Source organism: Acinonyx jubatus, chromosome A2 (genome assembly GCF_027475565.1).
Source record: "Acinonyx jubatus isolate Ajub_Pintada_27869175 chromosome A2, VMU_Ajub_asm_v1.0, whole genome shotgun sequence".
Lineage (NCBI taxonomy): Eukaryota > Metazoa > Chordata > Mammalia > Carnivora > Felidae > Acinonyx > Acinonyx jubatus.
This window is the reverse complement of record NC_069383.1, coordinates 161,704,614-162,185,702: the sequence shown is the minus strand read 5'-3', so window position 1 is coordinate 162,185,702 and position 481,089 is coordinate 161,704,614. Positions and strand designations below refer to the sequence as shown.

General features: G+C 58.5%; 8 protein-coding genes and 7 long non-coding RNA genes across 47 annotated transcripts in view; 6 read left to right on the top strand and 9 right to left on the bottom strand.

Annotated features, from left to right (window-relative positions):
• Window positions 1–2,217: 2,217 nt before the first annotated feature.
• Window positions 2,218–19,719, bottom strand: LOC128314968 (uncharacterized). Of its 2 annotated transcripts, XR_008297339.1 has the most exons (5): window positions 19,182–19,719; window positions 15,851–16,274; window positions 11,430–11,551; window positions 8,843–9,041; window positions 5,516–8,413 (listed from the first exon to the last, which is right to left on the bottom strand). It is a non-coding gene; the product is annotated as an uncharacterized LOC128314968 (long non-coding RNA). The 2 variants fall into 2 exon arrangements; XR_008297340.1 differs by lacking the exons at window positions 5,516–8,413; window positions 8,843–9,041 and adding an exon at window positions 2,218–2,626.
• Window positions 19,720–28,913: 9,194 nt separating this feature from the next.
• FEM1A (fem-1 homolog A) lies at window positions 28,914–31,674 on the top strand. Its single transcript, XM_027049178.2, has one exon. The coding sequence runs from the start codon at window positions 29,052–29,054 to the stop codon at window positions 31,017–31,019; it is 1,968 nt and encodes a 655-aa protein (XP_026904979.1). The 5' UTR covers window positions 28,914–29,051; the 3' UTR covers window positions 31,020–31,674.
• Window positions 31,675–42,770: 11,096 nt separating this feature from the next.
• On the bottom strand, window positions 42,771–52,744 carry TICAM1 (TIR domain containing adaptor molecule 1). The gene is made up of 2 exons (XM_053220059.1): window positions 52,588–52,744; window positions 42,771–45,242 (listed from the first exon to the last, which is right to left on the bottom strand). The coding sequence occupies exon 2, from the start codon at window positions 45,108–45,110 to the stop codon at window positions 42,948–42,950; it is 2,163 nt and encodes a 720-aa protein (XP_053076034.1). The 5' UTR covers window positions 45,111–45,242; window positions 52,588–52,744; the 3' UTR covers window positions 42,771–42,947.
• On the top strand, window positions 52,395–63,779 carry LOC113596328 (uncharacterized). 3 transcript variants are annotated; one of them, XR_008297336.1, is made up of 5 exons: window positions 52,763–52,966; window positions 53,390–53,471; window positions 58,437–60,917; window positions 61,202–61,319; window positions 61,702–63,779. It is a non-coding gene; the product is annotated as an uncharacterized LOC113596328 (long non-coding RNA). The 3 variants fall into 3 exon arrangements; XR_008297335.1 differs by lacking the exons at window positions 52,763–52,966; window positions 61,702–63,779 and adding an exon at window positions 52,395–52,731 and having other exon boundaries at window positions 61,202–61,687; XR_003417079.2 differs by lacking the exon at window positions 61,702–63,779 and having other exon boundaries at window positions 61,202–61,687.
• On the bottom strand, window positions 60,094–78,664 carry PLIN3 (perilipin 3). 3 transcript variants are annotated; one of them, XM_053220060.1, is made up of 9 exons: window positions 78,591–78,664; window positions 76,032–76,217; window positions 75,810–75,894; window positions 72,371–72,569; window positions 72,148–72,230; window positions 68,695–68,992; window positions 64,243–64,442; window positions 62,769–62,894; window positions 60,094–60,937 (listed from the first exon to the last, which is right to left on the bottom strand). In XM_053220060.1, exons 3-9 carry the CDS (start codon window positions 75,876–75,878, stop codon window positions 60,596–60,598), a joined length of 1,317 nt encoding a protein of 438 aa, XP_053076035.1. In that variant the 5' UTR covers window positions 75,879–75,894; window positions 76,032–76,217; window positions 78,591–78,664; the 3' UTR covers window positions 60,094–60,595. The 3 variants fall into 3 exon arrangements, with proteins under 3 accessions (XP_053076035.1, XP_026904983.1, XP_026904982.1); XM_027049182.2 differs by having other exon boundaries at window positions 60,094–60,940; window positions 78,591–78,663; XM_027049181.2 differs by lacking the exon at window positions 76,032–76,217 and having other exon boundaries at window positions 60,094–60,940; window positions 78,591–78,634.
• Window positions 78,665–87,509: 8,845 nt separating this feature from the next.
• LOC113596409 (uncharacterized) lies at window positions 87,510–103,465 on the top strand. Of its 2 annotated transcripts, XR_008297337.1 has the most exons (5): window positions 87,510–88,125; window positions 88,246–88,470; window positions 89,466–89,653; window positions 101,360–101,445; window positions 103,020–103,465. It is a non-coding gene; the product is annotated as an uncharacterized LOC113596409 (long non-coding RNA). The 2 variants fall into 2 exon arrangements; XR_003417145.2 differs by lacking the exon at window positions 103,020–103,465 and having other exon boundaries at window positions 101,360–101,825.
• On the bottom strand, window positions 91,505–107,294 carry ARRDC5 (arrestin domain containing 5). Of its 3 annotated transcripts, none has more exons than XM_027049570.2 (3): window positions 106,933–107,294; window positions 101,291–101,496; window positions 91,505–92,073 (listed from the first exon to the last, which is right to left on the bottom strand). In XM_027049570.2, the coding sequence occupies exons 1-3, from the start codon at window positions 107,087–107,089 to the stop codon at window positions 91,546–91,548; spliced, it is 891 nt and encodes a 296-aa protein (XP_026905371.1). In that variant the 5' UTR covers window positions 107,090–107,294; the 3' UTR covers window positions 91,505–91,545. The 3 variants fall into 3 exon arrangements, with proteins under 3 accessions (XP_026905371.1, XP_026905372.1, XP_014928312.2); XM_027049571.2 differs by having other exon boundaries at window positions 106,945–107,294; XM_015072826.3 differs by lacking the exon at window positions 106,933–107,294 and adding an exon at window positions 103,068–106,354.
• UHRF1 (ubiquitin like with PHD and ring finger domains 1) lies at window positions 103,568–277,583 on the top strand. 7 transcript variants are annotated; one of them, XM_053220051.1, is made up of 40 exons: window positions 103,570–103,783; window positions 107,290–107,456; window positions 115,903–116,166; window positions 116,918–117,078; window positions 119,785–120,000; window positions 125,442–125,542; window positions 125,662–125,848; window positions 126,439–126,562; window positions 126,681–126,788; window positions 127,074–127,178; window positions 127,970–128,076; window positions 131,053–131,215; window positions 131,295–131,432; window positions 133,163–133,316; window positions 133,392–133,546; window positions 135,156–135,260; window positions 179,437–179,534; window positions 191,998–192,163; window positions 197,339–197,514; window positions 198,022–198,136; window positions 201,005–201,198; window positions 222,035–222,084; window positions 226,132–226,235; window positions 230,665–230,802; window positions 246,716–246,912; window positions 254,228–254,329; window positions 254,714–254,913; window positions 261,986–262,237; window positions 262,484–262,935; window positions 263,201–263,321; window positions 265,345–265,523; window positions 267,467–267,689; window positions 268,976–269,052; window positions 269,277–269,332; window positions 269,516–269,624; window positions 273,570–273,755; window positions 273,844–274,008; window positions 274,856–274,975; window positions 275,483–275,575; window positions 276,580–277,583. In XM_053220051.1, exons 1-40 carry the CDS (start codon window positions 103,720–103,722, stop codon window positions 276,754–276,756), a joined length of 6,069 nt encoding a protein of 2,022 aa, XP_053076026.1. In that variant the 5' UTR covers window positions 103,570–103,719; the 3' UTR covers window positions 276,757–277,583. The 7 variants fall into 7 exon arrangements, with proteins under 7 accessions (XP_053076029.1, XP_053076032.1, XP_053076030.1 ...); XM_053220052.1 differs by lacking the exon at window positions 261,986–262,237 and having other exon boundaries at window positions 103,574–103,783; XM_053220053.1 differs by lacking the exons at window positions 254,228–254,329; window positions 261,986–262,237 and having other exon boundaries at window positions 103,575–103,783.
• LOC113596354 (uncharacterized) lies at window positions 176,715–182,403 on the bottom strand. Its single transcript, XR_008297338.1, has 3 exons — window positions 182,328–182,403; window positions 181,326–181,679; window positions 176,715–179,915 (listed from the first exon to the last, which is right to left on the bottom strand). It is a non-coding gene; the product is annotated as an uncharacterized LOC113596354 (long non-coding RNA).
• Window positions 277,584–312,248: 34,665 nt separating the features above from the next.
• PTPRS (protein tyrosine phosphatase receptor type S) lies at window positions 312,249–407,579 on the bottom strand. Of its 17 annotated transcripts, none has more exons than XM_053220036.1 (36): window positions 407,395–407,579; window positions 372,160–372,346; window positions 365,637–365,782; window positions 365,015–365,156; window positions 359,852–360,040; window positions 356,801–356,818; window positions 354,267–354,389; window positions 343,303–343,572; window positions 341,293–341,874; window positions 340,190–340,323; window positions 339,771–339,915; window positions 332,556–332,861; window positions 331,215–331,408; window positions 331,027–331,053; window positions 328,602–328,719; window positions 326,293–326,898; window positions 325,755–325,852; window positions 324,860–325,113; window positions 324,207–324,300; window positions 323,900–324,115; window positions 323,394–323,551; window positions 322,878–322,889; window positions 322,495–322,607; window positions 321,038–321,085; window positions 319,813–319,910; window positions 319,594–319,717; window positions 318,934–319,109; window positions 318,736–318,855; window positions 317,241–317,395; window positions 316,879–317,164; window positions 316,557–316,735; window positions 315,781–315,907; window positions 315,501–315,626; window positions 314,443–314,597; window positions 314,117–314,252; window positions 312,249–313,564 (listed from the first exon to the last, which is right to left on the bottom strand). In XM_053220036.1, exons 2-36 carry the CDS (start codon window positions 372,248–372,250, stop codon window positions 313,496–313,498), a joined length of 5,835 nt encoding a protein of 1,944 aa, XP_053076011.1. In that variant the 5' UTR covers window positions 372,251–372,346; window positions 407,395–407,579; the 3' UTR covers window positions 312,249–313,495. The 17 variants fall into 17 exon arrangements, with proteins under 17 accessions (XP_053076011.1, XP_053076010.1, XP_053076012.1 ...); XM_053220035.1 differs by lacking the exon at window positions 407,395–407,579 and adding an exon at window positions 378,579–378,728; XM_053220037.1 differs by lacking the exon at window positions 407,395–407,579 and adding an exon at window positions 378,579–378,728 and having other exon boundaries at window positions 354,279–354,389.
• LOC128314967 (uncharacterized) lies at window positions 333,737–335,941 on the bottom strand. Of its 2 annotated transcripts, none has more exons than XR_008297334.1 (3): window positions 335,022–335,941; window positions 334,416–334,824; window positions 333,737–334,081 (listed from the first exon to the last, which is right to left on the bottom strand). It is a non-coding gene; the product is annotated as an uncharacterized LOC128314967 (long non-coding RNA). The 2 variants fall into 2 exon arrangements; XR_008297333.1 differs by lacking the exon at window positions 333,737–334,081 and having other exon boundaries at window positions 334,259–334,824; window positions 335,022–335,297; window positions 335,364–335,941.
• A 31,185-nt stretch (window positions 407,580–438,764) lies between the features above and the next one.
• On the top strand, window positions 438,765–440,729 carry LOC113596364 (uncharacterized). Its single transcript, XR_003417108.2, has 3 exons — window positions 438,765–438,882; window positions 439,127–439,259; window positions 439,937–440,729. It is a non-coding gene; the product is annotated as an uncharacterized LOC113596364 (long non-coding RNA).
• A 17,476-nt stretch (window positions 440,730–458,205) lies between these two features.
• Window positions 458,206–461,556, bottom strand: LOC113596321 (uncharacterized). The gene is made up of 3 exons (XR_003417071.2): window positions 461,284–461,556; window positions 460,360–460,430; window positions 458,206–458,629 (listed from the first exon to the last, which is right to left on the bottom strand). It is a non-coding gene; the product is annotated as an uncharacterized LOC113596321 (long non-coding RNA).
• Window positions 461,557–477,747: 16,191 nt separating this feature from the next.
• Window positions 477,748–480,674, bottom strand: ZNRF4 (zinc and ring finger 4). The gene is given in 3 exon segments (XM_027049371.2): window positions 477,748–479,851; window positions 479,853–479,952; window positions 479,955–480,674. Coding segments are annotated over 3 exon segments (1,350 nt in total). The 5' UTR covers window positions 480,178–480,674; the 3' UTR covers window positions 477,748–478,824.
• The window catches only part of LOC113596416 (uncharacterized), a 5,538-nt gene continuing 4,129 nt past the window's right edge, over window positions 479,681–481,089 (top strand). For both annotated transcript variants that reach the window (XR_008297332.1, XM_053220033.1), the window contains exons 1-2: window positions 479,681–480,493; window positions 481,066–481,089. The exon at window positions 481,066–481,089 is cut by the window's right edge and continues 765 nt beyond it. The gene's annotated coding sequence lies outside the window, so the exon portion shown is untranslated. The remainder of the gene's footprint in view (window positions 480,494–481,065) is intronic.

Sequence of the window (481,089 nt, the reverse complement as noted above, 5' to 3'; positions counted from 1 at the left end):
GAGTATGTGTGTGAAGCATATGGTTTGCACTCAGGAGACAAGTTTTCATCATGGTCCAGCTTAATTATGAGCTGTGAGAACGTCCACGTGTCCTTTAAACGCTCTGAATTCAGTTTTGTTTTGTTTTGCTTTGCTTTCGTAGTTAAAATAAAGGGGTTGGGCAGGAGGCCTCACGCTGAATTGGCTGCCACCGAGTCTGTTCATCACAGGGTGTTTTTGTTTTGGGAGTCTTTGTGTGGAAGGCTCCTGCGGGCATGTGAGTTTTTGATTCCTGGACTGGCTGATCCCTTCTGTCCCTTCTGGGTCCCTTCTGTTCGTTCTTTCTTTCATTAGCGTGCATTAATTGAGCACCTACTGTGGACTGAGCCCCGCTGTGGGTCCGAGCCCTCATTCTCATTATGGAGAACGCAGGCTCCAAGAACCAGCTCCATCACTGGCCACAGGAAGTGGCCCAGGCTCTCAGTGGACAAGACCGTGCACCTGGCCTGCTCTCCGTTTCTGCAGTGCCCGTTCCCACCTCCGGGCGGTTGCACCTGCTGTTCCCTCGGCCTGGAAGTCTCTTCCCGCTGATTGGCTCTTTCTCACCTTTCCCCTTCTCTGCACAGATGGCACCTCCTCGAAGGGGCCTCCCTGACACTCGCACATCTTATTCTCTGCCTCCTCTAGGGATACGCTCCCCTCCGCCACTGCACTGCGGTTGCCGGAATTCTGTTCCCATCCCCTCCCCAGCCACTAGGAGGGAGAGTCAGAGGGAGGACAGTTGCGGGGGAGGGTTGTAGGGGAAATTTTGTGCATACCAGTTCCTGAAGCATCTCGGAAAGCCCAGAAGGGAGGACGCTTTGTTCCTGCTATTCTTTCCAGGTTCTTCCAGGAGTCAGGGATGGAGTGGAACCCAGGCCTGCGGGGACTTGGCTTTCCTCCTTGACTCTGCAGCCCGAGAGCCACCTTTCAGAGGCTGGGGGCTGCTCCCACTCAGGACACAGACACCTGTCACGGGATGTGACTGCAAGCGGGGGTTCTGTTTCCCAGAGGCGGCTCTCCGCACTTTTTTGCTCTGTGAGCTCGGGCAGGTGTCTCAACCTCTCTGGGCCTGCTTCTGTCTCTAGAAATGGGGAATTGCACAGAGCTTGGAGGCCAGTGTAAGGGTGAGATAGGTCGAGAGAGCCCACGCTTGGTCGGCGCTCAATACAGAGTAACCGGAGCTATTACTTCAACAGGAAAGGGGGTTATTGGAAGGACGTTGTGAAGGTCACAGAACCAACAGGAAAGCTAGAAAATTGATTTTGGAAACTGGCAGATGTCAAGGGGAACCATTCCGGGGAACAGCAGAATGGCGTAGGGGGAAATATCCAGCCCAGCCAGCCTGCCCATCTGGGTGTGACCATAATCTGGCAATCGACCTGTGTTTGTCTCCCCGGCATGTTTCAAAGAGGGACAAAACTCCGTGTCCCGGCCTCCTGGAGGGACGTGACCTCCTGAGAAGGAGTCCAGAAGATTCTGGAAGGCCCGAACCTGGTACTTACAGCATCATCTGAAAATATCTACCTGGTTTTTTTGTGGGCCACTGTGCTTGGTGCTAAGGCTGCAAGGGAATAAGAGAGAGCCAAAGAAAAATGCACAGGAGAGAGGGTTCTAGTCCTGGCCAGATCCCTGACCTGCTTCGGGAGCTGGACAAACTTGCTTTCCTCTCCGGGCCCCGTCAAGATGAGGGGTAAGGGGCGCCATAACAGGAAGACCTCCTTTCAGAACCCTCCTCCACCGCCTATTTGCCGCGTGTCCTTGGTGAGAATCTCTCCACCTCCCTGAGCCTCAGTTTCCACATCTGCAAAATGGGGTGCAGTTAATATGGTCCAGGGTGGGTACGACGAGCAAATGAGATCATTCATTCATTCTTTCATTCAATTACTAACAATTCTTGCCCTTCCCTGATATATGAAGCCCTTAGCATAGGAGCCCCTGACTCTTCCATTTTAGCTCACGTCGTGATCTCACGGTTCGTGGGCTCGAGCCCTGCGTCTGCCTCGGCACTGACCGCGCTGAGCCTGCTCGGGATTCTCTCTCTTTCGCTCTCTGCCTGCCCCTCCCCCACGCACATGTGTGTGCACACGCTCTCTCTCCCTCTCTCTCAGAAATAAATAAATTAAAAAAATATCCATTCAAAAAACTCTTAGCCGATAGCTGATGACAAAGAAAAGAGCCCCCACATCATCACGATTATTATACACAAAGGGCATCAGTATGCACTCGTTACACATAAAATGTGTGCGGCGTTTGGCCCAAAGCAGATGCTCAGGAAACACTAGTTTATATTATGTAACAATTCCAGACACACGCTGCGAGATTCTTTCCTTTCGCAGAGGCTGAAGCGTTGAAGTGTGACTCTTGTTCAGGGGCTTGGGGACCGACCGGACCCGAGACCGACCGAGACCTTCATTAGGGATTCCCTGGCGGCCGCAGGTGGGGAGGGCAACCTGTGTGTGGTCCTGTTTGTGTGTTCCAGTCCTTCTGGGTAAATGCCTCCATGAATCTCCCCCTGCCAGGGCTTGCGGGTCAGGTTTCGGGGCCCCAGGCAGATGTTGTCCAGAGTAGCCCTGTTTCCTTAATCCTCAGGGCTCCAGAAATTGTCCTTAGAAGAGAGAACAACAGGCCTGCTGAGGCCACCATCTGTGCAGGTCTCGATTTGTAAATGCTCACGAGGGTGGCAGGAAAGAGGTCTCTATAGTAACGGCTGAGGAAGGGGCTGTGTGTGTGTGTGTGTGTGTGTGTGTGTTGTAAGGCAGAGGACAGGGAGGAAGGATCAGCCCCAGACCTTATTCTCAAACCTTTTTTCCTACCGTGATGAGCTATTAATTAATACTCGCTGCTGCTTTATTATCCCAGGAGATAATTAGCTACTGTTCCGAACTGGAGTCTCATGGGGAACATTTGCTAAAGCGATTCATTCACTTCTGCTTACCTACATGGGCAAATGCTGCAGACCCTGGGGACCCGGAGGGGAGAAAGTGGAACAAAGGCGACTCTCTGTGAAGCTGAGCTTCCCAGTGAGATGGCAAGGGCAGAGCCCAAATTAGTGCGGACACAGCAAGTGATTTAAAAATGCCAGCTCGGATTATTCTGGAAGGCAGAATGGAGCCTCCTAAGGTGCCAGTGTGTTCGCAAGGGAAAGTCGCCACCTCTGTTTAAAAGGATCCATCAGACCCGAAGGCAGGCAGAAAGGAGGAGAAGGAGGAGGGACTCCGCAACCAATTGGTCCTGGGTCCAAGCGTGCCAAGTCCACACTCTTCTCCTGGCCTTTGCACATGCTGTTCTTTGTGTCAGGAAGTTGCTTCCTGCAACTTTGCCCAGCTCACTCCTCCTCAGCCTTAAGTCTCAATTTAGACCCCGGAGCCTCCTCCAGGAAGCCCTCCTTGATTCCCGCCCCCTCCTTCCTCAACCTGGATTGGAGCAGGTGACTGCGCTGGGTTCCCGCATCACAGTTTTGTTCATTCTGAGTTGTAATAGACTGGGACTATCTGCCTCTCCAATTAGACCTTTTGTTGAGGATTATGTCTTTTTCTCCTACATATACTAGTAAATGAAAGATAACAGGTTTGGGGGCACCTGGTTCTGAGCTAACAGCATGGAGACTGCTTTGGATTCTAGCTCTCTCCTCTCTCTCTGGCCCTCCCCTGCTCTCTCTCTCTCTCTCTCTCTCAAAATAAATAAACTTAAAAAAAAAAAGAAAACACGTTTTACAAGGTGTGTATAGAATGCTAGTTTATGCATCAAAACGGGAGAAGACACAACACTTATTAGGTGGCTAAAAAGCTGACCATCCCAAGTGCTTATGAAAACGTGGAGCTATTGGGACACCTCGTCTGCTGTTCACAGAAATGCAAAGTTATATGGCCACTCTGAAACATACATTTGGCGGTTTCTTAGAAAGGCAAACATACCCTTACTGTTCGACCCAGCCAACCCACTCCTAAGTATTTACCCTAGAGAAATGAAAACATACTGTCCACACAGACTCCTGTACACGAATGTTTATAGCCCCTTTATTCATCATCTCCAAAAGCTAGAGATGTTCCTGAACCCAATGTCCCTACACTGGTGAGTGGATAAACAAACCGAAGTCCATTCACATAATGGAATGCCACTCGGTAACAGGCAGGAGTTAATTCCTGATACTCACAACAACAGGGGTGAGCGTTCAGTGCATTATGCTGAGTGAAAGAAACCAGAGACAGAGAGCTGCACACCGCGTAATTCCATTTAAATGCCGTTCTGGAAAAGACAAACTATACTGATGGAGATCGGATCCACCGTTCCCAGGGATTAGGGGAGTGGGGAGAGGAGAGTCTACACAGGGGGCATGAGGGAACTTTTGGGGGTGGTGAAGCTGTTCTGTATCTCGACTGTGGCATGGGAGACATGACTTTGCATTTGCCGAAATGCCTAGAACTGGACACCTGAACACATGAATGTTACCACACATCAGTTATACTTCAATATACCTGGCTTAAAAAAACATAAAAAGAACTCTTAAAAAGATTTTTAAAAGGTGTGTGTGTGGGGTGCCTGGGTGGCGCAGTCGGTTAAGCGTCCGACTTCGGCTCAGGTCACGATCTCGCGGTCCGTGAGTTCGAGCCCCGCGTCAGGCTCTGGGCTGATGGCTCAGAGCCTGGAGCCTGTTTCCGATTCTGTGTCTCCCTCTCTCTCTGCCCCTCCCCCATTCGTGCTCTGTCTCTCTCTGTCCCAAAAATGAATAAACGTTGAAAAAAAATTAAAAAAAAAAAAGGTGTGTGTGTGCAGGGGGAGAATGATGTATGAGCTTCCTTATGGATGAAGGATCTGGAAAGGGGCAGAGAAGACAATGGACGACTGACGAGAGCTTTGACCTTGCAGGTGGTGGACCAGGGTCCCCATCCCAGCTCCAACCCCGTCTCACTGCGTTCTCTGGGCAGGTCTCTTTCCCTGTCTGAGCTTCCTGCCATATCCGTAAACCCAGTGCTTATCACATCTTCTCTGCAGCCTAGAAGATTTGGCAAGAGAATCTCAGAATCCTAGGTGTCAAGGCGTCTCCTAGAGGCGTAAGGAGGACCCCAAATGATAGCGTGGGGAGTGGTCAAGAGCATGAGTTTTAGAGCCAAGAGACAGGGCTGTGTTCAAATCCCAGCTTTGCTGCTTGCTTTCTAGGTGGCCTTGGGCTAGTCTCTCTGAGTCTCAGTTTCCTCATCTGTGAAGTGGGGACAACAACTGTAGCTGCATTATAGGGTTGCCCCCAAGGCCTTAGGAATACCTGGCATGTAGAGCGTTTGACATGGAGCCAGCAAGTTGCAGCCCTGGGCTCAAATAAACTGCTGCCATTTTTATAAATAAAGTTTTATTGGCACACAGTGACACCCATTCATTTCCATATTCTCCAAGGCTGCCTTTGAGCTACGACAGCACAGTGGGGTAGCCACAAGAGACTGGCTGTCCTACAAAGCCAAAAATATTTACTTTCTGGCCCTCAACAGAAATTCTTGCTCTAACCTTCCTGATCTATTATCTTCCTAGCCGTCATTGCTGTGTGAGGTCACCTTGTTCCTTTATTTGTTTGCTTGCTTATCATCTGTCTTCTGCACTAAATGGAAGACAGAAATCACATCAGCTTGGTTCCCTGCTGGATTCCCACATAGCACATAGCAGGCATTTAAAAAAAAATTTTTTTTTGCAGCACGAATGAATTCATAAAGTAGGCTTGGGGGTGCGTACATCTGGCTATGTCTTTCCAGAATGTTGGAGGAGAAAGAGACTTAAGAAGTCCTCTAAACAAACTCTCGTTGTAAATAAGGGGGGCCAGACACGGTGTAGAGTGGACACCCACAGGGAGGACAGTGAGGAAGCCTGATCCCAGGACTGAGAGGCGAATCCTAGGGTCTAAGAATCATCTTGTGACCCACCTCTCTGCGGTAGAGATGGGACACACAGGACGACGAAATGCTGTGCCCAATCCTGACTTGGATCCCAGCTTGGGAAGAAATGCCCTAAAACGCAGTCTCAGGAGATGGGTGAGGCAGGAACGTGGGTCGGGGGTTAGACAGTAGCGTTGTAACAGTTTTAACTTCTCGGTTGTGATCATTACATTCGGGTTACGTAGGAGACTGTCTTTGATCTTGGGGGGGTGCATGCTGAAGTATTTGGGAATGAAGGCGCAGTTGTGTTTGAAACCTACAGGGTTGGGACAGATACAAAGATAGATGTAGAGAAATAAACAAAGATAAAGCAAATGTGGCAACATGTTACCAATGCCTGGGTGAATCTAGTTTAAGATGATATGGAGGGGCGCCTAGGGGGCTCAGTTGGTTAAGTGTCCGACCAGCTCAGGTCATGATCTCTAGGTGTGCGGGTTCGAGCCCTGTGTCGGGCTCTGTCCAGATGGTTCAGAGCCTGGAACCTACCTCAGTTTCTGTGTCTTTCTCCAAAATAAATAAACTTAAAAAAAATCTTTTTTAAGATAACATGGAAGTTCATTGCACGATTCTTGCAACTTTCCTGTGGGTTGGAAAAAAATTTTTTTTCCAAAATAAAAGAAAAAAGGAAGAAACAAATAAGGCAGCCATCTCCAGGCTGCCTTCCCATCTATTCTTGTCCCTTCTGCGGCATGCTCCCTGGTGCTCCTTAGGAACTGTGAGGCCAGAACTGACCTCTGAGAAGGAAACAGATGTAGCAGTTTCGAGTGTTTCAGATGCACTCAGTGGAGTCCACACTTCACAATGGACTTGTTGAGTATCTACTATGTGTCAGAATTATAGTTTCTGCACCTGCTTCCCATGGGTTTGACTGAACTTTTCCCCCGGTGCATCAGTGGAATTAACTCTGGATTTGGGCATCTTTGTTGACAAATGCTAGGTGCCTCATCTGATGCTCCTGGCTCCGTAGGTGATGTGCAGACAGCTCATTTGTGAGTTCAGATTCCACAAAATGAGCAGCCCCTTTAGGGGACTTTCATACTGGGGAGAGCACAAGCTGGGACACAGATCCCTCTATTGTCACCAGACTGCATCTGAGTATGCTTATACTTTCAGGTTGTCACTCTCCCTAAGGACAAGTTTGGTTGCTGAATTCATGTATGCACCCCTACCCCATGCCGACTACAAAAAAGTTGGGTGATTAAGCTACATTATCGGAAAGCTTACCATGTCTATACATTATTTCTGGTGCCATGCCACGCATTAGACCCTGAGGCAAAAGGAAAAATCCAGTAATGTGGATCCTATCTTTATTTAAAAATTTGATAGGGGCGCCTGGGGGGGCTCAGTTGGTTAAGCGACCGCCTTCGGCTCAGGTCATGATCTCGCAGTTGGTGGGCTTGAGCCCCGCGTCGGGCTCCGTGCTGACAGCTGAGAGCCTGGAGCCTGCTTCCGATTCTATGTCTCCCCCTCTGTCTACCCCTCCCCTGCTCACTCTCTGTGTCTCTCTGTCTCTCAATAATAAATAAATGTTTAAAAATTTTAAAAAATTGATAAATTATTCATTGTTGACTTTTTACACACATTAATTTTGATTTCTTAGAACATTGCATTGAAACATTATTTACCTTGATTGCTGAGGTGTGGGAGGGGTTGGGTTTTTTGGTTTTTTTTTTTTTTTTTTGGTGCCTTCTTAAATTTGCACCTGAGGCAGGTGTCTTGCTTATCCTAGTCCTGGCTCACATGCGTTATTTCTAACATGCATCCACACCATACCACTAATTCCTCATCACAATGCTCTGAGAAGGTACTACCATTATCCCCATTTCACCGGTAAGGAAACTGAAGCACAGAGAGGTTCGACTGTGCCCAAAGTCCTAGCCAGAAGGAGAAAAGTCTGGATTTGTGTTTTTGACTCAGAGCCTGCTCAGTAAAGTAAAACAATAAACGAAGTTATGAGATGGGTTTTGAACTGAGGAATCAAAAGATCTAGTCTTGAGACCCACTTCTGCCCCAGGCTCTTCTGAGCCCTCCCTCAGTTTCCCTATCTGGAACTGAACTTAAATATTCTGAGCTTGCCCTGTTTTTTCCCCAACTCAGTTTACCAGTTTTCTCTCTTCTGATCCAGCAATAGCACAAGCTGGAGATGGGGAGATGTAGGTATCATCCAGGGCTTTTGGGCCAAACTGGATGTGAGAGACCTAGGAGGGGGTTGGGCTGAGTAGTGGGGAGACCTTGAGGACCATAGTGAGTGCCCCCTCCCAACTCCAGAAAACCCCAACCCAGTTTTTGGGCAGATGCCAGACTTTTATTCTGAAACCGAGACCACAGCCTATGAGGTAATCTTTGGAGCTGCATTCTAGACGGAGTCCCATTGGCCGGCCGGTGAAGCCCCTCCTCGGGTTCCCGGTGCCCCGCCTTCTCCAAAGCCCATAAAAGTGCACGTCCTCGCCTTGGCAGCCACTGGTCACCTGCATCTGCCCACAAGATTGGAAGCAGGTGAGGCATACAGAGGCTGCCTGGTGGTGGTGGGGAGGGTGGTCTGAGGGACCAGGGATCCCGGGGATGGGGCTGGTTTGCAGCTCAGCGCATGGATATCCTCCAAGAAAGTGACAAAGACGGCAAAGTTTGGCGGTCTGGGAAGCGGAGACCAACGGGGCTGACTACCTGGGAGGTAAGTCTGGGAACAGCCACGAGGTGGGGAGCAGGTATGAGTCCTGGTTGCGACCTCTCCGTGTCTCCCCTACTATCATTCTGAAGCTCCCCGGGAAGAAAATAGGAAGGTAAAGAAATCTGGGGGAGGGGGAGAGTCAGAAGGACAGATAACAGAGGGGAGTGGGGGGAGCCAAGGGAAGAGCGGGAAGCAAGTCAAGTTTTCTTCAGCACGGAGGCTTTGGATAGCTCACCGACCACCGCGGAAGGAAATTGCTATTTGTTTCAGCACCGAGACTCCGGACAGCGCCTCTCGGGGACCAGGAAGGGAACCGCGATCTGCTTCAGCACCAGGACTCCGGACAGCTCCCAGAGGCTTTCCGGGGCCGACTTAATTTCAGCACCAGGAAACCGGGCAGCTTCCCTGGTAACGGGGGAGCTCGCCCTTGCACCCTGATGGGGGAACAGAGGATGGTCTGACGCTTCTGGAGACCTGCCCCTCATTTAATGGACGTTTCGACGAATTCTTTTCTAGATCAGCAGGTGAAATGAAACCACATACACAAATCTGTAATTCCCTGTTAACAGGTGAGATGGCCAGTCAGTAGGACCGTGGGGGAACACGCGCCTGCCAAGATGACATTGCTGTGCTCTTTCCAGACTTCTGTGAGAAGCATTGTGCCAAGCGTTTTATGTACATTATATCACGCCATCTTTCATCCCTAGGACATGGGTGTTATTGGGCCCAGGTGACACATGAGGAAACTGAGACCCAGAGATTGGCAGGGATGTAACTAGCCCAAGGGTGAATGAAGCTGTAAGTCAACCCCACCTCCGTCCAACTCCAAATTTCATGTTCCTGACGTGCCTGGGTGGGAGTTGGGCCCTTGGGAATCAGATCCTGCCTCTCTCCAGGAGGACCAGAAGAGGCACTGGAGAAGTAGGAAGCCCAGATGTTATGGCTTGGCTCAAGTGAGGGGTAGAAGCTGGGTGGGGGCTCCCAGGGGAGGGGCAGAGGGTGGCAAAGAAGACTGGAGCGGTTGTGGTCTAGTGCTGTGTGGAAGACTAGTGATTTTGTTGTTCTGATGTATTATGACAACAAGTCACAGCTTCCTCATTGCGTGGACTCCCGTCAGCCTCCGCCTGAGACGGACGAGCAAGTGTGGGGGACAGGGGATCATAGAGGATCACTTACATCCAGGGAGAGGACCAAGGATAAGGGAGGGAACAAAACAGGGACACGCGCCCCCGGAGCATACAGCGACGTGCCATAGATGGTATTGGCCATGTCACTTGTACACCCCCACAGGCCGGGAATTACAAAACATCTGACTCAGAGCCCAGGGTCTTTAACCATCTTACTACACTTTCCTGATGGAAATCAATGAAGGAATGGCATGTGAAGCCCTCCCTAGACCATAGTTCTTTGGCGCCTTCTCAATAACATTTCGAGGAATGGTTTTTTCCTCCCCCATCCTGCCATCAGTTCCGTGGACCACTTACAGGACAAGGTAAACTTGTGCCTGGTAGGTGAGTTGTGGCCTCCATGAGGCTCACCCCCAATTCTCTATGGCATCCTAATCAAGTCACAGACACCACAGCGAGCTCGAGCTCGTTGTAGCCTTAGAACCTTTGTCTTTGCGATTCCATCAACTTGGAAAACTCCGCCCCCTACAGCACCCCCACGGCTCACTCTACCCTCTTCGCCAAGCTTCGTGTCACCAAGGGAGGTTTTCCTGGTTGCCTCACCGCCCCCACCCCATGTCAAGTCTATATTACACATTCTCATAGACCTGGGATATCTTCTCTCCAGAACTTCTGTCCAATAACTTCAGTTATCTGTTTGCAGGACTGTCTCCCATTACACTGTGAGCCCCATGAAGGCAGAGATTGTGTTTGTATCACAGCTGTGTCCCCAGCACCCAATTCAGGGCCTGGCACACAGCAGGTGCTCAATAAACATTTGTTGGATCAATAAAGGCACCAGAGAATAAACCAATACATCAATCAATAAATTAATTGATGGCTTCAGCACGCATACACAAAGATCCTGCTTCTCCTTGGTCTCCCCCAGAGACATACCATAGGGTGATGGTTGCTGCAGGTGTTTATTGGGGAGTGTAATTAAATTTGTGGACACTCAAGGGCCAGCCAGCCAACTAATAGCCCCAGGAGAGAGCCAGGCTCATTTAATTAGCAATTACGAAGCATTGATTCCTCATTAGCTCCGGCAACCCCTGTCTCCCTCTTCAGTCCCAGACAAATGAAATCTTTCTCTCTCCCAGGAGTACTGCCTCAGTGGGTCCATTAACAAGCAGAGAAACACGATTACTAAGACACCTAAATGCCAGAGGCGCTTCATGAATGGTGTGGGGAGAGGGGGTTCAATGTCTGGGTTAAGGCTAACTGTGAGATTATCTGGTATATTTAGAATCACCCTCTGGGTGCGGGAGAGCTTTTGGATAGGAAAATACACCTGAATACTGTCCCCCCAATTAGGGACTCGGTTGAAAGGAGAGATTCTGCCCTGGTAGTTCTGTGAATACCTTCCCCTGAGTGCTTCACACTCACTCCAAGTTAATCATTCCAAACTGAACGCCCAATCCACCCAGCCACCAGTATGCCCCTCCCTCCACGTCCCCATCAATGTGGCAGGGGGACACAGACACCCAGAGACCCTCCCCTCCTCATGCAGCAACCTCCATCCCTGTATCCTCCAAGGTAAGTCATTCTGGCTGAAGCCACCTCTCCTCCAGCTCCCTGCCTCCACCATTGCCTGGTCATCTGTGGTCTCTTCCCTCCTTCCCCAACACGCACACAGCCAGCTCATTCTCCACGTACATTAGGGGTCTTCTAAAGCGCAAATCTGATCAAGTCCCACTTTTGTCTTCAATCCTTCAAAGACTCCCATTGCCTGCAGGATAAAATTCAAATAGCCTCACATAGCTCACCTGGTCTGGCACCTGCTGAGAGTAATTGCACGTCATTTCCCTGCCAGCTACACCCAACAATTAGCCCACCCAGGACCACCTCTTCCTTGGATTCCCCAACTTTAACGTGAGGATGATTCTCCTGAGAAGCTCATAGAGAATGCAGATTCCAAGGACCCTCCCAGCTTCAATAAGCAGAGGTGAGGGAGACCCAGAAATCTGCATTTTGATCAGTTTCTCCACTGATTCTTAGGGAATTCTTCTTTTGATTTAAAAAGACCACCAACTTGGGGCGCCTGGGTGGCGCAGTCGGTTAAGCGTCCGACTTCAGCCAGGTCACGATCTCGCAGTCCATGAGTTCGAGCCCCGCGTCAGGATCTGGGCTGACGGCTCGGAGCCTGGAGCCTGTTTCCGATTCTGTGTCTCCCTCTCTCTCTGCCCCTCCCCCGTTCATGCTCTGTCTCTCTCTGTCCAAAAAAAAAAAAACCAAAAACAACCTTTTATTTCTCCCAAAGATCTCTGGGGAGACACTTCAGCTAATCTCATCAGATTCACCTTCATACGCCCTCATGCCAGCGACATGCTAAGTATTCAGTTGAGATAGATATAAATGCTGGTGTCCGAGCCCCTGTTACCTTCACCAGACACAAAATCACGGAGGCCATGTGCACCTATAAACATAAACCAGCACACAGAGTTGCTGTGGGTGTCTGAACTGAGGATACAACCCACTGAGCTATCCTATTGTATTTGGTCTGTGCCCACTTATCTTCATTTGGGAATCCACGAGACAAGTGTAGTTGCTTGGGAAGGTGGTCCCAGAAAGTAGAAGTCAAGGGACCTGAGAATAAGGCAAAGAAGCAAGCAAGGCCAATCTACAAGAATGTGGTCTGGTTATGCTGATAGACTCAAAATAGCAGTGCTTAAATGAAATGGAAATATATTTCCCCCCTTTGGCACAGCAATCCCATGCCTAGATTTACATAGAAGAGAAACAAACATTGTTTCCACAGAATGAATTTTACAGAAACAACCTCAACAGTTATAGTCATAATAGCCAAAAACTAACTGGTGAGTGGATAAACAAATTATGGTTATCCCACCCTGGGCTACTCAGTGTGTGTGGGGGGGAGGGGGGAGAAACAAACTAATGAGAGGCCCCCGGGTGGCTCAGTTGGTTAAGCATCTAAATCTCGATTCTGGCTCAGGTCATGATCTCACGGTCATGATCTCATGATCATTGTCTCACGGTCATAAGATTGAGCCTCACATTGGGTTCAGCATGGAGCACAGAGCCTGCTGGGGATTCTCTCCCTCTCTCTCTCTCTCTCTCTCTCTGCCCCTCCCCTGCTTGTGCTCTCTCGCTCCCTCTCTCAAAATAAATAAATAAATAAATAAACTTCAAAAAGAAAGAAACAAACTTATGATACACACGGAAGTATAGAGGACTAGAAAGTCATGCTGAACAAAATAAGTTTGAGCACACATGCATGATTCAATTTATAGGACACAGAACAATGGGCAAAACTACTCTATATTGAGAGAAATCGGAACATTGGGCTTTGGTGCCTGGCTGGCTTAGTCGGAGGAGAGTGCAACTCTTGATCTCAGGCTCATGAGCTCAAGCCCCACGTCGGACATAGAGATTACTCAGAAGAAGGAGGAGGAGGAGAGGGAGAGGGAGGAGAGGGAGAGGAGGAGGAACAGGAAGAGGAAGGAGGAGGAGGAGGGGGAGGAGGAGGAGGAGGAGGAGGAGGAGGAGGAGGAGGAGGAGGAGGAAGGAGGAAGGAGATACTTGTTGGAGGATTGGGAGCCTCCAGGTGGGTAGGAATCCATTGGAAATGGGTCTGTGGAGCTGTCCGAGGTTCTGAAAAAGTTCTCTCTCTTGATTAGGGGAGTGACAGTATGGGGGTATATACAATTGCCAAACATCTACCCACTTAATTAAGTTCTGTGCATTTTACTATGTGAAAAAAAATCCAAGTTATTCTTTTTATTAAAAAAAACCCATGTAATGCATTCATTTTATGTCACATAACTGGGTGTATGCACTTCAGGGATGGTTTAGTGCCCATGATGGCAGGGCCCAGGCTCCTTCTGCATCATTGCTCTGCTACCCTTCGTGCATCGCGCTCACCCCCCGTGGTCCAAAATGATGCACCATGTATTGGAATATTGTTTATATTTTCTGAGGCCAGATGTGCTCAGCTTTAAATCGTGGGTTCTAGCGCTGCGAGAGAGAGAGAATGGTTGCTGAGAACAGCCAACAATCTCTGCTACACGTATCTCAAACAGTTGGAAGCCCACCCAGTGTTGTTCACATTCTCCAAGCCAGTTTCCAACTGGGACCTCCTGTGAGCCTGTATCTCCAGGCTCACATTTCAAAAGAGAGTTATAAGCTCCTGGAGAGGGAAGGCATACGAATGGCTCACAAGGTAGAGCTGCCTAAAAGACACGCCCATATCCTGGAGAGATAGACAAGGACAGAACAAATAAAACACGCGATCCAGTCGACAGCGGATGCAACACAGTTCCGAAGGCAAAAAGCAGCCGTAGGAAAATGTAGAGTTTGAAATGTGGAATGAAACGCCTCAGAGACTCATGGGAAGTGTGTGGGACCCTGCCTTTGGAACACTATGTGGGCTGAAAATTAAAATCAGCCAGCTCTTGGTGCGAGCAAAAATTCTAGTTCTGTGATGGGATTAGAGACTGCTCCACGGGTCAGTGGGGCAGAAAGGTGAAGAATGCTGAGTGGGGACATTGGGCAAGAGCGTTCCCTCCCAACTCAGCTTCCCTATCTGCAAAAATAGTGACAATTGTGGCAATTTCTTCAGGCTGTTGCAGAGATCAAGATGATTGTATTAGTGCATAGCACCACGCCTGGTACATAGTAAATGTTCAAGAAATTACAATGAGGACATTGGCAATAGTGACAGATAAATAACTGGGTAGTAGGAAGAAAAGTATAAAGGTGGATACAGGGGCGCCTGGGTGGCGCAGTCGGTTAAGCGTCTGACTTCAGCCAGGTCACGATCTCGCGGTCCGTGAGTTCGAGCCCCGCATCAGGCTCTGGGCTGATGGCTCGGAGCCTGGAGCCTGTTTCTGATTCTGTGTCTCCCTCTCTCTCTGCCCCTCCCCCGTTCATGCTCTGTCTCTCTCTGTCCCAAAAATAAATAAAAAACGTTGAAAACAAAATTAAAAAAAAAAAAGGTGGATACATAACGGATTGACAGATGGAAAAGGAGAAGGAAGGGAGTAAGAGACGGACCCATTTCTGAGCCACAGGCCAGAGGCCCACGAGGTCCTTCCTCTCGAGCAGCTGATGAAATCCAACACCTGGACCACTTCCCTATCAGCTCTCATGTTCAAGGGACACTGTGCACCTGCTTCGATTGCCCCAGGGCTGGGAGCCAGGCAACTAGGGACAGCCTCATTGTCCAGGAGCCCGGGAAGTTATTCAAATTAGCCAATCCCAAGAAGTCCTGGAAACCTAGCGAACCCTACTCAGGTTGCTTACAGCTCCAGCTTGCTGTCCCCCGCCCCCCCTAGGGCACGCCCCGTATCCTTCTCTTACTTGGAACTCCAAGTGACAAAGTGTTCTGCACGTCTTCTCTGCAAGTGTCACTGTGTTGTGATATGCCACCAGAAAAAATCTTATACAACATGGGGCGCCTGGGTGGCTCAGTCGGATGAGCACCCAACTTTGGCCCAGGTCATGATCTTGCGGTCTGTGGGTTCGAGCCCCGAGTCGGCTCTGTGCCGACAGCTCGGAGCCCGGAGCCCGCTTCGGATTCTGTGTCTCCCTCTCTCTCTGCCCCTCCCCCGCTCACGCTCTGTCTCTCTCAAAAGTAAAACAAACATTACAATCTCATCAAACAAATGCACATAACATAAAACTTGCATTTTAACCATTTTAAAGTGGCAATTTAGTGACACTCAGTACATTCCCAGTGTTCTGCAATCATCACCACTACTTACTTCCAGAACATTCCACCACCCCCAGAAAGAACCCCATTCCGTTAAGCAGTCACTTCCCATGCTCCTTCTACACCCCGCCCCTCCAGCTCCACTAACCTGTATTAATTTGCCTATTCTGAATGTTTCACATAAATACTATACTATGCTGTGTGGGCTGTTATGTTTGACTTCTCTCGCGGATAATAATGTTTCCATAATGTCGTACATGTTGCATAATGTTTCCAATACTCATCTACATTGTATCAAGAGTCAGAAAGTGCTTCTTTCCTTTTTATGGCCACATAATATTCCACTGCATGACCATACCACATTTCCTTTCTGCAGACACTGTTTTCATAGCTTTAGATACACTACCTCGCATGAACTGGTTACGACTGTCACACTCCGTTTTGTAGGACAAGAGGCCGAGGTCAGAGATGAGCAGGCTCCTGGGGCCCGCACAGCTAGTGGGGGACAGAGCCAGGATTTGAACGCGGGCAGTGTGCAGCCAGCGTCCGCATTTCAAGCCATTACCTTATGCTCCTCCCATAGCCTGGTACTCAGAGACAGTGTGGCGATTGTGACGTGTCCCTCTGTCATTTCCACGACATTTGCATGTTGAGATGCAAACAGAAGCCGACTTGTGGTCGCGCAGTGCATCGGCAGCAGTCAGGATGGCGAGGGCAGAGCTCAGACGCTGCATGGTCTCCAGGACTTGCCTTTCCCGTTGGTCCCAAGGGTGGCTGGGGGCCACCCCGGGGGAGAGTTGATTACGTCCCATCCAGTACCTTAATGGGTCCTTCAAAAAGAGAGTGGCTTCGGTTTCCATGACGACAGGCAGGCAGCATCACAAGGAGATGGCTGAGCTTCCTCCCCTGACCCACATCTGGCTCTGGAATCTGTCCCCTTCTGTACCTGCCTTTCGCCTTTCTGGATCCCAGGAGCCCAGCCTGTGCCCGGTGCTGACCAGAGACGGCATCTGTGGTGGGGGGGGGGGGGGTCAGCGCTCACACCTGCTGGTTTGCTCCGCGCTCCTGCTCCTTGGCCCTGCCCCAGCCTGGTGAGGGATGGAGGGACAGAAGCAGCACATGGTGCAAAGAGACGCAGGAGGGACAGGGCACTGGGTCCTGTCCCCGGGGGGGGGGGGGGCACCATGCCACGCCCAGAGACGTTTAGCCAGCCAAGGAGGAGATGGAAAAAGCTGTCAGATGGAAACTGTTCACAGGGTTGGACAGGGCAAGATTTTTGTGGTTGTTTTTATTTATTTTTGAGACAGAGAGAGACAGAGCACGAGCCAAGGAGGGGCAGAGAGAGAGAGGGAGACACAGAATCTCCAGGCTCCGAGCGGTCAGCACAGAGCCCGACACGGGGCTTGAACTCAGAAAACTGTGAGATCATGCCCTGAGCCGAAGTTGGACGCTCAACCGACTGAGCCACCCAAGGGCCCCAAGACTTTTTTAGCTGACAGTGACCAGACAGGTCACAGAACTTGCTCCTCAGGGCAGAGAAGAGAGATTTTACAGACAGCGGGGAGGAAACAGTTGGAGAAAACACACACACACACACACACACACACACACACACACACACACACACCACAAAACCATCCTTGTTTCAGCCCGCCTGGTTCGGACTCAGGGATAAAACCAGCCGTGGAGAGAAGGAAAGCATCAGCGGCTTGTGAACGCTCTGGACCTTCCAGGAGCACAGCTGTGAAGGGAGAAGGGAGCACTGGAGTCCGCATGGCAAAGCCCGTAGGCTCATCCGTGTTAAATATCCCAATTTTGATCATTGAACTGTGGCTCTGTAGGACAAGTCCTTGTTCCAAGGGAATGCCCACCAACGTGTTTAAGAGTAAAGTTAGTCAATGGGGCACCTGGGGGGTGGGGGCCTCAGACGGTTGAGCGTCCGATTCTTGGTTTCAGCTCAGGTCATGATTCCAGGGCTGTGAGATCGAGCCCGGGGCTGGGCTCTGAACGGAGCCTGCTTGGGAGTCTCTCTTTCTCTGCCCCTTCCCCGCACACGTGTGCGCTCTCTCTCTCTCTGTCTCTCTCTTTCTCCAGAAAAAAAAAAAAAAAGAGTAAAGGTGGTCAAGACCCCAACTTACTGACTCAAATGGTTCAGAAAACATATATGCATTATGTGTATATGTATGTGTACAAATGCATTACATTTTATTCTATGTCATCTGAACTTATATTTTATACATCATGCGTTATTTTATATGTTTTATATAATTACGTAATGTATTACTTATAACACCTTACCATATTTTGTTATAAATTATAATGTAGGGGCACCTGGGTGATGCGGTCAGTTAAATGTCCGATTCTCGGTTTCGGCTCAGGTCATGATCTCACGGTTTGTGGGTTCGAGCCCCGCGTTGGGCTCTGAGTGGAGCCTGCCTGGGACTCGCTCTCTGCCCCTCCCCTGCTCTCTCTCTCAAAATAAATAAATACACTTTAAAATATAGAGCATTGGGGGCGCCTGGGTGGCTCAGTCGGTTGAGTGGCCAACTTCGGCTCAGGTCATGATCTCGCGGTTTGTGAGTTCAAGCCCCGCGTCAGGCTCTGTGCTGACCGCTCAGAGCCTGGAGCCTGTTTCAGATTCTGTGTCTCCCTCTCTCTCTCTGACCCTTCCCTGTTCATGCTCTGTCTCTATCTGTCTCAAAAATAAATAAACAAGGGGCGCCTGGGTGGCTCAGTCGGTTAAGCGTCCGACTCCGGCTCAGGTCATGATCTCACGGTTCGTGGGTTCGAGCCCCACATCGGGCTCTATGCTGACAGCTCAGAGCCTGGAGCCTGCTTCGGATTCTGTGTCTCCCTCTCTCTCTGACCCTCCGCCGTTCATGCTCTGTCTCTCTCTGTCTCAAAAATAAATAAACATTAAAAAAAATTAAAATAAATAAATAAATAAACGTTAAAAAATCATTTTAAAATATAGAGCATAATATAAATATTATGTATCATATTATATACGCCTATATAATAAATGTTATATAAACAATAATCTACGTAATTAGACCACATAGATAAAGCAAACATGATAACATGCAAATGACTGAGGAATCTGGGTAAAGGATAAGCAAAACTATTTTGCCTCTTCTCGCAACTTTTCTATAAGCTTGAAATTAGAGCAAAACAAGAAGTTACAAGCCAGGCAGGGGTGGTTTAACTTTTGAAAAATCAGTCCGCGTCATTCGCGATATAGTCACCAAAAGCAAACTGCACGATCATCTCAATAAATGCAGAGAGAGCTCTTGACAAAATCTGACATCTATCCTTTTTTTTTGTTGTTTTATTTTTAAGTCTGGGGATAAGGGTAATAGAAGGGAGTTTTCTTGACCCAACAAAGGACACCTATGAAACCCCACAGTGACCGGCACACTCCCATGATACAAGACTGGTCGCTTCCCTCCAAGACTGGGAACAGATCAGGTCTGTTGTAGCTACAGCAGTGAGAAAAGGAATCAAAAGCATCGATTTTGGAAGGAAGTGAAGAAAAAACAAAAAAAAAAACACCTGCCTCTATTCGCGGATGATGTGATTGTGCAGTTTTAATATGCATAGTTTATTACATACTAATTATGCCTCCATAAAGCTGTTTTTTTTTTTAATCACAGATACACGAAAACAGCTTGATGGTTCCTCAAAGAGTTAAAACAGAATTAGCATATAATCTGGCAATTCCACACCTAGATTTATACCCGAGAGAATTGAGGGGCGCCTGGGTGGCTCAGTTGGTTAAGCATCTGACTCTTGATCTCAGCTCAGATCTTGATCTCAGGGTCTTGAGTTCAAGCCCTGCGTTGGGCTCCATGCTGGGCGTGAGGCCACTTAAAAAAAAAAAAAAAAAAAAAAAACATTGGAAACAGATTCAAACAAATGCTTATCATTGCAGCACTAGTCCTCACAGGCCAAAGGTGGAAACAACCCAAATGTCCATCAGCAGATGAGTGGAGAGACAAAATGTGGTCCATCCCTAAGCCAGAAAATTATTCAGCCACAAAGTGCACAAAGCAGTCACACACGATACAATGTAGATACATCGTGGAAACGTGATGCTCAGGGAGAGAAGCCAGATACTTGGGGCGTGATTCCAGTTACATGAATTGTCCAGAAGAAGCGGGTCCAAAGAAGTTGGGTGGGGACCGTCCGTTGGGGATGGGGTTTCCTTTAGGGCCGTTGGAAATATTTCGGAACTAGACAGGAGTTGAGGTTGCCCAGCACTTAGAATGGTCTAAATGCCACCGAATCGTACATTTCAAGGTGGTTATTTTAATGTTTCATTAAAATTTTTTAATGTTTATTTACTTCTGGGAGAGAGAGAGAGAGAGACAGAGCCTGAGCGGGGGAAGGGCAGAGAGAGAGGGGGACACAGAATCGGAAACAGGCTCCAGGCTCCCAGCTGTCAGCACAGAGCCCCACGTGGGGCTCGAACCCTCAAACCGTGAGATCATGACCTGCGCTGAAGTCTGACACTTAACGGACTGAGCCACCCAGGCTCCCCTTAAATGTTTCATTTATACACTTGAACATGGTTAATTTATTTCAATTAAAAGAAAATAACAAACACAACGCTTCTCTCTTATTTGTTTTCCTAAGGAAAGTATACACCTGCTACTCAGTAACATTCCTGCTAGAGGCTGGAGGAGGGCTGGAGGGTGGCTTCTGAAGACCCTCAAAGAGAAAGAAAGAAAAAAAAAAAGAAATACATGAGACGCCACTGACGTCAATCATCCCTGCTTGCAGAAGCTGTACGTAGAATGGTGCGCCGCGGTCTCCAGTGGAGGACCCCTGCGTTGGAGATGTCCGCTACAATGCTGAGTTGTAGGCGTGGGGCGACTCAAGGAGGCACCGACTGGGTCGTGCCTGCCCTGTGGTCCAGGCTCTTGGTCTCTGCTCAAGCGTGTGGCTTAAAAACATCCACAAACTTTAAACTTTAGGACATCCCTCTCACATTGAATCTCCTTCCCTGGAGAGGGGGACGTCTGGCTCCGTCCCTCTGAAGAGGACCAGACTTAGTGAGTGCCTTTCAGCCGATAGAACGGGGGCCCGGGTGACACCAGAGTGTGACCCCCAGGGTTGCGGGATACCCCCTACAGATGATCTCCAGATGGGGTGGCGCTGGGGCTTAGGCCTTCTACATACGGATTTTGGGACGACGCAAGGCAGTCCACAGAAGTCACGGAGCTTGGGGGAGTTTGTTAAGCCAAAACAGACAACTAGAATGATGTGGGACTCCACTTTTTGTAACAGCTATCCCGGAAAATGCATGTCTGCGAAACAAACAGCCCCCTACTTTCTCCTTCCCTCCCCAGCCAGGGGCTGGCTGTCCATCCCCCGGGCCCCTGCGTCCCTAACCACACAGTCGGACTTGAGTTATCACCCTCGGCCAGATTCCGGGCCCTTGAGAATGGCGTTGGGCCGCTCGGGGCTGTACCCCCAGCCTCTAGCACATGACCCCGCACGCTGTAGGTACCCAGAACGTCAAGAACTGTGGCTGGAGGGGTGAATGGAGCAAAAGACTGCACTCGCACAGATCTGTCTACTCCCCGCAAGGACACGTCAAGCCCGTTTCTTAGGAACTGAACCGTGGCGGGGTTCCCCCAGCGGGCAGGCAGGCAGCTCCCCGGGGAGGAGACAGACATAGTAAACGACCTCTTGGGCAACTGTGTGACTTGGTTAGTAATCATAGACATGCAAATTAGAGCCACAAGCTACATGTAACACCATTCCCGATATCACTGCTGCCTCCCGGACCACCCGAGAGCACACAGGCTTGAAACAATCATCTTGTCTCAGATGTCACTGATTCTGTAGGTGAGGAAGTTGGGCGTGTCTAGGGGGGGAGGGGGGGCTTCTGTTACCACGTGGGTGGTGGCAGCTCCGGGATGGCTGGGCTGGAAGGTCCAAGAGGCCTTTACTCTGCAGGGGACAGCTGGGAGCAGACGGCCAGAAGGCTGAGCCCTTCTGGGACGGTGGACGGGGGGTCAGCTAGTGGCCTGCCCAGCACCATGATCTCCGGGTTGTTGACTTCCTTCATGGTGATGGGCAGCTCAAGAGAACTGGGGGGGTGGGGGGGGGAAGGCTTCCCCCCTTCTATGCCCTAGCCTCAGAAATCCCAGAACGAATTCCACTTTACAGGTCAAACAGACATGTGACCACACACATTCAAGGGGAGGGGACATAGTCAGAGAATGGGAGAAGGGTCAGAGAATGTGGGGGCCGTGTTATAAAAGTGCCACAAACAGCTATTAAATAAGCAAAGAAGGAGGGGGGAGGAGGAGGAGGAGAGGAGAAGGAGGGGAAGGAGGAGGAAAAGGGGGATGAGGGGAAGGAGGAGGAAGAGGGGGAGGGAGAGGAGAAAGGGGAGGAGGAGGGGAGGAAGGAGAGGAGCAGGAGGAGGGGGAGGAGGAGGGGGAGGAGGAAGAAGGGGAGGAGGGGGAGGAGGAAGAAGGGGAGGAGGGGGAGGAGGAGGGGGAGGAGGAAGAAGGGGAGGAAGGGGAGGAGGAAGAAGGGGAGGAGGGGAGGAGGAAGGAGAGGAGCAGGAGGAGGGGGAGGATGAAGAAGGGGAGGAGGGAGAGGAGGAGGGGAGGAGGAGGAGGAGGGGGAGGGAGACAGGACCCAGGAGTCCTGCTGGCATTTTTTTTTTAACTTTATTTATTTATTTTGGGAGAGTCAGAGCGTGAGTGGGGGAGGAGCAGAGAGAGGGCGAGAGAGGATCCCAAGCAGGCTCGGCGCTGCCAGCGCAGATCCAGACGCGGGGCCCGATCCCGCAAACCGCGGGGTCACCACCACCCAGGCGCCCCATCTGCTGACGTTGTGACCTGTGACATCCAGACTCCGAAGTGTGGGAGGATCCGTCTCTGTTTAAGCCGCCCCGTCGGGGACACTTAGCGGTAGCAGCCCGCCTTGGCCTGTCCCGGCCGCGGCAGCGAAATGCCACGAGCTGGGGGCCTCCAACCCGCAGATTCCTGTTTCCCTTCGGGTGAGGAGGCTGGGGGCGCCGATGACCCCGGGTGCCCCCTTGCTTGGGGGACGGGCCCTCTGCTCGCCGCGTCCTGACGCGGAGGAAGGGGACAGGGCGCTGGCTCTCGCTCTCGGGGCCTCTCTCTCTCGAGGCGGGCTCCGCCTTCTGACCTAGTCGCCTCCCGGAGGCCCCACCTCCTACAACCGTTGCCTTTTGCGGGTTAGGATTTCAGCGTCTGGGTGGGAGGCATGCAGCCGGTAACCCAGTAACGGGCAAGGCAGGGTAGTCACTCCCCTCATTTCTCACCCCCCTCCCCCCCCCAGCCCCCAGCCCCCAGCCCCCAGCCGAGGCTCGGCGCCCCCTAGCGGTCGCCTGGCCTCTTGGCCAACCTGGGGCGTCCGGAGCGCGGCCGCGCAGGTGGCCACCACGTGGGGCGCTAGGGAGTCCCGCCCGGCGGCCCTGACCGACCCCCCCGGGTGCGGCCCGACGTTTGCCCCGCGCGGGGACGGACCGGAAGCGGCACAGCGGGCTCCCCGGAGGCGGAGGGGCTGGGGAGGGGGCGGTCGCCTGGCCCCGGGCCACAGTCCCGGCCGAATGGCGGCCCCACCCCCACCCTGTCTTCCCGCGCTGCCTCCCCGAAGCCTGAGGGCGGCGGGAAAAACTCGAGCGAAAGAGAAGGAGGTGGACGGCGCCGGCACCGGGGCGATCTCGGCCACCATTCTCAGGCAGGGTGGTGCTGTGCTGCCCGGAACGATTCCTTTGTCCGCTCGACATCACATATGGAGCGCCTGCTGTATGCCAGGCCCTGTTGAGCAAACGCACAGCCCCGAGCGCCCACAGGCAAACATCGCGGCTCGTCCGTCCCAGCCCGCGTTGCGAGCGCAGACCGAGAATAATGGCTTCAATATGTAAATTCTAGAGTAGGTGTGGAGGCAAGGTGACATGCGACGGAGCAGAGTCAGGGGGCCTTCGGGGGAGGGGTGGCTGACAGAGGGACGACGGAGCGCGAGCAGGGGAGGGGCAAAGAGAGAGGGGGACACAGACTCCGAAGCAGGCTCCGGGCCCTGAGCTGTCGGCACAGAGCCGGACGCGGGGCTCGAACTCACGAACCGAGAGAACCGCGAGAACATAGAACAGGACCTGAGCCGAGGTTGGGCGCTTAACCGACTGAGCCACCCAGGCGCCCCCGCGGGGTAGCTCATTTTAATCATGAGTCCGTTTCTGCGGTGAAGGAACTCCCACCAGGATGGTTTCCCGCTTGCGGGAGTGGAGTCGCAGAGCAGGAAATTGGGAAGAAATGGGTAGGGTCACCGGGTCACGGTCAGGGTCGGGGCGGATTTCCACCCTGCCCACGCGGTAGGCATGAATCACCCCGAGGGCCCGGCTAAAAGCAGTAGGTAGGAGAGTAATGAGGATGTGATGCGTGTTCTGTATTCATCACCTTTGGTTTTGTTGTTGTTGTTGTTGTTGTTTTTCGTGATTCGTTAACTTTTAGGCACCTAGAATTTAATTTCAATACTGGCTGGGTTTAACATCTAGTTGTCAAAAATGCTGAAAATTTGACAATCAACTCTTGGAAGGCAGTACCCCGGGGGCAGGGGCCCTCCCGCTCAGCCAGGAGAGAAGACTGAGGTCCTCACACACCAACGAAATCAAAAGTCGCTGTGGGCGTGTCCCTACTCTGCCCTAGGGCAAGGGACCGGTCGGGAGGGGAGTTCAGGGACCTGGTTCCCGAAATCTCTCCACAGCCACGCCTACATCCTGTTCTCGGTCTTCCTTCTGGAGGGTAGATGCATCCAGGGTCAGTTCAAGCCACTTTATGGATCCCCCCCCTTCCCCCCCCCCCCCAATTCCTCTGCTGTCTTGACTTATCTGTTACCCCTAATCTCATGCAAACTTCAGCCCTTCCTCCCCTGGTCCCTGGCTCTCCCCTAAGAGTGGACTAGTTAGGATGATGCATCCCCACTGTGGGTCAGAAAATCCAGAATTATAGTGGCTTCCAGAAGATAGGATCTGCAGCGTGGGCGAGACAACCAAACACAAAAAGCCACACTGCGTGTGATTCCATTTATGCAAAATGTCCAGAACAGGCAAATCCATAGACAGGAAGTGGTTTAGGACCTCCTGCCACCTGCCACCACATGGATGGCCCCAGAGGCCACTGTGGGCGGGGACAGAAGCCAGACACAGAAGGACACATCCCTGCGTGACCCCAGGCACAGGGGGGTCCCCAGAGGAGTCCCGTCCACAGAGACAGAGAGCAGATGGTGGGAGCCAGGGATGGGGAGTCCGTGCTTCATGGGGACAGAGTCTCGGTTTGGGGAGATGGAAAGTTCTGGAGACGGGTGGCGGGGACGGCTGCCCGACTATGTGTGTGCCTGACGCCTCTGAGCTGTGCACTTGGAGACGGTCAAAAGGCTAATTTTATGTTATGTATATTTTACCCCAATCAAAAAAATAATAATTAAAGAAAACGCAGAAATGTTTGGCCACAAATATGTAGCTAGTGGGGGTTTTAATAGCAGGGGATTGGTTATCTACACACATCATAGCACAATTCCCCACAACGGAATACTACACTATCCCAAAAATACTGCTGGGAACATCTGTCATTGGAGTGTCAGCTCTTTCAGAGCAGAGTTTTGTCCGTCCTGTTCACTTTCATACCCCTGATGTCCGGACAGGTACCTGGCACCTAGTGGGCACCCAATATATACCCACCAGTGGGAGACTGTGCATGTAAAATGTGGTACCTGTTGAATGAATGGTAAAATATTCAAGCTATAATGCTAAGGGCACAAGAGGAGGTAATGTAACACCTGTAATTTCTTGGTCCCTCAAATGACCACTTTTCCATGTTTTATCGACGCAGGAAACAAAGAAATGCTGAACTATATCTAACTTAAAGCCATGGGTATGTGTGGCATGGTGGGGGATGTTTTTTGGTGTTTTTTTTGGGGGGGGGAGGGGTGTTTGTTTTTATTTTTCTTTTTCCCCCTGGAGAGTGTTATTACATTGAAGGAAGGGAAGCCTGGGTGGCTCAGTCGGTTAAGCGTCCAACTCTGGACCTCAGCTCAGGTCTTGATCTCAGGGTCCTGAGTTCAAGCCCCATGTTGGACTCCATGCTGGGCATGAAGCCCACTTTAAGGACAAAAAAAAAAAAAAAAGGTGTTGTTCTCAACACTTGATGGCACTCAAGGATGAAAGAAATTCAGACATGTGCACAGAACAGGATATACAAGAGACCCGTTTGTAGGTCAGGGCACCTGGCTAGCTCAGCGGGGAGAGCTTGGGAGCGCGTGTAACTCTTGATCTCAGGGTTGTGGGTTCGAACCCTACGTTGGGTGTGAAAATTATTTCAAATCTTTTTTTAAATTTTTTATTTTTCTTTTTTTTTAAGGTGTATTTATTTATTTATTTAGAGAGAGCATGAGCAGGGAGGGGCAGAGAGAGAGAGAGAATCCTGAGCAGGCACCACAATGTCAGTGCAGAGCCCGATGCGGGGCTCGATCTCACGAGCCACGAGATCATGACCCGAGCCAATACCAATAGTGGGATGCTTAACCAACTGAGCCATGCAGCGACCCCCCCCCCTTTTTTTTTAAAGGAATGTCTGTAGGTCACTCGCAGTTTTGTTTCTGGCGAGGGGATATGGTATGGAGTTTTCAGCTTTTCTGACTTTTAGTTTTTACCCTGTAGAGAATGTATAACATTTGTGCAACAAGAAAGACTAGAAACTACATACGGCCGAGGACATAAACGATATCACAATTTGCTGGACCCTATGTTGCTGTGACTAAAGGTCCAGGCCTTGTCTGGAGCCACCGGGCCTGGGTTCGAACCCCCATCCCACCACTCGTGAGCCCAGGGGCCTTTGTAACTGCCTTTGCCTCTGGTCCCCGCGTTCAAAACAAACCCCACCCAGCCTGTGTGAGGGGTTCTGTCCTCACCTCTCCTTCCTCGGGCCTCTCGTTTTCCCCTCTCCTTTAGCGCAGCAATGCAGAAATTCCACTAACAGGCCCCAAATCTCAGGAAGCCGTTTTGGAGCACGCTATGCACCGAACATTCGTGTCCCCCGAATCCCCACGGCGAGGCCCCATCCCGGGTGGGATGGCTCTGGGCGGTGGCGCCTTTCCACGGGGATCAGAGTCAGCTGAAGTCACCAGGGTGGGGCCTCCGCGGTGGGATTAGCGCCCTTGTCAGGGGACGAAGAGACCGGAAACGTCCCTCCTCCACGTGGGCACCCAGCGAGAAGGCGGCACCTCCAAACCAGGAAAAGGGCCCTCCCGGAACCCAGCCGCCCTGGCATCCTGGTCTCCCAACTGCTAGCCTCCCAAACTGCGGGAAATAAATGTTTTGTCCTTGTAGCCACTGTGATGGCTTATTTTATGTGCCAACCTGCCGGGGCTACGAGATGCCGAGAGAGCAGGTAATACGCTCAACTGCTCTGCGAGTGTCTGTGAAGGTGTCTCTGGAAGAGACTAGCATTTGTATCAGTAGATGGAATAAGCGAGATGGCCTCACCGATGAGGGTGGGCCTCATCTAATCCGTTGAGGGTCTGGACAGACCAAAAAGGTGGATGGGTGCCCGGGGGGGGGGGGGGGGGGGCTCGGTCGGTTAAGCGTCTGACTCTTTCTTAGCTTGGGCTCAGGTCATGATGTCGCGGTTCGTGGGTTCGAGCCCTGTATCGGGTTCCATGCTGACAGCACAGAACCTGCTTGGGACTCTCTCTTCCCTCTCTCCCTCTCCCCTGCTCACGTGTGCTTGCTCTCTCTTTCTCTCTCAAAATAAATAAACTTAAAAAAAAAAAAAAAAAGGTAGAGGGACGGAGAATTTGCTCTCCCTGCCGGAGCCGGGATGCCCATGTCTCCTGGTCTTGGGAATCGGAGCTCTCTCCCGATCCTCAGGCCTTCGGGCTCGGACTGAATCGCAGCACTGGCTTTCCTGTGTCTGCAGGTGGCAGATGGCCCATCAGAGGACTTCCTGGCCTCCGTAATTCCGTGAGCCAATTCCGTGTGTAGCCTTGGGTTCTCTTCCTCTGGGAGCCCTGACTAACACGGCCACCCCGTCTGTGGCATTTGTTATAGCAGCCCGAGCTGACTCAGACAGAGTCTTTCCCGAAGATTCCCGGAGAACGTCAGTGGTGCCAGGGAGGGCATCCAGGGAGCGCCACCGGGTCAAGGGCTCACACAGGAGGACTCGGGAGTCTCACCTGAAGAGGGTCCAAGAGATGGCCAAGTGAAGGTGTGGAACAGTGTTGCAGGAAGAGGGAACAGTACCTGTACAAGTTAGGAGGTGTGAGAGAACCCTCTGCGTTTCTGGAACACTCCCGAGTCCGTCCGCATCCTTCATCTTTCCTACGTTCTCAATAACCCTGGGGGCAGGCGGCAGCAAAGGGCAGGCGGGAGCGTGTTGGGGGTCAGGGTCTGGCTTCGGGGGTGCGGTTCACGCTTCGCAAGTGTGGACCTATGTGTGCAGTCACCCGGGCCCCCAGGCTCGGAAGGACCCCACGTTTGGTTTGAGGCTCTGCTGTCACCACCGGGAGGGAAATTCTTAATCAGTTTGAGCCCAGGGAGGCCACATTTTCATTTTGCACGGGGTCCTGCCAATGACATAGCTTCCTTTCCCCGGGTTCAAATCCCGACCCTGCCATTTACTTGCCCCGTGTCCTTGGGCGAGTGGCCGAAATTCTCGAAGCCCCCAACCCCAGAGGTTTTACTCAGAAGGATATTTAAGACCTAGGTCCGACGACCAAGGGCTTAGGCGGTCTAAGTCAAGTGTAGATTTTGTATTCGGGGTGTCGAGTGTTGGAGGAAGCAACGTTAAGTGTTCAATCGTGTATTAATGAGGGAGTAAATAAATGTATGCGTGCACACGAATGACTGAGAAGCGAGCTGAGCGCGGGACACCCGCCCTTAGGGCCACACGCGTACCCCACCCCCCACCCCCCGCGTCCCTTACCGTCCTAGGCGCCGCCAGCCTTCCCGCCTCTCCCGAGCGCCCCCTGCCGGCCAGCGGCTCCGCCACGCCACATCCAGATCACACCGGGCCGTTTGGCCGGCGTAGCCCTCGTTCTCGCTCCCGATTGGCTCCGAGTCGCTCGCGATGCCTCTCGGGCAATGTAGTCTCTCGGCCCGCACCCGCGTCTCCTGTGGGCCGGAGCGCGGAGAGAGCCACAGGAAGTACGTAGTGAAACTTGCCCGGGTTCCCAGAAGTCATGGTGATAGCGTTGCGCGACGGGAATTGTAGTCCACGCCCGGCCAGGTTCCGCCCCAACCCTCTGCGCTCGGAACCACAATCCCCACCATGCACCGTGCTCCCAGGTCCTCTCTGCTGGCCCGCGTCCTTCTAGGAGCGGTAGTCTTGACGCTCTACGTCCCTCGTCTGTCTTGAGGGGGAGGCCGGCTCCCAGGACTACATTTCCCTGCGCGCCCCCCTGAGCCCGCGGTGCGCCAGGACGCGGCAGCCATTTTGTTCCGCCGGAGAAGCCCCTAAGATGGCGGCAGGGGAGACGGTGAAGGTTGCCGCCCGCCCCTCCGGGCGTTAGTCCGCGCCCTCCGCGTCCCCCGGCGGCCGGCCCATGGCCTGGCGGAAGCCCGCGCCATGGACCTCCGCACCGCCGTGTACAACGCCGCCCGCGACGGCAAGCTGCAGCTGCTTCAGAAGCTGCTCAGCGGCCGGAGCCGGGAGGAGCTGGACGAGCTGACGGGTGAGGTGGCCGGCGGGGGGACGCCGCTGCTCATCGCCGCCCGCTACGGCCACCTGGACGTGGTCGAGTACCTGGTGGACCGGTGCGGCGCGAGCGTGGAGGCGGGCGGCTCGGTGCACTTCGACGGCGAGACCATCGAGGGCGCGCCGCCGCTGTGGGCCGCCTCGGCCGCCGGCCACCTGGACGTGGTGCGCAGCCTGCTGCGCCGCGGGGCGTCGGTGAACCGCACGACGCGCACCAACTCGACGCCGCTGCGCGCCGCCTGTTTCGACGGGCACCTGGAGGTGGTGCGCTACCTGGTGGGCGAGCACCAGGCCGACCTGGAGGTGGCCAACCGGCACGGCCACACGTGCCTCATGATCTCCTGTTACAAGGGCCACCGCGAGATCGCCCGCTACCTGCTGGAGCAGGGCGCCCAAGTGAACCGGCGCAGCGCCAAGGGCAACACGGCCCTGCACGACTGCGCCGAGTCCGGCAGCCTGGAGATCCTGCAGCTGCTGCTCGGCTGCCACGCCCGCATGGAGCGCGACGGCTACGGCATGACCCCGCTGCTGGCGGCCAGCGTCACGGGCCACACCAACATCGTGGAGTACCTCATCCAGGAGCAGCCTGCTGGGGAGGGGGGCCCCTCCGCCGGCCCGGGATGTGTGCCGCCCCCGGGGCCCCGCGGCCGCAGCTCCTCCCCGGAGGACGCGCTCGGTGACGCGTACGAGAGCTGCTGCCCCACGAGCCGGGAGGCCGCCGTGGAAGCCCTCGAGTTGCTGGGAGCCACCTACGTGGATAAGAAGCGGGACCTGCTCGGGGCCCTGAAACACTGGAGACGGGCCATGGAGCTGCGTCACCAGGGCGGCGCGTATCTGCCCAAACCGGAGCCCCCGCAGCTGGTCCTGGCCTATGACTATTCCAGGGAGGTGACCACCACCGAGGAGCTGGAAGCGCTCATAACCGACCCGGATGAGATGCGCACGCAGGCCCTGTTGGTCCGGGAGCGCATCCTGGGGCCGGCCCACCCGGACACGTCCTACTACATCCGCTACCGGGGGGCGGTGTACGCCGACTCGGGCAATTTCGAGCGCTGCATCCGCTTGTGGAAGTACGCCCTGGACATGCAGCAGAACAACCTGGAGCCCCTGAGCCCCATGACCGCCAGCAGCTTCCTCTCCTTCGCCGAACTCTTCTCGTACGTGCTCCAGGACCGGGCGGCCAAGGGCAGCCCGGGCGCGCAGATCGGCTTTGCGGACCTCATGGGCGTGCTCTGCAAAGGAGTGCGGGAGGTGGAGCGGGCCCTGCAGCTGCCCAAGGAGCCCGGGGAGTCGGCCCAGTTCACCAAGGCCTTGGCCATCATCCTCCACCTGCTGTATCTGCTGGAGAAGGTGGAGTGCACGCCGGACCAGGAGCACCTGAAGCACCAGACCGTGTACCGGCTGCTGAAGTGCGCCCCCCGGGGCAAGAACGGCTTCACCCCTCTGCACATGGCCGTGGACAAGGACACCACAAACGTCGGCCGCTACCCGGTGGGCCGGTTCCCCTCTCCGCAGGTGGTCAAGGTGCTGCTTGACTGCGGGGCGGACCCAGACAGCCGGGACTTTGACAACAACACCCCGCTGCACATAGCGGCCCAGAACAACTGCCCCGGGATCATGAACGCCCTGATCGAAGCGGGCGCCCACATGGATGCCACCAATGCCTTCAAGAAGACCGCCTACGAGCTGCTGGATGAAAAGCTGCTGGCCAAGAGCACCATTCAGCCCTTCAACTATGTGACCCTGCAGTGCCTTGCGGCCCGCGCCCTGGACAAAAACAAGATCCCCTACAAGGGCTTCATCCCCGAGGAGCTGGAGGCTTTCATCGAGCTGCACTGACGGGGTCCTGAGAGCCGAGAAGCCGGGAAGAGTGGGGCCCACGCTCGTCTCCCCGCCTCCCCGCCTCCCCCCACCCCCGAGCCCTTCGGCAGCGGGAAACAGAAGGGCTCTCCAGTCTCCAGAGCCCCTGTCCCCTCCGCTCTGCGGAGAGGGGAAAGGAGTCAGCAAGTCGTTGGTGCTCGAAGCCTTCCGCATCAGGCGCTCGCTCGAGGAACTGGCCCTCTCCGGGAGCCCGCGAGCCTGTCTTTGATCGGGGGAAGTTGCACGCGCGTCCACACATCCCATCTGCCCGGGTCTCGGAGGACTTTTGCCTTCTTGCCTCGAGGCAGAGGGAGCGAAGCTTTTGCCTTCCTTTCCGAGAACCGGGAAGAAGCTGAGGATCGGGTCCCTGCTTTTTCGCCCCCGCTGCGGCCCAGTGCGGTGTGAGGACGGGGGAGGGGGGCGCTCCCAGGTGGCGGGTCGGAGAAGCCGGCCGACTCTCAGTTCTCCAGCGCGCCTGCGCCCTGCTCCCTGCCCCCAGCCGTCACCACGGGCCGTGGGCAGGGCTCGCTGCCCGGGCGGCCTGCCCCTCGCATGGCTTTCGTTGGTGTGGTGTTGCGTTTCTTAGTGAGCGGGCAGGTTACAGGCGTGGCGCAGGAGGCCACAAGTTGTGCGGCCGTATCACACGGGATGAGCTGATGTCACACAGGGAGGTTTTTGCCGTGGCCCAGGTGGCGAGGCTGTCTACCAGGGGTGAGCTCGGTGGTGTGGAGGATTTGGTGGCGGCCCCTAAGGCGAGGCGACTGTCCATTTTCTAGAACTTCCCTGTCTGCCTTCTACTTGGGCCTCCCCCAACTTTCCACGCAAATCACAAAGAGGGGCGTTTTCCAAGCAAGGATCGGGCCAGGCGCCGAAGGAGCTGGCGGGGCCGTCACTCCCCGACCCGGCAAGGACCCGCACGGTCGGAGTGGATCGGGGTCTCAGTGTCTGAGTCCCAGGAAGGGCAGTCGCCTCAGCCTCCCGGGCCCCGCGCGCATGCGCAGTGTGGCTGTGCGCAGCCCCGCGGCTTTAGGCTTTTTTTTTTTTTTTTTTTTTAGCTGCTTGGAAGCCTGAACGCAGGTGTTCCTGAGCCGGGTCCCCACTCGCTGTTAACTGAGCTGGAGGAGGCGGCGAATGTCCACAAGTTGCCAGTGAGGTGATAAGAAATCTCGGTTTCCCACCACTCAGGGCGCGCATGTGCCAACCGCAGCGGTGCCGCCCACGCCCCCGGCCGCGGCGGGCAGGTGGCGGTGGCAGGTGGCAGAGGACGAAGCGGCCTCCGGCCCCGCCTGGAGAGGGTGTCTCTCCCCCGCCCCCCCCCCCCCCCCCCCACCAGGCTCCTCTCGCAGCTGCACGGAGGCCTCGAGAAGCCACAGCGGGCCCCTGGGCCCCGTTTGCATTTGCAGTGTTAGTTAGGACGTTATTTATTGGCAAGGCCGGGTTTTACCTTCCGTCGAGGCGGGAAAGTGCCCCTGTCCCTTCAAAGCACGGAATAAAGCAATGAGGCAGTTTAAATCGTGCGTCTCCGCGCCGGTGCCCGAGTCATTTAAAAGGCAGCCGTGGGGGGACGGGGGGGGGGGGTCGGGGGGGGGATGGACGGCTCCCTCCCGGGGTGGGCAGGAAGAAGGCGGGGAGAGGGTGCTGCCCAGCGCAAAGGTCGTGGTGTGGGGGAGCCCAGCCCCCGGGCCACCATCTCACTGGGGCAGTTTCTGTCTGTGTCCTGGGACCTCGTGTGGGGTTTCCCTGGGAAGCGGCGTGTTTCTGCCCGTGGAAAAGGAGGGAAGCCGCTGACTTCTCCCAAACCCCAGCTTTGCGGTAGGGAAGGCTCCGAAGAGGTGGCTTGGCCCTCCCGGAAGGCGAGGGAGGGCTGGGGCAGCGGGGGGGAGCGCCCAAGAGGCCGAACTCGGTAGCTCTGCGGTTCCGGTCGGGGAGGAAAATCTGGTCCCTCTTCTTTTCCTGCTGGTTCCCTCGTGTAGTTGCACTTGTCAGTTCTCCGTACGGTAGCACAGTGAGAGCACTGCTCCCTGGTCTGGCGCGCTGAGTAGGTGCCGCTGCCCCCTGTGCGCCAGGCACGGTGCGGGCCCCCTCGGGTCAGGATTGCACCGGCCGGATCGAGGCTGATTTTTCCGTGTCGCCCCCTCGCACGACAGTGGGGAAGGCCAGGCTGCTTCTCCGGCTCCCGGTTTCACGGGGGTCCGACCACTAACAGCACCCGCTCCGCTGTAATGGGAACACGTGGTGGCCTGGGAGGAGTGGGTGTTGAATCAGCAGGTGCTCCAGAGTAGTCTCAGGGGACACAACACCGGCCCAAGCATTTATTGGGCCCTTGCTGGATGCCAGGCACCATTCCACGTGCTTCCATGGGCCACCTGAATCGCTGCTCACAGCAGCCCTGTAAAGTAGGTGTGTTTTTTTGTGTGTGTCTTTTTTACATTTAGTTTTGAGAGAGAGAGAGAGAGAGAAGAAGAAGAAGCAGGGGAGGGTCAGAGAGAGGGAGACACAGAATCCTAAGCAGCTTCAGGCTCTGCGCTGACAGCACAGAGCCTGACACGGGACTTGAACCCATGGACCGCGAGATCGTGACCTGAGCGGAAGCCGGAAGCTTAACCGACTGAGCCACCCAGGCCTCCCGAAGTAGGTGTTCTTGTTGCCGTTTTGCAAGTGGGGGAAACCGGCCACTGGGGTGTGAGAAGACTCGCCCCAGAGGAAAGCTGATCTGGGCCAAACACTCTCTATCCGAGCTCAGACCTGAGAAGTGCGACTTTCGCCCCCAGGCCACGGAGGCCATCTTAAAAATGGCCCGCTCGGGTGTCAGGTGAGAGGTGATCCCCCTGCTCCAAACGGTTGAAGACGACGTGGTTCCGGTTCCGGGGGCTGGGGGGAGGGGGTCCCCAGGTGGCAGGCGGGGGGAGTGCAGGCCAGGGTCCCAGCTTCCCTGGCTCCGGCCAGTCTGGGGGGGGGGGGGGGCTAGGGGTGAGGTGAGCTCATCGCTGCTTCCCCTGTCGGCTTGTGAGGGTTATAGGGAGAGCCCATGTCCCCAGTAGGCCGAGTGAAGGTGGGTTGTGTAAAGTGGGAGAGAGAGCAGGCTGCCTGAAGCCACTCGGCCGGCGGGAAGTGTTAAGTCACTGGCAGGTGATGGGGGGTGGGGGCAGCTATCCAGGCCCCGTGTCCGGGAGCTCAGGATTGAGGCTGAAGCCCAAGGTCGAGAAAGCGTGCGGCGCCCCCACCAGTGGGAGCCACTGCCTGCCTCCACGAAGCCGAATTTAGCACCTCAGTTCTGCTCATTGCTGGGTGCTCGGTGCTCGGTACTTGCCTATCAGACCTTCCGGAGCCCCGTGGCTGTGTGGGGTCACTGCCGTGGCCTCGGCGCCCACGTGTCAAGGGAGCAGGTGAGTTCACGCAGGGGTGTCTCTTGCCTCTGGGACTACAGCTCCTCCCCAGACACTTGGGCCACACTCGTCGCCCCCCCACCCCCCAGGATTCCAGGGGTGTCATCCGAGCAGTGTTTACAGGGAGGGGAGCGGAGCGTCCCAGCCTCGGGTTAAAGATAGCACGGGTCGGAATCACATCACAGCCTGGAAAGGGGAGGTGACCCTCCCTGGGACTGCTGGCACAGCAGGGTGCTAACTGCGTGTCCCTGGAGAAGGGAGTGTGGAGTCCCGAGTTAGGTTTGGTGTCGCCCCGTGTGTTAGGCAAGACCCAGCCCACATGTGGGCAACACTGGCACTCCTGGGGAGGGACCCCGGCACCTTTGCCCTCCGTGGGCTGTGGAAGAGACTCTGAACCTCGGTGTTGAGTGGGACATTTGAGCTCCAGTGCAGCCTCCCCCTGCCCTGTGCCTTAATGCCCTCGATCAAAAGCTCCTCAAGCAGTAATTTTGATCGGATGGATCTCCCTTCCTCCACGCAGCCCTCCCAGATTGTTGAAAGCCTCTCAGCCATCCACTTCCCGCTGTGCACTTCCTTCCCAGACCACACGTATAACTTAACCCCTGAGATGACCCCTATTTGCTTCCTTATTTGTTCCTGTGTCCCCTTCCCTAGAACGTCAACCACACCAGCTCGTCCCTTGTTGTGTCCCCAGTGCCTAGAAGAGGGGCTGACACCCGGTAGTTTGTTGCACGAATAAAGGAACTCACAGGGAGGCCCATGTGGCCCGATGGGGTGAGGGAGGAAGCTGCTGGGGGGCCCGGGGGGAGCACAGGCAGGTGGTTGGCGGCCCGTAGCCAGGGTGCTGGGCAGCCACTGCGGTTTCAAGCCAAGGGGAGATGCCGCCCGATGGAAGCCTGGAGGCCCCTGGCTGCAGCTGCAGGAACAGGCTGGGGGAGGGGGGTGCTGGCATAGAGGGTGCACGGTGCCCGTGGCGCTTTCATACTGCAGGTGGTGCGACGGAGCGCTTGCCACAGAGGCGTCAGGCCCCCAAGGTCGAGGGACCTACTGTGCCCTTCGCAGGAGGGGCACGCCAGCCCCTGGCCCAGGGCCCCACCGTAGGAAGCTGGAAAGTCAACCCAAAGCATGTGGAAATCAGTGAGACAGAAATGCACAAATGAGGGCTCCCGGAGCCAGGGGCCTGCGAGTCTGGGTCCCGAGGCCGCGAGGTCGAGCCCCACGTTGGGTGTCGAGATTACTGACCTTAAGAAAACTTCTAAAAAAGTTTTTGATGCACAACAGAGAAAAACCAGTGAACCCCAAAGCTGGTCCTTTTATTTATTTATTTTTTTAAGTTTACTTTGAGAGAGAAGTGGGGGGGGGGGAGGGGCAGAGAGGGAGAGCGAGCATCCCAAGCAGGCTCCGCGCTGTCAGAGCAAAGCCCTGCAACGGGCCTCGAACCCCCGAAGCCTGAGATGGAGGCCTGAGCCCGTCAGGTGCTTAACCCACTGAGCTACCCAGGTGCCCCTGGTTCCTTTAAAAATTAAATAAAATTGATGCTTCTGCTGAGCACCGAGCATAGAAGTGTTCAGTCACTGTACTGTGTCCCTGAAACTAACAGAACACTGTACTAACTGTGCTGGGATTAAAATAAAAACTTGATTAAGAAACTTAAAATACTTCGGGGCGCCTGGGTGGCTCAGTCGGTTGGGTGACCGACTCCGACTCCGGTCACGATCTCGCGGTTGGTGAGTTCGGGCCCCCGCGTCTGGCTCTGACAGCGCGGAGCCTGGATCCTGCTTCGGATTCTGTGTCTCCTCTCTCTGCCCCTCCCCCACTTGTGCGCTCACTCTGTCTCTCAAAAATCAATAACTGTAAAAAAAAATTATTTTAAATAAAAAATATTAAGAAACAAGTTAAATAAAATTGAATGAAACGTGTGTGGTGGGGGTGGTTCTGGTTTCCGACCGCGGCCACGTGACCTTGGCAACATCACCAGCCCCTCCCCGAGTCTCAGTTTCCTCATCTGTAAGATGGGGTTGGCAGGAGCCGCTGCCTGCTAGCATCGCAGGAAGGAGTAAACGGGTTTGTCTGTGACAACATCCCGGCGCATAATAAGTGCGCAAAGAGCTGTGTGGTTACAGGGCGCCTGCTGTCTGCACGCTCATTTATACATCTGAGGCACAGATGAATTGGGAAAGCTTTCAAGTCTTTTCTTGAACGTGTCTTAGGGGACAAAGCATAGCGAGCCTCCCCTCCCCCACCACGACATGTGAGTTTACAGATGTTCGTACCGAAAATGACCCCGAGTTTTAAAATAAAGACGAGTTTGTTACAATTTGTTACTGAGATGAAATTCACCGTTCCAAAGCGTACATACAGTTCAGTGGCTTTCACTATAGTCACAAGGTTGTGCAACCATCATCGCGATCCAATTCCAGAAATAAAAAAGGGAGGTGGGGGGTAATCTTAAAGCCTGTTTGAAGAAAAATACTAAATGACTCGAGAAATAGAAAAGACCTTCAGGAAGAGGGCAGATGGCCAGCAAAGAACCTGCGGGACAGGAGACAGGTGAGCAAGGGGGATGGGCGGGCTGATGCCAGAGCACGTCAGATCCCACGTGACAAAGGGGCTCCGACACAGCGACCCGCAAGGGATGGGGCGGGCATGTGGCGCCAGGCCGGCCTGCCAACCTCCAGTGCCCAGGTCCCCGCAGAGGAGGGGCGTGGGGTTCGCAGGGCGGAGACAGGCAGAGAGCCCGGTAAGAGGTCTGAGGGGCCCCCCGGGGAGCGTCAGGGAAGACAGGAGATGGGGCCAGCCCCCCACCCCCCACCCCCAGAGGTCAGGAAGCTCCTTTTCTTGGGAAGAGTACAATTTTTTTTCTTAACTTCCCTTGGAAATTGGAAACCCTGGGCACCTCCCAGGGCTATAAAAAGGCCAGAGCCACTGACCAAGTTAAAAATAAAAAGTCCGCGCCCAGAGGCACTGGGGGTGGGAGGGGGCACTGTGCGGGTCAGGCTGGGGTGGGCCGGCCTTGTGGCTGCGTGACTTAAAGCGGGTGTCTGCCCTCTCTGGGCTCTGGTCCCCAACAGCCTTAGACTGAACAATTTCCAAAGGCCCAGTTAATGAGGATGTTTATACAGCTGCTATTGCTATTTACGGAGGCGATAAGCGAGGAAAGGGGCGTGGCGGCATGACCTGAACTTGGCACTCTCTGGGGTCTCTGGGGCCTCTCTTCAGGAGGAATGCTCTTCGGTTCCAGACATGGGAGAACCCGGAATCACTGTCCCACGGCGACCCCTGGTGGCGCAGAACGCTCACTGCAGCGCCTTCTGGATTTCACCCTCCCCCTCCCCCCCATAAACGCAGGATCCTGTTCTGGGGGGAAGGGGGCGCCACATACAGGACACAGGTTCTGTACTCAGGCCGACCACACTGGCTCCTCCCCATCCTTCGGAGTCTTTGCACGGACTGCACCCTCCGCCTGCAGTAGCCTTTCCTTCTTGGAATGCCTCCTCCAGGAAGCCTCCCATGACCGCCCCCAACCCCAAAGCCCCTACAGTGGCCTCTGCGTCCCCCGTCACACCCAGGACCACCCCGGCTGCAACCACCTAGTGGCGCGTCTGTCTTCCCCACAGGGCTGTGAGCCCCGTGGGGAACATGGAACAAAGAGATTGGTCGAAAGAGAGAAAGGTTGGCACATTCGTTCAAATTCATGTATTGAGCCTCTGCTGTGTGCCAGCTACTGGGGTCCAGCAGGGAACTCACCAGATAAAATTCCCATCCTCGTGGGGAAGGCAGATGATAAACCAGGTGTTCAATGAATAAGTGACATTATTACTATTATTAGTCTAAAAACGCCGAGCATTAGGGAACAATAGAGCAGTGTGGGGGAGGATGGGGGGGATCTGGTGGATGTGGTTGTAAATTATTTTAAATGAGAGGCTCAGAGAAGCTTGCCCTGAGAGGATGGCATTTGAGCAAATATCTGGAGGAGGTGAGCGAGGAGCTATGTAGACATTTGAAGGAAGGGCATTTCAAGCAGCGGGAACAGCCCACGTGAAGGTCCTGGGGCAGGACCACACCTGGCGGGTCGAGGCCCATGTGGCTCGCACAGACTAGGCTAGGGGGAAAGACGGAGGAGGGGACAGCAGGTCGTGCAGAGCCTTGGGGGCCCGCGGGGAGGGCTTCGGCTCCTCCCCCCCCACAAAGAGGTGGGAGCCCTGAAGGGCTGTGTCACAGGAGGTGCTCACAGGCGCCCTCTGGTGGGACACCCAAAATGCGCTGGAGACGCAGGGGATGTGCAAGATTCAAACTCAAAGCCCCTCAAGTTCTGCCCAGGCCCAGGGGCAGCCACGCATGCGCTGTGTGACACTGGGCTATGCATTGCCCTCTGTGGGCCCAGGGAGCGGGAGAAATTTGTACAAGATCTAACCGTCTCGGAAAGACACCGTTCCAAGCAGGGACACAGCTAAGAACCTCTGAAAATAAATCATCTGTTACTGATTCATGTTTCACAGTTTTTATTTAAAAACATTTTTTAACGTTTCTTCTTCTTTTTCTTTTTTTTTTTTTTTTTTTCTGAGAGACCGAGCACGAGCAGAGGAGGGACAGAGAGAGGGAGACACAGAATCCGAAGCAGGCTCCAGGCTCTGAGCGGTCAGCACAGAGTCCGATGCGGGGCTTGAACTCACACACCGTGAGATCATGACCTGAGCCAAAGTCGGACGCTTAACCGACGGAGCCACCCAGGCGCCCTCATATCTCACAGTTTTTAAAGAAGGGGAAATTTTCAAAAAATTCCCCTCTATTTTTCCTTGAGGCTGTTTGTTCTAGTGGGGACAGGGGTTTCCCAGGAAACACCCCAGACCTGGGGCCACTGGGGGCACACTGGCCTTGGGACGGTGGCGGCCAGCAGGGGGCACCAGGACGGCAGGACATGTGGCTGAGCGCCCCCGCCCCGCTCTGGGGAACCTTGGCCATGGCCGCGCCTGGCCGTAGCCCTAGCCGCGGGCTTTTCTCGCCCCAGTACCTTTGTCCATGCTGTGCCCACCTCTAGGAACTCTCTCCCCAACCCATGGCTCATTCCAACTCACGCCTCAGGTCTCAGCTTCCTTCCTCCTTCCAGAAGCTTCTCTCAATCCCCCCAGGTTGGTCAACGGTCCCCTTTGGGCCTCCGGAGCCCCCTCCACCTCTCCATCGCAGGCCTCATCGCCCCGTAACGTCTCCCTCTGTGGCAGCGGACCACGAGCCTGGGAGAGCAGAACGGTGTCGTCCTGCGTCACCTTGGGGGCATGGTGACCACTGAGTCACCACTGTGCCCAGAGGGCCTGCGCCCAGGAGGAGCTCAGTAAATGTGGGTTGGATTAGCAGATGGATGAATCCACATCCTGCCCACTCAGTGCCCGGTGAACCCCATGCGGGTGGGGAGCCGCGCCCCGCACAGACACGGCTGCCTCGCGTTGTTGGTCAAAGGACTCACTGAGCAATGACTGTGCTCCACTTCCTGGGTTGGGTTCTGAAAACGCTACAGGGACCCAGACAGATCCACCCCGGTGCTCTCAGGGTATGCAGGGTGTGGCGGAGAAACCAGGAATTAAGTAAAACAAGACTATTTTCACAGATTAAAACAAACAAACAAAAAAAAATGGAGGCCATGAATTCACAGTGTGCACAACCTCCGTAGGGGCTAGAATCCAGCAGAGGGACACCTGGCTCCTTCTTCTGCCCCCAAATGCTACTTTGTGTGCTGTGTGACCTTGGGTAAATGACTTCGCCTCTCTGGGCTTCAGTTTCCTCATCTGTAAATTGGGGCAGGGATAGTCTCCAGCCCCTGGGCTATTGGGAGGGCGAAACCAGTTCATGGGGCATGTAAAACCCTCAGCCCAGGGTTTTCAAAGTGATTGTCCTTTAAATATGCTGCCGTGACACAGGGACGTGGGAAGTGTTGGAGCTCCAGACCCGAAGTCACCGGGACCACGGACGGATGGGGAAAATGAGGCCCAGAAAAGGGCTGTGATTTGTTCCGAGTCTCACAATTTCTCAGGGATTAATAGGGGTTCGTACTCTGAACGTGCCCGCTTGTCCCTCCTCTGCCCCCAACGTGCGTCCAGCCCCCATGGTGGCCGGCCTGGCCAGGGTCTGTTGCCACCGCTCTGGTCGCAGGCTCGCTCACACATGCACCCACCTCCCAGTCTGTCCTCCCCAGAGAAGCCACCAGAGGGCGCCTGTGAGCACTGGAGTCAGATTCCCACCCCACCCCACCCCCATCCTCTGCTTGCTAAGGGCCTCCAGGACTTCCGCCTTCCCAGGGAAAAGCCCAAGTCCTCCCCCAGGCCCACAAAGCCGTGCATCCCCTCCCCTCCTCCTCTCCACCCTCTCTCCCCCTCGCTCACTCTGCTCCAGCCACAAGGCCTTCTCGCTGTTCCTCCAACATGCCAGGCAGGGCTCTACCCCAGGGCGTTTGCACGAGCTCTGTCCTCTTTCCAGAAAAATCACCTGGTCCTCAAACTCTTCTCATCCCGGCCAGCTCCTCTTTCTACAGGCCTTGGCTCTAACACGGGCTCCTTACACCCCCACTGGCCACTGGGTCCAAAGTCCCACCCCCCCCCCCCCCGGGGACACTCCCATGTCACTGTTCATTTCTTCTGATGTCTCTTCACTTTCTGAAATTATCTCTGCTTCATTTGATGATTCAGTCACTGCTCCCCCCCCCTCAGATTCCGACTGCACGGATGTATTGGGTGCCCCTACTGCACTCCAATGCAGGCACACAGTAGGCACCCCATAAATGTTACTTGAATGAACCAAATGGCCTGTTCACTGCAGCTGTCCCGTTATTTGCAGCTAGCTCCCGCGTCGATGATTGGAAACAGTCTGTCCACGAACCTACGCCACCTTGCAGCGCCCTGGAAGCTGATTTCAGGGGCTCCTCCCCGGGTTTGACGTCAGTGCTACGCAAGCCCTGGCAAAATCTGAGTCAGCCACTAAAATAATAAGTCGTATCTGACGGCCTGGGTGAGTCAGCCAGGCCCGCCCTCCTGGGCCCCAAGAAAGGGGGAAAAGGCTTGCAAAGTTCATGTTTGCAGGAAGCAGTTGGGTGGGAGGGGCCAGCAGCTTCCTGGCTTAACCAGGTCAAATTTGCCTTTCCTTCCCCTGGAAATTACAATCTCCCCACTCCTGACCTGTGTGACCTTGGGGACCAGAATTCACCTCTTGGAGCCTGTTTTTTTTCTCTGTAAAATGAGCCCAATGATGTAAGCCTGTACCCCGAGGGCGTTCAATTTTGGGGATTCAAAATAGGTTCAAGGCCGCTTGGCAGGCTCAGTCAGTGCAGCCTGTGACTCTTGATGTTGGGGTCCAGAGTTCCAGCCCCAGTCGGGCACAGAGAGTACTTTAAAAAAAATACCAATAGGGGCGCCTGGGAGGCTCAGTCGGTTAGGTGTCCAACTTCAGCTCAGGTCATGATCTCACGGTTCGTGGGTTCGAGCCCCACATCGGGCTCTATGCTGACAGCTCAGAGCCTGGAGCCTGTTTCAGATTCCGTGTCTCCCTCTCTCTCTGCCCCTCCCCTGTTCATGCTCTGTCTCAAAAATAAATAAACATTAAAAAAATTAAAATTAAAATAAATAAACAAATAAATACCAATAAAAAATAAAATATGTTGAGATCTTTAAAGCCTCCGGAATCCGTAAATGTGAGTAACCCACGAATGTTAATTCTACTCCTTCCCAAAGGTCTGTGACTCTGAAAAAAAGATTAGCCCCCTCCTCTCCGGGCCTGCCATTAATGAGCACTTACACTGCCCCTGGAGCGTGAGTGTGTCGCAAAGGATCTGCGGACAACCTTGAAACACTGGCATCATAAGCCCACCTCTCCGATGAGAGCTTGAGGCTCCGCAAGCCCAAGGCTCTCGCCTAAGATCGCATGGTGGGATCTGAGCCCAGAATGGGGTAGTTGGGGGGCATCAAGGCAGGACCCCTCCCAGGCAAAAAAAAAAAAGGGGGGGGGGTTACAGCAATCAAGTAATAAATGTCCTGTGTCTTTTCTCTCCACATTCTGTGATGTGGGAACCAAAACTTTCAGCAAAGCACACTGCCCAGCAGAAGACTACATTTCCCAACTTCCCTTGCAGTCAAAGGCACCACGTGACTATGCTCTACCCAACGAAACGAGAGAAACAGCGCAACTTCCGGTCCTGGCGTCTCCCTTCCAATCCCCTTTTTGGGGGAACACTAGACGTCTCCGGGAGTGGAACAGCACTGGAGAAGCGTTCAATAAATATTTATTAAAGTCGAAACACACTTCCCACATCCCCCAGCCCACTCCCCGCCACCGCCAGCACCCGGGTGAGAATCCGCAAATGCCACCACCAACTCCGCCTCCCCACCTCTCGCGCGCCAGAAAGTCGCCGGGGCCCATTTTGCACGATTTCCTGAGAGACGAAGGTCTCCCCAGCGATGTCCTGAAGGTTGCAGACGACGTCGCGCCCCTCCTCCCGCCCCGGGCACGGTGCGGGCGTCCCCAAGGCCGGGGTCACCGGTCACTCCGCGCCTTGCGTCTTGTCCTCGGGCGCCTGGGTCCCTCTCTGGTTCCACATGTGGTTGTTGAGGCCCAGCTGCACCATCTGCGCGTGGTGGATGATGAGGGGCTGCAGCCCCGGGCTCTGAGGGGGCGCCGGGGGCTGCGGGAAGGCGGGCGCGGGTGCCGGGGCGCCGGCCAGCCACGGGGGCGCGGGCGGCGGCGGCTGGTGGCCCGGCCAGGAGGGAAAGGGCGGGGGCGCTCCCAGGGGCCCCGGAGTCCCAAAGGGCATGTGGCTCCCGAAGGCCACCCGGAGCGTCTCCATCTGCGCCTGCCAGGCCGAGTGGCTCTGGAAATAGGCCGAGTAGGCGGCGTTCAGCGCCGAGACGCGCTGCCGCTCGCCCTCCAGCTGCTGGCGCTGCTCCTGCAGGGCGCGGATGTCCTGCTCCTTCCTCCAGTGGGCCCTGCGGGCTCGCAGCCTCTGCGGCTTGAAGGTGTTGGCCACCTTCCTGGCGAAGATCTGGGAGCGCTCGTCCAGCCACACCAGGCTGGTGAGCAGGCTGCAGGTGTGCGGGCTGAGCTGCTCCAGCGAGCTCTCCAGGGGCAGGAAGGGGATCACGCAGTCCCCGCACTCGTGCCGCGTGAGGCTGTTCATCAGGGACTGGCCCGCCTGGTGCAGGCCCAGGTGGCAGTCGAAGTTGGGGGTAAGCAGCAGGAGGGTGAAGGCTGAGTGGTCCAGGGCGTCCTGCAGGCAGCGCAGGTGGCCGCGCCCGGGCACCTGGAAATCCTCGCAGAAGGTGGCGCCATCCGGGACGCCCAGGCTCTCCAGCCTCTCTCGGACCCGCAGCGCAATGTCCTCGTCTGCCCCCGCGTGCAGGATCACAAAGTTGTAGAATTTCTGCTCTGGCTCCAACTCGGGGGGCGGGGGGCACGGATTCCAGGCCGCGGAGCAAGCGGAATTTGGGATGGATAGAGAAGGGCAGGGCGCGGAGGTCCTCGGGGCCGAGGGGGTGGGGGGGCATGGGGGGGTCCTCTGGGAAGCGGTATCTTCTACAGGGAGTGAGAGGGGGGTCTGGTCCTTGTCAGGGCAAGTGGTTTTGGGGGGCAAGGGGAGAGATGTGGGGGCTGCCAGCGCGTGGCTGCACTCCACCGGGTAGCGGGTGACGCTTTCCAGAGCTTTGGGGGCGTCGGGCTGGCCAGTGGCGCTTGCATCTGGGACCACCTCAGGAAGTCTAGGGCCCGGGCTGTCTGGTGCCATCTGGGGGCCGGCAGTCTCTCCGGATGAGGGGTCCTCCAAAGAGGGGCCCTCCGATGAGGGGCCAGCGGTCTCCCCCAGCAGGGGCCCGGCAGTCACCCCCGATGGAGGGCCGGCTGTGTCCCCAGGTGAAGGGTTGACAGCCTCCTCGGATGGTGGCCAGCTCACTTCCTCAGGCTCCTGGCAGCCTGTGGGGGCAGGTTCAGGTTCGGGCCTGGGGCCTGCCCGGGGCTCCTCACACAGCTTGCTGGGCGCACGACAGCCGCGGTGCTGGCTGAGAAGAGGCATGGTGGGTGACTGGCTAATTTCCAGGTTGCTGGCGAGGGAGGCGGGGCTGCTGGTGGATCTCAGAGAACACCCTCTGCTCCAGCCCGAAAGGCCCTCGATGGGCTTGGGAAGGCTGCGGGTGCCCGAGGGGGACACCGAGGATGGCGGGAGGCAGCCCCGATCGGAGCGAAGGGGCTGGAAGCTCCCGGGGGCCCGGATGACGCCCCAGCCGCACCGGTCCCGGGCCTCTCCCTGGAGCTCGGCCAGCCGGTGGTCGTCCCTGGAGCTGAACGTCTGCAGGGCTGTCTGGTAGGCCAGGTCCCGCATAGGGGCCGGGCACAGCTTCTCCTCGGCGAGCAGGTGGTACACCCGGGCAATGGCCCAGGACAAGTCTGGGGGCTCCTCCGGGGCCTCGGCGCTGTCCACGCCGGCCCAGCGGCGGGCCACGAGCCGGGCCACTGCGTCCGCCCTCAGAGCTTCCAGGGAGATCCTGGCCTCCGTCTCCTGGCCCAGCTTGAGAAGCACCATGGCGTGCAGGAGGTCTGCCCCTCGGCAGCCCTGGTGGACCGTCTTCAGCTTGTGCTTAAGGTACAAGAGCTTGTCCTGGCCTGCGGCACCTAGAATGTCGAAGGCGCCGGAGAGCGACGGGCCCGTGCGGGCCATGGGCACAGGTGGGTGCAGCCGCGGGCAGCAACACTGGAGGCTGGAGGCATGTTCCGCAGCACCTGCCTTCCTGCATGCTGGGTGTCCCCCGACGTGCTCACCCCAATCCCACGGGGGGACCCTGGGGCCGACCTGTGGGGCGAGAGAGACACCGTCAGAAAGGGGGCAGCTCTGGGAGGGGGCCCAGACGCCCCCACCTGCCTGCCTTCAGCGCCAGCACCGCCTGCCAGGGTGACCTTGAGAAAGACGCGTCCCCTCCCCCACCTCCATTTCCTCCTCTGCGACACGAGAGCCGCCAACACTTGCCTGGTGTCCCCCGAGAGGGCAACGCTACGATTTCCCCCACCTGCAAATGGCAAAATGTGTCCAGAGACATGAGGTCCCTTGCCCAAAGTCACACAGCTGGTGGGTCACGGAGCTGGGACTTGAAGCCATGAAACGTGGCTCCAGAGGCTGCGTGCGCAGCCGCAAAACTCCACTGCCTGTTGGGAATAATAATAAACCCACTGCTGGGATCGTTTCAGGGCATTGTGCTGCCATAGCCTTATGGAAAGTTCCGAGCCCCGATGCCTGGAAGTCAGCAGGCATCCCATACGTGTTCGCTAGGGAGGTGATCAGGCTCCCAGGTGGCCCCCAGGGACCCCCATCCTGGCATTCACAGCCCAGGGCGGGGCTTCCAGCCGTAACCCAGAATCCACCTTTGTGACTGACAGACCTCGGCAAAAGTGACGGGCTGTCACCAGTGACATAAAACACCAGCTTGGTCACTCTCTGGCACCCCGTCGGGGGTAAGGAAACGAGGCCGCCCGCCATGAGCCACGTGAGGGGGGCGGCTTGGGCTCCCAGCAACTCCAGCCCCGGTCGAGCCTCCAGATGAGGCGGCCCCGGCCGACCGCTTGACCGTGACCTCATGAGAGACTCCAGCCAGAGGCCCCCAACTCACCTTCCTCCAGATTCCTGACACCCAGTCTCTCTCTGTGTGAGATGATAAGTGTTTGTTGTTTTTATTTATTTTTAAATATGTTCTCCTATCCCGTGGGTTGCCTTTTCACTTTTTATTTATGAGAGAGAGGGCAAGCAGGGGAGTGGGGCAGAGGGAGAGAGAGAGAGAGGGAGGGAGAATCTCAAGCAGGCTCCACACTCAGCACAGAGCCCAAGACGGGGCTCGATCCTAGGACCCTGGGATCACGACCTGAGCTGAAATCAAGGGTCGGGCACTCAACCCACTGAGCCACCAGGCGTCCCAGCGTTTGGTGTTTTTAAACCGGGAGGTTCCGGGGTAATTTACGCAGCAGCGGCTGATACGGGCCGTGCTGATGAGACACTAGCCATTGCTGAGAGCCAGCTCCGCGCGTGACCGGGCTGTGGCTACTCGTCTTCTATTTCTCAAAAAGAAAGAAAGAGGAAAAAAACGCCAAGCTGGCTCTTCCTCAGACCCTTGCCTGAGCGACACTGTTGTCATCTTCAACTCTCAGGCCCAATGGCACCGTCTCGGGAGCCCTACACATCCACACCCGTCCTTCCCAGTCTGTCTCGCCCACGTCACCTGCTCCCCCACAGTGCGTCACGGGTGGACGTGCCTTGTGCTTTAGACTTTTCGCGTTTGTCACCTGTCTCCTGACCCCGGGGCACCAAAGGAGGGGGCTGAGACTCTCGTGGCCCGGAGCAGGGACCTAACAAATACTTGTGGGATAAATGAATGAATGAATGGGGCCAGAGCTCCTATGGTCCCAATGTTGTGGATGAAACCACGGGCACAGAAAAAGGCCTTTCCCAAGTGCGCACGACAGATGCTAGGGACACTGTTCCAAACCTCGGAACTTAGGTCACCGGCTGCTCAAAGCAGGTCATATTCAGATTTAGAAAAAAAAATGCCACTTCAGATCCATTCCAGGAGGCTGAGGACACTTGATATGCCTTTCAGCCTGGGCTGGGACCTACTGCCTGGTTCACGCTTGTGCCCACGATGACACCCCTAAGGGTACAGACGTTCTTCGCAACTAACAACAGTTCTGAGCCCCGCCCCCGGACCCTCAGCGATGTCTGAGGACATCTGTGGGTGTCGCGACTACACAGAAAGGTATCGAGTAGGTACGGTCAGGGATGCTGCTCACCCCTCCTTGACCGCGTGGTGCCCAGGATGCCCCCCCCCCCCGAACGATCCAGACCCAATGTTGCCAGGTGCTGACATTGAGCGATCCCAGCACAGACCAAGAGCTGCTTCGTGAACCAACCCAACCCCCTTTGCCGATAAATCACGGGCCTCACTGCATAAATGATTCAGGATTTTTTTTTTTTTTAAGTGCAGTTTGAGTAGATACAGGCCATTCCGGGGCCCCAGGGCCAAGGTCAAAGACTCCAGAAAGGTTGGAGACGGCACGGGGAGAGCCAGCACTGGGGGCAGAGGTGCAAGGCGGACGGGACTGAGCCGACGCAGGGAGCAGGGCGGAAGAGAAGCGGGTGAGAAGGGGCAGGGGGGTGGAGGGGGCAGCGCGGGGGGGGGAAGGATGTAGAGGCAGGTGGCTGTTTGGCTGTTTCAGAAATAGAAGCGGCCTGACATGCCGAAGTGCTGACTGGGGGGTGGGGGGCGAGAGAGCACAGACCCCCCAAAGGCCGCCGACTTGCTCGCGTGGAGGACAGACAACCCACAAGTGAGGGACGCTCACAGCGTATCTATCAGCTGGGGACAAATGCCGTGGAGAAACAGCAGACGGGAAGGAGGGTCTCGAACCCCATGAGTCAGGGGTGGGTGGTTGAAGTTTTAAACAACGTGAATCAAGAAGGCTTCAACGATGACAGAGATTTCAACAGGACGTAAAAATGGAGAGAGTGAGGGCCGCCCGGGGGGGCTCAGGCCGTTGAGCATCCGATTTCGGCTCAGGTCATGATCTCGCGGTTCGTGGGTTCGAGCCCCCGCGTCGGGCTCTGTGCTGACAGCTCAGAGCCTGGAGCCTGCTTCGGATTCTGTGTCCCGCTCTCTCTCCGCCCCACCCCTGCTTGTGCTGTCTCTCTCTGTCTTTCAAAAATGAATAAACGTTAAAAAAAAAAAAAATGGAGAGAGGACCCATAGGGACATCTGAGGGAAGAGAGGTCCAGGAGGAGGGAACTACGTATGCAAAGGCCCTGGGGCAGGACCAGCCCAGCTTGACGGAGGAGCAGTGAGGAGGGAGAAGGCCCGCTGAGTGGGTGAGGGGGAGAGAGGGAGGAGGGGGAGGAGGGGGAGGACACCTGGCGAGTAGTCCGGAGGACTTGAACTTTCACACTGAGGGAGGCGGGACCAAAGAAGTTGGAACCACCTTAGACCTGTCTAAATGTGGTGACTGTGACTTAGGTGTGCCGCCACGAGGAGGAAGACCTCTGCGCGGCCACACTGGCTATTACTTCAAGGGAAGAAGCCGCAAAGGCAGAGTTTCAGGAAACTGCTAAGTTTTGTCAAGTGGGCAATCAATTCAAATATTTTTAAAACTTTTTAAATGTTTATTTATTTTTGAGAGAGAGAGAGGGACACAGAGAGAGTGCGAGCAAGGGTGGGGGGGGCAGAGGGGAGAGGGAGACACAGAATCCGAAGCAGGCTCTGGGCTCCGAGCTGTCAGCACAGAGCCCGACGCGGGGCTCGAACCCACGAACCGTGAGATCATGGCCTGAGCCGAAGTCTGGCAATCAACCGGCTGAGCCACCCAGGTGCACCCAATCTAGTGGGTCCCCCGAAGGCCACGGATCTTCCTGTTGTTCGTTAAACTTACCAGGCACAGTCCTGCCTCAGGACCTTTGCACCAGCTGCTCTCTGCCTGCAATAGTGTTGCTGGGTATCCCCCCCCAGCTCACTCCCTACCCTCCTGCAGATTTTTAAAATCAAGACTGGCTTGATGACAGAGGCTCCTGGCCGGCTCAGTCGGTAGTGTTCGACTCTTGATCTAGGGGTCGTGAGTTCAAGCCCGATGTTGGGCATAGAGATTAGTTTAAAAAAAGGAAGGAAAAAAAAAAAAGGAGCTCTCTCATGATACTGTGCGTAACTGCCCAGGCCAGAGGGCAGTTTATTTACTGAAACAAATAAAGTATTTTGGCCCCCAGCCATGCCCACGGATATACACACAGCGCGTGGCCGCCTTCCAACGACAGCCATGGAGTTGAGTGGCTGCAGAGCTGAAAAGACTCCTTGACAGAAGACGTTTGACAAGAAACCGGGATGTGATTTTGCACCCCCGCTCCTCAGAGGGGCAAACTCAACCAACGTGACCGGGCAGAACAGCTAATTGGCCCCAATATCTGTAATCTTTTATTTATGTATTTATTTTAATCTTTGTTTATTTTGGGAGAGAGAAACAGGGCACAAGCTGGGGAGGGGCAGAGAGAGAGGGAGACACAGAATCTGAAACAGGGAGGCCTGTTTCAGAGCAAGGGAGACCTCTGGAGAGAAATGACATGTCGGTGGAGACCTGAAGGAGGTAAGAGAGCAACTCAGGTGACGATCTGGGGGAAGACAGTTTCAGGCAAAAGGAGCCGCAAGTGCAAAGGTCCGGGGGCAGGTCAGAGTCCAGCGAGTTGCAGGAATGGGGAGGAGGCCCGTGTGGCTGGCGCGGAGTGTGTGAGGGGGAGGGAAGGAAAGGGGGCGGGGTCCTGCAGGGCCTTGAACGCCAAGGGGAGGACTTGCGCTTTTACCCTGAGGGAGATGGGAGCTCTGGGGGGGCTGTGGGCAGAGGGGAGCGGGGCCTGACTCAGGGGCTCACAGGCGCCCTCCAGTGGCCACTTCCGGAAGAACGGACTGTGGGGAGCAGGGAGAGGAGCCTGGGACCTAGGGGGAGGTGACCACTGGCCCAGCCCAGCAATGATGGGCGCTGGGCCGGGGGGGTGGGGGGGGGGGCTCAAGGAAGTGGGGGGAAATGGTTGGGTTTGTGGATAATTTGGAGAAAGGGAGAGGAGCAGGAGGAGGCAAGGAGGGTACCTGGGCTTTTGTCCTGAATGTTCTAGACAGACAGGAGCTGCTTTGTGGTTAGGAGGGAGAAATCAGAGGTTATCTCAGTCACGACTCCTTGGATCAAGTCCTCCCTGTTCCCACCCTCTCCCTTCCCTTCCCTGACCTCACCCCCTTCCACTCCCCCTTGCTCCCTCAGATCCAGCCACACTGTTCCTTAAATATGCCAGACTGGATCCTGCCTCAGGGCCTTTGCATTAGCTGTTCCCTCAGCCCAGGACACCCTTCCCCAGATAGCCACATGGCTGGCTCCCTTGTTGCCTTCAGATCTCGGCTCAAACGTCACTTCCTCATCAAGGTCACCCTTGGCCACCCTGCCTAAAACTGAAGCCCATTCCCCCACACCCCCTGCTTTGTGTTTCTCCTTACCTGACACGATAGATTTTACCTACTTTATTGCACAGGCACCACACCCTACCGGAGTGAGCACCCCTAAGACCGGGATGTGCGTTTGTCTTGTTACACAGCTGTACCTAGTGACTGGCACACAGTAGGTACTTAATAAATCCTGCCGGAATCAATCAACGAATGGACAGAACAGCACCTGGCACACAGTAAGCGCTCAATAAATGTTTCCTGCTGACTCACTCCTCTCCCCAGCAAGACAAAAAGTCTAATCTGCTTTCCACCAGGACTGGCGCATAGTAGAGGCACGACTCACTCCTTTTGGCTAATTAAGAAATGTGACAGGGGCGCCTGGGTGGCATCTTGATTTCGGCTCAGGTCATGATCTCACCGTTCCATGAGTTGGAGCCCCGCATCAGGCTCTGGAGCCTGCTTGGAATTCTGTCTCTCTTTGCCAACCGCCCCCCACTTCAAAATAAATAAAATATTTTTTTAAAAATTTATAGGGGCACCTGGGTGGCTCAGTCGGTTAAGCGTCCGACTTCGGCTCAGGTCACGATCTCACAGTTCGTGAGTTCGAGCCCCGCGACGGGCTCCGTGCTGACAGCTCAGAGCCTGCTTCGGATTCTGTGTCTCCCTGTCTCTCTGCCCCACCCCCGCTTGCCCTCTGTCTCTCTCTCTCTCTCTCTCAAAAATGAATAAACGTTTAAAAAAAATTATTAAAAAAAAAGAAAAGAAATACGACAAGGCACGGAAGGCAAAACGTATCTAGATTGCCTCTGAAAAATGTGCGGGAGACTGAAGGGATATTCGTTCAACAAGTGTTTCCTGAGCATCTACTATGGACCAGACACTGAATTAAGCCCATGACAACCCTGTAAGTTAGGACTATTTTGACTGCCGAGTTAACACAAGAAAAGGAGGCACAGAGAGGTACAGCGGCTTGCCCTTGGTCACACAAGTGGAAAGTAAAGGGGCAGGGATTTAAACCAGGAAGCCTGGCTCCAGGGTTCCTGCCCTTACTCACGCAGCACCTACTATGTGCCGGCCCCTTGCCATCCCTGGATCTGAGGAATCCGCAAGCCGGGCCAGCAGAGAAGCTGCTGGAAATGCATTCTCTGCACTCGGCAAGCATCATCTTGCTTTGTTTATTTGTCCTGACGGAGGGCTCCGGGAGGGCCCTGCTTTGCTCCTACTGTGTGCCCAGCATCCTGAACCGGGCCTCCTGGCACGCGGCAGGCTGGTCACAAATGTGTGTTGAAGGATGAACACATGTCCCTATTCAGAGGAGGAGCCGGGCGCAGGCAGGTTTAGGGCCCACACACCCCCCCCCCCGACACCCCCCCCCCACACAACCCCCCCCAACCTCCAGCTTGCGTGGGTGTCCCCGCGGCGGCCCCTTCCCAACCTCCCACTTCAGCCACAGGGAAAGGGAAGAAAAGGCCCCGTGCGTGCGTGGCTCTCTGGGGCCACCCAGATCAGAATGTTGCCAGCAGCCATTGGGGGGGGGCGACTTGCAGGGACTTGGAGGCGAGGACCAGCCAACCAACCCTGTCCCCCACGGGAAGGGGTGGGGGTGCGGGGGCCGAGCTGAGGGAAGCAGGCTCCTGCCGGGGAAGGGGGTTCCGGGAGCCGCTGGAAAAAGTGGTTTCAGGGCCCCGACGGGGCTGGGGCCCCCGAGGGGCGAGCGGGAGAGGCGGGGCTTGCGGGGCTGGAAGAACAGGGAGCGGGGAAGGGGGCTCCGAGCTCCCGGAGGAAATCAGAAACATGGGGTCGGGGGCTGGAGAGGAATGGGGGGGGGGGTTGGGGAGAGGCACCGGATGTTGGGGAGAAATCCGGGTTGGAGGACTGCTGGGTGTTGGGGAGGGATCCGGGAGGGGGGGTGGACTTCGAGGTGTTGGAAAGGAATTCGGGGTGCTGGAAAGAGATCTGGGGTGCTGAGGAGCAATGGGGGGTAAGGAGGAAGCAGGGGGTCAGGGAGGACCAGGGCCACCCGGGAGAGGAGCCGAGCGTTGAGGGGGACACCGAAGAAGGGGCGCGAGGGCGCCATGAACTGGGGGGGGGGGTGCAGCTGGTCGCGAACCCTGGGGAGGAGCCGCAGGCGTCGGGGGTGCCCTCCCCCGCCGACGCTAACCCCCTGGTCCCCCCCCCGCCACCTACCCGGGGTCCCGCTCCGTCCTCTGCGCGGGGGCTGGTGGCCCGGCGACGGGGCCCACGACTGGCGGAGCGCGGACGGCGCGCAGACGGCTCCACCCCTGGCCTCCGCCCGCCCCTTCCGCGTCCCGCAGGGAGCCTGGCAGGAAGGTGAGGTCACGCTTTCCCGCGGGACAGGGAAAGTCCCCGAGACACCCCGCAGCGACGTCCCGCCCCCCCCCCCCCCCCCCCCCCCCCGGCTCGGGCTGCGGCCTTCGGCAAGTTTGGGCACCTCCCGGGCGCGGGCGCTGGGGACCACGAGAGGGACAGAGCCTGGCCCTCGGGGCGCCCACAGTCTGGGGAGAAAGTAACCCCGGTTCAAAAAAACGGATCATCTCGGCGAGTGGTAACGCTTTCCACTGCCGCAAACGGGGGGCTGGAGTGATATCGGCGGAGGGCTACCCGAAATCGGGCGGAAGGGGGGTCCTGGCCACCCTGGGGGTGGGGTTGGGGATCCCCGGGTGGCTGGGAAAAGAGCAGCCAGATGGCATTTCTAGAAGCTGCGGACACGATATTTAAACATTCATAAGGGGTCCTAACCCTTTTGAGGGGGTCCCGGACCCAGCGCCCACATGTCCATTGGGCAGAGTTCAGATGTGGGACCATCGTACTCTCAGCCACCCCCCCCTCCGAAAATGTTTTCATTTCTTTTAAAATCAGAAAAACAAAAACAAAAACAATGAATATAGTCCCATCCTGGGTCATAGTCGTCTTTATACCAACAGAGTTGCAAAATATAATTTTTGTTTATTTGTTTTAATGGACGAAGGGCCAATGGAAATCCTAATGCCTCTGACCAGATTTCTTTGCCAGTGTGGAGACGCTCGGAGCCTCTTCTGAAAACACCATCGGTAGGTACATAAAACACAGTACAAGAGGTTTACAAGGAGTGTTTTGCAAGTAAAAATATTCACTAAAGTATTTTTAAAAAGCAGCTTCGTGATCCATTATCACTAAATGGATAAAGGAAATGTGGTTCATCCACACTCGGGAATATTATTCAGCATTAAAAAGGAAGGAAATCTGACACTACAACATAGGTGGACCACGAGGACATTATGCTCAGTGAAACAAGCCAGACACAAAAGGACAAATCTTGTCTGATTCCACTCATAGGAAGTCCCTAGAGGAGTCCAATTTATAGAAACAGGAAGTAGATGGTGGGAGCCAGGCGCGGGGTGGGGGGTGGGGGGGAGGAGAGTCAGTGTTTCATGGGGACAGAGGTTCAGTTTGGGAAGATGGAAAGTTCTGGAGATGGGGGTGGTTGCACAACGGCGTGAGCGTGCTTAATACCCCTGAGCTGTGCACCTAAGAGTGGCCAGATGGTAAATTTCATGTTGTCTATTTTACCACAATTTAAAAAATTGTGTTTGGGGCGTCTGTGTTTGTGGCTCCGTTGGTTAAGCGCCTGACTTTGGCTCAGGTCATGATCTCACGGTCCGTGAGTTCGAGACCGGCGTCCGGCTCTGTGCTGACAGCTCAGAGCCTGGAGCCTGATTCGGACGCTGTGTCTCCCTCTCTCTCTGCCCCTCCCCCGTTTGCGCACGCGCGCTCGCACTGTCTCTCTCTGTCTCAAAAGTAAATAAACATTAAAAAATAAATTAAAAAAATAAAAAATTGTGTTTGGGGTGCCTGGGGGGGTTCAGTCAATTGAACCTCCTACTCTTGATTTCCGCTCAGTTCGTGATGCCAGCGTCATGGGCTTGAGTCCCGAGTTGGGCTCCATGCTGAGCATGCAGACTGCTTAAGATTCTGTCTGTCTGTCTCTCCCTCTACTCCTCTCCCCTGCTCGCACGCTCTCTCGCTCTCTCAAAAAAAAAAAAAAATGTGTTGAATACTTGTAAGATGATCACTTTAAAACACTTTTGAAATAGAGCGCCACCGAAACACACTTAGGGCTATACCTTTCTACTTACCCCCACATTAACTGACAAGATCTAATAACCCCAGTGACTTTACAGTGGTGATGAGCGCCGTATTTCGAGTTGTTTGCGGCAATGCAATCTGATATGAAAATCTCTGTGGTTTTCTATTGGGGACAAAGTCGTAGCTCCTGCCGTTGCCTTCATTCATAATTGAGGAAATGGTGAATATCGGTTAAAGTCAGTGGAAATAAAGTTGTGAATTTTTTTTTCCGTGACTTCATGAAGTCCATCATGAGGTTCTGAAGAGGTCCGTGGACCCCAGGCTGAAGTGCGTGTAAAGAGTCATGGGAGGGGAATCAAATGGAAGTTATACGGATGCTATTTCCTCCCCACCCTAGGGTGCCTGGCTTAGCGTGAGTCTCTGGCGGGGGAGGGATTTTATTGAGCACCTGCTGTGGGCCAGGCATGTCTAGGCTCTGGGAATCCATTGGGGACGAAGGAAGAAGTCCCTACCTTTGGAGCTTCTGCAGCTAGAGGTGGAGAGGCCATTAAACCCATATTCCATGCCTCTTGGGTCCCCCCCCCCCATCACTCTTACCAATTTTTGGAGTTTCATTAGGTACCTGTCCCCACACCGAACACCTCTCCATGGTCATCTGATCCTTGCCTTAAAATAATCCTCCCAGATGGACTTGAATGTGCCCATTTTACAGGTGAGAGAACTGAGGCTCAGAAAGGGTAACCTGCTCGGAGCATCCAGGCTTCCAGGGGAAACCCTGAGCTGCAGATGCGTAAATCTGACCACCTGCAGACCGGTACAGTTGCCCACCTCCCCTTTTCAATAAAAGAGGTGAGGTGCCCTATGCCTATCCAATTTCTCTCCCTCCTGCTCTGGTGGGGGCGGGGCCCTCCACGGGGTGCCCATTCAGTTTTTCACTTTTGCACACACAGACACGTATCCATGAATGTGACATTTAATGCTCTTTGGTTTCCTTTTTAATTCCCACCGGCCAGAAGTGAGCAAACTTTGTTTTCCTGCTAAAGGGCCAGATACTAAACATTGTCAGTGTTAACAGTCCAGGCCAGACCGTCCAACAGTTTTCTGAGCCAGTGTAGGTAGCCCCACCTTGTTCCTTTTTTTTTTTTTTAATGTTTTTATTTATTTTTGAAGGGGAGAGAGAGAGAGAGACAGAGCATGAGCGGGGGAGGAGCAGAGAGAGAGGGAGACACAGAATCGGAAGCAGGCTCCAGGCTCTGAGCTGTCAGCACAGAGCCCGATGCAGGGCTCGAACCCACAAACTTTGAGATCATGCCCTGAGCCGAAGCCGGATGCTCAACCGACCGAGCCACCCAGGCGCCCCAACCTTGTTCTTTTTAAGTGTGTTATGGTCTCACTAAGCGTGACTGTAGTACAACTTACTGAGTCCCCAGGCATTGGACACGCAGTTTGTTTCCACTATTCCCGAAAAAAGGCATCGCAACCTTCTGTGGTGGTGGTTGTAAACCCTAGGCCGGGGCTGCCTTCGCAATGGGTTCAAATCCTTACTCTTACACTTCGTAGCTGTGGGATGGAGCCCAGGATGAACTCTCTGAAACGTGCCTCAGTTTCCCCCCCTTGTAACCTGGAGATGCTTCGGGGACTTAGTGGACAGCGTTTCTCTAGGGCAACTGTGGAGAAGGGGAACTTCTCAGACTTCTCCTCAGACGTGGAGAATATACATTTTCACTCTTACTAAATCCTGCACCACTGTTCTCCAAATTAGGGCTCCTGGTTCACACTCCCACCGGAAAGGGAAAGGGCTCATTTCCCCCCACCACCACTGCATGTTACTTTCTCTTTCTTAATTTGTGTTGGAGGATAATTCACAGGCCCTAAAGCGTGTGAATCTTAAACGGACAGCTCAGAGGACTTTTGCAGGGGTACCCATTTCCTGCAGCCCACACCCAGATCAAGGCGTGTGTCTACACGTCGCTTCCAACCCCTGGAATGCCCCCAAGCGCCGCGGGCAATCCTCCTCCGATCGCTGTCGCCGTAGTTGAGTTTGTGTTCCGAAACGTCACCGAAACGGACTCCGAGTATGGATCCTTTCGTGTCTGGTTTCTTTTGCTCAACACGGTGACTGTGAGCTTCACCTATGTTAACGCACTCCACCTTAAAAATAAAACAGCCGGTTATTTTCTCAGCAAAATGAGCTTATTCAGAATGGCGGAGGAATTGCAATTTGGGATGGGCAAGACAGGGCAAACCACAGCCCAGGCCGGAGAACGAAGGGGAGGACTGTTGCTTTCTAGATAAAAAGGAGGAAGCCGGGAGGAGCTGCTTTGAAGCAAAGTCCCCCGCAGGAGAGGTAGCGCTCAGGCAGAGGATGGTTTCTCATTGGCTGATTATGGTGGCTTCTCATTGGCTGAGTTATGGTGATTTCTCATTGGCTGACTTGTGGTGGTTTCTTATTGGCTGAGTTACAGTGGTTTTTCATTGGCTGGGCTGTTGTTGGTCAGGAGAAAAATCTTCCTCCTGCCCGAAGTTTACGTGTGAGAGCTGAGCTCCCCCTTTCGGGGCTTCCTGACTCCATTCTAAATGAGGTTTCTCTTTATTTTCTTTTTTCTTTTTTTTTAATTTTTTTTAATGCTTTATTTATTTTTGAGACCGAGAGAGAGACAGAGCATGAGCAGGGAAGGGGCAGAGAGAGAGGGAGTCACAGAATCGGAAGCAGGCTCCAGACTCTGAGCTGTCAGCACAGAGCCCGATGCGGGGCTCGAACTCACGGACCCTGAGATCATGCCCTGAGCCGAAGTCGGATGCTCATCCGACTGAGCCACCCAGGCGCCCCTCTTTATTTTCTTTTTTTAAAAATAAGTGTTTCTTGATTTATTTTTAATATTTCAATCAGCCAATTTAAAGTATTTTTAATCTTTTAATCAATAATTTAAAGTAACCTCCACACCCAACGTGGGGCTTGAACTCACCGCGCCAAGATCAAAAGTCACCTTTCTTCACTAACTGAGCCAGCAAGGCGCTCCTTTATTAGCTTTCATATTGTGAATATCAGTAATTTATCTTTGTTCTTTGCTGTATAGTATTTCACCTTTTTTCTATAAAGCAATAGTCCTCCCTTTGTTCTCTGGACTTGACTGTGATTTGCCCTGTCTTGCGCATCCCAAAGTGCAATTCCTCCGCTATTCTGAGTCTCTCCCAATTTATCTGCCTCTTCTGTTTTGGATGTAAACTTGGGTTGTTTCAGTTTGGGGCTATTAAGAATAAAGCAGGGTCACCTGGGAGTCTCAGTTGGCTTAGCGTCTGACTCCTGCTCTCAGCTCAGGTCATGATCTCACAGTTTGTGAGTTCAGGCCCCAAGTCAGGCTCTGGGCTGACAGCATCGAGCCTGCCTGGGATTCTCCCTCTCCCTATCTTCTGCCCCTCCCCCGCTTGCAATCTCAATCTCTCTCTCTCTCTCTCTCTCAAAAATAAACATTAAGAAATTTTTTTTAATGTTTACTTTTGAGAGGGAGAGACAGAGCATGAGCGGGGAAGGGGCAGACAGAGAGGGAGACACAGAATCCGAAGCAGGCTCCAGTCTCTGAGCTGTCAGCACAAAGCCCAATGTGGGGCTTGAACTCACGGACCGTGAGATCATGACCTGAGCTGAAGTTGGACGCTTAACCGACTGAGCCACCCAGGCGCCCCGCTTTTTATTTTTAGAAACGACTTTTTATGTTTATTTTTTGAGAACGAGCACAAGCTGGGGAGGGGCAGAGACAGAGGGAGAACGAGAGAGACCGAGAGAACTCCAAGCAGGCTCCACACCACCAGGCCAGAGCCTGACGTGGGGTTCCAACTCATGAGTGGTGAGATCATGACCTGAGCCAAAGCCGAGAGTTGGGTGCTCAACCAACAGAGCCACCCAGGCACCCCACAAATGACTTTAATCTTTTTTGTTTTTTTTTTTTTAGAGAGCATAAGAGGGGAGGGGGAAGAAGACGAAGACGGAGAGCGACAGGGAGAGAATCTTTAGCAGGCTGCAGGCTCAGCACGGAGCCCGATGTCGGTTGATCCCATGACCCTGCATTCGTGACCTGAGCCAAAACAAAAAATTGGACGCTCGGCCGACTGAGCCACCCAGGCTTTCTTAAGGGTTTGTAAACCTTTGTCCATAGGCCAGAGCCCCCAGGAGAAGGTGACATTGTCCTGCCTTTGCATACAGGGTCGTTTTAGTTCTCTAGTGGGGCTGGAGACCCTAAATCCCTCTCCTCACGCCTGTGTCTTGCTTGAGGACGTTGGACCCATCGCTCCAGCACTGATCATTCGCTTCCCCGCCTCCCAAACCTGCCATCATCACCCTCTGCTGGAGATGTGCCGACACCCTCAGGCCTAGTCTCGTAAGCGGGACTCAGTGATGTGTAAAGTTACCGCAGCAAAACACATCGCAGCTCTTAAGTACTGGGAGAAACACTTCTAAGCAGTAAGACGTTAACAGGAAGGTGTCAAGCTTGCGCCTGGCGAGCTTCCCCTGTAAAGGGTCAGAGAGTGAATATTTTAGGCTTTGCGGGCCACAGAGGGTCTCTGTTGCTCATTTTTGTTCGCTTTAAAAATGTAAACTATGCTGGGGTGCCTGGCTGGCTCAGGGGGTAAGGCACTGGCGTGCTCTTGGGGTCACGGGTTGGAGCCCCATGTTGGGGGTAGAGCTTGCTTAGGTAACTAAAGAAAAATGTAAACCGTCCTTAGCTCACGGGCCGGGCCAGCACACAAGCAAACACCCGGCTCTTTGGATGGTGAGGGCTTGTGCTTTTACTATAATCACTTTGTACGGGGACTGAGTGTAGGAAGTATTCATCATTAAGTTTGAGAGGCAGGGTTTCTGTTGTATCTAATTTATTTTTATTTTTATTTTTTTAACATTTATTCATGTTTGAGAGTGAGAGAGACAGAGCATGAGCGGGGGAAAGGCAGAGAGAGAGAGGGAGACACAGAATCCGAAACAGGCTCCAGGCTCTGAGCGGTCAGCACAGAGCCCGATGCGGGGCTCGAACTTACGAATCAAGAGATCATGACCTGAGCCAAAGTCGGACGCTCAACGGACTGAGCCACCCAGGCGCCCCCGTTGTGTCTAATTTTGAATTTGTACTTGCATGTTCTTTTTCTTGTATTGTCCCCAAACGTGTTCAACCTTCTTGAAAAATTGAGACACAATCGACATAGAGCACGGTATCCGTGTTAGGGGTAGAACACAGTGATTTGGTACGTGTGTGTATTGCAAAACGAGCACGAGAAGTTAATGTCTGCCAGAGCTACGATTTCTTTCTCGTGATGAGAAGCGTTCTGGTCTACTCTAAAAAAAGTGACAGGTTTTAGTGGCGCCTGGGTGGCTCGGTCTCCTAAGCGTCCCACACCGCAGCGCGTGGCCTGGCGGCGGTGGGGGAGGTGAAGGATCCTCCCGCCCTGCTCTTCTGTCCCAGGGGCTGGACGAGAGCTCTGAGCCCCACTCCGGATCTGGCCCTGTCCTGTTCCCATCCTCGCGAGCCGAGCAGGGAAACGGGCCGAGGCGGCCACCCGCGGACGCCGCGTCGCTCAGCTCCTGGGAACGCATGCGCGTGCGCACACAGCCTGTACTCAGCTGCAGGTGAGATCTATTAAGGCAACGGTGACACTCCAGGCACCCGCGAGCGGCCGGGCAGGCCCCAGGGCCCCCCGCCCCCCCCCCGCCCGCTCCAGAATGGGTCTCAGCCGTTCTGCCTCCACCCCACACCCCAGAAGGGCCACTTCGCAAGCCAGAAGTCCAAGTCCGTTAGCTAAAGGCGGATATCCAGGGGCCTTGATGTAGCACAGGTGGGATGTAAGAAACCTAGCCTTTGTTTCTAAGAAGAAAAAATTTGGAGGGGGCCTGGGGGCCTCCTAGAAAAAAATCTGTTTCTGGAGACCTCCCCCTACAGACTGATGAAGGCAGGCAGTGCTTCCTCCGAGGCGGCAGAGGGCGCTCCCCGAGGTGGTAGCTGAGATGGGCCGGGAGGAAGGGAAGAAACACGCTCCAAGCGAGGCGAGGGGGCGGAGGCTCCAGCGCTCATGCTGACCCCTCAGGGAAAGACTAGGTCCCTCGAGCCCCCTTCTGACTGTCCTATTTCTTCTCCTCTGGGGCCTTCTCAGCGACTCCGGGGGCAAAGGGTCCCACCAGCCACATGATGGGCGTGTTCTGGGCCACGTACTCAACCATGTGGTCAAGGGCCTCTCGGGCCTTGGCCACCTGCTCTCGGCTCTGCGTCAGGATAGTGCTGGACAGGTCCTGGAAGGAATGGACGCCAGAAAAGGTGGCCTGGAGGCCCTCCACCTGGTGGCGAGCCTGCTGAACCTGGTCCTTCACGTGGGAGGGCAGCCCCTGGATGCTGGACCCCAGCGAGGCACAGGTGTTCTGCAGCTGCTGGGCAATGTCGCGGAACATGGTAAGCGTCTGGGACTCCACCTGCTGGGAAGGGGTGGACAGTCAGGACCATGTTTTGGGATCCAAAGCCCAAAAAGTGGGGGTTCTCCTGCCCACCTTGCAGAAAACCTTTCCTTGGCGAGCCCGTCCAGCACGGTGGTTTGGGATCCCAGCTCTATTTGAGTTTTGAGCCAAGTGACATAGACCCCAAAGTGAAAGAGAGGCACAGTCACTTCGGAAGACAGTCCGGTGGTCCCTCAAAACGTTAAGAGTTTCCATAGGACTAGCGATCCGTTCCATTTCTAGGTATCTACCCAAGAGAAATGGAGACACACGACCATACACGGGCTGGGGCTGGTCACAGGACGTGATCCACAGGAGGCAAAAGTGGACACAACCCAGAAGCCCATCAACTTGTAAACGGGTAAACAAAACCCACACAGGGGAACGTCACTGGGCCTCGAGCAGGAGCGAGGCGCCCACCCCTGCTGCCCCGCAGTCGGACCCTGAACACACGACCCTCAGGGAGGGAACCAGACACGGGAGGCCCCACAGAATGTGAAACGGCCAGAACAGGCTCATCCACAGACAGGAAGGGGGTTCGTGAGTGCTGGGGACAAAGAGCATCTGCTAAAACGGGGACAAGATCTCCTTTGGGGTTGGTGGGAACGTTCTAAATGCACTGTGGCGATGTTCGCACAGCCCTGTGAACACGCGAAAAACCACTGGATCATCCGCATGGGTGAACTGTATGGCATGTGAATTATATCTCAATAAAGCTTTTTTTTTTTTTTTTGTATCTCAAGACGTTTTTCAGGTTTTTTTTTAAGAGGACGTCTGGAAGAACGTTCCAGGCAGGAGCTGTGTGGTGGGGGAGACAGAAGTGTAAATGCGTGCATCGGGACCTTAACACCCCACCCCCACCACAGGGGGGGGAGGGAGCAGGCTGGGAGGCAGGACTTTGCCCTCAACCCGCCATCAGAGCGCTCGCTCGCTTGCTCGCTCGGGACTTGAACCTGACAGGGAGGTGCCGACCAGAGTCAACACCCACATCTCGAGGTTGCCATGGTCAGCGGTGGGGGAGAAGGGAGAGGGAGGCGGACGTAGTTGGGTCTGAATGCTAACAATTTTGCACCTGCAGAGACAGCAGGGGATATCTTCACAAATGCCATTTTTGAAGGGTTTACTATGTGCTTTATGTAGCAACTCAGTTTCTTTTAGAGACGTATGTAACTCACGGACCAGAAAATTCACCCTTTTAAGTATATAGTTCCGTGGTTGTTAGTACATTCACAAGGTTGTGCAACCACTGCCTCGAACTCCAGAACATTCCATCTCCCACCAAAGAAGGCTCCTCCCCATGAAGCAGTCCGTCCTGACCCCCTCCCCAAGCCTCTGACAACCTTGAACCCCTTCCCGTCTGTGGATGAGCCTGTTCGGGGCGTTTCACACACGTGGACTCACACCCCGTGGGGCCTCTTGTGTCTGGTTCCCTCCCTGAGCGTCGGGTGTTCAGGGCCTGTCCGTGGGGCGGCAGGTGTGGGCGCCTCACTCCTGCTCGCAGCTGAGTGACGCCCCCCCCATTCGTAGTGGACACGTTGGTGCTGGGACCCAGGAGAAGGGAAACATGGCAGGGTTTAGAGTTCAGCAGGTTAAGAGGCGTCACAAGTGTCCTGCAGTTCAAAGCAACACCCACACCTAAAGGAGGAAATCAAGGTGGGCTTCCTGGAAGAGGTGCCGTCACGTCCTAAAGGTGGTTAATGGCTGGAGAGGCTGTGGAAAGCCTTCCAAGCAGGTAGGTCCATCCGACAGAGGCGCGGAGAAGGAAGGAAGTCAGGGCCCTAAGGATCCCACAGGCACCCCACGTTGGTACCTCCGGTTTGGCTGGGTTCTCCTCGGTGCCCCGGAGCTCCTTCTGGTTCCAGCTGAGCCACATCTGGTGCAGTTTCTCCTGACCGTCCACCAGCTTCTGATCGACTCCGTGCTTGACGGTTTCCATCTGGAGCAGGGGAGGGGAGAGAGGGAGAGAGGGAGAGAGGGAGAGAGAGTGAGAGGCTGCCTCCAGCCCCTGGCCAATGCCCGCGGAGCCCCACACGCGTCCCAGGAGAGGCAGGAGTCCGGAGAGAGGCCCACAGAGTCCTTTTATCCGGGAGGAGGTGGTCTGTGAAGGGGAGGAAAGCGGGACACTGTCCTCACGTATGCTCTCCCCGCTGTGGTCTCATCACCGACAGGGGCACATATGCGCCGCTTGCAAAGGGAGGGACCACACATTCCCTGCACCTCCTCCCATTTCGTCTGCTGCTCCTTGTGACTGGGCCCGGCCCCGAGACTGGCTTTGACCAACGGAATGTAGCAGAGCCTTGAACACCGTTTCAATGGAATGTTATTCAGCCTTAAAAAGTCAGGACGTCCTGCCGCCTGCCACCGCGTGGAGGGACCCGGAGGACACTGTGCGCAGGGACAGGAGCCAGACACAGAAGGACACGTCCCGCAGGACCCCACGCACAGGGGGTCCCCAGAGGAGTCCCGTCCACAGGGACAAAGTAGATGGTGGGAGCCAGGGGTGGGGAGTCCGTGCTTCATGGGGACAGAGTCTCGGTCTAGGGAGATGGAAAGTTCTGGAGCCGGATGGCGGGGGCGGGTGCACGACAGTGTGAGCGTGCCTGATGCCGCTGAGCTGTGCGCTTGGAAATGGTTAAAAGTGGCCAATCTTACCCCAATCAAAAATTGAAGAAAAAGAGGGAGGAGGGGCGCCTGGGTGGCTCAGTCGCTTAAGCATCTGACTTCGGCTCAGGTCATCTCGCGGTTTGTGAGTTCAAGCCCCGCATCAGGCCCTGTGCTGACAGCTCAGAGCCTGGAGCCAGCTTGGGATTCTGTGTCTCTGTCCCTCCCCTGCTCATGCTCTGTCTCTCTCTCTCTCTCTCTCCCTTTCTCTCTCAAAAGTAAATAAACGCTAAAAGAAAAAATTTTTTTTTAAATTAAAGAAAAAGGCGGGGGGGCGGGGCGCCTGGGTGGCTCAGTCAGTTAAGCGTCCGACTCTTGATTTCAGCTCAGTTCGTGGCTCTGAGCTGACAGTGCAGAACCTGCTTGGGATTCCCTCTCTGCCCCTCCCCTCCTCTCTCCCTACAGAAAAAGAAAAAAAAAAAAAAAGGGAGGAGCTAGCACTCAGTACAGGAAGCTCAGCAAAGAGAGCGAGCGAGAAAGAGAGAGAGAAATAGGAATTTAGCTCCTTACAGAACAGATAGAAAAAAGCCTGGCAGGAAGGGGCAGGATGTGACCGCAAAGTGGCGGGGGCGGGGCCTGGGGGGGATGTGGGCGGAGCCCCCAGGGCAGGGGCGGGGCCTCACCAAGCGGAGTGCCTGTGCCAGCTGGAGCAGGGCCTCCTGGGCCCGCTGCCGGGTCAGCTGCAGTTTGCCCAGAGAGTGAGCGTAGGCCCGCTGGCGCAGCCGCTCCGAGAGGGAGCCCAGACGCACGAAGTAGCTCTGCTCCTGCCGCTGCTGCTGCACCGACGCGATGTCGAAGCCCTCCAGGGACGTGGCGAGGCGGGCTGCAGGGAGGAAGGAAGGAGAGGCGCCGTGAGGGCCTGGACCCGGCCGCATGTACCGCTCAGGCTTCGGCGTGCGGCCCTCGGGCCTGAACGCACCTGCCCAAGTTGTGCCCCTCGCAAGCTGTGGAGCCTTGGAGCGAAGGGGTCCCCCGCCTTGCTTTTCCCCATCTGCAAAATGGGCATGACGAGAACCGCAGTTCCCAAGATCGAGAGGCCTTGGAAGGGCACGAGGGTCTGCACACCCCGGCCCTCGGGCCAAATACCACTTGTCCCTAGGAACAAAGTTTTATTGGCACACGGTCACGCCCGTTCATTTACCTATCTTCTGTGCTAACAGACGTAAGTAGTTGCAACAGAGACTGACCCACGAAGCCAAAAATATTGACCGATCTGGTTAAGAAAATGTTTACCACCCCCTGCTCTAAAGTGATTGTGCCACGCAGCCTCCGTTTCCCCTTCTGTAGGGCCACCTGAGTCAGAGCTGCCTGAATTGTGGAATCTGAGCTACTTGCGTCAAAAAAGGCGCACAAGTGAGCATTTCGCGATTTTTGCTAGCGGTTTATAGCAGATGATTTGGCTTTCTGTTTTCAGTAAGTGATAACATCAGTCTTTCTCAAAGAATCTTGAAAAGCCGATTTATAGAAGGGTGTTCAATAAATAGCACAGGGAGTACAAACACACGGCCAGGGTAACACAACGGATAACCTCTGGTGGGGCAGGAAGAGCCTGATTAAGTGAGGTCCCCATTTTAGCCACGTATTTTTGCCGTTGCTTCGGGCCAGGCACTGCTCCCTCAACAAGAGACAGAAAGTAAGGGAAGGAAATCCCACAGGCTGCTGTTGACCCACAGCTCAATCAAGGTTAGCCTTCGATCGGGGGATTTCAGCGGTTTCTACAAACGCTAAACATTCCAGAAGAACACACTCTGACCCAGGGGTGGATCAACTTTTTGGCACGGGGCCAGACGGCCAATATTTTTGTTTTCACAAGCAGTTACACTGGCCCTACTCAGCTCCCCAGCTGTCCTGCAGAAGGGCTCAGACAACAGGACGCAGATGGGCGTGGCTGTGTGCCAATAAAACTTTATTTACAAACGCAGGTGGTGGGCCAGGTGTGGAGTTGGGGGTAGTCTGATAGAGTCGGCTGGGGAGAATGTCATTTCATGACATTTCAAAAATGAACAGCAGGGGTGCCTGGGGGAGGGGGGGAGCGGGTTCAGTCGATTAAGCGGCCGACTCTTGATTTTGGCCCAGGTCATGATCTCACGGTTTGTGAGTTCAAGCCCCAAGCTGGGCTCTGCACTGACAGAGTGGGGTCTGCTTGGGATTCTCTCCCCCTCTCCCTCTGCGCACCCCCCCCCCCGACCTTAAAATAAACATTAAAGAAAAAGAGAACAGCAAGCATACACGTGGGACACTCGGGCAGAGAAAACGACCTGCGTTTCGAGAAAAACAGACCTTCCCATCCCCCCACCCAAGGCGGGTTGCAAAGACTAACCCACACTAGCAACATTCTCAACCTGCCCTACTGCAGTCCAGAACTTCTCCGTGGCCCCCAGGGGCCCTGGGGCGCTGCCCTTGGAAGTGAATGTGGCTCTGCTGTTTTAGGCCAGGATGTCTGGCAGGATCCCAGCACATCTGAGCCAGCTGGCAGGGCCCTTGGCAGAGGGGAGGAGGAGAGGGAGGAAAGGGGGCTGTTTTCATGGTCTGAGTCCCCGAGCACATGCCTGGTTCCGCCACGCGGCTACAAAACTCCTACCTTCACCCACAGGCCACCCCAGTACCACGAGCACCCGTGTGCACAGTGACCTCATCCTTAGTGGGTGGACAGAAAGTACAAAAAAGCATGGCTGGTCAGACGGATCCGTCCTCCACAGTGGCCTCCGGGCCTGGTTCAAGACCTTCCTCCCGGCAGACACTGCTGCTCCCATGGCTGACTCTACCTGACTTCCAGCACCTACTATCGGCTGGCAGGTCCCTTCCTTCAAGAGGTTCAGGGTCACAGGGGCGGCTGGGTGGCTCAGTCGGTTAAGCGTCCGACTTTGACTCACGTCACGATCTCACAGTTTGTGAGTTCAGGCCTCGCGTCGGGTTCTGTGCTGACAGCTGAGAGTCTGGAGCCTGCTTCGGGTTCTATGTCTCCCTCTCCCTGCCCCTCCCTTGCTCTCTCTTTTTCAGAAAGTAAACATGGGAAAAAAAAAAGTTTCAAGGTCAGGTTTTGGACACTCAAAGGACACAGGACATCTGCATTCAAACCACATGCTTCAGGGCTTAAGATCACCAGCCCGCCTGAATCATCGAGTTTCTCCAGAAAGCCAACGACTACCACTTTGCACTGAGGATTCCCAGGGAGGATCACGGAGACGCAGAGCCAACTCGAGGAGGGTCTCCAACTGGCCAAAAGCAATGGGACAAGTGAAATGTTGATAAAGCAAATGCGTAGCATTAGAATATGTCACGTAAGTCTGCACGTTCCAAACAGCTAGCCCCGCGCTCGGTTTCCTCCGCGAGCTGTACCTGGGGTGATTAACACTGCAACAGAGAACTTTCCCCAGGGAAGTTTCCCAGCTAACAGAGAAAGAAGAGATACTTAGAATAGTGAAGTTTTGCAATTCCAATCGTCAACAGAGGTGCTAACCCACCAGGGAACCACATGAGTCCCTTTGCATGAATGTTGCAGAACAGGTGAAGGAGGGCGTCTCACCTGGGAGGTGAGTCTGCCCCACAGGGGACGCTGGGCAGTGTCTGAGGACATCTGTCTGGCCAAAGTCGGATGGAGCACGGTGTCTAACCTACACGCAGCCCCATGGGCCCTCGTTGCCGTGGGCACCAGAGTCCGCATCGCGGTGTGGCAAAAGTCCTTCACGAATGTGCAAAGGATGAAAAACCAAAACACAAATGTCCAAAGGATGGCTGTCCCCAGAATGTGGGGACAGGACCACAAGAGGACTGTGGACCACAGATAAGACCGGCTGCTTTGTCTCAACAGTTTCATCCCCCGCTTGTCTGTCTTCATTCCTGCTCCCGCCTGGCCTAGCCCCCATCACGCCCCCAGGGACCAGCAGGGTACCCTCCGTCCTGCCCTGGATCCGCTGGGCTCCTGCCTTCACCGGCACCGCCCGCCCGTCCGTCCGTCCTCCCCGCAGCGGCCACCAGGGGGCGCCCGTGAGCACCCAATCAAGTTCCGCTTCCTCTGCCCACAGCCCGCCAGGACTCCCACCTCCCCAGGGGAAAAGCCCAAGTCCTCCCCACGCCCCCAAAGGCCCTGCAGACCTGCCCTGTCCCCTCCCCTCCTCCCCCTCTCTCCCTCGCCCACTCTGCCTGTTTCTCTAACACACCAGGCAGGTCCTGCCCCAGGACCTTTGTTTTCTACACCTCTCTGCCCTGACAGCCATGCAGCTCGCTCCCTCCCTCCCTCCCTCCATTCACCGTCTCAGAAACATCTACCCCACCCTCCCCCTGGAATTCTCTCCTTTGACCTGACTTCCTTATACTTTATACAGTGAGTTCCTTGAGGGCAGAATTCTGTGCACTGATGTATCCCCCCAGGACTTGAAAGACAGTCAGGAGGCAGGTGCTCAAGGAACATCTGAATGGACAGATAAATGCCTGGGGCGGGGGGCAGGGGGGTGAGGGGAGCGACAGAGGAGAGTGATTTTACGCTTGGGGTTGAATGCCTACTGAGCACCAGGCCCCGTCCTAGACAAGGGGCACAGCAGTAAGACCAAGACAGAAGCGTCTGCTTCGTGGAAGCGATGAGAAGTGCCAGGCAGAAAAACCAGAGCCCAGTGAGGAGGGGGTGGGGGGCAGGTTTTAGGACACAGTATGGACGAGGGAGGCTGCAACTGTAGAGGCTTCACTGGGAAGGTGGCGTTGAAGCACAGAGCTGCAGGCAGAAAGGAACTACCCTTCCCGATGTCTAGGGGGAGGACGTTTCCAGTAGAGGGGATAGCTGGTGCAAGGGCCCTGGGGTGGAAGCATGGCCGGAGTAGAATGAATGAGGGGAGGGGGGGAGCCCTGAAAGGCTGTGGGCAGAGGTCAGCACCTGACTGCGGTGCTCACGGGGGCCCTCTGGTGGTTGCTTCAAAGAGAACAGACATCGGGCGCCAGGGTGGAGGCCACTGCCCTGGTCCAGGTGGCCGCAGGTTCAAGGAGACACGGCAGGGTTGATATGGCACTGAGGGACACACCCTAGGTGGCCGCAAGGACGGGGGAGGTCTGGGGAGGGGTCCGGGCCCCAGGGCCGCACTCACCGAGCTCAGCGTCCGTCATGGGCAGGTGGTTGTCCATCCATTCCTCAGACTTGCCCAGCATCGTGTCCACCCCGCTCAGCACCACCTGGCTCACCCGGGAGCCCATGACCGACTGGACGCCACTGGCCACCACAGACTTGGTGGCATCCACACCAGTCCGCACAGCGCCCCGGGTCACATCGACCGCCTCCGTCACTCGGGTGGCCACTGTGTCCTTGGCGCTGGACACGGTGTTGGACACGGCTTCTCGGGCCCCCGAGACCTTGGACGAGACCAGCTCCTTGGTGTCTGCCAGAACCTAGAACACAGGCTGGCATCAGCACCCCCGTCCTCCCTTCATACCTGGGTCCCCCCACCCCTGCGCCCCAACCTCCGGGGAGGTCAAAGGGAGGACTGCTCCCTCCTGGGCGAACGCACAGGGGTCAACACTGAGTCTGGCAGGGAAGATCCTGAGCTCCAGAGCCTGGGTTGAATCCTGGTTTGATAGGTCCTAGCTGTGTGGCCTCAGGTAACTCACTCCACCTCTCTGTGCTTCTGTTTCTTCATCCACAGTGTTACGGGCCACAGTGTGAACCCTAATCCCGAAGACCTCAGGATGTGACTATTTAAAGAGGTAATTAAGGGGGCGCCTGGGTGGCTCAGTGAAGTGTCCGACTTCAGCTCAGGTCACGATCTCACGGTTCGTGGGTTTGAGCCTTGCGTTAGGCTCTGCACTGACAGCTCAGAGCTTGGAGCCTGCTTTGGCTTGTGTCTCCCTCCCTCTCTCTCTCTCTCTCTCTGCCCCTCCCCCAGGCTTGTATATCCCAGGAGGAGAAGCGGGTCCAGCACGCGGTGGGCATTTGTGGATCAACGAGTGCTGATCTTCTGGAATCTAAGCAGATCTATGTGCACAGAACTCTCGGGAAAGTTAACAACCAACCACTCCCACTCCCACTCTTTCAAGTTGGCATCCTGCCAGACACCTAGACCTCTCCTGTCCATGGGAATTAGTTGTTCTTGTTTTTGAGACAGAGTGCCAGTGGGGGAGGGGCAGAGAGAGAGGGAGACACAGAATCCCAAGCAGGGTCCGGGCTCTGAGCTGTCAGCACAGAGCCCAACATGGGGCTTGAACTCACGAACCGTGAGATCATGATCTGAGCTGAAGTTGAACGCTTAACCGACTGAGCCACCTAGGTCCCCAGAATTGGCTTCTTTTGGGTGGAGAAAGGTGCCCACGGGGGCGGTCACGTAGCTCATGCCGGCCCAAGTTCAAACCCCAGCTGTGACACCACCACATCCCATAGAAACGGGGAACGCTGCCATTTCCTGGTGTATGTGTGTGTCTGTTAGGGGGTGACCTCATAGGGCCTGGAGTAGGGACAGCGCTGTGCCTCTAAGTCAAGAGCTGGGAGGGGCTCTGTTGGATGGCCTCGTAGAATGTCACCCTGAGCTCATCCCTTCTATAAATGGAAGGAATGTTGGCCTCATGTGGCACCAGCAGGACAGAAGGACACGAGTGCCCAGCCCTTAGGAGGTGGCTCATGCCAATATTTTTCCATTCTTCTGTGAACTGGGCAATTTCCACCGTCAATGCCCGGCCTGTTAATGGTCCCACACGGCAAAAGCGGAGACTAAGCATCCACTACGTACCAGGCTATATGATGGGCACCAGACAAAGAAGCAGTCTGTGCCCTTCCCCCACTCGGGGACACAGAGCGGCAGCTAAAAAGCGTTCAGATGGCGGCAAACTTACAAGCCAGCACAACTTGGACACGTGACTCACAATCGCCAAAAGGTGGAAGCAAGCCACTGACAGGTGAAAAAATAAACGTGGTGCATCTGCACACTGGAATCTCGTCCGGCCTTAAAAAGACGTCCTACCACCTGCCACCATGTGGATGGACCCGGAAGCCACTGTGCGCAGGGACAGAAGCCAGACACAGAAGGACACATCCTGCGTGACCCCACGCACAGGGGGTCCCCAGAGGAGTCCCGTCCACCGAGTCAGAGAGTGGATGGTGGGAGCCAGGGGTGGGGAGTCCGTGCTTCATGGGGACAGCGTCTCGGTTTGGGGAGATGGAAAGTTCTGGAGACGGATGGCGGCGGGGGGCAAGGGGAGCTGCAGGACAATGTGAGCGCGCTTGATGCCCCGGAGCTGTGCACTTAGAAACGGTTAAAGACCATACATTTCATGTCGTAAAAAAACTAAACCACGCAAGTGCGCACAGCAGTGTCACTATAGCCAAGAAGCGGGAACAACCTACGTGTCCGTGGCGGAGGCAGGAATACGCACACGTCCACCGCGCACGCGCATGTCCTCGGAGGAACGTGTCCACCGCGCATGCGCACGTCCCTCAGGTGCCTCCACCGCGCACGCGCACGTCCCTCGGCTGCGAGCAGGAGCGAGGCGCCCACCCCCGCCGCTCAGAGAGGGACCCAGACACGAGAGGCCACACAGGTGTGTGAGTCCCCGTGTGTGAAACGTCCAGAACGGGCTCATGGGGCTCGTGGGGGCCGGGGCGTTTGGCAGGAAGGAGAATAACGGCTAAGGGACGTGAGGTGTCTGGGTGATGGAATGTTCTAAAATGGGTGGCGACGGCTCCACGGTGTGAATACGCCCGAACCACTGAACCGTGGGCTTTTGAAGGAGCTCGTTGTGCGGGGTGTGACTCAGAGCTCAGGAAAGCGGCGCCGGTGTGCCAGAACGATGCTGGCTGCTGGCCACCTGCAGCCATTTCCATTTAAAATTAGTCATTGAGTTTCTCAGCCACGCCGGCCAACGTTCCAAGGGCTCGGGAGCCACATACAGCTGGTAGTTTCCACACGGGACGCGGCGCAGGGAACGAACATGTACATCAGGGACGGTTCTGGACAGAGCTGAGCTAGAAGGACCTTCTTTAAGAGAGAAGGGAAGGCCTCTGAAGGGGTGGGATGAGAACGGAGGCCTGAGAGTCGGGTTCATGAGGAAGGGAGTGCACGTGCAAAGGTCCCGGGGTGGGACGGAGACGGAGGTGTTCACAGTATTTGCTTCCCCCCATCCCCGGCTCTCCCCTGAATGAAAGTTCCACAAGCGCAAGCACTCTGTTTCTATCACCGTGTCCGGTGCCCACGGGTACTGATGTTACTGAACCCTGAGTACGGAGGCTGGCGTGAGGCAAGGGAGGTGGGCAATGAGGGCAGGGGCGGGGGGACGGCGTGGGCCTTAAGGACGGCCTCGGTTTTTGCCCCAGGCAGGGTGAGAGGCACAGCGCAGGGGGGGGGGGGGGGGGTGTTTGAACAGAGCTGGCTGGTGTTCAGAGCATTCTTCCAGGGAGGGTGCTGGGGACAGACCCAAGAGGGGTCGGGGAGGAAGTGGTCGCGCGTGTCTGTTCTCGCTGAGATGGGACCCCACACTCAGTGCCCCGGGGGACCCCCTCCCGGCTGAGCCCCCGCCCCCCCCCCCCCCCGGGGCTCCCGATGGTGGAGGTCAGTTACCTTCTCCGTCTGCTGCTGCAGGATGGGCAGATTCTCCTCCAGCTTGTCCAGCCCCCTGTGGGCGTACTCACTGGCTGACGTGACTGCAAGAGACGGGGCGAGACTGAAATCGAGACTGGGGCGCGGGCACGCGCCTCGGGACCGGGGAGGGGCAGCTCCCCATCCCCCACCCCCCCCAAAACAGCCAAGAGGTAGGCTCCGTGCTCGCTGGGGCTTTGCTTACTCTGGGGCTCCAGCTTGGAGAGGAGGGGCTGGGCCCCGCTGATGGCGGCCGCCGTGAGGGTCTTCACGCCTTTCTCAGCCGCGTCGCAGACGGTCTTGACGTGGGGGTGGCTCTCCTTGGTGGAGGCGTAGGCCGCCGACACCATGTTGCAGGTGGAGCTGATGAGGGGCATGCCGGCCACGCGGTCCACCACGCTCGGCTACGGGGACAGGCAACTCAGGGGGCCGGGCCTGGGACTTGGGGTGCCCTGCAATTTCGAATTCCCTCCCGGCCAGGAAACGGCCCGGCCCGCGCTTGCTTTGTGGCCACGTGGTTGCACCAGCCGGGGCCTGGGGGTTCCTTCCGCTCTGGGCTTCGTTTATCGCAGCCCCTCCCCCTCATCTGTTTGAACGTGCACTTGACACCCACTGTGAGCCAGTGACCAGAGACGAGAGCCCTGCGCAACTGGGGTCGGCAAGCTACAGCCCGTGGGGGGCCCACACCTGATTTTCTTATTTAAAAAAAAATTTTTTTTTAATTATTTATTTTTGAGAGACCGAGAGACAGAGTGTGAGCAGGGGAGGAAGAGAGAGAGAGAGGGAGGCATAGAATCCGAAGCAGGCTCCAGGGTCTGAGCCGTCAGCACAGAGCCTGACGCACAGCTTGAACTCCCGAACCGCAAGATCATGACCTGAGCCCGAAATTGGACGCTTAACTGAGCCACCCGGGTGCCCTGTGATTTTCTTATTCTTGTCTGTTTTTTCCTAACAGCTCTATTGAAGTAATTCACACACCATTAATGCCACCATTTAAAAACGCAATTTAAACAAATATTAAAAAAAAAAAAAAGCAAGCACAATTCTGAGGGTTTTAGTGTTTTCACAAGGTCGTACAGCCACAGCAGCTAATTCTAGAACTTTGTCATCACTCCCAGAATGGTCACTCCTTGTTTCCCCCCGCCCTAGCACCCAGGAATCCACTTCCTGTCTGTGGATGAGCCTGTTCTGGGCGTTTCACACACCTGGACTCCCACCCCGTGGGGCCTCTCGTGTCTGGTTCCCTTCCTGAGTGTCGTGTGTTCAAGGTCCGTGCTCCATATGGTAGCATGTATCAGTGTTAGGTTTTTTTTTTAATTTTTAAAAAAGTTTATTTTGAGAGAGAGAGAGAGAGAACATGAGGAGGAGAGGGGCAGAGGAGAGGGAGAGAGAGAATCCCAAGCAGGCTCCACACTGTGATCACAGAGCCGATGTGGGGCTTGAACCCACGAACTGTGAAATCATGACCTGAGCTGAAGCCAAGAGTTGGACGCTTAACCGACTGGGCCACTAGGTGCCCCTCATCTTAACCGTTTCTAAGTGCGCAGCTCAGTGGCGTCAAGCTCACGCACACTGTCATGCAGCCACCCCCAGCCATCCGCCTCCAGAACTTGTCCCCAAACTGAGGCTCTGTCCCCACGAAATATGGACTCCCTGCCTCCAGCCCCGGCTCCCACCATCTACACTCTGTCTCTGTGACAGGACTCCTCTAGGGACCCCCGTGAGTGGGGTCACATAGGACATGGCCTTCTGTCTGGCTTCTGTCACTGTGCACAGCATCCTCCGGATCCATCCACATGGTGGCAGGTGTCTGTGCTCCATTCCTTTATGTGGCTAATGTTCCGTTGCCGGCTGGTTTTGTAAATAAAGTTTTATTGACAGCCACGCCCCTGGTCATTTACATATTGAATATGGCTGCCCTTAGCCTACAGGAGCAGAACTGAGTTGCTGGGACAGAGGCTCAGTTTCCCCACCCATAACATAACGTTCAGTAGGAGTTGCAAAGATCACTCGTGTGAAGATACCGGCAGAAGCCTCACAGGCACCGTGTGAACTCGCGTTTGAACGCACTTAACCTCCAGTCCCGGGAGGTGGGGCATGTTATTCCATTTTACAGAAGGGTTAACTGAGGCATGGAGGGGTTGAGTAAGTCACCCAAGATCACAAAACCAGGCAGCGGCCACTCTGGGCCTTAGACTCAGACCGTCTGCCTCCAGGGTTTACCCACGAGGTGTCTTCAGGACGTAATCACCGATCTCCTGGGTAATCCAGCAACTCTGCTTTTAGGCATCTACCCCAGGGACAAGACACACACATCCACACAAGACTCGCCCGTGAAGGTTCCCAGCATTCCTGACGGCCAAGTTAGGTGGAAACAACCCAGATGTCCATGATTGGGTGAGTGGATTAAAGAGAAAAAAAAAAAAAAAAGTATGGTATAAGGTAGGTTTTAAAAAATTCATAGTCTCAGGGCACCTGGCTGACTCCTGGAGAACATGGGACTCTGGAAATTGGGGTCGTGAATTCGAGCTCTGTGTTTGGAATAGAGTTTACTTGAAAAAAAAAAAAATCAGGGATGCCTGGGTGGCTCAGTGGGTTAAGCATCTGACTCTCGATTTTGGCTCAGGTCACGATCTCCCGGTCCGTGGGTCCGAGCCCCGCCTCGGGCTCTGTGCTGACAGCTCGGAGCCTGCAGCCTGCTTCCGATTCTGTGACTCCTTCTCTCTCTGCCCCTCCGCCTCTCACACACTCTGTCTCTCTCTCAAAAATAAATAAACATTAAAAAAAAAAAATTTTTTTTTTTAAAGTAAGGAGGGCACCTGGGGCGGCTCAGTAGGTTAAGCGTCCGACTCGATTTCGGCTCAGCTCATGATCTCGCGGTTTGCGAGTTGGAGCCCCGTGACTAGCTCTGCACCTCCCCTGACCCCGCCACACACCCCCCCCCCCACAGTTTTTAAAGGAAGGAAATCGAAAAGACAAATCCTGCAGGATTTCACTCATGAGGTACCTAACATAACAGGTAATAGGTAAATTACCTTAAATTTACCATAAAAGGTAAATCTCAGTTTACCTATTCTGGATATTGCAGAGTGAAAATTCACTCTGCAATGTCCAGAATAGGTAAACTGAGATTAGTGGGGGCCAGGGGCTGCGGAGGAGGGGAAGGTAATGGGAATGACTGGTAACGGGGATGGCGTTTCCATCTGGGGGGAGGAAAAGCTTCCGGAACTAGATGGCGGTGGCGGTTGCACGTGGCCAATGTACTCAACGCCGCTGAACAATTCAGCACAGTATTTGTGTCGTTGTTATGTGTCGTTTTACCTCGGCTTCAAGAAAAGAACGAAGCACGGACGACCCACTTTGTGGGTACGCCCGCAAAAACATGATGCTCAGGGGGAGAAGCCAGACACGAAGGGGTCTCAGATCGCAGGACTCCATTTATAGGGAATGCCCGGAACAGGCAAACCCAGGGCGATTCGGGGCGGAGCCCTGCTCTCCCCTAAGCCTCTGGGGTTTCCGGTTCTGCCCCCACCCCCACCCGTGAGACACGTGTCCGGGGTGCGGGTGAAGGACCCTCACCCGCAGAAAGATCTCCGTTGACCTCCACGTGCTACCAGCAGGCCCTGCCCCCCCACCTCCCTCACCTGCTGTACCGGTTCTTCCGCTGTCACCGGGCTGCTGCTGATGGTGGCTTCTGTCCCGTTGCCAGACATTTCTCAGGAACAGGCACTGTGGCAGACGCACGGATCAGTCAGGGTACAGCGTGCCCTGTCCCTCCCCCCAGGAGGAAGTCCGGGTTCACATCTGCCCTGCGACCTCCCCCCTCCCCCCCCCGTTTTTTAGGGCCCTGCCTCCCAATCCTTCACCTGCACCCGTGGGCCCGCGCAGATGCGGGTGCCGGTTCAGCAGGGCTGGGGTGGGGCCCCCGAGTCTGCTTCTAAAAAGCTCTCAGGTGCTGCTGATGCAGCTGTTTCCAGGGCCACGCCTTCAAGGCCAACACCAAGGGTTCCACTTTATCAACACTTTGGGGAGGCACCTGGGGTGCAAAACCTCTGTGGACAGCAATTCGCCGATGGCTACCTGCTTTCAAGAGCCATCTTCCCCTTGACCCAGAGACCTGAAGGGGCTGGTCCCACACCTGCACTGCCACACGGGCAGAGGTGTATACCTGTTGGCCACAACAAGGCACTGGAAACAACCCGGTTTCCCAGCAGAAGGGGCCTTGAGAAGACGGGGCACAGCCCCGGCTAGTGGCTACAGAGACCTACGTGTAACTGGCCGGAGACCTTCAGGGAGGAAAGGTGGGGGTGGGGCGGCAAAGATGTCTGCTGGCACAGAATCTCCAGACACAGGAAACTGTTAACAGTGGCCACCTTTCAGGGAAGATCAGGTGGCTGGGGCAGGCCTCTGAGTTTGGAGCCAGGTAGATAATATTACCAGTTCAAAAAAAAAAAAAAAAAAAGCTAAGTATTAAAAAGAAAAAAAAATATGGAGCCCCTCGGTGGCTCAGTCCTTTGAGCATCTGACTGTGGCTCAGGTCACGATCTCAGGGTTCATGGGATCTGTCAGCACAGAGCCCACTTCGGATCCTCTGTCCCCCCTTCTGTCCCCCTCCCACTCGAGCTCTCTCAAAAAGAAACATTAACACACACACACACACACACACACGAGAGACGGTGCCTGCCCCCACTTGCAGACCAAGTCAGGCTCTGGAGTGGCCAGGGAGGCTCCCCAGGTGAGTCTCCTGCACACGTTTGCAAGGTACGACGGGAGCCACAGGTGCGCTCCGTTTTTCTGGCCAGGCGAGGGCAGGTGGGTGTCAGACCCAGATGGCAAGAGTCCCAGCTGTGCCCATGCTATACTTGGTTGAGCAAGGAGCCTCCTCTCCCCTGGCCTCAGCCCCCTCACCTGCGAAATGGCGCTAAAGGTAGAGCCTGCCTTCGGGGCTGGTTCTTCCGGTATTTCTGGGAAGAGACTGTTGTGAACCCCTGACCTTGATTCTGAGTCTTTCCTTCTAGAGGAAGGGGGCCCGGCCACCTGGCCGACGCACTGCCCTGTCCCCCCAGGCACAATCCAGCGAACGGATGTCCCGAGAGCACCAGTTCTGGGGTCCAATTTGCAACTCGCTAGTGGTGGGAGCTTGGGAGAGCAGCACCCTCTGGCAGAGCCTTGCCTGCCCCATCTGTAAAATGGGGATAAGCGTTCCCAGCTCGGAGTCCCTGCAGATCGGCAGAGGGACTGCACATGTGGCGCTTAGCTCAGTGCCTAGCACGTAGTAGGTGGTCAATAAACAGAACCATCTCACGCACATGCGAAGCCAGTCAGGAATGAGCTCCTGCTTGTTACCAAGGTCCCCAGCTGGGAAGAGGGGCCAGCAGGTGCACTTGCCCCTGGTGATCATCACGAGTCCCATGATTTCCCCCACCTTCCCTGGAGCCTGAGCTCACCTGGGCACCTTGGAAGCCCATTCTCCCATTCCCTTTGCCCATCGATCCCTCCTGTCGCGGGTTTAACCAAGGGGCAGGGGGCGCATTGCAGATGTCAGCGCTCCCGCAAAGTCCCTGGGGTCTGCAACCAGTCTGCAGCCGGGTCCAGCCCCCAGAACAAGAGCTAACTGAAACGCTGCAGTTGCGCAGACGTCCAGCCGCCAGGGCATGCTAAGATACAACTTCCAAAGTTCCCAGACACCGAGGCCCCAGGCCCGGCCCTTGGACTCAATCCTGACACAAGTCCCAAGGACTCAGATAATGGGTAGGCCTTCCCAGCCGCCTAGAGCAACCCATTGGCCACACCCACCCCGGGGGGGGGGGGGCGGGGGCCGCCCGCGAGCTCCCCAGGGTCAGCTGGGCGACCAGAAACCGGGGTGTGGGAGGAGTTAAGCCCCCAGTTGGCAAATCCATTTGCTGGAAAGGGGGCTTTGCCAGGCAGAAAGACAGTCCCCTGGTTGGGGGCGGAGGGCGGGGCGGAGGAGGAGGGGTAGGGGCGCCCTAAAGCCCCGGGAGGGGCCGATTTCCTGTGCAGGACAGGCTGCCGCTGCTCGCCTCCAAACTGCGTTTGCAAAGCAAGCACAGTTTTTGTTTTTGTTTAGAGAGGATGTGTTTTATAATGGGGACTTTACCGCCCCCCCGCCTTAATACTGCCACTTCTACGGGCTCTTTCTGCCTCCCCCTAAAAAAGTCTCAGGAACTGAGAGGAGAGTTTGAAAGTATGACTGTGTTCCAGAAATTGGATTTTTTTTTAAGTGGGGCGTGGGGGGTGGGGCACTGAAAGAGACAAGAAAGCTCAGCCAGGGCTGGAGACCCCTCCCCAGGCCGAAGAGAGCAGCCGAGGCCCCAGGAAGGTCCTCCCCTCTCCTTCCTCCCCTGGGACGCCCCGGGACTCGGCGGACCTCGCCCCCCGCCTCCATGGGGCCCCCCGCCTCTCACCGCGGTCAGCGGGACGTGCAGGGCGCGACAGCCAGCTCGGAAACCGTCTGGGGCTGACCCACCCCTGGGGAGGCTTTTATAGTCAAGGGGGCGGGCGCTCAGGAGTGACGGGCCGGAGGACCAATTGTGTCGGGAGGCTGCCCGCCGTCAGGCCTCGGCCCCGCTCGGTCCGGGACGTTGGAGCCACAAGTGAAGTCCAGGAAGGCCCGGACTGCTGCTGGGCGCGCGCGCGATCCGCCCTCTGTCTGAGTCGGGCGACCCTTGGAAGACGCCTGATCCAGCAAAGGGCGCCCCTCCCGACCTCGGGATCCTATGAACTCGGCGCAGGGAGGTGCGATCCGCGTTCTGGGATCCCCACCCCCTCCCCCAGTCCCCCCTTTTCTCCAGGAGCCGTGAGAACCCCAGAGATCGTTGTTTGATGCCCCGTCGCGTCAGGAACCGAGTCCCAACCCTGAGAAGGTGATGGAGCCAAGCTCGACCCAGCAATGTGAACAGAGCCTTCGCCACATAGGTGAACAGATAAAGAGTGCCTTCTGCCGGTCTTGACCTGCATGGTACCACTTAATCCTCCCAAACGGTTCCTTTATCATCCCCATTTTACAGATGAGAAAACTGAGGCCCAGAAACGGTCGGTCAAGGGTAGTGCAGGGATCAACTTCCAGATCTCTGACTCCTGGATCAACCCCTCCCTAAAGCAGCAACCACTTGGATTTGTTTGCACCCCACCCCCCCACCCCCCAATCATTTATCCTCTTGGTCTATAAGCCAAAGTCTCAAACTCACGTGGTCCCAAGGGACAGAAGGAAGTAAGTGCCTCCGCTGAAGCGTTGGCAGCATGGCAGAGAGTGGCCCTATGGGACACCCACCCAGAGATTCCCACATCCATCAAGATTTTAGACTAAAGAAAGTGCTCTGCCTTTTACAAAAACCACTGGACCAAACAAAACCCAACTGGGGCTGTGTTCACCTCAGGAGCCACAAGTTTGCTACATCGCGTGGGGTGGGGTCTCTGAAGCCTCGGAAAGAACAAGAAAACAAATCGGTATCTGTGACTGTGGTTTTTCAACAGTGACCACACTAGCACCATGCAGTAGAGCTTTCTGAGACGCTGGGAATGCTCTGGAATTCTGTGGCATTCAATATGGTGGCCACCAGCGCCATATGGCTTTTGCACATCAGGAAACTGAATGTTCGCATCTAAGTAACCAAGTGCCGCTCCTCAGATTCTCAAGTGAGTCTGAGACCCCACGAGGGTTAAAGCAACCAGCCACAACAGTCACATGTTTCACATCGGCTGCTGGCCTTTTTTTCCTACCCATTCGCGTTCCTACTCATTCACTCAGCCATTTTTCTGGAGCTGCTGTGCTGGGCGTTGGGGACAGTGAGTAAAACTCACTGTCAGAGTGGCAGAGACAGACAATAAACGGGAAATGAGTGAAATACATAGTAGGTCAGGTGGTGGTGTTACTGAGAAAAGCAAAGGACTGAAGATGGGAGAATGGGGCTGTGATTTTTAATAAGGCGGGCAAGGGAGGCCTCCCAGATTGGCCTCTTAATGCAGAAGCGAGGGAGAAAAGGAGAGACCCCCTAGAGATCCGGGGAAACAGCACGTTCAAAGGCCCTGAGGCAGACCATGCTTGGTAAGTTGGAGGCCCCGCCAGGAAGTTGATGAGGGGGTAATGGAGGATAAGAGTCCTGGGATGGATAAAGCTCAGAGAGGTTACGTGAGCTGTCTAAGGTCACACAGCTCAAGAGTCACTGGGAGTAATGTCTGGTAGCACAACTTTGGAAGGAAAGGAGAACAGCCATGCCCACCTTCCTCCCTAGCGCGGCGCTCAACCCCCGCGTTCAGCTCTCCGCCAGTGCAATCCGGGGCGTTGGCCATTGCGCATGTGCGTATGTGGGTGGGGGAGGGGACCGCACCACCAGCAGCGGCTACACGACCAGAGGCTTAGTGCTCGCTTTTCAACACCACTGCCTCCTCCTCCTGGAAGTCTTCCTGCCCACCTCCTCAGTCTCCCCCAGGCGAAGGCTCCCGGACAAAATAGAGGATGTCCACTTCAATTTGAATTTCTGGGCAACCAGGAATACATTTGGGGGGTATAAGTATATCCCGTGCACTACTTGGGATATACTCAGCGTTCAAAAATGATTCCTTGCTGACCGGAAATTCAAACTGGGCTGGGCATCCTTTTTATTTTTCTGTTTTTGTTTTTGCTAAATCCGACAACTCTACCCCCAAACTCACTTCCCTCTCTCTGCCCCAGCCACGTCCCCCCTCTGTCACCTCCTCGCCTGGGTGGGCTCCTTGAGGGCAACACCTGTCCAGGATTATTCCCAGGGTGGGAGGTGAGAAACATACTGTTTTCTGAGCTATTTTATTACATTATTCAAAGGCCTGCCTTTAATTTCCCCCATTTTCTGGATGAGGAAGCTGAGGGTCAAAGAGGTGATGTTCCAGGTCGAAAAACCAGAAATGGGTAGTCGGAATTTGTTTGAGATCTCAATGTACCCTCCTCCTCCTCCTCCTCCTCCTCCCGGCTTCCCCTTCCTCTTCTCTAGGCACACTTTCCAGTGGAAAAGCTCTGAAAACTCCCATTCTTTTGCGCCGAGTCTAGAGGAAGGAGAGACAGACCAGCGTTGTGCCACTAGGTGGCGCTGCCGGTCCCAGATTGGTCTCTGCTTGGCCCAGGTGTCCCCTCCATCCACAGTCTGACCCTTCCCTCCTTCCATCCATCCATCCATCCATCCACCCATTTATCAAGCATCTCTTATTATGTGTGAGCCAGGTCAGGCCTGGCTGCGAGGACCTAGTGATTCACTGCATATTCAGTCATTCAGCAAACAATTATTAAGCACCTGCTGTGTACCAGGCTCGTGCTCGGCAGCCCTGGGGATTCAGCCTCTACCGCCTTCAAGGCACTTGTAACCCAGTAGGGAGACACTTGCCAGGGACTAGAAGGGCTGCATTAAGATTTTCACAGCACTGGGGCGCTTGAGTGGCGCAGTGGATTAAGCGTCTAACTCTTGATTTCCGCTCAGGTCTTGATCTCGCGGTTCATGAGTTTGAGCCCCATCCGCATCGGGCTTTGCACTGATAGTGCAGATCCTACTTGGGCTTCTGTCTCTCCCTCTCTCTCTCTGCCCCTCCCTCCCCTGCTCACGCTTTCTTTCTCTCTCTCTCTCAAAATAAATAAACTTAAAAAAAAAAAAAAAGACTTTCACAGCCCTAAGGCACTTTGGAGTCCCTCCCTCCATGAAAAAAATATTGCAAATGACCTTTTACAACTGCACTGGTATTGCATTCATTCTTTTCTTCTGAATTTAAGATAAGTTGAAACGAACCATTTCCACGGGCCCTTAAAAGTGTCATGGGTCCTGGGTCTCCTGGGTCTGACGAGTAAGTTGGCTCTGGTGCCCAAGGGTCAAAAATAGAGGCGATTGGGCCGCGTTGGAGCTACACAGGCACAGTGGAGCCCAGAGGAGGGCTGGACCCAGGCTGTGGGTGGTCCTGGGAAGCCTCCAGGAGGAAGTAACGTCTAGGCCGAGTCCTGAGAGAGAGGAGGAATCAGCGTCAGGCAGGTGAAGGCACTGGAGAGGTATTCCAGGCACAGGGAACAGAGAGTGTGAAGGTGCAGAGTGAGAGGCTGGAGGGTAGAATGTGGTGGGGGCAGGGTGTCAGAGAAGAGGGACCAAGTCCGACAGTTCGGTCAGGGCCAGGCTGATAGGAGCCCTGAGGACATTAGGGAGCCACAGAAGGTTCTGAAGCATGGTCAGCAAGGGCGGGTGGGAGGGAGCATTGGAAAATGTCTTGGGCCACCTTATGGATAAAGGAAATCAGGAAGGGGAAAACGAGCTCACCTGCTTGAGGGAAGTCTTACAGAAAAGGTGGAAGTCATAGAAAGGATGAAAGGGCAATACAGGAGGACATTCCAGGCACCGTGATGAATTACTCATTCAGGAAGTGTGTATTAAACACCTCTTGTGTGCTTTGCTGAACAGTGGTGAAACAGAAAACGGCCGTCCGGATGAGGTGTACGCCAGGCAACAGGAATTCCTGTGCAAAGGTCCTGGGGCAGCGCTGGACTGCTGTGTTGGAAGAAGGGTGAAGAGGCCCGCCCAAGTGGCCAGAGCACAGCAATCCAGGGCGGGGAGAGAGGGAGGGGACGAGGCAGGTAGGCTAGGGAAGGACCTGGGCTTACACCCCGGTGGGGTGGGGAGAGGCGGAGGTGGGAGCCCTGGAGGGCTGTGGGCGAAGAGGGGCCCCTGACTCAGGTGGGGGCATAGCTGGGGTCTTGAACAGGCAGGAAGCTTTTGGGCAACCACGGTGCCTTCTGGGAGAGGGGGCTGGGAACCAGGAGTAGGGGTTGCTTGGAGCCCTGCTGAGGAAGGGGCTTCATCAAGCAGAAGCTTTTGGCCTTTATCGTTGAAACGGAGGATTGAGAGGAGGGAGGCCCTGTTTAGGTCTCTGGGGAGGGGGGTGGAGTCTTCAAGAGGCAGAGAAAGGCAGGGGTGAGGGCAGGGCAGGCGGGAGCTGACGGCCCATGACCAGGCCTGCAGGGAGGGTGGGGGTAGGTGGGAGAGACCACGGCAGGGAGTGGACAGGCCATGGTGCAGAAGGTGAGGTTGACTCGCGCCTGTGGCGAGGGACCCAGGGGGGGCGGAGGCCACCTAGGCCCTCCCCGGGGCTGGGACCAGCGGAGGAATGAGTTTGGGAGGGCGTTGGTGAGTTTAGTTTTGCCTCTTTGAGAGCCCGTGGGTTGCAGATATATCGAGTAAAATTACAAGATACCCAGTTAAATGTGAATTCCAGATACGCAATGAATAGTTTTTAGCATAAGTATGACCCCAATATCGTAAGGGACATACTCATGCTAAGAAATGTTAGTTTCGCTGCGCGTCCTGTATTTTTCCTGGGAGCCACACCCCAGCCGCAGCAGCCCTGCCTACGTCTTCCCCAGCGACGCAGCTCCAGCCAGTGGCTGGACAGTCTGACCAACTGTGGCCCGATGGCCAGAAGGCAAGGTTTTGTCTCCTTGTGCCGGCTCGCCGCGGGAAACCGGGGGTCTTTTAACATGCAGGCCCTGGCCTGTCCCCGCCCCCCCTCCCCCCCCCCCCCCCCCGCCCTCATGGCGCCAGCTGCCCGCTGTCCCCTGCACGGAGGTACGGGCTTGGGGGGAGGGGAGCAGCTCTGAGACCCACTGTCCCCTGGGCCGGCCCCTCCCGGGCCGGTCGGGTCCCACCGGGCACCGCCAGCCCCAGAATGCCAGGCCAGGGGTCCCGGCAGAGGGAAGGGCTCCGCGTGGCCTCTTTCCACCCAGCTCTGGTGGCCCGTCCAGCTCAGAGCCAGACATCTGAGGCCCCCTGGCCTTTCTGTGAAGTCCTGCAGGCAGAGCGGGCTGACTTCCTCGTCAGAATGTGCCGGAAGGACGGAGGCCTAGGGGCGGTTGACCAGGAACTAGATCCCTCAGGGCCACAGCCACCCCCTGCTGCCCCTACACTGAGTGGCCTTGTCTGGGGTGGCCAGGCCCAGCAGCTGCCAGGATGTGCCAGTCACGTTGGTGGGAAAGAACACCCCGTTCTTGGCTCTCCCGGCTGCCCCTTTGTCCACAGGCAGAGGTGGGGGGCTGTTGTCCTGGCAACCGGCCCCTTCCCCCTCGAACAGTCCCTCGAGGTGACGAGCGGAGGCACCTGGGATCTGGGGGTTCCGGCCAGAGAGGGTCTCCTGTCGCCCAGGACGGCAAAAGAGCACCCCCCCAGCCCCCCTGCCCGCTCAGGGCTCACATGTCCTGGACACACGGGGGAGGCCAGGTCACCCCCTTGGGACCGGAATGCCGGAGGTGGCAGCAGCAGGGGGGAGGACATTCCCAGCGGGGCAGGCTCCGTGGTGGCAGCTGCCGGGCCCTGCCTGTCCTACGGCCCCTGAGTTGGAGGCTGCCGCTGGTGCAGTGGCTTGGGTTCCTGGGGGGTGGGGGGTGTTATTTTGGGGGTGGGGGCGAAGGAACGTGAGAAGCACCTCCCCCCGGGGCAGGAAGTGGGGCGGTCCCAGCTGTGTTCTCCCGTTGGCCCACCTGTCCCAGTGGGTACCACAGGCCACCGCACAGGAAGTGTTCCCAACGCCCGCCTGTGTGGTCTCCCGAATCTGGGGCCCAGAGGGGAGGCAGCCGACGGCGGCGGGGAGGGGGCAGGAGCCCCGCCGCCATTGTGCGTCAGAATCTTCCAGAAGCCCCCAGCTGCGGTGACAACAGTATCTGGGGGGGTGAGTGCTTACTTCGGCCGACGCGTTTATAGACATAGGCTGTTTAATCCTGCACCTTCGGGAAGGAGGGACGAATGATGAACTCGAGTTTTACAGGTGGGGATACTGCGGCTCAGAGACGGAAGTGACTCAGCCAAGGTCACACAGCATATAAATAGCAGAGCTGGGAACCTCATTAGCATTGACTGTATCAGATACACGAACTCCACATAGACTTCCGACCCTATAACGCGGACAGGGGCTTTGCCACCTGGGGCAATGCTGCCTTCAGAACTCTCAGGGATTCTGCCTCCACTTGGGGTGTCTGGAGACATTTGCAGTTGTTCCTACTCGGGGTGCTCCCGGCGTGGAGGGGGTGGGGCCAGGGATGCTGCCCAGCCCCCACAGTCCCCAGGGAAGCCCCCACAGAGAGTGATCCAGCCCCACGTGTCAAGTTGTGCCACGGTGAGTGATAACAATCCACATTTAAAAGCCGTCATGGCGATCATCAGTAGTCACATTATTTTAACTGTAATAATTCCTTACAGATTGTACAGATGAGAAAGCCCATGTCCGGAGAGCCTGTGGTTCAGACTCCCAGCCCTGCTCGGGCACCGCCATTCCTGGCTGCTTCCATGATGCCCTGTAAGCTTTACAGGAAAGGGCGCTGGTGCCCAGGGGAGATGTAAGTGAGGACTCACACCCGCAGCCCCCAGGACGGGCTCAGACCACCCTGGGTCCCCATCTCGGCTTGGCCACTCACTGATGCTGAGGGCCGCTGGCCAGCCGGTCACCTGCCTCAGCTCTGCATCTCTGAGATGCGTCCCTTCCTCCTAAGCCGACGCGCTGCTGAGCGGTGGTTAGGGGCTCTCATCCTGGTTTTGTGAGCCTGGGCGCCCCCCTGCCCTTCTCTGAGCCTCTGCTGCCTGGTCTGTGAAATGGGGGCAGTGATGACCCTTGATGGCTGTTGTCCTGATTCGCAGATGATGGAGAGGATTAAGCGAGGCAGTCCACAGCTCGGCTTGGTGCCTGGGGCACAGTGAGGACCATGTAAAGCTTGGGTATTATAGGGGCGCCCGGGGGGTTCAGTCGGTTGGGTGTCCAACTTCGGCTCAGGTCGTGATCTCAAAGTTCATGGGTTCGAGCCCCGCATTGGGCTCTGTGCTGATAGCTTGGAGCTTGGAGCCTGCTTCGGATTCTGTGTCTCCCTCGCTCTCTGCCCCTCCCCTGCTCATTCTCTGTCTCTGTCTCAAAAATAAACCCTAAAAAAAAAAAAAAAAAAAAAAAAAAAAAAAAAAAAAGGCTTGAGTATTATTTAAAATTTTTAATGTTTATTTTATTTTTGAGAGAGAGAGAGAGAGAGACAAAGTGTGAGCGGGGGCAAGGCAGAGAGAGAGGGAGACACAGAATCTGAAGCAGGCTCCAGGCTCTGAGCTGTTAGCACAGAGCCCAATGCGGGGCTTGAACCCATGGAGCGTGAGATCGTGACCCAAGCTGAAGTCAGATGTTTAACCGACTGAGCCACCCAGGTGTCCCATTATTTTTAAGTAGGCTTCATGCCCCGTGCAAAACCCAGCACAGGGATCGAACTCACAAGCCCGAGATCAAGACCTGAGCTGAGATCAAAAGTTGGACCCTCAACTGACTGAGCCACCCAGGTGCCCCTTGGGCATTGTTATTATTACAAAAAATTCAATGGTAGTAAAATACACACAACATAAAATTTACTGTAATTTATCCTAGCCATTTTAAGTGCACAGCTCAGTGGCATTAAGTGTATTCACACTATTGTGCAACCACCCCCCACCATATCTCTCCAGAACTTTCTCATCTCCCCAAACTGAGACTCTGTCCCCATGAAACACTGACTCCCCGCCCCCTGCCCCACCCTGGGCTCCTACCATCTACTCTCTGTCTCTGTGGACTGGGCTCCTCTAGGGACCCCCGTGAGTGGGATCATGCAGGATTTGTCCCTTTTTGAAATTTTTAAAAAAATTTATCTTTGAGAGAGAACGCGCGTGTGCAAGTGAGAGAGGGACAGAGAGAGAATCCCAAACAGGCTCTGTGCCTTTATCACAGAGTCCGACTCGGGGCTCGAACTCACAAACCTCGAGATCATGCCCTGAGCTGAAATCAAGAGTCGGTCGCTTAACTGACTGAGCCACCCAGGCGCCCCAGGACTTGTCCTTTTTGATTGACTTACTTCACTTAGCATAACGTTCTCCGTGTTTATTGATGGTGCATCATGTTTCAGGATTTCCTTTCTCTTTAAGGCTGAGTAATATTCCATTGTATGAATGGACCACACCTGTTTATCAGTTCATCCATCGGTGGACCCTCCAGCTGCTGTGCCAGGGTGTGATCATGGAAAGAGGAAGAGTCTAGAAGGATAGTAGAGGTGGACCCAATGGAATTGGTCAAGCGATTGGTTGAGGAATGTGGTTTTTAAATTTTTTTTTTAATGTTTTTATTTATTTTTGAGAGAGAGAGAGAGAGACAGACAGAGTGCGAGTGGGGGAGAGGCAGACGGAATCTGAAGCAGGCTCCAGGCTCTGAGCTGTCAGCACAGAGCCCGACGTGGGGCTTGAACTCACGAACTGTGAGATCATGACCTGAGCCAAAGTCAGACGCTTAACCGGCTGAGCCACCCAGGCGCCCCAGAGGAATGTGGTTTTTAAAAATACGCCCAAAGGGATGCCTGGCTGGCTCAGGCTGTAGAGCATGTGACTCTCCCTCCCTCTCCAGGTCATGAGTTCAGGTCCCGTGTCGGGTGTAGAGTTTAAAGTAAAAAAAAAAAAAAAAAAAAAAAAAGCAAACAAAAAACATCCACAAATGTTTTCTTTTTTTAAGTTTATTTATTTATTTATTTTGAGAGAGTGGGAGAGAGAATCCCAAGCAGGCTCCGTACTGTCAGCATGGAGCCCGACTTGGGATTCAGACTCACAAACCGTGAGACCATGACCTGAGCTGAAATAGAGTCAGGCACTTAGCCAACTGAGCCACCCAAGCGCCCCTCCATAGTGTTTTGACACTCCTTTATTTAAAAAAAAAAATATTTTTTTTTATGTTTATTTTTGAGAGAGAGAGAGAACATGAGCAGTGAGGGGTCAGAGAGAGAGGGAGACACAGAATCGGAAGCAGGCTCCAGGCTCGGAGCCGTCAGCACAGAGCCTGACGCGGGGCTCGAACTCACGGACCGGGAGATCATGACCTGAGCCGAAATCGGATGCTTAACCGACTGAGCCCCCCAGGCACCCCGACACTCCTTTACAAAAGTGGAGCCTAATTCTCTTCCCTGTGAGTGTGGGCTGGACCAAGTGAGTTATTTCTTACAAACAAAATATGGCAGAAGCGATTGTGTCCAACACTCTGAGACTCGGTCACAAAAGTCACCGTGGCCTCCCTGCTCTCTCTCAGATCACCCGCTCTGGAGGAAGCCAGCTGCCGTGTTTCGAGAACACCCAAGGAGCCCAGGTGGCGAGGAACTAAAGCCTCCAGCCGAGAGCCATGTGGGCGGGGCTTCTCCGGTCATCACAATTCCGTTTGGAGAGGCTCTCTCTCTCTGCCTGCCGTGTGGACAATGGACGAAACGGCAGAGGTGAACGTACGCCCCCTTGGGAAGCAGCCACTGCAGTCATCCACGTAAGCACTGATGGTGGCCTGGATTCGGGTGGTGACAGGGGAGATGGAGAGAAGCGGGCGGGTTAACAGGGTTGCTGAAGAAGTAAAACAAACAGAATTTGGGGGAAGAAGCGACTCAGGTAACTTCATCGACGTGGGAGCTGAGGACTGAACCGGCGGTGCAGGGTGGGGAGAAGGTGACGTGACAGGTTTGGCTGTGGCCACATTGAGTCCATGCCCCCCAAATGTCCAAAGGCCTCCATAAATATAGCTACTTGTATGATAAGAGTAGACTAGGGGCGCCTGGGCGGCTCGGTCGGTGGAGCGGCCGACCTCGGCTCAGGTCACGATCTCACCGGTTTGTGAGTTTGAACCCTGCATCAGGCTCTGTGCCGACACAGCGCGGAGCCTGCCTCTGATTCTCTGTCCCCACCCCCCCTGCACCTCCCCTGCTTGTGCTCTCTCTCTCTCTCTCAAAAACTAAACCTTACAAAAATAATCAGAGTAGCAGACGCGGAGAAATCCTAGGGTACACCAATGGCTGGAATAAGCAAATTTCAACTTGTTATGTATTTATTGTTATTTGTTGTTTATTCCATAAAGTTTTATTCCTTGCGTTTGCACCAATCAAGCGCGAATCAAGTGTCCTGGGGCAGCTCCCCTCCAAACACTCCTCTGCAAGCAGCTGGCAAAAGGGGAGAGAGAGAACAAGGTTCCATGGCAAGTTTGTAGTGTGGATCTGGCCCTGAAGTGACTTCCGTCGCTTAACCAGATCAGTCACAGGGCCATTGGCCATGATCATCTTACCTCCCATTGGCCAGGCCAATCACGTGGCCACACCTAACTGCAAAGGGTACTGGGAAATGTAGTCCAGCCATGTGCCCAGGAGGAAGTAGGAAACCCTGATGGAAAATGAGCCAGTCCTTGCCAGGGTCTTATTATTGTCCCCATCATTTCTGTTACTATTTGCCCTTATCGTCTGCAGAAATGACGCTTGACGGTCACCCATATTTCAGGACCCGAGGAGGGTGAGAGGTGCTGCCTGGTATGTCTGGAAGGCTTCCTGAAAGAGGAGGTATGGATGATGTGGCTTTGAAGAAGACAGAAGCCAAAGATCTGAGAAGGGGGAGAAGAATAAGAATCTGGCGTGACATCAGGGAAGTCGTTCCTTCGTTCCTGGCCGCGCGGAGCCTGGTGGGCCAGGGTGAGTGCCAAGGGGACCCAAGGGACCGAAGTGCCTGATTTGTGTTCAGAGTCTCCTGGTTGCTTGAGGAAGCAGATTGCCAGATAAGATACAGGACACCCAGGTAAACCGGAATATCAGATAAACAACGCATGATTTTTTTTAAGCCTAAGTATATCCCAAATACGGCAATGGGACGTACTTATGCTAAACTATTACTGTCCTTCTGGAATTCAAATTTAACAAGGCATCCTGGAGTTTTATTTGTGGGGAGGACAGAATGTAGGGGAGGTCAGGTGCTGGTGACTGATGGTCATGGATGTGACATGGGCCCGATGTGCAGGCCATATGCCCGGAGGTATTTGACGTCTGCCCTGAGAGGGGTAGCCCTGGGAGGCTGTGAGTGTAGGAGGGACAGGCCCTGACTTGGGTAAGGGGCCCTCAGACCCAACTCCGGGACTTGGCAGCCACCTGCCCCCATGGATTTCCCCAGCCTAGGGCCTTTCCCCTTCAGCAGGGCTGACATTTGGGGCCAGATCATTCTTTTTTTTTTTTTTTTTTTTTTTAAGTTTTTATTTAAATTTCACTTAGTTAACATACAGTGTGATATGAGTTTCAGGTGCACAGGATAGTGATTCCACACTCTTGTACATCACCCAGTGCTCATCACGACAAGTGCACTCCTTCGTCCCCATCACCTATCTCACCCATCCCCCCACCCCTACCCCGTGGTAACCAGCAGTTTGTTGTCTGTAGTTAAGAGTCTGTTGGGGCCAGATTTTCTTGATTGTGGGGGCAACCCCATTCACTAGGGATGTTGAGCCGCATTCCTGACCCCCCGCCCACTCAACGCAGCTGGGAGCACTTGTAGTCATGACAACCACAAATGCCCCCAGACCTCGCCCAGTGTCCCCTGGGGGCAGAGCCACGCTGGGTGAGACTCACTGGGTTAGGGGATTCCATTGACCTCCAGGAGACTCTGCATCCCATAATCATCTGACCTACTGAGGTCCTGGGATACCGCACACATTTATACACACGCATCAAGGGGCACCTGGGTGGCTCAAGGGACACCTGGGTGGCTCAGTCGGTTAAAGTGTCCAACGCTTGGTTTCAGCTCAGGTCATGATCTCATGGTTCGTGGGTTCCAGCCCCGCATTGGGCTCTGTGCTGACGGTGAGGAGCGTGCTTGGGACTCTGTCTCCCTCTCTCTCTGCTCCTCCCCTGCTCTCTCTCTCTCTCTCTCTCTTTCTCTGTCAATAAATAAATTCATTAATTAATAAGCAAACATTTAAATACACACAACAAGCGGGAGGGAGAGAGGAGGTAACTCACAAACACTGGAGGGGTCACCCTGATTTGCACCGCCTGACCCATCGGGGACTTATTCTGGTGTCCAGTGTGAGCTACGGATGAAACTCAATTTTACGCCCAAATGATGAACGCAAGGTTTCTCCCCCTTGGCACTGTGGACCGTTGGGGCTGGGTCATCCTCTGGGGTGAGGCCATCCTGGGCATTGCAGGACAATGAGCCGCATCTCTGGCTCCCATTCCCCCCCGCCATGCTCGGAGTAGCCCCTGTTCCCCTCCTTGGGGACAGCCCTTACGACTGCTGGTTGCCCAGAGGGCTGAACCACCCCAGCCGCGGACCCCAGGTCTAGGCACTCTAAGAGCCCAGCAAGGAAATGGGTCTGGAGCGCCAACCGGGGCGGGGACGACTGCCAAGTCTTGTCCCTTCCCCTGGTCTTCTGGCCATCGGGAGAAAGCGATACCTAAGTGGCTGCGGTGTGAGAAGGAGGTTCAGGCATGTCCCCCCCCATCCACCGTGACTCATCTGAAGCCTGTCTTATGAGACAAAGAAAGGGCTGCTCATACCGTCCAATAAAACTTTTAGTATTTAGAAGTTTGGGCGCTTAATTCTGGCACTCCTGGCTCACGGGTAACGCTGCCCCCTCCAGCGGCTGGCAGCCGGCGGTATCCACAGGCGCACCGGTGACGATGATGGGAACCTTGGCCTCCACACGGGTCAGGGACCGCGGCAGATGGACCGTGCTGACCAGCTCATAGCGGGTGCTCATGATCTCGCCGTCCCGGGTGCTGCTGCTCACGGACAGCACCTGCGGGAGGTTGAGGGTGCTGACGATCTTGGTGGTGTCGAAGGGCGCGATCTGGGTGTCGGCCTCCTGCCGGAGCACCTCACTGCTGTCCTCCCGCGACCGCCGCTCCGCCTTGGGGGTGAAGCCCTCGTACCGCGCGTGGGCGTAGAGGGCGAAGACGACCGTCTTGATGCGCTTGCCGGTGTGGTTGCCGATCTCCGTGGTGAAGACAATTCGCTCCCCCGGTGCGAAGGTGTTCTTTTCCATCTGGATCTGAAGGCGGACGGTACCCTGGATGCAGCAATGGTACGAGACTTTCTTCTCAGCCTCCACGAACAGAGGGTTCTGGAATTGGGGAGGATGGGCAACCGTGAGGGGTCACGGCCACGGGATCCGCTCGCCTGCCTAACGTTCCTCCGCCATAGCTCCTGCAAGCCTGGAACCACTGGGACTCTCCTAAGTAGGAGGCCCCGAGGTAGGATCTGGAGCCTTGGGGATTTAGCAGCCAAAAGCCTGGCATCGCCTCCCAGCTTCCTTTACTCAATTCCCTTTGCCTTTCTGACTATCAGTTTCCTCCTCTGCAAAAGAAGCCTTTGAAATCCACAAGACCCTGGTTTACCCCCACCTCCATTGCCTACTTGCTGTGTGACCCTGAGTAAGTGGCTTGACTTCTCTGGACCTTGGATTCTTTCTTTCTTTCTTCCTTCTCTCTTTTTTAATGTTTATTTATTTTTGAGAGGGAGAGAAGACAGAGCGTGAGCAGGGGAGGAGCAGAGAGAGAGGGAGACACAGAATCGGAAGCAGGCTCCAGGTTCCGAGCTGTCAGCACAGAGCCTGACGCAGGGCTCGAACCCATGAACTGTGAGAGCATGACCTGAGCTGAAGTCGGACACTTAACCGACTGAGCCACCCAGGAGCCCCACTTTGTTTCTTCTTTTAATGTTTATTTTTGAGAGAGAGAGAGAGAGAGAGAGAGAGAGAGAGAGAGAGCACGCCCATGTGAGCAGGGGAGGGGCAGACAGAGAGGGGGACAGAGGATCCCAAGCAGTCTCCGTGCTGACTGCAGAGAGCCCGATGTGGGGCTTGAAGTTTCAAACCGTGAGATCATGACCTGAGCTGAGGCAGGTGCTCAACCACCTGAGCCACCCAGTCGCCCCTGGTCATTGGATTTCTAGAAGACAGGAGATGTCTTGCCAGAGACCTAGGGTTTACCCAAGTAGTTCAGACTTTAGGAGAAAATATTCCGGGCTCTGAATTACAAAAGAAAACTGTAGAGTTGAAATTATGTAACGTGTTTCAATAAATGCCTCAAAAGGCAGCGGTTCTATCAACTTAGCTGCTGGGTTGCAGATAAAGTCACACATTATATTTACTGCGTGGCTTGGGTGACGTTTTACTTTTTATTTGTGAACAATATTCTAAAGGATTCAACGTGATGTGGGGTGGGCTTAGAATAATCGCTCTCCACTTTTGCTGGCTTCCGGTATCTTCTTGCAAAGGAACTTGATACTTTTACAAGTGTGTGTGTGTGTGTGTGTGTGTGTTCCCCTTCAGCATACCAAAAAGACAGAGAGGAAAAAAATCGTGCAAAAAATACTTGCAAACGCCCCTCCGACTCCCCATTAGTGACATCGAGTTGGTCGCTTGAAGCTGGCTCTGATGGGAGTATTTTCACCAGGGAAGTTGGTAAACATTACACATCAGGGCTGCCCCCCTGGTTGCCCCGCTGCCACGTTCCCACAACCTGCTTCATCAGCGTTTACAAATTCTCCTGATTTGTTCCAGATCGCTGCTCATTTAAGGAATAAAATACCTGGGGGCGCTTGGGTGGCTCAGTCGGTTGAGCACCTGACCCCTGATTTCGGCTCAGGTCACAATTTCACGGTTTGTGGGTTCGTGCCCCGTGTGGGGCTCCGTGCTGAGTGTGGGGCCTGCTTGGAACTCTCTCTCTCTCTCTCTCTCTCTCTCTCTCTCTCTCCTGCTTGAGTACACACTCTTTCTCTCTCAAAATAAATTAACAAACTTTAAAAAAAATTTTTTTTTAACGTTCATTTATGTTTGAGACAGGGAGAGACAGAGCATGAACGGGGGAGGGTCAGAGAGAGGGAGACACAGAATCCGAAACGGGCTCCAGGCTCTGAGCTGTCAGCACAGACAGAGCCCGACACGGGGCTCGAACTCACGGACTGCGAGATCATGACCTGAGCCAAAGTCGGCCGCTTAACCGACTGAGCCCCCCAGGCGCCCCTAAATTAACAAACTTAAATAATAAAAAATTTAAAAATATATCAGTGTCGCACAACTATGTGAATGTATTTGATACCAATGGTTAAGTGGTAAATTTTATGTATATTTTACCACAATTTAAAACAAAAAAAATAGGGGTGCCCGGGTGGCTCCGTCGGTTAAGTGTGTGACTCTTGATTTTGGCTCGGGTCCTGATCTCATGGTTCCTGAGTTCGGGTCCCGCATCGGGCTCCACACTGACAGTGTCTCTCTCAAGGTAAACAAATAAACTCCGATAAATAAAATAACAAATAAAACCAAGCTCTAGTTGAGGCCCCCATGGGCCCCTCCCCAATGCCATCCTCCCACCCCTGGCCCTCTTCATCCTGAAATGGGGGGTTTATCATATCAGCGGATATTTACTTATTTGTTTATCTTAATTTTTTTAAACATTTATTCATTTTTTTTTTAATTTTTAACGTTTATTTTTGAGACAGAGAGAGACAGAGCATGAACGGGGGAGGGTCAGAGAGAGGGAGACACAGAATCTGAAACAGGCTCCAGGCTCTGAGCTGTCAGCACAGAGCCCGACGCGGGGCTCGAACTCACGGACCGCGAGATCATGACCTGAGCCGAAGTCGGCCGCTTAACCGACGGAGCCACCCAGGCGCCCCATAAACATTTATTCATTTTTGAGAGAGAGACACAGTGTGAATGGGGGAAGGGCAGAGAGAGAAAGCGCTGAAGTCGGGTGCTTACCGGACCAAGCTACCCAGGCGCCCCATATCTGCAGGTTAAAAAAAAACTCAGACACAGAACACCCCACAAAGCAAATATGCAACTGTGAATTAATATCAAGTCAACTCGCTTGTAACCCCCATCCAAGAAGAAGAAGGAATTTGCTAGTTTTTTCCCCAAAGTCCCTCACACTTGCCCAGGCGGCAACCCCACCTGCAAAGGGCAATATCCTGAATTTCACGGTGATCAATTTGTTGTACCTACACATTTGTTCTCCTACGACATACACAGAGGGACCTACACCAGATTATTGTCTCAGAAAAAAGTGTGTAAAGAATCACATAGCGGGGCGCCTGGGCAGTTCAACTGGTTAAGTGTCCAGCTCTTGGTTTCAGCCCAGGTCATGATTTCACGGTTCATGAGTTCAAGGCCCGCACTGGGCTCTGCGCTGAGAGCACACAGCCTGCTTGGGATTCTCTCCCTCCCTCTCCCCTGCGTTCTCTCTCTCTCTCTCTGTCTCAAAAATAAATAAATAAACTTAAAAAGTATTTTTTTTAGAAAGAATAATGTAACAAGCACAAATGTGTCTTCTAACCAGCGGAAGAAAGGAAACGTTACTGATTTGACTGAAATTGGGTGACTTTTGGGTGCTTTGCCCCATTTTCCCCTCCCCTTCTTTTCCAGACTGGTATCTCTCATTTTCGTATGAAGTTTTCCTTTCTTTCCTTCTCTTCCCTTCTCTTCTCTTCTCTTCTATTTTTTTTAGGCAGGCTTCATACCCAGCACGGGGCTTGAACTCACAACCCTGAAATCAAGACCTGAGCTGATAGCAAGAGTCGGATGCTCAACCAACCGAGCCACCCAGGTGCCCCTCATGTCAACTTTCATATTACGTAGAAATGCATCTGCTTGTGGGAGAAGCATACAATCCTGTTTTACATATCTTAATGCTTTAAATAAATCAAGCTGTCCACGTTCTCCAGCAACTGGCTTTTCTAGCTCAGCATTCGGGGCTCCAGATGCATTTGTATCAACACACCTGTTGTTCTGGTTTGTTTGCACCATGGCCACTGAGCGTGTCCCAAAATAGTGTATAGTTTATTTCTTCAGGCAGCCCCCCTCTACAAGATGGATGTTTACATAGTTTCTATGTGTTAGGTGTCAGAAAAGGGCTAGAAGGAACATCCAGACATCCGGACGACCTTTCTTCTTGGACTTACACAGGAGAGTTGCTCTCCGCCACCAGCTGGCAAACGTCTTCCATAAAGAAACTGGTAACAAATATTTTAGGCTTTGTGGGCCACGTACAGTACCTGTCATATATACTTTCTTCTTCTTCTTTTGTTTTTTAAACCATAACTCATGGTCAAATCGTAGATTTCAGGGGCGCCTGGCTGGCTCCTTTGGAAGAGCGTGTCACAAACACATAGATTTTAATATCGTGACAGGGAAGACAACCTGTGTTTGCATCTACGTCTAGGTCTGTGAAAGAGACATCGTGTCATGAACTAATACTTACCCATGACACATGCCTGCTGGTACTTTCTGTTTTACTGTATTCTACTTACTGTATTCGTTTAGAAATGTTCGCCACAGGGGCGCCTGGGGGGCTCAGTCGGTGGAGCGTCCGACTTCGGCTCAGGTCGTGATCTCGCGGTCCGTGAGTTCGAGCCCCACGTCGGGCTCTGTGCTGACAGCACAATTTCACAAATCTCAAAACCCCCCAGTGATCTCAAAAAAGCCTGGGGTCCGCCGGGTGGTTCAGCCAGTTAAGCTTCCAACTTCCCCTGGGGTCATGATCTTCTGATTGGTGAGTTCGAGCCCCATGTCAGGCTCTGTGCTGCCAGCTCGGAGCCTGGAGCCTGCTTCGGATTCTGTGTCTCCCTCTCTCTCTGACCCTCCCCAACTCGTGCTCTGTCTCTCTCCGCCTCAGAAATAAATAAACATAAAAAAAAAAATTAATCGCCACCCACCAACCATATTTTCTTCATTTCCTATTCTTATTTTATTCTCTGTTCTGTTTTCTTCTTCTATTTAACACACACACACACACACACACACAATGTTTGCAACCCCCCAAGTTGGCTTTTTTCTAATACTTTCCATTTTGGCCTTATGTATTCTTGCATTTTATACAAATGAACTGGCATGCCATTAAATTGATTTTCCAACCCATGAATGGGCGTGGTCTGAGGTTTGGAAAACACCAGTCCAGATAGGATTGCTTTCCCTTGGAGACCTAGGGCTGACCCCTGACCCCAGGTGACCTCACCTCTACCCTCAGCCTCTGACCCCCTGCCTCCTCCTCCCTCTCTGCCTCCCTCTCCTCCAGGAGGCTAATTGCAGGCAGTTTTATTCTAAATCCCTCCAGTCATTCATTCGAAAATTCCTCGCATGCGTTAGAACCCTGCAGGTGTTAAGGAAGTGGCTGCCCTAACTCAAGGCCAAGCCTGTACCTCTGGCCTGTGGCTGAGAGAGGGGCCAAGAAGTACCGACGATGGCCCAGTGGCCTCCCACGCTAGGTCAGGCAGGGTGGCCAAAGCCCTCTGATACCCAATAATGTTGAGGGTACAAGCCCCACATTGGATTTCCCGGATCTGGGAGTGTCTTAGAGCCCCGCATTCCTTTGGCATAGGTGAGCCTCTGGGGGTGGGGGGTGGGGGGATTCATCCAACCAGTATTTGTTTGCATCGATTTAGTGCCAAGTTCAAGGGAAACCCATAGCAGTTAAGACAAGCCTAGTCCCAGGGCGCCTGGCTGGCTCAGCCAGAGGAGCGTGTGCCTCTCGATTTTGGGATTGTGGGTCCGAGCCCCAGGTTGGGTGTAGAGATTACTTAAATTAAAAAAAAAAACAAAACTTAAAAAACCTAAAAAAGAAGTAAGACCAGCCCAGTCCCTGCTCTGGTGGAGGCAGCGGGCCGGGGGGGGGGGGGGGGGGACGAACGCATAACTGGCACATTGAAAATGAACCAGGTCATTTCCGATGAGGCTGTGGTGGGATGCAAAATGGTGGGGGAGGGGCAGGAGGGAAGGAGACGTGGGGTGGGGGCTCGCTTAGAGTCAGTGGTTAGGAAATGTCTCTGGGACAAGTTCCTTTTCCAAACGGTACTGACTCCTGGAAGAGGCCCATCTTTCAAGACTCTTAAAGGTACAAAGAGTGGAGAGGAGGTGAAGAGATCGGAGCCCTCGAGCCTGGCTAAAGGGAACGGGAAAACAGGGCAGCCACTGTGGAAAAACAGGCTGGCGGTTCCTCAAATGTTAAACAGGCTCCTCATCTGACCCAGCAATGCCCCTCGAGGTATCAGGCCAAGAGAAACATGCAAAACTTTGTACGACCTGTGCAGTACCTTGACTCTATGCAGCCGAGAGGCGGAGGAGACAACCCAAGTATCCATTAGTGCAGGAATGGATACACAAAATCGGGTCCCATCTGTGCCCTGGAATACTCTTCAGCCATAAAAAAAGGATACATCACAGACGGGGCCGGCACAAAGGCGAGCGGGTGGGAGATAGCTGACACACAAAGGCGCCGGACCCTACGATTCCATTTTCATGGAATGTCCAGCACTGGCAAACCCAGGGAGAGAGGAAGCGGATCGATTAGTGGTTGCCAGGGGCTGGGGGAGGGGATGTGGGGAGTTTGAGGGGTGACAGCTAAGGGATGTAAGATTTCATTCTGGGGTGACTAGAACGTGCTAAAATCGACAGAGGGGCCGGCTGCACAACTTTGTGAACACACTAAAAGTCATTGAATTTGCGCACTGGAGGAGGGCGATTATAAAGTATGTGAAGTATATCTCAATAAAGCTGTTTTGTTCTGTTTTTTTTAAGTGGAAGGGGAAAATGTCTGCTCCTCCCCCCTGCCCAGCTCCCCTCCCAGGGGGGCAGTGGCTGTTTTGTCAGTTTCTCTGGCCTCCTTCCGGAGAGTCGTTTGCTACACCTGCAAGGAAGTATATTTCACGCTCTCACCACCGGGCTGCCGCGGGGCTCGGGGTTCTTGTCCGGTCTTTGTTTCTCTTTAACTTTTCCGTAGAGTATACCTTGGACAGCACCCTGCCGGTTTCATTCTCCTAGCAATGAGCATTTAGGCTGATTCCAATTTTTTTTTTTTTTTTTTTTTTTTTGCCACCAAAACATTGCTGTAGGAGGTCACGTCACGCGTGAAAGAATATCAGTAGGAGAAATTTCTAGAAGGGCAGTGGCTGGGACAAAGTGCATGTTCACTTTCATTTGGATAGATGCAGCTAAAGTGCCCTCTGTTGGGGTTGCGACAGTTTATTCAGTGACTACGTGGCCTCGGAGCAGAGATCCGAAGGATGAGGAGGAAGGAGAGGAAGACCATATCATAGTGTTCCAGGCGGAAGGCACAGCCCGTGCAAAGGCCCTGGGGCAGGCCCAGGCCTGGAGTGTGGGCCGAACATTGAGGAGGCCCATTTGGCTGGAGCAGAGGGAGCAAAGGGGAGGGAGGGCAGAGGGGAGGGCAGGGTGGGGATGGGGCAGGTCACTCAGGGCCTTGTGGGCAGCGGGGACTTTGGCCTTTACCCTGAATGAGATGGGAGACGGGGAGGGCCGTGGGCAGAGGAAGGTCATCACCTGACTGCCTCTGGCTGCTCTGAGGGCAGACTGGGGTCAAGAATCTGCCTGTACCTGGTTGAGCCCCATCACTGCTCACTGCACCAGAGAGGTAACCTCTGCCCCGGTGCCCCAGCTCCTGCCCTCACCCTGCCGCCTCTTGTCTATCCTCCCCAAAGCAGCTGAAGGGAATGAAATGACGACCCTCTGCCCACCAGGGCTCCCACCTCCATCAGAGGTGGGCCTTGTGCCCCAGGGCCTTTGCACGGACTGCTCCCTCTGCCCAGAACCCTCTACCCCAGATGTCCACATGGCTTTTCCCCCTTCTCTTTCAATTCTCTGCTAAAATGTCACCTCCTCAAAAAGGCCTCCCTTGACCAGTCTGGTTAAGACAGTACTGAGTAGTCAGAAAAACCCAGTATTTTCATATCCTCAAAACGCATGTGTGATAAATAACTCCCTTTGCTGCTATGATCTTGATTTTAGATCTTCCCACTTACTGGGCACCTCCTGGGTGTGCAGACTTTATGCTGAACACTCTGCGGTCTTCATAGGCGCCCATCAAGGGAAGTAGTTTTCTTCTTCTCATTGCACAGATCAGGACAGTCAAGTCAAGGCTCCGGGAGCCGGGGTATTTTGTTTTGTTTTGTTTTTTAATATTTATTTTTGAGAGAGAGAGAGGGACAGACAGAGAGCGAGTGGGGGAGGGGTGGGGAGAGAGAGAGAGAGAGAGAGAGAGAGAGAGAGAGAGAGAGAGAGAATCCTAAGCAGGCTCTGCTCTGTCAGTGCAGAGCCCAAGGCGGAGCCTGAACTCACAAACATGCGAGAGATTGTGACCTGCGCTGAAATCAAGAGTCAGCTGCTCAACCGATCCCCCCCACCCCGGGGGGCCCCCTGGGAGGTGTTAATTGCCCAAGGCCACCCAGCTAATAGCATATCTGCCAACGGAATCACAGGCTGGGTCTGACCCAGCACCGACATTTCCAAAGGGAAGGCCAGAGGAGGGCCATAGTTCACTCAGGGCTGACACAGGGGGCAGATGGTCAAGCGGCCTTGAGCTCAGGCCTGATCATCCCAGGGCTGGTCCACCCCTCCAAGCATCTACCCTTCCTGAGACCCTCCAGGACCATCGCAAGAGGTTGGCTGGGCTCCAGGTGATTCTTGTCACACACATAATAATACTGGAGTTGGCGGCTGGGACAAGATTCTGGGGCACATCCTCCAACCTGCGCCAGGCACTGTGGGAAGTTCGGGATTTACATGAAACATGAAATGGAGGTGGGTGGGGGGTGGGCTCTGGGATTCCTACCTGGATCTTGAAAACTAAAATGCCAGCCATCTGAGCCACCATGATCTGATAGGAGTCCCCAGGGAAGTTACTTGGCCCAACGTCACTCCACCCACCTTGACTTCTACCTTGACTTCTCTGCACCTGGCCCTCCAGGAACCATCTAGAAAACCTCCTTTGCTTAGCCAGACCAACATCACATGGCCTTTCCTTTTCCAGGGCCAGAGGCCACCCCCTTCCATGCCTCTTTTTGTGGGGGCACCATCTCTGCTGTCTGAGGGCTCAAAGACCCTGGAGAGTCACCGAGCATCCAGGCACCTTTTTCACCCGTGGGTCACAGGGAGGTCTCTGCTTAGTCTTGACTTGTTGCAGGGTCAAGGGCATTGGGGACCACTCATTCTCTGTAGGGGGCGTCCAGGGCACTGGGGGGTATTGAACAGCTGCCCTGGCCCTACCTACTCAATGCCAGTAGCTCCCCTCCCCCCAGCTGTGACAGCCACAAATGCCCCTGGACACCACCCAGTGCCCCCTGGGGAGGCAGAATTGTCCGGGCTGAGAGCCCCAGCCTTGCGCCTGCCCTGGTTTCTGATTCACCTTTTGTGAACTTGGCCTGGGGAACCATCCGTGCCTTTTCCTTCTTCCTGGTGGGGGCCACCTCTGTCCCCTGCCTTCCCACCTCCCCCTGCCTCCCGTGAGCTTTGGGGACAAGTCCGACCCCTGCTCCTCTCCTATCACTACCTGCAGTGCGTTTTCTTGATGGAAGTCTGAGGTCCCTTGAATCAACAAGTACATTCTCTTCTTCGCTAGAACGTGCTCCCGACCCATGCAGGAGGCTTGCACGAAGTAGGAGACGTGGCCAATTTTGCTGGCGAAGGTAGAAGGAAGCCTGGGAGGTAAGTTGAAATGGAAGTCAAAGGTGTGGCTGCCTGCACTTAACCAATTATCTGAAAGCAAAACACACCAATGCCATCAGAAGGTTCTAGAATCTTTTTTTTTTTTTCTTCCCCCCACTTTTTATTTATTATTTTGGCAAGGGCTTTGTTCTGGGCCTGGCCCGCCCATCCCCGAGCTAGGCTGAGCTCTGTGCTTTTAGGGCTCTGCATGGTCTACAGATCTCAGGCCTAGGCCTCAGCTGGGCTGGAGGGGGATGGCCCCGGGCGGGTGATGTGGCTGGGGTGGTCACCCCAAGCTACCCACGGGGATGTGCTCCCCGCTACTCTGGATCTGCAAAATTGGAGGTCCCGCCCTCAGACACGCATTCATTCGTTCAACAAACACGCTTGGGCTCATGCTTTGGGGGGGGGGGGGGAATGCTGGGCAATCAGAAAGGCTGGTATCTGACGCTGGGGGAGGTCTGGGCGAGGACTGTTTGCTTGCAAAAAGTAACACTTATGACGCCTTCTTGTGTGCCCCACGCTAGTCTAAGCCCTTCGTATACCATTAGGTCACGAAGTCCCCAACACAATCTTATGAGGCAAGACTTTCTGGCTCCCATTTTCCAGATAGGTTAACTGAGACACGGAGAGGCAACACGGCTGCTGGCCAGTAAGGCCTGGCATGGGGCCGTTCCTGCCCCAGAACCTTCTTTTTCCTTTTTTTAATTAAAAAAAAATGTTTTTAAAGTTTGTGTATTGTTTGAGAGAGAAGTAGAGTGTGAGCGGGGGAGGGGCAGAGAGAGAGAAAGAGACACAGAATCTAAAGCAGGCTCCAGGCCCTGAGCTGTCAGCACAGAGCCGGATGCAGGGCTCGAACCCACGAACCACAAGGTCGTGACCTGAGCTGAAGTCGGACGCTTAACTGACCGAGCCATCCAGGTGCCCGCCCTCTACCATTCTGACCCCTAGAAATCTGCACAGCTGCTGTCCCTCCCATCGCTCAGTAGTCACCTCTTTGAAGGGACCTCCGTGACCTCCCTATCTAAAACTTTTAAAATTCTAGAATGAAACTTTGTCTAGCTGAGCATTGGCCAAGAGTTGTGGAACACCCGGGAACACCCCCGTGAACACATTTTGGAAAGGACATGTAGCTCCAGGGCAGCTCAGCCTCCCTGGTGTCTGTCCAGACTTTGGATCTGAACGTCGTGGAGTCGGGGCCGAGTTATTCTTTCCCTAGAATGTCTTCCCTGCCCCTCTCTCTTTCCCGGTGACCATAGGACTCCTTATCTTTGTCTCCTCGGAGTTCACTGCTAGAGGGAGACTCATCAGTAAAATCACAAGAAAGGTTTTTTTACTGGCCTCCCAAAGTGGTCATGGGGCTAAGGATAGCATTTTCCAGGGGAACGACTTTGATAGTTCATTTCGAATAGCTGGGTCCTGCTCAGCTCTTCCTGTCTTGTTATTTTCGTGTTGTGAGTATCTGATGGTCATTGTTATACATAGCCTCCTTCCTGGGGAGGAACCAGGCCTCTGCCCCTGTCCGGTATCCCTGGGGGTTTGTTGATCAACTAACACATGTGTTTACCTTCCAGACCCAGCTTCCTATCATGGCTAGAGTCGGCTGCTGGCTTGGTCCTTACCCTCTACTGGGAATGTCTTCGTCTTGTGCACATAGTCGGCCTTGTTGTTGCAAATAACATCCCTGCTATAATCACGGGATGCCCCGATTTCTTCATTCCACTCCACGTAACCCCTTCCCACGAGCTCCACCTTCACCATGGGGTTCACCAGGGTGCTGTTCAGTATGAGAACCACCTGCCCTTCTATGCTGGAGCCGGCCGGGTAGACCACATCCTTGGGCAACACTAATTCGATCGACTTCACCACAGACATGGGGGGTTGGGGTGGTGGAGGAACATCCTCGCCCCTCCCCCATGACACTGAGATCCCCGGTTCCTTGGCCGCGGTGAGGTCACCTGTCTGTGACATCATCCAGCCAGGGTTCTGGGAAGGGGCCTCCAGTGGCCAGGAGGGGAGACGAGGCTGTTGTTCGGGGGGGGGGGGGGGGGAGGTGGGACGGCTTGGGAATTCCAAAGTCCTCACTGGTTGGGGAAATGACAACCTGACCACTTTTTCCTAGGAAATAACAAATGAATACGCAAAAACAGCCACAGACCCTAACATTCCTGCCACACTGGGAACGCCTGTCATCGTGCCAGGAGGCCAGAGGCCTGGGTGGGAAGAGTTCTCACAACATTCCGGTAAGGTAGGCATCATGAGCTCTGCTTAGAGATGGAGAGGAACGAGGAACGAGCCCCAAGGGATTTTCTGCTCTGTCAGATGGCCCCCATGTGCGGTACGCGTGCTTCTCAGGGTTCATACGCTGGTTAGGCTCACCCGCTTCCGTTGTCATTTTAATGGCTATTTACCCCAGTCGGAAAAAAATTATGGATATGGCCAGGGTACGAAGTCTGGTGTGTCCCGATCGAAGACGCTTAGAGTGTTGGGTGCTCCACTTTGCACGAACACCCTCTCACGCATCTGACATTTCCCTTTACACCCGTGTCTCCCCCATCGAATGGGAAAGTCCCTCCAGCGTGGGAGGAACTTTGTGCACACCCACGTCGGCTTGGCTCCAGGCCTGGTTCAGACAAGAGGGGTGTCAGTAAAAGTTTGTCGAGCGACTTAATGACCTTCAAGAATATATGATTTTGCAAAAAAGGAGACCGAGGCCTTGTGCCCCCCCCCCTAACGGTTTTCTTGGTGCCTGATCTGCGCGTGGGCTGATGCCTAAGTGGGAGGGCCGCTGGAGCACGAGAGGTGCCAGGAAATGTCCGTTCTGCAGACTCCGGCAGGCCTCATTCATGGTCTTTGCTGTGTCTTGCTTTATTTCACACGATGTCTTCTGTAGACGTTGCCGTCTTGTCTCCTAAGCGGTTTGTCAGCTCTTGGAGATGCTCGGCTAAAATCAAGGTGTTCTGGGATTCTGGGGGAGACTCTCGCCCTGTTGCCTGTTGACCTCATCGTTCCAACCTCTCCTTCCCCGGTCTCTTCCCCTCTGACTTGGCCTTTCTGCCACTCTCTTTCACTTATTAGGACCCTTGCGATGATTTGGGGCCAGCCTGCGCAATCTAGAATAATCTCCCTCACCTAAAGACCTTTAATGTAATTTAATCTGCAAACTTCCTTTTGCATTGGAAGCTACCGTATTCACAGGCTCCAGGGATATCTTTGTGGGGGACATGATTCTGTCTGCCACCTGGGGACATAACAGAAGGGACTCTGCTCACTGCCTTCCCATGCCGCTCAAGACACGAAGACCAAAGTCCTCCTGGTGGCCCTTGAGGCCCCAGGTGACACCTCTCGGACCTCATCCCCTCTCTGCCCAGCTACGCTGGCCTCTTGGCTACGCTCCCCCCCCACATTTCTAAGCCTTTTCCCGCCTCTGAGCTTGGCCGTGCCCCCTCCACCCATCTGTCCTTGGTTTCTATCTCAGATCGCAGCTCAAATGTCATCTGTCCAGAGAGGCCACCTCTCCACCTCAACCGGAATGTCCTCCCTGCCCACTCCCACATGCCTCTCCAGCCACTGTCCTGGCTTTGCTGCAAATAGAATCTGAAATGATTAGCTTGCTTTATTTATTTATTTATTTGTTGCCTGTCTCTCCAGACAAGAATTTACCCGTCTGGAGACCACCAACGGGGGTCGGCCTTGCCCATTGTTGGGCCCCCCAGCTCTGAACACCGTGTCCAGGCGCTTTGTAGGTGCCCAGCATGGGTCACTGTGTGCCCGCCAAGACTGGCCAGAGCAGAGCAAGCAGGGCGGAGGGGGCAGGGCAGTCCTGCCCGCCTGGACAGCCGGAGAAGGCGAGAAAACGAGGCGGGAAAACCCAGCAAACAAGCCCTGCGGGTGGGGAGCTCCAGCAGGCCCTGACGCCAGGAAATAGAGCTTGGGGCGATCAGGCTGGCCATCGGGGTGCAGGCGGTCTCCAGAGGGGCCCCAACATCCCACTGCGGTGTTTAAACATTGATTCCGGCCTTCCTTGCCCTACTGTCAGTGAGTGCCCGTGCCCGGGGAGACGGGCTGTGGGAAAGGAATTAAAAGGTCAGGGGGTCTTTACCCGGGGTCCCTCCCTAGGGCTCCTGAGGGACGCACGTAGTTAGGGGGGCCCAGCTCCCGCCACCGGGCCGGGTTGCACACTGGGCGCGCCCAGCAGAGCGCGCAGGGCTGGGCGGGGCCGTGGCCGGCTGGGCGGAGTGGGGCTGGATCGGGGAGGGGGCGCCCCCCACCCCCTTTCTCGCTTCCCGCCACTGCAGCGGCCAATCACCAGGCAGGCGCCCGCCCCTGGCGCGGCCTCCCGAGGCCCCGCAACTCCCAAACGCCGAGTTTTCGCGGGAAAAAAAATCAGAGCAGCTGGCAGCGCGGCGGACAGTGGTGACCGTCCAGGGCGCTCCGGGTTACGGGCAGGTCGGCGCGGGGTCCGGGGCCACACACGCATCTCCATCGCCATCCCCAGCCGGGCCAGGCGCGCAAGCAGGAGAGCGGATCGGGGCGGCCGGAGAGGTGAGCCTCCGGACGGATCGGGGTGCCAGCCCGGGCCGGGGGGTGGGGGGAAGGGCTCGGTGCACCGGGCGCGGAGACTTTGGAAAACTTTCCCGAGCGGCCCGGGGACGTGCGGCCAGCACGGGCGCACGCGTGCCCCGCGGCGTGGCTGCTGTGCACGCCGTCTCGGGGTCTGCCCCCGCCCCGCCGGCCCTCGGGAGTCGTCCTTGGCAGCCCGGGCGCTGCCCGGGACTAGGGGAACGTCCCCAGAGCCCCGCGGGGGTCGCGCCCGCTGGGTGGGGGAGGGCCCGGTGAGCCGCAGGGGAGGATGTCAGGCTCCGCGCCTGCGCGCGGGGCGCCCCGCGATTCAATTGTCGCGCCCGAGCCCGATTTCGCGCGCCCTTAGTTCCCCGGGCGCGCCTGGGCCAATGGGGAGCGAGCGGGGCGGGGCAGCCGGGCGCGGCGGAGCCAATGAGCGAGGCGGCTCAAGTGAAGGGGGGCGGGACTTGGCGCGCGGGGCCCCTCGGCCGGTCCCGGCGGTGGGGGTGGGCGTGGGCTAGTTGGCGTGGCCCGAGCGGACGGGCGGGAGAATAAGAGAGGCTCAGAGTCCGTGGGTCGGAGTGCCGGGAGCGCGAGACTGCCCGCGGGGCCGCGGTGGGGCCGAGGTGAGTCGCGCGGCGCGCGCGGGGGCGGCCGGGACGGGGCGGCCGGTTGCCATGGCCACCGCGGGGCCGGCCGCGTCGCGCGCACGCGCGCGGGGGGGGGCGCGCGCGCGCCAGGGGTCGGGGGCTCGGGGGTTTGGGCGTGGGGGGGATCGTCCCCCTTGGGTCACACTTAGTTGAGTTACTGGGACTTCTGAAGTTCCAATCCGCGCCGGACTTTTGGGTTTTCCCTTTGCGTCAGTATTAATTCAGAGAATGAATGAATGAATGAATGAATGAATGAAGAAATAAACGAACGAACCTGGCCCCTCACCGTTCGGCCGTGTCCTCCTTCCTCCTCTGGACATGATTGTCTTCCCTCTGTGAAAGGCGGAGTGGGTTGGAGTGAGTGGTCCGAGACGCCGATTGCCTTCCCCTAATTTACTCTCCCTCCTCGCCTCTCCGCCCTTGCTGGTCATTAATGCATTAATTCCTTCACTTTCTCTGCCGGGCCCTGGTCAGCTGTGGCTAGTTCGGGAACTCACGCGCCGGGAGGGCGTTCGAGGAGTTTCCTAGTGTCCTCAGGGTGGACAAAGGCCAAGGTGACCTGAGAATGGCACGGTCTGGTGGTGGCAGCAGCAACGGAACTGACCTAGGGGTCCCGCTCTCTCCCCCTCAGCACCAGCAGACGCCATGTGGATCCAGGTTCGCACCATGGACGGCAAGGTGGCCCACACTGTGGACTCGCTGTCCAGGCTGACCAAGGTGGAGGAGCTGAGGAGGAAGATCCAGGGGCTGTTCCACGTGGAGCCAGGCCTGCAGAGGCTTTTCTACAGGGGCAAGCAGGTAAACCCGCCCCGCCGGCTGCCGCCCGCCCAGCACCTTTGTTCTTGCCTGGTCCAGGCGTAGTACATATACTCTCCCCGCCCCTCGTCCGGTCCCGCTTCACGTCTCCACAGAAACCTCAAATGCCTGAGCCAGGAACAAAGGCTCCACTCGCAGATCGACATACCGGGCAGGAAGCTGGCACTCCAGTCCGTAGCGTTTGGGCTTTTAACTCTGCCTGCCCGGTTTTTTGAAGCTCCCCTCCCAATGATTTCTAGAGAAAGAAGTTGGAGGTGGCCAATGGAGGACGGATGAATTTCGAGGAAGAGCCTCGAATCGCTTACTCAGACACTGGGATGGAGGGGAGCAGGTTTTTTCTTTGAAACACACGCTGCTGCCCCACGGCCTGTACCTATTTAGAGTTTGATCCCACAGAATCTGTTTTCTGGAAATTTGGATCCGCTTGTTCAGAGTCCGGAGATGGCGCTTGCTCGCCAGGAATTTCCGCCGCTCTGGGCCCGCTGTGCAGAGCGAGCGGGACGTTGTGTTTTCCACGGGTCTGTGGGCCCCGCTTTTCCGTCTCCTTTCTTCTCGCTCTCTCCCTGGGCCCCTGGTGGCGTTTAAAATGGCCACCCTTGCTTTCCCAGCTGCCCACACTTGGGACGCTTTCTCCAGGGGCAGCAGGGGGGTTTCCGTTTTTGTCGCTATCTCTGGGGAGATGGCACGTCCTGTGAGTGGGATTTCCCTGGGCGTGGGATAAGATAGCACGACACCAAGCGCCAGTCCCATCTGCAGGGGCCATCGCAGAGTTGGGTGCGCGGTAGGGACAGCGGTGTAGCGACTGTACCGGATTAAAAGTCTTCAGTTGGGGTGCGCGTGCCTGACTTTGTTGTTGCATTTGAAGTGGGTACTGCCGCCATCTGGTGTCTCGATTGAGAAATCAACACTGCGCCTGGCCTGCCAGGATTTTTGGGGGCTGGGAGGATCCAGTGTGCTTAACACGAAATGAGACCTGATGATTAATTTCTTGGGCTTGTGGTGCCCTTGGGAGACCTTTCACCTCCTTCCTGCGACAGGCAGGATGACTTCAATGTCTTAAGAATCTGAGTTAGCCCGCCCTGCCTGGGGAGGGGAAGCCGGTCCCGCGAACTGGGGGCTTTGACTGTTCGGTCGCCTGCGACTTCGAAAAAAGGCAGGGCTGTGAGTAACCTCTGCCGAGGTGCTGTCTTCCGCCTCCAACAACGGCTCATTTCTGTGGCATCCAGGCTGACTTCTGTTAGCCACTCAGTCTCTTCGTGGAGCGGAGTTTCTGAGAACCTCCGAAACAGGTCACAGTGTAATTCAGAGGTGGGCTGGATCCTGTCCTCTCAAGTTTGAATAGCTGTGAGCTTCTCCCAGGTGGCGCATGTTACAGTTGTTACATTTCAAGCCTGCAGAAAAGTCACAAGAGCCATGAACACCTAAGCACCCACCCCTGGGCCTTCCCACGGACGCTTCTCTGCATTTGCGTCTCCGTATTCGCGTCATTGCAGTTTGCTCTGCCCTCCTCTCTGTCCACCAAGCCACTGTGTGTTTTGGAACTCGTTTCAAACTAAGTTGCAGACGCTAGTTCACGCTCTCTCTAAATAGTTGAGCACGCCTGTCGTTAGAGTTCAATATCAGTTTGTGTGTGGTTGTGTGTGTGTGTGTTTTTTTTTTAAGGTGGCATTTGTATACAGTGAGATAGACGCACCAAAAGCAGACGGACCCTTTGCAGTTTTGACAAATGTCTACGCCCACGTAATCAAACCCCCATCACCCTTCATTCGTAATGTGATATCTGATCCACACAGAAGTCCTTACAACTCCTGTGTAAGTTATAAAGCGGGACGCTAACACGAACACCTGCGGGCGTTAGACACACGTATGTTGTACCTTTAATTTTCAGGATGTCAGCGATGAGAGACGGGCCCCACTCGGCAGCTTTGTGAGGGAATGTGTCGTCACTTCTGGCTTCCGGATAAGGAAGCCGAGCCTGGAGCGTGATGCAACTTCCCCAAGGATGCAGGGCGAGGCCCTGGCCTGGCTGCCGGGAGGTGTGGACAGCGACGGGGCGGGGGGGAGGACGGGGACAAAGGCCTATATAGCCGCAGCACCTCAGTGAGTCAAGTCTGCAAACAGACCAAGCTAACAGGTGATAGAAAGCCGCGCAGTTTCCAGTGGGGGCAAGAGTGCTGTTTTCACAGAATGTTCTAGAGTCTTTGTAATCCTTCCTCGCCCCCCCCCCCCCCCCCCCAAGAAACATGTAGTAGTCCAAGGGCTGCAGGGAGGTTGATTGAGCCGATAAAGCAGAACCTAGCTGAGTCTTTCTCCAGGATATGGGAGGGTTTCGTGGCCGGGTTGTTTAGGCTGAATAGGTTGGCGGTTATGTCGCTTGATTGGCGGAAATGCAAGAAGGCGGAATGGGGGCAGGGACTCGGGCGGCAGGCCCAGCCTGGGCAAGGGCGAGAGGCATCTGGCACCCTTTTTTTTTTTTTTTTTTTTTTTTGGCTGCCCATGAAAATGACAATGGCTGTCCTTCGTGGTGACTTGAGCTCAGGTGCAGTGCTGTGCTCTTCACATAATCTCCCCACGTTCCCTGCCCAAGGAAGTGGCTGTCGTGCGGCCTGGTGAGAAAGCAGGGCGGTCATGGCCAGGTCCGGCCGGTTAGCGGTAAAGGTGCAATGAATCCGTGGGCTCTGGGTTTCTCCCCCTCGGCCTTGCTGACGCCGGGGGGGGCCGGCTCGTTCCCTGCATTTGCCGCCACTTGGGAAGTACTGATTTAGTAGATAATTTACTTTAGGAAAACAGCTAAATCGGCCTCACGGGCCTCAAAAGCTGTGCTAAGGACAGTCTGAAGGATCAGTCTGAATGGCGCCCTGAGAACGACCTTGCGAGGGTCATTCGTGTCCTCGCACCCCACCAGCTCAAATTGGCTCTTCCTGAACGCTGTCCCCGATTTCCTGAAGGGCAGAGTCAGAGTCGGGCAGCAGAGTCCTGCCCTTCAGCCTGTTGGAGGCAGGGTCCCCCCCCTCCCCCCAGCTCCCAGCTGGAGGGCATTCCCCGCTAAGCCAGGTCTGCAAACCCCTTATGTAAATATTTGTCTCTGTGAGGACTGCTCGCCCCTGCCCTTGGAGATAGTATGCAAATGAATGGGCGTGTCTCAGGAGGAGCCCAATAAAACTTTATTTACAAAAACAGGTGCAGGCTAGACTGTCACACTGGCTGTAGCCTGCCAGTTACACCCCTTCCCGCCTCCATTCGGGGTCCAGGGTTTCTGTCAGGAACAGCATTGCCGCGGAATGTACTAGAACAGGTCCCCTAGGACACCGTGTTGCAGAGAGGTTTTCCCGGGGAGGGGTGCGCAAACTGTGTGGTCTCAGGAGTCCCTTGGACCCTGTTGAAGACCCCACGGAGCTACTGGTGATGAGGAGGGGTCGTGTGTGGCCTTGAGGTGCTCGTCTGCTGTCCTTGCTCTCCCCGCTGAACCGGGGAGCCCTGTCCCCTCTGCCGCACCTGGGCTCCGGCTTCACGTGTTTTCTTCTCTCCCATCTCTGTCCGTGTGTCCTGTCTGCATGTCGGGTTGCTGCAGAGCCTGGAGGCCAAGCAGGGCAGGTGAGGGGCCAGGGCTGCGCCCCCGGGAAGGGCTGCAGAGCAGTTTCCTGCTTCCTCCCTCTCCCAGCTCACCCACAGGCCCTGTCAGTGCTCCCTTCCCTCCTCCAGCTGTGGGTCCAGCTGTGGGTCCCTCCCTCTTGGTATGAGGCTCAAGGCCCACGGTAAGCCCCTTCTGGCGTCTGTTGCCCCCACCTCTCGCTGAAATGGCTGCTCCGAGCAGACTGAAGAACCACATCTTGTCAGGCCCTGGGGCGTGTATTTCCTGGCCTCTCGTGCCTCTGGGCAGCACCCTGCACCCTGAAAAGTAGCCCTTGAGATTGTCATGAGGGGGCAGAGAGTGGGCAGCAGTGGTAGGCGTGGCAAGTTTTTAATCCCAGTTTCCAACGGGAACCAGCGTGTTTAGATGTCAAATTGCGTACGTGTTTATTTCGCCCTTGCACGGCATGCGTGGCCGAAAATTCCAAATGTCCAGGAAGCATACTTGGATGAAAAAAGAAAGACAGTGGCACCTGGGTGGCTTGGCTGGGTGTCTGAGTCTTGTTGGCTTAGGTCCTGCTCTCACGGTTGTGGGATCGAGCCCCAAGTTAGGCTCTATGCTGTCAGCGTGGAGCCTGCTTGAGATTCTCTCTCTCTCCCTCTCAGCCTCTTTGTCCTGCTTGCTTTTGCTCTCTCTCCCTCTAAAAAAAGAGAGAGACAGAGACAGACAGACATAAATACTGTGGGTAGTTTTGCCTAGACCTGAATTGTCACTTATGGAGTTATCGGCCCCAAACCAAGTTCGAGGGACTTTTCAGTGCAGAGTTTGGTTCCACGAGATGTTAACTTCAAGTTTAATTTTAACGTTAGGACTGCTACCATGAGGTGCAGATCACCTGTCGTTCGGCTTCTGTACTTTTTATTCATGCCATTAGCCTCCGCTGGAACTTTAGGATCCCCCTTTTTTTTTTCTTTTTTTAACATTTTATTTTTAAGTAATCTCTATATCCAGTGTGGGGCTCAAACTCACAACCCTGAGATCAAGAGTCGCATGCTCCACCCACTGAGCTGGCCAGAGGCTCTGGAATTTTAGGATCTTGAAAATGAATCCAGACGTGGAATGTTCCAGCACCTGATGCCGAACACGTTGGCATGAGGCAGGCCTGGGCCCAGCCTCTCTGCCCCATGGTTCCTGAACAGAACGTTTGTGCACAGCTTTGGGCAGGCAAGGTGGAGGGCGAGGGGCACACAACGCATACCTTCTCTTACAGCAGATACTTGCGCAAGCTTCCTGCGGACTGCGGGGGCCCTGCTGGAAGGTTCCAGAAGTGGCCTCAGGAAGCAGCCAGACCAGCTTGTGAATTATGTGCTATGCCACCCCCCGCCCGCAGCCCAAATGCCCCTTTCCCTGTCCTATTTGTGCCTCTGTCTCTGACCTTGCTCCTGCACGGTCAGGGCTTCCTGACCCCTTGTGGACCCTAGGGGCCCGGTTGTGCTCTCCCTGGTTCCAGCTCTCTCCCACTGGCTCTCCCTTGTCCGGAGCCCAGCATGAGGCTTGATCTCATGGCTGTGAGGACATGACCTGGATCTTAGGTTCTCTGCACCATTAAAAGGAAGGTTCAGAGATTTCTAGTACACCTTGCCTCCCACGTGCACCCCCCCCCCCCCCCAGCTATCGGCATCCCCGCTAGGGTGACATGTCTGTTACGTTCAACGCATGGGTGACGTCAGGGTTCTTTCCTGGCGTGCGTTCTGCGGGTTTGGACAGGTGTGGCAATACGTACCCGCCACTGTGGATCAGAGGGGCCTCGCTGCCCTGAAATTGAACTTGGTGCCACACCTGCTCAGTCCCTCCTCCCCCAGCCCCTGCTGTCTCCGTGGCTTTGCCTTTTCCACAGTGTGCCAGAGCTGGAATCATACAATACCCGCCTTTCTTGGACTCCTTTTCTCCCTTAAAAAAAAGCACAAATAAATAAATGACAGCTTTATTGAGATGTGATTCACATACCACACCGTTCACCCCCTAAAGTGCACAGTCTAGTGCTTTTGACTATATTCGCAGCGTGGTGCATCCGTCACCACAGTCAAGGTTAGAACATTCCATTGCCCCAGACAGAAGCCCCGTCCTTGGGTTGCCTGGGTGGCTCTGTCGGTTAGGCATTCGACTTCCACTCAGGTCATGATCTCACGGTTTGTGGGTTCGAGCCCCGCGTCGGGCTCTGTGCTGATCGTTCAGAGCCTGGAGCCAGCTTCGGATTCTGTCTCCCTCTCTCTGCCCCTCCCCCCCTCATTCTCGTTCTTTCTCTCAAAAATAAAAAACCTCCAAAAAAAAAAAAAAAGCCCCATCCCTACTAGCTGTCGCTCCCTCCCCCCCTCCCCTGGCACCCAGGAGTCCCCTTCCTGTCCCTGGAGGAGCCTGTTCTGGACTCACACCCCGTGTGGACTCTCGTCTCTGGTTCCCTCTCTGAGCATCAGGTGTTCAGGGTCTGTCCGCGGGGCAGCGGGTGTGGGCGCCTCGCTCCTGCTCAGGCCGAGTGACGTGTTCGTGCGCGGCAGACACGTTGTGTGTATCCCGCCCCCCCCCCCCCCCCCCCCCCCCGTTGATGGACGCTGGGTTGTTCCCGCCCTTAGGCTGCTGTGAGCCTGGCGGTGCATATGGGTGTGCAGGTTGACCAGTCTGGTCTCTTCCTTCCCATCTGTGTCCCCTCTACCCATTGTCCTGTGCTGGCCCTGTGATGGAGGGCCGGCATCATGTCTCCCCGACCCTGGCCTTCCCGTGGCACGTGGGCAGGGCTGGGAACATCGGAGGCTGCACCCTCGTGCCAGGTGAACAGGTGGGGGGAGCGGGGTCGCGGAATTCCCTGTGGCCGTAGGCAAGCGTTAATGTGTCCAGGTGCATCCTCCCGGGGGAGTGGGGTGATCATTCATCAGATTCTCCGGCCTGTGACCAGTAAAGAAAAGACTAGCAGCCAGTGCAGCAGGGGCTTTGGGCCCTGAGCCGCGCTTTGGTGTGAGACATCGCCCGCCACCTGGCCTTGGAACCACCACTTCCGGCACATCGGGAAGGAAGGAAAGTTGATTCGTGTCTGCTGTCCTTTCTCTCCTCCTTCTTCTTTAGGACACTGCCTCTGAACCTGCGAGTTCTGCCCTCAGGGGACGGTGGGCGGTGTCTGGGGACGTCTGTGGTCGGCAGGGAGCGTGCGGGGTCGGGACTGCCGCTCCCCCGTGGTGCCCAGGAGGGTCCTGCAGGGAACAGTCCGGCCCCATGTGTCCGCAGTGCAGAAACCTGCCTTGGGGCATTGGGATAGTCCTAGATGCACTGAGGGTCCTTGCTGGGAGCTGGCGGAGCGCCCCGGGACAGTTTCTAGCAAAAGACAACTCCTTGGCATTTTGAGCCACCGGGATGCGGCTCAGGAGGTAAAACTCCTTCACGCACCCTTGCCGGGACGCGCCCAGGGTGGCCCACGGGAGTTGGCTGGCAGGGAGGGTTTGCTAGCAGGGACTCCGGTGGGCAGAGGGGCCGAGCGAGAGCCAGAGCCTCCAAAGGGACTGGTGACTGTTGGGTGTGTGCATCGGTGCATCTAGGACGGGGTCTCCTCAGCACCGGGGACATGGGGGCTGGGTCGCTCCCTGTTGTGGGGGCCTCCCCGGCCCCGCCCGCTCATGCTGGGAGCACCCCGGTTGTGACAACCGAAACGATCCCAGGTCTCGTCGAGTGTCCCCTGGGGACAGGATCACCCTGAGCGAGACCCCCTTGGTTAGGGGGTTCCATTCACCCCCAGGAGTCTCTGCGTTCTGTAACAGCCTGACCTTCTGATGTCCTGGGACGCTGCACACATTTAAATACACACGCCGAGTGGAGGGAGAGAGGGGGTGACTTGCAGACACCGGGGCTCACCCTGCTTTCGACCGTGTGACCCTGTGGGGAGTGGCTGTGCTGCCCAGTGTGGGCAGGGTCTGCGCTCCCATTTTTTCCCCTAAATCACTAGCGCGGAGTTTCTCTGCCTTCACACCATAGACATTTTTGAGACAGGGAACCTCACCCAGCGTTCCCTGGAGGGCAGAATTGCCCTCCGTTTAGAACCAGTGATAAAGGTAACGCGTTTTTATTGTGATAAAAGTTATGAAAGACAGAATTTTTTTTTTTCAACGTTTATTTATTTTTGGGACAGAGAGAGACAGAGCATGAACGGGGGGAGGGGCAGAGAGAGAGGGAGACACAGAATCGGAAACAGGCTCCAGGCTCTGAGCCATCAGCCCAGAGCCCGACGCGGGGCTCGAACTCACGGACCGCGAGATCGTGACCTGAGCTGAAGTCGGACGCTTAACTGACTGCGCCACCCAGGCGCCCCCGAAAGACAGAATATTAAGAAAACCTCCCTGGGGCTCCTGGGTGGCTCGGTCGGTTAACCGTCCGACTCGTGATTTCAGCTCAGGTCGTGATCTCACGGTTCGTGAGCCCTGCGTTGGGCTCTGCGCTGATGGTCCAGAGCCTGCTTGGGAGTCTCTCTCTCTCCTCTCTTCCTGCCTCTCTCCGGCTCCCTCTCTCATAATAAATAAACGTTCAGAAAGAAAGAAAGAAAACCTCTCCTGACATGGGAGGTTATGCTGTGTGTTCACAGAATGTTCGCCGTATGACACAGGGAATCTCTTTGGAGGCGTAAGGGCCCCGAGGGAAGGCGTGACAGCGTGCACCCCCTGGGAGTTGTTAGGTCATGTCGTCCCGTAATCTCAGCTAGATCCTGGCCTCCGCGAGGGCAGGTGGGGTACTGTGCTCGTGGCGGAGTCCTGCCTGGCACCGGGAGGGCGAGGGCAGGTGTCTGGCGGGCCAGTGACCTTGGCCTCCGTGTCTCTGCAGATGGAGGACGGCCACACTCTCTTCGACTATGACGTCCGCCTGAACGACACCATCCAGCTCCTGGTCCGCCAAAGCCTGGTGCTTCCCCCCAGCAGCAGCAAGGAGAAGGACTCTGAACTGTCAGATACCGATTCTGGCTGCTGCCTGGGCCAGAGCGAGTCGGACAAGTCCTCCAACAGCGGCGAGGCGGCCTCGGAGGCGGACGGGAAGGCGGGCTTAGCGGATGAAGACGCGTGGGACGAGACGGAGCTGGGTCTGTACAAGGTGGGTCTCGTGCAGAAGGTTTGGGGCTGAGTGTGCTCCCCGCCCCCCGCCCGGCCAGTCTCTCCGCCCCCAGGCCGCCGGGCAGCCTGCCCCCCTGCCCCTCCGCCCCTCCATCGTCCCTGGCTTCCCAGGTGCCCACCTGCGGTCCCAGGAGGGCGGGCAGGCTGCTCATTCCCTGGGCTGGGCCCCCGGTCCTGCTGTGAAAATCGCCAGTGGGTGGGCTCCTGGAGCATCCCTGTGGGAACAGAATATTCCAGCATTCCCTTGTGATCCTGCGTGGTGAGTGTTGTGCCCGGGTTGTGTGGGGGTCTTCTGTGCCCTTCCCAGGGGCCGCGAAACCCCTGAATTCGCTGCCACCCTTGAGGTCAGCCAGCGTCACATAAAGATCTGGGTTCCCAGCTTATCTTGAGAGACGGGCGTTCTGGCCTCCCCGGGACTGCAAAGCAGAGGCGGTTCTGCCCCCAGGGGACACTTGGCGACACCTGGGGACGTCTGTGGCTGTCCCCACTCCGGGTGCTCCTGGCATCGGCAAGCGGGGGGCCGGGGATGCTGCTCAGTCCCCGACAGCACCTGGGACACCCTCGCCCGGAGGGCGACCGGGCCCCAATGTCGGCGGTGCCGCAGCCAAGGAATCCTGTGTGGGCACTTGGGTCTGATCCCGGTCCCGAAGTCCCGGGTGCCCGAGAGCCTGCGGCGTCTGTGGTCAGCGTTGCCGATCGGACCAGTGTCCTCGGTTTCTCGCCCTTGGCAGGTCAACGAGTATGTGGATGCTCGGGACACGAACATGGGGGCGTGGTTCGAGGCGCAGGTTGTCAGGGTGACCAGGAAGGCACCTTCCCAAGACGAGCCCTGCAGCTCTACCTCCAGTGTGACGCCTGAAGACGACATCATTTACCACGTCAAATATGACGAGTGAGTGGCACCGAGGGTGGCTGGGCCGGGGCGTTGGCTCCGTGTATGTGGGGCCTGGAGGTTGGCACCACCCACGCCAGCAAACCACACAGGAGGCCACCCCTCGAGGAGCCACGTCTCGGGGACCCACAGCCAGGCGGACCCCCTCCTCCTCGGGTCATCTAGCTGGAAAGGTGCCCCGCCCACCCCGCTTGCTGTTTTATTCTGTTCGTGCCTTGGGTCGCCACTGCATGAACCGGTTCCCGGCTCTCTCGTCTGTCCCTCACTGGAGTGCACAAGTACTTAGTGAGCACTTACTGTGTGCGAGGCACGGGGAGTCCCCGTCTGTCACGGAGAGGACCTTGGATGTGCTCCTCGGGTGTCTTGAGTGGCCGTCACAAGACCGCACAGGCTGGACGGCTACATGTCACAGTTCTGGAGGCTGCAGATCCCAGATCACGGGGCTGGCAGGGTCTTCCTGGCCTTTGGATGGCCGCCTTCCCACTGTGTCCTCAGACGGCCGGTCCTTTGTGGGGCCAAGAAAGAGCCCTGGTGTCTCCTTCTCGAAGGACTCCAGTCCCGTCGGACTAGAGCCCCACCTTTATGGCCTCTCTTAGCGCTGCTCCCCTCACTGGAGACCCCACCTCCACGTGCAGTCACATCAGGGCTTAGGGCTCCGACCTGGGGACTTTGGGGGACACGTCTCCTTCTGTAACAGACGGCGTGTGCCTCCCCAGGGAGTTTACATTCCGGGGAGCGGGGGGTGTAGGGGCCCCATCGGCTTCCCTGCCGGTTTCTGGCACATCCTCCCTTCACTCTGCAAAAACCCACTGGGAGAGTTGGAGGAAGGAGTCCGTCCCTGCAGGACCCGCGGCCTCTCGGAGGGGGTTACACACTGCGGCCTTCGGGCCGCGTCCCCAGCCCTATGCCGCCCGGATTTGTGAAGAAAGCTTTATCAGAGCACATCAACGCCCGTTTCTTTATATATTGGCTGTGGCTGTTTTGCTTGTATCGAGTTGGGTAGTTATAAACCTTAGAACATTCACTGTCTGACCCTCGGGGAAAGTTGGGCAACCCTCGTTCTCGAACGTTTGCTGGAGAAAAGGGGGCACGAGGCGCTGCGGGCGGTCGTGATAGATCTAGGGATTCCCCTTCAGCTGAGGTGTAACCTCGTTGTTGGTAGAATGTTTCTTTCAGCCCAATTACTTTATGCCTTATTCGAGGCTGCTACAATATTCTCGCATGTTGGGAATAATGCCTTCCTATTGTAACGAGGTAAGCCCCTCTCCATAAACCCCTCCCAGTAGAGGCACGGGGAGGCAGGCAGCAGTCTTTTGCCTCCACAGATGTCCTCTGTAGTAAGCCCTGGGGCGGGGGGGTGCTGCCCCAACAAAGTACGTGGCACTGCTGAGTGGCTTCTAGTAACAGAAGTTGGTGCTCTCCCCGCTCTGGACTCCAGAAGTCCACAATCAAAATCACGGGGCCGGCAGGGGGGCGCTCCCTCCGGAGGCTCTAGGGAAGGGTCCCTCTTTGCTTCTTAGAGCTTCTGGTGGCGGCTGGCAGTCCTTGGCCTGTGTCCGCGTCCCTCCAGTCTTTGGCTCTGTCTTCACGTGTCACTCTCCTGTCTGTCAAAGTTCCTCTTCTTGTTGTTTTGTTTTTTTCTTTTTTTTTAATGTTTATTTACTTTTGAGAGAGAGAGAGAGAGAGAGACAGAATGCGAGTGGGGCAGGGGCAGGGAGAGAGGGAGACGCAGAATCCGAAACAGGCCCCAGGCTCCAAGCTGTCAGCACAGAGCCCGACGCGGGGCTCGAACCCACAACCGTGAGATCATGACCTGAGTGGAAGTCGGACGCTTAACCGACGGAGCCACCCAGGCGCCCCTGTTTTTAATTTTTTAATGTTTTATTTAGTTTTGAGAGAGACAGGGAGACAGAGCGTGAGCAGGGGAGGGGCAGAGAGAGAGACAGAGAGAGACAGGGAGAGAGAGGGAGACACAAAATCCCAGGCAGGCTCTAGGCTCTGAGCTGTCAGCACAGGGCTTGACCCGGGGTTCGAACTCAAAAGTCACAAGATCAGGACCTGAGCCTAAGTTGGTTGCTTAACTGACTGAGCCATCCGGGTGCCCTCCCCCCGCTTTTTCAGATGTTTGTTTATTTTTGAGAGAGAGAGAGAAAAACAGGAGCAGGGAGAGAGGGAGACACAGAATCCAAACGAGGCTCTGGGCTCCTAGCCGCCAGCACAGAGCCCGACGCGGGGCTCAAACCCACGAACGTGAGATCATGACCTGAGCCAAAGTTGGTCGCTTAACTGAGCCACCCAGGCGCCCCGTGTTGTATTTCCTCTTCTTAATAAGGACACCGGTCATTGCATTTAGGGTCCCCCCCCCCCAGTGTTGACCTCCTCTTAACTTGATGACATCTGCAGAGACCCTATTTCCAAGTGAGCTCTCTTTCCCAGGTACCAGGGATTACTACTCCCAACATGTCTTTTTGGGGGACACACAGTTGAACCCACAACACCTTCTGTAATCGGGGTGTGTCTTCTCTGGCTGTGTATTTTCCATACCCGCCAAGGAGATTGTTGGGGAGGGGACTTCACAGGCCACCGTGATCAAAGTGACCCAAACCCATGCTGGCACAGCCTTTTCTGCGTCGGCTTCTATCTCCTTCCCCGGGGAGTGAAGTCGGGTGTTCCCCCTGGGATCTGAGCATGGGGTTTTCCTCCTAGCTACCCGGAGAATGGAGTGGTCCAGATGAGTCCCCGCGACGTGCGGGCCCGTGCCCGAACCATTCTGCAGTGGCAGGAGATAGAGGTCGGCCAGGTGGTCATGCTCAACTATAACCCCGACAACCCGAAGGAGCGTGGCTTCTGGTATGATGCGGAAATCCTGCGCAAGCGTGAGACGCGGACGGCACGGGAGCTCTATGCCAACGTCAGGCTCGGGTGAGTGACACGCCGGGCCCTGCGGCTGTCCGGCCGGCGCCGTCTGGGTGAGGCCCTCGGTCTCTGCCACACGCTCACTCGGGGGACCGTCTCTGAGCCCCGACAGTGGAGATTTCAAGTTGCCTTTCTCTCTTTTTTGTGCCGTTTTGAGTTTGGTGAATAGTCATAATCTCAAATGGGTCAAAGTCCGGACAGTACCGAAGGAATATTCTCCCTTCTTCTCTTTCCCTTGGTCACCCGCTTGTCCCTTCTGGAGACCTGTCTTCTTGTAACCTGCCAGGGATATTCTGCGCATAAGCAGGCATAGACACGCACAGAAGCAAAGCGCACGTAGGGATGTACTCCGCATCAGGGCTCGGCAAACTGCAGTCCACAGACCAGATCCGGCCGTCTGCCTGTTTCGGCAAATAAAGTTTTATTGGCACACAGCCACACCCATCTCTTCAACGGTTATCTGTGGCTGCTTTGGTGTCACAAGGGCAGAGTTGATTAGTTGGGAAAGAGAGTGTATGGCCTGCAAAGCCAAAAATAGTTACCGTCTGGCCCTTTGCAGGAAGTGTTTGCCAAGCCCTACCTTGCCTCTGTGTGTGTGTGTGTGTGTGTGTGTGTGTGTGTGTGTGTGTGTATGTGAGAGAGAGAGAGAGAGAGAGAAAATATATATAACAGGAAACTTACGATGTTAAACCTTCCCAAGCACACAGCTCAGGGGCATCAAACATACTTACACTGTTGTGTAGCTACTCCCACCATCTGTCTCCAGAACTTTCCATCTCCCCAAATTGAGACTCTGTCCCTATGAAACACTGACTGCCTGCCCCCTGCCCCACCCCTGAGTCCCACCATCTACTCTTTGTCTCTGTGGACGGGACTCTTCTAGGGACCTCCAGTGAGTGGGGTCACATAGGACGTGTCCTGTGTCTGGTTTCTGTCACTGTGCACAGTGTCCTCCGGGTCCATCCACGTTGTAGCAGGTGTCAGGATTTCCTTCTTGTGGTTGAATAATATTCCATCATACGTATCATGTATACGTACACAAGTCTTTGGGTAACAGTGTCCTAAGCACAGGCACGGCAAGTGCAAAGGTCCTGGGGCAGGGCCATACCTGGCGCATTTGTAGTCTGGGGAGAAAGCCAGTGGGGTGGAGTGGAGGGAAAGAAGGTGGGAGGAACCATGACTGTGGGAGCCTCCAAGCATCATGGAGAGGTACGGAACTGGTGTTCATTGTCTGTTGCGGCCAGCCATTGGAGCGTTTAAGCACAGGAGTGACACGCTTTCACCTACAGTTAAGAATCCTAGCTCTGGTGGCCGAGAGGGGAATGGACTGTAGGGGGCAGTGTGGGAGCAGGGACACCAGGGCAGAGGCTGATGCTGGCATTTAGGAGCAAGGTCCTGGGGCTCAGGCCAGGCTGCAGCTATGTCATTACTAACAAAGAACCAGTGTGTTATTTCATTGCTGGTCTCTGTTTTCTTGTTTTCTTTTTTTTAATGTTTGTTTTCGAGAGAGAAAGAGGGAGAGGGAGCGTGAGCAGGGGAGGGGCAGAGAGAGAGGCAGACACAGAATCAGAAGCAGGTTCCAGGCTCTGAGCTGTGAGCACAGAGCTTGACGTCGGGCTTGAACCCACCCCAGATCATGACCTGAGCTGAAGGCGGGCGCTTAACCGACTGAGCCACCCGGGCGCCCCTATGCTCTCTTGTTTTCAATGTCATTGATTACTGCTTTCATCTTTTAAATTTGCTTCCTTCTTCTTTCTTTGGGTTCTCTTCCTTTTCTAGTTTCTTGAGGTAACAACTTACACTATTGATCTGAGCCGTTTTCTTTCCTAACATCAGCACTCAGTGCTATACGTTTCCCTCTGAGCACTGCCTTAACTGCTTTCCACATATTTTGCTATGCTGTATTTTTTCTTTTTCTTCACCGTTCAAAATTTTTTTTTTATTTCCTTTGAGACTCCCCCTTTGGCTCCTGGCTTCTTTAGAAGTATTGAGTTTCATTCCCAGGTATTCAGAGACTTTTGAGCTGTCCTTCTGTTGCTGATTTCTAACTGGACTTTATTGTGGTCAGAAAACATACTCTGTGTGATTTCACTTCCAAATATGTTGAGGTTTGTTTTATGGCCCCTGCTAGGGAGGGTCTAACTTGGTGAATATTCTGGGGTTCCTTAAAAAAAAGTATATTCTGTTGGTGGGCAGAATGTCCTCTTAACTCTGGGAGAGTCTGTTCTCTGGTGGTGCTCACTACTGATCCTTGCTGCTTGTCTGTCTGGTTCTCCGTCAGGTGCCCCGTGCGGCCCTGTGACCAGAAGGCCCGAAGGCCTGCTCTCGCTGTGGGGTGTGTCTGCCTCTCTTGCATAGTTGGGAGGCTCTTGTCTGGTGCACACATCTTTAGGGCAGTTCCATCCTCCTGGTCAAAGATCTTTCCGTTGTGTTAGTTTTCCTGGCTCCACGGGGAGGGTATGACATACCTGCTTGGCTTTTGCAAGTTACCATTTGCATGCTGTGTCCTTTTCTTCCCTTTGACTTTTCAACCAATGTGGTTGAATAGGAAGCGACGTTCCCATACACAGGTTACAACTGGGTCGTTTTTTAATCCACTTTGCCATCTTGCCTCTTAATTGGCACGTTTAGACTGTTCACGCTTCCGGTAATCATGCTGTGCTGGGACTTTGTTCCCTCTGTTTCCTCTGTTTCCCGTGGGTCACTTAAAACGTGTTACAGGATTCTGTGCAGATTTGCGTGTGTATCTCGCGAGTGTATCGCTGTGCGTGGTTTTCCTAGTGGTTTCTCTGGATTTCACTGTAAACACGTGACATACTGGTGGTCACTTTTGCCACTTGGGGTGAAGAGTAGAAACCTGTCTTCGTTTCTGTCCCTTCATAGTCCCCGAGAAGCGGATGGTGTCAGGATCTGTGTTTCAGTCCTCCCCTATGGCCTTGAGGACGCGCACGGAGGCTAATCTGTCGTATGTGCCCACACTTCTGCCCTTTCTGTTTTTCTCTCCTCCTTGTGCTCCTCAGATGCCTTCCTGTATAATATCCTACCTGTCGGAGGAACTTCCTTCACCTTCCTGCAGGGAGTGTCCACTAGCAATGGATTCTTGTCACTTACCTTCCTCTGACAATGCCACTGCCCCCAGCGTAGTGAGGTAACGCCCAGGCGTTGAGCCGTCGCATCCATGCGTCTCTTGCGGGTTACTTCCGTAAGGTGACTCTTCCTAAGAAACTTAGTTGTAACAGTGTCATCACAACGCAAAGATGAATCGCAATTTTTTTTCACTTTTTAACTGATTCACGTTAAGTGGCCTCTATGCCTAATGCGGGGCTCGAGCCCACGACCCTAAGATCGAGGGTCACATGCTCCACCGCCTGAGCCAGCCAGGCGCCCCGGTCCTAATTTCTGAGTAACGTGTTCGGTCGTTGGTTCGTCTTCCAGTTATCTCCCCTTTTTTTCCTCGGCCATCCGTTTGGTCGGGATCTGTGTAACCTGCGTGGGCTTCAGTTAGGTTGCCATGTATCGTTCAAGCTGCTGTTCCCTTTCAGTCTCCGGTCCTTTGCTGTCCCCCTTTCCTGGCCGGGCTCTCTGTTGCAGAAGCCGGGTTGTTTGTGCCAAAGCATCCCCGCAGCGGGGTTTTGCCTTGTGCATCTCCCAGCGCCACCTCCTACGCGCCTTTTCCCCCGGGCTTCCTGTGAACTGGTGGGGCGACCTGGGCCTATGTGGCCCAGGAACGTGGCTGTGGCCACTCGTGCTATCGAGCACCAAAACGTGGCCAGCACGAGCTGAGACGTGCCGGGAGTGTGAGACACACACTGGGCGTCAGGACTTCGTGCTGGAAAAGAATACCAAGTAGCTTGTTACCAGTGCCGTAACGGTCCTCACGGGTTGAAATAATATTCTGTGTACGTTGGGTTACATGGAACGCATTCCCATCAATTCCGTTGCTTTAAAAAAAAAATTTTTTTTTTAACATTTATTCGTTTTTTGAGAGACAGAGACAGTACGAGCAGGGGAAGGACAGAGAGAGAGGGAGACACAGAATCCGAAGCAGCTCCAGGCTCCGATCTGTCAGCACAGAGCCTGACGTGGGGCTTGAACCCACGGATAGAGAGATCATGCCCTGAACCAAAGTCAGATGCTCAACCGACTGAGCCACCCAGGCGCCCCTTGCTTTTTTTTTTTTTTTGTTTGTTTTTAATGTTTATTTATTTTTGAGAGACAGACAGAGCATGAGCGGGGGAGGGGCGGAGAGAGGGAGACAGAATCCAAAGCAGACTCCAGCTCTGAGCTGTAGGCACGGAGCCCAAGGTGGGGCTTGAACTCGTGAACCACGAGATCATGACCTGAGCCGAAGTTGGACGCTCAACCAGCTGAGCCACCAAGATGCCCCCGGTTCGTTGTTGTTGTTGTTGTTGTTGTTTAAAGCTTATATATTTATTATTTTGAGAGAAAGAGTGCAAGTGGGGGAGGGGCAGAGAGAGAGGGAGAGAGAGAATCCCAAGCAGGCTCTGTACTGTCGGCACAGAGCCGGATGCAGGGCTTGAACTCATGAGCCACAGGCTCCTGACCTGAGCCAAAGTCAGATGCTTAACCAACTGAGGCCCCAGGCACCCCAAGTTCCATCCGTTTTTACTTTTCCAGGATGGTTGTTAGCAAAGGTAGAATTCCACAGGTGGCCCATGTTGGTGACCACATTCGGTTGCCATTGGGGACGTTGTTGACGGAGTTGTTGGATTGATGCCTGGAGGTCATTGTTTTCTTTTAAATGTGTGTTTCATTTTGAGCGTGGAGCCTGATGTTTGATCTTGAGAACCGTGAGATTATGACATGAGCTGGAATCAAGACTGGGACGCTTGGGGACGCCTGGGTGGCTCAACTGGTTGAGCATCTGACTTTGGTTCAGGGCATGATCTCACAGCTTGTGGGTTCGAGCCCTGCCTCGGGCTCTGTGCTGACAGCTCAGAGCCTGGAGCCCGCTTCGGATTCTGTGTCTCCCTCTCTCTCTGCCCCTCCCCTGCTCCTGCTCTGTCTCTGGAAAAAAAATAAAAGAGCCAGACACTTAACTAAACCACCCTGGCGCCCCTCACTGGGGGTCCCTTTAAGCTATCAGAGTTTTCATAGTCTGAGATCAGGAAATTGAATCAGACTTTACCTGTAGGTTTTGTATGCCTAATTCCATCGGTCTTGCCTGTCGCAAGGTTAGACATTATTCTCTCAGACGCATCACGTGGTGAAACCCCGGTGTGCGTGTCGTTTTCGTCTGGTTTCTGAGCCGGTGGGACTTGACCTGGCGAGGGGAGGAGCTCCGTGGACGCTCGCGGCCCCCGTAGCATTCGGACCAGAGCTGCCCGTGCGCTCTGCGAGCCGCGTTAGGTGGCAGGGTCCCCGCCGAGGCCCCCGGGGCGGGTCGGCCAGCTGGAACGGTCTAACTAACGGCTTCTGCGTCGCAGGGACGATTCTCTCAATGACTGTCGGATCATCTTCGTGGACGAGGTGTTCAAGATCGAGCGCCCGGGCGAGGGGAGCCCCGTGGTGGAAAACCCGATGAGAAGTGCGTTCGGGTCCCGCCCCACCGTGTGTTCCGCGTCGGGCGTGGGGTGGGGGGGCGGCTCCCGTCCCGACCGTGCCCGGCTGGCGCCGCCCGCGCTGAGCCCGCCGTCCCGTGCGCAGGGAAGAGCGGGCCCTCCTGCAGGCACTGCAGAGACGACGAGAACAAGGCCTGCCGCGTGTGCGCCTGCCACCTGTGCGGGGGCAAGCAGGACCCGGACAAGCAGCTCATGTGCGACGAGTGCGACATGGCCTTCCACACCTACTGCCTGCGCCCGCCCCTCAGCAGCATCCCCAAGGAGGACGAGTGGTGAGCGGGCGGGCCGGGGCTCGGGGGGGGGGCTGGCGTCACGGCACGTCTGAAGCGCGGCCTCTCGGCCACCACGCTCGCGTCGACGCGGACGGGGCGGTGGCGACGGGCTCGGCTCCGGGCCGGGGACCCCCCCCCCCCAACCTGTTCGGGCTCGTTGCCGCCGCTCCTCGTGGCTATCGTTCGCACACCTCGCCCTCGCCGGGGTGGGGAAACCGAGTCCGCGGCCGCGAGCAGGTGCCTGTCGAGCGTCCCCGTGTGTGTCCCGTATCCCAGCCGGATTTGCTGACCTCGTCGGGAGGCCTCGGGAATTCCCGTGGGAGAGGGACGGGCGTCTGCCGTCCAGTAGAACATTCCGGGGCGAGGGGAACGTTCCCGCCCTGCCCTGCCCGGTGGGGTCGCTCGCCACGCGTGAGCTGGGCTTCTCGTTTAACGTGCCAGCGTCCATCGAGATGGAAACGCCCCCCCCCCCCCCCCCCCCCCCCAGCGCAGGGCAGGACGGCAGGGAGTCGGGGAGCCGGCGTGTCTGCGGTGTGGGGCCCGAGGGAGGGGCCGGGGGCGGGCCGGAGGTGACGCCCCTGCCGTCGCAGGTATTGCCCCGAGTGTCGGAACGACGCCAGCGAGGTGGTGCTGGCCGGGGAGAAGCTGAAAGAGAGCAAGAAGAAGGCGAAGATGGCATCGGCCACGTCCTCCTCCCAGCGGGACTGGGGCAAGGTGAGGCGGCCCCGCCCCCGCGCCACTGAGCCCCGCCCCCGCGCCCCGCCCCCTGCCGCCCTTCCTGGCCCGCCAGCGCCAGCGCTCAAACTGCTCTTGCCTGTTTCCGGACGGACAGGGCATGGCGTGCGTGGGCCGTACCAAGGAGTGCACCATCGTCCCGTCCAATCACTACGGACCCATCCCGGGGATCCCCGTGGGCACCATGTGGAGGTTCAGAGTCCAGGTACCCCCGACTTCCTGGGCTCTGGGGCCTCAGAGGCCCCCGCCCCTGGGCGAGGGCCACCCCGAGGGAAGGCGGCAGGGCTGGGCTTCAGGCCGGTTCCTTCCAGGGTGTGGCTCAGACTCGGGGTGTCTGGGGGAGGGGCTCTCGTAACAGGGGTGATGACGCCTTTGGCAGAAGAGTCCCGCCGCTGGCTTTGAAAGTGGGAGGGAGCCAGGGCTGTGGGGTTGAGTGTTTCTGTTGCAGCCGGTCCCGAGGGCTCCACTTATTTCTCGGTGATCATTGTAGGTCAGCGAGTCGGGGGTCCATCGACCTCATGTGGCGGGCATCCACGGCCGGAGCAACGACGGGGCTTACTCCCTGGTCCTGGCCGGGGGATACGAGGACGACGTGGTGAGTGGGGGGGAGATGGTCTGGAGTTACAAAACAAAACTGTGGGAAATGCCCATAAAATTCATCATTGTCACCATCTCTAAGCGCACAGCTCAGCGGCATCAGGCACACGCACGCTTTTCTACAGCTGCCCCTGCCATCTGTCTCCAGATCCTTCCATGTCCCAATCTGGGACTCTGTCCCCATGAAGCACGGACTCCCCCCGCCGGCTCCCACCATCCACTCTCTGACTCTGTGGACGGGACTCCTCTGGGGACCCCCTGTGCGTGGGGTCCTGCGGGACGTGTCCTTCTCTGTCCGGCTCCTGTCACTGCGCACGGTGTCCTCCGGGTCCGTCCACGCGGTGGCAGGCGGCAGGACGTCCTTCCTGAGGCTGGGTAATCCTCCAGCGTGTGGATGGACACACTGTTAATCCTTCATCCACCAACGGACGCCGGGGTTGTTTGCACGTTTAGCTATTGTGGACCATGCTTCCCTGAGCGTGGGTGTGCAAACACCTTCTCAAAGCCCCGTTTTCAATTCTTTGGGGTGTAGACCCAGAAGTGGGACCTGCCGCTTTGTATGGCAGTTTTGTTTAACTTTTCAAGGAACCTTTGTACCATTTTCCATCGTGGCTGTGCCAGTTTGCGTTCTTACTCGTCCCTCACGGCGTCCCGATTTGTCCACGTCCTTGTCTGCACTTGTCACGTTCTGTGTCTCTGTTGACATCCTAACGGGCGTGTGTGGGTTTGTTTTCGGTGGAGTCTGTGTTCCTGTGTGTGGAGGGCTCAGCCTGTCCTTCTCTGTTTCAGGACCACGGGAATTCTTTCACGTACACGGGCAGCGGTGGTCGAGATCTTTCTGGCAACAAGCGGACCGCGGAGCAGTCTTGTGATCAGAAGCTCACCAACACCAACAGGTTTGCTGAAGCGGGTTTTCTTATTTCTTCTCCAGCCATGCCTCTGCCTCGTCCTGTGGCAGCTGCACAGGGGTGGGGTTGGTTCTGTTTTGGGGTGTCCTGTCCAGGAAGTTAGAGTCCCATTCAGAGTGCGGTGGAGGGGCGCCTGGGTGGCTCAGTGGGTTAAGCGTCCAACCTCAACTCAGGTCATGATTTCGTGGTTCGTGAGTTCTAGCCCCGCCTCAGTCGGGCTCTGTGCTGTCAGCACAGAGCCTGCTTCGGGTCCTGTCTCCCTCCCTCTCTGCCCCTCCCCTGCTCACGTGTGCTCTCTCTCTCTCTCTCAAAAGTAAACAAACATTAAAAAAAGTCTGCCATTTAAAAAAAAGGAAAAGTGGTAGAACGTAGGGATGACAAACATCCATTTTTTTTACCTTCCTTTTGCTAAAGTCCTTCAGATGTGTTAAAGCAAACTTTTTCCCTAAAAGGCCAGATTATGGATATTTTTGGCTTTGTGGGCCGCATGGTCTCTGTTGTAACCATTCAGTGCTGTCATCGTGGCACAAAAGCAGCCTCAGAGCCCACGTAAATGAATAAGCACGGTTGTGTTTCAGCAAAACTTTATTTGCAGAACCAAGTGGCGGGCCAGTGATTGCCAACCCCGCACTGCAGATTGGCAACGGATCTTATAAGCACAAAAAGCATCTTGAAACCGAGAAAATGACAAGAGATGCGATGATCTAAGTGTTACACATTGCATCAATAAAACCCATGTGTAGAATGAAAAGGCAGATGACTATTTGGGGGACAAGTCTGCTACGGACATGGTACGTGATGGCTGTGTTCTCGTATATAAAGAGCTGTTGCAGATCAATAAGAAAAACTAATAGGGAATACCAAAAGACTCACAGATCGTTCACAAAGGAAACGCACATCCTTAATGACCGTGAAAGCTTACTCCGTGTTGGTAATCAGAGAATACAGATTGAAGCGATGGTAAACTCCTATTTTTTTCCCCTGTAAAATTGGCCAAAACCTCTAAAATGTTGAGAAATGTCAAGACCTAGACTAGTGTTCCACCGTTGGTAGAAATACAGATGTGGGGGCGCCTGGGGTGGCTCTGTTGGTTAAGCATCTGACTTTGGCTCAGGTCATGGTCTCAGGGTTCGTGAGTTCGAGCCCCATATTGGGTGAACTTAAGCCCTGCTTTGGGATTCTCCTTCCCTCCCTCTCTCTCTGTCTCTCTCTCTGCGCCTCGCTCACTTGCGCTGTCTCAAAAATAAAAGAAAAAAGAAACACAGGTGGGTGCCACCTTCTCGGAAAGTTATCTATATGTATAGAGAGCCTTGAAAACGTTCTTATTTGTGACCGCGTAATTCTACTTTGGAAGTGTGTTTGTGAGACACGAGAGCATGAAAATTTTGTGTAGTGACCTGTGTATATTTTTAAGATTTTATTTTTAAAGCTTATTTTTTGGGGAGAGAGAGCGTGCACGCGTGCATGAGTGGGGATGGGGTGGAGAGGGGGAGACAGAACTCCAAGCAGACTTCGTGATGTCAGTGCAGAGCCCGATGTGGGGCTTGAATTCACGAACCGCAAGATCATGACCTAAGCCGAAATCAAGAGTCAGATACCTAGCCGACTGAGCCCCTCCCCTCCCCCCCGCACCTCTATACGTAGTGATATTTATCATACCGTTGTCTAAAATCGCAGAATTCAGGGGGCCTGGGTGGCTCATTCGGTGAAGCATCCAATTTCAGCTCAGGTCACGATCTCGAGGTTGATGGGTTCGAGCCCCGAGTCGGGCTCTGCGCTGGTGATGCGGAGCCTGCTGGGGATCCTCTCTGTCCCTCCCCTGCTCGTGCGCGTGCGCTTTCTCCCCCCTCCCCCTCTCTCTCAGATAAATAAACTTAAGTAAATAAACAAAATCGCAAAACAAGTAACTAAATACGGGGGGGGGGCGGGGGGGGCGTGCTTTGTTACACAGTTATTTGTCTAGTGGAGTATCTTAGTTTCAGTGGCTGTTGGGGGCCCGTGTTCAGGAAAGCCTGGACGATGCGGGGACTGCCCTGAGCTCACTTTCGGGATGAGAGCTGGACCCTCTGTAGTCATCCTCAGGAAGCGTGTGTCCACAGCAGCTCGTCTCTCCTTCTGAGCCGCGAAGACGCTGCCAGTGCATCTGTGCTGAGCCTGACGCCCCGTCTGCCTGACCTGGGGCCTCCGTGCCCCTCGGTGGGATGGGCCTCTCAGCCCCACGTGGGTTCGCACACCTCCGTGTGGTGTGTTCGTGTCCTGTGGCTCCTCCTGTCATAAAACACCACGAGCGGGTGGTTCGTAAAACAACAGGAATTCATTCTTGTGTAATTCTGGAGCCCAGACCCTGAAATCCCGGGGTCGGCGGGGCCGTGCTTCCTGTGAAGCCTGTGGGGGAGCACCCCCCCCCCCCCCCGGCCTCTTCCAGCTGCTGGCAGCCGCCGGCGGTCTCTGGCGTCCCATGGCTCGTGGGTGCGTCCCTCCAGCCTTTGCCTCCTTCACGTGGGCTTCTCCCCCGGGTGCTGTGCCTCTGTTCCTTGTTCCTTTTTTTTTTAACTAATGTTTTTAAAGCTTTTAAAACTTCTTTTGAGAGAGACAGCAAGCGGGGGAGGGGCGGAGAGACAGAGAGAGACCGAATCCCAAGTGGGGCTCTGCACGCTCAGCCCAGAGCCGGACCCGGGGCTCGACCTCGCGAACCATGAGATCATTCGTGACCTGAGCCGAGACCAAGAGTCGGATGCTGAACCGACTGAGCCACCCAGACACCCCCCCGCCCCCATACCCTTTTCCCATAAGGACAGTCAGGGCCACACTAGCCCGCTCTGATCTCTTTTGAACCTGACCCCCATCTGCCACACCCTCTTTCCAGAGAAGGTCAGGCCCGCGCCCTAGTGGCGAGAGCGTGAGCCTCTCTTTCGGGGGGACGCCAGCTGGCCTCTCCCTCACGGGGCCTCGCTCTCCCCACAGGGCGCTGGCCCTGAACTGCAGCGCCCCCATCAACGACCGCAAAGGGGCTGAGGCCAAGGACTGGCGGTCGGGGAAGCCGGTGCGGGTCGTGCGGAACGTCAAGGGTCGGAAGCACAGCAAGTACGCCCCCGCCGAGGGCAACCGGTACGACGGCATCTACAAGGTGAGGGGCCCTGCCTGCCCCCGCCGGCCCCGTGCGGCCCCAGACCCCACACGTTGCTGACGCCGGCCGCTTCCCGCAGGTCGTGAGGTACTGGCCAGAGAAGGGCAAGTCCGGCTTCCTGGTGTGGCGCTACCTGCTCCGGCGGGACGATGCGGAACCTGGTCCCTGGACGAAGGAGGGGAAGGACCGGATCAAGAAGCTGGGGCTGACCATGCAGGTGCGTCCAGGCCGGGCCTGCCGTCTCTCGCCTGGGAGCCCCGCTCTGGACTCCTCTGGCCTGATGCCTGCGGAGCCAGGAGCTGCCCCGTGACGCGCCTCGTCTTCCCGGCCAGTCGCTGGGGATCGGGGCAGAGCCTGCCTCAGGGAGGTTTGGGCAGCGAGGGCCCGGCCAGTGGGGGCCTGCCTTCCCGGCCGGAAGCTCCCCCAGGTTCCTGTGATCTTAAGTGATTTCTGGGCACCTGGTTGCACCTCGCGGGCTGTACCCTTTGGATCGTTCAGCCCGTGGATTTTGGGGGTGGGCGGGTGGTGTTTGTGTTCGTGGTTCGAGGGTGGAGAACCACACTTCCTTGTGAGAGCTGTGTTCCGAGAGGGGATTGTGTGAAATCTGCGCGGAATCCGGTTTCCTCCTTTTCGCCAGGCTCCACGGCGCCTCCAGGCAAACCCACAAAACCGGTGTGATGTGGGGAGGGGTACGCCCTCCGAGCACTCGCTCACCTCCGCCCAGCAGCCGGGGCGCCCACCTCCCGATCCCATCTCCCAGGGCTCACCCGGTGCGGGGCGCGCCTTTGCTGCACCATAATTACGGCTTTTCTGTTCATTACGGCGAGTCCCTACAGCTGATAAGTCGGTGTGGGACTATTTAAGGAATCTTAATTGCCACTGAGAATCAGATCCCCCCCCCCCCCCCGCCGAGGGTCACCAAAGAGTTGTCTTCTGAACATGATGTTTGTACCTCGGAGAATTTCAGAGGCTAAGGAACGGGAGAGGGAAACAGCCAGGGGATGACGGGAACACCAGCTCCCGGAATATTCACGGCTTAATGATCGTGTTCCTAAAGAAGCTTGTCGATCTCTTGACGAAACCCCAGAAAGTCCCACAGGACTAGGAGGTGCCTCGGAGATGGGGTTCTAACTCAGTAATGCCTGTCAGACCCCAGAGGAGCCCCAGACTCCTCTAAGTTGGGTTGGCGAGCAAGGGCCTTGAGGACACTTCTTTGTAAATGAAGTTCCCCCCGGGGCGCCCCCTTTCGTTCGGGGCCTCAGCGGGGCTCCGAAGGCAGAAATCCTGCCTGGTGCCTGGGGAGGGGAGGAGTTTGCCCACCTCTGAATGAAATAGGGGTGCCTGGGTGGCTCAGCTGGCCGAGCGTCCAACTTCTGTTCGGGTCACTATCCCACGGTTCTTGGGTTCGAGCCCCGCGTCCTCAGTGTGGAGCCTGCTTTGAATCCTCCCTTGCTCTGCCCCTCCCCCGCTTGCTCGTGTGTGTGTGTGTGTGTGTGTGTGTGTGTGTGTGTGTGTGTGTGTGTGCGCGCGCGCGCTCTCTCTCTTTGTCCCTCTCCCACTTGCTTGCACGCTCTCTCTCTCTCAAAAAGAAATAAACATTTAACAAAAGTAAACAGCGAGGGTGATAATTAGACGCTCACTTGCTGGAGCTGCTGCGCGGCGTTTTCCAGGCGTCCCCTCGTCCGACCACTTCCCCTCCACCCCGTCAGGGCCACGCTGCTCCCTCAGCCCTCTTATTCCCGAGAAGTTGGACAGTTGCAGGTGCATTTGCCCGAGGCTCCCTGGAGGCTGAGCCGGGAGAGGGAGTCCAAGGCTTGGAGGCCAGAGCGGGGGCCGGGGGCGGAATGTCGATGGGGTGAGGTGGCAGAAAGGGCGCCGGCCGAGGCGGCCCCCGGTCCCCGGTCCCCGGACCCTGTGCTCCTCACCGCCCGACCTGACCCCCTGCAGTACCCGGAAGGCTACCTGGAGGCCCGGGCCAGGAGGGAGAAGGAGAACAGCAAGAGGGAGGCCAAGGACGAGGACGAGGACGAGGACGAGGACGAGGAGGGGGGCTTCACCTCCCCCAAGAAGGGCAAGGGCAAGCGGAAGTGCAAGTCCGGAGGTAGGTGTCTCTGCGGGCGGCGCCCACGTGCGCGCTCAGCCGCCCGCCCTCACCCACTCCGCTCTGTGCCGGCAGGGGGCAAGACTGGTGCTGGGTCCCCGCGAGGGACACCTAAGAAAAGCAAGGTGGAGCCCTATAGCCTCACGGCCCAGCAGAGCAGCCTCATCAAGGAGGACGAGAACAACACTAAGCTGTGGAGCGAGATCCTGAAGTCGCTCAAAGACGGGCCGGTGAGCGCCCCCACCGCCCTCCCGCCCTCCTGGCCTGGGCGGCCTCTCCCCTCACCCTTGTTTCCGCGACGGGTAGAGATAGTTCAGCATCGTCACTGCGTTCAGTGCACGGCTCAGCGGCCTCAGGCACACGCACGCTGTCGTGCAGCCGCCCCCGCCACCCATCTCCAGAACTTCCCATCTCCCCAGACTGAGCCTCTGTTCCCATGAAGTGCTCACTCCCCCGCCCCCCACCCCCTGGCTCCCACCATCTATTCTCTGTCTCTGTGGACAGGATTCCTCTAGGGACCCCCTGTGCGTGGGGTCACGCGGCACATTCTTTCTGTGTCTGGCTTCTGTCCCTGCACACAGCAGTACAAAGCAAATACGCCCCCGCCGAGGGGGCACGTCCCCAGCTTTCCCCTCTCGGGCGTAGTCCCAGGCGCCGGATCGTCAGGTCAGTCTGTGCTCGGCTTTCTAAGGCACCGCCAAACCAGGCCTGTCTTTTTTTGGTCCTCCTGCTCTGAGTGTAGTAAATGACATGGACGGGTCACTGAAAGTGAGCAGCCCGGTGGCCCCTGACCGCGGCCCGTGCCTCGCTCTCCAGAGTCCATTATGTATGTATGCTCAGGGCCTGCCTGTCGACTCTGATGTCCTCTTTTCGTTTGTTTTGCTTTTTTGAGTTTGTTTGGGGAGAGAGTGAGCGAGCAGACGAAGGACAGGGAGACCGTGAAAGAGAGAATCCCACGCAGGCTCCACGCTGTCAGTGCAGAGCTCGATGTGGGGGTTGAGCTCACGAACCGTGAGATTGTGAGCGGGAGCCAGGTGTTTCACCGACTGAGCCACCCCGGCTATTGGTCCCGGTCATCCTGTCTCGGGGCCTTCGCCCTCACGGTCCCTCGGCCGTGAGGACCTTCCCCCACAGTGCTCCTGCTCAGGACTCCTGCGGCAGCCGCGACGAATGACCACGGACTTGGGAGCTCATGGCAACACAAACCCTCATTCTCTCGCAGTTCTGGAGGGCAGAAGCCCGGATGAGTGCCTAGGGGCCAAAGCCAGGTGCGGGCAGGGCCGGCTCCTTCCAGAAGCTCCAGGGCCGGACCCATTTCCCGTGCTTCCCCGGCGTCTGCAAGTGTCGCATCCTTGGGCCCCGCACGTCGCTCCGGGCTCCGCCTCCCTCTCACAGGGACCCTTGTGATGACGTGGGCCACCTGGATAACTCAGGGCAGTGTCCCGTCTCAGCGTCCTTAACCCCGTCTGCAAAGTCCCATTAGCTTCACGAGGTGACACCACAAGTCCTGGGATTCAGATGTGGCGTCTTGGGGGCCGTGACCCAGCCGGCCGTGTGTCGTCCTCCCGGTCGCCTTTCTCCTTGCAGCGTCCTGGGGCAGCCCCTCCCCGGCTGCCCGCCGCCCTCGTTGACAGGCCTTCTTCTGTGGCCCCCAGCGGTGGACCCCGACGCCCAAGCAGCCGCTGACGAGCCCTCCTCGGACTCGAGCCCTCCTCGGACTCGGGGCCTCTCGGGGCCGCTGTTTTCTTGTGTTAACCGGGGGTGGGCAACAGGTGCCTCCGCCCTGTGTGGGCGTGCCGCTCAGAGGTGGGCTCGGCTCACACGCTCTCCTTCCTCCAGTTCCAGAAGTTCCTGAGTAAAGTGGAGGAGACGTTCCAGTGCATTTGCTGCCAAGAGCTGGTGTTTCGCCCCATCACGACCGTGTGCCAGCACAACGTGTGCAAGGTGAGAGGGGCGGCCGCGGGCCGGGCCGGAAGTTGTCGAAGGGACGGCGTGACCTCCCACTGCCCCGCGCCTGCCGCCACCCCCTGGCACGGGGGCTTTGCTGCCACGTGCTCCGGGCGCCCACACTGCCCAGGGCCTGGTCGTGGCTGTCCAGGTGGCCTCCCGGCCTTTGTCCTGGGCTCCCGTCACCCCCCTGCCCTGCACCTCACCCTCCCGTGCCTCCGGCGTGCTGCAGAGTAAAACCGGGGACCTAGGCCGCCGCTGCCCACCTCCCTGTGACCTGAAGCCATAGGGGCCCTGTGCCTGTCTCTCCAGCAGGCCCTCGCCTGCCTGCCTTGGGAGTGTTCTCTGGTCCCCCCTCCCCTGGAACATTCTCCCCCAACCCCCACCATGGCTGTGGGTCCGGGGCGGGAAGGGCGGGCAGGAGGGAGGGCTTCCTAGTGGAGGCAGCATCCCAGGTAGGCAGAGCGGCAGGGGCAGGAGCCTGGACGGGCAGGCAGCGGGGGCCTCGAGGGGACGAGGGGTGGGAGGTGGGCCCGGAGGGTAGTCTGTCTTAGGAGGGTGGGCGGGAGGGGAGCCTGGGAGGGGCTGAGACAGGGTGGGCGGGGGCGTCCCAGGCACTGGGGGGGTGGGGGGGAGCCTACCGGCATCCCCGGCCCCACCCAGTCGGTTCCCCGAGGCACTCCCAGTCCTGACAGCCACAGCTGTCCCCGACACCACCCAGTGTCCCCCGGAGGCAGAGTCGCTCGGTGGGGTGCACCGGTGAGTGTGGTCGTTCTGCCGCGCCTTCTGGTCAGAGTCGCTTGGTAGGGACTTCTGTGCGGCGCGGGCAGGCAGTTTGAGAACAGGCTGTCCCCGCCTCCCGAGCGCCCTGCCCTGGCTGGCTGAGTTGCGGGCCTCCTTTCTCGCCTTCGGGCCATCTCAGTGCAGGCCTCGGTGTTAGCTGTCATGCCAGGGGAGGGGCTCAGACCGCCAAGCAGTGTGGCGGGTCAGGCCCTTCACTTTTCCATCCTTGGGCCCCGCTACCCTGCCTCGTGGCCCAATCGGTGCCTTCAGCCGTGTGGCCGGGGAGAGATGCCCCGTGTGCTCCAAGCAAGGCTCTGCCCCTCCCAGCTGGGTGGCCTTGGAGAGCCACCCGGCCCCTCTGAGCCTCAGTTGACTCGGTGCAGAGGAATGGAGTGACACCTTCAGACTCCAGGTGACAGGTGCTGCAGTGGGCTCCGGGTCAGGCCACAGAGAAGGAGCGGATGGTGGGGGGTCTGGCAGCGAGCCTCGCCGTGGAGCGGGTGCGGGTGCTGTGGACGGACGGGCTGCTGGCACGTGGGTCTGTCCCCGCTGCTGATCCCTGGCAAGAACTCAGCCTCGGCCGGGGGGGGGGGGGGTACTACAGGAAGGCGGCCTTGGCCCCCACGTCCTAGCATCTGATTTTGGTTTATTTTGTTTTCTTTGACATCTACTCGTTTTTGAGAGAGAGAGAGTGCGCGTGAGCAAGCGGGGGAGGGGCAGAGAGGGGGGAGACCCCGGATCCAACGTGGGCTCGATGGCGGGCCTGAACTTACAAACCGTGAGATCATGACCTGAGCCACAAAGTCAGTCCACCGACTGAGCCACCCAGGTGCCCCTGACTTTGGTACTTGATTGAAAAATTATCTTATTGTCGTAAAATGCCCACCATGTAAAACTTGCCTTATTCACCATCTCCAAGTGCACAGCTCTCTGACATCAGGCACACCCACGCTGTCATGCAGCCACCCCCACCCTCCATCTCCAGAACTTTCCACCTCCCCAGACTGAGACTCTTTCCCCATGAAACACGGACTCCCCGCCCCTTGCCCCTCCCCTGGCTCCCACCGTCCGCTCTCTGTCCCTGTGGACGGGACTCCTCTGGGGACCCCCTGTGCGTGGGGTCACGCGGGACGTGTCGTTCTGTGTCCGGCTCCTGTCACTGCGCACGGTGTCCTCCGGGTCCGTCCACGCGGCAGCAGGCGGCAGGACGTCCTTCCTCCCTGAGGCTGCATGATATCCCAGTGTGCAGATGGACGCTTGGGGTGTTTCCATCTTGTGGCCATTGTGAACAACGCAGCAGTCCACAGCCGGAATTTTGAGCGTGGACCCGAATCTTAGTCGTGTTTTTCGTCCCCGGAATCAGGGCCATAGACCTTACTGGCAAGGATGCGGGAGTTTTGCGACTAAGACGGGAAGCCACGGGCTGCGCACGGCGGTCGGATGTGGGCTTTCTCCTGTGTCGAGTTTGTCCTTTCCCCCAGGCGCCCGACGCCATCCGTCGGGTGCACGCCCACCAGTGCTCGCATCCCTGTGTGCGGGGTCCCGGCCGGGTGCCTGGCGGCTCCTCTTGTGAGAGCGGGCGGCTGGCTCTCCCAGGCTGGTCCGCTGCTCCGCTCTCCCCACCCGGCTTTCTTCTCCAGCGGTCGCTCGGTTGAGAGTCGAGTTGGAACCCAGACGGAAATCTGGCTCAGGGCCAGAGATCCTTCCTTCCCTTCCTCCCTGTCTCCCCACCAGCACACGTTTATGGAGCACGTACTACACGTGGGGGTCCTGTGCTTGGTGCTGGTGGGGACTGTCTGGTCCGTGTCCCACGAGGACATTCGTGGAAGATGATTCCCGGAAGGTGGAAGGTGCCATTTTAAGACGGGGGGGGGGGGGCGGAGGGTCTGGCTTCAGCTCAGATCCTGATCTCACGTTCGTGAGTTTGAGCCCAGCATCGGGCTCAGTGCTGACTGTGCAGAGCCCACTTCGGATCCTGTCTCCCCCTCTCTGCCCACCCCCAGCCCCCGCCACCTTGTGCTCTCTCAAAAAAAAAAAAAAAAAAAAAAAAAACAGGTAGGGTGAGGGCCGCTTCTGACATTCGAGGGTCATCAAGGAAGGGCCCTCTGAGGAGGCGGCCTGAGCCGAGGCATGAGTACCAGGAGAGCCAGAGGACAGGGCTGAGGGGCAGCGCGACCTCAGTACCGAGGCCTGGAGGCCGGGACGAGCTTGGAGTCCGTGAGGAGCCCCGGGGAGGCCAGGCTAGAGGTAGAAAGCGAGACCGACGGTCAGGAGGGGCCTCCGGACCCTGTGAGACGTCGGTAATTGTCGCTGGCTCCGTCCTGGGGACGCGGGCGGCTGGCTCGGACGGTGCCGCTCACCCCCCTCTGTCTTGCAGGATTGCCTGGACAGATCCTTCCGGGCGCAGGTGTTCAGCTGCCCGGCCTGCCGCTACGACCTGGGTCGGAGCTACGCCATGCAGGTGAACCAGCCGCTACAGGCCGTCCTCAACCAGCTCTTCCCCGGCTACGGCAGCGGGCGGTGATCCTCAAACGCTTCTCGCCGGTAGTGTTTTTTTTGGGAAAAAAAAAAAAAAAAAAAAACGTGTCACAGGGGTCTTGGCCCCCTCTTTTGTTTTTAGTGGGCTTAACTTAAACAGGTAGCTTTTCCTCCACTCCCTAAAAAGCCTCGTCTTCCTGGTTTTGTTTTGTTTTGTTTTGTTTTGTTTTAACCTACACATTTCCCGGAGTTTGTATTACGGCTCGAAGAAAGAAGGAAAGAAAGTTGGACTTCTCAGTGTTGTGTTTTGGTTTTAGAAAAATACAAAGCCTGCAGTTTATCAGCAGAACAACAAACACAAACAATTTTTTCCGAAGATGGAATTCAAAACGCCTTGGCGCGAAGGCTGCTCGTGTTCCCGGCGCCAAGTTCCCAGAAGTTCCCGCCGCCGCCGAGCCAGAAGGCACCCGGCCGCCCAGAACAATCTTTTTCAAGGTGCGTGGCTTCGGCCTCCGAAGTTGAAAGCGAGCGCATCTCCCTGACCGCGCGTCCTGCCGCCTAGAAGCCAGCAAGGCAGCGCCTGCTGGCGGCCCGGGGGTGGCCGGCCCCACCGTCACCCACGGGGAGGGTGACAAGAAGCGAGGAGCCCCCTCCGGCCCCGAAGCCATCCCCCAAGTTTGCTTTCACGTGGCAGCCGCCCCACGCAGAGCCCTCCTCCCCCGGGGTGAGCGGACAGGAGTCGCCCCGAAGCCGCCGCCCCCGGACCTCCGCACGGGGCTGGGCGGGCGGCCGAGTGCCCGCTGTCTCGTCTGCCGCGCCACGGAAGCGGACGTTCGAAGCCATGTTCAAGTGCCTTTGGGTCTTTTCTTCTGTTGGAAACGTGGGGCTCTCTTTTTAGCACTGAATTGTTGAAAATGCCAACCAGATCCTAAAACTGTGGTTAACCTGTTCTTCCCGATAGCGGGTGAGTGTTTGGGGGAGATTTCTTTTTTGTCCATCCTTTCCACTGAATTTTCAACTCCCCGATCGAGAATTCTAAGAGGGAATTTTTTTTAAGTACTTTTTTTCTGAATGAAATTTTTTTGTAGTTATTGTATATGTACCAAGAAAACTATAACTTAGGGTTTGGTTGTGTTTCTGGTTTCGTTTTGTTTTGTTTTCTTTTTTGGTTTTGTATTTTTTTGGAATGATTTGTTAATTTTTCTAACTTTACCAAAGTTTGCAGCTTTTACCTCAATAGAACAGGAATATTTTAAATCCCATAACTGCAGACAAACTGGAGTGGTGTCGTTTTAAAATTCTTTCTTTTTTCCTTATTATTAGGTTGTTAATGTATTAGGAAGAAACAGCGAAATCCTGTGTAGGCTTTTTCTAAACAGTTCAATATTCTCTGTCCAAATTTTAGATTCTTGGAATAAATGCCTTTTACAGATGCATTGGGTTGTGTCTTCTGTCGGCGAATGGTTTTGTGGTCTGCCAGGCGGGGACCTCTTCGGTTCCCTGTATTTCGCGTTCTGTTCACGAAAGCCCCAGGAAGACAGGCCTGGCAGGTGGCATCCGTCCCCTCCAGAGGAGAGGACGGACTGACGACAAGGCGGTGTGCCGTGATTGGGCTGGGACTTTTACAGGGCCCACCAGCCCGAGCCAAGGGGCCACATCCAGCCTTCCGGCTTGGAACCAGGGCTCACTTCCTGCTCCCCAAGGTCAGTGGTACTGTTCCCGTTTACGTGTGAGGAAACGGACAGCCACCCCCTCCATTAGGAGCTCGGCCTGAAGTCACATGATCCTAGAGAGGTCTCTGCGGGCCAGGGGGCTACTGACAGCCTGACACGCTCTCTTGTCTCCAGCAGAAGTTGGAGGTCAAGGATGGTGACGGGTTAACCATCAACTGCAGGGAAGGGCGCAGCTGAATCCTGCAGAGGGAAGAGTTTCCGTCCACCTGGTCCCCACACCTTTCCTTGACGCGGGCGGATCTGACTTGATAGCCAGGAAGACGTTCTGCCCTGTTTGGTCCTCGCGATGCATCACGTGTGCCCTTGAAAGCATGCTGGGTGGGGGCGGGGTAGAGAGCTAAAGGGGCCGGGCTGCCTCGCGGGGCGAGGGGAATGTTCTAGGTTTGCTGATGGTTGTGCTCCTCTGCGGAAATACTCAAGTCCTTCGAGTTGTAACACTTCTTGCATGGGTCATTTTCGTGGTGTCAAATGTCAACTGTGAACGCGCAGAGGAAGTGCCCCAGACGTGCCCCAGGCCGGCCCCCCAGCCCCCAGGGGCAGAGCACACGGAGGTGGGAGGTGGGTTCGTTGTCGAGACTGTTGGCTTTTTGGACGTTCCTCTCATTTTAAAAGTTACGAACAACGTCTCTTGTTAAAAATCAGCGAAACCCAGGAAACTGTGGAAATGCCGGGCAGAAGCGATCACAATATTAGGCGTATTTCTTTCCTGGTTTGCTTTGGTTTTTATGGTTATGTAACCGCTTTATCGAGATACATTTCGCGTTGCCCTCAAGTTCACCCGTTTAGAGTGTAAAGTTAACTCGTTTTTAGTATGTTCAGAGTCCCGCAACCATCACCTTTAGTTCCGGAACATTCTCACCCTAAAAAGGAATCCCATCCCCCCTCTCCCGGCCCCCACGAGCCCCCTTCCCGTCCGTGGATGAGCCTGTTTGGGACGTTTCACACGCGTGAACTCCCACCTCGTGTGGCCTCTCGTGTCTGGTTCCCCCCCTGAGCGTCGTGCGTTCGGGGGTCTTCACATGGGAACACGTGTCACTGTTTCACTCCTTTTAAAGGCTGAATAATATTCCATTATATGGATTAACCACCCGTTTTTAAATCCACCCGGTTGACTTTGTTGTGATCTTTTTTTAAGTTTTTTATTCACTTTGACAGAAAGTTTATGTGAAAGCGAGGGGAGGGGCCGAGAGAGGAGAGAGAGAAGCAGGCCTTGCATCGCTGTCAGCACAAATCCCTGACCCGGGCTCGAACCCATGAATGACGAGACCATGGCCTGAGCTGAGATGAAGAGTCAGACGCTTAACTGACTGCCCCCACCTGGTTGACTTCATTTTTCCTAATAGTTTTTTTTCTCAGTTTATTTATTTTGAGAGAGCGAAAGAGAGAGAGAGAGAGAGAGAGAGAGAGAGAGAGAATCCCAGGCAGGCTCCGAGCTGTCAGCACAGAGCCCGATGTTGGGGCTCAAACCCACGAACCTCGAGATCATGACCTGAGTGGAAACGGAGTCCGATGCTTTACGGACCAGGCCACCCAGGCATCCCTAGTTGAGTTTTTAACGTAAACCTCCCTTCCTTTATTCTACTCTGGGTTATAAAATCGGCTCGTGATCCCTTTGGAACATTTGAAAACTGGATATATGCGGGAAAAAAAAAGTCAAAAGACCTACTGCCTTGTGCCGGTTTTCTCTTCATTTCCGTTCATTTCCCGAGTTACCACTCTGTCTAGCACCTTAGGAAACGAACAGATGTGAGCGGTGGTCTGGCGTGTGCATATTCGTGTGTGTGTTCAAAAATGTGAAATCTACACGGATGTCCAGTGATACATACTTGGAGTGAAATGGAACGTTGGGATTCCTCCTCTGAATGTACTTCTAAAAAGGAATTTTTTTTTTTTTTTTTTTTTAAACACAAAGGAGATGCCTTTCCAACCATCTGTACTTATGCATTAGACTGGCCTGTGTGTAGGAGGGGAGTCCCAGCCCTGTACCTTGCCCTTTTGGGGAAGATGAAGACCAGTTAGAAATGAGCCCCCTCCAGGGCCACCTGGGTGGCTCAGTCGGTCAGGTGTCTGACTCTTGGTTTTGGCTCAGGTCACGATCTTCTGGTTCATGGGTTTGAGCCCCACGTGACGCTCCATGCTGCGGAGCCTGCTTGGGATTCTGTCTCCCTCTCTCTCAGCCCCCGCCCCCCCCCCCCCCCCCCCCCCCGCCGGGGCTGGTGCAGAAGGCCCCCTGGCTTGTTCAGGGAGAGATCCAGGGTGGCTCCCAGTACCAGCCTTGCCTGAGATTCGCACCTGTCTGCAAAGACTTGGAGAAAACCCAGGTGATTTATCCCCATGCGAATTTGTCCCTTTGAAAATTCTGAGTGTTTCCTTCCTACTTTGCACAGGACACTTTTTGAATTAAATGGCAACGATCATGCTTTTTTCCTAACCTTTTATTATGCAAACTTTCAAACAGAAAGTTATGGGGAACCCTAGAATATTCCTCCCATCTGGATTCTACAGTCGTTCAGATTTTTACATAATAGGTGGTGTTTTAAAGTCTCCCTACACAAGATAAGAAAGTTGGCAACCTATTTAGGTGCTCTAATTAAAAAAAAAAAAAAAGGATTTCAGAGTCTGTGAAATCCAAACACCTGATATTTACGGTCTTAGAGGATAAACTTCGAAGTAGAATAAGGGGGGGGGGTGGTGAGTGGGGGGGATCCCCTCCATTATTGCATCGTGGATGCTGTGTTGCCATGATCAGATGCGTTTGTCTTTCCCACTGGTTCGGGAGTTCCTTGGGGGCAGTTACTACTTGGCATCTTTAAAATTAAATTTAAACTACACGAGGAATGTATGAATATAGTCCCATGAGAATTGAAAACCTCCCTGAACAGATTCACATTCCCACTGACTACTCTTTTTAGCAGTGCGCATCTATCTGTCCCCTCTCCAAAGGTTTCCTTTTCTCCATTTCAGGGCGGCCTTTCTGTGTGCCTTGACACGGATGCGTGCCCTTAGAAACCACACGACACTGGTCTCTGTGTTTGTGTCCATAACGTCGGTTGCTGGATACAGAGTTCTGGACCATTCTGCAGCTTGCTCACCAACGTGGGTAGGGGATGGATCCAGGGCTGGGCATGTAGACCCACCTCTTGTTAAACTGCTACACGGTTGAAAGTCCTGTAGAGCGCCCCGTGCCCTCAGTTCCCTGCCTAGTTCCCTGGTGCCCTAAGTTCCCTGCCTAGTTCTGGTGTAGAGCACCGCCTTGGAAACGGCTGCACCCTGCGCTGCAGCCTGTAACCGCTGAAGGCGTTGCATGAAGTACCTGACCTCCCGGGGTCCAGGGTGGATAATATTTACAATGTTACTGGAGAAACTCCTGCGGCTGATCTGCACGCCTGCCTGTGGCCCGGTGCGCGCCCCACTGCTGTCTACTGCGCAAGTGGTAACAGCAATGACAGTGGTAAACCCACTCATGAGAAGCCACCCACGCAAGCCCTTTGTGTGTCTGGTCCCACTCGGTTCTTGCGACATCCCTGGAGGAGGGGCAGGCGGTGGAGGGAGCTGTTACCGTCGTTAGCGACTTCACAGGGGTAACCGAGGCCCAGAGAGGTCCCAGTGAGGCGTGGAGCCCGGCGGACCTTCGAACCTTGGTGTTAGGGACTGTCTTGTGTTAGGGAACTCGGGGAAGCGCACCTAACTACCCCGAGGGCCTTGCGGGTTTGCAAAGATTTGTTGATTGTGACATGGAAATAAATTTGGCTTTTTGGGGGGCAGAGGAGGGGCGCTTGCTGCTTGACTTTATATTTCTCCAGTTCTTTTGTTACATGGATTGCACCGGAGCTGTCTCCCCCCTCGGGATTTAAAGGAGTGGGAAACTCTGCGTCCAAGTTCCGGCCGCGAGTCTCGAACCCCGTCGCCGTGCCACCACGGCCTGGTGCTGATGTTGTGCTAGGTCTCACGTACTCAGTTGCAGCCTGATAACCGGGGCGGGGCCCGGGCCCTGATTGGCATTCGCTTCAGCCAGTCCGCGCCTCGGGCTCACCCCGTAAGCCAATGCTCACTTGCCCCGGTGCGGTCGTTGGGCGGTCCCCGAGGCGCCCTTGTCAATCCGAGGCCCAGCCACCGTCGGGTTGGTGGCTGCTGCCTTGACTGGCGTGCACCGCTTCCAATGAAAACGGAGCCGGTCAGCGGGCACGTGGGTGGGCGCCGGCGTGTCCCGTCCGGCCAGCCAATGGGGAGACGAGGCCGGGGCCTGCACCCGCCCAATCGAGGCGCGCGGGGGGCGGGTCGTGCGATGTTGATGGGCCCGGCGGAGGGGAGGGGCGGAGCTGTCAGCGACAGCCAATGGGCGCGCGGGCGTGGGCTCGGGGCCCAATGGCAGCCAGGGCGGAGCTGGCGCGCGGCCTCATAAGCCCCGCCCGGGGCGCTCGCGGAGGGCTCGGCCGCCAGCGACCGAGCGGGGCCCGGCCCGAGCGGGGCCTGGGGGTGCGACGCCGAGGGCGGGGGAGCGCGCGCCGCTGCTCCGGACCGGGCCGCGCGCGCCGCCTCAGGTGAGCCCGCGGGGAGGCGGCCGCCGCGTCGGAGCTCGGGCCCCGCCGCAGCCGCCGCCGCAGCCGCCGCCGCCGCCCCCGCGCCGCGCCCCGGGCTGCGGGCGGGCGCCCGGGACTCGAGGCCCAGGCCTCGGGCGCGGCCTGCTCGGGCCGCGGCCGCCGCGCTTTGTCCCGGCCCGCGAGGCGGTTGGGGGCGTTAACCGCCCGGCCCGGGGGGGGGGGGGGGGCGCCCGGCGGGGCCTCGGGCGGGGGCGGCCGCGGCCGGACAATGGCGGGCCCGGGGGCGGGAGGCGGGGGCGTCCGGGCCGGGGCCGGGGGCGCGCGGGGGCTGGGCCGGGGCGTCCCCGCCGGCCCTGCACAAAAGATGACAGCGTGGGTGGCCCGGCCCGGCCCGGCCCTGCCCGGCTGGGCCCCTCTTTATTATTCACAACAATCCTGATAATTAAACAAAATGAGGAGAGAGGCCGAGACGGAGAGCTCGCGAGCGCCGGCGATCCCAGGCCCCGGCCAGCGCCCGCCTGCGCGTCCGCCGCTCTGCGCGCCCCGGTGGGGCCGCCGGGGCGCTGCCCGGTGGCGCCCCCCGCCGTGGCCGTCGCTGCCCCCCACCCCCGCCCCGAGGCAGCCCGCCGCGCCGTCGCGGCTTCCACACCTGCCCCCGAAGAGAGGCGTGCAGTCTGGATTTTTTAAATTAAAAACCGTGTCCACTTGGTATGCACCTCGCAGCTTCCGGACGCGTCCCCTCAGTGCCTCCCCCTCCGAGCCCCGTCGTCGTCCCGAAGACCCCCGTCTCTGTAGAAATAGACTGTGGAGTCGCGCCCCGCGGCGACCCCGTTGGGCCGTCCCATCTCGTCCCTTCCCCGTGGGAGCTGGGGCTCGGCTTCGTTCTGAAAGGGACCGGCCCCGGCCCGGCAGTGTGCGAGGGCCTGGGTGTGCGCGCGGTGGGCGCGATGACACCGGGTGCCGTGGGGTGCGTGTCCACCTGGGCGCGGTGGAAGGCTTTCCACGAGATTGTTCTGCCCCCCTCTGGGGGTGCGGGGGGCCTGGACTGCGCTCTGGTGCGTCCCCGGCTGTTTGGTTGGGGGAGGAGGCTTTTGTTTTCCTAATTCGGGTGCACCTGGGGAACTGTTTCCCGAGTTAGGAAACTAGCGGGAAGGTGGGTCCAGTAATCCATGGGGTCCAGTAATCCTGTAACACGCGCGGTGTGTGTTCTTTTCCGTGTGTTTCTGCCAGTGGCATTTATTCAGCAAGCTCCCTTGGGTCCCGTTGGGTGCTGGCTCTGCCTTGGGGTCTGAGGATACTGGGATTGCATTTAAGGCTTGGGTGCCCTGCCCCACGGCTCTGCACAACCATTTACGTGGCTGTCTCCAGGCGGCCGAAAGCCCCTAAGACGGGCTCATTAGACGACTCTGCGGGCTTTTATCGGTGCCATCCGAGAGCTAATGACTCCCCTAATTCTCAAATAATAGCTTCCTTATGAGGCTTGGGGAGGGATTGTCAACTCGCTGGTCAGCCTTTTCTTGCCACCTCTGGGAGAGCCGTGGATGGCCTCTCTCCTGCCTGCAGTTTGTTTTCTGGAACCCTGAAGGACAGAGTGGGAAAGTCGCGGAGTCAACTTGTGATTGTCTGAGTCGAGGGTTTCTGAAACTCGCTGGCCCTCTTTCCGTGTTTCTGATTGGATGCTTGGCTAACCCCGGTGTTCTTCCATTTGTGCTGGGGACACCGTGCAGGTCAGACTGCCCTGCCCTGGGGGACGTCACCGCTGGGGAGCAGAGGGGGTGGCGGGGGTGCGGTTGCACACAAGCGCCCAGGTGTTGTGGCAGATGCACGCAGGCGCTGTGTCTGTCCCCGCCGGTGAGCCGTGTGTCCATTCGCGTGAGCGTGGAGCCATTGACCCGAAATAGATACACACGGGTGTCGGAACGATTGATTTTCTCGCGTTTTCGAATCCTTCCCTCTTTGTGGGTGGGCTGCTGAGGAAATGTTAACTCCTGGAGTCGAAAGGTGTTGCTGATGGGTCACTTAGGACCCGCCCGGCCTTTGTTGTAGTTTCCCTGTGTCTGTGCCATCCTGCAGGAGTCCTCTGGGCTCTGGGGTGGACAGCGACCCCCCCCCCCCGCCCCCCACTATGCCCCTTTCCCCCACCCGGGCGACTCTGTACTTGGTCCTGCATTTCTTGTGGCCGCCTTCTCTGCTGGTTTCTCGCCCCTGCCCTCCAGCGCCCCGCCCCCTTCCCCTGGAGGGGCTCGGCCATCTGTTCCTGGGTTCTATCTGACACCTGTGACAGTGGGCACGTTTGAGCGCTGGAGCAGGTTATGGAGAATTCCTAACTTCAGGGGGCCTCGGTGTCAGCGGGGGAAGGGACAGGTGGGCGCCCTGGGGCGTGAAGTCCACCATCCATGGGGCCTGGTTCAGGAACAGGCAGCACCAGGGGATGCGTGCTCATGGACCCAGGCGCTGGCTGACGGGCCTTTCTGGGTGGCTTTTTTCCCGGGATCTGGAAGCGTGTGCGGTTCAGAGCTGTGTGTGTGACCTCGGGCCAGTCGCTTGCTCAAGAACCAGGCTGTGGGGGGGGGGGGGGGGGCGGGGGTGGAGAACAAATGAACTCCTGGCAGAGGGCACGACTGGGAGGGCCCCGCAAACCCCCTCGGTCCCCACCATGCCTCATCCGCAGCCCGGGCCGGCCAGGGTTCCTGGTTCTGCCCCAGCGACTTGTCCCCGGGGCTGCTCTGTGGCGCCTCCGTGCCCCAGCTCTTTCCTGCCCCGCCCCCCGTGCCTCTGCTTCTGGCTGAGGGTGCCGGGTGACGCAGGAGAGTGCCGAACCGGGACCCCGTTCTGACCTGCTGTTCTTGGCGGTGTCTCTGGATTCCTGTCCCCAGAGAGGCTTCCGAGTCTGAGGGACCTGGGTTCAAATCCCTTCTCTGGAGTCAGTCACTTTCCTTCCCTGGGCCTTGCATTTCTCATCTGTAAAATGGGTACAGCGAGAGCCCCTCGTAGGTCATTGTGGGGATCGGAGGGGATGAGAGGCACTGAGCGTCTCGTGTGGCACCAGGAGCTCTGAGCGGGACTGGGTTGACTGCTGCTGCAGCCATCTGCTTCTTTCCGGGGCTCCCTCTGCCTGTCACCGTTCCGCTGGATTGTTCTCCATGGGACCGTCCTGGGCACCGTAGGAGGCTGAGCAGCATCCCTGGCCCCACCCGCTTGATGTCAGGAGCCACCCCCAGTGTGACAACCACAGATGTCCCCTGGGGCACGCAGTCGCCCTGACAGCCTGTCACTTAGCCTTTAACCCTGATATTTGGTTGTGACCCCGATCTGCCTCAAGTTCTGGTTTCCTTTGTCCCCCTCCTCCCATCCGTTCTTGAATAGGGAGGGGCCCGTGTTTGTAGACGGTGCCGGCCGTACGCAGCCTGGCTGTCCGGGTCCTTCCCGACTGTCGCTCTGGCCTTCCCAGCCCGTAGCTTCCACTCCAGGAGAGGCGCACACCCACAGACTCCCCCGGGCCCCCCCACCGCCATGGTGCAGGGATCTTCAAGGGCTGTTCCCGTCACGAGCCCCCCTGGGCGCCCTGCCCAGGCTTTCACCTCTCCTGCTCCCCCCAGCCCCCCGCCATACCCCTTCCTGTCACTTTGCTTAACAGTTCTCTCTGAGTCGACTTGAAGGTGACTCACGTCCTTAATCTCGCCTCCTCCTGAACAGAAATGTCCCCAAAGTCGTGGGTCTGTTAATAAGCTGGTTGCAGATCTACAACGAAATGGGTTTAACTACGACGTTAACAAGAAAAGTTTGTGTCACACCATTAGCAAGGGCGGGGTGGATTGAGGAATTGATTCTGTTGTTGGATGAATTGGATTTTGAGGGTCTCGTTGGTTAGAGAGGGTATCCCTGGCATCTGGTCTGTCACTTTTCAGTCTTGTTCCCTCAGGGAGCTTTTGGAAACTGTAAAAACGGTCTTCCTCTCCTCAGAACCCTCTGGTGGCTTCCTGTTGTCCCTGGAAAAAACTCGAGACTCTTTCCCGTGGCCTCCCTGCTCTGTCCTGTGTGATCTGTCCTTTCTCCCCGCCCTCCTCCTCCCCCTCCCGTGCCTGCTCCCTCAGTCCTAACCAGCTTCCCTGCCTCAGGGCCTTTGCACTTGCTGTCCCTGCACTCTTCTAGCCATCTGGCTCCTTGTCATTCAGGTCTCTGCTCAGAGGCCGTCCCTGACCACGCTGCCTAAACTCACCCTTGCGACCACCCTCTCTCCCCACCCTGCCTTTTCATCTTTGCATTTAGCCCTGCTGTAAATACATATTAAGCTGTTTATGTGTTTATGGTCCATCTCGTTCAGAGGACAGAAGCTCCTTTTGTGAAGGGTCAGAGAGTAGATAGTGTTGGCTTTACAGGCCAGTCTCTGTCCCCACTGCTCTGCCATTGTAGCACGAAAGTATGGAAATAAACGAGTGTGTCTGTTTTCCAATAAAACTTTATTCATGGTCACAGAATTGTGAATTTCACATACTTTTTGCATGTGACGAACTATTTTTCTTCTTTTGATTTTTTTTTTTTCTCACCTCATCACTTAAAAATGTCAGAACCATTCTTCGCTTGGAGGCTGTGCAGAAACAGGTAGTGAGCGGGGCTTGAGCTGTGGGCTGTGGTTTGGGGACACCTGCACCAGGGTGTGAGGTCCCCGCTATAGAAATGACATCTGTCTTGGCTGCCGCGTGTCTCCCTAGCACCTAGGGCAGCCTGGCACACGGTGGGTGTTCAGTGAACGCTCTTTTGTTGAATGAATGAATTTCTATCTTTTTACATCGAAGCACTCTAGATTAAAAAAAAGGGGGGTCCTGGTTTGTTTCAAGGGAAATTAACACTGCTGGAAATACAGAAATACAGAAAATGTTACGATTTCATCCACCAAAACAACCCCAAAATGAAGGAAGAAAAAAAAGTAGCTGTGAACAGGGGCAAATACTTTGCTATTTGTGATGCCTGACCTTCTCATGCTCCCCCCTTTTGTACTGTACCCCGGAAAATTGGGAAGAAATATTCTCAGAAGATTGGGAAGGAGTCCTCTCGGCCTAAGGAGTTTGTTTTAGTCTAGCAGAGGCTGAGGGTTTAAAAGGAAGACGCGTTTCCCAATCACTTTGTTTTGTAAGCATCTGACCCATTCTCTTTACCCACCAGCGCCTGCGTCGGAAGGGGCGGTGGAGTCCTGGGAGGTGGTTTTGTGTTTTTGTTTTTTGTTTTTTATTTATTTTAATTTTTATTTAAAAAAATTTTGATTGTTTATTTTTGAGAAGGAGAGAGAGAGAGAGAGAGAGAGAGAGCGAGAGCGGGAGCGGGGGAGGGGCAGAGAGAGAGAGAGAGAGAGAGACATAAAATCCGAATCAGGCTCCAGGTGCTGAGCTGTCAGCACAGAGCCTGACGCGGGGCTCGAACTCACGGACCATGAGATCATGACCTGAGCCGAAGTCGGACGCTCAACCGACCGAGCCACCTGGGCGCCTTATGTTTTTGTTTTTTAAAGTTTTTATTTTTGAGAGAGAGCCCAAGTCGGGGAGAGGCAGAGAGAGGGGGACAGAGGATCCGAAGCAGGCTCCGTGCTGGCGGCGGAGGGCCCGATGGGGGCTCGAACTCACGAACTGTGAGATCGTGACCTGAGACGACGTTGGCTGCGTAGCCGACTGAGCCACCCAGGCATTCTGGGAGGTGGCTTTTATAGTCACCAGCCGCAGGGTCTCCACGGGGACTCGCTGAAGAGGTGGCTTTCACGGGTGTGGACGCTGAGCTTTGTGGGGCTCCTGGACAGCCAGGTGGCTGCCAGATGGCACGTGTCGGGTGCGGGACTGCGCCTGGCAGCATTTGTCCTGCCTTTCTCTTCGACCACGGCTGCTGGGTGTGCAGAGCGGCTGACGTGTGATTCCCGAGCCAAGGACGTCTTCAGTGTCTCAGATCTGGTAACTTCCCAGGACCGTTCTGACTTGTCAAGAGAGCGTACCGTTAATTTACAGTCATGCTTTCTTTAGTTGATGGAAGTAAACAATCTGGAGAGGGTTACTCAGAGCTTCTTGGCTTTCCAAAGTTGCCTTTTTTTTTTTTTCTTTCTTTTCCCTCTGCCTCTCCGTTTCTCCCTTCCTTCTTTCGTTCCGTCCCCTCTTTCCTTGCCCTGCGTCGGCGGTTCTGGTGAATACGAGGGCGCTGGGGGAAAGTGAGGGCATTGCCGGACAGGGTGTGTGAAGCCGTCTTGGCCCCAGGCCGGCCGGCTGGCCGGCCGTGCCTTTTAGCAGCAGAGGAGCGCAAAGCTGTCCTGCGGCTCTGGGCTGTGACTCCAGGGGGTGGCGGCCTTGAGTGCTTTTGCTCGGTGGAGAGAGAGCGAGTAGTCAGAAAGCAAGCCCCCCGGTGGGTCCCCAGGTACAGAGCAGAACAAGGACTAATGTAGGATTTGGCCCTGGTTGCCGGCCCGTGATCCCAGTTGCATTTCTCAGATGGGCCTGTACGGCGAGTGGCGAAGAGGGGATCTCTGGGCGGGGCAGTCCAGACTCTCGCCCCAGATGGTGGCACCTTCCGGGCAGGTAGGGGCGGAGGTGGGCCCGCCTTTGTGGCTTCGTGGCCGCTCCCTCCGGGCTCCAGGGAGAGGACGTGGAGAGAGACGATGCGTGTAAGACGAGCTGGCGGTGCATCTGGAGATGTGCTTTGTGCGGAAGAAGCCAGGGGCTGGATCCCCGAGGCCCCGTTTGACCGAGAGCCAGCCTGCAGCCACCAGCAGGCGCCGTGACGGTGTGACGACAGGGGTGGGCCCGGGATCCCCGGCCCCTAAGCGGGGTTGGAGACGCGCCACACGCCCCGGCGTTTCTGGGCAGCTCAGACGGCAGCCTGGGAGCTGGCTGGTGTGGTCTCCACTTGGGCACCCAAATGAGCGCGACCCTGGCCGGGCGGCCTGACCGGAAGATTCCATCATTTTGCCGCTAGCCCCTTCGAATCAGATACCCGCTGTCCACCCCCTCCCCTCCCCCCCACCCCTGTTTCTGTCAAAATCCCATCTATCAGCGTCGGCCCTCGGCACAGTGGGCTTCCTATCTCAGGTCGGCGGGCTGCATGGATCTGATTATCTTGGTCACGAGTTGAGAGGATTGCTCGTGTCTCGCTTGCGTGTGAGTAAAGCCCCTGGAATTTAAACTCTTGATTCGCCGCGTTATTCCAAGTCCTCCTCCCTGAGGAAGAGTAGGGAGTCCGGAGAGGCTAGTTCAGCTGACCCCTTCTGGAAAAGAAGGCGTCCTGTTCTCGCTGCCTTCCTGGGCGGCCGCGTGTGGAAGCCACAGAGCAGTCTCGGCCGCTCCCGTCTGCCGTGTCCTGCTTGCACCAGAGGCAGCCCACCCCCCCCCCCCCCCCCCGGCCCCGGCCCGGCAGTGTTGTTCACTGGGAAACCGGCCACTCTGCGCAGGGAGCGCCTCTCGCTGGGCCCTGCAGAAGGGAATGTGGGTGCTTGGACGGACGGACGGACGGACGGAGCTCGCCCACCACTGAGAGAGCTGTGGCCGCTGGGCGCTGTCGGGTCGAGGCCGACGGTCACAGGCAGAGTGGGCCCGGTGGCCTCGGTGACACGTCCCGCGGCCTCTGCAAATGCCCAAGCCGTGCGGTCTGCCGACCTCGAGGCGAAGGTACGAAACCGAGAGTCACAGAAGGCCTCTCACCCGTGGCTCCTGGCCTGCTGACCAGTGGCTCGCGTTCACGGTCCCGGCCGCGGGGGCCCTGGCTCCATCTGAGGGCGTCTGCCGGTGTCCATTGCGTGTGACAGTATCGTCAGCCCCGCCTGTGCCCGGCCGGGTGTTCGTGGCGGCCGGATGAGCGGCGTCTCCTGCCCACAGGGGTCGTGGCGCGCGGCGGAAGGCAGAGGGGCCGGGGGGCCAGGGCTGCCAAGGTAACATGCAGACCGGGCCAGTGGAAGCACGGGGCAGGGGCAGCGTCTGCTGGCTTGGGTGGCGGCCAGGGAGGTGACAGAAGAGTCACCGCGTGAGCTGAGCCTTGTCCTCGTGGGTGACGGCGAGCCGGCAGGCAAGGAACGGGGGGGGGGGGGGCGCTGGGGGCCGTGGCCTGGCGGGCCTCTGGGGAAAAGAGCTCGGGGGGGGCAGGGAAGCCTGAACCTCTCGGGTGTGTTTGCCCGAAGTTCCGAGGGGCTAAGGGAAAGGGGGGGCGGTCAGCTCTGCCCTCAGGGATCTTAGAGTCTAAGACCAGAGCCGTTCAGGTCACCAGGGAGGGCCAGGGACAGCTCCCCAGCAACTGGCTCTGGTGTGATGCCCAGACCCTGAATTTGTAGAGCAGCCCCTCGTAAGGTACTCCTGCCCTGTGGTGCTTTTTAAAAATATCTACGATATACATAATAAGTACACATGTACGTATTTCAGGTAGACTCCGTGCCCAGTGTGGGGCTCAAACTCACGACCCCAAGACCAAGAGTTGCGTGTTTTACCAACCTAGCCAGGCCAGGTGCCCCTTAAATATATTTTTGTGGAGATAGTCACATACTGTAACATTCTCCCTTTTCAGGGAACAATTCATTGGCTTTAGAGCATTTATAGAGCCGCGCGGCCATCACAACCAGCAAATTCCAGAACATTATTATCATCTCTAAAGGAAACACGGTGCCTATTAAATAGTCGCTCCCCCCTGCCTCCCAGCCCCCTGGGCAGCCACAAACCCCCATCCTGTCTGTGGATGTGTCCGTTCTGAGCGTTTTACATAAATGGAATCATACAAAATGTGACCTTTTGTGTCTGGTTCTCTCACTGAGCATCTGTGTGGGGAGACTTGGCCTGTGGGTCTGGGGATAGGTTTGGAGGATGAGAGAGTTCTAGAACATCAGGCGTGCTGACCCAGCTCACCTGGAGGAGGTGCTCAGGCCGCCCTTTGCGTGCACGGTTCCGGACTCCTGTCCTCCGTGATGAGTCTTCCCCTGTCTGCCCTCTTCCTCCAGCCCAAGCCGGCCCAGGGGGTCCCCTGTGGGAGCTCTGTGTGCAGAGCAGGGCCTCCCTGCGTCTGCCGCACAGAACCGTGTGGCCCTGGCCCCCACCACCCTGGCTTGTCCGTATCCTGTGTTCTGTGGGATCACCTCCTGGTCGGTAGGTCTGGGACCTCCCTGCCTGGAATCCTCCATGGCCTGAGTCAGGAACGGGTGTCCTGGTTCCTGCTGACGTGGTTGGCCGTGCGTCGTCCAGGGCCTGAGTGGGCCTCCTGGAGAGCTTCCTTTATCTATTTTTTAAAGGTTTATTTACTTATTTTTGAGATAGACAGAGCACAGGCTGGGGAGGGGCAGAGAGAGAGGGAGACACAGAATCCGAAGCAGACTCCAGGCTCCGAGCCGTCAGCACAGAGCCCGACGCGGGGCTCGAACCCACGAACTGTGAGATCATGACCTGAGCCGAAGTTGGGCGCTCACCTGACCGAGCCACCCAGGTGCCCCCGGCCAGTGCCTTTTTTTTTTTTTTTTTTTAATTTTTTTTTTTCAACGTTTATTTATTTTTGGGACAGAGAGAGACAGAGCATGAACGGGGGAGGGGCAGAGAGAGAGGGAGACACAGAATCGGAAACAGGCTCCAGGCTCTGAGCCATCAGCCCAGAGCCCGACGCGGGGCTCGAACTCCCGGACCGCGAGATCGTGACCTGGCTGAAGTCGGACGCCCAACCGACTGCGCCACCCAGGCGCCCCCGGCCAGTGCCTTTTAAAAGTGAGCTGCCTCCTTGGGCCGCTTCCCTTTCCTGGACTGCCTGGCCCCAGCCCTGCCGGGGTTGGGAGTTGTCTCTTAGATGTCAGTCACTGGGCTTGGAGCGTCCCCGCAGCCCTCACAGAGCCCCGTGAAGCCCACCAGCTATGGAGTTGCACGCGGGCCACGGCTCCTGCCCGGGTGTCCCCTACCCCGCGTGGTTAAAGAGGTAAGCGGATGCCCTCTTGCCCCCGAGGGGTAGTGGCACCCCCATACCGGGTGAGTCAGAGATGCATCTGGGCAGATCAGGGAGGGCTGAGGGCCACGAGGGGTGTGCCGACAGCCCCGCCTCCCCCCGCGTGCTCGGCTGGCGTCTTCCCTGTGGGCACAGGACACGTGCCCGTGTGTGGGTGACTTTCAGTCCCTCTGGCAGAGGATACGGATGAGCCGGGGTGTCCCGAGTGTAGCGCTCGTGGGAAGACGCCCCACGGGTCCACGCGTGGATGCTAACTGAGTGCCTGGTGACACAGTTGGTCCCCCGCCTCATGCCGTATACAGAAACTAACTCGGAAAGGACCGGTGACCTAAATGTGGGAGCTGAGGCTACAACACCCTTAGCAGGAAACAAGGACGCAGACGCCTTTCCTAACGGAGTGCCGGCAGGTAAAGACGCAAAGCAAGCCCCTTGTGTCACTGGAGTTTTTCTCGTCGCCACAGTAGAAGGTAAAAAAAGCAGATGAAATTAATTTGATTAATGATTTCTGCTGAACCTGACGTCCCCCGAATGTTAACGTTTCAGCCTGTAATCGCCATCAAAACAGTCCCCGAGTTGTCTTACGCTCTTTTGGTTTTTGTTTTGTTGGTACTGAGTCTCCAACATGCTTTGTGTGTTTCACACTCCATGCTGTCCCCCCCACCCCCAGGCCGGTCCTTGGGGAGGGACCCCAGGCCCTGGATGGGCTGAGCCGGCCGTGGGGGTGCCTGGCGCTTAGCGGAGACTGGCCCCTTCCATCCGCCTCCCGTTCCTGTCCCCCTTCCTGGGCCATCAGAATTTCTGGAGCTATCCGCCTCTAGCTGGAGACACGAGACAGATCCAACACAAACCAGCTCTGGCCACTGAGGGGCGAGAGGGGAGGGCGTTGACCCACTGCAGGCGGGGTGCGGCCAAGGGAGAGCCCTTGGGGGAGAGTCCAGAGGAGGTCCTGAGCCTTTCACGGAGGTAGGATTCAAGCCAGCATTTGGAGGAGGAGGAGGTCAGGACAGCCTGCCTCGGGGAGGGCAGGGGCTGACCCCCAGAGGGCCCTGTATTGGGGTGCTGTGGGGAAGTGGAAAAAGCTGAAGTCCCCGCCTGCAGTGCTGCCCCTCCCTCTGGGGTGTTGGGCTCCAGGGCCGGGTCTCGATCCCACCCGTGCACCTTGCAATACGTTTCATCTTTGACGGGAGTGCCGAACCTCGTACCAGCTGTGAAGGCTGATGAGTCCTGGAGGCTAAGCCCGGGGCTGTGCGTTTGCGGCCTGGATGCTGGCCATGCTGGGGGGCTGTGAACTTAGAGCTCGAGACGTTTCCCGGAAGGAGTTGCAGGAACTTGGAATGCTTCTTTGGCCGTGGGAAAACCCGGGAGAGAGACGCGTGTACGAGTATGGCTTGGAAATAGCCTTCCCCAGCTGCAGCCGGTCTTAAATGGCCCGAGGTCTCAAGGCAGGATGGCCAAGGGGGACGGGCGGCTGGAGGCTTGTTCCCCACGCACCTGAGCTCCTACCTCTGTTTTCCGTCTCTGCCCTTATCTCCAAAACGGGGATGACAGGGAAAGTCTCCGCTTCCAGGGAGCTGAGATGCGCGCAGTCAATACGTGAAAATCCATTAGGGAAATACTTCCCACCCCAGGGGCCGCTGTGCTCCCAGGGGACGCTGGGTGGCACCTGGTGACTTACATGGTCATCGTGAGTGGGGGTGCTCTTGACATCCGGGATGCTGCTCAGTGTCCCACAGTGCCGAGGGCGGCCCCAAATGTCCCAGTTTCAGGCACACCTGGTCCAGGGTGAGCCTTCAGTGGATCACAGTGACAGTGTTTGTCTGGGATTCTGCTGCTGTCTTTCCTTGCCGTGAATCAAGGTGTTGGAACAGAAGTTTCTTTTTTTAAAAGTGTGTTTATTTTTGAGACAGAGACAGAGTGTGAGCAGGAGTGGGGAGGGGCTGAGAGAGAGAGAGGGAGACACAGAATCTGAGGCAGGCTCCCGGCTCCGAGCTGTCAGCACAGAGCCCGACGCGGGGCTCGAACTCGTGAATTGTGAGATCATGACCTGAGCCGAAGTCGGACGCTTAACTGACTGAGTCCCCCAGACGCCCCTGTTACAGCGGTTTCTAAAACCACTTTCCATTCCAGAATCGCCCGTGGTTTCTACACCTCTGTTCTGTACTTGTGCTGGGAAAGAAGTTAAGAAACAATCGAGGTTATTCGAAGGCACCTTGAAAATCGGTTTGCTTTTCCTCCCTCTGGAGCTTCTTTATTTGAATGGGGCAGGTAGGAGGGTTTGGCCAGGGATTTACGGGCCAGGAAGCATGGGCGCTGTTCCCCGGGGAGGCTGGACCCGAGTCAGCCAGGCCAGAACTCGGAGTCCCGTGGCCTGTTCCACATGCCTCACTGGGTTTTCTCCTCCGGTGAACCTGGGGTTTTGTGAACTTGGAGCCGCCCGCCTGCAGAACCGGTGTCCTGGGCCGGCTGGTGCCGCTCGGGCCCGCGGGCGGGTTCGGGGTGAGCCTGTAGCTTTTGCAGACCAGCTCTGAGTGTGAAAAGCCCTGCGTTGCGTATCGAGCCCCTCGGCCGCCCCGGCTCAGGCGTCCTTGGTGCGGCCACTGTGACACCCGCTTCCGGGAGCTGCCGCCTCGGCGTTCCAGCACCTGGTCCTCGAAGTCCCAGCTCTCCGCGTGTTAATTAACTTGGCCTTCAGCCAGAAGAAGGTCTGGAGACTTTGGGGTCAGCCAAGTCACGATGGCTGCTTCCCTCACGAGCCTCCTGGACGGGTCTTCATTACCAACGTAACTTACCCTCACGATAGAAAAATCGGCAGTGCCGGTGAGACGAAACCAAACCAGGAAAGGCCTTCTGTGTTCCTGTGAGCATCTCACGTGTGTTCAGTCAGTGTGGACTTGGCGAGGGTCCGTCTGTGTGCTCCTGGGGTCCAGCGGTCGGTTTGGGGGCGATGGGACGTGCTCCTTGCCCTGAGGGCCGACGCGGTAGCTGGGGAGGCAAGGATCCCTGGTTGGGGACTGGCCACATGGCCCTGTGACCGGCAGGCAGGGGTCCTGTCACACAGCCTGATTGCCCGGGAGGCCTGGAGCTCAGCGTGGTCAGGATGGGGCGGGGGCCTGGCCCCCGGCGCCGGGGAGACGGGAGGTCGGAGTGGGCGCTCCAGAGGACGGGGCTGCCCCAGGCCCCTGGGCTGCTCGGGTGAACCGGGCCTGATAGAGTCCCGCGCTCTCCCTCGCCGGCGAGAGCGCCAGTGGGGCCTGCCGGGGGTTCTCTGGAAACTGCCAAAACCCTCCGCTCTTTGCCTCCGTGTGTCTGCGTTTGGGATTTCCACCCCGGATGCGGAACAGCCCCGAGACATCAAAGGCTCCCCGGCTCTGATTGGTGCCTTAAATGCTGGCCTTGTGCCCTGAGGTGCACACACTCCCTTGCTTGGCCCTCCGGTGAGCCTGGCCTGGACAGGGGTGGGGGTGGGGGGCCGGGCAGGGCTCCCGGAGCTGCCTCCACGTACAGGGGCTTGGGAAGACCTCTCTGGGGGATTTTTGGGGGGGATCAGCAACTGGTCCTCACGATTTGGTTTGAGTGTGGAGCCAGCACTGAGAATGGGACCCCAGCTCCCAAATCTGCCCTGCCACTGACCTGGGACGAACAGCACAGCCTCTCTGGGCCTCGGCAGCCTCGCATGCTCCCCTCACTAGGGGACGGCAAGCCGCAAACAGGGCGATGTCCGTTAATAAGCGCTTGGGGGCGCCTGGGTGGCTCAGTCGGTTAAGCGTCCAGCTCTTGGTTTCGGCTCAGGGCATGATCTCGCAGTCGTGGGTTTGAGTCCCACATCGGGCTCTGCGCTGATGGCACAGGGCCTGCTTGGGATTCTCTCTCTGCCCTCTCTGTCTCTCCCCCCAGCTAGTGTTCTCTCTGTCAAAAATAATCATTCCAAAAAAAAAAAAAAAAGTGCTTGGCACAGGGACTCTTATCCCTGGCCGCCACGTGGGAACTTTGGGGTTTACGACCAGCAGACTCTACCAGCCCCCACTTTGTGGAAGAAAACAGAGTCTCACCACAGCCCTGCTGGCCTGGGAGCCCATCATTAGACATCTCCGAGCTTAAGGTGCCAGGCGAGGTGCTAAGTAGCCCCTGGGTGCTGAAGTGAGGGAGCCCTGTGACCGGGAAAACAAGGGGTGGACAGGAATCCTCTCCCAGGAGATGACACCTGGGCAGAGATCTGAATGACGAGGAGGTGCCAACCACGAGGACACCTGGAACAAGAAGTTCCAAGTGGAAGAACAAATAGTACATGCAAAGGCCCTGAGGCGGAGATGAGCTTGGCACATTTGAGGATTGGGAGGCATCCCGTGTGGCTGGAACGTGATGAGCTGGCGGGAGACCAGTAAGGCTGGGGTTTGCAGAGGCCAGAGCGAGTGGCTCTGTCGCTTAGGCTGCGGTGAGCCGGACCCCGTTCCAGGCAGGGAGAAGCCTGGGGAGGTGATGATGAAATAAGAGATTTATGTGTTTGCAGAGACCCCTTTGGTGGTGGGAGTACAAACTGGGCGCTGTCTTCGGCTGTCATCCAGGCCGGTCATGACGGTGGCTCAGAAGAAGGTGGTCTGGGCTGGGAGCCAGCAGGACTGCACTTGGGGGATTGTATGTGTGGGAAAGACGAGCCAGTGCTGACTCCCAGGTTGGAACGGCTGGTTTCAAACCCGGGCCCCACCACTCCTCCCAGCTCTGTGACCTGGGGCAAGTTGCTCAACCTCTCTGAGCCCCCTCTTCCTTACTGGCGATGGACGATGCTAGGTTGACAACCTGAGAGCGTTGTCGTGTTTGGAGAAGTTGGAACGTGGGCGATTGGCACGGTTCTCTGCGAGGGGGCCTGTCTCTGGAGGCTGGGCCCAGTGTGGAAGGTACTGGGGGATGCTCGTTCTTGCTTCTCCTACGACAGCCGGGCAAGGTGGGGCCATGTGAACTCACCCTGTTGGTTGTGTCAGCCAGTCTTCCTTTCCTTTACTCTTCTCCTTATTTTTGTTTGTTTGTGTATTTATTTGGGGGGGGGGGGGGACGGGCAGAGAGACAGAGAGAGAGAATCCCAAGCAGGCTCCGTGCTGTCTGTGCAGAGCCCAGCACGGGGCCCGGGCTCACAAACCGCGAGCTCCTGACCTGAGCCCACACTGTCGCTTAACCCGCCGAACCACCCAGGCGCCCCAGTTGTTCTCCCTTTTAAACGTTCTCGTTTACAGAGTCGGGACCTTGGTGTCGGAGCCGATCGTTTTCACCTGGAAGTGAGGACTTCGAAATCTGGTCTCCGGAGGATTCGCAGGAATCCCCGATCTCAGCCGTTCAGCTTTCCGCTCTGGAATGAGGGCTTGGGGGTGGGTCGGTCCCCGCGGGACTTTGCGGCAGCTGAAGGAGAAATTCTGTATGGGAAGCAAGCTCCTGGCGCCGGGCAGGGCTCAGTTTTAGAGATTGTGCTTTTAGGCAAATCTCAGATGCTGTTTGGAATGCTGTCATCATTCCAGGTGGCACTCGGACCGCCCCCTGTCTCGTTAGGGTCTGTGATGGGAAGACACCGGGGCAGCCCTGGTCGCCTCTCTGGCCATTGTCGCGGGGTGCATAGGAGACCAGAGGGCCTGCGGTCTTGATGGGAACGTTTGAAGGGTGTTTGCAAGTCTGGATGGTTCCGCTTATTCATTGTTTGTAAGCTTTTTATTGTGGAGAGTTGGAGCACACGCAGAGGGAGACAGGATAGGGTGAAGAACCTGTGTGTACCCATCACCCAGCCCCCAAAGCATCAGTCCGCATAACGGTCTACCCTTCCTCACCTCCACGGTGAAATATCCCCCACGTTACCTTTTTAAACTTTGTATTGTCCGAGAATTGCAGACTCCCAAGAAGTTGCAGAAATAGTACAAAGAGGTCAGGTCCCGTGTGCTCCTCACCCATCTTCCCCCAGTGGTGACGTCTTACGTAACCGCAGTCCGCCATCAAGGCTGGGAGATTGACATTGGCACAGAGCATCGCCGGCCTTCCCGGGAATCCTTGCACTCACCTGCTGGTATGTCTTTGTGACGTCGCCCGCGTGGGTTTGTGTCACCCCCCCTCGCACTCGAGATACGCAGCTGTCCCGTCAACACGGGCGAGTTTCCTTGTGCTTCCCCCTCAGGGTGACTGGCTGCTCCTGCCCCCAGGTCCCCGCAACCACTCTGTTCTCTATAATCTAGTCATTTGGAGGATGTTACGGAATCAGACACCACGCGTAGCCTTCGGGGATTGGCTTCGTTCGCTTGTAGTCCCTCCATCTAGTTTGTCGGCCGTATCAGTCGCTCTTTGCTTTTTATTGCTCGGTATCCTTGCGTCATTTTATAATCCTCTGTATTTCTATAAGGTGCATAGTGGTAGTGTCTTGCATTCCTGATTTTAGCAGCCTGAATCTTTCCTCCCTTTTTTTCTTTGATCAGTCTACCTAGGGACTTACTAGTTTTGTTGATCTTTTCATGGAAACGACTCTTGGCTTCGGTTGGTTTTCTTTTATTCTGTTAATTTCTGCTCTGGTCTTTATTATTTCCTTCTTATTGATTGCTTTGGATTTAGTTTGCTCTCTCTCCAGTGCCTTCGGGTAGAAGTTTAGATTATTGATTTGCGAGCTGTCTTCTTTCAACATAGGCAGCTGTGAAGTCCCTCTAAGTATTGCTTCGCTGCATCCTGTAAGTTTTGGTTTATCGTGACTTAATTTTCATTAACCTCAAAGTGTTTTCTAGTTTCACTTGTGATATTTTCTTACCCATTGGTTATTTCACAGTATCATTTTTAGGGGGCGCCTAGGTGGCTCAGTCGGTTAAGCATCTGACTTTGGATCGGGTCATGATGTCTCAGTCTGGGAGTCTAAGCCCCATATCGGGATCTGTGCTGACAGCTTCAGAGCCTGCTTAAGATTCTGTCTCCCGCTCTGCCCCACCCCACCCCTCACCGCGCCCCCCCCCCCCCCATTCATGCTCTCTCTTGTCTCTCTTAAATAAATAAACTTGGGGCACCCGGGTGGCTCAGTCAGTTAAGCATCCGACTTCGGGTCAGGTCATGATCTCACTGTTCATGGATTCGAGCCCCACGCCAGGCTCTGTGCTGACAGCTCAGAGCCTGGAGCCTGCTTTTGATTCTGTGTCTTCTCCCCTTCTCTGCCTCTCCTCTGCTCATGATCTGTGTCTCTTTCTCTCAAAAATAAACATTAAAAAAATTTTTTTTAAATAAACAGGCTTCAAAAAAAGTATGCTTTTAAATTTCCACATAATTGTAAATCCCCAAATTTCCTTCCGTTACTGATTTCTAATTTTTCTTGTGGTCAGAGAACCTACTTTGTATGATTTGAAATTCCTGTTAATTTAATGAGGCTTGTTTTACAGCCTAACATATGGTCTGTCCTGGAGGATGATTCCCATGTACTGAGAAGAAAGTCTGTTTTACTGCTCTTAGGTGGGGTTCTCTCCACACGTCTGTTGGTTTGCAGTGTTGCTCAAGGGTTTTCTTTTTTTGTTGTTTCTGCCTGGTGGTTGTATCCATCGTTGATAGTGGGGTATTGCTGTCTCCAACTACTGTTAATTGAATTTTCCGTTTCTCCCTTTTTTTCCATCAGTTTTCGCTTCGTGTACTTTGGGTCTTATTAGTAGATGCATGTGAGTTTATAATTGTTACATTGTTATAAAACATTCATCTCTAACATTTTTGTTTTAAAGCCTGTTTTGGGGGATATGAGGGCAGCCAGTCCGGTTTCCTTATAGTTGCTATTTTATTTTCCATCCTCTTAGGTGCAACCTACTAGTATCTTCGCATCTAAAGAGCGTCTTCTATAGACAGCATCTAGTTGGGTCTTTTTTTTTTTTTTTTTTTTTTTTTAAGTTTTAATTTAAATCCCAGTTAGTTAGCATCCAGTGTAATATCGGTTTTAGGCTCAGAATTTAGTGATTCGACCCTTCCATACACCAACCACCACCTGGGGTTCATCACAACAGATGCGCCCCTTAATCCCCATAATCTGGGAACCCGTTCCCGCAACCCCCCCCCCCCGCCCCCGGTGACCGGCAGCTTGTTTTCTATAGTTAAGAGTCTGTGTTGATTTGCCGCTCTCTTTTTTTTTTTTTTGCCCCCTTTGCTCATTTGTTTTGTTTCTTAAGTTCCACCTATGGGTGAGATCATACGGTATTTGTCTTTCTCTGACTGACCTATCTCCCTTAGCATAATCCACTCTAGCTCCAATGTTGTTGCCAGATTTTATGATTTTTTTATGACCCAGTAATATTCCATTGCGTGTATGTCCCACATGTTCGTCCGTTCATCAGTTGACAGATACTTGGGCTGTTTCCGTAGTTTGGTTGTCGTAGCTAATGCTGCGACAAACATCGGGGTGCACGTGCCCCTTTGAATTAGCATTTTTGTTTTCTTTGGGTAAATACCTAGTAGTGCAATTGCTGCGTCGTGGGGTGGTTCTATTTTTAACTTTTTGAGGCACCTCCACACTGTTTTCCGAAGTGGCTGCACCAGTTTGCGTTCCCACCAACAGTGCACAAGGGCTCCCCTTTCTCTGCATCTTCGCCCATACCTGTTGTTTCTTGTGTGTTTTTTTTTTTTTTTTAAACGTTCTTTATTAGAGAGCGAGACAGAGCATGAGCATGGGAGGGGCAGAGAGAGAAGGAGACACAGAATCTGAAGCAGGGTCCAGGCTCTGAGCTGTCAGCATAGAGCCCGACGCGGGGCTCGAACCCACCAACTGAGATCGTGACCTGAACCGAAGTCGGACACCCAACCGACTGAGACACCCAGGCGCCCCCCCCCAAAATTTTTTTTTTAACATTCATTTATTTTTGACAGAGAGAGAGAGAGAGAGAGCGAGCGCGCGCAAGCTGGGGAGGGGGCAGAGAGAGAGGGAGACACGGAATCTGAAGCAGGCTTCAGGCTCTGAGCTGTCAGCACAGAGCCCGACGTGGGGCTCGAACTCACGGACCGTGACATCAGGACCTGAGCCGAAGTCGGACGCTTAACCAACTGAGCCACCCAGGCGTCCCTCTTGTGTTTTTGATTTTTTGTTTTTAGCCATTCTGACAGGTGTGAGGTGGTATCTCATTGTGGTTTTGATTGGTATTTCCCTGATGATGAGTGACGTTGAGCACTTTTTTAAGGTGTCTGTTCACCATCTGGATGTCTTTCTTTGGAGAAGTGTCTGTTCATGCTTTCTGCCCATTTTTTAGTTTGGTTTCATTGTTGGGGTGTTGAGTTTAATAAATGCGTTATAGATTTTGGATACTAACCCTTTATCTGATACGCCATTTGCAAATACCTTCTCCCATTCTATCCGTTGCCTTTTAGTTTTGCTGATTGTTCCCTTTGCTGTGAAGATGCCTTTTTATCTCGACGAGGCCCCAAATAGTTCATTTTTGCTTTGGTTTCCCTTGCCTCTGGAGACGTGTTGAGTAAGAAGTTGCTGCGGCCAAAGTCAAAGAGATTTTTGCCTGTTTTCTCCTCGAGGATTTTGATGGTTTCCCGTCTCACACTTAGGTCTTTTATCCATTTTGAATTCATTTTTGTGTGTGCTGTAAGAAAGTGGTCCAGGTTCATTCTTCCGCGTGTTGCTGTCCAGTTTTCCCCACACCGTTTGTTGAAGAGACTGTCTTTTTTTCCATTGGCTGTTCTTTTCTGCTTTGTCGAAGATTAGTCGGCCATGTGTTTGTGGGTCTATTTCTGGGTTCTCAGTTCTGTTCCGCTGATCCGGTGTTTCATGCCAGAACCATACTGTTTTGATCACTACAGCTTTGTACTCAGGTGATGCCTCCAGCTTTGCTTTGCTTTGTCAAGGTTGCTTTGGCTATTTGGGGTCTTTTGTGGTCCCGTATAAATTCTAGGATTGTTTATTCTAGCTCTGTGAAGAACGCCGGTGGTATTTTGATAGGGCCTGCAGTGAATGCGTAGATGGCTTTGGGTAGTATTGACATGTTAACAATATGTATTCTTCCAACCCATGAGCATGGGCTGTCTTTCCATTTCTGTTGCGTCGTCTTCAGTTTCTTTCCTCAGTGTTTTATAGTTTTCAGAGCACAGGTCTTTTACCTGTTGGTTGGTTGGTTGGTTGGTTGGTTGGGTTTCCTCCTACATATCTTATGGTTTTTGGTACAATCGTAAATGGGATTTATTGCTTAATTCCCGTTCCTGCTGCTTCATCATTGGTGTATAGAAATGCAGCAGATTTCTGTACGTTGATTTTGCATCCTGTGACCTTGCTGAACTCATGTATGAGTTCTGGCAGTTTTTTGGTGGAGTCTTTCAGGTTTTCTATAGAGCGTCGTGTCATCTGCAGCTAGCGCGAGTTTGACTTCTTCCTTGCTGATTTGGATGTGTCTTATCTCTTTTTGTTGTCTGATTGCTGAGGCTTGGGCCTCTAGTGCTGTGTTGAATCACAGTGATGAGAGTGGACATCCCTGTCTCGTTCCTGACCGTAGGACGGTGTCTGTTTATTGGAACTGTTTAATCCGTCCACATTCGTTCGTTCATTCATTCATCTCTCTGTCGTCGTTTTTTAAAACTATCTTTTTTTTTAAGTTTATTTATTTTGAGAGAGAGAGAGAGAAAGCGTGAGCAGGGGAGGGGCAGAGAGAGAGGGAGAGAGAGAATCCCAAGCAGGCTTCTTGTTCTCAGCACAGAGCCTGATGCAGGGCTCGATCTCCCGAACCGTGATATGACCTGAGCCTACCTTGTCAGACGTTCGACTGGCTGAGCCACCCAGGCATCCCCTCTATCTATCTGTTTTTAAAGTAGGCTCCCCGCCCAACGTGAGGCTTGAGTTCACAACCCCGAGATTAAGAGCCACATGCCCTCCTGACTGAGCCCGCCAGGCGCCCCTAATCCATCCACGTTTAATGTCATTATTGATGTGGTTGGAGTTCTGTCTGTTACTTTCCTTTTGTTTTCTGTCTCGTCTTTGGTTCCTCTCCTTTACTGCCTTCTTTGGCGTGAAGTGAATGTTTTCCAGTGTGATGTTTTAATGCCCAGAACAGTTTTTCTCACTTTACGTTTTGAAGCATGTTCCACTGTTGGCTGTCGCTCTTCTCAGATACGTCTTATCAGAATTCCCGGTAGGATTTGAAGCAAATCGATGGTGATTTCTTTCGCACTGAGCTTCCTTAGGATTAAGCTCACTCGGTCCGTGAAAGAGCCCGGGGGGCTCAGGGGCGCTCCTGTGCCCGTCCGTCTGCCCGCGTGGTGTCCGTCGTTCGTCCGTTCCTCCTCGCCCTCGGTGAGACGAGCGTGACAGAGCCCTCGCGGGACCGTCGCACGGGAAAGTGTCCGTGAGGTCCTGCCCCCTCTGGTCCGGGCTTGGGAGGCCCCGACGCTGCATCATCACCCTCTCTGTGGTTTTGGCCTCTTCTCTGTCGCCCCGTCTAAGCTGACTGGTTTGTGGCTCTGATGCTGTCCCAGGGTTCCAGATCTGGGTCACCCGTCACTCCCACTCGCAGGCAGGCAGGCAGGCAGGCAGGCAGGCAGGTCTTGGGTGTAAGGCGGGCCCGGCGGTGAACCTGGAGACCGGTCTGCGGCAGGCGACGCGGGCGGTCCCAGCGTTCTGGATACATTCAGGCGGGGCTCCGAAGTGGTGGGCGAGCTCTGATGTGTTCATTTTCCAGGGTGCTGGGTTTTTTAAACGGCACCTTTATGAAGTAGAATTCCCGGGCCGTCCGCTCACCCTTTGAAAGCGCGTAATTCCGAGGCCCCTGGGGGGCTCAGTTGGTTAGGCCTCCGGCTCTTGGTGTGGCCTCAGAACACGGTCTTACGGTTTGCGGGTTCGAGCCCCGTATCAGGCTCTGCGCTGCCGCTGCGGAGCCTGCCTGGGATGCTCTCTCTCCCCCTTCTCAAGTCTCGTCCCCTGCTCTCTCTCTCTGCCTCTCTCAAAAGAAAGAAACTTACACAAAAATTAAATCGACAGAATGTGTATTTTTGGGAGAGAGAGTGAGCATGCGCGAGCAGGGGAGGCGCAGAGAGAGAGGGGACGGAGAAGCTGACGCAGGCTCTGTGCTGGCAGCAGAGAGCCCGACGCGGGGCTCGAACTCACAAACCGCGAGATCATGACCTGAGCCGAAGCGGGACACTTCCGTGACTGAGCCACCCGGGCGCCCCAGGCTCGCGGTACTTTAAATGTGAATTAGGTAGAGTGGGTACTCTAATGGTTTTGGTGAAGGCTTACTCCCAGGACTTGGTTCTTGTCTCCCTGGATGGAGCAGCCAGTTGAGCTGCTGGAGGGTGGGGTCCTCTGGGTCCCAGGCACAGCTCTGCACGTGGGCTCCAAGTACGCTTTGGTCTTACAAAGGTCAGCGCAAGTATTCCCACTGGAGGCACAAGTCTGGGTGGGTAACGAATTCCCCCGGATCCTACCACCCTGGATCTTGGCCCCGGCTCTCCGGGTCATTGCCGTGTCCGGTGGACTGTGTCTTTCCGTTTCCCTGACCGCATGCGCCTTTGTTTTTGTTGGGGCGTGTGTGCTTTTCTCCTTGGATTCCGTGGATTCTTTTCTCTTTAAGCGTCACTGCAGTGAGCGTCCTGGCTGCTGGTTCTTCGAGGTGGGCTTGTGACTGCGGGCGCTTGGAGCGTGGATGCCTTTTATATCTTGAGGTGGGTTGCTCGTTTGTCCCCAGGAAGGCGGTCGGGGTTGGTGCTCCCACGGTGGCTGGAGGTTCTCGTCATACGGACGGCAGCCCCAGCTTCCGTCTGTCCTTGTCATCTGTCACCTCCCAGTCGCCTCTTTTTTGAATTACCGGTTCGTAGCCGCTGCCCACCTGTTAAACTGGCGCGCTTGTGTTTTTTCTTGACTCGCAACGGGAGTTCTCAAACCGTTTGATATCTTTGAACCGGGCCATTCTCGGGTGGGGTGGGGAGGGGGTGTCCCGGGCACCGTGGGGTCTGAGCAGCATTCCTGGCCCCACCCGTTGGATGCCAGGAGCCCCCCAGTGTGGCAGCCACAGATGTCCCCAGATGTCGTCTGGGGGCAGGATCGCCTCCGGTTGAGAAAAGCATCTTATAATAACCTTTCCTGCATTAGGGCTGTTAGCACCCTTTTGTGTCACACATTTTTTTTTGTTTTTTTCTCAGCTTCCCATTTATCTTCCAGCTTTATTTTTGATGTGTTGGTACATAGAATCTTTGCAAGTTTATTGCCAGATTTGTCTTTTCCTCTAAAGTTCCTGGTCTTGTGACCTGCTTGGAGAGGTCTCCCCCTCCCCCCGCCCCTCACTAAGATTATAAAAATGTTGGCCAGCGTCTCCCTCCTTGGACTCTTGGGATGTTCACGAAGGCCCGCAGTCTGGAGGCTACGGGGCAGGGGAGCGCCGGGGCTTTCACGTGTCTCCCTGCTGGTGGGCTCGGCCCCCCTTTTGCTTGCGGCGTGGCCTCAGACAAGTCACTCCGCCTCCTCATGCCTCAGTTTCCTCCTCCGTGAAATGGGCTGCGGTCGCAGTACCTGCTTCCCAGGGTCGGGGCCGGTCAGACGTGCCAGGCGTTTAGACCCGTGCCGGCACCGGAGTTAACTGTGCCCTCTGCGTCGGCCCTTCCCCCCTGCTGTCATCTCACCCCACCGTGGGCTCCGAGGGACGGCCCAGAGCGGACTCCAGAAGGAGGGTGGGGCTCGGGGAGGCCAGCGAACCTGTCCAGACTCACCGGGGCCGGAAGGGAGGAGCAGGGCCTCTCTGGGCACATGACTCGTGTACCTGCGCGTGGCCCAGCCCCGGCCGCACCCGCTGCCCACGCACAGTCACAGGGCACGTTTGTGGAGACCTAGGAAGGTTGTTTGGTTAATGATTATGGTTTTACGTGGTGACTTACGGAACACCTGAGACCTCTGCGTGTGAATAAAGAAAGGGCTGGTGTTCCGAGCCTCTGCTAGGCCTCTCTGGCTGTGCAGGGAGCTTGCTCGGGGGTCCCCGAGGAAGCTGGCATCCGGCCCTCTCTCTGCGTGGCTCCAGCCCCTTGCCCGTGGCCGTGGGCCAGGCGGACAGGTGGCCTTTGCCCGCGCTGCTTCCCGGACCCCGTGGAGCCGAGTGGAGACGTTGGTGGGCTGGCAGACCCCGTGTTTGCTCCTGACGCGCCAAGCAGGTGCCTGCAGCCGAGTCCGCGGCGCTCCCAGCTCCAGGCCTCCTGCCCAAGCACTGCCGCCTGTGGTTACTTTTCCAACCCGAGTGCTTCCTCTTTAATTCTTGCCGTGAATGTTTTTAGAGGCAGATTTTCAGATTTACGGAAAAGTTGCGAGAATAACACAAAGAATTCCGGGATGCATTTCTCCCAGTTCCCGAGTGTGAACGTTTCACTCGTCCGCTCTGTTCCTCCTCCCCCTCTCCCCCTCTCCCCCTGTCCCTCTCCCTCTGCACTTTCCCTGAGCTGTTTCAGAGAGATGCCCCTTTACCTCGAAATACTTCCGTGTTCGGTTCTTCCAGACGAGACAATCTGTCTTCCCGACAACTTGTCAAAATCAGGAAATTAATTCTCGAAATTCTCAAGAGAGAGTCTGGGATCACACACCGTGTTCAGTTGTCAGACTGGTTTCGTTTCCTTTAACCTGGAACCGTTCCTGAGTGTTTGGAGTTCATGACTTTGACCTTTGGGAGAAGACAGGCTGGTTATCCTGTGGGATGTCCCTCAATGTGGGTTTGTCTGACGCTTCCTCCCCATTACGTACTTTTGGCAGGAACATCCCAGAAGTGACCTTCTGTCCTTCTTTGTGCGTTGTATCCGGAGGCCCTTGGGGTCAGTGTGTTCCATGTCTGGTGATACTCACCTCCATCTCTGGGGTAAGGAGGGATCTCTGTCCTAAAGCTACTACTTTTCCAATTCGCCCTTGGTAAGTTTCTTGCGGGGAGATAGTCTGAGACCATGTGGACGCCTCTCACTCCTCCAGCGTCCACTGTCGGTCTTAGCGGCCCTTGTTGACTCTGGCCAAAGGAGGATTGATTCCATCATTCCTTTTGCATTCGTCGATTGGTTTTCCGCTGTAAGGACAAGCTGTCTCTTCTTCCCCGTTTGTTTGTTTATGTCCGTGTGGGCTCATGGATTCTTACCCGATTCAGTAGGTTGTGATCCGGTGCCGTCATTATGTTTTTGGTTGCCCCAGCGGTCCCAAATTTATCCAGAGGAAGAGCCCCTCGAGGTGGCTCATTGTGTCCTTTGGCATGTCCTCACCGTTCCGTGCGTGCTTCCTAACTTTGGGACACAGTGGGTGTCCCAGGCCCGTCCTGTGCTCTCCCTGCCCCTCCTCTGGGGTTGACCACTTCTCCACGGAGCCTTGTTCTTCTTGTGGACAGTGCCGTTCAGAAACCAAGATCTGAGTGTTTCCTGTGCTCATTGTCAATGGGGTGTCTGTGCTTCTCGGCCCTCTCGTTGGCCAAAGCTGGGAATAATTACCCATGTGCGTGTATTGGCGTTCCTGTGATATGTACGTGTATATCACACACACAGACATTTCTGCTTCTGGCATACGCACATATCCACGCCGGTGCCCGGGGGTTCACGTTGAGATTTCCAGGCCCAGTGCCCCCCCACAGGCTCCTTGCTGTCTTCTGCGTTCCTGTGTTATAACCCCCTCTCTGTCAGCAAGAACTCGGCCTCATCACCAGCTGTAAAAGAAGCCTGTGGAGCAGAAGTTGATAATTTGTTGGATCTTTTATTTCCAAGGCATATGGTTGCAAAATTGTGGTTTTTTGAAAATGTTTGTTTATTTTGAGAGGGAGAGAGAGAGCACGAGTGGGGAGGGTCAGAGAGGGAGAGAGAGAAAATCCCAAGCAGGTTCTGCACCGTCAGCACAGAGCCTGACGTGGGGCACGAACCCATGAACCGTGAGATTATGACCTGAGCTGAAGTCGGACACTTAACCCACTGAGCCACCCAGGCGCCCCTTAAATTTTTTTTTTTTAATGTTTGTTTTTGAGAGAGAGAGAGAGAGAGACAGACAGACAGACATAGTGCAAGTTAGGGAGGGGCAGAGAGAGAGGGAGACACAGAATCTGAAGCAGGCTCCAGGCTCCGAGCTGTCAGCTCAGAGCCAGACGCGGGGCTCGAACCCACGAACCGCGAGATCGTGACCTGAGCCGAAACCAATAGTTGGACATTTAACTGACTGAACCACCCAGGCGCCCCCAAAATTGTGTTTAAAAGTGGCCTGGGTTAGTCTTCCTTTTTTCTTTACTGTGGTTCTATTATTTACCTGAGATCTGGCTTGTATTTATTTGTAGTATTTGTTAGAGAATTCCTCCCCCTCCCCAACTCTTGTTGATTTCATTCATTCATCCACTCATTCATTCATCCAGGAGGCGGGACATTAGCAGGACTGTGCAGAAAGACGTCTGGAGACAGATGCCACCCCTCCTTGCAGGGAATGATCTCAGTCGTCTCCGGCTTATCCTTCCACTGCCCCTCAAAAGAGCAGACGTGTGTGTCGTCTCCTATCCCCGCCTTTTTCACGTTAAGTGTGGCACAGTAAACTTGAACTCTGTGCTTTTCACTGAAGGGCGTATCCTGGAAGCCTCTTCACCTGGCCATGGCGACGTCCTCTTCTGCGCAGCCACGTGGTGTCCACCGTGGGGCGCTGCACGGTTATTTCAGCCTCCCCTGTGTCTGGGCGTTTAGGTTGTTTCCGGTGTCTTACAGTTGTAAACGGTGCTGCAGCGAAAGCCCTGGCGTGTAGGTACTTTTGTATTCGTGGGAGAGCATCTTCGGGGTGAATTTCTAGCAGCGAGATCGCTGGGCCAGAAGTGAAGCGTAGATGTGTTTCGTCAGCTTCTGCCCAGTTCGCTTCCAGAGGGTGGTATGGGTTTACTCCCATCGGCCCTGTGGGATGACAGGTCTGGTCCCCCCAGCCTTACCAGCAGGATGTGCCGTGTGGTTTTAATTAGCATTTCGGGAATGATGAGGGAGGCTGAGCAGTATTTAATATGTCAGAGACCGTTTTTACATCTTTTCTGTGAACTGCCTGTTCATACTTTTAACCCCTTTTTAAAATGTTTTAAATTTTTATTCATTTATTTTTAATGTTTGTTTATTTCGGAGACAGAGGGAGACAGAGCATGAGTGGGGGAGGGGCAGAGAGAGAGGGAGACACAGAATCCGAAGCAGGCTCCGGGCTCTGAGCTGTCAGCACAGAGCCCGACATGAGTCTCGAACTCGTCCAGTGTGAGATCATGTCCGAGCCGAAGTCGGACGCTCGACCAGCTGAGCCACCCAGGTGTACCTTTTCCACCCCTTTTTAAATGGGATTTCTTGCTTTTCCTCCCTTGTAAAACTCTCACGTACATTAGGGAGGTTAGCCATGTGCCCTTTGTGGTATTTTTATAAATATTTGTTCTGAGTTTCACCAGTTGCATTTTGACTTTTTATTTTTTTATTAAAAAATTTTTTTTTAATGTTTATATATTTTTGAGAGAGAGAGAGACAGAGCGTGAGCAGGGGAGGGGCAGAGAGAGAGCGGGAGACACAGAATCGGAAGCAGGCTCCAGGCTCCCGGCTCCCAGCTGTCAGCACAGAGCCTGACGCGGGGCTCGAACTCACAAACCGTGAGATCGTGGCCTGAGCCAAAAAGTTGGACGCTTAACTGACTGAGTCCCTCAGGTGCCCCTTTTTAATTAAAAAAAAAAAAAAATTTAATGTTTATTTATTTTTGAGAGAGACAGAGACGAAATGTGAGTGGGTTAGGGGCACAGAGAGAGCACGCGTTTTGACCTTTTAATGGGGGGTTTTTTGTTTTTGTTTATTTGCCCTGAAGCAGTATGTGTGTTTTGAAATAATTTTTGATATAGTAGAGTTTATGGATCTTTCTTTTTCTATCGTGTCTGGATTTGGAGTCCTAATTGGAAAGGCTTTTCGGTGCTGAGTTGGAGGGGGACTCCGCGTGTTTTTTTCCAGCACTCGTGTGGTCACCTGCTTTTCATGCAGACCCCTCATCCATTGGGATGTACGGTCTGACTGCCTTTTTCCTAAAGGGCTGCCCAGTTGACCCAGCACCTTTGATTGAAAGTCCCTCCTTACCCAGTGCTTCGAGATGTTACTCTTGTCTCCCTGATCTGTGGCCCCTAGCTGCCGGAGGAGGTCACCGTTGAGAAAGACACGTACGAGCACGCTCACTCCTTTCCAACATGTGAAGTGCGTGCCGTGGGTCCCGCAGAACAGGGCCGATCACCTCCAGGCATCTCACAGCTCGGGGCACCGGGCCAGAAACTTCCCAGGCCCTGGCGCTCCCTCAGAAGTCTGTATTTAGCAACCCCCCCCCCCCCCCGCCAGGTGCCAAGGTGTTGGCCACCTTTCATGCTCCAGACCCTGCAGAGGAGGGTCCTGTAGAGGCGTCTGGGCGGACGGGGAGGCCGTGTGTCCTGAACTTAAAGGCAGCTGGCTGGTAGGAGGTGGGCGTCTTCTAAAAAAGAGGTGTGGCCAGGTTCCCCTTCAGAGACCCCCCGCGTGGCCACCGGGAGCACAGGTCGGTGAGGGTGTCTTGCCACCCCACGTGTCATCAGATCTGCCTGCTTTCCCCGAGGGAGCCTCTGTTTTCCTTTTTTTAAAGTTTATTTTGAGAGAGAGCGAGAGCGCATGGGAGAGGGGCAGAGAGAGAGAGGGAGAGAGAGAGTCCCAAGCAGGCTCGAGCCTGATTGTCAGCACAGAGCCTGACTCGGGGCTCGAACCCCAGACAGCGAGATCATGCCCTGAGCCGAAATCAAGAGTCGGATGCTTTTTGTGTTTTTGGAAATAAATACTATTTTGTAAAAATGTTTATTTTTGAGAGAGAGAGCACAAGCAGGAAAGGGGCAGAGAGAAGTGGGGGCAGAGATCCAGCACTGACAGCAGAAAGCCCAATGTGGAGCTCGAACCCACAAATCATGAGATTATGACCTGAGCTGAAGTTGACGCTTAATGACTGAGCCACCCAGGTGCCCCAGGCTGAGTGAGCCCGTAACAACTGCCATTTGTGTGCCAGGGACTCCTTTAAGTGCTTATGTCGGTTGCCTTATTTAAGCCCCCACAACTGCACGAGTAGGGCATTAACACGGTGACCCCACTTTACAGATGAGGAAACTGAGGCCCAGTTAGGAACTTGCCCCAGCTCACATGACTGGAGCTTGACCCAGGCCTCTGGAGCCTGTGGTTGTCCCCACGACACCACCATGCTCTCCAGGGAGAAAGTTTGTGAAAACAGAGGACATAGTGTGAAAAGTGTCATCATTTCAGGAACAGGCCCCGACTGCCCTGTTACCACTTTCTCTGGGGTTTTGGCCTCCTTTTTCCTCCCTTGCTCTGTGGCTGTGGTGTTGGTGTCGCGTCTAGAAACCATTGCCTAATCCGTGGTCACAGAGATTAATTCATGTGTCGTCTTCTAAGCGTTTTATAGATTGAGCTCTTGCGTTTCGACCTAGGATCCATTTTGAGGTGAGTTTTGCATGTGGTGTGAGGTAGGGGTTCACCTTCATTCTTTCTCGCACGGGTGTCCAGTTGTTGAAAAGAGTGTTCTTTCCCCTTCGACTGGTCTTGCAGCTCCTGGAAAATCAGCTGGCTTTACAAGTGCAGATTTATTTCCGGGGGCGGCTGGGTGCCTCAGTCGGTTGAGTGTCCGCCTCTCGACGGCTCAGGTCACGATCTCGCGGTTTATGAGATCAAGCCCCCATCGGGCTCTGGGCTGACCGCCCAGAGCCTGCTTTGGATCCTCTGTCCCCCTGTCTCTCTGCCCCTCCGCTGCTCATGCTCGAGCACTCTCTCTCTGTCGCACAAGAAATAAACAATTAAGACACAAGTGTGGATTTATTTCTGGACTGTTGATCTCTTGTGTCTGTCCTCGTGCTGGTGCCACACTGTCTAGTTTACTGTAAGTTTTGTCATCCTGAGTTGTGTCTGCTGTTGGGGGTGGGCAGTAAGGAAGGTAATGTGGTTCTTACGTCTCCACATAACGAGACCAGACCCTTCTTCGTCGGGATCCACACAGCCTGGGGTGCCCACCACGTCCCTGACTGAGCCATCACGACGTCCACAGTTGGGTTTCAGTGTCCCTCAGGATATGGAGGGTTTGGTGCGAAGCTGTGAGTAAGAGGGTCTTTGGCCAGTATGGAAAGATCGATGAGACATGTCACTTCCTGGCCTCTTGCAGACAGGAAGGAGCTGAAACTTGGGTTCGGCAGGCTGGGTCTTCTGTGGGTCCTGAAACTAGCTTGCAGTGTGGCGTCAGCTTGCTTTTCTTCGCTTATCGGTCTGGATCTTTTTACAGCCACTCTCTTCTTCCAGCTAAAACCTGCTGTGCAGCGAGCTTCAGAGGACAGAGGTAAAAGTTGGCTTTTTTTTTTTTTTTTGAGTTTTTATTTGGAAACAATTTTAGACGGATTGAAATGTTACAAAGACAGCATCGAGAGTTCTCGGGTACTTTTCAGCCACCTCCCCGCTGCTAGCATGGAACATAACTGCAGAATAACCCACACGAAGCAGGCAGCACAGAGCAAGAGTATTTACCAAACCACAGCCTTTATTTGGATTCCGCCAGCTGTCACACGCGTGTCCCCGTTCTGCCCCAGAGCCCCACCCGGGACCCTGTATTGCGTTTAGCCATCACACCTCCGGCTCTTCAGGGCTGGGACCGTTTCCGTCTTTGCTGATCTCTTGTGACCTCGATGCTTTTGGAGAACGCTGGTCGGGGATCCTGCCGGACATCCCTCAACTTGCCTCGTGCCCGGTGTTCTCTGGGGTTCGGATGCAGGTCACGCGGTGTGGGACACGCTGAGTTCTCTGCGCCGCCAGCTGCTGTGTCTCTTTGCCGGTGGGTGACGTCAGCCCCCATCCCACGGTTACGGTGGTGCCGCCGCCCGGGAGTCTGCAGGGAAAGGTGCTGCTTTTCCCTTCGGGACTTTGAGACTGTGCAGATGCCTTGTTTCCTCTCACACCTGTGCCCGTCCGTTGCAGCACCTGCTGGGCATCTCCCTGCGCTGGTTTTTACTGTGACTTCGTATTACTGTGGCTGCTTCTCCATCTGTGAATTGGAATTCTTTTGTGGAAGAGGGCGGCCCCTTCTCCCTCATTTATGGTATGTTTTGAATTTTGCGCCAGTGAAGATTTAGGAGCATTTATTCTGTCCTGTGCGTGGTAGTCTGGCACCGTCACCATTCTGTCGCCTCAGTTGCCCTTGGCTTTGGCCATCGGGCGCTCCTCGACTGGGGTCCTGTGTCCTTCCTTCGTGACCACACCCTCTAGGGAGGGTTGCCTTCCTTCCTGCTCCTCCGAAGTGCTGGAGATGCTCTCTCGGCTCACCTTGTATATTTCCTGCCTCAGCCCCGGAATGGGACGCCTCTCCACATTGAAGAATGGCATTTGAGAACGGTGAGCTGGGTGTCGGGGCCTCTCCTGTCAGTCGACAGAGCTTGGAAATGGGAATCCGAACCCACGCATGCCTCCGTGCGCGCCTGTGTTTATTTCTGCGTCCACCTGTCTGTATATGTACGTTTTTCAGAAAGCCGGAGTTCATACTGATCTGACGATAGTGTGTTCAGGTCGGTGGACCTTCTGAGGCTTTGGGGGTCTCCCTGCCTTGTGAGGGTCACGAATAGCCCCTGTAGGCTTGGGTGGAGAGCAGGGGATGCCAGGCCCCTTTTGAGGGCCACCTGGGGCTTGTGGCCATGGACGAGCAGGCAGAGTTGGGCGTCCGGTCCTCCTGGCCAGGTAGCTGAATGAGTAGGTGAGGGCTCCCTTCCCATCTGGCCCGGAGGCTGCCCAGTCAGCGCTCTGCCTCCCAAAACCCGGGCCCAGCTCCAGGGCACGAATGGGCAGTGTGGTCTGGTGTGGGCCAGCCCTCCAGACCTACCCTGAGGGTCAGCCCTGGACAGCTGAGAGCTGGTAGGACCAGGGGACTCAGGGGTTCCTTACCCAGCCAAGCAGGGGGTGCCCCAGAGAGGCCACCAGGTGGTGGCAGTCCCTAATGCCTCAGCCTTGAGGTGCAGCTGGCTCTTTCCCTGTTTCCTGCTGCTGCTGCTTCCTGGCCCCGCCTGCCTGCCCTTTGCAGGGTCGGGGTGGGGGTGAAGCGAACACCACCCAGCCTGCTGCTTCAGCCCCTGCATGCCCGCGCTCAGAGTAACGGCCTCTTCCAGTGGTCAGATTGTGCCTTTTTAAAGGAGGGATGGTCAGATGGTCCCCTTTTAGGGACATCGATGTCTGATGTCTCAGGTCGCCACTGCAGGCTCTTACCTTGTTGCAACCGGACTCCCTTCCCGGGTTCTATTCTTAGCGCCCCAGATTTCCCGGGGCCCACAGTGAGGTCAGCGGCTGGGCCAGGCCAGCCTGGGCAACAGGAAGCATCAAACCCAGCCTGCCTTGCCTGGGCCTTTCTGTTTTGTTTTTCTTTAAAAACGTTACTTAGACTTTATTTTTTTAAAGCATCTTGCTGGGACAGAGAAATTGAGAGTGCTCCCCGCACCCCACATGGTCTCCCCACTGGGACCTCCTCTCAGGCTGGAGCATTTGTTGCAGTTAATGAACCAATGTTGATACATTCTTAGTAAGTAAAGTCCGCACTCTGTTCAGCTCCATGCTCCGTGACAGTTTTGAGAGGCCCGGGCAGGGGTTTTCTAGAAGGCCCTTCCTTGGGTGCGTCTGCGGCTTTTCTCGTAGTGAGACTGGGGCGATGGGTTTAGGGAGGAGGACTCCCCGAGTGAAGCGCCCTCCCCCTGACACCACCCCGGGGGTGCGTGCTGTCACCGCGGTGTTGGCCTTGGTCCCCCGGCTGAGGTGGGCCGTCCAGTGTCTCCACTGTAAGCTCACTCCCTTCCCTGTTCCCATGCTGTCCTGTTTGGGAGGCTGTCACTGTGCCCAGCCCACGCTTCAGGGCCCTGAGGCCAGGCTCTGGCATCCCAGCACCTCCAGGGTGGCTGCTGGCCAGCCATGTGCGGGCGGGGGTGGGGGGTGGGTAGGGGACGCGGCCCCTGAAGGAGCAGTGGAGGCAGGTGGGCCTGGCCCCTTGGTCACTGTGGACATGGGTCAGGGTGGACAGAGGCTGTCTTTGGGCTGTGGCCACAGAACTGGGGCCCGACCCCGGCCTCCCAGCTTGGGGGTCAGTGCCGTTGTCCCCCAGAGCAGGAGGGTAGTAGGACCCATGGTCTTGGTGGCCCGGCAGCGCTGGGTCTGTCCAGCTCAGAACCACGGGCCCTGGTGGTCTCTGCCTTTCAGACCACGTGCTGGTGGGTGCGGCCCATGTCCAGCGTGGGAACAGCCTGTGCAGAGACCGTCAGGAGCGAGGAGGGAGACATGTGATCCCCTCGACACAGGAGCAAAAAAGCCCGAGGCCAGCAGCTCGCGGCCTAGAGTCCGCTCGGTCAGTGGAAGTGAAGAGATCTCTCCACGCCCCTGAAATCCGTGAAATGCACACAGAAGCCACCGTGTGAGTGTCCCTGTGCCGCTGTAACGGGGAACCACGCTTCGTGACTGAAAACCGCACACACCGATGCCCCCGATCGGGAGGCCAGGACGCGGGCACGGGTCTGACGGGGCTGCCGCCGAGGCGTGGGCAGGGCCGGCTCCGTCCGGTGGCTCCGGCGGGAGTCCGTTCTTTGCCTGTGCGGCTTCGAGGGGCACCACCTTCCTCCTTCCCAGTGTGACGGTGCGGCCTCTGCTCCTATTGTCGTGTCGCCTTCTCTGACCCTCCTGCTCCGCCCGTGACCCAGGGTCATCTTCCCGCCTGAAGGTCCTTAACCTGCAGAGTCCCCTCTGCTGCGGAAGGGAGCGGGGCCTCAGGTTGCAGGGATGAGGGCTTGAGGGCGTGGACATCCTGGGGGCTGCGCTCTGCCAGCCACACCTCCAGGGAGGGGTCCTCAGACTTGAGCCTTGCCTCCGGCAGGTGCTAGCGGGGCTGTGGAGGGGGGGAGGCAGCTGCGCGGGGCGCAGGCGCAGGCCGGGGAGGCCTCGGGAGTTTATTTACCTTGCCCAGAAGAGGGGCGCAGCCGAGGTCGGGCAGTCCCACAGCTTGACGCTTTCAACCGGGGGTCTGACCTGGGAGGAGACGGTGTGATCTGTTTAATGGGGTCGTGCTCAGGAATTTAAAAAACCCGACAAAAATAAGAGAAAACGTGGGAGCATCCGGGAGAGCTGATAGCCCGGGTTGTCCAAGGTGCCAGGGCTACACCGAAGGTTGGGAGTCTTGTCCTGTGTCCACTCAATAGTGTTGGGGTGTCTCTGTGCCCAGCGGTGCATTCACTGGCTCGGACCCTGCCCTCCGAGGGTCTTGGCCCCGTACAGCCCCTGCTCTGTCCTCTGCCTGTGCTCTCCGCCTGCCGGGGGTGTCATCACTGGTCGCCAGACATACGTGTTGTCCCTGTGACTCTCCTCCTTGGAGGGGTGCCTTTCTGACTGGGGGGCTTTGGAGGAGGCAGAACTTCTTATAAACCTCTGAGGAGCTGCCTGAATCTTAAGGTTTCCAGAAGCTCCTTTGGTTTAATTTGATTGTCTCATGGAGCCCTCACTTCATCAGCTACTGATTTTTAGGGGCCGAGCCTAAAACGGGCAGTTGTTGCAGGACTTCAATGGGGAAAGTGCTTACAGCTATGATTTTACTGTTCTTGCAAATTGGCAAGGATTTGGAAATGTCTGGGTAAAGGCAGTATCCTTGGGCTACACGCAGCTGTTAGGAGTAGAGTCTGGAATTGAGATTTAAGCATGCGATCCGTTTAGCTCATTGTGCTTTTATTTTGTGCACCGTAGGAACCATCACCCTTGCCGGGACCTGATAGAAACCCCTGCCAGCTACGGGGCACCTGTCGTCCGCGGCCTTGGCTCTCCAGTACGACCGGGACTCTGAAGTAAGTGCTCGGGCCCTAGGCCCAGGTGGCCACAGGAGAGCGAGGCACTGAAGGCCGCGGCTCCCCCCGGGGCAGCCCATCAGGCCTGCACGCACGCTGGGAGAAGGCGGCTGCTGTTTGGCCCTGAGTTCAGGGCTGTCCGGGGCCCGGGAGCCTTTGCACAGAGGAGCCCAGAACCCTCGGGGTGGCTCTGCTGGCCGCTCCTCCTCTAGTCCGGCGCTCACGTTTGCGCTCCCGTCCTTCGGCGTCCGAGTGACAGTGCTGCACCTCGCCATGGCGCATTTCGGGGGATGCGGGCATCGCCCCGCTTGAGCTGCCCCATCTGCGTCATGTGGATCAGGACCTGGCTCATCCGGGGGCACGTTCACCCCAAACCACTCCCTGCAGGAAATGGTGACCAGTCACAGTGGAGAAGTGGGGGGGGGTCTCTAAAAATGGAGAATTACTTTAAAATACCTTTTTTTTAATGTTTATTTATTTTTGAGAGAGAGGGAGAGAGGAGGGGGGGAAGGACAGAGAGAAAAGGAGAGAGAGAATCTGTGCTGTCCGTGCAGAGCCCGACGTGGGGCTCAAACTCCCCAACCGCAAGATCACGCCCTGAGCTGAAATCGAGAGTCGGGTGCCTAACTGACTAAGCCACCCAGGTGCCCCTTAAAATGCTGTTTTTAGAAAAAAACGTTTCTTGATTTATTTTGAGAGAGAGTGTGCACATACCTACATGTGCGAGACACAGAGGGAGAGAGAGAATCCCAAGCGGGCTCCTCACTGTCAGCACAGAGCCTGACATGGGGCTCGATCCCACAAACTGTGAGCTCATGAGCTGAACCGAAATCAGTAGTCAGATGCCTAATGACGGAGCTACCCAGGTGCCCCTTTAAAATACCTTTTGGGCTGTTGTATACCTAGGTGGCTCCGTCGGTTAAGTGTCCAACTTGGACACAGGTCACGATCCCGCTGTTTGTGGGTTCGAGCCCCACGTCAGGCTCTGTGCCAACAGCTTGGAGCCTGGAGCCTGCTTCCGATTCTGGGTCTCCCTCTCTCTCTGCCCCTCCCCCACTCACACTGTCTGTCTGTCTCTCTCCTCCCCCTCTCTCAAGAAATACATAAACATTAAAAAATTACGAATACAATACGATAAAATACCTTGAAAAGAATCGCATTGCCCAGCTGCTGCGGGTGTTCACTCCGGGCATTCTGCCTCCTCCTGTACTTTTCTAATAAACCCGGGACAGAGGGTTTTAAAGAGGCGGCCTCAGATGGTGGGCCAGTGGTGGGCTCATAAGAGATTGAACAACCTCATCATCTCCCGGCTCACATCTACAGAGCGGGTGTGGCCTGTGAGGGGTGACTGGCGGCAGGGGGTTGGCCAGTGTAGGGCGAACAGTCCTGTGTGCTCCTGGCCATCCCACGGTGGCTTTCCCTGGTGCCCCGAGAATGGCTACCTCGTGTTCAGTGTTGGGCTCCCAGGCCGTGTAGCTAATTGGGCCAAGCGTGGTCTGGAGTGTGGCTTTTTTTGCTCTGTCGTGATTTAGGAAATCAGGGAGGTGGGCAGTGGAACTCAGGTCCCCCGTAGGAGAGGTGAAGAAAAGGTTTTGTTGCTTAAGGGGTGGACTTCAGGCATCTGGGGGTGGGGTCAGCTAACCGGTCGGTGGACCGATCTGGCCCTCTGCCTGTTTTTGCAAGTAAAGTTTTATCGGCACGCAGAGTGCGGCGTGCCTGGACAGATCGCCTCTGTCAGCTCGAGCTCGAGAATGGAGAGTCGGGCTCGAGGATGTAGGTGGGAATATTTACCGTGTGATCCTGTACAGAAAAGGTGTGTCGGCCTTGGTCTGGGTTAGTTTGTCGCTTGCCGGGGCCGGATGGGCCAGGCCTTCGTGGACGGGTTCGGAAGCGATCTCCTCTGTGTCTCCGACGGCATTGCTTTCACTCTTAAAGCTTGTGCTTTGTCGGAAGACGGCCACATCTCCAAAACGTGGCCATCTCTTTGTACCCAGATCAGTGGGGCATGTTCTGTGTGCGTACCTCGTTCCGTGCGATTAGATTAACCTTTAGTGGTCCCTCGCTGCGGTCATCCTGACCTGCCCTCTCCCTCGATCAGCCCATTTTGTAGCTGAAGAAACTGAGCGCCACGACTGAAAAGGTTCTCTGGCAGAGGGGGAGACGTGAATTTAGACTCCTGGTTCCTTCTTCCAAAAGGCCTGGGGCGTTCAGGGAGATTAGAATCCTTGAGAGAAAGCAGACCAGTTCCCTGTGGTCTGGCAGGTCCCCAGCAGGCTACCTTGGGCTTTGCAAAAATTCGTCCTTAGGGAGACAGAATTCGCATACCGTAACAGTCACCCTTTAAAGTGTACGGTACAGGGATTTTTATTTAAATTTTTAAATTTTATTATATATTTTTAGATGTTACTTATTTTTGAGAGAGAGCACAAGTGGGGGAGTGGCTGAGAGAAGGGGCAACTCAGCATCCGAAGCAGACTCCAGGCTCTGAGCCGTCAGCACAGAGCCTGACGTGGGGCTCGAACCCATGAGACCTGAGATCATGACCTGAGCCGAAGTCAGACACTTAACTGCCTGAGCCACCCAGGCGCCCCAGTACAGTGATTTTTTAGTATGTATGCAGAGCTATGCAACCATCTGATTCTAGGGCGTTGTATCCCCCCAGAAAGAAACCCCTCCTATAATGTAAACCCGTGCGTGAAGCAGTCACTGTCCCTCCCCCTCCCCTGGCCCCCACGAGTCCCCTTCCTGTCCCTGGATGGGCCCGTTCTGGATGTCTCACCCACGCGGACTCACACCCCGCTTGGCCTCTCAGGTCTGGTTCCCTCCCTGAGCGTCGCGTGTCTGGGGTCCGTCCTTGGGGGAGGGGGGGGCTCGCTCCGGCTCCTGGCTGATCGCGTTCCCACGCGTGGGGGACACACCGTGTGTAGCCGTTCATCAGTCGATGGGTATTTTGGTTCTTTCCCCTTTGGGGGTGTTACGAAGGATGCTGCTGTGAACGTTCACTACAGGTTTCTGTGCCGACGTCTGTTTTGTTTTTCTTGGGTAGACACTGGGCGTGGGGTTGCTGGGTCACATGGTCCCAGCCCTTGTGTCACCTTTTCAGTTACTGCCACGCTGCATTCCACAGTGGCCGTGCCACTTCCCATCTCCCCCCCCCCCCCCCCCCCCAGCCGTGCGCAAGAGCTCCTCTTGGGACAGCCGCCACCATACCCGGGCCTGCTAGCGCCACTGTGAACTTGCAGGCCGAGGTTGTTGGCGGGGGTCGCCTGCACAGCCCCCGCCGCTGGCTGTCCCTGGGGATCTTAACCCTGCAGTGTAAGGGCGGCTCTTTCTGCTCCGTGGCCCCGGGCCGCTGTCCACGTCTGCTTAGGTTCGGGGACAACAGGGCCTGTGGACCACCGTTGGTAGCCCGGTCCCGTTTCCGACGTTCTAGAAACTGTGCTCCTGTCTGGGTGAACGTAGGCGGATGTGCTGGTCTTCCCGAGATGTGCCCCACAGCAGAAAGCGCCCAGGTTGGGGGGACGCGGGGACTGTTTCTTTCTTTGCACGATGGACTTTTCACACGGCACCTGAGCGGCCTGAGTAGTGCCTCCCGAAGGCGCACGCGGCCCGCTCGCGGGAGCCTGGCAGTGTGTGTGCTCCCCCGCGTGGTAAGAGGGACTTGCTTGGCAGACGGGGTTACCTGAAGGCCCCCGAGATGGGAGATGTTAACTGGATTATCTGGGGTCCCGGTGCCAACACCAGGGTCGTTGTACGAGGGGGGCCGGAGGGCCGGAGGCAGAGCCGTGGGCGGACCCTGTGCCACTGGCTGTGAGGGTGGAGGACGGGCCGCCGGCCAGGGATGCGCTGCTCCTGGAAGCCGGAAAAGGCAGGGAACTCCAGAGGGGATGCCCCGGCCTCCTGGCGTCCTGCCTCTGGGAGGCGCTCTGCCTGCTCGGTCCCCTTCTGTCTCTGTGGCCATCTCGGACGGGCCGTGTCTGTGGCACCAAGGCCGATCGAGTCTGGGATCCTCTGTGGAGTCCGTGTCGTCCCGGGCTGTGCCCAGCACTTCTGCCCGCTGTCCGCCCTGGTCAGCCGTCCTCCTGGGCCCCATGCTCCCGCCGGCCAGTGCTCTCCTGCTGCTTGGAGGCACGTAGAGCCCTCCCCACGTGTGGTGCCGTGGGCCCGAGGGCAGGCAGGGTGAGGGTTCTGTGACACGGGGGTCGGCCGGGTCCCCAGCTTGCGGGCTCTGTGAGGTCAGGGATCGTGTCCGTGCCTCGCGGAGAACCTGGGGCCTAGTTGACGCTCCCCGAGGAGGAGGAGGAGGATGTGGAGGACTTTCTAGTCTCTCTTCCTTGCCGGACCCTGACCACACGCACAGGCACCTGGCCCTCTCTGCAGCCGCTTGTGGGACACAGTGACACAGCACCGGGCCCACACGGGGGACCAGATGAGGGGGGTTGTGGGGGCTCTTGTGTCACCTCTGCGGTAGGTTCCCCCTCGAGTCCTGGTGACGCAGAGGCCCCTCCTGGGGAGCGATCGCGCTCCAGGGCCTGACTGCCGTCGCCCCCTTTCGGGAGCTGTCCTCTGCCAGCAGGAGCCGTGCCGAGGTGGGGGCAGGCTGGCTGGGGGGGTCACTGGGCGTTTCATCCGATGGCCAGACCTCCTGGCCCGAAGCCTGGCAGGGGCAGGTAGAGGTGAGGGGTTGGGGGGAGAGAGGCCCCTTTGGGGCAGGGGATGGGCCTCCCCGAGAAGGACTGGGGTTCCCAGGGAACTTTCAGACATCATGTTCATGGAGCCCCAGCTACTTCCCAAGACAAGGGTAGTTAAGTATTTCTCAAGGTTATATTTCCTCACAGTTAACCTTCATTGTAAGGTCACATTTGCTCAGAGGACATACTTTCAGGCATGTTACATATCACAACCTCAGAGGTGCAGATTCCCCCCATCCACATCCTGGAAAACGTCTGCCATCCGACCTCATAACCCGTCAGGGTCAGTCTCTGAGCCCTTCAGTCAGAAAACCTGAGGCTGCGTCCTGGGCCGGAGCAATCCTCTCTCCCCTCTGGTTCCGGTTTGCGGATTGCTCACTGGCTGTGGGGGCCCCACCCCTCACGTGTTTGTTCCCACTCTGCGGGGAGGCTTCCGGGGCTCAGTGCGCCCCTTTATCAGGATCCAGGGGGCTCTGTCCTGGGGCTGGATTCCAGATGTGGGGACAGCCTTCTGCTCCTGACCAGGTGGCAGCTGGGGCGGGGCGGGGGGGGGGCGGGGGGGGGTGGGGGTTGCGGGCGGATGAGGGCGCCAGGCCGTGTAGGGCCCGTGGTGGCCGAGGACTCCTCGGGGTCGGCCGGTGTCTCCCCCCACAGCTCACGAGTCCCTGCGTTGAAAGACCCCTGGGTGGGGTGCCAGGCCTTCCCCGGGCCCAGGTGACCGTGACTCAGAGAATGGCCCCGACCCAAACAGGCAGCCCTGGGCAGCCCTGCCCAACGTCGCCCTCTTGCGACACATCCCTGGGCTGACGATGCTTGTTCCTCTTCCGGGTGTGGGGAGGAGCTACCTGGGGTTGCCCCCGACAGCCGGGCGCTGCCCTTACGTACTGCGATCGTACTGCGATCGTTGGTCCCGGGTGGCCGGGAGGGCATCAGGCCAGGAAGGCCCGCGGCATGCGGGGTCCCGAGCAAATGACTTGAAAGACGTTAATAACTTGACGGAGATAAACTTCACGTACTCGGAATTTGCCCATGGGAGCGTGTGTCCCCGCGGTGGTCGGCATATGTGCCTCTCTGCTCTGGGCCTCGCGGTGAGGACACTCTCCTTTCTGTGAGAGGTCAGGCGGGTCGCAGCCAGGGAACCCACCAGGAGGCTCGGGGCCGCCCTGCCTGCTAGGGAAAAAAACCCGGTGCACAGCCCAGCTGGCTCTGGCTTCACGGTGTCGCCCTGCCTCTGCACGGGTGGCGGGGCCTGGCTCGGGTCTGGGGGGGCCGCCGGGACGGGAGGCGGGCGCCCCCTGCCTGCTGAGCGTGCGGCCAGAAGTCGGGCTGTGCTTGGACGGGCGGAGGGGACGGGGGTTCCAGGGTGTCCCTCCTGTGAGGTGGCCGTGGCTCCCACAGCCGAGGGAGCCTCACGGGGGGTGGGGGTGTCACACGAGTGGAAATCCTGAGGGATTCGCGGTGACTTGATTCTCTCCCACGCCTGGGAGGCCACACTTCTGGGTGAGTCTCACAGGCAGAAATCAAGCCGTCGGCAGGTGGCTCCTTCAGGAGACGTCGGGGCAGAAGTGATTTTCTTTCCTGTTTTTTAAAAACTTATTTTAACGTACTTTAATTAATTAATTAATTTTTAAGGGAATGATTCTTTTTTTTTTTTTTTTTTTTTTAACGAAAATACTCGCTGTCAAATTGGTTTCCATACAGCAACACCCAGGGCTCATCCCAACAGGTGCCCGCCTCCATGCCCACCACCCACCCTCCCCTCCCCCCAACCCCATCAACCCCCGGTTCTCTGTATTTAAGCGTCTCTAACGGTTTGCCTCCCTCCCTCTCTGTTTGTACCTATTTTTTCCTCTCCCCTCCCCTTCCCCATGGTCTTCTGTCAAGTTTCTCAAGATCCACATAGGAGTGAAAACATATGGTATCTGTCCTTTCCGGACCGACTTATCTCACTCAGCATAATACCCTCTGGTTCCATCCACGTTGCTGCAAATGGCAGGATTTCATTCTTTCTCATTGCCAAGTAGTATTCCCTTGTATCTGTAAACCACATCTTCTTTATCCGTTCGTCAGTTGATGGACATTTAGGCTCTTTGCATAATCTGGCTATTGTTGAAAGCGCTGCTATAAAGTTTAATTTTTTTTAAGATTAGTTATTTTTGAGAGAGAGAGGGAGAGACAGAGTGTGAGCAGGGGAGGGGCAGACAGAGAGGGAGACACAGAATGTGAAGCAGGCTCCGGGCTCCGAGCTGTCACCACAGGGCCCGACGCGGGGCTCGAACTCACGGACTGTGAGATCGTGACCTGAGCCGAAGTCGGACGCTTAACCTACTGAGCCACCCAGATACCCACTGCCCCCCCCCGCCCCCGGAAGTGATTTTCTTGATCTGGTTCAGCTTCAGAGGACTGGGTGCTTTCCCTGGCGCGGGCCCTTCTTTGGATCCATGCAGCCTCTGCCCCTGCATTGTCTCTTCTCTCATGAGGATCCAGGACCATCCCCAGGTCAGGCTCTGTAGTGTCCCTTTTGTGGTGGAAGGGGACACAGTCCTGGTCCCGGGGACTAGGACGTGGCCGTTTGGGGGGCATTCTGCTGCCCACCACAATCTTACCCAAACCTCTCCCACCGGCCTCACCCCCCCACCTTCTGCTGGCCGGGCCAGTGGTCTTCCCTGCCCTTGGTTCCTCCTTCCCCACCCATGCCTCTGCCCTTGAAATCATCCAGCCCCCTCGACTCTACTGTTGTCCCTGGCTCTGCCTTGTCTGCCGGCTTCCATGCTGGCCCCCTGCAGCCGGGCCTGACTGTAGTGCCTGTCGGGCCCAGGATGAAGTGAGACCCTTAGGCCTCTCGGTCTAAAATGGAAGAATTTCGGGCACTTGGGTGGCTCAGTCAGTTAAGCATCTGACTCTTGCTCTCAACTCGGGTCACCATCTCACCATTCATGAGTTTGAGCCCCACATCGGGCTGATGGTGGCAGGGTCGGCTTGGGATTCTCTCTCTTCCTCTCTCTCTCTGACCCTGCCCTGCCCTGCTCTCTCTCTCAATAAGTAAACTTTAAAAAAATGTAAAATGGAATAATTTCAAGTGGGCAACGGCCAAGTGTTAAACCCGGGCCAGGGGTGACTGCCTGGGTCTTGAGCCCACGAGGCCGGCCTTGGCTGTAGTCCATTTCCCACGGCCAGAGAGGGCTTTCTCAGGATGTTAATGGGGTCTTTAACCCCTTAGTGCCCTTGCCCTAAACTCCCAGGGGCTTCCCGGTCAACCCAACATAGCATGCGCCCCACCACGTGGCCCTCCCGGCTCGCCGTCCACTCACCTTTTCCCTGCCATCGCCAAGATTCTTCCCTCTGCCTGGAATTTTCTCTCGCCCCTGACCTCCGTGTGATTTGCACCCTGATTGAATTGGACATTCGGTTTCGGCCAGACAGACCCCCGCCTCCCGGTGCTGTCCTGTCACACGCTGGCTTTGTCTTCAGAGTCCTCGCTCACCAGTCTGTGCTGTTGTCTGTCTGTCCCTGACTCGGCCACTTCCAGCTCCAGGACCTAAAACCACCTGTTCCCCGGTCGGCCAAGGAGGATGCCCGGCGCCCGGGCCCCAGTGGCAGGCGGGTGGCCCCGGGCCGCGTCCGTGAGGGCCGTACAGAGTGAGTGGAAACATGACAGCTTCGTGCCTTTGGAGCTGATGAGCATGAGAAGTTTTGTGTGGTTTTGTGAGCATGGAAGGGAAGCAAATCCGAAGACGGCTGCAAGTCAGATCCCCTCCCTGCCCCATGTCCCTCAGAGGAACGGCCCTCCGTGTCCCGGCACGGGAGACCGGGACAAGGGGGTCCCCATCGAGGGGCGTGCCCGGCCGCGGCCCAGGCCAGCAAGGCAGGTGTGTGAGCCCTGACGGGAAACAGCGTGAGAAGGGCCCGGCGGGCAGCGAGCGGTCGCGCTTGCCACGCCCGTTTGATTTTAACAAAGCGTCTTGAAGTGTCACCGGTATCATGACCGCACCCCCAGACGAACCGCTGTTCCCTCGTGCCGCCTGACATCCAGCCCTGGTCCGGATTTCCGCACTGATCCCCGGACGTCTTCCCGAAGCCTGGCTCCTCCGTCACGGCATGCCGACGTCTCTGAGCCCGTTGCAGTGGTTTCTCCAAGGGCAGAACTTTCCTCCCCTTTCCTTCTTGCCACCCTCCGCTTGCCTCTACTTTATTTTTAGTGGGGGTTAGTAACAGCCTTATTGAGCCGTAATTCACACATAAAGCGCACCCACTTAGAGCATACAGTTCCATGGTTTCTACCGTATTCAGAGTTGTGTGACCATCACCAGGCCACAATAATTCCAGAACATTCCATCGCCCCAGAAAAGAAGCCCCATCCCCATCAACAGTCATCCCACCCCCTCCACGGGCCCCCGAAACCCATTAATCTGCTCCCTGTCCGTGGAGGAGCCTGTTCTGGATGTTTCACGCACGTGGACCCACACCCCACGTGGCCTCTCATGTCCGGTTCCCTCCCTGAGCGTCGTGTGTTCGGGGTCCGTCCGCGGAGCACTGGGTGTCGGCGCGTCGCTCCTGCTCGCGGCCGAGGGACGTGCTGTGCGCGGGGGACACGTTGTGCGTATCTGTGCAACGGTCAGCGGGCACTTGTGTGGTTTCCACCTTCTGGCCAATGTGAGTAACGCTGCTCTGAACACGGGTGTGAGAGTTTTTGCGTGGACACGCGTTTTCCCGTCCCCTGGGCATACGTCTATGAGCAGAATTGCTGGGTCACCTGGGAAATTCTACGGTCACTTGTTGAGGAACCGCCGGACTTTTCCACGGCGGCTGCCCCGCTTTCCGTTCCCACCAGCCGTGTGTCGGAGTTCTGCTTTGTCCACCCCCTCGCCAACACTTGTTATCGTCCGTCCTTTTTCTCACGGCCGTCCTGGTGGGGGTGTAGCATGTCTCGCTATGGTTTTGGTTTACGTTTCCCTGATGGCTAATCATGCTGAGCAGCGTTTCATGGGATCGTTGGCTGTGCGTGTATTTTCTTTGAAGAAATGTCCTTTGTGCATTTTTTTACTGGGCTGTGTCTTTTTAGTGTTTCATTGTCAGCGTGCCTGCTTTTCAGCTTGGTGCCGACTTGTAAAGAGTCCACCGCTCTTTCTGGACCGTTCTGCAAGTTCCCTCAGGGTGGTCCGTCCCCCTCCCCCCCGGCCCATGTTTCCAATAAACTGGAAGGTTGGCCCAGGGCTGCTGTTCGGTGAGATTCCTTTTCCGTTTCGTAAGTACGTACACGTATGATTTTTATTTGCCTGCCTTCAAAGAACGTGTCAAGGGTATGGAGTGTTGGGATTAGAGACCGTTTTAATTTTCCTCTTTATATTTACCTACTCAAAACCTTCATTTCGAAAGGCACAAATAAGACAGAAGAAAAATCACACGTAATCCACCGCTGGGCTGAATCGAGAGGACAGTGGTGGTTGGAGTAGGGTGTGCCGAAAACCCGCCTGCCGTCTTGTCATCTGCTTTTTCCGCCTCCCGGACGGGAAGCTCGTCTCCACGTCGTGATTTCCAAAGCGCGAGGGAGCTCGTGCGGGCAGGACCCGAGGCGGCCCCCGCTCTGCCCGGGGCAGGCCGGTCGCGGCGAGATGGCGGGCGTACCGCCCGGTGTCCTCTCCCACCGTCGGTGCCGGCTGGCGGACAGGGCCGGAGGCGGCCTCCGCTGGAGGGGACACAGCTGGCGGTGACCGGTGCGCCCACCCCCGCAGGCCACCCATGAGCTGGCCCGGCAGGAAGAGGAGCTGCCGGCCAGCACCGGCCAAGCCACCAGCGGGAGCTGTCGGGTGTGGGAACCCGGGCCCTGCCACTTATCTGCGTGTGGCCTCGGTGAACGACGAAAAACGAGTTTAGTGTGTGGAGCGGATGGGTCACCCACGTCCGTCACGAACGGCAGGGCTGGGGACTGTTGGGTGCTAATGTGCCCGCTGGCAGCCAGCCTGGGCCCTGTCCACGGCGGGCTGGGGGCTCAGGACCCGCGGCCGTGGCCGGGTGGTCATGTCCGGCGGGGGGCGGGGTTGCTTATCCGTACAAGCTGGGTGGTCAGCGGGATCCCCAGGTCTCACCGCACCACGCGGTGGGGGTGGCAGGGCGTGGGGTGAGGGGGTGGCAGGGTGGTGGGAGACGGGTGGGGGGCGGCAGGGTAGGGGGTGGCCTGTGGGCTGAGGGCAGACAAAGGCCCATGAGCCTCAGCTGCAGCCTGTCCTCGTGGTGTTAGAGCTGGTGTCTGGGGTGAGGTCCCCGCACAGGGCGGTCTCCTCACTCTCCCGTTCTGCGGCTCCCTGCACAGCTCAGTCCGTGCCGACGTTCCAAGAGGGTCCGGTCAAGGTCTCCCCAACCCCCGCCCCCACCCCCAGGGCCACGGGCTCCCGCAGGACAGACACACCCTGTGTTTCTGTGCAGCAACAGAAGTCGTAAGCGTAAGCGAGCCCTGCACCGTGGCCTCTGGGCTGGAGGGGAGAGGGTGGGGTTGGGTGGGGATTTGGGTCCCAGGCCCTGGCTGCAGGCGACTGGGCTGGGTTGGGGTTGCGTGCTGCTCAGTCCCCGGGATGGGGCTGGTCAGGGCTCCAGGGGGCGGTCTCCTGGGCAGGCAGCCCGGCTGTGGCTGGAGCCCTATAGCTGCCCTGGAGGAAGGTTGGTGACAACCCCTCTCCCTTTATACAGCCGCGTTTTCATGGTGGTTCCCTGTGATCCCACCCAGGACTGCTGTCACCTATTGTCACAGGTGTCTGTGGCCTGCCATGCACACTTCAGCTTTGTGGCCGCCCCTCAGGGAAAAGCTTTGGACCTTGCTATGCACACGGGGCGACAGTGATGACCTACCCCCCCCCCCCCCCGCCACGTGACAGGACCCTCAGGGGCCTGGAAGGGGTGCTCAGGGCCCCAGAACCTACCCAGCCGGTTCCGATGGCCGAGCAGAGATTCCTGGGCTCGTGCTGCCCTCTAGTGCCTGCGGAGGGGAGTGCCTTTGGGGAGGCTGTGTCGTGTCCTTCCAGGATCGGCGGGCTTCCTGCCCCTCTTTCTCATTGCCCCTCCTTACGTGGGGGGTCTGGCTAATTGCTTTCCAAGTTCTCAGGTCTGTGTGCACTTGGGTTCCGACCTTTCTCAGATCCTGGAGGGAGGCTGGTCTTTGTCCCTCAAGTTTGGAGAACTTAATCTGACAATAGGGACCCTTCCCCAGAGTCTGTCACCAAGCCCCTCCCTGCTTGGGATGGGCCACCGGCTGCCTCGCTGGGTCCCCTTAACCCCTGGAACGCTCGAGTGTTCCATGCGCCGCTCACAGTGGGGCCGCCCGGGGGAGGGGTTCTCCTGCTGGCTCGGGGGTGCACACCGTGAAGGGCACACCCACACACGGCCTCACTCACCTCCGAGGGCCTCTGCCGCGGGCTGCCGCGGGCATGGGTATCGGCTCCGAGGTAGACGCGTCGATTCGAAGCTCATGCTGGCGAACCTGGATCCAAAATCCCCCAGAAGGGCAGCCTTGCTTTCTCGGGGCCCTTGCTTTGAAATTAGTGCTCTGGCCGCCAGTGGTGCGTTGGCTTTGAGAACTAGGGCGCCTCTGTTTTTAATTAGTTGAAGTCATTTTGATTTTTTGTGCCAGTGTGGAGATGGAATCTGTTCCCAGGCTCCTCTCTGGCCCTGGCCTCCCTGCGCGGGCCCTGCCTTTGTCTTCCCGGGGTCGCGGTATCTTTAGCGTGTTGGGAACGGTGGCGGCACTGACACGCTCACACTCTCTTGTCCTTCCCTCGCAGGTGTGACGGTCCCTCAGCTGCAGCCATGGGGTCTGAGGATCACGGGGCCCAGAACCCGAGCTGTAAAATCATGACGTTCCGCCCAACCATGGAAGAATTTAAGGACTTCAACAAATACGTGGCCTACATCGAGTCCCAGGGAGCCCACCGGGCGGGCCTGGCCAAGGTGGGTGACGCCCTGGGCCCGGCGCTGCTTTCCACCAGCCTCCGCCCCGTGTGTGCCCCGCGGCCCCGGGTCTGGCGTGACCGTGTCTGGGGGCGGCGGACACCCATTCGTGGGTTCGCGGGGCCGCTCTGACCTCATTTTCAGCCAACGTTACGGAGTTCTTCCTGTGGGCCCGGCGTCACAAATGAGTTCCGCAGCCCCTGTCCCTGTGGGACCCGGTGGCGGGGACGAGCCCCGGGGGCGGTGGCGCTTGGCCGAGGGCGGGCGATGAGAGCCGGCGCCGGGCGCCGCGTCCCTTTCCGCGCAGGTCACACCTGTGCGCACGTATGTGTGTGGGCGTGCCGTGCGTGACAGCAAACACACGAGGACGGTCTGCGTTGTGTTTTTACCATAAAAACCATGGTTTCTTCGTGTTCGTGTCACCCGGTAGTTCGGAGGATTTGTAACCTGTCTGCCTGGAGTTCTCGTCGCTGCCCGTACGACTGCCTCTCCATCTAGGACACCTGCTTCTCTGTTCTTGCAACCCAGGGGTCTGTAAACCTTCTCCACAGAGAGCCAGGCGGTGGGGCAGCCTTGGGGGGGGGGGGGGGGCAGTCTCTGTCCCATCACCCGGCTCTGTCGCCTTGGGAACCTGTAAACCGAGAGGCGTGGCCACGTGCCAGTAAAAACAGTACTTGGGGGCACTGAAACGGGAAGGCCGTGGAATTTTCACTTGTCCTGAAACCTTCTTCTTTTGTTATTTTTTCCATTTAAAAGCGAAGAGACCCCAACCAGAAGCGGTCAGCATTCTTGATTCTCGGGCTGTGCGAAAGCAGGTGGCGGGCGGGATTTGGCCCGGGGTGTGCGGCCCCCTGGCTGTGGCGAGGAGAGTGATGCCTTTGCCTTCCCGCCCCTGCCTGGTTCTGGGTGGCTTTGTTGCAAGTGTCGGTCCCTCTCGTGGTGAGGGTCGCGCCTTTGATCTCCGCCTAAGGACGCGCGGAGGGCAGCGGGCTTGCCGCGTCTCCTTCCCGCCCTCCTTCTTGATTTTGTTCATCGCACGCGAGACAGTATGGACACGGCGTTTCCTCCGGGTTGGGGACCGAGCCCCTGCTGTCCCGTTAGCTTTGCTTCTCCGGAAACCCTGGGTCCTGGCTTCTTGCAGGTCCGGGGGCCTTCTGCCCAGCGGGCCGCCGTCAGGGGACGGTTTCTTGCCTGCTCTGCCCCATCGAGGCGCCCTGTCGCGGGGGCCCCGGGCGGTGGGCGTGGGCCTCCTCTGCCTTGCCCCTGTCCTTGGCCTGCATGTGCTTTCCTGGGACGGCAGCCCTTCTGGTTCAAGGTGTCCCTCGTGCCGGGAGGCGTGGCGAGGTGCCGTCCGGCACAGCTCTGCCCGGAGCCCCGTCAGGCCTCCGCGGCTGTCATCCCTGCTTGTTCCTTCTGCCTCGCTGTCTCGGGCTCTGCTTTCCTGGCTGGCCCCCTGGCCTGGATACTTCCTGAGCTTTCTGTGCCTGGTGCCGTGGCGGCTGCGGGCTCTGTGTCCGCTGTGTGGACCGTGTCTGCGCCTCTGCCTTCCTTCGCTCTTGACTCCTCGGCCCCTGAGCTTCCCCTTTGTGCCCTGGTACCCCGGGACCCTGTGGTAAGCTCACGTACCGGTGGAGTCCGTTTTTGCTGATTTAGACGGAAGGAAACTGTTGGGACTGGATGTTTCGCGAGGCAGGTGTTTCTCGAGTCCGTTTTCCCTCTGCCTTCTGTGTTCCATGCTCCTTTCAGGGAGTTTGTTTGCTGCTTTCTCTGACGGGTGGTCACCTACGTGTGCGGGGAGGTGAGGGCAGCGTGGGGCGGACCCGGGCACGTCCTGAGAGACGGCGGCAGTCGCGCCCTCCACACGTGCACACGCGCCCCTGCTGCCTGCCAGGGACCGCGTGCCGGGGCCTCGAGCCCCTCAGGGGCCTCCCTGCCACTCCGTGGGGACAGGCGGGGACAGGGAGGCATCCTTGGGCAACCCCTTCTTCTTTCACAGGGGGGCCCTACCTAGGCTCTCAGGGCTGCTGGCTTTTTGTTGTTGTTGTTGTTTTTTACTGTCCGTTTATTTTATTTTTGAGATAGAGTGTGGTCCAGGGAGGGTCAGAGAGAGAAAGAGAGAATCCCAAGCAGGCTCACACGGTCAGCACAGAGCCCGACGTGGGGCTCGAACTCACGACCCGTGAGATCATGACGTGAGCTGAAATCAAGAGTCGGGTGCTTAGCCGACTGAGCCCCCCGGGCACCCCAGTTGGCTGCTGGCCTCTTTGGAGAAGGGACCTGGTGTCCTCCTGGCCTGAGAGCGTTCTGCTGATGCCCGTGTCCCCTCACCCTGGTCGCATCGGCCTTGACCGCCCTTCTCTGTTGTCCGTCCTTCTTTGTTGTCCGTGTGGGGTGCTGGGACGTTTCTGTTTCATCAGAGCTGTAGCTGTCTCTCCCGCAAGGCTCTGTAGGGCCCGGGGGAAGGGGCTGGGGGTGTACATTCAGTAGATACAGCTGGAGCCCGGGCCCAGGACCAGAAGAGGCTCTGGGACTGTCGGGGTGCCCCTGTCACGTTCCCTGGCTGCTCTGTGCTCTGGGGCCAGTGCCCAGCTGGGCCCCTGCCCTCTCAGGCCAGCGCTGGGCCTCCCCGGGCTCCTTGGGGAGCGTGGGGCGGGGGGACCAGGGCGGGGCATGAGGACGGGTCATAGTGTCGGGTCCTGTGGGACGGGGCAGGGGCTTCCGCCCTCGGGCACACCCCTGGGGACTGTCCCTACGGTCCGGTGGCTCCTCCACCCAGGCCCGCAGCCTGCAAAATGGCTCTGGGAACACGAGGGGTCGGGACAGAGGCTGGCCCCTCATTTCGTTTCCTCTTATGGGGGCTCCCGCCGCTGCGCGCCTTCTGCCCCAGCTGCCCAGACACCCTGAGCCACCCTGGCACTGCCTTGTTCACCTGGGGAGTGTGGCCTTTCTGTCCCTCTCGGCCTCGGCTGCAGCTCGGCCTCAGGAGCTTCGAGGAGGGGTCCGTCCACTGGCCCGCCAGGCACCGAGGGGAGGAGTCACGGTGCTCCTGTTTTAGCAGATGATATCCGTGAGCGGTTGTGCAGCCGGGAGCCTCCTTTCAGATCCTGGTCTCACAGAGATTTGAGGGTGTCAGGCCACAGCACGTTAGGCCCGCTCCATCACATGCCTTTTCCAGAACCTTCTTAGCGTGTGGCCAGGCCAGTGTAGCTCATGAGGGCCCGAAGCATCCCTCTCTGGTTTCCTGATGTTTTCCACGGCAGTCGAAAATTTGGGAGTGATGCATTTGGTTCATTTTAATTTTTTTTTTACATTTATTTATTTTTGGTAGAGAGAGACCGAGCACAAGTGGGGGTGGGGGGCAGAGAGAGAGCAGGAGACGCAGAATCGGAAGCAGGCTCCAGGCTCCAAGCTGTCAGCACAGAGCCCGACGCGGGGCCCGAACCCACGGACCTTGAGATCATGACCTGAGCCAAAGTTGGACCCCTAACCGACTGAGCCACCCAGGCGCCCCGCGTTTGGTTCATTTTAGAGCCTTAATTGACGGACCGGCTTCCTCCAAAGGAACTGAATGGGTAGACTCCCCAGTTCCCCTCGGTGAACACATTTTGGACCAGATCCAGGGCCCTTTTCCCTCAGGAGGAAGTAAGTCCAGGCTTCTTTATAAGAGGGGGCGCAACCTCCATGGTTCAAGAGCCACTCAGGTTCACAGCCCTTCGTCCCAGGACCCGTTCTCCGGGAGAGCGTCTCGGGTGCCCGAACCACAGGCCCTTTCGTTTGTATTTGTGGCATTTCCAGCCTCCAGCGTGTTAGCTACTCGTTATCACCTGACGCGTCTGATTTTTCACTTGAAATCTAAGAAGACCACGGACTGGCAGGCTGAGCCCCACACCCCGTTGTCATGAGGCCTCACACCAGACATGGGCACCCAGGGCACTTACTGCAACTCTGGGCACAGAGTAGGAGGGGGGACGTCCCCAGAAAAGGCCTCGATTGAGCAGCCGTGTCCCTATTTAATGAAAATCAGGGTTCCCAGCTTGGGCACTGCTGACCTCGAGGTGGGTCATTCCCTCTGGGGGCGTCCTGGGCACTTCCGGGGCCTAAGCAGCACCCCGCATCCACGCCAGGAGGTCGTGACGGCCATGGGTGTCCCCAGAAATCGCCCAATGTCACTTGGGGGCAGGATCCCCCTGGGCGGGACCCATTGCCTTCTTCTAATGGCTGTTGTTATTTACTCTTGGTCTGTCAGTAACTCCAGCAGTGTGGGCGGTGGAGGTGGGCCTTTCTGCTGTTAATAGGTGACTGCAGAGTAAGTGTTTTCGTTGCCAAGCAAAACGTTTTCTAACACCGATGTGTATAGGGGAGTCCTTGGGGATGGTGAACGAACTGCAGCCGTCCTGGAAGCCGTCTGCAAACTCAGCATCGGTGTGGCGATGGTCCTCCCTGGCCCTCAGCTGGGTGAGGCTCGGGCCTCCCCAGAGGTCTTGGCTGGCGCACTGAAGGCAGGTTGGTTCAGTTCTTTTCCCAGAGCTGTTGGGTGGCCCGCTGGGTGCCTGGGAAGGAGATTTGTCGTTTACAAACACCTGCCCAGGACAAGGGCCTTCACAGAAGTGCGCCTGGCACCCAGGAGGCCCCTGCCCGGCCCGGAGGCCTCGCCCGGCCCAGGAGGGGGAGGAGGAGGGCCAGAAGCAAGCTCAGCACAGACCTGGGCCCCCTTCCGCCTGGGGCGACACTTCCCGCAGCCCTCGTGTCCCTCCTGGAGAGGGGCGGCGAGGGCTTGGCCCAGAGCTGCAGTGCGCGTGCTTTTCCTGAGGCGGCCCTCCCAGGTCTCGTCCCCCCGGATTTGTGTCATCGTCACCCTCCTGCCTTCGGCGCCTCACTCACTCTTCTGTGTCTTTGCACGTGGGCCTTGTCGCCTCTCTCCAGTCTCCTTGTGTCTTCCAGGGTCCTGGCCCGGCTGGTCCTGAGCTGCAGGGGGCCTGAGGGGCAGTGTCGGGAGGCCGGGGCAGTGGTGCCCGCGGCCCCGCACAGACCACCTGGGCGTCTGATGAAGCGCGTAAAAGGTTCTCGGTGCCCTGAGGCGTGTGGCCCGGACACGCCCCCAGGGGGCCGCCGCTGGTCTCCGGGGCAGGGCCTTGCGTCCGAGGCGCCGCTGAGTCGCCCCTCTCCGTCTTGCAGATCATCCCCCCAAAGGAGTGGAAGCCGAGGCAGACGTACGATGACATCGACGACGTGGTCATCCCGGCCCCCATCCAGCAGGTGGTGACGGGCCAGTCGGGCCTCTTCACACAGTATAACATCCAGAAGAAGGCCATGACGGTCGGGGAGTACCGCCGCCTGGCCAACAGCGAGAAGTACGTGGCTGGGGCTGAGGCCACTGTGGGGACGGGCCCCCGACGCCCGGCCTCCGAGGGGGAGCCACACACCTTGAGGGGCCTCCGTGGCCCCGGCCCTGCACTTGTGGCGTCCACGGCACACGCACGCACACCTGCACCGCGTCCCCTCCCTCGCTCCCTGCGCGCTTTGTGCGTTTCCGTTTCCGAGGGCGGTCTCTCTGCTCCCCAGCCCAAGCGGCCCTCGAGGGCAGGGCGGCAGCCGCCTCCTCCTGCGGCCCCCACACAGCACCGGCCTCCTGGCCTGGCCTCTCGTAATTGCAGAGTTGAGGATCGAGAGGACCCTCCGAGCCCCTGCTGTCCCGGGTGGTTGACGGGGCGGGACGAGCGGGGGGCGTCCCAGGCGGGGCAGCCCCATCCCTTATGCACTCAGCCTCCCGGCGGCCATGGGGCCACGCCCGTGTTCTCCACGCCCCGGGGATGGGGGTGGGCCCCACGGCCACGTTCAGGGTGCTGCTCCTCCCACAGGTATTGCACCCCGCGGCACCAGGACTTCGACGATCTGGAGCGCAAGTACTGGAAGAACCTCACCTTCGTCTCCCCCATCTACGGGGCCGACATCAGCGGCTCCCTGTACGATGACGTGAGTACCGGGGCCCCCGAGACGCTCCGGGGGTGTGACGGACGCCGTGTCCTGCTGAACCGTGGAGGGAAAGGCGCAAGCATGGGACTCGATCTTGAAACGTGGGCGCTAAGACGCCCCGGCAAGCTCAGCTGGGCTTTGTGTCCGGGCTCCGTGCGCGTCCACATGCCAAGTCTTTGGGGGGGCGGGGGCGGGGGGAGGAAAGAAGGAATCCAGGCGCGTTCTGATTTGCAGAATCTTTCCTACGAAATCATCAGCCCCTCCTGCCCTGATCATTCGCCCTGTCCCTGCGGCTGGACCAAAGCAGCCCCGTCACAAAGTGGTCTTCCGGAGGCCACACGGAGCATTTCCTTCCTTCTGCCAGGGGCCTCCTAATCCCCAGTTACTCTCGTGGTTTTCCTCTTGAATTCCTAGTGCTCCATCATCCGGGAAACCTGGGGATGTTCTAGCCCCCGTGCCGGGCTGGGAGGACCCTGGGGGTGCCTGGGGCAACGGAGGGGCCTCTGCTGGCTCCTCAGCCCTCGGACCTGATGCTGGCCTTGCCCGTCCAGGGGTGTAGACCAGGCATTGGTGGAAACGTGGTGCAGAGGCCCTGCAGAGGTGCTGCTGTTCAGCACGCGGGGGTTTGAGTGGGACCCACCCTTTTCTAGGGGACAGTTTATTAACACTTATGGGACTTCCGATAACCCTGGGAAGGATCTACTGGGGTTGATGTCCAAGCTCCTAAGCCTGACTCTCCCCTGGGTGTGCTCTGCCCTGGGGTTCTGCCCTGGGCGGCCCCTCAGCTGCCATGTCTGCCCCCCGCCCCAGATCGTCACCGTGAAGGTCCCTTCTTGCTGGAACACACTTTATCCGCTCAGCCGTGCTCCTCATGACAGCAGCTGGGGGTGCCCCCTGAGATCTGGGCTGGGGTCCCAGCTGGCGTGGGTGGGAGTAAAGCCCCCTCCTGAGAAGGGCCAGGACCCCACCGCCCCCGAACCCATCAGGACAGGCCGTGACTTGTGGTTCCCAAGAGGTGTGACTGTTGGGTGGGTCCCAGCGGTCTGCCCACCTTGGGGAGCCTGTCTGACCTGTGGCCTGCTGGCCTTCCAGCTAGAGGGTCCCACTGTGCAGCGTGGGTGGGTCTGCTCTCCCAAGCTGGGCACCAAGGGTGTGTCAGGCTTGAAGTGAGCTCACCCCTGGGAACCTGAGGGAGAGGCCCTCGCCCTGGGAGGTCAGGGACCGAGCTTGCTCCTGGTCCTGGTTCCCCCTCCTTGGACCTCGGTTTCCCACATCCAGTGGTCGGTCCTGTGGCAAGGGAGTCCTGGACAAGGAGGGTCCCTCTCCCTGGGACCCTGAGCTCATCCACTGGGCCCGGACCCCAAAGCATTGGCAAGCTTGTGAGGCCACGTGGCCAGGCCTGAGGGCAGAGTTGCGCGCACCCTTGGGTGTGGTGAGGGCCGGAGGACGGGGATCCCAGGGGCCCTGTGGGGCACACACACATTTAAAAAAATTACCATTATTATTTTTTACATTTACATCCAAGTTACTTAGCATATAGCGCAATAACGGTTTCAGGAGTAGAATCCCGTGATTCGTCCTCTACGTATAACACCCAGTGCTCATGCCAACAAGCGTCTTCCTTAATGCCCCTCATCCATTTAGCCCATCCCCCTGCCCACGACCCCTCCAGCAGCCCTCAGTTCTGTATATTTAAGAGTCTCTTATGTTTTGTCCCCCTCCCTGTTTTAATATTATTTTTGCTTCCCTTGCCTTAGGTTTATCTGTTTGGTATCTTACATTCCTTATATGAGTGAGGTCGTATGATACTTGTGTTTCTCTAATTTTACTTAGCATAATACTCTCTGGTTGCATCCACGTTGTTGCAAATGGCAAGAATTCATTCTTTTTGATTGCTGAGTAGTATTCCATTCTGTGTGTGTGTGCGTGTGTGTGTGCCACGTCTTCTTTGTCCGTTCATCCATCGATGGACATTTGGGCTGTTTTTTGGCTGTTGTTGATGTTTATAAACATGGGGAGCATGTGTCCCTTCGAAACAGCACCCCTGTATCCCATGGGTAAATGCCTAGAAGTGTGATTGCTGGGTCGTAGGGTAGTTCTATTTTTAGTTTTTTGAGGAACCTCCAGACTGGTTTCCAGAGTGGCTGCACCAGCTTGCATTGCCAGCAACAATGCAAAAGAGAGCCTGTCTCTCCGCATCCTCGCCAGCATCTGTTGTTGCCTGAGTTGTTGATTTTAGCCATTTTGACAGGTGTGAGGTGGTATCTCATTGTGGTTTTGATTGTATTTCCCTGATGAGTGACATGGAGCATTTTTTCACGTGTGTGTTCACAATTTGGATGTCTTCTTTGGAGAAGTGTCTATTCTCAGCACGGCTTTCACCTCCCATGATTTTTTTTTTTTTAATGTTTGTGTATTTTTGAGAGAGAGAGAGAGAGAGAGACACAGACAGAGTGCAGGAAGGGGCATAGAGAGAGGCAGACACAGAATCCAAAGCAGACTCCAGGCTCTGAGCTGTCAGCACAGAGCCCGATGTGGGGCTCGAACCCACAAACCGTGAGATCATGACCTGAGCTGAAGTCAGACGCTCAACCAACTGAGCCACTCAGGCGCCCCGTCACCTCCCATGATTAACACACAGCTCAGTGTGGAATCCGGAGAAAGTCCTGCCTGACTGCCTGGCCTGGGGCCGGTGTCTCAGGGGGGTTGCAGACCCTGGGGCGGGTTTAGGGCCGACCGCTGGCGCTCGGGCCCTCTGCGGGGCCACGCCGTAGCCTCCCTGTGCTGCCGCCGGCGTCTGGGGGTGGCCGGGGCCCGGGGGTGGCTGGCCGCCAACCGCACGCTCAACCGTGTGCGGGTCGCCCGCAGGACGTGGCCCAGTGGAACATCGGGAGCCTGCGGACCATCCTGGACATGGTGGAGCGCGAGTGCGGCACCATCATCGAGGGCGTCAACACCCCCTACCTGTACTTCGGCATGTGGAAGACCACCTTCGCCTGGCACACGGAGGACATGGACCTTTACAGCATCAACTACCTGCACTTCGGGGAGCCCAAGTCCTGGTGAGCGTCCGCGGCGGCCGGGGCTGCGGGAGGGGCTGCGGATCGGCTCGTCCGGGGCACGCGGGGCAGGGGTGCCTTTGGACGACCCCTCGGGGACACGGCTGGACCCGTGGCCGGGCAGGCGGAAGCTGAGGGGCGTCTGGCCCTGTTGGCTCCAGGGACAGTCTCGGTTGGTGATGAGGGGATGTGTGTCCCCAGAAACGAGCTGCCTGCCCCCCTCCCCCCCAGAGCCTGTGGTTTGCTACCCGTGGAGACTATGGGGGCGGCATCCGCGAAGTGTCTGCTGTGCTCGGGGCTCTCCCTGGGGCCGCAGGCCTGGGGTGGGCGGCTGTGAGCACTGAGCCTCCCCTGGCCTCCCCACAGCGGCTGCAGGCCCCCTGCGGTCAGGGGCGCGGTGCACCCACTGGTTTGCCGGGCTGGTGTGGGCGTGCGCCCCGCGGGCCACTCTGTGGGCCGTGGGCCCTGCAGGCTGGGCCGAATATCCAGCGCGACCCGTGTTCCGGAATCTCCGAGCCGAGCGCCCCCTTCGCACCCACAGCCTCTGCTGCAGGACAGCCGGAGCCGCCTTCTGTGCAAGGCTGTCTTTGTTCAGTGCTGTTTCCAGCAGAGATTGCTGAGCCGGGCTTTGCACCTCCCTGCCTCTTCCCAGCTGTCTCAGAAGGTTCTGTTATTCTGTTACAGTAATCATCACAGCTCAGAGGGAGCTGGGGGCGGAGGGGGGGGGGAGCCCCCCGGGAGCAGAGCGTGGCACTCTGGAGCTCAGCCGAGTGCTTTTGTGTGTGGAGACGGCAGGGGTGGGAGGGGGGGTGCACAGCCCGGCTGGGGACCCAGGCAGACCCTGGCCGAGGTACCCCTTAACTTGGTGTCCCAGCTGACAGCTGAGCCCTGAGCGGCTGGGCCTGTGCCCAGAGGCATGGGGGGAGGCCACCCCCGGTCCTTTTAAGTGTCAGGGACGCCCCGGAGCCCTTGCCAAGGCGGGTGGGCGCAGGCGCTCCGAGCAGAAGGCTCAGACTCCGGCAGGAGGCCCCAGGTGGAAGCCAGGCCTCCCGGGTCCAGGTGTTGGCTGTGTGACCACCCTCTCCTGACCTCTGATGCTGGCACGGTGGAACCCCGGCCGTGCTGTCCGGCCGTGGGCTCCTGCCCCGACAGGGAAGGATGAGGAAGCGTTAGGGCTGAACGTGGCCTGGGCTCTGTGTGAGTTTCCCGGGGCGGCTCTAACCGATGACCGCTAGGAGCTTATCACGACACACGTGTGTTCTCTGACACTTTTGGAGGCCGGGAGTATGACCCTGGTCTCACCGGGCTACACCCAGGCGTGGGGCAGGGCAGTTCCCACCCCCGTGCCCCAGGGAGGCCCGTCTCCCGCCTTTGCCGGCTTCTGGTGGCACCGATCCCTGGCCCCGCAGCCCCTCCTCTGTCCTCACGGCCAGCAGCGTGGGGTCTGCCCGTCTGTCTGCCTCTGACCCTCTGCCTCCGTCCCGTGAGGACTCGTGAGGACGCTGGCCCCCTGGGAACTCAGGGTCACCCCCGCCTCGGGGGCCTCGACTTAATCCCGTCTGCTGAGTCCCTGTCCTGTGTGAGGCGACGTGCGCGCAGTTGTGGTGATTAAGGCGTGGACATCTTCGGGGCCGCCGTCCTGCGGGCCACGGGCCCTCTGACCTGTGCCTTGTGCTGCATTGTGTTACCTCGGGGATTTGCTGGGATCCTGTTATGACTCCACGGGCTTCTTGTTTTCGATCCATTTATCTCTGTGGCATTCCGTGGCTTCGAATCCGCTGTTGAGCATTGCAGCCTCTAGCTGGGAGGCATTTACCTTTCAGGGAAAACTTGCAGAGAGATGGGTGGGGTTGGTGATGTCCATTTCACAAAGGCCTGGATCTCACACCCCGCGTGGTCCTGAGCGTGTTAGTGGAGGCATTTCCTGGAGGGCGGCGTCACCCCTGGGCTGCCCAGGGCGTTACCTTGTCTTCTCCCCTCCATCCCCACCCCCCCCGCCCCCCGTGGAGGCCCCAGCCCAGGCCCCCCTTGGAGAGGGGCTGCGCTCTGCCCCCACCATGGCATGGGGTGTGAGGTGCTCCTTCCCCAGAGCCTCTGCCCGGCAGCCGGCGTCCTCCGCGTGGGCCGTAGCAGGCTGAGTGCAGACGAGCAGCCTTCTGGCTCCCCGCACAGATCCACAGGCTGGGGCTGTGTGCGCGTGTACGTGTGTGTGTTCGCATGTGAGTGTGAGGATGTGCGAGTGGTGTTTGTGAGCATGCGTACGTGTACGTGAAAGTGTATCTGTGTTTGTGCGTACGTGTGTGTGTGTGAAGGTACACGAGCATATGTGTGCGTGAGCATGGGTGTGTACGTGCGTGTGCATGAGTTCCGTGTGTGAGCATGTGTATGTGTAAGTGTGCGGTCGTGTATTTGTGGCGTATGAGTGTGTGTGTGCCGCGGCCCGGCTCGCTGACAGGATGGTTCCTGGTGCTGCGGGGGCGGGTGAGGGGAGGGCATCTCGGTCCTGACCCCGCGTGGCTCCCCCAAGCGCCACTAGATGGCGCCCCCACCCTTCCGCACTGGCTGCCGCTTCCCGCGGTGGAAATTTCCCAGGTTCTTTCATCCTTTTTATGGACTCCCGACCCCGGCCCTGAGCGCCCCAGAGGCCCCCTGGGACCAGCAGCAGGAGGAGAGCGAGGACTGCGGGGTGGGCAGTGGGAATGCTCAGCCCCCCAGCAGACGCCTGGGTTTTGGCCCGGGGCTACTAGCGAGAGGGATCAGAAAGGGAGAAAAAAGCCTTTAAAGCCCGGAGCGAAACCAATAAAAGGAGCCACTGCTGAGTCCTGGCACGAGCTGGCCAGAGGCAGGTTGAGCGCTGAGCCGTGGCCCTGCCTGAGGATGGGGTGGCCTTGCCTGACGTGGGGCGAAGCGTGGGGTGGGCAGCGCGGGTCACAGGGCGGTTGACTTGGGAAGTGGCCCGGGGAGCCCAGGGAGGCGGCTGGGCCGGGCCAGTCTCGAGAGGCGGGGGCTGGCTTCGAGGGAGACGAGGGGGCTCCGCAAGCTGTCGGTGGGTGGGAGCCGGCCCTGGAACATGGAGGGTAGCAGCCCCCGGCCGATGGGCAGCTGACAGGCAGGACTGACGGACACCCGGCCCTGCACGCTCGCCCCCTGTCTCTAGCGGCTTGGTGTTCTCCAGGCCACAGCCCAGCATTCCATCCCCTGCTGTCCACCCCCCCCCCAACCCCTCCCCGCCCCGTTGCCACCCCTTCGCCACAACCCAGTCCTGACAGCCCTAGGCAGCAGTCAGCGAGGCAGGCATTGGGCACAGCAGGAGTTTATCTCAGGGAAAGAATGTTCCGGAAGGCAGCTTGACCTTGGTCTTGGTTCTGGTCCTGAAGGGGGATAGATTGCACGTGGAGGTCCCTCATGCTGACTAGGCGTGGCTGGCGGGCCGTGTGGGAGCCGGCTCCCGCACCCCGTCCTCTGCCAAGCTCCCTGCTCCCCCAGCCGGGGCAGCTCTGCTCAGTCACCATGCTGGCAGCCTTCCCGCCCTCCCCCCAAGACCAGGGTGCCGGCCCCAGATGCCGGCAGGGCGCCCCACACTCATACCAGCTACGTCTGCCGGTGCGTCTCTCCGCCAGATGGGGGACCCCGTGAGGGCAGGGCCCTCTGTCTCCTCTGGGTCCCCAGTCCCCAGCCGGAGCCTGGCACAGAGAGGGGGCTCGGTGTTGGGGCCACGGTGGCCCCTTAGCCTCTTGGGAGTGCGGCGCGGCCCCCATGGGAACCGGTCTTCCCGGCGAGATTCCTCTAGGCCACCCCAGACACCAGCCCAGGGGGTGGGCGCCGTGCCTCTGGTCCCCGGGCTGGTGGTCACGGAGCTCATCGGCCCCCAGGAGGGCGGCGCCCCTGCCCGGAGCACGAGGGTGGTGGGGAGTGGGGGGGCGGGGGCTGCTCCCTGGCACGTGGCTCCCAAGCACCTGTCTCCCTGATTGAGCCGCCCCGCTCGCGTCAGCAGCAGCTTAATTGCAACCGTTTCTGAGTATTCCGGTGGCATCTCTCGTAAGTGTCGCCGTCCTCAGGTTTACGGCGTCTTATGAGGCCTTTCTGGGTCTGTTGCTACTTCGGTAGTGATTTGTGTGCCACAGCGGCGGGAACAGCCTGGTGTCGGTAAAAGCACGGAATTGCTTCAAGAGGCCGGCATTAGGTAGTGCCATCAGGCAGAGGGCTGAGAACATCCGCCGCGTTCGAGTGCTTCAAAACCCCTTTTGAGATGGGATTTAAATAGACCCGGCACTTGCAACCCCCTCCCGCCCGCCGGCCTCCCCGGGGCCCGGTCAGTCAGCGAGGCCAGGAGGGGTGGGCACGAGCCCGCGGGGGACAGCTGGGCCATTCGGCCCCGATTCGGGTGGCTCGGCCCGTGCCCGGGGGGTGGGGCGGCCCGGGGGCTCGGTGTCCAGAGAGGGGAGCCGGACGCCTGCCCTGGACCCGGGCCTTCCCGGAGCCCCTGGTGGCCGTTTAGCTGGAGGTGACGTCCCACGGCCTGTCCCGGGGCCCCTGCACCAGATGGGCCCCCGCAGCCATTCCCCGAATGATCTGGCCCCTGTGGGTCCCGAGGCTCGTCGGCTTGCGGGAGGGGCCCTGTGATACACCCAGCTGGCCCGTTTCTGTTTCGCAGATGCAGGCCCGCGCAGGGCATAGCGTTTCCGACAGCACTGCCTCCCGCCACTCCCCTGCGCCCGTGGGGCGGGGTGTGTGGGGGGGGGAGTAGGTGGAGGATGTGCCTCCCAGAGGCCTACTCAGGGCCCCTGGGCGGGGACAGCTAGCGTTGGCCCCAGTGTTTGGGCCCCGACCGTGGCCTTCAGGCCCGTGACTCAGCAGCCTCCCCCCCGAGCGCGGGGCGCTGCCGCAGTTTCCCCACTGCTTCCCCAGCGCCTCCCTCCTGCTCTCTTTGCCTGGGATGCGGTCTTTCGGGTCATCCTCACGCGCCCCGGCGGGGAGCACGCGTCCTCAGAGCCGTACGCGTGTCGCGTTCACGCACGTCTGCACACGCACGTGCTGTGCTCACACGCGTTCTCTCGTGCACGTGTACGCGCGCCCGTGCGGCCTCCCTGCCCCGGGGGCTGGGGAGAGGGTCCCTCGGATTGTGCTCCCGCAAAGGGCACGGAGCCCCGCTGGCTCATGCACGGCCCTGGGTGCAACGAGTGGATCCTTCTAAGTAGCGTGTGGGGAGGAGTGGGGGGGGGGGGGCGGGGCCAGAACTCCACTTCTTCTCTGACCTTTCAGAAGCCCGAGTGAGCGGGGCACCGGGCGCGCTGAGAATTTTTCCTGCTGAGCAGCTGCCCCTAGAGTTTTCCTCTGGGATTTTCCCTCAGGGAGGTTTCTCAGGAGAGGGACTGTGCAGCTCTCCTTCTGCCACGGGGAAGCTTGGGTCCCAGCGGGCACGGCTGTGGCTGCCCGCGTGCGCGTTCGTGCGTGAGTGTGTGCACGTGTGTGCATTTGAGGACACGTGCTCCCTGCACGAGGGGGCACAAGGGGGGGAGGGCATTGTGGGCGCGGGTGCGGGTCGGCTTCCACGTTACCTGCTCTGTGGCTGCAGCTTGGGTGAGAGGCAGGGCGGAGGTGCGGGGTCCCAGGTTGGTGGCTCTGTTGCCCAGGGAGGCGGGGCAAGGCTCTTGGGGGAAGGGGGCCGCTGGGCTGCTCCCTTGCCCTCTGGCTGTGTGCCTCCCTGCCTCCCTCCCGGCTGTCCCCGGACCTGGCTGCAGGTGGCGCTGCTGGACCACGGTGCCCGGCCAGTGCGCCCCCTGCCTGGTCCCCAGGGAGCGGGACTGGGAAGTTGGGGGCGTGGGGTGGTTGATGGAGCCTCAGGAAGCTGCCGTGGGCAGCAGCCTTGGTGGCCGATGGTGGAGAGTGCTGGCCCCTGGGTGCGGGGGGGCGCCTGGAGGGGCCTTAGAGACTTCATGGCTTCTGAGAGCCTGGCTCAGTGGGGACCGGGGGTCCCCGTTCCCTGACTCAGGCACAGCCCTCATCCGGCAACAGGAGTAACTCCTCCCAGCCGCCTGGCTCTGGCCCACGAGAGGCTCCGTGGTGGCAGGGAGGGCTCGGCCTGCAGCCAACGTGGATGGAAATTGGTAGGAGCCTGACGGCTTCACAGATTGGTTTTAATAACTCAGCTTCCCAACGCTGTGTCCTGTCACCCGCACGTGTAGCAGAAGTGAAATAGATGCTCTCCATCCCCCCTCCCTCACCCCGGGCCAAACCCCCATTTGGGCATCTGGGGACATAGCCCCTTCCCCCTCCCCCCACGGGCAGCTCAGTGTGACTGCGGTGCGGGGCAGGGCAGGGGGTGGGAGCGGGGGAGGGGGGGCTGGATGGAAAAGAGCCACCAGGATGCCGGAAGGAAGGCAGCTCTGTCTGTGCCTTGTTAGCAGCTGGGGAGCCCGCCAGGCTCCTCTTTCCCTAGCCCCGGGTCCCGCGTGTGTGAGAGTGACAGAAACAGCCACAGAAGGAGGGTTTTAGAGCAGGAAGGTCCCCCGAGAGCAGATCCCCACCGAGGCTGGAGGCGTCAGAGCCCCGTTGATGAAAAGGTAATAGACGAGGTGGCGGGCGGGTCCCTGAGCGTGTCAACATGCTGGGGTGGGGAGCGGCTGCCCCCCCCCCCCCCCCCCCCCCCCCGGCATGCCTAAATCTGATGCAGCGCGGCCCGGGCCTGCAGCCGGAGTCCGTCCGTGGCCCACACGGCCTTGCCCCAAACAGGCCACTGGGGAAGTTTCACGACGGGGCCCCCTTCTGCCAGAACGTGGCTGCTGTCCCAGGTGGCCAAGTGAGGCCCCGAGAGTGCTGAGTGGGGACCAACTGAGGCCCATCTTCCCGGCCCGTGGGTTCTGGGTCAGAACCTCTGCTGCCTCTCGCTGGGCTTGCCGCGGCCCTCGGCTTCCCTGTTGGAGGCACGGGGCCTTGGGCAGGCGGGGAGAGCCTTCTTGGTCCCCCTTCCGGAAGCTCCTCCTTGAATGGTGACCACGACCAGGGCAACGGCACTGATCGCCCTTCGTTCCGTTTGTGCCTGAGCCGTGTTCCCTCTGTGTCCTTGCACGATGCACGCGCGTGTGCTGGGCTTCAGAGCCGAAAGTCCTGCCTCCCGGCCCCTTCCCCCCCCACCCCCCCCCTCCCCCGAGTGGGCAGCCTGCCATGTCCGGTCACCCTAGGGCGTGCAGATGTGTGTGCGTGTGGCCGGAGGACCTGGAGCCCCAGGAGGTCACTAAGGGCCACCTCACCTACAGCCACGGGGAGGGGGGTCTCGGCTGGAGCCTGGCATCAGGCCGCCGGCACGGCGTTGGGACCGGTGGTTTGGCCCCATGACCAGGAGGGCCTGTGCGAGGGAGAGCTTGTGGGAGGAGAGCCGTGTTAGGCCCCGCCTGGGTCCCCGCCCCGGCTTTAGGGAGCCCTCGGCCCAGCTCGGTCAGAACCACGCTTTCGTCCGCAACGCCGCCGGCCCAGGCTTTCTGTTCTCCCGGGTGTGCGGCGAACCTAAAACCGAGAGCTGATCTCGGCGTCGGCACGTTGACCCCTGAGGCCGCGGAGAGCCGTGCGTCTCAAGCCGGGGCGCCGGGTGGCGTCAGGCTGCGAGGACAGGAGCGCGCTGTTGACGACCACAGCGAGTACCGGGGGCGCTTCTGGAGGAGTTTGCCCGGCGTGGCGCAGCGCACTGCGACTCCCACGGCGCGGCGTTTGTCCGACTCGCTTCCTCCTCGCAGCCTCACTCGCCCTGAAGCCTCACGGCCTGTCGCGGCTCCGGCAGCACCTGACAGCGTGTCGCTCGGGCTGGACCAGGGGACGCGGGAGGCCCGGCGCATTTCGGGGCGCCCTCCCGGGGGCTGCACTCGGCCTGCGGCGGGACCCACGCCCGCAGCCCGGCCCCTGCGTCTCGCGGCCCGCCGGCGGGGACGGGCACGGTCGGCGTTGCGCAGGGATCGCGCGGCGATTTTAACGTCGCGCGAAGCAGAGGAGGGGCGGCCTTCCGCGAAGGAAAAATCTCGCCACACGCTCTCCTCGAAAAGCCGGTGAGAGCCAGCGGGGGCTCTGCCGGTTCGGCGGACGGCCTGACGCATCGCCGCGAGCCCCTGGGCAGCGGGCGACGTTGCGGAATGGGGCCCCTGGTGGAGGCGGCGGGAGGCCCCGTGTCGGAGCCCCCGCCCCTGGGCGAACGTGCCACTGCGGGGCGCTCTCTGCCTGTTTTCCTCTTTCGGTGGCATATTTTGTTAGAAAAAGACCAGCTTTTAGAACCGTTCCGGTTTTATGGAGACACCGAGGAGAAAGTCCAAGCGCTCCCCCCGCCCCGCGCTGTTCCCCCGCTGGGACCTCCCGTCAGGCTGGAGCATTGGTCACGGTTAATGGACCAACGTTGATCCGTTCTTCATAAGTAAAGCCCACGCTTAGGTCCTAAGCGTCCCAGGCGCCCACGTGACGTGGACTCGGCCCGTCTCCTTGGGCTCCTCTGGGCTGTGGAGGCTTCTCCGACTTCCCTCGGTTTTGATGCCCTGTGACAGTTTCGAGGAGGCCCTGGGCAGGGTTTTCTAGAAGGCCCTTCCTTGGGTGTGTCTGCGGCTTTTCTGGTAGTGAGACTGGGGTGATGGGTTTAGGGAGGAGGACCCCCCAAGTGAAGCGCCCTCCCCCTGACACCACCCCGGGGGTGCGTGCTGTCACCGCGGTGTTGGCCTTGGTCCCCTGGCTGAGGTGGGCTGTCCAGTGTCTCCAGTGTAAGTGCCCTCCCTTCCCTGTTTCCATGATGTCCTATCTGAAGTGTACTCTTGGAAGGAAGGAAGGAGGGACGCAGGGAGGGAGGAAGTTTCCAATATCGGAAAAGGGAATGGGGGGGCGCCTGGGTGACTCAGTCATTTAAGTGTCTGACTTCAGCTCGGGTCGTGATCTCGCCGCCAGTGAGTTCGAGCCCCGCGTCAGGCTCTGTGCTGACGGCTCGGAGCCTGGAGCTGCTTGGGAGTCTGTGTCTTCCTCTCTCTCTGATCCTCTCCTGCCCATGCTCTGTCTTCCTCTGTCTCTAAGAAATAAATAAATGTTAAAAAACAATTAAAAAAGAAAAAAGGGAAGAGTGAGCGGAACAGCCTCGTGCCCCGTGCACGCAGTGGACGGACGTGAGCGTCCTGGCACACTCCTGTCGGGGGGTTTTCATCTCTCTTTTCCCTCCTTCCCTCAAGGCGAGGTGGCTTTGGTTTTCTGTTGCTGCACGAGTGGGCTCATGGCCTGCACGGATTTGCTCACGGTTCTGTAGGCTCTGTGGGCCAGCTGGGTCCTCGGTTCAAGGTCACAGAGGCTGGAGTCCTTGCCGGCTGCTAGCTCTGGGCTGTCGGCATCTAGATGTCACTCAGAACTTGCCATGTGTCCCCCCCCCCCACCCGCGGCCCCCATCTTCAGGCTAGCATGGGAGCCTCTCCTGAAGAAGGGCCCTGCCCCTTGTGAGGGCTCATCTGCTTAGGTCAGGCCCACCCAAGGTAATCTCCCTATTTTAGGGTGTCCTGATGTGGAACCTTAATTGGAACAGCAAAAATCTGGCACACTAGGACCAAGGGCAATTAATTGCAAGCAGGGGGCAGAAGACTTAGGGGCATCTGAGAACCGTGTCTGCTATAAAGAATTTGTTGTGAAATATAACGCAGTACAAAAGCGTGCAAAATGTGTATGCGACCCGAAGATGCGTATTTACGTGCCGTGTACCGAATGACTGTGCGGCCTGCCCCTGTGTAACCTCCCCCCACTGCCCACCCCCTACCCCACCCTTTGCAGCCCCCTTCCCACCCAGAGCGGATGACTGCCCTCAGGACCGTCCTCCTCCCGACCTGACGGGTCCTTTCCCTACGTGTGTCTGTGGCCCCGGGCAGCATGCCGGGTGTTGGCTGGATTTGAACTCCACACAGATGGACCTATCTGTCCTTGTGTTTGTGCTCGGGGTTTGTGAGGAAGACACCCCCGTTACGTGAATGGTGGCTTATTCGTTTTTATCTGCTGTGGGACTCCGCCTCCACCTGTCTGTCCGTCCATCGGTTCACTGTCAACGGGCGTTGGGGCTGTTTCCGCCCTGGCCAGCTGCACCCGCCGCGTTAGTGCTGTTACCTGATGCCTGGGCACGGTGTCCGTGACTGCACACGAGGACGTCCTGAGACATCCCGACGGCAGTGGCCGTGGGCGATGCTTCCCGTGTGCCAGGCTGCGCTCCGAGAGCCTGCCCGTCTTGCTGCAGCCCTGAGCTGCCCTCCTCGCGGGTGAGGCCCAGGCCGGCCGGGCTCCAGCTCAGGGCCACGGAACTCCCAGATGGAGGGGCTGTGGTCGAGCCCCCTTTCCTCACCGCTGCTCCCCTCGCCCCTCAGAGCGTCTCCTTGAGAATCGGGAGGGGTGGCGGGTTCTGGGAGCAGGTGGCCGGGCGGTCGCTCGGCCTTGGGGACAGGGTGTGTCCCGGGTGGCAAAGGTGGCCTGGACCTGAAGGTGTGGGAGGGGAAGGACTCGGACGGTAGTCCCCAGCACTGTCACTGAATCAACCTGAGCCGAAGCGGAACCTGTCAGGTTCCCGTGGGAGACGGAGACAGGATGGCGGGGACCCAGGCTGGCTGACGCGTGGCTTCCGCAGAGGTCACGCAGCTGTCCGGGTGGGGCGTGGGGGTGTGGGGGGTGTATTCCAGAAACGTCGATGGGTGGCCACAGGATGCCACGGCTTCTCCCATCTCACTGGCTGGCGCCTGGTCACGTGGCTGCACTTTCGGCCAGGAAGCCTGAGAAACATCGTTCAGGTCCCTGTCCGGTGGGGGAGGGGGGTGGTCTGGGGGAGGACGGCGGGGAAAGGAGAGGGCTAGATGAGTCAGTTCACATCCTCACCGAGTGCCCGCTCTGGGTCCAGCATGAACCCGGGATCGACGCCACCCGTCAGGACAGGAGCTGATGGCGTGGCCCCACGCCCCCAGAGCAGGGCCAGGCGTGGTGGTGGCAGGAAGTCCGCAGGACCGAGGGCTGAGGCCTGTAGGAAGAGACACAGCCCGGCAACCCGTGGAGAGGGCCCCGCTGGAGGGCGGGCGGGTCGGGCGGCCGGGCCAGGGGCGTGGGGCTGGAGGGCAGGCGGGCGAGAGGGTTCGTCCAGGCAGCCACATCCCAGCAAGGTTCCTCTGGCCCAGAGGATGCATCAGCTGGGGGGCAGGCCCAGGCCGCGACGTGGGGGCTTTGGGCCGGCAGGTGTCCCCACTGGGTGTCCCCGTCTTCTGGCCGCTCGAGGGCCCAGACGTCGCTGGCCTGTCCCACGTCCCCACTGGCTTGGTCTGGCAGGAGCAGATGGGCCTTCCCTCACTTCAGAGTCTTTTGTTCAGAGTCGCAAGCAGCAGCGGCCGGCTTGTGCTGAGGGAGGCGGGATTTGTGCCGTAGGCGGCCTGAGTTCTGGCTCCCAGGCCCGAGTGCCAGGTGAGTCCCGTCTCTGCCCACCACTCCAGGAAACCGTCGGTTCTTCTCTTCAGACTGTCGTTGCTGAGCGCCTCCCACCCCGCAGTGTTCGGATCAGGAGCCCACTGAGCCTGTGACTGTGGCCGGGGTCCCCTCCCCCCACGGGGCGGGAGGGGGGACGGCCTTCCTGGCCAGGATTTGCTTTCCCCGCCTGTTAGCTAGACGAGCCATCAGAGATTCGGGGTCTGCACACAGGGGCTGGTTTCCATGGCAAATTTCTATCATGCCAGCAGGGTTGCAGTGGGCAGATTTCAGCTCCTCTGAAAGGGAGATTCCTGCAAATCTGCGGACAAGGAGAGAGAGAGTCTTTGTCAACTTTGCTCAAAACTCCGGCTAGGAGCGTGCTCCCCCTTCCCGGCACGGCAGCAGGAGGTGGGGAGCTCAGGGCCCCCTGTGGCCCGTCCTGCGGTCGCCAGGGGCCCCGCCGTCTGCGGGTGTGTGTTTGACGAAGGCACACACGTCCAGGGCGTCGGAAATCACTTCGACAGACCTCAGCCTCCCCGCGTTGATGATGTCCCAGCTGCTCGCGGCCCGTGGAGAGAGCCAGACTCCCAGCCACCTTCCCAGGTCCAACCCAGCTTGTCGCCGTGTCCTGGGCTCTCGTGCCGGTACGGGGCCGGGGCGGCCGACATCGGCCTCATTCCCCTCGGCCGCGTCCCTCCGCGTCCTGTCCTTGTTCCCTCGCTTCAAACCGCCCGTGTGCAAACACCAGCGCGTTGGGGGGCCTCCCCACTGCCGACGCGCCTCCGGCCGGAGGAGTTTGGGGGCCGTGGGTGTGGGTACAGCGGGAGACCACCTCCGGCTCGGCTCTCTTTACGAGCAGACGTTCAGAGCGGTGCTCCGAGGGGGAGCCGGGGGTGCTCCGCGTTGGCCCCGCGTCCCCGCACCTCAGTCTCCCTTCTGGGCTCCACTCTCCGGCCTGCCGTTCAGAGCCTCACCTGAGAAGCCCCCACCCCCTTGAAAACATCAAAAACACGCACGTGCCTTGGCAGTTTCAGTCCCGTCATACGCCGAAAATAATTCCCGGGTCTAAAATGAACCGGGGCTTGGGATCAGATGCCTCCACTTCAGCATTTAACGGCAGGCTCGACACCACTCGCCTCAGAAGTCGGTTCCCTGGTTAACGTGGGCTGGCCGTGTGTGAGCCGGCTGGGGTCTCGGCTTCTCTGGCTCCCCCGGGGTGGGCTGGGAGCATCTGGGGGCCCACGGCCCCGGGAGAGGCCTCGGCGAGCCCTCCCGCCTGCAGCACACCCTTGTCTCCCGCATCGGCGCCGCGGGCATCCCATCGGAGACGCCCTGTTTTCTCTGTCTCCTGCGTGCGTCTCAATAAAAACGTCATTATTTGAAATCCTTGACACTGCTCGCACCAGGTACCGAATTCCATCGCCTTTTGTCCCGTAAAACGATCCATTAAAGATAAACCCACCGTGACTCAATGAGGTTCTTTCCTGGGAACAAGCCACCCTGGTCCTCTGCTGATCCTATCTCCCCGGCATGTGTTTGTGCTCGTCCTACAAAGGGGCTGCAGCGCCAGGACAAATGAGGGAGGCTGCCTCGCTGCCGAACGAGGCTCCTTGGAAGTCGAGATGGGACAGTTCCAGCCGCTCGCTCAGGGAGGGGCTGCGCAGTCCGGGCTGAGCTCCCTGCTGCAGCGGAGACCAGCTGGGGCTGCACGGGAGCCCCCCCCGGGCCCGGAGCCCCCGCTCAGGGGCTGCTCAGGGGCTTGCACGTGTACCCTTTCTGTCCTGAGTGTCCGGGACAGGGTCCTCGTGCCCCTCCGTCCCTGCGTCAGCCCCCTGCAACCAGTGTCCCCGTCCAGGTAGCCTGGGCCACTACCAGGGCGTCTCCCTCCCATCCTAGCAGGCACGGGGACCCCAGGCTATCCGTCCCTAAAGGCCCTTTGCACGTCTTCCGCCTGTTTTAAGGGCAAGTCTGTCTGCCGAGTGCTTTTTTTTTTTTTTTAATTTTTTAAAATACTTATTTATTTTTGAGAGACAGAGTGAGACAAAGTGAGACTGGGGGAGGGGCAGAGAGAGAGGGAGACACAGGATTGGAAACAGGCTTCAGGCTGTGAGCTGTCAGCACAGAGCCCGACGTGGGGCTCGAACCCACAGACTGTGAGATCATGACCTGAGCCGAAGTCGGACACTCAACCGACTGAGCCACCCAGGCGCCCCATGCCTAGTGCTTTTTCTAACGTCTTTTACTTCTCTAGACTGATGTGTGGGGTGACCCCTGCCATCTGGCGTGACTATTTTTTTTTTAATTAATTTATTTATTTTGAGAGAGAGAGAGAGAGAGAGCGCGCGCGCGCGCACGAGAGAGGGAGCGAGTGAGCAGGGGAGGGGAGGAACAGACAGAGGGAGAGAGAGAATCCAGGCAGGCTCCACGCTGTCGGCACAGAGCCCGACGTGGGGCTCGATCCCACGAACCGTGAGATCGTGACCTGAGCCGAAACCAGAAGTCGGACGCTTAGCTGACTGAGCCTCCCGGGTGCCCCTGGCGTGACTATCATTAATGCTGTTTTCACATTCCAACCGTCACGATAAGGCCACCTTGCTCCCACCCGGCGTAGCGACCCCACCACGCTTGTGTCGCGAAGTCAGTCGGTGCTGTCAGACCACAGCGTGGTCTCTTACCTCGTTTACTGAGGAACTAGCTCGCGGGTGAGGGAGCATCCTGATGGGTGTTTGTGGCTCTCCTGCCCCGGACGGAGGCTGCGAGCGGTCCCGTTACCCCGCAGCGCCAGCTTCGCAGAGATGCGCGTCGGCTCCCCTGGGTCAGACTCTGCGAGTCCGTCAGTGGTGAGCACTCACCCGGGTTTGCGTTCAACCTCCTCCGTGGCGGGGGGGAGCTCCTGCCTCGGGACCACAGACCAGGGGCAGGGTGTACCTGGTGGGTTTCACGACGTGCTGCGAGTGCCTTTCTGGTGCGGAGGACGGCTGGCTGTCCTCACGCTGAGCGTTCATTCTGCTCCCTGGCTGGACCGCCTCACTCCGTTGTTCACCAGCTGCTCTCCACTCTCCCAAGGAGAAGACTGTGTTGTTTCAGAGAAAAGAGTTTGTCTCTTCCCTTCCGTTTACTGTCCTTGCGTCTTTTTCTTGACCTACGGCATAGGCTGGCGTCTGCTTTGGGAATGGACGACTTGCCCTTTCCGGAATGCCTCTCCTGCCTCATCGTGCACTGTGACCATGGGGAGGTCCCTCTTAATCCTAGCTGGCTAAGAGCTTTAATACTGAATGCTTTGGAATTTTATGTAGATTTTTATTTGTTGGGCTGTTGTTTTTGCAAGCCTTGGGGTAAAAGGTTAGTCTCATAATACACTTCTGTGTCTGATTTTCTAATATTTTACCTAGGACTTGGCAGCTATGTGACACCGGCCTATCATTTTCCTGTGTGTCTTTGTCCTGTGTCGGTGACTGCATTCCCCATTCATTCTTTCTTTCGAAAATATGCTGGATTCATAGGAGGAGTTACGTGCCATCTGAACTTCTTGTCTGCTTGGTAACCGTAAGTGTAGGTGGGCACTGGCCCTTTAGTGTGGAAGTTTTGTGAGGCTCTCAGTAAAGCTGTCAGGGCCTGGTGCCTTTTCCAGAGGTGGTATCTGTAGGCTTCTGGTTCCTCTGAGATGGGCTCATCTTACCCTGTTGGATGCTTTGGTTCTGGGCCCAGAAGACCCTGAAGAGCCAAATGCATCTGTGGTCCTGAGCCCAGAAACTGGGGCAGGGACTGGGACTCACCACTCCCATGTCCACAGGGCTGGGGCATTGTTAATAGCTGTATCGAGGCATAACTTACGTGCCACACGTGAAATACTAGACACAGAAGTCACCTGATGCGCTTGGACATCAGATGAGGGGTGACCACCATGACTGTGTTTGTCTGGGCCCTCCTGCTCCACTAACCAGCTCAAAGACGGTGCCCCATCGGCCGGGAGGCTTGTGGGGAAGCCCGTTCTGTGACCGGGTCGTTCTGCTCGGCCTGCCCAGAGTGCGGGGCGGTATACTGGAACTGCCCGGCCAACGCGTGGCCAGAGAGGGCGCGGGCTGTGGGCCAAGACGGGCCTTTGTGTGTGAGGACGGCAGTAACGATGGCCTTTCCACACGCCCAGCACGCGGGGCCCTAGCAGGGCTGCTGGCATTTGGAGCCGCCGTGGCCTCCGGGGCTTGTGTGGACGGCTTGCTCGTGCCAGGTGGCCTCCGACTTGACACGCGGTCTCAGCACTTCTAGTGGCCCCTGCCTTCTTGTTTCTGTTTCCATAATTATGGCATGTTAAACGGCCAGGGGCCTGTCTCCCCAGGCCTTGTGCACACACTGTGAAATTAACTTCCTCACCCTCCAACACGCGTCAGGCCGAGCTGACATTTCCAAAGGGCTCCTGGCTGGACCCCTGCTCTGGGCACGCGTTCTTCAACAGCGAGGAAGGAGGGTGGGGAGATGAGCTTTCTCGTCACGGCACCTAATGGCCGGGAGCCTCGCGCAGTGGAAGCTGTCAGGCTGGGCGCTCGTCACCGGCAGAGTCACCAGAGTCTTGGGGAAGAAAGAAAGCATCACGGCGTCGCATGTCCTGACTCCAGAGCCAGACGGCTGCGGGCAGCACGGGGCCGCCAGCAGGTGCTGAGGGGCCTGGAGGGAAGGGCGGCCGGGGACTTGAGAGCCTCGGGCCCAGTGAGCCTTTTATCCTTGCAGGAGAGCATGCTGGGAGTTGCCTCATTACCATGGAAATGCTGCCCTCCTGGCAAGGGACCCCTGTCCACCTGTAACAGACCCTGCGGCCTGGGGCAGCCGGCGCGTTTGAGGAGACGAGGGGTGGCTGGCGGGCGGGCGCAGGCGCTCGCCTCTCTGGCCGGAGGGGCCTGCACGGCCCAGAGCCCTGCTACTCGTCCTCATCGTAACTAATGGCTCCCGAACAGGTCCCCGCTCTCCAAGACAGTCTGTGTTCCTCTTCGTGACACGCTCGTTTAATTTTTAACTCACAAGGCATTTGCTTATTTATTTTCATTGTTCTTGATAATAATTCTAAGCCATTAGAGGGGAAAATTATATTCAAAAATGCTGTTTCACACTTTATTTGTTTGATGATTTAGAGCGATAGAAAATAGCACATTTGCTGGCTTTTATAGTCTGATAATTATTCACATCCATCAAGTCATTCCAGGGGAATAAACAAAACACCAAGAAAATGACACTATTAATAGCATCCTCCGCGGCGGACAGGAAGACTTTCCCGGGCCGGTGAGTCAGTCAAATGGAAGCGGCCTGTCCCTGGGCCGGCCGGCGGGCCTGCCCGTGGAGGACACATCGCCTTTTAATTGCCCAGCTCTGTCTGGCCCTGAGAGCTGCCTGGCTGCCAGGCGGAGGCCTCTGCCCGCCCCAGCACCCCCGACCTGCCCAGTGTCACAAGCCCTGGAGTGTCTTTATCAGGCCCACGGAGTCTGTCGTGACCTGTGCCGGCAGAAGCCTCCTGACGTCTGGGGCCGTGCGGTGTCCCGCCTTGGACCCGGCCTGGCCTCAGTGGGGCTGGCAAGACATCCTGTCCTCTGGCCTCACCGTCAGAACAAGAGCACTGAGCCACGCGCTGCCCCTCTCCAGCACGCGTGTTCCTGACCCCCCTGTAGACAGGTCAGATCCTCCCCAACACCAGGCTGTGGGTCCTGGATGTGACTGCTCACCGCCCTGGACCCAGCCCTGTGGGCAGGTTTGTGGGTTTCAGCTTGGCCTTTTGGGGCGGCCGTGATTGACGGGGGTGCGTTGTCCACAAGCACCTCAAAGGGTAAACGGAGGACCAGGAAACCCCGGGAAGGCTGGGGGACGCCCGCCTTCCCAGAGTGACCCATCCCGCCCCTCCTCGGACCCAGGCATCGCTTCCTTCTGAAATTCGCTCTCTGGACGTCGGGCTGGCCCCTCACCATCGTGCCTGAAGTGTGTTCCTTCTGTTTGGTCGGTTGTTTGAACCGTGAAACGGCGGGACTGTAATGGCCTTTCAACCGTTGCACATCACGCGTCTTCCCTGCTCACCTGGGGGCCCGGTTCCCAGGGCCCTGGTCTCTCCCGCGTGCCTTTTTCCTAGTCTAGAAATGTCTTCTTTTCCCACCGAAGCCCCTGATGTTTGCAGACGGCTGCCTCTCCGAAAAGGGCGTCTGGCAAACGAGGCCTGAATTCGGCCTTCTCGGTAATTCCGCGGCATTAAGCCTGGAGTTATGGAGCCTGTCGAGTCCTGCTGCAGGGTCACCTGGGGTGGTTGCCAGGGATACCGCTCCGACAGCACCGACTTTTCCGTGACTTTCCGGTTTAGTGTTGTCCGGGAGGACTTTGTGGGGAAGGTTCCAGAGCAGAGAGAGTGTGTGGAGGGGGGAGGGCTGGGGAAACACGGAGATAAAAACACCCCGTGGGACACTGTGGAGAAAGTTCCAGACGCCTGCCTGGCCGACTTCAGGTGCAGGACTCACTGTGGGCCCGAGGCTCGGCCAACGCCCCCCTCAGACAGGCCCACGGCAGCTGCCAGACCGTCCCAGGCAAACGGGGGCTGCAGCCAGAGGCGCCCGAGCGACCCCACGTGGGCCGCCGTACCTCCTGCGGCCTTCCCCGGGGCTCCCCTGGCCCCCGCACTCCCCGTGTCTGGTTCTGCTCGCCGGGCCCCAGTCGGCTCGCCCCCTCCCACCTCACTGGGTTCTGGGGATTGCTCTGCCCCCATGTTTGATCCCGGCTTCTCCAGATTCTTCCACCATGACAGGTGTGCCCCTGGGCCTCGCACCCTCCGGGCCCTACAGCTGGCCACCCGGACTGGACTGGGCCCGGGGAGGCTGTCTGTCTGAGGACACCGTGCAGGAATGCTTTGCCACCGGGCGACGGGCTGCCGCGTCCAGAGACTGGCCGCTGGGCTTGCAGGCCGGCAGAGTGGATTGCTGTTGGCCATGAAGTTTGACCTTGTGATGGGGACGGAGGTCCTGGGGAGCGAGACAAATTGCCCCCATGTTGGTGACCAATAAAACCAACTCTGTTTTATGGCCCCGAGAACTCGCTCGCTAATGGCCAGACAGATGCTCCTGCCTCGGGGGTTAGCGAACAAACACGCTCAACCCAGATAGCTGTGTTTCTTCCCTCCTCCTTTCCCTCCCAGAGCCGGGCCGAGGGGCAGCGAGGCCCCCACATGTGGCCGTGACGAGGGTGACACGGCTCTGCTCTGGGGGCCCCGTGGGGCCTGGGGGCTTCCCTCCGGGGACACGTGACCGTTGCTGTTGGGAGGCCAGGTCTGTAGCCAGCTCACCTGGGCCCCCACCGTGGAGGGCTCCCCAGGGCGCTGGCATGGAGAGAGGGCTCCGGGGGACCCTGCCGCCCACAGTGCCGGGATTCTCCCGGCCGTCGGAAGGCCCCAGTGTGTTTTAACAGACGCGCACCCGCCCCTCACTCAGAGCCGTGTGTCGTAAAGCACCCACACCCCAGTTCTGCTCGTCTCCCCTCAAAATCTGAGGCTTGCGTCTTGCCGAGCCCCTGAGGGTGCGCAGGGGGCGCGCGTCGCTGGCGCCGGGCCTTCTCAGCATGCTGAGGCTGGCGAGCGTTGTTCCAGGCGGCGGGAGGGCAGCTCTCCCTTGGCCACTGGAGTCCAGAAGTCCCCGAGGCTGTCGGCTTCCCGTCCGCCAGTCCTTTCTAATCCCTCCAGGGGCTGTGCTTCTCAGTGCTCAGCCCAGCGTCTTGCGGTCTGTACTTTCCGATAACAGAGGAGCCACGTTCCAATGTATTAAACTTTTAACATCCACCAGATTCAATTAATCTTATCTTTACAACTCCCAATTACAGGCGGTAATTAAGTGAAAGCAGCATTGTAGACTGGGGATATTGCATTAATCATCACAGCCTTGGAGTCATAAATTAGTTCCTCCCGTCCTCCGGCAAGTTCCCAGAAGGACTGGAATGTTTCATTTCCTTGTTTGGGGGGGACGTTAATCCCACAAAGGTGCTTTGGATTGGGATTAACTTTTATCATCTTTATGTACGTGATACGAGGCTGTTTAAAAAAGAGTCACCTCATCTTTGTCCAGACCGTGGAAAGTTCTCCAGCAGCAGCAGCAGAATTGCAGGTCCTGTGCTGTCTCCGCAAGGGCCGTGCGCCGTGCCCAGAAATTGATTATTTTTGTCCGTCGGATCAGAGACGGCGTTATCTCCTATCCCCACCCCCTTTTATTTTGTTAAAAAGCAATAATAAATGTCTCGCTTGGAGTGTACTTAGCCCTCCACGGAGTCCGGGCCGGCTTCTGTGTCCTGTGTTGTTCCTATCCTGCGTCCCCCACTGTGAGTGTGGGCGGAGGGCGTGCCGCGCCCTGCGCCCCCCACATCCAACTCGTTCTAGAACGAGAGGCATGCGGACACAGCGTCTCTCCCCTCGGCACTGTGGACACGGGGCGGGCTGTTGTCCCCAGGGCGTCCCGGGCACTGGGCGCGCTGAGTGGGATCCCTGGCCCCCCCCACGCTCAATGCTAGGAGCCCCCCCCCCCCCAGTGTGACAACCACGGATGTCCCCAGACGTGGCCCCGTGACCCCTGGGGGCGGGGTCGCCACTGTCCTGGGGACTCATGTGCTCCCCGCCTCCTCCTCTGCGGGACAGACGGCCTGTGCTCAGCACTTTTGTGGCGCGAAGGACCGACGTCCCGGTTCTGCCTGCCTCTGTTGAACGCGGAGCTTTTCGTCTTGCCGGGGTGGCCAGGGTGCTGTGTCAGCTGGGGCGGGCTCCTCGCACCCCCGCCGGGCCCCCCCCCCCCCCCGTGGCCGCTGCCTGCCGGGAACGGGTCCCAGGCGGGCCCCCCTCGCCAGCCTCCGCACACAGCATTAGCGGGTGTCACTCTCGTTTCATCTGTTGGCAAACTTGCATCTCACGTCTTTCTTGTTTATGACGGGGACTCAGCAATCTTTCAAACGTAGAACGTGTGAAGCTAAAACTTACAAGTGGTGACAAACGGAGTCTCGTTCCTGAAGCTCCTTCCCCGTCGGCTCCTGGTCCCGGGGCTGGGGGAGCGGGAGGCAGGGAGGCGACAGAGGGAGGCTGGGGACCTTCCTGTTCCCCCCTCAGGCCCCCTGCTTGCTTTCTCGTGTTCCGCTCTCTGAGCCTCGTGGAGGCTTTGGTGGCTCTGACCAGTGCCGGCGTGGGGCGGGTGCCGTCACCGCCGTGGAGGAGCCCTCCCGCCCCACCCCTCCTCACTTCTGTGTGGGTCCCTCCCCCGGCACCCTCCCTGCTGCTCTTCACCCTTCTCACCGCACCCAGCTCTGCTCTGTGCACGGCCCGCATGTCTCCCCGAGGCCGTGGCCGCAGCCCCAGGTCCCTCAAACGCGTGGTGGCCCGTGACCTCGCCTCTGACGTGCCTCCCTTCTCTCGTAGGTACGCCATCCCACCGGAGCACGGCAAGCGCCTGGAGCGGCTGGCCATCGGTAGGTGTCTGCCCGCGGGCGGGGACCTGGGCCGAGGGCGGGGGTGGGGGCCGGCCCCAGTGTCTCGGGTCGTGCTCCTTGTGTGAGTGTCCCATCTCTGGGGGGGCTGGCGTGCTATAAGGTGTCCCTGTCTGGTTTTCCATTCCCTTTCCCTCTCGTGACCACAGACCCTGCGCTGGGGTTTGTCGCTCTGTGAGTGACGCACAGATGCCATTGCTTGGAGCGCTCTTTCCCGGCGTGTTAGCACGGAGCTGCGGGACGTGACTGCAGGCTCCCGCGGGCCAGGGAGGGCGGCCTTGGTCTTTCGTCCCCCCCCTGGCGCCTGGTACTACATCGCGCCCTCCTCTGGGCCTTCGGGTCTGTGTTCAGTCTGGAAAGTGAGACGTCCAGTTAGGAGCCCCTGCCCTGTGCCCCGCAGCCGCATGGTGACCGTGAGGGTGTCCGCCTGCGTGTGCTGGCCTGGGCCCGAGGGGGCCTCCTGGGAGGACGGGATTTGTCACGGTGAGTCCCCAGCTGTGTCCAGAGAGAGGGCACTGACGCCTCGGGGTAAAGGCAGGCCCTCGGGACACGGGATCCTTGGAGACAAGCCAGACACCGGGCTGGGTGACGCTGAGGCCCCCGGCCACTGCGACAAAGGGGCTGGTGAGGTTTCTCGCTGCTCCCCGTCACGGCGCCCTGCTCTGTTCTCACGTCGGGTGGCCCTGAGTGCCTCCGAGGACGTTAACAGACCCCGTTGGCCCAAAGCGTCTGGGCCTCGCCGGCAGGCAGCACCCGGTAGTCGGGGCGGGTGGGGTGATGGCCCTGTGGTTCAGGAGCCCCCTCGGGACAGTGCAGGGCCGTCCCTCTGGGTGGCTGTGGCAGCAGCCTGCCCGCCCTCCCCTGGCAGCCAGGGGAATCTTCCAGAAGCCATCGTTCAGCATTGGCACAGCCTCCCCAACTTCCTGCTGGGTCCTTTGACCCCTCCTCTTGCCTCCCTCAGGGAGTGCCCGCCACCCTCTTCCCCTGCCCCGTTTGGCTTGGGAGACGGAAACGGTCGCTGTTTCCGAGAACTGGCCGCACTCGGAGCCGCACGTCTGTTCAGCAAACGCCTGCTGCACGGTTTCCCCCGAGGACGAGGACACAGGGAGTCTTGTCCCGGGAGTGAGGCTGGCCCCGCGGCCGAGCGTGCAGCCAGGCTCACGTTTCCGTTGGAGACCCAGACCCGGCCTTCCTGGGCTGGAGCCTGCTGTCGGGAACACGCTTGTCACCCTAGAAATGCCAGTTACCGCCCTGGCAAAGAGCAATTTCTCTTCCTTCATAACATCTCAGGTGACACCCAAATGGAAATGCTTTCCCCGCGCACTGTTTTAAACATAAGTTGGAAACACAAATACTAATTGGAAAATACAAGTTGAGAAATGTCTTTCTTATTTTCCTCTGCCGTTGCTGTTGTGACACATCACTCCCGAGTCAGTGGCTCCAAGCAGCACGATTCTCTCAGCTTTGCTGTGAACCTGGAATTGCTCTAAGACAGCCCTAGTTAAACGCACACAGTTGCTCCCTCACGTTTGGGGCTCAGGGGTCTGTCTGACCCGGGTCTCGGGCTTGGGCTGCCCGGGCTCCTGCCTCCAGAGACGCCGGCGTCAGCCTGTGTCCCTGTCTGTGGTCATGTGCTCTCCCCTCTGCGGTCAGGGCCTCCCTCTGCCTCCCTCCCGTGGAGACCCTGTGGTGACCCGGGGGTCGCCCCCATCCTGGGCTCCTGCACGTAATCCCTTCTGTGGAGCCCCTGCCACGCGGAAGGCAACATAGTCACAGGTACTGGGGAGCAGGACGTAGACATCTCGGGGGGCCACCGTGGGGCCTCCCACACTTACACAGCCATGGAAGAAGCCGCCATGGAGTGATCCGCACGGGCGGCCTCCGGTGACCACAGCCCGGCCCGGTTTTCCACTGGATTCTGCAGTCATGCCTGGCCCCTTCTTCCTCTCTGTGCCTTTTCCACTAGACAAGTTTTGGGTGATCTGAACGCCCCCCAGAAAAGCTAGACACGGGATCCCGTGGGACCATGGCCACTCTCCCTGGAGCCCCGCCGGCTCCCCACGTCCTTCTCGCGCCGGGGCCCTGCTGCCCGGGAACCTGTCTCGGGGCGTGCGGGAGGCACAGTGGCTGGGACAGGTCGGCCAGGAGCCGGAGGCCTCTGGGAGCCTCCCCACGTTGCTTTGTGACCGGTGTGGACTGGTCTGGCCTGGGGGAGGGCTGGCTTCGCGCTTCCCCTGCGCCCCTCCGCAGAGGGAGGGCGGGAGAGGTTCTAGGGCAAGTGAGTCACTGCCCTCCTCGGTGTCCCTTCCAAACTTTTTGGGGGGCGCGCGTCACAGGCTCCATTACTGAGATGGATGGAATGAGTTTGCGATGAATATGGAAAATGAATAGCCGAGCTCCAAATGGGCTCGCTGGGAGAGTCGTGGAGCCCACGGAGAGAGCATTAATGTGTTGGCGCGTTATTGGTGCTAATCACTTAAAATGTGCGCCTTTATTAGAGCTTTAATGAGAGCCACTTAAACCGTGCATTAAAAAGAACTGCAGAGAGGCCGCGGGCCGGGCGGCAGGGGCCATAACTCTAATTGAAACGCTTTTAGCACAGAGGAAAGTTGCTGGATTCAGTAATCCCTCGCACTTTCCAGAACCTGGCAGTCGTGTCCTGGCTGGCGGGCGCCCCACCCCCCACCCCCGACACCGTGACTCTGTCACTTGGAAGCCCTCCTGCCCCAGCAGGTGTGTGTGGGTGGTGGGGGTGGGGCCGAGCGCTGGCTCACAGCACGCACGCACGTGGGAGTGTGCCCTCTTTGGCGACCCATGGGGACGTGCGCTGGCCTGGAGGCCGGGGGCCCGAGGTCTGGGTCGGCTCCCGGCAGGATCCCTGGGCGGGCCGGCTGTGCCTGGGGGACAGTCCTGGAGGGAGCGGGACCTTGAGAACCCGTCCTGCACCTCACCGAGACTGTGCCGTCTCTCGGTCGTGGTTTGGGTGAGAGGCCCAGGACCTTTGCGTGGGATCCCGGGGCCGGCTTTTCTTTAACTGCTAGACCTATGTGTCATTGATTTGGGCCCACCGGTGACTTGGAAAGGTCTCCGAACTGTGTTAAACACGGTTCTGAGCAAGTAGAACTGACAGTCTGACTTCTGTACATTTACAAACGTCGCTTTACGTGTTTTTAAGTTTATTTATTTTGAGAAGGGGTTGGAGGGGCCGAGAGAGAGAGAGAGTCCCCAGCAGGCTTTGCGCTGTCGGCACGGAGCCTGACGCGGGGCTCAAACTACTAAACCGGGAGATCGTGGCCTGAGCGGAAACCAAGAGTCGTCCGGTGGTTAACCGACGGAGCCGCCCAGGTGCCCCTGCACACGTTGTTATAAACCGGTTGTGTGGCATTCGGGGAGACAGAAAGCGTCCCCGGGCGGGAACTCAGACCCCCTCGTGTGTCACAGACGGTCAGGGGTGGACGCAGCTGCAGGCCGGGTCGGGTTGTTCGGCCCTTTGCCCGCCAGACTGAGGGCCTCAGAGGGCCAGTTGGCAGCTGGAGCCTCTGTCTCCTCGCCTGCCGTGGGGACCGTGTGTGCGAAGAGCCCAGGCAGAGCCCGTGCCCGCGCTGAGGCCTTCCTTCCTCTTTGTCCATGACCTGCTTGTGTGGGGGGCACGGCCGTGACTTCCGGTGTGAGCGCGTCCTTCCAGCGTCCCATCTCCCCGGCTACACCAACACACTGGCTGAGTGACTGCGCCCGTGCGATGCGGCACGGGTTTCATTTGGGGGGTGCTCAGGGGGGAGGCCCGCACTCCATCTGTGACTTGGGGCGCACTGTGTTGCACAGCTGGGCTCTGGGCTCGCTGACTGGGGGTCTGAGGGGCTGCCTTCCCGGCCACCAGCAGAGCACGTGGCTTTGCGACGAGGTCCTGTGCGTTTCATTCCCTCGGAGCCGGGGGCACCACACCCCGTGCCTGATTGGGGGAAGGCGCCGCCCACAGAGAGGCCTTCCCAGCGCCACCCGTCAGGCTGACACCCATCTTTTCTGCCCTAGGGTTCTTCCCCGGGAGCTCCCAGGGCTGTGACGCCTTCCTGCGGCACAAGATGACCCTCATCTCACCCATCATCCTCAAGAAGTACGGGATCCCGTTCAGCCGGGTACGTAGGTGCTGCTGGGGCTGTGGCTCAGGGAACCACCAACGTCCCGGGAAACTGGCTTCTCACCCCTCAAGAAGGTTCTAGAGCACTGGCAAGCCAGAGGAGAGTGGGTTGGCTGGGCTGGGCTGTGGTGGGGGGTGAGGATAGAAGAGGGGGGAGTCGAGTGGGGCCTCGCCTTGCCTCCCAGCCCCTCGCAGACCCAGTCCCTTGTCTGGTGGGGCTGGCAGCTGCCAGCAGGGCCCTGCAGGGTCAGGGTGGCAGGGGAGGGGCGGCTCCTGCCAGCTTCCCAGGAAGCCCCCGGAGAACCGGGCAGGCCTCTCCGCGCCCCCAGACGCCCCGACTTGGCCCCGATCTCTGGCCCCACCCCGTGGCCCACTGCAGACATCCTTTGAGAGAAGGAATACCTGTTTGGAAATGATCTATCTGGCTCTCCCGCAGCACGAAGACTGCAAACTCCTTCAATTTACTGCTCCAGGGGCCGCTCCGCTCGTCCGGGAAAGCCTGTGATGCATGAGGCCTGAGGCTGGGGAATCTGGGTGGCTGGCGGGGACCCTGCGGGGGAGGGGTGGGGGAAGGGGGAGGCTGGGCCTTTGTCCGGGGCTCTGCCCGGGGGTGGGGCGCTTCCCCACAGACAGGCCTCGTGGACAGGATCGGACAGGATCGGCCGGGCCCGGCTCCCCGAGGGGGACGTGCCTGCAACCTTCGGGCAGCCTCTGGGCTGGGCACCGAGGGCCAGCTGGAGAGGAAGAGGCTCCCGAGGGTCTGATTCCTGAAGGCCTCCCTACGAGAGCGTTTGTCAGGCGCGGGGGCAAGTTGCGCGATCGGGACCCTCGCGCTGCATTCTTGCCGCGAGCGTCAGCGAGTCGGAAATGGCTTCTGACGTTTCGATCAAACTGCCTGCAGCCGTGGTGCTCAGGTCGGGGATTCGCTCTCGCTGTCGGGCTCGTCCCTCAGGCAGCGGGACGCTCTGCTGTGGGAGACACAGGGCTTCCGTGCCTTCCGCTCCTCCCCTCCTGGTTCCAGCGCCCCGGCTGTCAGGAGAACGGACACAGCCCTGCTGGCGGAAGTGAGAAGGGTGTGCTTTCCCGCGCTCTCTGGAGACGTCCTCCCGGGCGCCGCTTCCTAGAGGGAGATGCCGGCCGGAGGGGTGGGCTGGCGGGGGCACCCTCCCGTCTCCCGCGTCGCTGCCCACGTGGGCACTGCACTTTGTGTACGGGAGGCGGGGCCGCTGGCCTCAGAGGCCCCGCTCCCCTCACCCCTGCGGGGCGAAGGCCGCGGCCGGCGTCGGGCTCCAGATGAATGCCCGTCTGGGTCCTCATCTGAATTCCTGGCAGCCCTGGGGGGGAGGGCCTCCCGCCGTCCGCTTATAAATCTTCGTAATGGTATTTACTTCTGGAAGAAAAAGCAGATCAATAGCAGAGCTTTTTAATAATTAAAAGTGTGTATTTCTGTAATCTGCCGCGGACTTCCTCATTTATTCTGCGAGAGCTCAAGGAAGCAGCTGAATTCAGGCTTTCTCCATGACTGGCGTCTGGGGCTGGCATTCCCTTCACGGCTTGCATCCATCATCCCAAGTGCCTTCTAATTTATCGTCGGGATAACGTTGACGGCTGTGACATGGAGGACGGACACTGCGGGCTCGAGATGAAGCCACCAGGATGTAGAGTTGGGTGACAGGAACATAATTTCCTTGCCATCCTCACGGAGCGCATCTGTTCTGGGCCTTGGTCTGTGGAGGGGTCGGCAGGGAGAGCGGGCTCTAAAGTCTGCCCGAGGCACCTGCCCGCGCCGGGCTCCCAGAGCCCTGCCTCCCAGGGACCCTGCAGTGAGCCCCCCCCCCCCCGCCCCCCCATGGGGCTCCCAGCCTGTGCCAGGCCCCGTGCCTCCTGCCGGAGGGAGGGAGGAGAGCAGGCGAGGACGCTTGGAGGAAGAGGGGGATGGTGCCGTCCAAGGTCAGCTCAAAAACGATAAGAAAATCAGTAATCACATTCTAAAAGAAAAAAAAAAATTCTACATTATGATTTTATTTGCAACCCGTTTCACGCGATCCTGTGACAGGAGCCAGCCCAGAGCATCCTTGCTGTGGACGGGGGTTGCTGGGGCCCTGGGGACCCTGGGTGTTCTCTCTCCGCCCCCATCTCCCGCCGTGTGTGCGCTCCATCCCCCACACGCCTGTCACTTGGACAGGAATTTAAAAATATAACTTAATGCACACTGACTTCCCTTGATTGGTGCAATTCATTACTTGAAAAGAAAAATATCTTCGTGTTCTTAAGGACTGGCTTTTCTCCAGGCTGTGTCGGCTTTGATTGATTTTTGACGCTGTGGTTGGCTTCTGGAAGTCTCCCGCCCCCCATCTCCCGCCTGCCCCCACCCCCTCAGGGTTCGACTTCTTATGGGCTACTTAAACGAATTCAGCAAGTTTTACTATTCATCTCTCTGGAGGAATAAATAAAGATTAGCAAGCTTGAGCACTCCTCCAAAGCCACAGTAGAAAGATGAACAGCCGGGTAAGTGGGGGCAGAAGGAGACACTTTGCAGAAGGGGACAGACGCACCCGTCCACCTCGGGGAGAGGCGACCGAAGCCGGGAGATGCTGCGGCCCACCCGCAGGCGCGGCGAAAATCCACACTCCCACCACCGGCAGCAGGGACGCAGAACGGGCGGCCGCTGCAGAAAACCCGCCGGGCAGCTGCCTGGGAACCTCCACCTCCTGCCCCCCGGAGACCCCGCAGGAACACAAGCACACGTCTGTCCGTCCGTCCGTGTGCGCAGCCTGGAGCACAGCGCCCCCTGCAGCCGTCGTCGCCAGAGCCCCGCACCAGAAACAGCCCAGCAAGGGGAGCCGATGAGCAGACAGCGACGCGGCCACACGACGGAATACCCTTGGGGACCGGGAGGGTCCGAGGGCCTCGAAGACGCACCGAGGACAGAATCAGACACAGGAGCGCAGTCCGAGCGAGGCCGTTGAATGAAACCCTAGAAAGAGACGTCCCCCCCGGTAACAGAGGCACATCTCCCAGGTTGGGGATCGCGGGCGGCAGGGGGCTGCCCGGCGTGGTCCGTTCCTGTGTGGGGCGCTGGTTACTCAGAACTCCAGACGACCCGTAACCACTCGGACTCTACATTGTCACTCCCTCGCCGCCAGCCTCGGTTTCCACATCCGTGGATCGGGCCACCAGCCCCGCCTGTCGTGTTCCGGGACAGTGAGAGAGAATAGTGCTCACGGAGTGGGGCCAGGGGTGCGGCTGCAGCCCCCACCTTTTTCCTCCAGGCCTGGGAGTGGAGGTTCCAGAAGCCAGTCTGGGCTCATGGTGGGCCCTCTCCCCCGTCACTCACGCCCAGCTCCTTGGTTTGGGGTCTGTTTGAGAGATCGGATCAGACCATTTGAGTAGTCTAGAAACGTCAGCTCACGTGACAGACTTCCGACCCTGACACTGTGTCCTTGCAGCATGCTCATAACGTGTCATATAACGTGTTTCTCGCTGGGAAGGAGCCACCTCCCGGGATGTGAGGGACGGACCCTGTCTCACGACGGCCAGAAGACCCGGGTCATTTTCCACGCATGTTTTTATGCAGCTGGATGTTTTTTCCTCACAAGGGCTAGAAAGACCCTGTACTTTGAGCACGCCCTGTCCTGCGCCCGAAGGGTTCTGCGGCTGCTGCCAGTGCTGCCTGCACCTCCTCACCAGTCCCCGATGCTGTATCAGAACGTGGACGGCAGACGGGACAGGGCCACCTACCCCCAGACCAGGAGACCCCTTCCGTCCCTGCAGCCGAGAGCGCCCAGAGGCATAGCATTGAATAGCCCCGTGTGTCTAGAGGGTGTCTTTTTTTTTTTAAGACTCTTTATTTATTTTGAGAGAGAGTGCTGGTGGGGGAGGGGCAGAGAGAGAGGGAGGGAGGGAGAATCCCAGGCAGGCTCCACGCTGTCAGCACAGAGCCCAGCACAGGGCTCGATCCCGCGGACCTTGAGATCATGACCTGAGCTGAAACCAAGAGTCGGACACTCAACCGACTGAGCCCCCCAGGCGTCCGCCCCGCAAAAAACAGAGCGCCTGCCACCTCAGGGTACGTCACCCTGGGCTCCGGTGCGCGGCGGGCCACGGCAGAGCTCTCCTCCTGGCCACGGCCGTGCCTGCTGTATAAACCGTGTGGGAGATCGGCTGGGGCCCGTGCAGTGGGGCTACCCTCCACCGGGCAGACCGCCACTCGCTCCCGACGTCGGGGCTCCCTGGCGCTTGCTGGGAAGTCCTTGATCCCACGTGCCCCTGCTGCACTTGGCGGTGGCTCCTGGTGGCCTTGGCCACCAGCCTGGCCTGGGCCAGCGTTGCTTCTGGTAGGTGAGCCGAGCAGCGAGTGCCATTCCTAACTTGGCCTCGCCCCTCAGCTGCTGGCTCCCCACTCACCTGTCCCTTTCCCCCCTCAGATCACGCAGGAGGCCGGGGAGTTCATGATCACGTTCCCCTACGGCTACCACGCCGGGTTCAATCACGGGTTCAACTGCGCGGAATCTACGAACTTCGCCACCCTGCGGTGGATCGATTACGGCAAGGTGGCCACTCAGGTAAGTGCCCGCAGGCCCCGTGACAGGGCCCCCGTGGCGGTCGGCCCCCCTCAGCCTACCCCCTCGGACCGGGGCCCCTGCAGCCTCTGTTTCTACTCGGCGGGGGCCTGGCCTCTCCATCCGGGTCTGTTTCCGGGATCCTCCGGGAGCTGCTCCCCAGCACGTTCCTCGCCTGGAACGGACAGGGAGGGGGCAGGGGGCAGGTGGGCGGGTGGGTGGGTGTCCGCCTGGAGCCTGGGACCTGTGGCCGAGGGCTTTCCCTCCTGGCAGACTCTACTGTCTGGGCCCGAGGACTTCCTGGTGGTCTGGGCTGTGCATGGAGGTCACTGGGGGACAGGAACACACTCCTCTGATTCTCCTCCCGAGAATTTCCTGCTCTGTTCTAAGAGGTCCGGTTACTGGCCGACAGATTTGACATCTGAACTGAGTTCTTGTTCCCAAATGCCCTTGGCTCCACACGTACCCGTCTGTGTGGTTTTCATTGACAGCTCGAAGGGTGGCAGGTTCCTGGGAGCTGCTGGGCACAGGTGGGCTCGTGTCTACCTGCCTCCCTCCCTCCACTCGCTCCCTTGGCTCCCTCTGGAGCCCGAGACGGCTCTGGGGGCCCGGCGACGGGATGTACACATCCCAGACCCCTAGTTAGTGGGGGGGTTGGAGCCTAGGAGGCAGCAAGGAGGGGCTGGTGGTGGGCGCACAGCTGCTTGGACCAAGGGCCTTCCTCTCAGGACTGCCACCGAGGCCCGAGGCCCCTGTCCCGGCCTCAGCACAAGATGGCAGTCTTCCCGTCAGGCTGGGCTCGGGCTTTGGCCCAGGGTTTTGGCCCCTCCGGCCTCTGCCCACTGCAGACAGACCCGGTTACTCATGGCTCCCTAGTGCTGGGGGCACCCGGCACAGGAGAGTCCCCTCCGGCGAGGCCAATGCGGTGTGAAAATGGGGTGCCTCCCGCCAGGCTCCCAAGTGGGAGCCTGGGGGCTCCCCCGAGGAATTGCTTTTGGTTGCTTCCGAGTCAGGGCCCGGGACCAGGGCAGACGGTGCGTTTCCCACCAGATCCAGAAGTAGGGACCCGGTGGTGATGAGTGCGTGGCGGCTGGCCGCGTGTGGGTGTCGTGGCCGCGAGCTGAGAGTGTAACACGCACGCTGTCCGAGGTTCTGCATAACAAGGGGCGTGAAATGTTGCCCAAGTACTCGGTAGTGCTGCTTATGTAGGCTCTGTTTTTAGATAGATTGGGTGAAACGAAATGTTAAAGTGAACGTCACCTGTTCCTTTTTACCGTGTGACCGTGGAGACCAGACAAACGAAGATCGCACAGGTGGCTGGCGTTCTGTTTCTGGCGGGCAGCTCGGGCCCCGACGAACTGGCTAACCTTTATTCTTCTAACCACCCGTGCCTCTAGCTCCGCTGTTGGAGTGCGGTTTAGAAAAGGACGCGGGCTTTGTTGGAAGGAGGCTGGAGAGGCGCTCTGGGGGTTTAAGTGTCGGGATTTTTAGCGGCGGGGGAGGGTGTCTCTGGCAGAGACACTGGCTTCGCTCAAAGAGGAGACGTGTAAAGGAGCCATCGAACGTCCCGGGTGGGGGTGTGGTTCTGCGTGGACGACCGCAGGCCGCTGTGGGTGGTGAGAGGAAGCTCGGAGAATTCCGGGGCCCGTGCGCAGAGCCCCTGCCGCGGCGTGAGCCGCGATTGAGTCGTAAGGTCTGGACGAGATCGAAGGCTTGTCCTGGAGGTGCTGTCAGAGCCGAAGCCGCAGTGGGGCCGGCAGGGACTGCCCGGATATTAAAAGCAATCTTGGGTTCAGCCGTGTGTTCACAAACAAGTGACATTTGGGAAGTGCCGTCTTAGATTGGGCCTCCACGCTTACATTGCCGGGCGGCGTAGCGTGAAATTACCGAACAAGTGGAGCGCGGTGCTCCGCGCAAGCCGGGGTTCGGGCGGGCGGCCGGGCTCCCTCGCGGGGCCACGCCAGCTGCCCGGTCCTGTGGTGGGAAGGCGGGGGGGGGGGGGGGGGGGGCGGGGGTTCCACCGGGAGCAGCCCTTGGCCGTGGCGCGGCAGGCCCTGCGGTCCGGGACGTCAGCTCCCAGCCAGGGGATGGGGGCAGCAGTTTCGGCCTCCTGCAAGCCTCGCGGCCCCGTAAAGAGTCCAGTCCAGGCAGGAGAGGCGGCTGGCCGTACGGATGACCGCCGAGGCATGTCCGAGGCGGGACCTGGGAGGGGCAGGGAGGTTGTTCAGGTCAGATGGTTCTCGGGGACCTGCTACGTCCTTGGCCGCACTTTAGGGAATGGAGCGTGGGGCTGGGGGAGGGTTCTAGCATGATTTTCCTCAGCCAGGGCTTCTCCCTGCCAGCCTGAGCTGCCCACCCCCATCTCTGCTTGGGCCAGTTCCTTCCAGCACCTTCCTCAGACCCCAGGGAGAAGCGTTCCCATTTTCCAGATTTTAGAGACTTTTCACTCGGTTCTCAGGTTGTTCCTCTTCTCCCAGGCTCCCTCCGTGCTGGTGCACGAGAAGCCCAGCTCTCGGGCTTGGCTGGCCTCTGTCAATGTCAGGAATTCATGTGCTTTCTCCTTCTAGAAGAGGGGTCTGCAAACCCGGGCCCACAGGCCAAATTTGGCAGGCTGTTTTTGCGTGGTCTGCAACCTGAGAACGGTTTTTACATTTTTCTAGAGAGTCGTGCAAAACAAAACAAAACAAAACAAAAAAAAAAAACCAACAAACCCAAAGAACAAAAAAAGTCACAAGAAGAATATACAGCACAGCAGTTCGGTGAAACCCAGATTTCCGGTTTATAAATAAAGTTTTATTGGCACCCAGCCACGCCCATTCATTGACACATTGTCTCTGGCTGCTTCCGTCTGTGACGGCGGAGTTGGGCAGTTGTGACCGAGACCACCTGGCCTGCAGAACTGAAGGCCGTCGCCTCCCGGCCATTGAAGAGGAGTGAGCTGTCCCTGGTCTCGAGGATCGATGGTGCGGGCGGGCCCTAGCCTTTCCTGCCAGCGCCGGCTCCGGCCGGTCAGGGCTGACCTGTTGCCTCCTGCGCCCTTTCCCAGCCCCCAGGGTCTCTGGCGTCAGAGGGGCTCCCCTCTCAAGCAGGCTGGCCTCCCGGCCCTGAGCGCCACACCCAGCACCGCGGCGGCTGCCTCTGCCTCGAGAGCTTCTGGATGGGCCGGGGAGGGGGCTGGTGGGCACGGGGAGATGTCCTCCGGAAGAGCGTCACTGACCGGACCTCCCGTGGCGGAGCAGGAGGCCCAGGCCTCGGGTGCTGGTCGGCCCCCGCGGGCCAGACGGGTTCCCAGGTTCCTCCGGGCGGGAAAACCCCAGAGGAAGCCCCGGCTTTGCAGCCTCTTGCCAGAGAGCTCTAGGAGGGAGCTCCCCCCGGGCCTCGCGGCCAAGGTCCAGGTTCGAGTCGACGTGGTGTTTCGGTGTCTGCCGTCCTCCGTGGTCTTCCTTCCTGAGCCGCTTGGCCGGCGCTAACGTTTCCCACCCATCGGCCTCCAGGAGGAGAGCCGCGAGGGCTGCCGGGACCCTCCCGGGCCCGCGCTGTGGGGGGACGGGCAGGAAGACGCCGCCTGCCTCTGTGTCCCACCCTCCCGCCAGTTTGTGGATCGCGCAGCCCCGTCACCGAGGCCCCTCGCTTCCCTGGCTTCCAGTCTCACGGGCGCAGGACGGGGGCTCCTTCTGGGCCGGAGGGTAGAGGGGGATGGCCCCCACCCACTGCACTGCCAGCAACGAGCGGCCAGGGTTTTGTGTAATTAAGGAGAACGCAGCTGGGGGGCCAGGGCGAGCGGAGACCGCTGAGTCCCTAAGGGTCAGGGCCGGGACTCTGAGGAGGGAGCAGCGATGACAGGGACAGGGCTGGGGGGGATTTCCTGCCCGCTCCACCCGCCCCGGCGAGGCGGAAGGACGGGGCCGGGCACCTTGAGGGAAACATTCGGAACCCCGCTCTATGGATGGACGGGCGGGGTGGGGGCGGGGGATGCCCGAACGTTGCTAGATGTTAGCTCGACGTGGTGGAGTTCGGGTCCCTCGAAAACGTACGCTCTCAACGTGTTTCTTTTTTCTTTTCTTTTCTTCTCTTCTCTTCTCTTCTCTTCTTTTTTTTACGACTCTTTTTCTTTGGAAAAACAAGCGTAGCTTTCCAGGGGAGGGGGGAGTGGTCTTGCCTTTCCTGGGTGCTTCCTCCGTAAATGCCCTGCAGCCGCTGGAGGGGAAAGGTTGGGCTGTTTGTCGTCGTGTTCCCGGTGGTTCTCTTGGTTTGTTTCATAAAGGGGAATTAGACACCAAACCGGGTCGCTCGAGCCCCAGCTTCCTCTCTCCCCTGTCAGATCCGAAACAAGGGGAGCGGGGAAAGGTACGTGCCAGACTCAGCATCCTGAGCGCTGCTGTGCTGAGGGTCCCGGAGGGAGCTGCACCTACAGGGAGAGGGTGACAGGTGGGCGGGGGGCCCCAGGGACCCCAGGACACTATGGGGCCTGCGCGCGGAGTGAGTGTGGGGCCTGTCCCCCACCCCCCCCCCCCACCCCCACCCTTCCCGGGTCACACGCAGCCCTTGCCGCGTCTGTTTTGAGCCCTGCCCTTCCTCGGCCGGACCCCTCCTCGGAGGTAGCACTGTCTCCCCTTTCCTTCCGTCTCTCTTCTTTTCTGTCTCCATCTCCGGCTTTACCGATGGCACCACCCTGCCTCAAGGTGACTCTGAACCTCGCGACCTCGCGAGGACCAGAGAGGTGAAGTGACTTTGCCAAGGTCACGGCAGCAAGAGGGCCGGGCCCAGAACGCCCGCTCCCTTCCCGTCTCTCTCCCCCCGCTTGGAGGCGTGCGCCTGTTGAGGGACCCCCTCCCCACCCGAGGGCGTCTCTACAGGCTGGTGGCCTCCTCCTGGCTGGGGTCCGGGGCTCGGCGGGGGCGGCAGAGTTGCCTCCCGAGGCCTGTGCTCCATTTCTAAGGACGGAATTCCCTGGGCACGTGCTCAGACGGGCAGGCTTTGTAGTGGGATTGCTGTCGGGGGAGATCAGAGGGGTGCGCCAGCCTCACTCGGAGAAGGTAAACGCGCCCGCACCAGCCCTTCTAGGCCTGAGCTCGAATTAGCCCCACGGGGCCGCACGCCACGTTGGATTAGCTGAGCGCGGCCCCGACTGCCCCCGCAGTGGGCGGCACTGGGCGAGGCCTGGCAAGGGGCTCTCTCCCCCTCTGAGGTGGTGCCAGCATCGCAGACCGCCCCACGAGGCAGGTGCACAAGTTGACTTCAGATGAAACAGAGCGAGAGAGATTTAGAACCCGTTTTGAACGGCCGGGAGCCTGGGTGCGCTGAACTGGGTCTCCGCCAGCTGTCTGGGCCACCCGCCTGCCGAGAGCTCAGCTTCCCCGGGAACTGTCGGCTCCCCCCAGCAGCATCTAGCGGGGGAGCGGCTTCTGTGGAGTGTGGAAGAGGGGAGAGGGCCCCCGGGCCCCCCAGATGCACTGCGTACAGGGGGAGGGGCCTCTTCCGAAGCCCCGGCCGGGGGCGCCTTTGTCTGCGTTACCGTCAGCCGTGACCCACCTTGCGCGGATCGGGTGCCTTCTGTGTGGGGAGCATGCGGCCTGCTGCAGCGATTATCCAGGGGCCTGAGGGGAGGTGGCAGGAGGCAGGGCCGGGGTGAGGGTGGGGGAGCGAGGAAGAGGGCCGGAGCGGGCAGCCGCGACCCGCCCGGGCTGGAGGTGGAGCCGGGCACCTGCCCTTCTGCGCCTCGCTGCCCCTGTGATTTGCGGCCCTAGACAGGCAGGTGCGCGGGGCTCGAGGAAAAGTGCTGTGCGAGAGATGTTTTTCCCTCGCTCTTTCCCCGGGGCTTCCTGTCACCCTCTCCTCCTCCCGGTGCAGAAGTTCTGGGTGTTAGAGTCGCGCGGTAGCTCGGGACGGCCCCCAGGCCTCTCGGTCATCTCGTTTCAGATTCAACCGCATATGGTGTCCTCCGTGGCCTTTGTCAGTGTGCTGGGACTGTTCTGGGGAAGCATGCCTGGCACTGAGCGCCCAGTCGGTTAGTATCACCGTGTTGGTCCTTGGCATCAGCAGGCTGGAATGGGAGACGGGAGGCCCCGGGCTGCAGACAGACAGGAAGACTCTCCGGGCCGTCCTGGTGGGCCAAGGTCACCCAGGTGGGCCCCAGAGAGGCCAGTGACAGGTGAGGTTTCCTTTATAGAGAAAGGGGAGGAGGTGTGCCACTGGAGCCCCGGCCTCGCCGGGGCCGCGTTGTGCTGGGTCCAAGGCCAGCGACCTTGCCGGCCCGGCTGGCTGTGGGGCGTGCGGGAAGCAGCCCCCGGGCGAGGACCGAGGGGAGCCCCGGGAGCCGTGCACCTAATTGTTTTGTTTATGAAGCGCTTCTGAGAGCTTCCAGTGGATTTCCTAATGAACTGGTTTGTTATGTCTCTCGCTGCAGCGCTGGTAATTACATCAGAAACAGGGGGCCGCGGCGTCTGTGAGCCATCGCGAGCAGATGTGGGCTCCGTGGCTGGGTTTCTGCCCCCGTCGGTGGGCGTTTAACGCTTTGTGGTCCCAAGTGCCTAGTAGCCCGAGTGCTCTGGAAGGAGCGTGCCTGGCCCTCGCCTGGCCGGGCAGAGGGCAGAGGGCGGAGGCGGCGTGCGGGTTTGGGCACCCGGCTCTGCAGGGACGGGGAGCCGTCGGCCGGAAGACGGCCCTCGCTGGCCCGGCCTCACCACCTGGGGTTTGCTGCTTCTGAGGGTGCCCCGTCCTTGTGCGCGCGAGGGACGGGGACCATGCGGGCCGCTGGTCTGTCTGTGGCCGTTGGCTGCTGACCCGCCCGCCGGGCCCTGGCGAAGCTCCGCCCCAGTTCCTGACGTCAGGAGGCCCGGGAGCTGGTGCCGCTCCTGCTCCTGTGGCGGGAAAGTGCGGGGGTCCCCGTGCACGCATGCTGTTTGGGTCGATGATTTCATCGAACCGTGTTTAATAATTTTCCCCTCTAGGCCGGCAGCGCGTCCTCTCTGTCCCATTTGGCTCTTTCACACGAGCGGACTCTAATGTCTGTTCAATTTTTCAGAAGAGGTGGCCTCCGATTAAAGCTCAGTGCTATTTAAATTGGGGGAAACGCGGCAAACGGGACTCGGCGGGCCCCGAGGCAGCCTGGCCTCGTTACTGTCTCGCGCACTCCGGTCATTTCCAGGGCCGCCCGGGTGTCCTGGGGCAGCCCCGGCCCAGACCACCCACCGCTGGAGCCCCCAACAAGGCCGCCCGGCATTCTTCTGATTGCTGGCGGCCCTGCCGTGACGTGTCCACCTTTTCTGTGGCCGCGGTCGTGCCACGGGGGGGCCAGCACAGATCAGAGCGTGAGGCGGGCCAGGGATGCTGGGAGCGAATGGGGCAGCTGGGGGGCCAGAGGAGCTGCGGTCATAACGTCATAACGCAGGCCCTCCCCTGAGGCTACCAGCCCTGTCGGCCTGGGGCGGGACCCTCGGGTCCGAATGGAGCGTGTGCAGCCCTGCAAGCCTTTGCCAAGTGCCCCCCCCAGGCCCTCCCCCGCCCGACTTCCGCCAGCCTGGTCTTCCCGCTCAGCGGGGAGGTCCTCAGGGGACCTGGGCGCCTGCTGGCCTCGTGCCCTGACCGTGGCAGCCTCAGTCCCCATTTCCCCTCCTCTGCGAAACGGACGTTCCCGTATTAGTGTGGTGGTGAGTTTGGTCTCACGTGTTGTCGGGCGTCCATCCCCGCAGGTGACCCTCTTTACTTCCGTGACCTCCCTGCTACCTGGGGACAAGCCGAGACGTTCTGTGGTGGGAGGGCCAGGAGGGGCATGCTGAGCGGTTGGTTTAAATCAGAATCTGTGTCGGGGCGCCTGGGTGGCTCCATCGGTCGGGCGTCCGACTTCGGCTCAGGTCATGATCTTGCGGTTCGTGGGCTCGAGCCCCGCGTCGGGCTCTGTGCTGACAGCTCGGAGCCTGGAGCCTGCTTCCGATTCTGTGTCTTCCTCTCTTTCTCTGCCCCTCCCCTGCTCGTTCTCTGTCTCTCTGTGTCCCAAAAATAAAGACACGTTAAAAATCAGTCAGAATCCGCCTCTTAAAGAACGTGGACTTGCACACACGTGGGGTGAGGAGAGCCGGACGAGAAGAGTGGGATCACTTCCCGTCCTCCAGAAACACGGAGGTGGTTTCCGTTAGCAGAGTCAGCTGAGGGAAGCGAACTTCACGGTCACTCACGCTGTCATCCCATTAGTTTAGTATGTGGGGGATTCTTTTTTTTTTTTTAAGGGGCCGATTCTGGGGTTTTTTAGCGTTTACGTATTTTTGAGAGAGAGAGAGACAGAGACAGAGCAGGCGAGGGGTAGAGAATCCTAAGCAGACTCCAGGCTCCGGAGTCAGCCCAGAGCCTGACGCGGGCTCAAACTCGAGAGCCGTGACATCGTGACCTGAGCTGAAGTCGGACGCTTAACCGACGGAGCCCCCCAGACACCCCAGTATATGGGGATTCCTAAGTATGGAGAAGATTGGAAACAACCTGGACACGGGAGGTCCCAGCCCTTCCGATTGCAGGCATTCAGGGCCCCGTGTCCGTCGGGAGCGGTCAAGCTCCGCGCACGAGTTGTGTGTGTTTGCTCCCGGTGGAGCCCTCGGAAGCAGCGTTGCGAGGTCGCGTCTGGAGCCCGGCCCACGGAGACCGGCAACGCGTGGCCCAGGCTTAGAGGCGGAGGGGGGTGCGGACCCCGGGGCTCCCGCAGGCCAGGAGCCACAGTGGCTTCGAGGTCACTGAGGACAGGCTGCGGAGGCGTGTGGCGGGGCCGCTGGTGGAGTCAGCACAGGCGAGAGCTCTCCTTTCGCAAAAACGGCGTCCGAGGAAGGTCTCGCTTTTGGTGTTTTTGTTGTTGCAGTTTACGAACGCACAGCGATCTGCTTGCTTTCAGCCATTCTGCACGGGATCGGTGTGGCTGGGAAAGGGTGAGTCCTCGGATGGCGGGAACAGAGCACCAGGCCTAGACTCAGATGCGGAGAAACAGTTGGGCGGCCCGGCTCCTGCCAGATGAGCGGCGCGGGGAGGGGCGGGAGCAGTAGGCGGGGGTCTCGCTCCAGGAGCGGAAATGCGCCGACTGCTCTGCCAGCCCGGGCCGGGGGCCCTGCATGCGTCCGCTCATCTGACACCCCTGCGGCGCGCGGCTGGCCTCCCCCCAGAAGGGTTTGCTGTGATGACATTCCGCCCCCTCCCCGTCTCTGTGGCCCAGACGTGGCGCCAGCCTCCCGAGGAAGATGTAGGGGTGTACTTCTGGGCCTGCAGGCTGACGCTTTCTCTACAGTTGGCAAAATGCTTGCAGAAGAGACCCTGCACCCGGCCACACACACTCCAGCGCGCTCCCTAGCCGGCTCTGTCCTTGGCGGTGATGGGGAGCGGGGTGGCCTGTGTGCGGCGCCCAGTCCCAGAGGAGCCACGGGTCGCTGGCCGCCTGCCACCTGCTGACTCAGACCTGAGCCCGCCCTCCCACGTGGCTGGGCAGCATTCCGTGCGCTCTGGCGAAGGCCGTCGGGAGGGCCACGTCATGAGATCCTCTAAGTCGTGTCGGGCGTTAACGTTCGTTCCCGTGAAAAGGTTGCGTTTACTCCGCTTTACGGCCCAGAGAGGGAGACCCGGCGTCAAGGGTGTAGAGCTCGGTTATCATCAGGGTCTCGTGTTGGTGGTGGTTCTGGGAGTCCCTGCCGCCACGTGCCCTGAGTGCCAGGGGCCTGTCCCCTGTCCTCCCCGGCCCACACAGCCCAAGCCGAGTGCTGCTGGGCCCCGAGGGCCACCCGCGCTGAGCCTGACGATATGCCAGTTTCTATTCTGTCACGCTCTGGGGAGAAGCAGCCTGTTCGTCCCCGCTTGTGGCCCCTGCTCTGATAAGCGGCGGCAGACCTCCTCCCTGTCCTGTTTTCTCATTTTCCTCGGACCCCGCAGCAGATCCTGGGAGACCTACGCGTGAACGTCAGGCTGTTTGATGTGTCAGGCTTCCAGCCTGGGGTGACAGCCTCCCTGCTCCCGGCTCGGTGCTCAGATTAGGCCCGGGGCCCCTAAACTCCACGGTCGTGACTCTTGTCACTTGTCATCTGGAAGTGACAAGAGTGCTTCTTGTTGAGCCTCTGGCTGGTGCTCTCAAGATCCCCGGCCTTCTGTGACAGAAGTCATCCCCTGGGGGTGACAGAGGCCTGTGCTTATGGGACAGAAGGCTCCATGTCGGGGGGCACTGTGTCTGGGGACCAGCTGGGGCCCTGGCTGGGCTCCTGCTGCCCCCAGCCCTCCTGCCTTCTCTCTCTCCTCTCCCCCCACCCTCTCCCCTCCCCCACCGGTGCTCTCGGGGACCTTGGCGAGATGTCCGTGAGACTCAGTCCCCGGGTGGGCGCAGAGGCATCGCGGCCTGGCCCTCCCCCAGGGTGCTTATGTGGAGGGGCCAGATGAGGAGAGGGCACAGTAGGTGAGTGCTCCCAGCGACCAGGGAGGGTGGATGGGGCCCTGCTGTGCCCTCTGTGCACCTGTCTCCTCACGCGTTTTTATCCCCGCCCCATCGTAGCCAGAGCTGCTGAGGGCAGGTACCAGTGTGCGACGACACCTGACCACTTCGTCCCTGTAGCTCAGAGCACACAGTAGTCCGCACGCAGGAGACGGGGCTCTCTCTGAGCTGTGAGTCCGAGACCCTTTTGCTCTGGGTTCTTCTGATGGCTTGCGTTGCAGATTCGAACCTTGGTGCCTCTCTTTTTAAACATCCTAAAGCCTTAGGAAGCTAAAGGTCCGTAAAGCACAGGTCCACACCGGGTCAGCTGTTCTGAAGGCTGCAGGCGGCTTGCCGCCAGCCCTGGGGTGACGGGAGTCCCTTGGGGAAGCCACTCCCGCGACTTGGGCCTCGTGTGATGTCTCTGCTGGTAGGTGTGGCACCTTGGGACTGATTCGGGAAGAAAACCCCACCCGCACGCCCACCACCCCAGAGGAGAGGAGAGAGACCCGCCCCGACGGCTCCCTTCCTCTCATTTTCTGCCGTTTGTCTGTACTAGGAGGGGACTCAGAGCCCCCAGACAGCACGGGGCGGGTCCTGCCAGGCCCTCCGAGGCCCTTTCGGGCTCTGGCGGGTATGTTTCCCCGGTGAATGGCCAGCTCGGGCGGCAGATATGGAGGGCAGGGGGCCCAGAGAAGACGGAGCCTGAGGCCAGGCCTGTGCGCACCAGGCTCCGGGCGCTTCCTGGCACCCGGCGAGAGCTGGATTCCGGAAGCAGATGGAAGGGGGTGTGCAGCCTGCTCTCCTCGGTATGAAGACCAGGACCGCAGTAAGTCCTCACGAGGACGTCCGTCTTGGTCAGCTCGAGCTGCTGTAATGAAGTGCCGTGGGCGGGGCGGGGGGGGAGGTTATCAACAGTGGGAACGGGTTCCCCACACTTGGGGAGACTGGACGTCTGAGACCAGGGACCAGCGGGGCTGGGCTCGGGTGAGAGCCGTCTGGCAGATTGTGGACGGCTGCCTTCTCGCCGGACCCTCGCGTAGAGGAGGTGGGGACAGGACGGGGCGGGGAGTAGGGGACTCCGTTTCACTGTAGTTACCTGCTGACGTCCCCGTCTCTGCTTGCAGTCGCGTTAGGGGTTGGGGCTTCAACACGAGAACTTGGGGCGGGGGCGGGGGGGGGGGGGAACACAACTCTGTCCATAGCACGGAGTCTGTGGTGGCTCCCCCGCGGGTCCTTCGGCCTCAGGCTACCTATAAAGGTCGCCCTGCCCCCTACATCAAGGGACGGCACGCTTCCTGTAAAGGGCCCCACAAGGTCTGTGTGGGACGGCCCCACCCTGCCGTCAGAGCGCCCGCACAGCCGTGGCCGCAGCCGCGTGCCAGGAAACCTTTATTCACGCACAGGTGGGGGCTGCGTTTGCCCACCCTCGCCTTCAGGGACACGCCTGCCCAATAAAGAGATTTAGGAAGCTAAGCAGCTTGGTCGGCGGGTCGTTGGGCCCCACGGTTGAAAGGGCCCCGGTAGGTGTTTGACGAACGTCCTCGGCTTGTTCTGAAGATTTTTGGTCGTGATGGCGGCTTCAGTGGACTTGGGATTGCGCGTAGCGTGACTCTTCGAGATGACGGATCTCTCCTGAGGATGGTTCTGCCACTTAAATGGTGTCCTGGCCCGACGGGCGGACCTATCTCGTTGCCCAGGACTGTTGACCAGCCTGCTTACAGTTCTGGAGTCGAGCCCGGCTCTGTCTGGATTTCTCACTTCCTTGGGTGAGATCCCTCGGGGGTAGGGGGTGGGGCTGGCGGCTGCTGTCCCCACCAGCCTGGCCTTGGTCGGGGCAGGCTGGGCAGGCCTGTCCTCGGAGGGGTTCTGGTTTTGCGAGGGGGGGCGCACTGTCTCTCCTCTGCTGTCGTTTCGCAGCACGCGTTTTGCCTGCGTTGCGGGAGGGCCACCGCACGTACCGCGTGAATTAGCTACAGCCCGGCTCTGGGAGGCAGGCTGTCGGGCCCCTCTCGATGTGAGGCGTCATCAGGGAACCAGGTTCCGCCCGCGGGTATGGGCGGTGTCCACCCAGCCCCAGCCCACACTGTGCCTCTTGGCTGCCTGCGGGCCGATGGAGGGTATAAGGGCACAGGCCGAAGCCACGGGTGCCGGGCCCAGTGCGGGGCAGGGAGCCCAGGATCGGGGCGAGGCGCGGCAGCCTGTGCGTGGACGGGAGGCCGACCCCAAGGCAGGCAGGTCCAGGGTGGGGACCTGCAGGTCAGGCAGCTGTCTGGGAACAGACCGTTGGTGGAGGCTGGCAGTGGGGGGGACCCCGTGCCACAGTGAGTCTCTCCCCGCCTCCCCCACCCCAATTCCCGCCTCTTGCCTTCACTTCCTCCTCGGATCCCAGATGGCCCCGCCTGGCACTGATGCAATCCCCAGCCACACTGCCTTGGCTGATTAGGGCAGGACAGGTGCCACTCAGCGAGCTAGTGACTGAGCCCTGCTCCGCACAGAGCCCCTCCACGCCCGGTTCTGGGGGCTGAGGGCTGTGGGCCCTGACCGTGGTACGGGAGGCCCTGGGGCGGGGCCTCGGACCCGGAGGGGGCCCCTCAGACCTCCTCCCCCGCATCGGCGCCCCATTTCTCATCGGAAACTAACGACACGGCCAGCCCGTGACAGCCGTGTGACAGCAAGCACGCTCTCTCTGTCGCCGGCGCCGACGGGGGGCCGCTAACTTGGGGAGCTGATGCGAGAGCAGCAGAGACCGTCTGCTTGAGTGACTCCAGCAGATCCTTGAAAACGCGTGTCCCAGAGGGTTTGGGGGAGGGATGGGGGCCGGAGGGGGAGAACGAAAACGAATAGGGCCGTTTGCTCCGGGCCTCCCGCCCCGAGCCCTGCTCAGAGGCTGCCCGAAGCTCCTGCCCCAGCCCCCTCCCGGGTCACCCCGGCAACGCCGAGCCTCTGCGCGTGCTCCCCGCCGGCCACAACGAAACAGCGGTGTGTGATGGTCCCACGGGGGCCGTTGGGGGGCTGGCACGTTCAGCCCCAGGAAGTCGCTTGTGAGGAAGAGCTGAGGTCCCTTCGTTGGCCTTAGCAGCCTTGTCTCCCTGTGTGGTGGGCCGACGGGAGCCCGTGGGTCCGTGGCACCTGCTCCCGAGCCCGGCTGTTCCGCCGTGGAGGTGACGTGGCCGTGTCCTGAATCCCAGCGGCTGTCATCCCCTCCCTGGGTCCCGCTGCTTGCTCCCCGGATGCCCGTCCGCTCCGCTCTCCGCCCCCGCCGGTGACCAGCCCCACCGTGGCCAGAAGCGGGCCGGACTCCAGGCCGCCAGGCAGTGCTCCGTGGAGCACATCCACGTGTCCCCCTCCGTGCTGCACACAGGTGCTTTTTCTAATTACTTAAGGAGAAGCAATTGCAAAGCCACTCGATACAAATCCCTTAAGCTGCTGTTGATGGTGACTCTGGGGAGGCTGCGGCCGGGCCAGGAATCTGAAACACGGGCACCATCTGTGCTCCCGCCACTGCGAAGCCAAATTATACCGCCAGCCCTTCTCTCCTGCACAATTTTTCATGAGATGAATTGCGTTTGCTGGGAATCGCTTGTCCACAAATGGTCCCTCCTGCTCAGCGTGGCGAGGTTATCGCTGTCCCCGAGTCCGAGCTCCCGGTTCCAGCCCCGGGAGGAGTGGGGGGTGGGGCCTGGGTCCGCAGGAGATTCCTCTGCAAGTTTCCCGAAGCCCCTCCTGCAGCCCCACGGCGCCCACCTCAGATCGGGGGTCCTCCACGTTCCCTGCTTCCGGGGCAGATCGAGGACCCTTGGAAGGGGAGGCAGTTAGCTCTCTTCCTTCTCGCCGTCGTTTCCGTTGAGAAAGCGGCGGTGACGGCGACACGGTTGTAAAGGGAGGGCGAGATGTGTGTTTAAAATGGAAATAGGTTTTAAGCCACAGTTTCGGAAACGGGCTTCTCCTAAGCCCGTTCATTTGACAGGGGGGCAGAAAGGGGCAGGAGTTCAGAGTCCGAGCCACAGGGGCTGCGGTGGATGTGCAGGTGTCCCTGGGCACGTATGTCCCCGAAGGGTGGCTGCAAGTGCAGCACCCCAGGGTCACGTCCCCCCCCCCTCCCCGAGGTGCCCTAGGCTGCCTGCTGCGGGGGCTGGTTCATCTTCAGAGTCTGGACCAGTGGGCTGCACACCAGGGCCTGTGCCACACCCTGCCCTTCGCCTGTTTTCCTAAATCAAGTTTTATTGGTGTGAAGCCACCTCTGTTCACTTACGTGCTCATCTGTGACGCTCCTGAGCTCCAGCAGCAGAGTTGAGAGGTTGTGGCGGAGACGGGGCAGTCCACAAAGCTGAAGATGCTCACTGCCTGGCCCTCTGCCGGCTCTGCCCTAGACCAGTGTCCCCTCCGTTTCTCTCCCTTGTGGCAGTAGGATGATTTTCCAGCCCCATCTCGGTCTCATCCCGCAGGTAAGTAGGAGACCAGGGCTGCCTGGATTCCTCCTCTGCTGACTGAGGAGGGTCATTGGCTCACTGGGCAGAGCCCAGCTTCCAGAATCTTCGGCTGGCTTTTCTGGCCAATGACTCCCCGAGGTGTTAAGTGTCCCCGGGACACCTGCGTGCCTCCCACACGGTGCCCAGCCCCGGGGCTTATGCTGTGACCTGGAGGAGAGAGAGGCTCCAGGAACATGTGGCCTGTGGGAGTCGTTCAGGGCCCAAGAGGGACGGGTCTAGACAGCAGAGGAGGGGGCAAAAGGGACGCCATTTCAGCCTGTCTTTGCCACACTCGTTTGCCCCAGCGCTCGAAGCTCCCAGACACAAAGGACCCTCCGGCCCAGGCAGCGTTCCTCCAGGCCGCCCGGCACACCGTGCCAGCCCCCTTCCTCAGCCGGTGCTCTGTGTCCGAGGTCTCGCCACCCCGGGGCCGGCTGCTGAGCCTCCGGGTCCTGGCTTCCTCTCCCCAAACCCACGAGGCAGGGATCGGGACCGGCCTGTGTGCGTCCTTGGGCACCCTGTACCTGCTCGGAACCACTTGTGTTTCCTTTTTTGCTCTCGGCCTTTTGGGGCTGACAGCTCTTCCCTCTTCCTTCCTACCTAACCTTTGGAGTTGCTGCTGTTAGGAAGCATTTCTTGTGCATTTTTACCCACTTGGGGGCTCGTGTGTCCGACAGGAGGGAGATTTTGCTTAAAGCTGACACCTGGGCGGCCGGAAAGTGGACCCCCGTGGCCTCGGGCTCCTTAGCTGCGTCTCTATGCCTGCTGACCCCGAGGCCCCCACAAAGGGTCTGCTGTCCTGTCCCTGGACCGTGTGCTGGGCGGTGGCTGTGACCCCACAGGGGCGGGCCGGGGGCTCGCACTGGAGGGCACGGCTTCCGCCCGGGACAGAAAGGTACCGTTTTGTGTCTGAAGGTAGCAGTTCTAGAGAGGAGAGGGCCCAGGCCGTTGTCACCCCGCCTTTGTTCAGCTCGCTGGCCACGGGCTCAGCGGGTCTCCCCTCCCCGCCCCCCAACAGTGCACGTGCCGGAAGGACATGGTCAAGATCTCCATGGACGTCTTCGTGCGCATCCTGCAGCCAGAGCGGTACGAGCTGTGGAAGCAAGGCAAGGACCTCACGGTGCTGGACCACACCCGGCCCACAGCCCTGAGCAGCCCCGAGCTGAGCACCTGGAGCGCCTCCCGGGCCTCACTCAAGGCCAAGCTCCTGCGCAGGTGAGTCACCCGGCGGCCCGAGCCGCTGCACCTGCCTGGCTCTGGTGATGACCGTAAGTGACTCCCACTCTCACTCTTTACCGGGCTGCTGGCCGCAGGCTGTCCCTGACCTCCCTTCTCCCCTCCTCCCTCCCTTCTCCCCTCCTCCCTCCCTCCTCTCCTCCTCCCCCTCCTCCCTCCCTCCTCTCCTCCTCCCCCTCCTCCCCCTCTCCTCCCCCTCCTCCCCCTCCTCCCCTCCTCCCTCCCTCCTCCCCTCCTCCCTCCCTCCTCCCCTCCTCCCTTCCTCCCCTCCCCTCTTCCCTCCCCCTCCTCCTCTTCCCTCCCCTCCTCCTCTTCCCTCCCTCCCTCCTCCCCTCCTCCCTCCCCTCTCTCGTCCTCCCTCCCCTCCTCCCCCCTCCTCCTCCCCCCTCCCCACTCCCCTCTTCTCCCCATCTCCCCCTTTCTCCTCCACCTCCCCCCTCCTTTCCTTTTCCTTCCAACCCCCCTCTTGCCCTCCTCCTGTTTCTTCTCCAGGTGTTTCTCTGGCCTCCACTTCCCCCAAACACAGGCGATGGGCCTTGGGGCAGGTGGCGTCAGTGTGATCAGGGTCTCAGGTTCCCTCCACCCCTCGTTCTCCAGCTCCCGGGAGGCCAGCCCTTTGGCCCTTGGGCCGCACAGTTTCCCCTCTGGGAGGACGCGTGCGGTCGGTCTGGCACTCTCCTGACGATCCTGGGCGCGAGAGCCCTGTTTCTGCGCGTGGGCGCTGCGCGGGTCCCTTCTCGGCAGCCAGCATGGCTGGGCTTTTTGCGTCTGTGGGTGCTCATTTGGCACTTGCCAAAACGTGCTGTTTGGATTCGCGATGTCAGCAGTGACTGCAGAGTTCTTTGCACCCCTTTTGGGCTCAGAGGGCCCCCCTCTACCGCGTGGACCCTTCCAGGACAGGGTAGTCGCTGCCCGGCCCGTTGCCTGGCATTGGGTGGGGGAGGACAGGACAAGACGACAGCGCCCTCCTGGTGTGTCGCCGAGGCCGTAGGGGCGCGGGGGGCAGGTCTGGGCTGAGGTGGAAATCAGCGTGGTGCCAGGAACCAGAGACAGCCAGCCGCAGGGCCCGGCAGCGGCCTGGTGCCCAGAACGTCGGTCCGTTTGCTTTCTGTGGGAGCACCCGGGCTCCCCGGGTCTGAGAGCTCACAGACAGCCTTCCACCGGATTCCTCTTGGTGCCCGCGGACCAGTCAGCAAATGCTTGCTGGGCCCCCGGCTGTGAGCCGGGACCTCGCGGTGAAGGGCCAGCCGGTCTCTCGGGGCCACTCGACTCCACGAAAGCCGCTGTAGACGATAGACACTCGATACACAAGCGAGCCTGGTGTGTCCGGGGGAAAGCGTTATCGTCGGACGCTGAGGTTGGAATTTCGTATCATTTTCACCTGCCACAAAGTATCATATCCCTGTGCTCTGAACTTCCTTCGCCCTCAGCGGCACCAAACTAGGGGGCTGGCGGATCTGTGCCTCGAGCAAGGCTCTTCCAGTGCAGCCACTTGGTCCCTTCTGGCTTGATCTTGACCTGGCTGGCAGCGGACTGTGTCTCCCTGGGGCCTGGCGCCGAGGGCTTGGGAGGCTGGGCCACATCCTTCCTTCGGGGAGCCCCGTCGCTGGCACTCCCACACTCTGTGGGGACGTCCTGGGAACTATTTCTGGGGAAAACCATCCTGGCCGGGTGGCCGTGCCGGTCCACAACCTGCCCCCGACCGGGCTGTCCTTGTTTCCACGTGTCCGTCTGTGAAACCGCGAATCTTGGGCAGACTCAGCCTCCCTGCGTGTCTCCCCCACCCCGGGGCCCCTCTCTCTGAGAATGTTCCGGCAGCTCCTGACAGCCCTTGTGAAGGTGGTGAGTCTCCCTTTTCCGATTTCTTTTGTTGTCCGTCCTTTTGATTTCCGGCCGTCAGGCTCTCCCCACTCTCCGCGTTCTTTGCCAAGAGCAGCTTCTTGCTGAGGCCGCCCCCCAGGCCAGACGTGCATTTGCATAATGGCTGATTGATTGTGGCTGCGGCTAATTGGTCAACAGAGCGGATTGCCAGCAAAGAGGCAGCGCGGCCAGGAGCAGAGTGGCATCAGAGGCTGTCGGAAGAGCCTGCCCGGGGACGAGGGACCACTGGGTGCCAGCCCAGAACCTTCCGTGCCAGAGGAAGCGCCCTGCAGCCCCGCTGCCTCGGCCGCCGCCTCACCCTCCTGGCCCCCTTGTCAGCCCCCGTGTCGTGTCGTGTCGTGCCCACACTGTTCCTTTCTGGAGTGTTCCTGCCTTGCGCCTCTCCCTTCCTCGCTGCCGACCGGACCGGGGGAGCTGTTTTACTCCTGCAGGGAGACTGAGTAACAAATCAGTCGTGATCCCAAGGATATAGTTGTCTTTAAAGCCTTTAAACATGGAAAACACAGCTGATTCCCTTCTCTTTCTTCAAAGTCACGGGTCGAGGGGGCCGTTCTCCAGAAAGGCTGACTGGGGACCCAAGGCCAAGCTGGACGCCGCTGTGCTCGGCCCGAGTTCAGTGACACTTAGAGTCCCGTGTGACTCTCTCCCGGCCACTGGTGCCCTGCCCCGACCCGCTGTGCCGGCCCCCCTGAGCCCCGGCCGGGATGGCGCCCCCTGAACACCCTCCGGCCCAAGCCAGGGGCTAGGCCAGCCCTGTCCCCACACCGGAGCCCCTCCCCTTAACACTGGGGACACTGGGGGCCAGGTCAGTCTCTGGGGAGGACACATCCTGAGGTTAAGGAGCACCCCCAACCCAGCAGCACCCCCGGTTGTGACAACCACAGGTGCCCCCAGACGCCATCTGGGGCCCCTGCCCAAGGGTGTGGTGCGGGGGGGCCCCTCTCCTGCCCGCTGCCCCCTCCATCCCGCGAGTGCCCACGCGGCCTCTCCGCCTCCTCTGGCACCTGCAGCTTGTCCGTGGTCCTTGCTCAGACCGGCTCAGCCGGGCCGCCGCCCCCTAGGGCCTCGGCCTTCCGGGCAGCACCCCCACACCGCACCCCAGATGTCGTCTCCAGGCAGAAGCCAGGTGTTGGCCTCTCCGGGACAGTGATGTGGGCCTCTCTTGTCGCCCTCCTGTGGGTTAATCTTCCACACCAAACTCTGGTCGTGTGAGTTGACCCCGCCCGGTGACACACGCCATGAACCGTGACCTCCCTGCTCCTTGCTGGAAGGCCCCCTCCCCCGGTCCCTGAGCACCGGGAGGACCCTTGCCTGGGCGCCTCAGGCCCCCGTGGAGCCTGGCGCTGAGCCCAGGCCGGCGTCTCCGTGTTCTTCCTCCTCCCGTTCCGAACGAGCGGTCCCCCTGCGGGTGCACACGCTGCCTTTTCCTCTCGGCCCCTTGTTACTTCTGACGAGTGCTTCCAGAAGCGCTCTGCACCAACCATGCGTTCCAGGAGGCGTGTGATATGCACCTTCCCCACGGCGCGGTTAGTTTCTTGAAGGTGAGATCCTTTAGGTGCCGCGGGCCTGCCTGTCTCTGGGGGCGTGGAGTGCTGGAGGGAAAGGGGGAGAGTGTCTTGGGGCCAGGTGGTGGGGAGAAGGACCTTGGGCACAGAGCTCGCAGCCCCCTGTGCCCAGACGCAGCAGCCGTGCTGGCCCCGGGAGCCTTGCCGTGGCCTGAGGGTCCTCTGTGGAGGTAGAGACCCTGGGCTGCGGCCGGTCCTGTGAGAGCTGGCGCCTTGGGTGCTCTGGGCCCCTCTGTTGACCAGACCAGGAGCCCTTCCCCCGGCCTGCTGCACGGGCGGGGGTCCAAGAGGAGCCCCCCACCCTGCCTCTCCTGCCATCAGCGATCCCAAGAACCTGCTTCCGTATTGAAAATATTAGTGTAGGTATTTGGACTCGGTCCCAGTAATCAGTTCGTAGGAACCCACGGCAGGGACGCCCAGTCAGGCCTGGCCGGTAAATTCGTGTTCTCCTCCACCCTCTCCTGAAACCGCTGCCGGGAGCCCAGAGGAGTGACCGAGAACGGCAGAGGGAGGGCGGCTGCTGAGCAGTGCCCACAGACTTTGGCAGGAAGGAAAGGGTGGGCAAGCGGGCCCGCCTTCGTGGCGCTCTCTGGAAAGGCCGGGGAGAGACGCCGGGGACTCCGGTGGGCTGGAGGCCGAGTGCGAGGCGTCGCGGGGCTCGGGGTGAGATTCGGCAGAAGGTGGCGTGCGAGTCGGCCTCTCCAGTGAGAGACAAGAGCGGTGAGCCGCCAGCCACCTGACCCTCCCAGGCACGACTGCAGGCAAGGAGGAGCCCGCAGCTCAGGAAGACCTGGCTCCAGGTGGGCCGACGGAGAGGTGAGCCGGGAGTCGGCTTGAGGAGTCTCCCAGAGCCGAGGGGTCGAGCAGAAGACAGGGGGCATCGGACAGCACAGGCTCCCTGAGCAGCTCCGGCCTCTGCCAGGAGCTTTGGGCAGAGAGAAAAGAGCATTGCCTGGCACCCAAGCGTTGCGTTCGCAGAGTTCCAAGTCGGGCACGGAGGACGAGAATGACCCACACTATGCACACGTCACTATGCAGCTTCACAGCTCTGGGTTAAAGAGAAGATCCCAGAAGCTTCTGGAAGGAACAGCCAGGCCCACGTAAAGAACAAGAGACCCTAAAGACATTGGACTTTGCACCCATGATGGTACAAGCCAACACACGAAGGAACAAGGCCTTCAGAAATCGGAAGGGAAACAGTTTCCAACCGGAAAGTACGTACCCAGCCGGGGCGCCCGGGTGGCTCAGTGGGTTGAGTGTCCAACTCTTGATATTGGCTCAGGTCATGATGTCGCGGTTCGTGATTTCAAGCCCCACGTCGGGCGCTGCGCTGCCAGTGAGGAGCCTGCTTGGGATTCTCTCTCTGCCCCTCCCCTACTCGCGCTTTCTCTCAAAAAACAAAACAAAACCTAGCAAAATTACCAACTCAATATGCAAGGGGATAAAGATCTTTCTAGATCTCTAAAGCCTCAATTTCCCTTCCTTACTGAGGAAGCTCCTGGAGGATATGCTCCAACTAAACAAGGGCATCAACCAAGAAGGTCGTCCGATCGAGGGACCTGGATCCCACCCAGGCAAGTCCAAGGCAGTCTCAAGGGGACAGGCCCCCAGGTGTCACCGAGGAGCGTGGGACACCCTGCGTCAGAGGCCACACCAGGAGCTTGGGGGTCGCCTGGAAAGCCGAGCGTCTGAGACGGGCCGATGACCGACTCTAGGGGGGGCGAGCAAGGAATACACGGCGGCAGCTGCGTCGCTCGTGGATGGACGCTGTCTGCAGAGTCAGAAAGACGGAAGGAAGGCTTTCCGCCACGTGGCACATGGCGGCAGGATGGCCACACCCCGCGTGACTGCTGGCAGGCAGCGTGGCCGTGCAGGTAGCGGTAGGGGAGAAACCGCTACACGCAGGGAAGGCGGCCCATCTGGGGATGTGGCCGGGGGGGGCGCTGCGACGGCCGCACTGCGTGACTCGGAAGTGCCCGGTGGCTCCGCCCGGCTGCCACCAGTTCTCCCAGCTGACGTTTTCACAAAGCAGGGCTCTCTTTGCACGCTGACCTTCAGCTCGCTTTTCCTAGTCTGCCACAGAGGGTGGCCTTCTGCCTCTGCCCGTCTGCCTGGTGCCACCCGTCCTGGGGGTCTCCACACTAGCCAAGGCCCAGTGGTGCTTGGGGGGCTGGGGGCGCCCAGGGCTCTGAGTCCAGGATGCTCTGGGGGCCCAGGAAGGTCTAGGCTCCCTGGCACAGACAGGACCACCCCTCCCACCCCCCCCACCCCCCCACCCCCCCCGTCCGCCCTGGGAGTGGCCGGCGGCATCGGGAGTGGCCTCTGGTTCCGCGGTTGGGTGGGGGGTGGGTAGGAGGGGAGCCGAGGAGACGGGCAGCCGCAGGAAACCGAGGCCAGGTGAGTTGACAGTGGGAGGACACCCTCCCGCTGGCTGCTGCCTGGGGCCAGCGTGGGGGTTCGCCTGTGGGCCCCCTGCCCTGCGGTGTCCTCAGGCCTGGAGAGAAGCCCCTCCTCCAGTAGCAGCTGGTGACGAGCCAGCTGGGCCATGCTGCTGTCCTGGGGTTGGGCCCGCCTCTCCCAGAGTCGCTCCGCCCAGAGGCCCCAGGGGCTCTGTGGTGGTAGAGTGCGTTCTCCCCCCCCCCCCCCCCCCGCCCCGGCCCCCTGGCTCCCGTGCCCCCTCCTGCCTGGCTCCTTGCTCGCATGTCCTCCCGCCCACCCCACCCCGCACCCCCCGCAGCGCCCCGTGCACGCCATGATGTGTGTGATGCCATGCCTCCGCCCATGACGCTCCCTCCCCCGGAATGCTCCCTGCTCCCCGCCTTTGGTCATCGGAGTGGCTCACGTGCGAACATCACCCGGGGCCTGTCAGCCTGGCATCGCCTGGGGCTCTCGAGCGAGGCAGCTGAGCAGTGGGAAGGACCAGGGCAGTCAGCATTAGGGGACAGTCAGGAGAGGCCCCCCCCATCCTGGCCGCAGGCGTGGGGCGAGGTGGCGAGGCAGCTGTCAGGAGCCCGTGTCCTGGGACAGCGGGGCGGTGGTGGGCACCCCCCTGGGTGGGAGGTGGGGGTCCTGGCATCGGGAGCCCTCAAGGCTTCCCCAGGCCCCCTCCCGGCCCCAGTCAGGTAGCCCTGCTTTGCTGGGTGACCTCTTGATCCTTGGAGGTGTGACCGCTACAGGGACCCCCCCCCCCAGTAGGACCCCGTGTCCAAACCGACCTCACTGGGGCCAGACCGAGAGCCCCTGGGGGACGGGAAGCCACAGCCATAGCCTCCCGTCGGCATTGCTGACACTGAGGGGGAAGAAAGGCTCGGAGGCGATAAGGCCTTGAGTCTGAGACCCCGTAGGGCTGTCCCCTCAACCCCTGCAGGACGCCGGTGACCCGCCCAGCGCGGGCTTCTCCACGCCCCAGCCTCTGCCTCTGCTCCTGGGCCCGTCACACGCCTTGGTGTCAGCCTAAAAGCCACTTCTCTCCCCTCCTTGCAAAGTCCCCAGAGCCGGACAGGGAGGCCCTGGCCTCTGACGTGGTGGCCCACCCACCCTGGTCACGGTCTTTTTTTCCTTTATAACCGATTCTGTCTGGTTTGCACTGAGAAGCCAGAGCTAAGCCTTAGGCGACTTCTCACTCGGGGCCGAGGGCTGCCCCCAGGGAGCCGCGTCCCCGAGCGAGGCCGGGCCCTGCCCCGGAGGCCGGCTGGGACAGGTGAGCAGGGGCCTCTGCAGCTCCTTCGAGTGAGGGACCCAGAGCAGGGGGACGGGGACGGCTGGTGCCCGAAGCCAGGCCCTTAGATGAGGCGTCCGGGGAGTCAGCACAGGTGCTAGAGAAAAACTCCGTGACGTTTACATTCTAGACAAATTAGTCTGAAAGAAAACAGACACTGGAGAAAGACTGAGGAGGACAGAAAGGCCAGTCTAGAAAGGAAGAAAGAGCAGACCAGGAGGCCGGGGCCGCCGTAAGTGCACCTGTCCCTGTGTGCAGGCATCTCCACCCGCCACCCTGCCTCCGCCCCCCCCACAGCGGCTCTGCCCCAGCCCCCGCCACCCCCTCTCCCGGTCATCAGCACCCGCTCCGGCCCACGTGGTCCCCAGGCCTGTCCCCCTCCACGTCCCCTGCCCCGGCCCCCCACCATCCCCCCTTCCCGGTCATCAGCACCCGCTCTGCCCCACACGGCCCCCTGGGCCTGTCCCCCCACCTGCCCCTGAGCCAGCTCTGCTGGCCCCGTGACGGCCCCTGGGATGCCGTCCGGGGCTCCATTCTGCCAGCTGGGTGGTGGGGCGGCTCAGACGGGGCTCCTCCCTGTCACTTGGCCTTCTGGCTGATGACTGTCCCTCCCCAGGTCCCACCGGAAACGGAGCCAGCCCAAGAAGCCCAAGCCAGAAGACCCCAAGTCCCCAGGGGAGGGGGCCGCCGGGGCCGCCCTCCTGGAGGAGGCTGGCGGCTTGAAGGAGGAGACCTCACAGGAGGCCGACCCCGAGGAGGAAGAGGAGGAGCCCCAGCCGACGCCACCGCAGGGCCGGGAGGCCGAGGCCACAGAAGGTCAGTTGTGGCCGAGCATCTCCTTCCTGAGCCTCGGCTGGTGGAAAAGCCAGCATCCGCTGAGCCTGCAGAGTCCCTGCTCTGGAGGGTCCGGTTCAGTTGCCCAGTCGGCAGTGGGGGGGGGGGGGGGGGGGGCTCTCCAGCCTCGGTTCGATTCGCGAGGGCCCGACCTCATCACCCCAGCACCTCCGGATGCCATCCCTGGGCACCAGCCGGGGAGACACAGGCACTCGGCCCGTGACGGACGTGTTCTCTGTCCCTCAAGTCAGAGGGCAGCTTGCTGCTTGCGGCCAGACACGCGTGCGTGTGCGCAGCAGGTTCGGACCCTCGCCCGGCCGGCTGGCTTCCAACGTGAGGGTGCACCCGGGGCTGTGCTGGGGAGGGGTCCGAGAAACGTGCCCCGTACACCGTCTGAGGCCCTTTCGGCGTGGAGTGGTGACATGTGAGCGCTTTAAAGGTCCCCCACCCCGCTGTGGTCAGTGCTGCTGCTTTGTGGCCGTTTTCGTTCGCCCGCTGACGGCTTTCGCTGCCCACCTGTGCGCCCATCGCAGGTGCTCCCCGGGTACGAAGGAAGGGCCGGGCCGGGTGGATGGCAGACCCCCCTGGTGGGGGGGGGGGGCACACCTCGGACAGGAGGTGTCCCTCCTGGTGGCTGGCCGTTCGGCCCGTCTCGTACGCTCGCCGGGATGCCGCGTGGCTCGTGTCAGAGATGACGTGACATCCAAGGGGGCTGCCCCCGGGCGCAGCCTGGGGCCTGGACGAGGGGCTGCTCGGCAGACAGGCCACGGCAGCCCCGCGCCCCCTGCGCGCACACAGGCTGGTGGTCAGGGCTCCGATTGGAGAGCACCTGTGTGACTGGAGTTTGTCCGGTGAGGCCATGCTGGAGCATCTCACACATCCTGGCACAGCTTTCGAGGTTCACGGTCAAGGCCGGGGGGGTGGGTCTAGACGGCCCAGAAGGGCAGGGCGGGGCGAGGACAGGCGTCCCGACTAGAGAGGAGGACGACTTCGCCGCTGTCGGTGTGGGCACGGTCACCTGCACGGAAGCGGGTCGGCGGCTGAGCCGTAGGGCTGGCCAGGCTTTGGGTGAGCCGGAGAGAGGTGATTCTCCAGAAGACGCTGCTTGGGATGACAGCAGCCACCTCGCGTTGGCTCCTTGGAGGAAACCTAGCGGCAAATACGAGACCTTTACCGAAAAGTCAGAGACTGCTTAAAAAACCAGAAGAACCTCCACGTGACCGCAGCGACGTGCGTCCAGAGAGCTCCTCGATGCGACGACACAGTTTCCTCCAAATGCCACGCAGGCTCTCGCGGCCCCTTCAGGGTCCCCGCAGGGTTTCCGGGTGCTCCCCAAGTACAGACGGAGGGAGAGGGGCCGGCAGAGGTCAGGCTGCCCGATCGGACGGGACGGGAGCGAGGACACCCCCTCGGCCGTGCAGGTGGCAGAAGGGAAGGCCACCGCTCCTGGCCCCAGGAGCAACTCTCAGACGTCGCTCGGGTGGCACACACCACGTCCCGTTTAATTCAAGTTCGGAGAACACGCCGAGCCGGGTGGCGCGTTGTGCACGGAGAACGTGAGCCGGCCGACGCTGCCGGGACGAAGCACCCCGGAAGCCAGAAGTCCAAGTTCGAGGTGTGGGCAGAGCCGGCTCCTTCTGAGGCTGTGAGGGAGAGTCTGTTCCAGGCCCCGCCCCGTGGCCGGTGGCCGCCGCCTTCTGGTCCTCCTGCCCTTCTCCCCGTCTCTGTCTCTGTGGGCGCGTCTCTGTCCACACTTCCCCCTCTTGGAGGAGACTGGTGGTGTGGGATCAGGGCCCGCCCTGACGCACCTCATCTCGCACCATCTGCAGTGACGGTTCCAAGTAAGGCCGCGTTCTGACGTTCCGGGGCCAGCCAGGGCTAGGACCTCACAGCGGGAACGCGGGAGCCGGTTTGGCCCATAACGGGAAGAAAGCAAGGCTGAAACCAGCGGGGAAACAGAGCACCTGGCTGCCCCAAGGGGCTCCCTGCCGGTGGGCCCCCGGGGTACATGGGTATCACCAGCAGGGGGTCCTCTAGGCCCTGCACCCCCGTCACGCGTGCGCTGCGACCAAACAAACGCTCATGACTGAGTACCCGTCCCGTGAGAGGTGGCAGGTGGCCAGAGGCTGGGCCGTGTTGGGCAGATGAAGATTTCTCAGACGTGGGCTCTGGGGTTCGCATCTGACCCTGGAGGCCATGGGTCTGCAGGGAGAGTGAGAGAGGAGCCAGGAATACGGCCGGTTTGGGGTTCCGCCGGAGGAGTTGGGAGACTCGGTGGGGTGTCCCTGGTGGGGCTGGCAAGGACCGGAGCAGTCAGTGGTCTGTCCCCAGATGGGCGGGCCGCGCTCTGCAGTCTGGGCCTGGGCAGGCGGTGTGGGCCGTCCTCCCAGGGTTGCGCCCTGGGGCGGAGTGGGTTCTGGGCAGAGCACGCGGGTGGGAGGAGACGGACGCGGGGATTCGGGGCCCCCGGGCCCGCCCTTGCCCTGCCTCCGGCTGTCCCCCGTGACTCAGGCCCCAGATGCCCCCTTGGTGTGCCTGGGTCCTCACTCACCGGCAGGGCCGTCGGGGGTTGAACGAGAGACACCCTGCCAGATGCCCGTGCGTGGGGACGAGCTGCCTGTGGGGTTTGGTGGTAAGGAACTGGGTTTTAGCTTGAAGTTGGTTTTTGCCTGAGTGGAGATGGCTTTCCCGGGTCCAGCTGGGGCTGGATGGGGGGCTCCTTGGCCGAGCAGTTCAGAGGATCAGGAGAGACCAGGGTTCCAGTGGGGCCTCCTGGGAAGAGTCAAAGCTGCCTCCACGTCCGCTGGTCCGTTTCCTCCCTCCGAGCAGACATGAGGGGCCGTTGGCCTGAGGCTGGATGGGGGGCCCTGGGGGGTGGGGGACAGATGTACTCACTCACGCACCTGCGACTTGAGATGGTTTACCCAACTGCTTAGCAAGGGAATAAGGACTGTCTTCTTCATTTAGTTAATTTCAGACAGATCTTTGTCCTAACCTGGGGATTACGTACCCCACCCACTCCCACCGCCTGGGGTCTCACTGGCTCTCGGCAGCTCCTGCCCAGTCCCATCCCGGTGACACCTGGGGCCTGGCCTCCCTCGGTCTTGAGATGCCAAGAGATGCCCCGTCAAGACCGCTTTCCCCGTGAGTCTCCGGCTCTTCCCTGGCTTTCCTATTCCGAGACGGCTGCTGCCTAAAGCAGGGGCTCTGGGGTCCTCTGGGGGTAACTCGTGGAATCCCCAGCCCAACCGAGGGCCACGTAGAAGGGCCGTGCAGCCTCCTTCCAGCGTCTGCTGCCTCTTCCCCAGTCCTTCCCTGGGACCCCATCAGCTTCCCGGGGTGCGTGGACCCCAGGAAGGGGGGGTGGTGTTTGCTCACCTCCCCCCCTCCAATTCCAGATGCACCACCCGTGCTCCCTGCCGGGGCCGGGAGGAGGGAGGATCTGGTAGGGGGTGGCCGCTTTGGAGAGGAAGCCGTCCCTCTGGGGTGCTGGATGTGGCTGCCACGGCCGAGAGCCCTGTGCCTCAGTCAGAGGCGTCCTATGAGGCGTCCCCCGAGCCCTTGGAGCAGAAAACTCTGAACGTGTTGAATAAACAAGTGCTCACAGTCAGGGGTGATGGCAAACGCACGTCGTCGGAACGAGTGGAAGATCTTAAAGTGCTTTCCAGACTTCCTTTAATATCCAAGCTTAATGTCCCCAAGAGCCGTAAGTGCTGGGGATCGTGCTGTTCGCCAGCAGTGGGGCATTTTGCTTTGGGTTTGCGGAGGCAGAACAGTGAACGCTGTCACTCACACACCGCGTCCCGGGGGAGGCGGAGGGCAGGAGAGGAGGGGGCCCTGCACACGCAGGACGGGCGGGACTCAGTGTCCCCGGGAGGAAGCCTCCTCAGGGCTGGGAGGGGCCGGGAGGACAGGCGGTGCAGGAAGAGCCTTGCCCCGTGGGGCCTGGACCCGGGGGGGGGGGGGGGGGGGGGGGGGAGGTCCCCGAGCACGAGCGAGGTAGGAAGGCAGCCCGTGTCCGCCCCGGTTGGCTGGGCCATCAGGGGCTCCCTCCTCCCGGAGGGTCATGGTCATCTCAGGGGAGCTCGCCCCGCCTGTGGCTAGTTAGTATGGCCGCTGTGCCTTCTCACAGCGGGGGCAGCGCCCGTCCCACCATCGAGCTGTCCCTCCTCCCGGGTACGGCGTGCCGCGAGGGACCCCACCCCGAGGGCCAGGCTGGCCCTAGACCCCGGGGCCCGGCCTCTCAGGGCCTCACAGCCCAGGGGCTCGGGGAGGGGGCAGGGCTGGTCCACGGTCGTGGAAGCAGCAGGTGCCCGGGGTGGCCCGACCGTGTGCGATCGGCGCTAGGGCAGGACGGCAAAGGCAGCCGCGCCCGGCAGTGAGCGGAGGCCCGTTTCTGAGGGGCCGTGAGTTGCACTTGGACACGTGTCCTTCCCACGGGCCACCCGCCCCCAGTACAGTCCAGCCAGGTGTCTGTGCCACGGGTGTGCCCTGCCTCAGGTTCCACACAGGAGGAGGGTGGAGTCTGGGGACCGGACCAGCCCTCCCAGGCCTGGGGGTGGTCCCTAAAGCTGGCAGCAGCCTGGGAGCACCGCCCTGGTGGTGCCTCACCCCCCTTCCTCGGGCAGCGGGCAGCGCTGCTGAGCTTAGGGCCCCAGACCCGCCTGGAACTCGGGCGCGCTCCACTTGGGGAACTTCGGTGCCCCAGCCGTGAGCTCCCCAACCAGACAGGCCTTTCAGATCTGAAGGTGGGGGGTTCTCGGCTGTGACTTACCGTGGCCCGTGAGGTGCTGGGACGTCCTCAGCTTGGGGTGGTGGGGGGGGCGGTCCCTGCCATGCTCGAGGGAGGAGGGGACAGGCTCACATGCGGGGGAGATCCCTGGCCGGGACCCTCAGCCCCGCCCGTGTGACTGTCCCCTGCTCCGTGTCAGGGTTCCCTCAGGCCCTGGCAGGTGAGGGGCTTGATGGGGTCCCCAGGGGGAGGCCCTGCGGCGGATCCCCCGGCAAGGACAGAGCCCTGAGCACCCACGTGTCCTTCCTGGCCACTGGCTCGTCCCCTAACGGTCCCCTGGGTGTGTCCCCCCTCGGTTTCCTAGAGCCCACAAGATGGGAAGAGGCCCGGCGTGTTCTTCTAGGACAGCAGGGCCTCTTGCTTGACAGTAAAGAGACAGTAAGTGGGTCCCACTGTCCTCCGGCTGGGGAGAGCTCGGCTAGGGTTCCGTTCGGTAGGTTTGCACCGTCAGCGTGGGAGTGTCGCGCTTCCTTAGAGAACAGAGCCGTTTATCAGAAAGCGCGTCTTCCACCAGGAGGACAGCCTCGTCGCCCTTTCTGTACATCAGCAGAAGCAGCAGGGCCGCGTGCAGCCCCGACCTGCCTCGCCGCTCGCCCCTGGGGCCCTGGGTCACCCCCCCCACCACGTCTCTCCCGCCAGGTGTGTCCCTGCCCCCGGCACGTTCCCTCCTCTGCGTCTCCCCACCCCTGCCACAGCTTCCCCACATCTCTCCCTGCTCGGGCTCCCCCCCACCCCGGCCACGTGGCTTGCCCCCCCACACCTCTCCCCCGCCCCCCCCCCGACGTCTCTTCCCCACCTCGAGCCTCTTCCCTCCCACACTGTCTCTCCACCTCCTCTCCCTGCACCTCCACGTTCCCCCCCCCCCGCCCCCCCGGCCTCCACCCCAGATGCTTCTCCCACCTGCACAGGCGACCTTTCAGAGCCATCCAAGCCCCGCGTCTGTAGGGGAGAAATGGTTTTGTCTGCAGAGCAGAGAACGTCTATTATGTGCTTTCCTCAGCCAGATAACTATTGATGAGGCGCAGGCAGGAGGGGGGCCTCGGGAGCAGTTGGGGCTCCTGCAGGGGGGGCGGCGGCACGGGGGGGGGGGGGGGAGGAGTCCCACGGGCCCTCGGAGTGCTCAGGCCTCGGGCCATCCCTGCAGCCAGGGCAGGGCTGTGGCCTGCAGGTGGGGAGCAGTGGGGAGGAGAGGGGAGGAGAGGGGAGGGGGCCTGGCCTGGAGCCTCCACTGCTCCCAGAGGCCGTGGGGTGTTGCGGGGGCGGGGGGCGAGTCGGCAGTTTGGCTCCGTCCCAGCGGTTGGGGCTGGCTGGCTGCAGGATGGGACGCCCATGCTTGCCGGCTTCCTGGGTCGGCACAGGTCAAGGGTGACGTGAAATACCCTCCCCTTGGGAGCCTCACCTCTTTCAAGGTCACGTAGATGGGTTTCTGTGGCAAGAGGTGAAACGGGGCCCTGTTGCAAACCAGAACGCAGGTGCTTCACCTTGGTGGCTGCTTTCTTGGAGAGGGAGGGAACCCTGGCCCCCGGTGTATCCTTATTTTCCCCGGGGCCGGTTCAGGGAGACCCAGACCGTAGGTACCCCCGGCCTCACGAGTACCCTCAGCAGGGCGACCACCTCCTCCCGGGTTCCCCAGGAGGCCCTCGGGCCTAGGCAGACCAGGCAGCCTCTGCCGTCACTGCTTATGTGACATCTTGCCCCTGGGGACCTGGGACATGCAGACGAGGGCCTGAGCTCGTGTGCCCATTCTCCATTGGGGCAGGCGAGGCCCGGGGGTTCCAGGGCTCACTGTGCTGTGGGCTCCGTACTCCAGTGGGCCACCAGGCTGGTTATGTCCTTGAGGGCAGGGGTCCCCGATGCCTCGTCCTGAGCACGGCAGGCCTCACGGGGGTCACGACCTACAGAGTTCCCTGTGGCTTCCATGACTGTGACCTCAGACTCACACGTACGTTCTGGCACTGGGAGGGCAGCAGCTGGCCCGCGTCGCGCGGGGCCGAAACAAGGCAGAGCTGGCCCCTGCCCGGTCTCCGGGGGAGAGTGTGTTTGTTCCTTGCCTCTCCCCGTTTCTGGAGGCACCGCATCCTTGGCTTGGGGCCCCTCCTCCATCATCAAAGCCAGCGGGCCAGGGTGTCTTTGACCCTTCTTCCGCGGGTCCCTCTGCCTCCGGCCACGGCTGGGAAAGATCCTGGGCTTCTAAGGATCCCCGTTAGTACGCTGGGCCCATCCAAACCTTCTCCTGTCCTACGATCGTTAACTCCTCCGCAGCCTCCCGCCACGTCAGGCTCCACATTCGCAGGACGCGGGCATCTCTGGGGACCGTGATTCCACCAGACAGTTGCTCATCCGTTCAGTTTTCTCTGATGTGCTGGCCGCCGGTTAAAACACCACTGAAGACACCCCTGGCCTGCCTCCCGCCCTGCCCTGCCACCTGCCGGAGATCCCCCAGCACCGGCCCTCGGGGGTGGCCCTCCAGGCCCAGCAGGCTCTCCAGTTCTGCTCAAGCGACCACTTTTCACGGTTTGGGGTTTGAGGTTTCGCTTTAAAACAAATTCCACAGGACGTATGCTTTACGTGTAGAAATCTACAAAACCTGGGTACCGCCTTGCGCCCGTCCCGCTCCTTGATGACATTTGGAGCAGTCCCCCCCACCCCCCCGGCTCTGCAGGAGTCCGAACCACAATGTGGCTCTTCTCTGGGGGGCTCGCAGGAGGCTGTGGGGCTGCTGGCCTCGGCACCGACCTGTCTTTTCCTCTTTCCCCGCAGAAGACGGAAAGGGCAAGCTGCGGCCAGCCAAGGCCAAGAGCGACAGGAAGAAAAAGAGCTATGGTCCCCTGCACCCCCACCACGCCCTCTTGCCCCAGCTGCCGCCGCCCCCACCTGCCCAGTTCCCCGCCGAGGAGGCACCCAGGCTGCCACCCCTGCTGGAGTCCCCAGCGCTGGCCCCGGGCCCCGCACCAGCCGAGGAGAACCCCCCCCCACCGCCTCTCAACGTCATGCCCCCCGAGGCACCTGGCGAGGAGCCAGAGGTGAAGCCACGCCCCATCATCCCCATGCTGTATGTGGTGCCGCGGCCCAGCACGCTGTGTGACAAGGGCCGCGTGTCCTGCCAGCAGGCCTTTGAGCACTTTGCCCAGAGGGGCCCCACCTGGAAGGAACAGGCGGCCCCCATGGAGCTGACGGGTCCCGAGGAGGATAGCAGAGCCGGCGAGGTGCAGGTAGGGGGGTGTCCGCGGAGGTCCCTGGGGCTCCCACCTGCCCGGTGCTCCCACCACGGCCCTGCTCGCCTGAACCAGCCCCCTCGGTGCATCCCAGAGGAACCACAGTAACTCCCGGCCAGCCCTTCCTGGGGCCTTGATCCCACGGCTGGGGACTCCGGCCTGCTGCGGAAGCCAGGCTGTCCCCTCTGCCCTGGGAGGCCGGGCTCTGCTCGGGGGTGTCAGAGCCATGCCCTCCCCAGATGCTTCTTGTTCTGCATTCCAGGCACCGTCCACATTTTCCAAATTGAAGATGGAAATCAAGAAAAGCAGACGCCACCCCCTGGGCAAGCCACCCACCCGCTCCCCGCTGACCGTGGTCAAGCAGGAGGCCTCGAGTGACGAGGGTGAGCGAGGGCGCCTGTTCCCCCGGTGGCCCGTGCGCTGGCCTCCCTCCGCTGCCTGCCCCACCACCGACCGAGGTCGGGCCCCCAGACCCCCACCCCTGCACGGAATACCGGACTGAGTCGCCCCCGCTCCTCCTGCCGTGCTCCCCACAGTCCGGCCTGACCACCCCAAGGCCTTGCCGCCACCCCCGTTCGCTGTTTCCCACCTTGGGGTGCGCGCTTTGTGCCGGGGCCAGGGCCTGAACCGCACAACGTGGCCTAGGAGGGGCAGGGCGCAGGTCCTGGGGCTCCAACCACAGCCCACACTTAACGTTTCTATAACTCAGTCTCCCCATCTGTAAACTGAGGGCTGCCGGCCCCGTGGGGCGTTCTGCCGGGAAGGCGCACGGAGCCAGTGCCTACGGAGCGTGCCCGTGGTGCTGAGCCCGTGGCGGGTGCTGGGAATGCCGAGGCTGGGTTACTGCTGATGCGGCGCGTTTTGCCTGTGGTTTTACCCGCCGCGCACCTGCTCTCGTCAGAGCCGAGCAGGTGCTGTTCCTGCCAGAGGCTCCTTCCCCCAGGCCTGGGGGGGCTGCCCCTGCCCCTGCCCCCCCTGCCCCCGCTCCCATGGCCCCCGTGCGGCCCCCAGGTGGGCAAGGACCATGCCTCTCCCTCTCAGGGGCTCAGGGCTCAGGGTCTGCTCGGATGCCTGGTACAGAGTAGGCTTCTAGAACATTTGCAGAGCAGGCCAGCAAGCGAGCACCACCGCGCCGGCCGCGCCCCCCCCCCCCCCCCCCCCCCGTGTCGGGGGTTGAGAAATGACTCTGCCGTTAGGCGATCACAGGGCTGTGCCCATAGGAGCAGTGCCACGCCAACATTGGGGGGGAGGGGGGAGGGGGGGGCAGCTGTCCCCAGAGTCGCACCGTGACCTGTCCTGTGGCCAGGCCACTGTAGGGAGATTGGAACAAACCTGGGGAGCCAAGAGCCAGGGTTGAGGCCTCCGGCAGAAATCCCGCTAAGCCAGGTTTTCATCCTCAGTGTCGGCCTTTCTTTATGTGGAATTTGTGCCCGGTCGTCTGGGCGGCTCCTTCCGTTTCCCCATCTGATCTGAGGGCGGGGGGGAGGAGGGGCTCTGGAAGCACCTGGGACGGCAGGGCCAGGGCCCCCAAGGGCAAGGGAAGCTCACAGGGGGGCCAGACGTGGCCTTACTGTCCGAAAGACTGTAGCGTCACCTTTCCAGAAAGTGCCTCCAAGGCCTCCCCCACCAGCCCCTCTGGCGCTGTCTTGTGAGACCGTCTGGGCCTGGGCTCTTTGGCGACAGAAGGAGGCCAGCAGCTCTCGTCACCGGCGGGGTGCCTGTGCCTGCTTGGGGTCTCCGTGTCCGCAGGCCGAGCAGTCTTGGCCCGTGAGTCAGGCCCAGCCCCCCCACCCCCCGCCCCGGGCCGTAGGAGACCCACAAGTGCATCTTGGGGGTCTGTGCTGACCTCCTCCTCACTCTCATTGAGGCTCGAGGCCCAGGCCCAGGCCTCCAGACTCCTGTCTGCGTTCTCTTCCCACCATGCCTTGCCGGCCCAGCTGCTGTGAGGTTTGGGGCCTGGGGAATGAGCACCCGCTTCTCGGGGAGGGCTCCTGTGGAGCATCGGGGGGCTCAGCCCTGGGTCCCCAGGAAGCGAGGCAGTGGGCTGTGGGGGGGGGGGGTCGGGGCGTGGCTGGCTGCTAGGGAGGGCAGGCGTGACAGGTGACAGGCGAGGTGGGAGGGACGGCTGTTGGCAGCCTCTGTCTTGGTAGTGACACGGGGTCACCAGAGCGGGGGAGTGACGCCGCTCTTCCTCGGTCCCCCCCCCCCCCCCCCCGCGTGCCTCTCTCTCGGCGCGGCTGAGCCCGGGGAGTCCGCGCCAGACCCGCCAAGGCCGCGGAAGTGGGGGCCGGTCACGCCCGGGGCTCCCCGCAGCGAAGCGCCCGCAGGGTGGGGACGGGTTCCTCTGGGCCTCCAGCCATGCCCAGGTTTCTCTCCGTCCCCTCCCACCCTCCTGTTTTCCTCTAGAAGCCTTCCCTTTCTCCGGGGAGGAGGACATGAGTGGCCCCGAGGCCTTGAGGTCTTTGCTCTCCCTGCAGTGGAAGAACAAGGCTGCCGGTTTCCAGGCCGAGAGGAAGTTCAACGCGGCGGCCGCCCTGACCGAGCCCTACTGCGCCATCTGCACTCTCTTCTACCCTTACACCCAGGTGAGGGAGCTCCGGGGGGGGGGGGGGGGGTGGAGACCAAGGGGCCGCTTGCTGTGGGAGCAGTTCGGAGCTGCCCGGCGGGCGGCCCGGGGGGTGCGGGACAGCCGCCGAGTGACAGGCAGAAGCTGTTGGCATCTGGGGCCGCGTGAAGCCCTTGGAAGGGCTGCAGGGAGAAGGGGAGAGCCCGGCCTCTGAGCTTTGCCAGAGTGACTGACCGATGGCGCAGAAACGGGGCAGCCGTGGAGGGGGCGGGGCCTGGCAGGGGGGCGTGCAGGTGGCCGTCGGCAGGTGGCCGGCCTCAGCTGTCCCTCGGGGGCGGCACGGAGCTGGGCCCTGACCGGCCGGGCCTCTGAGCCGAGAGGCCGAGAGGCAGGACACCCCGTGTCAGCCAGCAGGGCTGAGGAGCCCCAGGCGGTCTCCACTGAGCCCGACGCTCCTGTCCTACACTCACTCCTGGCTGGGTCCCGCTCTGTCCTGTATTTCCCAGCCATCGGCCGCCAGGCCCTGCCCTGTTTGCTGCTTCACCGCTGTTTCTCCCCGCGGCCCCTCCCCCACACCCTGACCTGCCTTCCAGCTCTTTCCTCCCTCGACGGCCCTGGCAGGAGCCCTGCCTGAGGCCCTGGCGCACGTTCTGGAGGCCACTCTAGCCACGGGCTCCCTGGCGGGAAGCTCCACCAGCCTCTGCACGGGGCGCGCACGGCCTTCCTCCGCCGTGACACCTGTCCCCTGCCGTGCGCACAGCCGACCCCCGAGGTCTCCGGCCCCCTGCCTTGCCGGACAGATTTCTGTTCATCCCTGAGTCTGCTGAGCTGCTTCCTCTTTCCTAAGCCCTCCTGCACCTGCTGTCCCCGGGCACCCCGCACCCCAGGCTCACCCGCCCTCGCTCCCACTCTCTGTGTTCATCGGCCCCTGGACTGAGAGTCCCTGGAGGGTGGGACCCGGTCCGAGTTGACTTTGGGTCCCTGGCTCCTGGCCTAGCACTCAGCATTTCCCTTGAGTCAGCCGGGCCACCCGAGCTCTGGGCCCCGGGCCCAGGGCAGCGCACTTGTCTCAAGGGCCCTGCGGCCCACCGCTGCCCGAGGCGCTGTTTCTACAGATTCAGTGTTTGCAGAACTTGACATAGACAACTTCTCCGGGCGCGTCCCTCTTAGCGCCGCTGGTTGTCGGGGCGCCGGGAACTCTGCAGTCCAGCAGCTAACGTTCATTGCGCCCACGGTTCCGGTCGGAGCCCTTGTAGATGGGGGCCGGGGCTAGCTTGTCTCACGAGGGTGAGGAAGGCCTGTGCCAGGCACGGTGCCTCCCGCGGGGCTCCTCCCTCCCAGGTCAGGAGCAGTGCAGAGTCCTGCTACTCCTGAGACCGGCTGGGGGCTGCTGGGCCGGGGTGCCACAGACAGGGTGTTTTCGTAACAGTCTGTTCGTGGGACGGGATCTGGGCTACAGCCTTTACGGGACGTATGTCAGAAGTAGGGGGAACACCTCACAGAGGTTCACAGTCACAGGGCCGTGTGGACAGACAGAGCAGGCGTGAAAGGGCTGGAGGCCGCTGGTCTTGCGGGTGGGCTAGGCTCCCAAGCGTGAGTGAGCGGAAATCTGAGGGTTCCTGGCAGCAGGAATGGCGCTCGCAAAGGCCCTGGGGCAGGATGGTGTTGGAGGCAGAGTCCGGGGGCTGGCGTGGTTGGAGGAGAGGAGGCGGGGGGCAGCTGGGGTGGGGAGTGAGGGTGGCAGGACAGGAACTCACCGTGTTTGAGGAGGACCCTCGAGCGCTCTTGCTCAGGGCTGAGGGCTGGGGGGGGGGGGGCAGTGAGAAGCAGCCCGCAGGGTGTCTGGAGGACGAGGCCACGAGAGGCGCGGGCACGGGGCAGAGTCGGGGAGGGCCACGGCGCCTGGCCCGGTGTGCTGCCCCATGTGGGCTCCGTGCTGAAGGCGGCGACCTGTTCCTGCAGTCCCTACAGACCGAGAAGGAGGCTCCCCAGGCCTCTCTCGGGGAGGGTCCCTCGGTGGCTCCCCCTTCCAAAAGTGGCCAGAAGACACGGCCGTTGATCCCCGAGATGTGCTTCACGTCCGGCGGCGAGAACACGGAGCCGCTTCCCGCCAACTCCTACATCGGCGACGACGGGACCAGCCTGCTGATCGCCTGCGCCAAGTGCTGCCTGCAGGTTCACGCCAGTGAGTCCTGGGCCCGGACGGCGGCCCGTGGGAGGGCAGCTGTGGCACCTGTGGCTTGGGTCCCCCCCCCTCCCCACCCAGTTAGGTCTGCGGAGCCAGCGGGCCCCCTCCCTCTGGGCTGCCGTCTCGGGCCTTCCCACAGGACCTGGCGTCACGGGGCGGCCTCCCCCCTGGCCAGTTCGGACGGTTCCACTGAGGCCTGAGATCTAGAGATGGTCCAGGGGGTCGGATCTGTCCCTGCCGTCGGTGACCGGCCCCCCTCCCGAACCCTGAGGGCCCGACTCAGCCCGAGACAAGAAAATGGGTGTGTGCCCCTTTCTCCGGTGTTAGGGGCAGCAAACGTGAGCCCGAGCTCCCGGCAAGGGAAGAAAGCTTTTCCGGAGCTGTTTCATTTCAGGGCCTGCCCTGCGGAGTCCTGCCCAGAGCTCGTTTTGTCTCCTGCTAGGAGCATAGGCCCAGGCTGAGCCCTCCCTCTGGAGGGGCCCGAGCCTAGCTTCCGGGACAAGCCTGGGAGGCAGAAGGCCCAGCATAACCCCCTGAGACCAGGCACTGGAGGGAGGTGGGGCCCCCTCTTCCTCCAGGAGGGACACTTTGCTGTCCCTCAGAGCCTCTGTGGGGACACAGCAGAAGACTACAGTTCTGTGGACTGGTGGCTGAGGTCCCCTGGTACTGCCGGATGGCGACCCTGGGGGTAGGGCAGAAGAGCCCTCGCTCTGGGGCATGACCTCTTGACTCCACCCCCCCCCCCCGCCCCCGCCCCCGCCCCCGCCCCTGCTGTCTGACCGTTTCTAAACCAGGGCCAAGGTCCTAAGCGAACCATCTGGGTAACCCAGAGCCTCCCAACTTCTGCTTTCCTGAGTAGTGATTTTGCCTGAACACAGGGCCCGGCCTGCCCCGCTCTGCCGTCTGGACTCTGGCATCCACGAGGCCCACTTAGCGTTGCGTACAACTGCTTGGTCACTTTTCAGGCTTCCCAGCCTCCCCTGGCCTGCAGAGCCTGGGCCTTTTAGATGCGACTGGAGACAGCGAGGGCCGAGGGCCGCTCTCGCTCTCGGCTGAGCAGCCCCAGCAGGGGGCCCCGCTCTCCTTCCCCCTACTTGTTTCAAACAAGCCATTTCTAGACCGTCCCGCTGTGCGCAGTGGCCTGGATTCAGGAGGGAGGGTGGGGAGAGCAATTGCCCTAAATGCCGCTGCCGAATTCCAGAAGGCCCCATCAAGCTGCGGCGTGCGTCCTGGCGACAGATGCCGCCCGGCTCAGCGGTCCCCCCACCCTCGCTTGTTTGCAGGTTGCTACGGCATCCGCCCCGAGCTGGTCAACGAGGGCTGGACGTGTTCCCGGTGCACGGCCCACGCCTGGACTGCGGTAACTCACCCCCCCCCCCCCCACCCCCCCCCCCGCGGCTGGGTGGTGCTCTGAAAGCCGCGAGGCCTGTGGGACCCGGCCGGCCCGATCCCCAGGGTGACCTTGGGCGGCCTAGCCAGTTGGAAACGTCAGGACTGCGGGCAGGGGTGGGACCGGCCCCAGGGCGGGGAGGTGGTGGCCCTGCCCCCTCACCACCTCACCACCGGGCTGTCTGGTTCCCGCAGGAGTGCTGCCTTTGTAACCTCCGGGGCGGAGCCCTGCAGATGACCACCGACCGCAGGTGGGTGGCGAGGGGCTCCCCCTGGGGGTGGGGGGCCAGGAGGACCGAGCGCGCCCAGACTGCCCCTGAAGATCCTGTAAGCCCCAACCGGCCGGCGGCCACGCGGGGCGCAGGGGTGGGCGGTGGTCGTGCCAGCAGGGGCGGATCGCCTCTGCGCCCTGACCCCAGCCTCCCCGCAACCAGGTGGATCCACGTGATCTGTGCCATCGCGGTCCCCGAAGTGCGCTTCCTGAACGTGATGGAGCGCCACCCTGTGGACATCAGCGCCATCCCCGAGCAGCGGTGGAAGCTGGTACGTCCCCTGGGGTCCTGGCCCTGTGGGCGCAGACGCCCCATTGCAGCTTGGCCAAACCGTTTGCTCTTAAAGGCGCAGCAGGCCCCTGGCTTGCGGTCTGTGTGCAGAGACGCGGCGGTCTCTGCACAATCTAGCAGCCCTGTGCTTGCCGTCCTGCGCAAGGGGGCGCCGCACAGCCTGCCCCCGTCTCCTCCGATTCCTTCCCTCGGGCTCTGCGCTCCCGACAGACTGTCCAGTGCACGGTCTGGCGGTGCGGACGGCTCCCTTGTCCTGCAGGACTGAGCTTCACGCACCGAACCTACACGCCCCCCCCTCCCCTACCCCGGCCACCACCGCTCTGCTGTCTGCCTGTCAGAGTTTGCGAGTGGGGTCACGCAGGACGTGTCCTGCGTCCGCTTTATGTCACTGAGCACAGTGTTCTCCAGGTCTGTCTGTGTGGCTGCACGTGGCAGGATTTGCCTCTCTCTGTGGCTACGTCACATCCCCGCAGTCCATCCTCCATTCATGGGCACCTGGGCTGTTTCTGGGTCACGGCCATGGCCCTGAACACGGGGGTGCAGATACCCCTCTGCAATCATGTGTTCATTGCCTTTGGGTAAATACCCCTATAGTGGAATTTACGGGATCGTATGGTGGCTCTATTTTTTTTTTTTTTTTTTTTTTTTTAATGTTTTAAGTAATCTCTACACCCAGCGTGGGGCTCAAACACAACAACCCCACACAGGGAGTCAGATGCTCTGCTGACTGAGCCGGCCAGGCACCCCTGGCGGTTCTATTTTTAATGAAAAAAAATTTTTTCTTAGTTATATTTTTTTAATGTTTACTTATTTTTGAGAGAGTGTGTGGGAGGGGCAGAGAAGGACGGAGACAGACTCTGAAGCGGGTTCCACGCTCCGAGCTGTCGGCACAGAGCCCGACGCGGGGCTCGAACTCACGAACCGTGAGATCCTGACCTGAGCCGAAGTCGGACGCTTAAGACACTGAGCCACCCAGCATCCCCTACTTTTAATTTTTTGAGGAGCCTCCATACTGTTTTCCACGGCAGCTGCCCCAGTTTGCGTTCCCACCAGCAGCGCACGAGGGCTCCCTTTCCTCCGCCTGCGCGCCTACACTTACCTGTTCGGTAGGAGCCGTTGTAACAGGCGTGAGCTGGGATCTCGTGGTTTTGATTTGCGTCTCCCTGACGACGAGTGATGTGGAGCGCCTTTGCACGTACCTGTTGGCCATCCGGACGTCCGCTTTGGAAAAATACCTGTTCGGGTCCTTTGCTCATTTTTGAATCGGATTGCTTTTTTGCTACCGAGTTGCAGGAATCCCGTAACTAGGCCCCTCTTGACGCGCATCGCGCTTTCCCTGCAAGGAGCGCGCCATCGCCATCCTCCGCTGTCCTCCAGGGGACTGTGGCCTCGAGGGGCTCACACCTCCTCTGCGCACCGATGAGGACGGTCGCCCCTGGGGGAGCCTGTGGGGCAGCGGACGGAGCGGGACGATGAGCAGGCCACCGGCCAGCCCTGTGACTAGACAGGTCGCTGACCTCTCTGTACCTCAGCTTTCCCCTCCGTCGGCTGGGCCGCCCGTGGCCTTCTGTGTGGTGAGCGTTCACGGGGCCTGCCTGTGCGTAAGCTCCCGCCGTCAGGCTCGTCGTGGCCGTGAGTTCGCGGGCGGCTTCGCCGGGGACCCGTGTTGCCCACCCCCGGGGCTGCAGCGGGGCAGAAGGCAGAGGAAGCGGGCTCTGGGCCTGTCGGGGGGTCCTGTGGGGCCACCCGGCCGGGTTGACGGGGCAGCAGGAGGGAGCCCGTGTGGGAGGGCGGGGGCCTTGGTCACGGAGCCAGCACTGCCCCCACCCGAGTCCCGACAGGTGATTAGGAAAGGGCCGGGTGGCCGCAGGAGGCTCCTCCGGGACGGCGGGCGTAAAAGGCTTCATCATTCAGGGACGTGATGGTGCCGTGCTTGGCGCCCGTGATAGATCCTCCCTCCCAGACGCTTTATGGATCATCTGACATTTCCAGCTTGCAGCCTCTTCGTTACCAGTACTTGTAACGATGAATTAAAAATCCTCCTACATGAGGCTCACTTGTACTGCCTAATGGAGCCTCGTGAGGAAGCCGGAAGTTAACCCCTGCCTGTCCAGCCACCCGCCCGCCTTCCCAGGGCCACGTGCTGGCCGCGGGCTCGGGGATGGTCACTCCTGGTCATCTGTCCATCTGGCTGTCCCTATGACTGCCTGGCCTCTGGCCCCGGGCACTGGGGCTGCCCTGGCTCGTGGGGGCGGGCCCCATGCCTACGGGGGCCTGAGCCCAGGCCACCTCCCGGGCTAGCCAGGTTTGCGCCCATGCTCACCCCCCGTCACCAGGCTGGGATGGGACCTGGAGGGACTTCGCGGTCCGGTGGAGACTCCAAGCGAGTCAGCTTGTGATCAGCTATGGGGGTGGTACAGGCGTGGCTGGTGGGGGGCAGGCGGTTTGAGCGGGCTCTGCCCTCTCGTCACCCCTGCTTTGAGGGGAGGCGCTGACGTCTGGCGGTGCTGGAGGGAGGGTGGGCCTTTGCCAGAGCAGGTTGACGGGTGGGCGTGAGGGGCAGGCTGAGCACAGAGGACTTGGTACGGGGTGGCGATGGGGGGCGTCTGCAGGCAAGAGCAGCCTCCACGGCCAGCGTCACGCCCATCGGTGACCCCGGCTGCCCCAGACCACCGCTCTGCACGATGTCCGCCCTCCCTCCACCCGCTCCGTACAGCCTCCACCCAGGGAGACCCAGACGCCCAGCACCGGAGGCTCCGACAAATAGTGCGGTGGGGGCCTGGCCTGCATTCTCCGCGACGCGGGAGCTCAGGATGAGGGCCCCGCCACCCACGGGCTGAAATGGGTTGTGCTGTGCCAGCCCAGCTGTTGGGTCCTCCTGGGCCTCCGCCGGCGGGTGGGGGCCTGGCTCCCTGCGCCTTCCACCCCTGCGGAGGAGGCCCAGTCCTGGAGGGTTAACGCGCCCGCCCCCGCCTGTGGTTGTGCGCCTGTGGTTGTGCGCCCGGCCCCGCGGGCTGGCGGGATTAGGTATTGACAGTTTAATAATGAGATCTCATTGCCATCGATCGGCGGTGGGCGTGCTCCTGCTGTGCCCTGTGCTGCGCGGCTTATCTGGCCTTTGAACACGGTTTACAGAGCGATAAAGGCCCACTTAGTAAGTGTAGGAAATGCTCACAGTGGCCGCCCTCGGGGCGGGGAGGGGGCAGGGCCGGCCTGCGGGGCGGACCCTCCTGGGGAAGAGCCTCCTGGTGGAGGAGGGGGCGGCTCCACAGTGCCTTATATTCAAAATTAAGGTAAAATTCCCCATTTTAAAGTACAGTTGAGTGACTTTTAGTACGTTCACGGATTGAGGCAATCATCACCATGATGTGGTTCCAGGACATTCCACCTCCCCAGAAAGAAACCCGTCCCCATCAGCTGTCAACCCACCCAGCCCCCGGCCCCCACGAGCCCCCTTCCCGTCCGTGGATGAGCCTGTTGTGGACGTTCCACTCGCGTGGCCTCATATCCCGCGTGGCCTCTCGTGTCTGCTTCCCTCCCTGCGCGTCACGTGTTCAGGGTCTGTCCGCGGGGCGGCGGGGGTGGGCGCCTCGCTCCTGCTCCGGCCGGCCGAGGGACGTGCCCGTGCGTGGCTGTTCAGTGCCTGTCCCAGGCAGCTGTGCAGAGACAGTGGGTGGAGGAGAATCCACAAGTGCTTCTGGAGGAAGCCACTGGCTGGGTCTGGGGGGGCTCTCCACCACGGTCAAGACCCCTGGCCATGCAGAGTTCTGCGGGCTTTTCCCACAGTGCTTCCCCCGACAAACGCCAGCCCCCGGGGGCTGCTGAGTTCCTGCCCTGGGGCTGGGGGTGTTGCTCCCAGGAGACAGCCCCCGGGGGTCCCGGAAAGGGCCTCCTAGCCCCATGTCCTCGGCCTGTGTCCCCCCAGAAATGCGTGTACTGCCGGAAGCGGATGAAGAAGGTGTCAGGAGCCTGCATCCAGTGCTCCTGTGAGCACTGTTCCACCTCCTTCCACGTGACCTGCGCCCACGCCGCCGGGGTCCTCATGGAGCCTGACGACTGGCCCTACGTTGTGTCCATCACCTGCTTCAAGCACAAGTCAGGGGGCCACACCGTGAGTGCCCCGCCCGCCCCCTCCTGCCCCCCCCCCCCCCCGGCCGGCCGCCTGCACGCTGACGTGGCCCTGTCCCCACCGCCCCCAGGTCCAGTTCCTGAGGGCCGTGTCCTTGGGCCAGATGGTCATCACCAAGAACCGAAACGGGCTCTATTACCGCTGCCGGGTCATCGGCACCAGCACGCAGACCTTCTACGAAGTCAACTTTGACGATGGGTCCTACAGCGACAACCTGTACCCGGAGAGCATTACCGTGAGCGGGGCTGTCCTCGGGAAGCCCGGGGAGGGGGGAGGGCGTGGGGGGGGCGGGGCTGTCCTCGGGAAGCCGGCTCGGCCCCTGCTGTGCTCCCCTGGCCCCACCACCGCAGGAGGGCTCCCCGGGTGTCGGGTGTCGCGACCGGCACGACAATCACCGAAGTCAGGGTCCCGAGGGTAGGGGAATGTAAGAAGAAAGAGAGAAGAGAAAGTTTGGGAACAGGAGGGTCCCCTGGGCTGATGGCCCAAGTGACGGCTTTATTGTTGCCGTACACAATCTTTTATAATACAAGACTCTCATGGGTCAGGTCGTTCTAAGAATAAACAGGTTTCACATGATCACTGCCAGCCAGAACATTTAGTTCTGTGTACCTTGTGAACTTTCTGAACGGGTCACAAAACCTTGTTGATGGATCGCTAGCAAAACACAGTTCCCATGTCTGTGTCTCTCTGACTCGGGGTAGAAAAAGGGAGGTAGCATTACTGCCAACACCTGCAGACCACAGGCTTCAGGAATTAACTCTCTCAGCCTTGGCAAGGCTTTCGTATGCCCTTGAAAGTGGGGGAATGGGAGGGGGAACCACCGGGTTGGCGTGAGTCAACGGGGAACGTTGCGCGACCCGGTCTCAGCCTGGCGCCGGGGCCGGCCCCCCACACCCGGGTTGTGCAGACGCGAGCGGGAAGCAGTCAGTTCTAGAGCCGCCTGTGCTCACGCACTCGCTGGGAGAGTTCAGGCCCGGAACGCCACTCCCCTCCTGTGCACACCCTCGAGGGCCAGGGCAGATGACAGTGGGAGGCGTGGGAGGCGCTGAAGCCCCACTTGCCGCCCCCTTCCTCCCTTGCAGAGTAGGGACTGTGTCCGGCTGGGACCCCCACCCGAGGGCGAGTTTGTTGAGCTTCGGTGGGCGGATGGCAACATGTACAAGGCCAGGTTCATTTCCTCCGTGACGAGCCACGTCTATCAGGTGAGCCGGCCCCTGCTTCGCCGGGGCAGGGACGGAGCCACGGACGGGCCGTGGCCAGCTCCCGCTGGGGACATAAACGCTCAGGACTTCTTAGGCCTTTAAGCGGGGAGGGGTCTCCACTTGTCCGGTATTTTCCCCCCAAGTTGTCTTTCTGACTCCGCGTGTGGTACGCCTACAGACATAAAATTTACTGTTTCAAGCATTTTTTAGCATACAGTTCCACGCCCCACATTTTTTTTTAATCGCGGTGGTTGTGAGTTTCTTTCCGTGATTGTGGAAGGGAAGTTATTCAGCAGCTTGAAGTCTTACAAGAAAATCACCCATGTGCCAGCCACCCAAGTCGACGGCCGCTCGTCCTTGGCTGTTCCGCCAGCACCTGGATCTCTCCGTGGCACACCCCTCACCCCTCCCTCTCTGGGTGCTCCTACTTGGATGAGTGGGGGCGGGGAGGCCGCCAGGGCGGGGCTGGCCAGCGGGGCCGCCGCTGGGAACCGGCTCCCTTTGCAGGTGGAGTTCGAGGACGGGTCCCAGCTGATGGTGAAGCGCGGGGACATCTTCACCCTGGACGAGGAGCTCCCCAAGAGGGTCCGGTCGCGGCTGGTAAGTGGCAGAACAGGGTGGGGACGTGGCCCCCGGAAGCCGTTAGTGGTCCTTGTGGAAGCAGCCTGTCCAAATGGCCTCGACCTCCCCCTCGTCCTTAGTCGCAGGGCTGGAACAGCCCAGCCAGGAGGAGGCGAATCTGGGGGGGGGGGGGGGGGGGGGAGGGCATTGTGCTCGGTGCGCAGGCCGCAGGCCGCCTGAACACAAAACCTGAGCTCAGAGCTTCTCCAAAGCTCATCCCTTTTCAAAGGGAACAATGAGTCCCAGAGGCGAGGGATGGTGACTGGGCTTTTTCTCCTGGGCCCTTTGCATTTGTGTTTCTCCTGTCTTTAATGCAAAGGCAAGGTTTTGACGTGCAGGGGCCTGTGGCCATCGGTGAATGAGCTCAAAGTAAGAGCTGGCATGGGTTGCAAGGCCGACCTGACCCCAGGATCCCTCCGGGAAGCACAGGGGGCCCAGACGGAGCCCGGCCACCCAGCCACCCTCTGGGAGGACAGCCCAGGCTCTGGGCGCCCGCTCCCCAGGGCCCGTGACTAGGGGGGCCTGGATGGCTCGCACACGGGATCGGGGGCTCACGCAGAGGCAGGAACGCTGGGCAGCCATCCCTGGCGACCGGTGTCACTCCCAGAAGGTCACCGGTTGAGGGACCGTGCCTGGAGGCCGCGGGCATGTGCTTCAGCCGGTGCCTGCGCGGAGCCCCCCGGGGGGCTGCTGTGACGAGGCATCTTGGGATTTTCAACCACAGACGTCGTCTGTCACGGTCCTGAGGCCAACGTGTGGGCTCAGATTTGGTGGCTGGGGACAGTGGCCTCCGGGTCACAGACGCCTCCCTTCTGGTGGCAGGAGGGAGAGGGAGAGCTCCCGTGGGCCTCTTTGTTTAAGGGCCCCGATCCCATTCACACGGCCTCCTCCCGATACCGTCACCGTAGGGGTCAGGCTCCCACAGACGGATTTGGGGGCGCCCCGCTGCCACGCTAACCCCCGTGCCGTCTGGTCTCCCGCAGTCGCTCAGCACGGGGGCACCTCAGGAGAACACCTTCTCGGGAGAGGAGGTGAAGGCCGCCAAGCGCCCGCGAGTGGGCACCCCACGCGCCCCCGAGGACTCAGGACGGAACCCGGACTACCTAGCGTTCATGGAGAGCCTCTTGCGGGCGCAGTGCCGGCCCGGGGCCCCCTTCTAGGACAGCCGGCCGCCCGGCGACCCCTCGGCCCAGCAAGGCAGGCGGCGGCCGGCCCTGGCGTTTGCTTGCTGTGAATTCCTGTCCTCGCCTCCCCGGCCCCCGAGAGGCTACCTCTGCGCGGCCGCCCCCGCTCTGCGGCGACAGGAGCCAGCAGGACGCCGGCGCGCGGCCCCCCGGACTCAGGGAGCAGGGCCACGCGGGCTCTGGGGGGGCCGGCCGGGGACTCGCGCCACCCCCACGACTCAGATTCGTAAACCATGTAAGCTCTTCTCGAAAAGGTGCTACTGCTTTGCCTGCCTCCTGAGCAGCCTTGGAGGTTGTGACTTCTGTACATACGTGACCTTTGTGAGGCTCTTTCTAGAAATACCTGTTGTTTAAAAAAACACGAGGAAAAAAAGGAAAACAAAGAAAAGGAAAAAAAATCCCCAAAGTTGTTTTCTAGATTTGTGGCTTTAAACACGAAACAAAACAAAACAGAAACGTTCTTTTTTTTCCAGAACCAAGATACGCTGAGGGAGATAAAAGCATCTCGGGTTTTTTGTTGGCTTGTTGGTTTGTTGGTCATTGTTTTAAAACCTCGCTTGTCTGCCCACCAGCGGCAGGGAGGTGCCCCGCATGCGGGGAGGCCCGGTGGCACCTGGGAGGCCAGGCAGGGTGCCGGTGACAGGGTGACAGGCGTCGGCCCGGCCCTCCTCTCTCCGGGACTTGGCGAAGGTCTGGGCGGCCGGCCCTGCCTGCTCCCTCTGGGGGCGACCACCAGCTGCAGGGGTCGCAGAGCCCCTTTCCGGTCCACGCGCGCCTTCACGAAATAAACACGCTCTCTCCTGGTTTGTTCCCTCTCCTGCTTCTTCCCCTCGTGACTGCACTGCCGGCCGGCCGGGGGCCTCCGCTGTTTGCAAAAGGCTCCGTGTCCCCAGAGCGTCCCCCTCCCGGCCGTGTGCGTGGCCGGGCGTCTGTTCACCGACAAGCGTGGGTGACATCCGTGGCTGTCTGGGGAGGGAGGATGTGAAACCAGCCAGCTCTCCTCCCCGCCCCCCCACCCCCCCCCACCCCCACCCCGTGGCCCAAGTCCGGGGGTTCCCCGTGGCCCCAGGCCCTGGCCGCTGCCCCACCGGCGCAGGGGTGCCTGCCTTGGACCCCAAGGGGCCAATGGCATCCGCGTCTTGCTTGGGAGACGTGGGTCTGTGCGTCTGGGGGACGCTGATGTCAGCACGGAGGAACCGGGATTTCCGAGGCGTGCTTGTGAGGGGCTTTGGGCCCCCGCCCACCTGCCCACCGCGGCGGCCCCTGCCGTCCTGCCCAGGGATTGCCCGCAGAATCTGCTCGTGTAAAAAAAAATAAAAAAAAAAAAAAAATTAAAAAGAGTGTTCTGCTGGTTGCCCGGCCAGAAAGAACTATATAAGGAGAACAGAAAAGATGTAAATGAGCCGAGAACCTTGCGTTTCGTTGGTGGGGGCGGGGGGCAGGTGCCCTGGAGGGGGCGGGGGCGGGAGGTGCCGCGGGGAGCCCGCCGGATGTGGGGGTCCCCCTCTGCATGCGGCAGCCCCGCGGGGCGCTGGCACTGTGTTCATATGTAGTTTGAAAATGCTATTTATATTGTAAAGGGAACAGGAGGAAGGGGGCTGGCCCTCGGGCGGAGGGGTGGGCCAGACCCAGGCAGGGTCTCTCTGGGTCTGGGTCTGGGTCTGGGTCTGGGGCGACGTGCAGACAGGCCGCGGCTCGGCGAAGGGGAAACGCACATTTCCCCACCAACGTATACCCGTGTCTATGTACAAAAACGAGAAACAAAGCCACCCGCCCTGATTTTGCTCCCACCCAAGATTAAGGATGCGCTGTATTTTTGCCTCTAGGTTCATAATGAATTAAAGGCTCGTGAGCACTGCGAAACAGAGCTCCCTGGCGTGGCGGTGTCTTCATTTCGGGGTGGGGGGCGGGCCCCCAGGAGGGTGGGGGGCGGCCTGGCCCCTCGCTCCCGCCCCGGGCTTCCTGATGGAGGGTGGTTCTTCCCGGCCGACGTCTGGCCGCGGCTTGCGTCCCCCCACACCCCTTCCTAGAGTCTGTCGGGCTCCACTCACAGGCAGGCTGGTGGCAGCGGTGACTGAGGCAGCAGGTCCCCCCCCCCCCCCCCGCCCGAAGGACAACTCTGGGGGCGCCTGGGTGGCTCAGTCAGGGTCGATCTCAGCTCAGGTCATGAACTCACAGTTCATGAGACCGAGCCCCGCACTGGGCTCTGGAGCCTGCTTCGGATTCTGTCTCCCTCTCTCTCTGCCCTTGTCCCACTCACGCTCTCTCTCAAAAATAAATAAACTTAAAGAAAGGTTTAAAAAACAAAAAGATTCTGTCTTTGACCCCTTGTTTGTCTGGGGCCAGTGGCCACCTTCTCCCACTGCCCTCGTGACCACGACCCAGTTCCAGTGACGTCTGAGCCGAGGAGGGTGCCACACTGTGGGGTCTCCCAGGCCTGGCATGAGGCTGGGCCCCCAGGCTTTGTGAATGTGCCACGAATCCAACAGGTCCTGGGGGGGGGGGGGCACCAAGGCAGCAGGTCGGACCCCTGCCTTGGTGGAGCCAACAGGACTGGGCGAGGCAGCCGGTAAGTATGGCTTATGCGGTGAGGTAGAAAGAGCAGGGGAAAGGGTGTTACGTTCGCACGGGGAGTCTTGAAGGAGATGATAGAGTGCCAGAGGGCATGGTCCGTGCAAAGGCCCCGGGGCAGGACCTGGCCTGGCATATCGGAGGAGCAGTGAGGGGGCCTGTGTGGCTGGGGCGGAGTGAGCAAGGTGGGGTGGGGCGGGACGGGAGGACAGGGAGGGGACGGGGCAGGTCGTGCACAGCCTTGTGGGCCTCCGGAGGACCTGGGCTTTGACCCCAGGGAGGTGGGACCCTAGAGGGCTGTGGGCAGAGGAGGCGGGACCTGACTCTGGTGCTCATGGGCGGCGCCCTCTGGTGGCCGCTCTGTGGAGGCCGGGCTGCGGGGGTGGATGAGGGCAGGAGCCTGGGGTCCCGGGCTGACGGGACTCGCTGAGCATCTGGAAAGGTGGTTTGGCCACAGGCTGGGGTGAGGCAGGCCAGGGGCAGGGAGAGCAGCTTGGACTTACGGGAAGCTGGACACACGGGCCTGGGAGCGGGGAGGGGGAACCCTGGGAGAGACCGGCGTGCAGGTGACATATTTACGGGACACTCGAGACGGGAACCTGGGACTGGACCCCTCCCCCCAGGAGCTGGTGCAGGACTGGGGACCAACCGCCAGCGACGTGGGGGACCCCAAACGGGGTGCTCGGTTTTTCCTCCCCGGCAAAGGGCGTCCTCGCGAGGTGGTGGCGTCCTGGACAGCGAGTTCCTTTGATAAAATCACCTGCCACCGCCACCTTCACCCCACTTCTCGGATCCTCCTTTTCGGGGAGCCCCTGCCCCCAGCCAGGACTCCGTTTCCCCACCTGTTCCAGGGGCCTCTGAGCCTCCCCAGGGCCTGGCGGCCACTGTCTGTCCTCAGCCCCGAGGAGGGGGCCGCGGACCCAGGCGGTCTGGCTGCAGAGGGCCCGCCCTTTGCACCCCTCAGGTGAGCAGCCGTGCCCAGCCGGTGGGGGTGCCTGGTGCCCGGGCCCAGGGTGCTGGGCCGGGCCCTGGAGAGAAGTCCGGGGAGAAGGGAAAGACAGTTGCTGGTTCTCTGGAGTTTAGGGCTCAGGAACGGGGGGGAGGGGGGGGCACCAATACAGAGGGTCGGCTGGTGGCCACAGCGACCTCTCAGAGCAGATGTCTGGGAGGTGACGTTTCAGGGATCTGAGCCCTCTTGGGGCGCCTGGGTGGCTCGGTTGGTTGAGCATCCGACTTCCGCTCAGGTCATGATCTCACGTCTGTGGGTTCAAGCCCTGCATAGGGCTCTGTGCCGACAGCCTGCTTCCAATTCTGCGTCTCCCTCTCTCTGTGCCCTCCCCTGCTCCGGGTCTGTCTCTCAAAATACAAAAATGTTAAAAAAAAAAAAAAAAAAAGGATCTGAGCCCTCAAGGGACAGCCTATCAGAAAGACTGGGGACAGGTGCCCGGCGTGTGAGTATATAGTCCTGGGACCGGCCTCAGCCACCCATGGCCCTCGAGCCCAATCTGGCCTTCCGCTTGTTTTTGTCTTTTGTAAATAAAATTTTATTGGCACACGGCCACGTCCATTCGGTTAGTTGTTACCTCCGGTGGCTTTTGCCCTCCAGGGGCCGAGCCCACCCTGCCTGCAAAGACAGACGCGCTCGGTATCGGGCCCCTTACGGAGAGCAACGCGCTCACTCCAGACTCCAGACCTCGGGTGAGCGGGAAGCCGCAGTCCCCACGCCCCCGCTGTGCCTGCATGTCCCCTGGTTCTCCCGTGGGGCCAGCCCTCGGGCCCCAGGCCCGTCTTGTCTCTCAAAGGCTCCCAGTTAGGCCGCCTGCACCGTTCGCACCCCACCCCCTCCGGAAGTGGAAAGAGAGACTTTGACCTAAGCCCCATCCGCTCAGTGCGTCAGTCAGGCGTCTGGCCCTTGACTTCCGCTCCGGCCATGATCTCACGGTTTGTGGGTTCAAGCCCCGCGCCAGGCTTCTGTGCTGACGACGTGGAACCTGCTCGGGAAGTCTCCCTCTCCCTCTCATCCTGCCCTTGCCCCCGTGCGCGCGTGCGCGCTCTCTCTCAAAATAATCTTTAAAAAATAAAAAATAATAATAAACAAAGAAACACAGCACCCAAGGTGTGCATGGGATGTAGTGTATTTGAAAGTAATTTCTGTGGCACCGGCCCGTCTCAGTGGCCCCTACTGGCCCCTGGACACTTCGGCTCTGTTGTCCCCAAATCGCATCGGCCTGTGACCTTCCGCCTGGGCTTCAGGGCCCACCTGCATAACCCACGATGCTGTCCTCGTCTCCAGACCCTTAACCACATCTGCGAGGACACTTTTTCCAAATGAGGTCAGAGGCACCGGAAAGTGGGGCGTGGGCATGCATCTGGGGGGCCCCGGTCAAGCCGTTCCAGCGTCCTTTCCCCCCCCACTGACCGAGTGACCCCTGCCTGGTCTCGTGACTGTCCCCCTACTTGACTGTGGGCCCCACGCGTGTAAGGACAGGGTCTTGGTCCCCTTTGCAGCCACCATGCTGGCCCCAGGGCCTGGCGGCTGGATCTTTGAGTCCCGGTGTGGGTGGATGGGCTCCAGACAGCCTCAGGGGCTGGTTCCCTACAGGGGCCGTTGGGAAAGGGTCTCAAGAGACGAGGGAAGGGAGAGACTAGCCGGGTGAGGGACGACCTCTCGGGGCACGCCCTTCAGAAGAGCTGTGACTCTCCTGTCACCGTCCGATGTCACACAAATGGTAGCTGATGAAAAGGATCACGCAGGATGCGGTGGGAATCCCCGAATGGAAAACCACAGGAAGCCAGCTGGGCTACAAATGGGGCTTTGAAACTAGTGTTTTGACTGGATACGGCGAGGCGGAAACCAAAATTACCTCGTGACACTAGGACACTCTAGTTAGAAAAAGTCATGTCCCCACGGCCTAGCCATCCTGGAGCTATTTTGTGTAAATACGGAGGGTTGAACACATGCGTAAATTTAAAAAAAAAAAATTTTGTTTTTCAGAGAGAGAGAGAGAGAGCGAGCGAGCACAAGCAGGGGAGGGGCAGAGAGGAGGACAGAGGGAATCCCAAGCAGGCTCCGCGCTATCAGCACAGACCCCAACGCAAGGGTCGAACTCACGAACCGTGAGATCATGACCTGAGCCAAAATCAAGGGTTGGATGCCCAACTGACGGAGCCACCAGGCGCCCCAGGCTTTGGGCTTCTACCCCAGGGAGGTGGGAGCCCTGAAGGGCTGTGGGCGGGACCTGACTCAGGTGCTCACGGGCACCCTCTGGTGGCCGCTGCGGGGAGGACGGACTGTGGGGGCGGGGGCGGGAGCCTGGGACCAGGGAGGCGGGGACTGCGCTGTTCCCAGCTGCGGATGACGGAGAGGACCAGGCGGAAGCAGGGAAGAGTTGTTGGGGGTTAGCACCTTGGAGGTCCCCGCTGACCCTGAAAAGGGGCCGTGCGGGTGGAGCAGGGGAGCGAATGCCTGGCTCGGGGGCGGGGCGGGGGGGGGGGTCCCCAGTCTCAGACACAGAATTCCCCTGTTCTTTGGTGAAAAGCAATACTCCCTTACAGGGGTGGACTGTGATTTCAATAAATCAGTCCCCTGTGGTTGGACACTACGATTGTTTCCAGTTTTTCCCAGTTAGGGACCATGCTACAGCCAGGCCACGTTTGCCGTGTCTCCTGTCTTGAATGCATTCCTTTAAAAAGAGCGGGGGGGGGGGGGGGGTGGGAGGTGGGGGGGGGGGGTGGGGCGCCTGGGTGGCTCAGTCGGTTGGGCGTCTGACTTCGGGTCAGGTCATGATCTCAGGGTTCGGGAGTTCGAGCCCCGCGTCGGGCTCTGTGCTGATTGCTCAGAGCCCAGAGCCTGCTTCCGATTCTGCGTCTCCCTCTCTCTCTGCCCCTCCCCCACTCATTCTCTCTCTCTCTCTCTCTCTCTCTCTCTCTCTCTCTCAAAATTAAATAAACATTTGGGGGTGCCTGGGTGGCTCAGCCAGTTGGGTGTCCGACTTCAGCTCAGGTCACGATCTCGCGGTCCGTGAGTTCCAGCCCTGCATCAGGCTCTGTGCTGATGGCTCAGAGCCCAGAGCCTGCTTCGGATTCTGTGTCTCCCTCTCTCTCTGCCCCTTCCCTGCTTGTCTCTGTCTCTGTCTCTCTCTCTCTCTCAAAAATAATAAACATTATTAAAAAAAAAAAAAGAGCGGGGTGGGGATCGCTGGCTGGAAGCATCTGTGAAATTACTTTTAATTCCTTCAGCCAGGTGACCCCCTCATACCCATGCGCCCCGCCGTGTGATGTGGGAGGATGCCACCTCCCAGCCCTCCGGACGGAAGCTGTGCCCCAGCCGTGGTCTTTGTCGACGGGATAGGTGGAAAGTGGCATCTGACCATGCCTCCACGTCCCTTCCCCTCCCGATGAGTCAGGCCGAGCATCCTTTCATACGATTAAAAAGCTTTTTGTCAGACCTGTCTTGAAACGTATTATTTCAAAAAGTCCCCAGTGACCGTTCCCATCACCGAGAGGGCTGATGTGATGTGCAATCTCTCTCCACGCTGTATCCGTCCAGCTCAGCGTCACTCGCCGAGCCCTGGGTCGGGGGCCACACCCAGGGCGACTCTCCTTTCATTTGATTCTGTGAAATTACAAAACCCAAGCCCATAATTAGTGTGCGGTGACCGTGGTGGCAAGTGACTGGTGCTGGGCACCGGCTCCAACCAGGCCCCGGAAAATGCAGGGACGGCCCGTCCAACACCTTTCTTGCTCTCCCCCCGCAGGCTGGGCCGGTGAACCTTCCCACGAGGGGCGGCAGCCATGCACCCCGCACCCCGACTTTGGTCCCGCTGACTTGCAGAGAATCCCCCATTTGGGTCTGCTGAGCATTTGGACACCATCTCACTTTATTTTTAATTTTTTTAATGTTTATTTGTTTTTGAGAGTGAGCCCGAGCCAGGGAGGGGCGGAGAGAGAGAGAGACAGAGGAGAGAGAGAGCTCCACGGAGCCCGATGTGGGGCTCGAACTCAGGAACAGTCAGATCGTGACCTGAGCCAAAGGACACCAGACACGGTTTGAAAACACACGCCCTGGGGCGCCAGAGTGGCTCATTCGGTTAAATGTCCGACTCCGGCTCAGGTCATGATCTCAGGGTTTGTGGGTTCGAGCCCCTTGTCGGGCTCTGTGCTGACAGCTCGGAGCCCGGGGCCTGCTTGGGATTCTGTGTCTCCCCCTCTCTCTGCCCCTCCCCCGCTCATGCTCTGTTTCTGTCTCTCAAAAATAAATAAATGTTAACAAAATTTTAAATAAAAATAAAATAAAACATACGCCCTGATGGATCACCCGTCTGTGCCCCCAACCAGAAAAGAAAACCCTCGGGTATCACTGAGGGTCAGATGGCTGGTGAGGGAGCCGGTTTTCCAACAGCTCAGTCTCCCAAAGAGCCCCCGACTTGCTCCCGGGGGTGGGGTTGTCGGCCCCAAAGGGATGGCCCCGGGACACCCGAGGGGCCCAACCCGCCCCACGCCCCGCCTCTGAATGTCGGCAGCCGTGGACGTGGCTGGCGCACCCGCCGCCACAAGGAAACGTTCTCTCCCAAGTCGTCTTCCAGACCCGCCGGGGAGCGCAAATCCTCCAGCTGGCAAAGCGCGGGGTCTTTGTCGCTCAGCCGAAGACGGGGCCACGGCCATCGCGCTCATCATTTCCTTCCTCACTGTGTCCCCACGAGGAGGAAAGTCGCCCGCACAGGCCGTTGACCGCGCGGAACTTGCCGCTGACGAGTGTCCCCCTCCCCCACCCTGTCTTTGTGTAGCCAGTGGCGCCTCCTGGCTGTCACCGGAGGGCGCTGCTCACGCTCGCGGCGTATTTCCAGGTCGCGGTATTCACCTTAGGATTGTTAGCGCATCTTTTTACACCTCGATGAACCACTTTCGAGCCACTGATTCGTTTTTGGTTTTGTTTTTTTTTTTTTTAAGCTTTTACGTAACATACAGATACGTACATGTAAGTGAATAATGACCTGGTGAATTTCGACAGTTGGGACAGCTGTGTGATCAGCCCCCAGATCAAGAAGCGGAACACGCCCACTGTCCCCAGGAAGCTCCCCCACGAGGGCCCTCCGGGTCACTGCGCCCCAAGAGGGTGCCCGCGTCCCATCCCTATTCATCGCCCCAGATGCGCTTTGCCTGTTTTGGATTTTATATAGATCTGGAATCTTGCAGGATATCATTCTCTTTGTGTCTGGCCTCTTCTACTCAAAACTGTATCTGTGAGATTCATTCGTATTGTGTCTATCGGGATGCAGTGTTTCCTTGTTAATTTTGCATGAAAATCTGCGGGTTTTGCATGTTCTAGCGTATGAATAAACCATGATGCATCTATCCAATTCTACAGTTGCTGGGCATCTGGGTTGTTTCTATTTAGGGCGTCATGAATAGTGCTGAGAACCTTCCCCAACAGGTGCAAGCATTTCTGCTGGGTGCAGACCCAGGAAGGGGACAGCTGAGGCGCACCCTTTGCGCATTTTTACGAGTAGCATGACACGGAACTACCCGTGAGAAAGGCTACTCCAGGGACCGTGAGGGACAAAGAGCCAAAAAAGCAATGAAAGGTACTTGCCCGCATGTACTGGCCAATGATGCCGTTGAGGCACAGGCATAGTCTTTAAGGGAAAATCTCACGAGATTCTTGGGAAATGTGAGCTAGACCCTCCGTTTCAATTTTGCAAAGTCGTCTTGTCGCGTCTTCCTCGGAAGCAACCCACCAACCCGGAGCCCGCACTCGGAATAACGTGGCTTCTGCGTCCGAACTCCTCAGCCCGGCTCGGCCACTCAGGTGCATCAGGCCCGACTTGAATGTTCCTTCTCCAAGGACGGTTCTCCTGACCCTGGGCCAGAAGGAAGCCCTTCCTCTCCGTGTTCCCATTCCAGCTTTGGATAGATGGTCGTCGTGTCTTCACCCCCGCGGTGAGACATCGCAGAGGGCAGCTCGGGGCCTGGCCTGTGGCCAGTATTACAGGCTGACTAGGTTAGCAGTCGACAATCCCTCTTGGAAGACTTACCATTCAGCAAGGTCCTTTGTGTGGCTTTTCTTCCGTGATCTTTGCGACAACCTTACGAGCACATTCTCATTTTATACAGACGAGGATGTGGAAGCACAGAGAGGTGAAGTAACTCGCCCAAGGTCACACAGCAAGCAAGGGGCAGGGCTGGGGTTTGCATCCCGGATACCTGGGCCCGGAGCCCACATTTTCGGCCCCTTCGGCTGCGGTGCAAGTTGTAACCTGATGACAATTGCAGGAGGTGGGGACTGGGGGTCTACCTCATTCCGTTAGGGCTCCAGTGACCGACTACCACAGACCGGGCGGCTTACAAACAGTGCCCGTGTGTCTCTCACAGTTCTGGAGGCTCTAAGTCCAAGATCGAGGTTCTGCGTCTGGCGAGAGCTGCTTCCTGGTCCATAGTCCCCTGTCTCTCGCTGTGTCCTCACCAAGCAGCAGGACTGCGGGAGCCCCCCGGGGTCTCTTCTATAAAAGCATCGACCCCCTTCACGGGGGCCGCACGCTTATGACCTAGTGGCCCCCGAAGGTCCCTCCTTCCCACCCCATCACCCCTGCGGTAGGATTGAAGGTATGAACTTGGGGAGGGAGGACACGGAAGGCAGTCCACGGCGGAGATCTGTGGTTCGTGCGCCCGGGAAGTCATTTGCTCATAGCTGTTTTCGTGAACCTCCTTTTTCACTTAACCTGACGGCGTGGATGTTTTCCATATCATTAAATATTCATGCCCCACATGTTAGTATCCATCTAATATTATAAATGTTTTTATTTAGCCGTAATTGATATTCCATTAACGTACACGAAGTTATAAAGCTCCATAGGGTTGGCAAATAACATACCCCTGCCCCCTGAAATAAATAACTACCACCTGAATTCGGGGCGCCTGGGGGGGGGGGCTCAGTCAAAGTCCTACTTTTGGTTTCGGCTCAGGTCGTGATCTCGCGGTCTGTGGGTTCGAGCCCCACGTCGGGCTCTGTGCTGACGGCCGGGAGCCTGCTTGGGATTCTCTCTCCCTCCCTCTCTCTCTGCCCCTCCCCCACTCGCCCTGTCCCTCCGCAAATAAATAAATAAACTGGAAAAAAATATTTCCCTCCTTCCAGAATATTCCCCCGGCAGCCCTCCATGCTCAGAGGCAACCACTGATCTGTTCTCTGTCCCCGTAGACTGGGGTGGCCTCTTCTAGAACTTTCTGTAAACGGAACCGGGCAGAACACAGGCATTTGTGTCTGCTCTCCCTCCCTCAGCTCCATGCATTTGAGATTCACCGAGGCTGTGGCGAGTTGCCCACGCGCATTCCTTTTGCATCGCTACGTAGCATCCCGCCCCATGGCTGGGCCACGGTCCACGTGGAACGCTCACCGGTTGGCGACATCTGGCAATCACGCGTGAAGTGTCTGCGAGCTCCCTCACACCTGTGCGTATTTGTGGACGTTTTATGAGACTTTGCCCTCGGGGTTCGCTCTCACAGAAACTTCTCCCGCCTGGGGACGCTCAAGGCGGTTTCCAGCGTGGGGTGCTGGAATGCTAAAGAATGTTGCGGTGACCGTCCTCGCACCCGATCGTAGAGCAGAGAAGGAACGATGCATGGGGTCGGGGATGCAGCAGGGGCGCTAATGGCCACCAGGGTGGCCGGAGGCAGGTAAGCAACGGCTCACGGAGGGGTTGGTGTTTTCTGGAAGATCGCTAGGGAGCACTAGGGGGATGCTGAGCCAGGAAAGGTAGGATTGGCCCAGGGTGCGTTGCAGGGACAGGTCAGGAGACCCCTGTGTCATCTCCTGAAGGGCCATCGCGATGGGACTGAAGAACAGACCGCGGGCCGCTCTCGAACTCTTGCCTCGGCCGGAGTCAGTGCCGTGACCATCTGATAATGGAATCTGTTCGGAACAGCTGCCTGGTGACAAGTATAATAAAGCGTATTAATGAGGCCATTATTACTCCCTAATTAAAAGCTAATAACTAAGAGTTAATTGCCTTTAAAAGATGAAGCAAGGCTGGGCTGGGATTTATCTCTGTTTGCCTTTGCGTGCCTGGATAGGCTGATATTTGGGAACTAATTAATTGAATCAAATCTTAAGAAAACTAATAATGTCCTCATGCCGTTTGGGCCGTGAATTAAAAGGTGTCTGAGCGCCTTCATCTGGAGTCCTGTGCCCTCGGATCCGGCACTGGGGAGCCTGGGAGCTGGGCGAGGGCGAGGCGGGCGTCTGGGGGCGCCTGCCCGTCCTTGGCCCCTGGGGTCCCGGGTGTCCCCGAGTCAGGCTGCCCAGAGCTGCCCAGACACCAGACGGCCCAGCCAGGCCCCCGACCGGCTTCCACTGCTATTAATAATTATTGTTACCTTGACCTCGCTGAGGACTCCCAAGAAATTGCAAAACACTCGTACGGAGAACCCCTAGTAACTCTATTTTACAGACGTCGTGCCTCACGGAAACCAGGAAATCCGCACAAACACAGTCACTAGGGCACGAGCCTCTCGCGACTTCACCAGGGAGCCTTTCTCAAGACTTTTTAAATCCGCATATATACAATTTTCTTTTAATTTCTTCCCCCGGTGCTCATAAGGTTCAAACTTTGGGCCATTTAACCATACGATAGGTATTTAATGGTGTCCCCTCTGCCCTTCCTGTGCTGGTGGAAACCGGGGCTTCAGGCTTGGCTTTTAGGGAGCCCCCAGCCCGGGAGGAGATACAGTCGGAACCTCACCCCCCTCGCCCTATGGGGCCGGAGCCGGGGGTGCCAAGGGGACTGGAGTGGGGCCCCCAGAACGCTGCTTGGAGGAAGCCGCTGCCGGAGCCGGGCTTTGGAGGACGAGAACAAGTTGTCTGGGGAGAAGTGGCAACAGATAGGAAGGCACCGTGTTGCAAGGCGGGGTGGGGAGCCCAGAGCTGGAAGGCGGCAGGGGTTCAGCGGGACCTTGAACTGGGGGTTAAGAGGACGCCCTCAGCGGAGAGCCACAGGGGGCCGTCTAAATCGCAGAGCTGGCAGAGCCCCTCGGCTGCTCAGTCACCTTCCGTGGCTCCCCATTGCCCCCAGGATAAAGTTCAAACCATTATGGGCACCGCTTACAAAGGCTGTGGGCATCTGGTCCCTGCAGACCTTCGCCCCTTGATTTTCTGCCTTTGGTGCGTCTACACTTACGGTAGCTGTTGATAGGTAAGGACGCACCGCTGTCCCTTTGTCCACTGCTTCCTGGCTGTTTTGTAGATCTGGTCTCCTTTGCTGCTTGGCGCGTTTTGATGTGTTGGGTATCGGTGTGTCTTAGACTGCTTCGTCCTGTTCTTTTGCAAAATTACTATCGGTTTTTCCTTTGTGGTTACCATGAAGCATCCATAAAGTACCCTAAAATCATAACACCCTATTTTTTGAGAGAGAGAGACAGAGAGAGAGAAAGAGAACATGAGCAGGGGAGGGGCAGAGAGAGGGGGAGACGCAGAATCCGAAACAGGCTCCAGGCTCCGAGCTGTCGGCACAGAGCCCGACGCGGGGCTCGAACTCACGGACCGCGAGATCGTGACCTGAGCCGCCGCTTAATCGACCGAGCCGCCAGGTGCCCCTTTCTCGCGATACTTTGAGCGGGGCCGCCCGGTGCCCTCCCGGCCTGAGGGCTTGCTGCTGAGACATCCACCTGTGGTCTGATGGGGGCTCTCTTGGGGCGGGGGGAGCTCCGGCCTGAGCTGCGGGGTCGGAGGGGACGCTGCCGGCCGGAGGGGACGGCCGGTTTGCTTCCGGCGGCGGGACGGGCACCGCCGCGGTCGGGCTCCCCCTTCGGGTGGGACTGGGGGCTTTGCAGCGGCTCCCGTAGGGGGAGGGGCGGTCTGCGCGAGCAGCCTCCCAGGTGCTCCCGGTCAGGCTCCCAGGCCTGGGGGCAGGTGGGCTCAAGTGTGCGCGCCAGGGCTCGGGCCAGGCTCCGGAGCCCTGGGGTCCTCCCCCACGGAAGGCCCGGCTCAGATTGCTGCCTGGCGGCCGCCTCGGAGGGGAGCAAGCTGCTGGTGGGGACTCCTGTTGGTCTGGCAGGCGGGAGCAGGTAGGAACTTGGTGGCACCACGCGGGCCCCGGCTGGCGCGACACCCCCCCCCCCCCCCCCGCCGACCCCGTCCCTCCCCGGGCACAAACTTGTTGCCAGGGGTCAAGCCCCAGATACTCCCCTGTACACTCCGCGGTGCGAGACCAGAGCGGGAGTTCCCAAGGAGCGCCCCCCAACGGAGCCCAGTGCCCGCCCTGGACTTCCTGGCAGCCCCTCGCTCCCCTCCCCCCAGCCCACCCCAGCAGAGGCGGCTTCAGGAGAGACCCCTGGAGCGGGGCTGCGCCGGCGTGGGGGAGGGGCAGCGCCGGCTCCCTCCGTGCCTCTGCTTCGGCCTCACCCCTGCGTTCTAGAATTTTCTCGCTGCTGTCTGGTCTCCCAAATCGTTAGTTGCTGTTCTTGTGAGGGAGCCAAGTCAGCCATGGCCTATGTGGCCGTCTCGGTGACTTCGCTTCCTGATTCTCCGCTTTTCGGTTTGTTTGTTTTTTTAAGTTTATTTATTTACTTTGAGAGAAACAGCGTGAGCGGGGGAGGGGCAGAGAGGGAGAGAGAATCCCAAGCAGACGCTGAACTGTCAACACAGAGCCTGACACGGGGCTCGAGCCCACGAACAGGGAGATCACGACCCGAGCCCACACCGCCACTTAACCCACGGAGCGGCCAGGTGCCCCTGATTCCCCGCTTTTATCCTCCAGGCCCACCGGCCTGGGGGTCTCCACCCCCACCTCCTCCAGGCCTGGGTGTTTCTTCTCTCTCTGCCCACGGACACCAGGGCCCTGGGCTCTCAGTTTGGATGTCGCCTGCTCTAGGAAGACTTCCCACTCCCTGATTGCGCTGGTGAGCTTCCTGCCAGGGACATCCGTGTCCGGTGCCCGGCTCCCCATCGGTCGGTGTTTGAGGGCGCCCGGGTCGGCTGAGCATCTTCGAGCATTCCCAAGGGGAGGGAGATGTCCTTGTGGACGGGGGGGGGCCACATCCAGAAAGGGCTCGGGAGGACCGGCCCACGCCAAGTCCCGCAGGCAGGACTGGCCAGCGTCAGGCTCAGTGGACTTCAGCCTCTCTCTCTCTCTCTCTCTCTTTTTTTTTTTTTTAATTTGAACCGATTCTAGAATTCTGGGAAGTTGCAAAGACGGTACAGAGAGCAACTCTGGGCGTCCCTCGGCTTCTTCCCACGGCTTAGCGACCACCCCAGGGTCAGCAGGGAATCCACGGGGAAATTGACATGGCTACAATGTCTCCGATTCCGTGCAATTCATCACAGGCGCAGAGTCTGGATGTCGAGAATCAGAACTGTTGCCGTTTCTTTTATAGTCACTGCAGCCCCTGACCTCTTGTCCACCTCTGTCGTTTGCTCCTTTCAAGACGGGTGTATGACCGGGAGTCGTACGCTGGGCTGCACTTCGCGATTGGCTTCTTCCGCTCAAAGTCACGCCCTTGCAGATTCATCTGAGGCTTGTGCCTCTGGGTGGTTCGCTTGTTTTCCTTGCTGAGTAGTATTCCAGGGCCCACAGTGTAACTATTCGCCACCGGCGGCTTTTGCCTGTTGGGAATCAAGCTGCGACGGACAGGCAGGTCCAGGTTTTTGCATGGACGCAAGCTTTCATTTCCCTGGGATAAATGCCCAGGAGAACAAATTGGCAGGTTGTAGGGTCAGCGTTCAGTGTTTTAAGAAACTGCCAAGCTGGTTCCCAGAGGGGCTGTAGCATTTTACGTTCCCACCAGCAAAGCGTGACGCAGGGTTTCTCTGTATTCAGAGCATCTTTGAACTCCCTTCAGGATGGTCCCGGAAACCCCACATCCGTGACTCTTGGGGGAGGGTTTTCCTGGGCCTCCTTGGAAGAGGAGAAAACGTGGGCTGGTGATTCGGTGTCAGGAGATTGCCTTAGACTTCTTTCTCCCTGGAGTGTGCAATGCACTGGATATTTGCATGCCCCCCCCCCGCCCCCATTCTTGTATCCAAGGCCTGTGCCCAGTAGAATGGTATTTGGCGGTGAGGCCTTTGGGAGATTGTTGGGTTTGGGTGAGGTCACGGGGTGGAGCCCCCAGGATGGGATTAGTGCCCTTGTAAGGAGGTGAGGGGACCGGGGAGCACTCATGTGAGCGCACAGCAAGAAGGCGGCCTCTGCAGAGCTGGAGGAGGGCTCTCTCCCCCACTGCCCCCCCCCCCACTGACCTTGCCGGGGACCCTGATCTCGAAATTCCAGCCTCCAGAACAGTAACCCCACCTCCCCTCCCCTGTCCTTGGCAAACCAGATCTTGGCCTCCAGGGTTTTGTCATTTTGCGGATGTTGTGTCCGGGAAGGCAGACCGCGTGCGACCCCCCCCCCCCCCCCCGAGATCCCCTGTCGCCACCCTGCCTGGCTGCTGCGTGTATCGGGGAGTTTTCTCCTCGTGGTGGCCAACTGATATTCCCGGTTTTGCTTTGCCAGCGTATCCAACCATTCAGCCATCAAAGGACATTTGCTCTTGGCCGCAGCATTTGGCCGTTACGAGTGTCGGTGCAGGCTTTTTTGCACGAACATATGTTTTCATGTCTGGGGCATAAATGCCCAGAAGCCTATCCGTCGGGGACCACATACAGCAGCTACGAGGCTAATGTCGGGAGAAACTGCTGATCCGGCTTCTTGAGCGGCTGTACCATTGATGTCCCCGCCAGGAACCAGTCTTTCCGCCTCTGCCCCAGCCTTTGGGGTGGTGACGCCTTTTTGGTCTTGCTCTTCTAAGAGTGCAAAGCGGTGTGTCGCCGTGGGTGTCGTTTGCATTTCCGTGGCGGCTGATGGCGCTGAACATCCCTTCAGTGGTTATTTGACATGAGATCATAAGCTTGCGGAAAAATGATCGAGGCGTGGGGCGCCCGGCTGGCTGGCTCAGTCGTGCGGCTCTTGGCCTTGGGGACGTGAGTTCGAGCCCCACGTTGGGTGTGGAGCCCAAACACACACACACACACACACACACACACACAAGTCAATACACTGAGGCTTCCCATACGGCAATGAGCATAGATCTTCAGCAACGTCCATATATATTTACATGCGCGCAGGGCATTGTGACCACCACGCAGGCAAGGCCGGCCCCCAGAAGCTTCTCTTGTGTCCCCCCCCTCCTTTTCCCCTTCTGGCAGCAACCGGTCAGCTGATGTTAGAGTAGACTGATTACCATGGGTTCTCCAGGTAGGCGTGAGGTCATCACCAGGATTCTTAAAAGTGGAAAAAGTGGGCAGAGAGAGAGAGAGAGATGTGATTTGAGAGGCACTCCATCCATCCCTGCAGGCTCTAAAGATGCAGAAAGGGGCCACAGGCTAAGGAGCTTCTAGAACCTGGAGGGGGTACGGGTGGATTCTCCAGGAGGAGCAAGCAAGTGCCCGAGACACCTGGATCGTCGCCCGTGAGAGCCGTGTGACCAGGGTGACATCCCTGCTCTATGGGCAATTCATTCCGTGTAGTTGACGGTGTCCGTTTGACGGATGGACCGCTTTGGTTCGTATGTTCTGTCGCTAGTGGCCGGACGACTGGGTCGTTTCCACTTCGGGGCCGTGACAAATAAGGCCATTCTAAGTCCTGGAACACGGTTTCCTGTGTGGTCATCCGTGTTGATTTCCGTTGGGTAAATTCCTATGCGCAGGATGTAGGAGGGGTGAATAAGCAAATCGTCAGTTTCACAAAAACCCTCAAAAACCACATTTTTATCAAGGGACGCCTGGTGGCCCCGTCGGTTGGGCAGCCGACTTCGGCTCAGGTCAGGATCTCGCGGTCCGTGAGTTCGAGTCCCGCCTCGGGATCTGTGCGGACGGCTCGGAGCCCGGAGCCTGCTTGGGATCCTGTGCCTCCCTCTCTCTCTGCCCCTCCCCTGCGCACACTGGCTCTCTCAAAAATAAACAAAACCATGTTTAAAACTTAACAAACAAACAAACACACCGCTTTCCACGGCGGCTTTACCGCCCCTCACGTCCCCGTCAGGATGATCTGTGCATTTCTGTCGCCCCGCATCCTCCCGAAACACCTGATCTCGGTCTTTTTAACGTTTAGATGTTCTAGAGCCACAGCAGCCTCTGGCCACGCGTGGCGATTCGAGTTCAAATTAATTCAAATGAAGTAGAACTCAAAATCCAGGCCCTCGTGCCAGTCACACCCCACGTGCCCCACGCTGCATGGCGGCTCGCGGCCACTGTGTCACAAGTCACGGGCAGAGAGCATTTCCATCCGCCGTCGCAGAAAGTTCCATCAGACAGGACTTTATGCTTATGGCTTTAATTTTCATTTTTCAGTATCGTCTTGTAAATCTCCTTTTTTCCCTAAAAAAGTTGTTTTAATGTTTTTATTGTTTTGAGAGAGACAGAGCACGAGCAGGGGAGGGGCAGAGAGAGAGAGGGAGACACAGAATCCGAAGCAGGCTCCAGGCTCCGAGCTGTCAGCCCAGAGCCCGACGCGGGGCTCGAACCCACGAACCATGAGATCACGACCTGAGCCGAAGTCGGACGCTTAACCGACGGAGCCCCCCAGGCGCCCCGAATGGATCTTTTAAGACATAAATCTGATCACATGTCTCAGTTGCTAGTTTGTCAGCTTCAGGAGGCTAAGGAACTTGCTCAGATTTAACCACTGTTGAATGTTGAGTGCCAGGTATACAGTAGGTGCTCAATAGATGATTGTCGAATGAGTGACCAAATGGCTTCCCGCTGTTACAGCACAGATTACGGCAGGCCCGCCCAAAAGCCATTCTCCCTCTCTCGTCACAGAATCCTGGTTTCCTGCGGGGTACATTGCATCTTTTAATTACATGTAGCTTAAAGACTACATTTCCCAGCCTCCGTTGCAACTAGATCTTATGATTACCTTCTGGCCAATGAGATCCAAGCAGAGGTTTCCTGTGGGATTTCTAGGGAGGTGTTTTGTTTTGTTAAAGAAGCTGATTCAGATGGAAACTGCATCACTTTGTCCCTCCCTGCCCCGCTCCTGGAATGCAGGCAAGATGGCTGGGGCTCTGGCAGCCACTTTGGATTCTGCAGTGACTCTGAGACAGGTAGAGAGAGAAGCAGCAGCCTGGGACACTGATGGCTATGAATGTGCTAACCAGGCCAGAATTGCTCACCTTCGGATGCCTTGCTTATCTTGTTTGAGCCACTGTTACTTTTGCTGTGTATCCTGGTTTGAGGTCCCCAGAAGGAGACCTTGAAACAAGGATTTTGGGGCAAGTAGTTAATGTGGGAGGTGGTCCCAGGAAGCCCTGGGAAAGGGTGGAAAATTGAGACCGGAAAGGAAGGGAGGCCAATGCATAGTGCGCTCTAGGGCAGGTGTCGCCTGCGGGTAAACGGGTCTCAAGTCCCTCCCCCCCCCCCCCCCCCCGACCACGTAGCGCACAACCTGAGTCGTCCCACCCAAAGGGCATCTTTGTGAGTGAGAGGTGAACTTTGGGGGGGCCCGTATATCTCCAGCACCCCTGGCTCACCCCGCACAGGGCTGACCTTGCCCCTGCAGCCAGAGCCAATCTCGTGAGCAGAGCTGGGGACTTCCAGTTAGCCTTTGGGGCGTTCAGATGAGCAGGAGGGTGTGGCTGGGGTGTGAACTGTATCCACCGACTTCCAGGGCTGCCCGCTGCTCCGGGGACAGTCTCCTTAGTGTGAGTCCCCAAGTCCCACATCCCTTTCTCCCACCTCTTGGGCCTTGCTCTGCACTACACTCCCTCTCCCCGCGCCCCCGCGCCCCCCCACAACTTCTACTCCTCTGTTGGGTCTCTTGCATGACACCTCCTCCAGGAAGGCCCCCTGATGCCCCCATCCAGCTTGAGCTCCCTGTTCCAGATTTCTATACCTTCTCGTGCTTGCCTTTGGGAAAGTTCTCACGGCCGTATCACACAGTTACTTGTAGAGGATTTAGGGTTTGTCTCGCGTGCCCGCTCCCCCAAAAGGTGCCGCGCCGTACCTGGGGTCCTCCGCCCGGGACAGGGCATACAGTAGGTGCTCAATATTTACAAGGCAACTCCTGTCTGCCAGGGGAAGGAAGTGTGGTTAGGATTTGACACTCCTGGCGCCCGTTCTGCCGCCACCACGGTCCCCCTGGGGGCCCTCTGGCCCTTTACTCCAGAACTCCCATAATTGAAAGCAAATGTTCCCTCCGGAAGTTTACCATATCTGTGTTCATCTTCTGTGTGGGCTAATTTTATTAAAGTTCCCCAAAGAGAGAATTGTAAATTCATTAGCGTGCATCTTGGACCAGACCCTCCTGTACGCCGGGTAAACAAACAAAAAAAAAAGATTAGAAGTCAGCTGGGCCCGGTGATAATGAAACAGAAGATGCTCAAACATAATTCTTAATTAAAACGTAATGAGATAAGAAATTGTCGCCGGCTTGTGGGCCTGGCCCAAGTCCTCTGTGTTCTCGGCCTAACGCTGTGATTTATGATTCTCTCCCCTCATTGATGTAATTAGTTTTTCTTCCCTCTTAAAAAGTCCTAAACATTTAGATTATACATACATACATATATATGTGTGTGTATATATATATATATATGTGGAAAAAATATATATATGAAATACAGTCACACGTATAGGGCTGTTTGGGGTCTGCCTCCTGGTCCCTGAGCTCTGTGATCACCATGGCTTGTATCTCCTGGGGTAATTCGGTAGCAGGTGACAGGACAGACTCTAGCCGTCTTGTGGGGGATGGAATTTGGCGGCAGGAGACGAAGGGGCAAATGGAAGTGACAGGACGGTGACGTTCGTCATATGGCTTCCTGTTATCTCTGCCCCCCTCACCCCCTTCCCCCCGCATGTTACTTGCTTTAGTTTCAAAGTGCGTGGAGAGGGGGTGACCCAGCCTAAACCCATCACTGCACCTTGGCACGGGGTGGTGGGGAGGACCAGCCCCTTCACGGAAAGAGGGCATCATGACACCCCAAAAGCACAGGCAGGGAGAGCCTCTGTGGAACAGCGCCAGGTGAGGTCGGTCGTGCATGGGGGGGTTGGGCCCCCGATGATGGCTGCAGGGGTTACGGCCGGCTGTTTGAAGATGAAGGGGTGTAGGGGGGCTCTGGGCCCCCAGCCGGGACTCTCCTGCCCTGGAGCCGGGTGCACGGCGCTCGGCCGTCCACGCCGCCACAATGATCGGAGTAATCGAAACCACAAATATTTGACGGGCCCTTTTTAATGCACCTGACGCCGGGGTCGACCACTGTATCAGTCGGTTACTGCTGTGTAACAAATGATACCCAAGCTCGCCAGCCGGAGAAAACCACATTTATCGCACTGTTTCTCTAGGCCCCGGGCTCCGGGTGCAGCTTGGGTGGGTCCCCTGCTGGAGGGTCTCGCGGGCACTCATGAGGTTGTGGCTCGGGGCCGAGGCCTCATCTGACAGCTCAGCTGGAAAAGAATCTTCCTCAAGCCCCCTTCCCGTCCGTGGATGAGCCTGTTCCGGACGTTTCACGCACGCGGACTCACACGGGTGTGGCCTCTCCTGTCTGGTTCCCTCCCTGAGCATCGTGTGTTCGGGATCCATCTACAGGGCAGCGGGTGTCGGCGCCTCGCTCCTGCTGGCGGCCGAATCGTGTCCCAGCGTGTGGACGGGCCACGTGTTTTATCCATTCGGCGGAGATGGACTTTTGGGTCCCGCGCTTTGGCTGCCAGAACCTTCGGGCGGACACCCCGGCCCGGAGCCGCGGGGTTCCGTGACAGCCCCGGGTCCCCAAGAAGCCCGTTCAGTGCCCTCCCCAGCGGTGCTGGAGCGCTCGGGCTCCCCCACGCACTCTCGTCACCTGTGACCCCACAGAGCCACCGCAGCGTCCCGGGTGGGGGCTCCCGGGGCGGAAGGGAGGGGTTAAGCCAATGCAATCGTCCCAGGACAGCAGGGTTGGCCATTCAGGACGCTCATTCAGCCGGAGCCCGTTGCTAAAAGGACCGGGCAGAGGGGAGGCCGTGCCGCGCTGGGGAGCAAAGCCCCGAAAGCAGGGGCCTTCCGCCTTCCCGGGTCCAGCGGGCTCTCCGTCTGGGGGGCTGCGGAGGGTGGGGGGCAGCTCGGGCTGCAGCAGCTCATTGTTTTGTCCTCATTGAAATGCAAAGAGAAAATTAGAATTCACCCGCTTCCTTTCCCCTTTCTTCTGGATTTTAATGAATTCAGCAGTTACAGGCTGAGCAGGGGGGAAAAAAGAAAAAAGGCTTTTGAGGTGTTGTTTTTTTTCTTTTTTTTTAGAAGGACAATGTTCATTTCAAGGCTGGTCCTCGCTGTTCATCATCATTCAGCAGGACGTTCCCCCAGCGCTCAGTGGTCTGGGAAGCTCCCGGCCGGTCTGCCGCAACTCACTTATTTCGATTCACAAGGAGACTTTATAGAGCCACACACAGTGTCACCTGTGTCCGTGACAGATCATCACGGAAATCGGCATGTGGGAGGATGTGTGTGCAAAAGACCCGTCTGGTAAAGGGCTGTTACCGCACGTGTGCAGGTAGCTCTTAACCTTAAGCTCACATGAGGCTCAACGCGCAAAAGCTGGAAGCTTTCCCTCCAAGATCAAGAATGGCCACTCCTGCTGTCTGCGCTCGACATCATCCTGGAAGCCATAGCCGGAGCAGTTCGGCAAGAGAAAGAGAGAAAAGGCGTCTGAATGGGAAAGAAAGAAGAAAAATTGTCCGTGTATGCAGAGAGCGGTCGTATTTCTATACACTAACAGTGAACTACTCAAAAAAGGAAATTAAGGAACCGTCCCATTTACAATGGCATCAGAAAGAATAAAATATAGGAGGGGCGCCTGGGGGGCTCAGTTGGTTACACGTCCGACTTCAGCTCAGGTGGTGATCTCACAGTTCGTGGGTTCGAGCCCCGCGTCGGACTCTGGGCCGACAGCTCCGAGCCCGGAGCCTGCTTGGGATTCTGTGTCTCCCCCTCTCTCTGCCCCTCCCCCTGCTGATACTCTGTCTCTGTCTCTCACTCTCAAAAATAAATAAACGTTAAAAAAAAAAGAAAGAATAAAATATAGGAATAAACGTAGCCAAGGGGGTGAAAAATCCGTCCCCTGAAAAGTATAAAGCACTGGTAGAAGACGCCAAAGCCAGATAAATGGAAAGACATTCTGTGCTTGTGGACTGGAAGACAGAATATCGTCAAAATGTCCCCATCACCCAAAGCGATCTCTAGACTCAGTGTGATCTCTATACACATGCCGGTGGCATTTTTTTTTGTCTTTTGCAGAGCTAGAAAAAAACCAAATCCTTAACTCTGTATGGAACCACACGAGACCCTGAATAACCACAGGAATGTTGAACGAGAACAAAGCCACAGTCATTAAACTTGTTGATTTCAAAGTATACCTCAGAGCTACGGTGATCAGAACAGTATGGTACTGGCAAAAAAACAGGAACGCGCGGGGCGCCTGGGTGGCTCAGTCGGTTGAGCGTCCGACTTCAGCTCAGGTCACGATCTCGCGGTCTGTGAGTTCAAGCCCCGCGTCGGGCTCTGGGCTGATGGCTCAGAGTCTGGAGCCTGCTTCCGATTCTGTGTCTCCCTCTCTCTCTGCCCCTCCCCCGTTCATGTTCTGTCTCTCTCTGTCTCAAATATAAATAAAACGTTTAAAAAAAAAAAAAAAAAAAAAGGAACGCGTGTCAGTGGAACAGACCAGAGAGCCCAGAAACTGGCCCATGCTTCTACGATCAGCAGAGCTTTGACAGGAGTGCTAAGCCCACACAGTGGGGAAATGAGGGTCTCTTCCATAAATGGTCTTGGGAAAACCGGACAGCCCTGAGCAAAACAGTGGAATCCGATCCTTATCTTACCCCCACACAAAAATCAACTCAAAATAGATTAAAGATGTAAGTGTGAATGCCTGAAATCGTAAAATACTAGAAGAGAACAGGGAAAAAGTTTCGTGACATTGGCCGGGCAATTTTTTTTTCCCCATCACGACGCCAAGAACACAGACAACAAAAGGAAAAAGAGGCTGAAGCGATCACGTCAAACTAAAAGGATCCTGAGCAGCAAAGGAAGCCAGCCACAGAGTGGAGTCATAACATACGGAATGAGAGAAAATATTTGCAAAGAACACATCTGATAAGGGGGTCATCTCCAAAATATATAAGGGACTCCTGCAACCCAGTAGCAACAAAAAACAACCCAGTTTTATTTCCTTATTTTTAAAAATTTAAGCTTTATTCATTTTTCAGAGAGAGCACGAGGCGGTAGAGGCAGAGAGAGGGAGACACAGAATCCGAAGCAGGCTCCAGGCTCCGAGCCGTCGGCGCAGAGCCCGTCACGGGGCTCGAACCCACAAACCGCAAGACCGTGACCCGAGCCGAAGTCGGCCCCTTAACCGACTGAACCACGCAGGTGCCCCTGAAATTGATCTCAAAGAAATATCCGTGTCCCCGCGTTCATTGCAGTGTTATTCACAATAGCCAAGCTATGGACACAACCTAGGTGTCACTGAAGGATGGATGGAAGAAGCTATGTATATATCTGCAACGGAATGTTATTCAGCCTCGAGAAAGAGGGAAAGCCCGTCATTGGGGGTCACGTGGAGGGACCTGGAAGACATTATGTTGCAGGAAATAAGCCAGACACAGAAAGACCAAAACTGCATGGTACTCACTTATATATGGAATCTAAAAAAAGTCAAACTCCTAAAAGCAGAGAGTAGAATGGTGCTCGCCAGGGATTTGGGGGGGGGGGGGCGGGGAGCAGGGGTGACAGGGAGGAGCCCCTGACACGCTGGTGAAAGAATACAAACCTTTGGTTGCCTGTATGAGTATATCCTGGAGATCTAGCATACAGCCAGGTCAACGCCCTAGATGCTGTTGGCCAGTTGAAATTTGCTAAGATTTCACCAGGGGGCGCTGGCGGGGCTCAGTCGGTTGAGCGTCCGACCCTTGATAGCGGCTCAAGGTCATGATCTCCCGGGTCCTGGGTTCGAACCCCGGGGGCTTGTGGGAAATCTGGACTTCCTGCTCACCTTTGCGGTGAACCTAAAACAGCTGTAAAAATAAAAGTTCGATCATTTAAAATATATATAGGGAATAATTATATTAATAAACGTTTGCCTACCTAGGGACTTGAGCCTCGGGCCTGATATCCTTTTTTTTTTTTTTTTTTTTTTAAAGTTGATTTACTTATTTTGAGAGAGCAAGAGTGAGTTGGGCAAGAGAGAGAGGAAATCCCAAGCAGGTTCCGTGCTGTCGGCACAGAGCCCGACGCGGGGCTCGAACCCATGAACCGCGAGGTCGTGACCTGAGCCGAGGTGAGACGCTTAGCCGTCTGAGCCACCCGGGCGCCCCTCTGGGAGGCCTCTTGAACACCCTCCCGTCTGTGTGCCGTGGCCCCTGTGTTCTACCTGGCAAAACAGAATAGAAATTCCGTTTCTGGGTGTGTTTCCCCCGCTCAGCAACACGCCCCATGAAGGCCGGGGGCGGCGGTGGTGTTGGCACGTCTTGTCCACTCTTGCCCCTCTCGTCGGTCCCCGGACACAAGGCTTGTTTGATATTTGAGCGCCGTGGGGCCGGGAGGCCCGGGTTCGAATCCTGGCCCTGCCCTCTTCTGGCTGGGTGGTCTTTGGTGAGTTGCTTAACCCCTCTGTGCCTCTGTTTTTGCATCTGCAAAACGGGTGATTACAGTAGCGTATCAGAGCGGTGTGAAATAGGACAATTACCACGCAATAAATGGGAGTCGTCTTTGGGGACAGGGCCGGGGCCCCCGGGGGACTTGGCAAGATTTCGCAGCGTCTTTGTTCTTCTGGGCTGCTGCTAAATCTCTAGGAGGCAGTCGTAGCTGGAAAAGACTTTCCTTCCTTCCTTCCTTCCTTCCTTCCTTCCTTCCTTCCTTCCTTCCTTCCTTCCTTTTTTTTTAATTCATTTGTAGTCACACGATCACCCTGCAAATGCATTTCCCACCATGAAGTCAGAGATCTTACTGCAAAAACCAAAGTCCGGGTGCACCCAGCGTTCGCCCTGGCCTCCTCCTTGCCCTCTGCGCGGGGCTGGGTTACGGCAGCCTTTCCGTGGTCAGCCCCAACGACCTTGTCACGTTGTGGGTCCTGATGCTGCGGGCGGGCCACCTGGACCCCGTGGGCCCGGGCTCCTTCCACGGTGTGATATGCGGGGCCTCTGGGCGCGGGTGGGGCTGGCTCACGACCCACGTGGGGCCTCTCAGTGCGGGTGGGGCTTGCTGGTGGCACGGCGGGGACCCAGGGGACGGTGTCCTGAGGAGCAGCTTCCAACAGGCGAATGTCTCGTAAACCAGGCGAAAGCTAATGGCATGTCACGACCTCACCTGGGGGATCCCTCGGCACCACTCACCCCGAATCCTGCAGGTACAGACAGTCACGAGCCCACCCAGATCTGAGGGGGAGGGGACAGGGACTCCACCTCGCCGCTGGAGCCACGGCCAACAGCGTGTGGTCCTCGTGGAAACGGCCATACCGCAGCACAGGTGTCCTCCCAGTGCGTCCGTGTCGCTGCCCGATCTCATTTTTCCTGGGGATCTAAAATCACGTATGTATCCTCGAGAAAAGATCTAGCGTTTTCTTTTCGATGTGGATACATTTTTTAATGTCTATTTATGTTGAGAGAGACTGTGCGCGCGCACACACACACACACACACACACACACACACACACACACAGAAGCACACACGAGCGGGGAAGGGGCAGAGAGAGAATCCCACACTCATCAGGGAGCCGACCAGGGGCTTGATCCTGTGAGATCGGGACCTGACCCCAAATCAAGAGTCAGACACTCAACCGAACTGAGCCACCCAGGGCCCCGGACGTGGATATATTTATGATCCTTATTATTTTCTTTTTTCTTGTTGTGTCAAAATACATGTAACGTAAAATGTACCATCATTACCGCTTCTAAGCACACAGCTCAGGGCAGCAAATGTGTTCACCTCACTGCGTAGCCGGCCCTGCTGCAGACGTCCAGAACTCTGTTCTTGCAGATCTGAAACCCTGAACCTGCTCAACACTGACACCCCAGTCTCCCCTCCTCCCAGGCCCCGGCACCCACCATGATGATCCGGGATCTTTTTTATTTCCAACTTCTCATCGGCTACTGCTGTTGTTACAACTAGCCGATGACCGTAAAAGAATTACCCTAACTTAAAGCAAAATTTTTTAAAGTTTATTTTGAGAGAGGCAGAGACAGCATGAGTGGGGGAGGGGCAGGGAGAGAAGGAGAGAGAGAGAATCCCAAGTAGTCTGTGCACTGTCAGCACAGAACCCGACGTGGGGCTTGAACTCATGAAACCTCAAGATCACGACCTGAGCTGAAACCAAGAGTGGGACGCTTAACCGACGGAGTCACCCAGGCACCTCAGACTTTTAACTGGGCACTCAAATGGTCAGTTAATCTACAACAAAGGAGACACAAGCCTACAGTGGGGAAAAAGACAGTCTCTTCAACAAATGGAGCGGGGAAAACCAGACCACGTTCTTACCCCATATGCAAAAATAAACTCAAAAGTGGGTTAAAGACTTGAATGTAATACCTGAAACCATCAAACTCCTTGAAGAAAATAGAGTCATTAAGCTCTCTGACATGGGTCTTCATGATATTTTTCTGAATCTTTCTCCTTGGGTAAGGGAAACAAAAGCAAAAACAGAGAAGACTCGATTAAACTAAAAAGCTTCTGCACAGCAAAAGAAACCACTGACAAAATGAAAAGGCAACCAAGTGCATGGGAGAGAGATAGTTGTAAATAATATATCTGATAAGGGGTTGATATGCAAAATATATAAAGTACTCCTACAACTTAACAACAATAACAAAACTAAACGACCCTATTAAAAAATGGGCAAAAGACGTGAATCGGCACTTTTCCAAAGAAAACACCCAGATGGGCTAACAGACACATGAGAGATGGTCCACATCACTCATCATCAGGGAAATACAAACCCAAACCACAAAACCACCTCACACCTGTCAGAGTGGCTAAAATCAACAACACAAGAAACAACAGGTGTTGGCGTGGATGTGGAGAAATGGGAACCTCTTGCATTGTCGGTGGGAATGCAAACTGGTGCAGCCTCCATAGAAAGCAGTATGGGGGCTCCTAAAAAATTAAAAATAGAACTGCCCTATGATCGGGGTGGGGGTGGGGCGCCTGCGTGGCTCAGTTGGTTGAGCATCTGGCTTCGGCCCAGGTCACGATCTCACGGTTCATGGGTTCAAGCCCCGCATCAGGCTCTGTGCTGATGGCTCTGAGCTTGGAGCCTGCTTCGGATTCTGTGTCTCCCTCTCTCTCTGCCTCCCCCCTGCTCACGCTCTCTCTCTCAAAAATAAATAAACATTAAAAGAAAAGAACTACCCTATGATCCAGGAATCCCATTTCTCAGTGTTTATCTGAGGACAACAAAAACACTAATTCAAAAAGATACATTCACCCCTATAGTCATTGCAGCATTATTTACAACAGCCAAGATAGGGAAGCAGCCTAAGCGTCCAGTGATAAGGAATGGATAAGGAAGGTGTGGTGTGTGTCTACACAGAATATGACTCAGCCATTAAAGGGAATGAAGTCTTGACATTTGTGACAACATGGATGGAGCAAGGGGGTATTATGCTAAGTGAAACGGGTCAGAGAGACAAATACTATGTGGTGTCGCTCATATGGGGACTCTACAAAAAAAATAAAAGGGGCCCTCTCTGTCCCTCAGAGGGAAGAGGGGTGGGGGCAATGGGTGAAGTACGTGAGGATAATCAAGGGGTACAGACTTCCAGTTATACAATAAATAAGTCACAGGGGTATAATGCACAGCATAAGGAATAGAGTCAGTGGTACTGTAATAACTTTACATGGTGGTAGATGGTGATTAGACCTTATCATGGTGATTATTTCATAAGGTATAAAAGAATCATTATCATGTACATCTGAAGCTAATTTAATATTGTAAATCAATTATAATTCAATAAAAATTATAACTATTTATTTTGGAATAGTTTTACACTCCCAAGTAAATTGCTAAAATAGTAGAGAGTTTCACGGGGCGCCTGGGTGGCTCAGTAGGTTAAATGTCTGACTCTGGTTGAGGTCATGATCTCCTGGTTCGTGGGTTCGAGCCCCACGTTGGGGTCTGTGCTGACAGCTCGGAGCCTGCAGCCTGCTTGGGATTCTGGGTCTCCCTCTCTCTCTGCCCCTTGCCTGCTCACGCTCTGTCTCTCTCAAAAATAAATAAACATTTTTAAAAATTAAAAAAATAAAATAGAGAGTTCTTGTGTATTCTTCACTCAGCTTCTTCCTCATGGCACAGTGCATTGGTGAAATCAGGAAATTAACATTGATACAATGCCAGTAACTAATCTACAGACTTTATTCAATTTTTTTAACTTTTAAAAAATGTTCACTTATTTTTGACAGTGAGAGTGAGCAGGGGAGGGGCGGGGAGAGAGGAGACAGAGGATCCGAAGTAGGCTCTGTGCCAACAGCACAGAGCCAGATGCAGGGATCAAATTCACGAACCATGAGATCATGACCTGAGCCGAAGTTGAATGCTTAGCTGACTGAGCCACCCCGGCGCCCCCAGACTTTATTCAAATTGAAGCATTTTGCCTCTCGTGTCCTTTTTTCTGGTCCAGAATCCAACCTAGAACTACAAGATGCATTTTGCCGTCACACTTCCGCAGTTTCCTCTGGTCTGTGATAGGTTCTCATTTCTTGATGTTTTACAGTCGCAACACCGTCAAGGCTACTGGTTGGTTATTTTGTAGCAACTCCATCACCTCGAGTCGGCCTGGTGTTCACTCATGATTCGACTGAGGTGGTGCCTTTGGGGACAAGAATATCACGGAAGTGATCCCGGGTCCTTCCGTCTCAGTGCAGTGAATCATGCAGTGTGTGGTGTCGATAGGTCTGGTCGCTAGGGGGTGTTGACTTTGATCACTTGGTTAAGGTCTTGGTCGACAGGCTTCCCCGATGTTAAGTTCTTTTCCCTTTGTAATTAAAAAGCATCTTGTGTGAAGATACTTTGAGACTATGCAAATAAGCTGTTTTACATCCATCTTTTTTTTTTTTTTACCTACTAACTTTATTATTATTTTCATTATTAAAATCCTCTCTTCTTTTCTGAAGCATCTATCACATAGCTGACTTATACAAGGTAGTACTTGTACACATCCTAGTGCTACAAAACAATGACTTAAAAAAATCCCGTCTTTCAAGCAAGTACTTGCAAACTAAAGGGAGGAGCCTAACTGGTTACACACACAGGTTAGAGAAGAGCCAGTGAATTCTGCCTGACTTTGCATAGAGAGTAAGAGTCGGATTCAAATGCCAAGTGTGGGAGTGTGGCAGACCTCGCTTTTATGTGGAAAATTACTTTCTTCTGGGCTGTGAGCATGTGGTCATAAAGGTCTAAAAATGACTGTGCCAAGCAGCTGATAAGAAATTGGATCAGAGCTCTCTGCGGCTGGAAGTGTTCTTAGTTGAGCTGCCCCGACTTCAGAAATAAGCCAATGACTTTCTTTTTAACGTTTATTTGTGTATTTTGAGCGAGAACATGAGTAGGGGAGGGACAGAGAGAGAGGAGAGAATCCCAAGCAGGCTCTGTGCTGACAGCAGGGCTCGAACCCACGAACTGTGAGATCACCACCTGAGCCAAAATCAAGAGTTGGATGCCCAACTGAATGAGCCACCCAGGTACCCCGCCAATGACTTTTTATGATGGCTTCATAATCGGTATTTTATTGGATTTCCTTATTGCCTCTAACACAGTTTAAGGTGATTCTTCTGAGTTGTCTAGGTAGGCAATCCTATCTTTGGCAATATTAAAAACTTTGTCTTTTTCTTTTTCAAACTTGTACCTCATTTCTTGTTCTTGTCTTATTGCATTGGCTGGTGTCACCACTATTACATGAAATAATTGTTCTGATAATGGATATTCGTTGTCTCGTTTCTGAATACAATGGGCACGTTTCTAAATTAGGGATTGACAAATTGTGACCTGTGGGCCAAAACCAGCCCACCACCTGTTTTTGTAAATAACATTTTATTGGAACACAGCCATGGCCATTCGGTTTGTCTGTGACAGCTTGAGTGCATTGGAAGCCCAGCTGACTAGTTGCAACAGAGTACTTCTAGTCTGTAAAGTCTAAAATATTTATATGTGGTTCTTTGAAGAAAAAAGTTTGCCAACTTCACTTCTGAAATTTCAACGTGATCGAATTAATTTATCAAGTTAGAGAAGTTTATCTTTAAAAATCTAAGGCTTTGGGTAATATTTCTCCCTCTTCCTAATATATATTATATTTTTTATTTTATAATTCCTCATACACAGAAGTGATTTAATAGCATGTTCTTTATACCTAACTTAAAAAGCAAAACACTACACATAGTTGAATGTACCTACGTACCCTTTGCTGAATGCGTTCCCCTTCATCTTGCCCAAAGGGAGCACTTACCCTGAATTTGTTTAAAATTTATTTATTTTTATTTTTTGAAGACAGAGTGAGAGCAGGGGAGAGGGGCAGAGGGAGAAAGAGAGAGAATCTTAAGTAGGCTCCACACTCAGTCCTGAGCCCAATGCGCGGCTTGATCCCATGACCCTGGGATCATGACCTAAGCCCAAATCAAGAATTGGATGCTCAAATGACTGAGCCACCCAGGCACGCCTACGCTGAATTTGTTTATAGATGAGTTTTTCTAAGAGCTTCATAGTTGTAGCTCTTACATTTAGGTCTCTGAGCCATTTTAAGTTAAGTTTTGGATATGGTGTGAGGTTGGGGTCCAATCGTTCTTTTGCATGTAGATTTCCCATCGTCCCAGCACCATTTGTCAAAGACTGTTCGTTCACTGGATGGACACCCTTGTCAAAAATCAATTGGTCATAGATGTATGGGTTTTCTGGATTCTAGACTGCATTCCATTGATTTATAGGTCTATCCCTATGCCAGCACCACAGTATTTTGCTTAGTGTAAGTGTTGAAATCAGGAAATGTGAGTCCTCCAACTTTATTGTTCTATTTCAAGATTGTTTTGTCTATTGTGTTTTATCCTGCTGTATGTCAAGATCTTTTGGTGTATCCTTTGCAGTTCCAAAAGAGATTGAGAATTGAGTTTGTCATTTCTGCAAAAAAGATCTTTGGGATTTTTATAGGGATTGCATTGCAACGGTAGATTGCTTTGGGTAGTGTTGCCATAGGGATGAGTTTTTATATATTTGCTGGCATGTGTTTATCCCTAATACGTATTTGCTTTATGTGTGTTAAAATGTACCAGGTTTAAGAAAATTAAAATGTTCCATGTTGGGGTGGCCTGGGTGGCTTAGGGAGTTAAACATCTGACTTCGACTCAGGTCACGATCTTGTGGTTCAAGAGTTCAAACCCTACATCGGGAGCCTGTTTTGGATCCTCTGTCTCCCTCTCTCTCTGCCCCTCTCCCACTCGCACACATTCTCTTTCAAAAATAAATAAACATTAAACAAATTTTTTAAAGGTTCCATATTAGTTAATGTAATGAAATTCTTGTGGCCTACCTGTTTTGCTCAGAGTGATTCTTTAATTTTTTAATATTTATTTTTGAGAGAGAGAGAGAGAGAGAGAGAGAGAGCGAGCGAGCACGAGTGGGGGGATGGGCAGAGACGGAGACACAGGATCCGAAGCGGGCTCCAGGCTCCGAGCTGTCAGCAAAGAGCCCGACCTGGGGCTCGAACTCACGAGCTGTGAGATCATGACCTGGGCCGAAGTCAGACGCTCAACCGACTGAGCCACCCAGGCGTCCCTGTAGTTCCCCACTCATTAATTTCTGATTTTCTTAGTATTTTCCCTAGACTTTTGTTCTCTTTTTTTTGTGGATGATCAAGGTGAAATCTTAACGAGTTGATTTTGTTATCTTCCTCACCCATTTATAGCAAGGCTACCTATTTCCCTCTGAATGCGTCCTTGCTTATTTCATTTATATTCAGTGACCTCCCTCCACCCCACAAATGCACTTAGGACTTAAAATTGATCGCCGAGTACGTTTTTGGTTTTTATTTGCAATGGTCTCGTCATCCAGCGCTGAACATCTTGTAGTATACGTGCGACTTAACTCCTGTTCAGTGCTTCCATCTGTGCGGACTTGAGGAACCACGTATCCACGCGGATTTCTAATTCTGTTGCGTCGTGGGTAGCGAGTGAAGTCTGAATGCGGAGCTCGCCTGTATCCTGACACACGGTCCGGTTGCGTGATGGCTCTCCGTGCTCGCACAGAATGTGCCTTTTCTGTTTGTTGGGCACAAAGTCCCGTCGTACGTGTGGAGTTGATCGCGTTTGCCACTGCGCTCCTGATCTCAAGATCCTTCCTGTTTTGCCAGCTCGGTCTTTTCCTTTCGAGTTAGGTTCAGTCTCCTGCACGGCCGTGGTTTGATCCATTTCCCCTCATGGGTGTTTTTGCTTTCAACGTTGTAACGTGACGTTGTTCAGGACAAAGGGTGTACTTAGGGTCTTTGAACTCCCCGGAGCGCTTTGGTCCCCAAGTCCTTGGTGATGGGCTCTGTTCTAGGCTCCGCCCCTTCCTGCCTGGGGGTGAGGTCGGCGGTGGGCAGGTGGAACGCAGATGCCTCGAACGCCCTCACGAGGGCTCTGGGACAGGGGCAAACTCACGTCCGGGCTCCACCGCGTAGTATCAGTGTGATCTTGGGTAAGAGACCCGACCTGTTTGCGCCTCAGTTCCCTCATCTGTCCACCGGCGCATCGTTGGAAGGCTTAAACGATGCGGCACGAGCCGAAGCACACAGTAAGCGCTCAATGAATGGGGCTGAGGTCATGCTGTCCTGCTGTAGGGCCAAGGCGCCTGGAGATGCTGTCTCTGGTGACGTCTGTGGGTTTGGGGCAATTCCTTACGTGTCCTCAGTTTCCACGGAGCCTTTGGAACAGTGCTACCAGCACCAATAAGCATGAGCATCTCAGGGATTGAGCCCCAGCGCTGAGGGTCACACGGGTTATCTTTCCCTGGAGACCCTCCTTGTCCTGTTTCCGGTATGGAGGGAAAGGTAGACCCTGTTTAGAGGGCTCGGGAGACCAAAGAAGAAAAACAGCTGCTTCCTTAGAGGGGTGGGTTTTGAGGGCAGGATTCTCTGGGCAGAGCAGTCTTGGTCAAGTCCTGAACGATTCAGGCACGACCAGGCTTGGGTCGGAATCTGACGGTTCCGTCCGTTCTTGTCCCACAGTCTGTTACTAAGAAGATCCCTTCCCCCCTACTTGTCATCAGGGCTCAGGAACTCTGACGTGGTCCTGCTTCTTCCTAATCTTTCTCCCTTCACTGTCCGCGCCCCCCCACCCCCGCCCCCATCCCACAGGGGGACAAGGGAGACCCACACACGAGCTCACCACCTCCGCCGGCGCCCCTGATGCGTTTCACAAGGAAACAGAAACAAGCCTCCATTGGTAGTTGATTTCCACCTTCCTGGTGAGTCTCTTTTCTTGATTGTTGTACTTAGCTCAGATTTATCTAACTTCTGGGGTTTTCAAAGGTTTTCATTAGGTTAATGCAAAACAATAACCTCGGGGGGGGGCACCTGGGTGGCTCAGTCGGTTAAGCGTCCGACTTCGGCTCAGGTCATGATCTCGCGGTTTGTGGGTTCGAGCCCCGCGTCGGGCTCCGTGCTGACAGCTCAGAGCCTGGAGCCTGTTTCAGATCGTCTCCTCACCGCCCCCCCCGCCCCGCCCCTCTGCTCCTCCCCTGCTCATGCTCTCTCTCTCAAAAAATAAACATAAAAAAAAAAAAACACCTCGAAACCATCCAGAAGTTAAATCTTTTTAGCTTTCTTTTTAACCGAGATTTCTTTTTCAGTTATTTGAATCGAAAGCTTGGCTCAGGTCTTTCTCGTTTTCAACACAAACTTGTTTTCAACATGTTCCAGGCTGTACACGTTGCTCTGGGTCTCCCTCTGTCTGCGTCTGACAGGTTACATGATGTCACCTACTATCCGAATTGCTGTTTTAAAAGCTTTGTGAGTTTCATGTCGATTCCTTCCTTAACCTATGCCTTGCTTAGAAATGTGCTTTATGTTTTTTTACTTTAGTTTTTTTTTATCGTAAGCCCTTCTCAAGGGAGGCTAACACCCCTTGAGGCCAACATCTGGTTATCTAGTACTTGTTTCTTGGGATTTGTGAAGATCTCCACTGCTGATCTGTAGAAACGTTCTGCGTGTGTCTGAGAATCCTGGGGGTGGGGGATATAGGGTCTGATAAATCTGTTTGACTAAGCTTGCTAATGGCGTTATTTCCAGCTACTTTATAGACTTTCTGACTCCTGGATCTGATGGTTTCTCAAACGGGTGACCCTACCCTTTCCTAGGCTGAGCCCCTGCCCCAAGGCCACCCTTTCTTGTCCCTGGAGCTCCTCTGTGACCACGGGAGGCATTGTTCAACCCACCCCCCGGCACCTCTGCCAGAGGAGGAAGGCTCGGGCACACCCTCCAGCCCCCAGCGTCTGACCAGCTCAGTGTTTGGATCCAGTCACTGGGTGGCCCATGGCGTGGGGAGAACAGTGGCTCCAACCCCGTGCTTCCCTCCGCGGACTCCGCTCCGTCAGGGGAGGGCAGCATGGCGTGGCCTTTGGCGGGGCACGAATCCCAGCTCTGCTTTAAACCCACTGTGTGACTTGCAGGCGGCACCTGTCCCCCTCTGAGCCTCTGTTTCCCCATCTGTAAACCGGGCTGATGACCGCCCTGTCAGAGCTGGCCCGGCCCCTCTGGTTCTGGGTTCTCAGATCCCAGTACGGCCCTTTAGACACCATGTGACCTTGGACGAGCAACACGACCTCTCTGGGCCACATTCTTCAGCAGACTGGTTACGCGATGGAAGGAGTACAGACCAGCTCTCCGGGCACCCGCCTGCCCCAGGGACGGGACGGGATGGACGGGGTTAGGACAAAGACTCCACCACCGGCCGGGGTCAGACGATCTTCCTTTAATACAAAGTCGATGTATCTACATACGCAGAGGTGGGAAAACCACCCAGCTGCTTCCGTTTGAATAAACAGTGTTGAAAGCGACGGCAGACCCACTCTTATACAAAGAGAAAAACTCACTTTCTCGGGGGTGGGGGGCATCCCAGTCTTCTGCCCCGTAGTCCCAGAGGGAAAGGGTCCCTCATCCGCGCAGAACATGGTCTCCCTCTCTCTCCCGGAAGAGGTGGGACCCCCCCCCCGTTTTGTCCAGTCCCCCCTCCACAAGGGCAGGAGACAGCTGGGGCTCAGGCGGCGGGGTAGGGGGGGGGGGTCGCTGCCGTCTCCTCGGAGGCAGCACCCACCCCGGTGGGTTTGAACCTGACGCTGGTGGGCCGGAGTCCCCCCGCTGCCCCACCCTCAGAACGGTCCTTGATATGTTTCAGAATTAAAAAAAGACAGAAGAGAAAAAAAAAAAGAAAAATGCAAAAAAAGGGAAGAAACCAGGAGCAAAAGGGCCTTCTGTTCTTAAGTGGGGCCCACCTTCTGACGGCAGGAGAAGAAAGCCAGGCGGCCCTGGGGCTGGCTGACCGACCCCGCACGCGCAGGCCTGGGAACACAGCCGTCGCCCGAGAACGTTCTCTACGGTGAAAAAATAGACTGTCTGTGAACGGAACAGGAATACGCAAAGTTCTTTTTAAATCTGTTGACTGGTAAGTCTTTTTTTTTTTTCTGTTTCTTCTTTAAAAAAAAAAATGAAAAAAAATACACTATTTAAAAAAAGAAATGTCACTGGATACAGTTACACTGAGTTGGAAAGGAAAGCTGAATCCTGCACCCCTTGCCCAGTGGGCCCCCCCCACCCCCCCCCACCAGGCTGCAGGGCAGGAGGGCTCTCCGGGGGCGGGGGGGGGGGGGGGGGCGCGCGGGGTAGGACCAGGGCTCGAGCTCGCCGCCCTGCCCGCCTCCAGTTCCGGGGAGAACCCCTTGTTTGCTCACCGCCCCCCCCCCCCCACCCCGGAATCTCTCGGTTCAGAATCGGAAGGAAATGAGGAATGTGGCAGTAGCTGGAGGCGGTGGCCGGCCGGCGAGGCTGCGGGGGGGGGGGGGGCCGCATCGTTCCTGGAGGCCGAGCGGAAACGTGGCCGCTGCCCGCTCCTGCCCTGGCGGCCGGGGGTCCAGGTCTCCGGGGGCCCACCCGGCAGGGGCAGAGGCATCCAGGCCGGTGGCACGGGGCCAGCGGCGACCATGGCGTTAGGTTGCATAGTGGTCAAAGCTTCCGAGGTACTCCAGCGCGGCCTGGTAACAGAACTGATACTCGTCCTGCGGGAGGGGGGGAACCGCGGCTCAGGTCGGCGCCTCTGCACCTCCTTAGCCTGCCAGGGCTCCCCGCTGCCCTCGGGAGCAAGGCGGGCGCCCGCCTCCTGCAGCAGGGGCGAGTCGCACCTCTGCACGGTGGCAGAGGCTGGGCGCTGTCCCTGCACGCCCTCCCCCCTGCCACAGTGCCCTCGGGGCTGGGAGTCCCACTGCAGCATCGTCTCCGGAGCGACGGGACGGTCTTGAGGGACGCGGTCGCGGGGAAGTCCCTTCTGGCTCTGGGCCTCGCTTTCCCCATCTGGGGAGCAGGGGGACTTCGGGGTCCGTGGCCTGTGTCGGGGCCTGGCTGAGCCACGAACGTGCTGTGACTCTGGGAGCTGCCCCACGCCCTGGGCCGCTCCCTGGCTCTGGATTTCGGTCTATCCTTGTGTCAAAAGGTCCGACTAATCCCCTTCCGGCCCCAAACAGGTGCGGAGGACCTTCCCAGACGACCCAGGATGGAAGGTGACTGCCCCCGTCTCCCAGAACAGGAAACTGAGGCCCGCCCGCCGCCCTCACCTCCGTCTGCACCATGGCGGGCCTCTGGGTTCGCAGCATCTTCACCGTCTGGAAAATGTCCACCACGCCCTCGTACCGCATGCGCTCCAGCACGATGCTGAGCGTGATGAACACACCCGTCCTGCCCACGCCGGCGCTGTTGGGGGGGGGGGGGCGGGCACAGCCGGTCGGGGTCTGTTCGCGAGCGAACCCCGTGTGACCGCCCGATGCCTCAGGGACGCAGCCCCAACGGGAGCGCCTGGGTGGGGCTCGAGGCTGCGCTCGCTAGGCCTCGGTTTCCCCAGGCGGGCAACGGGCGCGCTGGGGCCTGAGGGACCACGGCTCACCTGCAGTGGACAGAGATGGGGCCGTCCTGGCCGAACTGTTCCTTGGTCTTGTGCACTTGGCCGATGAAGTCGATGAAGCCCTCCCCCGACTTCGGGACGCCCTGTTCCGGCCAGTCCGTGAACTGGAACTGCCGCACGGTCCGGGACTGGCCGTCCTGCAACGGAGGGGGTCCGGCCACGCCGCTCAGGTCGGCAGCGGTCGCGGCCGGCTTCCCGCCTGCGCCGGCTCCCGGCCCCGCCGGCTCCCGGCCCCGCCTTCCGTCACCGGCCAACGCCACCCTCCAGCAGCCCCCTCGTCCGGTGCTGCCCTCTCACGAGCCGCCACCCAGCGCTCCTCTGTCCCCCTCCCGTCCAGGGGGAGCCCCGCGCCACGCCGTCGCCGTTCGCTTTCATCCTTCACCACCCACGGCTGCCACCCTCGCCGCATCCAGCAATACCATCCACTGCCTCTCCGGTCCCGCCAAGCCCGTGGGCCCGCCCCGCAGCGCCCCGAGCGCCCGACCGACCAACCGCGCTGTCCGTTCATCAGGCTTCGCCACCCGCTGGCAGCGTCTGGACTGACCCGCCCCTTCGTCCCAGCCAATTCTCGCCCCCTCCCACCCCTACCTGCGTGACGCTCCGTCACCCCTCCCCACTGCGGTGGGACCACCCCGTCCCCGCCGCTCGCAGCCCACGGCCCCGCACCCTCTGTCACGTCTCCCCCACCCTGCTTTCAGCGCTGCGACACAGAGCTCCACAGACTTGCTGCTTCCAGGGGACACCCCGCTCGCTCCCTCTCGCACGGCCCCTTGGGCCTTGTTCCCTAGGCAGCAGCGCGGCACACGCTCCACTGTGGGACCCACACGGGACACGGCCCCCTCTTCCCTCTTGTGGTGGTAGCAGCGATCGTTCAGCTCGACAACCCGCTCTTCCTCCCCCCAACCCGCAATGCCTACTCCTACCCCCGGGCCTTTGCTTCTACCCCCAACTAGGGAAGCCTTCTCCGCCTCACGAGGTGGCGCTGAGCAGAGTCCGGCCCGGGGTTCCGGGCCCTCCCAGCCACCCCTCCCCATACTCACCCGGGCGTCTGTGACCTTGAACTCCCGCAGGATATACTGAGGCATGTTGTATTCCGCCATCGGATCCACTACAAAGTACTGGTAGCGGGCGGAGCGCTCGGCAGGCCAGTACTGGTGACATTTTTCCTGTTGAGAAGGCGGCGGTGGTCAGCTCGGGCCCCACCTCTGCTCCCTGGCCCCACCCTCGCCCCGGCCCCGCCCCCGCCCCTGCCGCGCCCTGGCTCCCGTGGCCCCGCCCCACCAGCGGTCCCGCCCCCCGCCCCCCGCCCCCCCGGCTCACCCTGCCCATCTCCCGCAGCTTGGTCAGCATCACCACGATGGTGGAGTTGTTCTCCCACAGCGCACGCCAGAAATCCTCCGTGGTCTCCGCCAGCGGCCCCTGCGTCGCGATGTAGGCCTTCTGCTGCCTGCGGTGTGGGGGTGGGGGGCACGTGAGATGCAGTGCCCGCCCCTGCCACGCCCCTGCCGACTCAGGACCCACCGATCACTGGGCCGTCTCCCCGTCTGTCTTGTTCGGTCCTCTCCATGAGCCCGTTGTGCACCCGGGGAAACCGTCAGCCTCGGAAGTTGCATCACCTCCCAGAGGCTGCCGGGCCTCCCCCGACCTCCCCCACCTCGTCAGGTGCCCGTAAACTCCTTCCGGGTGTCTGCACAGGTTGTTTCCTGTCACCCTCCAGCCTCTGAACAGGCGGGGACTTCTGCTGCCACACCCCACCCCTGTTGCCAGGGTGTCCCAACCTCAGCACTGACATTTGGGGCTGGGTCGTTCCCCGGGCTGGGCAGTGCGAGGCGTCCAGCAGCATCCCTGGCCTCCACCCACTCCCATGAGGACCAACACGTCCCCAGACACTGCTCGGTTTTCCCTGGGCGGCAGAACCGCCCAGGTTGAAAACCAGCGACGGAAGAGGACAGAGGGAGAACCCTGTTACAGACAGCAGCCATCAGTTAAATACCCAGCTAAAGAGCCCCTCCCCCCTCGGCTGCGCCTGCCTGTGTCCAGCTCCGTTTCCCCTGTGAGGCTGGAGGCCCCTTGGGGGCGGGGCGAAGGCGAGGTACCTGTAGCCGTCGATGAAGCTGGCGTTGATGTAGTCGGAGCCCTCCACACCACGGATAGGCTGCAGGCAGACCCGTGTGCTCTCATAGGGCATGATGTTCACCAGGCGGTTCTTGAACTTGTTACAAGGCAGATTGGCACTGATGAAGCGGGATGTGTGGGCTTTGGAGTTGGCCAGCCGCTGCGGAGACCGGGAGGCCCAGGGTCACCGGCGGGGCGGCCTCCGGCCCCTGGGGCCGGGCAGGGCTGTGTGTTTGCCCAGCCGGAGCGCGAACGGCAGCCCCGATCCCGATCTCGGCGCCCCCGCCGGGGACGCCTCCCAACCTTGAACTCGAGCTCCATGCCGGTGACGTGCTCGCCAGGCTCCACCTGCGCCAGCTTCTGGATGTAGGCATAGAGGCTGCGGGCGGGCACCTCCGTGTTGCCGCAGCCCACGGCCTCCAGCAGGGCCTCGTGGATGAAGCTGTACTGGTCCTCGGTCTGCACCATATAGTTGCGCTGGGACCGCATGAGGGTCACGTGGCCGTACACGTCCACCGTCTTCTCCGGCTTGATCCGCTCCAGCATGGCGTCGATGACGATGAAACAGCCCGTGCGACCCACGCCGGCGCTGCGGGGACACGCGTGGCGGTCAGGGGCCCCCCGAGGGAGGGCCGGGGGTGGGGGCGGGGGGCGGGCAGGGGTACCTGCAGTGCACGACCACGGGGCCCGCGTCTGGCGGGTTGCAGGCCTTCACCCTCCGCAGGAAAGCCAGGAATGGCGTCGGGTACTCGGGCACCCCGTGGTCCGGCCACGCCGTGAACTGGAACTGCCGCACCTCGCGCTTCTCGCTGGAGCCGTTCTGGGGGCCACGGGGACACTGCCTGTCACTGCGGCCCCCGAGGCACGTGCAGAGGCGGCCAGCTTCGCGCCCCGCCTCTCTCCCCAAACCACCCCCAGATCTCGGCCGGGGGCAGCTCCCTCCTCCCAGGTGTTCTGGCCAGAACTCAGAGGAGGAGTGGCCCTTGACCCAGTGCCCCCCCCCCCCGCGCATCCAACACACGAGCCCAGACGGGTGGCTCTGCCTCCGTCTATACTCCCTGGTCCAGTCCCCTCTGCCCTGGTCCCGCTGCTCCAATCCTCACCGCCCTAGTCTGTCCTCCCCGTAATAGCCCCCAGAGAGCACTTGTGAGCACCTGAATCAGGTTGGCCCTCCTCTGCCCCCCACCCTCCAGGGCTCCCACCCACCTTGGGGTAAGAGACCAAGTCCTCCCCAAGGCTCCGTATTCTCTGCCGGGTCCCCTCCCGGCCCTCCCCTCCTCGGTCACTCTGCCACAGCCGTGACATAAGGCCTTCTCGCTGGTTCTTCATCATGCCAGGCATGATCCTGCCCCAGGACCTTTGCACAGGCCGAGCCTCTGCCAGGAACGCGGTTTTCCCAGATCTCATGGCTCCCTTCCTCGCCATCTCCAGGTCTCCCAACAGATACTTTATTTTCCTCCTTCTACGTGTTAAGATTTCTTACTTGACCTATTTATTGTCGGTGCCTTGTCAACTAGACTTAAGCTCTGAAAGAGCAAGACGGTTTGTCTGTCTTGGTCCTTGCAGCGTCTCAGCACCCACATCAAGCCCTGACACACCACGTGTGCTTAGTTTTGACAGAAGACCTGGCTGCAGTCTGGGGAACGGTGGGGTACCAGTAGCACCTCTGCTCCCCATAGTAACAATTAAAAAATGCCCTCCAGATGGCAAACTGTCCCAATTGAGAACAAATGACATAGAGAGACACATGGAACCGTGTAACTGACAGCAGCCATCAGTTAAACACACGTCTAAAGATTCCCTCTGCCCCAGTCCTGACTACCCCAGCTGGCAGGGACTTTCTAGCTTTGTTTTCCACCCATCACAGGCCTAGACTGCGCGAGGCCAGAGGGCAAGGAGACAACAGGTTCATTGCTAAGTTGGGTTCTGCTGGTTTTGTCCTTCTGGTGTGGCTGGAGATGAGAGGTGCCCTCCTCTGAGCCTCAGTTTCCCCATGTACGAAGTGGGCTACAAGACCATGTGGTCAGCCTGGGCCGACATGCCTGGTTTTCTGTGTCTCTCGGGGAGCTCCCAGGGCAGAAGCTGGGGCCTCCAGTCTTCCTCTTCCGCCCCCATCACCCCCTCCCACAGCCCCAGCCCCAGCCCCAGCCCGGGTCCTACCTTGTGCAAAGAGAAGGTCCGAACACAGAACGTGGCCAGCTCGATGGTGTCGAGCAGCGTGACCTGGATGAAGCCATACGTCTCCGTGCCCCGGTTGGGCCAGTACTGATCACACTTGATCTGTGGAAGGCAAGAGAACGGAGGTGAGCACGGGCGGGGGTTGGCCGGGGGCTCGGGGGCCGCAGGGTCCAGCCTCACCCGTGATTTCTCCTCTAGCCGCGTCATCATGACGATGGTGGCTGAGCGCTGTTCCCACACCATGCGCCAGAAGTCGCCGAAGGTCTCGGGCAGCGGCCCCTGTGTGGCAATGTACGCGTTCTGCCTCCGGTAGCCGTCCACATAGTTGGCATTGATGTAATCGCTACCCACAATGCCTACAGCCCGGGGAGAAGCCAGAGATCAACAGGGGTGCTGTCGTCTCCTACGCTGGTTCTCTCTGGCCTACTGCTTCCTGGAAGTCCTCCCAGACTGCCCCAAGCTCTCCCCAAAGAAACCACGGAGCATGAATTTTGTGGTTTCTCCACCTGAGCACTACAACCTCTGGGGGCCAGCTTTCTCTGTGGCGGGGCTGTTCTGTGCATCGCAGGGTCTGAGCGGCGTCTCTGGTCCACCCTTGAAACGCTCCTAGCTCCCTCTCCCCCAGCACATGAATGCTTCCTGGGCATTGAGAACAACTGACACAGAGGGACGCGTGGAAACAGATTACGGACAGCAGCCATCAGTTAAGTACGTATCTAAAATACCCCAGTGGCTTCTGGCTGGAGCCATGACCAGAATCAGGCTTCAGCTTCCCCCTCCGTGTCTTGGCTCGTCCACACTTCAGAACGGGCAAGGGCGGGACGGGGCCCAGGCCGCTACCTTCGATGGGCTGGAGGATGACGCGGGAGTGGTCGTATGCGATGACGTTGGCGTAGCGGTTCTTGGGCTTGTTCACCTCCAGGTTGGAATGTTCCCATGTGAACTGCTGGCCTGGATCAATGGACTGCAGGGGAAGGGGAGGTGGGGGGCGTCAGGATGGGCGCTGGGGGGGTGGGGGGTGGGCGGGGGTGGGGGGAGCAGGAGGCGGGGCTAGCTCACCTCATACTCCTGGGAGAGCTTGAGGCTGTCGTTGGCCTTGAGGCGGTCCGTGTGCTCCGCCATGTCTGCGATGGGGATCGGGGGGTGGCTAAGCATGCCTGGGGGGAGAGCAGACCCCGTGGTGCGGGCCGGTCACTTGGGAGCCAGCCTGGGGACCGGGGGGGGGGGGGGGGGGCGGGGGTCGGGGGCTCTACAGTGTGAGTCTGCAATGGACGAGCCGCGGTTAGAGGGAGTGGCGGGGGAGGGGAGGGCTCAGGTCGGCCCACGCTGGGGCCAGGACCCCCGGCCCGTGGGTCTGTCTGCAGGTGGGAGTGTTCGAGGAGCAGCTCCAGCCGAGTCTGACAAGCCCGGCTGACGACGTCCACCCATCTCAGTGCTCCCAACCCAGCTGGGGACGCAGGGGCTGGGGAAGGGTCGCCCTGGAGGACCTCAAGCTCCCGGAGCCTCATGGCAAGAAGCGGGCAAGTGCCACAGAAATGGAAGAAGCAGACGGGGCTGGCCAGGCCTTTGGAGACACTGTTCCCCAGGGCAGGGGCCGGAGACACCACCCCTTTCTGGGATCAGATCCTTCTGGGATCAGAAAGACTACAACGTCTTCTGCCGGGCAGAGCTGGGGAACTGGGGAGCAGGGAGCACTGTGTGTGTGTGTGTGTGTGTGTGCGCGCGCGCGCGCGCGCGCGCGCGTGTGCGTGCGTACTCGGGGGTTCCCGTCTGTCTGCGCAGCTGCTTGGAGCAGGTGCGGTGAGCCCCTGACCTCCGGGGGCTCGTTTCCTCATCTGGCACATGGAACGGTGACCCTTCGGCGGGAGGGGTTGCTGGAGGGAACGGGGCGGGGGCCTGGCTCTTTCTCCCCAGTGTCTGCATCTGCACGACCCCTCTCCCCTCCTGGGGCCCGGCAGGCCGAGCTACAGGCCGGGCTACAGGCCGGGACAGACGTAAAGGACTGCCAGGCGGGCTTACGTACAGCTGCTGCCCTGGGCACTCCCCAAGAGCCCTTATCTAAGGAGCGAGGGCCGTTTGCTCAGTGGGTCCCCCTGCCTGTCACGCCGGAGGACCCCCCCACCCCCATAGACACACAGTCACAACCAGCAACCTATGGGCCCAACGGACCAGACCCCCGACTCCCTTGAGAAGCCAGCACAGGACAGGTGGACAGAGATGAAAACAAACAGGGGTGTGGGGGTGCGCGAAAGGAAGCTGAGAACAGAGAGACACAGGAACTAACTTTCAAAGTGAAACCCCGGCTCCCTGAGGGGGCTGCTGAGGCCTGAATCTGCAGAAACAGCAAACAATAAATAAATGAAAACACGCAGGGGCCCCGCCTCCCCCCACCCCCCGCTGGACGCACGCACAATGGCCAGCCAACAGACGCAAAGGGCAGAGCAAACTGAAACGACGAGGGACGCACGTTGCCCGGGCCCCGACCCGAGAACCTGCAGCAGCTGCCGTGTACCCCCTCTGACTGGACTTCAGCCGGTCCTGGCTCTTAGCCGTGACTTCGGGAAGATTCTGAGGCCCTAGGCTCTTTTAATGCATCCCCCCAGACCAACCTGGCCTTGGCGCCCGTTAGGGTCAGCAGAGACTTTAGATGAGTGGCAGGATGGTGAGGGAGGAGCTTGGGGGCAGGGAAAGGACATATGGGCCCATGCCGTGAGCTTTAAGAACAGCAACCGTCAGTTAAATATGTGTGTTAAAAATTAACATCTGCAGGGAAACGGAAAAACCGACGTAACCCAGTCCAGACACAGAAGAAGAAAAGTGGTACGTGAGAGGTGCCGCAGGAGACCCTTCACATCCCTTATGGAGGACTGCAGCCATCAGTTACACTTTGTCTTAGCCAAAAGGCTGAGCAGTGACTGCAGCCATCAGTTAAATACAGATGTTTAAAATCTCCTTTTGGTCGGAAACGGTTAATACGAGACGGGAGGCCGACAGGAAGCAGAGACTGGGTGCGCGTAGATGGTGGATGTAATCGTGCTGTGAGCCCAGAAGGAGAACAGCAGCCATCGGTTAAATTAAAAACCCCTTATGTGGTGAGAAGCAGCCGGCATGAGCCCAGTAAGAGGGAAAAGATGAGAAAGTATGTGGTTCACTGCACGTAAAGACGATCGAGGACAAGACCCTGGTTCGTTCAGTCTCCCCGAGGCACGGCAGGCGACTTTAGCTCGCTCCCGTGACTCTACGGGGAACCGGCAGGAGGCGGGGCCGCACACAGGAGCCAGGCAGGGCAGGGGGGAGGGGGGGAGGCACCATCTCTGTATCTCGCCACGGGGACATCCCACGGGAGGATGGGAAAAGGCCACGGAAAAACCCGAACACCCACCACTGACGGGCCCGGAGACCGGAAGTGGGGACGGAAGCATGGCCCTTTCTGCAGGAAGAAACGAGGGGGTCTGGGTCGGTTTGAGTTTTAGGTGTCCTTTCTGCTCCCAGGGACGACCCCGACCACCAACTGAAGGCAGCGTTTTGTTTTTAAAAGCCTCGCTCGGCTGTAACGGGAACCGGTCTGTGGAATCTCCAAGCTGAGGTCCATGCGGGAAGGTGGGCAGCGGGCGCTTAACTGCGCCGGAGGGCGCAGCAGGGGCAGAGGAGGGGCCGCCGAGCGCCAAGGCGGCTGCTTCCTCCTCCGCTCGGCTACGGCCTCCGGCGGTGAGGATCCTGGCGCCTGCGGGAGGCACGTACCTGGGGTCTGGAAGTTAATGCGTCTCATTTCCACGGGGTCCTTGGGGTGGTGGGGGGCGAGGTCAGCGTTGTTCAGTAGGCATTTGGTGCGGGGCTCTGAGTCCTTGCGTTTACTTCGAGGGGGCAAGCAGAGGAGCCCGTGAGCGTGCCAGCGTGTGCCCAGCGTGCCCAGAGACGCACACGTACGCGTGTGAGCCCAGGCACCGCAAACGAGCGACCCAGCCGGGAGGAAAGGGACCGTGCACACGTTGGACTGGACTTCCCGGGACCGCGCGCAGCCGCTGGCACAGCCGAGGGTCCCCTCGCCCCGCGGGCACGGTGCCACCCCGTTCCTCCTCCTCAGCTCTTGCCCTACGTCTCCTAAGGATGGGGCCAACCCTTACCTGTCAGGTTTGCTGCTCCCGAAAGCACACGCGGGTGAGGAGGAGGGAAAAGAAGACAGGTGAGGCCATGCTGGCCAAAAAGGGCCTGTTCGGGGACACTGGGTGGCTTGCTTAACCCCTCAGAGCCTTGGTCTCCTCCGGAAAACGGGGCTAATGCTTCCTGCTCGGGTCCCCGCCACAAAAAGGAACGTCCTAGCCTTCCCTTTCCAAGCTGAGACGTGTCCTGTGTGGCCACTACACTCACTGTCCTTGTGAGACGAGGCAGAGGCGGCCTCCACCCCAAATCGTCCCGCTGAGCGGAGCGTGGACCTTAAGAGGAACCGAATCACGAGCCCGCTGTGAACCCCGGCCCTTCCCCAGGCTGTGTGACTTTGACCAGGTGGCTTAACCTCTCTGGGCCGGAATTTTCTCGTTTCTGTTTCTTCTACGAGAGAACCCTTCCCTGGACCTTCCAGACCCTCCTTCCTCTTCCAGGAAGCCCTCCCTCCTATCAAGCAGGGAGTGCGAGGGGCTCACTTCTTGTAGAGCAAGATGGCGATAACAATGCAGATGATGAAGACCACAGCCAACACGGGCCCAATCACCCAGATGAGGCCCTCCTCGCCGTCCACGATGGGCTGGGGGTCCGGGTTGTCCAGCTGGAAGGGATCTGAGAAGGGGCTGGCCGCAAATGTCTGCAGGAACAGGGCGCGAGGGGCCTCCGTCAGTGCCTGTCCCGCGCCTCGTGGCCAGGTGGGTCGTCCTCAAACACAAACCTGTCTCCCTCCCCTACTCTAAAGCCTCTGATGGCTCCCGAGGACCCTGACCCCGGGGACCCCTCCCCCCCCCCCCCCCCGACGGCCTGGCCCTTGCCAATCTTTGCTCTCTCCCCTTCCCCCCTGCTCTGCTTTAGCCCGGATCGCAGAAGGCCAGGAGGATGGGGGTCTGGCTCGGAGGCCAGCGCCCTGGGGGCTGAGGTCACTTCCGGGCCTGCCCGCTCAGACGGCGAGGCTGGACGCAGGCAGGCACCACTCGGGACTCACCGGCTCGCTCTTCTGTAGCACCGCAAGCACGAAGAGGACATATCGGTGACCGGGCTCCAGGCCCCTGTTGTCAAAGCCGCCGTACTGCTTCTGGTCGCCCGGGTGGAAGGTGGGTGGCAGCACGGAGAAGCGGGCCGCGATGTAGGGGCGGGGCGCCTCCAGCTGGCGTGAGTGCCGCAGGCTGCGCCTCTGCAGCCGTGAGATGTCCTGGATGAGCTGCGGGAACAGAGGTGCGGGTGGCTCAGAGCCCGGCCGGCAGCGCCTGGGCACACAAGAGGCAGGACGGGCCTGGGCCCCGGGCCCTCACCTCCTCCAGATCCATGTCTTCCGGGCTACCCAGAGGGGCCAGGAACTGGCCACCGCGAGACTTACGCAACGGCACCATCACAATGAAGTAATTCCTGTTGGGAGAAGGAGGATCGGGGGTGCGTCCAAGGGATGCCTTGGTTGGAGGTGGATGGGGGAGCCCCTGCTCTCTGCGTCTTCCCTCCTGCTACTCCCCTGTAGCCCCAGCCATACAGGACTAGGTCCTGACTCAAGCCTCCAGGCTTTTGAAGGGGTGGTTCCTTCTGCCTCGAAAGCCTACTCCGGTTCTATTTCTTGAACTCCTACACATCCTTCAAAGCCCCAGCTTCTATACCCACAACGTCCCCGTAGTCCTTAATTCTCCTCTGCTTCCCAAGCAGAGCCCTCCTCTCCCCGTTGGGAACCCTCAACCCCGGTTGGATCTCATTCCTGGTATCCGGAACGGCAGAGGAGAAAACACAAGGCCGCCTTTAGCGACGGTGCCCGTGAGAGGTACCAGGGCAACCACGCGAGATGGGGGCTGCTGTGACTCGCGTTTTATAGACACGCGAGGAAACCAAAGCGCAGAGAGGCCGAGCGCCTGGCCCCGGTCACAAAGCTGGCCAATGGGGGTGGGAGGAATCTTTCGGGGCACTGGGGTGGTTTGGATCATACTGGACAGGCACGGGGCTCTGGCCGTCGGGCAGATACACCATGATGAAGCCGTCAGAGTCGGGCTTGGGGGCCACGCTGGGCTTGGCACTGAGCAGGTTGAAGGCGGTCCAGGCAGTGACTGTCTGCTGAAGGCCACCCAGGCTGCTGCCTCGGTTGGTCAACACAAAGTTGTAGAAGGTGTTGGGCTTGAGGTGCGTGATGAGCTTTTTGGTGGTACGGCCATCCACGTCCAGTGTGAGCCCGTTGTATTGGATCTGTGGGCCAAGGCTAGCTCAGCGGGGGCCTGGGGTGAGCCCCTGACCCTGGCTGAGCCTTGATCCCAGACTGAGCCATAATCCCAGCTGAACCCCAACTCTGAGCACTGATCCCAGAAGAAGCCTCAACCCCGGACTAAACCCTGACCCTAGACAGACCCTCAATCCCAACTGAGTCCCAGCCCTGACCGAGCCCTAATCCTGACTGAACCTCGACCCCAGGCTAAAACTCAATGCTAGACAGATCGTCAATCCCAGCTGAGCCCTGACCCCAGACTGAGCCTCAATCCTAGCAGAGTCCCAACCCTTGTTAACCCGTAACCTCAGATTGAGCCTAATCCCAGACTGAGCCTCAATCCCTCAATGCCAGCTGAGCCCTGACCCCAGTTCCCATCCCAAGTTAAGTGCTGACCGCAGACCGAGTCTCAATGCCAGCTGAGCCCTGATCCCAAGACGAGCCCAGCTCCTGAGCCTCAATCCTCGCGCTCGCCTGATCTCACTCAGCCCCAAGTCCAGCTGAATCCCCAGCCTGGTCCAAGCGCGACTCAAGACCGACGGCCAACCCTGGCCAAGCCCCAGCCCCTAGCCTGGGCCGCCTGTTGCCGGTGGGGGCTGGGGGGGGGTGGGGGTGCGGTGAGCACCTTGTAAGGTGTGGGTGAGTTATAGTTGTCAGGAAACTCCCAGCTGAGCAGGACCGACGTCTTCATGATCATCTTCACCTTGAAGTTCTTGGGCGAGACTGTGCGGGGCAGCAGCCAAGTGGGAGAGAGCAGAGGAGAGGCCCCGTGAGTGCGGGGGTGGGGTGGGGCGGGGCGGTGGGGCGGGGCGGGGTGGGGCGGCCCAGGCGCTCCCTGCCATCCGCTGTGCCTGTGCCCGTGGCCTTCCTGCCTGGCCCTGCCTGGCCCTGTCCCAAGTCCCTGCCGGGGAAGACGGCGCGGCTGCAGAGAGAAGGAGGGGCGGAGGGGGGAGGGGAGGGGGGGAGCGGGGGTGGGGGGGGCGGTGGGGGCGCTGGTCCCACCTTTGCCAACGCCGGAGCCTCAGGGTCCGGACTCGCCTTGAGCGTCCACGAGGAAGCAGAAAAGTGACCACTTACCTGGGCGGGGGGAGAGGGAGGGGGCTGGGGTGGGGGTGGGCACGAGGCCCGGTCCGGCTCTGGTGCAGGGATCGCCGCGCGCCTACCTTGGTCCCGCAGGAACGTCCGGTAGCGGACGGGGGGGCTGTAGGGGCCGGGGCCCTGGCGCGTGTGGGCCCGAACTTGGAGGTCATAAGCCGTGTCGGGCTTGAGGCCCTGCAGCGTGAGCACGTTCTCGGCGCCCGGCTCGGCCACTGCCGGCAGCTCGGTCTCTCGGGCGGGGCCCAAGGCCCCGGCCTCCCGCACGGCCACCGTGTACTTGACGATGGCCCCGTTGCGCTCGGCGGGCACGGGCGGCAGCCACCGGAGCAGGACAGTGCCGGCCGAGGCGTTGCCGGCCGCCTCGAGGATCTGCGGGTGGCCGCGGGGCGCGTCCTCGGGGATGCTCAGGGCCTCGGCCGCCTCCTCGCCCAGGCCTCCTCGGCTGCGGGCCGCCAGCCGGAACACGTACGTGGCCCCCTTATGCACACCCGGCGCCGTGTAGTGGTCCTCGGTGGGCGGGAACTCCAGCGTGGCCAGGGGGGCGTCCTCTCGGCCGAATTGCAGGCGGTAGCCCAGCACCTGGTCCTCAGCGGTGCCGGCCGGGGGCTCCCAGTGTGCCAGCAGGCTGCCCTCGGGGGTCTGCTGCACCGACAGGGTGGGGCGGCCCAGCACTGCGGGGAGACAGGGCGAGCGTCAGGGCCACAGGGCCATCCTGGCCTGGGAGCAAGGGCAGAGGGCCGCCGACTTTTGAAGAGGGTCTCGGGAGCCAAGACGTGAGGGAGCCGAGGGTGGCGGCGGAAACGGTGTTCCGGGCAAAGGAAGCAGCCTGCGCAAAGGCCCTGCGGCGGCACTGTGCCGGGCGAGTGGGAGGGCGGGCGAGGAGGCAGGGGACTCGGGGGACCTGATGCGGGAAAACATCTACAGGTGTCAGAAGAGGCCCTCGGACGCTTATCTTTTCTTCTCGTTAGGAAGTCAGTCATCTTGTGCCTCACTGATCTGCCCCTTGCCTCTAGCTGACACAGGATTAACACCCATGGGACACAGCAACGTCCACGACCCTGCCCTTGCCCCATGGTTCTCGCAAGCAACGTGCCAAGGTCCTGCTAAGTCCTGCAGTAGAGATGCTCTACAAAGACAACCAACCCTGAGGTGCCTGGCTGGCTCAGGAGGTTAAGCATCTGACTCTTGGTTTCAGCTCAGGTCATGATCTCACGGTTTGTGGGTCGGAGCCCCACGTCAGGCTCCCGCAGCTGGCAGCGGGGACCCTGCTTGGGATTCTCTCTCTCTCCGTCTCCCTCCCTCCCTCCAGAGGGCCCTCTGTCCCTCTCCCGCTTGTGCTGTCTCTGTCTCTCTCAAAATAAATAAATAAACTTTAAAAATCTTCAATAAAACCAGGCTTCTTCCCTGCAGGACTTATCAGGACCTTTTGGGAACTGTGCTCTGAGCAGCCACAGCATGTGTAGTGGGTTTTGTGATGCAACATCCCTGAGAGAAGAGGAAACGATCAGGGCAGGCTGCTTGGAAGGGGTAACGAGGGTGCTGGACACAGAAGGATACAGAGACTAGGCTGACGGAGGGAACCGCATGGGCAAGGATTGGCACGAGCGTAGCGAGGGGTTGTGTCCCGCGGGCGTGGAACATCAGGCTATGTGGGCAGAGGGAGGGGTGTCGCGGGGGAAGGGGTGGGTGCGGGACGCGTGGGGGAGGCCTCAGGACCCGTCACTCCTGAAACACAAGCAACTTGTTCTCCACCCCACACCTTTGCCCAGGCTGTGCCATCCGCCCAGAACCCTCTCCCCTTACACGGCTGCCTCTCCCTCCTCAGCTTTGGCTGGGGTAAAAACAGTCCCTCGGGACAGGTGGTAGGGGCCTGGAGGGGCCGGAGGGGGAAACTGAGGCAGGGCTGCACAGAGAAGAGGCGTCGCGGGCAGCGGGGACGATGGGCGCGGTAACTTTCAACCACAACCCACTCGGGGCCATCACCGCTGTGACGGGGGCAGCACGGGGGTGCTGGGGGTGCCCGGAGGGAACCCTGGACCGAGGCTGTGGCACGGGGGGCGGGGTGGGGAAGGCTTCCCGAGGAGGGGCGGGCGAATCAAAGACCTAAGGACAGGGAGCAAGCAGCTGGCCCGGAGAAGGGTATCCAGGCAGAAGGAACAGCCCCGGAGAAGCCCGGACGGGACAGAGGCCTGGTAATGGCTTCCACCTTTCCGTAGCTAAGCGGGCAGGGAAGCCAGGGATGAGGACGTGGCAGGGCCCGACGCCCTCCCGAGGAGCCCCGCACCTTGGCTCTCTGTCCCCGCTGCCCAGCGCACGAGCTCAAGGACTCCGCGGGACGGTCTGGGGGCGGGGGGCCCGTGCAGGGGTCTCGTACCTGCTCCCTTGGTCACCACCACCTTGGGTTTGCTGCGAGCACCGTCGCCTTTCATGGTGTAGGCGGCTACCGTGATGGAGTAGGCGGTCTCGGGCTGCAGGTTTGTGATGACCATCTCCTGCGGGCAAGGACGGGGAGGGGTCAGCGACACAGTCGGGGCGGAGAGCGGCCCTGCCCATCCCCCCCCTCCCCCCCCCCCCCCCAGGCCGGGGTCAAGCAAGGCAGGCGGGGGGGCCCGGTCCGCGGGCAGAGGCGTGCATCCGAGCGCATGCACACCCCCCAACACGTCACACGTCCGTGCTCAAACGGGCACGCGCAGCCTGACACCCCGTCGTCTTCCACCTGGACGGGCGCGGTCACCCGGGGCTCCCACCCTTGCCGCCCCCACGTCCCGGCCCCCGGCCCCGCAGCGGCCACCAGAGGGCGCCTGCGAGCACCCACCCTCCTCCCACGGCCCTGGGGCAGAGGGGCTACAGGTCGATGAGGCACCTGCGTCTCATAGGGAGCCTGAAAGTGACACGATGGGGCCGTATTTACGTCCCAGAAGTGGGGACAAGCTACAAATCAGGCCTGTCCCCCCCCCACCCCGCCCCCGAGAGCTGATGAGTAAACCTCTGTATCACCGCCAATACCCTGCCCCAGCCAGACTTGTAACTAGACGCATACTGTTGACCCTTGGACAACATGCAGGGGGGAGGGGCGCTGACCGCCCCCCACCCCCAGCCCGTGCAGCCAAAAATCTGCACACAACTTCTGACTCCCCCAAAACTCGACTACAATTAGCCTCCCGTTGACTAGAAAAATGCTTACAGGTAACATACTCCATTTCACGCGTCTTGTATGTTTTTTTCTTTTAAAGTTTATCTATTTTGAGCGACAGCGAGTGTGTACAAGCGGGGGAGGGCCAGGGAGAGAGGGAGAGAGAGAGAGAGCGAGAGAGAGAGAGAGAGAGAGAATCCCAAGCAGGCTCTGCACTGACAGCACAGAGCCCGACGTGGGGCTTGAACCCACAAACGGTGAGATCGTGACCTGAGCCGAAGTCGGATGCTTAACCGACTGAGCCACTCAGGTGCCCCGTTCTACACTGTTTTCTTAGAGTAAAGCAGTTAAAGAAGAAACAAGAGATCTGAGGGAAAGAAAATACATTTATGGTGCTGCAGTGTGTTCATAAAAAAAAAAAAAAAAAACGTAACCCAAAAACAAAACAAAAAACCCAAATTCTGCATAAAAGTGAGCCTCCACAGTCCAAACCCGCGTTGTTCAAGGGTCAAGTGTATTCACGGCCCTCTCCTGCACTGGACTGTGACCCCCAGGGGGGCGGGCTCAGGTCGGTCTCGGTCACCTCCACACCTGCAGCAGCTCCTGGCTACACAGAATCTACATACAGTAGGTGCTCGGTAAATGCTTCTCTGGCAAACGTCGGAGCCCTCCGACCCGCACACGTATCTGCGTCCACCCTCAGGCAGCTGCACGCGTGCCCACGTCCCCACGCATGCACACCCACAGACACGGTCCAGCATGCCAGGGAGCTGTGGGGCGGCCCCGGGTCAGGGGCACGAGGAAGGGGACAGGGATGCACGGAGAGAGGGTCTCCTGCCCCTGAGCCGCACGTTCAGCCCCTCCCGGGGTCTTGGTGCGTGGGAGGGGCTGGGCCAAAACCGTGGTGGGAACTCCCCGCCCCTCCCTTCCCTGGGGGGTGGGACGGGTATCAATTGAACACCAGGCTTGGGGCTCTCCTGAGAGCCCGCGCCTCCGCCTCCGTGTCAGGGCTTCTAGAAAGACAGACGGAGGAGAGGAGGCATAGCAATGCCAACCGGCCCAGGGCCTCCTGAGAAAGCCCGGAGGGGTGGAAAGGGTACTGCAGGCCTCCTTTCCTGCCCTGGGCCCACTGACCGTCTGGCCACTCAAGGGCCCCGATCAAGTGGACACTTTGGCCACAGAGAGGAACTTCGAGGTCAGAGAAGGCCGGGAAGGGTGATAAAAGGGTCAGGCTGGGTTGGAGAGAGAGGCCCAGTCCGGAACTGCCAGGCCTGGGTCCAACCGGGGAGGCTGTGGGGTGCAGGGGTGGGTCGGGGCTGCAGGAACAGCTCGAGCCACAGGGAGCAGCGCTGCGGGCCGGACGGGCAGGGGAAGGAACAGTGTGAGCCCGGTCCTAGGGGCCATCCAGGTAAGAGGGCTGACATATATAACCTGTGGGTCACGTCCTGTGCCCTGCGTCCGGGACCCCTGCGGGGTTCCTGTGCCCATTTGCCTGACTTCAAAACCGAGGCTGCCAGCTCCAAGACGTAACCAGTAGGCATCTGGGGCCCAGGGGGGGAAGACCCTCTTACCAGGGAAGTGCAGGGGAGGGGAGGGGGGGACGGGGTCACGTCACTGCACGGCCCGCGGGAGAACACTGCAATGGCCGAGCAGGGGTGCTACTTACATATTCGGCTGTGTCATCTGTCTCCCACTGAGCGTGGGAGGAGGCGGCAGGGGAGAGAGGAGTAGGTGAGCAGGTGGCCAGAGAGAGAGAGAGAAGCAGCAGCGAGAAGGCAGGAACGCAGGGTCTGGGGGCCGCCCCGCCCACCCGGCGCCCCGCCCGCCCCGGCCCCGCCCCGGCGCCCCGCCCACCTGGGCATCGGCCAGCATGACGTCCTTGATGCGCGGCGGCCCGCGGGCCTCGGCGCCCTCCATGCGTACGTAGTGGACCTGGTAGCCGCGGATCTGGCCGTGCTGCCGGCCGGGCGCGGGCGAGCGCCACAGCACGCGGATGGCCGTGGCGTTGAGCGCCTCCGCCTCCACCTTCCGCGGCGGCGCGCTGGGCACTGGCGGGGGCAGGGGAGGGGCGGGCAGGGCCGTTACTGGGGGGCCCGGCCCTGCCCCGGGCAGCACCGCTGCCCCGTGCCAGGGAGCCAAGTGGCTGCAGGTTAGCTGGGATGGTCTGAGCGCTCACCACCAACGGGGGAGGGCGTGTGCCCCACTTACAGGTGGGCAGCCGAGGGCCCCCCCCCCAGAGCCTAAGCCCCCTGCCCAGGGCCACACGACTCGAGCGGGCCCCGCACGCTCCGTTCCCCGGGCTTTACCCACACTGCCTCGTCCATCCTAACAGCACCCTTCGAGGCAGGGGCTCTTACTCCCATTTCACAGATGGGAACTGGGGCCTCGATCGCAGGGTGAGGAAGAGGCAAAGCCGGGGCCCGAACCCAGGCCGTCCGGCTGCCCGTTCCCGTGCGAACCAGTAGGCAGCTAGCCCCACACGAGAGCCCTCCCCACCTGATGGGGGGGGGGGGCCTCCGGGCCCCACCTTTCAGGCAGGCCAGGGCCGGGAAGGCAAGCCGGACTCCCGACAGCCCAGGAGCTGCCGTCTTTCTGGACTGGCTGTTTGCTTCGGGGCTCCCCGCGCCCCGGCTTCTAGCGGCGGACCCCAGACCGGAGCCTCACCCCACCCCGCAGCTCCGAACTTTCTAGCTAGAAGTCGGCCACGGCAGGAACGCTTGCACCACGGGGGGGTCGGCCGTGGCTACAGATCGGTGGCCGTGCCCCAGGAGCCGGCCGCATCACCGGCACGCCGCAGCCGACCCACTTGCCCGCGGGGACGGCTCAGCCCGAGGGAGGGAACTGCCGATCTTATCGGCTCATCCCCGGAGCCTAAAAGCTAGGTTTCCGGGGCCAGGGAGCATCATGAGCTTGCGGTGAGCAAGCACCGCTTCCGGGCTTTTCCGGCACCGGACCAAAATGCAGGGCTGCCACACTCCACTTCCCAGGCACGGGGCTCGGGGAGAAAATACTGCCCGGAAGGGCCTGGGACAGACGAGCCCAGGAGCAAGGAGCCCGGCATTCCTTGGGACGGCTCTCGGTCTCCCGTCTCCCCCTCAACACTGTGGCTTCTACCTTCCGACCACCAGCCAGCCCCGGTTCTGCAGAGGCGGAAGGCGCCGAGGCGGAGGGGGGTGGGCCGGGGTGGGTGCTCACCGTCCTCGTCGGTGCGGATGACCACGGGCGAGCTCTCGGGCCCTGGTCCCACCTCTGTGTGAGCGACCGTCGTGATGCGATACTCCGTCCACTTGTCCAGCGCCTCCAGCAGGATCTGAGTGGCGGTCGGGGGAATGCCGTTCACCTCCTTGGGTTGCGGATCCTCTGAGCCCAGCGGTCGGTAGCGGACGCTATAGCTCACCAGGGCCCCGTTGTGCGTTTCCGGCGGCGGTGGGCGCCAACTTACCAAAATGGCCGTGGAGCGCGTGCTGACGCATTTAACGTCTTGAGGGGGGGCTGACGGTTCTATTGGAGGGGGGAGAACGTGGGGGCGGGCAGGGGAGGCGGGATGGGCGGGGGGAGGGGGGCGGGGAAACAAAAGATGGGAAAGAGAAAATAAAACAGAAGATGATAACAAACAAAACAGAACTAAACCAAAGAGAAGTCGAACCCAAAAGAAGCGGGTGTCAACCAAAGGTGAGATGGACGGGTGGGGGGAGGGGAGGGGCCGGGAGGGCTGGCCAAGAACGCTGCGCTCAGCACTGCACCCGCCCGGCACGCAGGCGGCCCTGGGGAGGGGGCGGCCACCGTCCCCGGGGGACGCGTGTGTGGGCGCGTGTGTGGCTAGGTGTGCGCGAAAAGCCCCGGTCGCGACGCACCCGTCATACACGGGGCAGGTGCCGGGGCGGCACGGGATGGCGGTAGAAGCATCTATTTATTGGACACCTGCTCTGCGCCAAGCACCGGGCCATGGGCGTCACAGCATAACGGTAGATGTACTTAGCGAACACCTACTGCGTGCCAGGGGAATAGCACTGTCAGTGTAAAAGCAGGACGAGTCCCCTCTGTTGGGCACCTACTGTGTGCTAGGCAGTGTGAAGGGCTTCATAGGCTTGGAGCACCTGGGTAGCTCAGTCGCTTAAGCATCCGATTCTGGACTTGGGCTCAGGTCACAGTCTCACAGTTCGTGGGTTTGAGCCTCGCGGCAGGCTCTGCGCTGACCGTGCGGAGGCCGCTTGGGATTCTCTGTGTCTCTCTGCCCCCTGCTTCTAGCTCTCAAAATAAGTAAACTTAAAAAAAAAAGCTTGTTTTGTTTTTTTTTTAAAGAGCGTCGTAGGTTAACGGCAAAAACACCTACGTGGTGGACACCGGTCTGAATCGGGGGCTCTAGGACCGCCCTCTCCGCCTCACTGAAGACAAAACAGCGCCCACGTCTCGAGCACCTACTATGTGCCAGTGAGCATGCCGAGGGCTCTCGAGAGTAATAGCACGAGTGCCTGCTAACTGGACACCTCTTGTGCTGCCACCAGGCTCAGGGCCTCACAGGGAGCACAGCCCAAATTAGGCAACTACTGCATGCCAAGGTCGTGACAGATGACAGCTCTTCTGCGTGCAGCCCCTACTGTGTACCTGGCACCACACGAAGTCCTTCACAGATCAACGGCAGATCTTATTTGCTGGGCACCTACTATGGGCTGGGGATCCTAACCACCCTCTAAACATAAAAACAGACCATTATGTGGCACCTACTACGTGCCAGGCACCGGGCTGGGGGCTTCATCCGATAACAGTACTAGTCCCCACAAAATGAGTACCTACTATGCGCCAGGCACCGGGCTGGGGCTTCATCAGATAACAGTACTAGTCCCCACATAATGAACACCTACTACGTACCAGGCACCGGGCTGGGGACTTTATAACAGTACTAGTCCCCACATAATGAATACCTACCACGTGCCAGGCACTGGGCTGGGGACTTTATAACAGTACTAGTGCCCACATAATGAGTATCTACTACGTGCCAGGCACCGGGCTGGAGGCTTCATCGGATAACAGTACTAGCCCCCACATACTAAAGACCTACTACGTGCCAGGCACCAGGCTGGGGGCTTCATCAGGTAACAGTACTAGTCCCCACATACTGAGCACCTACTACGTGCCTGGCACCGGGCTGGAGGCTTCATCGGATAACAGTACTAGTCCCCACATAATGAGCACCTACTATGTGCCAGGCACCGGGCTGGGGGCTTCATCGGATAACAGTACTAGTCCCCACATACTAAGCACCTACTACGTGCCAGGCACCGGGCTGGGGGCTTTATCGGGTAACAGTACTAGTCCCCACATAATGAATACCTACCACGTGCCAGGCACCGGGCTGGGGACTTTATAACAGTACTAGTCCCCACAAAATGAGTACCTACTATGCGCCAGGCACCGGGCTGGGGGCTTCATCAGATAACAGTACTAGTCCCCACATAATGAGCACCTACTACATACCAGGCACCGGGCTGGGGACTTTATAACAGTACTAGTCCCCACATAATGAATACCTACCACGTGCCAGGCACTGGGCTGGGGACTTTATAACAGTACTAGTGCCCACATAATGAGTATCTACTAGGTGCCAGGCACCAGGCTGGGGGGTTTATCAGATAACAGTACTAGTCCCCACATACTGAGCACCTACTACGTGCCAGGCACCAGGCTGGGGGCTTCATCAGGTAACAGTACTAGTCCCCACATAACGAGCACCTACTGTGTGCCAGGCACCGGGCTGGGGGTGTCATCAGATAACAGTACTAGTCCCCACATACTAAGCACAGACTACGTGCCAGGCACCGGGCTGGGGGCGTCATCAGATAACAGTACTAGTCCCCACATACTGAGCACCTACTACGTGCCAGGCAGCAGGCTGGGGGCTTTATCAGATAACAGTACTAGTCCCCACATACTAAACACCTACTACGTGCCAGGCACTGGGCTGGGGCTTCATCAGAACAGTACTAGTCCCCACATACTAAGCACCTACTATGTGCCAGGCACCAGGCTGGGGGCGTCATCAGATAACAGTACTAGTCCCCACATACTAAGCACCTACTACGTGCCAGGCACCGGGCTGGGGGCTTTATCGGGTAACAGTACTAGTCCCCACATAATGAATACCTACCACGTGCCAGGCACCGGGCTGGGGACTTTATAACAGTACTAGTCCCCACAAAATGAGTACCTACTATGCGCCAGGCACCGGGCTGGGGGCTTCATCAGATAACAGTACTAGCCCCCACATACTAAACACCTACTACGTGCCAGGCACCGGGCTGGGGGCTTCATCAGGTAACAGTGCTAATCCCCACATACTGAGCACCTACTACGTGCCAGGCACCGGGCTGGGGGCATCATCAGATAACAGTACTAGCCCCCACATACTAAACACCTACTACGTGCCAGGCACCGGGCTGGGGGCTTCATCAGGTAACAGTGCTAATCCCCACATACTGAGCACCTACTACGTGCCAGGCACCGGGCTGGGGGTGTCATCAGGTAACAGTACTAGTCCCCACATACTGAGCACCTACTACGTGCCAGGCACCGGGCTGAGGACTTTATAACAGTACTAGTCCCCACATAATGAATACCTACCACGTGCCAGGCACCGGGCTGGGGGGTTTATCAGATAACAGTACTAGTCCCCACATACTAAGTACAGACTACGTGCCAGGCACCGGGCTGGGGGCGTCATTAGATAACAGTACTAGTCCCCACATACTGAGCACCTACTACGTGCCAGGCACCGGGCTGGGGGCTTCATCAGGTGACAGTACTAGTCCCCACATAATGAGCACCTACTACGTGCCAGGCACCAGGCTGGGGACTTCATCAGATGACAGTACTAGTCCCCACATAATGAGCACCTACTATGTGCCAGGCACTGGGCTCGGGACTTTATCAGATAGCAGTATTAGTCCCCACATAATGAGTACCTACTACGTGCCAAGCACTGGGCTGGAGGCTTTACTGAAAAGCACAGCAAGAGTTCCTAGCTACTAAACACCTACGATGTATAAGGCACTGTATTCTGGGCCTTGTAGAACATGAATAGTTCTCACTTCTTAAGCACCTACTGTGTGCCAAGTGCTGTGCTAAGGGCCTTATACATAAATCGGGGCAGTTTTTCCTTCTCGAGCACCTCCTGTGTGCACACAGTGTCAAAGGTTCTGCAGGTAACGACTTCACGTTTTGAGCAGAACCTGCGGACCCCAAACCCCATGCTAGGTCCTGTCAGACTGACAACGGTTCCTATCTGAGCATATGCACCCAGAGCAAGGCCAGCCTCTTTGAAGAAAATGCCACTTATCGAGCACTTACTGTATGCCAGGCATTCTCCAGGGGCTTCACGGAACAACGATCATAGGCCCCGTGTCTGGGGTTCCTACTGTGCAGGGGACACCAGGGTAAGCTTGTTGCAAATGACTAGCAGCTTCCATCTGGTGAGTGCCAATTAGGGGCCTCGCACCACGCCGATCTGTGTTTAGGTTTAAGAGAGTACTTATGAAGCACCTATTGTGTGCCAGGCAGTGTGCTAAGGGCTTTGCTAAGTAACAGTGATAGTTCCCACATATTAAGCACCTACTGTGTGTGTTACAGGCTTTCTGGAATAACACTAAGTCCCCACCTGTGGCGTATCTGCTACGAGACTGGGCTTAAGGCTGTTACTGACGTCAGACCTCACGGTCCTTGCGTCTTCTGGACACCGCACACCCTAAGCCCTTTATGCTCAAAATGTGCCCCCCTGATTAGCCATTCAATTCTCAAGACACGAAGTGGCTGGAGCGATCACCCCTCCAGCCTCAGGCCATGCTCCAGGTGGGGAAACGGGTGTCAAAGCCCATCTGCCTGCTTTTCTATAATCACTTTTTTAACTCCTGGCTGCCAGACCCCACCTACCCGGGGTGCCTTTCACAGATCACCTCCCACTTTACAGATGAGCAAACTGAGGCCCCAAACAAGCAGGCTGCCTTCCCAAGGGCATGTGGCGAGAGCCGGTATTTGAACCGGGGCTCGGCTGTTGTCCAGGGGCTGTCTTGACTTGAGGACGGGGATTCTCAGCCTGTGTCCTTATCCACTCAGGCCAGTTGAGGACGGCTGGAGCCACCCTACCTCAACTGCCCATGACTCCAGAATTCTCCTTGCCTAGAGGGAGGTCCAGAGAGGTCACTGGCTTTGCTTCACGGCAAGGCATATAGAACCCTACCATCATGGCAACCCTATTTGTTCACTGACCACGTGTTTACAGGGTACTCGTGACGTGCACACCCCGTGTTGGGGCTACCCAGTGATGAGAGACGTCCTCAAAGACATCAGGCTACGAGACGTCTCAGACGCCACTCCAGAGTCAACTAAAATGACCCTCCGGGCCCACTTAAAGTGAAATACCGGGGTTCCTTCCTCTGATATCAGATACTTGGGGCCCTCTCCCCCATTTCTTGACCAGCCACCCCAACCAAAAGTGCCTGGGGGAATCAGGCAGGAGTGGAAAAACCAACCAAGGGATGTGCCGGAAGGAATGGATCCGCTGAGAAAGGGGGGGAGGAAAAATAAAACCAAAACCATAACAAAATAAGAAACAACGGTGATGGTGATGATGATGAGAAAAACCATAATAAAAGAAAGAAAGACGCCTTCCAGAAAAAACTCCCAGTCTGGTTACCTACCTTCCGCTCTTCAACTGCTAACTTATAAGACTTTCTTACGAGGGAGAGAGTGGCGGAGTGCCGAGCTACAAGGCCAGACCGAGCTCTGGGTGGGTCTCCGGACGCAAGCAGGCCCCCAGTGTGGGCACGCTGTGGTTCCGGACTGGCGCCGACGAGGCGGGAAGGTGAGACGGTGTGGGGAGACCCACGGCTGAGCGGTCTGGCCTCCACCTACCCTTGAGTTCAGCCTAAGAAGCCCGCAGTCCCCGGGGGGGACATGCCTGGCCCTGAGTCTCGCTGTCAGCTCTCTCGGGCCCCACCCGCCTCGGGGGGAGAAGTGGGGAGCCCCTTCTCCCCCGCTCCCTGTCCTGGGCCGCCCCAGAGTTTCGCGTGGCTGGGCCAAAGCCGCTTTCCTGACGACCACGGAGGCCGCCTCCTTCACAATCCGGCCCAACCTGCGTGACGTCTTGGGGGGGCGGGGGTGACGGACCCACAGACAGGCTCCGGTGGGAGGTAGCTCCCAGGCCCCCGTTTCCGGGGCAGGCGTGGCTCTCGGCCGCGGGGTGGAAAATTTGGGGGGGGGGGGGACCGTGGACCCTGTGCAGCCCAGAGCTGCTGAGGTATGCGGGGCACAGGCCGGGGGGCACGCAGGGTGGGCCGTTTTTGTGAACCTGCTTGAGACCAGCGCGTACTCACCTTCGTGGCACCTGTGCCGGTCTCTCACGTGGCCGCCCAAGCCACAGGACACCCTCACTGATCACCTCACGCACAAACACGCCCAGACGCCTGTGAGCTGCGGAGCTCTCGGCTCGGCACGCGGGAGGGGGGAGGAGGGAAGGGGGCCGGAGAGGGGAGGGGGGCAGGGGTGCCGCGTCTCCGAGGCCCCTGGTCCGCAGCGGCTCGGACCCCCAGGCCCAAGCTGCTGTCACCCGCGACTGACCCGTGACCCCCTGTGTGCACACACCCGGGGGGGAGGGGGGGAGGACTGGAGGGTCTGGACACCGAGGCTGCTTCCGGAACAAGGCCTGGGGTGGTGCTCTGCGACTGACTGAGAAGGGGGAGGGGAGGGGAGGGGAGGGGAGGAAGGCCACGGCGGCGGAGGCCACGGCAGGCGAGGGTGAGCGCGGAGGAGGGGCAGAGGGAGAAGGGGAGGCAGACGGACAGCGGGATCTGGGGCCTGTCCAGGCCCTGAGCTCCGAGCAGGCCAGGAGGGCGGAGGCAGGGTCCCCAGTGGGGCCCAGAGCCAGCTGCCGGCTGCAGAGGTCTGGCCAAAAGGCGACCACGGCAAAGAGCTCCAGGGACTCAAGAGCTCCTGGAGCCCGCACCCCCTGCCCTCCTGCTCCTGCCCCTGGCAATGGGGGGCCTGGTCTGGGGGGCAGGGCCATCTGGGGAGGCGTCTGGTCTCTGTGCGCCGGGCTCCCCGGGAACGACGGGGTGTGGGCGGGGGCAGCCTCACACGGCCCTCCAGAGCACAGTGCGGCCGTTCCGGGGGCCCCAGGCGCAGGCGCAGGGCGGGAGGAGGAGAGAGAGGTGCAGTGGGCAGCGGCCCCCGACCTAGGGGTGAACCTCGTCTCCCAGGGCGACGGACACAGCGGGGCCTGCGGCAACCGCCGGCGCCGCGTGGGGGCGCACGCGCGAGGCCAGGCGCCCCCCCCACCCGCTGCGGCGTCCCGGCCAAGGTCAGCGTGCGCGGGTGGGGGCGGGGCCCCGCAGAGAAGGGCGGGGTCCGCGAGACACCTACTGGACTGGAGCGTGCGCTGTCGCACCACGGAGGTGAAGGCGCCCAGACCCTGCGGAGACCGCGCTGCCAGGCGGAAGGCGTACTCCGTGTTGGGCTTGAGGTCATCCACCACGAACGCTGTGGCCGGGTCGAAGGTCCTCCCCACCTGGGGGCGGTGGCGGGTGGAGACAAAGAGACAGAGACGCGGAGATTGTGAAAGAGACACAAGGCGAGCAGAGACCGAGGAACGGAGACATCGATGAATCAGAGAGCAGAGCAGAGCAGAAAGTAGGGCAGAGGGAAGGAGGAGGAAGAGGGACGCAGCGGCATCCACGGAGGCGGGGGGGCGGGAGGGGGGGGCGAGAGCGGAGGAAGAGAGACATCGAGTCAGCGAGACCCGAGGGCGCCCCGCCCGGCCCCCTCCCGCCGGTGCCCAGTACCTCTCTGCCGTGGTCGCCTTCCCGGAACAGGAGCTCGTATTTGATGATGCTCTCCTGCCGTGGGGGGCTCCATGACAGCCCGATGCTCGTCTCCGACTTGGCCTCCGCCCTGAAGTTCATGGGCTGGCCGGGCACTGCAGGGAGGGGAGAGGGGAGGAGGGGAAACGGGGCGGGGGTGGGTTTGTGACTGGGGAAGGGTCCACTCCATAGGGTGCCCAACCCGCCAGGTGTCCCCAGGCTCCCAAAAAGGGCCCCGTGATGCTCAGCACCGCCCCGAAGGCAAGGCTGCTCTCGATCGTGTTCTGGATGCTTCTGGAATGTTCTCCACTGTTACTTCTCTTATTTTCCCAGGAGCTCCCTGACAATTTCAATTTCCCCACCCTCTCTGCTTCCAGTGGGGGAAAAAAACCTCAAACACAAAAACAAAACCGAACCCAAAAAACCCTCCTTTTCAAATCACGCCGGCGCTCTCTTTGCTTCCCCTACGTTAAATGGCAGAGAAATCGTGGGGACGTTTCGAAACACGGCCCCTCGTCCTGGGTCCGCTCTGTAAGGGCAGTTCCAATGCTCCCGTCCCTGCACTTGGACAGCTGCTGGGTCTTTCTGGACTGGAGGTCCTGAAACCTGAGCCCGTAAGGGAAGGACCAGAAACCCGCGCACAGCTGGGGCCCCAGACACCTGGATGCCCCACACCCGCCCTGCGCGGCGGCCTGGGCGGGCGGGCCGCCAGCCGCTGCTTTGAGCTCATGCGTTTCCCCTTTGCGGTCTCGAGCTCTCCGAGGAGAACGCAGAATGGCACTTCCCCAACTCAGACACGGCCGCCGGGACCTGTCCGGATGTCCGATCACAGCCCCGCGGCCTCGCCAAATCCAATTTCCCGAGAGGAGAGAAACGGGGGCTTTCCGGGACGACGTCCCGCTTTGAGACGCCAGCGCGAAGATATCCGAAAGCACCCCGCGCGGTGAATACACCAGCGGCGGGCCTCTGGGCAGCATCGGCCAGCCAGCCGCGTGCTGCGGGGACACAGGACCCCGGCCCCTAATCCCGCTGTCCCCGCCCCACCCCCACCCCCGCGGAGGCCACGCCTCCCCCAGGCCCCTCACCTCCCTGCTGCGTCTTGACCTGGATGGGGTCCGAGAGGGGCCCGTCGCCCACGGAGGTGAAGGCCAACACACGCACAGTGTAGGTCTCGTCCTCCAGCAGGCTGCCCACGGTGGTCAGCAGACTGTCATCCACGTTGTGTTTCTGCCAGTTGCCCACGGGGTGCTCAGGCTCCATGGTGTAATAGATCCGGTAGCCCCGGATCAGGCCGTTGGGCTCCACGGGCTCTTCCCACTGGATGATCATGGTGGTGGCGCTCAGCATGCGGGCCTGCACGTTCCGCGGGGCGCTGGCCGGGGCCTGTTCGCCCGTGCGGGTGACCACCGACTCACTGGGGGGCCCCTGGCCGATGGAGTTGACGGCCGACACCCAGATCTCGTACTCCGAGTTGGGGCTCAGGCCCCCGATGCTGTAGCGCGTCGTGGTGATGTCCTCCTTGATCTGGTACGGCCCGTCTTGGCTCTTGGATTTATATTCGATGACATAGTAGGACACGGGGTCTGGATTGCCGGAGTCCCACGTGATGGTGATGCTGGTGGCTGTGTTCTCAGTCACCACAGGCGTCCCCGGGGCTTTGGGGAGAGCTGTGGGTGGCAGGCACGGTCACACGTCAGGCACCCTGGCTGCGGAGCCCGAAGGCCCTCGCTGCGCCTTGACTTCCTCGCCAACGACCCCCGGGCCCGGTGACCCCCGTTCCCACCATCTGTAGGAGGGTTCCGCAAACTATGGCCCGAGGACCAGCAGCTGCTTTTATAAGTAAAGTTTTATTAGAATACAGCCGCGCCTACGTATCACAAGATGGCTCCTTTCGCGCGACAGGGGCAGGGCTGGGGGGGCTGCAGCAGAGACCACGTGGCCCGTAAAGCTGAAAATGCTGACTTAAAAAAAAAAAAATTTACTCTTGAAGAAAAACATTGAGTTTTGAAATTGCTGGTGCCCTGTCTCCGTGGTTTACTCTGCTCAGCCACGCTGTCTGTTCCCACAGCACACTTGCTGTTCCCTGTACCTGAAATGCTCCAACCCCAGAGGGGCCACACGGCCAGCTGTTTCTCGTTCCTTAAAGCTTCCCGCACCACCCAGGCCACAGGCGCCCTCGCCCAGTGCTTAGCAGAGGCCGGAGTTTTGTTCATGATTCTACGCTCCTAGCACCTAGATGATCGTGACTTTCTCTCCCACTCGTCCCAAGTTCTTACACCACCGCGGCCCCAGGAGAGGCTCACTCGCTCAGCAAGATGACCAACAAACTAGCTGATGCTCATGTCTTCCATGGCCCTAGGACAGGGCTTGGCAAACTCAGCCTCCAAAGGGCCACACAGTAACTATTTGAGCTTCGCAGGCCCGGGTTGAGAGAGCTGCCACAGACAAGGCATGGATGACTGGGTGTGGTTATGTGCCAATAAAGCTTTATTTATAAAAAACAAGGGGAGGGCCACATTCAGCCCGCAGGCTGTAGTTTGCTGGCCCCTGTTCTAGAGCTAGGAAACGATTTGGGGGCACCTTCCTCTGAATCTCATCACAGACTTGAGCCATCAGGAGACCCCCGCGGTCCCCTGTCCCAGCTCCAGCTCTCTGAGTCTGCACAGGCTGTTTGCTTTTCTTAGAAACACTCTTCATCTTCTTTGGCTCATTCCTGTTCAACTTTTAATCTTTCTCTGACCTAACTTTTCTGGGGGGCGCGGGGGGGGGGGGTGAGACCCTCAACTCTGGGGGGTCTGAACGGGGCCACACGGTCCCCATCACAGTCTTGATCAGCTTGTATCGTGGCTGTCTGGCTACCTGGGCGTGTCACACATCGGGCTCTCTGCTCGGCACAAGACCGTGCCTCAGTCCGCGGGGCCGGGCCGGGCCCAGGAAAACCGATAAACGCCTATTCACAAAACAAGCGTCCCCTTCCCAGCCGCGAATGACCAAAGCCAGAATGGCAACTCAAAGGCTCTCTACCTGGACCCCTGACCTGTGCCCGGGGCCCAGGGATGACCTCGGCCTCCCTGTGCCCCATGGGCCACACTTACATTTCACTGTGATCTGGGCCACAGCCTCGATGACGCCCAGGCTGGACATGGCCACGCACGTGTAGTTGGCCGAGTCCTTGACGTCTGTGAGTTCCAGCACATTCCGCCCCACGGGCATGTCGTCTTCGGGCGTCAGGTCCTCGGCCCCCTGCATCCACTTGACGTACGGCATGGGCGAGCCCACGGCCACGCAGGTGATGTTCACGTTGCCGCCTGGCATGATCTCGTGGCTCATGGGCAAAATGGAGAATCGTGGGGCCACGCGGCGGACTGGGGGTGGGCGGCGGGCGGGTGGGAGCGAGATGCACAGGGTGGGGGGTGGGGAGACGGGATGCAGAGGGGAAAAGAAAGAAAAGCAGGAAGAAAGAAAGAAAGAAGGAAGGAAAGAAAGAAAGAAAAAAAGGAAACAAAAAAGCGGAAAACAATTTAAATATAAACAAGGCTGTTCCCTTCCCCCCAGCTGCAGTTGTTTTTTTTTTCTTCCAAATGAAAAGAAAAGAAAAAAACCAAATTAAAAAAGCAAATTCCAACACAAAGAAACCAAAAACTTCAAAGGAAGGTACTCCACAAACAATATATAGAGAGATATATCGATATATAATAAAAGAGACACAAAGCATTATTCCATAGCAACAGGGTTTCAGAGACCAGAGTGGCTGGTCACAGCACAGTTACGAACACAAAAATTTATCAGCTGTTTCTCATCTTTGCTGACAGACGTGGCTTCGGGGAGCAGCCCCTCCACCCGCTCTCCCAAGAGGGGAGCTTCGGAAGATTCTGGCTGCAGGTGGCGGGGGCTCTGAGGACGTCGGGGAGCAGGGAGGTCACGGAAACCAGCGGTGCTGGAAGGCAGAGGGGGCCGGGGCCTCGGCCCCCCACCCTCGTCCCCTCCGGTGACTCGGGGGCCCTGCCCACTTCCCGGGGGGGCCCTCAAGGAAAAGATGAGAAACTCTAATGAAATTTTTGTGGTTTTGGGGTATAGAAACCCTTCTAAAAGCTTCTGTCGGATCTGACAAGTTTCCATTGATAGATGCAGCTCTCAGAATCACAAACAGCATGCAAACTAGGTTGGTTGAGAGAAGGACAGAGAGAGAGGAAGAGGAAGAGGAAGAGAGAGAGAGAGAGAGAGAGAGAGAGGGAGAAGGAGGGACCGAGAGGTGATGCAAGGAAGAAGCCTGGTTTCAGGGGCCTTCGGTGCACATTCGTGGGTGCCAGAGACGAGAGACAGGAGCCACGGGAGAGACAGAACAGGAAGAGAGGCCCAGAGAGAGGGGGGCAGAGACAGAGGAGGAGGGAGGAGGGGGCCCACTGCAATCTGCATATTAATTCTAGCGGATGTGACCCAATGTGACATGTCACATTGTCACATCACAGCCCTGGCAGAATAGGATATTAATAATAATAATAATAATAATAATAATAATAATAATAAAACGAGGGAATGAGCTTGAACGTTGAGAAAACAGGGACATGTTCTGTGCGTTTCTCAGCGGGGAAGCGGGTGCAGCCTTCTGTCCCAACCTCGCGGACCGTGAAGGCGGCAGGAAGCATTTCGGGGGCTCCATTTTCGGAAGTTGGACGGGTTTCGGGGTGGGGGCGGGGGCAGGGCGCGGATGCTAACGGGACGCCTGAACTTCCAGAAAGGCGTGGCTGCTCCCCAGGAGCCGTGTCACTAACTGCAGCCCGAAGGACTTGGGCTGACCCAGCAGATCGTTCGAGCCAGGAAGAGGCCGTCCCTGGCTAAGAATCTCGGGACCTCAAGCCACGCGGGTGGGGCCCCAGCTTCGGGTGGGTCAAGGGGTCTTGTCTCGCACTAGAGAGATGACAGGCTGGAGGCTCGACAAGGCCACACGGGGCCACGAAGTGACGTCTGGCACCCTGCCCCGCCTGATGTCACCTGCCGTCGGCAGGGGGTGGCTGGCAGGGGCCTGACTTGCCCTAACAGAGGAGGGGGCTCCGGGGGGAACCGGTTCCCGCTCTTCCAGCCCGGGGTTCCGAGCTGGAAGTCCCAACCCTTGCTCCCTGAATCCGGATGGAGGCAAAGAGGAGGCGGGAGCTCCGTGGGGGTGGGAGGCAGAGCAAAGCAGCGGCAGCCCTTCGGAAAAGGAAGCCCCACGAAAAGTCCAGTGTCACGTTGGAGACAGGATGGAGGCCGTAGAAGGTATCGCTGGAGGGGGGGGAGTGGGGGGTACGGGTGGGGGGAGACAGAGGGGCCATGCAGACGGACTGGGGGTGAGGGGCGGGGCGCTGAGATGGGGGGGTGGCTTTCTGGCAGGGCTGGGTGGAAGGTGGGGGGGGGGGGGGAGTCAGGGGAGAACGGGGTCTGGCCAGCCAGCGGACGCGGTCCAGGCCAGCCGCCGGCATCCACAGCGAGGCACGAGCGGGATGCCCGACGCTGCGTTGTCATGGAAACAGAACATGATGGGGGATGAGTGTGGGGAGCTAATTAATCAAGGACAGAAAACGGCATTGACGTCCAAAGCAAAACCAGGAGAAACAAATGAAAGAACAAAGCGGAAAAAAGGAAAAAAAAAAAAACAAAACTCAAAACACCTCAAAAAAACAAAAAAAAAAAAACCCCCAACCAAACAACAACAAAAAAATCCCCTGGGAAACACAACCCCCAAAAGCAAGAAGGAAAAAAGAAAAAAAAAAAAAAAGAACAAAACAAAAACAAAAACACATGGAATGAGTGTGGGGCTGAAAATCGGGGTCTGAAAGGGAGGAGGGCTGTGGCTTTCCCAGGGAGGTGCCCCCCCTCCCCCAGCAGAACACAGGGTCTGGCCGGCCCGCCCAGCACCCAGGAGCCCCGGCTGAGGGTTCGAGGTGGCCACGGAGGTGAGATCCTCGCAGAGAAAGAACCTTCGGGGCAAACCAACCCAGCCCCACTTCTCGGGGACACCCTGGCCCTGGTCAGGGCTCAACGAACAGCCCTGATCACAGACTCGCTGACCACACAGCAAGGCAATCCCTCACGACCTCAGAACCTCCCAGAAAACCTCTCCAGGCAGAGGTGGGAGACGGTGACGTGGGTGAAAAAGCCCTGTGGTCTTGGGAAGGCCCCTCATCCTCCCAGAGCCTCGGTTTCTCCACCCATGAAATGGGGGCAATTGGGGACACGCTGAGAAGGTCATGAAGTTGACTGAGGCATACCCCAGCACACAGAAGGTACTCAGCCTGGGCGAGGGGCCTGTGAAGATCCCTTCCGGCCTTCCAGGGTGGGGGGTGGGGCAGGGAGGTCAACTAGATTCTCCACCTCAACAGGGTTTGGGATGGATTAGTTAAAAAGGAAACAGAATTTCTATCGAATGCCCATCTCGTTTTATCCCTTCCAACTTTGTGTGGCAGATAAGACGAGGGACTGGAGGCTCAGAGAAGTGACAGGGCTAGCTGGAGGGCGCAAAGGAACTGGTGGGACCAGAGCTCCAAGCCAGGTATGCCTGGACCCTGCCTCTCAGGTAAAGCGGGTCTTGTCTCACCATGGCTAAGTGGTAAGACTTGCAGCCAGGTAGGTGTCTCTTCTTGGCACCTGGCTCTTTCAACTCATGTCTTTACCTTCCGGGGGCAGCAAAGAGGGCAAAAGTACCTCATCACCTATATATTCCAATCAAGTGAATAGTAACCAGTGGCCACCAGTTGAATACTACCCAGCAGCCATCATAATAAACATCCAGAAGCCATTAGGAAGACGCCCATATTGAAAGGGATTATGAGAACGTCAAAGGGAGGAAGAGCCAGCTTTATGATTTATAGGTTAAATATGAGCCAAATTTATCCCCGTGTAAGGCTCAATATCTTGCCCCAAAGACCCCATACACATCTGAACTTATCTTAAAATATCTCCCTGTGGGGAGCCTTGGAAGGTACCTCTGACTTTTTTCAAAAGCACGGACAAAGCATGCTATCTGCAATATGTAAAAGACCTGCTGTACGAGTCGTTTGTGATAAATCAGTCCATGCGGAAGGGCACTGGTCAGCAGTAGTCATGTCAGTGCTCACGATCCCGAACATGGCCAGCAGCCATCAGTTAAATGGATCTGCCAAGATGTTATGAAGGCTGACGGCTGAGAACCTTTGCCTACGTGCTTTCTCATCTACCTCATCTGCTTCTAAGGGGGTGCTGTGGAGGAAGAGGGCTGGTTTGCCACGAGTTTGGGGAGGATCATGCCCACTGGCACCAGGTGGCTCAGAATCCCCTGGGTGGGGGGGCCTCAGTAGGCCTCTGGGCAACCTCCCAGCCAGCAAGGGCGGGGTGGCTGACACTGTGTTCTGCCCAGTTTGGTGCGGACACCCACCCACGACATCTTTCCACCCCTGGCTGCAAGCTTGAGGTGCGGGTTAGAAAGTAACGTGGGTGCAGAGCCCACAGGACGGAGTGGCCCCGCGGGACCCCCGCCCCCAATTACCGACCTGAATGGAGGGTCCAGGCAGGTTATAAGGGGACCACACCAGCCTTGGTCCTCAGCATGCTCCAGCTGGCTCTCGTTTCCAGCTCTTCTCGTCACCGAGTAGCCGGGGGTCCCAGCGGGGGGGACCCGCATGGGTGAGGGGGTCAGGAGGGTGGGCGGTGGGGGGGTGGTGGGTTGGGGGGGGTGGGTCGCTTCAAACCCCGATTCACATGGAAAAACAACTCAAAAACCGTCAAAGCAACCGGGAGACGACCCCTCCCCCAGGCAGGAAGAGGCAGAAACTCAAAAACCAAAAGGGGGTGGGGGTGGGTTCAGGGGAGAAAGGGTGGGGAGGGGTGAGGGAAAACTCAAAAGTGAGGTGATCTGGTTGCAGCACTAGGTAGGGAACTCAACAGTGTCAGACATCTCAACGATTCGGCAAGCCGCAGCTCCAAGGGGGGGTGGGGGGTGGGGGGTGGGGGGGGGAGAGCTCTGCCTGGCATTTTGGGGTCAGAGAAGCCACCGGGTTACTCCTCCAGACTCCAAAATGAGGGCGCGGGTGGGGAGGGTGGGGGGAGAGATGCCAAGAAGTTTTGCAGCCTCCACGGGTTTACTGAAGCTTAGATTACACCTGTCTGGGGAAGGGAGGGGGGTCCGAGTCGCATCGAGTCCAAAGCCGTTTCTCAGCCCCTCCGTGGAACCCCAGCCTGTGGCCCAGGGAGCGGGGGTGCTGCCCCGTGGCCTGCCTTGGGCGTCTCTGCTCCTGCCCCCTTTGCACAATCCTGCCTCCTCCCTCCCACCACCAGCTCCCTCCGCCATCGAGATAGCGTGCAAGGCCCGGAGGGACCTGGCTGGACCCCGGCCCACGGGCTGACCAGCGGCCTCGGCAAGTTGTTAAGCATTTTTAGCTGGATGTTTTGCTGTACTGCAGACATTGATTTTCCTTTTTTTGGTGCCCCCTCTCTCTCTCTCTCTCTCTGTCCCCACTTTTTTTTTTGTTTGTTTGGTTCTAGCAGAAAATGGGTTGACATCTTGCCAATTGAATGACTTCCTGGCCACCCCTCGCTGCGACCGCCAGAGACGCAGGGCTTTCCAGACGACAAGGTGTAATCTAATATTCCCCTCACTTCCCCCCCCCCCGCCCCCCAGCCGCCAAAACAGAGGAAACAGCGATGCAAAGGGTGTGAGGCAGGCAGCAGGCGAGAGGTTCGAGAGCTCAGTGTTCCTGCGGAACGCCCCCTCCCTGCCGCCCGCCAAGCCCAAACAGAGGAAGCCTGCCTCCCCACCCTGGCGCCCCCTCTCCCCTGGGGATGAGGGTGGGATAAGAAGGGCTGGTCCTGTCGGGGTCAGGTCAGGGGCCTCGGGGGCAGGGTAGGGGGAGGCACGGCCAGGCGTGATCAGCAGGGACCAGGAAACTCAACAACACGCCCCAACGGGAATCTTTCTGGAGATACGGGGATTTCAGGGGGCTTCCAGACCCAGTATCTGTATCTACTCCTGTTTCAGGGGGGCCGGGGGGGGGGGAGATCCAGGAGGTAAGGACAACACCTAGGCATCATATCCACCAATGACACGGCTTGGGTGCCAGAAATTTAACCTGAAGAACAACCTGTCCCACAAAATTCCATGCTATGGTTTGATCTGCAAAGGCCTGGGGACGGGTCACAGAGTTCTGAAGAACAGGAGAAATCGGGGCAATCCAGACCCCCCACGGGCACTGGGCATCGAGTCCTAGTTTCTCAGCTCAGCACTCGAGACCTGTCATTAAATTATCCCAGCCCCATCTGACTTCCTCCCAAACCCTAAAGATATCCTGAGTGCCTGGAAGGTGAGCCGATCTTCCCCAAGAGGGCTCTCCCCGCAAGCTCTCACAACACCAGGAGGGTGGCACACCATTTAACTGGGTCCCGTGCACCGTGGGTTCGATGAACCAAGCGCTAAAGACACCACCTTTAGCCACTGAGCGATCCCTTGAAGCCTGATGTTAAAGAGACAAGCAAGAAAATTCACAGCCAGAGAGAATGTCATCTGAGCACCTCGCCGCCTTGTCAAAAACCTAAGCTGTGGCTCTCCCTAGGGGGCTTCTGGAAGGGGCACGCTGGCTGTATTAAAAAAAGAAAAGACGGGGGCTTGGTTTGGATTTGGGCCTTTGTATCTCAGAGATCCATTTCAAGAGGAGAAGGACGTGGTCTGAACATCCCACCCCCGGAACCACCGAGGGTCAGCAGAAGCGGGCTAACTATGAGTGGGAGTTGGGCCTGGGGGGAGAGAATCCTTGCAGCTAGCTCTGCACTGGCAACAATGTAAAAGGAAAGGCACCAGTGAAAAATGACATCTGAGCACGTGAACTGGCTTCTGCCCTACAAGTCGTTTCAAAGCGGTTTACCACGGCCGTCTTACCCAAACAGCGGATCTGTGAAGTAAGTACCTGGTGGGGCAAGTGGGGTCCCCAAGGAAGGAAAGGGACTTGCTCAGATCGTACTCGAGCATTTAATTAGCTCAATGGACTCTTCTGCCAACTACCGTGCGAGCCGGTGCAGGAGGGATCCTTCCGGTTCAGATCAATGGGACCCCAAGCGATCAGGTGACTGGCCCGAGGTCACACAGTCAGGGAGGGGCAGAGGCAGGCTTTGAATCCAGGTTGGCCGGAGCCCAAGACCCTCTGCCGCCCCTCGGTTTGAATTCACTGGGACCCAGCTTTGGTGGAGGCACTGGGAGACCCGCTCCTCTGAGGGTCGGCCGGGTAGCTCTCGCACTGGGTTAAAAAGGAGACAGGAGAAACGAATCTCCTCTCACTGCATCTGAGGTCCTCTGGCCAACTTGGCCGTGGACTTCACAGTAAGTGAGAGTTTAGGGAAGGAAGTGAAGGGACAAGAGGGGAAAAACCGGTGACCCCAACAGGCTGGCCTCTTCTCTCAACTTCCACTTATGTTGTTGGGTAGGCAGCTGGGGGTGGGGGGGCAGGGGCTAGAAATCTAAATCGAGTTTTTATTTGGGGCTGGGGTAGTGTTCTCAAGGGCTTGCCTTTCTTTAGGGAGGGAGCAGACAGGAGTGTGCATCTCTGAAGGTTTGCAGGAGTGAGAGAGACTGGGGGAGGCAGAGACAGAGAGAGAGAGAAAGAGAGAGAGAGAAAGAGAGAGAGGGAGATGCAGGCAGTGGGAGAGCAGGGGAGGCAGAGGGGGAGGGGGAGAGGCTATGTCCAAAGTTCCCCTGGGATTCTCCAGAATTCCACAGTTCTGATGCTCAGGTACTCAGAAAGTGACCGTGCTGTGTTGCTGGACAAGACGTCTGTGACTGGGCCCAGAGCCGGGGGGGTGGGGGGGTGGGGAGGTGTGAGGGAAGCGGCCAACACCGCCTGGGAGGCGGAGGCATAGCACTGAAGGGGGGGGGGGGGATAAGCGGCCAAGTATTTCTTCCAAAGTCGGTCACGCTACACTTGCTGACAGGCAGTTTTGTACTCGTGCCCAGCCAGGATGGGAACGTCATCACACAGCTGCCATTCTGAGCGCTGCCTACTTGCCAAGCGCGCACCGCTTCGGGAGAACGCTCCAGTTTAAGGTAGCCACTCCTCACATCTGGACTGCCGCCACGTGGATCTCAAAATGCTGGCTGCCCATTTAGCTGTGCTTCAAAGGCCTGCCTTCTGGGTTGTCTGGGAGAGCGGGGAGGTGGTCTCACGCCAAGGCAGAAAGACGGGAACGTGCCTGCTTAAGCCCCCTTCCGACATGGCTGCGGTGTGGGGCTGAGGGCGCCAGCTCTGGGTAAAAGGGGGCTGTCCAGCGAGGGCAGGCAAGCTGGGCTGCTCTCCTCACACACCCCCAGCATCTATTATGCCACCTCCCTTGTGCCCCTTGAGCCCGGGCGGTCACTTTCTGCCCCAGCATCCCAGCTGTGGGACCCCGACCCGCCCTCCTGGATGGTAGCTGGGACAGGAACACTGGCTTTTAAATCACAATGCGTTTGGGGAACAACCACAGAACAGTTCAGCCCAAGAAACCGAAACCAAATAGCACGGAAACACGAGACAGAACCAAAGACGAAACGCTTCGGGGGAAGAAGGGGACGGGGCGAACGGGGATGGGAGGGGGAAAAAAAAACGAACGGATCGGTTTTTTCCCCCCCAAGAACAAAACAAAACCCAAATCATAGTAATAATACTTAAATAAAAGGAAAGAAAGAAAATACGAAGAAAACCAAAGGAGAAAGAAAACAGAACGGGAGACGAGAAACACTCCAACAGAAGGCGCTGGGAATTCACCAAACCGACAAGAGTGGCATGCAGAGAAATTTTTACATTCTCCCAGCATGCATCAGGCCCAAGTTACCATGACGACGAGGGGTGCAAAAAACTTAGCAACAACATTACCAACGGATGCATAGAGGCGACCACAATGCAAGCATCGCATGTGTGCGGCCGGCCCTAGGCCGGGCTGGGCGCGGCTGAGATTTTCGTGTCTTTCTGGGTTTTTGCTCTCGCTTGGCGGTTTTTTTGTTTTGTTTTGTTTTGTCCGCTTTGCGCTTACGATTCGTTATTCCGTCTTTTTCGTTTTGTCTGTGTGTGTCCGTGTGCATGTCTGTGTGTGCGCGCGCGCGGGTGCGTGTCTGTGTGCGTTTCGTGTGTGTGCGTGTCACGTTCGGAATGTAAAAATGTGGGTAAAGAAAGTAAAAAAGAAAAAAACACACCAACCTTCTCGAAGCTCTGAGGGATGTAAAGGGGGTTTGATGCAGAACACAATGACATGGGGAGGAGAGAAAAAATAGGGGAGATACAGAGAGTAAAAAGAGGACTTCTCAAGGCTAAAAGCTGCACGTTTGTTGTTTTTTCTTTAAACCAAAAAGAAAAATTAAAATTAAAAAATAAAAACGAACAGCAATGAGACCTTTTTTCCTTTGCTCCACATATAAGATCTACATTTGTCCTCCACGATTCTTTTTCTTTTTTTCCTTTTTTTTTTTTTTTTTAATTCAATTCGGGAGCGTCTGAGACCCAGGCAGAGACTGGGAGGCTGGACCCCCAAAAGATCGGAGGCTCATGCTGGGGACCCCACCTCCAGGGGGCTGAGGACGCGGGGGTCCCCCTCCCTCGTCGCACCCTCGCTAGAGGCCGCCCCCCATCCCCCCCACCCCGCCCCATGCCTGTTGTCCACGCTGTCCTTAAACGCTGCCAGACTTACAAACCCCCATCCCAGGTGTTTGCAGAGAAATAAGCAGGTTAGACGAAGACCAGTCAGTTGGAGTCGTGGACGCGCCATACAACTCACCAGAGGTGCCGTGGCAGAGTGGGTCGGTGGGTCACCCTGCCCACCCTCGCGCCCACGGCCCCCGCTCCCGCCCCCCGCGCGGCCTCCTCCTCGGGGACAAGACGTAACCCCCCAGGTGCATAACCAAGGAGCTGCTTCGGGGCCAGTGGGGGGCTGTGCCCGATGGGGACCAAGGTGGGGGGAGGTGAGGGGGGAGCACCCAGCCCCTCGGCTGGAGAACGCCGGGCGCTTGGTGCCTCAGTCGGGGGAAACCGAGGCCCGGAGAGGTGTGGGCGCGGCCACGCCTGCGGAGCCAATCGGGGCCGCCCCCGGGGTTTGAACGGGGGGCCCTGTTTGCCGGCAGAAGCGGCTGTTTCTAGAAACCACGGATCGGATCAGAAACAGCCACCGGGAGGCGTGTAAGGGAGGACGGCAAACGGTGGAGGAGGAAGCGGATTAAAATTTCTGGAAGAACGGAAGAGAACCAGCGCGGGGATAAGAGGAGGGGCGGACGACAGAGGCCCCCGGGGACAAGGGGAGCACCCCCCCCCACCGCGGCGCCTCTGAGGGCACCCCAAGGGGCCCAGGAGGAAGTCCGCGCAGACGCCCCCCGCGGCCTCCTTGGGTGGGGGCGGGGCGCTGGGGGGGGGGGGGTGGCGTGCCGTGCCTGCCGTGGCCCTGGCCTCGCTCGGGCAGAAACGCGTCCTTCCCCGGGGCAACTAGGGGACGAAGGGCACCAGGCTCTGGGACGCCGCAGGTGCAGGGACCGGCGAGGGGGCGGGGCCTCAGAGACCCCTCCCCGGCTCTCGGATGGAGGGCGCTGGGGGGGGGGGGGGGGCGCGGGGCGGGCGGGGTGTGAAGGGGGGGGCTACGAGAGGCCACGGAGTCCGGAGAAGCAAAGCAAGCACACAGCAGAGGGCAGGCACGATACACCACAGAAGCCGACTCGGGTGGGCGGGCAGGCGGGCGGGGCGGGGCAGAGGCCTCCAGGCTCCCCTGGCCCCGTGGGCCCGAGACCGACCCCCCGGCCCTGCCCCGTTCCCTCCTGCCTCCCCACCAGGTCCTGCCGCCCACGGGGTGTGCGTCACCGGCACGGGGGTGGGGGGGTTTCGCTGCCCACCGCCCCCCCCTGCGTCTGACAGGTAAGGAAACTGAGGCCCAGAGAGGGATGCCCCCCTCACCCGAGGTCCTGCCGTGACCAGGGGGGTACAGCGGTGGTGGTGGGGGCGGGGGCCCTCCTGCTCGGGTCTGCAGGGAACAGGGGAGCCCGGAGGCTGTGAGCCCGAGGAGGGAAGGGGAACAGGACAGGACGGGTCCCTGCCTTCGACCTGGATACGGCGTTCCCTACCTCGCACGTAGAGGTTGGCGGGTGAGGAGTAGCGGACGCCAGCGCTGTTGGTGGCCACGCACTCGTATTTGCCTTGGTCCGTCTCCTCACTGCTCTCGATCTGCAGGGCCCCTGCGGGGAGAGGGGAGAAAGCCCGGCCAGTCAGGGCAGGCCCGGGCCCGGGCTGGGCAGGCTGTCCCAGAGCCCCGTCCGGCCCGTCTCTTGGTCTGTCTGGGCCAGAGAGGCAGACAAAAGACAGGAGTTAGCCTAGAAACCCTGGGGGGGGGGGGGTGCGGAGGGGGGGGGGGGCCTCACCTGGCTCATCTCCCCCCACCCCGAGCCTAGCCCAACACCAGCCTGAACACACTGCATTCTCCTGCAAACCTCCCCTTCTGTGAAAGCGGGTGGACGCGGGGCAGCGACCACCGCCTCGAACTACGACGCCGGGGAGGTCCGGGTCACGGAGGTGTGTTTGCAAAAGCGTGGAGTGAGGCGCTCCAGGCAGAGGGTGGGGGAGACTGAGCTGGCGTTCACAACCCACAGCAGTCGTCTGAAAGACCCTGGGGCCAAAGGGGCGGCCACAGGATATGTGCACGTTCGGGAAGCTGCTGCTTGCTCTGCTGGTTCAGGCAGTGCCCATGAGTAAACGAACATGGGTCTGGGTTCCTCCAGTGTGTTTGAAACGGCAGGTCCCAAAGCCTGCCGCGCCCATAAACAGAGACAAGGCTGCACTGAACGCTTAAGACTGGGATGCCTCTCGCATCAGCTAAGGGAAAGGATGTTGAGACTGATACACATCAAGTATGTTTGAAATCAAAAAGCCTCGCTCAAAAGCCTCCCGTCCCTGAAACTGATTAAAAAGGAGCTTGAATCTTCCCCGCGGTTGGATTCCCCCAAATAAATCTCAGAACCACAGGCCTGGATTCAGGACCCTGGTGCTGATGGGTAATGAAGCGAACTTCCTCAAGTGTGTTTGCATGTACGGTCCCAGGGCCATGGCCGTCGTACGCATGGGCTAAAACGGGAAACTTTTCAAGTGTCTGAAATCAGAGGTCTGAATGAAAAACCTAATGCCCACCAACTGAGGCTGCAATGCCACACGTGTGTTTGAAAACCACCAGCCAGGATCAAAGAATCTGTTGGTTGTGAGTGAATAAAAGTTTAAAGAAGAAGCCAATTCTCAAGCATATTGAACATCACAGGCCCAAACTAAAGGTCTTGATGCCTATGAGGGTACGAAAATGCGGCTGATTTCCCCTATGTTTGAAACCACAGGCCCAGATCAAACACCTAGCTCCCCGTCAATATATAAAAATGAACGCCAACTGCTCAAGAACATACGAAAGCCCGGGCCTCGATCAAACACTACAGTGCCCATGAGTAAATGAGAATGAGGCTAACGTTTCCCCCAAGGATATCTGAAAACCCAAGTCTGGAACAAATGCTCGTTGTCACAAGTAAATGAAGCTGCCCTAACATCTTTACGCTTAAAATCGGACCTCAGTAAAATACCTGAACGCCTAGGAGTACATAAAAACGAGGCAAAGGTTTCCACAAGTATGTTTGAAATCAAAGGCCTGGATCAAAGTTTCCGTTTTCATAACTAAACAAAACTGAGTGAACATCTCTACGTGTGTCTGAATCACAGGCCTGGACCCAAATGCTTCTTGGCCACGAGTGAACGAATGAAAGGCGAAACGAGTTATCTCCGGGTGTGTCTGAATCACAGGCATCAGCGTTCTTAGCACCAAGAGTCCAACAATCCAGTCCAAGCTCCCCCAGAAGACCCCTCCGCCCAGCTGTGTTCGCGGTTGTCTCACGGAAATGATGTGTGCCCACAAATCAGGACCCCAGATTAGTTTCTTTGGGGGCTGTGGACACAGAATCTTCTCCCATTTCACACTTCCTATTTTACCCCAACCTCAAGCCTCTGGGGAGGCAGGCAGGCAGGTTACTGTGCAGGCCCAGAGAGGGCAGGGAGCCTACTCTAGGTCACACAGCATTTTGTGGCAAAGCGAGGACCAGACACTGACGCTTCCCTAGGGCTCCGACCCAGGCCCATTCTAGTCCGTTCTAGTCAGCACTTGGGGGTGGGGTGGGGGGCTTAGCCTTTGAGACTGACGGTCTCTCTGCTCCCTCGGGCTGGACCCTCTGCTCAGAAGGAGCTGTGGAGCCAGAAGGCCCCCTCTGCGTGCTCGTTTTAGAGAAGGGAAGACTGAGGCTGAAGACAGACGAGATCTGTGTACAGAGCAGCGATAAGAAACTGGCCCCCAGAGCTCTGGGGGAGGACACGGGAGGCACGGCCCCTTCCTGAGGAGACAGCCCCTTCCCTGCAGCCAGGTGGCCTGGAGGGGCCTCCGTTGGCCACACTCGGCCCCACAGCCACACACAGCGACACAGAGACTGGACAGACACTGGGCAGGGCAGCAAGGGGTAGATACGTGGGAGGGGCCTGGGTGCAGCCCCCCGCGGAGCCTGAGGGGCTGGGTGGGCAGCGAGAGAGCACGTGAGTGGGTGGAGGGGGTAAGGAAAGAGCCTCTTACCTCGGATCGGAGTGCTTTCTGTAAGGGAAGCAGAGAGAGTCAGGTGAATTTCAGAAGGTGGTCCTCGGGGGCCGGGGGGCCCCAGGGAGGCCAGGCGGGGCCACAAGCCAGGCCTGTCCACTCTGCCCCCAGGGGCGTGGGGGACTGAGCCAGCCCTGAGCCTCTGGACCCTGCAGGCCTTGCCAAGAAGTCGAGGCCAGGCTCCTGGGAGCAGGGCTGGATCTGAGGGCTTGTCAGTCAGGAAGACTTCCTGTAGGAGGTGGAAATCTCCTGAGTCTAGAAACCCCTCTAGACTGGTATTAGGGCTGGAGTCCCTACGGCCCAGGGAGGTCTACGGCCCGGCCTGGGCCCGCTGGCTGCCTTCCTTCTGGGCTCAGGCAGGGAGGTCACGGACCTCCCTTCCTTCTTTCCTTCTCAAGAGGGACAGGGAGCAAGGGGGGACTTGGGCATCTTGTTAGCGACAGGGGGAGAGGGGTTAGTGCCCCAGGGCTGGGCGTTAATAGAGCAAAGGGAAGGCATTTCAGACAGGCTGAGTAACGGGGACAGGGAAGGGCAGTGAAAGGGGACAGAGGGCAGAGGGAGGGCCCTACGGCCTCCTCAACTTCCAAAAGGAAAAGAGGAAAGGGCCATTGGCTTGCTCACCCGGGCGCCGGGGGCAGGCGCGACTCGGGACACACACACACACACACACACACACACACACAAAAGGCGGTCCTGGGCTAGAGTGTTACATTCTGGGCCAAATCTTCCCGGGAGAGATCCAGCCGCCTTCCTGCTGGTGGATAGCTGATAACCCCAGGAACAAGGGGACCCCAGGCCGGGGCAGAGAGGCTCGCGGGACAGAACGCCGGCCCCTCCCACGTGGCACGGGCACACGGGCGGATGGACAGACGGGCCAACCGAAGCCCAGAGGGTGGGCTGGGTGCTTTGAACCCAGCGCCCCAGCCTCCTAGGCCTCTGGATGATCTCTTACAAGATCCTCAACCCGACGAGGCCCCTTTCTCCTCGCTACCTGGGAGCGAATGGGAATCAGCCTCGGGTTGATGGGGGTCCAGAGGCCAAACAGCGAGACCTCCCGGGACGGCCAAGCAGCCCACGGCCGCTGTATCGGAAGGAAAGGACAGACCTCGCAGGTATGAAAAGGTGGCTCTGCTTCTGACCCTGAGGAAGAGGAGAAGGAACTTTCCCGGGCCAACATCAGTCACTCCCACGGTTGGTTCAGGGGATTCAGGCTGGATGTTGGGAAAGGAAGTGCCTGGTGCCAGCCCGGCTACAAAACTCCTCCTCTGTCCCCTGCCCGTGTCCCAGCTCCCAAAACTTCGGTCATTTTATCACTTTTCCAGCCGTGTCAAGGCTGGGGGGCTGTGCGGTGCAAAAGTCCCCTGACCCCAGGATTCCCTTAATCTTCCCCTTAGCCTCCGATCTGGGGTCTGAACGGCCCCTGGTGGCCTTGTGGGGTTTTTTTGTTTTTCCTCTTTTCCTTTTGGGCTCCTCTCTCTGCAACCCCCTGGTGCCTGATTGCGGAGGGCTGGGCGGCCGGTGGGGGACGGACAGATGGACGGGAAGTGGGGGGGAGGGTCGTTAGTAAACATGCCACGTGGAGCGGGTCACAGTTACTGTCACAGTGGCTGTTAGTCTGGGGGAGGCGAGGGGGCGGGGGAGGGGTGGGGACGACGAGGGCGCGTTAGTCGTTGACGCGGTGAAGAGACAGGACTTACCAAAGGTTTCTGAACGTTTACAACAGAGGGACAAGAAAAGAGAACAGGAACATTAATGGGCGCTCGGCGGACGCCTGAATCCTCTCCGGGGGCGGGGGTGGGGGCGGGGCCGGGAGGGGAGGGGAGGGGGGACTGATAATCAGATTTATTCCGATCAATAAAGCAGCTTCTGTTCGCCGAGCACCTAGTACGTGCCAGGAACAGATGGACCCCTCGGAGGAGGAGGCCACCGGGCAGCGAGTGGGGGCGGTAGGAACAGCCAGGAGGCCTTCAGGCAGGGGTGGCTCAGGGCGGGCTCCTCAGGGGAAGCGGGGAGAGAAAGCAAAGAGGTGTGCCCCAGCGTGTGTCAGCCCGGTGGACCGCAACACACGCGAGCGCACGCCCGCGGGCACGTCCCTACCTCGCGTCTGCACGCAGGCGGCCTAGGGGTGGGGCCTCGACGTGTGCAGGCGGGGACTCTCCCAGCGTGCACGTGCCCGGGAGGGGCGGTAACGTGGGTGCACGAGCAGCCAAGATGCAGGGGGCAAGCCTTGCTCTGGGAGGACGCGGGCGAGCCCACGCGCGGCTGGCGGGACCTGTGCTCAGTGTTGGCCCGCACTCGGGGTAGGGGGGTGGGGGTGGGGGGCAGAAGCCGGTCAGGCCTGCGCCGGGGAGCCCAGACACGCACACGTGGACGCGTCACGAAGCAGGGGGACGAGTGACACGACACACACACGCCCCCCCCCCCCCGCCCCCCGAGACAGACAGACTCACAGATGGGGCACGTTGGTGCTATGCCGAGGCACAACCGTGGACTAGCCATCCCAAGGTGGCCGAGGCCCTGGGCTCCGGCCCAGCCGGGGCGGGGACACACAGGCTGGGCTGCCCGTCTGTGTCTCGTCCCCTCCTTACTGCTTCAGTCTTGGAGATGCTCTCTGCCTGTAGCTCTCTGTGGCTCCCCACTGCCTTACCTGTCTGAGGCCTCCAACGTCCTCCGGAGAGGCTCATGGCCTCAGCACTGGAAATACTCACTGGCCCTTGCCTTAGACATCTCCCCTCTCTACTCTGGCCTGGCTGGACCCCGTTCTATCCTCACTGGACACGCCTACGCCTTCGGCAGAGAAGGCACTCTCCCCCTACCGCCTCCCGTGCCTCACCATTATCTTGACGGTCCGTGCCCCGGGACGTACCCAGTGGCTAGGCACAGAAGACGGCCGTCCTCACCATTCCCCGTGGCTCCCCACACCGCTGCCTTTCCGTCTCCCGTTAGTCCCCAGGGCTCGGGCCCCGGAGACGCTGCCCTCCCCCTACTGCCCTCTGTGGCTCCCGCATCCTCCCAGCCACCTGTGCTCACCTGACCGCAGCTGCTTTATGCGCCCGTTGCTGGCACTGGGGTCCACGGGCAAGAAATCCTTGAACCAGGTGATCTCGGGGTCGGGGTTACCGCTAGCAGCACAGAGCATCGTAGCCGTCCGCGTCCGCTCCACCACCTTCAGCTGGGGGCCCATGTCGATGTTGGGGAAACCGGGGGGCAGCTGGTCCTCTGAGGGTGGGGACAGGGGAAGAACAGGGCGGGGGCCCAGTTGCCGCACGGCCAGACCTCCAGGGCGGGCTCGGGCGCCGGCAGGATCTCGGTCCGGCCCCTGCCTGGCCGGGGGAGCTCCTGTCGCCCGTTTCCTCCTGTGTGACGTGGATCAGCGCCACACGACGCGGGGCGGTGGGGGGGGGGGGGGGCACCAGGCCAGACCAGAGCTTCTCACCCGGGGCGAGTCTGGGGACGTCTGGGCATATTCTGATCGCCACAGCTGGGGCGGGGACCAGGGATGTTTCTCGACACCCCGTGATGCCCCTGCTGCCCACCCCCCCCCAGAATGATCCAGCCCCGATGTCAGCACCGCTGACCCTGGGGGTACTTTACAGCATCCAGAGGGAGTTTTAAAAACGTAAACCGCGGGCGTCTGGGTGACTCGGTCTGTTAAGTGTCTGACTCTTGGTTTCAGCTCAGGTCATGATCTCGTGGTTGTGGGTTCGAGCCCCGCGTCGGGCTCTGGGCTGACAGCTCGGAGCCTGGAGCCTGCCTCGGGTTCTGTGTCCCCCTCTCTCTCTGCCCCTCCCCTGCTCACGCTCTGTCCCTCTCTCTCTCTCAAAAATAAATAAACGTTAAAAAATACATAAAAACATCAACCGAACCCCACCCCTCCCCTGCCGCACGTCCACTGTGGTCCTCACCACCCTCCGGAGAGACCCAGGACCCTCGCCTCCCACTGCCCCACTGGTCTCAGCTGTCCCATTTTGAGCCTCCCTCACTCCAGAATATCTTAGTGACCGACTCTATTTATCGTTACGTGTCTGTGTCACCGCTGTGTCCCCACTGCCCAGCGCAGGGCCTGGCACACAGTAGGCGCCCAATCAATGAGTGGAACGGCTCAGTCCCAGCTGCCGTTAGCCTAGGAAAGTCACCACGCCTCCAGGTGTCAATGTCCCCGTTCCCTGGCCAAGGTCTAGTTTCTCTCCACGCTAAAGGGGGCAGGAGGGACACCAGGAGGAGAAAATGCCCCTCTCCCTGGAGACCCTCAGCCCCCAACGTCCAGTGACCGGCAGGCACATGGCCGCAGGCTGAGGCGATGAGGCGGGCCGGCTAAGTGCCAGGCGGCCTTCGTCTGTGAGCTTGAAAAGCAGAGCGGACTCTGTGGCCTGATTGAGCTGGGGTCCCGCCACGGAAGGGAGGCGGCTCGGGGACCCCCCCCCCCGCCTCCACCTGCTGTCCCACCTCGGTCCTCCCTCTCCAGCACCTGGGCTCTAGGCAGGCCCCTTTTGCTCTGACCTCTAACACCTCCAGCTCCCGTCTGGCCTGCCATCCGCAACGGACACAGGACTCCCCAGGCCCAGGGACCAGGCTCCTCAGTGCAAATCGAAACAGCCACTAGCCCCGTTGTGGCCGAAACGAGCCCTCCCGCCACCCACAATTCATACGTCGGACCCCGAACCCCCGGGACCCCAGAATGCGATTATTTGGAGATCAGGTCTCTACGGGGGTGATGAAATTAGACTGAGGCCACTGGGGTGGGTCCTAATCCAATATGGTGTCCTTACAAGGAGACGTGATGACACAGGTGTGCAGAGGGACGACCCCGTGGGGACACGGGGAGAAGACGCCATCTGCACGCCGCGGACAGCAGCCCCACGAGGAAGCAGCCCCGTCCTGATCTCAGACCTCCCGCCTCCAGGACCGGGAGAGAATACGTTAAGCCGCCCAGAGGGGGTGCTACGGCCCGTACTAGGAGGGGAGCTTTGGTGCCACCCACCAGAGACCCCCAACCCTCAGCTCAGCATCTACGGTTTCCACGGGGCACATGCACCGGAGATGGAATGCAGCTAGTCACAACGGCAAAAGGCCGGAGACAACCTAAACATCCGTCAACTCATTCCGTACAGGCTGGGCCCCCCCGCGGGACGCGATGCTGAAATACGCAGACGTCACCTTACGGAGCCTCAGACGCGTTGCTCGGTGCACAGGGATCAACGGGAAAGACGTACAGGCCAAGGATCAAAAACTACAGCCCCCGGGGCCAAATCCGGCCCCTTGCTTGTTTTTGTGAATAAAGTTTTATTGGCACACGGCCACGCCCATCTGCGTCCCCATCACCTACGGCGGCTTTCCAGCTGGGGCAGCGGAGCTGAGATGTTGCGACAGAGAGCGTCTGGCCTGCAGAGTCAACGATATTTGCTCTCTGGCGTTTTACAGAGAACGCTTCCTGCCACCTGGATGTCGCTGCTATTTGTGAAAGAGAAACGATGCGCACGCATTTGCTTACGAATGCCCAGGAGGAACAGAGGCCTGGTGAGTGCTCTGGGGGACGGGACTGGGGGGCTGGGGAACAGGTTGGAAAAAAGCCCCCGTGGGGGAGAGGTCTGAGCCCCGGGCATACGGTCAGGGGACAGAAAGCCAAGATGGGGCCAGGGAGAGGCAGGCAGGCGTAGCGCCGTCCCGTTTCTCCAGGGGGACGGGAAAGCGGTGGCCCGCGTCCAGCCGCGCGTGGAGGCCCGACGGCCCCAGTCCCAAGTCCCGTCCACTGCGTAACCAGGCGCCGTGCAGGTATTTTCCTGTGCCCTCCTCAAAGATGGGAGCTATTTCACAGCGGGGGAAACTGAGGCTCGGACAGAAACATACCCGCCCCGGGTCCTACGGCCAGGACGCAGCAAGGCTGGGGCCCGGCTAAGCCCCGAGAAAACTGGGAGGGGCCGGCTGCAGAAGTCCCAACCCCCCAGACCGGACCCATTCGGGTCTGAGGAGCTGGCTGGACCCTGTCCAAGGTGGGTCAGGCCCGGTTTGCTCTTCCTGGGCCTGAGGCCTGAACCCCAAAGGTGGTTCTGACCGGCTCCCGGTGGCGTCACGGGAAGTTTAGGCCCAGACCACCGGGCCTCAATTCCTGGAGCTCAAAGCCGGTGTGCGCCCACCCGGGAAGCATCCACACCCCACGCGTGCTCACACGTGAGCCCTTCCCGCGAGCGTGCAGCCCTCGGGGGTCCCCGTGAGTGCGTGTGGGTGGCAGCCAGCAGGGTGGGGGGCAGGCGAGCGGGCACCGGGGGAGGCTGGGCTGTCTGACGGCACCAGGAGCTCCTAATTAAACAAAAATGTTCGTCGCGTACCACATTGCGCCCGATTCCTCGGAGTTTAATTAAAACAACAGCACGGGAGGCGTGAGCGGGGTCCACAATCAGATGGTGGGGGGAGGGAGGCGGGGAGAGCCGGGCCCAAGAGCCCAGACCTTCCCCCGCTCAGCCGGGGGGACCCTGCGGCTCGGGGCCCGGGTGGGGGACGCCCGGAGGACGGGCGCTCCTGGGTCAGAGGCCCCGGGGGCTGGGCACCCGGCCCGGGCCCCGCGTCCTCCGGGCGGCCGGAGAGCGGAGCACAGCCAAGGAGGCCTCGATGGGGGGCGGGGAGAGCAGACGGGTCTTTCCCAGACTCCCAGCGACTGGGCGGTTAATAGATTCACAGCGTGTCCTTTTAACTCTCCGAGCGCTTACAATGGAGGCTGGCACGGGACAGCGGGAGGCAGGCTGTTCCGTCTGTGCCCGGGAAAGGTCAGGGCAAGAATATCTATTGGGCAGAGGCGGGGCGGGCCGGGATGGGCAGACTCTCCGCCCCCTCCCCCCCCCCCCCCCCACCAGGCCTCCCCCTGCAGGGTCTCGGGACCCACGCGAAAGAAAGTACGGAGCGTCCTGTTAAACAGACGGTGGGGGCAGAGCCTTCTGAGGGAGGGGCTCCGTGCAGATGACCCCCAGGGTCTGACGCAAAGTGGCCCTGACCCCCGGGGTCCGCTGCCCTGGGTGATGCCAGAGAATGCCACCCCGGGTAGCCACCTCCCACCAAAGGGCTGCCTGGGGCTCACGCTTAAAGCTAGGAGAGGGCCAGGGTGTCCCTGTAGGCGACAGGCAGGACCCACCCACCCGAGGGGCACAGAGGGGCTGGTGGCAGCCGCCCGCTGAGCACCGGAGTGAGAAGAATGATGCCTGGTAACTGGTCAGCCAAGCGCTCCTTCCTGGTAGCTACCCCTTGTGGCCAGCGTCATTTCCCTACTTGGGGGGTGACGAAGTGCAGCTCAGAGGGGTTTATTAACTTGCCCGGGGCCACACAGCGCTAGAGGCTAAAACCACCTTGCAACAGAGCGGGCAGAAGAGAGAGGCTGGGGTGGGGGGTGGGGGGGCCTGTGGCGAGGCTGTCTGAAGGAGGAGGCTTTTTGTAAGGAGACAGAGATTTCCTGGTGCCCCCAGCCCCCCCCCCCCAACGAGGCTTAGAAAACAGCCCAGCAAAGCAGGGTTCCCGAAGGATCTGTGTGAATGTATGGGAAGGGGGGGGGTACCTGTTTGTGCCCGTCCATTCCTTGGGGGGAACCGCCCCTTACTGACCCTGCCTGTGTGGGCAGACACACCCCGGACTCCAGGGAGAATTCTGCCAAGCAGGCTATCTGCTCCTCGGGGATGGTCATCCGACCCAAGCTGGGCCAGTGAGCAGACATCCTGGGCCACCCCGTCCTCTCTTTGGGGTGGTGGCCCCAGAGCCTGGAGCGGACGGGGGGGAATCCCGAAGATACAGTCAATATGGAAGAAGACAAACCCAGAGGCAGAGGGTGAGGGCTAAGAACACCGTACGAGCTCCTGGATCTAGCTGAACCTGAAGCCGGCCACGGCGTGGCCATTTTAATGACACGGATCGACGCATTCCCTTTGTGACGTGAACCAGTTTGAGGTGGACCAGGCTCTTGTAATCAGAGGGGCAAGATCGAGATGACGAATGGTGACAGCGCTAGTCCCTTAACGCGGCTCTCCTGCAAAGGCTCAGTAAATCCCTCCCTCCAGGCTCTGGACCCCAGTGGTGTGACGGGCTGGGGAAGGGACATCACGGTGCCCCAAAGAGACAAATCCAAAGCAAGACTTTCGATGCTTCTTCCTCTCAGGTTTGTCGCTCCCCCCCCCCACACACACCTCCACCCCCCCCCCCCCGGGAGGCCAGTACCTCGGAGGACAGTGAGTTTCGCGTGGACCGTGACCTCCCCGACCGAGTTCTGTGCCACGCACTCGTACACGTTCTCATCCCGGGGTGTCCGCAGCGGCTGGATCCTCAGCACGGCCCCCGCACTCTGGTCAAACTCGATCGTCTGCCGCGGGCGAGGGGAGAAAGGTGAGGCCGGCGACCGGGACGGGGGCTGGGCCTGCGTCCTCCACGGGCACCCTGTGCACAAATGCGCCACGGGCAGAGACTGGGCCCGGGGACGTGCAGGAGGGCGTGTGGGCATGTGGGTGCGTGAGCGGCACAGGGGAGTCCGTGTGACAGGCGCGTGAATCGTGCCGCATGTACAAGTGCGGCTGATCCTGTGCGTGAGACGAGACAGAGAGGGCGGGGCCTTGCCTGAGGCCACACAGCACACAGCCTGCAGGGCCGGCCTGGCGGGGTCTTCCCTGAGCCGGGGCAGGCGGGGACACACGGCCGGGGAGGGCGGACAGTTGCTCTGGCCACGGAGGGTGGCGGCCCGTGGGACCCCTGGGAGACATTTCTGCGACATCTGTGGCCGAGCTACGGCCGCCCGCGTGCGGAGGGGGCTCTGCCGCCCGACTGTCTCCCCTCACCCCAGACTCACCTCAAAGCGTTGTGAATTGACCTTCTTGCCTTTCTTGTTCCAGGTCACCCGTGGCTTGGGGTCGCCCGTGGCCTGGCACACGAAGGAGGCCACGCCCCCCGACACGCCGATCTGGTCCTTGGGTTCTTTGATGAACCTGGGGGGCTCTGGAGATACAGCAGGAAGAGGAGGGGTGTGGCGGGCCCAGGCAGGAGGCCAGGACCCCACGGGGCCACGCAGACGTGCCCTCTATCCCCGACCCAGCCACAAAGTACCACGTGGGCCCTGGGGAAGGGGAGGGAAAGGAGGAAGGCAGAGAAACGCTGAGTCCGAACGCCCTCCCCACGCCCACCCCCGAGACCACAGCCACACGCGCTCCCATGTGTGCCTGAGACACGGCAGATGGGGAGCCCTCCCCCAAGACTCTGGGGTCCTCAGACTTGGCACCTGGAGGCCCCCAGTGGCGCCCGGCCAAGCCCTGGAGGGTCCTTGGCCCTAAAGACTTGGAAGGAGGTGACTGGTCTGATCCCTGCTGGGACAGGTGGGGAAAGTGAGGCACCAAGCGGAGTAACAGCGGGTGACCAAGGGATGTGAGGTCAGAGCCCGCATTTTCAACCCGGGGCTCCAGCCTCTCAATCCCTGGGAGGCGTCCGTCCCAACAAGAGGGGTCAGCGCTGGGAGCAGAAGTTCAGAAAGGGCGGTCTGGTTTCCTGAGGCCCAAGATCCTGACAACCAGCACAGCAAGCACTTACTGGGCGCCTAGTGTATGCAGGGGGCTAGCTCCGCAACATTTCACCCTCGGACAGCGCTGAGTGCTGGGGCCGCCACGGTCCCCACACGATAAAACTTTAGGCACAGAGAAGCAAGGCCTTTGCTTCGACACACGGCCAGCCGGCGGCCGAGCCGAGCCGTGAAACGGGCTGGCTCACAACTGATCTGACGGACTCAGTCTCTCCAGAAGGTCTCAGGCGGGGCCTGCTGCGTCTTTAACCCCGTCCACAGCCTCAGCTCCGCCCCTTGGACACGTGACAGTGTCCGTGGCGTTACATCACCATTGCTTTCTTTCTTACTGACTTTTCACAGTAACCTCCAAATGGCCCAAAGGGACGATGGATTTCCTCTCCTAGAGATGCTACAATGTATCTCGTTCAACGAATTCAGTTACTCCCGAGACTTTTCCCAACAGCTTCCAGGGCTGGACGGGCTGGCAAGGTCCCTCGGGGAAACAACGTCCGTATCCAACAAAAGGGGACCGGCTAAACGTATCCTGGGACCAGGGTGCGTCTCTCACTACTAGGGAAGGAACAGCAAGGGACAGATGTTGTCGCGTGGGAAAAAGGACCGCGGATGTTCCTGTTTGCGTGAAAAGAAACATAAAAAGGGCCAAAGAGAAATGGGGCGGGGGGAAAGGGAGCACGTGCGTGTGTGGAGATGAGGGCCGCCCCAGGAGAGAAACCAGGCGGCTGGACACAGTGGGAGAAGCCCTTCTGACCTGGTAACTTTTTGAGATTTACAACTATTTAAAGATAAATAGAAATGATTTTTTTTTTTTAAATGTTTATTTTTGAGGCGGGGGCGGGGGGGGGGGGGGGACAGAGAGGGAGACACAGAATCCGAAGCAGGCTCCAGGCTCTGAGCTGTCAGCACAGAGCCCGACGTGGGGCTCGAACTCACGAACTGTGAGATCATGACCTGAGCTGAAGTTGGATGCTTAACCGACTGAGCCACCCAGACACCCCCAATAGAAATGATTTTTTAAGTTTACTTATTTATTCTGAGAGAGAGAGAAACAGAGAGAGTGCATACAAACGGGAGGGGCAGAGAGAAGGAGAGAGAATCCCGAGCCTGATGTGGGGCTCGAACTCATGAACTGTGAGATCAGGACTTGAACGGAAACCAAGAGTTGGACGTTTAACTGACCGAGCCACCCAGGCGCCCCAGAAAGGATTTCTTAAGAAACAAGATTTTGAGGGGCCCCTGGGTGGCTCGGTCGGTTGGGCATCCGACTTTGGCTCAGGTCACGATCTCACTGTTCGTGAGTTCAAGCCCCGTGTCAGGCTCTGTGCCGTCAGCACAGAACCCCCTTCAGATCCTCTGTCCCCCTCTCTCTGCCCCTCCCCTGCTTGTACTCTCCCCCAAAACATGCATATTCTAAAAAAACGCAAGATTTGGATAAAAAGGTGAGCTGATAAAAGAAAAATATTAAGGAAGCAAAAGGCTGGGGTCCGAGGAGGAGCAGACAAGAGGCTGCCTCGAGCTACGTACAGCAATCCTGGGTCCCTAAGCCTCCGAGATCAAAGGAAACAGCAGAGGCCCACGTGGGTTCGCCTGGAAAATTCTGGATGCCTGGAAGCCTGAAGCAGCTCAAGGAGGCCTCGGGAGCCCAGTCTTGGTGCCCACAGGCCCCGGCTTCTCCCACCCACGGCTCAGGCGAGGCTTTGAACAAGGGGTGCCCTTCCCAGTGGCCCGAGCGGCCTCGGCTCCCTTATTCAAAGCTCTGCTCCCCCTGATGTGACCGTGTGTGACTTTAGGGGCCATCTCTTGAAAACTGGCAGCCGTGTGCAGCCCCACGAAGCCGTGACTGTTCGTCATCTCGTGCAGATTCAGGGTTAAGAAGCTTCCGTGAGGTCACACGGCCCAGACGACGCCACCCGGGTTTGAACCCGGGGTCTGTCTGTCCTCAGGCGCACGTCTTACGCTCCTATGGCCTCCAGGCCGTGGGCCTGATTCAGATGTTTTGCTCCTTGATGAGCCCCGGGCTGGGCCGGCCCCTCCCTGGCTCTGACGGCCTCGGTGGCCCCTCCTCCAAGCCTCGGGAACGGTGACTGGGGCCATATGTGTCCCCAGCCAGCGTCACGGAGGAAAGTCACTGTGGCCGGGGCAGGAATCTTACTTCTGGGGAAATCCTCTCTCGGGAGCCCCTGGAAGGAGGGGCGGAAGTGGGCTGCAGGAGGCATCCAGCTAGCCGTTGATGAGCCCGGACACGCTCCCCTAGGCCAGCACCTCCCCTGGGGAGCCTTCTCAGATTACCACGGGCTGGGTCAGGAGCTCCTCCGTGCACACGGCCGCCTGGGCGTCCCCCCTCACAGCCTTGACCACGCTGGGCCAAGATACCTGGTCCCGTGCCACTCGGCAGGGTGGGCACGGGGCCGCCCCCACTCCCCGGTGACCCTTGAGAAAATGGGGTTCTTGACCTGAGCCCCCCCTCTCTGCAAGGCAGACGCCCTCCCAGGCTACCCCCAGGCGGCTCTGGGGTGACAGACACACAGCCTGGAAGAGACCTGTCTGCTCGCCGCGCCCCGACGCCAACATTTCGTGTGGACGCCTGGAGTCTCCCGTCTAGACAAACCCTCCCCTCCTCCTCTTGGCAAAGGGCCCCCCTGCCCCGACACAAGAAAGGCACTCTGGGGTGCGGCCGTCCGTCCCGGGCCAGGGGACACCCAGCGTGATGCTTTCACCGGGGACCCAGAGAGGCAAAACCAAGGCTCAGAAAGGGTGAGACCTGCTGGGGGTCACCCAGCTTGTGATGGACAAGAAGCTCTGGGACCCCACCCGGGGCCCACGGCCGCTGGAAACAGCACCGTCGACGAATGGGGAGGTGGGTCCTCGGGACCGAGAGTGCCTCGGCGTCTCCGTGTCACCCACGAGGAGACCTGAGGGTCAGGGGGGTGATACGAACAGCACGGAGGCTGCGTGGAACGCCCCGGCCCGAGTTCTGTGTTTCCAGCTCGGGTTCTGCAGAGCAGAAGCCGGACCAGAGCCAGAGACCCCACCCGCCGGGGCCCTCCAACCCGGCTGGGCCTGCCCCACGGCATCCTGGGAAGGCCCCGCAGGACCAGAAGCCCTTGCTGGGGCACAACTCGCTCCTCTTGGAGCCGGCTGGGGGCTCCCGCTGCCCACGTGGGCCCTCTGTGGCCTGAGAGCCCCCACCCTCAGTGGCTCCCCGAGGACCGGGGCCATTCCCTGGAGCAGGCGGCGCAGATCATGGTGCCTGTACCCCCCCGCCCCCCCGCGGGGTCCCAGAGGACAGAGCGCCTGTGAAGCAGACCCACCTCCGGGGGCAAGATGCCTCCGCCTCCGGGAGGAAGATCTGGGTCTGAGGGTCGGGCAGGAGCGACATCGCAAGTGACAGGGCAATAACGACCCAGGGCCCGCCAACGGAGCGCCCCCTGAGCCAGCCCCAGCTGCCCACGTGGGTGACACTCTCCACCTGCTCACTGGGAGCAACGCAGTCACCTGGGCCCTGCCCTCACCCCGTCTGTGCTCCCTGCGGCGGCCACCAGAGGGCGCCCGTGAGCACCCGAGCCCGGTGCCGCCTTCCTCTGCCCGCAGCCCTCCAGGACTCCCACTCTCCCAGAGGAGAAGCCCCAAGTCCCCTCTGAGGCCCCCAAGGCCCTCCCCTCTACCCTGTCTCCCCCTCGCTCACTCTACTCCAGCCACGCGGGCTTCCTCCAACATTCCTGGGTCCTGCCCCAGGGCCTTTGCATGTACTGTTCCCTCTGCTTCGGACACTTCCCCCCGCCCCAAATGCCCACAGGGTGCGCTTCTCAGCTCCCTTAGGTCTCTGCTCAGATGCCACCTCCTTCCCTGATGTTCCCCCATCCCTTTAAAATGCAGCCCCCACCCTTCCTCTCTACACCCACATCCCCAGATGTCCACCATCCAACACACGTGGTGCTTCTCCCTCGCTAGATGATGAGCTCCGGAAAGGGGTGGGACGTTTTTGTCCCGCGTCTAAACCAGTGCTCGGCACACAGTAGGTGCTTATGAGAAACACACCGAATGAGGGAGAGCACAGATCTGCCGTGGGCACACGACAGAACCCAGGCCAGGGTAGTCCCCAAATTCTGTGGCCCCCTCAATCACAACGGGTCTCAGGCTCTGGCAGCCTCAGTTTCCCCAAGGCTGGCAAAAACCACCGCGGCAAGATGTCAAGGCAGTAACCACGTTATTTAACTCGCGTAAGTAAAACTCGCAGCTCTCAGCTGGGGCGAGGCATTCTTGCCTGGGGTCACCTGTGGTCGGCACAACTGGGGGTGGGGGTGGGGGGCTCCTGGCGGAGAGTGGGTGGGGCCAGGGATGCTGCTATACCCTCCCCCCGCCCCCGACAGTGCCCGGGACACCCGCCCCAGGGAACAAGCTGACCCTGCATTAAATAAGTGAATGAGGGCCCCTGGGTGGCTCGGTCACTGGGCATAGCTCAGATCGTGACGTAACGGTTCGTGGGATCGAGCCCCGCGTTGGGCTCCGTGCTGACAGCAGGGAGCCTGCGTGGGATTCTGTCTCCCTCTTCCTCCGCCCCTCCCCCACGTTCGTGATCTTTCTTGCTCTCTCTCAAAAATAAGTAAACGAACGAACGAGTGAATGAAATACTAAAACACCTAGCGCCTTCGGCTTGCTGTTCCACCACCGGGAACAGAGCCCAGCGAAGCACAGGTCCTGGGAAGTGACCAGATGGATGACAGCCCGGCCGCGGCTGGAAGCTACTGGCCCGGGGGGGGGGGGGGGGGCGCGGGAGTGTGGTGTTGACAGTCAGGAAACCGGGGCTCTCACAAAACACAGCCTGGCCACCTCCTGGCCGTCACGGAACGTCACTGTGGCTCAGTTCCCCCGTCTGTACGACGGGAACAGTGACAACAGCGTTCATTCCGTCAGGCTGCGGTGGCTGATCTGAATGCGTTCGGCATTTGCTAAAAAAACAACACGAAAACAAGGAAAAACACAAACAGACGCGGCAAGCGTGCGCGTCTCTGTGCTCACCCAGCGGCAGTAATTACCGCGCCCGTGGTAACGTGGGACCGTGGGCCTACTATGTGCCAAGCAGCACACGGGGCCTTATTGTGCGTCCTTGCCACAAGAATGCTGGGACGCGGACGTGTCTGAGTCTCATTCAGGTGGAAACGGAGGCTGAGAGAGGTTGAGTCACCAGCCCAAGGTCACACAGCAGGTGACGGCAAAGCCAGGATTCGCACCCAGACTAACCTCAGATCCCTGCTTCCTTCCTGCTGCCCTGACGGATACCTCTAGGCCCCTGACGGTAGGTCAGGTTTTAGAGTGGGGCCCAGGGCTGACCCTCATTCTTTCCACGTTACTGCCAGTACCGAAGCCCCGCCCGCCCCCAGCGACACCAGCCCCTTTCTTCACCTCCAGGCCTTTCTCCGTGCTCGCGCCTTCACCAGTAACGCTCTTTCCACCAGCGAACTCCTACACACCCACAAAGCCCCAGCTCCAATGCCCCCTCTCCCAAGAAGCCTCCCCTGGCTCCACCTGTGGAAGGTCATGGACCCAGCACGCTCAGCTCTAAGCAGGCCAAGCCTGTATTTAGCACCCGGCTCGGCACAGAGCTGATGACATTGTCATTACTGGTATTGCTGTTTATGCCATCGTTATTCCTGGCCTCCGAACCTCCCAGGACCGGGGTCCGGTAGGCGCTTCAGGCAGCCTCATTCGTGGAGCACAGAGGCCCCGGGGAGGAGGCGGGGACACACGTCCACTCGCAAACGTGTACACTCAGACGCCCGCACATCCCGCAGGAGGCGCTTACCTTCTGCCGTGCAGCCTCCGACCAGCAGGACCACGAGGAGGCCCACGGGACCGACCACAGAGGCCACTCCGGGGCCCCAGGCAGGCACCATGCTGGGCAGCTACCTGTGACCTCCGACCTCCGCCCTGGAGGGCGACGGCCCCCCCGGTCCCTCACGAAGAGGCCTCAGCGTCAGACGGGACAGCGTCTGCAGAGACAACGGAGGCGCCGTGAGAGGGGAGAGGGGCAATCCGGGGGGCCTTCGTGGCGGAGGGAGGAGAGGAGGGTCATGGGGTTGGGGGAAAGGGTTACGGGACAATGGGGCGGGGGTCGTGGGGCGCTGGGGAGGCAGAAGGAAGGTGCGTGTCCCCCACATCCCCGCCCTGAAACCCACCCTCCGTGTGACGGTGTTAGGAAGCAGGGCCTTTGGTCACAAGGGTGGGGCCCTTGGGAACGGGACTAGCCAGAGGGTCCCCTCAGCCCCTTTGCCTCGTGAGCACGGGGCCAGAGGACCCTTGATCTTGAACTCCCAGCCTCCAGAACCATGAGACACACGGGGCTGCTGTTCGTAAGCCATGGGGCCTGTGGGATTTTGCGTGGCCGTCCCAGCGGCCTGAGACGCCCCCCCCCCCCCCCCCGGCCGCTGGCTGAGTCCTGATCCCAGGTGAGCCCCCCCTCTGACGGAGCCTCGCCGAGCCCCCAGGCAGGACGGAACACCAGTTTTCAGGCGCGCTCCGAGCACCGGCTCCTGCCCGCCCAGGCTGGGCCTCCGGAAAGACGAGGCCCCAGCTGGTGCTGCTGGCCGACTGGGCGCCCCACCTCGGCCCCATTCAGCCCCCAGACAGATCGTCCCCCCGCCCACCTGCCGGCCCCTGCCCCCTGCCCTGTTCTAACGCCTCCGCGGCTCCCGCTGCCCCCAGAGGAAGCTGCTTCTGCTAGGACTTCCTCTCCCGGAGGCGCAGCCACACGGAGCTCAGTCCCGCCGGCGAGCCCTGGCCCTGCTGTGCCCTCTGCTGTCCCCCCACGGCTGCGTGACAGGTCTCAGCTCAGCTGTCACTTCCTCCAGAAGCTCCCCTTCCCACCCCCGTCGCCTGGTTCACATCCCACAGCCTCCGACGTGAGTAAGGCCGCCCTCCACACCTTCACCCCAGGGTGCAAATCACACGCGAACGCGCATCGCTCAGAATCGGTTCCTCCAAGGATCTGAGCTCTTCCAGGGTGGAAGGGTCCCTGGTCACAAAGCCCCCTCCCCAGTGTTCTCCGCTTTGGCCAGAGCCAGGGCAGAGGGCCGGGGAGAGGCAGGGAGGGGCCCAAGGATGAGGCCCCCGTGGCCGGGTCGGCCCCACGCCCGCCCCGGGCCGTGCCCCGGGCGGGTCCGGGCCATGACCACAGGGATAGGTGCCACATAATGATAGGGCAAGTCCCTGTGATTCTGGCTCCCAAAATACCCAGCTGCGGTCGCCTCGCCCGGCCCCAGAGGGGCCCCAGGAGGAGCCCGGGCTGGTGGTGGCCTGATCATGGCTCGGGGTCGGGGGTGGGGAAGCCAGGATGGGAGGGGGAGGGTCAGGGGGGCCCGCCCTGCACACAGTCAGACCAGACAGGGCGAAGGACGCCTGCACACGGGCCACAGACGGACCCCAGACACACACGTGCGTTCGCACAGTCAGGCGACAGAGACGGGTCCGCGCGCGGAGTCGGGCAAATAACACCTGCACGCGGGCCACGAAACGGGCACAGAATCAGACCTCAGACGCACAGAGCCAGACGACACACATGCACAGGGTCGCGGGCGGGCCGACGAACCGCGTGAAAAGCGGGGTCAGATCCGGGCCAGCGGCACCCGCGTACCCCGGACCCAGACGTGTGCCCGCGGTCAACCAGACGGACGCGCAGACAGGCACACGGCCTCACCACAGACACACACGGCAGGTGGGTAAAGAGGAGCCTAGGGCACAGCCCCGTCCCCTGTGCCCCCCGCCGTGGGCAAGAGGGGCCGAACAGGAAGGTGGGGGCCCCAGGTGGGGAAAAGGGCCCACAGCCAGCTGCCCACCGCTGGTCACGCCTGAGTGTGGGGCGGGGGGGGGCTCTGGCCCAGACAACAAGGGTCAGCTGGGCGGGCCTTCGGAGAGCCTCTGGGGAAACTGAGGCCGCACAGAAAGCCTGCCCGGGGGAGGGGCGGGGGCTCAAACTCGGGGCTGCTGGGCCCACCACGGACCCCCGGGAGGGCGACCTCCTTCTCCCCCCTCTGCCTGCCCGCCCCCAGAATGCAGGCGTGGCGCAGAGGTCCCAGATGGGCCCCGTGCCCGGGAGGGGCTCCAGGAGCAGCCGCCTTCAGAACAGGGCGGCCCCTAATTACCCCCTGGCTCCCAGAGCCCCGGCCTCGCAGGGCCCACGCCTTCTCAACGTCTGGGCAGGACGGGGCTAATCCAGGCACGGGCGCCTCCAAATCTGCCACGCCAGCCCGTGGAGGAAGGGCGCAGCCCTGGGGGCGTCCAGGGCCCCGGACGGCACAGAGGGGAGGGGGGGCGGGAGGCGGGGAGGGGAGCGTCACACGCCCCACGGAAGGGACAAGGTTCCAGGCTCCCTCGGGCCCCCGTCCCCCTCTCCCCCTCCCCCCGGGGAACTTGCCACGAGGCGGGCCCCTGGCGCTGGCGGTGGGGTCTCCTGCAAGGGGTCGAGGAAAAACATCACCGAGTCCCATCAGCTCTGCCTTCCAACGCTAGCCGGTCTCTGCTCACGTCTTACCCCTTCCTCCACCTCCACCCGGTCCAGCCCCATCATCTACCACCGGGGCCAATGCACCCAGCTCCCGCCCACGCCCCCACAGTCTCTCCTCCCCCCGAAGCCACAGGGCGCCTGAATCAGATGCTGCTCTCCTCTGCCCACGCCCTTCCAGGGCTCCCACCTCCCCCGGGGCCAAAGCCCCAGGCCTCCCCTGAGTCCCCAGGCCCTGTGCCACCTGCCCCATCCTCTCCCTGTCCTTCCCTCCTCCCTCATTCTGCTCCAGCCATGCAGGCCTCCTTACTGTTCCTCCAACATGCCGGGCATGGTCCTGCCCCAGGGCCTTTGCATGTGCTGTGCCCGCTGCCCACATTTAATATCACTCGGCTGAAAATTAAAGGGCGAATGGGAACAGGGAGGGTGTCTCAGCACAAAGAACAGCACGGGGAAGGGCAAGAAACAGAACCCAGAGATCCTAGAAGAGGGAGGAGAGAGATTTGGGCAGAGAGGTAGGAATGGACTGGACCCACAGGGCACAAAGGAGCCCTTGGCAGCTCTGAGCTGGGAGGGACCTGGCCGGGTTGACACCTGACCGAGCCTCCTCCCTGCCCCTCTTGCGGAAAAGCACCCTGGGCCGCCAATCCTGCCCCTGTCGAGAAAAAGAAACTGAGGCAGGTGCACTGGGGCTGAATAAGGCGGCAACCCCAAGCTCCTGGAGATGGCGTGGCCGTTAACAAGGAAGCAGCCACCCGTGGGAGTCGCAGAAAATAACTCAGATGGCAAACGAGGCTGGGCTCTGGGGGGGGGGGGGGGGGGGAGGAGGGGGGAGGGAGGGAGGAGAACCCTGGGAGGGGTCCCGCCCACCACGCCGGGCCATCAGCGAGAGCGGCCTCCGTGGCAGGGGCTGCCTGTCAGAGGCAGGTGCCCCCCCCCTTCACAGATGAGAAAACTGAGGCTCACGGAGGCGCGGGGACTCGCCCCAGGCCCCTGGGTGGGACCTTGGGTCCAGAGCCCACGTTTAAACACATGACCGTGTCCTTCCCTGGCCGCTGTGTGATCTGAGAAAAGCAGATGATCCTCTCTGGGCCCAGCACAGGCTTCCGGGCTGCCTCTGGGGGCTCCGAGGCCTAGATAACAGGGCGTGGGTAGATACCCATTCTGGCCGGTCACCAGGGTGCGGGTCACGAGATCCCGGAGCCGGCCTCGTGTACCCACGCGGAGCAGGGAGCATAAAGGGGCAATTATGACCCAGGCCTGGGCAGCAAACAGGCTCCGTGCCACATGCACGAGGCTGTCCCCTGAGGCTCGAGGACACCCCAGTCCCTCTCCCTGCCCCCACCTTAGGGTCCGCCCTGGCCTGGGAGGGGCTCACGGGCACAAGCCACCCACCAGGGGATTTCCACGGCCCATGGCCCACGGCCAGGGGCAGCAGGTAAGGCTGGAAACCAGGGAAGAGTCCCCAGCCCCGCACAACCTCGCCCGCCCCCCTCCCCCCTCCCCCCTGTGCCCACAGACTTTCCTCCTGCCCAGAATCCCTCTTCTGAGGCCTCAGAGACCCTCGAGGGTAGGACCTGGGGTTCCAGGCTTCCTGGATCCCTGTGTCACCAAAGCGTTAAGGAGGGTCCAAACACCTCTGGAGTCACTGGTGGCCTCAAAGCGGGTCCAGCCAAGCCCCTCTCCCCCTTGGGGCCTCAATGTCCCCCACCTCACCCAGGAAGAGGGCTCAGGGTGGGGCCGAGGAGGGCCCGCCCTGCCACCTTCCGAGAATGGGCTGAGACCAGCCAAGGGAGCCGCCTTTAATTAACCATCAAAACGCACTGGGTGCTGTGTCCCCAGGGGTCCCCCGCAGTCAGGAGTGGACAGGAGGGGCGGATAGGGAGCCAAGCCCAGCCCCACAGGGAGGAATGGGTAATGCCAGCTGGGTGTCCCCACTGTGTGCTGAGCCCTCTGACATGCCACCTGTGCGTCCTTCTGTTTGACAGATGAGGAAGTGAGCTCAGAGAGGGGCGGCTGTAAGGTGAGGGGCACACAGCACGGAGGCCGCCCGGCTGGGCGAAGATCGCAGGCCAGAGGCCAGCTCTCGGTCGACCTCCGAGGTGCCCCGGCTGCCAACTCCACCCTTAAAGGTGTGATGCTGGGCCCGCCCTGCTGCCCCTTCCCACAGACTACCACAGCCCCCAAGAGGCACTGGTCCGCCTCAGGCCTCTGGGCCTTTCGCAACACGGGCACCCTGACCCGGTACACCCTCCCCAAGCTGGCCCACCTGTGGACTCACCCTCCAGGGCACAGCCACGGATGTCCCCACCCCAGACTGAATCTTGACCCCTCCGGACTCCTCCCCCTATCCCAGGACCCTTCCTCAGCCCAGCCCTGACCCACCGTCCTGGGGCTGGGAGTGGCCGTGTCTCACTCTGTCCCTCCTCTGCTCTCAAACATTCCATGGCTCCCATCGATGTCCATTAAAATCCAGACTCCTATCCTCAGCCTTCAGAACTGCTGACCCCATCATGTTGCACGCCCAGTGCCTTGCTGGGCCAGGCTGGTGTCCCTAGCCACTGCTCTCTGGCTCACACAGGAGTAGGAGTACCTCCCAATCCTACTACCCAACACACCCTTCCTAATCCCCATCAAACTCCAGCGTTCACACCCATCCTCAGGTCTCAACTGAGCTGCCGCCCCCTCCAGGAAGCCCTCCTGGGTGTCCCAGCCTGGATCAAGGGCCCCCTCGGGGCTACCCCCACACCATGGGTGTCCCCCATCACAGGTCTGTCATCCTCCAAGATGGCAGCCCCGTCTGCACCCTGGGAACGTGCCCGGCCACTTGGCACTTTACCCACATCATCTCTGTGATCACGTCCATTTCAGAGGGGGAAACCGAGGCCAGAGGGAGACATCCCAGGAAGAAGAGGCTGACAAGGACACGGCCTCCAGCTGTAACTTACTCGCGCCTGCTCTGAGGGTTTGCTGCACACTTAGGGGTGGAGAGGAGGTTCAGGACAGGGCGGGCAGGACTTGGGTGGCTGGGACCCCTAGCCCCAAAGTCACACAGCAAGCCCCTCTGGGTGGCCCACGGCTCTGAGAAGGAATCCTGGGAAGCAGGACGCTGGAGGCAACAAAAGGGGGTGCTGAGATACGGAGCTGGTAGGCAATGACGGGGGACAGAGGCGTGGAGCTTAGGGACAGGGGCAGGAAGTGGAAAAGTGGGAGCTGACCCCCCCCCAGTTCATTAAAGCCCCCAACAAGGTACAGCCTTAACCTGAGATCTACAGACCCGAGGGGGTAGAGGGACAAGAGAGGGAAACTTTGTGAGTTTTTTGGGGGGACCCCAGTCCGGTTCCCAGCGGAGGGATGCAGAACCCCGATCAGGGCGCCCCTGGGCTGGCAGAAGGCCGCCCGGACCCTGGCTCCGCCCCCAGGAGGGTGGGGGAGGAGGTCGGGCTGGGGGCCAGGCGGGGGAGGGGACCCCGCGGAGCATAACGGTCCGGAGTTTTCCTAAGTCCCAGAGACTGGCCTGAATTGGGGGCGGGGGGGAGGGGCGCCAGGCAGCAGGGGGCTGAGCTGTCCCTGGAGGGTGGCTGGACCGGCCCGAGCAGAGCGGAGGTGGGGGAGAACGCGGGGGTCCCCCCCCCCATCCCGGGAGCCTGGAGGGGAGGCGAGGAGGGGGACAAAGCCCAGCGCAGCCCGGGCCTCGAGGCGGAAGGGGATCCGGGCGCACTCACCCCGCGGATCTCGGCGCGGAGATCGGGGCCCGGGCCCCCTCGGCTGGGCCCGCTGCCGCCCGTCCCTGGGTTCGCCCGGAGCGCGGCGGCGCAGCGAGGACTCGGGAGAGGCCAAGGCCCCGCGAGCTCGGCCCGGGGGCGGGGACTGCAGGCAGGGCGGCCAGGGGGCGGGCCCAGGGAGGGGGCTCCGGAGCAGGGCGGGGCCCCGGCCGGAAGTGGGGCGGGGGGACTAGTGGGGAGCACCATCAGGGGGCGGGGGGCCGCAGGAGGAGGCCTCCGAGGGGGTAACCGCGCTCCCCCAACGTGCACACGCACGAAGCGGTGCCCCAAGGGGCACAGCCCGAGATACCCCCCGCTTCGTAAGCCTGATCCCAGAGGGAGCCCCCCACCCGGCCCCCCCTTCTCTGGCAGGCGCTGATCGTGGCCATGGCAACGGATGAAGGGGCTGGATGCGGGACGCGGCGGCAGAGAGCTCCCCAAACACAGCCAAACACAGGAGGTCGGGGAAGGGGCAGAAAGATGCCCTCCCAGTCTGGGCTGGAAGACAGAGGCCACGCCCCCTGCACTCCGAGACCCCCCCCCCACCGAGGGTGGGGGAGGGGCGCGGGCAGAAAGCAGCTCCCCCCGCCCTCCCCTGCTGGGGTCCGCTAGGATGAGCGGGGGACACCAAGGCAGAGGCCCCCACGCCAGCCACAGCCCTGAGGAGGGGACGGAGAGTGCGCACAGGGCCAGATTGGAAACAGATGGGGCCACCGAGCCAGGTCCCAGACACCCCGGGGGGGGGGCGGGGGGGGCGGGAGGAGGAGGGGCAGCCCCACGCGGGCAGCCAATCCGGGCCTGCGCTGCCGCCCCGTGCGGGTTTGAAAACTCCATCCGAGGGGCAGGGCATACAGAGGTCCTGCGGGCCCAGGGCGCTCGGGGAAGCGGTCAAGGAGGGCCGGGGACCCTGGCGGAGACCCAGGAGCCACCGCAGGGGGCCGGCTTCCCCATCTGCTCCGATCCCTGGTGAAAATGCTTCCCGTTCCTTTAGGAACGTGTATTGACTGGGCTCTTAGTGTATACCGTGCGCACACGTACGCGCTCCCGTTACCCCCACCATCACCCCGCTTTGCAAACGGAGAAGAGGGAGAAAAGTTAGTTGCTCGCGGTCGGGAGGAACAGGGAGTCGAACCAAGGTTAGGGTCCAGAGGCTGAGCCCTTACCCACAATGCTGCAGGAGGCCTGGAGCCCAAAAAGAACAAATCGCTAAAATGTTAAGCCCCCTCTAGAAGCTCACTGCCCAGTGGCGAGAAGGAGGCCGGCAGCCCAGGGGAGACCCCGATCAAGTTCAGGGACAACCCCCTCCCCTGGTGGCCTTTCCACGCCCAGCTATGGCTGCCTTGGCCAGGGGTCCACCCCCCCACGGCTCCCCGGCATTGCTGCTGGGTGATCTGCCCGTTTGGCGCTCCGTGCCTCAGTTCCTCGCTCTGCGAAATGGAACATTTAACCCCACGTCCTCTGGCACTGGGGAGGCCCGTACTGGAGTCCCCAAAGTACCGAGCACACCGTAGGCGCTCTGCGAAGTGTGCGGCCGCAGACTGTTCACCTGCCCCCTTAGGTCCTACTAAGCTGTGACTCTTTGACATCTCTCCCCCAGGGCCCGGACTCTGGGAGGCACACAGTAGGTGCTTTAGGAGGTGGGCCATCTGGCACCCCAGCATCACGCGGGGCATCCAGGAGGCGCTCTGTGTCAACACGGGTGTGGAGTCCCCCCAGTTCAGCAGGGCACACAGTGGGCCCTCAGGAAATGCAACCGGGAGCACAGTAGGTGCTCTGTCCAGGCACAGGGCTCATGCAGACCTCGGTTTGAATCCAGGGACTCCCCACGCGATCTCCAGTAAGAACCCGTACCTCTCTGGGCCTCGGTTTCCCCATCTGTAACATAAGCCAGCTGTCAGCACGCCCAAGGCTGTGTGACCCGGGGCAAACATGCCGGAGGACCCGCCACCCTCCTCCCCAACTGGCCCTGCCTCGCCTGGGCCTCCTGCCCACGTCCCCCTGGAGATGACCTCTTGCCTCCCTGCGATGGTGGTGACCGCAGCGGGCTGGGAACACAGCCACGCCCCTGGTCAGGGTGGGGGGATCTGGGGCAGGAGTGAGGCCTGTATCTGGCCTCTCCCAGCGGAGGGGCCCATATCTGCACGGTGCCCTATTCACCCCTCATCGTGGCTCTGATCACCCCGTCTGTTAACTGCCTGGTACGGGTCCACCTCTCCCGCCAGACTGGGGCCTCAGAGGGCAGCGCTGGGGCTGCCTCTGCCTTGATCAGAGCACATGCCCAGCACGGGGCCTGATGGCACACAGTAGGTGCTCAGCAAACATTTGCGTAAACAGGACCCTTCTCGCCCAGGAGAGGCCTCTCCAACCTTACTCTCCCCACCAGAGGCCACACTCTATGGTGTCCTCGTGATGGATCCGTTTTCCCCCACGTTCTTTTTTGACACAAACATTTCTGAACACCAGGCCCAGGTCAGGCCCTGGGGACACGGCAGTGGCTAAGACTGACAAAGATCCCTGCCCTTAGGGAGCCGACACTCCAGCGCAGGCAACAGATGGGAAACAGAAGAGGTAACAACCGCTGTGGGTCAGCTGGTGGTAAGTCCTACAAAGATTTACAAAAAAAAAAAAAAGTGTGTGGGGATATTCACGGTGGTGGGGTGTAGTATTAAAGAGGGGACGTGGGGGGTAAGGTGGTGACATCTGAGCCAAGACCTGAAAGAGCTGAGAGAATATGAAGGAGACGTGGATGTTGGGGAGGAGCACTCCAGGCTGGGGGCACAGCTGGTGCAAAGGCCCTGAGGCAGGACGTGGCTGGCATGGGGGAGGGGGAGTGAGGAGGTCCGTGTAGCTGAAGCAGAGTGAGCGAGGGGGAGAGGGGGGGGAGGGCTGAGAGAGGACGGGGAAGGTCATGCAGGGCCTTGGGGGAGACAGGAAGGACTTGGGTCTTTGCCCCAGGGGAGGCGTGAGCCCTGGAGGGATGTAGGCAGAGGGCAGGGGCGGACTGAGGTGCTCACAGGCGCCCTCTGGTGGCTGCTGCGGGGAGGACAGACTGGAGGGGGGGGCCAGGGCCGAGGGGACCGCCGGGGCTCAGACCAGCCATAAGGGGGCTGAACCAGGTGGAAACAGAGAGTCGAGGAGCGGGTGGGGGGGAACATTCTGGACAGACCGTGAAGGTAGGGCCGGCAGGTTTTTCCCAAGGGCTGATTCAAGCCCCCGGAAGGCTAGGACAGCCAGCTCCGGGCAGACCCTCCCGGCCGCGTGGCCCGGCCGGTGCCCTTGAGGGCCGACCCCGGGAGCCCCCTGAACACGCAGTTGTTGCCGTGTCCTCTGAATCCGCCCAGAAGGCAGCTGCCCTTGGGGAGGAGCGCGGGGCTCGATCACGTCAGCTCCCGCAGCTGGGACATTTGGGGGTAATTTTTTTCAAAATAACTTTCCTTCTAATTATAAAATAGGCGCGTGCAGCAGAAAATTAGGGAAAATCAGCATAAAGAAGAAAATAAGACTGGCTCACAACCCACCCCTCGCCCGGAGAGACACCGCCGGCACGTGGTCGTGTTCATTCATTCTGTCCACAAACCAGTTATTGGGCACCTACTGTGTGCTGGGCTGAAGACCCGCCCCCCACCCCCCCACCCCCGGGGGGCGGGGACGGGACACCCACAGAGACACGAACATGGTCCATAACATCATGCCGGGCGGTTACGCAAGAGGCCAAAAAGAGAACAGGATTCACCGCGTGGCCCTGAAAGCCGGGAGAGGTCTGCAGGGGCCTCTCGGGCGGCCGGGATGAAGTAAGCCAATCAGACATACAAACACCTATGGGAACGGAGTTTCCGGCAGGAGGAACAGCACGTGCAAAGGTCCTGAGGTTGATTGCCTCCTCCCAGTCTCCTCCGGGTGCAAATGGGCACTTTTCCTTTCCGAGCGGGGATCAGTATTACGCGGCCAGTTGCCCACAGAGTTTAATTGGTCCCCGCTTGATCTCCATTAGAAGCGACGTTGAGAGAGAGGGACATCCACAGATGAGGCTGCGCCTCATCATTTCCCGCGGATAACTTCCCCCGGCAAAGGACGACTCCGCCGGGAGGCCCTCAAAGCCTTTGAAACGCGTCCTGATAGGGCTGTGGGCAAAACTGCACCCTGGGCACGTGTGGGCAGGACCCCCAGCCCCAGCCCTCCCCCGCCCCGCCCCAAGCCGTCCCACGTTCCTCACATTTGCGGCCAAAGTCCCTGAAAGTTTCATTGAGGGGCAGTCACCAAACTCCACGTCCTTTGCCTCCTGAGAAGAGACACTGGTTGGGCAGCTTTCTCTGTTCTCCTCTCCACCAGCTTGCCCCACGGCCCCTCCCACGCAGCATGGCACTCATGACCCGGGGCCCTGAGTGTGGACAGGCCAGAAGCCCACCTCGCCCACGCTCACATCAGGCTCCTGGCGCCATGTCTGCCTGCCGGCTACACGGCAGGCAGACTGCCCACCACAGGTGCGCCCTGGCTCCCCGGCTGCCTTTCTCACCTGCTGGTTCCCCTGGGCCCCCCGCCTTCCTTTCCCTTTGGACAGATCCAGCAGGCGCGCCTTCAGGTGTGGCTGGATCCAGCAACTCTGCTCCCTTTCTCAGCCGACGGCAGCCCCATCCTTTCAAGTTTCCCTCCTAAATGTCTTGGGACTTCGTCCATGTTTCTCTATGCAGCCTTCCCGCCCTGCCCGGCTGGACCGGTGCGGTCACCCGGATCCCCCAGCTCCCGCCCTCATTGCCCAAAGCAGCTACCACAGGGCGCCCGTGAGCACCCGAGTCAGGTCCGGCCCTCCTGGGTGCACCAGCCCCCTGGCTGCTCCTCCAACCCACCGGGCCCAGCCCTGCCCCAGGGCCTTTGCACATGTTGTCTATGCCACCTGGAACATCTTCCCCGGACTTTCACGGCCGTTTCTTCCTCACCGTTCGGGTCTCCCTCAAACATCACCTCCTCAGAGACGCCCTGAGTAATCGCTGCAGCTCGGGCAGCCACCCTGTCACCATTATCATACATCCTTCTAATTTCTTTTTTTTATTTCTTCTTTCGACAACTTATTTTCTTTTTTTTTAATTTTTTTTTAACATTTATTTATTTTTGAGACAGAGAGAGACAGAGCATGAACGGGGGAGGGGCAGAGAGAGAGGGAGACACAGAATCGGAAACAGGCTCCAGGCTCTGAGCCATCAGCCCAGAGCCCGACGCGGGGCTCGAACTCACGGACCGCGAGATCGTGACCTGAGCTGAAGTCGGACGCTTAACCGACTGCGCCACCCAGGCGCCCCTCGACAACTTATTTTCATCCGAAAGAATCACCTGTTTACTATCGAGATCTCCGCTGTCCCACGTGGAACGTTACGTTAAAAGTGGATAAAACTGAGCAAAATTTAAAATTCAGTTCACACTGGCCACGTTGCCAGCATGGCTGGGGGGGGGGGAGGGGGGTCAGATGCAGCACATTTCTAGAGTCACAGAAAGTTCTGGGGGCCCCCGCAGGAGACTGAAGTCGGGGAGGCGGGAAGGGTGGGGGGTGGGGCTGTGTCGGTTCTGCTCACGGCTGCGTCCCAGGGCCTGGCACACAGTAGGTACTCCATAAATGCTTTCTAAGTGACCGACTGAACACACGAATGGCTTAAGCGACTTCGGGAAGCCCGGAGGGGCTGCTTTGCGAGACGGGGCAGAGGCCGGAAGCCACCATCTGGGGCCATAAGCTGCGGTCTGACCCTGGGTCTCTACCTGGCTTGCAAACCAGCCGCCACATAAAGGACCGCTCCAGCCCCGAGGGCAGAAATGTGCCCACTGCTGCCCGAGCCATAGCCAGCCTCCACTCTGCAGCTGACTCAGCTCTAGAAGGCGGTAGAAGGAGTACTCCCCATGCCAGGCCCGGTCCTGCCTGGCACCCCATCTCCCACCTGAAACCAGCCGCGGTTGGCTTCTTGGATCTGGCTGTGTCCTCTCTGCACTCGCCAGGTCCCCAGTGAGGACGTGCCTGGTGTTCCCCCCCACCCCCACCCCCACCCCCCGCAAATCCTCCCCTCCTTCTGCCACATCCCCAAATCCCTCATTAAATCTCTCATTCAACTGGCTCATGCCTCTCCCTTAAACTAATTTACTTTAGGAACTCGGTAATGCCCGGCGCTAACTGCCAAGCCTTGAAAGTCGCCAGAAAAAAATTGTTACAATGAAAATATGTACCCAGTTCTTCCATTTTCCCTGGATACTGTTGCTAAAGCCAGCAGCCGGCATGGTTATAAAGAGACTGGCAGGTGTTGGTGTTAAAGATCACTCTGCACCCGACTGAGCTTTTCTCCTTGAACTGTTGCAAAATGAAAGGGGAGTCACTGCTGGTCTGTGCAGCTCCGCGAGGCGGGATGCCTCCTCCATCACAGACCGCCCCCAAACAGCCCCATCCTGTGGCTGTGTCCCCCCCCGCCTTGCCCTGTCCCCACAGTGCTCTGTGGTCTTGAACAAGTCCTCACCGGCCTCTGGGCCTCAGCTTTCCCACCTGTGCAGAGGACTGGCTGTTCTGATGCCTGGGGCTGATTTTTGTGGGTTCGGGGGCCTTTAAAGATCACAGAAACTGAGGCACAGCCCAGAGAGGTGTCTGGGGCCAAGGTGGGTGCAGCCCTCGAATGACCTCCCTTGGGAAGGTGGGACCCAGTCTCGGTCACTGCTACACCAGGTGCTATCCTGAGTCCGGGGATCACGGCAGACGACCTGCGAGGGTTCTCTTCCAGGGAGGGACAGGGACAAAAGGCAGCCATGCAAAGACGGGAGTAAAGAGGAAGTTCCGGGCAGAGGGAGGTTACGGACATGTGCAAAGGCCCTGAGGTGGAAGCCGGTACACGGAGCTCTAGGGACTGAAGGGACTGGTACAGCGAGGAGACGGGATGATCGGGATACGGGGTGGGGCATGTCCTTTGAAGAATGAACACATCTGAGGGATGCACCATCAGCACACTCCCATAACAACTCTCCTTTTGCACACGCACCTGCATTTATAGAGCACCTCCTGTATACCCATGTGCCAGGCCGAGCACAGGATGACCCAGGCGGCCCCTGCCCGACCTCAGGGAGTTCACCTATGGAGGAGGCAGGCTTCCAGGAGGAGGTGAAATGCTCGCTAAGCACTTAGGATGTGCCGAGCGCTCGGAACCGAGCCGGGCACGCAGCAGATTGTCGCCGAGCGTGCTGGCTGTTACTCCTGGGCTGGGTGTGCAAGAAGCAGCTCGCTGAACCCCCTCAGAGCCTGCTACTGTGATCCTCCCACTCTCCAGGTGGGGAAACTGAGGCACGGGACTGGGGCCCACTAATGACTGGCGGAGCTGGGACTTGAACCCCAGCTGCTTCCCAACTTCTCCCACGACTTCTCCGGGCCTCAGTTTCCCCTCCCCAGCCCTTGCTCTCCTGCCGCACCTCTCCAGTCACAGGGCCCCGGAATTCACAGCCTCTCTAATGGAGCCCATCTGGGGCTAAGCCGTCTACACTTGGGCAGGGGCTGGCTGCCACTTGGAGGCGTAAGGACAGACCACTGGCTCCCAACGTGGTATCTTTATTATTAGTCGTTAATCATCGCCCAGTGGCTGCCTCGGGGCAGGCGGTGCTCCCTGGGAGCAGGAATGGGAGGGCGCACAGGCGCACAGAAGGTCACCGGCTTGGGCTCAGCGAGTGTCTGGGGAGGTCTCACCACCAGGCCTTTTGCACCCTCTGTCCATCCGCCAGGAACGCTCTTCTCCTGAACCCTCTCTGGCTCCCTCTCCCTCACCACCTCTGTTCAAGCAAGGCATTCCCAGACCCTTTACTTAAAATTCTGCCTCATTCTGGCACTCCCCGTCCCCTTTCCCTGAATTTTCTCTTTCCTAGAGCAATACACCAGCCCCTGACATCTGACGCGGGTTTTTTTTTTTTCCTTCTTCTGTGCTTTGTTTATTCTCCCTCCCCAACTGGAGGGCTAGCTCGCAAGAGGGCAGGAAATTTGCTTTTTTTAAAAAAATTCTTCCTGCCTGGAACACAGAGCAGCTGGCACACTGCAGACACATTTGTGGAAGGGAGGAAGGGAGAGTCCCTCTTCTCTGCCCCCAGAAGCCACCTCTGCTGCTGCTCGGTGCCGATCTCTGCGTATCTTTGCCACGAGGTCACCGAGCAGAGGTAACTCGAGAACCGAGTGAAACTGTATTATGTATCCTGTTTGTATCCTGTTTGTATCATTTCCCTGCCAGGCGCTCTTTCAAGTGACATGGTATCTATGGAGCCCACGCATCCCCAGACCCTCTGCTCACCTGCTGTGCAATCCCCCCTCACAGGGCTGCGCCCCTGTATCCCCGTCGCCTGCTGAATCCCCCCCTCACAGGGCTGCGCCCCTGTATCCCCTGCTGACAGACCCTTAGGCTGGCTCCATTTTTCTCTCGACCTCACCCAATGCCGTGGTCAATGCGATTCACGAATCAGTTGTCAATGCCTCCCAGGCCCCGCAGGGGCCACCGTCTCCTTCCTGGCGCCCAGGGGGTCGGGGTGGGAAGGGGGCTGCGCGCTTCCTTCGGGCCTGCTCCCACCCCTCTGGGAACTTATCTGATGGACACATCACAACAAAAGACTTAACAGCAACCCGAGTCCGCCAACGGGGGACTGGCTCAATACGTAACAGGGCAAGGAAGCAAAGAGTGATGTACAAGTTTAGCATCTCTTCGCATCATGAGATTAGTATCACAGCTGTGAAAAGAAATGGGGAAGCCAGATGTACAATTATGAAATTACTTGTAAGATGCTATATTTTTAAGTGGGGGGGGGGGGAAGACACCACCAAGGTACAGAACGGCCGGTAAAAGATGCTACCATGTGGTTAAACACAGGGATACACATCTACCCCGCCCACTAAGTGCTCACAGATCTCTCTAGATAACCGTCCAAAATGGTAGCCATGCCCAGCAGCGGGTGGCTGTTGACGTTAAAATGGGATACAATGTAGCGCTTCTCAGCCTTTTGGCTAAGATCAGGCTGCGAACGGAATACAAGGGGAAACTCAAGGCCTCAGGTAGGCTAGCCACGTTTCAAACGCTCCCCTTTCAACGGCACTGGCAGCCAGGGGCCGCCTTATTAGGGACGCAGGTACAGAGCGTTTCTATCAGCGGACGCTGGACAGATCCAGGGAGCGCGGGGGCGGGGCAGGGCAAACTTCGACCCACAGGCCAAACGTGGCCCTCGGGCTGTTTGTATAAATAAAGCTTTATTGGCACACAGCCACACCCATCCACTCCCCTATTGAATCCCGCGGCCTTCGCAGAGACCTGCAACCTACAGAGCTCAAAAGCTTTACCCTCCGGACCTTTACAGGGAGTCTACTGACCCCTGTCCTGGAAGGAGCGCGGTGGCCGCTCGCAGGGAAGGAGCAGGGAGGGGGAGACACTGTCTCCACCGCGCATTTTTCCGTAAGCCCTCAACTGTGTCCCACGTGCACGGGTTCTCTGTCCAGAAAAATAAATGAAAAATGAGAGACGTTTCAAAGCGGCCGTGCTTCATTGGTCTCCCTGCTGGTGGCGCCCAGAAGGTCTGGTCCCCCATCCCCCCCCCCCCGCCGTCGCCTCTCTGGATATCACAACAGCCCCAGACATTTTTGCCAAGCGAATGGACAAGGAATGGGATCTTGTGGTTTTCATTTGCGTCTCCTGGGCAAGAGATGCGGAATCTTTAAAGACGGATAAACGCTTGCCTGCTCATCGGCCGGGAGCCCCCAGACTCTCAAACGGTAGCAGCCGTCTGGGTCACCCAAGCATCCCACGTGGGGCCATGCAAACAGCTGGAGCCCAATAAATGTGTGTTGAGCGGAGGAAGGACTAAGGGAAACCGGGCCCAGGGCCAGGCTGCATCACAAGGCGATGACGGTGGGCACTGAATGCCAAGCCAAGCATCCCCGAGGCAGTGCCCCCGATGGGACCAGTGCTGGTCTGGCGCCTGAGAAGTGCCAGCTCGACAGCCTTCCTGGGGGCCTGCGCTCAACAGTGGGGAGTATGGGCGGGGGGGGGGGTCCCACAGCCACGGTGGGTGGGGGACACCGTGGGCTCCAGGCCTGGAGAGGGATTATATATTCATCAGAATCTTAAACAAAAGCCCCGCGGCCGCCTGTCAGCCAGGCTCTGGCTTTTATGGTAATCGGCGATGAATTACCCACAATGCCCGGCCAAGCGCAAGTGGTTCTTGGCCCAGATCCTAAACTAATTTTTATATGTTCGTGTGTATATAATTTCGCTTGCTCCCTCCCAATCCTCGCCCATCATTAGCGGGAGCGTGGGGGGGGGGGAGGGGCGGGGGCAGGGGCAGAGGAAACCCTGGGTGTAAAAGGGAGGAGGGCGCTCACCGAGACCCCCGTCCCTCGCGCCCGCCTGGCACCAGGCCCCGGGTGCGCGGAGGCGGGAGGTGAGTGCCAAGCTGGAGCCCGGGGGAGCCTGGAAACCACCAAGAACTTGAAGCTGGCAGCCCTGGGGGTGGGAAACGCAGAGGGAGAAGGAAGAGGAGCAAGACAGGAGGGCGCGTGGGCCCGCAAGTGGGGTCCGTGCCCGTGGGCAAGCGCCTCAACCTCTCTGGGCCGCAAACCTGGCCCCCTTCGTCGTCTCCAACGGGAGGCCTCCAGCAAATTCCAACACTTTTGACCCGCGAGCCCCCCCTGGAGCTTGGTGCTGACAGCACTCCAACCTCAGCCTTACCCGCCTCCTCCAGGAAGCCCGCTCCAACGCCTCCGGGAAGCAGCGGCCCCTCGGCCTTCTGGGAACTTTGGCGGGGGTAGCACAGGGGCCCCCACGCCTGCCCCCGCTGTCCTTGAGCGGATGCTCAGGCCAGAAAACTAGGAATCAGCTTGATCCCGGCTCAACCCCCACCCTGCAGCCCCTGCTTCCCTCCACCCTCCTCTCCATCTGGTCCCGCCCCCATCACTGCTCACCTGGACAAAGGCAGTCTCACTCCTCCCCCTCTCTGACCTTCACCCCCACCTCCGTCCCCCCCCCACCGCGGCCACCAGAGGGCGCCCGTGAGCCCCTGAGTCCCGTCTGCCCTCCTCTGCCCGCAGTGTTTCCAGGGTAAAAGCCGAAATCCGCCAGGTGGTCCACAAGGCCCTGTACGACCTGCCCCCTGCCCCGTCTCCCCCCTGCCCTCCCACCTCCCTCTCTCTCCCCTGAGCTCATTCTGCTCTAGCCACACGAGCCCCGCCCCCCCCCCCCCCCCCACTGCTGCTCCCTCCCATGAACAGGCCTGGTCCCGTCCCAGGGCCTTTGCAAAGGCTGTTCCCCCTAACGAGGAACACTTGTCCCCCAGAACCCCACACTGCTCACTCCCTCATCTCCCGCTGGTTTTACTGAAACGTCACCTCTTCAGGGAGGCCTGCCTTGATTCCACAGTTAAAATAACCCCTACTCATCATCTGCCTGCCCCCTCCCCCCACGTGGCTTTGTCTTACAAGCAAGGCATATCAGCAGGAGCCTAGTTAAAAACTTTGTTTCTCGTCCTCCTCCCCGCGACTCTCCACGAGAGCAGGATTGTTTTCTTTTTTTTGATATTTACTTACTTGTAAGAGAGACACAGAGAGGGAGACGGAGAGTCCCAAGCAGGCCCTGTGCAGGCAGCACAGAGCCCGAGGCGGGGCTCGAACTCCCGAGTGGCGAGCTCGTGCGTGACCCGAGCGGAAGCCAAGAGTGAGACGCTCAACCCCGGCTTTTAACTCTTGTCTGCTGCCCTCCGTTCCCAGCGCGTGGATCGGGGCCCAGCACGCAGACCGTGTTCAACAAATGCCCACCGGTGAATTTCCCCGAGAGACGTTCCTGTTGCTCTCAACACTCCAAAGCCCTTCTCGGGGCGCGGGAGAAAAGTCGCAAGCCCCACGCCGTCCCCGAGGCACAAGTGTCTCCGCGGGGGCAGCCAAGGGAAGCGGACACCCGTTTCCGGCCCGCCAGGCTGTGCCGGGGGAGCCCGGCGGCTCGTGCGGCCGACCGGGAGGGGCCCAGCCAAGGTTACAGGCTGCAGTCCGCACGGAACCTCAGAGTCGCGCCCGACGCCCGCGTGGGACCAGGCTCGGGCCGTGGCAACGGGGCAGCGGTGGACGGGTCTCTGTCCGCGCCGGTGGCGAAGCACGCGGCCCGGAAGGAGGCGGCACCGGTCATCGGTTGGCGAAGGCGCGCAGCGTGGGGCCGTGGGCGTGGGGTGCGTGCAAAGCGGGGAGGAGAACCAGGGGCCCGTATCTGCCGCCCGAACAGTGGGGACAGCACTGGCGGGGGGCGCCTGGGCGGCTCGGTCGGCTAAGCGTCCGACGTCAGCTCGGGTCGTGATCGCACGGCTCGCGAGTTCGAGCCCCGCGTCGGGCTGGCTGCATCGGCACGGAGCCTGCGCGGGATTCTCTCTCTCCCCGCCTCTCCCCTGCTCGTTCTCGCTCTCTCTCAAAACAAACAAACTTAAAGACAAGCAACAGTACTTGCTAACGTTCGAGACCCCACGCCGTGTGCCAGGCGTCGCTCGAAGTGGTTCGCACGTTAACGCCGCGCCTAATTCTCTCCGTTTGGCAGAGGAGGAAACGGAGTCACGGAGGCGTCAGGCCACCCGCTCAAAGTCACAGGCTGGAGGTGGCGAAGGGGGATCTGGGGTGAGGAAGGCCGCCAGCGGCCAAGCCTAACACCCGGTACACAGTAGGTGCCCCATAAGTGCCACGAAGACGCCCGAGGACGAAGCAGACCGAGGCAGGGCTGTGCCCCGGTGGAGACAGCAGGGGGCACCAAGGAGTCAGTGGGACAACCGTGGGGAGAGGGGACCAGGCCCGAGCAATCCTTGCAAACGTGTAGGAAACTGGGCATCGGGGAGCGAGGCGCCTGGCTTGGAGGGGAACAATTGGCTGCCAATCTCATTTCCTCCGGTGGCAGAGCTGGGCAGGCCTGGCCGGGGCCCACGGCTGGCACAGGGCCAGGGTCGGCAGGGACCTCCCCACCTGTCACCCATGATGTGTTCATCAAGAGCGAGGACAGCGTCATAACCATCCGCGGTAGCCGGCAGGAGGGACGTGAGTGGGCGCCTCTCGGGCGGGGAGGGGAGAGCTGGCCCAAGGTCAGCGTGGCCTCTGGATAGCCTGTTCTCTCTCCCCGCCTCGGCTGGACCGATCCACCACTGAACTTGTGGTTTAGGGGGAACCACGTGACGGGAGGTCTGAGACCCTGGGTTTTCATGTGAATTCAAATCCCAGGCTCTGTTCCTTGCAAGTCATTTCCCTTCTGTGAGCCTCAGGTTTCCCATCTGCGACACGGAGTGGCTGGGACAACCTTCCCAAGCCATGCGCTTTAGGTTCGGAGCGAGGGGAGTCTGACCTGTGGCTCAGTCTCCTCCCGGCTGTGTGGCCTCAGGCAAGTGGCTTGAGCAACTTGGCTCAGCCTTTTTTCACCTAAAGAAGAAGACCCCTCGTTTGAGCACCTGGATCAAGCCATGCCTGCAGCTCGGCTATTCTAACATCAGCCTTCTCGGTTACGAGAGCCGATCGGTTCACTGGCTTTCTTAATAATGTGTTCGATTTGACTTTCTCCTGTCAGGCTGCAGGCTCGCTGTCCACCTGATAACGGAGCCTCATCAGTTCTGAGGCTGAGCTGAGGAGAAGAAAGAAACCCTGAAGGTTATCCCCGCTCAACAGAACTTGTTGTCGGACTTCAGAAAGACCCAGACCTCTGGGCCTCCGGCCTTTCAGAATGCAGTCACCCCAAAGTGACGCCCACATGGCATCCTCCAGATCAGGGACGGAGGGCGGCGCCTGTTTACTGAGCACCTATCACGTGCCCGCTGGCTTGAATGCCTAGCATGGACCCATTAACCTGACATCTACCATGACCTCTTGAGTGAGCGCCTGCTGTGGCCAGGCCCAGTGCCAGGCACAGGGGGACACTGTTATGTAAGGGGGAAGCGTCAGTGAAACGTAAGACTCAATCGGAAACCCCCCAGGGTCCCGAGCCCGGCTCTTCTGAATCGCCTTCCCCCCTGGACTTGTCCAGCCGGGGGTTCGCACACAGCACCGGTCTCTGCTTCCAAGCCCCACGGCCTCGCATCTTCCACGGGGTGACCGCCCTGGGGTTTGACCTCTGAGCGGCCGACATCCCTCCCTTGGTGGGCTCCTACCCACCCTCGAGGGGCCCGAACCCTGGGCTCCGTCGACCGACCCTCGGGGGGCTGCGGGGGTCAAGGCAGGAAGAGCCCCTCGGCCTGAAATTGCCCGGCACATGGAGCAGGCGCGCAGCAAATATCCCTGGTGGGAAAAAACAAACAGCAGAGTCCGATTCCAAGGGAAAGGAGAATTCAGAGAGGGCAGGCGACAGCCGCAAGGTCACACAGCTGAGTAAGCGGTGAGGGCAGACTTTGAGTCTAGGCCTGACAGAGGGTGTTCACGCAGCTGACAGCACTTACCGAGTATTCTCCCACAACCGGACGGGGCAGGGACCCTGGCCGGCGTCTCAGGTAAGAGAACTCAGACGCACACAAGCCTTTAAATGCGTGTGGCCGATCTATAAATTAGCAAAAGGCGATGGCTGCCAAGGGCTCTGGAACCAGCTGCACCCCAGCCGGGCCCAGCAGAGTCGGCCGGGAAGGCCAGCCGGCCACCAGGCGACACCTAGCTGTGTGACGCCGGGCAGATGCCCCGACCACTCTGGGTCTCAGCGTTCCCACCCGTCGAACGGCTAGAAGCGTCCCTCCCAGAGCTGTCGTAAAAATGAAACCCACGAAGTCTGCCTTCAGACTCTGTCCCAAATCTGCCTACTTGTCCCCGCTCCTCCGTCTCCGCCTGGTCCAGCAGCCGGACCCTCCCGCCTGAGCCACCTCAGACGTCACCCCTCCCAGCCCACCCTCCCGGCGGCCGCCTCCAGAGGGCGCCCGTGAGAAGCGGAGTCAGGTTTCCCCCGTCCTCTGCCCACAGCCCTTCAGGACTCCCATCTCTCTGGTGGAAAAGCCCAAGTGTTCCCTGAGGTCCCCAAGGCCCTGTCCCCTCCCTGCTCTCCCCAGAGCTCACTCTGCTCCAGCCGCATAGGCCCCCTGGCTGTTCCTCCAATACACCAGGCCTGGTCCTGCCTGCCCCAGGGCCTTTGCACAGACTGTGCCCTCTGCCAGACCGTTCTCCCCCCCACAGATCAACTTGGTTCCCTCCCTCACCTCCATCAGGGCTTTTTCACACTGTCCCCTCTTCAGTGAAGCTGTCCCTACAACCCCGTTTAAAATGACAACCCTCATCCCTCACTCCCAAATCCCCTTTTCTCCTTGCTTTCTCTCATCACCACCTAACACGACGGGTATTTTATTTGGCTCCTAGCGTCTTCCTGATCGGACCGTGAGTCCCACCCAGGCAGGTGCTTCCTCCCCTGCTGGGTCCCGAAGAGAACCCAGCGGCCGGTAGGTGTCCCAGAAACTCGGCCAGGTGACCGGAGGACAGAGGTGTGAGGGAGGCAGCGGCCGCCGCTGAACCAGCCGCCGAGCCTCCAGCGGAAGCTTCCACGCCTCCTCGCGGGCGGGGGCCCTTCCTGTCCCCGTGCGGGAGCCATCCCCGGACTCTGCCCCCTGCCCTTTCCTGAGCCGGCAGCCCGACACCTGCTGAACAGGGCAGGAAGCAGAGGCGGCCCCCACGGTGCCTGCGGCCCGGGCCGGGCACGTCCCTCCGGGCGTCATAATCCCTGCCCGGTGGGAGGCAGGGCCCGGAGGCTGAGCCAGGGCCTGGAAGCCAAACACACCGACAGACAGACTGGAGGAGCGTCTACCTCCCTCATCCCGTTCCCAGGCACAGCCAGCACTTGGAAGGCGCCCGACATTCGGTGGAAAAACGTACTATCTACAAGCGCGAGATGGCCCTCACTCTGAGCCCGGCCCTGCCCTAGGGTTTCTCCGTTGCTAACGCCCCGGACCCCCCCCCCCAACCCGGCCAAGGACCCAGGGAGGGGAGGGTCTCCATTACCCCTATTTTACAGAGGAGGACACTGAGGCTGGGAGAAACGAAGTCACAGCAAGAAAGCAGCAGCTGGGCCTCAAAGCCAGGCCATCTGGTCCTCGAGTCCGGTTCCTAACCACGGTCTACGCGGTCTCAGTCAATGACGAGAATAAACATGGCAGGAAGAGGTCCGTGACGTCTCCGGAGCATTGGCTGTGTACTCGGCCGGGAGATGAGGGGAAACCGCGGGGGAGGCGTCTCTCCCAGCTGCCTCCTGACAGACGAGCCAGCGGGATGGGCCCATTTAAAGGATGAGGACAACCGAGTCCCTGAGGGGGGAAGTGATTTCCTCAAGGTTCCCGGGAATGGCAGGTACAGAGTTGGTGTCGTATTGACACCACACCCTCCCCTCCGCGGGGTGGCGGGCGTCATTTCCATTTCAGAGGGACTGAACACCACGAGGTGGGCTCACATCTCGAGAACACCCACCGTGGGCCGGGCCCCGGGGGGACGCCCGCAGGCATCTTGTTTCCACGTGGATAGACTGAGGCACAGAGAGATTCGGCCATCTGCCTAAGTCCCGCGACGCCCCCATTCCACAGGCGGGTAAAACCAAGGCCCCGAAAGGTCCCACCCTGTGACCAAACCCCGATAGGTCCCCTTTCCAAAACACACACACACACACACACACACACACACACACACACACGCTTCAAGGGAGTGTCCCCAGGGCCACGCAGCACACAGCCCAAAGGACGGGTGTCAGGGATGGGACACCGGCCCTGTGGATGGCTGGGCATCCTTAGGCATAAAAGGCAGGAAAAACACCGAGCACCAACATATTTTTAAAAATCCCACAGCAATAAGGAGGCCGGCCCGTCAGCACGGCGTCACCACCGTGGGCAGGCAGAGGAACCGAGGACGCGGCTATTTTAAAGGGGCTATTTCTGGAGGCGAGGTGAGAACGCGGGGGCGGGGGCGGGAGGAAGGATCAGAAGCTCCGCTGGGACCAACTTGCCAGTGAACCCGCCGACTCTGGGGGGCGGAGATGACAGGGGAGAGCTCGGGCCACGGCCATCGGCCTCCTGGGGAAGCCTCAGGGCTGCCTCTCTCGCCCCCCCCCCCCCCCCCCGGAACAGAGACCTGTTTACGCAACACCCTGTGCGCTGAGCCCTACTGTGTGCTCACCGGCTGCTGTGGCCACCCGGGAGGAGACGCCTCCCCCGAGGAGCCCCGGCCAGAGCGGGAGGCAGATGATAAGATACATACGACAAGGAGCTCCCGTCAAAGCAGAGGGGGTCACGGGGGGAGATGGGCGGCAGAGGACAGACAGGCCACGCTTTGCAAATGATAATTTTACCGTTCGCCATGCAGATAATAACGGGGAGGGCACAGAAGCCTCACTTAACAGGGAGCGGAGACCTGAAGGATAGAGAAAAGAGCACTGTGTCTGGAGGCTCACATACTACCCCTATTAGGACCAAGCTGGGCTGCGGGAGAGGCGTGATTTCTCTCCTATATAAAACGAAGCTCCCAGGGTGGCCTTTAAAGGCCACGGGGCCCACCTCACGATGTTTGGGACCCAGGATCCTTCATCGGTTTGTTTCTCCGTTCTCATCCGTGATACCTGCCTCCTGGGCCAAAATAGCTGCCTGGATGCCTACCATCACCTCTATATTCCAGCCGGTGGGGGGTTGGGGGGGAAGAAGGGAGCATGTGCTACGCCCTTTGATGGCATTTCCAGGAAATTCCATTCATTTATCCCACTGGACAGATCCGAATCACGTAGCGCAGACCAGCTGCAAGGTGTACTGGGAAGGGATTTGTTTGTTTTTTTCCCACCAGGTGGCCATGTGCCCAGATAAGTCATAGAGGAGTTCAACTGCCAAGGAGGGGAGGAGAAGGGATATGGAGAGACCCCACGGAACGTGTGTGGCCCGAGGGGGTCAGCTCTCAGGTTTCAAACCGGTGCATCAGAATTCAGCCCCGGGGGAAGAAGAGGGAGGTCCCAGGGCCAGCCGGCTGCCTCCACGGCCTCCAAGCCAGGATGATTTTCACTCACCCCTGGGTCTGCCTCCCCAAAGACTCCAAGGTGGGCAACAGCGGCCAGAGCCCCAGTTCAGATCCTTCACTTCACAGCCCCCCAAAGGCAGGACCCCAACCCACGGTCTGTGCTCCCTGAACGCCAGGGCCCGAGGCACCTGCCGTCCGCCATCGTGGCTCCTGCCTGCCCGGGGAGGCCGCCGGGCCAACCCATCTCCTTCTCCCCAGTAAACAACTGTCAGGGAAAATAAATAGTTTGTAATAGGCTCATTAATTGAATTCAGGGAGAAGGAACCTTCTCCCCAGGCCGCTGGGAAAGAAAACCCTGGATGCCACGGGGAAGTCCAAGCATCTTGGTCGGAAGGAAGGTGGGAGGGGACCCAGGCGCCCCGCACGGCCGGGGGGGGACTCCCCCCCCCCAACATACACACACAGGGCCACCGCGTTCGGGAACACTGACACAACCAGCAAGGGGGCCGCTCCGTCCCGGGCTCCCTGCAGCCCGCCGAGGGGTGAAGTCTCCGGTGGGTGCTAACGCGGCTTTAACGCCTCAGTAACCCTTGGCCTCTGCTCTAAGCCTGCAGCGACAACAAGATAATTTAACGTCGGGGGTTTTTTCTTGCTTTGTTTTTTGGCTTTTTTGTTTTGTTTTGTTTTGTTTTGTTTTACTCTCACATTTATTTTTAAGGTTTCACCTACTTATGTCAAGGACGTATCAGGTTCCCGTTCATGAGAGTAAGACATAGTTTTCTCTTTTAAGCTTTAAAGAGAGAGAGGTTTAAAAAAAACTATCAGGTCGTCAGGAGGGCCAGGCAGCCGCAGCGAAAGGTACATATTACGACGGCGGGTGGCTGAAATTTGGGGGGTGCCGGGCAGAGCACTGGCCAGGGAGTCCAGGGGCCTCGTGCAAGGTCAGGACTGACCCCCCAAGGCCTCCGAGGCCCATGGCCACGCTGGCGCGATGGGTTTCCCCACTGCGGCCCAGGGGGGTCCTGGGGTAGCCTCGTGCCCCCATCAGTCACAGGGTCAGCATGACAGGTGCTTTCGTCTGCCCCGGGCTGGCCACCGGCTCTGGGCCCTGCGGCGGGGAGGCTCCAGACATGACTTGACACCCTTGGGAGAAGCCAGACGCGGACCCAAGCGCTTGCCAGCAGCCCCGAAGCTTTTGTTCCCCAAAGTTCTGTGTGCAGGTCCCCCGATTTGCTCCCACAAGCCATTAATCATCACCATATGGTTCCGGACGATGCCGGGAGCCGCTTCCCCGGGGGGCCCTCCACACACCAGCACGTTCCAGACACGCTCAGCAGGGACCCTTCCAACCTCCCAAGAGACCGTCTCACTCCCATCTTATGGACGAGGAACAGAAAGCCCAGCCCAGGGACACGCTGCTCACGGGGCCAAGCCAAGACCCGAACGCGGGTTCTAAAATGCCAAACACGGTCCCCCAACGAAAGCCCGGCCTGTTCCAGGGGGCTCCGTGGCAACTTCTCTGCCCGTCTGGCCAGACACGCAGAGTCTCAAATGCACATCAGGGCTGGCTGAGTCTTAAAATCACCTGGCCCCACTACAAGGCACTTTGGGGGATCCCTGGCCTTTGGGCTTCTTACCTTCTCCCCAGGAAGGTAAGATAAGAAACCTCACAGACTGTTTCGGGGCTCCCTGGCCCCCTGACACCGATCCTCAGGACCCCTGGATCTCAACAGCCGCCCATGGCTGTTCGGGGCCAGACATCTCAGACACGTAGAGACTCAGAGAGGGCAAGCAACTGGAGGAAGTCACACAGCACGCGCCCTGGGGACCTGCTCTCCTGGCCTCCCTGCCCGGGGAGCTACTGACACAGGGCCCTCCCCCACCACGACCTGCGCAATCTGGGCAACGGGACACGCCGACACGAGTGGGAGACGGCAGTGGCTCCCAAAAGCCAGGCGGGCTGGTCCAAGGAGAGCCCTGGTAGAGCTCCCGTTCCGGAAGGGGCAGACAGACAGCATAAAACAACAACCGAGAAAGCAAACGTGAGGGCGCTGGGGACACCGGCAGGAGACTTAAACCGAGGGCAGACCTTCCTGGTCTGCACAGGAGTGACGCCCCTGCTTGCCTGCGGCCCGACAGGCAGCCCCCACCCAGAAGAGGCTCCACTCCTTCCAGTGTCTCATCCCACCCCATGCCTCAGTTTCCCCATCTGCAAGATGGGGCGACAGCTGCTACCTTCTAGGGCCACTCTAAGGATGCAAGGAGCAAATAGCAAAGCCGGAGAGAGGCCAGGTGCAGCATGCGGGCTGCACGAGGGGATTCAATGCCTGTTGGGGCAGTTTCCCCTCTGCTGTGGTTTTCTGGGAAATCGTAGGTTGGGGGCTCTGTGCTCACCTGCCCTGATTCCTCGTGAAGTTGAGGGGCGGGAGGGCACAGCCACACAGCCCCTATTGGTGCAACCTGGGTCCCCGCTGCGATGTTAACACGACACCATTTAATCCCCGTGATACAGCAGGGCAAGACGCACCCCCATTTTATGGATGAGAAAGTCAAGGCTCAGGGTGCAGGGAGTCACGGGTCGCCTCAGCCAGCTGGGAGGGACTGCGTGAGGATTCCAACTCAAGAGTGTTCAGGCCTCCATAAGCCGTTCCCGGTGAGGGCAGAGTCCAGGCTCCCAGGGCCAGGTAGAACAGCAGAAAAGAGGCCTGGACGGGGCGCCCCTCCGTGTTCCGGAGCCAGGAACCCCAGCCAGCCACGCTTTCCAGAATCCATACGTCAGGGGCAATTACCCGCTTCTGAAAATCAATTGGGCAAGTGGGGCCGGGACAGGTGTGCAGCGGGACCCCATCAGCAGTCCCAGCACGAGGGTATGAGCGTAGGAGGCTGGCGGTCACGGGCACGCCAACGGCCGTCCTGCCTCATTTCTCCCGCCGCCACAGGTCTTGGGCATGAATCGCGGTTTCTGAACCTCAGCGCTATTGACAGCTAGGGCCAGATCATTCAGGGGGGCGTCTGGGCCCTGGTGGGGGGGGGGGGGCGCTGAGCGGCATCCCTGGCCCCACGCACTCGGTGCCAGGAGCCCCCCACCCCCAGTGCTGACGATCACAGATGTCCCCAGACACGGCCCGGGATCCGTGAGTTACAAACGATAAACCCTGCAAATGACGCTGGTGACCAATGGCCCGGCCCCAGACCAGACAGGTATGTTCCGGAAAAGATGAGAGCGTGAGCCCCGGGTCCTGTGGCCAGAAGATAATTCACAGCTCTGCCCCACGGGACAAGCCGGCTCCCTCTCTGCACGGCATTTCATCTAAGTCAAGTTTATCATCATGACCGATATTAATATAATCAGAGCCAACGTGTATCGAGCGCGAACGCTGGCCCAGGCGGTCCTCAGCCCTCCCCCGCGAGTTATCTCGCCCGGGCCTCTCAACCCAGCCAGGTGGCGGTGACTCTGACCCCCGCACTGCCTCCCAGGAAACCGAGGCTGAGGCACAGCAAACGAGGGTCGAGGTCACAACCGGCAAGTGGAGGTGTTTTAAGGAAAGGAATGGTCCAAGGATGCAAAATGTCATGTAAACTCGGGATTTCTGGTTTTTCTCAGAAGAACCAGGAGATCAGGCCGTGGAGACGTTTGGGGCCGGTGGGGGGGGGGGGCCTGCCGGGTGCACATCACCCAGAGGCATCACCTGCCCAGCCCTGATGGGCACTGGGGTTTGAGAAGGACATGCCTGACCCGCCTTCCTGCCTCAGTTTCCTGCTCCGGACTGGTGTGAGCCTGACAGTCAGATGTCCCTGCAGTCAGGTGTGGCTGGCTGTGCGTCCGGGGCCAGCTCCTCTCCCTCTCTGGGCCTCGGCCAGACAGCTGTTTCACACGGTGTTTCCCCAGCTCCCAGGTCTCTGTTGGGAGTGACATTCACGCCCAAGCTCTCGGGGACGTCCAGCAACCTCTGGCTACACTTGTTTAAAGGTCTTTTTCTTGCTTATTTACGTACTCAGTCTCCCCCAGTAAACTCCAGGGTCCAAGGAACACGGAACCTCGAGACTGCCTCGTTTACTGCTGCATCCCCAGAATTTAAATTTAATTTGCTTTTCTTTAAAACAAACAAACAAAAAAGGGCAAAGAAGGTACACAGGGCTTTCGGTCAGCGGGGCAGATTTTAGTTCCGACGTCCCTCGCGGAGATCTCAGAGCTGGAATTCGAACCCAGAGTCTGGCTCGGGAGCTCTCCAGCGGCCAGCATTGAACAACCACTCGCCGAATGCATGAACTCGTGAATGAATGAATGAATGAATGAATGAATGAATGCACGCTCTTGCACCCGAGCCTGCAAAGTGACCCCTTTCCAGGGCGGCCCTCAAAGCCAAGACCTCTCCCTGGGCACTCGCTCAGACCCGCCACGGGCTTTGCAAGCCGATGGGGGGGGAGGGGGCCATCCCTTGGGGTCTCAGAGCCTCCCCAGGCAGCCGCCTGCCCTCCCCGCCTGCCTGGCCGGGCCTCCCGCACCTCCGGTCCTGCTGCAGAGGTGGGGTGGCCTTGATTAGGCGGCCAGTGACGGGGAACGCCCCCGTTTGCAGGGACTGAGTCATCCTGACATGTCTCCCGTGCTGGACCCCATCGAGGGGCTGCTAGGGAGCCCCTGCCAGGCAGGTCTGGCCACGTGACAACGCGTTGCTTCACCCGTATTAACCCACCCAGTTCCCCCAACGACATCGCACGACGGGTACCAATTATCCCCCGCTGTAGAGAGGAGACAACGGCAAACGGGAATCGAGTAACTGGCCCCCGTCACGCAGCCAGAGCGGGGATGCGGGCCCCAGGGAGCCCCAGTCCCGCGTCTGCGCTCTCACCCTCCGAGGAAGGAGCCCTAACGTCACTTCTCTGACAACTGGGAAGAGCCAGCCGCCTGTCCCCAGGAGTTGAGGTTTTGGGTTCCAGCATCCGTTGGCCCCGGCAAAGATTCCTGGCTGTGTCGCTCCTCCGTGCGACCTCAGGCCAGCGAAAGACCTTCCTGTGCCTCAGTTTCTCCCTCTGCGAAACAGGGCTCTGAGCACGAAAACTGCACTAATGGGGGCGGGGGGGCGGGGGGGGGGAGGTTAAAGGCGACGAGGACGCTCCTGATAATGCTTGCTCAGCAAAGGGCCTGGCGCGGGAATCCGCTCCAAATCAGGCGGGGCGGCTATTATCATTCCCCCGACATCCCCTCATTTGCTGATCACGGGGTTAATTATAAGCGGCATTAAATTATACACACACAGACGCGTCGACCTCGCTTCCCCAGAACCCCTGAATTACCACCCATACGACAGCACGACAAGAGAGCATCTTCCCAGGCCCTCTCCATGCAGCCTGCCTCCGTCCAAGGGTCCTGGGCCTCTGGGGCCGAGGCCGTGGTGCCACATGGGGTCCTGGCGTTGTAGGACCCACACAGCCAGCAAGGGTCCCCTCCGAGACCCGAGGGAGGTACTTCACCCGAAGCATCTCATGTCCCCGGCTCGCCGCGAAGCGGGCTATGATCGTCCCGATTTTAGAGACGGAAGAAACAGAGAGAGGTCAACCAACCTGCAAGTCTGCACAGATCCAGCAGGACAGGGGCGGGGGCACAAGTCAGGACCCCGAAGCCAGAGGCAGAACCTCGTTTTGCAAGCGAGAAGGCTCCCGTACGGAGAGAGGTGAAGGGGCAGAGGCGAGGCCACGCGCAGGGGGGAGAGAGGAAGGAGGGAACCCGGCAGGAAAAGCTGGGATTTTCGGTTCCCCCAGTGGGACAGGAGACTCCCGGCCTTCCTAAGAGAGGCTAAGAGCAAAGATTTAAACAAACACACATAAAACTCAAAAGCCGCAAACACCACCCAGGGAGCTGGGGACAAAATGGGCCCCTTGAAAAAAAGACACACTGGGGATTCAACCCCAGTGAAGGCAAGGGAGAAGGAGGCACAATCCAGGAACCCAAGCTCCGAGACACCCCCCTCCCCGGCCCCCACACACACACACACACACACACACACACACACACACACACTCGAGGACACCAGGGTGTGAAAAGCAACAATGCCAGACAAAAACCCGGTGTATTTTCAGGTACGGAACCCCTCTGGCCTGGATTCCGGGAACAGAAAAGGGGATTCGCGGGAGCCCGGAACAGCACCCCCACCCCCCAAGCCCACCTCTGGCCCGGCCAGGCCCCCCCCCCCCGGAAGGGGCGGGGGACCAGCATCTCGTCGGAGGAGGGTACGGAAAGGAGAGACAAAAATGTGGCAGTGCGAAAGTCGAGGCCCTGTCCATGAGTCACGCCCGCCCGCTCGTTAATTTTCGCCTTTGCAGAAGTGTAAGCCAATTGATTTTTCATATTCCCCACGCACAACCCCCCCCCCCACGCTTCTGAAATATCAGCCAGAGACGAGACAGAAATAAATGGTACGTCGGGGTTCTTTTTTTTTTTTTCCTTTTTTTTTTCCTTGAGTGTCTTTTCTTTCCTTAAAAAAAAAAAAAAAACAAAAAACCCATATACTACACTTGACGGCTTGGGCTTCGAGGAGGCTGGGTGCGGGTGGGGGGTGGGGGTGGGGGTAACAACCTGGACCCCAGGGCTGAGACCCAGGCGTCTGGGCTTCCTGTGTAGCTCAGAGCTAGGGCGTCCCTGTCTCTGGGCCGTCCCTCCTGCCCGTGACGGGGTAGCGTGCACTTGCCCCTTAACCCTCTGCCAGCACCCCGTGCTCCCCACCCTGCGAGCCGAGCAGGCAGCTTTCTGGTGCCCGACCAAAGCCAGGGGAGGACAAGATAAAATTTTCCAAACGTGTGAAAAGCCCTGGAACCCTCATCCTCCCCCGGGGCCGGCAAAGGTGCGACACCTGTCCACGGCCCCGATCGGCACGGGGAATCCTGTGCAGGCAGGACCGCGGTGCCCTCATCTCGTCCCCTGCTTGTCCCCACCAGAGGCTGGGCCCACCCTGCCCGGCTGGCAGCTGGGGTGTCTCCCATTACCCGACCCGGGGAATCGTTTGCTGAGGGGAAGGACAGAGCAAGGGCGGTCTGAGCCACCTTCGCTGGAGAGGGGTGGCCTCCTCCTTGCAAATCCTGGGAGAAGGGGTGCCCGCCCGTGGGAGGGGGTGCCGGGAGGCTGGCCTGGCTGCACAGGAGAGCTGGGGACCCTGGCATCTCAGCACGAGAGTCTCCCTCCAGAAGCACGAGACCTCTGGAGGGGGACCACGGACCGCCACTCGCCCACGGAGTCCACTCCACTTCCAGAACCTTCCGCGGGCTCCGAATGACTTCGCAAATGGAACTAATGCAGTGGAGGGCCGCGGGGGGGGGGGGGGATCACTCTCAGTTGAAAACATTAAGCTTTGTCAATTATCCCCCAAACCCGCGGGTTTATAAATATCCACCTTTATTTTTAGGGTTTTCCTCCCAGTCCCGAACCCTCTAAATGTCCCCCTGTCTCCCCCCCCCCCCCCCCCCCCCGCCAAGCACGCGGTAGCTGTACTAAAGTCACGGGAAGCAGGTGAATGCAGGGCTTCTGTGAAAAAGCCACACTGTGCCTTGGAGCTGCATCGTCCCCACACATCCCTTGCCCCTCGTCCCTCCCGGGCCACCTAACTGACCATCGGTGGGGCCACACGGCTGCTGGAGTAATCAGCAAAGCCACAGGTCTCCCGGCACCGGCCTCCAGGAAGCAGCAGCTGGAGGTGAGGGCTGTGCTCCCAACACCTGTGACACGCTCCCCAGTGCTGACCCACAAGGCAGGCGGGGAGACCGAGTCATGCCCCGAGTCACGCCTGGGAACCCCAGGCACAGCCCCCAAGCTCCTCACGGGGTGACCCAGAGAGAAAATAGATGGACAGCGATGGCTCCAGAAATGCCCACCCAGATGCTACCGCTATATCCCCGAGGTCCAGGGAGCTCCTCCCTTGCACCTGCTCCCCAACACCCCGGTCCAGCGCTACGGTCCCAGTGTTGGGAGAGAAATGCCTTAAGTCTCCACCTGTGACCCACGGACATTTCGTGAAGATGCCCGGAATCCCCTGGGAAGCAGAGAAACAAGAAAGGCGCTCAGAATCTCCGCTGGAGGGGACAGGGACAGAAGCACGGTCAACGCGCAATGACTTGTGCGGGCAGCAGGCAGGTGCCTGGCTCTCAGGGACCCTCTCCCTGTACCGCCCCCTCCCCCGGAAGGGACCCAGGAAGAGGAGGGATCCCCCAGGGGCCCAGCCACCACCCCGGCAGCGTCCTCCAAGGCCATACCCGGCCACGCCAGAATGTCCGTCCCGTCTCCTGTCTCCTGCAGGGGGTGGCGGGTGGGCCAGGCCCCTGGCGTGACAGCACCGGCCCCGCTCACCCCCTGGGGGGGCCGATGTCATCGGCTGGGGGAGCAGGAATAGAAAAGCACATGAGCTCACCAGGCAGGCCGGGTCTCCCGCGACGATGTGTTTGCCTGAGCCCAATTATACCAACTCTCAAGGCAATCGAGGATGGCGGGTGGCATCCCCCAGGGGGCTGGGGGGGGCCCAGGCCCCAGGCAGAAGTGCACCGTCATGGTGAAGGTGCCCCCCCAGGCCCAGGGGATTGGGCAGGAGGATGCTTTCTGGAGAAGAACGGAGACACACACAGACAGCAAGGCAGCCAGAGATGCTGGGCGGAGGGCACTGCAGGGGGCAGGGGGCAGGGGGCTCCGGCCCGGAGACCCAGGACCAAGTTGGTGGGCTCTGGGGTGCGGGGGCGGTGAGCAGCCGCCCCCAGCCCCAGCTGCCTGCCTTCAGCAGCCAAAGTTATCAGCTGGCAGAGGAAGAAGAGAGCGGAGGGACAGAAGGCGGGCGAGATTGGCAGGAGGAGGGGGGCACAAAGGAAGGGACCCTGGGAGGGGGAGGGGACTTATGCAAATGGCAGAATCGACCGAATCCCTCGGCCATTAATAAAAGCTCCAGCAGCAGCGGCTGGCATCACACAAGAGTAGAGGCGCGGACGGGCTCTCTCTTCTCACGGGCGGAAGGCGGCACGGAGGGAGAAGCAGGGTGCCCCAAACAAAAGGGGCCCTTGCCCCCGGCACCCCAGGAACAGCAGTGATGGGGGACACGGAGGGAAAGCTAGAACACAGGCGGCCAAAGTCTGGGCCAAGGCCGCTGGGGCCCAGAGCAGGCTGGTACCTGTCCTTGGGACTCTCGGGGACCCTCCAGCTTTGTCCCTGCTGCTTAGACTGTTAACACGCAACCTGGACACCTCAGACACCCCCCTTCACTAGCTAGGTTGGCCAGGCTAATGTTTCAGGGGGGTGGGGGATTGGCCGGTGATAGGAGGACCCCATGCTCCGAATGGGGACTCCCTCGGATTGAGGTGGGGGAAATGGGGAATCCCGGTTGAGTCTAGGGAGGGGAGGGGAGGTGTCCCCCAGTTGGAGGCGCTGGGGAGGTTTGTTAATTTGGGAAATGAGGTCCCTAGGGGGTGACGAAATTTGATGAAGGGGCATTCTCAAAAGCGGCACAGGTAGGGTACCACAGGAGAATTTGAAATAAGGGGAAGGGTCACTAAGAAGGAGGTTCCAGATTTGGGGGGGAGGGGGGATAGGAACTGTGGCTGAAAAAAAAAATCCCAGTTTGCGGAAGGGTTCCCTGATTTGAGAATTCTGGAAAAAAAAAACAGCTGAAGGGGAGTTCTCCGATTTAGGGGGTTTTCATGGAGGAAAGTGTCCACGATTTAGGGGGTGCTAAGAGGGATCCTAAATTTCGGAGAGATTTCCATAAGGAGCAATGAACTTGGCCGCAACCTGGCCGAAACCCCTGCACCCAAGGACTCCGGCACCCTAACTCCGGGGGGGCTCTCCTGAGGGCACGCCCCCCCAGCCCCCCCAACCCGGTTCCGACGGCTCCGCCCCCCCGGATGACGTCACCTCCCCTCCCCCCCCCCCGCCGCCCCTAAGGGGGCTCCCGGGGCGCGCAAAACCCCCCGGGCTGCTGGCTCCAGGGGCGGCTTCCCCTCTCCCGGGATCCCCAAGGGGCCCCTAGCGCCGCGGAAAAGTCGGGGACCGGTGCGCGCGCCCGTCCGTCTGTCCGCCAGAGTCCCTGGGGCTGGGGGCTGAGCCTCGCCCCGCCTGGGGGGGCTGGGAGGGGGCGCCGGGGCCGCAGAAGGGTGGGGCAAGGCCAGGGTGTCGGAGGGGCGGCCCCCCCTGCCCAGGGATCGACGAGGCCCGGAGGGCGCTAGGGTGAGACGGTGTTGAGTCGGAGGTCTCCAGGGGAGGGGGACTGGAGAGCGAGGGCGGCGGGCAGAGCAGCCGCCCTGGGCGCACCGGCCGGTCCGCCCTCGCTCCCAGCTGGAGCCACCCGTCCCGGGCTGGTCTCCACTCGGGGCGCCCGCGAGCCCCCACCCCCACCCCCGTCACAGCGCCCCCTGCCTCCAGGACCCGCCCGGGGAGCCTGGCCGGGAGCCGCCGGGGCCAGCTCCCCCTCCGCACACACGCGCGTCCCCCCCTCCGCGCCTCTGCCCCGCCCGCCGCCCGGGGTGGTGCAGCCGGCGGCGCTGGGCAGCTTCCAACGCCGCGCTCCGGGCGATTCCAGCCCAGCCCCCTCCCCCGCCGCGGCGAAGCCCCCCAGCCCCGCCCGCAGAGCCCTCCCCGCGGCCCCTACCCGCCCCGGCCCAGCCCCTCGGGGGCATTGTTCGGACGCCGCTAGCCAGGCGCAGCGGCTGGGCGTGCAGCCGGCTGCAGCGGAGCATCCTCCGAGCACAATGGCCGTGCAGGCTTTCCCGGCACAAAGCCGGCGCGCTGCCCACTCCGCTGCCTCCGAGACCCCCTCCTGGAGCGGCTGCAGGTTTTTTTGCACTCGAATTCACGTTTCTTTCCCCCTTTACCTGGAGGCTGGCTGGGCTGGGCTCCCCCGGCTCTGCCCCGCTTCACATCCTGGCTGTTGCATGGGATTCGAGCGGAGCCCGAGCGCCAGCGGCTCCCGGCGTGCGCGCGCCGGCCGGGCTGCCGGGCGGGCGGCGCGAGGACACTCACTGCGGCTCGCGCTCCCCTCGCGCCGGATCGCGCGCCCCCCCAGCCGGTGACGTCATCCCTTCCGCCAGCGCCGCCGCCGCCGCCGCCGCCGCCGCCGGCCGGGGGCGGGGCCGGGGCGGGGCCGGCCCGCGCGCGTCACTGCGCAGCCGCGCGGCGGCCACGCCCCCCCGGCCAATCTCACGGCGTGGGTTGGTCACGTGCCCCCGGGGCGTTTAAAGGTCCGCGAGAGCACGTGGGGCGCGGGGCGCTGGGTTACGCGGGACGCGTGGGCGGTGGCGTCAGCGCGAGGGACTCCTCCGGCCCCGGTTTCGCGTCCGAGACCCCGGACGCTTGGCATCTAGGGCGTGGCGCCTGCCAGGCCCTGCTTTAAATGCCGCTGCGGCTCCCCCGGCACCCTTCGAACACATCCACGTTCGCACCCACTACCTGCCCGGGAATGTCCGTGCTCCAGCCGCCGGCCAGCTCTCTACGGTTCCTCCCCCCTGCGCCCTCCTGAACCGGGGCCCTTGCCCCTGCTGTTCCTTCACCTGGAAGAGCGTTCCCCCGAGATCTTTTCCTTCTCCTTAGGATTTCTGCTCAAATGCCAGCTCCCGGGAAAAGCCCTCCCAGATCGCCGCCACCAGCCGCCCCACGCTCCGTTCCCTAATCCATCATTGTGGTTTAATTCTGGTCACGCTAGGACGTGACTCCAAAGGGCCGAGGGAGCCCTGTGTATTGGCTGAATGGATGCGGGGGCATTTCCTACAGGGTGAGCGCGTTACAAACATCCCACCTAATTGCCATTCCCTGCTGCCCTGGAGTCAGAACGAAGCGCCATAGGAACCCCAGCTCAGACCGTGACTTGCGTGTAAGTCCCTGAGCCTCCGTTTTCCCACTTGCGAAATGGGTTTGCCCCTTTGGGTCTCAGTGTCCTGTCTGTGAACTGGGACCAAGTAGCCCCTGCTCATAAGACAGTGGAAGGATGAACAGTGGATAATGTGCTGCCTGTAGCCTGTAGTTGGTGCTAGAAAATGGGATGAGGGAAAAAAAAAGAAAAAAAAAGACACACCAAACAAGAGACAAGTTTTGAACACCCTGAAAGCGTTTTATTTCTCCAAGGTATGTCTTTGGACAGGGCGTTGTGCCCACAAAAGGACACAAGTTTAGAATTTGGGGTTTTTTTCTCCTCCAAAATCGTTGATTCATTCATCCCAGGCCAAAGATGCAGATATAAACAAAAGGCATTAACCCCGGGAACAAAATGAGAAGGCGGAAGTCATAACTAGGAGAAGAGAGGAGAGAATGAATAATTAAACAAGGAACCTAAATTAAGCTCGGAGTTTCCCGGCGGCCAGTGCAGCGGCCAGGTTTGCAGTGCCTATTTGGTTCTCTTTCCTCGCTGCATGACCCTGACCTAACCATTGACAATCTGGCCTTGGTTTCCTCATCCAAGCAATGGAGACCCAACCCCATCTTGATGGATCAAGCAGGATAGTCTGGGCACAAACGCTTAGCATGGTTCCTTATACACAGCAGGTGCTCAAGCCTTGCATGCCCCATGAAGGCAACGTGAGAGGAGACTGCTGGCTCTGGACGGCTGGATATGGCACGAGTCCCAGCCTTATCACCTGTGAGGGGAGGGGACCTCGAACAAGTCCCTCGGAGCCTTGCTGTTCCCATCTGCAAAATGGGGCAACCTCGCTGTTCCCATCTGCAAAATGGAGCAACACCTCTACCTCTGAGAGTTCCTTTGTGAACAGCAAAGGGGTAAAATGCGATGCAGCATATGCCCCGGAAACCCACCCATTCAGGCCATCGATCTGTGTGCCATGCCACTTTAAGCATTGAGGACACAGGAGCAAACAAAACGAGCTAAAAAATTCCGACCTTCCAGGAGTTAACAGCGCAGGGAAGGAGATAGATAATATCTCACTCAGGGTCAAATCCCCAGTCCTACACGTGCTCCCGAATGACCGAATGACCAGGCCCCTGTCCCCTCCCTGCCCTCACCTCCTTGCTCACTCCACTCCGCCCACAGCTTCCCTTCATTGTTCCTTGCAAACATCAAAGGCCTTTGCACTGGCTGTTCCCTCTGCCTCGGATGCCTTTCCTCTTGCTCTTCCCAGGGTCAGATCCCCCTCATCCTTCAAATCTCCGAGAGACCCTCCCTGACCGTCCTGCTGAAGTTCATTGCCACCGCAGTGCCGGCCTATTTATTACAGTTTGGAATGATTTTATCTTTTGGTCAGTTTGCTTGTTTTTGTCTGTCTCTGCATGTTGACTGTGCCTCCATTTGCCCATCTGTAAATGGGGCATAGTAATCGTCTCCGTCTCCTAGGGTTTTGGGGAGGCTTCAATGAGTTACAGCATGTCAAACACCCCCACGCCTAACCCAGAAGAGGTTCTTGACAAACGTGTCCCTTGTAAATGGGAAAAACAGGATAGCTAGCCGGGTGACCATAAAAATTTAATACAAGGAGAACAGAACAGTCTAGTCTGATATCGTCGCAGCCCCAGGAGTTTGACGAGTGTCAGAAAGGTTGTTAAGGATTCACGAAACCAAGCCTTCCCCGTAAGTAAGCGTAAGAGAACCCAGAGGGAATGTTCTCCTCAGGGGCGTGGCTTAAGCCTCAAAGCCTCAAAGTGGAAAACACGGATTGGGAGGTGGGGCCTGGTGGGTTCTGGGTCCCTTTTGGGTCTGCTTGCCTGGCCAGCTGTGGGTGTGGCTCATTGTTTGTTGGGGGAAAAAGTTCGGGAAGTGCACATTTGCGTCTTCTGCTGGAGGGTGGGGAAGGCCTCCTCCTCCCTTGCCAGCCCAGCCTCCACCCCAGCGTCTTCCAGAACCTGGTAATTAGCTCCGCTGTGCTTTGATGGAGGCCATGGCAAGGGAACCACGGGACCGTCAGCCGTCCATTGCCGTATATAAACAGGACCCCTCACGCCAACTTCAGGATTGTCTGCGCAGAACCCGGCCTTAAACCCCTGCAGGATTTGCCCCAATGGTAGCGATTTCACCATCATGAGACATTCCTTCCGATTAAACATTGTGTGGCTCTCCTTTGCAAATTCACCTCAAATGCCAAAGAGAAAAGGGGCCTATGGGGACACCCCATTTGCTGCTCCCCTGCTCCTTACTGGGCTCCACGTGGGGCTCCTTTGGGAGGGGGGGTCCGCTTGTTTAGAACATCAGGTAAGCATGAGGGCTCTGGAACCAGAGGAACATAGGTTCGGATCCTGGCTGTGGCATTTGACAAAACTCACCATCTCTTCCTGAGGAACCGCTCAAGGCGCGGGAGGGCACTTCGTCAACCGGACAAAGTGCATCTCTCGTTAACATACTTAATGGTGCAAGACTTGACCTCTTCCCCTAAAGATCAAGAACAAGACAAGGATGTCTGTGCTCCCCATTCCTACTGAGCCTTGTCCTGGAAGTTGTAAGTAGGCACTTAGGCAAGAAAATGAAATCAGAGACACCCAGCCTGGAAAGGAAGCAGTAAACCTACCTCTGTTCGCTCCTGACATCACTTTGTATAGAGAAAATCTTAAGGAGCCCACTGAGAGAGTATTAGAGCCAGTAAACCAGGTCCTCGGGGCTGCGGGATCTAGGATCAGTACGTACAAAAGGCATCGTGCTTCCTGCGCAGCGGCCACGAGCTAACAAGACAAGGTGAAGAAACCAATCCCATTTACAAGTGATGAGAAAGAATAAGGCATGCATTTACCAAAAGAGATGAGAAACTTACGCTACAAAAACAGCAAAGTTTCACCGGCGGGGGCGGGGGGGGGGTGGATTAAAGAAAAGATAAATACATGGAAAAGTGGCTCGTTTGTGGCTGGGCTGGAAGACTTAATGTTGTTGAAATGGCAACGTTCCCCAAATTGAACTACAGATTTGATCTCATCCCTTTCAGAATCCCAATTGGATTCTTTGCAGGATTTGACAGTCTGATCCTAAAATTCACATGGGAATTCAAGGGACCCAGAATAACCGAATGATCTTGAGAAAGGACGCAGGTGGGGGGCCCACACTTGTCAATTTCCCAGTGGTATTACAAAGCTAGTCACTAAGACCCTGTGGTCCTGGCATAGGAACAGACATGTAGATCCATGGAATAGAATTGGGAGTTCGGTGGGGTGCCTGGGGGGCTCAGTCAATTAAGCATCTAACTTTGGCTCAGGTCATGGTCTCACTGTTCTGGGTTCGAGCCCCACGTCCGGCTCTGTGCTGACAGCTCAGAGCCTGGAGCCTGCTTCGGATTCTGTGTCTCCCTGTCTCTCTGCCCCTCCCCTGCTGGTGCTCTGTCTGTCTGTCTCAAAAATAAACATTAAAAAATTTTTTTTAAAAAAAGAATTGGGAGCTCAGAATAAACATCTAGGGTCAACTGATTTTCAACAAGGGTGTCAATTCAGTGAGGGGAAGAATGGTCTTTTCAACAAGTGGTCCCGGGAAGGCTGCATATCCATACGCAAAAGTGTGAATTTGGACCCCTACCTCACACCGTATATAAAAATTCACTCAGAATGGATCGTAGACCTAAACATGAGAGCTAAAACTCTTGGGTGAAAACATAGGCACAGATCTTTTTTTTTAATATTTATTCATTTTTTTTGAGGGAGGGAGAGAGAGAGCGTGCAAACAGGGGAGGGGAAGAGAGAGGGTGACAGAGAGAATCCCAAGCAGGCTCTGTACTGTCAGCACAGAGCCCGACTCAGGGCTCAAACTCATGAACCATGAGCCCAAGAACTGAGCCGAAATCAAGAGTCAGATGCTTAACTGACTGAGCCACCCAGGCGCCCCTAGGCATGAGATCTTTGTGATCTCATTGAATGAACACACTTCATATGGGAGAATTGCATGGTGGGTAAATTATATCTCAATAAATTGTCATAAAAAAAATCTTGGCCGTGCCACCGCTGCATTGTGTGACCTTGAACAAACCACCTGTGTCTCCTTTTTCAACCTCACTTTCTTTGCCTTGAAATCAGGTATAGCAAGCACCCTGACTTGGTCTTTTTGCAGGGGTCAACGGAGCCATGACAGAGGGAGTTATTTGCAGAAGTGTAAAGAAATAATTTAATCCAAATACCCATGAGGAGGGAACAAGGTTGACTTAACCAGGTCCAACCCCGCTGGGGAGTAGTATACAGCTACGAAAAAGGATTTGGTAGGTAGCACGGAGCCATGGGGAAGGATCTCCAGGATAATTTGCTAGTGACGAATGCAAGTGGAGAGCTTTGATTATCATGTTCTACTTTTTATCGAAGCTTTTAGCTTATTTTTCCATTATTTTAATATGGAGTGCATATATTTGCATGTTTATAAGCCCAGGTCAGCACCACCATCCACATTAGACAAGGAGGACTGATGGGTCCTTCAGATAATTGTTTCTTAAAGTGGCATGTTTCTTTGTGGTGACAGAGAGTTGTGCATCTCAGTTGGGTTGGGGTCGCATAAAGCTGAATGTATGATAAAATGGTAAAGAATAACGCACACAGGGACACCTGGGGTCCTGATCTCACGGTTGGTGAGGTCAAGCCCTGCCTCAGGCTCTGCACTGACATTGAGGAGCCTGCTTGAGATTCCCTCTCTCTCTCTCTCTCTCTGCCCCTCCCCTGCTCAGTCAAATGCCCACACCTCTCTCTCAAAATTAATAAACTTTAAACACACTCACACACAAGAACGAGGCCCGCAGGCACACCTATGTGTGAGTGCATGGAAACTTCAGAAATCTGAACGAGGTCGGTGGGCTGCAGAACGTGTTTCCTGACGGTGACCGTGTTCCATGATTTTGCGAGATGTGACCCTTGGGAGAAGCTGGGTGAGGGGCCTCCGTACTACTCTCGCAACTCTTTGTGAAGCCATGATCATTTCCGAAGAAAAACGTTTGTAAAGGAGCGTACTGAAAGGCTGAGCAGCACCTCGCGGTGTGTGTGTCGGGGGGGGGGGGGGTCTCCCGTGGCTGGGTGTGGGTGTGGCTTCCGACGTTTGTGCCTGTCAACACTGCCTCCCTGGGGACCCGATGACAGTCTTCAGAACTGGCCTGTTATCTCCTACCGGCTGGTGCAGACAGGCCTCTTGTCTTACCCGTTCTCAGGGACACACTCCTGGGTGTTCCACTGGGGGGTGCGGTGGGGGGCTGTGCTGGACATTGTATCCAGGGTCCAAGGGACACGCCCGGCCGCGCCATCCAGACCCAGACGCGAGCCTCGCCAAGCCAGAGTCCCCCACCCCCACTTTTGCCACAGGCCCCAAGCTTGGCCACCTGGATGTCCGGGGGCGGGGGAGGGGGCGCACGGGGTGATTTTGGCGTCTTCACATCGAGCCCGAAAATGCACAGAATCGCTGACTTCCGAGCCCATTCGCTTCTATTTTCCTTCCAGGGGAAAGTCTTAGGTGGGTGCCGGGTGGCCCCCGAAAGCCTGCCTGCTCCCGTTTGCTGCCCGCCGTTCCCAGGAAGGAGAGCGCTGGGCTGGCTGGGAGTCCGTGCAGAGAAGGCGGGAGAACACAGGCCGGGGCTTCTCCGACGACGTGTGTTGATTTCGCCGCTGGCTTTTCCTTCCTCGGCTCCGTCACCTTCAGCCTTACGCGCCTTTAACTTGCTAGTCGTGCTCGCCTTTGTGGGCTCCTTCCGTTTGGCCTCGCGCGCAGCCCTGGCCCCAGAAGCAGGCGAGTGGGTCGAAAGAAATTATGAAGTAACCGGTGGTCAAGCGCTCCCGAGAGACTGCTGTTTGAGGAACACCGAAGGCCAATACGGGCTGCATTATCTTGTTGAAAGTTGGCGATGCCCCAGGTAGTACGGGCCTTCCTGAGACCCATTTTGCAGATAAGGAGACTGAGGCTCGGGGACATCACGGGCTCAGGGACAGGACTGGGGCAAAGACCAGCCTGACTGCAGAAGCTGTGACCTTTGCTTCCCGGACGGTGTGCCCTCCGGGCTTTTCCCCCCACCCCGGCCTGTGCCTCCTGCCAGCCTTGCCCTCTCTGTCCCTTTCTGCCCCTATTCCCGCCCTCCCGACCCTTCCAGCCCTCAGCCCTCGGCCTTACTTACGACTCACTTACTGAAGTCGCTTCGAAAGCCGGGCTGGGGCCCTGGGATGGCAGGGGGCCCATCAACCCGTCCACCCCACAGAGCCAAGCACGAGGCGGGGCTTGCTGAACACCTGCTGCGTGGGTCCTCCCCTCTGTAGGAAAAGGGTTAACTCCCTTCATTTGCATACCATGCCCAGGTGCATCTTGGGAATAGACTGCGGCGCCGCTGCGGTGGGGTGGGGGCTAGTCCTGGGGCACCCGGACAGGTACTTGAAGGGGGAGGGCTTTCTTCCGGGCACAGACGGGAGGCTCCGGGCTGGCGCGTGTGGACGGGATGAGGCACCGGTCACCCTTACCGCTGTGGGATGGGCCAGAGTGACATCCTCCTCCCCACGACGAGACACTCGGAGGGGGGGTGGGTGCTCAGGGGGACGGTTTCGCCCCGGAAGGTTATGAGTGTGTCCTCAGCCTGTGCTCGGGCCCAGGGGCGCCTCCTGCCAAAAGGCGAGCGAGGGGCAGCGGGTGGCAAGTCAGCCCCCCCTGCGACGGCCGCTGTCCCTGTCGCACGGTTGGCCTTGGGTTGACCTTCCTGGGGCGGTGCCCCCCGCCCAGTAGGTCCTTGGCACCCAGTAGGTCCTTGGTGGACGTGATGGTGTCGTCGGCTCACCTCCCAGCGGAAACCGGGCTCCAGGCGGGAGCGGGGGGCGTGACGCGCGGTGGGCCGTCTCGCGGGGGGCTGCGCTTGGCCCTTCCCCCGCCCCCCCCCCAGCTCCCACCCGACCACGCGGCGAGTGGGATCGTCCTGGCTGCGGCGATGTCGCGCAGGATAAAACGGGAAGTGCTAAATAAATCCGCTCGCCTGCGTCCCAGTTACCCGTGCAGCTCCTCTCCCGGTGCCTGGCACTTGGGGGGCCCTTGAGGGGGGGCGCTTTTCCTGTGCCCGAGGGACTCGAAGACGCTGCAGCGTCGCAGGTGCGGCGCCTGGCCCCCCCCCCCCCAGCCTATGGCCACCGTCTTTGTCCCCCAATATTGTCATGACTTTCCTCGGAACACACACACACACACACACAACTGAAAGATTGGGACGTTCCGGAGCCGGGAGCGGGTGGCCCAGGGGAGGGGGGCAGGTGACAGACGCAAGACCTCAGGGACCTTTCATCTGACGGGCACCTGGCTGGGGGGGGGGGGGGGGGGCTGCGGGCTTCCCGTACAGCCGAGCAGCAGGAATCGTCTTCATGGAGTAAAACTGATGTTTTCTGCCCTTTTTACAGCAGAGCAAACCGAGGCTCGGAGGGGCCGGGCCGGCGGTGCCCGGAGGCTCGCATCGCTTGGGAGACGCAGGGCTGGGCTTTGGGCCCCGCGGCCCCCGGAGCTCATTCCCTGATTCGTCCGTGCATCTCACAGATGCTTCCTGGGGGGCACCTACTGTGGGCCAGGCCCTGGGGACGCAGCAGGGGACAAAACAGGCAACACCCCCTGGCCGACGTCTTACTAGGAGAGACAGACGTGAAATCGGGCAGATAAATGTACGGTGGGAAGTTCTAGGGCGGAGGGTGGGGCAGGAAAGGGGAAGGGTTGGGGGTACGCTTTTAAACAGGGGGGTTAGGGAAGGTCTCCTTATGATGCGTGAACGGAGGCCTGAAGGCAGTGGGTGAAGAACGTCCCAGGCTGTGGGCACAGCCACGCAAAGGTCCTGGGGCAGGGCAGGGCCAAGCATGTTGGAGGAGGAGGCCCTTGCGGCTGTAGCAGAGTGACAGAGGGCAGGGAGGGCCAGGGAAGGCCGCGCAGGGCTTTGGGGGCTTTTACCTCTTGCTTTAACCTCAGAGAGGAGGGCGTCCCTGAGGGCTGAGGGCAGAGGAGGGCGGCCCCTGACTGAGCTGCTCACGGGCGCCCTCTGGCTGCTGAGGGGAGGACGACGGGGCCGGGGAGGGAGAGCGGGAGCCGGGACCAGCGTGGAGGGGACTGCGCGGGCCCAGGTGCTGCCGCCTGCCCAGGACCCGGCCTGTGGGGTGTACCCGCCGGGGGGAGGGGCGCCCACAGCCCCCCGAGTTCTCTGGCTCCCGCCGCTGATGCCCCAGGTTGAGGTGTTCGAGTCCCCATGACTGAGTGAAGGGACGCCTACTCCATCCCGGAGCACTTGAGCAGGAGTCCCCAGAGGGCGGAGCTGGGGACACTGATGACATCGCCCCTAGAGGCCTGTCAGACGCTGCCAGCCACTCCCAGTGTGTCCCAGACCCCCGCCAAGGCCCCAGTGACAACCACGGCCCCCCGCTGATGACCCGAGTTAGAGATGTCACCAGAAATAGCATTTTCTGAGCACTACCTGTTCCAGATGCTGTTCCTGATGCTTCCCGGGGCCCCCTCACAGCCCCGGGAGGGCTGTGCTGTTATGACCCCATTTTACAGGCGAGGCACAGACAGGTTGAGGGCCGGCGCAGGTCCACACAGCAGACCTGGAATTGGAAATCGGGTCTTGGTGACACTGAGTGGAACTGAGCCCAGGCGGCCCCGGGGTCATGGGTGGGGCCCCCTCTGCGCCCCACACCACAGGCCCCCGGAAAGTCGAGGGGTGCGAGGAGGACAGTGGATTTTCCAGAGCAGAAATCCCTCTCTGACAGAGCTGGCCTTACACACCTCTAGCGATGGGACCCTCACTCCCTACATGGGAGAGCCACCTTCGTTTGGGGCATTGCTAAGAGTCATTTTCCTTTAATCTGGCCGGTCTACACCTTGTCCCTGGCCCTGGTCCTGCTGCCTGGAGGGTGCTCTGAAAGTCCCCCCTCCTCCCCGGCCCTTCCTTCCTTCCCCCCTCCTCCCTCCCCTTCCCCCCTTTCTCTCCTCCTCCAGGCAGCCCTTCTGATTTTCTTCTAAGGACCAGGATGGGAGACCAGATGAATCCCAGGTTTTGGAGTCACACGCTTGCCACCGGGCAGCTCTGTGGCCCCGGACAAGCCACGTCGTCTCTCTGAGCCTCAGTTTCCTCGCTATTAAAGAGAGGCCGATATTCCCTGTCTTAGTTGCTCCCGCGGCCCCAGCAGCCAACTCATGGCCCGGCAAACAGCAGGTGCTCAATAAATGTTCGTCAAATGAATGTTTTCCCCTTTCAATCGATGATTCCTCCCATGCCCCAAACCCGACCCTTCTCAAGAGCATCCTAGGGCTCCACAGAGCGACTCCCCATCCCCAGGACCCACGAGGCCCAGCCAACCTCTCTCTGCCCTGTGTTCTTCTCCACCATGAGCTCCTTCCTGACTCACGGCCTTCGCACATGCCGTTCCCTCTGCCAGGAATGCTCTTCCCGAGCGCTCGCTGTCCCTCCTTTGCCCGGTAGCTGAGAAGTCGGACGTGGCCCTCCTGGCTTCCTGCCTCCTGGAACAGTTCGTGTTTAGATCATTAAGTGTGAGAGCTAATTGTGGAATTAACTGCGTAACATCTGTCTTCCCCTGCATCCTGCGAGCCACGAGGGCGGGGCTTTTTATCGGCTTGTTCACACTTGTGTCCCCAGCCCCTAGGGCTCCGCCTGACACACATCGAGTCCTCAATAAATACTTGGGAATGAAAAAACTGAAAGACACGTGTTATGCCCAGTTCCTCCGGCTTCTTACCCGCCCTCCGGTTTATCCGAGTTTTCTGAATTGAACACCCTCCCCTCCCGGTGAGGTTCCCAGCAGAGAACGTGGCACAGTCACCTCCCTATTTGTACACTCCATACTCCTGTTAATACAATCAAACTGTTCTCACTCTTCCCCCCACCCCCACCCTGCCCCGTTTCCTGCTTTTCTCGTTCAGGAGACGAAAACGTTAAAATGTGTTGACGTAGTCGGAAGTGTTTTAAGCCTTTAGACAATTCAGACCCGAGAATCAAGTGATGGCAGAGGAGAAAAAAAAAAAAAAAATTCTTGTTTATTAGGAGGAGAAAGAAAATGCCGTTTCCATGAGACTGAGGCTCGTTCACGCCGGAATATAAAGATAGACACTTCCTGTCCTCGACACGCAAACTTCACCCGCAGCTGTGGGCGCCAGGCCCCCGAGGGACGCTGGGGAAAGGTGGCCGCAAAGAAAATCTAATTGCTGCGGAGTCAAAGCCCTACGTGTTCGCGGAGCCATGCCGAGACCGAGTGAAGGTCGCAGAGGATGTGGGACGTTGTGGGAAGGGAATTGTCCTTGGTGCCCTCCCAGGAGGTCGGAAGGGCAGGGGCACAGCCCCCCACAGTCGGAAGGGGCCCTCACGTCCTGTCGTCAGTTATGCACGGGGTCTTGTCTCCATCCACGGTCTTGCATGGATGTTTATCGTCTGGTGAAAACCTGGGTGCTTAGCTGTGTGAGCTTGGACAGTCCACACGCCCTCCCTGTGCCTCAGTTTCCCCATATGCCACATATGGATGATGTTTACTGTTGAAATTTTCATATTCGCTATGATTCCTTGGTGTTATTATTAGCTCTACTTATGGTCTTGTTGTTGCTTTGAAATTAAAAAAAATTTTTTTTAGTGTTTATTTATTTTTGAGAGAGAGAGAGAGAGAGAGCGTGAACAGGGGAGGAGCAGAGAGAGAAGGAGACACAGAATCCGAAGCAGGCTCCAGGGTCCGAGCTGTCAGCACAGAGCCCGACGCGGGGCTCGAACCCGGGAATGGTGAGATCATGACCTGAGCCGAAGTCGGACGCTTAACCGACTGAGCCACCCAGGCGCCCCTACAGTTGCTTTTCTAATACCTTTTCTGGGGTGTCTGCCCAGCCCCTGACCCGTCGAACTGCCCCTGACCTGCTGCCCCAGGAACACACTGCCCCCAGCCTTGTCCACCGTGTGACCCCCACCCTCCTGTCTCAACAGATTGGACCAGGGGCCCAGGCTGAGCCAATGGGATTATTTGCTCCGGGAGTTTAGAGAGAGCCTCCCAGACACTGCCGACCACACCCTGCCTTGCGGGAGGGACAAGCAAAGCGAAGCACAAAGACGACGGTTGTTACCAAGGAATAAAAAGCTCGGAGACACGATGGAATTGGAGGTGTCGGGGAGACTTTAGCCAGGGTGGCTGGGGGCGGGAGAGCTCTCTCAAGAGCTAAGAGATGCCATGGTGGGCACAGCGGACAGCAAGGACAAAAGTAGGACCGGGAGTTTGGATTTCATCCTCGGGGTAATGAAAAGAAACTGAAGGGATTTTTTTTTTTTTTTTTTTAAACAGGGAAAGGAATGCATTTTGTGACCTAAAAATTTGTCAGTCTGGAAGACGAAGGAGCAATGTTTCCTGGAAAGAGGAGTCAGCCTGTGTTTACCCCACAACTCCAACTGCACACCTGCTCACTGATGCGAAGTTGCAGCTCGGGGGCTGTGTGGAGAGAGGTTCTGAGCCTGCGTCCCAGTTCTGCAGTGGAAAGAGATGCAGCAGTCCATTAGCGATGCCTGGATTCTGTCTCCTGGGGAAAGAGTTCTGTCGTTGATTGGTGATGCCTGTCATGGTACCTGCATTGCCTACCGGGGTGTGCGTGCTAGGAGCGAAGGGGTACTTCTGCCCACAGAAAGGCCTTCACACCTTCCTGGAAAGGGCAACGGGATAGATTCTGGACTCAGACAGATCAGGGTTCAAGGGTTGGCCGGACGGCTTCTCCCTTGAGCCGACTTTAGGCAAGTTGCTTCCCTGTCACCGGATCGCATTCCCTCCTCTGCAGAGAAAGAACAGAGGTCTGGCCGTCGCGGAGTTGTTGTGCGGAACTGCACGAAGCAGTCCGTGTGGCCCGCCCGGCCCACCACGGGGCTCGGCTGCGGCTGACGTCGGCCTCCCCAGACCCCCCTTGCCGCAGCCCAGGGTCTGAGACCAAATCAGTTTCGTCTCCAGACCCAGCTCGGGGCTGGTTCCAACTCTGCCCTCCAGGCCTGGCAGACACCCTCGGCTGCACCTTGCACCTGGGTTCTGTCTCCAGAACTGCCAGAGCCTCAGCGGCCACCATCCGATGTCATGCCCCCACCTGGTGGCAGGCGCACATGAAACAAAGGGGGGCCCAGGGACAGATGGGCCTTGGACTCCACTGTGTGTGTGGGCGAGGGGGGGGGCTCACACCTGGCCTCCGCTCGCTTCCCACCCCCCACCCTGGGCCAGCCAGGGAGGGTGCTCCCTGCCAACCTGAGTGGGGACTGTCCCTGTCTACGCCTGACCGCCTCCCAGCTCCTGGCCTGCCGTCCCATCATCAGTGTTTATGTGTGCAGGTGGCCGGGACCACTTTGCCGCCTCTGTTGCTTGGCACGGACTGGAGGGATCTTGGGGGGACTGTGAAGAGGGGGACCCCTCAGAAGCACCTTGCGGGAGCCTGACCCACTGCTTGGGAAAGCAGTGCGTGTGGAGCTCGGGGGAGAGTTGGGACAACCGGGGGACCAGAAGGCGGAGGCGGCCTCTTCCAGCTCCCCGCCCCCACCCCCACCCCCCCAGCCGGGCCCCTTGACTCCCGCGCCCACCTGCCGCCTGGACTGTCTCCACTCAGCAGCCAGAGAGAACATTTCAGAGCTCAAAGCCTACGCTGCCCTGCTCTGCCTGGATCCATCTATGGCTGCCATTGTCTCCGAGACTTCACTGCCTAGGAGGCTCCCCCAGCCCCTGAGACAGCCTCTTCCCCTCTGTTCCGCTCGCCGACCCTGTCTGCTCCTCTTTCCGTGCTAAGCTCTGAACTCCCCAGCCTCGCTCTGTGTCCTCACGTGGGCCGTCTCTGGTCTCACCGCTAGACGTCTGCATACGCCGTTCCTTCTCCCCAAACGCTCTTCCTTCCCCTCCGTACCCGGCCGGCTCTTCAACCTTCAGGCCTCAGCTCCCATGCCGCCCTCCACGGAAGCGCCCTCGATGCAGTTCCCCCCCGGGGTGGGCCGGGTGTCCTTGCCCGGGGCTCCCAACAGCTGCCCGTGGGTCTGCCGTCGGAGCTCTGATTGTCCCTCGTGTCCCCTGCGCACACGTGCCGTCTCAGTGACACTCGCCTTGGAGTCGCTTCCCCGAGGGTCCCCCTGACTCAGACGCAGACCTGCGGCCGAGGGAAGCCGATGCTTTGTGGCAACTGAACCTGGGTCCGCCTGCCAGGCGTGGGTTCAGGTCCCACTTGTGGCGCCCACGTGCCGTGTGACTTCGCATCGGCGGTTCCAGCTCTCGCGGATTGTTTCCTCACCTGCAGGAAGGGCTTGCTCAGTGAACACCTGCGGAACGAATGAACGGATGAATGAGTGAGTGAGTTGTGCCCGTCAGCCTGTTCGACACACGGCAGCCAGGGTTTCCTTAGAACTTGACTCAGAAGGTCAAGTCACTCCTTCCCTCTCCCCGCCCCCCCCCCCGCCCCCGCCGCCTTGCTCATTCTGATCCGGCTACCCAAGCCTCCTCGCTGCTCCTGCAACACGCCAGGCATGGTCCTGCCCCAGGACCTTTGCACATGCTGTGTCAGCCTGACACAGTTTCCAAGAGTCTTGGCTGGACTCCCAGCTTCTTATCACTGAGCCCTCAGCCTACATGTCACCTCCACGGAGAAGCCTTCCTTGATCGCCCTGGGAACACGCCCAGTCGCTAAAAATCCCCGCGTTTGTCAGCGATCATCTTGCTGTTTAATACCCGTCTCTCCCGTGTCACCTCGGGCAAGTCCCTGCCTTCCTCTGCGCCTTAGTTTGTTGGTTTGTCAAAAGGGGTGGGGTATGTGAGCCACGAGACGGTGAGCCCCCAACTGGCCATCTTGTTCTGTGCTGTGTCCCAGCACCTAGAACAGCGCTCGGCGCACAGTAGGTGCCCGGGACGTAAAAGGATCCGTGGAGAAACCCCCCCCCACCCCTGCAAACTGCCAGCCTGCTTCCCCCACTAGTTTTCCCCTCCCCGCCACCAACCCACCCCCCCCCTATTCAGCCAACCAGCGGACCCTCTGGAGCAGGGCAGAAGGGCTAGGCACTTCCGAACTTCCCAGGAGGACGAACACTAATTACGCACTTACTGTGTACCTGGCCCCGTTCCAAGCCCTTTATCAGTCTCCACATTTACTTCTCCCACTGTCGTCCGGGGTGAGAAGGAACATGAACCCCACGTTCTGGGCGAGAAAACTGACGCGCTCAGAGAAGGAAAGCCTTCCGGAGGCGCGGGGCTGGAAAGGACGCGTGGAACAGTGTCGTCTGCAGAAAGCAGGAGGGAAAATGCCGACGACGTAACTGTCCGTCCCCGGGGACCGGCTCCAACAGTCTGGCTTTCGTACCCCCCAAAGCGATGCCGACAGGTGTGTTCCAACAAAAACTTGTGCGCGCCTGTTCCGAGCGGCGGGATCTCCGGTCGCCGAAAGGTGGAGACGGCCCATTACATGTCCATCGGCAGATGACTGGACAAACACGACGCGGTCCATCCGTGCACTGGAATATTATTCATCCTTAAAAAGGAAGGGAATTCTGTCACCGGCCACCGCGGGGATGAACCCCAAAAATATTGTGAGTAAAGTAAGCCAGACGCCCAGGGGGTCCCCAGAGGAGTCCCGTCCACAGAGACAGAGTGGACGGTGGGAGCCAGGGGTGGGGCAGGGGGCGGGGAGTCCGCGTTTCATGGGGACAGAGTCTCGGTTCTGGGAGATGGAAAGTTCTGGAGGCGGGTGGGGGGGGTGGGGCTGCACGACAGCGTGCTTGTGCTTAATTGAGCTGCACCCTTAAAAATGGTTAAGGTAAAAAAAAATTAATTAAAAAATAAAAATAAATTTTAAAAAATGGTTAAGGTGGTGACTTTTATACGGTGTGTGTTTTAGCCCAATAAAGGAAAAAAAGCCTGGTTGGTTCTCTCGGAGGGGCGGCGAGCAGTTGCCAAAAAGGAAGAATCCACGTACCAACAAGAGATTCTCTCGGGGAGCCTGGGCGGCTCCTTGGTTAAGCCTCCGACTCTTGGTTTCGTCTCAGGTCACGATCTCACGGTTCGTGGGATCGAGCCCCGCGTCGGGCTCTGCGCGGACAGCGTGGAGGCTGCTTGGGATTCTCTCTCTCCCTCTCTCTGCCCCTCCTCTGCGCGCGTGCACACACACACACACACACACACACGTGCTTGAAGAAGGCAGGTAGGGAAGGAAAATACACAGGCCCTTGTGCGTGCACACGCGGTTTTGAAGGGAACATAGAGGACCCGTAACAATGGCTGCCTCCAGGGATGGGCGCTGGGTGGCTGGGGCCAGGGTGGGGAGGGGAGGAGGATTGTTTTGGTTCACCCTGTGCGTTGCTTTCGGAGTCCGAGAGGCAGAAAAGCATGACGGTAAAAAGCCCAGCTCTGCCTTTGACCAGCTGTGTGACTTTGGGCAAGTCACTTAACCTCTCTGTGCCTCGGTGTCCCCACCTACAAAACAGGAGTGGTGAGGGCTGTTCAGGTGAGGACAGAATGAATTAACACCAGGCAGGGGCTGAAAATAGAGCCTGGCACACGGCAGGTGCCACCCAAGCATTGCTCTTGACCTGTACACCCCTGTTCCATCTTTACCAATCCAAACAAAGAAATATCTAAGACTAAATTTTTTGAGCATTGAATGAATGGCGCGTGGAGAGCGTCTGGCACCCAGCCCACGGCCGGCATCTGCCACCTCCGACCTGGTGAGCTCACCCCTTCTCCTCCCTGCTCCTACCCTCAGCCCCCAGGGACCCAGCCTCAGAGCAAGTGACGCAACTTGGGGAAACGGAGTCCCTCTGGCCACAGGCGCTCCTGCGACACCTTGCCTGCATGGGGTGTTGCAGGGGAGAGGGAGGGCTCTCCTCGCATTTTGTTCTCAGGGGAGGGTTGAAGGTGGGAATCAGCTCCCACTTGCCTTCATTAGCATCTTGAAGGAGCTGGTTGCTGCGGCCTGGGGTGGAGCCCGGCCCAGGGCGCCCCGGGAGGAACCCCATTCGCCCTGGCACCAGCGGCCCCGCCTGGCCTGCCCACTCAGCCTCTGGGCTCAGCTTCATCTGGGTTCTCATCCAGACTTTGTTCTCACCGTGGGCCCCTCTTCTCTTCTGTGAATTAGGACTAATAAAAACGTCTCCTTTCTAGGGCTTTTGGAGTTATCGTTGCGGTTATTAATTATTTCATTGGGAGAAAGTGGTTTTAAATATGACCCCACTTGTGATCCCCGAACTATTTCTATGCATAGAAACATGTCTGAAGCACACACGCCACGATGTCAGCAGTGGTTATGTCTGCGAGCTTCAATATAAACAGTAAGTATTATGAATGTTTTTATCATTATTATTATATAATAACTTAAATAACACTTGTAATTTACTTATTAAATAACAACTTAATAATAATGCTTATTAAGCAGCTACTATGTGCTACGTGCTTTAGATGCTGAACTCATCTAGTCTGGAGATGGGGTGCGATGGTGACCCCATTGTACAGACAAAGAAACCGAGGCTCAGAGAGAGGATCTGGCTTAAGGTCACACAGCATGGCAGGACAGAGCTGGGACAAGGCGCCTCTGCGAGGTACCCACTTCCCCGACATATCCAATTCTGTCCCCTGCCCCCTGAAGGGATTTTTTTCCAGCTGATGTGAATGCTGTGGGCCCCAAAACTTGAACCCCAGAACCGGTCCTTCAGAGAAGGGCTCAGTTGGAGGGAGCTCTGCCCAACCCTGAGCACAGCCCACAGCCAGGGGGCAGGAGGGGACAGCTTGGCTGGCTCTGATCCATTCAACAAGCTCAGGGTGATGATGGTGGGCAAGGCAATGGGGGAGGGAAGCATGGAGGCAAACCTTAGCATTCCTTTGAGGATCTCAGGAGAATAAGAGGGGGCAGGGGAGGGAGCAGGACAGGCCTGGAGGTTGAGCAGAGCATAGGACGCAGCATGTGTAGACACTGAAGTGATGGGCGAAAGAAGGGATGGATAAAAATGGATGGACGGACGGACGGATGGATGGTGGATGGATAAAAATGGACAGACGGATGGACGGATGGTGGATGGATAGATGGATAAGTGATGGATAGAGAAGTCATTGGATGGATGGGTGGGTTAATGGATGCGCAGATGGACAGAGAGGTAGTTGGATGGACGGGTGGGTGGACAGACACCGCTCCTAACTATAACGACAATAGTCAAGGGTAGTACGTACCATTACCACCACATAGTATGTTCTGAGCACATGACCTCACCAAACCTCAGACCGATGCTTTCACGCCAGAGTTGGGGCATCTGAGGGCCAAGAGTCCTTCCTGCTGCTGTCCTGAGTCTGCCCTTGTCAAGGTGATCTCCCAGAGTCCAAACCCAGCAGTGGCTTGTCAGCCCCGTCCCACACTGGCTCCCAGCGGCATCTCACCTCGCCAGTCCCTCCTCCTGGGAACTCTGTCCTCACTGGGCCCCTGGAGCCTGCCCCCACCTGGCTTCCTCCTGTCGTCTCTGATGGACCCCATCGATCTCTGCCAGCTTCTCGCCTTTTCTGCTCAGTTTCTAAACCCAGGACGGCCCTTGGACATCTCTCTCTCTTCCCGGCCCCCTCGTCCATCCCCATGGGTTCAAATACCTTCTTCCATCATGGAACACCAGATTTACGTCTTCAGAGGGCATCTCTCCCCCGAGCTCCAGACTCTAATTTCCAGCTGGCCCATCGATATCCTCCCGTGGGCCCCAACAACACGCCCAAGTCAAATCTCAACTCTGACCGCCCCCACCGGCTCGCCCCTCCCCCAGCCGCCCCATCTTGGCTGACGTCCATTCCACCCCGCCAGGTGCCCGGGGCAGACACCCTGGCATCGTCCTCAGCTCCCCTCGTTTCCCCACACCCCACAACCAGCTCCTTAGAGAATTCCACGGACGCTACCTTCACAGTCTATCCAGAAAGTGCCCCCTCCGCCTCCCTCCTCCACATCGACTGGCCCAGCTCCAGAAACACCAGCCCAGCACCCTAGTCCCAGGCTCCCACGCTCGCCCCTGGCAATGGGCCCTCCCTGCGGGGAACACCAGCGGGCGCCTGTGGGCACCCGAGTCAGGTGCCGCCCTCCTTTGCCCGCAGACCTCCAGGGCTCCCCCCTCCCTGAGGTAAAAGCCCAAATCCTCCCCGCAGCCCCCAAGGGCCCGCACAACCTGCCCCGTCTCCCCCTCCCTCCTTCCGCCTCTGATCCCTCTGCTCCAGCCACACGGACCGCTTCACTGTTCCTCCAACACGCCAGGCGCAGTGCTGCCCCAGGACCTTTGCACAGGCGGGTGCCCTCTGCCTTCCTCCCCACCACCTCCTTTGGTCTCTACTCACACTCCACCTTCTCCCTGGGGCCTCCCCTGACCACCCTATTTAAGATTTACTCTGTTTGACATCTCAGCGCTGAGCCCTTCCCCACAAATCTCATCCACCTTTGCTGCTTGATTTCTTTCCCTGAGCCCTCACCGCCTCTGACCCGCTATTTTACGTGTTTACTTTTGAGCGTACGACGTCAGCTCTTGAAAGCGGAGATTTTCATTCTGTTCTGTTTACCATTTCCTCCCAGCACCTACGACAGCGTGTGACACGCAGTTCATATTTGTTGAATAATTAAATACTTAAGGGAAGTCCCAATGCATTGAATACGCATCTACTGTTGCCGTAGTCCGGAAGATTCGTCCAGGAAAAGAGAAGATGCGAGCAGAGACAGGTGGGTAAGCCCGTGACCAGCGTAGACCAGGCTTTCCTGACCTCAGCCCCAAAACGTGGCAGCAAAAGGGAAGCCCTGTCCGCTCCTCCAGAGGGCTGGGGACTGAGACGGGGGCCTGGACCCCCCGCCCTCGGCCTCTGCTCTCCCGCTCACCCCTCCCTCGGGCCGCTGACTGAGGAAATTTCTCTTCCGAGAACGTTCGCGGAAGCCTTTTGCACCCTGGGCCGGTGGCACGTGAGCCTGGGAAAAACACAGAAAGGTCAATGTCTGTAATTGAATTTTCCCCGAGATAAAAATAGCATCTTTGTAATCGTTTCAATGGTGCTGAGGGAGGGAAGCAGGGAGGGAGCGCGAGAGAGCCAGCCGCATGCGGCTGAGAAGTTCCAGGCTCTGGTCTCAGCCCACCTGAGCGCGGGCTGAGTGACCTTGGGCACGTCACGTGCCTGAGTGGCTTGGGCCGGCTTCTCCCCGTGTAAACTGGTGTGTGTGTGTGTGTGTGTGTGTGTGTGTGTGATTGTCCTAACAAGTAGCTTGACTGGAATGGTAACTACACCGAAAACTGCTGACACGGGTGTGGAGAGACCCGTGCATCCACGCATCGCTGAGATGAAATCTGTCCCCGTCAGCGCTGGACGCGGGAAGGTTCCTCATCACCTGCCCTCGCGTCTCCGCCATTCCCTCCCTCCATTCCCACGGGCCTCCCACCTGTCCAGACCTCAGGTGCGCTGCTTGGGGGGAAGTCACTTCCCTACACCCAGCCTCGGGCCCCTCATCTGTCAAAGTGACATCCTGGGCCCTTTGTCCATCATCAGGGCCACGTGTGGCAGCATTCGGTCCCGGGCTTGGCACGGGGTCATCTCCCGGAGGATGGGGCTCTGACTGGATGCGTGCACCTTCTTCTGGGCCCGCCTTCGAGCCTCTGCGTGAGCTGTGTCCCCTGCCTGGCGGCCCTCTCTTTCTTCCCCCCGCTTTGGGTGGATCCCTTCCCCTCTCTGGGACTCCGTTTTCCTGGGAAACGAACACGGAACAACAGTGCTGAGCTCACAGTGTGACAGTTAAAGAAATAACGTACATGAGGCACAGTGCCTGGTACATAGTAGGTGCTCAATAAGTGCTCCACAAACAATATTATTGCTATTATTTAAAAAATTTTTTTAACATTTATTTATTATTAAGAGACAGAGCGTGAGCATGGGGGGGTCGGGGGGCAGAGAGAGGGAGACACAGAATCTGAAGCAGGCTCTGGGCTCCGAGCTGTCAGCACAGAGCCCGACGCGGGGCTTGAACCCACACACCCTGAGATCATGACCGGAGCTGAAGTCGGACGCTCAGCCGACTGAGCCACCCAGACCCCACCCCCCCCTCCACAAACAATATTATTATCCTTGATCCTGGGGGACTGGAGGACCCACCAGCCGCAGACCAGGCACAAGCCGAGGACAGATGAGCCACGGAAACCACACGATTGCAAACTGCAAAGTCCCTGTGAAACGTCACCCAGCCAAGTCCGTCCCCTTCGAGGACAAAAGGGATTCTTCTCCTTTTGTGGTGCCCCGTGAAGCAAGCTATTTACCCCTTCTAGGCCCCTGATTTGCCAGTTGTAACGGAGAGGAGTAGGCCAGGTGGTCCCGGAGGGTTGTTTGGTGCATCTTGACTTTCCCCCAAGCTAGATGTGACAGCTGGAGACATTTTTGTTGGGGGGGGGCAGCCCTGAAATCTCCGTTTGCATCCAAGGGACACCTGTTCTCAGGCCTGTCCCGATCATCTCACACCCAACTCAGGCATCGGTGAAAAAGGTCTTGCAACGTCAACACACTGGGTTGGGAAGAAAAATAATAATTTTTTTTTTTTTAAGTAGGGTTCACACTTAGCATGGAGCCCAACTCGGGGCTCGAACTCACAACACCGAGCTCAAGACCTAGGCTGAGATGGAGAGTCAGACCCTTAACCCAATGAGCCCCCCAGGCGCCCCTGGGTTGAGAAATTCAGCAAGTCTTGATACACTGCTCGTGAACAAGCCCGACGGGTACCTTCTGAGCTCCTACTGTGTGCCAGGCTGTGCTGAGCGCCAGGGACAGCGCGGTGACCAAGATAGAAAAACCCCTGCCCTCATTTGAGGGATTCGTCCAATTGAATCTGTGGCGAGGACCAGAAGGAAGCAGGTGCAGAGAGAGCACGTGTCCACAGGCACTGAGAGAAGACAGGAAGGAAACCGGTGGGAGCGGGAACCGTGGTTATGGGGGACGGGGGGGGGGGGGGGGCGGATGTCCAAGGAGTGGGTGATCCACATCAGAAGCGGATCCCGGGGCGCCCAGGCGGCTCAGTCGGTTAACGTCCAACTTCGGCTCAGGTCACGATCTCACAGTTCGTGGGTTCAAGCCTCACGTCCGGATCTCTGCTGTCAGAACGGATCCCCTGTTCCCCTCTCTCTCCCTGTCCGCCCCCCCCCCCGCCCCGATTCATTCTCTCTCAAAAGCAAATACACATCGGGGCACCTGGGTGGCTCAGTCGGTTGAGCGGCCGACTTCGGCTCAGGTCACGATCTCACGGTCCGTGGGTTCGAGCCCCGCGTCGGGCTCTGTGCGGACCGCTCGGAGCCTGGATCCTGCTTCCGATTCTGTGTCTCCCTCTCTCTCTCTGCCCCTCCCCCGTTCATGCTCTGTCTCTCTCTGTCTCAAAAATAAATAAACGTTAAAAAAAAAGTAAAAAAAAAAAGTAAATACACATTAAAATAAATAAAATAAAAGGAGGTAGGCCACCATCCGTCACTGTTCTGTTTTCGCGTGTGTGCAAATTTCCTCGACGCCGAGAGGTTTACGTAAAAATTTCCGATCAAGTCGTTTCAAATTAACGAAGGAAGAGAAGGCGGCGCAGGCGGAGAAGAAAGAACTCCGGTATCGTCATCTAATAAATCGTCTCAGGACGGTTTTCCCCAGGAAACGTCTGTAGACGTGAACACGTATGAAGCTGCTAGGGTGTTATTTCCTGGCCTGTAATGACAACACAACAGACACCCCTAAACGCTTAACAATAGAAGATCAATTTTAAAACCAGTGTGTGACCGTCAGATAAATTGCACTGTGTGTAATCACATCGAAAACACACCAAAAGGAAGCGGACCTAGACGTTGGCGCTCTGGGGGCAGATGACAGCCGAGTTCCCTTCCTTCTTTTTAGCTCGCGGGGATCTTCTGAATTTTCTGCAGCGGGCAGATTTCCGTCTGTGGTCGAACAACATCAGTGAAGTTGTGTTTTCTTAAAGAGAGAGGGAAGAGGGAAACGGGGGGGGAACCCCAAGAAAGTTGGGGGCGAGTCGAGGCATGAGCCTAACTCCATCGTTACTGTGGCACTACTAAGGGGGGACCTTGGTTTTCTCACCTGTAAAACGGGGAGAAGGCTTGTAAGGCCGCATGGGTTGGCGGTGAGCGTCCAGCCTAGCCGTCGCGGGAAGCTGTCACCTCTTGTCTAGAGGCCACTCCTCCTCTGGCCTCCTGGCCCCCCGTCTCTGTGCCCGGCAGACCCAGAAGTCACCAATGAAGCCTCTCTCCTCCTTGCTTGGATCTTTTTCCATTCAATGAGGCAGATAGGGTGGCATGGGCTCGCTTGGCAAATGAGGGACCTGAGGTATGGGGCCCCTGTCTGGGCCTTTCTGGGCCTGGGTCCCTGTCTTACCCAGCTACGGAGGAGCAGACCCAGGATTGGAACTCCTGCCGGTCTAGCACCCGAGGCCTAACCGCTGTACCACCCGGCATCCCCCCCCCCATCCCCGTCCTCTCCCTGCCCTCCCCTCCTCCTCTCTCCCCCTCACTCACTCTCCTCCAGCTACGTGGGCCTCCTCCCTGTTACTCTAACACGCCAGGCACGGTCCTGCCCCAGGACCTTTGCACGGACTCCTCTTTCTGCCCGGAGTGCTTCCCCCTCCAGAGACCCTCCCGGGTCTCTCTCCTGGCTTCACTTTTCTCCATTGCCCTCTCCAAACCATTTGCTATTTTCCACATCGATCATTGCCTTGAGTCCCCATCAGGTTTGTGAGCAACCCCACCGGGATTTACCCACTGCTGCAAATCGCCAAGCCGACCACAGGACTTTGAGCCCGGCAGGTGCTCAATAAGAGCTGGTTGAATGAATGAGTGACTGAATCCCGGAAGAGGGACGGCCGTTCGCGCCCCATTCACACCTGGCCACAGCCCATCCCCCCCCATCACTGGGCCTCGCTGGGGCAGGTGCCGTGTGTAGCTGGCAGGGGCCGCATCTACCAACAGCCAGGTTGGAACCGCGGCGCAGGGACTCCCGTCCTCGATCGCAACCCCAGCGGAGCGGCTACACGGGTGTGTCCCAGGATGTGCCTGCGGGGGCTGCTGGGGGCACGTGACCCTCAGGGGGGAACACGGGGCATAAAGCAGGGGATGTGCACTTTATTCCCTCGACGGGCACGTGCTGACCACCGTGTGCCAACCCTGTTGCGGACGTCAGAGAGCCCGCGGAGCACAGGACGGGTGATATTCCCGCCCTCCTGGAGCGGCAGGGAGCTGGGGAGACACAGAAATATCCAAGGGGACAAATGCTCAAAATGGTCATTTCCATTTTTTTTTAACGTTTATCTATTTTTGAGAGACCGAGAGAGACGGAGCGTGAGCGGGGGAGGGGGCCGAGAGAGAGGGAGACACAGAATCGGAAGCAGGCTCCGGGCTCCGAGCCGTCAGCACAGAGCCCGACGCGGGGCTCGAACCCACCGACCGAGAGAGCATGACCATGACCTGAGTCAGAGTTCGACACTTAACCGACTGAGCCCCCCAGGCGGTCCCAGAATGGCGATTTCAAACAGTGATAAGCGATGGGCAGAAGAGAAGCAGGATGATGGAGGGGGGAGGGGATGCAACTTTAGCCTGACGGACTGGGAGGGCCTCTCTGACCTGGGGACATCTGAGCTGAGACCTGAACAATGAGAAGGAGACAGCCATGGGAACCTGTGGAGGAAGGGTGTCCCGAGCAGGCAGAGTAGTCCGTGCAAAGGTCCTGGGGCGGGACCCCACCTGGTGTGCGGCAGGGACAGCGAGGAGGCTCGCGTGGCTGGAGCAGAGTGAGCGAACGAGGCGGGGAGAGAGGGAGGAGGGGAGGGCAGGGAGGGGACAGGGCAGATCGTGCAGGGCCTTGGGGGCTGCTGGGAGGACGGGGGCTTTTCTCCTGAGGGAGCTGGGAGTCCTGGAGGGCTGCGGGCGGAGGAGGGCAGGACCGGATTTCGAAACAAGTGCTCCGCAAAAGAGCCACACTTGGCCCCGCTGCTTCCCTAATCCCTAAGTGATTCCTCTCCGAGGTCCCCGGCGTGTGGGCGACTGGGTGGGAAAAAGCCTGTGGTTTGATCGATCAGCTTTTGTGCTGACGGCTGGGCTGTCGGAGAGGGTGGCGGGCTCGTCCGGTTTCGCCCAGACCTTCCCCGGTTTCGGCGCCATCCTGGCTTTCACGGGCTGGGTGGGGGAGGGGAGGCCCCAGGCTGCTTCCAAACTGCGTGACAGCAAAAGTGACCTGAGGCATTCCTGCCCAGGACGAAGGAAGGAGGCTCACAGCAAGCCCCGGTGGGAGAGGCAGCTCTTCTGGGGCTCTACAACCTTCTTTGGCTCCCGCTGCCCTCTGGAGCCAATCCTACCCCTTCCCCTGCAGCCCACGATGCCCTGCGGGACTTAGCTCCACCCCTCCTGAATCACCCTCGGTCTCCATCTTCGCTCCCGCTTCCAGACCTTCGAATACAGTTTTCCCCGCCCAGAACTCCTTTCTTTGCTCACCCGGAGCACTCCCACTTAGGGCCCGGTGGCCGCCCTCGATAGACAAGCATCTGTTCGAGTTCCTGCTTTCGGTTATCTGGGGGTATACGGCCTCACCGTTCTTTAAACACACGGCCCTGCCTCAGGGCCTTGGCACGGGCCACGGCCGACAGCCCCCGGCTCCGCGTCTGCCCCACGGGTTGCAGGGCACATGCTTAAGGGCAAATCCCCACCTGGGGGGTTATAAGGGCTGGGTTGGGACATCCCACCGGCCTCCTCCGCATTGTTCAGAGTCAGTAACGCTCACCTCATTAGGTCCTCTCACCTCGTGCGTCCTCTTCTGATGTTCTCTTCGTCATCCACGCCGTCCCACGCTCGCCACGCCTGGGCTGGGGGCCTGGCACCTCGCAGCCTCCAGGACTCGGCGGTGAGCGCCTCCTGGCAGGCTGCCCCGCCGCCGTTTGTCGTGCCAACGGCCTTGGATGCCGGCCTTTGTTCCCCCGGCCCCTGTCCACCGGCTGCGGCAGGCGCCACGGACGCCCCCATTTTACAGATGAGAAAAGACGAGGCTCGGAGAGGGTCTTCGGCTCTCGTGTGAGGCCCCGCAGGGAGATCCAAGCCCACGCAGCCGGACTCCGGTCCCCAAGGCCGCACCTCCTGGCTCTGAGCCTGGGACGCACGGTGGCATTTTGCTTTATTATTTCCCGGGCGCCCTGTTAATTGTCCAAAGCACGCGATTAGCACATCCTTTATATACGGCCCGATGTCTAATTGTCCAGACCGCGGAACCGGTGACTCAAAGCCTCCCTAATTGTCTTCTCTGCACAATTAGTACCTCGTTATATATGGCTCTGTGGTTGCCCGCTCTTCTACAGGCTGCTGGCCTCGCTTCTAATTGTCGGGGCGCTGTGATCAATGCCTGCACTAGGGCGTCCTCCCTGCTCTGTGTGGTCAGAGTCACACGCGTCCCTGGGGTGGGGGCTGGCAGTGCTCAGAGGAGGAAAGCGGAACCCCTGCCCACAGGGGGGTCGCCGTCCAGTTGAGAGGGCAACAGGCGAAAGCGGGGTTCCCGTCATGTTTGTGGGAGCCGCAGAGCCTCGGTGTAGAGCGGGGGCGCGGAGCAAGGGTGCCCTCTGCTGGAGGAGGGGCCCTAGAGGATGGGTCGTGCAGGACACATAGGAGTTTGTGAGGCAGAAGGGAATTCTGAGCAGAAGGAACAGCACGCACGTAGGTGTGGGTGTTGCAAAGAGCTGGGCATCTGCACGGCGCGGGGCGGGGGGCTGAGAGTTACTGAAGTAGTCTGGATGGGGTGTGGAATTAGGGCGGGGGGGGAACGTCGGGAGAGATTTAGGACGAGTTTGCCGAGAGACAGAGAGAGAGAGAGAGAGAGAGAGAGAGAGAGAGAAGAGAAGAGAGCCGGAAGCAAGAGGCCCGCGTTGGTTGCTATATCAGCCACTGAGCCGCGGGGGGACTCGTTACGTGGCATCATCGCAGCCGTAGCTGACTGCTACAAGGCTCCGTCAACAGGGTCAGGACGCTCCGGGGTCAGGCTCCTGCCGGCCGCCGTGGAAGCTGAGCCCCGTCGCGCCCCACGCACCTGTCCCATCCGGAGGAGCCCCACGCGGCCCCACCGGAAATCTCCAACTAGACGGGCGCCGGCCTCCTGCAGCTGCTCCCTGAATTAAGAAACTCGAGGGGTTCCAATAGGTTCTGTGCTCAATTAGCCATGAAACTACCAGGGAAAACCTAGCTCGGGGCGGCGGCAGGGGCGGGGGGTGGGGGGGGAGAAGATCCACAGTGATATATCTCCTGGAGGGGGACAGAAAAGAAGATGCGAGAGCTCAGCCGCGGAATGTTCTATAAGAACCTTTTAAAAGCAAACACAGGAGACATGAGCAGTTTTTAAAATGACAGACAATACAATGGAAGATAATATATTTAAAACCCATATCAGTTGTTAACAGACCATAAAAATACAGCTACATTAATCTGAGCTGTCTGTCACGGGCCCTCAGAGCAGCTGCGTGATTTTATAGTTTCGCTCCTGGAGGTTTCCTTGACACTTGCACAAATACATCTCAATTTATTTGGATAAGGACAATAGAAATATTGCACCTCTCCCCCTCCCCCCTCCCCCCTCCCTCTTCTCGCTCTGCCACCTCTCCCCCAGACGGCCGGCCGGGAGATCCCCTCTGGAGCTGGCCGCGCAAACGTTGGTCTTTCCTTGGAGAAAAGTCTCGGTGGGTCTGGGGCCCCCGAACCTCGAGGCTGCGGGGAAAGGGGGGCCAGGTTGGTGCCTGGTATCGCCGCGTGTCGGCGGGCACATGGCCCGCCCTCTCGGAGGTCCAGTTGAAAAAGACCCCGAACGCGTCTGTTCCCCCCCCCTCCGAGGCGCTTTCGGGGCAGAGAGCCCTGCGCACACGTGGCTAAATCCACACCCTCTCGGGGTCCTCTGTGCCCGACCGCCAACACCACCGTGGCTGCTGTTCCCTCCTAGTCCTCCGTCGCTCACACGGGTCCAACCGCTGGAGCCGCTCCACTCGTCTGCCGGACACCCTCCTGTCTCAGGGCCTTTGCACTTGCCGCTCCCGCTCTCTGGAATGTCCTTCCCCCCATTCTCCCTACAGCTGGCGCTTCTTCCTGCCTGAGCTCTCAATGCCACGCCCTCCGAAAGCCCCCCCCCCCCCCCCCCAAGAAGCTTCCCGGTCCTTCCCTTCACGTTCCCTCACGTTCTGGTGCCTTGCCGGCACTTACCTGCTTGGAAAGTATCTTATTTACCCGCGTGTTAATTTGACATGAAGCCTGAGGCCACCGAGGCCCGAGAGTTTTCTGGGTTTTGCTTTCCGGCGGTTTTCTCGGTCTGTTTCGGTCACTGCTATCTTCCGCGGGGGGGGGGGGGGGGGGGGGGGGGCGGGGGGGGCGGCAGTGCTTGGTACACAGCAGGTGCTCAATCCATCCCTGTCGAGGAAAGGAGTAGAAGGAGGCCTGAGAAGCCCACCCCGGCAGGGGCAAAGGCTCGGACGCGGGGATCTGTCCTTGGAAACTGTGACCCCAAGCCCCTGGTGTAGGGCCCCCAGCTTCCTCCCCTTCCGGGGAGGGGTCACACCTGGTGACTCCAGCAGGACGCACACCACGGCCAGCGCCACCCTGGGCCCCATGCGCCCCGCCCCTGTGGGAGCCGCAGACGGCCTTCCGGCCGACAACGAGGGTCCCCGTCTCGGGCCCCGCCCCGCCCCGCCGCCTCCGCTTCCGAGGCGCCCCAGATGTCGCCGCAGCAGACGAGACCCGCCTGGTGCCCGGGGAGGCCCGGCGCAGATGGGATGAAACATCTGGGCCGCATGTCGCCGGCAGCTGGTGGGAACCGGGAGGCTGCGAAACGCGCTGACGTCTCCAGGAGGTTGGGTGGCCCTGAGTCCCCTCTGGTCCCACCATCTGTCCGCGGCCAAAGCTTGCCTCTGGATTCCTCTGGGCCGGGGAGGAGAGGGCCCCAAACCCGCCCGGCACCCCTGGTTCCTCCGTCTCCCTCCCTCCTCACCCCTCCCAGACCCGGGGCTTTATCTCCAAATTATACTCTGAATCCAAGCACTGGGCCCCCCTCCACCGCCACCGCCGGGCCGGGCCTCCAGCATCGCTCGCCTGGACTGGTGTAAGAGGGCTCCTTGGGTTTGGTCCCAGCGGCCTCCCTGCCCCCCACCCCCCTCACTCGGCCTGCCTCTGCCACACCGGCCTCTCTGCTGTTCTTTGAACACACCAGCCACCGTCCTGCCCCAGGGCCTTTGCCCACGCTGTTCCCTCTGCCTGGAATGCTCTTCTCCCCACACCTCCCCCACGGCCAGCTCCTCCTCCAAGTCTCTGTTCAAATGTCACCTCCTCCCAGAAGCCCTCCGGACCTCCCTGGCATCGTTCATCTCTGCCTTAGTCTATCAGGGCCGTTATAACAGAATTCCACAGACCAAGTGGCTTAGAAACACACATTTGCTTCTCGGTTTCGAAGGCTGGAAGTCCGAGATCAAGGAGCTGCAGACTCAATGTCTGGGGAGGACCTGCTCCTGGTTTGGAGGGACGGCCGTCTCCTCACTGTGTGCTCACCCGGAGGAAGGGGTGAGGGAGCTCTCCGGAGTCTCCTTCAGAAGGGGACTTGGCTGCATTCATGGGGGGCTCCCAGCGGGCCCCCCCCCCGACACCATCACACTGGGGAGTCGATTTCAGTCTGCTGACTGCACAACATTCAGTCTACAGCAATGTCCACGTCCTCCCTGCCCCATGTCACCCTCTGCCCCAGCCACACCGGTCACCTTGCAAGACACCATCCGGGCGCCCGGACTTTGCTCTACCCGGCAGCTCCCTTTGCTTCCTACCTTGTGCCTGGCAGGCTCCTACTCCTCCTCTCACCCCATTTAATTAATTGTTTTTAATGTTGACTTATTTCTGGAGAAAAAGAGAAACAGAGTGTGAGCGGGGGTGGGGCAGAGAGAGAGAGAGAGAGAGAGACGCAGAATCCGAAACAGGCTCCAGGCTCTGAGCTGTCAGCACAGAGCCCCACGCAGGGCTCGAACTCACGGGCCGCGAGATCATGACCTGAGCAGAAGTTGGCCGCTTAACCGACCGAGCCACCCAGGCGCCCCAATTAGCCCCGTTTTGAATGTCCCTTCTTCCAATCTCCCCACTTAGCCCGGCCTCCTGATTTCCTCTCTGGATTCCCTCTGACCCCAAGGACCTGAGTGGGTTTCTGTCCGGCTGAGCTTCCGCGTCCCCGGGCCCCTGGGACAGCTCTCCGCACACGAGCGGCTGCCATCAAACGTGCCCGCTCTGCCAGAACTCGTTCCTCCTCCCCAGCCTGCGTTTCCTTCCAGAATCTCCACGCCTCGGAGGCAGCTCGGCCGCAGCGTCTGTTTGGAAAGAACAGAGTGGCTGGGGGTCGGAGGGGACCATCTCGAAGCTGGGCTTGCGCGGTGGGCTCACCTCTTCAATGTGGCCTGTCAGTTTCTCTGGATGGTTCCACGCTCCCTGACGGACATCGTAGAAGGGTCTGGAGCCCCCGGGCCACCCCGTGGCAGCGCCCATCTCTCCCTCTGGCTGCCCAGCGTCCCAGCCCCTCCTGGCAGCTCCCGCTCAGCTCCAGACCCCCGCGCCCATTTCCAATGGCAGATGTCACCTTGGGACAGTCAGTCACGTGATCAGAAGCACCCGAGGAGCCTAGTGGTGAAAATTGTTGACCCCGGAGCCACGGGGCCCGAGTTCAAATCCCAGGCTGCCACTCGCAGTCATTCTGTGTGATCTCGGGCAAAGCACTTGACCCCTCTGGGCCTTGGTTTCCCCATCTCTAAAATGGGGCTATGGTGGTACCTTTAACCTTGTCCTACAGATGTAAGGACTTACTCTGCGTTTGTGTCGACAATAGGGCCCACACATGGGAACCTCCCAGCGAGTATTAGCAGCTCTGCTTTTTTCAGACCCCCCCGCCCAACCCGGGGCCGGGGGCCGGCCTGTTCTCACCTGCTCCAGAGTACAGGGTCATGGCCTCCAGCCCCTGCTCTGTGGCAGCCATCACTGTTGGGAGAAGGTTCCAGAAGGAGAGGGAGAGGCTGCCTGGTGGTTCCTCTCAGCTCCACGTTTACAGAGCGAGCCCAGGGCATTTAACTTAAAACAGAGATTGGGGGCGGGGGGGCATGGTGTGGGGGGGGTTAGGGGTTAGCGGCTAAAGGTTCCGGCCCCACCCAGGGGTTCGTGGACACTGTCAGCTGCCCCAGGAGTTAAAAGCCAAGATTCCACCCGCGCATCCAACTCCACCTGCTTGGGGGCCTGGAAACTGTTTCCATGACACCCAGGAGCCCGAGTCCCTTGAAGGGCCCGGTCCGAGGGTGAGGGGTTTGGGGGGGGTGTCGGGGGGGGGGGCCTTGCTCGGTAACCGTGGCAACGCCAACAGCGGCGGGAGGCCAGCCCAGCCGGCAAAGAGGCGCCTGCACCCCGGATCCCAGCGCCGCCACGGCCCCTGGAGCGCAGACGGTGAGCCGGAGGCCCAGAGACGCCGCTCATCTGCCCCGGTCGCCCACCCGATTTGGAAGCGGCACCGGGCGCTTGCCCACGTGGAGGGGGGCGGGGATCACGGGAAGGGGCGGGACCTCAGGAGGCCGCGCGGAGACCTCCGGGGCTTGGCCCGGGCAATCCGGGAGGGCTTCCCGAAAGAGGCGGGCGTTTCCCCAACTTCGGCCCCACCTGTTCCGCGGTTTGTTTGGTGTTTGCCTTCCAGCTGCCTCACGTCCTCTCAAGTCCGTGTCTTTAAAAACACAGTCTCCGCCTCCCTCCTGGAAATGGAGAGCGGCTCGCACCTGTCACAAATAGCAGGCGGGCGGCGAAAACCCGCGGGATGGAAACAAAACGTGGTCGTTTCATCCAGCGAGGCGTCTGCGCAGCCGCCGCCGCCGGCACTTTGCTTACGAGGGGGCGAGGGGGAGGCCGGAAAGGGTTAAATCAGTCCCCGGGGGAGGCTCCCTCCTGTGCATCATCAGAGGGAGTCAAAGAGGGCTGGGAACGGGAATTATGCGGTTTATTAAGTAATCCAGAGTCCCTGTGGGCCCCAGCATCCAGGGGGATCTGACCCACCAGAGGATTTGGTTAGGTGGAAGGGATAGGCATCTGGGCAGAGGGCACAGTATAAGCAAAGGCTCAGGGCGGGGCTGCAAGAGGAGTGAGGGCAGCCGGGAGAGGCTTTGTCCCCAGGCCAGAAGACACAGGGCCTCCTGGTCGTTCTGGTGTTTTCCAACAGGGGAGGGGGGAAAAAGCACATGAACTTTCCAAGGTCCAAGCGGGAGGGCGTCCTGGGGCTGTGGGTTCTGAAAGACTAAGGGGTGGAGCTTTCTGGGAGCTGAAAGTGTTTATCTGGAAGGTGATTCCAGGAAGCAGGAAAAAGTGGGGGGAGGTGGAGATTGGCAGCGTAAGGAGCCAACCGGGGGGCACTGATGACCAGGTGGCTGTTGTGGGCATCCGGGGCTGACATTTTGGGGACCTCTGGTAGCCTGTGTAGAGCAAGCCTCAGAGTTGGCCCATTCGTATATTAAAGGCTCTGACAAGTTCTGCAGAAGAGATACCTGTTGAACAATTTCCCAGATGAGCGTGAGCATAAACTCTTTATCCACAGCAGTTTCCTGGACACAATTTTGGAGGCCTCTCATCATACCGCTGCCCTCTCTTGGTCTGCTCTTGTATCCAGACTGCAACATGAGACAGAGAAAGGCCAAGAAAACTAACAATGAAATAAAAATTAACAGTCACAATTATTATTCCTACAAAAGCACATTTATTGGCTTATGTATCTGGAAAGTCCAAACTGCCTGCTTTCAGGCATGGCTGGATCCAGGAGCTGGAATGATGCTATCGATGCTCCTTTAAACACACGTGCCTTTACTGTTGACATATAAATTTGCAAAAATGTATGTATGTTTTGACACGTGTGTATTTGCGTGAAACCATCACCCAAATCGAGTACAGCATCCCCCCAAACTCTCCTGATGCCCCCCTTTATAATACCTTTCCAGCACATGAAGAAACCATTGCAGGACATGTACTTGGAGAGCATGAAACCGGGTGGCTTGGTCAGGGCTCTGTTTCTTTGTGAGCAAATGGGCTTAAACACGTCTAAGCAAAACCAGCACGTGAACGGGTTCCAGCGACGGCAAAGTCCCCGGTTCCCAATTTCAGGCAAAGCCTGGATCCGCGAGTTGAGATGGTGTTGTCATTGGAAGCCGGTCACTTCTGTGTCTCAGCTTGACTTTCCTCTGAGTGGGCTTCACTCACAGGTCAGGCATCCCATTCACGGAATAAACAGAGACCCCAGGCTCCAAGCTTTTTTCTCTCTTTCCAGTCAACACCCCCGAGCAGAAACGGAAACCCTCCTCTTGGTCCCAGCAAAACCCGTGGCTGATTCTGATTGGCTGGACTCGGGTCACATGGCTGGCCCTGAACCAATCGCTGGGGCCGACGGATGTGAGCCCCCCCCCCCCCCAGCTAACCTGCTTAGGGTCGGCCCAGAGTCAGAAGGATGAAGGTGTGGGCCCAGGCTGTGAGCGGGGGAGCAGGCATGTCCCCAAAGGCAGAGCCAACATTTGTCACCCCCAGGCGCCTGGACTGGCCCGAACAGCTAGGGTTTAAAACTTAGGCTCGCCATAATGGGCTGTGTGACACTAGGAAAATGGCTTGCCTTCTCTGGAAGGCTGGTTCTCCATCCAGAAAAAGAGATCGGTGGGTGACTGCGATGGGTCCCTTGACACATGGAGCTGCACCGTGTCTGGGGCGCCCAGGAGCCTGGGGAGGACGCCGCCTCCCTCCTGCCTCTGTTCCGTGGCCCCATGAACCACGGGCCCGGATCGCTGAGCGTTTATTATGCGCCACACAGATACACAGCAGGGGCCGCCGCAGGGCTGGGAGTCGCGGCCCATCCGAGAGAAAAAATTCATAGGCAACATAACCCACCTACACAGGCAATTTCAAAAACCCTGACTTGCTCCTTATCATATAAGGGAGAAATAAAAAGAACACCCTTTGGTATAAAGTTCTGTGCATTTCAACCTGTAAATGCGCCAGCACAGTGGTGACAAAAGCCACCGCAAGGCCGGCCGAGGTAGCCCCTGCCTGGCTCACCTTCGTGTTTCTTTCCTGGACCAGGGCGGTTGCCCCGACGCTGGTCTCCAGTCCCTCCCTTCCCCCCCACGGCTGTCATTCCCGCAGCGGCCACCAGAGGGCGCCCGTGAGCACCCGAGTCAGCTCCCGCCCTCCTCTGCCCACAGCCCTCCAGAGCTCCCCCCCCACCCCCACCCCGGGGTAGAAACCCAAGTCCTCCCCGCGGCCCCCTAGGCCCGGCACGACCTGCTCCTGTCCCCTCTCTGCCTCTCCTCCTCCCTCTCACCCAGTGGCTCACTGTGCTCCAGCCGCATGGGCTTCCTCTCCGTTCTTTCATCACACCCAGCCCGGTCCTGCCCCAGGGCCTTTGCACAGCCACACCCTCCACCTGGACAGCGCCCTTCCCAGATGTCCCCATGCCTGGGTTCTTCTCATCCTTCAGGTCTCAGCTCCAATGTCACGTGTCAGACCTCCTCCCTGTGCCCCCCGGACCCCCGCTAGATGCTCCCCCCTTCATTATCACATCCCTCCACTTTGCCTTCCCTGCCTGACGCTTTCTGATTTTTCTTTAATTCCCTTATTTCTTTGTTGTCTGACTCTCCCCCATGGTCTGGGAGCCCCTAGGGAGGAACTAGGACAGTGCCCAGAGCGTGACAGACATCCAGTCAATAAGTGTGCATTCCACAGTGCACCTTCTCGTACCCACTCTCTGGGTGAGGACGCTGAGGCACAAAGAGGTCATCTTGCCTGGAGTGAGAGCCAGGCCTGAGGCACTCGGGGACTAACGCTTAACTCTGAGGCTGAACCCCGGCTCCCTGGAGGCCCCAGACTGTGGGAGGACCCAGAGAGGAGGGGCGAGCAGCGGAGAAGGAGTTAAACCTCCCCCCGCCGCCCCACCCCCACCACTTGAGTCACCAGGCCTGGGTCACTTTGTGCCAAATTCACACATCCACACACGGTTTCTGGCTCCCTTGGCTCACCCGCCCCCCCAGGGGGAAGCGTGTTCGTTTCCATGGCAACCGTGTTGTCTCCAGTGTGACTGGGGCTGAGTGACAGCCACGGGGGCCAGATGAAGTCGCTCGCCACCCACGCAGGAGAGACAGGCGCCGGCCCAGAAGTGCCAGCAGCAGGGAGGGACTCGGGCGTTCAGGCGTTCACTTGAGCCACCAACAGGCAGGAGCTGCGGGGCGCGTCCCCCCCCCGCTGGCTGCCGCCCGCCATCCCAGCTCCGAGCCTTTGCTGTCGGAGCGATTTAGCTGGTTCTGGGGGTTTCCAAGGGAGCTTAGATCTCAGATGCGTCAGCCCGTGTTCTGAAGGAGCGACGGCATCTGATCCATGTTTATAACTGTCACTCCCAGCGCCGGGCCTGGACTCCGGGAGGTGCTCCAGGCGTGTTGGAGGAGGACCGGGGAGAGGGAAGGGGGAAGGAGTCATCGGCCAAAGCACTTTAGTTCTTACCTACCGCTGGGTATCTGCCAACAGTTGCCAACAGCTCCCTTATCAGCCAGCCAGGTCCCTTATCAGTTAACCTTTTCGCGTCAGCTCTGTGGTTAGCGGCTCACCCCTCGGCCATCATCTTTCTCAGAAAAGGACCTTGAGCCTCAGACAGCGGGGCTCTTGCCCTGAGATCCCCTCCCGCAGGTGAGGGGCGGTTCCGAGACCGCAGGGAGTCGCCAGGGGAAAAAAACCGTGAGCTTGGCTCTCAAGGAGGGATTCTCACACCTGTGCACCTGCCCCGAACCTGACTGGTCCGCCTTGGGCTGTAATGAGGTCCCCATCACGGGAGGTAACCAAGGCGAGCTGCTGAACCGTGCCCAGGAGGCTGTGTGTGTGTGTGTGTGTGTGTGTGTGTGTGTGTGTGTCAGGGCGGGCGGGGGGGGGGGAACTGGAGTCGGAAAATTCCAAAATTCCCTTCCTTCTGACTCTAAGATGTGGTGCCGATGCTGAGATGCCAAGCCTGCACGCTGGAGGTCTCGGCCGTCATTCCGAGATCTTCTGATTAGTCATGATTCACCGATTGCACAAACGTTTATTCACCAGGTGCTGCTGTGAGCCAGGTCCCGTTCTAGGAGCTGGGGACACAGCAGGGACCAAGACAACAATACCTGCCCCGTGGGACTGACAGTCTGGGGTGGAGGAGGCAAGAAACAGTTAAAGCAGTGGGGGGTCTCCCAGCAGGGAGACTGGCAAGGGGAAATGAGTAGGGAGGAGCGGTCTGGGACTCACTGCCGGGCCGGAGGGAGAGTCTAGGCAATAAGGTCTCACGTGAGCCAAAACCCAAGACGATGAAGGAAGGAACCAGGTGAGTGAAGGAGGTTCCAGGCAGAGGCAACAGCAGGGGCAAAGGCCCTGGGGCAGGAACGAGCCTGGTGTGTTTGAAGCAGAGCGAGGAGATGATAGAGGAGGGTTGGAGGGGAGGGACATTGAAGAACTTCCCGCTGAGAAGCCGCTATCTGAGCTGAGAAGGAGACCCGACCCCCAAGAGCCAGGGATTTCCGGGCGGAGGGGACCGGCACCTACAAGGGTCCTGGGGTAGGGGTGAGCTTGGAGAGAGGGAGAGCGGCACACACAAAGACTCCTTCACTGCTGGGTGCTACGGGTTGCATGGTGTGTCCCCCAAATTCATACGCTGAAGTCCTGACCCCCGAGACTCTAGAACGTGACCTCCTTTGGAAATAGGGTCGTTGCAGATGTCATCAGTGCAGTTCAGGGGAGGTCACGCTGGAGGAGGACGGGTCCCCGATCCGATATGACTGCTGTCCCTATGAAAGGGGGAAATCGAGACGCAGCACGTGTATGGGGAGACTGCCCGGTGACCACGGAGACGGCCATCCACGAGCCACGGAACACGGTCGTCACACGAGACCAGCCCTACCAACGCCTCGGTCGTGGACTCACAGCTTCCAGAAAAGCGAGACAGTAACTTTCTGCTGTGTAAGCCATCCGGCTTACGGTCCTTTGTCACGGCAACCGCTGGAAACTAACACAGGGGACGGGCCAACGAGTGAACAAATGGCGGCCCTTGGGAAGTCGGGAATTGTGTTTGCCAAGCTCAACGTCTGCCCGCCTCGCCTCTGACCGGAGCCGCGTGATGCTGGGAACACCCAAGCCAAGGGGGCCGAATCCCCAGCTGGTGTCTCCGGGAGGAAAGAGCCCAAGGTGCCCCGTGGTGGCTGGGCCCCTCTTCTGCCCCAAGACATCCTCCGCGGCCACCGCCCCCGGGGAAGTGGGGACTCACTGTCCTTCTTCCGGGTGAGGAACCTGAGGCTCAGAGAGGGCACGGGGAGGTAGATGCCCCTACAAAGATGTCCCATGGAGCCCTGTGTCAGCCCCTCCCCTGCTTCTAGGGAGTAGAACGGGGCAGGCACGGCGGGTGGCACTGAACAGGGCTGGTTGGCAGTGGTCCCGCCCCAGTCACCCCTTCTCACCACCGTCCACCTGCGGCTGACACCCTGCCACCAGCCCGCCGCACACGACCCTGTTGAGCCACGCCCGGGCTCCCGGCCCGCAGCGCCTGAGAGCACAAACGCACGGTGTCTCAAGCCGCTGAGTTTGGGAGCCACTTTTCCCTGGGAGAAGCTAACCAGCAGGGCGATCCCTTAGCAAGGCCACACAGTAGGAGGGGGTCAACTGGACCGTGAACAGCGGGGCTCCACAGAGACGGGTCCAACCCCTTGCTCTCGACGATGGCCAACCGACCCCTCGCCCAGACTCGCTGTGGGAGTAAGCGCTTTGGATCACGACCCTCCGAGGTGCAAGGCTGCAGGATGCCCTGGTTTGTTTGTAAGTTTTACTTAAACCCCAGTGTGTCCACGTACGGTGTGGTGTCAGTGATTCAGTATCTCAGGACAACACAACCCAGTGCTCATCACAAGTCCCCATCACCCGTTTCACCCATTCCCCCCCCCCTCCCACCCCAGGGACCAGCAGTTTGTTCTCTGTAGTCAAGAGTCTGTTTCTTGGTTTCTCTCTCTGTCTCTCTTTTCCCTTTGCTTCTTCAGCACCCACTTGTTTGAAAATTGCCTCACGTTCTGTTTGCTTTCTTTCTGTTCCTTGAATTCACCAAGCTCTCTCCAACCTCAGGGCCTTTGCACTTGCTGTGCCCTCTTCCTGGAGCGCCCTCCCCGTGGCTTGCTCCCTCGCTTGCTTGAATGTCACCTCCTCAGAAAGGCCCTCCTGATTCCCCCTTCCCTAACTGAAGTCACCCCCCACGCCGGTACATCACGTCATTTTGTTTTCTTTAGAATCTTTATTATGGACTCCTGGGTGGCTCAGTCGGTTAAGCGTCCCACTTTGGTTCAAGTCACGATCTCACGGTTCGTGGGTTTGAGCCCCGCGTCCGGCTCTGTGCTGACATCCGGCAGCCTGGAGCCTGCTTCAGATCCTGTGTCTCCCTCCCTCTCCGCCCCTCCCCTGCTTGCGCTCTGTCTCTCTCTCTCTCTGAAAAATAGGTAAACACTTAAAAAAAGTTAGAATCTTTATCAGAAAGAATTTATTTCAGAAATGTTCTTTTAAAAATTTTTTATCACGTGTGCGCTCCATAAAGGCAGGAACTTTCTGGTTTTTTCTTCAAAGTTTATTTATCTATCTTGAGAGAGAGAGAGAGAGAGAAGAAAAAAAGCACGAGCCAGGGAGGGGCGGGCAGACAGAGAGGAGAGAGAGAGAATCCCAAGCAGGCTCTGCGCTGAGCCTGACGCGGGGCTCGAACCCACGGACCGTGCGAGCGTGACCTGAGCGGAAACCAAGAGTCGGACGCTTAACCGACTGAACTATACCGAGGCGCCCACGGAGGGGCGCTCGTCTGCTTGGGCCACTGCCGCGTCCCCGGCGCTCGGTCAGGCCCGGCCCCCGGCGGACGTTCACGGGAGCCCCCTGGGGGCGAACTGGGGCCTCGAATCTGTGCCTTCCCGGCTCTGAGCCTCAGCCCACCCTCCACTCCAGGGGCAGCTACCCCGCCACACAGGGGCCGCCGCCCGCCCGGGTGTGTGCGAACCAACGCCCAGGGCCGGGGCCACCGCCCCCGGGGGTGTCCTGCTCGCCCGGGGATGTGTCGCTGTCTGTGGTGCTGAAGGGCTGCGGCGAGACCACCTCCCGCGCCCGGCTTGTTACAGCTCCTTGGGAGGAGGAAGTCCACGCTGGACACAGGCCGGGCGGTGGGATCTGGGTTTTCAGGAGCCCACCCAGTTCCTTCACAGAACTCCCTCCCGAGACCCAGTCTTGGCGGCTCCCGGTGGGAAGAGCCTCCCTTCCGGGGGACCCTGAGCTCTCCAGCCCGGTCCTGGCGCGAGCCTGGTGGCGTCGACCCGAGGGAGAATCCCAGGTGGCGTCAATGATAAGGGTGACGGGTCCATCCGGCCTCTCTGTCTTTGTGTCTCTGTCTCTCTCTGTGTCTGTCTCTGTCTTTATCTCTCGTCTCTCCATATCCCTCTCTGTATCTTTTGGTGACTCTGTCTCTCTCTGTGTCTCTCCGTCTCTATTTCTCTTTCTGTCTCGCTGTCTCTTCCCGTCTCGTTCTCTCCTCCCAGCCACCACCCTGAAAGTTCTAAGCTTTCGTGCCTCCCGCAAGGGACCCACCTCTCTCCGGCCACTCGACATGGGGACAAAGTGAAGACCGTAGCGTCTCACCCTGCCTTCACACCTGCCATTCCAAGCAAAAGTGCAGACAGGGTCACCATGTCCTGCCCAGCTCTGCCTCTGCCCCTCCCGCCGTGACCCCCAAGTCGCAGGCTCCCCGTCTGTACAGTGACATGATTGGTAGATGGGCTTTTAGCACCTCCCTGATTCCCAAGGGCCACTCCCTGCCGCCTGCCTAAAAAAAAATCTCAGTCCCCAAACACCTGGAAGCCGAACATGAGGTGTGTGAATAATTTATCTTGTGAGCCATTTTAATATTTTATAATAATTGTGATGAGCTGTTTGGTTTTATGGAGCTGTTTGGGTGTCATTAAGATACAGCCAGGGACGGGCCACGGCAGCATCTCGGAATCGGCCAAGGTGACATGTCCCCAGGGAGGTACCCAGCGGCAGCCGGGGGAAGAAGGCAGTCTCAAGCGATGGTGAGGGGACCACGTACCGCTGCTGGCCCATGGGCTCTAGGTGACCAAGACCGTAGCTGTGAATTAGCTTCATCTTCTTGTTCTCACTCATCCGTTTCATCCAAGCATTTACTCGCTTGCACATGTAAACCGTCTGTTAGGGACGGAATGTTTACGCTCCCACGCCACCTACCAAATTCGTATGTTCAAGCCCCAATCCCCAAGGGGCACTTGGTCGGGGAGGTTTTCGGGGGGCTAATCAGGAATAGATGAGATCTTGAGAATAAAGCCCAAATAGTAGGATTAGTGCTCTCGTAAGAAAGACGCGGCTCTTTCCTCCATGCAAGGACGCGGTTGAGAAGTTGTCACAAGCCAGGAAGAGGGTCCTCACTGGGAACCAAATGTGCTGGCACCTTGACCTTAGACTTCCCAGTCTCCAAAAATGTCTGCTGTCACCACTCCGTGGTGTTTTGTTAGGGCCGCCAGAGCAGACTATGAGACTCTCTGAAGGTCCTTCATTGCACTTAACTGAAGTTCAAATTCCCCATGATGGTCTACAAGACACCCCCCCCCCAAATCCAGCCCCTCTGTGACTCTCCTGCCCTCACTTTCCCCCCTGCCCTCCACTCTGCTCCAACCACACTGGCCTCCCTGCTGCTCCTCCAACAAACAAACACATTCCAACCTCAGGGCCTTTGCACTTGCAGTGCCCTCCTCCCAGCATGCTCCGCCCCAGCTCTTCCTGTGATGAACTCCTTCTCCTCCTTTAAGCCTCAGCTCACATGCCGCCCCCTGGATCGCCCACTAGTGGGATCTGGAGGGGGGTGTGCAGCGGGAGGCTGCGCTCGGCAGGGAGTCCGTGTGGGCCAAGGCTTGGTGCCAAGAGAGCTGAGATGGAATCGGCTGAACGTAAGGATGTGCAGGTGGAGAGGCGGCTGGGTTTGGGAGGACCAAGCTGGGGGAGAAGATGCCGGGAAGAAAGGCTAGGAGCTGGGCTGGAGAGGGTGTTGGCGATCAGGATCGGTAATTTGGGCTCCATCCTGGAGCAGCCCAATCCTAGCCGCAGTCACCGGGCCTGCTCTGATCTGGCTCCTTCCACGTCTCAGAGGGAGCCCCAAAGCAAGGGACAGAGAAGCCCGCACGTCGCCCAGCAGTGAGCGGCCAGACTCTTCGGGAGCTCAGACGGCAGACCTCGAGACGACGGAGCCCTGGGGGTGGAGACTTTCCATCTGCCCATCCCCCTCCCCGGATCCGCACTGAAATCGGTCCCCACCCCGGCCTCTGCCCCAGGAGAGGCTCATCTGCGTAGACAAAAGCCCACAGCCTCCCACTGGCCAATTCCTGTTGCGCCCAACCAATGGGAAGCAGCATTCCTGTTGCGCTCAACCAATGGGAAACAGCATTAGGAGATCCGCTCGCGAGAGAAGAGACGGATGTAGTTATTCCCCCGACTCCTCTGGGGCGCGACTGCTGAGCGGCTGAGCCCCTTCCAAGTGTGGGCTCCCACCGCGTTGTGCCGGTCACATTCCCCGTGCGCCCATGCAGACCCCCCTCCACCGTGGCTGCAGCCCCCAGGTGCTGCGCTATGCCATGACCTGCCCGCACCTCTGTAAAAAGTAAAAAAAAAAAAAGTTCTTTATTCAATGTGTCCCTAGGCGCCCTATTTGAGTGACTGTCCATTTTCTTCAGGACTGAATGATTCAGTTACCGTCAGTGTCTTGGCCCTTTTCTGTCAGGTTCAAGCATTGCATGACAAGCCATAGAGTTATTAGACATTATTAAGCAATGCTCCCCTCCCCTCCCTTCCCTCCGGTACAATTGGAATCTTGGGACCCCAGCCTCGGCAAAGTTCCAGACAGTGGAAAGTTCCAGTGGAGTTAGAAGCCTGGAATCCACAGAAGTGCAGGAGGATGGGTCCCTTGGAAGAATTTGGACCGTAACATTCTCAGATAATGGGCCGCATTGCGCACACACACACACACACACACACACACCCACGCCAACCACCCACGCCCCATCTCCCATAGGTTGGAGCTCCCCAGGGAAAAGGCTGCCAAGCCACAGGACTACACTTCCCAGACATCTTAGCTGTGGCGTGGTCACGTGACATGTTCTGGCCAATGGGACGTAGAAGTGGTGAACCCTATTCCTGACCCCGTTTCTTCTGCTGCTGTAGCAAGTGACCACAAACCTAGTGGCTTACGACGACCCAAATTACTACCTTAGAATTCTGGAGGTTAGAAATATAAAATGCATCCAAAGGAATGCATTCTTTCTGAAGGCCATAGGGGACAGTCTGTTTCCTTGCCTTTTCCAGCTTCAGAGGCTACTCGCATTCCTGGCTCAGGGTCCTGCATCACTCCCGCCTCTACTCTGACTTTGCCCTCTGACTTTCCAGGTTCTCATAAGGACCCTTGTGATGACATCGAATTTACCCAGATCATCTCCGCATCTCAAGACCCTTAATTTAATCACATCTGCAGAGTCTCTTTGCCATCTAACAACATAATCACAGGTTCCAGGGCTTAGGACATGAACAGTCTTGAGGGGCCACTACGCGGCCGGCCAGAGTACTTTAAGAAGCGGGTATTTCTTTTCTATGCTGTCATTCCCATTGATGAGCTGCAGGAGGTGACCTCTGAAGCCTGGGAGAAGACAGCCTCACGAGACAGAAAGTCACAAATCCCACCAGCAATGCATAGGACTTCCAACTTCTCCACATCCTTGTCAACACTTGTTATTGTCTGTCTTTCTTAATGCTAGCCATGATGCTGGGCGTAGAGTGATTTCTCATTGTGCTTTTGATTTTTAAGTCTCTGACGACTAATGACACTGTGTATCTTTCATGTGTTTATTTGCCATTTGTGTGCCTTCTCTGGGGGAAGGTCTATTCGGATCCCCTGCCTATTTTTAAGTTGGGTTGTCTTATTACTGAGTTATGAGTCCCTGCATATTCTAGATACAAGTCCATTACCAGATACATAATTTGCAAATATTTTCTTCCATTCTGTACATGGTCTTTTTCACCTTTTTAAAAAAGTTTATTTGTTGAGAAAGAGAGAGAGAGTGCGTGCACGCACATGCAAGTGGGGGAGGGGCAGAGAGAGAGGAGAGAGAGAGAGAGAGAGAGAGAATCCCACGCAGGCTCTGCACTGTCAGCACGGACCCAGATTTGGCGCTCAATCTCACAAACTGTGAGATCATGACCTGAGCCGAAATCAAGAGTCAGATGCTAACCTGAATGAGCCCCCCATGCGTTCCCCCCCACCATGTTTTTATAGTTTTAGCTTTCACATTCGGGTCTATGATCTATTTTGAGTTAATTTTTTGTGTGTGGTGTGAGGTAGGGGTCCAGCGTCATTCTTTTTCTGCACGTGGATGTCCAGGGTCTCAACTCCATTTGCTGAAAAGATTACTCTTTCCTCCGCTGAGTTGTTTGGTCCTTTTTGACAATCAATCGACCACAAATGTGGTCAATATTCCCTGTTTGCTACCCTTGATCTGTATGCCTATCCTTCTGCCGGAGGAGATCATCTTTATTACTCCAGATTTGCTGGACACACAGACAGTGGGATTTCCATATGATTTTGGGGGATTGGCTTGTCAACCTCTCTCTCTCTCTCTCTCTCTCTCTCTCTCTCTCTCTCTCTATATATATATATACATATAGCTGAGATTTAGTAAATAAATATATATATATGTTAGCTGAGATTTGATAAATGTGTGTGTGTGTGTGTGTGTGTGTGTGTGTGTGTTAGCTGAGATTTGATAGGGGCTATGTTGAATCTATAGATCGATTTGAAAGTATTAAGAATAGTACATCTTAAAAAAACCAATAGTACATCTTGTGGTACTGAACATGGAATAACTTCATTCAGATCTTTTATTTCTTTCTTTTTGTAGAGAGAGCTAAAGAGCGAATGCATACACATACACACACACGCGCGTGCGCGAGTGGGGCAGGGGTGGGGCGGGGGGAGAGAATCTTAACGAGGTGCCACGCCCAATGCGAGCCCATCACCAGGCTTGCTCTCACAACTGTGAGGTCATGACCTGAGCCAAAAATCAAGAGCCGGATGCTTAACTGACTGAGCCCTCCAAGCGTCCCTGGCCTTTCACTTTTTTCTCCACAGTATTTTGTAGTTCTCAGAGTATAAGTTTTGCTCTAAGAATTTACTCCTAAGAATTTTACTCTTTGATGCTATTTTACTCTTTGAAAGAAAATCACTTTCTTAATTTTATTTTCAGAATAGTCACTCCTGACTTACATATAAATCTAATTGATACTTGGGTAGTGACTTTGCAACCTGCGGGTTTGCTGAGTTCACTCATTATCTCTCGGATTTGTGCGTGTGCATGTGTGTCCTTTAGGATTCCCTCTATATAAGACCATGTCGTCTGCAAACAGAGATAGTTGCATTTCTTCCTTTCACCCTGAATAGCTTTTCGTTCTCGCCCTTCCCCAACTGCCCTGGATAGAACCTTCAGTACAAGGTGGAATAGGAGTAGTGAGAGTGTACATCCTTGTCTGGCTCGTGAGCCTGGTGGGAAAGCATTCATCAAATATGATGTTGGCTGTGAGTTTTTTTAAAAATAGATGCTCTCTTTCGGGTTTAGGAAGTTCCTTTCTATTCCCTTCTATTTTTTGAGTGTTTGCCTCATGAAAAGGTGGTGGGTTTTGTCAAATGCTCTTTCCGCACCTGTTGAGATGACAGTGTGGTTTTTGTCTTCTGTTCAATCGATATGCTATATTGAGTTCTATGAAGTTTCACACACACACACACTCAGTCAGCTGGTCCGGATACAGAGCAAAACTTCTTCTTCCCCCAGCCCCCCGCACGGGGCCCCCTTGCTTGCCCTCATGCCTCCCCCCAACCCTAATTCTTGCTTGCCATCACTGCTGTTGGGTGTTTTTGAAAACGTCATCGTATTAGTTTCCTACAGCTGCTGTAACAAATGACCGTAAATGTGGTGGCTCCACACAGCCCACGCTTAGTCTCTTAACAGTTCTGGAAGCCGGAAGTCTGAAAGCAGACTAACCAGGCCCAAATGGAGGGGTTGGCAAGGCTGCACTCCCTTTCAGCTCACCTGGGGAACATGCTGTTCTGTTATGGGCTGAATTATGTCCCCGCCAAGATTCGCATGCTGAAGTCTTTTTTTCTTAATTAAAAAAAAAAAGTTAATGTGTATTCATTTTTGAGAGAGACAGAGTACAAATGGGGGAGGGACAGAGAGAGACAGAATCCGAAGCAGGCTCCAGGCTCCGAGCTGTCAGCACAGAGCCCGACTCGGGGCTTGAACTCCCGAACTGCGAGATCGTGACCTGAGCCGAAGTTGGACGCTCAACTGACTGAGCCACCGGGCACCCCTGCAGAGAGGTCTTAACCCCAGCACCTCAAGATTGGGGTTGGGATTCTAAAGAGGCGATTAAGGCAAAATGAGATCGTATACGCGGGTTGGCATCCTTATGAGAGGAAATTAGGACACTGACAGGCAGGGAAAAGACCACGGGAAGACACGAGTGAACACAGCCACCTACAAGCCAAGGGGAGAGGACTCAGAAGAAACCACGCCTGTCCACACACGCCTTGATCTGAGGCTGCCGGCCTCCAAGCTGTGAGAGGATGCATTTCTGTGGCTTAAGTCACCCAGTGTGTGGTTTGTTGCAGCACTGTGAGCAAACTAGTACACGTTCCTTACCTCTTCCGGCTTCTACGGCTGCCAGCATCCCTTGGCTCGTGGCCACATGGCTCCGATCGCTGCCTTGATGGTCACACATATAGCCAAATCTCTCTCTGCTTCCCTCTAATACAGGCTCGTGTGAGTGCCTTCGGAGCTACCCGGATTCCAGGATCATCTCCTCAGCTCAAAAGCCTTCATTTACTCCCGTCTGCAAAGACCCCCTTTGTGTGTGTGTGTGTGCCATAGGAGGCAACATCTATGGGCTCCAGGGATTAGGACCTGGATATCCTTGGGGACACCATTACTGGGCCTCCCACAGCTGCATCTATGGGGAAAACCAATATGTCGTGTTTTGCCCCCGACTTCCTGCACTCGGCACAGTGTCTCTGAGAATCACCAGAGTTGTTGCTCGAATCACTGTTCCTTTACATAACTGAGAACCACTCCATCGTGGGCTGCGCCACACCTTGTCTGTCCATTGATCCTCTGAAGAACATTGTAGTTGTTTCCAGTTTGGGGCAGTTGTGAATAAAGATGCTATAAACATCCACGTACAGGTCTTTGCACGGACAAAAGTTTCCATTTCCCCTGGGTAATCCGTTTCGTGCTGAAAAGCCACGTCAGGGCCCCACGGTGGATGTATGTTCACCTGTATAAGAGACCGTCAAGTGGTTTTCCAGAGTGGCCGAGCCACTTCCTGTCACGGCCAGCGTCGCGCGAGCTCTGGTGGCTTCCAATCCTTGCCAACACTTAGTATTGTCAATGTTTCTTATCTACCGCTCGAATACGCTAATATGAGTGCAGGGGATCTCATGAAGGCTTTTGTTCGAATTTCCCTAATGGCTAATGACGTTGAACGCTTTTGTCACGTTTTTATTTGCAATCTATATATCCTTTGGTGAAGAGTTCAAGTTGCTCGCCAACCCCCTCCATTTTTCCTTCTTAGTCTGAGAAAATCGTACAACAGGCAGTTATAAAAAAGTAACACAGGAACACAGGGGAGCAAATATTCATGACTTTGGGTGAGGCAGTGATAGGATCCTCAAAGCACAGCGACCGAAGTGGGGGGAGAGGAGGAGAGAAATGAATTGGATCACATCCCAAATTAAAATTTTTGTGCTGCAAATTTTGCCACCAAGAAAGGACAAGAACAACTTATAGAATGGGAGAAAATAGGGGACTTATATCCAGAATATATAAGGCACTCTTAAAATTCAAAAACAAAACAATAACCCAACTTAAAATTTTTTTTAATGTTTTTATTTATTTTTGAGACAGAGAGAGACAGAGCATGAACGGGGGAGGGTCAGAGAGAGAGGGAGACACAGAATCCGAAGCAGGCTCCAGGCTCTGAGCTGTCAGCACAGAGCCCGATGCGGGGCTCGAACTCATGGACTGTGAGATCATGACCTGAGCTGAAGTCGACGCTTAACCGACTGAGCCACCCAGGCGCCCCGATAACCCAACTTTTTAAATGAGCAAAGCATTTGAATAAACATTTCTTCAAGGAAAACGTACAAATGACCAAAGAGTACATGCAGAGATGACAGGGAGTATTAGTCACTAGGGAAATACAAACCAAAACCTCAGTAAGACCACTTCGTACCTCCTAAGATTGCTTTAAAAAAATAAATAAATGAGAGTGGGGCACCTGCATGGCTCAGTCGGTTCAGCGTCTGACTCCCGATTTTGGTTCAGGTCGTGATCTCACAGTTCCTGGGATCGAGCCCCACGTTGGGGTTTGCACTGACAGCACAGAGCCTGCTTGGGATTCTCTCTCTCCCCCCTCTGTCTGCCCCTCCCCTCTCTCCTCTCTCTCTCTCTCCCTCCCTCTCAAAATAAATAAATAAACTTAAAAAAAAAGATAGACAATAACAAGTGTTAATGAGGATGGGGGAAATGGGGACCCCCACCCACTACGGACGCTGGTGGCGTTCTGAACTGGGGCCGCCATTTCAGAGAACAGTCTGGCACTTTCCCAAAATGCTAAACCAAGAGTTACCTTATGATCTAAAAATCCAAGAGAAATAAAAGTGTACATCCGTGCGAATTCTCACCCGCAAATGCTCATAGTGGCGTTATTCATAACGCCAAAACATGGAAAGAACCCTGAAGTCCATCAATAGGTAAATGGATAAATAACGTGTGGTACATCGTACAATGGAATTTTATGTGGCCATAAAACGGAACGAAGCACAGATACGTTTTATAGCGTGGGCGAACCTTGAAAACACTATATTCAGGGAAAAAGCCAGACCGCGTGGTGTATCATTTCATGCACAGAAATGTCCAGAAGAGGCAAATCCAGAGACAGGGAGTTGGTTATGGTTGCCAGGAGCGGGGGCAAAGGGGAAATGGGGAATGATTGCTAATGGGTTTCTTTTTGGGAGGATGTGACAAAAATGTTCTGCAATTATGTTATGATGGTGGTCATGTAACTGTGAATATACTGAAAAACCACTCACTTGCACGCTTCAAGTGGGTAAATTGTGTGGCGTGTGAATTATCTCAATAAAACTATTTAAAAATTTTTTTTATTACGTTTCTTTATTTATGAGAGGCAGAGAGAGACAGAGCACGAGCGGAGGAGGGACAGAGAGAGAGGGAGACACAGAATCTGAGCTGTCAACACAGAGCCCGATGTGAGGCTCGAACCCACGAACAGTGAGATCATGACCTGAGCCGAAGTCGGACACTCAACTGACTGAGCCACCCAGGCGCCCCACCAATAAAACTATTTTTAAAAGAAAAAAATGAATACTGTAAGATCTCATATTTATTTCACTCACTTGCCCCCAGTGGTAGCATCTTACAATGTCATAACAGGCAACTAACATTAATACAATCCATCAAGGGCCGCCTGGCTGGCTCAGTGGGTAGACACGCGACTCTTGATCTCTGGGTCGGGTTGTGAGTTTGAGCCCCACTTTTGGGGTAGAGATTACATTAAAGAATAAAGGGGTGCCTGGGTGGCTCAGTCCGTTAAGTGTCTGACTCTTGATTTCGGCTCAGGGCATGATCTCACCATTTGCGAGTTCGAGGCCCGCGTAGGGCTCTTCCCTGACAGCGTGGAGCCTGCTTGGGATTCTCTCTCTCTCCCACTCTCTCTGCCCTCCCTAGATCGTGTGTGCGCGCGCGCTCTCTCTCTCTCAAAATAAATAAACATTAAATGTCATCGCGTGTGTAGACTCATATGACCGGCATCACAGTCAAGACAGAACAGATTCAATTACAAGGTTCTTTCATGCTACGCTTCTGTAGCCTAAGACTCCTCCCTTCCTCCCCACTGGGGACGACTTGTGCGTTCTCCATGTTATAATTTTGTTATTTCAAGAACGCTGTATAAATGATCTCTACGGTATATAACCTTGTGAGCCTGGATCCTTTCATTCAGCATGATTCCCTTGAGATCCACCCAAATCATTACACTTCTGACTAGCTCCTTCCTTTTCTTCACTGAGTAGTATTTCTGTGGTCCGGATGGACCCCTGTTGGCTTTGCCATTCACCTATTGAAGGACATCCGTTTTCTCCCCGCCCCCCCCCCCCAGGGTTGGGCTACTTCAAACGAAGCTACACCGAACATCCTTGGACAGATTTTTGTACCAACACAAGTTTTCACTTCTCTGGGCTAAAGGCCTAAGAGGGCAATCGTTGGGCCAGACGGCAGGCACGCGTTTAGTCTTGTGAAACAAAACAAAACTCTGCCAGTCTCTTCTCCAGAGTAACGTTTCACATTCTTGTCAGTGACGTGGTTTCCCCACATCTTCACCAGCATTCCGCGTTATCGTACTTTTTATTTTACCCATTTTGACAGGCGTGTAGTGACATGCCAATGGCCGCTTTAATTTCCATTTCCCTAATGGCTATCGGTGTTCAACATCTTTTCATACACTTATTCGCCATCAGCTTATCTCCTGCAGTGCAAATGCCTGTTCCTGTCGCTGTCCATTTCTTAGCTGGGTTGTTGATTTTCTTACTGTGGAGTTTTGAGGGTCCTTCCCATCTTTTAGCTACATATCCTTTGGTGGATATTTGCAGGTGTCTTCTCCCACCCTGCAGCGTGTCTCTGTGTCCTTTTCACGGGCTCTTTCTCAGAGCAAAGGCTATTAATTTTGATGGGGCCTAACATCAATGTTTTCCTTTAGAGATCATCCTTTGGTGTCATGCCTGTGATCGTTCCCTAAGTCCAGGTGCTGAAGATTTTCTCTTGTTCTCTTCTAAACTTTTAATGGGTTTACATTTTACATGTGGCTCTATGATCCGTTTTGAATTATATTCTGAGTGTGTGTTATGCCAAAGGGAGTGCTTGCGTGAGGGGAGGTATAGAAGGGAAGAGGACAGAAGTGAGTCACGTAGCTCATGGCAGCCTCGCTCTGGGCCTCAGTTTCCCCCTCCAGTCAACAAGCGGACCAGACCAGAGGACAGATAAAGTCAGCTGTAATTAAATGAGGCCTCGTCCCCCGATAGTTGACTCCAGGCTCCCCCGGCCTCTGAAGCCAACCCAGGTCAAACTCCAGCGCCTCCAGAATGCGTCTGAGCCTGGGACCCAGTGCTCAGGTTTCAACTGTGCCTGGGAGGAAATGTGACTTAGTGGGACAGAGCAGGACTCTGAAATACCATGGCTCCTTTCCTCCTGGATGGCAAAATCAGATCATTTTTCAATTCAGTCATTCTCCTTCATACATAAAATTTGCCAAGAGCCACTTTCCCGAAAGTCTAAATTGAAAGTAAATAGCACGGGGACAATTCTCAGTGATAAAACCGCCGATTCTGGAGCTTCTTGGGATAATATTTATTCTCCCCTCTCACTAATGGCTCCAGCCGCCTCCCCAGGTTATTAAAGTAATGCGTTTGCTTAACCTGACTGGGGCCACATCCCACCCGGGGCTGATTGGACCCCGTGTGGAGTCCCCCACTGCCACCCCTCCGCTGGACAATTATATTCACCACTGCTGCTTTGCAATTATTATAAATCAGAGAGAGCTTTGGCCTGGATTTGTTTTTCTTTATTGAAAATGTTTAAACTTCATGCATTGCAAATGTCACCGCCCCGGAGTGGATTTAACTCTTTCTTCGAGATTCCAGACTCAGAGGGTTGGTTCTCAAGGGATTGTTCTGGGGATGGTGCTAGGATCATCCGCGTTTTCCAGATGAGCAAACTGAGGTCCAGGAAGGATGCCACGCAGCTGTTAGGGCTCTGCAACAAAACTGCCCTGAGAAATTTCGTATGGACGCCAGTGGCGTTACATTCCCGGTGGGGAACATCTGAAAACACTGACATCACCAGCCGTCTCCAAGATGACCAGCTCCAAAGTTGGGGGTTATGTCCGTCCAGAGCTGTGTCTCTAGGCATACACAATCACTCACGAGCCAGATGTTTACGGAGTTCTCACTGTGTGCCGGGCCCTGTTTTGGGCACTGGGGATCCAACAAGAAACGAAACAGACTTACACGAGGATCACTCCAGGCCAAGAGCACAGCGTGTATGTGCAAAGGCCCCGAGGCAGGACGGTGCCTGGCACGTTGGAGGAACAGGGAGGCTGGAGCAGAGGACAGGCAGGGGTGTTGGGGTGAGAGATGAGGACAAGGAGGTCAGAAGGGAGCAAGTGGGGCAGAATCAGGGGGGAATGAGTGAAAATGTATTTCCTAAAGGTGGCCAAGGTTTGCTGGAGATGGTGGGGCGGGCGGGAGGGTGTCTCCAGGATCCTGGCTGAGCAGCTACATGGACGGGGCTGCCTTCGGCTAAGAAGGGGGCTGTGGGAAGAGCGGGTCTGGGGGCCCGGTCGAGCCCAGTGTAGCCTGTTGAGTACAGGACCCCCGGGACCCCCCCCCCACAGAGACGCAGCTCCAGACACCGCCTGGACCTCAGTGGAGGCCAGGGCTGGACACAGGACTGTAGGCATTGTTGGGGCGTCGGGGGATTAGAGCCCCAAGAGCGGACCACGGTGGAGGGGAGCGTGGGGTGTGGGAGGGGCTGGCAAGTGCAGGGTAAGGGGTCAAGACTCTGACCGAGGGGGTGGGGACGCAGCCACCACTGACCTTGATGAGAGGGATTTCAGGGATGGGAGCTGGGAAGGTGTGAGAAGCAGGTGGAGTAGAGGTGAGAGAGAGAAAGAGGTGGGGACGGCCGAGTGTAGACGACTCTTTCTCAAGGAGTTATGCGCCGTAGTGGGAGGGGCCCCGCCCCGCAGAGTCAGAGGACTCAGAGGCACTGTAGGACCCGGCGCTGTTTCTGGAATCCCATCCTTGAGTGGCGCCTGGTGACCCCGATGCCGCGTCCATCCCGCCTCTGCAGTCCTGTCTGCAAAATGGGCAGGAGAGTAGCGCCTCCGCCACGTGCCCCTGTCCCCAAAGTGCAACCGGGAGGTGAGGGCCCCTGCTTTGGCTGGGGGGGAGGGGGGTACAGCTCCCCCACCCCCACCCCGGGGGAAGCAGCAGCCTGTCCCGAGGAAAAGGAAAAACGCGGTGAGATACCCGGTGAGAAAGGGTCCCACAAGTCAAAGTGCTTTTTCAAAAATAAATCGCCTGATTAGCATAAGGTATGCAAATGTATGCTAATGTGACAACTGTTAAAAGATTCCAAATGTCATCGAGGGAAAAACACACCGGTCTGGGGCGGGGAGGGGGGGGGACGGGAGGAGGGGACGCAGCCGGGACTCAGGAGAAAGGTCGAGGCTCGGGGCCCTAGTTATCAGACGGGTTATTCCAAGTCCCATCCCGGCCAGACCCCTCCCCCCCCAGCTCTCTAAGTGCGTCCCCAGGTACGCGGTGCCCAGCAGGTAGACACTTTGTCCAGGGCGCGAAGCCATCCTACCGTCCGGGAGCAGAAAACCAGCACAGGTGACAAGCCACACCAGCTTTCCCGAGAAGACTTTAAAAACAGAGAATCCCCCACAACCAAAGACACCCCCAAGTCTCCCAAGGGCCTGGACGTGTATGTGAGACTCTTCTGCTATCCGCCCATACCCTCTTTCACTTAGGAGAAAATGTCCTTCCCCCGCTTTTATTCTGAGGCGGGCAGACAACACTATCCCCTGACATGAGGACTGAAAGCATTTTCAGGTGAGAAAACAGCATCAGAGAGGTGCAGGGATTGTCTCCAGGCCACACAGCGACTGTGAGACTATCCAAGCCTCCGATCACCCCACCTTTCTGCCACCTCTGCTAATGTTTCCCGAATATTTTCTCTCAAATGGACCCGCTTCTCCACATCTGGAATCTAGGTAAAAAGAAATGGTTTATCATGACTGTAAATGAAAAACCAGCATCGATGGCCGTAAGTAGAAGCTAACTCAATAAAAACAAAATCATATTATTAGTTTCTGACTGAGAGATGGTTGTCTCTGAGGTTCCGAGCTGGGCTTTGCGCTCTCTTTGTCCAAAAAGGGAGAGAACCAGGTGTCGGAGAGGTGTTAAAGACTGATTAGCACCCAATGAGGACATTCTTCTTCCCCGTGGGAGTCAGGGCATTTAAAGTGGTTTTACTGTCACCTAAAACCATCTCACGGTCACCAGGCTGGTGTCCACCTCCAAGACAGACAATGGTCCTGATCCCTGAGAATTCTAGAATAACGGCCAGGATCCTATTTGGAGGTTCACACTATCAGCATCCACACCCACGCACCCATCCTTTTTTCTTTTTCTTTCTTTAATTTTTTTAATGCTTATTTGTTCTCGAGAGAGAGAGCAAGCAGGGGAGAGGCAGAGAACGAGGGAAACACAGAATCGCAAGCAGGCTCCAGGCTCCCAGCTGTCAGCACAGAGCCCGACATGGGGCTCAAACCCACAAACCGTGAAAATCATGACCTGGGCTGAAGTCCAACGCTCAACCGCCTGAGCCACCCAGGAGCCCCCAGTCATCCATTTTTCCATCCATCCACCCACCCATCCCCCATCCACCCACCCACCCATCCACCCACCCATTTGGCACCCATTCGCCCTCTACCCACCCATTTATCTACCCATCCTCTCGCTCGGCCCCTCGGGAAGAATTTATCCAGCACCTACTGCATACCAGGCACTGTTCTAGGCTATGGAGCCACAATCGTGACCAAGACAAATCACATTCTTACCCAACAGGCGCTTCTCAACTCGTGACGACGTTTTCTACCCCTTGAGTAACTCCAGGAGGTGGGTTAGGGCATTTCGCTAGACAGTTCCGTGGCCAGGGTCATCCCGGTGGCCATATGTGGCCTTTCCCCACCTGCCGCCTCCTCCCCACGTTCAGGGAGGAAGCAGCGCCTCGGTTTTGCTGCCGCCTGGGGGCGCCACCCCGTGTTACGGGTCGCGAGAGCCTCTGCCGAACCCGCGGGCAGCCAAGAGCGCCTTCCCAGCACCCCTTGCAGTTGGGGGCAGACACGTGACTGAACTGAGCCAATGGGACGCGGCGGGGGGCGGGGAGTGAGGAGTCAGCCACTTCCGGTCCCGGGGTGGGGGTGGGGGGGCAGCTTGCTAAGCAGGAACACCTGTTTGCGCCTCACGTGTGCAGCACACGTCTGCGGGGTCACGTGGCTGGGGTCCGCCGCCTTGTCCTAGTGTCACAGCCGAGAGTCTTACCGCAACCAAGCGGCGTCTTTCCCGCTCTCCAAGCCTGGGGTCTCGTGGGCCCCACCCCCAGCTAGAGGCGGGGCTTCCGTGACTTCGGCCAATCACCGACTCCTGTTCCTACTGGCCTCGTGATTGGGTGAGCCGTGGTCACGTGGCCGAAGGCGAGCTTGGATGGTTTCCAGGGAGCCCCACGTTGGGGCTCGCGGGCTGCTGGGGCCATTGCGCGAAGCCAGAGAACGGGGGGGGGGGGGGGGGGGGGGGGGGGGGCGGCTCCGATCTTTGCTACTGGGAAAGAAAAAAAGAACTTCATTTATTATTATTATTATTACTATTATTATTAATGATGGGTTACTATTTTTTAGTGCTCTGGCCTTCTTTCTGACTGGTCCAAATTGAGAAACGTGTTTCTGCAGCTCTAACCGGCCCGACGATGCCCTGCCCTCCGTCTCCGGCCAGATACGGCCACAGAGCCAGCCTTCTCTTGGGTGGGCCGGACACCTTCTCTTGGTCCTCCACCAGGTACAACCTACCCGATCGGCAATGCATCCACCCCTCTTCCTGCCCCTTCCCCTCTTCTCCTCCATAGCTCTCCATGGCTCCCCTGTCACCTCAAGAACAAATCTGGGTCATTTTGTAAAATGCCTCCTAGCCTAGCTACTCCGCTCTTGCTTGCCCCGCCCCTCCTTCTTATTCATCTTTAAAAGCCATCCCTCCAGAAGGCGTCCCCTGACCCCCTACCAATGCTGGGGGGCCTGCCGCAGCAGCATGAGCTTTTCCCATCCCAGGGCCCGCCACTGCCTGGGTGTGTGTGTCCTTGAATTCCAGGAGACAAGGGCTGTCCCGTTCACCACTGTCGCCGGTCCCCAGCACAGCCCCTGGCACCCAGTAGAGGCTTGATAAATCTTCCGGAAGGAATGACTGGCGATTGGAAAGAAAGAATGCCACCGCGCGCAGCGGATGCTGTGGGTGCGCCCACAGCACTCACACTGGGGTCCCTGCCGACGGCATCTTCCTGCGGCCACCTGCCCTTGAGGCTTTCTCAACCGGGGTGCCTGGCAGGCAGGGAGCATCCGCCTCAAGAGGCAGCCCTAGGCCAGTGACGGACAGGTGCTGGGGGATAAACACCCCCCGGGGGTGGGGGTGGGGGGACAGCTCCAGCACACTCTTCACTGTCTCCCAGGGGTTCCCAGGGGCACTGAGTCCCAGTTGAGCCCCGGTTATCTCCTTCCCTGCCTTCTCTGCCTGCTCGAGGCCCCTCTTGGCGCCTCCTGGGACCACCTCCCGCGTGTCCTCTCTGCCCCCGTGGTGCAGAGAAAATCTCTCAGCTCCAACCCACTTGCCAGCACTTGCCGGGAGAACTTTGACGTGCTTTGCGGGGGGGGGGGGGGGGGGGGGGGGCGGCACAGAACAACAAAAACACTGCTTCCTGCTCCCTGTCAGCCGTGGACTTTGCTGTCTGCACACACAGACTGCGACATTTGTAGTTGTGTATTAATTGCGGGTTGTTTTTTTTTTTCCCCCGAGAACGAGATGCTCTCCTGCAACGTGTGTGTGTGTGTGTGTGTGTGTGCGCGCGCGCGCGCGCGCGCGTGCTTAATGACTTTCTCATTTTGAGATCGGGCCAGATAGCTTTTTGAAGAAAATCTGCCCAGAGCCTGGAACATATAGAAAATTCTTGCAGCTTAATAGCACTCTCACCCATCCCGCCCATCCATCACAGACGCACCGCGGAATGAAAAACAAGCACATTGATTGGATCTATTTCTAATCGACAGCCTAAGATACTGTTTGAAATCTGCTGTTAGTTGGAAGAAGTTGGAAGGGGCTGTGTCTCATTTCTCAAGGGCGTGGGGGCTGCGGGAGAAGAGAAGGAATTGTGGCAACATTCAGCGAGCATGGCCTGGCACCTACTGGGTGTTGCATCCCCGGCTGGGTGCTGGGGACACAGAGGTGACCACCCCGCCCTCCTAATGGGGGAGGCAGACAGGTCACCTGTGACCCGCGATCAGAGCCATGATGGAGAGTACTGGTCAGGCAGCTCTGGCGGGCACAGAGTGGGTGCCTGATCCAGCCTGGGAGATCAGGGAGGGCTTCCTAGAGTCCAAAAAGAGAGAGAGAGAGCGAGAGAGAGAGAGAGAGAGAGAGAGCAAAAGGCAGAGGAGGAGTTAGATGTCAAACCAAAATATGAAAAGGGAAGAGGGCTTCAGGGAGGGCCAACAGCGTGTGCAAAGGCCCCGGGGCAAGTGAGGGTCATTTGGTGTGGCTGGAGGGTGGGGCAAGTAGTGAGAAATGAGGAGTGAGATATTGGCGGCCCCTTGAAGGCCATGGGAGGGCGGCTGGATTTCCCCCGGAAACGGTAGGGAGCCGTGGAAAAATCTAGAACAGGGGAGTGAGTGACATTTGTTAAAACTCATCTTGGCATAGAATTATCCCAGGACTTAGCAATTCTGCTCTTAGGCATATCCCCAAAAGAATTGAAAGCAAGGACTCGAATGAACAGAGTGTCTGTTTGGGGCGATAATTTTTTTTTGGAACTAGTGGGGATGGTTATACAACATTGTAAATGTACTTAATGCCACCGAATTGTACACTTAGAGAGGGTGAAGACGGCTGAGTTTTATGTTATGTACATATTACCACATTTTTTTTTAAAAAAAGAGCTACAATTTAAAAAGAAGAAGAAGAAAAGGGGGGGGGGAGGCATTTTGGCTGCCGCGGGAGATCCGGGATGGGTCTGCAGGGGTTACCAGCCAGAGCAGAGTGGAGACCCGGGAGAGTGAGAAGTGGGCGGCTGGGGGCGTGTTCCGGCAGTTGGGGCTGACAGGAGGCCAGGAGGAGGTGCGATGCCAGCTTCCTTGTGGCCCCACCTCCAAAGGTGGCCTTTGCAGGCAGTGGGGCCCCCGGTTCCCATTCTCTGGGGGCCCAGGCACCCACCTTCCCTGCAAGTGCCCTGGCCTCTCCCCTCCAAAGTCCACCCTCTGTGGCCCAGCCCGGGGAGCCCCCATGCAAGGAACCCCAGACGAGGATGAACGCCACTGCTTGGGTGCCCAAACCAGAGATGCCGGGCAGAAACTCAATCTCTCTCCACCCACCTTCACTTACAAGGTACAGATGTAATGCCTGCTTTTAAATTCAATTGAGTCAGATTCAGTTCTGCTCTTGGGATACATTACCCAGCTGGAGACAGCAGAGGGGAACAAAAAAGACAGGAAAATACACACACACACACACACAAAACACAACACAGACCTAGTTAGAGATTTCCCTCTAAATGGATTTTAATTCTCTCGATTTATCAGAGGCCAGAGTTGCTGCTGACAGCCGGCGTTCATTGTCTGCGAACCCAGTTTCAGCGGCAAGGAGGGATGTGGAGAAGTTGGGTGAGACTCTGACGTTCGCTTCCGGTGGGGGCGGGGTGGGGCGCGGGACCTGGGGTCACCCAGACCAGGGTCCCAGTCCCAGCTTTGCCACTCGCTGGTGATGTGACCTCGAGCCAAGAGTATCACACGCTCTCGGTGCCTCGGTGTCCGCGTCTGTGAAATGGGGACAGTCGTCGTGCTGGCCTCCGAGGGCAGCGGGTGAATAATGGACCATCACAGAAGATTCAGGTCAGGCCCTGTGCGCAAAGCCTGGAACATTCTGAATGTTCAGTACGTGCAAGGACGATGATGGTGACGATGCGGCAGAAGACGGTTGTCAGTGACTGACGTTACTTTTCGACTGGAGGCGCGGGCCTGTGCAAGGACTGTCAGGCTTGAGCCCTGATTTCAAAGGCTGGGAGGCTTTGGGTGGGGGCGGGGAAGAAAAGGGAGGATGGGAGGGCGGGGGTGGGGTGGCCTGGCTTAAGCAAAGGCGTGGAAGTTCAACCAAAATCGGAAGGTACTGGGGACAGGACGCTGAACAGCTTTGGGGCCAGACGGGTCGGGGAGAAGGGTGGATACAGACAGGATCGGACAGCATTTGATTCCTTTCCAGAAGCCCCACCCCCGTCTCTATCAAGAGTCACCATCCTGTGTTCTGTGGCCAAGCACAGACACGGCCATGATGCCAGCGCGCCAATGGGAGGCAGTGCCATGACCTGTCCTCTGTCCTGGGACGCCCACCTCTGGCCTTGGGTCTCACGAGCGAGCGGGAAATAAAGCTCCTTCTGCTGCTCCCATAGTGTTACGCACCTGAGTGGGGGGCAGGGCCTTGACATCCACAGCCTGCAGGCCAGCCTGGCTAGCTCAGCCCTCAGCCTCCCATTTCACAGATGGGCAAACAGAAATCGGGGAAAAGAAAGGGCCATCCTGAGGCCTCAGAACTGACAGCTTCCCCAGGAGACCTGGGTCCTAGATAGGCTGCACTTTCTGACCTAGAGGAGGCTTCCGGGCTGGGCCTCGGGTTTTGCCATTTGTCCCGCAGGAGGAATAAGCAAAGGCCTCTCAAGGGTCCTTCAAGGTCCCCTGTGCTGAGAGGCTCATCTGGAGGTCTGGTCCGGGGGCCTGTGTCTTCATAAGAGCCTGGTGAGCAAGAATGGGGGATTGTTGGACCAGAATCGGAGAGTTTTAGGACAAAAGGTGTCCTGACTACATAGGGACCTCCGCTCTCCTGGGCCCACGTCCCTCAAGGGTTTCGGCGGGCCGTACGTGGCTTCTCGGAAGGGTTGCTTCATCCACAGGGGGCCTCTTCGGATCCCGGGCCCATAGCCCCTTGCCTGGCCCTGCGTGGGACGGCCACCTGGGGAGGGGAGGGGGCATGCAAAGCTACTCGGTAACCAGGATCGGGGTAGGAAAAGCAAAAGGAAAAGACAAAATACAATTACCCTCAAGGGCGCCGCCTGGGAGGGGCACAAAGTGGATTCAGAAGGCTAGAATATTCCACATCTTGATCTAGTGGTGTCTACGCAAGTCTCTACCTGAGGAATGATGCCTCAGGCCACACACTTAAGACTGCGGGTATGTTGGGCACGTATCAAAGGAGGGAAGAGGACTCGGAGAGATCGGCTAAGACAGACAGCGAAAGAAAGCAAACAGCTGAGAGACCCAGAGACAGACACAGCGAGACAGGTGAAGACGGTAAGAGATGGAAACAAATCGAGAGAGACAGAAAGTCTGAGGGAATTGAGAAACAGAGACAAACGAGAGAGAGACAGAACCAGGAAGTGAGAGAGACCTACACGAAGAAAAAGAGGGGCGGGGGGGGGGGGAGAGGAGAATCAAGGTTTCGGGGCAGAAAGGTGGGAAGAAGGAGGAAGTGGGGAAGAAAACAGAGAGAGAAGGGCCAAAGCCAAGGACAAGAAGAGAAGGAAACAGGCAAAAGGCCTGAGAGAGGGGGAGGGTGGCCCGGGAAGCCGGGAGCCGTCACACACACACACACACACACACACACACACACACACGCCAACATGTCCTTAATTGTAATTACACGGGAACATTCAGTTTGTAGATGCAGCAGAAATGAAAACGCGCCTAGCCCATTAATCTAATGGCTGTTAGTCAATCACTCTTCAAAAGGGGCTCCGAGGTGGCTGCGGGGGGGGGGGGGGGGGGTGGGTGGCAGAACGGAGGAGAGGGTTTTAAACGAGCGAGGCCCTCAGGGAGAGCCTGAGGGGCAAGTCCAGGGAGAACCAGTTTCTTGGCTGGGGAGATTCAGAGCCTTGCAGGGAGCTCCCAGCCTGGAGGTCTGGTCGGCCTGGGCGAGCAGGAAGTCTCATCCGCGAGGCTGGGTTGGGGGAGATCCACTGTACCCAACCCCCCCCCCCCACCGGAGGGATCCAGTTAAGTCTTTAACTTCCCCGCCCCACCCCCGGGGGTGGGGAAGGCTTCCTGGAGCAGGGCTGCCTAAACTGTGCTAAAATGAGGCAGGCAAGACAGAAAGGAAGGGAGAAGGGCCTTCCAAGTAGAGCGAACAGCTTGTGTAAAGGTTGAGAAGGAAACACACAGACAACGTTAAGCGTGAGCTGCAGAAGCCACACCACACAGGGCCTTTTCTGGCATCGCGAAAAGACCTTGTTGTTCCCACGGTGATGGGGTCAAGTGCAGATCGATATTTTTACATGTCTCTGCGGATGGAGGCAGATTCGGGGGGGGGGCGTTCCTAAGATCTTTGACTTACTCAAAGAGAGCGAGCTCGGGGCGCCTGAGTGGCTCAGTCGGTTAAGCGTCCGACTCTTGGTTTCGGCTCGGGTCCCGATCTCCTGGGTTTGTTTGTGAGATTGAGCCCTGCATCGGGCTCTGTGCTGACGGCCTACGTGGGATTCTCTCTCTCTCTCTCTCTCTCTCTCTCTCTCTCTGCCCCTCCCCCATTCTCTCTCTCGCTGTCTCTCAAAATAAATTAATTAATTAAAAAAAAAAAGTGAGCTTCTCAGTCCCAAAGGCGTGCAAGAAAAAGCCAGGTAACCCCCACATGGTGGGGATCTGGGTGTCGGGTGCAGGCTGAAATTTGCATCATTCGGATTCTCAGCCAAGAAGGTGGGAGGACCCTGCAGGCAGGGGTGCAATGTGTTACTCGTCTCACTTGGGGGGCACACCACTGAGGAGTGGGGGGTGTGAATGAGTCAAAGACACCTGGGCGGGAGGCTTGAGTAAGTGCCCAGTGTATACCTCTCCCCGCCACTCTCAAGGGTGACTCACTCATTCATTTGGTCTGGGCTGTGGAGGCCTAGGGGAAGTGGGGGGGGGGGTGGGGAGGCCACCCCATCATCCAGCTACTACTCACTGCTCCTGCTCACTGAGTACCTACTGTGGGCCGAGTCGTGTGCAGGAACCAAATTTCTGCCTCCCTGCAACCCAGGAGTGAAATCTCCTGGGTTCACTTATGCCTGGGACAGGCGCAGTCCCCTCCACCCGGGTTCCAACCCGGCCCCCCTCTCAGGATGCCCTCCCCGCAGCGGCCACCAGAGGGCCGCTGTGAACACCTCCTCTGTCCACAGCCCTCCAGGGCTCCCACCTCCCACAAGAGAAAGCCCAAGCGCTGCCTGTGGCTCCCAAGGCCCTGAATGACCTGCGACGGTCCCCTCCCCACCATCCCCTCCTCCCCCTCTCCCCTCTGCTCGCTCTGCTCCAGCCACACGGGCCCCTTCGCTGTTCTGGCAACATGCCAGGCTCCGTCCTGCCTCAGGGCCTTTGCACATGCTGGTTCTCCTCTGCCTGGAACGCTATTCCTCCAGATCTTCTCGCAGCTTCTTTTTATTCAGCCTGAGCATCACCTCTTCAGGTGACCCCTTCTTGACTGTTGGGCTAACATAGCATCCCAGTCTCTCCTTCCATTTCTCCCTTGATTTTATGTCCCTTGCAGCGCTACAGTTCTCGGAAATGAAGGTGTACCTGTTGACCTTTGTTTCCGTCACTTAAGGTCCAGGGAACTGAACTGAGGACCGCTGTGGTCTCGGCACACAGTAAGTAGCCAATACGTGTTTGGTGGCCGACTGGATGAATCTCTACAGCACCTCCCTAAGTTGTGGGGACTTTTGTCAACCCCACTTCACACAGTGGGGACCTGAGGTTCCGAGAGGGGCAGCCTGCGACCTGCGGGTGCTCCCAGGCTGCCCAGGGCTGGAGGCTACGCCCGGAATTGTTGGGAACAGGGGTGGTGTCTCCTGCACAGATGAGCAAACCGAGGTTCTGTTTGACCGGGGGCGGGGGCGCAGCGCACGCCGCCATGGGGACAATGTGGTTGCGTACGGAGGAGGGGGCTCCTAATTTAGTGGAGAGGACCCTGTCGTCCCCCTTCCTGCTTTCTCCCTAAAAACCGGCCTTGGGATGGCCAGGCGAGGGGCGACACCGAGTAAATGGCAAAGCGCTTGTCATAAAGACGCACTCACAGCCCGGCGGGTACGGCAAATTCCTCACCCCCGCGCTCCCGCCCCTCTCCTCCCCTCGCCTCTCCCTTCCTCGGTCCCTCCCCGAAGGCCCCAGCAACCTCCCGCAGGTCGCTGCGAGCTGAGCCCGGAGCCCGCCCACCGGGAGACCGCAGCCAATGGCCGTGCTGCCTGATGAAGTAATGCGCCCCCTCCGCCTTCCCATTGGCTGGAGGCCGAGCTCCCCGCGCCGCGTGCGGGGCGCGGGAAGGGGTCCCTGCAGCCACGCGCACCTCCCGGGGGTACCTGGGCACCTGCACCCTCTCCTGTGGGACACCTGCCTGCCCCTGCCCTTCTCAAGGCTCATGCTGGGCCTAGAGACCCCTGCGCGCCAGCTCCTGGCCACAGGGACGCCCCAGTCCTCCCGTCTGAGCCGGAAGGCTGGGCGCACGGAAGGACCCCACCCCAGCCTCCGGCGATCAAAGGACCCCAGAAGTTTTGACCGACCTTTCTGGATAATTGCACATGAGTTCAGTGTCCACCGTATGCCAGCCCGGGGCCCCCTGGGGGATAGAGTGCTGACGAAGTCGCACCCGGGTCCCCGTCCTCCGGGGCTTCACAGAACCCTGGGGAAGAGGGACACGACACCACAGTCGCCGGTGTGGCTGCGGACCGAGGGTGGGAAGGGTAGGCAGCGGCCGCGATGTCCCCGCAGCTGGGCCGCGCGGTCCGCGGCGGCCGAGGCAGGGAGGGCGGAGGCGGGCGGAGGGGGAGGCAGGAGGGGCTCTCCTCTTAATTATCTCGTTCACTCGTTTATTCACTGGGAGCTCCGGCGCGTTGGGGGGGGGGGGGGGCTGCGCCTTTTTGTTCGCTGCAAACAGTCAACATTTTTTATCTGGCTCCCCACCCCCCACAACACACACACACGCACACATATACACACGCGCGCGCGCACACACAGCCCACTGGTTCTTTTGTATACTTTTCTTCCTCCTTTCTCCCCCTGCCTTCTGAACCAAGCTAATGGCTTTTTTTTTTTAATTGTAGGCGTGTAGATTTTTATTTTTTTAACCTTTATGTTTTGAGAGACAGAGAGAGAGAGAGTGTGCGCAGGGGAGGGGCAGAGAGAGAGAGAGGGAGTCACAGAATCCGAAGCAGGCTCCAGGCTCCGAGCTGTCAGCACAGAGCCCAACTGGGGCTGGAACGCGCGCGAACTGCGAGATCTTGACCTGACCCGAAGTCGGAGGCTTAACCGACTGAGCCACCCAGGCGCCCCATAGGCGGGTAGATTTTCAAGTGCAGATTTCAGCTGCCTTTTTTCTTAACTTTCTTACTGAGGTGTAACCCCTCCATGCCACAAACACACACATCGTTAAGTGTACAGATGCATGCCTTTTTACCTAAGCGGGGGACCCGAGGCCAGCGCCCGGGTGGGGGAGGTGAGTTTTGCAAGTGCAAGGTCGACCCCTGTTACTATTTGGAATTATGACATTTTGTTCATCCTGGATTTTTTTTTGCATTAATTTTTATTTTCAAAACTATCTGCAGTCTTAAAAAAAAAAAGGAGGGGATGCCTGGGTAGTTCGGTTAAGCGTCTGACTTCGGCTCAGGTCATGATCTCGCGGTTTGTGAGTTCGAGCCCCGCGTCGGGCTCTGTGCTGACAGCCTGGGGCCTGGAGCCTGCTTCGGATTCTGTGTCTCCTATTCTCTCTGCCCTTACCCTGCTCACACGCTGTCTCTCTCTCTCTCCTCTAAAAATAAATAACATTAAAAAATTTTTTTAAAGATATTTGCAGTGAAATATTACTTACCTTGACTGCTGAGTTCTATGGTGCTTCCTTGAATTTGGTCACTGAGAACCGTGCCTCCCCCCACCATACCCTAGTTCTGACCCTGTATAGAATATTCCAGAAGACTTGGTGTGGGAGGTGGGGGCTACCCCACCCCCACCCCCCTGCCCTGCCCCCCCCACCCCCCCTGCCCTGCCCCCCCCCCCCACTCCCGCCAGGTAGCTCTGGCTTCGTCATCACAGATTATTCTGGAAATGCATCTAAACAGAATCACACAGGGCACAGTCTTTGGAACCCGGTTCCTTTCGCTCCATGTCATGCTCTGGAGGTGCCTGCAAAGTTGCCACACGTCTGAGTAGCTCATTCCCTTCCGGGGCTGTCACTGCAGTGTGTGGACAGAGCTGGTGTGTTGATCTAGCCACCGGCTCCTGGGCATTTGGGTTGTTTCCTGTGTTTGGCTGTTCCGAATAAAGCTGCTACGAACATTGTCACACACGTCTCCGTGGGGACATATGTTTTCATTTCTCTTGGGCAAACACGCAGGAGTAGGATGGCTGGGTCATATGGTAGGTGTGTGTTTAACTTTGGAAGAAACTGCCACCCGGTCTTTCCGAGCGGCTGGAGCATTTCGCCTTCCCACCGGCGGCCGGAGGGAGTGGGGGGGGGGGCACCTGCAAGCCTGGGTTTGGGGCATTTGTTTTTTTTTTTTTTTTACTTTTTCTTAACGTTTATTTATTTGGAGAGAGAGAGCGGGCGAGCGGGGGAAGAGCAGACAGAAGGGAGAGAATCCCAAGCCGGCTCCCTGCTGTTGGCACAGAGCCGGATGCAGGGCTCGAACTCACGAACCGCGAGATCGTGACCTGAGCGGGAATCAGGAGCCGGACGCTTAGCCGACTGAGCCACCCCGGCGCCCCCGGGGGGGCTTCATGCTTTTGAGCCTTTCCTGAGGGGTAATCTGACAGCTCCGTGAGTTTTGACAAATCTACACGCTGTGCGGATGGACAGTGTCTGAAGCGCCCCAGAAAGCTCCCTGAGACTTGTGTTTGTAATCTGCAAAGCGAGGGCCAGAGAAGAATAGAGACCTGGCTTCTCTCTTGTTTTCCCGCGCTTTGTGCTTCGTTTTGAAGTTCCCTCCGCGTGTCTCCAAATGAACCCCTTTGCCCAGCTTTCTCAGAGAGTGGGGGGCGGGGGGGGGGGCCCTAATGTGAATTCTCGTGAGTGGTCTCCGGTCTATTTAATGCTTACTTTTAAGATTTGACAAATAGTGAGTGAGTACTTCCTGTGGCCAGGTGATAGGCCAAGCACTTTATATACATTAAATATCAACGAAGTTATGCTTTATCATCCCCGTTTCACAGACGGGAAGACTGAGGTACTCAAAGGCCATGTCTCCGGCCCTCGGCCAAAGTCCCAAAGCGGGCAGGGCTGGGATGTGAACCAGGCCCTGTGCTCCCCGTGCTCTGGGCCTCCGCAGGCATCTCCTCCTGGCTCCCGGGCCCGTGACAGCACTCCATAGACATTGGCCACAATCCCTCACCCACCATCCCAACATCGAAAAAGCTCCAAAAATAGGACTGCCTGGGCGGCTCAGTTGGTTGAGCGTCGGACTCCATATCAGATCCCGTCTTGATCTCACAGCCGCGAGTTCAAGCCCTGCCCTGAGCTCCGTGCTGGGCACGGGGCCTACTTGAAAAAATAATGGAATAAAATAAAATATAAGATAAAATAAAATACAATAATAAAAAGCTCTAACGATAGAGGTTTTTCATCAGCATGGGTTTAAAACTCATTGAACATCAAGAGTTAATAGTCTTGGGGCCCCTGGGTGGCTCGGTCGGTGAAGCGGCCGACTTCGGCTCAGGTCATGATCTCACGGTTTGTGAGTTCGAGCCCCGCGTTGGGCTCTGTGCTGACGGCTCAGAGCCTGGAGCCTGCTTCCGATTCTGTCTCCCTCTCTCTCTGCCCCTCCCCTGCTCACGCTCTGTCTCTCTCTCTCTCTCTCTCTCTCTCAAATAAATATTTTTTAAAGAGTTAATAGCCTTAGCTATTAATCAGCTTTCCTTATCTCATTTATTGTGAATATTCCCATTATGTTGCCACATGTTTGACGGGGACGGCGAGTGGACCGCCCAGGCCCAACCGGGGGTCTTAGGGTCTCACACAAGATGTCTTACGTGTCTGGTGTCACTGTCCTAAAATCTAGGACATTCTGAATTCCAAAACATATCTGGTCCCAAGGGTTTCCGATAAGCTCTATGATTAGTTACTATTAAATACTTGCATGCCGACCGCCCCAGGCAGTGGGGACACCGCAGGGACCAAAGCGGACCCTGCCTCCGCTGGGTTCACAGGCCAGTGGGGGAAGAAGGCAGACACCATAGCAGGCAGTTACGACATGGGTAACTAGGTCCGCAGTGGAGGCAACACAGGCCTGGCGAGGGCTCCGGGGACTCGGGCCGAGGTATCGGGGAGGCTTCCTGGAGGAGGTGTTACCCGAGCAAAGACCTGAAGGTGAAGAAAGGGGTAGTGAACGGGCGGGGGCGGGGGGGGGGCACCTGGGTGGTGAAGCATCCTACTTTTGAATTCGGCTCAGGTCGTGATCTCACATCCGGCGGACAGCACGGAGCCTGCTTGGGCTTCTCTCTCTCTGCCCCTCCCCTGCTCACCCTGTCTCTCTCTCTCTCTCTCAAAATAAACTTTAAAAAAGAGGCAGGGGGTGGGGGGGGGGACTGGTGAGGGATGTAGGACAGGGAATCCCAGCTATAGCCCGTATTTAAGGGCCTGGAAGCTGTCCTTTGGGGATGCAAACTATCCCGGGAAAGGCAAGAACACCGAGGCCCGAGGCCCAAGGCCCAACACTGCTTTTCTGGCATGCCCACGGGCTGCAGAATCCCGCGCCCCAGCTCTCTGGGCTCAGAGGAGGGTTTGGGGGGCCTTGCCTGGTGGCCAGACGCCTGTGGGGTCTCCTCGGGGCTCAGCTCTAAGCTGTTCGGACCTCATTATGTTCCAAGAGGTGTGGGCGGTGTTCGCCCCGTCCTCGATGCCAGGGAGACCCCCCCGCCGGGGGAGGCTGGGGCTGGGGGCCTCACCCCATCCAACCACTCTCCCCTGGCCTTGACGTTTGGCCTATCTGAGGCTGAAGACTTTTCTTTGGGGAAAAGCCTTCGCTCTGGAAATATGGCAACTCTGTGGATCATCTATTCATTTCTTCTGCTTCCTGGGCTGGAGATCTGAATCCCCCCTTTTTTCCTTTTCTCTTACCCTCCCCCTCCTCCACACATCAGCCAATCCTGTTGCCTCTGCCTGCAAAATTTATCCTAAATCTGCCTTCTTATCCGCGCCCCCTGCCTCCGTCCCCACCTGGTCCAGCCTCCATCGTGACTAGTCCTGCCTCAGGGCCTTTGCACTGGTCCTTCCCGCTCCCTGGGTATCCTTCCCCCTGCTCTCGTATCTCCATTTATTTCCTTTGCTTTAAAAAATGTATGTCAAGGACGTCAGCTTCGAGACGGCAGTGACTTGGGTTTATCTCTGTGACCGTTGGGTCCCCAGCTACTAGCACAGTCCCTGCCACACAGCAAGGGCTCAGTAAAAATTCCTTCCGCGACGGAAGGCATGAATTCACGGAAGCTCAGAACACAGCCTGGTTGTGTTCCCAAGTCCTGGATGGGAGCATTTAGCCGTGGACACAGATAGAGATATTAGGGGGGGGAAAGGCTCCAAATTTTGGTTGCCTCCCTCTGCCTTTAATTATTTTGTCGACAAGGCTCACAATTCAGCAAGTCAAGGTGGCATTTGAGAGGGACGGTTCCCTTTAGTGTAGCTGACAGCTAATTTGTGGGAAGTTTAATTACAGGCGGCGTTAATTAACTGACAGAATGCTGGGCGAGGAAGGCAGCCATCTGTTCCTAAAAACGTCCTCCCCTCCTGGGCCCCGGCTGGGAGGCTGGGAGGGGTGGGCAGGGAAGAGGACAGGGCGTGGAGAAGAGGCGGGGACAGAGGAAGAGGAAGGAAGGAGGGCCAGGTGATGAATCACAGGCTTCTCACCCCTCTCCCAGATGCCGCTGGGGTGAGGTCTTGGCACTCCGCCTCCTCGCGGCCTCCACCATTTCACAGTTGCCTCCGGGAGCCGCGGGGAGGGGGGCAGTAAGTTCCTTGGAATCTGCTTCTTGCTGGTTGCATCACGAGGAGCAGAGGGTGTGGAGTAGTGGAGGTGAGACAGCACGCGGTCCTCTCGTCACACTGGAGCGGATGGGCACCCGCCAACGGAGGTCGGGAGGAGACGCTGGGCCAGAGGCCCGGGGTGCAGGATGCCCTGAGAAACCTGGCCTGGGAGAAATGGGTCAGTCTGCCCCTCCTGCCACCGTTCACTCCGTCATTTCACCCGCTCTCCGCGAGGATGGCAGAGAGGCGACGCACACGGCCTCCAAAGACGGGCTTCCGCGGTTCAAAACCAAACCCAGCTTTGTCCCTTCTGAGCCGTGTGCCCCGCGGCAAGTCGCTTAAGCCTCTCTGAGCCTCAGTTTCCCCATTTGGCCACACTCCACCCCCCGTCGCCCTGGACAACACAACACAGATGGAACACTGTCCGCGCGAGCAGGAGGAGGCCTCTCCTGGTGCCTACTTAGAGCAGCAGCCAAGGCGGGGCCGATGGGGCTGGCGCAGGCTGGCCTCGCTAAGCTGGCGGTCCTTGGCAGTTCTCGGCCCCCCTGAAGGCGGCTGGAGAAGGGCCCAGGCCCGGCTGTTGGGGGAAGTGAAGAGGCTCGGACGAAGCCGAGGCCGCTTCTCAGAGGAGGCAGGTTCCGATTTGGGGCAGGGGCTTCATGTCCACTTATTAGGCACCTGCTGGATGCCAGACCAGGCCTCTGCCCCCGCCACTGGCTGCCGGGGTCACTTGCCCTTCGCACGGCGCCGAGTCCTGCTTTCTGCTCTCAGTCTAGAAGACGCCACCGCCAGGAAGCCCCCCGCGTTCTCTGGGTTGGGCCGAGCACCTCCCTTTGGGCTAACACAGCGCCCGAGTTTCCCCAGCACATGGCTGCTCACCCAGTATGACGGCTGGGCTGCAGGCAGGTCGCCTGGCCAATTGCCACACACAGATGGAACGCGCGGGGCCGGGTACTGTGCTTAGCATCGTCCACACCCGGGGAGCCCCGCGGGGCCGTTGCTACCGCTGTCCCCACTTTACGGATGGGGAGACTGAGGCTCAGAGAGACTTCACAGTGGAGGCCAGTAGTGTAGCCTCTGCTTGTGGCCTTAGGGCCGGGAGCAGGGCGGGTGTGAGGTCCTTGTCACAGAGCTGTGGCCCCCCAGGGACCCCGTGCAAGGGTCTCAGCCCACCTCTGTGCACGCACGCGCACGCCGCGGCCAACACCCTGTTTTTTGCCCTCCTCGATCCAGGAAGGGAGACCCTTTCCCTCAAACCGCCTCGGAGGCCCCCAGCTTCGTCGTGCAGGGCGGACAGCAAGGCACGAGCGGAAAACACTTAAGTGCCCGTCGCGCGGGAAACCTCTGACTCCGCTCACACACGTTCGCCTGTGGGGGCCAGACCGCCGGGTCCAGACCCCACCATCACTCCTACACCACATGACCCCAAGCAAGCCACTCGGCCTCTCCGGGCCACGGCTGCCTCGTCTGGAAGATGGGGACCTAGCAGTGGTGCCCAGGATTTTCTCGGAGCTACTTAAAACCCGTCCAGCGGTCTTACTCAGCGCCTCAGAGTCAAAACCGAATTCTCTCCCCAAATCTACAAGATCCTGCGCAAGCCGCCCCCTCCCTCCCTCCCTCCCCTCCTCCCTGTCTCCCCCTCGCTCCCCCTGCTCCAGCCACACGGGCCTCCTTGCTACAGCTCCTCCAACACGCCAGGTCTGGCCCTGCCCCAGGGCCTTTGCATGGGCCGTGCCCTCCGCCTGGACTACTCTTCCTGCACACGCACCTCCTCCCCACCATTCGTGTCAGCAGCATCAGATCGAATGGGCCCTCCCTGACCTTCCTGATCGTGCTTGGCAATGGGCCATACAACTGTCCCGCACTCATTGCCCCGAAGGCCCCTTAATATGGCCCAGCCCTTCTCAAGGGGTGTGGGAGCCCCTTATCTGCTTGCCAGAAAATTAAACCACATCTGAGCTGATCTCTGAATCCAGCTGCAAAGTCCCGGGAGACAGGGGACAGAGAAACATGCTAAATGGCACCCCAGGGACAGGCTTGGCGAAACCCCGGCTGGAGACGTCACCACATATGACCCATAGGGCTTCAACGAATACATCGCAAAGCAAAAGTAAGGGGTGGGGGGGTGGGAATGGGAGGAGCTGTCCGTTAAGACTTAGGACAGCACCGAGGCTCTGTTGGTGGAGCCGGGGACTCGATCTCGGGATTGTGAGTTCGAGCCCCATGTGGGGGGTAGAGACCGCTTAAAAATAAAATCTTCAAAAAAAAAAAAGACCTAGGAGACCGCCGACGACTCTAGATTTTACGTAGATTCTGAGCCAGACAGCCCAAAGAAACACACATCACGGGGTCCGCATTTCCATGAGTCTCCTGGATGGATGTCTGAGGCTGTTAGGGAATCATTATTTTGAACACGATACTGAAGTCCGTGGGGTTTATTATTATTATTATTAGTTTAGAGGGGGAGTGTGCGCGAGCAGGAGACAGGGGCAGAGGGAGAGGGAGAGAGAGAGAACCTTAAGCCCAGAGCTGGACACAGGGCTCGATCCCATGACCCTGGGATCAATCCAATCCCCACCCCCGCTGAGAGCCGCTGCTTTCGAAACACCCCATGCTTCCAGATGAAACCCATCTGGCATTGGCATCAAAATGACAAGGGAGGGGGTGAGTGGAAGGGCGCAGGAGTTGAGAGCGGCCCTAGATAGACACTGGCCGAATCTGAGTAATGGGTTTGTGGCAGGACGGGGGGGGGGGGGGGGCGGTCATTATTCCATCCTCTCTATGTGGGTGCGTTTGACATTCTCCACCATGAAATTTTGCAATGGTGGGGAAATTCGGATAAAAGCTGGACGTGAGTTCACCATAACGTGCCCACGGTGCTTTCTCGGGCCACGTGAGAGGTGTGAGGGGTATGTGGGAACCCTCTGGAGTATCTCTGCCACTCTTCCGGAAACCTAAAATCAGTGCAAAGTGAAACATTTTGAAACACACACACACACACACACACGCACACACACACAGAACGTTGAAATGCGTAACGAATAAGCCAACCGGGGGTCAGCAGCCCGCGTGCCCGGGATTGGACCGGAGGCACAGGGCGTCCCAGGGCCACCGTTGGTGACCGCACGGCGACTCCCCCCACCCCGCCCCCAGGATCCAGCCTCAGGCTCCGCTGGGGTCCGCCACACGGGCGGCAGGAGGGGCCGGAAGCCGTGGTCTCACAGCAGCCAGGGCGAGAATCCGCTTTCAGACCCACTTTATTCTCTCTAGACTAGAAACACTCCGCATTTCCACCCTCCCTGCCCCGATCTGGGTCGGCCAGGGGCCGCGGGGCCTCACGGCGGCTCTGGGGGCCTCTCCGGGGACGCAGTGGCCTCGGCGCGGCCGTGCGAGCTGCCTCGGGCCAGCAGCCGCAGCCTCCGCGAGCGCAGCCGGGCCTGGACGGCCCAGAGCGGGGGCCGGTGGCCGGGCAGCGAGGGGTCCTCGTCGCCCAAGCTCTGGACGGTGGAGTCGGAGCCGTCCTCCGTGCCGGCCAGCGACTGCTGGCACACGGGGCAGGAGCGGTGGGCGGCCTGGGCGAACCAGGGGTCGATGCACTTGCAGTGATAGGTGTGGGAGCAGGGCAGGATCTTGAGCCGGTCGCCCTCCTCGTAGTCATCCAGGCAGATGGCACACAGGTCGTTCCTCCGCGTGAAGGTGCGGACCCGGGCCTTCCGGCGGGCCTGCGTCTGGGCCACCGGCCCCCAGGCCCGCCACAGCCGTCGCAGGAGGAAGACGGCGGACGTGAGCAGGGCCAGGGCGCGGCCCAGCACCCAGGATGCGGCCGGCACGGGGTGGCGGTCCGGCTCGGGGCACGGCGGGTAGTTGGGCAGCCGGAGGACGTGGCCCGCCCTGTCGCAGCGCACGATGAGCCGCAGGTCCCGCGAGGCGGCCTCGCCCACGAACACCGAGGGGATGGCGATCTGGCGTCGCGGCTCCTCGAACGCCGGCGCCGTGCGCACCAGCTCGTCGGAGCGCGCGTTGCGCACGACGGCCGCCTCGAAGCCGGCCCGCTGCGCGTGCAGCGCCTTGAGGTCGAACGTGCAGTCGTTTGGGCGGATCGGCACGATGGCGCCCAGCGAGCCGTTGCCCGGCCGCGGGCCCTCGATGGGGCGGCACGCGTCGGCCGGCTCTGTCTCCGTCAGGTAGCCCCGCACGCCCTCGGGGGCCAGGGGCACCCCGAACAGGGCCGGCAGGCCCGCGAAGTCCAGGGTGCTGGCGTTGCCGGCCCGCACGGCCCGCACCACCGCCCCCGAGGGCGCCAGCAGGGCCAGCAGGGCCAGCAGGATCAGGGCGACCGCCACCCCATGGCCGCCCCCCCTCCGCCTCCTCCGGGCGCTGTGCGCAGCTAGGTCCCGCCGGGGACCGCAGACGGGAGGCCTGCGGGCATCTCCAGGGCCTCCCAGGGCGCCGGTGGCCCGGGTGGAAGGGAGGCGAGCTCGGAGGGGGTGCTCAGAGGCGGGTGAGCGGGGCAGCCGGGCCCCGGGCGGCCCCAGGCAGAAACTGCTCCCGGTGGCACCCAGCGTGCATCGGGCGTGTCTGTGAAGGCCGGTCTCAGGAGCAGTCGACCCGCCCGGGAGGCCGTGCTGGAGGATGGCACCGAGGCCAGGGGCCCCCAGGGTTCCAGGTGCCGCTGGCCTCTGTGACATCGTCCTGTTACATCCTGTCCCCAGGAGCCCCCCGGTTGCCTAGGGCTGTGGCCGGGACAGAACTCCTGGGTCTCAGAGCCGGTGGCCCGAGCAGGCTCTGAGGAAACCTGTGGGAGGTTCAGAGCATGCTCAGTTCCTGGAGCCTGTGAGGCTCAGGGGTGCCACAGAGCGGCCCCCCGGTGGCCCGGACCCGGCACTCACACTCGTCCTGTACAGCATCATCTCCCCAGCCTCCCAGAGACCCACCCAGGAAGATGCCCCCTTTTCAGATACCCAGAAGGACCCAGACTTGTTCACGACACCCTCCCCCCACGAGGTCGGTTCTTAAAACCCAAATTCCCAACTTCCTCCCTCTCCCCCGCTATTCCCTCTGCTCCAGCCACAGGCGCCCCCTCACTGTCGCCACAACACGCCAGGCCTGGTCCTGCCCCAGGGCCTTTGCACAGGCTGTGCTCTCTGCCTAGAGGGCCCTTTCTCCGGGGCTGGCTCTTTCTCAGGACTTAGGTCTGAGTTCATAGGTCTTTAGAGTTTAACTAGATTTGATTGAGGGGGTGGGGGAGAAGGGTGCCAGGGGCGGGGGGGGGCGCTGGTGGGAAAGGGGGGGGTCCCTGACCCACTGCCTGGTATGCCTTCAGTCCTGCACCAGCTTTACTCTCCCACCTCGGTGCCTCTTCCCCAGCCTGGTCCCCAGCTGTGTCCCCATCCTCCGCCAGAGCCCTGGGTGACAGCCTCCCGGCCTCCCCTCCCCTTCTCCCCCAAACCCCCCACCCCGAGTCTGCCTCCTCCTGGGCTAGGCTAGCCTGCTCAGGTCTGGATGGCCGGTTCTGCCATTCACAAGCTGTATGGCACCAGGTAAATCACTCGACCTCTCTGGGCCCCCGGTTCCAGGTCTGGAAACTGAGCACAATGATG

What these genes read in the sequence shown, in the direction of transcription:
- ARRDC5 (XM_015072826.3), bottom strand. Translation starts at nt 103,419, where the DNA reads ATGATGTCACAGACAGGTGACCTCACCGCGGCCAAGGAACCGGGGATC. An exon ending in GAAGACATTCCCAGTAGAGG is followed by an intron (nt 101,497 to 103,067) that starts GTAAGGACCAAG and finishes TTTTGCTTTCAG; the next exon opens with ATAATTGGTTAAGTGCAGGC. An exon ending in ATCAAGAAAACGCACTGCAG is followed by an intron (nt 92,074 to 101,290) that starts GTAGTGATAGGA and finishes CCCCAATTCCAG; the next exon opens with AACCCTCTGTTCGTGGAGGC.
- FEM1A (XM_027049178.2), top strand. Translation starts at nt 29,052, where the DNA reads ATGGACCTCCGCACCGCCGTGTACAACGCCGCCCGCGACGGCAAGCTG.
- PTPRS (XM_053220036.1), bottom strand. Translation starts at nt 372,250, where the DNA reads ATGGTGCCTGCCTGGGGCCCCGGAGTGGCCTCTGTGGTCGGTCCCGTG. An exon ending in GGTCAAGACGCAGCAGGGAG is followed by an intron (nt 340,324 to 341,292) that starts GTGAGGGGCCTG and finishes CCCTCCCTGCAG; the next exon opens with TGCCCGGCCAGCCCATGAAC. An exon ending in AAGGCGACCACGGCAGAGAG is followed by an intron (nt 339,916 to 340,189) that starts GTACTGGGCACC and finishes CACCGCCCCCAG; the next exon opens with GTGGGGAGGACCTTCGACCC.
- PLIN3 (XM_027049182.2), bottom strand. Translation starts at nt 75,878, where the DNA reads ATGTCTGGCAACGGGACAGAAGCCACCATCAGCAGCAGCCCGGTGACA. An exon ending in CGGAAGAACCGGTACAGCAG is followed by an intron (nt 72,570 to 75,809) that starts GTGAGGGAGGTG and finishes CTGTCCCCGTAG; the next exon opens with CCGAGCGTGGTGGACCGCGT. An exon ending in TGGCACAGGCACTCCGCTTG is followed by an intron (nt 62,895 to 64,242) that starts GTGAGGCCCCGC and finishes CCCCTGCTCCAG; the next exon opens with ATGGAAACCGTCAAGCACGG.
- TICAM1 (XM_053220059.1), bottom strand. Translation starts at nt 45,110, where the DNA reads ATGGCCCGCACGGGCCCGTCGCTCTCCGGCGCCTTCGACATTCTAGGT.
- UHRF1 (XM_053220051.1), top strand. Translation starts at nt 103,720, where the DNA reads ATGGAGAGGAACGAGGAACGAGCCCCAAGGGATTTTCTGCTCTGTCAG. An exon ending in TCAAGCGACCACTTTTCACG is followed by an intron (nt 262,238 to 262,483) that starts GTTTGGGGTTTG and finishes CTTTCCCCGCAG; the next exon opens with AAGACGGAAAGGGCAAGCTG. An exon ending in CAGATGACCACCGACCGCAG is followed by an intron (nt 269,333 to 269,515) that starts GTGGGTGGCGAG and finishes CCCCGCAACCAG; the next exon opens with GTGGATCCACGTGATCTGTG.